At 42.9% G+C, this 576,716-nt stretch overlaps 3 protein-coding genes across 20 annotated transcripts; 2 read left to right on the top strand and 1 right to left on the bottom strand.

Moving 5' to 3' along the window:
* Positions 1-150,154: 150,154 nt before the first annotated feature.
* On the top strand, positions 150,155-236,393 carry CNKSR3 (CNKSR family member 3). 2 transcript variants are annotated; one of them, XM_040965286.1, is made up of 13 exons: positions 150,155-150,263; positions 202,497-202,660; positions 209,491-209,693; positions 210,362-210,449; positions 215,678-215,719; positions 218,099-218,218; positions 219,619-219,678; positions 226,509-226,577; positions 227,141-227,287; positions 229,210-229,334; positions 231,566-231,774; positions 232,200-232,289; positions 235,012-236,393. In XM_040965286.1, exons 1-13 carry the CDS (start codon positions 150,212-150,214, stop codon positions 235,203-235,205), a joined length of 1,563 nt encoding a protein of 520 aa, XP_040821220.1. In that variant the 5' UTR covers positions 150,155-150,211; the 3' UTR covers positions 235,206-236,393. The 2 variants fall into 2 exon arrangements, with proteins under 2 accessions (XP_040821220.1, XP_040821219.1); XM_040965285.1 differs by having other exon boundaries at positions 234,924-236,393.
* Positions 236,394-287,579: 51,186 nt separating this feature from the next.
* Positions 287,580-471,896, top strand: IPCEF1 (interaction protein for cytohesin exchange factors 1). Of its 14 annotated transcripts, none has more exons than XM_040965294.1 (13): positions 287,583-287,620; positions 289,042-289,192; positions 315,774-315,864; positions 383,171-383,223; positions 397,044-397,080; positions 397,685-397,854; positions 420,934-421,007; positions 422,372-422,443; positions 428,454-428,512; positions 429,725-429,807; positions 440,493-440,865; positions 460,238-460,434; positions 466,492-471,896. In XM_040965294.1, exons 4-13 carry the CDS (start codon positions 383,200-383,202, stop codon positions 466,690-466,692), a joined length of 1,290 nt encoding a protein of 429 aa, XP_040821228.1. In that variant the 5' UTR covers positions 287,583-287,620; positions 289,042-289,192; positions 315,774-315,864; positions 383,171-383,199; the 3' UTR covers positions 466,693-471,896. The 14 variants fall into 14 exon arrangements, with proteins under 14 accessions (XP_040821233.1, XP_040821228.1, XP_040821222.1 ...); XM_040965288.1 differs by having other exon boundaries at positions 397,041-397,080; XM_040965296.1 differs by lacking the exon at positions 315,774-315,864.
* OPRM1 (opioid receptor mu 1) lies at positions 397,714-561,187 on the bottom strand. 4 transcript variants are annotated; one of them, XM_040965305.1, is made up of 6 exons: positions 560,889-561,187; positions 519,647-519,999; positions 518,390-518,910; positions 518,292-518,297; positions 510,341-510,349; positions 495,364-495,374 (listed from the first exon to the last, which is right to left on the bottom strand). In XM_040965305.1, exons 1-4 carry the CDS (start codon positions 561,179-561,181, stop codon positions 518,292-518,294), a joined length of 1,173 nt encoding a protein of 390 aa, XP_040821239.1. In that variant the 5' UTR covers positions 561,182-561,187; the 3' UTR covers positions 495,364-495,374; positions 510,341-510,349. The 4 variants fall into 4 exon arrangements, with proteins under 4 accessions (XP_040821238.1, XP_040821239.1, XP_040821237.1 ...); XM_040965304.1 differs by lacking the exons at positions 495,364-495,374; positions 510,341-510,349; positions 518,292-518,297 and adding an exon at positions 397,714-397,752; XM_040965303.1 differs by lacking the exons at positions 495,364-495,374; positions 510,341-510,349; positions 518,292-518,297 and adding an exon at positions 506,073-506,250.
* Between the last annotated feature and the right edge of the window lie 15,529 nt (positions 561,188-576,716).

Here is a 576,716-nt window from a genome sequence, read left to right as displayed (position 1 = left end):
ACCACCTACTGAAGAAACAGAACACCCATGGCCCCTCAGAAGCCTGCTTTGGGTTCTCCACGGATCACTTCCTGCCCTGTTCCTTCCAAAGACTGTGCAGTGTCTTCCAGTGCTTACCTTTGAACTTTATGTGGAGAGAATCATATGGCACATGTTATCCCATGCCTGGCTTCTTATGTGCCACACTAGATTTGTGGCATCTAGGCTAGGTGTTGCTGTTGTGGACACCCCATGGACACAGTTGTCCCTGGACATCTGTAGGGTAGTTGATTTCAGGACTCGCATAGGTGTGGATCCTCAAATCCCTTCCATACAATAACATAGTCTGTATATAACCTGTACATCCTCCTTATCCTTTCAATCAGACCTAGGTTACTGATGTAAGCAGATGATGGACTGTATTGTTTAAGAAATCAGAAAAAGCTCATGTGTACAGTGCAAGTGCATTTCCCCCCACATGGGTCTGATCTGACTGTGGAATCAGTGAGGAGTTCTGCTGCAAAGAACTGACCTAACCTAGCAGTGACCCCATGTTCCCCAGATTTTCTGGTAGCTTTATTGCTTTATATTTCATACTTAGGCTATAATTCACCTGGCATTAATTTTAGTGAGTGAGGAAAGGTTGTCCTCGTCATGTGGCTACCCCATCGATCCAGCGTCATTGGTTCAAAGGGCTGAGGTCTCTTGACTTCACTGTGTGTGTGTGTGTGTGTGTGTGTGTGCTGAAAGGTGACTGGGTAAATGACAACATTTTCTCATAAAATAGTTTGCGAGTGGCTCCTGATAGCAACCATTTATGTTGACAGACTACTAGTGTCATAGAAATATTTTCTCATAAGATCATTTGTGAATTGATTGTTATGAGTGACCATAAGCACGTGCAAACACACTTCGCTTACATTTGTTGAACTACAATCGAATCATGAAAATCAGAGAAAGAAGTGACAAGGGTAAGAAAATTAGGAATGGGAGGAGAAAGCTGAAGTTTATACTTATATACAAATGGATTCTGGGGGGAAGGAAAATGGGTGAAAACCCCTAAATGTACCCTAGAGAAACGAGGAGACTACACAAGTGGTGTCTGTGTTAAATCCTTGGTCATGGCCACAAAGAAGGCTTGTTGAGTCTGAGCACAGTTTTGAACACACCAAGACCCCCAGAGAGTCATGGGGTCTGGTAGTGACGTCAGTATGATTGGAACCTGAGCTTAGGAGAAGGCCCACGTGTGCACACACTGCTGGGGGCCATGGTGTGGGGGCTTCCTTGAGTCGTGAGTTACCAAGTCAAGTCAGGGCCACCACACCTGTTGGGCTTGCTTTAGGTCTGAGAAAATGGACTCCTTATGTGTGAATGCACTGTGGGCCTCTACTGACTCTGCAGTTCCCCTCTGGGACAACTAAAGGGACGCCAAACCCCCTCGGGGTGACAGAGGCCATAGCTCTCCCTGACCCCAAGGGAGAAAGACATCTAAAACCAAAAGTATCAGTAGTTTCACTTCATAGTTTTCACTTTCAATCACTTTCAATTAAGGACGTGTCCACTTCCCTCTTCGGCTACGGATTTTGGAAAGTAGCTCAGGAAGTCTACAACGAGACACATAGAGGAATGGGATGGGGAGCTGGCGGAAGGCTTAGCAGCGAGCAGAAGACCTTGGTTTCATTGCAGACACTTGCAAATATCATGTGTCAGTACCACCCCACTTTTTTTTTTTTAGGAGTAAATCTTTATAAACATCTAACTTACTCACTAAGAGCACCTGGCAGGTCTAGGAGGGCACTTCAAAAACTTCACAGAAGATAGAATCAGGAGATGGCGTGCTTTGGGGCTGGCACTGTGACACACAGTTAAACCGTTAAATGTGACGTCTGCCTCCCATATTGCAGCTCTCGTTGGAGTCCTGGCTTTTTCAATTCTGACCCAGCTCCCTGCTAATGCACCTGGGAAGGCAGCAGGAGGTGGCCCATGTGCCTGGACCCCTGCTGCACACGTGACAGACCAGGATGGAGCTCTGAGCTCTTGGATCTGACTGGACCAAACCCTGGCTGTTGCAGTAGCCTCTTGGGCAGTGAATCAGGAATGGAAGGTTTCTCTCCCTCTTTTTCTTTTAAGTACGTACATAGAATAAATACATTTTTGTAAAATCTATTTAAAAGGTCAGGGAATCATAGAAACACACTTAGAGATGGATAGTGGGCAGAGAGGGGAAAGGCGGGGGAGGGATGCTTCTACTTACCTTTCATGTCCATGGTGAGAGAGGGCACCCCTCCCTGTTGTTTGGTTGTTGTGAGCCTTGGGAGGGGAGGGTAACACTCCACACTCCAGTCCTAGGTTGGGGGCGGGGTACAATCTGGAGACAGGATCAGACTGCATTACACAAGCTGGCGAGGTGTGGATTCCCTTTCCTGAGCCTAAGCTTGCTGAAGGATGTGGTTTTGGCTCTTCTATAGCTACAACCTGCTGATTAGGGGTGTAGGCCTGACATGCCCAGAGTTTGAAATCTCTCCCTACCTCATCCAACGGATCCACCTCTTGAGCCACAGAAAATGTAGCTGGTTCCAACAGCCACGTCCTCCGTATTGTCGTCACCTTTTTCTGTCTTTTGAAGCGGCATTTGAGAACCTCAGCTGGTTCACAGGAGCAGGCAGACCCTTCCTTTGTGTGCACTTGGAACGATCCTCTCTCCTGCACTGCAGTTGGCACTTCAGGCGACACAGCACACGTCTCGATGCCAGGACATGCAGCCCAGTCTCTGGTTCCTGGGACCTAAGAACCTGCTGCTTCTGAATCAGAGATGTGAAAGCCGGGTTCTCAGCAGTACCAAAGGCCACCAGCAGGGGTCACCCCCGGTACCTAGGCCTCAGGCCACCGACCCAGCACCTGCTGGGTACCTAAACCGTCAGTGCCCACTCCTCCCTCCACACCCTGGGCCTGATCACAAGCTACTGGCCAACCTCTGTGGTATGCTATGGGTGCGGCCTGCCTAGGTCCTCAGTGTCTGCCCACGCTCAGACCAGCACTTCCGTGTGCCATGGACGCCCTCTCCCTGTGACCCTGAGGCCACTAGTCCGCCCCCTCCCAGATCGCGGTGTTGGCTTGCAGAGGGAACAACCTGCCCAGGTCCCTGGCCGGCCTCTCCCTGGCTGGTGAATATTTATTCTAGCGCCTATTGCTTGTCCATAACTATTTCAGACAGAGTGTATATAGATCTGGGAACTTGCTATAGGAGCTGGCTTGAAATGCAGGTCAAACGGCTTAAAGCCATAGATTTTTTTTTTTTTAAAGAGTAATATCACGTGATATGCTAAAATCCAATAGCATTCCCGAGAGAATGAAGAGGTTGTCAAAACACGTCTACCTTAAGTTGCTGAAGCCTTATTAGGAAGAGGGCAAAGGCTGTGCTTTTCTTTCTGCCATTTGAAGATCTGTTTGAGGTCTTTGATTCCTGGAGTCTCTCTTATCTCTTGTACCTGCCTAGCTCCACAGGCTGCACCGCAGCCGGGCTCTCTCCCTGAAGCCAGGCAGCCTTCTTGGCTCCCATCTGGCCTCAGGCGCCTTTGGGGAACTCCAGCTGGTCCACGTGGCTCCAGCATTGGGCTCTTCAGAGATCCCAGCCAGTGGTGTGGCTGTAGCCCCAGGCCCCCTTGTCTGCTCTCCAGGCTAGGCAATCATACTGGCCTCTCGGCTCCAGCCTTGGACCCTGCTGGGACCCACCCTGCAGAGCAAGCGTCAGGCCCTAGGCCATCTCCCAGGGGAAGAAAAGGAAAGGAAAGAAAAAGAAAGGCAAGGCAAGGAAGGAAGGAAGAATACATTTTTTAAAAAGGGAAATCTGTATCTCCCAGGAGTTTTTTGAGGTTCTCTCCAGTACATATTAACAAATTCTATTAATAAAAGTTTGAGACAATCTTGCAGTCAGTGTTTCTTTTTTTAAGGTTTATTTATTTTTATTGGAAAGTTAGATATACAGAGAGGAGGAGAGACAAAGAGGAAGATGATCTTTTTTTCCGTTGATTCAGTCCCCAAGTGGCTGCAATGGCTGGAGCTGAGCTGATCCGAAGCCAGGAGCCAGGAACCTCTTCTGGGTCTCCTATGTGGGTGCAGGATCCCAAGGCTTTGGGCCATCCTCCACTGCTTTCCCAGGCCACGAGAAAGAAAACAGGGCTGCTGGATGCGAACTGGTATGGTATAGAATCCTGGCATATACAAAACGAGGACTTTAGCCACTAGGCTACCACGCTGGGCCCTGTAGTTAGTGCTGTTAGATAATGTCCACCGACCGACCGCCCGCTTGGTGAAATAATATCGGCAAGTTGTTCAGAGTTGAGATGGAAGCTTTATTGGAAAATCCATTCCTGGGCCACCTTCGCGCAGAAGGGAAGGAAGAGGGAAGCGAAAAGGGCGTCTGAGATACGTGTCTGGGAGTTTTATACCCATCTACACACGTGGGAGGGCAAAGGGGCTGTTCGTGTCCCAACTATGCAAGGAATGTCCATTCAGGTGTGCCATTGGTCAACTGGAATCCCGCCAGGTAGGTGACGTAACCGGCTCCTGTGGCCCCTCCTCCTGTGGGGGCGGGGCAGACCCGCCCCTAGCCTCCAGTGCCCTGGGGAGCCATCATTCCGGACTCTTGGTAATAGGAAAGGGGGCGACGAAGTCGTTCTGGCTACTTCCTGCTGAAGGGGGGGGCGTAGTCCCTAATTGTGGTCCGGAGAGGGCTCCGTGGGCACTGGGACGTAGGGGTGGAGCAGCAGTTGGTTGAGAGTGACCTGTGAGGCTTCTTGGATTTTTTCTTTGGCAAACCTTAGAAAACAAGGAGCAATGGTTAATAAAAGGCCTATAAGTATTAATGGGGTTAGTATAGGCCTGAGCCAAGTTAGTAGGGGGGATTCCCAGATGTTAAAACCCGAATCCTTGCCCAGATTTGGCCAACTATTGAGTCGATCCCTTATTGACTGGAGATTTTTTATCCCAGTTTCTACTATACCAGATTCGTTAATATAATAACAATGTTCCTGTAGCAAGACACAGGTTCCCCCTTTGCTTGCAGTCAGCAGGTCCAGGGCTCGTCGATTCTGGAGTGCCACTTCAGCCAGCAAGGTGGTTTGTCACTGTAAGGATGCCAGGGACCAGGCTGAGTCTTCTATAGCCTGATTGAGGTCCGCTTGGAGCTTGTTGACCTCGATGATGGAGTGACCTAGGGCTCCTGCACTGAGGACTACCGCCAACAGGGAGGTAGCAATAGACATTCCTACCAAAGTTGGAATGAAGACCGCCAGTTTGGTTTTTTCAAGATCCTGGGAATTTGAAATTTCCTGTTTAGCTTCTGATCAAGAAAGCAGTGTTAGTTGGTGCACCTGCTAGAAAATAAATCACAGTTGACTGAAATAGAAGAAAATGAATTGAAAGAATTGGTGCTGGAAGCAAGACAATTACATTGAGCCATGTTTAGACATGGGGCAGGGGCTGGCCAGCAGAATGGAGATCCCAGACACCTTGCAATATATGAGGTTTCCCAGTGCGACACAGCTGTTTGGAATAATAACATTTGTTAAGCAGGAACGGAGTTTCCAAAAAGCTTCCACATTACGAACTTAAGACCATTTACCCTCGCGATGACAGAAATTACCCAATTCCGTGAGGATCTGAAAATCAAACGTGCCTTCCGCTGGCCATTTGGAGCCTTTTCCAACACGTACTGTGGCCAGGCCACGGTTGAAAAATGGACAAGGCATTTTCTGCGTAAGTCCAGGCCCAGACCCATGGTTTTGAAATTGGCCAATAAACAGCTTAAGGGGGTATGGGGGCCATGGGCTCGGGACATTTTGTTGCCCATCCTGTCCCAATAAAGTATCTCACGGCTAATCTAAACACAAAGAAGGCGTCCCCGCTTTGAAATTTAGACTAGAGGGGAACCTGGTTCCCCGTTAAGGAGGGCCAGTCAGTAGGGGGGACGTCTCCCACCCCACTGAGGGCCCTGGATAGGTGGGAGCCGGTCAACGACCAGGGCGTCCCCCGTCTCGCTGAGGGCTCAGGACAGGCAGACCACGTGTACACGGTTTGGGGGGTCTGCAGGAGGTTGGGGGAGTACTTTTTGGGACAGGAGGAGCAGGGCGGAGGGGCTTACCTCACGTCTGTCGTTCCGCAGCCGGCAAAGGCCTTGGGGCTGGCGGCTTAGAGGTGGAGAGAGGAAGGGGGAAGCTCAACCAGTTTAGGGAGTCCACGCATCCCTTCCCGGGTTTCGGGCACCAAATGTTAGATAATGTCCACCGACCGACCGCCCGCTTGGTGAAATAATATCGGCAAGTTGTTCAGAGTTGAGATGGAAGCTTTATTGGAAAATCCATTCCTGGGCCACCTTCGCGCAGAAGGGAAGGAAGAGGGAAGCGAAAAGGGCGTCTGAGATACGTGTCTGGGAGTTTTATACCCATCTACACACGTGGGAGGGCAAAGGGGCTGTTCGTGTCCCAACTATGCAAGGAATGTCCATTCAGGTGTGCCATTGGTCAACTGGAATCCCGCCAGGTAGGTGACGTAACCGGCTCCTGTGGCCCCTCCTCCTGTGGGGGCGGGGCAGACCCGCCCCTAGCCTCCAGTGCCCTGGGGAGCCATCAAGTGCTTCTATTCAAAATATACTTCCAAGCTTATAGCCAATCATGTAACACAATCATTTTATAACACAAAGCCACTAAGGACTTGTATCATGTATGAAATCTAAGCAAATGGAGCACTTGGCTTATATTGGTATTTAATCAATGCTTTTGCATGATTGCTGGTAAAATGCTTGGTAAAAATTGTATCATATTCGCTCAAGCTAAGCCATATTGAACTGCAAGGTCAGGCTCCAAATGTCATCCTCTCTGTGGTGGCGATGGTCGTTACAGAATCCGAGAAGGCCAGGTGAGCGTGTCGTGGTTTCAACGTTTATCCCTTCACAGCGCACACGTCACAGCACTGTGCCTCCCGTGATCCAGGATGCGTTTAGGATCCTCCCAGTTCTTGAGAGAACATTCCTGATCGTTTTCCTGAGTCCTTTGCTTTTCACTGGTCTCTGACGGCTCAATGATTTTTCTGTCCAGGTGCTTGGGTTTCCAGCACCTGCCGTATATCTTGGTATAGCACATCTGTGTCTTCAGGGGAGGAACATGCTTGCACCAGAAGTCAACATCTGGGGTTCAGAGTTGTGGTGGAGCAGATTAAGCCATTGCATGTGACACCAGCATCCCATAAGGGTGCCAGTGAGTTTCCTGTTGGGTCCATCTCCAATCCAGTCAATGGGACACGGCTCTTTCTCTCACTGTCTTGGAAGAACCAACTTAATAAATCTTTTCAAAATCAGCAAATGACTAGTGAATGGCTTTTGAGTTTGGACAGTTCTCTAACAAGTCTTGAAGGTGTGTGTGTGTGTTTTTTTTTTCAATTCATTTAAATAAGTTTAGCAAAACCATGTAATTGTTAGCATAGAATCAATCTGAATTCCAGTTGACCAACTTTCTTTCTCTGTTCCTCAGGCCCCACAGGTCCTTGTCCATTCGGGAAAGACCAGGAAAAGGTCTGGGTGGCAGTTGGGCATCAAGAGTGATTTTGCAAAGTTCCCTGGCTGACTGCAGCTTGCACACACAGAGTGGTTTAGCTCACAGCAAATGGACAAAGTGCTCGCTGGTCCTGGGCTTTGCTCTGCCAGGGAGTGTCGTTTTCTGTCCTTCAGCTAGCCGTGCCTCCATTTCCTGGCTCAAGTAGAGGCCGGGCAGCCTTTACTGGCACACCTACAGCCGCAGAGCAAGTGTGTGGCAGGATGAAGAATCCAGGCCTGTGGCCCTACCCGGTGCAGAGAGCCGCCTGGGGGAGGAGTTAGCTGGATAAATTCTTGAAGGATGGCAGTTTGTGTGACACAATGAGAGAACAGGGGCCCAGCGGCTGGTGCTCACCGTGCTGAGACCATTGGAGGATACAGCAGAGTGACTTTGTGAACTTCACTGTAAAGGGCGCGCAGACCGAGGCACAGCTCAAAGACAGGCTCTCCGTTCAGACGCTCAGAAGGTCTAGAGGGAACGGTGTGCAAACGTGACTCCTCCTCTGTCTGTGTATGAGCTGGTCCTGTGTCCCAAAGAAAAGGACGCTTGTCCCAAGTGCTTTCAACTTCTATTTTATATCAAAAGGTACTACTTGACACACTTTCACAACTCAGGGCAAATCAGCGTACTGTGGGTTGACTGGTGTGGGCCTTCAAGTGTGTGGCTGTTCTTCTAAGGACGGGGCAGTTGTCAGCTCTCTGCAGTGTCTGAAGGGCAGTAGGTTTATGCCCTGGAAATGCAGTTTTCACAATTGGCACTGCAAGGGACTGGTGTGGTAGCCTAGTAGCTGAATCTTTTCCTTGCATGCACCGGGATACCAGATGGGCACTGATTCATATCCAGGCGGCTCCACTTCCCATCAAGCTCCCTGCTTGTGGCCTGGGAAAGCAGCAGAGGACAGCTCAGAGCCTCGGGACCCTGCACCTGCATGGGAGACTCAGAGGAGGCTCCTGGCTTTGGATCACTCATTTCTGGCTGTTGTGTGCACTTGGGGAATGAACCAGAGGATGGAAAATCTTTCTCTCTGTCTTTCCTCCTTTTTGCATATCTGACTTTCCAACAAAAACATATAAATCTTTTAAAAATTGGCATTACAGGTTTTCATCATTTCAGCCCACTTAACAGTGATGGCCATGTTGATCCCCATGTTCAAGTTTACTGGGTAGATTCCTGCTCCTGGAGTGTCCTACTTTATTAAAGGAGCATGGATTAGCACCAGATACAACAGGCTCCTGCGGGGGTGTGGCTTCCAGTGAAGAGATGAATGATGGCAGGTCCTGCAGAGATGAGGGCAGGCTTGGAGCTGGCATGGCAGGGCACTGGTGCTGTGTGCTGGGTACTAGTGTGCAGGATAGCGAACTAGTGAGTGTATGATGGGAAGTAGTGAGTGTGCTGGGAACTAGTGAATGTGTGCTGGGAACTAGTGAGTGTGCTGGGAACTAGTGAGTGTGTGCTGGGAACTAGTGAGTGGACAGGAACTAGTGAGTCTGTGATGGGAATTAGTGAGTGTGCTGGGAACTAGTGAGTGTGCTGGGAAGTAGTGAGTGTGTGATGGGAACCAGTGAGTGTGTGATGGGAACTAGTGAGTGTGTGCTGGGAACTAGTGAGTGTGTCCTGGGAACTAGTGAGTGTGTGATGGGAACCAGTGAGTGTGTGCTGGGAACTAGTGAGTGTGCTGGGAACTAGTGAGTGTGTGCTGGGAAGTAGTGAGTGTGCTGGGAACTAGTGAGTGGACGGGAACTAGTGAGTGTGCTGGGAAGTAGTGAGTGTGATGGGAACTAGTGAGTGTGTGCTGGGAACTAGTGAGTGGACGGGAACTAGTGAGTGTGCTGGGAACTAGTGAGTGTGTGATGGGAACCAGTGAGTGTGTGCTGGGAACTAGTGAGTGTGCTGGGAACTAGTGAGTGTGTGATGGGAACTAGTGAGTGTGCTGGGAACTAGTGAGTGTGTGATGGGAACTAGTGAGTGGACGGGAACTAGTGAGTGTGCTGGGAAGTAGTGAGTGTGATGGGAACTAGTGAGTGTGTGATGGGAACTAGTGAGTGTGTGATGGGAACTAGTGAGTGTGTGATGGGAACTAGTGAGTGTGTGATGGGAACCAGTGAGTGTGTGCTGGGAACTAGTGAGTGTGCTGGGAACTAGTGAGTGTGTGCTGGGAACTAGTGAATGTGTGCTGGGAACTAGTGAGTGTGCTGGGAACTAGTGAGTGTGTGCTGGGAACTAGTGAGTGTGTGCTGGGAATAGTGAGTGTGCTGGGAACTAGTGAGTGGACGGGAACTAGTGAGTATGCTGGGAACTAGTGAGTGTGATGGGAACTAGTGAGTGTGTGTGATGGGAACTAGTGAGTGTGTGCTGGGAACTAGTGAGTGTGTGATGGGAACTAGTGAGTATGCTGGGAACTAGTGAGTGTGTGTGATGGGAACTAGTGAGTGTGTGTGATGGGAACTAGTGAGTGTGTGCTGGGAACTAGTGAGTGTGTGCTGGGAACTAGTGAGTGTGTGCTGGGAAGTAGTGAGTATGCTGGGAACTAGTGAGTGTGTGCTGGGAACTAGTGAGTATGTGATGGGAAGTAGTAAGTGGACGGGAACTAGTGAGTGTGTGCTGGGAAGTAGTGAGTGTGTGATGGGAACCAGTGAGTGTGTGATCGGAACTAGTGAGTGTGTGCTGGGAAGTAGTGAGTGTGCTGGGAACTAGTGAGTGTGTGCTGGGAACTAGTGAGTGTGTGATGGGAACTAGTGAGTGTGTGCTGGGAACTAGTGAGTGTGCTGGGAACTAGTGAGTGGACGGGAACTAGTGAGTGTGTGCTGGGAACTAGTGAGTGGACGGGAACTAGTGAGTGTGTGATGGGAACCAGTGAGTGTGTGATGGGAACTAGTGAGTGTGTGATGGGAACTAGTGAGTGTGCTGGGAACTAGTGAGTGTGTGCTGGGAAGTAGTGAGTGTGTGATGGGAACCAGTGAGTGTGTGATCGGAACTAGTGAGTGTGTGCTGGGAACTAGTGAGTGTGTGATCGGAACTAGTGAGTGTGTGCTGGGAACTAGTGAGTGTGTGCTGGGAACTAGTGAGTGTGCTGGGAACTAGTGAGTGGACGGGAACTAGTGAGTGTGCTGGGAACTAGTGAGTGTGTGATGGGAAGTAGTAAGTGGACGGGAACTAGTGAGTGTGTGATGGGAACTAGTGAGTGTGTGATGGGAACTAGCGAGTGTGCTGGGAACTAGTGAGTGTGCTAGGAACTAGTGAGTGTGATGGGAACTAGTGAGTGTGTGATGGGAAGTAGTGAGTGTGATGGGAAGTAGTGAGTGTGCTGGGAACTAGTGAGTGTGTGCTGGGAACTAGTGAGTGTGATGGGAACTAGTGAGTGTGTGCTGGGAACTAGTGAGTGTGTGCTGGGAACTAGTGAGTGTGTGATGGGAACTAGTGAGTGTGCTGGGAACTAGTGAGTGTGTGATGGGAACCAGTGAGTGTGTGCTGGGAACTAGTGAGTGGACGGGAACTAGTGAGTGTGTGCTGGGAAGTAGTGAGTGTGTGATGGGAACTAGTGAGTGTGTGCTGGGAACTAGTGAGTGTGCTGGGAACTAGTGAGTGGACGGGAACTAGTGAGTGTGCTGGGAACTAGTGAGTGGACGGGAACTAGTGAGTGTGTGATGGGAACTAGTGAGTGTGTGATCGGAACTAGAGAGTGTGTGCTGGGAACTAGTGAGTGTGCTGGGAAGTAGTGAGTGTGCTGGGAACTAGTGAGTGGACGGGAACTAGTGAGTGTGCTGGGAACTAGTGAGTGTGATGGGAACTAGTGAGTATGTGATGGGAAGTAGTAAGTGGACGGGAACTAGTGAGTGTGATGGGAACTAGTGAGTGTGATGGGAACTAGTGAGTGTGTGATGGGAACTAGTGAGTGTGTGCTGGGAACTAGTGAGTGTGTGATGGGAACTAGTGAGTGTGTGATGGGAACTAGTGAGTGTGCTGGGAACTAGTGAGTATGTGATGGGAAGTAGTAAGTGGACGGGAACTAGTGAGTGTGTGATGGGAACTAGTGAGTGTGTGATGGGAACTAGTGAGTGTGCTGGGAACTAGTGAGTGTGCTGGGAACTAGTGAGTGTGATGTGAACTAGTGAGTGTGTGATGGGAACTAGTGAGTGTGATGGGAAGTAGTGAGTGTGCTGGGAACTAGTGAGTGTGTGCTGGGAACTAGTGAGTGTGATGGGAACTAGTGAGTGTGTGCTGGGAACTAGTGAGTGTGTGATGGGAACTAGTGAGTGTGTGATGGGAACTAGTGAGTGTGCTGGGAACTAGTGAGTGTGTGATGGGAACCAGTGAGTGTGTGATGGGAACTAGTGAGTGGACGGGAACTAGTGAGTGTGTGCTGGGAAGTAGTGAGTGTGTGATGGGAACTAGTGAGTGTGTGTGATGGGAACTAGTGAGTGTGCTGGGAACTAGTGAGTGTGTGTGATGGGAACTAGTGAGTGGACAGGAAGTAGTGAGTGTGTGCTGGGAACTAGTGAGTGTGCTGGGAACTAGTGAGTGTGATGGGAACTAGTGAGTGTGTGCTGGGAACTAGTGAGTGTGTGATGGGAACTAGTGAGTGGACGGGAACTAGTGAGTGTGTGCTGGGAACTAGTGAGTGTGCTGGGAACTAGTGAGTGTGTGCTGGGAACTAGTGAGTGTGATGGGAACTAGTGAGTGTGCTGGGAACTAGTGAGTGTGTGCTGGGAACTAGTGAGTGTGTGCTGGGAACTAGTGAGTGTGATGGGAACTAGTGAGTGTGTGCTGGGAACTAGTGAGTGTGTGATGGGAACTAGTGAGTGTGATGGGAACCAGTGAGTGTGTGATGGGAACTAGTGAGTGGACGGGAACTAGTGAGTGTGTGCTGGGAACTAGTGAGTGTGTGCTGGGAACTAGTGAGTGTGTGATGGGAACTAGTGAGTGGACGGGAACTAGTGAGTGTGTGCTGGGAACTAGTGAGTGTGATGGGAACTAGTGAGTGTGTGTGATGGGAACTAGTGAGTGTGTGATGGGAACTAGTGAGTGTGTGCTGGGAACTAGTGAGTGTGTGATGGGAACTAGTGAGTGTGATGGGAAGTAGTGAGTGTGCTGGGAACTAGTGAGTGTGTGCTGGGAACTAGTGAGTGTGTGCTGGGAACTAGTGAGTGTGTGATGGGAACTAGTGAGTGTGCTGGGAACTAGTGAGTGTGTGCTGGGAACTAGTGAGTGTGTGATGGGAACCAGTGAGTGTGTGATGGGAACTAGTGAGTGTGTGCTGGGAACTAGTGAGTGTGTGATGGGAACTAGTGAGTGTGTGATGGGAACCAGTGAGTGTGTGATGGGAACTAGTGAGTGTGTGCTGGGAACTAGTGAGTGTGTGATGGGAATAGTGAGTGTGCTGGGAACTAGTGAGTGTGTGCTGGGAACTAGTGAGTGTGTGATGGGAAGTAGTGAGTGGACAGGAACTAGTGAGTGTGTGATGGGAATTAGTGAGTGTGCTGGGAACTAGTGAGTGGACGGGAACTAGTGAGTGTGCTGGGAACTAGTGAGTGTGATGGGAACTAGTGAGTGTGTGATGGGAACTAGTGAGTGTGATGGGAACTAGTGAGTGTGTGATGGGAACTAGTGAGTGTGATGGGAAGTAGTGAGTGTGTGCTGGGAACTAGTGAGTGTGTGCTGGGAACTAGTGAGTGTGTGATGGGAACTAGTGAGTGTGTGATGGGAACTAGTGAGTGTGCTGGGAACTAGTGAGTGTGTGATGGGAACTAGTGAGTAACTAGTGAGTGTGTGATGGGAACTAGTGAGTGTGTGATGGGAACTAGTGAGTGTGATGGGAAGTAGTGAGTGTGTGCTGGGAACTAGTGAGTGTGCTGGGAACTAGTGAGTGTGTGATGGGAACTAGTGAGTGTGCTGGGAACTAGTGAGTGTGTGATGGGAACTAGTGAGTGTGTGATGGGAACTAGTGAGTGTGTGATGGGAACTAGTGAGTGTGATGGGAACTAGCGTGCTGGGAACTAGTGAGTGTAATGGGAACTAGTTCTGTTTGATGAGTACAGCCATACACTTGGCACAGTAGAATTGGCCCTGGGTATGAAGGACCTTAAACCTGAGTTCTATGTGGTTCTCACAAAGCCAAGACTTACATCACCGGGGTTGTACTGAGCAGCAAAGTCCTGGAATACTTTGTTGGGGGACAATGGAACGCCCAGGAAACTGTGTGTGCATCGCTGATCTGAGGGGTACCTGCGGTTTTCGGTGAAAGCTGTTATAGTAAACACCCTGTAACTCTTGTCTCAGTTGTTGTTCCTGTCAACAGATTCGCTTCATTTTTAAAAACAGATTTTTATTTGAAAGGCAGAGCACAGAGAAAGGAGAGACAAAGATCTTCCATCCACTGGTTGACTCCCCAAGTGAACGTAGTAGCAGGAACTGAGCTGATCCAAAGTCAACAGCCAGCAGCTGCTGGCGGGTCTCCCACACAGGCATGCACCAACGCCTTGGGCCGTCCTCGACTGCTTTCCCAGGCCACAAGCAGGGAGCTGGATGGGAAGCGAAGCAGTCAGGACCTGAACCAACACCCATATGGGATCCTGCTGCTGGCAGGCTGTTGAGGCACTCTGCCAGTCCCAACTAATTCTCTTTAAGCAAGATATTGTTTTGCTCTGTTTTCTCTGAATGTAAGTGTGTTTTGTATGTGTTTGGGTAGACTGTCTTGACAACCTAATAGTGTTACCGTTAAACATTTATTGCTTTAATAAACGCTTGTCAACCTCAGGATCCGCGGGAGTCTACTGCCACCTGCTGGCCATGCCGCAGATTGCCACCATCTCTGGCCTCAGTAGCAAAAGGCGAAGGAGACGCCACTGCCTGCAGAGCGCCCTCTAGGGACCAAGCTCTGAAAGCTCTTTAGACAGTCTAGGGGAGGGCGTGAGATTTGGCGGTGAAGTTCAACTCTTGCTGGAATAGATATCCTGGCAGTGGATTTTGGACATTACAGGCTGTTGTATGCATTTATCCCTGTATAGACATGTGTTCCTCTCTGTTGAATTACTGCAGATTTTAGCGGTCAGAGTGATGTCCTGGGGCCAGAGCTGGGTGAAGACACGGGCTTTTCTCTTGACTGACTTACTGACTTGAGCAGGTCATTTCCTGGGCTCTGGTGTCCCTTCCTAAGGTTGTTTCTGTGGAGCTTGGCGAGGTGGCCTAGCTGCTTAAGTCCTCTCCTTGCACCCACATAGGTGCCGGTTCTAATCCCTGCAGCCCCGATTCCCATCCAGCTCCCTGCCTGTGGCCTGGGAAAGCAGTCGAGGACAGCCCAAAATCTTGGGACCCTGCACCCGTGTGGAAGACCCAGAAGAGGCTCCTGGCTCCTGGCTTCGGCTTAGCTCAGCTACAGCTATTGCAACCACTTGGGAAGTGAATCAGCGGACAGAAGATCTTCCTCTCTGTGTCTCCTTCTCTCTCTGTATATCTGACTTTCCAATGAAAACAAATGAATCTTTTCTTAAAAAAAAAAAAACAACACCAACCACCGCTTTTTAGTAAAGCAAGACAAAATAAATAAAAACGCCATCGTTGGAAGAAAGCTGAGGACAAATAATGGCGGTAGAAAGAATGGGAGCTGGCTTTTGCAAGGGAGGGGATGACCTAGTGCCCCGGTCTTTGTAGAATCTGGTTGAAGCACCCTACAGGTGCGAAGGAGCCCGAGTCCTGAGCCTGCGCTGGCTGGGGCTGCCCACAGTGGCCTTAGTGAGTGTGTGCACAGTGAGAACAGTGTCAGGAGCAGGAAAGGGGCCGTGGGAGGAGGTAGAAAGTGCAGAGAAAATGATCTTTAGTTACTGACGGCCGTTGATGAGGACTGGAGTTGGCCTTCAGGTCCTCGTTGTACTTGCAAATCCCTGGAGCTTGTCACTGTGCCGAGTGGCCAGCAAGAGGGACGTGTGTGTGTGTTTGTGAAGGGAGGGGAGTACGCGCAAAGAACACAACTGCAGCAAGTTGGTGAGGGAGGGGAGCAGGCGGCAGCCGGCCCGGAGTGCATGTTGTCTCTGAGCTGTTAACGTGTTTGCCAAGCAGGAGTTGTTGCTGCAGGACTAGCATGGAGCAGGGGCACACTCCGGCTAGGGATGTTCAACCAGAGGTGGGTGGCTGGACAAGCAGTTTTGATTCTCTTTTCATTTTCTCTTAAGAAATTAATTTTATTTTGGATGATGTTTGCATAGTGGAGAAAGAGGTGTGTCCATGTAGACACTGATTAGGGTGGGAAAGGTTGAGGAATGGGGGAAGAGGATGAGGCAATTGCTTCTAATTTGTTTAATCTTCCTGTATCTGGGATAAGGGAGAAGAGGGGAGAGGGCCCAACTGCATAAATACCCAAGGATGGGGACAACCATGTGATGTCATCCTAGGGTCCCCAGTGTGGAGCAGGTCCCCAGGATACTGCCTGCCTGGTTTAGATCATTCTGAGATGCTGTTGATTCTGTTGTTCTAAGGTTGAGGAAATCCCTCCCAGGCCCATTTGCTGACATATTCCACCCTAGAGTCTCTACCTACCCAAATACTTGCTATCAAAGTTTGGCTGGGAGAGTTATCCAATTTGTTCTGCCCCCCATCCTCTGCCATGGCACCAGACATCCGCTGTGACCTCAATGAGCTGTCATGTGCCCCGAGAGAATCAGAACCATGATCTCAGTTCTGTGTCTCGTGGTCCAGCTGGGGAGGTCCTCAAAGAAACCTCACCAGCGGTGACCCCAACTTGACTCCTGTGTGTGCCAGCCAATGTGGGGTCTGGCTCAGTCCATCACCCATATCAACCTACACACTGGTGTTTGCATCTGGTCAGCTCTGTCCCCAGTCCCATCTCATATGCCAACCAATGGGTGCTGTAGCCTAGCCCAACCCTGCTCACCACACACTCGGTCCTCACACACACCAATGGGAACTGCCCCCCTCCATCTCCCTTTCCTCTCAATTATCCCTTCTGTTCTTTGGTGAGAATATTATTCCAAACTCTGTACTTTGGGAGAGCATGAACTGTTGAATCTGTGAACTATCAGATCTTGTAGGAATAGCTGGTGTTTCAAGCTGTGTGGAGTGTCCCCTGCCCCCGTAGGTGGAGGCGGCTGGGAGCCATGAATACGTTGTTTTAGAAATTCAGCGGCCGGATAGCTTATTTTTGCATTTTTTACAGCTGCAGTAGAAATCACACTGTTTCTTTAAGTCTTAGGTCTTCTCGTAGCATAATAAAATGACCACATTAATATTCCTGTGAAGAATGCATTCACTTTAACAAGTCTTGAATATTGTCCTACATTTCCAAAATTGTGTTTCTTTCTTCTTTTTTTTTTGACAAGCTTATTATGAGGTTCTCTCTCTCTCTCTCTCTCTCTCTCTCTCTCTCTCTCCTTTCTATTGACTTTGCCAAATCGCCAGTCCTCCGTTTAGCTCATCTAAAGGTTCATCCCACTGAATGAACTAAACTATGGATCTGCCAAGGAGAAAGATGAACTGTTAGAAAAATTGTTCTAACAATGTAAACTCCATTTTTTAAAAAATCCAAATATATCAAATATGTGTGGACCCGTGTGCGTGCGTAGACGCTTCCCCCCCCCCCATAGTCATCCACACCGTTCTTGGTCAGACCATTCAATGACACAAACTAAATTATCTTTCCTATTTGAAGTCTCGTCTCTTTCCTTTAAGGAAAACCCTGGGATCTTTTTCTTTTCCTAATATTGCCACCACGGCCTCTCAGGAGCGTTTGCACTGTTGCTCCCAGGGCCACCTCAAGCTGTTATCCAGGTTGTGCACTGAACAATGCTCGGAGACACCTTTTATGCTGGGGTATGGCTGAGGCTCAGCCTAACCTGTTACATCAGATATAGACTCTAAGTGAGGCTGTGGTCCCCGGTCCTGGAAATCACAGCTCCAACCTACCTTTTATGGGGACAGAGAGCCACTCAGAGCAATAACTTTGATACCCCGATTCCAAATGAAGGCCAAATAAAGAGGAAAAAAATTCTCTCTACATTGCAGAGCAGCCAGCGTTTGTTCTCGCAAGCATCTTCACGTGCTTGCTCCTACACTTTGAAGTCCACCCTTAAACCGAACTCGCAAAGACAAGCTGTTGGTTAACTTCTCTTACTCTTAGAAACCTCTGTTCTCCCTTACATGTGAATGGACAGAGCCTGCTGGTGTCTGAGCGTCATCTTGCAGTTTTCACACACTTCCTTTGAAAGCAGTCAGGTGTACACAATGACACAGAAGGGGGAAATAAGGCCTTTTGAGAATGCAGAGGAAAATAGTATTGTTTCCTCTAAATGCAAAATAATTTAGGACTAAACATATCAAATGCTCAAATGCACATATACAAGAATTTTGATAAAGCAATGATATGCTTATTTAACATTGTAAAATTTTCAAGTCTTAAGGAAATAAAAGCATTTGACTTGTTAATGTTTCAGGACAAGTCTTGGTAAAATCGTTCCAACTTGCATGACTTAGAAATGCCAGTTTGGGTTCTAGTGCGATGACTCAGTGGCTAAATCCTCATCTTGCAAGCACCAGGATCCCACAAGGGCGCTGGTTCGTATCCCCGCTGCTCCATTTCTACTTGTGGCCTGGAAGAATAGTAGAGAATGTCCCAAAGCTTTGAGCCCCTGCACCCACGTGAGAGACCCGGATGAAGCTCCTGGCTCCTGGCTTTGCATTGACTCAGCTCTAGCCATGGAGTGAAATATGGATGAAACCAATTTTTTTTTTTCTTTAGAAGTCTCTCCTTCTCTGCAAATCCCATCTGGCTTTCCAATAAAAATAAATAATTTTTTTTTAAAAAGAAATGCCAGTTTGGGGAATTAGATTTAGTAATTGCTTAACCAAGCCTGATTTTCCTTCCTTTGCTGGTGTTCTCCATGTAACGAGGTGGCGAGGGCACGCTTCCTTAGGTGTGTCTGACTGTTTGGAGTGCCGTGTGTGAGCATGCATTAATTCGCATTCATAGAAAAGCATTTGAATTTACGGTAAAGGCTGTTGGTCACTGCGTTTGACGTTCCTGTACCTGCAGGAGTGTGCAGGCACACACGGCCGTGGCAGGCATGCGTGTCCCTGGCACGGCTCCTCACTGTGGATAAAACCGCCCTGCTGAGCCATTCTGGCTGGGGAGGGGCGATGGGGGTGCTGATGGGGTGACAGAACCTCTGGTAAATTTCATATGCCGTGTAGAGGTTCAGTGTCACTTAATTTCGAGCACATCGTGTGACAAGTGCAGACTGAATTTTGCATGGTTGCTTTGTTGAGTCTAAAACATAAACTGTCATTGATAGAAAAGTTTCCGAAAAAGATTTTTCTACCAAGATTCAAATGAATTCACTCTTGTTATTCTGCCTCCCCCTGCTTACCAAATTCAACTGTCTCCTTCATAAGAGAATGGTTATTTACTCAGAACTTTTCTTTTTTTACATAGAAGTTTAATGAAGAGATGACATGTAACACTAAAAATATTGCTTCCCACTTGTCAGCAGAATTACTTTTATCCTCACTTCACACCGACTCTGTGGAGATGGCCATGCTTGGCCATCTTGTGGATGAGTGCCACGTGTGAGATTTTGAACTTCACCTGGCCAAGGTCACTCACCCGTCAAGTACTGTGAGGCAGGACTGCACAGAGTCGAACAAAGTGACCGATTTGTGGGACCCTTTGGGCAATGAAGCCTTCTGTGTCACTCATGAACTCTGGCACTCAGAGACTGGGTGAGTGGAGACCCTTTAGTTCACACAAACGAATGGTCTCAAGATATTTCCCATACTTCCTTTCTCAATGCAGCCTGCAATTTCCAGGATGGAAAGGAGGCCACAGCACGGGGTGAGCGGGGAAGCTGATACTCCTGTGTCATTATGTAAAAGCACAGCTGGCGTCTTGGGAAGGCAGGTGTGGTTTGCTCCAGAGAAGTTCTACTCCTTGAAGTACCTTAAAAAACAACCTGCCTGTGACCTGGGAAAGCAGTGGAGGACGGCCCAAAGCCTTGGGACCCTGCACCCATGGGGGATACCCGGAAGAAGTTCCTGGCTCCTGGCTTCGGATAGACATAGCATCGGCCCGTTGCGCTCACTTGGGGAGTGAATCATCGGACGGAAGATCTTCCTCTCTCTCTCTTTCTCTCTATCACACTGCCTTACACATAAATAAATAAATCTTAAAAAGAAAGAAAGAATTTACTTTTCCCTGCTCAACGCTGCTAGGGCGTTTTATTTATTTATTTAAAGATTTATTTATTTATGTGTAAGGCAGTGTGATAGAGAGGAAGAGAGAGGGAGAGAAATTTCCCGTAGTGGTTCATTCCCCAAAGGGTCGCAAAGGCTAGCACTGCGCCAGGCAGCAGCCAGGAACTGGGGACTCCGTCTGGGTCTCCCACACTTGGGCCGTCTCCTGCTGCTTTCCCAGCGTGTTAGCACGAATGCTGTATCTAAAGTGAAGCCGTTCAGGTAGCCGTTGTTGGTGTAGCAGTCTGCGGCTTAACACGCTGTGCCACAGTGAGGGTTGAGGTATCTGTAGACTCACAGAATGTGGGAAATTGCACATGGAATTCCCATGTAAGTGTTAACTGCATTTGCTCTTTTATTTTGAGCAAAATGATGAATGACTTTAAAAGAACATTAATTTAAAGGCTATGGAGGTTGATTTAATCTACTAAATGGAGAACATATATATATATATATATATAGTTTTTTCATTGTTGAATATTTCTACACATTTTAAATAAGCCATAAAAATATTATTTAATCAAAGAGGTATTAAAATATTAGTTACAAACATCTGGAATAGAAAAATGAGTTTTCCTTTATTTTTACAGTTAATATTGTTTAACCTGTTGATTTTATTTCATTTCCAGGTGTCTCGTAACAAAATAAATTTACTGATTACATTAATATGCAAAAATTAAAAAAAGATTTATTTTTATTTTTATTGGAAAGTCAGATATACAGAGTGGAGGAGAGACAGAGAGGAAGATCTTCCGTCTGATGATTCACTCCCCAAGCGGCTGCAATGGTCGGAGCTATTCTGAGCTGAAGCTAAGAACCAGGAGCCTCTTCTGGGTCTCCCATGTGGGTGCAGGGTCCCACGGCTTTGGGCTGTCCTTCACTGCTATTCCAGGCCACGGTCAGGGAGCTGGATGGAAGCAGGGCCACTGGGATTAGAATTAGTTTCCATATGGGATCCTAGCATGTGTAAGGAGAGGACTTTAGTTGCTAGGCTATCACGCTGGGCCCCAAGAACTAAATTTTAGCATAGTTTCCTGGGAGAAGAATTGACTAGTACCTTATTAGCACCTGTCCTTGAAGCTTACGAACCCTAAGTTTATATTTGGTTTTGAAAGCAAGATTCCTAGGAAGGTAAAAGTACCAGAACTGCAAAAAGGGGTTCATTAAGAAGCACGTCATATGAAATCCTCACACCCACTCCCACCCCCAAATGCTGCACGCAGTATCCACATCCAGCGTGCAGACTTTCCGATCAGAAACACAGCAGTGTAGTCTGTTTTTTGTGTTTTTAAGTAAAAGATGCTGTTTTATGTTAGATCTTAGTGTTGGCATCCACTAAAAGTACTTTGATTTCTCACCTCTATTGGTAGCACACATTTATTTTGACCTCCATTTATATTTCTATCTATGTATGCATTTAATTATAAAGGATTATGTGGTGATTAGAAAACGCTTGCTGAGACGCCTGGCACAATGGCTCAATGGCTAAATCCTTGCCTGGCAGGTGTCGGGATCCCATCTGGATGCTGGTTTGTGTCTTGGCTGTGCCAGTTCCCATCCAGCGCCCTGCCTGTGGCCTGGGAAAGCAGTGGAGGACGGCACACAGCCTTGGGACCTGCACCCGCGTGGAGAGGTGGAAGAGGCTCCTGGCCCTGGCTTTAGATCAGCTGAGCTCTGGCCGTTGTGGCCATTTGGTGAGTGAATCAGTGAATGAAAGATCTTTCTGTCTCTCCTTCTCTTATAAATCTCAGCTGCCTTTCCAATAAAAATAAATAAATCAAAAAAAAAAAAAAGAAAACATTCCAATAGATTAAAACTAGACACTGATGTTGTCTTTCTGGCTGGGAAAAAGTTGTCTTATCTCCCCACTTCGCAGGTGAGTCTGTGTGAGCATATATTGAACTAAATTTTAAAAAATTAATTTTTATAATACGGTTTCATAAGCTCAGGGATTTCTCTCTCTCTCTTCTTAGTTCTCCTGCCCCACTGACTTCTCTTATATTATTACGTGTAGTTCTCAAAAAACCAATATAAGCCCATCATTCCACTTTTTAAGTGCATCCTGACATTGTAGGTATAGACGATGGTAAAAAGTCCAACACCCTGTGTCAGGACATACTTAACAGTTTCATTGGGAATCCATCTTTTATTCGGGAGTAGAGATGCATACTACAATGTACCTACGTCTTGTTATCATCGTCTCCAGCACACAATTCCTCTAGATGAACTGGATTTGAGACCAGATCGGAGTCAGTTCTTGCTGAATAGAATGACTCACAAAGGAAAGGTGAAGGACATATGGTCCAGATGTGTGCCAACTCTGGTTTTTGCTTCTTTCCTATTGTCATAGAACATCCCCTCTCAGAGCTTCCTTCTTCAATGATGGAGAGTCATACGCCCTGGTGACGTTGCCCTGGGGTCTTCCCAGTGGGTGCTTCCTGAGCTGGACTGAGCGGCTGATGGGTCAGGGAGGTCAGCAAGGCCTCTGAAAATTCACAGATGCAAACACAGAGGCAAAGTGTGGGCAAGCTGGATCAGAGTGCAGGTGGCATTAGGGAGCACCTCACACAGAGCATTCCTGAGCACTGGGTATGCCGGCATTGTTTGTAGCGTATCTGCTTTGACTATAACAGAACATCTTCTTTCAAAACTTAAAGCAAATGTAGGGCTCCAGTCTGAAGGACAAGTCTTACCAGCCTTAAAAAGACTGTACATTAGATGGATTTTAAAAATATCAGTGTTGTGTAATAATTGGTATCTTCTAGAAAGAGACTGCAGAATTTCCTGGTTCCTGGTTGGAATTGTCACTTAAAAAAAAAAAACACTATTTTTGGCACAGGAGATGGTTTTTAGGAACGCAGAGATTTGAGGTACTCAAAAGACTAAGCAAAGGAATTTGATATCAAAGATCAACCCCTGGATCATTGTGAACAGTGGTTATGCCTTTCTCGCCTCGGGAGCCTGTTGAGTTCCCAAGGTCCCAGAATCGAGTATTCAGATGCTTCTACCCTTGGGGTTGATATTACCATGGGAAAGTCCCTCTGTGCTTCCAATTAAGCTGGTTTTTAAAGGTAACTTTAATAACCTGAATAGAATTGAGTGACAGTCCCACCCATCTGGCAGCCTAGAAACTTCTGGGAAGTCGGGAGGACAGATCCTGTGAGCTCTGAGTAGCTGGTTCAGGAAGGGGGGGTGGGGACATCTGGACCCTGGTGGGGTACGTGTGTCTGTGTGTGAGTTTAGCAGTCCAGCCTGTACGAGCCGACTGTTTCCACAGGCCGTGTGATGCACAAACAGTGTGATGCTCCCCAGTGCACTTGTGCTTCCTATCAGTCCCTTCAGAAACATTTAAAATCTTCCCCCAAGTACAGCATCCTAATTACTGGTGTTTCTTGTAACAGAAGACACTATGTTGCTGCCACCCACCTCATGGCAAAACCTCCTGCGAAGGCCTTTTCTCCAGGAGGGACACGCCTGGTCCACGAGCTGACTGAGCATCTTGTATCCTAAATCAAGTCTTTTTTTTTTTTTTGAAACATCCTACACCCTGTATTTACTTTCCCAATAATTTTCCTTCATTAGAGCCTTCTGTTTATTAAAAGCCAGACATGTGAGAGATGCGTAACTTGCTTCTGGCTTCTTAATGTACAGTGCTTGGCTTGGCTTTCAGCAGATTAAAGGGAGGCATTCATTAGTACAGTCACATTGTGTTGACCTAAAAGACCAAGGGGATTTTAAATAACTCACTCATGTTTGGCTCTAAATATTTTTCTTAAAAGGAAAAGGCAGCTTTACAGTGGGAGGACTTTCGGTAGTAGAGGCCATCTGGTGACCCCTTCATTCCGCTTGTAGCTTTCGCTTTGTTGTCATCACGATGTTTGAGGTGAGTGAGGCATTGACAGTTTTTGCAACAACATATAAAGGGACTTCAAAAAGTTCATGGAAAATGCATATCTTTAATTTTTTTCGTTAATATTTTAAATAGCTAAGAGGTAGCTTATTTACATTTCCTGGGCCACCTTTCTTTTGAGTGCTGCCATGTTTAATGGAATGGCTTAAAAATTAGATGTGGCTGTAATGATTGTATTGAATCATATTGAACATTTAACAGAGTGTGTCTTTATAGAGCAGTTTTAATTTCATTTTTACTGTCTTTTAGCTTTTAGTATAAAAATTTCAAATGCATAAAACTAGAAGGAGCGGTAGTATGAACTTTATTACTCACCAGCTGGCTTTCGTGATTCTCAATCTACCGTTAACGTGTTTTATCGATAACCTTCCCACCTCTGGTTCAAACACTGGTTGGTTTTCATAGCTGTGAAAATGATGCAATTTTACATTCCATAAAGTTTCTCGTTGTAAGTATATAATTATTTGTTAACTTATGGATTTATGTACTGACCCTCCCCACTATGTACTTTTACAATATTTCTATCAGCCCAATATGTTTCCCCAAACCTTTGTGCAGCCCCTACTCCCATTCCTAGAATGAATGATCATTAATCTGCAAGTCTACTAATTTTCCCTTTTTGGACATTTCATGTAAATGTAGTCACATGCTAATTAGTCTTTTACATCTGACAATTATGCAATGGTATGTGACAGTAGTTCATTGCTTTTCAATGCTAAATTGTATTTCAGTATGTGGACATATTGCATTTCCGTGATTTGTCCATCAGTTGACTGAAGCTAGGACTGTTTCCAGTTTAGGGGTGCTGTGTTAGGTACAACAATACTGTGACTGCTCATACACACTGCTGATCCTGCCCAAGGGAACTTCGAAAGTGAAAAATGCAATTCATGGGAATGACATTGTTAATAAAGAGTATTTTGAAATCCATAGTTATTTTCATATTGTATATTTTCATGTTTTGAAAATGCCCCATATTGTATGGATTTCAAAATTTGGTGGTAGAATGGACAAAATAAGCTCACTCTTATTTACTTTAAAAAAATGACATTAGTTGGAGAATCAAGATGGTGGAATAGGGTAAGGACAAGTTTAAATGGATGGAGAAACATCTAATCAGGATGAAGGAGAGAGGACACATTCCAGGAAACAGAAAAGGACAGAACAACAGCAGAGGGACACCTGGAGACTGACAGACACAGGAAAGCAGTGGACACAATGATATGGTGTTGCAGTGACTAATAATCCAGTGGCATTCAGCTAACAGCGATCTGAACTCTACCAGCAACTGAAACTCCACCAACAGGTGGAAAGGGACTTTCACTGGGAGCTTGGGAGGTGAACCCAGACAAAGAACTGTCCGTCCTGCTGATCTGTTTGAGTTGACCAGGAGCAGAGTCAGAGCAGCAGATCCCAGGTGGGTAGTGAGAGAACAGGGTGGATTTTAGAGCCCAGCCAGCTCCCGAGAGCCAAATTGGGCACCATTTTGCATAAGGAGGCAAAGGCAAGGGAAAGAACTGAGCATAAGCAGAGCTAGGAGTGAACTCATTTCTGACTCAGTGAACTGCATCAACGTGGCATTCTGCAGGTTCCACCCAAGACAGGTCTGGGTAGTCCTCAGACCTGATGGCCAGCAGATCAAGAACTCTAGCATGTTAGGTACCATTTTGTACAGTGTGGCAAAAGTTTAGGACTTCAGGAGACAACAGTGAACTGCACATGTGTGGAGCTCATGAGAACTCACTGAGTTCCGTGGATTGCACTGGTCTCACAGGAAAATAATACTGACTGTGGCATCATACAGGTCAAAATAAGTCCGTGTGGCACCCAGACGTAACAGCCAACAGGTTCTGGCAAGATCAGTGCCACCAAGAACCTAATTATATAGGACACCTGGTGTCTCCCTAATCCTGGGACCTGCTCCAACCAGAAGTAGGAGAAAGGTTGCAGAGACAACAGTGCAGCCTCAGCATGGTATCATAGGAGGTGGAGAGTGGTGAGCCAGGAGCTGGGGCTTCGGAGACCATGGTGGAAATCTAACATAAGAACCCAGACCTGAAACTCGCTGGAGGTTGTGGCACAATTGGGTGCAATAAAGAGTTGTGTACCAACTGCAATAAGTAAAATCGCACTGTAGACCTGTGGGTGACACAGCTTAGAAACCTGCCCCAAGGAGAAGAATCTGATAACCAGAAGTATGATGATCAAGAGCCAAAGACGACACAAAGACACAATAAATATTACCGAAAACTCCCCTGCAAAGGAGCAAAACGTTATGCCAACCTCAGAGTTAACTGAGGAAGACATCAAGAAAATGGGGGACACAGAATTCAGAAAACTCACTTTAAAGCTTCTAATCAACAATGAGAAGCACATACAAGAGTTCAAAGAATTTAAGGAATATGTTACACAAGCAATAGCAGCAACAAAGCAAATCAAGCCTGATATATCAGAAATTAAGAACACAGTAGAGCAAATTACAAGTACAGTAGAGAGTCTCCAACATAGAATGAAGAAGCAGAAGAAAAAAGAATCTCAGAATTGGAAGAGATTTCCTGTCATCAAGGGGAAGCAAACAAAAAGCTGGAAGCAGAGCTGTGTCAGGCCAAAAACAAATAATCAAGAATTGAAAGACAATATTAAGAGGCTTAATATAAGAGTCATGGGAGTCCCAGAGAGTGCAGAAAGAGAGACTGGTTTTACAGATATATTTAATGAAACAATAAGGGAAAACTTCCCTAATCTAGAGAAAAATTGGGAAACAAGATCCAGGAGGGGCACAGAACTCCCAACAGGCTTGACCAAAAGTGATCTTCACCAAGACACATGATCATCAAGCTCTCTTCAATTGAACATAAGGAAAAGATCCTTAAATGTGCACATGAAAAAATCAATTGACATATAAAGGAATGCCAATTAAACTCACAGGAGACCTCTCACAGGAAACTCTACAGACAAGAAGAGAATGGAGTGACATATGCCAAAAAATTGTCGACCTAGGATAACATATCCAGAAAAGCTTTCTTTTGTCTTTGAAAATGAAATACAATTCTTCCACAGTAGAGAAAAGTTAAAAGAATTTGCCTCTTCCAAACCTGCCCTACAAATGATACTTCAAGATGTTCTCTTGACAGAGAAGAGGAATAGCACCAAAAAAAACCACAGGAAAAGTGAAGAACATCCCAGTGAAATGACAACAGAAGACTAAACCAATGAACAACCCATTCCTAAAATGACAGGACTGAAGTATCATCCATATATATTAACCCTGATTGTAAATGACTTAAGCTCAATCAAATGTCATAGATTAGTAGACTGGATTAAAAAACAAAACCAATCTATTTATTGTCTAGAAGAGACACATTTCACCAACAAAAATCAGTGGAAGCTATATTTCATGGATTTTGATTTTTTAGTTCTTGTAGTTTAATCTCTTCAAAACAGTTTCTTGTGATTAAATTCTTTAATGACACATAGATCATACAGTGGCATCATATTCTCAAGAAGGTTCTTGATTTTCTTTTTGATTTCTTCAGCGACACATTAATCATTCAGTAGCATGTTATTTAACTTCATGGTGTTGTTAATTTCTTTTTTCTTCCAATTGTTGATTTTGTCTTGTGTCTTCTCATTTAAGGGGATGTATACTAGCTGTATAATGGAGACTGAAATATCTAGTAACGTGTTACTTAACTTCATGGCGTTGTAAACTTCTGTTTTTCTTCCTGTTGTTGATTTTGTATTATGACTTTTCATTTGAGGGGATGTATAGTAACTGTAATGGAGACTATCATATCCAGATGTGAAGATACAATACAGTATGCATCTCTACTTCCAGATCAAAGATGGACTGCAAAGATGGACTCCCAATGAAACAGTTTACTATATCTTGACAATAGGATGCTGAACTCTCTGTCATTGTCCATGCCCACAATGATGGACATATGACTGAGTATGAAGAACTATACTTTAGTAATGATATAGAGGAACTGGGGGGGAGGATTGGTGTTGGGATAAGGGAAATGCCAGGAGCCTATGGAACTGTATCATAAACTAATAATAATACTAATAAATAAAAATAAATTAAAAATTATTTACATTTCAAATAAAGAAATTACTATAATGCATAAATGATAAAATCTCAAGGGAGTTGAATAGCTCATCACACTACATGGTTATTTTAAAAATTGTACTGTGCCTATGATGTTTTTCTGTAACTGTGTCTTGAGGCTTCTACTGAAGTGTCTATTTTAAAAATCTTGTATTTGCATATTATTTAAAACAATGACTTGGAATTCATAATAAAATGGTGAATCTCACAGTGAAAAAATGACATTAGTAGTTTACATTATACTTCTCATTCTTGAGTGACTGAGCTTTCCTGGTTTTACTCTCATGTGAATACAGTCTTCTTCTTGCTATGGTTTCAGTTTGAAAAGCAGAGTGACAGAGAGGAGAAACGGAGAGATCTGCCCTTCACTGGTTCATTTTACCAAATGTCTGCAGTGGCTGCAGCTGCTCTAGGGTGAAGCATGGAGCCGTGGCAGTGGTCCTAGCACCCGGGCCACCTGCTGCTGCTTTTCCAGGCACACGAACAGGGAGCTGCATTGGAAGTAGAGCTGCTGGGACTTGAACCAGCACTCCTATGGGATGCTTTAATGGGATGCTGGCATTTCAAACTATGGCTGAAATCACTATGCTATAATACTAGCCCTTAAGCCTGCCTTTTAATAACAATTTTCTCATGAGCTTTTACTCAGGTGTCTAGTAAATGAATATTTAAGTTTTTCAGAAATTGCCAAGCTGTGTGCTTGCCAGTGTTTATATTATTTATGATGGGTGATAGAATTCTTTTAAGAATCACACACACACACACACACACACACACACACACACACAAAGACAATGGGGGAAGAGAGAGAGAGTGTGAAGAGAGAGGGAAGAGAGAAAGAGAGAGATATTCTATGTTCTATCTCATCCATGCAACAGCTGTGAATGGACTGGGCTGAAGTCAGGAGCCAGCAGCACGAATGGCAGGGACCCAACGGCTGTCCAGCAGGATGTGCATTAGCGGAAGTGGAATCAGGAGTGGAGTTGCAACTCAATGCCAGGCACATTGATTGGAGCAGATACAGGCTTTCCAGATGATGCCTCAGCCACTGCACCAAATGCCCACCCCTGTGATGGCTGCTCCAATGGGTATGTAGTGTTCTTGTGGTTGCTAATTATCTTTAAGAGATCTATTAAGTTTAGCAAATGAGGTTAGTTCTTCTACTGCCCCAGATGACTGTTCTGATTGCCTTTTGGTATTGCAGTTGGTCTTGATTTAATATTTAATGTGCTCATCCCTGTGTATTAGTCCAAACCCTTCCACTGCTGAGCACCAAGGCTGGGGGAGGCCTGAACCTGGCTGAAGCAGCAGGCTGGTTGTCCTCACCCTCTGCTATGGTTTGTGGTAGATGTGGCTCCTGAGCTCATGCAGATGTTTAAGCCCCAAAGTCGTAGAGCTGATGTACTGAGGGTGGGAACTTATTCCAGTTGTGAGCCCAGGGACGTGAGCCCAGGGAAGGTCCTCTGATCCCTGGGGTTATGCCTGGAGCAAGGGTTGTTAGCAGAGCCAGGGTGGGGGCCAGCCATTCTCTGCACTTCCTGGCTCCCTGATGGTTCTTGCTTGCACACGCTGTAAGGACTTATTCCAATATCCCACCCTGGACCTGCGCCATTTCTTCTTCCTCACAGCTCACGAAATTCGTGCCAGTCCGGCCATCCACTAATCAGATGTAACCTGACATTCCACCTGAGAATCCCACCCCCAACCTCCCAACCCCGCCCACTCACCAATCATCCCCAGGCACTAATCCCTGGGGCCTGCCCTCAAACCCTCCCAATCCCCGCCCCCACACCTGGCAGACAAAAAAGGCCCCCAGGTGAGGCTCTCCCTTCCCTTCCTTGCTCTTCCCCTCTCTCCTTCTTTTGGCCCCCTTCCCCACTTCCTCTTCCCCTGTTCCTGACCCGCTGGAATAAACTTCCCAAGATATGTTGTTGCGTCTGGTATTTTCAGCTCACGGTAAAGAACCAGGTTGCAGGAATTAGCTGCGCGTAAAATATCGTAATATCGTATGAACTAGAACTAGAACTCTACCACCTTTTTAAATAACTAACACACTCTGCTACTGTGAGCCAACAGAACTGCCCACGCCGGGACTGCAGCCTCCGGAGAACATGGCCTGAGATCAGTGCGCTGCTTCGTGAGCAGTTATACCTACACATTGCCTTACAAGAATAAAAAGCTGACTAATAGGCCACTTAAACATTTCCACCTTAATTTGTTTTCATGGAGCAGGTATGAGTGCCGGAGTTCAGCTCCAGCTGAGTGTGGAACTCGAGAAGGGTGTGTGGATGAGGCGTAAAGAGGAAAGAAAGACGGACCACTAGGATTACATGATCATAATGGACAATGCGGGAAAAGCTGTCTGCTTTATTTACACAAAATCAGTCAAACTCTGGCTCAGACCTTTTATGTCATGGTCAAGTTGGGAATTTCTAATAATTCTGCCATGGTTTTACCTAGAAACAATAGAAGTTCCTGCTACAATTCTTATCCTACAACTCAATCTTGTATCACAAAGAAAAGGGGAATCTAAAGAATGAGGAAAGAATGAAAGGCTAAATCCAGACCCCTTGATTAGCATAGGCTCAATGGGGACAGCCAAGACAGTAGGAATAACAGAAGACCCCTTTGCAAGACGCTATCACCGACTTTAACCTCCAAGCTCACACTGAGCAAAAGGCCAGCCTCACAGTAGCAAACAAATGCCTGGATGGATTAGAGTTCTTCCGCCGGGTGGTCCGGTGTCCATGCAAAAGGTGAGTTGCATTCAGGTGGTTGTAGAGAGGTCTGCCAGGCAGGTCCTGCCAAACAGCGGGAAATTCCTTGCAGCCCTGCCTGCAATGGAACAACACTCTTCACCCCTTCATGTCCCCCACATCTACTGCACGGACCCCAACATATGAGGAAGGCAAGAGGGAAGAGAAAACACCTGTGTTAACTGGAACTTTCACAAGATGGCACCACAGTTCTTAGGCCTGGCACATTTTGTGGCTGCCTTTAACTTATTCCCACTAATGGCCCCTCAACCCCGCTGTGTAGGGAATGCAGTTTTAGCTTAGCTGGCTTGAACTCTGATGATCACTTTTGTTTTTCTTTTCTGAGGACTTTTTTCTAAATTAATTGTTTTTTAAATTAAAAGATTTATTCCTGGGACCAGTGCAGTGGCATAGTAGGCTAATCTTCTACCTATAGGGCTGATATCCCATGTGGATTGTGGTTCATGTCCCAGCTGTCCCACTTCTGATGCAGCTTCCTGTATGCAGCCTGAGGAAATGGCAGAGGATGCTTCAAGACTTCGGGCCCTGTTCCCTTGAGGAAGACCTGGTAAAAGCTACTGGTTCCCAGCTTCAGATCAGCCCAGCTCTGGCCATGATGGCCATTTGAGGGGTGAACGCGCAAAGGACAATCTGTCTCTCTATGTAATTCTGACTTTCAAGTGAAAATAAATAAACTTAAAAAAAAATGATTTGTTCTTTCATTTGACAGGCAAATAGAGGTGTGATGTGGCTGGTCTAGGCGTCTTCCATCAGCAGCTCCACTCCCCGCTTGCTCAGAACAGCTGGAGTGTGCCATGCTCAAGCCAGGAACGCCACCTGGTCTTTAAACTTGGGTACTGGGCTGTCATCTGCTGCCTCCCAAGCGAGTTAGCTGGAAGCTGAATCGGAAGCATAATGTAGCTGGGGCTCAGGTACTCCGATATGGGAAGCAGATGACATGACCGGTGGCTTCATCTGCTGTGCCACAGCAGCTGCTGCTATTGCGAGGGGCATTTTGCACCTGTAGCTTGCCCTTTTGGGTAGAACTAAAAGTGCCTCTTTGGAAGAGGCTCATCATTTGTGTTTTGTTTGATACGTTACTCTGGAACATTCTACATATCTTAAGATAAGTCTGGTTAATGAGCCTCTGTAGTGTGAGTGTGGAGGAGGTGGGTAACATGTATATCGACCTTATATCCATCAATCGAATTAATCCACTTATTAATTCCAGTCGTTTAATCCTGGAGCCTTTTAACAATTAAGGCCATTAAACAATTACAGTTTTTTCTCTATCAATGCCATGGGCTGAATTCTGTCTGCTTCCCCTTCATGTGTTGAAGCGTTGATGCCCTCAGCACGTGCCTGGCATCAAGCCAGGAGGGCAGCCCCTGGAGGGCGGGGGTGACCATGAGAGGGAGGGGTCAACAGGAGGGGCTGACAGTATTAGGAATGTTTTCCGCCTTGCTGTGGGGCTGGTCACACAGCTGTGCTCATTCTCAGAAAATCACTTAGCTGTTCGCTTACGAGCTCCCTTTTTCTACATATGGGTTGTATTTCAGGAAAAAAAGCAGTTTGCTTGAAAAATATAAAGTAAGCTAATAAATATGCATCAAGACACTGGAAAAATTCGGAAAGGAAGCGAGTCATCATCAAGTAAACGTCACCTTTTCCCACCTCTCCCTTAAGTTTTATGTTTGAAGAAAAAGTTTGTTTCCATTTTAGGTTGCTGCTGTCCACCCTGTGGAAGACTGAGTTTAATTCTGAGTTTGCAGAATAGCTGGGAAGTTGAGAATTTCCTTTCAGGAAATGGGTCCTGAATTATTTGGATGCTCTTCGCAGGTCACAAAAAAAACCCAGGCTTGATGGGAATTTCACTTTTGGCATTTAATCTACTGCCAAGCCCTCTTGACTCGGAAACCTCAGGGATTCATACTCTGAGGTCATGACGCGAGATTAAGAGGAGTCTGGAAGTCCATGCACTAAAGGATCAGTTTCCAGTCAGCGGCCGGGTTCTCCTTGCTGTGGCTTTTCAATAATGCAGATACTCCCAGTGGGTCTGTGCACCAGGCCTGGCGGGGGACAGTCTCTGATGGCAAGCTTCCTTCACTCTCCCTGCGCTTACTTGCTTGTTTGTTGATCTAGTTATAGATATGCTCCAAGAAACGTCATGATAAACCTAGAAGAGCAGAGGAAGGCCAAGTCCCTCCCTTTGACATCACAGAAAGCCAACTTGTACAGACCTTTGCTTGACCAGGTGCCCCGAGTGTTGAGGCAGGGAAAGGAGCGTATTTCTGAATCCTCACATTGGCGTGAAGATAAGCTCCGATTCCGTTGTCTGAAGAGGATCCTGGACACCTCAGGAGGAGAACATCTGCTCTTCTCTCAGCCCCTTGGTGACTTCTCTGCCTGAGTTCTCAGGGTGCCCTTTCTCGGGGAGCAGTGGTCCTGAAGCTGCGGGCACTGTCTCCACAATGAAGGGGCCTCTTGGGTATGCGACTGAACATGCAGAGGTGCTAGAAGGGTGAGCGGGGAAACAGACCTCAGGTGCGTTTGTCAGATATAAACCTTGTGTTTTGGTCTCTGACTTTGTGTGCATCTTTTTCTCTTTTAAACTTGATTTATTTGAAGAGTTACAGAGAGACGCACAGATTAGAAAGCTCTCCTGTCTGCTGGTTCACTTCCAAAATGGCCCAACAACTCGGGATGGGAGCTGGGTCCTGGTTGTTCCACTTCCCGTCCAAGTCCCTGCTTGTGGCCTGGGAGGAAAGGAGAGGATGTCTCAAAGCCTTGAGACCTACTTGGGAGACCCGGAGGAGCCTCCTGGCTCCTGGCTTCGGATGAGCTCTGCTACAACTGCTGCAGCTGCTCCAGAGGGGGACGGTGAGCCAGTGGATGGAGCATCTTTTTCTGTCTCTCCTTCTCTCCGTAGATCTGACTTACCTTTCCGGTAAAAATGAACATATTTTTTAGAAAGAGAGAGAGAAGCTGTGAGTGATACCAGTGTTCCCAAGGGAGGCCAGCACCACGGGTGGTGGTACTGGCTTTGTGATTCTTTCTGGATCAGGCCATCCCACTCTGGTTTCAGGTCACTGTGCCCAGTCCTCAAAGGCTCAGGAAACAGGGACCTGTGGCCTTGCACAGTTGAATGTATCACACTGTTAGAAAGAGAAAAGAATATTTTGCTAAGTATTAAGGGCAAGTTGGGGAAGAGAGGCAAGGAAGAAATACACACAAAAAATAAGAGTAACAGAAGAGTCTGTCTTGGTTCCAGCTGCTGAAACACAGCAATTAGGATGGGTAGCTTGCTTTCTCCTTGCTCTAGGCTGGACGTCTGAGATCAGATGTCAGTATTGTTGGTTCTGGGAAGTCTCTGGGTTACAGACTGACGTCTTACTATGTCATCTTTCACACCACAATAATATATATATATAAATAAATATATACATATTTATATACACACATATACATAGATGCATACACATGCAGTTTTTACAGAGCTAGAATTAATGCTGTTTTGCTAGCTATTTCCACAAAGAACTACGTTATAGGACTTTTCCTTAGTAATACATTTACTTACCCATTTTTGTCTTGGGAATATTTGGAGGTGAGGTTTTTATTCATGTGACCCCTCAAGCTCATGTTGGGTTGTTAAGTTCCCAGTATCTGGTGGTGGTCCCAAGAGGGACCAGTCTGTGGGAGTTGACTGGTCCAGGGACAGAGCTCCTGGAACGGGATCAGTGCTCTTCAAAAGGAAGCTGAAGGGATGTTGCTTGCTAGTTCTGCCATGTGACTTCTCAGACACCAATCAAGAGAAACTGGGGCCTCACCAGACACCAATGACATGACTGCCGTCACCTTGGCCTCTTTGGCCTCAACAATGGCAAGAAATACATCCCTGTTGCTTTTGTTCAGTGTATGGCATTTTGTTACAGCAGCCTGGAAAAACTGAGGTGAGCTGGTTAGGAATATGGGCTTTAGGCACAATATTCTTACAGCATCTCAGCCTAATTATCGTTCCCTTTTGAACTCTTTAATTATTTTTAAGGTTTATTTATTTATTTGAAAGTCGAAGTTACAGAGAGAAAAGAATACACATGCACACACACACACACATACACACACACACACCTCCCTTCCACCAGTTCACTCTCCAGACAGCTGTCACACTTAGGGCTGGACCAAGAGCTTCTTCAGGGTCTCTCACATGGCTGTCAGGGTACCAAGCAGTTGCGGGTATCCTCTGCTGTCTACCCAGGCATGTTAGCAGGGAGCTGGATCGGAAGTGGAGCAGCCAGGAAATGAACCAGCACCCAAATGGGATGGTGGCATTGCAAGTGACAGCTTTACTAGCTGTGCCACAGTGCTAGCCCCTTTTCTTCAAAATTCTTAAACAAAAACTTCTGAGCTGTCTCTAATTTAGCTGACTTGCTACTAACATGGGCGACTTAGAATCTCATAGTGATCCAGACGGCAGCTTCGTAGTTCCCATCAGATTGTTTTCTAAGTGAAAGGGCCATTTAATGAGGTCCACAGAGTCCACTGAGTGCCTATCTGCTCTATACAATATGGCTGCTCGCATGCTCAGAAAACCCAATCAAGAAAGTATAGATGGGAGCAGATAGCCGCAGTCTTGTCAACAAGTCAAACTGTTGGATTAATAACGTGGGCAAACGGCAGCAATAGACTGTCCTAGAAACCTGTCCACGAATATTTCTTGATGGAGAATCTAGCACGTATTGGCTTCCGGGGATTTAATCATGGATGTGACAGCTATCCTGGGTCCAGGTGAACAGAGTCCAGCAGAGTGGGATCTCAAAATGTCCCTTTTGGAAACAATTTTCCAAGACGATTTCCTCTTTGGCCAAGAGTGAGGGCTGCTCGGTGGAACTCTCACGGAGAGCAGCGCTGAATGCCCCAAATGAGGGAAATGTACAGATTTAGAGCTCAGCGCAGCAGAGGTTTTATAAACCAGGAGAGACAGAGGAGCCAGGGCAGGAGAAGGCAGCTGAGAGCCAAGCTTTGCAACCAGTAACTCGAGTCGTGGGCAAGACACAGATGAGCATCTGAGTGTAAAGTGGCAGGGAGTTAGAGTGGTGAAGGGGAGGCGAGAAGGACAAAGAGCTGTGGAGAAAGCAGTGGCCCCTAATGACCTCTGCGATTTGATGTGGGGTGTCGGTGTCAGGCTAAATGAGGATGAGAGAAGAGACTGGACAACCAAGATAAAAAAAAAAAGAAGTGTGTGTAGCAAGATGTGATGGCATCATTGGAACCCACAGGAACCATTGTGGTCTCAGTTCATCACATCAGCCCCAGAGACTGTGCTAGGCTCTAAAGTACCAGAGCTGCTAAAGACAGAATGTAAGGTCCAGTGAGTGGGTACCAAGCACATTAAGGAAGCTACTCATCCCATCAAAGAAATACTGCATCTTCTGACACTTTCCTAGGTCGCTGGCCGTGGCCCCTTTGGTTACATGTAAAGAAGAAACAGCTTGAAGCTTGATTTGTTCATGAACAGAGTATGAGTGCTATTGAAGATGAATTAAAAACACAGCATAAAATATATCCTAATATTACTCAAAGACTTAGGATCAGTTGGTGGGTGGTCTGGTTTGTTACTGTCAAGCTGGAAAAATGTGAAAACCAAACAAAAATTGTGGTCCAAGCATAGAATGCTTAATACTGATCATGAAGAATCAGAAAGGCATATGAAGAAGTGAAACATAAGTTAATTATCCTTTGGTGAACGCTCATGTTTAATACAACAGTTAATACATCCTCCTTTCCTAACCCCAACCTGACAGCTTAGCCAAATACTCAGCATGAAAGAAATGCTAAACAGCTCTGTTGAATTCCATCCCAGTGGAAATTTCGTTTCTATTGTTTCTCAGAATAAGTGAATTTATCTTGGCTTCCATTGTTTAAGGAAGTGCTTTGATCCCTGCTGTCCTTTCCAGCCACAGGCTTCGGGATGACTTCCAGGCTAGGAAGAAGCTGTGTGTCTGCTGCAGAGTTGGACCTTTATTAGGAATTTCCAACGCACAACTGCATAGGCAGATGGAAGAAATCTTAGGATGAACACAGCAAGTAGAACCCGGAAGTGGATTACTCCAGCACTCTGGGTCAAAGCCAGCGATACCAAAGTTTTCATTCTGCTGCTTTTCAGTGTTGCATATGAACTGCACATGTTTTAATTAAATTTCTCATTCACAATAGCTTATCAGGGAGAAACAGGGAAGGGAAGAGAGAGAAGGACTTCCATTGTACTTCTCTTGCTGTGGAAGTAATTTTGATATTATTAAGTATGATATTAAATACGATATTATTAAAATGCTATTTACTTTCTAATAATTTGTTCTTACCATAATCAGCAGGTGGTCATACCGAGTACTTCAGGTACATAGAAGAACACCACGCTCAGTGACTAAATAGCCGACACACACACACACACACACACACACACACACAGAGCAAAAGGAAGACCTCTTTCTTTACCCTGTCATATGCTGGCACAGTCACTTGGACTGCAGTGTCCTTGCTTGCCATTAACGCGCTTGAGGCACCTGTGGTCATGAAATCAAAGTGGCAAGGAATACAGTTGTGAAGAAGAAAAAGAAGGGAGGGAGGAAGAGGAAGTGGAAGGGGAAGTGGAAGGGGAAAGAAAAGAGGGAAGAGAACAGAGAGGGAGGACAAGAGGATGACAGGCAGAAAAAAGCAGCGTGAAGCTTCCTATAAATGAAACTTCTGGAACGGTTGGTCTGACCCCCACTCACCTTTAAGTTGTTTGAAGACAGCTCAGCTGCTGCCTTCTTTGCAAACGCCTCTATTCTGTCTGTAACTTCTCCGGGTAGTTGCTGCGTGCGGTTAGGGCAAAGCAAATTAGTCCATATCAGTTTTATACTATATATGTTAGCTTTCTCTTTTTCTTTGACTGTGCTTCCTAAAGCCAAGAAATTCTTCCTGTTTCTCACAGAGCCTGGCAGCCACAGGGGAGCCACAGGAACCTGACGGATCACCGTGGTTGAACGTGGTGTCCCCTCTGATGCTCAGGTTGCACTTGAGTCCTTGTTGTGACGATGCTGGGAGGTGGTGGGAGCTGCCAGAGGTGATTGCTGGCAAGGGTTCCTTGCTCTTGCAGACCATGACCGTGGGCTGTTCCAGTGGGTCCAGGCCCCTGGGTTTGCCTCTTCCACGTGAACACTTGCCCTTCCCTGGGAGGATGTAGCACATGTTTCTCAGGTGAAGTTGGAGCCAGGCACTTGAACTTGCTAGCCTCAAGTCCACCTCTTTGCTTTAGAGCTCACCCTGTCTCAGGTTTCTTGGGAAAGCAACAGAGAATGGACGGAAACACTGACTGATGACTTTGGAAAAGTGACACTTCGTTTGTGTTGTCCCCCGGGCACTCCGTGTTGCTCCACAAAGACGCGTGCTCTCGGTTTCCTACATGCCATTCCAGAAAGGTGCTCTGTCTGCTCAAGTCACGGCACAGCAGCAAGTTATGTCTCACCTCTCCAGTGTCACTCAGATAGCATTTTGCCCCTAATTCTAACATTTATAATGAAAATTTGATGAGAGTAGATTTAAAAACAGCATACATATTTAAGGTAAGCATAATAACACTGCATTTAGAATATAGGATATTGTAAATATTATAATTATGTAAAGCTAATATTATTCCTGACTCTAAAGCAGATCTGAATATGTCATTCTTTTGAAATTAAAAATGTGGTAAGAATGTTCAAGAAATAACAAATATAGGGTCTGGTGTGATAACCTAGTAGCTAAAGTCTTTGTCTTCCATGCACCAGGATCCCATATAGGTGTCAGTAAGTGTCCCGGTGGCTCAGCTCCACTTCCCATCCAGCTCCCTGACCGTGGCTTGGGAAAGCAGTAGAGGACAGCCCCAAACCCTGGGACGCTGCACCCACATGGGAGACCCAAAAGGGGCTCCTGGTTCCTAGCTTCGGATTGGCACAGCTCCGGCCATGCAGCCACTTGGGGAGTGAATCATCGGACGGAAGATCTTCCTCTCTGTCTCTCCTCCACTCTGTATATCTGACTTTCCAATAAAAATAAAAAACCTTTTAAAAAGAACAATTATATGTGATATGTGTGTAAGCACAAGCGAGACTGCTGAGTACGGGGAGCTGCAATGAGGACAAACCAAGTTATTGTCACCTAGTCCCAATTATAAAACATGCAGCTACAGTTCACTTGCTTTGTTCACTCCCTGGAAAACAAATTGGTTATTTTGCTCATGTGCAAAGACTACCATTTGACTGACAGGAATCCCTTCCAGAGAGACGCATGAGTAACTCGCCATTTGTCTTTTCTCTCGCTTTTCTCCTCAAATGATTTCTCCCCCTTAAGGCAGGTTTCAGCCCGTTACAGAGAAAGCATTTGCTTAGACATGGGAAACGTGTCCCGATCTTAGCTTTCATCAGCTTAGTTGAAGGCTCCCAGGGATCCAACCTTTCAGAAATGTCCATTTAGCTAGTTAGCAAAGAACATCCACTCTTGGAAGAAAAATATCTCTCATATATTTTTGTAACTTATCATTTTGTCATAGATTAAAAAAAGAGCAGACAAAAATTCTAGGGATCATTGTGACCTAGAAGTTCAAAAGCGGACAGGTGCTTTTGATGACAAAACCCCTTTTTCTTGTGGAGCAAGTGAGCATGAGGATGTAAGATAAAGTTTGGTTCCTAATATTACCCCAGAACAAAGGGCACAGTTCCGAGGGTTTGTTTTTCTGGGAGAAACTGGAGCACAGCTAAGGAGTCTTCCCTCTCCTGACCCGTTTGCATGCCTCATCTCGTGGATCTGGTGGGCCTAACCTGAGAATTGCGTTCTTTGTACCATTCCTATCTCCGGCTGCGAGAATTGCTCCTGATTCACCAGGATTGCTGGTAGTTATCAAGGTACTTCAGTCACTATGTTAGGCACAAAACTGTCACTCGAACACCACCCTTTTGAGTTGGAATTCAGAGTTATCAGCCAACAGTCCTAACCTGAGTCTAAGAACCTAGGCTTCAGTGGCTACAATCATAGGCTAACACCACGGGGTTGGAAGAACCAGTGGATGGAGGAAGATCTTTCTCTCTGTACTTCTTTATGTCTGCCTTCCCAACAAAAATAAATAAATATTTTAAAAAATGAATAACGGTGTTTCATGAGGTTTCCTGTCACTGGACCCAGCATTTTTCCCAATCCAGTGAATCCGAATTCTGTCCTAGAAGCCATTGACCTAGAGAACAATGCAAGACTGGAGGCAGGTGGCTCGGCCTCTAGTCCCTGACCCGTGCTGTCTCCCAGCCAGCCCATGGACCAACAGAGCAATTCTTGAAAGATTCCATCACAGAGACACCAAAAGTAAGGATTACCACCATGTGAGATTACAGATATGTGAATTTACTTGACTGTAGTCAAGTTTTTACAGTGTGTAAGAATATGAAAAATGATGTTTATACCTTCAATGTAAACAGCAGAAAATTTAAAAGTCAAAGGACTCATTCTCCACTATGAGTCTTTTAAAAATAGGGTCACATTTGAGATCCTCTCTTTCTCTCTCCTACGCCCCACACACGCACACACACACACACACACACACACACACACACACACACACACACCACACACACACACACACACAGAGTTTGGATAACTATTTTGCCACTGTGCCCAGTGAACTTAGTGGTTACAGACATCAAGTGATGTACATAGAACCAACAGTGAGTCTTGGGATAAGCAGGAAATGGAGTCTATTAACATAAAAAGTTGCTGTGCCCAAGAAGGTCACAAAACATTTATAGAACTCCCGAGCCAACTGTTAACTGTGTAAATGTTGCTTTACATAACACAACATCTCTATAACATCATCAGAAGGAATCTTAATGCCACCACTTAAAACATTTATTTTGCATAATTTGAAGCTGAATCTAATTGTACCTCCTCAGAGTAAACACTTTTGCAAAAGACCCAGTGTTTAACGTCTTGGCTCAAGTGATTCTTATTGAAGTATTTTGGGATGCTTTTCTGTGTAAAAGGTCATCTTATGAATTCAGACCACACAGAAGCTCTTTGTAACTCTTAACCCCACCAACATCGGAACCTCGAAAGGGTTCCACGGGGTAAGACAGAAAACTCAACATGTGGATTTCCAAATCAAAGGCAGAAGAAAAATCACTAATTTTCTCTGTCACTTTGGTAACTTTTCTGCAAACTAAGGAACTTGAAGTCAACAAATAATTCAATTGAACACAAAACATTTTTGGATTTTTGTCTACTGCAAAATGATTCTGATATTTGTTACGTTCTTTACTAAAGCAGTACTTCCATTGCACATAGGGCAGCCAGGTGCAAGTTTCCTTTCCTTTCCTTTCCTTTCCTTTCCTTTTCTTTCCTTTTCTTTCCTTTCCTTTCCTTTCCTTTCCTTTTCTTTTCTTTTCTTTTCTTTTCTTTTCTTTTCTTTTCTTTTCTTTTCTTTTCTTTTCTTTTCTTTTCTTTTCTTTTCTTTTCTTTCCTTTCCTTTCCTTTCCTTTCCTTTCCTTTCCTTTCCTTTCCTTTCCTTTCCTTTCCTTTCTCTCCTCCCCTCTCCTCCTCTTCCCTTCCCTTCCCTTCTGCTTCTCTCTCTCTTTTTCAGATAGACTCCCAAAGAAACTGTTACACCATTACATCTACCTTCCTACCAGGATGCTGGACTGACCATCGTCATGACGGCAGGTTGAAGGACTTGTGACTGTTGCTGGAGGACTGCACTGTTGTAATATTATGAGGGAAAATGGAGTGGGAGGAAGAGGGTTGGGGAGGGTGGAATGGGAAATCCCTGAGCTTTTGGAATTGCATCATGAAAAATGAAAAATTTAAAAAAGAGAGATTTATTTAGTTTTATTTGAGAGGCAGATCTTATAGGGAGCAAAAGAGAAGGGAAGGAGATGTTCCATCCACAGATTCACTCCCCAAATGACCACAATGACCAGAACTGATGTGATCTGCAGCTGAGAGCCAGGATGCTGGGTCCTGAGGTCTCGGGCCATCCTCTGCTGCTTTCCAGGACACAGACAGACGGATGGGAAGTGTAGTATCTGGTGTCCATATGTGATGCGGGCACCACAGGACATAGGATCAGCATGCTGTGCCACCATTCCAGGCCTCAAGTGGAAGTTTTCTTACAGAGGATTTTCACTGGAAGTTCAAACTACAGAAAGTTATCTTACAGCTAAGATTGACCCAACCTCCTTGTCTTGTTGATTAAGAAAAAAAAAAAAAATCAAGGATCATAACAGCAGGTAACATGCCTGCTGCCTTTTAATACCAGCAAATATCTTTGAAATGCAATTCTTAAGGATTTACAGAAATGCACTAAAAACAACAAGGAGAGAAAAAAGGCTAGTTAATCAATTGCTGTTGCTATGGGAGAGTGACGTGTGTTACCTTTGTCAAGTCCTCACTGCTAAACGACAGGAGATTAAATTTATGGGGGGAAGTCATAATTGTAAGAAAAACTCGAGGTTTTCTGAGTGTCTTTTTGACATTCTGAGTCTGACCACATGGAAATCAACCATGACTTTCCCAAACACTCCTGTCAACGTGGCATAACAGGCAGACTCAACTCAGCAGGAGATTTTCCTGATGAAAAGTCATTTTCAGTGGAAATGGCATTCTGGGCCTCTCCATAACCAAGAACTTGCCTGCAAAAGTTTGTCCCTAGAAGGGAAAACAGGAATGAGGAATACTTGCAGGTGAATTCGATTATTTTGCCTTAACTGCCCACATTGTTAGAAAATCATTAGAGTCAGTGGCCTGTTTTTTGCCGGATGGAATGCCGCTGATAACTGAAGGAAAGTGATATTTGTGCAATCAGGTTTGAGAGCCAGTGTCCTCCAAGTAAGAGCTAAAACTGGTGAAAGTATTTAAAGTACTTAAAGGTAAAAAGATTTCCTGTTTAGAATTTTTCATAAAATCCTGTTACTTTTCTCTTTAAAAAAAAAATTAATGGCAGGAAACTTCTCAGAGAATCATCCCCAACCTTAAATCCACACAGACCTCGGAGTTAACTGTGAGGTCAAGGGAAAAAGAGGAAGCTTATTGAATTATTTCTTTTCATAACTTAAAGTTTTCTTCATCACTCATTTGTTGAAGGGAGAGTGATGACATTTCAGGAAATTGAGGCAAGGTTGTGTGCAAAACATAAAACAGGAATTGTGAAAGCAGAATTCTCCCAAGATGCATTTGTAGTTTTCCCCTCTTATTCCCAACTGAACGGAGCTGGATCCTGTGGCATATTTCCCTCTAAATGTGAATTCTGAATTTTCTCAAACCAGACAATCTTCTGTGACAATGTGTGTTTCAGACTTTATATACCTCTTTATTTATGCTTATCCAGGAGGATATGAAAAATTCCTTCAAAATTTTATCCTCATGGCTTGAAGTCCGGAGGAAATGGGGATGAGCTTCCATTATTAAGGAGTTTAAAATTGCCTTTCCTGCTCATTTAGCATTCTCGTCCCTGCCCTCACTATACGTCAGTATCGCGTATAAGGTGTTGGGTACTGAATATTAGATACAAAAAAAAAATCCAAAAAAATAATTTGGGAATAATGCAATTTTGGTTTCTCTGTATTTTAGACCACAGTAAGAAATTCTGGTCATCGCTCCTCGTGGTTGGTCGGTGTGAGCTTCTGGGGCTCGCAGAATCAGCCAGGGCTGAGCAGACCGAAAGGTCTACAGATTCAGAGCCACGTGCTGGGGAGAGGTGCAGGCAGGGTAAACTCTCACTGCATCTCTTAGGACAAAGCGAACTTCAACCTGGCTGCTTCAATCTTTGTCTACAAGAGGATCATTCTTTCCTTCTTTGCCATGGTGGAAGACACAGAGCAGTTTAAATAGGAGGCTGCGTTGTATTTTTGTGAGTGTGTTTAAGAAAACCCTGCCTGAATTAGTTTTTGAGTGTTTTATTTCTCAAAGATTTTTAGTTCTTTGAAAAGAAGGATAAAGATATTTTTATATTCACTGACTCGAAGATGAAACTTGAAAACCAGACAGCTACTTCTAAATTGTGTTGATACGGTTTATATTTGAAAAGATTTACTTCTTCTATTTAAAAATCAGGCTGACAGAGAGAAAGAGGGGGAGTTGAAGAAAGAGATACACAGAGAGAGAAAATCTTCGCACACTGGTTTACTCTCCAGAGGGCAACAGCGACTGGGCCAGGACTAAGGCAAAGCCAGCAGCCAGGTGCTTCTTCCACATTTCTGACTTGAGGGGCAGGGACTCAAACACTAGGCCACTGTCCAGTACTTTATCCAGGGCATCGGCAGGGAGCAGAACCCGAAGTGGAGCAGCTTGGACTTGAACCAGCATCCATATGAGATGCTAGCATTGGAAGCAATAACTTGATCCACTCTCCCATGGTGGCTGGTCCTTGTTTCGGTACTGTTTAAAGATTGTAAAGAAGAATGCAATACTCTATGTTAATTTGTCTTTCAGTAAATTTGAAGGAAATTGAGGCTAAACAGGCTAAAACAACTATTGATAACACAGCTGTAACAGGAAATTGAAGCATACCCTGAAAATAAGTAGGCTGTTTTCTCAAGTCAAGCTCTTAAAAAAATTTGTTACTATAATATTAACATTTAATATAAAGAGAGCAGAATCATGCATTTCATAGATACAATTCTAAGATTAACTGGGCGGGGGAGGAGACTCGGGGAGGGAGATGGCAAATTTCAGAGCCTATGGGACTGTATCATAAAATATTAATGATAATAACAGAAAAAAGATTAACTCAACATTCCTCTTTTGACCTCAATCCTCTCTTTTTTTTCTTTCTTTTTTCCCTTTAATTTTGCACTAACATACTCTTAATTTAGTTTATAATGACAGGCTTAATATGCCACTAACCATAATGTTCAACAAATACAAAGTAGAAAGACCATTTTTTTCCAAAGGAATATAGGTGAGGACTATAGACAAAAAACAAATTATAAGATGTTAGTTTCATTCTTATACTTAAAAAAAAAATCTGTGTTAACTACCACATATCAGAGGAAGCACATTTATCTTTTGGGGACCGGCTTATTTTTTTACTAAGTGTAATGGTCTCCATTTGCACTCATTTCATTGCAACAGACTGAATTTATTTTTTTTTTTTAGATGGCTAAGTTGTATTCCATAGTGTGTGTCACATTTTTTTTATCCAATCTTCTGTTGATGAGCAAGGGGTATAATTTATTCTTTCATATGTTGATTTCATTTTCTTTGGGTCAATGTTCAGAAGTGGGATGGCTGGCTCCTAGGATAGATTTTTTTTTTTAAGATTTTTGAGGAATCCCTGTGCTGTTTTCCATAATGTTGTATAGTTTTCCACTATTTCCAGCATTCATTGTTTTCTGATTTGTGTATGACAGCCACTCTAGCTGGGCACTCCCTTGCTGGCTGCTAATCTGGAGTGTTTTTTCTGATGTATCTGTTGACCGTTAGTAATGCCTGTTCACATCCTTTGCCCTTCACTGGATTGTTGGATTGTTTCAAGTTGTGTTCTTCCACGGATTTCAGCCCTTGCTTGGTTCTCTGTATTGCCTTTGCAGTGTTATTTGTAAACTTTCGCTTGCCAGCGTTTGAACTCTTTTCTCACGTTGGAGAGCCAGACACACGTGAGATCTGAAATCCAAAATAGTCGTGAGGGTGTTTTCCTGGCTTGTGAAGGTCATGGCGCAGGCTACTGGCTTAGAAATTCAGAGGTTTCAACCTAGACTTTGAGAGGCAGTGGTTGGGGTGGAGCCCAGCCAGCTTGGTGTGTGACCAGCTTCCTCTCTCCAGCTTCAAGGCATTAGGCAAAGCACTGGGTCTTGTGGACCTCCACAGCCGTAAGCTGTGAAAGGGGCCGATGACTTTCTTCAGAGGATTGAAGTAAGAAAACTTTCGGACGCACCTGGCCCTGACAGTGCTTTGTACCTGATGTTTGTCTATAGCTCTGCCAAACGCAAATGTAGTCCTTTACCTATCCAATTGGCTTTTTGAACTCCCTAGTAACTTTCCAGAAAGTTCCTTTTCTGCTTTCTGTTTGCCAGAGTTCCTACCACGGGATACAGCCAGCCATAGCCAAACAAAGACCTTGCTATTGTGACACAATATTTCAATTTGGTTTCAATTATATGAGCCTTTTCCTGATAACCAGAGTTGGCATCTTAACAACAAAGTCCTTTCTTCCTGTAGTTTGTATCAACCACATCCACTTTCGTTGCATTAACATCTCCTCCCATCTTCTAACACTTGGAGGCCCAAAGGAGTATTTAAAGTCATAGTGAACAAAGAATAAATAAACGAAATGGTCAATACATGTTGATATTGAGCTGTGGTAACAATGCAATGATGGTCCATCTTTTAGCTAGTTTAGTGAGGTTTAAATTTCTGAATTATTGACTGTTTAACTCACTGTCCTTGTAGCCAAAACCAGACAGATGTTTAACACTGCACTGAAACATTCTTTTCCCTAGATTCTGACCTTTTTCTTGTTAGGCATCCACTGCCAAAGAAATAGCGTTTGCCTTTTTTGGAGAAGTGCTAAATGTTTTACAAAGTTCTGTTGGAAACAAATATTAATTATAAAGATTATGTATGATTCATGAAAACCAGCACTGTTTTTGCTTTAATTCAGGAGACTCTTCTGAGTGATAGTTGAACGTGAGGAGTGACGGAGTAAGACTATGCAATATTAAGACAAAGGCAAATGCTTTTGTTCAGGATGGAACTTTTTAATAGATTTGTGTGTCGAATTTCCCATTGGCCAGCTATCACATTAATTGTGTGTCAGTAAAATAATTTGGATGATACACATTCAGAAAGCAGAAGCAGGAACCAGAGTTATGTCAAAGTGGGTAGACAGCTGCTGACCTGAGGCATCCGGATTTGATTGCTGGATTGGAGTGCCACTCCACTTCCAATCCTGCCCCTTACTAAGGCGCCAGCGAGAGCAGCAGTGACTCCAGTACTTGGAGCCCTCTACCCTCATGGGAGACCAGGATGAATCCCTGACTTCCGCCTTTCAGCTGGCTGGGTGCTGTGGGCTCTTGAAGAGTGAACCAGCAAGTGGAAGATCTTTCTCTTCCATCACACCACCTTTTAAAGAAATAAAATAAATCCTAAAAGGAAAAAATAAAAAATGAGACAAATTTTTATATTCAGTTCTGAATTGCTCCCATGACCTGTTTTCACATAAGAAGCATTTTATTAAAAACAAAAACAAAACAACAAACAAATAGCCGTAGTGAATGTGGAACAAGAGATCTGTGTACAACAAATCCTTGGCAAGAGTTCAACAGAGGCTTTGATCTCTGACCACCAGCCTAACACGCTGGCCGCAAGCCAGAGTGTCTCTCCCTGTAGTCTCTTTTTGAGGGGTCTTAAATTGCAGTAATAGTCGAGGCAACAGGAGAAAAAAAAAAGCCAGATTTTAATAACATCCAGTCTCAGATGCCACCAATGGGATGACATTTCCTGGAAAGAATGATGTTATTACAGCATTATTATTGTTTATGATGATTTGCTTGATATGATCAACAAAGAAAAAGTAAATTATCCAAATGGGATTTCTGGCAGGGGAACTACATTCTCATTAGAAGAATCTTTAGTGCGCCAAACACGTTTGAGTAAACACCGAAGACGAACTTGAAGTTGGAAAGGAGGGGCTGCTCATGGAGACCGCAAGAATGTTTCCGGCCGAGGAATTATGGCTTTACCTACTTAGAAGAAAATCAGCTTTTGCCAATTTTTTTTTTTGGCAACCTTCACTGAGATTTATATCGAAGGAACATTTGAAGGCCAAGATAACATATTTTACGTGACATCATGTCATGGGCTTTGTCATTGCCGTCTATTAGCTACTTAGACCTAATGGCATCAAGTGATCTGGCATTTTAGAAAAATGCTAGGAGGGTGGTGGAGGGCAGAAGAGTTCAAATTCATTGCCAGGAAATCATCGAGCTTCAGCAAAAATGAGCTGACAGGCTGTGACTAAATGCTGACTCTGTTTGCTAAGGAAAAGGATAGGACACAAAAATTTTGATTGTGACATTGATGCCTTGATTATAAAAGAGACCATAAAGAATGGAACAATTGTCTTTTGATAATAGATAATATTGTGGCCAGATGTTTAGGTTAGTGGTTAAGACACCCACATCCCTGGGTTGCGTTACGGCCTTGAGCCCCTGATTCTGGCTTTTGGACTAAGCTGACCCTGGGAACAGCAGTGATGGCTCGAGTAACTGGGTTTCTCAGGGGGAAGCTACACTGAGTCCCTGCTTCCTGGTGTCAGTGCCCCGGCAGTGCAGGAATCTGTGGAATGGCCTGTGTGTGGAAGCAATCTTTGCTTAGTTCTCTCTTTTTCTTTATCTATCTACTTCTCTATATATTTCTATATATATACATATTCATGTATATGTTTAAAAAATGGGGAAATTTAAGTTAGGTTAGTGATGTAATTTGTTTCCTATTGATTTCAGCTAATTCCGGTTGTAGTAAAAAACAATACTAAAAACTCTTTGTATAAATATGGAATCTTTTTATTTCAAATATTTATTTTTATGTTATGTAAAAGGTAAGACACACACACACACACACACACACACAACCTATATCCTCTGATTTGCTCCTCAAATACCTATAATAGCTAGTGCTGAGCCAGACCAAAGCCAGGAGCACAGGACTCCACATTGTGGCAAGCCACCCAAGGACCATCATCTGCTACCTCTTGGGACATAGTAGCAGGAAGCTGGGGCAGAGGCTGAGTAGTCCAGATTTGAACCTTTGACGCAGGATCTCTAGATAGCACTGAACTCACTGCACTACAGGGCCCGCCTAGACAGGAGATTTGTGTGTCTCAGATGTCCAGTGACATCATTTAAATCCTATTGGATTCAAATCACAAATGGAAAACATTAAACAATTTACAATGATTTGTAATATGGTCTAAGCAACATTATTAAATAACTATGAATGCATTGAAAGACTAATTTTTCTAGCATGTTATTTTTTAATCAAGAAAAACAAGATACCTGTCATACCATAAGTTAAGTCAATGTATAGGAAGAGTTATGCTGTTGCTTGTCAGATTGTATATGGTCTCAGAGCTATCCTCTTTGCTGCAAAATAGCAGCAGACTCACTCACGGGCTTGCCAAAACAATTCATGCAAAAATGTCATCAAAACGAGCCAAGGAGATGGATCCCTGAGTCATGTCTTTTACATGGACAATGTTTTATGAGTTTAACAATTAGCATGGTCAGCTGGTGGTGGAAGTGGGGTGCGCAAGCACAAAAGGAAGTTGGATTTTGTTTTGATTTCTTTCATGGTAAATTTCAAGGAGGGTCGAGAATGCTGAGTTCTCTACATCGCCGTGCAACGTTCTTGGGGTAGACGAGGACGCTGCATCCGCTGGTCTTGGCTGCGGTACTGGAAGACTAGTTGGCCCAGGTTAGAACAGCTGCGGTCGTAGTCCGAAGCTGGAGCTATCAGAAACCCAACCCATAACGTGGAAAGAGAAGGGCTGAGGGTTTTTCCAGCTTTGGGTTGGAGCAATGTTCTCACCCCACAGATGGGAAAACAGTTTTGAATTTTAGAACTTGCAAGGGTAGTATTTTTTTACGCTTTTTAAAACTTGCATACTCAGTTAAAATTTTCCACTACTACTCTTTTCTTCACTTCTTATATGTAACACAGTCTTCCCTCAGGGCTTTTTCTTCCTTAGTGGAGCTGAGCTGTTTACCATCTTCTAAATGGATCTTGGGGGTGGGGGGGAAGTTTCCCTTTTCAGAGCTGAGGTTCTGTCTAGGAAACATAAGGATGTTCTGGAGTTGGTTGGCCACGTGCGCCCTTTAGGAATGTCTTTGGCCATGCTTTGTTGATTCTGAAATGCCCATTCTTTGCCATGAGTATTTCTGAAGCCAGGAGGCCTGTTGCAATTGACACAATCTTAGGTCCAATGCAACACAGTGTAACAACCAATACTTTCTGAAATGGCAAGTTCTTTGAATTTCCACACTGCTATTGGAATGTTTTTCCATTACTGTGGGTGAGATCCTCTGTGATATTAGGATGGCCTATCATTTGAATCAATAAAGGTTTTTTTTTTCTTGTTGTTGTTATTTGTTTTTGAAGGTCAGCTTGCTGTTCTTGGCCTGTTGCAGTTACCACACAAACTAGTGGTAGTTCCGACTGAGTTGTGTTTTGTGTTGGTTGTAGCACAAGTCAACCTCAAGACAACATCACAAAGAGAGATTGACTGTTGTGTTTTCTCATGTTGTATGATCTACCAGAAAAGCTTAAAAAAAAAAGTTCAGCTGGGAAAAAAAAACCCAAAACTCATGAAGATATTTAGAGACAGGCGACTAGGCCAAGACATGAAAGGTCAGGGCCTAGTGATCAATTTTTCTCTCTTTTTTAGCTTCCTTGTGCTTGAGTGTTGTAAACTACCATACATGTGCAATTGTCTTAGCTATCTAAACTTATTATTCACTTTTGTCTCAAAGTTGAGGTTTGTCTCAAAATAGGTGTTGGCTTTTTTGAAAATCAAATCCAACCTCAAATGACAATGATTTCTCACCACCAAAATATTGTACAGGGATATGCTGTGGTCTGTGAGTATTCTACGAGAAGCTCTCCTCAACTGTTGGGATACTGGAGAGCTCACTGGACAAAGTCCACGTTCTCCTGGACTAACTCCTTTAGTGCCTTTCCGAGGGTGAGGTCACAGATTTGGCGTTTCAATATGGTTTATTTTCTGGCTACAGCTCCTGGGTCACTTAGGATTAGATTAAACTCTGTACACATCACGGCAATGACCATTCCTGACCTCCGCTTGCATTCTTCATGGAAAGTTGTCACACATTCTCCCTTGGTTCTTAGCACCATGACTCTGAATCGACAGCTACTAGGGATATTATTTGCTTTTCTGTCTCTAAGTTGTATTTGTAGACATTTATTTTAAACCAAGAGCATGCTATTAAACAGATTTTCCGGAAAAGGAAAATCCCAACTATGTATAAAAAATAGTTTCATCTTTGATCACTATGCTGTCACAGCCTCTTTATTTCTTGTTTCACTTGGCTAGCTTATCAGAAGCAACTAGGTTTTAAGAGTGTTAGTAGGCTTTTGTGGGTTTTTTTGGTGGGGATCATTAGTTTTTAGAGCTGTTATCAACGGCCTCTGGGTGCATTCAAAGACTCCTTGTATTCTTTTGGTACCTGGAGGTGGGGCTCCATCTTTCCTCTGGATACAAGACAGGAGAGTGGTGATCCGGACACACTGCAATTTCTTTCTTTCTTTCTTTCTTTTTTAAAGAATTATTTATTTTTATTGGAAAGGCTGATATACAGAGAGGAGGAGAGACTGAGAGGAAGATCTTTCATTTGATGGTTCGCTTCCCAAGTGACCGCAACCACCGGTGCTGCACAAATCCCAAGCTAGGAGCCAGGAACCTCCTCCAGGTCTCCCACGTGGGTGCAGGATCCAAAGGCTTTGGGCCATCATTGACTGCTTTCCCAGGCCACACTCAGAGAGCTGGATGGGAAACAGTGCCACCGGGATTAGAACGGTGCCCATATGGGATCCTGGCATGCTCAAGGCGAGGACTTTAGCCACTGGGTCACCACACTAGGCCCCACACTGGAATTTCCAATGGCCACCTGAAGACTGTCTAAGATCCCTTGTTTCTATTCCCTCAAACTGTATAGTTATACCTAAATATTTAGTGACTCTTTTGGGAACCCAAAAAATTACATAAAAATCTCAAAAAACAGCTTAAACATTTCATTTTCACCTCCTTTCTTGACATTATTTCCAATCAAGTGAATTTTTGGCAAAACATTACTGTAGTGGCTAAATACAGCCATGTGTTGTATAATGGCATTTGGCCAATGATGGGCAGAAAGTGTGCTTTGGTGATTCCAGAAGGTCTCGTGGTGACATGTAGTCATATAATTTATGTGCACTTTGCAATATCTGTACAATGCTGGAATCACTGGGTGATGGAGCTCTCTAAGTGCCACATGACTATATTAAACACCTCCCATTACCTTACTGGTATAAGAATTGCACTGTGTCTTGATTTATTGCCTTGGAGCATTGGATAATGCAGTTAATCTAAAAAACATTTCAGATTTCCTCATATTGAATTAGGAAGGGGAGTAAACATGTTATGTCTTGGCATTCGTTTGAAACTGTTGTTGTTCTAAAATTTAGGTTCAATCTTCTCTAAGTTATATGAAAATGTCTCTTGTAAGGGTAAACAAAGGCACTGTTTTAGGCCTGAAAAGATGGATTTGCTTATCTTCTGCAAGTGAGTTACTGGAAAAGAAACCCAAAAGGAAGTGAGCAAGTGGCAAGGAGCTAAGCAAGCCTTGCAGTGAAGTCCACTGACAGCTTGGTGGTGGTCTGGGACCCCAGAGCTATCTCACTGTGCTTTTTGGATCCTCATAGTTGCATGCAGGTGGTTGATGGTTCTTCAGAGAAAGGAGCAACTGTGTACCTCCATCAGTCTGCACTGCAGCAAAGGGTGGGTCCACCAGGGTCCATAATGGGCCCTGAGGAGGAAGGACGCTGGGAGTGAGAGTGAGAGCAAATGCGATCAACTGTAGTTTCAAGGAATGAGAAGCTTTCCAGCTTGATGCCTGCTGGGTTTTGGAACTACTCGATTCACTTACTCATCATTTGCTTCTCCGTCAGGGAAGATGATTGTACACATATTCCTATGCCTACCGATCAAAAGGAAAGAGTAAGCTGAGTAAACTTACTATCAGACCTTTTTTTTTTTTTTTTTTTACAAATTTGTTTTACTTGAAAATCAGAGTCAGAGAGAGTAGAAGGTAGAAGAGACAGAGAGGGAAATCTGATCTGAAGCTGGGAGCCAAGAGATTTTTTTTTTATGTCTCCCTTGGGGGTACAAGGGCATGGACCACCCTCTGCTACTTTTCCAGGCCATTTACAGGGAGCTGTTGGAACATGAACCAGCACCCAAGGGGATGTCAGTGCCACAGGTGGAGGATTAACTTGAAACTCCACCAAACTGATCCCACTATCAGATTTTGGAGTTGGTAAAGTTTGTTGCTAATTTTATAATTCTGAAGAGCAAACTGTCTCTTCTTCTACCCTGCTTTTGGTGATTTTAGGGAGAAGTGGAGGATAGTTGACAATAAAAATAACACCCAGCACCTGTTTTATTAGAAACAGAAAGGAATACTTTTTTTTTTTAAGAAAAAATGATTTGAATTATAAAATTCCAAACCAAATACACGCTCATTGAAAGAGTCATTTCATTTTCAGCCACCTTTTTAAGGATGCCACTGTCAGGCATGCAACATTCATGGGTTTCCTCTCCTATTTTCTAATAAAAGGGAGTCCACGTTCTAAAACACAAATATCTGATGCATTTTGGCTTAGGCTTTGTGATTATTCCACTTCCCAAACATATAAAGTCTCATTCCTCTCACAGGGACATGGCGGAAAGGATTACAGGATGTCCTATCTGAGTGAGAAGGAAACATGGCCTGTGATTGGGGTTAGAGGACCAAAACAGATGCATTGTGAAGTTGATGCCCTGCACATAAGGTCAGGCCTCAGGGTTTTGAACTACCCAAATCCCTCAGTTCTTTGAAGTCACTTTGGCAGAAGTTTATGTTTTGGATTGTGTCTTTGGAAGGCTCTCTGATATTTTCCTTCTGATTCTATGCAGTGGCAGCATAAACACTTTCCTTCTTAAAAACAAGCTGCTGGTTAGTGGACTTGACTCTGAATCCCAGAACCGAGACTATGTTTAGGATTGAAAGGAACCCATGTGGCTTTGGCCATCGCCCCTGGAGGCCTGAGCAGATAAGGGATGTGCCGTCCTCCGTAGGACAACCTGCAGCAGCTGTGGATGTTCTGGTGGCTTTTCCAGCCTTGTGGCATCTCCCCTAGTTTCACTCAGATTTGTCCTACTTTATCAATGAGGAGGTGGTTTCTCAGAGACTTACCCAGCTTGTCCAAGGTCACCCAGTTAGGGTAGGGGAAAACCTGGCCTGGGACCAGGTTAATTTTGCTTAATTTCAAATGGTTGCATAGTATCTGTGGCCACACAGGTGCTGGGATTTTACCAGCTAGTGGCAATGACAGGCCTATCTCGTATGAAACAACCCTATTCAGATGTTAGAGTGAGAGAACAAGATGAGTCAAGATTAAAGGGGTATGGTAAAAAGTCAATAAGGGTAGGTTCCAAGTCGAGACATTAGGATTCCTAGCCGGAGGTATGATCTAGGGCAAGGTGCTTGCCCTGTTTGTCCTTGACTCCTTATATAAGAATTAAGAATGTGTAAGTAGAAATTTCAGTGCATTTTTAATTTTGTTCAAGGAAGATTGAAGAAAAAAAAAAGTCACATGGACCTGGCTTTGAAAGGACAAGTGAAAGAATGGTTAAGGGATACTCCAGATTGGGGAGTACCATAAGTCGGGGCTCGCAGATGAGGCAAGCTGTAATTCCAGGGCAATGATCAACTTTTCCTTAACGTCGTTCACAAGGCAGGATGCTGTGCTTGGACAAAGGGCAAGAGATTTGCCAATGTAAGGGGGACTTGGAGATGCCTACTTGGCACATTCATCACTCTGGGTTGCACCACATGCTTTTCCACTCAATGAAAAGTATCCTTGTTGTCCACTCTGAAAAGGTGAATTGGAAACAGGCAAATTGTCAAGATGCTTCAGCAGATTTGATGTGTGGGCTAAGCGAGAAAACGCTTCCTTATTGAGGAGGAAAGCAATCAAGGCAGATGAACGATTTGGGACACTTGTTGAGGGGTCAGTTCTGCTCAGGGGCTGATGATACACAGAACATCATAGCTGGAAGCAGCCCACAGCCTGATGAGCCATGAGGTGGAGACCACAAAGCTGCTAGAGATGAGTGATTGGGAAGGCCAGAGGAGCTTGAGAAAGCTTCCCGTGGTAGAGACCCATGAACTGCAACACGAAGGAAAAGAAGAAAGAGAGGAGCAAACAGTCCAGATGAAGGGAGCAGTGTAGAGGTACAATGTGCTCGGGCTGGATCTGTCTGACACAGGAGGGCCTGAGGCACAGAGGGAAGGGATGTAGCTGAACACCAACTGTGACCTTATCACGCTCTGCATGTCCTGAGCAAGGTGTCTCTTGGCAGCATGTGAGTTACTGTGCCATCTCCTGAGAATGAGGGCGGGACTCTGGGACCGTAGCTGGACTCATCAGAGCGTTGCAGTTACGGAGCAGAGAAGTGGAATGAACTGGCTGATGGAAATCAAACGGCAAACTGAGCAGGTTTACTGAAGTCAGTGTGTTGAAAGGCAGAATTTAAAACACCCTAGGGAATCAAAACATGAGTTTCATCAACACTTTGGAATAAAATCATGCCAGGACACTGGCATCTCATGTGGGAATGCCTGGGCTTGAGTCCTGCTTCTTCTCCCAGTTCAACTTCCTAGCAGTGCGTACCCTGGGATGCAGCAAGTGAAGGAGGATTGGCCAAATACTTGGGTCCCTATTCCCCCTAAGGCTGATTGAATTTTGTTTTCCTAGCACTGCCCCAGGGGTTACAGCTGTTTGGGGAGTGAACCAGCAGATGGGACATCTCCATCTCTTTGTGCCACTCTGCTTTTTCAAATCAATAAACAAACATAATAAATAAATCTTAAAAGATAAAATTATGTTACAAAAATAAGTTCAAGTTGAGTCAGAATCATCAGAGATGATTCAGTAGCTCAGGAAATCCAACATCAACGTTTATCATATGGTTCTATGTTGAAACCATGTTAATTGGTCTTTAAAGAACAATTAAATGAACACACCCTACTTAAAGGCACAGTTAATGACAGGTGTGTCTTAAAAGTAAATTGAGTACTGTATTATTCTTGAACTTGTGGTTAGAGCACACTCTCATGAAAAATACTATAAATAGTTAAAAAGATGACTTGCTGATTAAGAGTGGAAGACCACACTTTAATATTTTTTAATCTGAAGGCTCAGAAAATTACTTATCAGACTCAGCAAGATTAGTTAGTGCTCATTCATTCAATGTTTGTACCAAGTCTGCACTATCCTTGGTACTTGGTCAGCAGAGGTCATGTCGAGGGATTGTTTAAGAATCTCAATAGGAAGATAGAACAAACACAAACCAAAAACCCAAAGAAACTGAACAACCATTTAAAGTTATTAGGTAAAAATTGATTTTGACCATGAACAGAAATATTGGAAGGATTAGGGAAAAAAAATCACACCATTTACCAAAACAAAAATCTTTCCTTTTCCTTTATCTGCTCCTAAACCATTGCACCCAGATCCACCTCGAGTTCTGCGTGTGTTCAAGTTCTGCTGAAAGCACCTCTCAAGGGCAGGAGGTACTAGAAGTCTACGGCTGAGATCAGCAGTTCTCCAGTTTGTACCCAAGATGGCTGAGACACTCAGGTCCTTTCAGGCGGTCCATGAAGATACTTTCACAGGAATAGTAAAATACAAGTTTCATTTTACTCATAGTCTATTTTTTGGAGAGGCTGATGAAATGGCCTTTATTTTCTCAAAGCTAGTAAATGTATTGTAGGAAACTGAAGAGTGCAAGCAAAGAACAAAATCATCCACAATTGCAGGCAGCTGAGTTCCACAGGTCCTTCCGGGCACCGTGTGTGCACACATGGCATTCATTTCATGCAACTGGGACTCTGTGGAATGCACGGATTTTACCTTCTCACACTTCATGAATATTCACCAATTCAAAATCCCTAAGATGTGTGAGTATTTTGATAACCAAGAATTTACTCCACAATTTAATCGGTTAGGCAAGTACGTAATTCGGGTTCTCTTGGGGATGAAAATTTTGTCAAAGGAAGAAATAGCAACAGGCCTCTAAATACAAGTTGGTTTCAGCCAAGCTGCATTTTAGATTAGGTTTCCTTAGTGCCCGATTTAAAGGAACACACAGCAGTGGTGCATACTAAGTATACTGACGAAGTATTAACAAAAGGGTGTATGTTTCTCTTCACTTCCTTAATGTACTTCCATAGCATCCACCAACGGCTAGCATCAGAAGGCGATCAGAACACATCTGCACCCATCTCTTCCTTTACGGTTCTTTTGGCCCCTGATGCCAACCCACTGAGGAAGCTCTGATACCCACTGCCGAGAGATGACTGAGCAACTCCATGCTCAGGATGCATCTTTTCTATTACTGAAACAAAAAGATGCATGCAAACTGGTTAGTTCACTATCTGTTCTTTTATCATACATTGTCACCCCAGGGTACCTGTAAAGTTTAGATATGGTAAAAAATGAACTTTGTTCACAATGAACACAGGTACCTTATAAAAAAGATACAGACATATACCTGTGGGTATCATCTAAAAGCATCTTTCAGATATGAAGATACTAGTAATGAGCCCTTCTCGATATGCTGCTCTTCCAGCATCCTAGTGACTAAACCCAGGACTGTGGTGTCTCCCTCCAATGGGAGAGTTGCCAAGGGCCACTCCCAGAAAGGTGGTCCTGCCTAATAACTACCCAAACTAGCATATATAGGCATTATTTTACTACCTCTAGTTATAACTTATTTATCTTTAATACACAGTAATATTAACTAAAATGTGCATCTAGAACAAGGGTTAAACAATCCAAACACTTGAACAGGGAGGCAACCTTTTTATGCATATTTCCTCTTCCCCACCCCATCACTTCGTGATAACCATATCCACCCCAAAACATCAAGTTTAATGCCATTCACAAAATATGATCATTCCTACGAAACAGCAGAAATTATTTGAACAGGTGTTACTTTTAAACATCTAGAGACCAGATGTTTCCGGTAAAGACTTCTGCTTTCTTTTTAAAATTTTTCTTATTTTTAATTTTTATTGGAAAGTTGGATATACAGAGAAGAAGATCTTTTGTCCATTGATTCACTCCCCAAGCTGAGCCGATCCTAAAGCCAGGAGCCAGGAGTTTCTGTTGGGTCTTCCATGCAGGTGCCAGGTCTCAATTGCTTTCCCAGTTTGTAAGTATGGAGCTGGACGGGAAGTGAAACAGCCAGGACACAAACTGCCACCCAAAAGGGATGCCAGCATTTGCAGCTGGAGGATTAGCCTTTTGAGCAACTACACTGGCCCCACAAAACTTTTAAATATCATATCCATATTAAGCCCCAAAGTTCTATTGATATAATTCAGAACACCTTCAAGAAAAATTTTACTTGTATTTCTTGGGAATGTATTTCAGATATCTAGAGAATGGAGAATGTGCAGGTTACAGTTATTTTTGTAATTTCAGCCTTTCACAAATGGTATGTATTCAATCTTACTGCTGATGAAGTAGAGAGTTTCAATACTGTATAATTTGTTGTTGTCATGTAAAGGGACAGAAAAATTATCCTTGTGTCATAGTTCTTGCATGAATGATTTATTACAAAGAACCAGTAGAATTTATTTCTTCTGTGATTGACATCTGAGTGTTGTCAGTGTGCTCATCTCAAATGCTGAGAGGCTTCTGTCTGCTCTGCTCACCTGGGAGGGCACAGGCCGCTGAGTGTTCTTTCAATTCAGTGGATGAGGTTGCTCCATCAGTGTAGTCAACAGGTCTTGGAGCGAAGGGAAAGACAGTATTCACATCCACCTCAAAGATCCATCATATAACTTATTATTTTTTATTTTTAAAAAATTCTTTTATTTTGGTAATCTTCACATAGTTGATTAGGGCACAAGGGGTCAAGGGCTACAGGAAAGTGGGTAAGACCATTGTTTCCACACTAATATCATCATTTTTCCCTCTGTATCTGTGGTAAGGGAGAAACAAAGGGAGAAGCCCTACCCAGCCTCCCACCCATCCCAGGTACCCCATGTGGGGCATGCTCTGAGGCTCTTGCTCATGCAGTTTTGATAATTCAACAGTTCTGAATTGCTGTCAGTCTTGCCATTCCAAGCACAATGAAATCTATTCAGAATCCACTGGCTGACATAGTCTCTTCATGGTTGGGGTTCTGAGATCAACAGTTCAGCTGGAAGGATCTCCAAAGCAACTTTGTCTGAGGTAATCCCAAACCTGATTCTTGTGTGTGCTTGCCAGTACAGGGCCTGGCACAGTTCATCACTCCAATCAGCTCATGTACATGTTGGTGGTTGCACTTGCTGGGTCAGTTCTGTTTCCCGCCCTGTCTTCCACTTCAACTGATGGATGTTGTAGTCCAGCCCGATCCTGCCCGCTTCATACCCAGCCCTCATGCAAACCAGGAGCAGCTGCAGCCTAGTTGGGGCGACTCCCCATAACCTCACCAGGCCTGCCCCTACATTGGTTCCCATGCTTGCCAGTTTGTACTGCAGACTTGTTCAATCTGTCCCACATCCCATTTAGCTCTCGAACATGTCAATGGGCATTGAAGCCTAGTGCAACACAACCTGCCCTATTATCCAGCCCACACACATACTGGAGGGTGCTGTTCTGTGTAGCTACCCCTGCCCCAATCCTGGTTTTCATGCTCTCCAGTGGGAGTGGTAACCCAAGATGGAGGAGCCCGCTATTTCCCTTCTAGGCCACTCCCACTCCCAGATTATGCACTCTCCAGGTGGTTCTGGAATGTAATTTGACAGATTTAACCCCCAGTGCCAGGCTCTGCTAGCTGATGCTGTGGCAAAGCCCAACAAACCCTCACCCGCTCTAGTTTTTGCTTGCACCAGTCAGAACAATCAGCCCAGCCTGGCTTTTTCCTGGTCTAGTTCACATGAGGCCCACAGGTGTTGTAGCCCTGCCTGATCTGGTCTGCCCCCATCCCAGCTCATACTTTCCAGTGGGAGTGGTTGTCCAGCAGCGGAGCCCTCCACACGCTTCCTACTGGCTTTGCCCCCATCCTCCCTGGTTCTCATGTGTGCTGATTGGGCGCTACGGCCCAGTCTGGTATGGCCCACCTCACCTTGATATTTGCCAGTGGGTGTTGTAGCCTTGCTCGACCCGGCCCACTCCCAATTCCAGTTGATGCTGGTGAGGGTTGTAGCCTGGCCCAGATAGCAGGCATCCAATCCCAGCTGTAATGTGTGCTGGTATGTGTTGCGACCATACCTGATCCAACCCATATTCTGTTCTGGTGCTCGGATTTGCCAGTGTGGGTGCATAGGTCCAAGGCTTAGGTGTAGATCATGAGGAGCTCCTGTTACTTATTCAAATTTTTTCTATGAATGTTAAAAATATTCTACGTGAAGAATTCTAAAGCTGTTTGGGGTAATAGCATTAGGATTTAGTTGTTTACTTGCCATGGGTACAACTTTGTAGAATCCTCATTGACTTGAATATACAAGAATTGGTGCATCTATTCTGAAAAACCAGGCAACAGTCTCTTCTTATCCATAGTTTCAGTTTTCCATGGTCAACCCAGGTAAGAAAATGCTGAATGTAAAATTTTGGAAATAAACTTATAGGTTTTGAAGTTTTGCCACTCTAGGAGTGTGAAACGATCTTACATGTTGCAGTTCCGTCCACCTGGGATGTGACTTGTCCCCGTGCTCTGTGCATCCTCGCTACTTGCCCATTGAAGACTCAGTAACCATCTCAGTGCTCAGACCTCCCACTGTAGCAATGAGGTGTGTGTCCCTTATTTTGCTTAATACTAACCTTGGAACCCAGAAGTAGGGATGCCATAAATTTGCACCTACGTGAAGTCATACACGTAAATACTATGGGACACTACTCAGAAGTAAATACCAAAAAATATAACGTATCAGAGTGAAATTGAGATTTTGAGATCTGAATTTGTTTATTGTTCTTGTTTATACTCTTGAGGATCCATGATCTTTCTACACATTAAAATCTTTATTTAGTGGAGGGTTAAGCTTGACAGTCTAAAATAAACTGAAAGTATGTTATTGAAAAAGTTAAAAGAAAAATAAGAAAAGGAAGGGGAGAGAAGGGTGGGAACATGGCTGGAGCGGGAAGCATCATTATGCTCTTAAAATATGTGTCTCAAATATATGAAATTTGTTCACCTTAAATAAGTAAAACTTTATAGTAAAGGAAATAGTTCTATACATGGCTTCAAGTTGTCACCTGGCATCCAGTTGACATCCATGATTTCCTTATGTCATAGATGCTGAGGGAGATTAATGTTGTTACCATATGCTGATTATGGAAACCAAAACCAAAGGGAAGCCACCAAGGGCTTCCTTGCAGTGAAAAATTCTTGACTTAATAAGGAAAGCGAAACAATCCTTAGATGAGATTTTCAAAGTTTGTATTGTGAAATTGTGAAGGAAAAAATAAATCCATGCTAGCTTTCCTGTTCCATCTTAAACTGCAGCAGCAGCTTCACCCCAGTGGATGGTAAGTGCTTAGCTAAAGCATCCAGGATTATGTTTGTGCGTGGAAGATGTGAACAGAGAACAAGTTCCTATTGACAGACAACACTGAGACTGGAGAGAAACTTAAGCAAAGGATCCACTGAGATGAGTGATGCAAGACCATTTACTGCAAGCAGGGGTGGTCCCATGGACTCAGGGAGAGATTTGAATTGAAAATGTAAGAATGGTAGGAGAGGCTGCATCTGGAATGCAAGAGGCTGCTGCTCTATTCCCGGGAGGGATGGAGAAGTAAGAAAAAGGTCTTTATCCAAAGGAAGTCTTCAGTTGTGATGACACTGGACCCTTTTGTAAGATGTCTAGTAACACCTGCATTCGTGAAAGTGAAAGGGAGGCACCAGTACACAAAACCTGGACAGACGGGGAAGGGAAGGTGTGCTAGCACCCTACATCTCATGTCTGGGAATGGATGCCTGGTAGATAAGGTGTCTATTGCACAAAATTCTAGATCTTATTTCACATAACAGATATTTATTAAAGGCTAATGCTAACCCCAAGTCTTTATTTATTTATTTATTTATCTATCTATTTATCGATCGTTTCACCAAGGGGGTCCGCTGTTCCTGGAGGTATTGTAATGCTAGGTCGATGCATGGAGTGGACGGAGCAAGCTTCTATTTCAACTCCTAATCCCCAAAAAGCATTTAATGTATTGTCCTCAGATAGGGGACGTGCCATTGATAACTTACAATGTGCCAAGTACTCTCCTTTTAAAATTTTTAGAATTATTTATGCAAGATGAAAAATTAAATGCATTTCACGATAAAGAATTGGGAACGCAATGATTTCTCCCACTCTCCTTCTGCCTACTTTCCCACCTACCCGACTATACTTTCACTTCACAGTCACAGGCTTAACGCTAGGTAAGGAATTCAACAAATAACAAAAAGAAAAATACACTGTCCCAGAAGAGTACAGGCAAATGTTGTAAATAATAAATTTCAAGACGTCAACTTTATTCACACACATTTTTGTTCTTAGACTTTGTGTATTAATTACCCTCGTGGGTCAGGGAAAACATACCTTTGTCTTTTGGGTACTGGCTTATTTTACTAAGCATGATGGTTTGCACTAGTGCTCATTTTGTTGTGAAAGACAGGATTTGATCATTTTATGCTGAGTAGTGTAGTTATACCGTATTTTCTTTATTTGTCAGTTAGTAGGCATTTGGGATGATTCCTATCTTAGCCATTGTGAATTCAGCTGCTATAAAAAAGAGATACAGATAATTGTTTTATAGGCTATTTCATTTTCTTAGCATAAAGGAAATGGGAGTGGGATAGCTGTGAGGGATATATTAATATATTATATATTATTATATGTCACATGATATATAGCACTCCATATATTATTATACAATATTAATATTCTATATTATTGTAACATCTCTATTTCCAGCTCTGAATTTCTTAATTTTGGTCTTGCCCCACTTCTTTTTTGTCAGTTGGCTCAATGGTGTATCGATTTTGTTTATTTTTGTAAAAAACAGTTCTTCATTTTGCTGTTTTATCTTTTTTTTTTTTGTCTTAATTTTGTTTAGAATTCTTGGTTTGGATAGCTGTTGTTTTCTAGAACCTTGTGATACACTGTTAGAGCATTTATGCGATGCCTTTCCAGTTTCTTGACGTAGGCGTTAATTGCTGCAAACTTCCTTCTTAATGCTGCTTTTGCTGTAGCCCTCAGGTTTCGATGTTGTGGTGTCATCTTTGCAGGAATATTTTGTTTTCCCTTCTAATTTCTTCTATGACCCAGTGTTCATCCAGGAGTGTGTTGCTTGTTCTCCACATTTTGACATATTTTCTTAAGTTATTAATTTCCAGCTTCATTCCATTGTGATCAGAACTATATGTGTTATGGTGTCGATTTTTAAAAAACTCATTGAGACTTGCTTTAATGCCTAGCACACGGTCTGTCCTAGGGAAAGTCCCATGCACTGATGAAAAGAAAAAAAGTGTAACACTTTGTTTCTGCGGGAAGAAATGTTCTGTAGGTCCATAGTATTGATTAGCTGTATTGTTTGTTGATTTTTTTGTCTAATTGATGGAAAAAATGGGGTGTTGAAGTTCCTCGTTATTATTATAGTGGAGTTTATGTTTCCCTTTACAGCCACTAGCACTTGTTTGAAGTCAGCAGGCACGCTGGTGTTGGGTGCATATCCATGAACAACTGTCATGTCTTCCCGTGGAACTGACTTTTTAATCATTGCACAATGCCCTTCTTTGTCTCTTGAAAGGTGTTGTGTTAAAGTCTATTTCATCTGACGTTCAGATAGCTGCTCCTGTTCTTTTTCGCTTTCTATTTGCATGCTCTATCTTATTCCATGGCGTCACGTTCAGTCTATGTGTACCTTTGTTGGTGAGGTGTGCTTCTTGCAAACTGGAAATAAATGGGTCCTGTTTCTTCAAATCCATTCTACCGATCTGTGTATTTTTCTTTTTCTACAAATTATTTTATTTTCAATAGCTAAAAACCTTCATGCATTTCACAATACAGATATAAGAACATAGTTATACCCCCCAACCCATATTCCAATACGTGGCTTCTGATTGGAGAATTTGGGCCATTTACGGTCAAGGTTATCATTCACAAATGACTTGATCCTGCCATTTTCCTGTATTTCTTTCTATTGTTTGTTTTTGGGTTTCTTTTGTTCTTATACTAGAAGATTTTCTGCCTTCATAATGCTGTCACGTTTCTGTGTCTACCACATCCTTAACCATTCTCTGGGGGAGCTGGACAAGTGCTGGCACATTCTTTGAATTTCTGTTTGTTTTGGAAGTCTTTATTTCAAGTTCATGTGTAAATGAATGCTTTGCAGGATACAGTGTTCTGATTAGACAGTTTTTTCCTTCTAGGTTCTGAGCTATGTCTCCTCATTCTCTCGTAGCCTGTAGGGTTTCTAACGGCGATCCTCTGAAGGTAACCTGGCATCTTTCTCAGGCATATTTTAGAATATTTTCTTTATGTTTTTCTGTGGAAAGTTTGACCATACCGTGTTGTGGTAAAGATATTTTCTGGTCGTATCTATTAGAAGTTCTATGTTCTTTTTGTAGTTGGATCAACTTTTCTTTCTTTCTCCAAATTAGGGAAGCTTTCGTTTATTATTTCACTGAACAGAACTTATAATCCATTTTGTATTTTTTCACTTCTGGCACTCCCAAAACATGTGTATTAGGCTGTTTTATACTATCCCATAAATCTTAGATGCTATTTTTTTTCTCTTTTCTTCTTTCTTTTTATTTATTTATTTTGTCTGACAGAGCTATTTCCAAAGATTTGTCAAAGCTATTTGTTTCTTCAGTTTCACCAAGCCTGTTATTAAGACATTTCACTACATTTTTATTTGGTATATTGAATTCTTCATTCTATAATAATAAAATAAAATTATTCATTTTATAATAATATTTCAGTTTGATGTCAGTATCTCAATCTCACAAGAATTTTTTCATCCATGTGGCAGATGAAGTTTTTCAATCCATGCATTTGCTTCTTGCTGATTTTGAATGGTCTCATAATCAACGTTTAAAATTCATTTTCAGGCATCTTATTGATCTCGTTATCTCCACATTCTAATATGGAAATGTTATGTTCCTTTGAGGGGACATGTTTTCTTCCTTGTTTGTGTTTTTTGCATTCCTATGTTTATTTTTAGGCATTTGTGGAACACTTGTTGGCTTTCTCCTCTAATTGCTTTTATGTTTGCAATATCCTCTGTGGCTTAGTGGAGTGTCTGCTCCTTCCCTGACTGTTCGGGGTGTGTGCTAGGCCGGGCCAGATTGCTCTGTTCAGGCAGGTGTGGTGGAGGAGTCCAGGAGGACAGCCACACTGGGCATGGTGGATCCTCTTGTTTTGTCAGCAAGTGGGAGGGCATGAGCTCATCTGTTGGTGTGGTCACCACCTTACATCTCCTCTACCAAGATGATCGATGCCCAGGGAGAGCTGCAGTGGGGACCCACCTGACTCATGCATTCACAAGAACCACACCAAGGATCTGTGGGTTCCTCGGTGTGAGCACAGAGCCCTCTGCAACAACCCACTCCAGGATCTCTGTGAGCTCAGAGCCTCTGGGACTAGACACAGACACAGTGGCTGCCCAGAGATCCAGCTCTACTCCCGGCCTTCGGTGCAGTCATAGAATCCCACTGTCCACTCTCGGCCCTGTGAACCGCTCTGCCCCTGGAGACAACAAGGGCCTTCCCAGAGCCAGCTTGCCTGTTGGTGTTGTACCTAAGCAGTATGCACTTAGGTTCCTTTGCTATCGAGCAGTGGAGGGGAGGTGTCTTACAGGCTTAAGGGAGTGCCCTACTCCCTACCAAGGCTTCAGGGTTGACACTCTGAGTCACTGGGAACTACAGATTTGCCCCTCAGATGAAATCCCCTAGGCACAGTTGGGAGAGCCATGGCATACCATACTTGCTTACCTTGTTATTTGCCAGGGCCTTTCTGTGGATCAGATGAGCAGCCAGCACTGTGCTCTTGGTTGGTGTACTTAGATTGATGCAGTACCATCTTCTCACTCCTGCCACCTGCTCTGTGTGTACTACAAGGTCCTTGCTTAGGCAATATCACTGATGACAGGAGCTGCTGCAGTCTCCACTTGATTCTGGTTCTGACACTGGTATGAGCAGATGAGATGAGCACTGCCCGTCTTTCCACTGCCCAGGATGGCTGCCCAGGGAAGGAATCAAGGCAGCTTGCTTGCTCCAGGTTTGGCAGTTGCTCTGACATGTCAACTCCTGGGTTGAAGTCAGTGGATGGCTGTGGGATTCTTTGTTAGAACTGTGCGTGGCGGGGCATAGGGCCGTTCCTATGCTGTCCCAATGTGATGGAATCTTGCTACCCGCAGTGGCTGCCTGTAGTAGTATTTGTCTTCATGTCTCTTGATCTGTGGAATCTTCCTGCTTTTTTTTTTTTTTTTTTGTTTCCCATCAGCTAGGTCCTGGAAAGGTAGTCCTTCTTTTGTTCTTTTCCTATCCTGGAGTAGCTGAAGTTAGTAGGGCCACACTCTCTTCAGCTACCTTGACTACCTCCAGACTAGTCATTTGTAAAGAAATTTCTTTCTCATGATTTTGAGGCATCCGACAATGTGACACTGGCTTGTACTGGTCACCCCACAGATATGGTCAAGGTGCAAGAAGATGGCCGTAAGAGAAAGCTCAGTTTGATAAGCAAAATCACTCCCATGATAATTCACCTGGTCCCACAGTAACAGGTAGAACAGATCCAAAATTGTCACAGTGGTCACTGAGTCTCAATGTGAGTTTTAGGGGGAACATTAGAACTGTAGCCAGCACCCCGAGGGTAGAATGTCTCTAAGATGACCTGAAACTCTTATGTGTCACCAGTGATTTTTAAAAATAATGATCATGAATCATATTCAGTAAACAGGTATTGATTGAGGGATTACTATATGCAAGGCACTAATAGTCAATTGCTTCAGAACAATATTTTTTTCCAGAAATAACTTGCTTTAATAGGAGGAAATCCTGTTTCCCAAAGCTATCCTGGTATGAGGTTTTAAGGCAACAGTTTTCATAACCAACCCACAGTTGCCTCAGTTTCCTGTTTTGGAATCTTAAATAGTGAAAGGGGATTAATTCTAATAATTTTTCCAGGTTCTTAATAGAAATAGGCTTCAAATTGCCTACCAAAGGGAATTATTAATATCTGGAGTGGGCTAGCCCAATTCAGTGAAATATGTTTAAAATCTTCCTGGTCATTTGCCTCAGGAAATGCATTTTTTTTGGTCTGATACATCATTTCCTCCTGACTCAGAGCTAAAATATGTATACTCAAGGCAAATATCAAGGAGATGAGGTCAACCTTGTTAATAGCATAGATATTATGACCTAGAATAAAAGACCATTTGCAAAAGACTATTTCATGGCTTATGTAGGAACCACCACCTGTGGGAAAGTAACAGAGTTAGAGCAGAGCAAAGGAACTGGGGATCTGTTCTAACACTAGACAGATGGTCCAGGCACGGGCAGACATGTGTGAGTCTTCATCATTATTCTAGTGAGAAAAGAAAAAGCAAGACAAAAAGCAAAGAAAGCAGATGAAATCTGGGGCTAGAAAGCATTGTTTCTGTGTGAGGGGAAAAAATACAGACATTCATTGCTTGCAATATTTCTCTTTGGTTTAAAGGCAGGGGACCTCCAACAGGTATCAGTGTGGGGTACCAACTGACTCTTGGTTTCATATTAGGGAAAAGAAGGCAAAGTGATTTTTTTTTCCTTTATTCTATCTTTTGCAAACTCAATAACACTTTTTCTGGGCAGCTCTTTTTTTTTTTTTGATGGATGTGTTCAAATATATTTCTTGCAAATGACACTTAGTAGCTGTTCTTTCTAGTGTTTTCTGGGAAATTGATGCCTGTAAACTTAAGGGCTGTTGAGACAAACTGCAGCTTACTATAATTCACCCAACAGAGACCACCAGGCCAGTCCCTCCTGTCTCCATGGCCCCTCTCTGTGGCAGCTGCATCACCCTGGGAATGGCGGGTCACCTTCCCCAGGCCATAGCCGCCTCTAACACTTCAGCTGTCTTTCCCAAAAAGAATGATGCACTTGACCTCTTGAGGTTTCTTCCAAGCCTGTATCTCCTGGAGCAGCAGATTCAAGGCAGCCACAGCCAGGATCCCAAGGTTTGTCATCTCCATTTTCCTACATGGCAGCATCCGAACTGAGCACCAAGCTGCAGGAGTAAGGCAGAAGGTCAGGAAAATCTCTGGCAGGTCGGGCTTTGTTGAGAGCACCAGCTGCTCTCAAGCAGATCCTGCAAATGCTGACATTGTGAAATCTGTGGCCAAGTGAAGAAAAGACATCGATGCAAGGCAGGTGTGTGTGAATGACTTTGAGTCAACCTGAGGCAGGTGCATGTTTTTGCCCAGGGGGAGGAGGCAAGGGTAAGGGAGGGCCCAGTCACTAAGCTTGCAGCTCAGGGTTGTGTTACTTACAGGAATTAATCTCTTTAATCCTCCTGAAGTTGGTGTGAACACTGTCATTGTACTTTTGATGAAACATGAGGTTCTGAGGCCTTACATAATTTATTTTCATTCCCAGGGTTAAAGCATAAACAGGATTTTTAAAAAATGTCTTTTGTTTTTTTAAATAATAAACTCATCTTATTCTTAATGATGTTTACATAGTTGAGAGAGTACATGCCCATGGGGACCACCAATCAGGGTGGGGAGAATTGAGGAATGAGGGAAAGTAGATGAGTACCTCCAATCTTCTTTTTTTGTTCTGGTATCTGGGTGAAGTGGAGAGAGAAGGGGAGTGGGCCACTCGCAGCAACCCAACTGCATCAGTGCCCAGGAGAGGAGGAATGCTACCCGATGCCATCCCAGAGTCCCCAGTGTGAGGCATGTTCTGAGGGTACTGCTTAAGAGGTTTTGATAGTTCTGAGATGCTCTCGTTTTTGTTGCTCCAAGGTTGAGAAAATCCTTCCAAGATCCATTGGCCAATATAGTCCACTTTAGAGTCTCAATTTGCCCAAATACTTGTCTAGGAGAGCTGTCCAATTTGTTCTGCCGTTCCTGGTACTAGATGTCCTCTAAAGCTTTCAAACTAGTTGTCATGTCCCCCATGAGAATCTTAGCATGCCACCTACTACACAGGACTCAGCAACCGTGGAGACCCAGTTCTGACACATGCACTCCATGGTCAGACCACATAGTCTGTGGTGTTCACTGTGGTGGAGTTCTGAGACCAGTGATTCAGTTGGGAGGGTCCCCACAGTAACCTCACCAGAGGTGATCCCAACCTGACTCCTGTGTGTGCCAGCCAGTACAGGGTCTGGCTTAGTCCATCACTCACATCAACCCACACACACTGGTGCTTATAATCAATCACCTGATCAGTTCTGCTCCCAGTCCCAGTCCCATCTAACGCAAGCCAATGGATGCTGCGGCCCAGCCTAACTCTGCCCACCACACATTTGGCCCTCATGTACACTAATGGGATCTGCAGCCTAGTCAGAGTGAGCCCCCAAAATCCCCCTGTAGCCCTGGCTCCTAGGTGTGCTGGTGTACGCAGCAGACTGGTCCGGTCTGTCCCATGTGTCCCATCAGCTCTCATATACTTCAATGGACATTGGAGTCTAGCTCATCCCGACTGACCCAGTATCTAGCCTGCACTCATGTTTCTAGCCAGGCTCACTCACAATCTTGGTTCTCGCAATCCCTAGATCCAGTTTATGCTGGTGAGTGTTGCAGCCTAGCCCGGCCCAGCCAGCCCCTAGACCTGGCCATAATGTAAACTGACTGGTGTTGTGCCCAGCCCACCATACACCCTGTCCTGGTTCTCAAATCTGCCAGTGCGTAGTATGAACTGTCCCAGCTTGGCCTGCCCCCAGACCTGACCCACACGTATGCTGGTTGGTACTGTAACCTGGCTTGGTCTGGGCTGCTCCCAGCCTTGGTCCTTGCACTCATCTGTAGGGGCTGTGACCTGACAGAGGAGTTCCCCAAGCTCCCCTGTCAGTTGCCTGCCAGTGGCAGATCTCGTGCACACGTGTGGGTTCTTGGCCTAACCTATCCTGGCAGGAACAGCAGTCTTGTCCAACTGGCCCACACCCATTCTGACTCTTTCTGGTGGGTGTGACAGCACAGTCACATAGGGAGGATTTCAGGTAAGATCTGTTAAAATCCAGGCCCAAGCCTTTTCTATCGTTCTCTATTGCCTTCTCTGGTGCTCTACTCTATATTATTTGAAGCAGGCTTAAAATTTCTTCTTTCATGGAAAAACAACAGGGGTAGGGGGGTTTCTTTCGTCTAGCTAGCTGATGTGCAGTCAGAAACCCCATGGTTTGACATCTATGTTTTTAAGGGTAAAATGATCGCTTGTCAGGCAGCCCCTGTGTAAGACGTTCAGGCTCTGTGTGCCCTTCCACTTCCAGGTGACCTCAAGTCGTACTCGTAACCCGTGCTTTTGCTTTTCTGCAATCTCTCACACTCTTTTCTTTTCCTCCTGGGCTCTGCACAGTAGTTCTTATGTCAAGGAGAATGTGAGCAGAGAATTCAACCATCTGTCTCCACAAGCACATTCATAGGATGGGCCTCAAATAGCTGCCCCTTGAGCTCTCCAAAGAGCTCTGGACAAGTTCTCGGAAGAAAAGGGAATCCCACTAGAATTCTAAACTCAGCAAAGCTGTCTGGGTCAGAGTCTCCTTCCAAAACTAGACAGTTAATGTGAATGAGATCTAATGCATGACTGCCAAAGTCTATAAAGCATGAGCAGCAACCCAAACCCCAAAATACCCTAAGGGAGCTTTAGCAAATGGTTACTCACTTTATTGAGTATCAATCATTTTTTTTTTACCTGTGGTCCCAATGGTTATAAAGAATTGTGATGGCTTTGAGGGTTTTTCTTTGCTATAATGAATTAGTTTGCCTGTTGTGATGTTTTGGCTGATGGCTGAAGAACTGACAGTAGGGTCAGACACAGTGACTGTATGCCATGACTCATGGCATAATCAAGAACAAAAGTATCAACATGCTTGTGTCTGTTCTGTATTCTTGCCAGGTCCACAAGGGCAACATGGAATATCTTTGTGGCTACAGTGAATATGTGTGAAACTGAATAATTCTGGGCTTGAGTGACCCTTAGTACATGGTCTCTCCCAGTGAATAGGTCCCTGGTGTTATGCTACCTTGAGATAGCAAAAATTTCACATAAGAATACTATTCCATTTGCCACTCTCGCTAATCTGATAGACACTGGGGCCGATTCTGATTTCAAGCAGGATCCTGGCGTTTACTGTGTTGGTTTGACCATACTCCCCAGGACACTGTATTCAGCCAGCTAAGTGAGTGTACGTGGACTAAGGGGAATCAGTGGTTGCTTTTTCCGATGGCCAGGATATAATCTAAGGCATTTGGCAATCCATTACAATTTGTACAGCTGACGAGTTTAGCCTGACCCACTGTTCTTCAGTGTCACTGACAATAATTATTAATGGCAGCAGAAGGTCCAAAGAGTAACCCTTATTTTCAATGGACAGGTATCCTGTAGCGTGTTCTCTTTCTCTTGGACATACATGTAACATGCAGGTGTATAGGTAACTCATGTTGTGTATTTGTTGTCTAACTTGGTTTGGGCCACTATTATGTATGTTTGGGGAAGTATATGGACAGTGTTTATGGGTGGTTGTAGCCTTACTTTGCAGATAGGGGCCATTCAGACATCAGACAAAGCATATTATGCATCTACATTGGACACGCTCATCTATGTGTTTGTACATCGATGAAGTTGGTTCATATCGAGAGCTGCCACCTGCAACTTCAGGCCCAGGAAAATAGTGCAGGACCAACTATGTCTGCATGTGTTCTTCTGTCTTTATAGCTCTAGATGGAAATGACAAATGCAGTAATGGCTCAGAATGCCTGCTGCCTCTCCTGACTAATGAGGGTTGATCATGTGACTGGCCAGGCCCCCGTGCTGGATGTATCAGACTGAGACAGCATTCATTATTTTTCTCTCCTCCCTGTTTTTAGTTCTGTTGTGACTAAGGTTCCTCCACAGGTGTCACGGTTGATGTTTCCCCTCTTTGGCCGTGAAATCAGTGTGTTCTTTCCCAGTAGTTAACATGGTGACTTGTTTTTCTAGTCATCTCTTAATTGAGTTAAAAAATTATTTTGTCTGAAAAACTCAAGGGCAAGTTGAGGCGAGTGTTTTGTTTAGTTGTGTCCTCCATCTGGCCTGTGTGAGAACTCAGAGAATTGTGTGCCCAAATAATCACTGTGATTGTGATCAAAACCATGTCCATCCACGTGAGAACCAGAATTAAATTTGAATGTGTCAGGCCCCCCTTTGGATGCTACAAAATATGTGTGTCAGTGGCTGGCCTGGGGTTCCTACTGAGAGAGAACAGTACACCATGCCTAGGAAGTTGGTGTGTGGAAAACCAAATTTTCAGGATAGCTACATGTAGCCCTTTGTCACTGTCACCTTGGTCACTCTCCAGGATGTGTTCTTTGTGATAGCTACATTCAGTGGTCAAACTTCCTGGCTAGGTTAAGTGGACCAAGAAGCAGCCATCTTTTTGAAATAACTTCTAAGGGGGTTATTCCAGTGTTTAACAATCCTGGATCCTTATGAGTGGGTCAGAGTAGGGAATGCCCATTAAATATATATTTTTGAAAGATTTATTTATTCACTGAATTTAGAAGGGTGACAAGGGAGAGTAATTGTGAGTGTGGGAAAGAGAGAGAGAGAGAGACAAAGAGAGAGAGATATTAACAGGGAAGATGCAGAAAGAGTGTGTGAGAGAGTGCAGTGCTGGTTTGCTTACTAAATATTCTCAACAGCCAGGGCTTGGCCATGCTGGAGCCAAGAGCCAGGAACTCCTCTAGATCTCCCTGTGGGCAGCGGGGGGCCTCTCGCTTGGGCAGCTTTCTCCTGCCTTTCCAGGTGCATTAGCAGGAAGTTCGATGAAAAGCAAAGCAGCTGGGATCACACCAGCCTTCTAATATACGATGTCAAAATCAGAAGCAGTGACTTAATCTGCATCACAATGCCAGTCCCTCATCAAGTATGTTGATTACTAATCTGTTGCTAGTTTCTCTTAGCAGTAAAATGTGCACCATTTTCCTATGATAAGAGTGACAGTGGCATGACTGAAGTTGACTAATCAGAATGGAAGGCAGTGTTGTAACCTGAAAAAGTGTCTGTCAGTGTCATCAGCGGTCTCCTTGGGAGGTCAGTTGGATATACTACAGCTTCCAGGAGCAGAAGGGCCATTGACTCTCACAGCAACACAAGCAGATCAAGTTACAGTGAGAGCTTTTGTCTAGAAAGCACAACGTCATTTATCACGTATCCAATCTATGATGGTAGATATATTGTCAAACTCAGTGTCATGATGGCTCCAAGTCATGGTAAGGGCAGTCTGAACGGGACACTCTTTGTATCAGCTTTCTAGTCAATCCCATAGGAAGATGATCACTCCTGTGGAAATCTACATGTGACAGGCATGACTTGTGTCCACAGTTCATACACCCACAAAGAAAGGTGCCATTAATTGATAGTCTTGCAAGCAGCAGATCAGACAGTGAGTCCCTTGGTCATAGTCACTAGTAAGATAAAGTTACACTCTCCATGAAGGTGCAGGGTGAAGGGACATCAGTTTGCATGGCCTGGGATTCTTCCTTCAAGGTAAATACCCGAGTGTTGGTGCTGCTTCCTTTCCCAGTTACCTTCTGGCATTTGATGGGTGGTTGAACTTGCAGGCCCTTTTGTGGCAAGGGTGCCTGTGTGCGTTCCAAGGTCGTTGGTACTTTGGCCATGGCATCCAGAACAACCCCAAGGTTACTCCTGGCCTACTTGCTCGAAGGCAGGGTCCAGGCATGTGAAGATGGCTAGCTTTAGGTTCTTTGGCAAGACTGCATGTACACTTTTGGTTTCGATCAGCTGTTTGCTTGTAGCTCAGAAAAAATAAACTTCTAATATTTTTAATTCACCCAGAGCTTTTTAATGAATAGCAAGGTCTGTACCCCGCTAACTGCTAATGCTTCTGATCAACTTTGACTTTTTGATCCAGCAGTCAGAATCTGAGCCTGTCATCCTGATTGACACCTAGATGTTCCCGAGTCGGTGTATCTACGCAGAATATTGCTGGGACCACAAGGGAAAAAATGTCATTCAGGAAGGCCAGCTACTTTGATGATGATAAAACTGCTACACAAAGACAAGAAATCCCTGATCCTATGGAGCTGTATCATGAAAGGTAAAAAACTTTTTAAAAACTTTCTCAAAGCAAGAGTAGTCAGGTATGGTAATTTGTTTAAGCACAATTCCCTTCATGAGGCTGCCTTATGGGCCTTATGTGTTTTGGGGCTCTCTCAATGTGTTAGTCATAGAAAAACATAGCAAATTTTGGAGAAACACATAAAATTGTACCCCTAACTGGGGATAGTACATTTAATCATTGATGAAAATATGTCAGGATTTTGCTATATGCCAGGAATTTTGGCAGGTGCTGGGGAGGGAGGGTGCTTCAGAAGGAATGGAGACAGCGAGCTGAACAAAGATACAAGGATGAATTAGGATGGTAGTGGTCTCACCAGGCACCAACCATACTCCTGGAGAATGACTGGGCTGGGATGGGGAGATGAAGTTGGAATGACCCACTCTCCTAATAACACTTTATTTTGCTCAAGGCTCATTACACAGTGTTCACTCAAAAGCAGAGTTCGTTAGAATGCAATCTGTTTTTTTCCATTTATTATTATTATTATCATTTTATGATACAGTTCCATAGGCCCTGGGATTTCTCCTGCCTCTTTCCTAAATTCTCTCCTTCCTCACCTGAGTTCTCCTATATCATTACAACAGTATGGTTTCTCATAAACAATCATAAATCCATCATTGCAGGCATGGACAGTGGCAGAAGTCAAGCATCCTATTGCTAGACACATTCAACAGTTTCACTGGGATTCCATCCTCTCTCTAGAAGTAGAGATGCATACTGCATCATATCCTCACACCTACATAGTCACTATAAATCCTTCCCCGAAAAGTGAAAAGCCCCAAGAAAATCAACAACAGAAAAAAACTCAGAAATTTACAATGTCATGAGGTTAAACAACATGCCACTGGATATGACAGTCTCCATTACACAGTTAACTATGCATTCCCTTAAATGAAAAGCCATAAAGCAAAATCAACAGCAAGAAGAAAAAAAATTTTACATGCCATGAAGTTAAATAACATGCTAACGAATGAGTTTTTTACATTTTATTATTATTATTATTATCATTTTATGATACAGTTCCATATTCCCTTTTCCCCTCCCAATTCCCCCCCCCCAGTTCCTCTATATCATTACTAAAGTATAGTTCTTCATACTCAGTCATATGTCCATCATTGCAGGCATGGACAATGGCAAAGAGTCCAGCATCCTATTGTCAAGATATAGTAAACAGGGTCATTGTAAGTCCATCTTTGTCTGGAAGCAGAAATGCATACTATACTGCATCCTCACATTTGGATATGTTAGTCTCCATTTCACAGCTACTATACATCCCCTTAAATGAAAAGTCATGATACAAAATCAACAATAGAAAGAAAAATAGAAATTTACAATGCCATGAAGTTAAAGGACATGTTACTAGATATGATAGTCTCCATTATACAGCTACTATACATCCCCTTAAATGAAGAGCCACAAAACAAAATCAGCAATTGGAAGAAAAAAGAAATTAGCAACACCAAAAAGTTAAATAACATGCTATTAAATGACTAACGTGTAGATGAAGAAGTGAAAATCAAGAACCTTCTTGAAGAAAATGATGCCATTGTATGATCTACGAGTCATTGAATGATTTAATCAGAAGAAAGTGTTTTGAAGAAATGAAACCAACAGAAAACAACAGAGCCCATGTGATGTAGTTTCTGCTGATCTTTGATGAAGCATGTCTCCTCCAAACAATAAATAGATTGGTTTTGGTTTTTAATCCAGTCTACTAATCTATGATGTTCAATTGAGCTTAAGCCGTTTACATTCAGAGTTTAATATATATGGGTGGGAGTTCGGTCCTTGGGCTTGGGGGCAACTGACGCTCCCTGCAGTGTGGCAACTGTGGGGGGTGCCCCTGCCGGGTCGGACCCAATGCGGGGGACTCACGCCAAAGACACTGCCACAAGGCAGTGAACGAGTCCTCGGCCTCCCCCAGGGCGGCCAGTGCACCAAGTGGTGCCAGGCTTTGCCTGCTGGCCGCCCGGAAGGGCAAACTCTGGGGTTTTCAAGATAGGTAATTGCTGCCTGGGTGACTCATGACTAAGACTAGGTTGAGTGTAGGTGCAAAGTGAATTTTCGTGTATTCTCAGTGACAGTGTCATGAAAGATACAAGCAGGCAAGGGGACCAAGACCTAGTGGTTTGGGGGAAGTGTCCAGAAGATAATTTTAGTAAGACAGATGCAACAGCTCAATTATGAATACAGAGATGGGATATTAGTATAGAACATCACTGATCACCATATACTAGCCCACACCGAAGCTATGGATGGGGCCTCTTTGGCAGTGTTGGGTACCATTGCCCGACTGAGTGTTGGAGTTGTGGAGTGGTCACATTTGGCAAATCAAGACACTCTCCAGCACACAAGAGAACTTGGGCTGGGGGTAGGCTCTGTGGGGTTGTGTGGGCCCAACCCTTTGGAATACAAATCCCCCGGGTTAGTTCCCAAGCTGGGGTTGCAATGGTCTAAGCTAGGTGTGACCACGACATCTGCCATCACTCATGGGTAAAGGAATCCACAACAGTCAGGGTAGGTCAAGGCAGCAGCACCCAAATGTGCATCTTTAAACAGGATGTGGGGTGGGCCGGGCTGCCACTGGAAGGGGACAGAAGGGGCAAGGCTGAACAAACCTTAACTCACAAGTAACAACAGAAATCAGGTTGGAGCACAGCTCATGCCAGGTAAGTCCTTGCACATACTGATCTGTGTGAGGCAGAGGCACTAAGCCACAGCATCCAAGGGGCCACGACAAGTGAGGGGCTCTGCCAAACAGAGACAGAACAACCACCGGCCTACACCTGCTCTATGGCAGGGCAGAGGCCCGGTTGGGGAAATAACAGGACACCCTAGCTGGGTTGAGTTTCCCACCAAGGAGCGCATGGGCTGGAACTGAGGCTACATTCTGATCAGGATACGATCGTAATCTCACTTGGCACAATTGTGGACTGGGATGGGAAGCACCAAGCCAGGCCAAATTCCAACACCATCTGGTGCTCTGGAGGACCGGGGAGGGTTGTGTGACAGACTAGGTTAGGTCTCAGCCCTTACTGAACCATGTGTGAGCTTGGTAGGGGTATGGAAGAGCCATGGCTGGGTTGAAATATCCAACAACAAGAACCAGCTTGGGTCGGAGGCCAGGCAGGAAAAGCCACTGTTCCTCCTAGGATAGCAGGCGAACTGAGTAGTGCTGGCTCATGGACCCACTGGTATGCGCGAAAACTGGCATTGGGACAGGTTCTGGTGGAGGAGCCCGGGCAACTCCTCTGGCAGGACACAGTCCCATGCAGGTAAGCGCAACAAGCACAATAGGGAACAACCCAAAACAGGCAATGAAAATTATCCCACTGGCATACACATGGCATGGGTTGGGGGCAGACCAGCCTGAATCTGTTCACATTACCTTCTGGTGAATCCGAGCACCAGAACAGAGTGTGGGTCGAGCCAGGTTCGGTTGCAACACATACCAGTACACAACAAGTAATGCCAAGGTGAGATGAGCCGTACCAGATGTGGCTGCAGCACACAACCAGCACATGTGACAATCAGGGAGGAGGCAAAGCCAACAGGGGAACGTGGGCACCCCTGCTGGATAACTACTTCCATTGGAAAGTGTGAATACGGATGGGGGCAGTTCAGACTAGGCAGGGCTATAGCACCCGTGGGCCTCACGGTGAGCTGACTGTTCTGACTGGTGCAAGTTAAAATTAGAGTGGGTTGAGGGGTGTTTGGGCTTAGCCACAGCATTAGCTGGCAGAGGCTGGTACTAGGAGCCAATTCTGACAAGTCAAATGCCAAAACTACCTGGAGACTGCATACTCTAGGAGTGGGTGTGGCCTAGTAGGGAAATAGTGGGCACCTCCCTCAGGGTTACCACCCTCACTGGACAGCAGGAAACCCAGGCTAAGAGCAGGGGTGGCTTGACAGAAAGGCACCTGCCAGTGGGTGTATGGGCTGGATAATAGGTTGGTTGGGTTGAACCAGGCTTCAATGTCCATTGACGTGTGCGAGAGCTACTTGGGATGTGGGACAGACTGGACAAGCCTGCAGTGCATACTGGCAAGCATGGGAACCAGGTTAGGGGGCAGAACTGGTAGGGGTTTTGGGGAGTCGCCTCAACTAGGCTGCAGCTCCAACTGGTTTGCATGAAGACCGAGTATGAAGTGGGTAGAATCGAGCTGGACTACAACACCCATTGGTTCACAAGGAAGACAGAGCTGGAAGCCGAACGGACCCAGTAATCGCAACGACCAGCATATGCATAAGCTGATTGGTGTGACGAACAGTGTTGGAGTCTGTACTAGCAAACTCACTCAAGAATCAGATCTGGGATCAACTCAGATGAAGTTTCTTTGGATATTTCTCCAACTGAACTGCTGATCTTGGAACCCCAACCATCAAGAGACTGTCAGCCAGTGGACTCTGAATAGGTTTCATTACGGTTGGGACGGAGAGATTGGCAGCAATCCAGAACTGATGAACTATCAAAACTGTATGAGCAGGACCCTTGGAGTGCGCCTCATGTTGGGGATGGGGGATGGGTGGGAGGTAGGGTGGGGCTTTCCCCTTTGTTACTCCCCTAACCCTACATACAGGGCAAAATGATTATATTAGTGTGGAAACAATGATATTACCCACTTTCACCCTGTACCCCGTGACCCTTTGTACCCTAATAAACTAAGATTATTAAAAAAAAAAAATATGGGTGGTACTTTGGTCCTGTCCTTTTAGGAATGGGTTGTTCATTGGTTTGGTCTTCTGTTGTCATTTCACTGGGATGTTCTTCCCATTTGCCTTTGGTTTTGTTTGGTGCTATTCCTCTTCTCTGTCAAGAGAACATCTTGAAGTATCATATGTAGGGCAGGTTTGGAAGAGGTAAATTCTTTTAACTTTTCTTTACTGTGGAAGAATTGTATTTCATTTTCAAAGGCAAAAGAAAGCTTTTCTGGATATGTTATCCTAGGTCGACAATTTTTTTCTTTTAGAATCTGCAATATATCATTCCATTCTCTTCTTGCCTATAGAGTTTCTTGTGAGCTTAATTCGCATTCCTTTATATGTCAATTGATTTTTTTCACGTGCACATTTAAGGATCTTTTCCTTATGTTCAATTGAAGAGAGCTTGATGATCATGTGTCGTGGTGAAGATCACTTTTGATCAAGCCTGTTGGGAGTTCTGTGCCCCTCCTGGATCTTGTTTCCCAATTTTTTCTCCAGATTAGGGAAATTTTCCTTTATTATTTCATTAAATATATCTGTAAAACCAGTCTCTCTTTCTGCACTCTCTGGGACTCCCATGACTCTTATATTAGGCCTCTTAATAGTGTCTTTCAATTCTTGATTATTTGTTTTTGGCCTGACACAGCTCTGCTTCCAGCTTTTTGTTTGCTTCCCCTTGATGACAGGAAATCTCTTCCAATTCTGAGATTCTTTTTTCTTCTGCTTGCTTCATTCTATGTTGGAGACTCTCTACTGTACTTGTAATTTGCTCTACTGTGTTCTTAATTTCTAATACATCAGGCTTGATTTGCTTTATTGCTTCCTTTCTTTGAACTCTTGCATGAGCTTCTCATTGTTGATCAGAATCTTTAAAATCACTCTTATGGAGTGATTTTCTCGATGTCTTCCTCAGTTAACTCTGAGGTTGGCAAAGACTTTTGTTCCTTTGCAGGGGAGTTCTTGGTAATATTCATTGTGCCTGTGTCTCTTGCTTTGCTGTTGCTCATTGTACTTCTGATTATCAGATTCTTCTCCTTGGTGCAGGTTTCTAAGCTGTGTCACCCACAGGTCTACAGTGTGATTTTATTTATTGCAGTTGGTACACAACTCTTTATTGCACCCAATTGTGCCACAACCTCCAGCGAGTTTCAGGTCTGGGTTCTTATGTCAGATTTCCACCATGGTCTCCGAAGCCCCAGCTCCTGGCTCACCACTCTCCACCTCCTATGATACCATGCTGAGGTTGCACTGTTGTCTCTGCAACCTTTCTCCTACATCTGGTTGGAGCAGGTCCCAGGATTAGAGAGACACCAGATGTCCTATATAATTAGGTTGTTGGTGGCACTGATCTTGCCAGAACCTGTTGGCTGTTACGTCTGGGTGCCACACGGACTTATTTTGACCTGTATGATGCCACAGTTAGTATTATTTCCTGCGGGACCAGTGCAATCCATGGACCTCAGCGAGTTCTTGCAAGCTCAGCACATGGGCAGTTCACTGTTGTCCCCTGCAGCCCTAAAGCTGTTGCCACAGTGGGCAAAATGGCACCTGACGTACCACCTACTAGAATTCTTGATCTGCTGGCTGTCAGATCTAGGGCTACCCAGACCTGTCTTGGATGGAACCTGTAGAATGCCACGTTGTTGCAGTTCACTGAGTCAGAAATGAGCTCACTCCCAGCTCAGCGTATGCTCAGTCCTTTTCCTTGCCCTTGCCTCCTTATGCTAAATGGTGCCCAATTCAGCTCTAGGGGACTGACTGGGCTATGAAATCCACCTTGTTCTTGCACTGCCCATCTGCGATCTGTTGCTCTGTCTCTGCTCCTGGTCAACTCAAACAGATCAGCAGGACGGACAGTTCTTTGTCTAAGTTCACCTCCCAAGCTCCCAGTGAAACTCCCTATCCACCTGGTTATTGGTGGAGTTCAGATCGCCGTGCTGGAGTATCAGTTGCTGCAACACCACAGCGACAGAGTCCCGATGGCTACCGGAAGATGCAGGTTTGCAAAAGCAGGTTGGTCATGGATGAGAGATGGCATCTACGGGAAGAAAAAGAACTCAAGAGACAGAACAAAGTAGTCATGGTTCCTTATTCATTTGGTCACTCATGAACTGCCTGAGGCAGACACTTAGTGTGGTTCAGGAGGTGCAAGGTCCAGAAACCCTATCCAGTTATGGTCTTCTTGCTGGTGGGGTTCTCGGAAGGCACAGAGCATCCCAGGCTGAGTGTCAGGGATGGCAGTGTCTATGCCTGTCCCTCCTTTCACTTACAAATCCACCAGTACTTGATCTTGGGGGCTCCACTCCAATGTCTTCATCTAATCTTACTCCCTCCAGCACCAGAGCGGCTTAAATATTTTCTGCCTCAATATCTGCCAGTGGAGATGAAATATTTGAGATGTGAAGACTTTGGGGGACACTTAACCTGCATCCAAGCAGACATTATCCAGGTGCAACACAATCTTTTTCTCTTGGCATTGTCCATGCTTGGCTACACTGGCCCACTTGCCATTGCTTACGTACACCTCCTCCAAAGAGCCAGCAGATCTATAAGTGCTATTGCCCAGACTGTTCTTTCACATTCCAAGCCCCATTCCACCTGACACTTCCAAGACTTCAATGTCATCTTGGTGAAGCCATGCCTCAGCAGAGTGGACATGTGAGGAATATGCAATTATTAGAATCCTGATGTAACCTGAGCAAACACTTAAACATTTAATATTTTTTATTTGGAAGGTGTCTTTTAGAATATCTGTTTCCTGGAGCTGTCACAATGAGTGAGATTCCTGCTGACAACACCTTGTACAGAGCAAGCACAGGATCTACGCAAGTTCCTGCCACTAGTGTTTCCTTGACACCTGCCTTTAGCAAAGATCTAATTCCACAGCGAATCCTGATGGTCTCTGCATTAAGACACTGTGGTCCCTCAAAGATAAGGGATGTGTCTCTTTTATTTAATATTTTTTTTTATTGGAAAGGCAGATACACAGAGAGGAAATTCTTCTGTCTGTCGATTCCCTCCCTAAGTGGCCGCAATGGCTGGAGCTGAGCTAATCCAAAGTCAGGAGCCAGGAGCCAGGAGCTTCTTCCAGGTCTCCCATGCAGGTGCAGGGTCCCAAGGCTTTGGGCCATCATTGATTGCTTTCCCAGGCCACACTCTGGGAGCTGGATGGGAAATGGGGCTACCAGGATTAGAACCAAGGCCCATATGGGATCCCGGTGCGTTCAACATGAGGACTTCAGCCACTAGGGTATCATGCCAGGCCCGTGTCTTGTTTTAATACTTGATTCTTTCATCTAAAAAAATTACTTGGTACTTGGGTAGATTCAGATAAAACCACTGCTTTCGATACCAGTATTTCATATTGGAACACTGGTTCAAACACCAGCTACTTTGCCAGTGATTCAGCTTCCTGCTAATGCACCTGGGAAGACAGCAGACCTTGGCCCAGCTGCGTGCCTCCCCGCCTACCCCCCCACCCCCCCACCTCACGGAGACCAGGATGAACTTCCTAGCTCCTGGGTTCAGCCCTGATCCAGCCCTAGCCACTGTGGTCATTTTGGGAATGAAACAGTACATGGAAGAGCTGTGCCTGTCTCACAGTCTGCTTGCTTTGACACTGTGTGTTTCCAAAAGCAAGCAAACAAACAAACAAAAAAACCAAAAAAACCTTATCTTAAAAAAAATGTTTTATAAGTTAATCAAAGCATGAGAAATCCACTTATGTCCCCTAGCCTAGTAATTGTTAAGATGTTTTTCCAGATGTTAGATACCTATTTCAGGGACTCATGCTCGTATGTGTGTGAACATATACAGATGTATGTGAGCTGAGCATCAAACATTTGAAAGATGAGACAGAAGGCTGTTTATGTCAAGCTATGCAAGGCTTGTCCTGTGGTATGGGACACTTGAGGGCTGTGTTTGCCAGTTCTTAGAGCACACCCTTGCTATTGAGAGGTGTTTTATTCTGACAAACGTTAAGGGGTGAGACTGGTGATGGACTCAAGCTGTCTGTGGTTTAGATTTCATTGTCCCGTGTATGACGTGAACATGCCTTAGACTGTGCATGTCTGCAGAATCTTCAACTGTTTGTAGCACTGCATCTTTATCCTGTGGGACACCGGGTCATCGATGGTTCAGTGGCTCTTTCACACTCTCACCTCTTTAATCCTCTACCCCATCCTTTCCTATACTCACTGCCTGTGGGCTGGGCAGAGAATAAGACATCCGTCAATACTTGAATAACAGAGGGAAAGTCCATGTTCTTCAATACGTAGAGAACACCTGGCATATTGACAAGCACCCATTCATCGATTCACTGGTTCTGCAAATGTCACACACTGCCTTAGGTGCTGAGCATGTATTGGGCAGAGGATGGATAATGTTACAGATGTCCCTACTGAGTGCCCATCACAATAGTATGCAGTATTCTTAAATAAGCCAAGAGGAAACTAGAGAATTCTTGCTCTCAGGAAATTTACCATATACTAAGAGGAGACAAAAACACAAAGAGAAAAAAATTTTTAAATAATGCAGTAACTAAAGACGTACATAGGAGAATAAGCTCACTTATTTGTGAACAAACCAGCAGATGGGGGAGCATGGGTGTTTGTAACTGACAGTGTTCTGGTTCCTTGTGCATTCATTGGAAGAATCGCTGCCTAGCTTTGTGCTAACAGCCTGCACTTACTATTCCTAGGTCATGCCACAGGTGCCAAATACGTTTCTGCAGAAATATACATTTATTCATAATTTTAATTTTGAACTGCTCGACTTTGATTTGTTTTATATATTGCATTCTTTCCTTCTTTTGGTTCTCCATTTCTAGCTTAACCTTGAATTTTTTGTCAAAATATCCCTATTTACTGTTTAATTTTATCTGAAGTCAGAGAGAGAAAGAAAGAAGGAAATAAACAGTGAAAGAAATCTCACAACAACCAGGGCTGGGCAAGGCTGAAGCCAGGAGCCAGGAAACCCTGTCCAGGTCTCCCACTTGGTGGCGGAGACCCAAACTCACAAGCCATCATCTGTTGCCTCCCAGGCTACACCTGAACAGGAACTGAGTCTCAGCTAGAACTCAAACTCGGGACTCCGGCATAGGAGGTGCTAGTTCCAAGGAGTGAGTTAGGCCGCTCTGCCAAGCACTGCCCTTAGCCCTCAACGTGGAGCTTGTCGCTGTGGTCCAGAGTTCTTTCAGATCTTGCTGGGTGTTTCCCCTGCAAACTTGGAGTGCTTTGGTTTAATTTCTGCTCAGTTCAGCTAGGCCTGGGGTTGGGATTGTATTGATCCTGGACCAGCAGCACCAGCATCCCATATGGGTGCAGAATTCTAGTCCCACCTGCTCCACTTTCTGATCCATGGCTGTGTAGATGGTCTGGAAAAGCTATCAAGGATGACCCAGTGACTTGGGCCCTTCCATCTGTATGGAAAACCTGGAAGAAGTCCCTGCTTCCTGGCTCCGACCAGCACAGGTGTGGCTGTTGAGATCATCTGAAGAGTGAAACAGCAGGTGGAGGATCTCTCTGTTCATCCTTCTCTCTCTCTCTCTGTAACTCTTTCACGTTATATAAATATATACACGTTTTAAAACGAGTGCTTCCTTTTCTAGACTTATGCATATGGGAATATGGTACAGTGAATTGAATCTTTCTTAATAACTGAAGCTCCTGTGTTGCCTTGAGGTCTACCATTTTTAACACTTCCTCTTACACATTACAACAAACCTACAAACTGTCATGTTTAGAAAGCAGTCTATGCTTTAATCAAGTACTAATTAATGAATTGAATAAATCAAATGAGTGTATTAAACACTCTAGTCACCGAATGAAGAGGGGAGATGCTAAGCGACACCTGGGTTTCAAGAAGACTAAATGGAACACTAATGTCCTAAGAAAATCAGCAACATGACACAATGCAGGAGCGATAGCAGATTGATGACATGAGCAATGAGCACTATCAGAATTTGGGACTGTGAGAAAGATCGCCAGCAAATGGGGTGGAATTTGAGCTGGGCTTGAAGAAGAGTTGGGATTTCAATAGGAAGAGAGAGGGGCGAGAGCACCAGGCAGGGCTGCTGGCCTGAACAAAGCCACAGGGGCTGGGAGGTAACCTCGGCTGGGAAACTTCAAAGAGCTGCACCTTTATTGATTTGGCAAAAGCCTCCATCGCTTTCGGGCAGTCATTGTGTGCCTGGAAAGTTTGAGTTTCCAGATAAGAATGATTGGCAGCTTTCTGAAGAACTAAGTTGAACAGCAAAAAGAGGAATAATGGGGTGAGGAGGCAAGTTGTTTAACTATATAAAACCTTAACTACTGTTCTACTCAGGAAAGAGAAGTCCTTTGTTAGCAACTGACTTTTTCTATTTAACTTCTCTGCCAGGAAAAAAAAAATCTCCTTGATGGCTCAGCTCAGGTCATCAGAGGCCTTCTCTGGAGAATTTCCCTTTGTGAGTGATTTTACTCACTGCCTGGTTGGATTAAGACCTTCAGCAATGGATAATGCCATTTCCCCTGGCTTGCTGCGTCTGTGAACGCCACTGTGACAGCTGATGCTCCAAAGGTGAATTTATGTCAATGATGTGTCTGATGGGATTTTCAAGCTGGCTGTGATATGAGTTTGGTACAGCTCTAACTCAGAGGGTTTTGATTCTCTCCCAACTTTGCAGCCAGATTATTTCTAGTTCTATGCAGAAGAAGCTATGATGGGCTAAGTAACAGAAACTGTCTTTGAGGTTGGTAATGGCCTCCAAGTTTTGACTTTTGGTGGTGTAGTGGATGCAAGGTCTGGGATCTGAGTGCTACCACCCCCCACACTCATGCCCTCCTTGTCTTACCCTCTTCTTCACATGCAGGTGTACACCCTTCAATCTATTGGTTCCAGTTATATACATTGTCTCTTCCAGTCACCCATTGGCCACCACCTAGTCCTGAACATCATCTTCCTTGCGGAATGCCTGCAGAGGCCCTAGACATGAGTTCAGCTTCATTTGGTTTGGCAGTTCTGGCTCCTGGGTGCAACAAAAGGGTTGAGTGATGTAGATTCGGAATGAGGACATCTCCTTGGTCTTCTGGTCTCATCTTGGGAGGAGAGATTTGGCTATAACAGTGCCAAACAATTCTTCATGGCAGATGCTATACTGTCCAGCCCTGTTGTCAACATACAGAATTACAAGAATTGGCTCCCGGACATGAATTACTGTTTTGAGGAGCTGCATGATTGGTCTTATCGTCACGGTGTCTCAGGCACAGATGGAGTTCTTACTGTCACATGGTACAAGTAATTTGGGGGGTTAGCACCATGGCGTAGTAGGTTAAGCCTCCAACATAGTGCCAACATCCTAAATGAGAACTGATTCCTGTCCTGGCTGCTCCACTTTCCATGCTACACCTTGCTAATGGCCAGTGAAAGCAGCAGAGGAGGGCTCAAGTCCTTGTCCCTGCATGTGGGCGACCTGAAGAATCTCCTGGCTCCTGGCTTCAGATCAGCTCATCTCTGGCCACTGAAACCATTTGGGGAATGAATCAGTGGATGGATGGTCTCTCTGTCTCTCATCCTCTCACTCCTCTGCCTTTCAAATGAGAGTAAAAAAATCTTTCTTAAAAAAAAGTGATTTTGGCAAGATCTGTTATGATAACTATATGTACAGGGCTGAGAGCTCTCGGGGCTGAGAACTATTTTTTTTTTTTATCCAGCAGCCTGCATCTGTTTGGAGAGTTCCCCAAGTTATGAGAATCTGTTCCCTCAGTATAAAAGAGCTAAAAATGGATAATTCTCTGCCAGCCTGTCTTGCATGTTATTTAGCCTCAACCAAATATCACAGTTCTTTTGCTTAGCACATCTCTACCCGCGTGCTGCAGCAAAGTGACCAGGCTCTGGACAATCATTGAAATGTTGAGATACGGAATTCTGCTGGCCTGGAAGGCTCTGATGGGGCAGGACTATCCAGAAGTGTCATCTGGGATCATGAGAGTCTATCTTGTCAAAAAGAAGATTTTCTGCAGTGCCAGGGCACCAACAAGGCTGGGGAGCACTGAGCACAGAGCTGGTGCCACCTAGTCCTGAAGATTGGAGAAGATCCCCTGGCACAAAGTGGGTGGCTGGCAGTGATGCGGCACAGGCTGGCCAGGGTTAAATTGTAACATCTGAAACGAGGGATGTTTTCTCTTAAGAATAGTTCTCTGGCTAGTTTCTTCTGACAACGTCTTAAAATTTAATAGGTCGGTCTTCTGTTTAAGATGGAGTTGCATAATAGGTTAAGCTTCACCGTCATGACTGCAGAGATGAGCTCTGGGCAGTAGAGCTGGCTAACGGGCTGACGCTGCTCTTCTTTTCACTGTGGAACAAATCAGAAGTAGCTGAGCTCCTTGTTGGCCACACTACAAAGCTTAGAGCTTGAGAAGACTTTGAGGTTTCTTCTAGTTCCGTCTTCTCACTATTCCAGGAAGAAGCCAAAGGGAAATGATTAGTGTGACCTGCTGTAGTCAGTCAGTCTAGACTCTCTAGACATATGTGAGAGTGAGAGAGAGAGAGAGAGAGAGAGAGAGAGAGAGAGAGAGAGAGAGTTAGTTAGTTAGTTAGTTAGTTTTCCCCACAGCAAATGAAATCCAAAACCCGAGAATAAATGTTGATCATTGTTTTCCAGGTTAGTTTCCAGCTGGTTGGTTCCTGTGCTGATGAAGCAAGGGCTGAAGTCTCTCTGTAAGTGACCCCTGCAGGGGAAGGGGAGGCATCCCACGCAGGTGAGGCAGGATTTGTTCCTGTTTTCAGAGTGGGCGTTTCCTTCAGCAATGCCATCTCTCATCCTCTAATAAGAAACTGAACCTCTTCACTGTCTGACATAGGACAGAGCGCGTTTCATGGCTGTAAGCTAAAGCAAATACTTCTTCTTTACACTTGTGCAAGCAGCCAAATATACTCTCTGTCCTGGAATTTTCTTGTATGCTCTTTATTCATCTTTTTTTTAAATGTGAAAAGTGTGCCAGACAGCTAAGCAGCCGGCTGTTTGTGTTTCGCATGGATTAGCTAGACACCTTAGAGCTTTGGGTGGTTTAAATTAGGTGATTAAGAAGGTATCTGAAGGGTTTGTGCGCAGTTGCTTTGTCTAGTTTTGAGCCAAGGGAAGATGGCTGGGTGGGTCATGGGGAGCAGGAAGGATGGAAAAAACTTAGCAGGTGGTAGAAGGAAGCTTCTGGAAAATGGCTGTAGTCATTTTCTTGATGGCCATGATGGTGTCCCAGAAGCAAACATGCCTCAAAAATAGGCTAAACTGTGTACTTTCAGTATGTACAGATTTTTCTCTTCATCACACCTCACTGTTTTTTTTTTATTTTTTTATTTTTAGACATAAAATCAGTGACAGAGCAGTTTGGAGGCCTCTGTAAAGAACTCCACGAAGGAGAGAGGGTGCCTGGTCTGGAGACAACCGAGTGTGTCTTTCTGAATGGCCAGGGAGGAGCGGGGAAGCCAGCAGACCATACCACTCAGCAGTCCAACAGAGCAGGTGACCTCAACCAGTAGCCGAGCCCCACTGCCTTAGGACAGGTGCATGTGATGGCTTCCTGCCAGTTCTGCTCTCATTAACCTCTTTCTCCCAAGGTTCCTGTGTCCCTTGACCATCTTTGATTCAGGTGGGAAATGGGCCTTCCTGGTGCTTTAAAAAAATCACCTGTTTCATTTTCAGCAGGTGCAACAAGGATTTCACATTTGTTAAATATCAGTCTATAGTGTGTTTGAAGGTTTCTGGAATATTTCACCTCTAGGTCAGAGTCTGAAGTATAATCTCTCAAGTGTTGCTGAGACTCTGACATTTCCCTGGCATTTGGTCATGTTGGCTGCTGTGTGGGACAAGTCGGGGAGTGGCTTGTAGAGGCAGAGCCCCCGTACAAACTAGTCAGAAGTTGGTATTTCCATGGATAGCATAGACATCCAGAACTGGAGTCTACTATCTCAGGATATCTGGTCAACCTATTTACAGGTGTGTTTGAGCTTCATGAAAACACAAAGGAAGGTACCCAGCTCAGCACGTTGTGGTGTGTTCCAATCTGTGAGTGCTGCATTCGCAGACCAAGGGAATCCCAGCGAGATTTGTCCACTCAGGTCCACTTGTACAGAGTTCGAGAGAGCTGGGAGAGTGGGGCCCTTTCCTTAGGTAACAGGGAGTTGGACCCACAAAGCATCTGGCATCACATAAAGAAATCTCTCCATGATGGTTACAGAGCTGGTCTCCTGAGTCTGAAGAAAACATTGGCTGGCACAAACAGGGGTTTTTTCCCCCCTTATTTTAGTTTCCTAACCTCCATAATCTTTGCAGCACAAAAAGCAAAATTCAGCAGGCATGTTTAAGCATTTTAAAAATTGTTTTTGCATCTTTTTCTGCATGGTTGTAGAATTTTCCGTTAGGCTTAAGTAGCTGGAATTTGAAAATGGAGGGTTAGTGGCTGTATCACAGAGATGAGTTAGGGAGAAGTTTTCAATAGGAAGCTATCTTTAATATCCTGCCTGGATATGAAAGGGACAGGACGTTTCTTGGAGTAGGTCTGCCGACTCTACCATAATTAGGTTTTATTACACGGTATTGAGCAGTGGTTCCTAGGTCGGCATCCTTACCTAACATGGTGGTGTACGGAGCTCTCTAAGATTTTATTCCTGCTTATCGCTGCCGCCTCATCTCTCAACCCTCGCTTGACTCACAGTTCATGTCCTAGCAATATTAAAACTTTGGTCATACTCCAATGCCAGCATCCTCCAAGATGTGAAAATGTTAAGAGTCCTTCATCTCAAAGTCCTTTTTATAGCTAGGTTCTCTGTCAAGAATGTTCTTTGAGCTCACTCCTATTCTTCTTTTAAACTTGGTGGTCCCTACCTCCAGGAAGCCTTTCTTAAATCCTTTCCTGAACTTCTTCTTTTTTTTCATATACTGTTAATACTTTGTGTGTAAAGTAAGCAGATACATTAATATTTTCCATGATTGGATTAATAAACTTCTGAGTTTTGAAATTTTTTTTTTAATTTTTGAAAGGGAGAGACAAAGAGAGGGAGTGATCTTCTACCTGCTGGTTTGCTCCCAGAGGGTCACGGCAGCTAGGGTTGGGCCATGCCAAAGCCAAGGGCTCGAAACTCCATCTGGGTCTCACACGGGCAGTACGTCCTCGGCTGCTTTTCCAGAAGCATTAGCAGACAGCTGGATCCGAAGTGGGAATAGCTGGGGCTCAATGGATGTCAGTCACAGGCGGTAGCTTAACATGCAGTGCCACAATGGCAGCCCCAATTACATTTCTTAGCACATAAATGTCATCCAAACTTTGTGTATACTTTACGCTAGAAAACAATGGCTTACCTTCAAGACATTTCAACAGTAGAAGTGATGTCTGAAGACAGATGACTGTGGGATAAAATCACCCCTTCCCTCCTCGTCCAGTTTCTCCAGTTCATAACTGCTGCACTCCTTGGTGCCCTTGCTCTGCTCTCCGTGGTTTAGAAGGCAAAGTAGAAAGTGCTCCCTGCTGTCTGCCTGGACACGGGCGCAGGTCTGAATGCGGCAGTCACAGAACAGGCGTTGGGAATAAACGAAGCTTTAGCCTAGATTTTCTCTATTCGCTTTTCTCTGATTCCATCTGTCCTTTCTTTCCTTCAATCAAACCTCAAATCTCTGAGCACGAGGAAGAGACTCTCAGCGAGGGCTCCAGCCATGGTGGTGAAAACCAGCCTTCAGGAGACCCCTGGTGCCTTCGGGGACACCCCAGGCTCGGTTTCACACCAGCCCTCCCCCTCCCGCCCGGGGAATCGCTCACTCTGAAACCAGCCGCACTGCAACAGCTGGCAGGGTTGGTATGGACTAGGTGTCTCCAGGACTCAGCAATATTGTACATGAACCTAAGAAAACAAGCGGTTGAAGCATTTCCAAGAAAGACAGGTGTGCAAACGACGCCTGTTGTGTGTAGGTGCCAGGCTGTTTACATGACTGCTCTGGAGCCGAGCTGCACTTTTTCCATTTCCTCAGAGTAAATACGGGCGTGCATTACACACACGCAGAAGCCTGGGAGCCAAGCGGCCACCAGGACTCCATCAATCGGAATATTGCAGGCTTTGTTGATCTCACGTTTTCGGATCCATTATTAGCTCTTAGTTTGTTTCATGTCAGCTTTACTTTTCTGAAAACTGAGAAATTCCTCACAGTAAACTCCTCCTGCTTCAGGAAAATGGGGATGATATAACGAGTGGTAAGTGTCAGTTCCACGATGCAGGTCACGGGCATACAAGGTCAATTTTTCTGATGTCGTTTGTAACGGAGTGAGCAGTGAAGGGGGCTTTATTCTGGAAGAAGCATGCCATTCTAACTAGCAGGGTTTTGGTTATACTAAGCAAGAAAATTATTAGAAAAAAATTAAATATATTTTATTTTTCAATCCTCTGAAATATTGGTAAGAATTAAATGTCCAAGTGATAAATTTTATTTTTGTTAAGATGTATTTATGTATTTGTAAGGCAGAGATGGAGAAAGAGAAGAAAAAGGAGGAGAGGGAGGAGAGAGAGAGTGAAGGAGAGGGGAAACAGAGAAAGAGAGAGATTGAGAGGTGTGGCAGCCAGCTTCATCTCTGAGCCAGGTGCAGCCAGGAGCCAGGAGTCCCCCTGGGTCTCTGACATGAGTGACAGGGGCACAAGTTGTGCTACCACCTGCTGCCTTCCTGGAGCCTTGCCAGGAAGCTGGATTGGAAGTGGAGCAGCTGGGACTCAAACCTGCGCTCAGATCACAGGTGCTGATCTAACCTGATGGGCCACAATTGCTACCCTGAAAGTGAAGCTTCAAAATATATAAATTCCAAAAACTCTGTACTTGAAGTTTGGAGACTCTGTTCTCAGACCTCCCATGTCTAAAGAGCTAGCAAAAAAACCAGGGGTAGCCTGCCTTCTGTATTTCTGAATGTAGGACAGAATATTAAACCTAACAAATAAGTATTAAGTTAACTACTTGCACATGAGTATAGCTATCTTGGCTACAGAGGTAAATCAATGGTATGTGAGGTGATTGGAATATTCAGAATACAATTGCAGATCAATTCTTCCAAATACAACTGGGTAACTGAACAAAGGAGGGTGACTCTGCATATGTCACTTGAAATATAGTGGGATTGAGTTTTGTCTGAGTTTTACTGTGCTGAAGATCAAAAGCTTATGGACTACAGTTTAATGTGCCATAAGCAAGGGTTTCCGTAACAGCCTGTCTAAGCTAACTCCGGGTACAGATGTGCAGGGCAGGACCATTACAGGGTCCTATGTCTCCAAGCGTCAGTTTTTATCAGAGTGTAAATCATTTTTTCGAAAAGTATGTTTATTTGAGGGGCAAGAACGTATGCAGAAGGATAGGGACGGGGGGAGACCATCTGTTGGTTTCCTCCTTAAATACCTGCCAGGCCAGGTCAGAGCTGGGAGCAGGGAACTCCATCCAGGCTGCCCAAGCTTCCTGCTTAATGAAGCAGTGTCTAACACTGGCTATGCCGGAACAGCTTCTGATGGGACCAAGGCAGATCCCCCAAACCCAAGCCTAAATGTGAAGGATGTTGCCTAGTGCAGTAATTTGCTATAATAACCGGCTATAATGGAAAGACTTCAATTTTACTCACATACAGCAAATTTGAAATAATTATAGAGCATTTAAACTAGCTGTATCTATATATATTAACTACCATGAATAAGGGAAAATGTGATGTCTTTCTTTTTGGCCCTGTAGAGCCTTTAAGTTGGATGTAGATTAAATTATTATATTTTAAAGAAAGAAAGGAAGAAGAAAGTGCCACTACATTCTGAGAATTTTGTCTAAGAGCTGTGTTGAATCCACCTTGTGCTAATTTCACACTAACGTGAGAATCGTGTTGTAGTAGTTATCATGCATTTGCTCTCATCCTGCAAATCCATTGCATTAATCAATCCATTGACAATAATTCTCATTGCTTTTAAGCTTGTATTAGTGCTCCTTCATTCTATGCCCCCGTTTTTCTTAATGTGACCAAAGACATTTCTGACCCTGAGAGTCCATTGTCTAATAACCATACCCAGTGTTTAGAAGAGATCTCCAAAAATGGCTCAGTCACTGAAGACAGACCAGTTGTTAACCAGAAGAAATGGAGGGAAAAGACACAAGTTGCAAGTGCAAACTCTCTAAAGGCTCCAGGCAAATGCTGTAGAAATCTTCCTAGCCTAGTCTCATGGGGGCGCCATGAGAAAATGCTAATAGTAAGAGCTATAGACATTATTGGGGCCTGGTGTGGTAGCCTAGTGGCTAAAGTCTTTGCCTTGCATGCACTGGGATTCCATATGGGTGCCGATTCACAATCTAGCTGCTCTGCTTTCCACCCAGCTCCCTGTTTGAGAGCTGGGAAAGCAGTCAAGGACAGCCCGAAGCCTTGGGATCCTGCAGCCATGTGGGAGATCAGGAAGAAGTTCTTGGCTCCTAACTTTGGATCAGCTCAGCTCCAGCCATTGCGACCACTTGGGAAGTGAACCAGTGGATGGAAGATCTTTCTGTCTCTCCTTTTCTCTGTAAATCTGACTTTGCAATATAAATAAATACACTTAAAAAAAAAGAGAAATGATCAAAGATGATGTTCCTAACATAATGACATAGAAGTTGTAGTAATTACTTGGTCTTATTACGTTGTTACGAAGTCAGTATTCAGCCAGCTGCTGTAGTCCCTTCCCCTTGAACGTCACATCATGACATTTGGGTTCATGCAGTGGTGTACGAACGTCTCAGTAACAAGCTCTTGGTGTTCACATTAAACATACAGAAGGAAAGCACTGTAAAAAGAGATCAAAAGGATCATGCAAAATTAATTGTATACCGATTTATAAATTATCTAGTAAAGCCCTGTCCTTCAAGTACGCTACCAGAGTCAATTAGACATAACTGCATTTCTGGCTCATACGCTTGCATAATTTAAATTTTACTCATGCTTTACCGCACGCAACAAGTTTCAACACATGGAAATAATTTTAAAGTAAATTCCCCCCAAAACAGAAAATGTAATATTGTGCTTGCATTTTGATGCCATTTCATCTACTTCCAAGTAGAAAACATGACGAACCATGTTTACAACCCACAAACCTGGTGAAGTTTTTCCTAAAAACAGTCAGCACTGGGAGCTTTAATCGCCAAGAAGTCGCGCATCAGGACAGAGCACTAGCTTGGGGTTTCTCACTTGGTTCTTTGATTAACATGTCATTGTCTCCTCTCGCACCTATGAACACGACAGTGCAGAGAGGCACAAGCAGCAAGACAGGACAGATGGCCTCAGGAGCTCCTGTTTGCAATTTGAAAAAAAAAAAAATTCTTACCTTCTCATAGGTTCTTTTTGGCCAGATTTGGATTCAAATCATTTCAGACTTTAGACCTGTTAAGTTCTGTGAGCCTGTGACTTCCATCACTACAGAGTCTAGTTGGCAGGTTCACCACTCATGCCCTTTGTGGCTTTCCAAATAGTGCATTGGATAGCCCTGGGGTGACTTGGGGACCCCTGGATAAGGTACAGCCAGTGGGCACAGCTCGGGATTTAGAGAACCAACATAAATAGGAGTGGTGCTAACCCGTAATGTTAGACATATGGGAATTCTATATAACCTTCCATTTGATGAAAGACATGAAGGGCCCTCCTCGCAGCCCTGACACTCCTTTCCAGAGGCAGGAATTTAGGATAAGGTACTTACTTGGGATCCTCACATCCCACTGCAGTGTGCCAAAGTGTGAGTCCTGGTTCAGATCTGGATGCAGGTGCTTGCTAATGCTCACCGTGTGAGGCAACAGCTGGTTACTCGAGCATGTGGTTCCCACCCAGCCACATGGGAAACCACGACTGAATTCTTGGCTCTTGACTTTCAGCCGGCCCAGGCCTGGCTGTTGCAGGCATCTGGAGAGATCCAGGGGACGGGGTTCTCTCTGGGCCCATCTCACCCCATCTCATCCCGTCTCACCCCGTCTCACCCCGTCTCACCCCTTCTCACCCCATCTCACCCCATCTCACCCCATTTCTGTCTCTCAGTCTTTCACATAGGTAAAACTCCTAAAATAAAATGATGATTCTTGTTCCATTTTAGAATTAAATTACTCCATTCTGGAGAGAATTATAGTGCTATAAGTACTTTCAGGGAGTCTGGCATGAAAAAGCTCTCAAAACTACCTGTTGAGGGGCAGGCTTTTAAGCAGTTGAGATGTCCCTTGGGATGGCTGCTTAGAGTCCCAGGTCTGCTTCCTGCTAATGTGTACCCTGGGAGGCAGCAGGAGATGGCTCAGATGAATCAGTCCCGGTTACTATGTGCGAGATGCAGATAGAGCTTCTGGATTCTAGCTCAGGCTGGCCCAGTCCCAACTACTGAAGGCATTTGGGGAGTGAAGCAGCCGATGGAAGGTCTCTATGTCGTTATCACTCTACCTCACACGTAAAATGAAAACAAACACATTCCTAAAGGATTTGTTTTATTTTTATTGGAAAAGCAGATATATGGAGAGAAGGAGATACACAGAGAGACATTCTGTAAGTAGCCACAACAGCTGGAGCTGAGCCAACCCAAAACCAGGAGCCAGGAGATTCCTCCAGGTCTCCCACATGGGTATAGGACCCCAAGGCTTTGAGCCACCCTCTTCTGCTTTCGCAGGCCATAAACAGGAAGCTGGATGGGAAGCAGGACCGCTGGGACACAAACTGGCACCCACATAGGGTCCTGGAGTTGCAAGCCTAGGATTTTAGTTTCTAAGCTACTGTGCTGGCCCAATTGAATGAATGAAGCTCCTGTTCCAAAGGGATTTATAATTAAGTTGAAAATTATCCTTATATTAGAAAATACTGTATGAAAATAAGACTTTTTGGGTCCAGTATGATAGCCTAGTAGCTGAAGTCCTTGCCTAGTATGCACCAGGATCCCATATAGGTGCTGGTTCACAAACTGGCTACTCCACTTCCCTTCCAGCTCCCTGCTTGACTATCCCTGCAGTCAAGAATAGCCCAAAGCCTTGGGACCCTGCACCTACGTGGAGACCAGGAAGAAGCTCCTGGTTCCTGGCTTTGAATCGGTTAGCTCCGGCTGTTGTAGTCACTTGTGGAATGAACCAGTGGATCTTTCCTTCTCTTTGTAAATCTGACTTTCCAATAAAAATAATCTTTTTAAAGAATAAGACTTTAAAAAATCTTCTTGCCATGTCTTTAATTTCTTCTTAATGCTTTAATTCTGTAAATAGCAAAAGATATGCCCCCGATAAAATAATTTCGTTCAGATAGATATGATATGAATCAGTTGCCGTCTCCAGACTGTTGGTCGTTTTGTTATTAATTTCTGCAGCACCCAGAACAGAGGTAGTTGGGAAATGTCTGACCTGCTGCTAAGTGTGTGTGTTTGGACAGACTAAAGAAAGCTCCCTCAGAGGAAGAAAGCTTTCACATTGTTGTGTGCAAAGGTGTGCTCTATTTTCTCAGACTTCAGAAGATCTCCCAGTGAATTCGTATCAAAACACATTTTCTTCTATTAGGTTCATAGTTTCAGGCCTTACATTTAAGTCTTTGATTCATTTTGAACTGATTTTTGTGAAACGGGACGGGGCTTACTTTTCTCCCTCTGTATATGTACATGATGTACATTTTCCCTCTTTTGCTCTTCCTCTCTCTTCTCCTTCCCATTTATTTATTCATTTATTTATTTATTTATATGGCCAAGTCACACAGGGAGAGGGAAAGAGACAGGGCGAGAGCCTTGCATCTGCTGGCCCGTTTTCCAAATGGTTGCAGCTGTGGGCGGACCAGGCACAGGTGAGGGGCCTGAGATCCCGCCCTGACCTCCCACAGGTGCACGGCCCAAAGACTTGAACCGTTTTTTGTTCCTTTCCCAGGTAAATCAGCAAGGAGTTAGATGGGAAGTGGAGCCGCCAGGATTTCAGTTGGCACTCACAGGGGGTGTCGGCTTTGTAGATGGTGCCCTAAACAGCTGTGTCACAAGTTTCTGGTAAAAATATGCCCTTATTATTTTTTTTTTAAATCTTTGTTCTCTTACATGTAATGTATTCTTACTTTCCCTCACACACAGCTTTTATGATTTTCTACCAATCAATACTTTTATAACTTCCTTAGTCTGCATATCTTTGTTTATTGTTCTTATAACCTCTCAAACTTTCTGCGTCTGAAGTTTATGGCTTTAATTAAATGTTTACAGTTTGAGCCATTATTTGTTTAAATGTTTTATTCTGTCCCTGCCATTCTGCCCTGTATTCTAGTATACCTGTTTCAGACCACTTGAAACTTGACAGTGTCCCATGTGTCTTAGTCCGTGTTGCTTTTTTTTCTTCCTGATCTTCCCTCCCTCCTTTTGGATTTTATTTTAGAATGATAGCATTGCTATGTATTCATGTATACTTACCTTTTGTTGCTATGTTTGGGGCATACTTCTCTTTTCTTCTGTAGCATTTAGCCTGTTACTAGCCTGCTTTTTCCTGTAGAATAGTGCATTCATCATGGGTATTTAGTCAAGGATTTGGGACAACTCATTGGCAGATATGGAGATCCTTCTCTCTCTCTCTCAGTCTCTCTGATTTCTGGCTATCTGCTTTCCATTGCTCCACTCTCCAAGCCTATCCCCCTGTCTTCTGTGGCTCTGTCCTCTGTCTCCTTCACGGTCAGGTGCTAGCTCTGTGCTGTGGCTTGGAAGCCTCCTCCAGGCAGGCAGGAAGCTGGGGACATCGGCGCTGTCAGTTGACCGACCCCATCTTTCCACAGTTCACAGTTGAGCACTGACAGTTGTCCAGTGTCCCAGACCTGTTCTTTCTTGTATCTCATCTACTTTTTAACTAGTGTGTGAAAAGAGGACAGCTGCTGTAGCCATGGATATTTCCTTGAATGGAACTGGACGCCTAAATAAGTAAATGGGAAAGCTAATAAGGCGTTGCTCTCCACGCAGTCGCTACAAACCAGAGCGGCTTAGTGCCGTCTCCATGTCTCTGCTACCAGCAGCCCTTGCTGACTTTCTTCAACTATTATTTTTGGTAAAGTTCCAAACACAACAAATTTCAGTCCTTCCTTAATTTACATGATGTTTGCATTCCTGAACATTCAGTGTATTAAAATGGAGTGAAAATATATGTTGAATAGAGTGTGGTTCTGGACTCAGATAATATAAACAGAATTTTCTTTTACAGAAACGTCCAGTGAGACCACAGTCACTCCTGGAGGACGTTGGTGTGACTTTTGGCCCTAACTGAAAATCACCGGCTAGAAAATTAATACCTTTTAATCTCATATATTGTATCTGCTGTAGGCATAACTCATGTAGGAATTTTGAAGCTTGCATTCTATTGGACAAGCAATATATTATCTTAGCTGCAACTAATAGCATCGGGGTAAAGGGGAGATGCTTGATTTCACTTTATCAAGAGAACAATCTTTTTAAAGATTTATTTGTTTTTATTGGAAAGTCAGATATACAGAGAAGAAGACTGTCCGTCTGTTGATTCATTCCCCAAGTGGCCACAATGGCCAGAGCTGAGTCAATCTGAAGCCAGGAGTCCTAGCCCCTTTGGGGTCTCCCACGTGGAGGCAGGGTCCCAAGGTTTTGGGCTGTTCTTGACTGCTTTCTCAGGCTACAAGCAGGGAGCTAGATGGGAAGCAGGGCTACCAGGATTAGAACCAGTGCCCATACGGAATCCTGGCATGTGCAAGGCGAGGACTTTAGCCACTAGGCTGTTGTGCTGGGCCCTAGAATAATTGTTAAGATTGATTTTTAAAGTTTTATTTGAAAAGCAGCATTAGAGAGAGGAGAAACAGAGGCAGAAAGGAATCCTCCATGCACTGGGTCACTCCCCAGGTGGCTATCACTGAGCCGATCCAAAGCCAGGAACCAAAAACTTCTTCCAGATCTCCCTTGTGGGTGCAAGGATGTGAGCTATTACCTGCTGCTTTCCCAGGTCGTAGGCATGGAGCTGGATTGGAAATGGAGCAGCCAGGACACAAGCTCATATAAGATGACGACACGGCAGGCAGAGGGTTAGCTTGTGATGCCACCACGCCAGCCTCTGTCGTTATATTTTATAACAAGAGAAACTATGTTTAGTTAATCCTCCAAGGAAGCAACTTTTTCTACAAAGACAGTGTAAAATGCCTTATCATGATCATAGGTCATCTAGTTAAGAAATATTTTTTAAGCTTCCATTATCCACTAGGAATTATGGCTACACGGGGGATTTAACAGATAATTACCTGCATGACCAGTGAGTTTTTATGGTCATTAAGATTTTTGGTGGAGAAACTGTGATCAATTAAGGAAATCCCTTCCATCCCTCAAATTGGAGAGTGGTCACACCACAGGTTTCTGTTCCACAGTAAAATACATCATCACAAACTTAGAGTAAACAAATTGGAAGCAAAAACCTTCATTTATATCAATTGGCCAGGAATCTATACTTTAAGACTTGCCTTTGGGGCTGCTGTGTGGCATAGCAGCTAAAGCTCCTGCTAGCAGCATCAATGCATCCCATAGGATTGCCAGTTTGAGTCTGAGCTGGTCAACTTCTGATCCAACTGCCGGACAATACGCCTGGGAAAGCAGCAGAAAGCATCCAGAGGGTTTGGGCCCCTGTACTCACATGGGAGATCAGGATGGATTTCTAGGTTCCTGGCTTCAGTCTGGCCCAGTCCTGGCTACCGTGGCCATTTGCAAAGTGAGCCAGTGAGTGAAAGGCCTCTCTCTCTTTTCTTACTCTCCAACTTCTTCCTTTAAAAAAAATAGATCTTTAAAAAAAACTTGACTTTGAGGAAGTAGATAAACAAAGATTGAAGATGAAATTTTCAGTAAAAGCTTGGATGATTTGCCTCGATCCTATAATAGGTTCAAGAGATTTTGAAATAGTGCCCTACCCACACTTCATGCATTACTAAAAGACAGGAAGAAAGCCTCTTGCTTACTCTTGTTCAGTCAGAGGGCGCCATGGTGCAGGATGCTCTTGACTTTTGAGAAATTGTGGATCTGGCTGAGATCTTGCATTCCTTACACTTGGCAACATGAGTTCTGGACTGATGGCCATGCCACCCGCTCGTTCTCTGCTTTCTAATATGCTGCTGTGGGCCTCAGCCCAAAACCACAGGTAAAATTCAGTTTGCACACTTCCACCTGCAAGCTGCGACACCAAGCCTAGCCCAGGAATTTGGAGTTCTGGAAATTCTGTGAAATATGTAGACATAAATACAAATCTTAACATCAGGCGTTCAGGGTTCAAATGCCTCCTCACAAATTTATTTCATGTGAAATATTCATCTATTAAAACCAAGAGGTGAGTCATGGTTCCCGACATTCCTGTAAGGATTAGGAATTGAGTGCATCCCAGTACACATTGAAGTTTTGGTCAAGGGCAAGGTGGAGAGGAGGTTGTTGAAAAGATTCAAAGTCTGCAAGGTCTGGCACCCACTGGCTCGGCCTTCTTCCTGAATGCCACGCATGCTCTGCTGCTCCTCCTGCTTACAGACAATCAGCTCTTTGCTCGCATTGCCTCTGGTTTTCATTTCCCTTTGGGGTTTGTAGCATCGTTGCTTCCTGTCCAGTCTCTGTGAGGTTCGGTTTGGTGCACAGGACACAGTGAGATGGGGACATGCATGTTCAGCTGCTCCACATTAGCTTAGGGCTGCTACCTGGGTGGGGATCCTGGGCTGGGGAGCTCCTTGGTAGTCATCTCTGACTGGCTGACTGGCTGGGCAGAGACGCACCTGCACCTGTAAGCTTCTCCTGCTGCATCCTGCTCCTCTGAGGGCACGCCGGCTCCTGAGAGCTCTGAGGTCTCCTAGAAGGTGATTATGGCCCTGCCGGCTGCGTGGGAGTCTGTGATGCCATATGTCCTTGCTTGACAGGTGGCAGGCATGCCTTCCCAGGCTCTTTGCTGGATCCCCCAAATAGGTTTCCCATTTGGGGGTGGAAGTTCTTCCTACATCTGAGGCTTCAGCATCAGCATTGCCTTGCTGATTTGCCCTCTCTCCCGACCATCTGGAAAGAAACATTTTCTAGGAGAACTGTTGACTTTCAGTTTTAATGGCATCCTTTTTTTTTAGGGGGGTGGGAGCTTTAAAAAATCTTTTTTATTATTATTTTATTATACAGCTCCATAGTCTCTGGGACTTCCCCCAACTTATTCTCCCTATGTTGTTACAATAGCATAGAATCCTTCATAAGCACTCATAAGTCCATCATTCTGCTATTGAAGCATATCCTGACACTGTAGGTATAGGCATGGCAGAGAGCCCAGCATCCTATTGTCAGGATATAGTTATAGTTATCTGTTTCAGTGGGAGTCCATCTTTGTCTGGAAGTAGAGATGCATACTGCATTGTATCCTCACATCTGGATATGACAGTCTCCATTACACAGTTACTGTACATCCCCTTAAATGAAAATCTGTAAAACAGATAAAAAAATTAGAAAGAAAAATAGAAAAGTTACAACAACACGAAGTTACAAATAACATGAAAAAGAAAACCCAAAGACTTCTGGAAGAAAATATGCTACTGCATGACCTATGTGTCACTGAGGAAATTAATAAGAAAAATTATTTTTTCGAAGAAATAAAAATATCAAGCCCATGAGATATAACAAAAGTAGTATTGAAAGTGACGTTTATAACATTGGTGCTTACAAAAAATAGGAGTCATGATCAGCAACGAGAGGTCACCTTGCTATTTTCTTGTGACGTTTTCTTTTTCATCTCTACTTTTAATTGTTTTTCCCTCTTGTTTTTCTTTGCTAGTCTGGCAAGAAGTTTGTTTTGCTCACTTTAAGAAATGGCTCTTCCTGGTTGCAATTTGTGGTTTTTTAGTTTCAATGCCATTTATTTTTGCTAGTTTTTTTTTAATCAGTTCTTGCTTCCTGTTTGTTTTTTCTTTTTTAGTAAGTTCTTGGAATGCATATTAGATCATTTATTTGAGATATTTCTCTCTCTCTCGGCAGGCATCCCTTTCTCACCAGCCCAGCAGTCTCTACATACATGTCGTCTGTTGACTGGCCATGACTGGCTTGTCAGATCCATTTACAAGCTCTTTTCAGTTTCTTTACATTTCACATAGGCCATTCTAACAAGCTGTGTTGTAACACACACACACACACACACACACACACACACACACACACACACACACACACACACACTTTACCTGTGATGCGATCAGCCTGGCAGGAATCTGTTTCTTTTTTTAAAATGTTTAAACTTTGTTTTTATTTGAAAAGCAGAGGCAGAGAGGGTACTCCCCTACCCTGCCACACACACACACACAGATTCTATCTGCAGCTGGTTCATTCTCCAAAGTGCACCAATGGCCAGAGCTGAGCTGATTCTAACCCAGGAGCCTGGAACTTCTTCTGGGCCTCCCATGTGGGTGAAGGTGCCCAAGGACCTGGGCCATTTTCTGCTGCTTTCCTAGGCCACAGGCAGGGAGCTGGATCAGAAGTGGAACAACTGGGACTTGAACCAGTGGCAATATGGAGTGCCAGCACCACAGGCAGCTTAGCCTACCATGCCATGGCACCAGTCCCAGAATAATCCACTTCCAACCTCTGTTATGAATCTGATGCTTGGCATGCGAGTCGTGATTTAGTCTTTGTGATGCCCCAGAGCAGTTTCATTACCCATCTTTTATGGGTGAGGCTCAGTGGAAGTCAAAACATGGTGTTTGAAGCCACCTTGCTCATTATCACAAATGAGCTTCAGTAGATTTAAGTGAAATTCTAGGTTATTTTTTTTTTCGAGATGTACTTACTTATTTGAAGGTTCAACAGGGTTGTGGGGAGAAATGGAACAAGTCACTGAAAGAGCTTTTATTCATTGAATGACTCCCTGATCCATGCGGAAACCAAGAATCAGGACCTCAATCTGAATGTCCCACATGGGTGACAGGGGCCATGATCTGCTGCTTTCCCAGGCACATTTGCAGGGAGCTGCATTGGAAACAGAACAGCCAGGACTTGAATCGGCACTCAGGTATGGGGTGCCAGCACAGCTTAACCTGCCGCATCCCAACACTGGCCCTTCCGACTTGCATCCTTCCCACTGCTACACACAGGTGCTTGAATCCTCAGTAATCCTTGGCCTGGCCTTGGTCACCAATATTGCACACATGTTTATGTCAAGTTTCCTTCTGTTTTGTTGTGCCGAGATGCAGAGTAATGATTGAATGATTCCAATTTTGCAAACCAGTATATTTTTAGAAAGCATGTGGCCCTTGTGGTATTGTGAGTTAAGCCCATGTGAGGCGTGAATCAGCAGATGGAAGCACTCTTTCTCTCTCCTGCCCCCATCTCCCTCTGTCACTTTGCCTTACAAGCATATAAATTTGAAATTAAAAAAGAAATGCCCCAGGAAGTATATTGTCCAGAAGTGCATCAGGTGTCCAATGTCTTGTCCGGATCGCTGACGGTGAGGAGTTTAAAGCATAGTCGGGAGCCAGGTCAGCCCCTTTCATCATTTTCCTCACAGTAAGCTGAGTAATCATTCTGGTTTTCTTTTTTAAAAGATTTATTTTTTTATTTATTTGAAAGGTAGACCTAGAAGAAGAGACAGAAGTCTTCTATCTGCCGGTTCACTCTCCATGTGGATGCAACAGGCAGAGCTGGGCTAGGTCGAAGTCAGGAGCTAGAAGCTTCTTCTGGGTGTCCCCTGTGAGTGCAGGGACCCAAGTGCAAGGACCATCTTCTACTGCTTTTCCCACTGCATCAACAGGGAACTCAATAGAAAGCGGAGCAGTTGGGACTTGAATCAGTGTTCGTATGGGAGGCTGACACTTCTGATTAACTCGTGCTGCCCACCACACCAGCCCCAGAGTAATGATTTTAAAATGCAAAATCAATCATTCTTTATCAACTTCAGCTCATGTACTTTCATTGGTGTGATTACTGGCGGTCCCCATCTGCAGAGTCTGAGCTCTGTAAGGTCAAGGATGTACTTCCGTATGTGGATCTCTGTGCTTAACTTCGTGTCCAGTTCTAACACAGCAGTGCTGTTCCTGACTTTCCCTTCAACCCAGACACCTGTGTGTCAGCCGATGACCCCATACGCGATGCTGCAATAATAACTCCTTGCCCTTAGCCTGGATTCATTACCTCTTTTTTTTTTAAGATTTATTTTTATTATTTTTTTATTGGAAAAGCGGATGTACAGAGAGGAGAGACAGAGAGGAAGATCTTCCGTCCGATGATTCACTCCCCAAGTGAGCGCAACGGCTGATGCTATGCCGAAGCCAGGAGCCTCTTCCGGGTCTCCCACGTGGGTGCAGGGTCCCAAAGCTTTGGGCTGTCCTCAACTGCTTTCCCAGGCCACAGGCAGGGAGCTGGAAGGGAAGCGGGGCTGCTGGGATAGAACCGGCGCCCATATGGGATCCCGGGCGTGCAAGGCGAGGACCTTAACCACTGCGCCACTGCACCGGGCCCAATTCATTACCTCTTAATCTTCACTCTTTTCTATTCATTTTTTTTTCCCTCACACGAATCACAGACAGGTGTTAAATGAACACTTATCTAAAAATATGTTGAGTCTGGCATTATGGTGCCACCTGTGATATCAGCATCCCATATGGGTGCCAGCTTGAGTCCTGGCTGCTCTACTTTCCATCCAGCTGCCTGCTAATGTGTCCGGAAAAAGCAGCGGAGGGTGGCCCAATTGCTTGGGCACTTGCACCCATGTGGGAGACCTGGAAGGAACATTTTGGCTCCTGGCTTTGGACTGCAACTCCACCCCTCACTATACCCCCTACCAAGCTCCAGCTGTTGCAACCATTTGGGGAGTGGACCAACAGATGGAAAATCAATTTTTCTCCCTCGTTCTCTCCCTCTCTCTCTGTAACCCTGCCTTTCAAACAAATAAATAAGCAGTTTTGTTTTGTTTTGTTTAACCATCTGTCTTCCTTCACTAGAATAAGAGCTCATTGAGAGCAAGGATATTAGTGCTGTATCCTCAACACTTACAACAGTGCCCAGAAGCAAATCATCCATATTGATTAGCTATGCTTTGATCTAATGCATTAATAAGCAGGCTTAGTAAATTGATCAGTGGTTCTCCAAACTTATTCCTCCCCTCTATTGATAGCAATGCTCTTGGGCCTGGAGCCACTCGATTGCCTCTGTTTCACTTGTGTGGTTGTGGTGGAGGTGGACTCTTTCTGTGTGATGATGTTGGGTCCTCCACACACAGGCAGGGCAGCCCCCTGCTCTTGAGGAGCTTTCTCAAGGGTTACCTGTTTCAGAGACACCTGTGCACCTGCTACAGCGTGGTTGGAGAACTCTCCAGCAGGACTGTGTCCCTGCAGTAAGGAGCCACACTAAGCACCCTTTACCATCTCTCCCGCCTGTCCCCTGCTTCACTTCGCCTGCTTTGTCCTGGATTTATGACGTCATCTCTCAATACACTCTCTGACTCCAAGTTTTTGTCTTGAGCAAACCCAAATTAAGACACAAATCAAAATGTCATGCTGTTTTATCAGGGACTCTTATGCGAATATTGATAGTATATGCATCAAATTTGCAGGAAAATACTAGCAATGGTCAATGTTTATATTGGGATTTGGAGTTTACCAAGTGTTTTTATTCTGGCTGATCACTATATGATGTAACAGAATCATACTCTAAGTAACATGTTGAAAATACTACAAAAGAATTAGTGTTTGTTGTACTGGGTTAGGCCACTGCTTTATGCTACTGATACCCATATTGAATGCCCAGTTCAATTCCTGACTGCTTCACTTCTGAGTTCGTGATGGCCCAAGCATTGGATCCTTGCCACCCGTGTAGGAGACTCAGTGGAGGTCTTGCCTCTTTGGGAGTAAAATTGCAGATGGAAAATCTATCTCTCCCTGTCCTTTCCTCCCTGTCATTCTGCCTTTCATAGCAAAAAATACAAATGTATTTATTTGAAAGGCAAAATACAGAGGAAGAATGAGAGGGAGAGAGAGAGAAATCTTCCATCCACTGGTTCTCTTCCCTAATGGCTGCAATGGCCAGGAGCCAGGAGGTTCTTTTAGGTCTCCCATGTGGATGGCAGGCATCCAAGGACCTGGGTCACCCTCTGCTGTATTCCCAGGCACATTAGCAGGGAGCTTGATTGGAAGTAGAGCAGCTGGGACTGAAACCAAAACTCATGATGGATGCTCATGTCATAGGTGATAGTTTAATCTGCTATGCCACAACTCCAGTAAACATTTAAAAAATTTTTTTTAAAGTCCTGGGCCCAGCATGATAGCATAGTGGCTTAAGTCTTCACCTTGAACATGCCAGGATCCCATATGGACACCAGTTCTAATTCTAACGGTCCTGCTTCCCATCCAGCTCCCTATTTGTGGCCTGGGAAAGCTGTCAAGGATGGCCCAAAGCCTTGGCATCCTGCACCTGGTTGGGAGACCCAGAAGAAAACTCCTGGCTCCTGCTTGGGATTGGCTCAGCTCCAGCCATTGTGGCCACTTGGGGAGTGAATTATCAGACAGAAGATCTTTTCTCTGTCTCTCCTCCTCTCTGTACATCTGCCTTTTCAATAAAAATAAATAAATCTTATTTTAAAAAGTCCTAAGCAAGGGTAAAGGAGTAAATAAAATATAGATAATTATTTAACAACAACAAAAAACACTATTTGGAAAAATGAGTTAGGAAAATTGCGAAAGCCAAGCTATCAGTTAAGCAAAGCAAAACAAAGCCATGCTGTAGCATGGAGAGAAGTGAGCATCACTTAGTGGGCAGTTTTGCTTCATTAGGCAGCCTTGGTATTTCTTCCCATTCTAAGAACTGGTAAATCCTATGTCCTAAGTGTTCCTTTCCCATTTAATCTGTTTTTAAAAAGGGTTTGTTTATTTACTTATCTATCTGAAAGGCAGAGAAACAGAAAGAGAGGAGAAAGAAGGAGGAAGGGGGCGGGTGAGGGATCATCATCTATTTGCTGGTTTATTCCCCAAGTGGCCGGAACAGCCAGTACTTGTCCAGGACAAAGCCAGAAGCTAACTCCATCTGGATCTTACACCTGCTGCCTCACAGGAGGATCAGCAGAAAGCTAGGCTGGAAGCATAGATTAGCCAGGACTCTAACCACTGCTCTACTATGAGGTATGTGTGTCCCAAGTGACAGCTTAAGCTGCTGTGCCCAAGCACGCAACTGGTCTCTCAGTCTTTATGGATCACTTTGTTGTAGCAAGAAAGCAAATATCCAACCTGGTTCTAAGCTGACCAGCAGGCTTCACTACGGCCAATGTGCTTCACATAACATTAATTTTATAAGGTCTAGGACTAGGGAATGTGCCTGTAGATGCTCACGACTTAGCTCAGTGGGGAAAAGCAAGCCGCAATTGGTTGCAGTTCCCTACTGCTGTGATGTCATCAGTTCTTTCATGGCTGGCTGACTTCAAGCTATCTGTGCTGCTAGTGGAGCAGATAGATACCCCCGGCTGACTCTCAGTGACCAGTAAGGGCAGTCCAGCACTTCTACACTAGGAACTTAACTTTAACATAGCCAGGGTCACTTTATTTTCTCACCAAATGCTTCTGTGCGGGCTAGTACCATGGCTCTACAGGCTCATCCTTCACCTACAAGCGCTGGCATCCCACGTGGGCACCACTTTGTGTCCCAGCTGCTTTACTTCCCAAATACATCCTAGGACAGAGACTTCCACAGCAAACGTAAACAGATCGTCAATAGCAGGCAGTTTATGGGAGGTTTCTCTAGAGTCATTGTGCTTCGTTTTAAAAAATGAGAGCATGAAAGGATAATTCCTGGAGCAGGTGCCTTATATGAGAAACTTTCCCCATTTATTCCAGATTAGGAGAGTGAAAGATGTCTACTTACAAAAGCCAGTAATTGTATACCACCCAGAGATTTCATCAGTGACTAAAAGGAACCTTGGAAAAGAAGCCTGGGGTGCTTTGTTTATTTATTTATTTAGATTTATTTTTATTGGAAAGTCAGATATACAGAAGGAAGGAGATAGAGAAAGATCTTCCACCTCCTAGTTCACTCCCCAAGCGGCCACAACAGCTGGAGCTGAGTCAATCCGAAGCCAGAAGTCCAGAGCCTCTTCCGGGTCTTCCACACAGGTGCAGGGTCCCAAAGCTTTGGGCCGTCCTCGACTGCTTTTCCAGGCCACAAACAGGGAGCTGGATGGGAAGCAGAGCCCTCGGGACTAAAACTGGCACCCATGTGGGATCCTGGCATGTGCAAGGTGAGGATTTTAGCCACTTGACTCCTGCGCCGGGCCCTAGAGACATTTCTCTGCAATTCAAGACAAATATTTATGTTCGAAAGCGTGAACTCAGAAACAATGAATCAAACCAGATAAGGCAATTTCACACTCACACAACCCATCTACTAAAAATATATAATGTTTGAGGGACTTAACCAAGTTTATTTTTACTGCTGATGTCTGAAACAGCTGTCAAAATAGCATTTTATGGAGGGCAACTTTTTTCAAATTAAACTTTCTTGAATGGTATTTCCAGATCTTTCTGTGCATGCCAGTTCTTAGGTTTAAGGCAAAAGCTTATAATTTCAGGAAATGTCAAAACCAAGAGGCATGTTCAATTCGTATTTCTACACCAATGAAATTACTGCCAAGAAGCAGACAAGCATCCAGGAAATATCCATCAGGGATCAGAAATCTGCAGGGATGAGTTTTGGTTCAGTAACCACTCTGTGGACACAATGAGGGGAAATGACCCACTGGAAGGCTACCATCTGCGGGTAGCCAAGAGTAAGTGTACAGACACGGGCAGTGTAATGTCATGCGACCGATGACACACACCAATGGAAGAGCCAAGTGCAGTTGGAAACTGTGATTCTGGGATGGCATGGGACCTTTACGCTCCTAACTTCCTGGAAATAATATTTGTTTTTCGGTTTGTGTGTGTGTGTCTGTGTTTTCTGAGTGGTTAATGCCATGCTTTAACTTATGTGCCAAAACTTCAACCCCAAAGAAATAAAGCAAAAACATCCACGCCCAGCAATGAACAGGTCAGCTGGCCCCACGTCCGGTGGAAAAGCCAGCTGAGGTCGTCTCACATGGCCTGGCTACCACATGGCCATACATGGGCCACCTGTGGGAACCCGATCCACCCACAAGGCCTCTGACCTCCAGTTTCCTCCATTATTAAAGAGGTCTAGAAATTCCAGTCTGCCCTGAGCCACAGGGCAAAGTGCAGGAAGATGCATATGTGAATGTCACTGATGGATGACAAATGAGCATTCCCAAGCCAAAGGACACCTCGCAGTGCAGGGTGCAGGCAGGGCAAGGAGACCTAAGAAGGGAGAGGTGCCTAAGGAAAGAAATTGCCACCTCCCATTCTAACAGTTTTCTACATTGACACATAAAATGATACATATTTATGGGGTACCATGTGATGTTTCAATGCTTGTGTGCATAGTGTAGCATTCAAATCAGGACACGCACATCTAGTTCCTCAAATACACTCCCTTCTTTGTTGTGGAAGCATTGATGTCTTTTCTTGTAGTTTTCCTGAAACACACAGTCCTCCCATGCTATCTCCAGTCACTGTGTCACTCAGTAGAACGCCAGATAATTCTAACAGCTTTGAGACAAAGGGAATGTTGTAGTTACAGTTATCTACTGAGAAGATTCTTCTGGTGCCTGTTTCTGTATTAAATGTCGACCAACACACACTCTCCCACGCTGTTTCACAGACACACACACACACACACACACACACACACACACACACACACACTCACACACTCACACACACCCAAATGGTTTCCCTAGTGGTAATTGCATCACAGTCCACAAGAAAACATTTGCAACTGTCCAGTCCCACCCGTAGCAAAAGTGACCTCACTGCAGAGACAGCTTCCCTGCTGAGAAAGTTTCCTTTACTCTGTTCTCAACTCCCTGGCAGACCCTTGCTGAGACTTCCGAAGCGTCTGAAGTCACTCCGTTCTCTGGGGCTCCGGACAGTTCCAGCAATGGGAGAAAAGACTGCCGTGGTGAGGAGCTGGCAGAAGGGGCGGGTATCACGTGAGCAGTCGCTGTGGCCTGGGAAACAGGGAGACCCAGTCTGGCACGAGGCGCTGGCCTTCTTCGGAGGTGGGAGAGCAGAGTCAGTGTGCACCAGCATAACACTGCACACGCTGCTGAGAACCAACAGAGGTTTCATCTTCGTTGCTTCCCAAAGCTCTACTACAACAGCAGCAAAGGAATTTTGAAAATAAATAAATAAAAGCCCATCAAAGCCAGATGCTGTGATCTGCTCCCGAGCCTCCATCACTGGCTCTGAGTACCATGTTTAACCTGCACCAAGAAGACGAGCAGCACTGCCCAGGGAGATGGAGCATGTGCGATGAAAGATCCACTCACAAGGGATGATGTTTGGAGATGCTACAGAGAAAAGGCTCTGTCCTCTTAGCCACTGAATGAGTAAGGGGACCTCCAGGGAAGAAAGATGACAGATCAGCTGATTGGCTTAACGCGCTTGCTCATGGAGTGGTTGAGGCTAAGATGGACTGTCAGCCAGCTGGAGACCGGGCAGCGCTGAAGGTGCAAGGTCTAAACTCCAGCCAGTGGTCTGAGACTCAGGAAGCATTTGCTATCTGTCCAGCCTGAAGCCTGACAGAGAAGAGCTAATGTTTCAGTTTGAGTTCAAAGGGAGAAACATTCCAGTGCTAATGCAACGGTTCAAAGGCGGTCAGGCCGGAGGGATTCCCTCTTGTTGAGAAGGGTTTGTGCTTCTGTTCAATGCAGGCATTGACTGCTGGATGTGAGACTTACCTACACTGTACAGTGTAGCTACTTAGTCTTTCCATCTAAGTGGGACATTCACCCCAGAAATCTTCATAGGAACAATTGGGGATAATTTTTTTTTCTTAGGCAATTATTATGTGCACCCTGTACCCTAGTCAAATTGAGAACATTAACCATCACAAGTTTGTTCCTTGTTAACTTGGGCAGTCATTTGTTCTTATTAAACCACTCCCAAGGAGGACAATAACAAAGTCACAACCTTACCCAGCAGGAAACACTGTCCTACCTATAGCTGAAAACTCACAAATTCTTGTCCAGAACTCAGGGTAAGGTCCTTTAAAACATGTTTATTCTTCTCTTTGATATCCTGTAACTAAAATGCTATAATATAGAATTAACAATGTAGATAGTCCATGACTTACAGTGGGGTTACATCCTGACCAGCCTTCTGTAATTTGAATAAATCCTAAGATGAAAATGCGCTGAGTATACTTGTCTCTAGAATATCCCAGCTTAGCCCAACGTTTGTTCACTGGGCTCAGAGCACTTATGCCAGCCTACAGCTGGGCAAGCTCATGCAACAAATAGTCCTTATATTAACAAGCATTGATTGTCTCATGTGATCTTTTGAATACTGGTAGTGGAAAACAGACTGATGTTTGTGGACATGATGCTCTTATGAGGTCAAAATTATAAATCAAACCATCGTATGCCAAGGATCATTCTGTCCATAAATTCAATGGTACCAAGTGAGTATATCTGATGTTTCACAACAAGGGGGTGATAGAAGAAAACAGGTATTTGCTTTACACACACACACACACACACACACACACACACACGCACACACACACACACACACACACACACACACACACACACACACACACACAGAATTCCTCAGCAATTTTAGTTCTCAGGTAACCAGTCATATGCTTGTAGCTGGCATTCATGACTATCTTTTCTCATTACTTCATTTGCATTCTCTTTACCCTAAGCAAGCACCTCAGCTGATCTTACCTCTTCACCTGGTGGAGTGATTCAGGTCCTTTTTCTGGAAGAGTCTGTGCCATGATTAGAGCTTCCTGGAGTGGGTGCTTGTCATTTGCTGTTGATCTTAATCATAGGGCATGGGAATACTGAGAGATGTCCTGAGGGGACACCTACGTTTCAGACTCCTCACTGAGCCTGTAGAACAGCAGTCTGCCCTCCCTTGGGAAGTCGGGATCAATCGTCCAGCCAGGGAGTCCTGTCTTTGGTTCAGAGGCATGAGAACTCAAAATGGCCACACGGCAAGGTTAACTTCTAATTCAATGGGATCATTGTTTCTTGCTAGAGACACTCTTTTCTTTGAAACAAAACTTCTAGACCAGCAGAAAACAATACTTTTGTTCTTGGATCACTAGGGCTAAGCATGAGTAGGGCCACTCCTCTTTCTACTCACCCTTGATTTTTGGCCCTCGTATGAATCCTGGCTCTGGGGGAAGCAGCTTCATTTATTAGATGCCGATTCAGAGCATATACAGACCCTAACTGGCACTGTAACCAAGCTTAAAAGGTCAGCTGCCACAGGACAGCACAGAACAACAAAGACCATGAATCCCATGGGCAGTGGTCCATTGTTGCGCTCCTTTGGCTGTGCAGTGAATTCCTTGACCAAAAATAATGCTGTGTGGAATACCGTGATGGTGAAGTCCTTATGTAAGTTCATGGTTGGTAGACTTGGCAGAAGCGTTGCAGGATAGCATATCTCTATCCTAAGTGTCTATTCTAATAAGTACAAAGCACTGCCCCGACATGATGGAAGTGGTCCAAGGTAATCAACCTGCCAGTAAGGAGCTGGCTGGTTGCCCTGGGGAATGGCATCATGTCAGGAGTTCAGTATTGGTCTCTGTGGCTGGCAGATTGGTACTCAGCAGTGGCATATACAGCTTGGCGCTGATGAGAGGAAGTGCGTGCTGTTGGGTCCATCTCTGTTCATGAGTTCACTGGGTGATGACAGGTGGCTGGACAAAGAGGCTATAGCTACAGAATGGTCATCCTAACCGCCTTCCTCTGCTGAAATCACTCCTGTGTGAGCATTCACATGGAACATAGTTACCACTGCATTATTTGCTCCTAAAGATTCACCCATATACCTGTTCTCCATATTTACTGCTGATTTTTTTTAAACATTTATTCATTTTTATTGGAAAAGCAGATCTACAGAGAGAAGGAGAGACAGAAAAATCTCATCTATTGGTTTACTGTCCAAATTGCCACAATGGCTGGAGCTGAGTCGATCTGAAGCCAGGAGCCAGGAACTTCTTCTTGGATGTAGGGACCTAAGGTCTTGGGCCATTTTCTGCTGTTTTCTCAGGCCACAAGCAGGGAGCTGGATGGGAAGTGGAGCAGCTGGGATATGAATCAGCGCCCAAATGGGACAGTGGTACTTGCAGTGGAGGGTTATGCTGGCCTGTGGTCAGTTTTCTAATGATATACTCTCCAATTCTATGAACATTCAGTCAAACCATTGGGTACAGTTCAAAATCAACACATAATCAAATAGTTGACTATTTTTCTTCCCAAGAAAAATGCACCATCAGTCGCTGCTTGGACGTCTGCCCAAGGAGAGTCTAGCTTTCAGCACTGTCCCTCAGGGATGCCTCAGAAAGGTGCTGCAGGGCTGCTGCTCTCCACTTTCAGGTGGTGCCTGCACATCACACAGAAACACCCACCAACCATGCCGGGGCTTTCTCTTGCCGGCTCAGTAATTGTTAGGAATTTCCCATGTGGCCACAGCTCAGGTGATAGTAGGGATTAGGCAGTGTAGCAGCAGAGGGCTCCCCTGGCATGTGGGCCACTTTACCTGTGACTTGCTTGTGCCCTTGGAGCCTGCTTAGACCCAATCACATGTTCAATCTTAGAATAACAAGGATATATTCTGAGAAACACTTTTCCAGGCTGTATCATCGCTGTGTGCGCATCACTGGGTGCATTGACTTACCCCTACATGGTATAGATCATTTACTCAATAGGGCCTCTTGATTCACATAAGGAAACACAAGATGTGTTAGGCCACTACTGGTAAAAGCTGGCATCCCGTTCCACCATAAATTTTCCTTTCGATGAGTGGAGAGAGTACATGCTAAAATAACAGTAGAAAGTACCTTGTAGTAAATATACAAACCAGTAACATGGCCATGTATTATCATTATTAAGTATTATGTTCTGTGCATAATTGTATGTGCTATAGCTTTATTTGACCGGCGGGGCTGTGACAGACACATGAGTAATGCATTGCACTATATCCTTATGAAGGCTTTGATGTCAATAGGCAAGGGAAGTTGTTCAGCTCCAGCGCAGTTTTATGGAACCATCATTGTGCAGGCAACTTCTCACCGGCCACTAGTTTGTGATGTGGCACATGCGTCTGCTCCACTTCCCTTCTCTGAAAGGTGCTCCCATGTACGGTGAACTTTCTGGAAGGGTGTGTCAATAACACCTGTGCCACAATATGCTTTCCAGATGACATGATAACCTGCTGGTCTGCAGTTAAGTGATCAGTGCCTAGGAAGCCCCACCAGCAGGCCAGGAGGTTTTGCTCTACAGGAGAGTAGTTACCTGCAGGACATGGCGTGTTTTGCCCCCACAGTCAAAAAGATCTGTACTGTTATTCGTATGCGGGGGCTTGACAAAGGTTCCAAGTGGCAATCCTATCTGCCCCTGCCCCCACACGCTCCACGGGCCCTGCGAGATCTTACAGCCCAGGTGGCAGAGCAGCTTGCACAGCAGTCTGCACCTGCTCTGGAGCCTTCTCATGTTCTGGGCTCCACTCAGAGCTGGCAGCTTCTCAGGTCATCTGGTAAATGGGCTGGAACATGTTTCCTCAGAAATCCAAAGAGCCTGCGAGGCCCTGTGCCTCTCTCCATCTCCCGCTTTCTTTTCTTTTCTCCTCCCTCTCTTCCTTCCTTCTTTCCTTTCTTCCTTCCTTATGGAATTGATTTGGCATGCAACAACTTACCTTTCACCTTAGAAAGGATATATTACATGTCCCACACCGTGGGATCCTAGAAGTTTCACTTAGGTAGACAGCCCCTGATTTTTGTCCTATTTGTGCCCTACCCCCTGTTAGGCTCATATCTTAACAGTAATTCTTGACATAATTCTATGTCCCAAGGTGGAAGGACATAAATATATTGGAAGCCAAATCCCTAATGTAATGGTATTTGTAGATGGGACTTTGGGAGTTAATTCATATTAGATGAGTTTGTGAGGGTAATGATCCCTGATAGGATTAGTGGCTTTATAAGAGGAAAATTCCATCCCCCCTCTCTCCTTATGCATATATCAGAAATTAATTAAAGACCATATGAAAGCAGTGTAAGACTGCCTACAAACCAGAAAAACAGATCTGAGCAGGAATCAAATGAACTGGTGCCATGGTCTGAGCCCCCTTCCTCTCCACAGCCCTAGGAAATGTTGCTACCATTTAAACCACTTGATGTATGGTGTGTTTTTACGACAATCTGAGCTGATTAGGTCAAGTGTGCCGTCTTGTGGAAGGCAAAGACAATCCAAAGTCTTGGGGCCTGTATCATAATGTAAAACTCGGCGGTTCTTACACACCCTGAGGTAGGACAATGAGGGCACATTGTCTGTCTTGCTAGCTGAAAGCAAATTGCTTTAAATGGTCCTTATTGACAGATACAGAGAAAAAAGCATTTGCCAGATCTATATTTGTGTTCCAGATCCTAGGATATGTGCTAATTTGTAGAAACAACGAGTCCACACTGAGTTAACCCATGACAACCCACAGATACTCTCTAAGATCCATCTGTCTTTTTCTTAAATGAAATAAGTTGAATGAAGATGTGGTGGGCATCACCACTGCTACAATTTTGAAGTTCTTGTTTGTGTTACTAATTGCTGAACTCCTGAATACAGCACAGCTTTTGTTTTATGTTTCCAAGCAGAATCAGTTCTAGTAACTTCCACTTGGCCTTTCTCATTCCCTTAGTCCTAACTGCCCAGGCAAATGGAAGTAATGTGGAAATTCTGCCAGTAGCTGAGGCTATATATTCCAGTGACACATTCTGGAGCATGGGCTCAGGGTGCTGCTAGGACCACTGTTAGACTGAATCTGAAACTCCACGGATCAGCTGGTCTCAAAAATCCCCTACTTGACTGTCAGGTCACAGTGATGTTTTAAGTATGCTAGGATTACTGTAAATGTCTCATTATTTCTCCCAAATGCCCTTACCCTAGTAATAGGCTGCAGATACCTTTGGGGGAATACTGGAAAAGGTTAATGGCTTACATTTCTTCCCTAGTGAACTAGAGTCCGTATTTAAGGGGACTTTCCCATTCAAGAATCTGAGTCGAAAAAATGGACATGACTCTTTGTTGTTATGACTCAGATTGGACTTCCGTTCATTTTAACTACAATTTCTATTTGTACTGATCAAATATGAAATGAGTAGGCCTACTATCTCATTCCCAGAAACGTCAACTAGCGAACACCATTGTCTGACTATTCTGATGGCTGCCTTGATTCTATCCACTGTGGTAGCCATGCCCACCTGGCCACTCACAGTTAAGTGCCTTCTCTTGGCTTCTGCTACTCCAAGATCTAATTCTTCCCATCACATTTGGGTTTCCCACTTGAGTGATGATGGTTTGACCTCCAGAGAACAATGATCTGTCCAAGAATGCTGGACATTCTCCTTACCAAGTTACTTCTCACGGAAGTGGTAAAAGATATGTCCTTGAACCCTCCCAGTTGTGTGTAAGGAGATCTTAGCTCACACATCAATGCTAGCATTCCTTTCTCCCCAAGTCTTTGAAGTCCTTCCTCCACATTCAACTAAGCCAGGCCTGACATTTCCCGATTGCTCTGTGGGCCACCTGTCGGCCCATATTTTAGCCTGCAGACCAAACAAACTCTTGGAGTCCTTTCAGACTTCCTAAGCTGCAACAGTAAATATATAATTTCTGCCTCGTAAACCTAAACAGTGAATTTGGTTTCATCCAACATTTATTTTTTTTTGACTATCATTCCAACAGCCTTAATCTTTACTTCCAGCCATGTTCCCAGATTTCTCTTTGTGTAAATTTAAAACCTCAAGGAGTTAATACTTTGAATTTCATCTTTAGAGGCCTGCTGGGACTTGTCCAGTTATTGGTATTAAATCAAGGAGACATGATGGTGCTGCATACTTAAAAGAACCAAAATTGCCTTACATGGCAACTACCTTAGGAAGGCCGTTACACTTTCCTCAAGGCCATGAAGGGTTAATGCCCTTAGATGGAATTTGGAAATGATGTCTACTGGGCATGGAGAGACTGATTCCACTGGCAAAGAGGACTCATCTGGATTTAGGGGCTCACTGACCACAAGGGTTTCCCCTTTCCGCATCCTAACCGCAGAAACCATTTCTTTCCTAGTTAACACCCCTGTTTTCACCATAGGCTCCCTGCGGGTTGGAAGTTGACCCTCTGCTGTAATTCAGTTGCAGGGTGAGATTCTGGGTTGGATTTTCAGCAGTCTCAGCTCTGTAGCTGCAGAAGATAAAGGTTTTTTTTTTTTTTTTTTTTTCCCCATAGCACACATACAGTAGTCCAGATCTTAACATTTGAACTTTGAGCTGGAAGTTTGAACCCCTAAGCTCATCGCTTTTCCTCTGCTTTGTTCAGAAATCTTAGGAGCAATTGGTCAGCCTCATGATATTTATTATTTTGACAAAGTGACTTTGAAATAGTATATACACAGACATACAATTCTTGGTTACTACAAGTGATTAATTATTCACTGATAATATTCTGTGTATCTCACAGCATCATATTGTGTGGATTATCAGTGCACTTTTTTTTTTTTACTACTGGATATAGTCATTAAAATCTTTAAATCTAGTTAGATTGAAGAGTCAATTTCCTAAACCCCAGAACCAATTTAGAAATCTCCACCTTAAAACATCGGTCTTCTAAAACTAGGCATAGTAACAAAATCTGTGTTAATTTCAATTCTCTGGAGAAATAAGATCAGCAGGACATCTATCTATCTATCTACCTACCATGCAACTATGGAAGCTAGAAATTCCTAAGACCTGTATGCTGGAGGCTAGTATTGTCCTGTAGAGCTGCCACCTGCAGAGGAGGCATCCCCTTTGAGCACTCCTTTGTGTTCTAGCTGCTCCACTTCCAATCCAGCATCTTGTTAATGAGCCTGAGAAAGCAGTGAAGGACACCCAAGTTTTTGGACACCCACACTCCTCTGGAAGACCCAGAAGAAGCTCCTGGTTCCTGGCTTCAGCCTGGTCTGGTGATGGCCATCGTGGCCATCTGGGGAATAAACAAGTGGATAGAAGATCTCTCTCTCTCTGTTTCCTTTCTTTGTTACTCTGCCTTTCAAACAAATAAATGATCTACAGTCTATAAACTGGAGGAGCAGGTGAGACACAGAACATCTCTGGTCCAAATCTGAAAGCTTGAGAATCAAGAGTGCCAACAATGGCCTGTCAGTCCTTTGCCCAGCTACCTCAAGACCCACAAAGACTCACTATTTCACTCTGAGCCTGAAGATAAGAGAATACCAATGTTTAGTTTTGAAGGTAATTGGGCGAGAGATTTTTTTTTTTAACTCAGGGGAAAGTTATCCTATGGTCCTAATCAGGTCTTTATTACTTGAACAAAGTCCACCCACCTTAGGGGGGGCAATGTCCGGTACCTGATGGGCATTCTTAAAGATGAGAGCAGGGCCCAATAACAATGACTTGAACGAAACAGGAACTTTTTTAAAAAACAAGCAAACCAGGCTAGTGTGCTGGCTCAACTGGCTAATCCTCCACCTGAAGCGCCAGCATCCCAATTGGGCACTGGTTTGATTCCAGCTACTCCACTTCCCTTCCAGCTCCCTGCTTGTGGCCTGGAAATGCGGTGGAGAATGGCCCAAGGCCTTGGGACTCTACACCTATGTGGGAGGACAGGAAGAAGCTCCTGGCTCCTGGCTTTGGATCAGCTCAGCTCGGTCATTGCAGCCAGTTTGGTTCACATTGGGGAGTGAACCAGTGGATGAAAGATGAAAGACCCCTCTGTCTCTCTCTCTGTATATCTGATTTTCCAATAAAAATATAAATAAATCTTTTTTCAAAATATGTAGATGCTTATCACTGTCAGTGTGAAGAATATGCCCTGCCAACCCATCGTGATGAACTCCTCCCCCACGAACTGCCTGTTTTCAAGAAGCACTTCACTTACCCACTAAGGAAAGCAAAAGATTTCCATGCTGTAGGTGCCGGGCTGCCGACCGTGGGTGTAGCGAACACACCGATTCCTATAAAGGGGCTTTTGTCAGAAAGCCGATCCGTGAAGGCAGAAAAGCAGGCCATTTCAAAACAGTTTGGTGTGCGCAAAGCTAGTGGCAAAAGGTGAGTTGGAAGGTGGCAGGAACTTGGCCATGAAGGAAAGGAATAATAATCGTAAATATCATTGCAGTAAAGCTGGTAAATGAGATTGCAGACAAAAATCACTTCTCTTAAATGCTTTCCTCGTACTTGGTAGGAGTTGGAGAGTGGGAATATTGAGTTGAACGTGACTTTTGGCTTTACACGAGTCCTGTTTGTTTTTCAGTGCTCTTTCTCCATGTCTGACAATTCAAGGGCCTGGACCACACGCATAGTGGCTGCCTTCCTGACATGAGCAGGACTCTGCGAGCCGGAGAGTAGAGAGAGCCTGGGTGAACTGAAGGAGGCCCTAGGTCTCTGTGGGTTTCCAATGGATAAAGCCGCATGTGGAGCTTCAGCATGACCTGGTTGGCTATGCCAGCTGCCGTCAGGGTGCTGTCCCGAGAAGAGAGCAAGAGGGATGGGGCAAGCGGACGAAGGATGGTGGCACCAGGAACACCGGCACTGCTTGGTCTCCTGTACACTTACGCACTGGATCATCTCTGCTCAGGCCCAGACCTGCTTTCTCCTTTCTTTTTTCTTTGCATCACACTTTTTATTATATTGCATAGTATGTGTACAGCATAGTGGTTTGATCTATACGTACATATATGCACAGTAATGCGATGTGACATCTAAGAGCATATCTGGCCCCTCACCCCTCTCTTGTGAGAATACCAAACATCCACTGTTAGCAAGCTTGCGCTGAACAGTGCTGTGACGAAGGACAGTCCTGGGGACCGCCAGCTCTCTGCACTCTTCCACCGCGACCTCCCCCTCCCCGCTCCTCTCACTCCTCCAGCCCTGATAACTTCTCTTCCACCTTGTTTCTCTGTATTTTGCTTTTGTTATTTTAAAATTCTGCTTATTAGTGAGCCCATGAAGGATTTCTCTTTCTGTCTGGCTTATTTTACTTGGCATAATGTCCTCTAGGATTAGCCATATTGTGGCAAATGGCATAATATCCTCTTCTAAAAAGTTATACTCCATTTGTGTGCATGTATGACACATGTATTTGTTTTGATATTACTGTATGTCTTCTATTTTTAGTTTCTTTAGGAACCACCACTATGTAGCATTCTATACTGGCTATACCATTCCCATCAATAGAGTATTAGGGTTGTTTGGATACGAGCACTTTCCCAGCACTTGATAACTCTTGTCCTCTGCTACCCTAACAGATGCAGGATGGTATCTCATTGTGACTTCTAATGAGTTTCTCTGATGACTGGTGATGTTTAGCATCTTTTCATTTACATGTTGGTTATTTTTATTGTGGACATAAAGGGCAAGGTCTGAACCAGGCTGAAGTCAGGAGCCAGGAATTCCACCTTGCCTGCCACATGGGTGTCAGGGGACCAGGCCTTTGGGCTATCATATGCGACCTTCCCAGACACATTAGGAAGAAGCTGGGTTGGAAGTAGTTTGGCCAGGACTAGAACCAGTACTCCAGTATGGGGAGTGGTACTTGACTCACTGACCCCATTTTTAGGTCTTCTTGAGGGGGAGTGTTTTTTCAGGCATTTTCCCATGTTTATAAGTTGTGGGTTATTTTTCTGTTGCTGTAAGTTTTCTGAATTGTGTGAGTTCCTTACATACTTTGGATATTAATCCCTTCTCTGATATATGGTTCACAAATATTTTCTCCCACTCTCTTGGCTGCCCTTTCCTTTTCTTGCTTTATTTAGATTTGTTGTATCCTCATGTGTTGTTTTTTTATTCTGTTGCCTCAGTTTTGGGGATCATATTCATTAAAGTGCTGATGACGCAAATATAAAAAAGGAATTTTCCCTTTTGTTTTCTTCTATGATTTTTTTTTTTTTTTCAGAATTCAGGTCTTATATTTAGGTCTTTAATCCACGCAACAAGCTCCAGGACTCTACATGCTTTTGTGATGTCTTTCATTCAGTGCCTTGATTTTATTTTCCTTCTAAGTTGAACTGCTGAACCCAAAATAAATAGCTCAGCTCCAGTGTTGCCAGGCTGGACACAGGGCATGGTTTTTGTTTCAGGATTTTACTGCTGGTCCCCATGAGAAGACAGGCAAGCTAACTCACAAAGCAATCCTGGGGGCCCACCTCTGCTGACTTCCTCCCACTAGCACACTCTTACAGTCTGTCTTTTAACTCTCAGGACCCCAGGCCTCACCTCTAATACAGTCCCAAGTTGTAGCCAGGCAATGGGAAGAAACAGCGAAGGCCAGATGGTGGCGAGTGCGTTTGTTCTTCCTGCGCCTGCAAACCTTGGGTGTTGTGATTCTTTCCCTCGGCCCCGGACCGGGCTCTAGCGCCTGAAGTCTGGAAGCGCCGCCACTTTCCAGGCAGTGAACTTCAACAAGGGCTGGAAATGCATAGTTTACCTCAGTGATCTCAGACCTGACAGGATGTTAGAAACACTGGGGAACTCTTTATGTCTTGAGCTTTTTAAAATGCCAGTGCCCAAAGCTGCTAGCAATTTATTCATATTTTTATAAACAATATTAGTCATTAAAGGGACTTTGAGTGAGTAGAGAAATAATAAGCCCACTTGAACCACAAGTCTAGCTCACCATGCTGCTGACGTTTAGATGCATGGTTCAGTTTCTGATGGAGCACAAAGATGGAAATTCTGTTGCTTTGCTTGGCTCTTGTCCTGGTGTACCAACTGTAGAAGTGGTCAGAATATTTATTGAGTGGTTTTTGCCCATAGAAAAAAAAGATAAATAGAACATTTCTGTTTCTTCCTTAGAAAATAAATAATGATAGTTGTAGGAACATTTGATTGTTTGAATCTTAGGAAAAATTTCATAAGGATGTGGTCTGTTTTGTGAGTATTCAGGAAAATATTCAGGGTGTGGGTTTCTTCGGGTGGTAGCTGAAGCATTCAAGAGCGTGAGTTCCTCAGTTTCCAAAACACTAGCTCATGCCCTGTGCCTGCTCTGATAGGTAAATGCCCACGCTCCGGCATTCCCCGGCCTGCCCGTCTCCTCCTCCTCTTAGCAATAAAGCAGAGTTCATGCTTGCCAGGAGAGCTATTGCTTTTCTGGATTACACATTAATCCATGCTGGGTAATTACCTTGCTACAACTCAGTTCTTGAAATTGTGCTGAGGCATCTAAGGAATTTGTCAATGCTGTGGGTAAGCTTGGCATTTGTTTATACCAACAACACACACCATTAAGAAGCTTAAGCTAGACAAAGCCTGATGCATTAGCGATGTCATGGGTCAACATGAAGTCATATCACCAGGTATATCTAAATGAAGGTAAAAAGGTATGATTTTTTTTTTATCACAAAGGAAGGAGTCATTTCCCTCAGGCAAGGGCATGGCGAAGTTGATCGCAGAAATGACATCATCCTGGCTTTGCTTGGGTATTTGACTCAATGTGTAATGTACATCACTTTAATAACAAGGAGAATTATCTTGTGTCTTCCACCATGAGAAAGAAAATATATCAGGATTAAGATGAGTTAAGTGCAAATCATTTTCAAAATCTTAAAACTACCTCATCGAGTGTGTCTGAACTGGTACAGGCTTTTCCCTAATCCTTCAGCTACAAATGATACTGCAGAGGTCACCAAATGCGGGGCTTGAGCGACTGAGTGGGGCTGAAACCCACATCCCCAAAGCAGCTGGCGAGTGTTCAGTATCATAATTACCGTGGAAGCCAGGAGGGTTGTACCGGTGCACACGCTACTGCAGGGTGAAAACACTCCATGGGCCATAGCACCGCAGCTTCATTCACTCGCAGGTGCGTTTGCCCAGGAGGGGAAGGGCATGAGGCACAGAAAGGGACAGAAAGATGAACCAGCATTGTGGCTTTCACTCTGACTCACCGTTCACTGGCTCTACGATGTTGGGCATGGAGTAGAAATGTTCGGAAGTTGAAAAATACGCACAGGTTTTCAACTTGGAGAAATGAATTGTCAAGGATTGTCTTTAAGGAGGCCAAATACAATGGGAAAACAAGAGGTTGTGGGAACAGAGAGCATCTGAATCTTGCCTCTGTGATGAAATTTCTGAATTGCCCAGGCAAGTTACTTACCTCGTGGAGATTCCATTTCCTCACTCCTAAACAATGACAGCCAACTCCTAGGCTTACCGTGAATTAATGAAATAACTCCTGCAGTGCAACTATGCGTGAACTACAGAGCCAGGCTGTGCAGACTGAGTGACTCAGGTGGTAGATGCTTGCTTCTCACCGTTCTTTGAGTGGTCCTCTGTGGGCCGACACCCTGGCATAATAGGTTAAGCCTTTATTTTGCTGGCAATCCACGTGGGTGTTGGTTCAAGTCCTGGCTGCTCCACTTCCAGTCCAGCTCCCTGCTTATTCACCTGCAGGTCAGCAGAGGCTAGCTCAAGTCATCCAGCCCCTGCACTATTGTGGCCGACCTTGAGGAGGCTCCAGGTTCCTGGCTTCAGACTGGCCCAGCTTTAGCTGTTGTGGACATTTGAAGGGTGAAACAGTAGAGCAAGGACCTTTCTTTCTGTCAAAACCTTCTCTCTCTGTGTAAATATGTCTTTCAAGAAAAAAAAAAGAATAAATTTAAGAAATTTATATTAATATGGGGAAAATCAGTTGGGGGTTGGGACTTGGGGGGAGTGGATCCCAGAATCTATGGAATTGTACCATAAAATTCAAAATTACGAATAAAAATTGCTTCCATTTTTGTGAAGTGGCGTCAGTCTTTATCCAACTATTCTGTCAACACAGCATCCTTCTTCTGGCAGGTAAGCCTCTAGTCCCATCATTTCTCACTGTGGGGAACTACTATTTTGGAGATTATCTTCCCTGGCACAAATTATTGCCATTGTCTTGTAACTAACTTCCTACCTTGCAGATGTGTGCTTCTGACATTGTGGGTAATCATGAAGGGATTCCAGGTGTATTCATCCCCTCCGTCCTCATGGCACCTGGGCAGGCTGCAGGGGCACCTGTTGGTGCTTCTGCATCATGCCGTATAACATCTCCAGTTCTAGGTGTCTTCTGAGTGCAGACACTGGGGAGCAGCAGTGTTTAACACATTCTACATTGCAACCAAGTGGCATTCAAAAGTAAAAGTGGAATCACATGTGCATCAGTCAATGGCTCCTTGGGTGGCCTTTAGGATCCGTCAGAATCAATCTGATAAACAAAACTCACTTTTTCAGCTTTCCTTTAAGTATGACTCACTAGCCTATCTTGAGACAATACTTTCCAGATTCCTTAAATTCCTTTTTTAAAAGGTAGACTTCTTCTTCTTCTTTTTAAAAAAGATTTATTTATTTTTATCACAAAGTCAGATATATATGGAGGAGACAGAAAGAGATATCCTCTGTCCAATGATTCACTCCCCAAGTGACCACAACAGCTGGTGCAGTGTCATCTGAAGCCAGGAGCCAGGAGCTCTTCTGGGTCTCCCATGCAGTTGCAGGCTCCCAAAGCCCTGAGCCATCCTTGACTGCTTTTCCAGGCCACAAGCAGGGAGCTGGATGGGAAGTAGAGCTGTTGGGATTAGAACCGGCGCCTATATGGGTCCCTGGCGCATTCAAGGTGAGGACTTTAGCTGCTAGGCCACAGCACTGGGCCCCCTTAAACTCCTTTTTAGCAAATGAACACTTTATCTTGGAGTAGCGATCTTGGAGAATTTTGCTAAATATGCAGGAAATATACCTACCTCCGGTTACAGAGTAAGTACTCCATAACAGACTAAGAAAGGAAGTGGATGGGCTGTATGGGAAAGACAAGCCCACCAGGTTTCTGGCACAGGGAACTGGGCAGTGGGAAAGGGAGGAAAAGACGAACACTGAGTAGAGGGCAAGGGAAAGGAAGAGAGTCAGAAGTCATTTTTAAGTTCTGGAGTCTGGGGCAGGAGAGGGCAGGACCCCAAGCTGAGGGAAACAAGTAGCAAATGGCAACAGCTGGGCCGGACCAGGCCAAAGCCAAAGGTTAGCAAACCCATCTGTTCTCCCACGTGGGTGTTGGAAACTCAACGACTTGGGCCATCACAGCCCAGGGCCTCCCAGAGGGTGAATTGGGAAGCTGGACCTGAAGTCGAGCAGCAGGTTCTCAAACCAGGTACTCTCCTATGGGATGCGACCATCCCAGTTGGCAGTTTAGCCTGATTTGCCACAAAGCCCTTCTCAGGTTTTGCTTCCATCCACAACTGAAGACTTTAAATGGGATTGATGTTTATCCTCAAGGCTTCTATCCTCAAGGCTTCACGGAGACAAGAAGAGAATTGGGAAGCTGGAGGAGGGCAGGAGGCGGGAGAATGGGCAGAGCAAGAGCTGTGGACCACCTGACTAGATCCAGCATTTTGACGGTGAGAATGCGGGCATGTTTTGGGGAACATAATTTCATTAGGACATAAGGGCGGGTTTGGGTGTAGAGTTAAAGGAAAGATGAATCAGACCAAAGGGAACCAGCAGGAGGATGCAGTGACTGATAAAGAAATCCTGGGAAGAATGGGAGGTGGGGCCGCCTGAGACAGGTGTGCAGGAGGAGAAGGAGGTGGTGTGGGCGCTTCTGTTTAGATGTAGACAAGAAGAGTGGATTCGAAGTAACAGAAGACTTCTGTCACTTGGACAGATTCCTGAGCTTTTCTTAGCCTCACCTGTGAAGTGGGGTTGTCATCGGGCTTACCTGAGCTCATGTCGACTAAGGGTCAGACCCCTGGTCCTGTAGCAGGCAGGGAGCTGGGTGATTGTCATATGGGGAGATGGGGACAGGGAAGCTGAAGAGACACTTCCCTGTGGACACTGATTTCTTGATGAACCAGAATGGAGCAAAGATGTGAGAGCAGGGCCCGGGGGGAGGGGAGTGATACCACTGAGAGTTACTGCCAAATGGGAGGCTGAGAGAATGGGAGCTGGAGTCATGGCATAACAAGCTCATCTTTCACCTGTTAGTGCACGCATCCTATATGGGGGTTCCAGGTGGTATCCCAGTGCTCCACTTCTGATCCAGCTCTCTACTTATAGCCTGGGAAAACACTAGAGGATGGCTCAAGTTCTTGGGCCTCTGCATCCACGGAGCAGACCTGGAGGACATGGAGTTTAACTCTGGGCATTGCAGCCATTTGGGGAACGAACCAGCAGATGAAAGACCTTTCTCTTTGTCTTTCCTTCTCTCTGTAAAAATCCATCTTTCAAAGAAAGAAGGTGAAAGAAAAAGAAAGGCATGTCGAGGAGCCAGTGATTTGTTCTCTTGCAGAGGTATCTTCTGAAGCCAACAGTTTCACCCAAAACTGATGTCTCTCTGTGCTGAGCCCAGGAACGGCAGCCCCACCAATAAACAAACCCAAGTCACATTCTAGTTACAGGGCTTTGCAACAGCACTCCAGGAGAAGGACTTGCTTGGGAAGAGGCATTCTCAGTGAAGGGGCACTTCATTTGTCTAAAGACTGCCCGGAGCCTGGTCCAGGCTGAGGACTTTGCCCTGGCTGCACCGTGGTGGGAGACATGGAGGTGGGTCCCTGTGCCAACTGATTTCCAAACTCAACCCACATATGGGATTCCTTTACTGACTGTCCCAGCATTAATGACCTTCAATAAGAGGGAATGAGGAGGAGGCATGTGATGCAGTTTCCATGCACACCTTACATGACCCAGGTGTAAGATAGATTTTGATAATTTAGTTCATTCCCTTTAAAAAATCCACTCCAAAGGCATAGATGGATATCATATAAGATACATATAATATCCTTACCCTAAAACTATTTCAAATGCCGTCTTTCTCCTAGCTGATTTTGTTTCATTCATATACATATTGGCCCCATTGAAATATCATGCTTTTATTTTTTTTCACCATTTGTTATCTTTGGATGATGTCATTAGTGAGTTAAACTAGTTGTGTACCTCTGAATTAATACAAGAAAACAAAAGTATATTGCTTTCATGCTGTTAGTAACAAGCTATTCTGTAACTGGCAAACTGAATCTTTGGTGACACTGATTTCTCAGGTTTTCTTTTTTATAAATTGCTGCAGCTTACTTTAATGAAACAACTTGGAAGATTTCCTGAAGCCCTGTTATTTCTCTCTTCCCTTCCCTTTTTTCACATACTTTCAGATTTAATTTGGAAACCTGAGATATTCTTAACTTACTTCTGCATCTATTAGGCTTTCTAGCCTTAAAAAAACAAAAAGTTCTCTTTATGAAGAATTTAAAAATCCAGAATGAATTTGGGACTTCTGCTTAAGTTGGGAGGAATGTCAGTTGCTGTTGAGTCAAAACAATAACAACAACAAAAAAACAATGAAACTCTTTGGTCTTTCTTGGAAAGTGACCTTTTTCTGTTAATAACAGTTATTTGCTGATTCATTAGGTTAGATGGAAAGATAAGCCAGTGGGAATTTATTCATGGAAGATGCCAGAAATAGAGCAATAGTCTGGATGCCAAGGGCCCATCCGTGCCCTTGGTTTGTAAATGGGATCGGGAGCAGTGCAGTGGAGTCTCTGGATGACCGAGCCCGCTCTGATGGTTGCTGTGACTGTGCAGGTGATCCCTCATTGTAGGCTATTCTACTCCTGAAAGTTGCAAATTATTTATGTGCTACACAATGGCCCCTACATACTGTATATGGATACCACGACAGGAAAGCAGCTAACTGTTCCTACGGCAATGCCGTACCTATACTGTAGTAGTGCTGGCTTTAAGTAATTAGAAAACTGTTCTTGCTGTTCTCTGGATGGCCGTCAAATTCACCAACTATGGGAATATTAGTTCAGATGGAATATCCAAGTATGTTAAGTTTCCATTCCTGGAAAAGAGAAAATGTCCATTTTTGGGTCAATATTTTTCTCATGTTTAGTTTCGTGATTCATATTATAAATTTTGTTTTCATGATCACAGCTATTTGAGCGACAGCACCTTAGCCAAAGAGAATGGGACAGAAGGAAAGTGTGACATGAAAGCATTAGAATCCAGGTTTTCTAGACATCAGGAAATGAATTTATTGTACCTGGCATGGTGACAAGGAGAAAATTACAGAGCAGTCTGGAACAGACCACCGTGGAATATCCAGCCATAGGGAATCTTCTACTAGAATGCAATCCAATACAACCCTCTCAGGTAAGCAGAAGAGAAATAAAGTGATATGATTGAACCGAACCATGTGGCGCCTGAACTCAATACCGTGTTTACTGTTGTAAAGTATTGGGACAGGACATCACCCTGCTGCTTCCAGTCTCCTTTGGAATGTGGAACTTTGACCTAGGCACAGCTCAGCAAGTGGGGCTGAGAGGAAAAAGGAGCTGCAGTTCTCCCTGGTATGTTTCACATCAGCAAAGTCCAAACTGGAAGTACTTGAAGTTGAGAGATTTAGAATGTAGTGCCAATGGAGACGTTAGCAATTTTAGGTAAAACACCAACTTGTCTGTGGCTTGGGTTCTTCCGCGGTGAAACAGGCAGTTTGGTCTAAATCAATGATTCTCAAACTTAGCATGTATCAGATTAAAATCACCTGGAGAGCTGGAAAAAAAAATAAGTAGTCTGGCCTGACCCCCAAGTTTCAGATTCTATGGGAGCAAATGGAACCCAAGAATTTGCATTTTAACTGCATTTGTGTGCTAACCAAAGATCACAGTTTAAAACTAATGACTTAGTGTTCCTATTGGTGAGCCTCTTGATCTTACCGGAACTGTTCTAAGGGGGTTGGAAGGAGTGGGGCAATGAGAGGTTGTCTTAACGTGCGGGAATTTTGTAAGATCTACAGATGGAAAACACAAGTTGCTTGGAGTACGATTTTAATTCTGAATTATGTTGAAAGTAGCCAGATGGTTGTAAGAGGATGTGAGACAGTCTACAGATCTGTCAAAAAGAAGATGTGAGGAAGCCATTGTACCCTGATTGCCTGATGGCCTTTGCAGTTGTGTCTTCCCGTGGAAGCTGATCTCCAAACAAGCCTCACTTGACTTGAACGGGGGTCAGTGGGAGTTCCCACAAGGGAAACACAAGCTGTGTGATCAAAGCACTGAGGGGAAAACATGAAACAAGAGTTGCATGGATCCCTATGGGAAGGATTCCTCAGGTAGACATTTCTCAGTCACATCCTACTGACAGGCATGAAACTGGGTTTTAATTCTGCTTTACTCCTTGCCTGATCTTAAATGCATGCATGCTTGGTTGTTCTGAGTTTAAAGTAGCACTTTTATCAGAGCAAAGAAAAGTGGGGAATTCCGAGGGCTTGGTTAGACCCTATTGGAGATAGCAGCTTTGCTCCAGCACTTTTTTTTCCAGGTAGGTGGCTATACTAGAAGTTTTAGATATTGCAATTACTCTATCTGCCGTATGTGTTCTAATTGCTACTTGGAAATAGCGCTTAGCTTTTACATACTATTGATTTGTTTTGGCCAGCTTTTTAAAACAAATATTTATAAGAGTTGAATCATATGTATTTTTAATGGCACTTAAAGTGTGATGATTTGTTCTTATTACATAATCTTACTACTTAATGTTTCTTTAAAAGTAACTTAAATCTGATTTAAGCCATTTACAAAGAAGGGGCTTTGCTTTTCTGGTAAGCATCAAATGCATTGGCGAACCACTTTTGTCTTCATGAGATACAACCCTCGTAAAATGTAAATTTATTAGAAAAGAAAGAAAATGAACTCGGGCTTTTTTTGGCTGGCTCTGTTAGCTGCCTGAGTGTAGTGTAGTGCCTCACTCTGTTTTTCACCGGCACAGCAGGGAGGAAGAAAGAGAGGAGGAGTGTCTTGCTATGAAAAGGAGCTTGACTGACCATCTGGGAAACTCCTCTCTGAATAGCTCGTGGGTGTCCAGGACCCGGAGTGCTGGGCAGGGTGCACCGTTTGCTCACCAGCCCTGCAGCTGGTGTCCTGCATCAGTAGGGCTTCCAAACATGAGACTTTCCATTTTCCTCGGGTTTGTTGATTTGGGGACATTATCTGATGGTTTTGTTTTGGAAGAAATTATATCAGAAGCTTAAAGAGAGCCATTCTGCCTATCATTAAAAAAGTCAGATAATCTGAGTTGTTGAGGAGGCAAGGAATTTGGAAGCCACGTGCTTTGTTGGTGCAATGTAACATGATACAACCACTTAGGAAGACAGTTAACCCTGGCATGGGGTAGCCAGACCAGTTGGGTAATTCCACTCTTTCTCCTCCCCACCCCGTGTGGTGCTGTTAGACTCTCTACCCTGACATGCAAGCAGCTCCGTGAGAGTCCGTCAAGCTCTGGTCTGTCTGGTGGCTGCTCTGTCTCCAGCATCTGGAACAGAGTCTGCTGGTATACTGCAGCTGCCCAGTGTCTTTTTAAATGAGAGAAATCAGCAAGGCTTCAGTATGCTGGGAAGTCATCAGGACCCTGGGCTCTGGAGCTAGCCTGCGTGGTGGGAAGCTCAGCTCCGCTCTCAGCTGGGACCTTGTGGTAGTTACTCAGCCTCTTTCAGCCTTAATTTACCCGTCTGTGACAAGAGACAAGAGTGGTACTTCTGAAACAGCTGGAGAACAAACCCTCAACAAAAGCAGATTAAAAGCAAAGAAAATTGATTTGGCAGAATTTTTAAAGAACCGACTACACATTATTTTGTACTGTGTGATAGTGGGCCATCACTGCTACAGACAATTACAAAGATGCAAAGCATCTTGGAAACTCAGACATAATTCCTCCATAATACACATTGTCATGAACTTTTCAAAGGCCCTTCATAGGCATTTTCAAAGACTTTCTTGAAAAGATGTGTGTGTGTGTGTGCTTGCGTGTGTGTGTGTGTATGTGTTTCTACAATCTTAATGCTGAGCAAAGAAGCCATGTATAGTCTGGAGGTATTGTCACTACAATTCTATTGAAACTGGCTCCTGAGAGATCAAAACCAGGTTTTCTGTAAAAAAAAATATGACTGGTTCTATGCCAAACAAACACTCAACTAAGTACCAGCCTTTGCATGATAAAAATCAAGTTTCATGTTTACAAAATCCCTTATGCGTATCTTCATACTAAATAGTGTTCCCTGTTACTACACATGATGCAGACATACCAAGCAACAAACTATTTTTGTCCAGTACCCTCCATAGCTACATGTTCTTTCTCCTCTTTAAGATCTTACATACATCCATTATTAAAACAACAGAGCGTAATCATTCTAATCTAAGAGCCTCTTTCCACTTGTGCGGTTTCTCTGATTTCTTGACTCGGAGCCCACAATGCCAGTGTCCAGGGTTCTAGCTTAGTCCCAGCAGGTGTAGACCAAGTACCTGAGGTTGGAAAAGCTCAGACAGAGCAAGCCTGGACGCCAGGTCATGCAGCTTTAGATCTGCTGATGTTGACCTCGTGACATGTCCATCTCGAGCCTGGCTCAGCTCCCACCCCTTACATGGAGAAGATTGTCCCACAACCTGAGTCCATCCACGGTCTGTACAACGCTGTAGGGCAACCAGGCACTACTGCTTTTCCCATTTTCTCACTCAGAACACTCGCCGTTCTGACTACTTTCTCAAGATGTTTGTTTGTTTTGGAGATTTATTTATTTTTATTGAAAAGACAGATTAGATTTATGGAGAAAAGGTGAGACAGAAATCTTCCATCCGTTGGTTCACTCCCCAAATAGCTGCAAATGCTGGAGCTGAGCTGATCTGAAGCTAGGAGCCAGGAACTTCTTCTGGGTCTTCCAGGTGGTGCAGGGTCCCAAGACCTTGGGCCATCCTTTGCTGCTTTCCCAGGCCACAAGCAGGGAGCTGGATGGGAAGTGGGTTTGGCACACAAGCTGGTAATCATGTGATCCTAGTGCTTCTAAGGTGACGACTTAGTCAGTGAGCTGCTGTGCCAGACTCTCCTCAACATGTTTTATAATTCCTGTCTCCCTGTCCCTTTTTACACTGTGAATCAAAGTAAATCCACTGCATCAGAATTTGGTGCAAGAGAATTTATGAGTAGGGAGGAATCTTACATTTAAAGATTCATTCGTTTCTATTGGAAGGGCAGATTTACAGTGAGAGGAGAGACAGAGACAAAGATCTCCCATTTCTTGGTTCATGTGGGCACTTGTTTGAGTTCCAGCTGCTCCACTTCCGATCCAGCTTCCTGAAAATGGCCCAAGTTAGGTCCCTGCCAGCCCCATGGGAAGCCTTAATGATTTTCCTGATGCCTGACTTTGGCTTGGCTTAGCGTGGCTGTGCGATCATCTAAGGAACAAATCAGCAGATGGAAGATGTCTCTCTGCCTCTCCTTCTCTCTGTGTCACTCCAACTTTCAAATCAATATATAAATCTTGGAAACAAGTGCAGTGGCATGGTGAGTCAAACCATTCTCTGTGGTGCTGCCATCCCATGTGGGCCACTTATAATCCACCCCCTGCTGATGCACCTGGGAAAGCCGCAGATGATAGTCCAAGTGCTTGGAGCCCTGTAGCCACGTGGCAGACCCAAAAGAAGCTCCTGGCTTTGGACCAGCAAAACTGTAGCCTTTGTTTGGAGAGTGAACTAACAGATAGAAGATCTCTCTCTCTCTCTCTGTAACTCTTTCAAATAAATAAATATAAAAAAGAAAAAAAAAAGCTTAGACAAGATAAACACATAGCAAAAATATTTTTTATTTTACTGACCAGCTTCTCTTAACATATCTTTATTACCTTAAAGCTTATTATTAGAACTGTGCAGTGCACTGGCAGGCTAGTCATCCTCATATAAGTTGTGTCTGTTCCGCTTCCCATCCAGTTCCCTGCCTGTGGCCTGGGAAAGCAGTCAAGGATGGCCCAAAGCTCTGGGTCGTGCACCTGTGTGGGAGACTTGGAAGAAGCTCCTGGCTTCAGATCAGTCCAGTTCTGGCTGTCGGGCTGGTCAGGAGTATGAACCAGTGAGTGCAAAGATCTCTGTCTTTGTCTCTCTCTCTCTCTAATTCTGACTTTCAAATAAAATAAATAAGCTTTTAAAGATTGTCTACCACTGCTAAATCTGTTCAGCAGATTTAGATCTATGTTTGTCTAAGAGAGAGCGAGCCATCTCCGGATCTGTTCCTATATGCCTGTAATTGCTGCAGCTGGGCCAGGCTGAGCTCAGGAGAAGGAAACTCAGTCCAGATCAGTGCAAGGTCTCAGCTCCTGGAGCTGCTGCCGGCTGCCTTCTGGAAGCTGGTGTCAGAAGCTCAGCCGGCACTTAAACAGGCTCTCTGGTCGGAGCTGTGGGCTCCTGAGGGCCCGGTGCCCAGCCACCACGCAGCTTCTAAACGTTGTTCTCTTCTTCTTTTAAAAAATGAGAACTTCATTGAAAACAACAAAACTTTGTTCTCTACAATTTCCTAGTGCAGTCTTTCTTTTTCTTTATTTTTGATAATCTTTTCATAGTTAATTAGCGCAAAAAGGTTCAAGGGCTACAGGAAAATGGGTAAGACTATTATTTCCACATTGTTGTTTTTTTTTTTTTTTTTGTATCTGGGTTCTAGTGTATTCTTAAAGGAAGATGAATCCTATCAGCTCCTTGCCTCTTAGCTACAAATGCTCAGGGTTGCCTGGCTCCTGTACTGTAATGAGATGCCATTGAAATCAGGGCTGGGGCTTATTTATTTCTATATTTCCCTTGGGCTTTTAACTTGTCACATAAATTACTAAGGGAAAAATCTCTCTCATCACTGCTTTCCCCCAGGAATCCCCGGAAGATGACTTTCAAAAAGTGCTAAGGTCGCTGCGCGTTCCCTCTCTGAAACAGATCTTCAGTCTACGCTGCTGGCTTGTTCAACAACTGGAAGACTTGGAGGGAGGGGCGGGGGCATGTAAAAATCAAGACAGTCTTAGATTCCTTTATAGCTTTAAAACACACACACACACACACACACACACACACACACACACACACACACACACACACAAAGGGCCCTATTGTTTGAATGTTTTCAGTTTGCTGCTGCCGTTACAGAACACTTAATTCATGGTTCCAGAATCAGTTACTGTGGGTAAGTACACAAGAGCCTCCAGCCTTCGCTTTTCTTTAAACTGGTGTAGCTCAGTGAAAGGGAGAGGTGCACTGCTCAGTCAAGGGTGTGCACACACACACACACACACACACACACACACACACACACACACGGGATGCAATGCCTCCCTGGCTGTGTCCTAGCCTGTGCTGACCTGGTTAGGGACACGGCGGTGATGACCACACATGCCTGGGTCACGTGGACACTCAGACACTTTCGTTTGCTGTTGTTATCAAAGTAAACAACAGTGGAAGTCATGGCTAACTAATGAGCAACGTAGCTGTCATGGAGATGCACGGTGATTGAGCATAAATGTTCAGCATCCTGCATGAATTGCTGTCATTACAATGGTGTCATTGGAAACACAGATTTTTTTTTTTTAATTTCTTTCGCACATCGTGACCAGTTCAGGATGTTCTCTGGGAAGCCTACCATTCCTTTCTGTCAGCGTCATCATCACCTGTCCCACTTCCTCTCAGTGCTCCAAATGCATTATTCACATGGGCTCTGGGATTCCCCTGCCTCTGGTGGGTCCCCTCGCTTGCCCAGGTCCAGGTCCTGCCTGTGCACTGCGACTCAGGGCCTGTCTTCTCTAGCTTCCTGGCCCAGGGGCCCCTGATGTGATGGTTCCTGGCTGTGCCAGTTCTAAGCATTGAGTTCTGAAGCCTAGCAGTGGGTAGATAAAAATACAACAATCCAGTGTTGCAAAAGGGAAAAGAAGCTCAAGTTCAGAGACAGCAATACGAGAACAAGAGGCTCCACTAAGACCAAACTCTGCCTCTTTTAAATCCCCGAGCTGTGAGGGCAAGGCTGAAGGGGAGGAACGAAGAAAGGAGAGGGCCTGTTGCTAGCATGCAATCACTCCTAGCCCAGCATTTCTAGCTCACGACCTAAAGCTTCTGGATTTCTCAGCTGGTTCATCTGCTGGACACACAGGTTGTCAGGAGCATCTTTGAAACTCTTGTATAGTTTGGGCTCTGTCTTGTAGTAATAGTCCAATTTGGTTCATTTATAGGAATTAAGAATATGTCCTCCCCACCAAGTTATGTAACTTAATCCTAATAATTCAATATGATAGACATATTATCACCCCGTGTTTATGAATGAGTATACTGGAGCTCAAAGAAAGCCAGTGCATGGCATAGCAAGTTAAGCCACTGCCTGTGATGCCCTCATCTCATATGGCTGTTGATCTGGGTTCCAGCTACTTCTCTTTCAAGCCAGCTCCCTGCTAACGCACCTGATTATGTATGTATGTATGTAGGTAGGTATTTATTTATTTTTCATATAGAGAAGGAGAGACAGAGAGTAAAAGGCCTTTCATGCACTGGTTCACTCCTGAAATGGCTGCAATGGCCGGAGCTGGGCCAGTCTGCAGCCAGGAACCAGGAGCTTCTCTCGCATGTGCAGGGGCCAACGGATCTGGGTTACTTTCTGCCGCTTTCCCAGGTGCAATAGCAAGGAGCTGCATTGCAGGTGGAGCAACCAGGACTTGAACTGGTGCCCATATGGGATACCGGTGTAACAGGTAGAGACTTGACTTAACTGTGCTTGTTACCGATCCCTTGGCAGTTCTTCAGCTGTTCTTTCCATTGCTGTAACACCAGGCAGCACAGAGCCTGGCACCCAAGAATGTGAGTGATGCTCTGCAGGCATGGTGCCTGCAGCCAACTAATGGAGGAGGGGGATGAGTTCAGATGCTTATGGTGCTTGAGATGATTACATTTAGTGTCAGTAAATTTATGGTGTCACGATGTAGTGCATTAAACCATCCTCCGTGTCACTGGTATTCTGTATGGGCACCCATTCAAATCCTGCCTGTAGCACTTCCAATCCAGTTCCTTGTGAAGGCAGCCAAAGATGGCCCAAGTACTTGGGCCTCTGAACCCATGTGGTACATCCAGATGAGGTGCTGTTGGCTTCAGCCTGGCACAACCCAGGCCTTTGTGGCCATTTGAGTAGTGAGCTGGTGGTGAAAAGATTTTCATCTCCTCTTTCTTTCTGTAACTCTGCCTTCCAAATAAATAAATTTTTTTTTTAATTGTCACATCAAACAGAAACCTGGGAAAGTGCTGTTTTGGGTGTGTTGTGTTGATCTGTGTTTCTGGCTAAAGTCAGCATACAAGTCTGAGTGGCTCAGGTTAGGAGACCCTGCCATCTATGGGCTGGGGGTCTGCGACAGGCCCCAGAGGAAGGCGATTCAGTCTCTCTCAGCTGGGACGTGTCCTGTGGTCTCTGTGCTTCCACTTGTAGCCCCTTGCTGACACTTGGGCATTTGACCTTGAATGGAGACACAGATTCTTAGTGTCCCAGGCACTGAGGCTCCTGGATTTGGGCTAGGACATGTTATGGGCATCCCAGGTCCTCAGGCTGTCAACTGCTTTCTTTGTCATCACAATCGCATGAACCAGTCTCCCTTCATGAGCCTCCCTTCCTATGCTTGTAGGAATATCCTATCAACTCTGTATTGCTAGAGAACGCTGAATGGTGCAATGCTGGATGCTTGCTTAGAATTCATAGTAGAGCAACCACGATTGGCTCTCTGCTCACTATTGTGACAATTTGAGACCTGGTTCATGAGGTTGCGCTAAATTGAACTTTCAAAATAATCCACCCAGGAGGCAAAATGTGCCTGTCACCCAAGCAGGTGCTTTCTAGTCACTGCACACCTGCCCCCCTCACAGCTGTGTCCTCTTACATACCCAAGTGTGCCAACAACGCTGGTTCTTTAGTGCCCTGGGCACCAGTGATTTTCATAACCTTCAGTCATCCTTTTCCTATTAAAGGTAGAATTCTGTTGCTAACATTCGGCCCTTCTGTCCCTGATGGCTTATGCCCTGTATAATTTTGTTGTTATTCATCTGTTTCTTTATTTTCCAGGATTGCCTACTTCGGGACATGTCAGCCTATCTGTTTAGGTTATACAAGACCTGGCATTAACTTTTCTTCTTCCAGCTTGCTTACCTGTTTCTGATTTCATATAATTTCATTTATTTCTGTCTCTGACACACTGTTCAGCCAGAAAGCTGAACTACTGCATAATTCCCCTATGTGCTTAATGTAAGGTGAGTGGGACAGCTTGTCGACTAAGATAAAAACAGGTTATTGGGCCTAGCACTGTAGCCTAGTGGCTAAATCCTCACCTTTCATATATTAGGATTCCAGATGGGTGCTGGTTTATATCCCAGTTGCTCCACTTCCCTTTCACTTCCCTGCCTGTGGCCTGGGAAAGCCTTGGTATCCTGCACCCAGGTGGGAGACCCGAAAGAAGCTCCTGACTCCTGATTTGGCTTGAGCTTAGCTCAGGCCATTGCCGCCACGGGGAGTGGGGGTGAACCAGTGGATAGGGGAGCTTTCTCTATCTCCTCTCTGTATGTCTGCCTTTCCAATACAAATAAAATCTTTAAAAAGGGTTACATTTTCTTTGAGAAAGGGTGATCTGATTTTTAAAAACAGCATTTCATTTATACGACTTTAACAGTAGGAGCTGGCAGACACACTGAACTCCTGGTTGAATTGATAATGAGATAGCCCCAGGCTTTTCGGAGCTGTTTTTTAGACCTGAATGATAAAACACAGTATAGCCATTTATCAAGTGTTTCTTTAATGTCCAAGGAAAGCAAAAAGACACAGTGACTCCCATGGAAGAACACAGAGGAAATTGTGTTACTTGAAGAAAGAATCAATTTAGCAGAGAAGGTTTCAGTTAGACATGGTAGAAAATAATTAAATTGATCGGGTCAGTCCTCAGATGCAAATCGGAAGCTACTGAAACAACGCAGCCCACTGGGCGGTGTGCTCTGTCCACACCCGGGCAGCGCGGCCCACTGGGCGGTGTGCTCTGTCCACACCCGGGCAGCATGGCCCACTGGGCAGTCTGCTCTGTCCACTCCCCAGCAGCGCGGCCCACTGGGCGGTGTGCTCTGTCCACACCCGGGCAGCGCGGCCCACTGGGCGGTGTGCTCTGTCCACACCCGGGCAGCATGGCCCACTGGGCAGTCTGCTCTGTCCACTCCCCAGCAGCGCGGCCCACTGGGCGGTGTGCTCTGTCCACACCGGCAGCGGCCCACTGGGCAGTGCTCTGTCCACCCGGGCAGCGCGGCCCACTGGGCGGTGTGCTCTGTCCACACCCGGGCAGCGCGGCCCACTGGGCAGTCTGCTCTGTCCACACCCGGGCAGCGCGGCCCACTGGGCGGTGTGCTCTGTCCACACCCGGGCAGCGCGGCCCACTGGGCGGTGTGCTCTGTCCACACCCGGGCCAACACCAGCACTGTCTGAACTGGGGATGAGCTCACGCAGCCGTCCTGGGCTCCTGCTGCCCGTCAGCCTCTTCAGGTAGCACTGGGGTAATCACCCACGGAGAGCCTTCCAGTCCCTTCTTCACACCAGAGTCTGTGTGGGTGTGCACGTGTTCCTCATTATTGTTTTGATTTTTGTTTGTTTTTCTAAAACACTTCCTTGTCTTACGTTTGTGTTTTGGTTAACGCTGTGCAGAGGGACGAAATGTTACCTCGATTGAGTCTTTTTCTTCTGTCAACTGATTGCATGGACACTGTCTGTACAAAGTAAGAGATCTGCACGCCAGGATGGAAGTTCCACTTTCACCACAGATATCATTATCAGGGAGCAACTTACCATTGATGAAACACTGATCAGAGAAGTCTGGCAGCGATGGGCTTTGGTAAAGATGTTTGCTCAAAGCTGATGTCCCACAGCAGAGGGCTTGCTCTTGATCCCACCCAGAGCCTGGTTGCCAAGCATGATGGGGTGTGTCTGCCTTTCCTGTGGGAGACCTGGACTGGATGCCTCTTTCCCAGCCCTTGATGGGGATTTGGGGCAACGAACCAATAGATGGAAGAGCTCTCTCATTCTCTCTCTCATGTCTCTCATATAAATAGTTTGGTTAAGATGGTTCTGAAACTCCACATCTTTACCTGATAGAGATTATGACAAGCTCATCGAATGATTCACGTTCCGAAAATGCTTCCTGAGGGCCTACTCTGTTCCACATGCTGATTTTCTCCGTCAGTGTACAGATCTAAGCAAGACAAAGACTCTGCTTTTGTGGACTTCCGTCTGATGGGATGTGGACTTCCGTTCTGATGGGATGTGGACTTCCGTTCTGATGGGACCAATCAATGACGGATAGCATACAATGTTGGAGGGCGTGCTACATGCTGTCAGTTTATGTCAGAGAAATCTTGGCGGAGAAATGGGTGAGCTCTTTGCATTACTGTTGCCACATCACACAGTTTCTGTGAGCCAGGAGTGAGTGGCTTAGCTCGCTAGTTTGGCTCAATGCCTTTCCTAGGTTGCAGTCAAGTCGTAGACAAGGCTGTGTTACCTAAACTCTTCCCCAAGAACGAAGGAGGCTTCCGGTGTGGCTGACTGCTAGGACTGGGAGCCGGTGCTGGCGGCTGTGGGACTCCCCGCCGGGCTCCTCAATGCCCTCACGGCACAGAGGCTGCTATGTTGTGGGCCAGAAGGATAGCTAGGCACCATGTTCTGGGTGATACATCTCAGAATCACACATCTCCATGTTGTCCATAGTCTGTTAGCAACAAGTCACACACACACACAGCCAAGAGGAATTAGGTTCCACCTTTTGAAGGAAGGTGGACCTCAATCCACTTGTGGGCCTCGTTTAAAACCCATTTAGTTACTCTGATGTACTTTAAAACAAATAAAACAGAGTACTCTAGCAGCCTTTAAATTATCTATGCTTTCATTTGGTAGTGTTCAAAGCCAAATACCTGCCATGTATACAGATAGTGAAATGTCAGGCTGTACCCCACAAATATGTACAATTGCTACCTGTCAATTAAAAGTAAGCAAAAGTAAATTTAAAAAGTGATAGCTACACTTCATGCTATTCCTACCATGTGTTGGTATGTAATACCTTATTATGCCTTTGTTATGTCTGTTTATTTGCATCTAGTGTTTACAATATCTTTATTGTTTCATTAATATTGGTGGTCAAAGAATGGTTGAAAGTTTAGGCTGCTTGAGTTTTGCTTTTCCTTTAACTTTGGTTGCTAACTAAGGCATCACCCTGGTTAGAGTTCCCTTCATGAAAACACTTGATATTTTCCTTTTCCATTTCTGAGATTAGTTAGTCAATTTATGATTAGTTATTACTCCACATGACATTGAACATGATTTGCACAAATAGTGATATTGGAATTCCATGGTACAGGGGTAAGCAAGACAAAAATCCTCTCTTAACTTGGTTGAACCAGGCCACAATATATGCTGTGCGTACATGAGAACAGCGTATTATCAGGTATAAAGATGTACGTATCTTAATCTGTCAGTTAAAATAAAATCTCTCTTGGGGGTGGGTCTTTGACTTAGCATTAAGACACTATTCAGGAAACTGCATCCCGCATCCACATGTGCTGGTTTGTGTCCTGGCCGTGCTCCAGCATCCTGCTAGTGTGGCCTCCTGGAGACAGCAAGTGACGGCCCAAGTGCTCAAACCCCCATCACCCACACAGCGGACCCGGATGGGGTTCCTCACTCAGTTCAGCCCTGCAAGCGAGATATGATTATCTGTCTCTCCTTGTCTCTCTCTCTCTGCCTCTCAAATACAAAAAAAAAAAAAAAAAAAAAGAACGCCCCTCCCCTGCAATTCTCAAATAGGCTAACTGTAGCAGGGCACCTACAGGTATCTATGATCCATAAAAATGCAACTTCCATGTGGATCCCGCCCAGGAGTGCTGGTACAGAAATGCCGTGGAAGCAACAGAAACTTTAAAATGTGGGTCAGCTGCACTGTAGCCTGGAAGCCTGGGAGGAGATTCTGTGTGGGTGTTCTGTTCAGAGGCTATAAAAATCACACAAAGAAATACAGGCCAGGGGGTCACCCTTTAGTTACTTGCCCATAATACCTGCAACCATGTCTGGCCCAGATGAGAGACTGCTGCTCTGTGAAGATGCTCCCAGGGCTTATCTCTTAATGAAATGGCAAGTTGGAACTCATCAAGCTTGACTTGTCTCCGGACGGGGCTTCCCCATGGGCCTTTGTCCACAGACAGGCTCCGGGGAGTCTTCTGAAGTCTGGCAGCTCATCTAGCAATTGATGAAGGCCTCGCCTTTGGATCTTTCGAAACAAAGGCTTCTTGTCCACAGCACAGGGCTCTCTTTTCCCCAGAGGGAAGGCTTTTAAGTTGCTTAGTGGATTGATTAGTAATTGAAGTTAATACTCGTCAACAAATTATTTCCACTTTCACAACAAATCACCCATGCTCTCAGCGGAAGGAAAGAGGAAAACCCGTACAGAAGAGAATCATGCTCCCGTTAGGCCTTGTCGTGGTGTGCAAATCTCATCTTGCTTGAAGAGAAGAAGCTGATTATAGAGTTTGTTCTCTGATGCTGTAGGGAGGAGTGGGGGAGTCACTTTTTGTTTTCTAAGTGATAGGAGTCCAGCACCCTGCACGTTTGGGATGCTACTAGCTGCGCGGTGACACAGTCAGATTGCTGGGAATTCTTTGTCTCCGAGGCACTTTGTTACTATCTACTTAATAAGCAGAGCGACAGAGGTCCTTCTTCTGCTGGCTCACTTCCCATGTGCCTGCAATAGCCAGAGCTGAGCTAGGCTCGAAGCAGGAGCCTGGAAGCAGGAGCTATGATCTCCATCTGGGCCTTCCACATGGGCAGCAGAGGGCCCCGGCACTTGGGCCAGCATCTGCTTTCTTTCTGGTACAAGAGCAGGAACCAGACTGATGGGGGAGGCAGGACTCAAGTCCAAGCTTGTCAATATAGAACACAGTGACTGCAAGTGGCAGCTCAGCACAGCGTGCCACAGCTCTCACCCTGCTGGCCTTGGCTTCTGAAGCGTTGGGAGGGGGATTGCAATTGTTAACTTTATGAGGATGTAAAGTTAATAAAGACTTCATCGAGGTGCTGACTTGAATTGAGAGAGATGAAAAGTTTTGTTGAATCATTAGTTGGTGAAGGGATTATCCATTTTTGTCAAATAATAACTAAAGGAGAAGTTATTTTTTAGATTTGTTTTCAAGGAAGGGAAAAGAAGCAATGAGAGCCGCAGAGCTTAGCAGAATACAAATGGTGGGGAAAAAAATTTAGAAATCCAGTGAAATAAAAACAACATTTGCCTATGAGGCCCCTTGAATTGAGATCAGAGTGAAGGGACTTGATTGTGAGAGAGCAGTGTGGGTCCTCATGAAACTGGGGCACCTCGCTTCATGTTAGGGGCTTAGGCAGGGTTCTCTGGAGAAATAGATCCCAAAGATACGTACAGTAGCATGGAGGTGAGTGTAATTTGCTAAGGGAACCTGTGTGTATATATGTCCTATGTATGTCCTAGCACCTGCTCTCTGCTCAATGGGGACTCAGGAAAGCTGGTGGTGAGCTTTAGACTTAGTCCAAAGATCTGAGCTCCGGGGATGTGGAGGGATTGATGCTATAAATCTCTGCTTTGCGTACAGCTTGTTCTCATGATGGAGCCAGTTGCTAATGTGTGGTTCTGTAGGTGGGCCATGAGGGCTCTGTTCTTGCAGCTAAGTTTAGTGCCTTAACAAAAGGGCTTTGGGAAGTGAGTGCTCTCTCTCTCTCTCTTTCCTTCTCTCTCTCTCTCTCTCTCTCTCACACACACACACACACACACACACACACACACTGATCTCACTTGCCCATTTTCCCCTGCCTTTAGAAATCAGAACTCTCAAGTCTTTCAACCCCAGGACCTATACCAGCAGGAGCTCCTTGGTTCCCAGCCTTTGGCCTCTGGCTGAGAGTCTCCTGGTCCCTGTGTGCTGTGGGAAGAGAATGCCACAGAAGGTGTGCTCTAGAAACAGCAGTGTGGAGGCAGGGCCCTCCCTCCAAGGGCAAAGCACTGGCCTGGTCTCTCTGGTGCCAAGATGGCACCTCCATCTCTGGTATTCTCCTGAGAGGAAGAATCTTGTGTTGTTACATTGGCAGAAGGGGAGAGAGAAAGAGAGGGAGAGAGATCTGCCCTTCCCACGCTATTCCATGTGGAACCTCAACAGACTGCTGATGGCAGCCCGCTGGGTGAGGACACATCTTGCCTGTTTGCTCATTCAGATGTGCTCCTCTGCCAGACTCAATCTTCCAGACGCACTGAGAAGCAGTGTCACCTATGGTCAGTGGTCAGGTGATGTTTCTTTCTTGGGGAGTCAGGCCCTCAGAAAAGAGCCAGGGTTGGCAACCTGTCATCTTAACGTGTGTTCTCTCTTCCTGTAGGATTTTTGCTGATTTGATTTTAACCTGGAGAGAAGTGAAATGCTCAATTTGATACCCTGTTTGTAGAGACCCCTGCAGAGAAAAGCAAAACAACAACAACAACAACAACACAAAAAAAAAAAACAGGAAAGAAAAAATGTTCAGGAGTCCCGAGGGAGAGGGGGCAGGGAGAAAAATATACAACGTCATTTCAGATGTTACTGCATTTGCAAAAGAAACCTGACTTAGCCCTCCGAGCACTGAAGTGCAAAATAAGCTTTTCCAATGTCAGTCTCCTGATTGATTCACATATAATATCTTACTAATACACATTTCAACCAATCAGGAAGAGCTTCCTGCATTTTTTTAAATAAAGATTTATTTATTTTTGTTCGAAAGGTAGATTTACAGAAAGAAGGAGAGACAGAGAGAAAGATCTTCTGTTCACTGATTCATTCATTCCCCAATGGTCTCAGTGGCTGTAGCTGAACCAACCTGTCTCCCACCCAGTGCAGGATCCCAAGCCTTTGGGCCATCCTCTACTGTTTTTCTAGGTCATAAGCAGGGAGCTGGATGGGAAGGGGAGCAGACAGGATGCGAACTGGTCCCCATATGGGGTCTTGGTGCATGCAAATAAGCGGATTTAGCCATTGAGCCATTGAGCTGGGCCCAAGAATGTCCTGCACTTAAAAGTCGGAGCCCGACAGTTTTAAGAAGTATTTGTGGCAGGCAGCCTGCAGTGGGCCAGGCCTCCCTTCCTTCCTCATCTGAATACCTCCTTCTTTATGGTTGCAGGACAAAGAATCATGCAGAGAAGAGAAGTATCCGCCCAGGACACAGCAGCACTCACCAATGGATGGGGCAGGAGAGAAGCTGTGGGTTGTCATGTAGCATAGCCGACAAAGGCACATTCCCCGACAGCAGCATCTCGTGTGGTGGCTGGTTTGTGTCTCAGCTGTTTGACTTGAGATCCAGTGCCTTACCAATGGTAGTGGAAGATGACCCAAGAGTTTGCACCTCTTCACCACCCAAGTAGAAGACCCGGATGATGCTCCTGACTCCTGTCTTTAGCCTGGTCCAGCTCGGGCTCAGCCATCCAGAGGATAAATCAGTTAATCAACAGATGGAAGAGCTCTCTCTCTCTGTGTCTTTCTCTCCGTAATTTTTCAAATAGATAAATAAATAAATAAATAAATCTGAGAGAGAGAAAAACAGAGAGAAAGAGAAGCTGTAACCCAGAAGAGTTTAGTGTTCTACAAAGCAGCAGAGATGAGAGCCTGTGATATGCATAGCCTTGAGTGCCACGGAGCGCTGTGATGCGGTGGGCCTCTGGCTGCAGCCCTGAGCAGTCGCAGCACAAACAGTTCCTGCAGCAGTGTGACTGACTGTCACCACCCCACTGATGGTGTCTGATAAAATTGTATATTGCCAGTCTGTGGTACAATCTACAAAACTTTGTTTCTCTCCTCTTATCACTCACCATGCTGTTTTCAAAGCCAATGTTCCCCGCACCAAATCTACAAATTGCACTTTGAAGCCATGGTAAGGCATGCGAACTTAGAGTAGACCAGAAGGAATTAGTTAAGCACTTCCTTCTAATCTCCTCTGGGCCGCAGCTGACTCAGCTACTGCCACCCCACTGTTAGAAATCCCAAAAGATCCCAGTGTTCCTTTGAGCCCCAGTCCTTGATCTGTAGGTTGAAAGATAGACTCTCTCTGGGTCACGTGGCCCGTTCTAGACTACATAAGACTGGAATAATAAAATTAGATGTCAAAAACTTCCCCTTTAAAACATTGCTTTTAGAAACAAGGGACATCTAAACTAACATGTTAGTGAAAAAAAAGTAATAAGAGGGCATAGGCATGAGATGGGGCGGGATGGTGGGGTGGAGGGTGGTGGGGGTGTGTGTGGCTCTGCCAGAGGAGGTGACACGGTGGTGAAGCTCTGCCTGGGTCCCACTTGTATTTCTTGGCCTTACACCCGTTGGCTGGCTGGCTGGCTGACCTGTGTATGGCAACTACAGGGGCCCTAATTTGGAGGAGGACAAAGAGAGAGGCTGGGGGCTCCTCCTCCCTAGGGCTATTCATGTGTTCCTCTGCTTTTTCCTCCATAAAGTAGTAGCAATTTTCTGGGAATAAGATATGGTAGATTTAACCACTAAAGGACTTTGTCTTGGCTCCCACTTAGGGAAAGGGCTTCCTCCAGATCCTGGCATTCCCCCCCCCCACCCTCGCTGCCCCTACTCCAGCTGTTTCTTGGGGACTAAGCCCAGGAGAGGGGGAAAACCTTGAGAAGGTGTAGGTATGACCGCAAATGGAAAAGGAAATTTGATCTGAGAGCTCTTCCAGAGGGAACGCACACACATCAAAACCATTCCTGTGAAACAATTAGCTCTGCTGTCATTTGTGAGCTGGTTGTGGGCTTCAAGCACGATGCTGCTGCCTTGCAGCAGCAAGAGGAAGTTCTCCCACTGATCAGGCCTTCAGGAACGCTCTTAGAATCCTACGGGATCCTCTGAGGCCCAACAGGAAAATTCTGATGGGGCGCCTTTTTCTCTTTCCCTTTTGATGCCTGAGGGAACTGGGACACTCCCCTCCTTCCTCACGTGGCTTTTTCTTTCTTTCTTTCTACCTTTCCCCATCCCAAATGATTACAGTATTTACAAAAGTGAGGGGCTAGTTTGGAAAATTAAGAAACATGGTCCTGTTGCAGTCATCTAAAGACTCCCGACTTGGAAACATAACCATGCTTGGGGTGAAAATGGGGTGTATGGATAAGTAGTCGCTGCAGAACGTGGATCCCTCGGGTGGTTTAAACCAGAAGTGACCCTCCTCTGTGGGCAATAGTTGCTGAGCACGTGAAGAACAAATGACTTTCTCAGTGAACTCAAGTTCATGAACGCTGCCTAATCACATTCTGGAGCATTTGGAGACACATCCCCATGGACAGTGATTTTCATTTTAATAATATTTAATTTCCATGCACTTTAAAAAATTTATTTTTTTTCTTATTGGAAAGACAGATATACAAAAAGAAGGAGAGACAGAAAGATCATCTGTTCTCTGGTTTACTTGCCAAGTGTCTGCAATGGCCAGAGCTGAAGCCATCTGGAGCCAGGAGCCAGGAGCTTCTTCTAGGTCTTCCACGTGGGTGCAGGGTCCCAAGGCTTTGGGCCGTCCTCGACTGCTTTCCCAGGCCACAAGTAGGAAGGTGGAAGGGAAGTGGAGCAGCTGGGACATGAATCAGTGCCCATATGGGATCCTGGAGGATGCAAGACATGAATTTAACCACTAGGCTATTGTACCGGGATCTCCATACACTTTTTGAAGATTCTTCATATGCCTGGTTACCAAAAATTTTTTTGTACCAAAATAAACTTCTTCTAGCTTCATTTTTTGTGAACTTCTGAAAATTCCCCCCATACTTAGATTTGATTTCAAGTGACATTCAAAGATAAGTTATGCTAAATTCAAGTTTGAGAAATATAAATTAATGTGATTGTTTTATGTTCTTATTAATACTATAGAGAATTTAAAATCGAGCTTATTGTATTTATAGACTCAGAACTGTGTTACATTTCTGATTATTGCTTCATTTTTATGTTTAGAATAATTTTCATTAGTCCTTTTTACACCTAGAGTCTTTCTGATGATGAACACAGATTGAAATGAAAATCACTGACTTTGAAACTCTTTGTATTGCATTTACCTGTTCAGACAATGAGTCTTTGACAGTAAACTCAAACTTCAGGGGCAGATGGTGGGCAGGGTACTGTCATGTGGGCATCAGGTGCAGAATGGGTCCTCCCTGCCTTGCCTGCCACGCGTTCTCCATCACTAGCCAAGTCAGGACCTGAGCGGAAGGGGGCCTGACTCTTCATGGCACTGTTTCACAGAACATCTCTGAAAACAGACCTGAGCGTTCTTGAAAGTTGGACTTAGTGGTGTCAACTTTTTCCATCAGCAAGGTTTAATCAACTTGTTTCCTTATATGATTTAAAACAGACAAGGTTTTTTTGAATACTTCTTCCTTTGACACCAATTTTTGGATGACAGATAGGGCTCAGAAAGCCAAGTGTTGGCTTTCCTCCTGTAGGATGAATCCCTTAGGATGCTGGGTGACCCAAAGAATCCCAATGGAGTGGCGCGGCACTTGGTTGATTGAAGAAAAAGTCTGAGAACTCTCCTAGCCAGATTATCAGATGGGAACCCGGTGTATGCAGAGAGACAACCACATTACTGGGATGTGAAGAATCCAGACGAGAATGCAATAGAATGGAAGATGAGACAAGGCCGTCCGGAGCCTGGGTGAGGTGGCAGTGAGGACTTGGCAGTGAGGTCATGTGCAAGATAAGAAGGGCCAGTGTTGGCTGCAGGGTGTTTCCCAGAGTAATTTGCAGAGTTGTTTGATGTCTCCCAAATGAAAAGATAACATAAGAGACAACCATGGGTGAAAAAGGAAATAGTTTTGGATATTCTGGAAATAGTGAGGGGAGGGGGGAAGTAGCAACATGATAGGAAGAAACTGATCAGTAGGAGTAAGCCCCGAGATTGTGACAAAAACTGACGTCTTTGGAGTCGCTTGCATTCTTGTTTGCATCCTTCACTCTGCAGACTGGTTTGAACCAGAGACTGTGTTCACAGAAGGAATCGCTTGTTTAAAAGTTCCCTTTTTGCCTCTTCTTGTATTTATCTAGCGTATGGTAGCTCAACCGGTAATCCAAAATGCTCCAAGCCTTCTTCTCAAATAAAAGAGATTTGAACTGGCTCAAAAACGTTGGCATCACGGTGGCCCTCCAAGCTCCCTTGCCAGGGTTTCCCAGGACACTCTGCTGCTGTTGAAGTCTCCCGACACACAGCACACAAGATCTTCAATCCACGAAGCCACCAAGCCTTCATTTCTGAGTCTTCCTCCCCCCTCGGTTAGTGCCTTACGTGTCCGAGTGTATGTGTTTCATTGATTCAATGAATAACCTAAATACACAAGACAGCACAAAGATAAACTAGGAGCCCGGAGTTCTGTGTTCCAGTATCAATTCTTCTACTCATTCAATTCAATTAAGTTCTGTGTTCCAGTATCAATTCTTCTACTCATTCAATTCAATTCAAAACGATGTAATGGGTTCCCTGTTGCATACAAAGAATCCGGATAGATAACAAGAGGGAAGGAACTCCTGCTGAAAGCAGTGTGGAATTCTGCAGACACGGTTAGCGGAGAGAAAAGAGTGGGCACGTTTGTAAACAATCCTTTCGCACACGTGTTGATTTGCCTGGGATTCTGCTTGGTTTTTGTGTATTCCATCACTAGTGACTGTACATTCCCAAGACAGAAAGTGAGGCCTCGCTAAAAGTTTCACACACTAACAGCCATAATTAAAGTGGGAGGCCTGATTTAAGCAGTAATTACCATGCGGGAGCTTAAAGAGGAAGCAGAATGCTAATTCATTTAGAGCTAATCGACCTGCCTTCTCAGCTGTGCTGTGTTAAGTCCTGGGTACAGAAGAGCATGTGGACTCAGTGGAGTAGAACTTTCCTGATTCTGGCTTCACCCCGAAGTTTCAGGTTCTAACTCTGCAGTAAAGTCAATCAAAATAAATTTTGCAAGTATTGTGAAAATGTCAGGTAAGCCTCTGTGGCAAAATCATTAGCCCCGGATTGTTCTTGATCCTTACGGAGCCTACGGCCGGCCTGGTTTATCTAAGTTAATCCCACACAAGTATCGATAGTGCCCCATTCTGTGCTCAAAAGTATTTCAGTTTGGTGATAAATCGTGAGGTCACCTTAGTCACAATCAAAAGATGACACAGCATACAACAAAGATTGTGGTAACTAGGGGCGTGGCTAAGCTACATTTTCCCTAGACGAAATGTCAAGGTCGTTGGTTCTCCTTCCTGCTGGCTTCCATAAAGATGATCAACAAAGGATGTTACTGGGCTTAAGAGGGTTTTTTTTTTTTTTTTTTTTTTTAATATTTTTAGATAGGACAACTAGTCCACTGGGAATTTTATCATCATTTTGCCAAGCTTCTTGTTCTGCCAATCTTTTTGGCTCAACGAAGAAACACCCGCCTGTCTGAGCTGGGGTTCCCTGTAGCTGGGGTTCCCAGATCCACAAACAGGCCGTGGGGGAGGAGCCTCTGAGGAGGCTTCACGCCCTGAGCACGCTTCCTTGGGCTTCTCACACAGAACAGGTGCTTCCTTGGGCTTCTCACACAGAACAGGTGCGGCGGCCTGCTGGGGGCCAGATGGCACCCACCATCTAGCTACACCTTGCCCAGTGAATGTGCTGGTTGGCACACGGGAGACCTCCACAGTCAACAAGATACCCTTGGCTGAGTGCTAGATGCTGCTTGATAGAGGCATGGGGGTGGGAGAGGACCCTAATATCATAGAGGGTCTGCCCTCAAGGGGTTAATAGTCTGCAGGGAAGCAATCAAACACAGCAGAGTCAGGATTCCTGCGCACCCCACCTTGGGGCTGCGGGGCGGAGGTGGGGTGGCCTGCAGGACAGGCTCGCTGCACAGATCCAGTCCCCGAATGTGCAGCACCCCCATTGGTCTCTGAAACTACACACACAGTGTTTTTTTTTTTTTTTTTTTTTTTTTTTTGCTGGCAGGCTAGCAACTTTCCCTCAAGGTTAATGAGTAATCCAAATGAGCATTAGCTCATTTTGCAAATATGAATATTATAATGTGGCAGAACACCACGCTAAAAGCTCTGTCCTAGTGTATGGGTCAAGGTGCATGATCATTGCAGTCGCATTCGCCATTTCCTCCAAAATAGAAATAAAATCATCCCACTTTCAGAAACTTAAAACGAGGACGGCCCAGGGGGCCGGCTAGCACTGTGACGGAAAGCATTCTTTAGAGTGAACCGCGGATTGCAGCGCCGCTAGCCGGACCTGGGCCTTGGGAGAGGCAAGCACCTTGTCCAGCCCTCCCCATCGGCGCGGAAAGCCAGCCCGAGCGACAGCGGGGTCCGCGGAGCCCGGGGACCAGCTCGGTCAGGGCAAGGCACCGGACTCCTCCCCTCCCACGGGCTTCCCCGCCCCGCCTTTTCTTCGGTTAGCCACGACCCGAGCCGAAACTTTGTAACCCGAGCGCTGGCGCGCTGCGCTCCTCCCCGCCAGGGCGGCCCCGAGGGCGGCGCAGGAGGTGGGCCCCGCGGGCGGGAAGGCTCGGAGGCCGGCGCACGCGGAGGAGGATCCGGCAGAGCTCGCTGCTCCCCGGGCTGCACTGCAAAGGTTGTAGGGCTTGGTCCCCGCCGGGAGGCACCCCCGCGGCGAGGCTGGGGGTCGCTCGTGCTGGCAGCTGCAGACTCCCAGGAGCACAGCAGCTGGGCCCGCGGAAAGGAGGAGGAGCAGGCGCCGCTGGACCGTGGCAGCTGGAGGAGGAGCGCACAGCTGTCCCGTGCGCCGGCGAGAGGGCCGCGCTCCTCGGGCTAAGTGGCGCGGGCTGACCCGCTGAGCTCCGCCATGCAGCCTTGACCCGGCGCCGCGACGCGCAGCGAAACGGCCGCGGGGCGCAGGCAGCAGCACTTCCCCGCCGACTCCGCAGCTGGCAGCCAGGCCCCTGTACCATGGAACCCGTGACGAAGTGGAGCCCCAAACAAGTGGTGGACTGGACCAGAGGTGAGCGAACCTGGGGGAGCCCCGGAGTCGTCCGGCGCAAGGAGGAGGCGGCGGGGGGCCCGAGTTGGGGGTGGGGAGGGGATGGAGAGTGACTGGATCCCTTCTCCGGCGAGACGCGAGGAGCGCAGCGTGGCGACCGTGCAAAACTTCTGCCGAGTGGCGTCCCTGTCCCCGCGCCCGTGCGGGCCGACGGGTCCTTTCCAGGGTGCCGGTTTTGCGGCGAGCCGAGGGGAACCCCCTGGGGGGAAGCCAAGGGCAGGGCTGGGCTTTCCTGTGCAGGGTGAGCACTGGGGGTGTCGGACTCGGAGCTGGCTTGGGCCGGGGTGGGAGACGCTCTGCCTGCTCCGTCCCGGGTGCGGTGCCCGGCGACCTGGCTTTGCGGCGCCCGGGGCGCAGCGGCACAAGGCGTCTTTGTGTGGGCGACTCCCGCTGGCCCTCGTAAAGGCCGCCGGCCTGGAGCAGCCCGGCGGCGCGGCGGGGCGGTTGGACAGGTACAGGGGAGACTCGGCGGCCAGGCGGCCCCGTCTGTTTTTGTTGGAGAAGGCGCAGCGCAGCACAGGCGCCAGTCCCGTGGCCCGTGCGCCGGCGAGCAGTCCAGCGCCTGCGTCCCCCCCGGAGTCAGAGGCTTTTCAGGCCGCATTGACTCAAGTGGGAAAGAGCAGCTTGAAGTGTTCCGAGCCATTGTCTGGAGTCTCATAAGAACCCGGGAGTGGATGGGAATGGGCCACCGGGTCCGGGCACGAGTTTGAATCCTGGGCCCACCCACAGCATTTGCAGGCGCTGCCCGGGGGCTCCCGGGAAAGGTGCTGGGGCCTTGCCCTGTCCACCCAGGAGGACAACAGGGCGCATCCCCCGGCCGCCTCTCGGTTTCAAGTTACTATTCCCCCCCCCTTCTATCTGCTCTTTCAGGTGAGGAATGGTGTCCTCCCCCATCATAATAACTAGACTTGGGTAGCGCTTCCCAGTTTGCCAGGAGCTCTATGTTATTGCCCTTGGGCACCCCGCTAGGCTGTGAGGTAGGTAACGACCAGGTAACGACCAGGTCATCTTCCACCTGTCTCACCCATGGCCGCAGCATGATGGAAACCCATCATTCGCACGCCTCATTTCTCATGCCTGCCACTTTCACGTCCACCACTGGGGTGCGGGGCGTGGCAGTGGGAATGTCTGACCCGTGCCTGCGTTCTCCGGGAAGGGGTGTGTGAGGTGAATTCCTGCACTGGGATCTCAACCACCATCACTCTGGGACTTGGGTGACTTTTCTGGGTAAAAAGAGCCAAGGGCTTTGCCCGTGCTTGGCAGCAGACATAGACTTCAAACTTGGAAAAGGTCCCTACTCCTTTTTTTTTTTTTTTTTTTTTTTAAAAAAAGGTAGATTTCTCGTGTCTTATTAACGACCGGATCTGCCCCGGGAGCTTGCCCGGATGATCCCATCTGCTTTACCGGCTTGGCCATCCTGGCTGCGACTTAAGACAGTTTGGGCAGCAGTAACCTCTGGAGCTGTTCCGTCCAGGACAGCAGCCAGTGGCGGCAGGTGGCTTTTGGACTCTTTCCATGTGGCCAACCGGAATTAGGATGGACTTTAAGAGGAAAGTACAGGTAGCATTTGAAGACTTGGTATGAAAAAGAATGTAACATCTCATTCATGGTTTCTGCGTTTGTCAGGTATTAGCATCATGGTTGGGACATATTGGGTTGAATTATATGTGTTACCAAATTCGGCTTCACTTGTGTGTTCGTAGCTTCTGGAGTATGGCTCTTAGAGAACTTGGGGAGGGGCGGGCACCTGCTCACATTTGAGGCATGGATTTTGATTCTGTTGAGCCGCACTGCTCTGGGGGAAGGAAAGGGTTACAGCTCACTCCCCTGGCCCTCTGGAGACTCTGCCAGCCTACTTGATAATGCGCTACCAGAAAACTGGTAGCAGGCACCGGGTGGGAAGATCGTGAAGTGAGATCTTCACACTCTAAATTTGTGTCTTTTTGTTTTCTGCCCTCCGTTCCTCTCCTGACGCCCCACTGGGATTGGGAGAAGGAGCATAAATTCACTTCAGTCTTGTTTGTTTAGTGTTTGAAAAGGACAGCTGCTTCCAGTGTGTCTTGGGTGTCCTCCTGTCCGGGCTTGATTCATCCAGGAGATGCATCTTGCTGCGTCCAGGATCTGTGACACTTCCTTGAATGCATCCAGTACTTCCCAGCTTCATACAAAATGCTTGGACCACCGAGTACTGGCCCACAGAATGGCCTGGGTGCTTTTGATATCAGAATCGAAGAGGAGGAGGCAGGGGGCGAGTTCTCCAATGGCAGGAGGACACCCCCTCAGTGCGCCACAGCTCCTGAGCAGTGATGCGCAGAGATTGAAGTATGGATAGAAACTAGTGGCTGATGCACACTTGTTTGCTTACAGGACTATTTTTAGCCGTCTGTGCTAATCTCTCTCCCCAGCTCCCTTGTATAAACACATCCCACTGATAAGCAGCTCTTCATGCGGGCTTTGCTGCTCTGGTATCGCATGGACGGGTGTGTGGTAAGGATGAGCTCTTGCTTTACAGCTGTCCAACCTGGCCGCCCACGATAGCCTGTGGTCATGTTCAGGCAGTAAGGAGACTCACAGGAAAGAAGTCGGAGTCTGCGGAACAAATGGGTTCATCCGGCTGTGTTACTTGGTTTCCGTGATGCTGACACCGGTTTTACCATGATCCTAGCGGACCCCAGGTGCAGACTAGCAGTGTGCAGACACAGGCCTAAGCATTGCAGATGTTGACTTGCTTATGTGCACAAACTTCTTTTTTTTCTTTTGTGGTGGGAACTGCTGGTTCCCTTTAGTAGCCCGGAAGCTGCGTCGCAGAAAGGTGACGTCCATCCGGGGAGGTGGCAGAGAGATGTCCAATAGCATGTGTTCGGCTCTTCTCCGCTTCCTCTCAATAGTTCCGCCCCCCCCCCAGGCCACACCCAGACCACACCAGGAATCTGTGCCCCTTGTAGGAACACTTCCTCAAGATCTTCACGATGCGAGTTATTAGGGTCAGCTGTGAGCCTCGGAGACTCATCTGGACTGTTGGTGCCTAATGCTACCTGCTGTGTGTATGCCAGGGGCTATTTGTAAATCCAGTTAGTCCATAGTTTATGGCGGCTTGCCAGTCAACCAGCTCACTAAAGTTCTTCTATAATGTGTAGTGTCAGCTGCATGAACCAGGGTCGGGGGCTAAACCAGATGGGAGCTGGAGTTTTCTCTTGCCAAGAAGCCTGATACAGGGCTGCGAGGGAGCTGGGGAACCCAGGTTCCCATCCCGCCCAGCCAGGCCTGATCTGCTGCTTGTTTTATCCACCATGCTTCAAGGCAGGGTGGCTGCTGGATGATCCTGGGGCAGACTGGGGTGGGGACACCCCCGGCAGAGACCAGCCTTGCTGGCAGCACTCTCTACTGCCTTCAAGGAGTTCCCTGAGCGCCTCCAGTCGGTGGCCGGGCTCACACCTCAGAGGCCAGAGGTGTCGTGTGGCCCCGGCCTGCGGCAAGGGACGCTGGTCACTCCTACTCTACGAGCTCTTGAAGTGGGGAAACTTGTGGCCCTGAAAAATAATTGGATTTGGCAGAAAGAGAGAGTGGAGGTTTGTGGGCAGCCAGGACTGCCTGCCTGACAGGAATCAACAGGTACCCACGCTCACAGTCCATTCTCAGAACGCGGGACATGGTCTCCGGCTCACGTGCAGCCCGCTGATCAGGTGTGCCTCTGCAATGCTGTTGCATTTTAATGAGGTCATAATCTTAATATGAAGTCTCTGTGACAGATTGCACATGTTTTGTTGTCATATGAGTTGTGTTTCTGCTCTCAAGCTGCTGAGGAGTGTGCCACTGGCTGGTGCCTGAAGTCCTGGTTTGCACTTGGCATGGGACAGGCAGTGCCAGTGTGCTGTTGCATGAACACATACGCGAACCCTGCCTGGCTTTTGTCTGCAGAACAGGTGTAGCTGGCAGAGGTTACGTTTCACAGCAGCGTCCAGGATGCAGGGAGCAGCTTTGGGTCCAAGCCTGAGCCTGTGGGACCCAGGGCATTTCCCCATCCTCCATCCCCTGTGCTGTGTCCTTGCACTGTCCGTCAGCGTGTTAGATCACCACACTTACGCCATCTGGTTATGCGGGCTCTATGGAGAGCCTGTGAGTGGTGGGTCAACTACTGTCCGTTTGGAGGCTGGTGCCTTGTGCAGCCCTGGTTCTGGCTCAGGCTGTTTCTTTTTTCTTGGCCTTCAGGGTTGCTAGAACACGAAATTCCACTTCCTCTCTGGTATCGTTCTCTTTTGTACTTAATAATAAAGTTATTTTTTTAATCATAAACCTAGAAAAGCATTTATTTTGTAGCAGATGTTGCCCTAAATGCTTTCTTCCTTCTTCTTCTTCTTTTTTTTTCAGTTATTTTAATTTGAAAGGCAAATTCACAAAGAGAAGGAGGGACAGAGATATTTTCTCATCTGCTGGTCATTCCCCAAATGACAGCAATAGATGGAGCGGAGTGGAGCTGTTCTGAAGCTGGGAGCTTGGGTGCAGGGTTCCAAGGACTTGGGCTATTCTCTGCTGCTTTTCCAGGCATATTAGCAGGGCCCTGGATCAGAGGTGGAGTAGCCAGGACTTGATCCGGTGCCCATATGGAATGTTAGCACTGTAAGTGGTAGCTTAACCAACTAGGCTACAGTGCCAGCCTGCTTAGGTTTCTTCATTTAGCTCTCAGAACACTCAGTGAGGCAAATGGACTTTTAGTAGCTCATGGTAAATAAATGGACACTGACAGGGGGACTTACACCGGGTCACTGTTCCCAGTGCGGGGACACTGGAGGCCACCCACTGTGTGCTTCTCTCCCTTGGCTTAGGGTAGGCAGGGCGCCTTGTGGTTGGGAGTGGGAGCCCAGGAGCAGACTGCAGCCTCGGCCTGCCTCTGTGTGGTCTTGTGTGACATCTCCATAAATGGCTGTCCCTTCTTTCTACTGCCTCCTCCTTCCTTTCTTCCTGTGACTCCAGGACACAAACTCTCCCTCTGAGTGGTCAGGCCTGTCCCTAGGTGTCTTCTGACCATCCCAGGACACCTGTCGGTGCCACAGAGGGTTCTCTGCCGTTTGCGAACCAGTCAGGATCCGGGACTGAAGTTGACAGCTGATCTGGAATGTCCTTGATTGGTTGAGTGAAAAATATCTCTCTTCCTTTGAGAAATGGATTCAAATTGTATTTCTTCGGCTTCTCTGTGGTAGGAATTGGGCTTCTAGTGCGCATGGCGTTGGGATAACTTTTGCTGTCTGTTGCTGACCCTTTTGTGGCACCTGCTTCATGCTGAGCAACATCCGACTCACCTGGGCTTGGAATGCTCAGGGCTGCTAAGACAGAATCTGCCTTGTTTCAAATATTTGTTTATTTATTCCAAAGGCAAAGGCCAGAAACCCAGAGCCTCTTCTGGCTCTCCCATGTGCTGCTTTCCCAGACACACTGGCAGGGAGCTGCATTGGAAGTGGAGCAGGGTGCTCTGCAGTGCCTGTGTGAGATGCTGTTGTAGGGGATGGCTTTACTTGCTACACCACAGTGCTCGCGCTCCAAATCTGTATTTGAACAGGGTCTTGTGATTTGGGCATTCTGTAGTTCAAGAGGCACTGTGGAGCACGGAGCTTCAGATGGATTTTTCAGCTTCACTGCTGTGACACGGCCCAGTTTGTATTCATTTGAAGAGGCTTGGCCTGACCACCAGTTACAGCAGAGGCGCAGTCCTGGAGTTCGAGGTGTGTTTGTCAGCAACTACCTAGCAACCTTGGATAATTCTTTGCAAATTGAAGGAGACATTTCCCCTGAGCTTTGTTACTTCTTTCTGGGGACTTGGAGAGTTCCAACAACCTGCAGCACACACACACGTCTATCTTAAAGCTTTATTCTTTAAGACACGGAGAAAGGAGGGAATTGAGGGGTGGTCAGTGGACACTGTGGTTGAAGTTTGTTCTTGGGATCTTCACCTGAACTTGAAAAGGACATGTGTTTTGGCCAGTCACACTGTCCTGTAGATTTTGGAAGATTTCATTATTAATAGAAAGTGATTCTGAATGTCATGCAGACACACATAACTAGGACAGTTCTCAGAATTTGAAAGTGTGTGCTGTGTTGAGGCCAGTGGCTGTGTCCTGTAGCCATGGAGATTGGGACGTGACCTCTTCCTGCCCAGCCTCCTGTGTCACACGTCCTTTCTGGGTCCACCTGTTTGTACAGAACTATGAGCGCCCCTCTGTGTGTCTCCAGGCCTGTGTCCCTGCCTGTCCCTGCAGCCCTCCCCACAGCCCTGGGGGGTGGCACGTCCTTGTCCTGTGCTGTTGGTTATGCTCTGCGTGGAGTTGCGTCCCTGCCTTAGGCATCGCCGAGGCTTTAACGGAATAAGGTTGTATTCACATGTGCTACTGAACACTTGCCTGTTCTCGTTTGTCTCTCCCTGAGCCTCGAGGTGGGCCCGGAAGGTCCGACTGCACTTCCGGTGAGCAGAATGGGGGGCAGGGAAGTTCAGCGTGTTGGACTAAGACCCGTAGGTGAACAGCTGGGACCAGACTTCACCAGCGTCTGCTGTCCTGCCCAGTGTTGGAGATGGTGCTGTGTCCCAGTCTCAGCCGCAGGTGTGGGAAGGGGCGAGCCCCGGCCGCAGGACACTTTCCTCTTTCAGCACTTAGTTCAGGGTCCTGGCTACTTGGAACTTGACCTTCCAGCAGTTGGGACACTTTGCTACCAGCTATTTATTTTATCATAGTTTGTTGCTTCAGAATGCAGCTCTGCATTGAACAATTTGACTTTCTGAAACTAAAGTTTATTTTTTAAACGTTGACTTTCAAGTTACAAATTTTTTGTCTGTGTGACACCATTAACATTTCAGTTTGGTAGGGTCACACACAGGCGTGCACACACAAACACATATACAACTTTTCTTGAACAACACAGTTTTAGGGCCCCACTTCCTCTCCCATGCCTTTGACTCTTCCTGGCTTATTCATGTTGACTGCTTTGTGAGACCAGGCCAGGCAACAGTGACAAGTGAGACAGAAGCGGCTTTAGGTTCTGTGTCTGACATGAGCCGCTTGGAAAGCTTGGCTAAGTAACTTAACCTTCTGCAGCCCATCTTTATAGTTTTCTGATCTGTAAAATGCACGTGACCATAACCTGCTCACAGGGTTTTAGTTAGAATTGGATTGGCCAGGAAAGGAGTGGGCATTTAGCTCAGTGCTTAAGGTGCCTACCTCTCACATTTGGGCTTTATCTTTGCTTCTTTCTCTGACTCCAGCGTACTGCCACTGCAGGCCTAGTGATGGCTGAGTGATCGGGTCCCTGCCCTGCAGCTGGGAAACCTGTGTGTTCCTGGCTCCTGGCTCTGGTCCTAGACCAGTCATGGCTTGATGAACATTTAGGGGAGAAAACAAGTAAGTGGGAGCTCTCCTTCCCTCTTTCTCTCTCACTTGCTGTTGCTGTCAAATAAATAAATAATAATAATAAAATGAGGCTGTATGCAAAAAGCACTTTGCCCAAAGTGTGACATGTGTGTTCACCACATATTAAAGATTAATTCATAATGACTCCAGGTGATCTGATGGCGTAATGGGATGCTTGTTATTTGGATATTTAATATTGTGGTTGATAGTAAGCATCTCTCATATAATTGCTAATAATTTGCGGCAATTCTACCCTCCCTTGTTTTTGTGTATAGGAGTAGGAGATAAGTTAAACCAACTCCATTTTTTCTTCACTTCTTTTCCTTGGGTACTTTCTCTTAACTTTTTTTTTTTTTTTTAAGATTTATTTATTTGAAAGTCAGAGTTAGAAAGAGAGAGAGACTGATAAAGGGTTTGAGAAGATCTCCCTGGTGGTCTGTTTTCGTGAATGGCCTCAGTGGCTAGGGCTGAGCCAAGAGCCGGAGACTGTCTGGACCTGCCCGGTGGGTGCAGAGGTCCAGGCCCTTGGCTGTGTCCTGCTCTCCCAGGTGCGCCGCGGGGAGCTTATTCAGAGGCAGAGCAGCTGGAACATGAACCAGCCCGGATGGGGATGCTGGTGTCACAGCTGCAGCTGCCCTGCTGGCCACCCCCTTTACTTCTTTAGAGAACTTGATAGGTCGAGCAGCAAGATGGTGTTGTGGAAAGGTTTAGCTCTTTCGTAAAGGACCGTGGGAACGTTGTCTTTGATGACAAATACCACCCTGTAGTGGCGGAACCAGCAAATGTGGTTGTCCTTGGGCATTTACGAGGCATTGGTTCAAGACACCCAGGACATCAACATTTGTAAATGTGTTGCTTGTATAACGTGGTACAGTATTTGCACATAACCTGTGTGTGTTGCTTGTAACACCAACTACAACGCAAATGCTGTGCAAATGGTGATAGCAATTATGGAATAATAACAAATAAATCTGCATGTTCAGTAGTACAGATGTGTTTAACAGTATTTTCCCTCTGCTATTAGTTGAGCCTACAGGTGCAGAGGCCAGGTTATTGATGAAGAAATCAACTGTAACTCCTGAGGCCCTTCTGGTGCTAGGCATTGTCCTAGAGGGATCCAGCCCAGTGCCTGCTTCAGCGTGGTTGACGGTGGTAGGGGGAGGTGTCATGAATGACAACAGCAAAGCACATGGTTGAGAAAGAGAAAGGGATACATGTCAAGGAGCAAATAATGCCCAGATGTGAAGGAGGGTGACTGGGTAGACCTGCTTTGCACAGAGACAACAGGGAGTTTGCCTGAGGGGCGACATTTAGGCATGAGTGGCAGCAAGGAATCAACCACTGGGAAACTACAGCTGGAGCATCATGGGAGAGGGGCCGACTTGTGTTAAGGTCCTGCAGTGTGAATGGGCTTGGAGTGTTTGAGGAGTGGAAACGTGGGCAAGTCAGGGGGAAGGAGCTTGTGGGTGGAGGGATGTGGGAGAGGCACAGTGACCGTGTAGGATCTTACAGTTCATGGCTCTGAGTTTGTAGTTTAACTCAGATGAGCAGTAAGAGAGATGACTTTATCTGTGTTCAGAAAGACCACTGTGGCTTTGTGGGGGCAGGAGCGAGCTCAGTGAGTCCAGCCCAGAGGCCCTTCAGAATGCTGGTCACTTGTATGAAGGTGTTGGTAATTCTGGCCTTTGTGAAGTTCTATGCACAGTTTGGTTATTTCTCCTTCAGACCCCAGCAATGAAAACTATTCGAACGGTGCTGAGTGTTTGGTCTAGTAGTTAAGCCACTGATGAAGGTGCCTGATGCCTGTGTCCCGTGTCAGGACAGCTGGGTCTTCACTCCTGCTTCCTGTGAGCCCCGAGAGGCAGTGAGGATGACTCTGATATTGTGGGTGACCTGGATTGAGCGCCTTTAGCATTGGCCCAGGCCTAGCCGTTGTGGGCTTGTAGGGAGTGATCCAGCAGATGGGAGGTGTATCTGTCCGAGTGTGTGTGTGTGTGACTCACCAAAGGAGTGACGACTCATTTGGAATTGGATTGTGTTTTCATTTCTCACCCCTGTCAGCGTTAGGGGAGTGCCCTGTCTGCCCCTGCTGTCCCCCTGAGGCTGTGTGAGTTTGGAATGGAAAGCACTCTGGCCGCATGCATTTACCGAGTTGTTCATGGCATTGTTCTGTCCTGGCACATTTTGCTGCAGCTACAGTTCTGAGGCTGCATATTCATCTATGAAGGAGGTTTTTGTGAGAGTGGACTTAGCCCAGTTTGTTTGACATCGAATGTCTAATTGATGTTTTTAACCTGGAAGTCCATAGGCAAAGGCCACTGTTTTTATTGGAATAAAGTCATTTCTTAGGTTGTAGATCAAAATAATAAAATGGGAAAACTTGCTATAGGAAAGCCTTAATGGTATTTGAGTACAAGAACTAGTAGATTAACTTAAAATAGTTCCACAGATACGCAGATTTCATTTTCACTTTAGAAAACACAGCCACTGCACTATTGGTTGAACAGACAATATTTTGGGAAAATTTCCAGCATTGGTTGCTTCTCAGTAGGGAAGAGCTAGGAGAGAGGACCTGCAAACGGGGTAGACTTTCGCTGGGATAATCTGGAAGCTTTCTCTCACCCCCCACATCCAGCTTCCGGGCCGCTTTTAAGGAAAGCATGCGTCAGCTCCCCTGGAGGAAACCCCTACGTGTTATCTCTCAGAAAAGGCCCTGATTAAGATCCTCTGAATCATGCTTTCCTGAGGAAAGCCATGTAGCAGCTAGGAAATGTCCTATTTCCTATTTTCAGAGATTTGCAGAGAGGGGGAAATTCAGTCCTTTGGCCTGGGGAGTGAGTGTGTGTGTACTTTGATGTTTCCAAGTTCAGTATGTGTTCACTGAACACTTCTGTATCCTTTCAGAGGAACTGTTGACCAGTCTTACAGTGTCTTTCAAGGAGAGCCCAACCCCACCTCTAGCCTGAATGTGATTCTGAAAGAGAAAAAGTAGCTTAGCATGAAGGGTGGACCAGCCTTGGGGTAACACCTGTTAAAGTTGTCAGCACCGTCTTAGCATGGATTCAGACAACGTCTTACACTAGCTAGGAACAGATGGTCTGGCTCTGAGTTGCTTTTATGAAAATAGCTCTGCCTACTCTAAGTCTTAAAATTGTTGGTAGTAAGTATTAAAAAAAAAAGCCACATAAATACCCCTTTGGTAGTAAGGCACTGAGAGAGACTCAAGGTAAGAACATGATGGGATTATAAGCAGCTTCAGTCGAGTGGAGGAGTGTTGAACAAAGGTGAGGCCATTCCTGGAGGCAGAGAATCTTCATTCTTGCTTGGACTGAAGCAGAGATGGCCTGGAATAGAGCTCTGTGATCACTTGCGAGTGTGCGACTGTGGTACCTTACCTCTGAATGTTTCCAGTTGTGCCTTTTCAAGAGACCTTTATCTTGCAGTAAATCGGTGGCTCCCAGCATCCTGTCATTCTTGTCCATGAACCCAGTTTGTGAGCTCTCGGCATCACCTGGGAACAGAGCCTCACCCTAGACTGGACCTGGGATCCAGGGAGCTGTGTGGTCTTGGTTCAGGTGACCAGGGGAGACTGCGTGGTCTAGACTGGCATGTGGGAGAGAGTGATGGATGTCAGCCTGCCCCAGGACTCCCTGCCTTCAGATGGAGTTTAGCTGGCACCTGATGACTGGTTAGGAAGGAGAACTTCTTCAGTGGGGACACGTGTGATGTGTTAAGTGGGTGGGTTGGGGTACCTGGGTTTTGTAAGCATTCTTTCCCCAGGGCAGGCAGGGAAGAGTTAAGGCTGGTGTCCCCATGGGCTCCTGGCCAGCAGCTCAGTCCCTGCCCAGGGCGTCCTTTTGTTGTGTTGCCTGTGAGTGCTTGGCCCTGGGGAAACAGGAGGAGGGGACTGTGCCATGAGGCTGAAGGGACCTGTTTAGGTTTTGTGTGGAATTTCCAGGCCTTGGTCGAAAAGAAGAGCAAATGTGACACCCTTCTCTGACTGCTCTTTTAAACTTTGAACAAAGGCTCAAGATGCAAAGAAAAGTGAGGGATGGGAACCCAGAGTGGAACTAGGTTACACTGCAGGTGGGAAGCACGGTGGCCTTAGTACACGGGCTGTGAACTGGTGCGTGTGAAGCTTGAGATCCCTACACGTGACAGAAGCCACGAGTCTATAGAGGAGCAAGAAAGACGCTGCGGAAGTCGGTGTTGAAGACCCGGGGGGTACCAGGACTTGCATCACAATCTGCAAAGTCAGAGACCTGGAAAAACCAGGCACGGAGTCAGGGATTGAAGTGTGAGGATGTGTGAGACAGTAAGGAATAATGGCGACTGTGGCAAACTCGAGGAAATGTGTGTTGTTGCGTTCTTCTAGACTGTGGACCGTAAGTTTCTAGAGAGTTGAGCTTCTGTGTGATGTTTTGCAGTTTTTAGGAGCTCTCCAGCTTTTTTGGTATAAACCAAATGATATAGTTTGGATTGGTTATGGATTCCCTCTCTGGGATAATATCATGGCGCGTTCATGGTCCCAGTGTGAAGCAAACTCATGTGGATTAAACTGGCTCTACAGTGACTTTGAAGTATTTCGATCTTTTGTAGCCTGTGATTTCACTTTGCCATTTTACCTAATTCCATTATTTCTAAAACAGCAACATATAGTTGCGCTCGAGAGTTGAGCCAGAAATACCCAAGATCAGTGGGTAGTTACTCTTCATTATAGAAACAAGGACTTGGCCTTCGCTCCCTCTTTTTAAAACATGGACATTTAGTTTCCTGTAATTAAGAGAACAGAGCGACAGATCTTGCATCTGCTGCGTGACTCCGCAAATGCCCGCAACAGCTGGACCTGGGCCAGGCAGAAGTCAGGAGCCTGAACTCGATCTGGGTCTCCCACATGGATGGCAGGGACCCGTTGAGCCATCTCCTGCTTCTCCTGGGACTGTATTGGCAATGGAGTATCCAGGACTGGAATCAGCATTCCAATGTGGGATTGGGAATCCCAGGTGGTAACTGTGGTGGGCTAGTGCTTGACTCTTGGCTCTTGTTAGAGATGATTTATTTGAAAGAGAGAGAGAGAGAATCTTCCATCCACTATTTCATTTTCCAAATGGCAACAATGACCAGGGCTGAGCCAGAGTGAACCCAAGACCACTCCATCCAGGTCTCCCCGATGGGTGCAGGGCCCATCCTTCCACTTCCTTCCCAGATATGTTAGCAGGGAGTTGGATCAGAAGTGGAAGCGGCCAGGAAGCAGCTGGTGCCCAAATGGAATGCTAGTGCCGTAGGTGGCAGATTCGAGTGCTGAACCACAGGGACAGCGTACGAGCATGCTCACTCATATTGTTAAGCCTTCAACAGGATTTTTTTTTGAGGTTTTCATTTCTATTTAAAGGATTTGTTCATGTATGTATTTGAAAGAGTTTTACACATACACGGAGAGGGAGAGGGAGAGAGAGCTAGGGAGAGAGAGAGAGAGCAAAAAAGAGAGTTTTTCTGCCTGCTGGTTCCTTTTCCCTTGGCCAGAGCTGGGCCAGTCTGGAGCTAGGAGCCAGGAGCCAGGAGCTTCTTCTGGGTCTCCCACGTGTGCGCAGGGGCCCGAGCACTTGTGCTAGCTTCTGCTACTTTCTGGGTGCATTTGTGGGCAGCTGGATTGGAAGTAGAGCAGCTGGGACTTGAACCAGCATCCAAAGGGATACCAGCGTAGTAGGCAGCTGCATTACCCACTAGATGATAACACCAGTGCCCAAGTTGTAGTTCCAATCATGAATTCCTTATTAAAAACATGGGATAAAAAGTTTGTGTGGATGCTCTTTTCTGAGCCTAGTCAGTCACTCTGCTTCATGCCAGGGAGTGAAAGGTGAGTCCAGTCGCCAGGAGTCTGGCAGCTCAGTGGGGGCTTCAGTGAACTGCTGACATTGATGTTTTTCTACTTTGTTTTTTCATTTAAAAAAAGTTTCTGTTTGGGGCCTGGCGCATTAGCCTAGTGGCTAAATCCTCAGCTTGCATGTGCTGGGATCCCATATGGGTGCCGGTTCATATTCTGGCTGCTCCACTTCCCATCTGGCTCCCTGCTTGTGGCCTGGGAAGGCAATAGAACACAGCCCAAGGCCTTGGGACCCTGCACCCCCATGGGAGACTGGGAGGAGCTCCTGGCTCCTGATTTTGGATCAGCTCAGCTCTGGCCCTTGTAGCCACCTAGGAAATGAACCAGTGAATGGAAGATCTTTATCTCTGTATCTCTTCTCTCTGTATATCTCTGTCTTTCCAGTATTTGTAAAAATTTTTTTACAAATCATCTCAGCTATATGTTGGCAGCGAAATACGGAGCAAACAGAGACTACGATAGATTATGTCAATCAGTGGATTCTTCAAAGACCGTATAGTGCTTGGAGTGGCAAGACTGGCAGCGATTCATAACTATTGAAATATCAAAACCACCTGAGCAAGAACCTCAGAGCATACCCTACATCTGGGACCTGGGGAGGGTGGGAAATTGGGTGGGCCTTCTCCCTTAATACCCTCCTTTAAACATGAAGGAAACAATATGGAAATAATAATAATAATAATGATAATAATAATAATAATAAAGTCTATTGCATCAAAAAAAAATAAGTTTCTGTTTGAAAGGCAGTGTGAGAGAGTGCCAAGGATGACATTAGACAGAAGAGATCTTCTATCTAGTGGTTCACTCCTCAGCTGCTAGCACCAGCCGGGACTAGGCCAGGTTAGCAAGGAGCCGAAAATGCAATCTGAGGTTGAGCTGAGATGCTCACACGGCTGGCTGGTACCCAACATCTGCCATCATTCGGGTTGCACATCAGCCGGAAGGTGGAGTTGGAGCAGAGGTAGGTTCTCCCATTTTGGACTTGGGTGTCCTAAAAAGTGTCTTAACTACTAGGTCAAATGTCCACCACTTTATTATTTTAAATTAAAAAAATGTTTACTTTTAAAAGCATTCAGATTTTTTCGATGAGTCACGATTGTACATATCATGGATACCTTGTGACTTTTGCGCCTGTATATAGGGCACCGAGTACATCAGGATGGTTACCGTCTCCCCCTTATTGTCATGGCTTGCCTGAATGATGTCACTCTGCTTGCAGCGCTTGCTGGCTGTCAGTGCTTTGATCGTCTCCATGTTATTGCCGAGGTCCAGAGTTAGCAAAGGAGGTTTGGATGGAGAAGCGTCTAGCCCCAGGGCCTGACCTGCCCTTGGGTAGAGACCAGTGGGAGGTTGGCTCGGAGAACAAGGAAGATCGCTGCCAGGGTTCACAGCGCCGTTGCCTTGCTCTGCTTCACAATAACCTGGTTTTACCTTTCAGTAAAAAACAAAACAAAACAAAATCTAAGGAATATTTATTTTCTGTTTTTAAAATCCCATTGAGTTATTATACATGGGACAAGGTGGATTACATAGGAATTATGTAGCCTTTGGATCAACACTTGATGTTTTTAGGTCCTAGCTATCTCATAGGTGAAAGTTCTGGGACAGCATGGTTTTCTATTTTTAAAGACTAGCAGAAAGTCCATCAAAATGCTGCTGTGTTTGTGGGTGGTAGAAGGCCAAGTGGCGTTTTTTATTCCTTTTGGTCCGTGCGCAGGCCTTGTGGTCCGGGGTCTCCTGTCCCGGAGCCTGGCTGCTCTCTGCTTGGTCTCTGCTCCAGCTTGCTGTGGACTGGAACAACGTTGGAGATGCGCTTTCCTGGTGTCCTGTCCAGGATTGTGACTGTCATCCTGCGAGAGGCTGGCCCATCTGTTTTTCTTTCTTTCTTTGGATCTGTTCTGGATCGACTTCATTCATATCAAGCCATCCCTAGGCAGAGGTGTTTGGGCATCTTGCTGCAGTACAAGATGCAGGGGGCTGGAGCTCCGATTTTTGTGGGGCAAAATAGCCCTGAGCCAGGACCAGTGTGTCTGGCCCTGTCTCATGGAGACAGTGGTAGCATCAGTGTTAGTGGGGCCTGGAGGGGACCACATGCATACCTGGTGGCCAGGGAGATGTTCTGAGGGGTGCGTGAATTGGGAGGTATTACCCACCAACTTTCCGGACATTTTCTCCCAGTTCATGCAGAGGCTTTGGAGGAGGATCTGGGAGATGGCCCCTGGGTCTCTGCCTGCCTAGGCCATGTGGGAGCCCATGGGCACATGGCACACTGTGTCCCCGGGGGAACCCCTGCAGGAATCTTGGCTAACCGTGATCCCAACATGGCCTGTTCATGGGCATGCAGCAAGAGCAACCAGCTGTACCCCAGTCTCTCTTCTCTGCCTCTTTAACGAACTGTGCTAGGACTTCCTTGGTAAACAACTCTAGGAAGTCAAATGTTACATTCACCCTGCTCTTTAGCAGGTATGAGTTTGCCCTGAGACACACAGCTTCCTGTGCTTCATGACTTTTAGCTTCATTGGAGGGTCCAGAGAGATAGACGCAGTTACTAGCCTGTTACAGTGTCGTTGCTGGGTGGAAGTGTTGTTGGGACCACCTTCTGCCTGCCCCCTTTTCCTACCCTGTATAACCTTGTGGCTGTTCTCAAATACATGGACATTCCTCAGGTGGAGAGGACAGCAGGGATTGCTGGGAGTTGAAGCGTTAGAGCTTGGTGCAGAGCCTCTGAAAAGAAGGGGGGAAGAGAAGCAGAGAGTGGCCAGTCAGGGTTGCCCTGTGAGTCCTGGTTGGATTGGAACATGGACATGGTCTGTGTGTTGTGTCTCAGCAGCTTGGTGTTCTTACCTTACAAATGTGTGATCTACTGGGAAGCCGTGATGCAGATTTAGGAGTGAACACAGGACTGTTAGAGAGGTTATGCCACCGCCAGCAGTGCCAGCATCCCTCACTGACGTACTTCCTGGTGCTCTGTCCCTAGCCTAGCTTCCTGCCGATGAGCCTGAGAAGTAGTGGAAGAAGTGCTTGGGCCCTTGCACCCATGCGGGAGACCCAGATGGAGTTTCTGGCTCCTGGTTTCAGTCTGACCCATTTATCCCTGGGAGTGAACAGGCAGAAAGAAGCTCCCCTGTCTCTGTTACTCTACCTTTCAAATAAGGAAATACATGCATAGATTTCTCAAGGTGAGTGTACATTACAGGATCTGACTTGAGAAGTGGTTCTCTTTGGTAGTTGATGCATCCCTCCAGATCCCATCAGCTTTTGTGTTTCTAGCGCTTAAGAAAAATACTGTGGCCGCAGCACTCTAATTGTCTCATGTTTTAATGAAGTGAACACGTCATGCAACCTGGCTCATGAAATGTGTTAAAGTAGGCTAGTGTGAGTTGAAATTCAGGTCTGGAGCCTTGGGTGTGAAATGATGCAATAGCCATGGAGGTGACGCCCGGATGATTTCTGTGGAGTGCATGCAGAGTCACGGACAACAGAATACAATGCAGCCGTCCACGAAGCTACAGAAGCAGTGCTGACGCATGCAGAATGCCTCTGGAGCCACCCTGAGAGCTTGTCCGGCTCTGGAGGCTCCTGGCCCTGCTGGCTCACACAGCTGGCTGCGGTTGCTGTGTGGGTGGGTGGAGGAGCCAGTTTTCTGAGCTGAGTGTCTCCTTGGGGTTGTCACCCCACTGAGTGAATACAGGACCCATGCAGGGAGGACCACGGGTGTGGAGAACCCCTCGGGGCTCAGCACTAATGGTAGGGGCTTCACGTGGCCCATTTTGCTAGTCACTGTTGTCCCAGCCTCAGCAGCAGATGTGGCTCCGATGACTTCTTTCCACCCCTGTACCCATTAGCAAGACTGGCTGCGTAAGGATTTCTTGTTTTTCCTGGGGCATCTTTCCCAGTCCTTTCCCTGGAGGACATTCCAAGCTTTGTTAATTTCTCTCCTCTGATTTTGAAGGTAGCAACAACTCCATTCATCTGCTAACCCTGAAATGGTGCTATTTGTCACGTGAATTCTGGTTCTGGAAATGTCCCACCGTGGTCCAGGGTCACGGAGACACGTTAGAAAGCTGTGTGACGTTCTCTCCATGTACTTCCACTGGCCCTCAGGATGCCTTCTGTTTACAGTGTACTCATTTGGCAAGCGTACTCAGGGTTGACTCTGTGTCCATGCAGTTCCAAGAGCTGAGACACCCCACTGAGTCAGCAGTGGTTCCTGACTTGCCCCAGCTGACACCCTGGTGGGGGCAGCCAGACAGACAGGGAAGGTTATGGCACACAGTGTGATGCATGCTAAGGGGAAGGACATGATGAGTGTGGACAGGATGCAGGGGTGTGGTTTCCATGAACTAAGGTGACCTGGGAGAGCCTTCAGTGAGCAGGGGCAGTGTGAAAAGCAAGTGCTAATGTCCTGAGGTAGATGGCACCTGGCGTGTTGCTGGAGCAAGGGGCTGGTTGGGCTGGGAGTGAGGGAGCTGCAGCAGGAAATGAGATTGTGACGGATTCTTTGGCTTTAATTCGTCGTCCTGGGGAGCGGGTGGGGAGTGTTTGAATCCATGCGTGTTAACAGAGTTACATTAAAGATGACAGTGGAACCTGTGCAAGGGGTGGAATAAGTTTTTTACTTCAGAAGCTGTGGTAGTGGTCATGCAGAAGGTGATGCTTGGCCCAGGGGGTGGCTGTGGCCATTGTGAGAGCGCTCAGAGTTTGGGCACCTGCAAAATCCAGGAGGATTTCCTCAGGGCCAACATGTGATGTGCAAAGGTAGCGGAAAGTCTTCGGGCTGATGAGTTGGGGGGCAGTGCTGCTGTCTCCTGGGAGGTGGTAGAATGAGGTTGGAGCAGGCTAAGAGAAGATGCAGCTATTGAACTGGCGATGCTCCTTTGACCACCAGGAGAGCAGCCTTTGGCTGTTTGCTCACGGATTCAGCGGGGAGGTTGATAGTAGAAGGTCTGGAGGACAGGTATTGTGCAGTATGTAGCAAGTTAAGCCACTATATGCTGCACAGGCATCCCATATGGGCAATCCCATATGCTTCACTTACGATCCAGCTCCCTGCTAGTGGCCTGAGGAAGCAGCAGATGATGGCCCAAGGCCCCGGGCCCCTGCACGCACAAGGGGAGGGTGTGGTTATTGTGGGCGTCTGGGGGAGTGCCCAGCAGCACATGGGTGATCTCTCTCTCCTGGCTTTCCAATAAAAAGATATATGCTTTTTTCTTTTGAAGGGAGTAGGTGGTCATTGGTGGAGTACTGATGGTGTTACATCTTTAGTACTGGATGAGTATGTGTAGGAAGGCCAAAGGGAAGTGACTTCTTTGGGGAAGGCAGTGAGCTGCGTGTGAAGTTGTTGTCAGTAGGTGAGAGGAGAACTCAGAGGCGGCTGAGGAGGGAGGAGAGAGGGGGCATTTAGGCAGATCCGAAGTGGACCAAGAACTGATCATTGCTTTAGCTGTGGGGACCTTGACATCGTTTTGATGGGTTGATGGGGCAAACACGAAGTCAGTTCGTGGACACATCGGAGGTGAGAAATTGATGTGTTGAAGCACCACCCAATCAGAAGTGCCTCCACGAATGTTCTCAGGATGATTGAAGCACTGTGTGCCTTTGAGTTTTAGTTCTTTTTAAACTGTATTATCAGTTGTTGGAAGGGATAACTGGTAGGTAGATAAACTGGGACATGACACAACCTCCCTGAACTTGGTAACTGTACGCTTAGATTATGCAATCCTGTATTCTGACACCAACAAAGCCGTTCATTGAGTGAATGGCTGTGGATTAGTAGATTGGTAGTTTCTACAGACATGTGTTGTCCAAAATTTATTTTTCTGCATTATGTTTTGGAAATGAGAGTAAGTAAGTGTCAGCCTGACTTCTATGTCACCCCACAGCTTACCTAGTTAGGTAAAAAAAAAAAAAATAGCTTAATCCAACACTCTGGATGAAATCCCTGTTGCTACTGATTTACCTTAATATCTTTGAGGATTTATCTGAAACATGTGGGATACCACAAAATGATATCATGTAGGTAATCCTGTTATATCCTGTAAGCAGAAGCCATTATTTGCAAAACTATTGGCACAGCTAGAGAGACAGGTCAATTTTATGTATGATTTATTGACTGTTTCTTGAGCAGCTATCATTTCTAATGTTCTTTTCTGGTTGTCTGACCAAGACAGGGCCCCTGTTGTCTTGACACCTGCAGTTGAGTGGAGAAGTACGGGAGGTAATGGACAGTGAGGCAGCAGGAAAGGCAGAGGAGGGCTCCCAACCCAGATTTCAACGGGTGCCACTAGTGAAGGCTTCATGCAGGAGACATGCGGGTGGAGCCCTGCCGGATGAGCACGCTGGAGCAGGACTGGAGTAGAGGAAAGAATGTTCTCATTCTGGGAAGCCGGAAACCGCATGGTGTGGACTAGCTGCTGTGCGACACCTGCTGTGAGGTGGGGAGGGGCAAGAGAGGAGGCTGGGGAGCTGAGCGGGTAGGTGCTAGATCACCAGGACTCAGATCACCAGAGTCCTCTTTGTATCTCTGAGAGCTGGAAACCTGTGAAGGATATTATGTATGGTGACCTTCCTCTTGTGGAGGTGACAGGTGTGTATGTTGTGTGTGTATGTGTCTGTTAAGGCTGCTCCATGTTATTATCTAACAGGATTCCATCAGGCCGTCATTGGTCTCTCCTGTCTAGGCTTGGGCTGCCTGGGATTCAGGCTCGCTGTGTTGTAGGGGTGTCCCTAAGGCTCAGGGAAGTGTCTCTCAAAGATTCTGGGCAAAAAAAACCCAACTTGGCTCCGTTGGGCATTTATTTCCTTTGATCTGTGAAATAGAAAACCGAGCTGATTTTAAGCATAAGGAGACATAGAAGGTCTTTGTTACAAGAAGAAGAATCCACTAAAACACTGACTTGAGCCGAGGCAAGGCAGAAGGTGAGCTTGGCAAGGGGTGGGAGAGCAGAAAGAGGCCGGTCAAGCATGGAGGAGAAAGATGGGCAGGGTGCAGGGAGTGGAGGAGCCCATGCCAAGGGGCTTTTGAGGGGTGTGTCTCAAAGGTCGCACCCGCGGAATGTGAGTGTTTACGGATTATCACTTGGGATCTGCTGCCCGCTGCTGATTAATGATTAATAATGGATTCCAACTTCATATATAATGCAGTCTTTGTTCAGAGTCCTGGCTGTATGGGGTCAGCCAGAGCATAGCTTTTGCTGGTCTTTATTCCCCAAAGTGACTAGAACTACCTAAGGGGACAGGCGAGCTCCCTCCCATGGGGTACTGGGACATGCAAGGCAAGCATCGCTCTGCAGGTCTTCCAAGCTTGCTGACCCTCTGCGGCCCACTCCGTGCATGGCATGGGGAGTCTTTAACCCTGCATACTTGTGTGCACCCAGCTCTGCACCCACATCCTACACACATTTCAGCTCCAGGCCCGGATGAATCATGGACTCGCACTACCAGCTCCAGAAGCCGCCACGCTGGCACCCATCCCCAAGGTTCCTGAACTCTGGTTGAGAACGCAAGGGTTACTACTGACACAAGAGTGCCTGTGGCAGGAGGAGGAGCCGGCAAAACCGCAGTCACCTCTGAAGGGCGTGGCTGGCCTCCCTCTTGCTTTGCCTGTCTTTCAGATTCTTCTGGGGCTTGACGCTCTCACCTCTTTCCCAGGGCGAGATGTATACTCAGAACTGGGAAAGCTTCCATTGTCAACAGTCCAAAGTTGTAATTCAGTGTGCAGTGGCTTTAAAATAATTTGCCAAAGTTGATTTTGAGTTTTTAAGAGCAGATATCGAAAGAAACCAACCTTAGGTTTCTGCCTTTGTCCCCTTGTTCAGGATTTCTGAGTACATGGTCCCTTGCAGAACAAGGGTAACTGTTATTTTAAATTTTAGCTGAACTGCTTTGTCCGTCTGTTTTAGCAACTGAAGTTTGTTTTTGTCACTTGGTTTTGTGTTCAGGGGCCCAAGGACTTGGGCCATCCTCCACTGCTTTTCTAGTCACATCAGCAGGGAGCTGGATCAGAAGTAAAGCAGCTGGGACTTGAGCTGGCACCACAGGGTGAGGCTTAGCCTGATGTGTCACAGAGCCGGTCCTACAATTTCAGCCTTAAAATGAACTGTAGCTTGAGGTCACGCTCAGTATTGCGGTCCTGCTGTAGATATTACATCTTCTAAAATCATGACTTCATGAATCAAGGAAATTAAATTTTTGAAGAAAAGTAGTCACTAGTAAGAAAAGATCTAAATGCTTATGAACACCCCCAGCGATGTAGGGAGCAATCTAAAAAAAGTTTGCCTTGGTAGTTGTGGTCAATTTCCTGAAAGTGATAAATGAGGTGTAATCAACCTTTGATATGACTTCAGTATCTTTAAAATATCTCAGAACAGTTTTATGCAATAAGATCGGCAGTTATTAAGCCCAGAGCAGTGGCTCAATTGGCTAATCCTCTCCCTTCAGGTGCCAGGATCCCATATGGGCACTGGTTTAATTCTGGTTGCTTCACTTCTCATCTAGCTTCCTGCTTAAATGGGAAAGCAATCGAAGATGGTCCAAGTCCTTTGGACACTGTGCCGTTATCAGAGATGGGGAAGAAGTCCCTGGTTCTTGGATTCAGCTTGGCTTGGCTCCGGCTGCTGTGGCTCCTTGGAGCGTGAACCAGTGGATGGAAGATTTTTCTTTGTGTTTCTTTCTCTCTGTAAACTGCCTTTTCAATAAAAATAAATAAATCTCTTTTTTAAAAGGTAGGCAATTATCATCCTTAATGGGTAACTGTACTTGTGAAATCATGTATTATAAAAAATAAGATCATCTTATTTTTCTTATAAAAGCAGATTGAATTGTACAGATCTTGTTGGTTTTAAGTATCCTTTGCTGGCTCAAATTACAGTGGCATGACATTGTTGTAGTGAGATGTAAGGAATAGAGGTACATGATTGTTTTTCTGTAGTTAACATCCCTTTACTCTCTTTAAACAAAATATTAATATTAGTTATTTGAAAGGCAGGAGAAGGGAGATCACTGGCTCACTCTCCAGTGGCCGCAGTGCCTGGTGCTGAGCCGGGCCTGGTGCTGAGCCGGGCCTGGTGCTGAGCCGGGCCTAGGGCTGAGCCGGGCCTAGGGCTGAGCCGGGCCTGGTGCTGAGCCGGGCCTGGTGCTGAGCTGGGCCTAGGGCTGGCTGGAGCTTCGGACTCCATCCGAGTGTCCCGTGCGGATGGTGGAGGCCCAAGCACGGGCATTGCCTACTGCTGCTTTCCCAGGTGCAGCCCAGGGAGCTGGACCGGAAGTGGCACAGCTGGGATTCAAACTGGCACTCATTTGTAGCCATACGCCTTCCCGAGGCAGCAGCTTAACCTGTAGTGTCACAACATGATCTCCTCTTTTTCTCTTAAAAATGATCATTTCCATCACAAAATGAAACGGTAGTATTTACATCTGTTCCTGAGATTGCCTTGGATGGCATCAGTTGATCTATTCAAATCAGGGCCTGCAATAAAGGCCTTTGGTAAACACTTAATAGGGAAGAGGGTAAGACAAGGTAGTCTTTCATGAAGTTAGGATGAACCTTTGAAAATCCCTCGAAGATGCGTGTGGGGTGCAGGTAGGAAAAAGCACCTTCCGGACACTAGTTGCCTGTAGGAGAATAACAACTCTTTAAAGAATTTTTCCCAAAGAGAAAATGAAGTTATGTTTTCGTTTAGAATCTCCTTCTCTCTACGTTATGTGTGTTTACATGTGTGTGTGTTGGAGAATGGGCCATACCTCATTCTACAATATTTGCATCAGTGTTAGCCGATGGTGGAGAGCGAGCGAGGGCTGGGGAGCACCTGTTCCAGTTTGTTTCCTGTGTTATCACTTGCTCTGGGTGTAATGTTGGCAAGTTATAGTCCTGGCTTAGTCAGCGACCTCATCTGTATTTCGAAGCCTCGAGCATACATGGTGAAGGTTCAAAGAGGTAATGCAAGTGATGAGTGTATCTGTGTACCTGCCGTATTCTCAGTGCTGCAGAAAATGCTAGGGGCTGGTTTTGTTGCCTAGATTGTAGGTGCATCCTGAACAACGATTCACACCTCTAACAGGTAGTTTTGAGTTTAGATTAAACAAGGATTCTCCTTCCCTTTTACAAGCAGTGCATTAGCCATCAGTGAGAGGAATGATAATGGGTCCAATATCTTTTGTGGAGTGTGTTGCTGGAAAACACCGTTGAAAGGAGAAGCCAGTGATACTTGTTGTGGCAAATGTTTTTTTTTTAGTGTCTTTATCTCATTTATTCCACACCGTAGTGTTCTGAGACTTGGCACCTGCCAACAGCAATGGATATGGTGTAGTCATTAGGTGACAGAAGGAAGGCTGGCATTTGGTCAGTGGTGGGTGTGACAGTAATCTATGGGTGTGTCCACGGGGTAGTGTGTACAGCACTGAGTCACTGGCCCGGCAGAACGGCTGCACATGGAAGGCCCCGTGTCCCACCAAGCCTGTTAGGGAAACCAGCATACTTTCTTCCTGGGAGCGACTGGGTGGTTGTGTAAGACCTGTGGGAATGGCTGTCACCTGAGTCACCTATGTTCTTAGGCACCGGAGTGGCTTTCTCTGATTCTCAAATCACAGGAAGTGATGGGCTTCCCGAGGCTTTAATTTACAAAGGACTTAGAGCAAGAGTAATTTCCGCAGGTGTCCAAGTGGCGGTTTGACAGGTGGGAACCTAGTAAGATTGGAACAAGCTGTCCGTGTCAAGGGTGACCCGGGCTCATGATATGTGAGCTTCGGGCTTCGTGTTTGCTTTGGGAGGAATGCAGTGTTAAAAAGCTCAGGAGTTGAGCTGAGTTGCTTGTCTGTTTATGAAGTAGATGTCTTTGTTTAGTATGTGTCTGCTTCCAGAGCAGGGCTGCTACACTGAGGAAAGTTGTCTTCAAACTAGAAAATTCTGAATGAGCTGAACTGGCATGGAGCCTCTTGTGCATCGGTTTCCATCTACTTGTGCGTGTGTGTGTATGTGTAATTGCACTTTTAAAAGTGTTTGTGTGACATTCCCGATAGCATCCATCCTTCCCTTAGCACCGTGACTTGAGAATTGTGGCTAGGGAGATGACAGCCTTAATGAATGGATTTATAGCTACTTATTTTAGGTGATATGAGTTTTCAAACTCATGCATTGAGTGTGAAAGTGGAAGACTTAGCAGTGATACCACTGGTGAGGACACCCCCATCTTACACTGGAGTGCCTCAGTTTGATTGAGTCCTGCCTGTGCTTTGGATTCTAAATTTCTGGGGAAGCAGCAGGCGCTGAGCCAAGGGGTGAATCCTTGCCATTCACCTGGCAGGCCTGGGTGGAATCATCGGTGGCCCCTGTTTTCATCCTATCCCAATTCCATGCAGTTCTGGGTGTTTTGAAGGGCAAACCAGTGCTTAAGAGCTGTCCTGCTGCCTCCCAAGTCAGTTAAATAGGTTTTAAAAGTACATAATGGAAGTTGAAAATTTTCACAAAAAAACATCACATGCAGTTAACAATCCAAGCTGATTGGTAGCTCAGCCTTCAGAGCAATTGTCATCTGAATCTGCCATCTGAGAAAGCAGTGGTGGGGAACTGGACCAGGACCCTCCCCTCCAAAGGCCTGACGGAGACCACGAGCTGCCTCCTGCCCCTTGTGGCAGATTTCTGTTTACAGTGACAGAATTGTGGTTGGCGGTGAGTAGTCCTGTGTTGGTTATGTTTACACAGGGGACTTGCGTTAATTAAGATGGTCAGAGTTGTTTATTTATTCATTTTTTTTAAAAAAAGACTTAATTATTTTTATTGGAAAGGCAGATGTACAGAGAGGAGGAGAGACAGAGGAAGATCTTCTGTCCGATGGTTCATTCCCAAAGTGGCTGCAATGGCTGGAGCTGAGCCAATCTGAAGTAGGAGCCAGGAGCTTCTTCCAGTCTCCCATGTGGGTGCAGGCCCCAAAGCTTTGGGCTGTCCTCGACTGCTTTCCCGGGCCACAGGCAGGGAGCTGGATGGGAAGTGGGGCCCCTGGGATTAGAACCAGCACCCATATGGGATCCAGGTGCATTCAAGGTGAGGACTTTAGCCACTATGCTATTGTCCTAGGCCCTATTTATTCATTTTTTCAAAGATTTATTTATTTTTACCTGAAAGAGCTACAGGAATGGAGAGAGGCAGAGAGAGAGCTCATCCATCTGCAGAATCACTCCTCAAATGGTCATGTTGGCCATAGCAGGCGAGTCCAAAGCTGGGAGCTGGGTCTCCCATGAGGATGCTCAAGCCCAATGTTTTGGACCATCCTCCGCTGCTCTCCCAGGTCATAAGCTGGATGGGAAGTGGAGCAGCCAGGACTTGAACCAGCATCCTGTTCACGTGGGATGCTGGAGCCATAGGCAGGCGGAGGATTTGTGTGCGACACCACCTTGCCAGCCCCAGAGTTGGTTTTCATTTTCAAATGTTTTCCACTTTATTTGGGGATAAAGTCATTTAGGTTTGGGATGAGGAGGCAAAGAGGGCTCTCCCAGTGATGTGATGTTAGGAATGAAGAAACAGGGTCTAGAGATGGATCGTTGAGGTTTCTGAGCCTGCGGGCCATCTGTGGGTGAGGCAGACTGGAACACTGCTTGACTTCTGGGAATATAATAAGAGAGGCTGCTTAGCCTGGGACTGTGGTTCCAGCTCTATGATTTCTATCTTTTCCCATCACTGCCTGTAATTTTGAGGGTTGGTGATGACCTCAGATGATCCAGTCCATGTTCTTTTGGATGAATAAAGACTTGCATTTTGTAGTGCAAGACACGGGGCCCCAGAGAGTTCATGCGGCCGTGGTGCGGTCGACAAAGACTAAGTTAGAACCGAATTCTCCAGATGCCCAGTTCAGAATGGTTCTGATGATGTCATTTCCCTAAGCTTGTACTGAGTTGACCCGCTCCCCCACATCCCTGAAAACCTACAGCTTTGTGGGCCTCACCCTTCCAGAGCAGAGCCTTTGTCCTTTGAGTGTAGCACAAATCAGATCAGTAACCACCTTCCTGGATGTGGGGATCCAGTGCTACGAAATCTACTGGGCAGCAGGGAGCATGGCCCAGCATGGGGCATTCCATTCTGTGGTCTCATGGTTTAGTAGTGCGTTAGGAGTCTTCAGAAGAGCACTGTGTGCGTGTGTGTGTGTCTGTGCGCGTGTGTGTCTGTGCGCGTGTGTGTAGGGCACATGAGCATGATGTTAAATGAGGAGTTTGCCAGCCAGATGAGGGATAGGGACCTTGCAGCTTTAAGGTTGCTGGGACCCTGAGGAGGTCAGAACTTGGGGTGAGAAGGCTGAATCTTACAGGTTGTGCTCCAGGCTCTCACCGTCTGCAGCTTGTGTTTGCATTGAGGGGTGGGGTTGGTTTGTTTTGGGGGGGCTAAAGGAGGTCACTGTGTTTGAACTTGCTGGCCAGGGTGGCCACACAGGGGTCTGGGCAGGTGTGTTCTCACTGGGGATGTGGTGGTTTGGCCCAGCAGGGAGGAAGGCTCAGCAATGCGCCCTGCTTCCCACTGCTTGCTTCTGAGCCTTCCTGCCCCTTCCGAGAGTCAGCCGTTAGGGCGAAAGTGTGGGTGCCGCTTTGCGTGTTCAGCTTCTGGAACCCAACCCAGTGCCTTTCGGTTTCCGTGGCTTTGGAGGAAGCAGATAATGAGCGATAGGAAACAGCTGTTGGGAGCGTGGCGGGCAGTGAGGCAGCCTCACGGAGCGGAGGGGCTGGCGCGGGGATAGGAATGGAAAATCCTTGCTGGCTGAACACTTGGGGGCTGTGGAATGTCATGTGTCCTCATGTATACACCCCTCCCCCGCTGGCTTCCTGTTGCCCGCAGATTTTATTTTTGTCAAATAATGCAGAAATATTTGCTGGTTAAAAAAAAAAAAAAAACGTACACAGCGTCATTCCAGATAGCCTGGAAAAGCCTGGCAGTGCCTTTCCTCCTGAGTAAACCCTTTCCCTTTTCCAGAATTTCTAGAACTTTGCCTGGACATGGCAAATCCATTTACACATCCTACTATACATTATTCAATGTATAATAATATACATTATTTCCTATACATTATTTCCACTGTTGACTTAAGTGGACTGAATTATTGAATCTGAATCCACAGTTTCTTTTTTTAATGCTATCTCAAAGATCTTTCTGCATTACTGTATTGAGTTAAGCCTTTGTTTTTTAGAAGTAAATTATCTTTTTAAAAAAGATTTATTATTTTTATTAGGAAAGCAGACTTACAGAGAGAGAGGGAGAGACAGAGAGAAATGATCTTCCATCTGCTGGTTCATTCCCCAGATGGCCACAATGGCCAGAGCTGAGCCAATCCAGAGCCCAGAGCCGTTTCTGGGTCTCCCCCTTGGCTGCAGGGGCCCAAGGCTTTGGATCATCCTCTGCTGCTTTCCTAGTCTCTCAGCAAGGAACTGGATCAGAACGGCAGCAGCTGGGACATGACCCGGTACCCAGATGGGATGCTGGTGCTGGCAGGCAGATGATTAGCTAATGGAGCCATTGCGCCTGAGCCTTGAAGTGATGTCTTTAGAATCAAGCTTGGTTAACTGTGCTGATGTTTAGAAATGGTTTTTAGGAATGAGCATGCTGCACATGCTGCAGGCTTGGCTCCTGTCATGGCAGGTGGGCTGGCACCTGGCGGAGCATCTTGATGGAGTCACTGTGACAGGGAGCAGTGATCTGCACTCTGAGAGTTTATTGCTGTGTCACCAGTTCTTCCAAGAAACCTGAGTCTTTTTTTTTTTTAAATTTCAGAATCATATTAAAGCGAGAGATAATCTTGCAGATCTCTGATAAAACATACAAACACTCTCCAAATCTTGGCTCACAATTTTACAAGATCTGTTTATGAGGGGTTGGCTAATTTTTGATGCAAAGGTGAAGCCTCTTTGAATTCGGTGCTGAGGAGTTAGACCAACACCCAAGGTGCTAAGAAGGGAGATGCTTTGGGAAGGAAATTGGGCGGATGTGTTGTTAACTTTCATGAGCTGGTGACACATCGTAGGAGGTGTTTGATGACAAACTGCTCAAATCTTTTTGGACATTTGAGCTTGCCAAGCAACCAGCCCTTCCTCTCTGACCTGGACATGTTTTTTTTTTTTTTTTTTTTTCTCGCTATTCTTGAAGTACAGCAGTAAGTGTCGCAGGAACAGTGAACATGGTCGGAATGACGTCACTCTGCATTTTCCAGCAGCAGAAGTTCTTCTTGCTTTGATAATTGGCCATACACCTGCTGTCACTCTTTTTCTTGTGTGCTCTGAAGGTGACCAGAACTTTGTTGTCAGGTCTCCTTTAAAAATAAACAGACAAGACACATATGTAGCCATCGAGTTTGAGGATGATACAGGCAGGAAGAAGTGCCCTGGGTGCCTGATTCCTCATCTCTGTCTTCCAGAGCATCACATGTCAGGGTTCGCATCACCACCTGCTACCTTAGGAAGGAAATTCTTGAGAGCAGATGGTCCTTGGTGACCGTGACGTAGCTATCCTCCTCTTACAGGGGCCTTGCAGGTGCTGCAAGCTGTGTGCCTGCCTGCGCGCGTCACGGCTTCCTGTGTATCCACAGTCAGCTCTGCCTGGCTGTCAGGGACTCTGGGGGTTGCGGGATACAAGGAAGCTGAGGCCAGCGTGGACCTGGAAGATGAAATTGGCTGTCTGCAATTTGGTGGTGATGACGGAACACTCTGCACTTCACACTGACAGCTTGGAGGAGCCAGGGAGACAGTGCTATCCCCCAGGATCTGTCCTGTTCCCAGACCCAGCCACGCCAGAGGAGACTGCACTGACCTGAGGACATCGTCCTCCCTGCTGGGCAAGGATAGAGCTTGCCTGGGGGGCAAGGAGAGAACCAGCACCTGGTGGTATGACCTTGAGTGGTATGACCCTTCGACCTTGCTTGTACCTCTTAGTGTGAATGACAGGATGTCACTCCGGTGTCATCCAATGAGAGGGGCTGAGCAGCCTGGCACCCTGACTGCTGCTTGCTTTCTTCTTGACCCAGCGCCCCACAGATGACTGCGTTGCCAAGAGAGGGGATGTTTGCTCCCCCGACAATTGCTCTGCTGGACTTAGAGCCATTTGTTCTGTGATTTATTTCCTTTGGTTCTCCCTGCCCCCCTGACACACACACAGCACAGTGAACCCAGAATCTGTCCAGGACAGAATGAGTCGTACCCACCGGGACAGGAGTCTGGGTTGGTGGAGCCATCAGGATAGAGTTACAGTAAGCTGTGAGTGTCAACTCTTGAATTACTTTGGCACGGAGTTTCAGATTTGGCAACCTTTTCCAGGTGCTTCCTCTCCAACAGAAAACGTTAAAATCCCACATTACTGGGCACATTAATTTTGAAAAAGCGAGTTTGAAGGATGTGAGCACATGTACTTCCCAATGGAGACATCCATTGCTGGGTTCTGTGGAGACATGTTCCTGCTTGGAGTTGCACAGGGGCTCTGCGCTGTGTTGGCTGCCAGCCCTGAGCAACTCATGCATCCCTTGCTGTCAGGGTGAGGTGTGTGTCAGTGTGAAATAGGGGAGCTGTCTCCCTGCCCCTCCTCCATTTGTGCAGCAGCTGAATTCCTTTCCTTTGTTATTTTTAGGGGGTCTTCCGGTTCAGAGCTAGGCTTGAGGGGGGACAGCTGGTGGCCTGGGCTCGGGTCACGTTTCTGCAATGAGAACCTGACTCCTCATCCAGCCACCCTCTCCGGAAGTGGGAGACTCACACCGGTTCAGCTTTCATTCGTCTGGTGTTGGAAACCAAGTGCAGATAAATCATGATGGCAGAGCCTTGTACATTTGTCTTCTGTGTGTCTTGGGTCATGGTCTCTGCCTTGTCCCTCCTGCCACTGACCTTGTGGCATGCAGACCACGTTGGTTAAGGACTCAGAGCTTAGCTATAGACAAAGAGAAGGTAAAAGAAGAACATTGCCTCCCCACCTGTTTAAGTAACATGTTCTCCTAAAAAAGTGAGTTCTAGCTGGGTTCGGGGAGAGGTGGTTCATGAGTGTGCCCACCGGCGGTGAAGTGCCAGCCGCTTGCGTGTGTCCAGTGCCACATTCCCCTTCTATCTTTAGCATGCCTTGCAGCGCCTTGGCAGATAGAGTTTCTTCCTTCATGGCCTCCTGTTTTTCCAACTGCAGAGGGAGAGTTGCCGCACGGGCCGCTGTGACACATGGCAAGTGTCAAGATCACTTTAGAGGAGGAAGAACCCGAGAGGATTTTTATAGCAAGCAGCTTTCAGGGGAAAAAAAGAGAGAGAGAGAGTGATTTTTATAAAGGCGGAATTAAAGGGCGTTCATGGCTCTGTGCTTTCTGCCTGGGTGGCTCTTTTGAAAGATGATGTTAAAAAACAATAGCGAAACGAGCACATGCATTTCATTCATTCGTTCGTGGAGTCCGCCCAGGTGCTCCAGGAGCAACTGTCACCAAGTCCTGGTGCTGTGGGTGTGTGATGAGAGCCCAGAGGCGATCGCATTTCACCATGGAGTCAGACACTTGTGGGAGCAGTGCCTGGGCAGGGGGTGGCAGAGGGAGATGTCATGGGCCCTGCTGGGGCGGGAGCTGGACTGTGGGTGGTGCCTGTAGAAGACCCACACCCCCACCCCGTCATGGAGCATAAGCTCCCGGGGAGCCTTGCGGGGTCAGGAGAGGTGTCCCAGGTCAGAAGGGAATGTAGGCAGCATGGCAGGCAAAGGGCCCACTGAGCATGGAGTGTGGGGTGCATGATGTCATGAGAAGGATCTTGGCTGTGGGAGGCTGCCCCACGGGAGGCAGCAGGAAGGAGGCACTAGAGCTCAACCAGGAACCCACGCCAGCCTTCGGGGCTATGCAAAGGGCTGGTGTGGGGCAGGGTTTTTTTTTGGTAAGATTTTAGAATTTTTTATTTGAAGGGCAGATTTACACAAAGGAGGGAGAGAGAGAAAATTTTCCATTTGCTGCCTCACTCCCCAAGAGGCTCCAGTGACTGGAGTGGATCTGAAGCCAGGAGCTTCCGCGCAGTCTCCCAACTGCTTCTGGGGGCCCAAGGACTTGAGCCATCTTCCACTGCTTTCCCAGTGCATATGCAGGGAGCCACATCACAAGAGAGCTCCCCTGCCCCGTGACCTAAGGACCCTTCAGTAGGCTTTACCCGTTAGAGGTGCAGATCTCAACACCAGTCACTGAGGACCAGGCCTGCAATGGGTGCATCTCGGATGACAAACTACTCGCACATTGCAGCCTGCAGTCTCGTCTTTTGCTACAGGACTTTGTTCCCCTGCCTGAGAGGGCCCTTTCTTTCTGACACAGAACACCTGACCTGTGGCGGGTCTCTGTGTTTGTGGCCTGTCTTCACCATTAGGCAGGGGGTCCTGTGAGAGCTGGGACATCCTTTTGTGGTTTGGTTGCTGTCTGATGTTGCGTGGTGTTAGGGCTTGGACTCCTCTGTGGAGCAAATTGTTGAGGCGCCCATGAAGGCTTACTTTGGGGTGTCACACCTGGGTGGTAGGAGGAGCAGCGTGAGTGACAGGGCGTAGCTGACGGCAGGATTTAGGAAGAGAGCACCTACCTGTATATCGCTTTTCAGGCTACCTGGGATGGGCCCCCAGCTTGGGTGACCTGCTCAGGCATCAGTAGCTACTGTCAGTGTTGTGCCATTAAAAGTATTTTCAAACTCTACTGAAACTTAATGAGATCTATGGGACTCCTTTAAAGCGTGTTCTTGAAAAGTTGAATGCTACATGCCTCTTAAAGCGGTCTGAAGGCAGCTGACTCCATGCCTCTTGCATTGGGGTTGTTTGCAGAGTTTAGGAAGATAAGTGAGTAGGCAGTCGGCAGTTCTGAGCAGGGTGATGTGAGGGGCCATCCTGTTTACTGGCCTGAGGAAGCAGTGACCTCTGCGTGTTCCATAGGCAGGGGTATGGTGATTACTGAATTTTATCACACGGAGACTCGGGTATTTTTATTTTTATTTTTATTTTTTTAACTGTCTTCCTTTGATTTTGGATGGAATCCTTTATGCTCACAGAGTTGTTACCTGAGTTAATGTCTTCATTCTTTTATTAAAAATTATCTATTTTTATTTGAAATGCAAATTATAGAGAGAAGGAGAGACAGAGAGAAAGATCCTCTACCCACTGGTTCACTTCGCAAGTGGCTGCAGTGGCCGGTGCTGAGCCCATCCAAAGCCGGGAGCCAGGAGTCTCTTCTGGGTCTCCCATGCAGGTGCAGGGGAAGGACAAAGCTTTGGACCACCCTCTGCTGCTTTCCCAGGCCACAAGCAGCGAGCTGGATGGGAAGTGGAGGCATGAACTGGCGTCCATATGGGGTGCTGGCGCCACAGAATGGAGGATTTGCCTGATGACTGCTGATATATGGCCCAAGGGACGATTTTGCCAAGTGACCCCAGCAAGCCACGATTTCGTGACTCTGCTTGACTCAGGTGGCCAGTTTTTAGGTCTGACAGTGTACCCATCTGATTTTCTCTAAGGCTCAATCAGTGTGTCTGTCTCTCTTGAAGGCTGGGGAACAAAATTACATTAACTTTCTGAAATGAGAAGAAGCTGGTTGGGATGAGGATCTTTCTGGGGTCAGTGTTGTGGCAAAGCAAGTTAAGGCACTACCTGCAGTGTCATCATCCCATAAAGATGCAGGTTCAAGTCCTGGCTGCTGATGTACCTGGGGAAGCAGTAAAGGGTGACTCAAGTTCTTGAGTCCGTACCACCCACCTGGCAGACCTGGATGAGTACCCTGGTTCCTGGCTTCGACCTGGCCCAGCTTTAGCCATGTGGCCATGTGAGAACTAAACCAGTGCATGGACAATCTCTCTCCTACTCTGTTTCTCTAACTCTTTGCTGTTTACAAAGAGTCTTTGTGTTGAGCGACCTGAATGTATTATGTGTAAGTTTTGTCATGTCATTTCAGAGGAGGACTCATTTTAAACTCTTCAACTCTTTCTAACAATAAATCATGCATATTTGGAAAAGGAAAATGAGTACAGCCCTGCTGGTTTTGCAGTTTGAGAACAAATGTTCAAGCCTGTCAGCCATTTGCCTGACTAGATGGTTCCAGGTGACGTGAAGTTGCTAGGGGTGTTACTGGACTAAAGGCTTCTTTGACAGTGGTCATTGATTGGTCATCTCCTTGGTGTAAGGTGCTGCTTCTTTCTGGAAATTCCAATTCTGGTTTGGAAGAGGAAGCAGTGGAAGAGAACATGGGACTCGTGGGAGGATGCTGTGGAGTGTATCAAGTCCAGATGTGCATGTCTGGATCAGAGGCTGCCTTTGTCTGGAAGATGTGCTGAGATGGAGGGCGCAGCCAGACAGGTGACATTGATGGCGCTGGGAGGAAGGAAGGGGCCCCAAGGCAGACATCGCAGTAGGATCAGCGCTGTCTGTGGGGTGGCGTGTGGTGGCTGACGGCCACACCTGAGTGAAACCTCTGTGCACAACGGTTGGGTGAGGTAGACAACAGAAGTTCTAGGAGCCAGAGGGGAGGTGCCCATTTCCCTTATGAGGGGCTTCAGCATGTGCCTGGGGAAGGATGGTTGCTGGGTCTGAGGTATAAGTACAGTCGCTCAGTTAGGGAAGGTGAGAATGGCTGGATGGGTGACCCCAGATCTCAATTTTCCCACTTCTTTAGCAGTCTTCTTAGTCTGTCTCTATCAATTTCCTCATGAATGAAAAGGAGAGAACACCTACTTTGTGGGCCCTTCAGAAGAATGAAGGAGACTTCCATTTAACTATTGCCACGCAAACATATGTAAATACTGTGTCAACGTGGTGGCTTCCTTGGGCTCTGACCTGAGGCCTCCTGAGCCCCCAGGTCTCTGCCCACTTTCTCACTCACTCAGAGCCTGCCCTTTCATGACCTCATCTTCTTCCTGCATTTTCTCTCATGCTGCCATTTTCTGTTGGGTGTAGATTTTGAAATGAGTCCAAGTGCTTACATCATCTTGGTGAATTTCTGCCTTTTTGTCCCATTTTCTAGTCCGCGATCTAAGTCTGTCCATGTCCTCTCCTGGTGATTCATAGTTCACATTTGTGCTGGGCTCCTGTCCCTTCCCACGCTCTGTGGATTGCTCAGCCATGCGTCTGAACGCTATGGTTGGTCCCCTCTATCTGGTGCATTCTTTAGATAACCTTGAACTCGCTCCCTCCCTGGTTGTTGGCTTTTGCACGTTTCTCTGTCATGTTTTTCATGAGTTCTGAGTGTGAGTATAGTTACTATTTATTTGTGCTTTTTGTGTTCTAAGAAATCTTCATTGGACTCTTGGCTTCAAGATGGTTCTGAAGGTAGGTGGTGTCATTACTGCCCATCGGCAGTGAGAAAACTGAGGCGTAAGGTCGATGAGTGGCTGTCACATGTGGCAAGGCTGCACAGTGTTTGAGTCCAAGCCACCTGGAGCCCAGACGCCCTGCTCTCAAGACTTGCTAACCATCCCTACTGTTCATCCATGCATATAAACTCCTAGGGGGCAGAGGCTGTGTTTGTCATCTGTGTTCCACTGTACTCTGTGCCATCCTGACATGCAGTCAACACTCCGGAGTGCACTCGCTGCCTGGCCTCCTCACTCCCCTGCTCATGCCGTTCTCGCCACCGTCATGGCCACAGGCGGAGGAAGGGACACACGCTCTACGTGGGAGGAATTTGATGGTCAGCTTTCTGAGAGTGTGATTACTTTCTCTGTCCAGGTCTTCTCTCTGAAGCCACAGTTTTACCTTATGTTGAGTTGAGTGTCCACTTCATAGCATTTATAAGAAGAGTAAATGAAACCATAGGAGCCAAATACTTTGGTGCTTTCCTGGGATATGGGCAGTAAGGTTTGCCAACATTTGCTTTTCCTAGCAGCTTCATTATGTTGTCCTCTGGCTTGTTTTCTTTGAGGCCGTTTTTAACTTGTCTGTGTGCTCTGACACGTGTCCAGTTCCTTGGAAGCTTGTTCCTGTTGGATCATTTATTAGATGCATGACTTGGAGCAAGTTACAAAATTCGGTGTCAGTTATGTCATGACAATAACAAAGAGCTTTTTGCCGGTTAGATAAGGAATATGTACACCCTGGTGAGCACTCAGTATGTCTCAGTTTTCATGTCTTTGTCCTTCCCTGAGCACCTGCTTCCCCACCTCTAACCGGTAGACCCACCAAAAAAACTTATTGGTCAAGAGCCTGAGTTGTTTGGAAGTTACAGTGGTGAAAAGGGAGGTTTCTGTATGGAATGCATTGGATGCTGTCTGCAAGCAGGAACATATGAGAAGCTGTGGAAGGCCTTCACTGAGCCCTTACTGTGTGGTTACTGGTGCCTCTAAGCATGACCAAGTTTTATAGAGGCTGTCATGGTTGGTTTTCTATTGCTGTAATGGAATACCAGACATTGGGGAATTCAGAAAGTAGAGGTGTCCATTTAGTCCATGTTGCTGGAGGCTGAAAGGCCAAGGTAAGGTGGTTGCATGTGTCCAAGGGCCTTGTCCTGTGTCACACTGTGGCGGTGAAAAGCAGAAGGGCAAGTGCACATGTGTGGAAGAGATCAAGCCCCTGGGCTCTTGTCCTGTTTAGTAAGTGATCCAGTGCCATGCAAACTGCATACATCTCTCTTTATTCCCTAACTGCTTCTGAAAAGTCCCGCCTCCCAACAGTGCCTGTCCAAGAGTCATGGATGGCTCAGAAGGGACGAAGTATATTGCAGCGGTAACACTGGCCAAACCTTCCCCAGGTCTAGGAGAATTTTGACCTTTGACTCCATCGGTTCAGCGGGTAATTTGCTCAAGTACCTGCGCCATCTCTCCCTAGGCCTCTCTACTGGGCAAGTGATGGTGAGTGAGGCAGTCTGGTCTTGTGTTGACCGAGCTTTGTTGGATTGGAGAGGCAGACACTAGCTATGGAAATATTCAGTTACAGAGCAAGTTGTGCTGTGAAGGGAAGGCCAAGGAGCCATGGGGTGCCTAATCAGGGAGCCAGGGGAGCCAAAGCCTGAGGGTGAGTGGGAGTGCCGACTGACACAGGCAATGGAATACCTTCTAATTTAATAGGCACTCCTTTTCTTTGCATGTAATATGCTATTTAGTGTTTTATTAAGCTTGGATGATGACAAATGATCATTAGCTTTAAGATCTGGAGGCACTCAGATATGCTGTCACTGGCTGTTTTTATCTTACTTGTATATAAATAGTAGCTCAGCTGGGCCGGATGAGGGAGTCTGTTGTGCACAGCCAGCGCGCCAGTGTTTTTTTTTTTTTTTATTACACCTGGGGCCAGTTCTGACAGTGAAGCCCATCAGGTACTTTGTTACCTCGTGGATAGTGTTGTTTGGGCTTGCCTGCCCAGGCAGGTGCTCCTTACTTTAATTTGTATTACGTATATTTGCTCTGAAAGTAGTTTTTGTTGGAACTTGAAAAGCCAGGTGCTGGCAGCTAGAATCCGAGCAGATTTACTGCTGAATTTGCTGAACAAAGTGTGTTACCAGGATGAAGGGACCCTGCTCAGTCCCATGTCATAGGCTGAAAACTGTCAGAGAACTGTGTCTTCACAACTCTGAAGCCATCATCATGATGATGCTTGCTGCCTGTTGTCTCGTTCAGGAGCTGCGTTCCCTGAATGTTCTGGAAGGATCTCCCTGAGGGAGACGTCAAGGACTGTGTGAAAGGTGAGGTGTAGAGGGATCGTGGGCATGGCGGTGAAGGATTGGGTCACACGGGGTGGTCACCTTGCTGTCCGGTCCGTCTGATTAGGCCAGGGAGACTGTTGGCAGCCAGCATTTCGTCACTCCATGGCAGGTGCCCACAGTGATGTGGGGGTGGGGAACCTAGTCCAGGCTTTTCGCATGGGTGGCAGGATGCCAACCACTTCAGCCATCCCCTGCTATCTCTGGGTCGCTGCTAACAGGAAGCGGGTCACGAGTGGAGCTGGAACTTGAACCCAGGTACTCTGAAGTGGCTGTGGGTGCTCCAGGTGGCATCCTCACCACCCGGCTGAACGGCCACCCAACACCTGTCCCTCTTCACCTGAAGCAGGCCCTGGAAGGACATTTACGTCTGGCCAGCTTTGTTGTCAGGGTATTTATGTTGATGGTACTTTTGATTTATGGCAGATGATATGGTAATTTATTGATGTGATTCCAGAATTCCTTAGGTAAGACTCCCATCGAAAGTTTTAGCTCTAAAATACAATGTACGAAGGGATTATGCTACTATGATAATATGGGCAAAAATGGCAGAAGGGGGTGTCAGGAGGAGGGAGGAAGGGAAGGAGAGGGATGAATCCCTATACCAACAAAGTACATTGTGGGAAACAATTTAAAAAATTAAACCAGAAAACAAAAACTCAAACTTCTTTAGGGCCTGGCTTTGCATACATCAGGTCAACCCACTGCGCAGGATGGAGGTGAGGGCCGATGTTGGTTCTGTCGGGGCAGTTGATGACTGAGCATCCAGGGGACCCCCCGAAGGCACATTGGGCTCCGCACTGAGCTGTGTTCTGTAGCAGCAAGTGGTGATGGCATCGGGGCCGGCCAATTCAAGTCCACTCGGTGGAGTCAGTTCTTTGGGGGAACGTGTCAGTCTTTCAGGTCCCCTTGCAGCTTCTGTTGGGGGTGGCATGCCTCTGAGACTAGAAAGGGCAGGTGAAAGGCAGTGGTGATTTCAACGCCATGCCTGTGAGTTTGGGAGAGGAGGAGGAGGGTGCGCTGGGTGATCCGAGGGGGAAGAGGACGATTGCTTCCCTTTCGGAGTGGTCCCAGGACTGACTGTCAAAGTTGCCTGGGAGGGCAGTCGATGGTGACCCGAATGGCAAGGCCCCTGCCAGCAGCAACGTGAGAGACCCAGATAGAGTTTCTGGCTCCTGACTTCTTACTGACCCAGAACTGCCCATTGCAGCCATTCGAGACTGATCCGGTGGATGGATGCAGGGTCTCTGTTTCTGTTGCTCAGCTTTCCAAATAAGTAACTACATCTTTGAGAAACACAGCATGAGACAAAAAAAAAAAAAAAACAAAAAACAAAACCAAACAACATTGGAACTGTGGTCTTCCTCTCCCACAGTCTTCTGTGTCTCATAAAGTGCTGAGGCAGATCACACACAAGGCCTAATGGCGAAAGATGGAGATTTTGTGATAACGGTCTCTGTCTTGTAGATACGAGAGAGGGAACTTTTGGAAACTCCCAAGTCCTGCAATAGTAGCAAGATATGCAGTGAGCCTCAGGGCTTGTTGTGCTCCCCTCTGTGCCCCGCTGGGACAGTGACAGTAAGCTGAGGTTGAGGGAGGAGGAGCTGTGGGGAAAGACCTCCGGGGAGAGAGGAGTTCCTGTGCTTGGCCGGCCCGTGCAGTGATGAGATGGGAAAGGCAGCTGCAGCCAGGCAGGTCCCTCTGGGCTTCGCCGGCTGTGGGTTTTGTCCCAAGGGCAGTGGTAAGCCAGTAGGGCCAGGGCAGGGGAATAACTTTGCAGGCGTGTTACTCAGGCCTTCCCGCACCTTGGAAACCTTCTGCTGGAAGTGAAATGATGCAGTCACGGAGAGTGCATGTGAGAAGCCTGTGAGTCTGTTGATGAGAAGCGTGCAGAATGCGTGCTGTGGGCTAACCAGATGAGGCTAAAGAAATGGAAGGTGGACAGCTGACCTCCCAGGGTTGGGGGCACGGGTGGGAAGGGGGACTGCTAGTGGTCGTTTGGTTTTGCTCAGGGGAAAGCATTAAGATGCTTTACAACTGACTGATTGTGGTTATTGGTACATGTGTCTTATATACTATATTCACTGAATTCTGTACTTTAAATAGTGTGATGTATGTGGTATATCTCAATAAAATTGCCACTAAAAATATTTAGCAGGGGTTTAGTGCTGCCTGACACACCTGCTCGTTTGTCCAGGCCAGCTGTCCCCAGCCTTGCAGCTGTTCCAGCTGGCTCCTTCCCCCTTGTGTCAAAGCATCCCTTCTTCCCTCTGCTCCTGCTACCCCCAGTGTGCACGGCAGCAGCAGGTGGGCATGCTGTCACAGCCGTGCCATCCACCCTGCCAGTCTCCCCAGCCCACACAGGCTTCTGCACTCGCCGCAGTTTCCTTTCAGTGGTTGAGTGACATTAGGCCAGTTGCTTAATACCTCCTCAGGTCCATCTATCTTTTTTTGTATTTTCACACCCACATAGCAATGTTTATCAATGCTTTAAGACTCTTAACTCGTTGGGGCTGGAGTTAAGGCACAGTGGGTCAAGCTGCCACCTGGGGTGGCTGCATCTTCTATTGGAATGCCTGGGATGAAAGCCTTCCTGCACTTGTAATTCAGCTTTCTGCTACTGCATCGGGAGAGTGTACATATGGGAGTCCCTCCCGCTCATCTGGATGACCCAAATGGAGTTCCAGGGTTCTGGCTTTGGCCTGGCTCAGCCGTGACTGTTGAGGATATCTGGGGAACGAACTAGCAGATGGAAGATACCTTTGTCTGTTTCCTTCTATTTCTCCCTCTACTTTTCAAACAAGCAAGTAAGAATATTACCCGGTTGACAAATTTTAGCGTATTTTATCAGCCACCTACTTCAAATGGTAGGTCCTGCTTTCTCCTTTCATTTTGTAGGAGGAACATGAAGCACAAAGAGGATAAGTCCTTGTGCACGGTCATACCATCAGGTGGGAGAAGTGGCTGCAGACCTGGCGGCTCCAGACGCCTGCTGCCTCTTTTGGGCATAAAATGGGTGTATCAGCTAGGCTCTTCCCTCTGTTCCTCAGTTACTCGAACAACAATTCTGTCTTGTATACCTTTTCTGCAGTGCCTGGCATGGTGTATCAAGCATAGTGAGTGCTCAGTGCTGGGTGGCCTGTACATTAATGCACTTAGCTGAGTCATTTCTTCCCTTCATTCATTTCTTCATTGACCGCTGCAGGTCTCACAAGGGTCTCAGCATCCAGTTGGGATATGGCTTCTGTCTTAGCTTTGCTCTTTTATGGCTGACTCTTTGAATCTAGATTTGCTTAGCAGTAATTTCGAGGTAATAACCTGGGCAGCATCATCCCTGGGTGTTTGCAAGGACCAGTGGCACACAGAGTGTACAAGAGCTCAATAAACTGGGCTGCTCCCTGTCAATGCAGGGTTGGGGATAGGGGTTTATTTAATATGCAGCCTGGCTATTTGGACCACGTGCTTTGTCCTGGTGGTGACAGTGAGGGTGGTGGGCTATCCAGTGGTGGTTCTTCCGTGGAAGTGCTGATGGCTCAGGTGGATTGGAAGTGATTGATGTGGATGCTACTCCACATGCCAGAACTTTCCACCAGGCAGTATGACAGTTAAGCAGCAAGTGGAGCTGAGACCAGGATCTGGGCTTGTTGCTGTGGCCAAGGCTTAGACCATGCCGAGTTGGTTTTGCCTAATGTTATAAAGTTGAACTTGCTGAGTGTGCAGAGAACTTGTTAATTCTTCCCTTGATTCAGAGCACGAATGCCAGTGACAAAAGTTGTTACCAATGTTCGTGTTTTTTTCTTTCCTTTTTTTTTTTTTAGACCAAATCTAATTTATAGTTTTGGCAAAATAAGCTGTGCTAGAGGGGGGAAAGTGCACCTTATTGGGAAAAAGTACATTCTTTTCTTGTTTCGCATGTCATTCCTTCTCTACTTGTCCCCTTTGGTCCAAGGATTGCCAAATCTGGTCCAGTGGTTTGCTGAATTTCCCACCGTGCAGTCTTGGAAAGTGCAAATTTTCTTTCACCACCATCTTGTGGTGTGCTTTGTGTCTCCCTCTACAATCCTGCTTTTTGTGTTTAGAATCTCTCATTTTGCACTGCCACGATACACACTGACAAACACAGAAAGAGAGAGAGAGAGAGAGAATATTCCATTCAGTAGTTCATGGTCCCTGGCCCTCCCTGTCACAGCTGAAGCAGAACTGCTTCAGGCCAAAGCCAGGACCCTGGAGCTCCATCCAGGTCTCCCATGTGGGTGCAAGGGGCCCCGTGTGTGAGTCAGGCTCCTTAGCAGGGAGCTGCACTGGAAGTAGAGCAGCCAGGACTCAAGCTGGTACCCCCTATGGGAAGCTAGCATCGTAAGGAGGAGCTTAGTCCACTGCACCTCTAGGCCGACCCCCTGTTTCTAGACCCTAATCCTCTCTTTAGACCTCTGGCACAGGTTGACTGTGACTTATCAGTTTTAATAAATCAGATCAGCAAAGAATCCCCGTCCGCTATGGTTTCAAATGATGGCAATCTCTGTGCTGTGCTTTCCCTTGGGGTACCAGGCCTAGCTCTGCATTCTGGGGGTTCAGGATGAGTCCTTTCTGAAGTGACGTCTGACGTTGTACAGAGTCGTTTTGGGCTGCGGCCTGGTGGGCTTGAGGGGCCCACAGCCTGGCAGCCAGTTTCTTGGGTGATGTTTGCAGCTGGAACACGTTTCTTCCCGGTGCAGAAGCCTCAGACTGTGGGAATGCATCTGCCTGTTGTTTTCTGTGTAACTCGAGTCCCAGAGTTTAGGTATTCCATCTGCTTTTCCTGCCTTTGATGACCCTGGCCTGGGTCTGCTCGCCGATTCCCAGGGTTGTTTAAGTAATCATCTTTTTCAGGCAGAGAAACCTGAGGGTGGTTGTTTCTGGCTTGTGTCCGCTGATGTCTTCCGCATGGTCTCAGCCTTGGGAGACGTTGAGTATAAGCAGGAAAGCCGAGTTTGCTTTGGGAACATTCAGGATCTTTAGAACTGAGCGCCCCACTTTCCCATTGCTTCTCGTAAGACCCGTAAGCTGTGAATTTTCTGCTGCATGCTTGCTGGGTCTGGAGCAGTGTGGGGACTGGCTTTCCCTGGCTGGTGAGAAACCCAGACCTTTATTTTGTCTGCAGCATTATTATCCTTCCAGCCTGGGACCCTACAAAATGCCAGTGCTGTGTCCACCTCTGTGAAAGCAGTGGCTGCTTTGCGCAGGAAGGAGCTGGCCTGGCTCTTGATGGGGCTTCTCTGGATTCTTCTTACTTTCTAAAAGCCGTTGATGTCTCTGAAAGGCAGTGTGATGGAGAGGGAGGGACGTAGTTAGGGAGACCTTTCCCCGGTGGCTGCACCAGCCCTGTCCGGGCCAGGCTGAAGACAGGGGTCAGAGAAGTCCATCTGGTCTCCCACGTGGGTGGCAGGGCTCCCGCTCCTGAATGCTTCGGACTACATCGTTGTTGTGGGTTTGGGTTTCCGTGGTCCCTCCCTCGAAGGGCGCAGCAGCCGCTGCAGTGGATCTCCTGGGCTCCAATCAAGGCGCCTAAACCTGACCGAGGTGGGGACATAGATGAGAGGTAATTCCTTTTTGGTTTTTCATGCCGAGCTCATTCTCTTGTTGGCTATTTTAAACTCTGAGAACATTTGGAATTTAAATTTCTTGGCAGGTTTTTTTTTTTACATTTTTTTTTTTGCATTTTCACATTCTGCTGTGGTAAGTAGTTATAACTTAAAAACTCAGCTAATGTAGAGAACAGCCGGAAGGGGAAGGCAGGTTTATTTCAATGGAAACCAGATTAGTGTCTGCTGGGGTCAGGGGCAGTGGGGAAGGACCAGACAGGAAAGGGCCACCGGGGGGCCCTTGGGGGTTTTATATCATGCCATTGGGGTGATTTATGTAACTATCGCTCTTCACTGAAAACTGGTGAGCTTTAATGTTTGTAAGTTATAATCCCCGAAACTGACCAAATGAAAAGTGGATAACAAGCCTTAGGCTCTCCTAAACCTTCAGGTCTTAAACTGCAGGAGAGGAAAATAAAATTTTCTCTGTTTTTAAATTCCATGTAATTATGTTAACTTTTTATTTTTTTTCCTCAAAAAAAAAAAAAAAGAAAGAAACGAAACAAAGAAGGGTGATGGGTCTGTGGCACGGTGGGTTCAACTTCTGCCTGCAGCACCAGCATTCCATGCGGTTGTGGGTTTGATTCCCAGCTGCTCTACTTCCAGTCCAGCTCCCTGCTGATGCTGCTCTGAAAGCAGCAGAGAATGGCCCAAGGCCTTGGGGCCCTTCACCTTCACGGGAGACACAGAGGAAGCTCCTGGTTCCTGGCTTTCGACCGGGTCAGCTCCTGCCTCCGTAGCCATTTGGAGGAGGAAACCAGTGCACAGAAGAACTTTCACCGTCTCTCCTCTTCTGTCTGTAATTTTACTTTTCAAATCAATAAAGAAATCTCAAAAAGGAAAAAAACAATGAAGGAAGGAAAAAGGATCAAAAAAAGTCCAGAAAAAGAGAGTAGAGAATAGGAAACGTCAGGGTTGCTTAATTCCTAGATTGGCTCCGTTTGTTTGCTGTCACTTGCACCAGGTGCCGGAGAGTAAACACAGCAGACTTCAATTGTGGAAAAATGAAATTAAAAAGCTCACTTGGTGCAAAAATACTTGAAATCCATGTAGTTTTTTTTTTTTTTCATAATACCTGTTCTATATGACCACTTGGAAGGCCCTCGTGTGTTGAACTTCATGGAGCTAGGTGTGTCTCACAGCTGCTCGTGGCCTTGTAGCAGCCGCAGCTGGAGGCAATGCCTGTGCGAGGTGTTGGTGCCCTGTTCCAACCCAGATCAGGCAGGGGTGGGCCTGGCCTGCAGACTCTGTGGCAGCTTGTCGGTGACACCTTTCCTGCGTCGGGAGAGAGCGTGTTCTCCGTCCTCACCCAGAGGAGGCGTGTTCTTGGGAGTGGGTCTATGGAGACCTGCTGAGGAGGACACAGCCGGGAGGCCTGGGCGGTCATGGCGGGCTAAGGGACTTGGATCTTGGGATGGATTTATTCAGAGGACATTGAAGGAGAGGGCTGAGCATGGCAGCCGGCTTCTAGGTGGTGTGAGAAATCTGGGAACATAGTCCCAGTCCAGCCATGACAGCGCAGCTGGGAGGGGGGGACACGCTGTAGGGCTCCCCTGGTGCAGGTGGAGGAACTCGGGCACGGACAGTGTGCAGGAGGCGAGGAAGCTCCAAGCGCAGGAGTCATTGGCCAAGACATAAGGAAAGAGGAAGGAGTGAGGTTGATGATTAAGAGGAGGACTTCAAGTTCATGTCTTTGCAGAGTTGGACAGGAGAACACTTCATCCACCTTCACTGTGTAGCGTTTCAGTCACAGATTTCCCAGCGTGCATTCCTGAGAATAAATACTTTATGGGCACACATCCGTACTAAGTGAACATTTTTATCTATAGCTGAGATACCCATTCCGCTGAGCTAGTGTACACATTATCTTTGTCAGAAGATAAGATTAAGGTTTGAAAATATGTTAAAAATCCCAGGGCAAGTGTATGCTTAGGGCACGATTATTCACCATTGCTAGCAAATGTGGTTCTTGACTGATCTGGACATCATCAAATGGAGATGTCAGTTCTACTTTTTTTTTTTTTTAAGATTTAATTTATTTTATTGGAAAGTCAGATTTACAGATAGACAACAGATGAAGAGAAAGAACTTCACCTGCTGGTTCACTCCCCAGATAGCTGCAAATGCTGGAGCTGAGCTGATCCAAAGCTAGGAGTCAGGAACTTCTTCTGGGTCTTCCAGGTGGTGCAGGGTCCCAAGACTTTGGGCTGTCCTTTGCTGCTTTCCCAGGCCACAAGCAGGGAGCTGGATGGGAAGTGGGGCAGCCGGGGCATGAACAGGCACCCATATGGGATCCTGGTGCGTGGAAGGCAAGAACTTCAGCCACTAGGCTACTGTGTCGCGTCCAATTATGTCTTTGATAGCCTGTGCTTGTATGATCTTCATCGTGTATTTTGTATGGCAAGGATCTCTTTAGGATTTTGTATTGTAAGAACTAGTTAAAAGTAGGAATGAGCTGCATTACCGCTTAGCAGGCTGACAGTGAGTTCTGGGTTTTGGCCTCCCTTCCTTAGCCCAGGGTAGCATGGGCCTTTGGTTTCCAACAGGACATCTGACTGTGGCCTTAGCAAGAGGATCAGGATGTGTAGATATCAGTAAAGCTGAAATTCTTATGCTTTTAGATAAGGTAACATGTGTAAAATTCTTGAATTTTCTTCCCACCTCCAGCAGAAATTCTTGTGCTTCCCTGTAGTACACTTTGGCGTAGTCCTTGCTAGTTGATAAGATAGCTTTTTAAATTTTTAAGTTGTTTCCAGTGAATGTGGATGGTCCGCCTAATCAACGCTTTCGTAGGAGAGTTATGAAGGGACTAGGGAAGGAATGGAGAAGATCCTGTCGTAGGTGGGATAAGCAGCCCAGGAGGGGGAATGTGGAGGCAGATGAGGGGACAAAGTTCCTAGAAGGAAGAAGTGGACAACAGCATTCAAACACTGCCAAGAACAGAGGCCGGAGGACTGCAGACTGCCTGCGTTGCTGACAGTTGGTGGTCCCTGTCAACTGGCACAGAGTGACGGAGGTGGTGGGGAGAACGTGGGCAGTGCAGCCAGTGGCAGTTGGGGGGTGTCATCTAGAGAGCGGGTTCTCACTGCCTGTCCTGAGATGGCTTGGGGTGCAGAGTCAGTGTGGTCCTAAGGGGAGCCATCCTCCTCATGTTCTGGGGGAGATGAGTTAATGAAGACACATTCTCGGTACAAGGCCTACGTGCATTGGGGTTGTGTTTGTGCCATTTCCTGTTACACAGAATGACCTCCTTTAACTTTGGAACATTGAAACTTGCAGAAATGTCACTGATAGCATAATCAAGGGTTTCTTTATCTTTGTTTATTTTAGTTACTTGCTTCCATGGGAAAATAAAAGTGAGTAACTTTTGTGGGACATTTCTGTTTTTCTTTTTTTTTAAAATTTTTTAAATTATATTTTTGACAATCTTTACATAGTTAATTAGGGTGAAAAGGTTCAAGGGCTATAGGAAAGTGGGTAAGACTATTATTTCCATATTGTTTCCTTCATGTTTAAAGGGGGGTATTAAGGGAGAAAGCCCACCCAGTTTCCCACCCTCCCCAGTTCCCGGATGTAGGATATTGCTCTGAGGTTCTTGCTCAAGTGGTTTTGATAGTTCAACAGTTATGAATCACTGCCAGTCTTGCCACTCCAAGCACTATGAGGTCTTTGAAGAATCCACTGATTGATATAGTCCATCATAGAGTCTCCGTTTGCCCTGTATTTCCATTGCCAACATATAGCTGAGATGGTTGATTGACCTGTTCTGTCTTCTCTCTTTTCTTGGTTAGGGTTCTGAGTCTAGCATTTCGATTGGGGAAATCTCCAAAGAAACTTTGTCTGAGGTGTTCTCAGACCAGATTCTTGTATGTACTAGCAGGTACAGGGTCCGGCTCAGTCCATGGCCTTGATCAGCTGGTGGTTGCAGATCGCTGGGTTGGTTCTGTTTCCATCCATGTCTTCCTCTGGAACCAATGGGTGTTGCAGTCCAGCCTGGTTCTGCCCCGCGCATTCTCGGCCCTTGCATAAACAAGTGGGAGCTGCGGCCTAGTTGGAGCGACCCACAATAACCCCCACCGTTTTTCTTGATACATTCGTTTGTTGGTGACTTACTGTGCAGCCATGATGTTCTGACTGCCAGTCAAGAAGCCATGAACCAGGCAAATTCTCTACTTGCACAATGCTTATTTTCTGCAACGTAGGCATTGCATGTTTTTAGGTGAAATCAGTAATTATTGTAGGCTGCTAAATTAGGAAGCACTCCTTGGAGAAGAAGGTCATGGAGCATGCTGTTGAGCTGCGTTTTATTTCTAATTAGCTCTCTTCCTCCAAGCAACTTTTATTCTGAGTTTCTTGGAAAATTTAGGACCTACGTCTTTCCCTGCCACTCCCCCCACTCCTTTTTTTAACTCAATGAAAATTCTAGTATTTTTGCTTTGTTCTTAGGAGTGTTCTGAGCTCGTAAGAGATCCCAGCATTGAATTTTCATAATTCTAGGCACCATGGGTGTTTCTATTTCACAGGGCCGGGGGCAAGTGGGAAACATGGCCCCGGGCCAGTAAGATGAGGGTTAGAACTCGGCTGTTAACCACTGTATCTGGGCTGACCAATTTGCTTTTCCTTTTTTGAGATTTCTTTGGAAGTGTGGAGTTATTTACAGCTTGGGGGAAATCTGATCCTTTTCATATGTCACTCCCATTCTGTTTCCTCCCACATATAATGTGTGTTTCATTTAATCTGTGCAAATGCAATGTGTTTAATTTTATTTAGACTGTACATTCTTTGAAGTAAGAAACTGGGCAGTAGGTACATTTGACGTTTAAGAAACTGCAAATTATAAAGCTTCCATTGAGTTTAGTTGAAACTGAGGCTGTCTCCCCTGCTCTGTGGGACTGTGTAATAGCTTAATTTAGTGCTTATAAATGTTAAATTGTCTTTTAAACAATAGCATAACCACACAATGGGCCATAATGTATTGGAATGGGGGATGGGGCAATGCTATTTAAAACCTCGTGTATTCAGTGTACATGTGCCTGCAGGGGAGAGGCTGGAGCCACAATGGACCATGGAGTTCCTTGGGCAGCAATGTGATGTTTCTACTGGATGATCTACATCCCAGGAACCCTTGGATTTCTTTAGGTTACCTTGCTCACAGCCCCATGAATCCTCCTGGAGACTCTGGTCTCTCTCTCTCTCTTTTTTTCTCTTTGCATTTCTTTCTTTTCCTTCCTTCCTTCCTTCCTTCCTTCCTTCCTTCCTTCCTTCCTTCCTTCCTTCCTTCCTTCCTTCCTTCCTTCCTCCCTTCCTTCCTTCCTCCCTTCCTTCCTTCCTTCCTTCCTTCCTTCCTTCCTTCCTTCCTTCCTTCCTTCCTTCCTTCCTTCCTTCCTTCCTTCCTTCCTCAGGCTGAGTTTGAAAGTTTGGGGGTGGGGGGAGAGAGAGAGAGAGAAATCTTCCATCTGCTGGTTCCCTCTACTCACCAAATGTTGTAATGGCTGCAGCCAATCCTGTTCAAAACCCGGTCGGGTGCAGAGTCCCAAGGACTTGGACCATTCTCTACTTCTTTCCAGATCATAAGCAGGAAACTGGATTGGGAGTGGAGCAGCAGGGATGCGTACCATTGCCCATAAGGCTTGGTGCCCCGTAGACGGAGGCCTAGCCAACGATTCCCCTATGCTGGCCCCATCTGGTTTGCTTTGCTTTAATGGCCTTGGTGTTTAGTTCTCAGTCTCAGTTGCAGCCTGTGTTCCAACCCCCAGCCATCCCTGTATTTCCCATCCTGGCCTTTTCTTCATGCCCTAAATACTTCCTTCATGCTCTGAAGCTGTTTCTGAAATTTCATTTTTTTCATTTTTTAGTTAACTAAAAAAGAAGTCTTGGGGAAAGGCTTTTTGCACAATAGTTAAGCTGCTAGTTGGGATGGCTGAACCCCACATGAGAGTAGCCTGAGCCCCTGCCACTCACATGGGAGACCCAGACGTGGCTCCTGGCTCCTGGCTTCAGCCTGGCATAGCCCTAGTCATTGTGGCTATTTGAAGAGTGAACCAGCAGATGAAAGATCTCTGTCTCTCTGTGTGTAACTCTGCCTTTCAATTAAATAAAATAAATCTTTTTTTTTTTTTTAAGGAATGTCATCCATGCAGATTGAGCCCATCCTAATGATGTAATTTCAATTTAATTGCCTCTTTGTTATCCTCAGATGTTTTCTAAGGTACCAGATGTTGTCCTGTGAATTTGGGAAGATGGAATTCAGCTCTTTCAAGGTTTAAATGTCTGACATGAGTTGTTGAAAATTTCATTAACAAATTATCTCAAAAAGTCTTTCAAATGGCAAAAAGTTGGTTAGGAAAGGCAAAATCCTGAAATAGGAATATGGGGTCTGGTGATCTGAGTTGGAACTTGGCTAATTGATTTAGGTAATAGTCATGATAAGTCACTTTTTGGCCAAACATCCCCAGTTTTGGGCTCAGATCTGAAACACCTTCTAGCTAACTCAAGGGTCAGTGATTCTATTTTCACACTGACCTTACTTCTGGCTTAGATTCGATGGGAGAATGTTGTGATTCCTTGTTACGATCCTGCGTTAGCCAGGCAACATATAGACGAGCCAGGCTTACATCCAAGAGATCGTGATTTTAATTTGAGCTTTCTTTTCTTTTCCTCTCCGTGCAGCTGAGGAAAAAAAAAAAAGAATATAAAAAATCCTTCTCTTGGCATCTTAGGGCAGGATATGAGTCCGCCACAGTCCCTCACTTCCTCGTCTGTACACCCAGGAAGGACACCGTCCTCCCAAGTGGCGTTGTCACTGCTGCCTGCAGGAAGCGTGTGCTCCCCGTGCTGACATGCTCCTCTGCAGCCCAGATGTGGCCACCATCTCCACACCTGCAGATGCCTGCCCGATTCACGTGGAGGATGCCGTGGCTGGAGGCCATCAGAGTGCACTGAGTTCTGTATCCTTGTTCCACAGGCTGTGACGGAGTCCGTCTGTTTCATGTCAGTTCAGGAGTGTGTGTTGTTCTCAGAGGGCTATTATCAAAGGACAGTTTTTGCTTACCACCTGTGTCTGATAGCTTCAAGCGACTGTCAGAAAAATGTGCTCTTCTTTCTGTCTTAATGGGACAAATAGTGAAAGTTAGAGATTTAAGTTGGTCCCAGCATTGTACTTTAAGAGTCATATACATTTTAATTATTATTTTATTTATTTATTTTGGAAAGGTACATATATTGAGAGAAGGAGACAGAGAGAAAAATTTTGTATACTGGTTCACTCCCCAAGTAACCACAAAGGCCAGAGCTGAGTTGATCTGAAGCCTGGAGCCAGGAGCTTTGTCCTGGTCTCCCATGGAGAAGCAGGATCCCAAGGCCTTGGGCCATCCTCCGTTGCCTTCTTAGGCCACAAGCAAGGAGCTGGATGGGAAGTAGAGCAGCCAGGACATGAACCAGTGCCCATCAGAGATCCTGGCGCTGGTGAGGAGAGGATCAGCAATTGAGCCAACACATTGGGTCCAAGATCCATAGATTCTGTGACTTGGGTCTTATGTTTATTTTTTCTAGTCTAGAGAAATACCCACATGATGCAGGTTCTGCGAGGGTCGAGTAAGATAAATACGTGTGCACATGGTGCGTTTGTGTGTGTGTGTTGGACAGTAGGACAGCAGCTCTCCTTCCACATATTTTGTTCTAGTTAAGTAGAGCACTCATGTTTTATGTATGCATTTGTAGCCTAAGATGACTTACCATAAATATAGGGTTACAGATCCCCTTCTCACATGCAGATTTCACTTCTTTTGGGTATATTCCTAGGAGTGGGATAGCTGGGTCATAAGGCAGGTTTATTTGCGATTTTCCAAGCACTCTCCATACTGATTTACACACACACACACACACACACACACACACACACACACACACACACACACACACACACACAAATTAGAATAGATAGACAGAGAACAACAAGGAAAGCTTAGAACCAGACAGGAAATGGTCAGCATGGACTCACGTATACTTTACTAGGTAGGACACAAAGATTAGTTACTCCTCACTAAGGTATTGAAGATTTCTCTGCACACCCCTCCTAAAACTGTCCTACACCTCAGTTGTTGACATATGTCTTGTTAGAGTTATAACCCAGTTTAGACTATCCAAAATCTGCCAAGTTCAGCAAAGTTATGCTTCAACAATATAAACTGCTAAATACTAAAATGAAAATAGACATGAGACAGCTGAATAGTACCCTATGCCATTTTAAGGTGTATAGAAGCCAGTTGCATATAAACTAAAATTGAAATGTCAATGAAGTAGTCACAGGATGTGGTTAAGAACTTGCATTTTTTTTTAACATAATGGTTACTCAATACCATGTCAATTAATTCCATAATGTTGTAAATTTTCGTTGATGTTATGTTGTGGATTTAAATTGATCAGGATGATATTCTGCCAGCTCTGCTTCAGACCAGAGATGTTCTCCCCAAGAAACTGTTGAATTTATCTGGACATTAAGATGCTGGACTCTATGCTTGGTATATGCTTGCAATGAAAGAATTTTGACTGAATTTGAAATGTAATACAGCAACAAGGTGGAGAAATTCGCCATGGGGGGAGGGGTTGGGGGAATCCCAGAGCCTATGAAACTGTGTCACATAATGCAATGCAATTAATAAAAAATATATATATATTTGAAAAAAAGATGACTTACCATAAGGCTTGCATGGCTCAGTTGATTCAAGGTAAAATATTATCCAGCAAAACCATTAAAACAAGCTGACCAGAGAATTTCGTGGCAGAGATGGAGTCCCAAATTCTATCTGGCTTACCCACTGTAGTCATTCTATAAGGGCATTTTTGGCAGTAGTACTTGACCTGGACCCGTTCCCATAAGCAGACCCATTTAATATCACCATGCTGCTGCTAGTCACTTCTTTTGAAGCTGTGTCCATTCAGATGTTTTTAGTCACAAGGAATGGAAACTCAGCATCCACACTGTTCAGCTAAAGAGGGAATGTATTTCAATGTAAGTGAAAAATTTGAGGGCTAGTCATGTCTGTAAGCAAAGTTAAAACCTGGGGGTATGCTAGATACTAGTGGAACATTCCGTCTTGCTCTGAGGGATCTATTCTTGGAAAAATGACGGTCAGCATTGCCAAAGTTGTTTCCTGTGCCTCCCGCATGGACAAGAAGAGCTTTTGTCTTTTTGTCCTCATGCATTACATGCGAAGGGAGATTTTGGTGTAACTTGATTGGCATGGCCATGACTGGCTGGCATGTGGAGTACTGTGGTCAGTCTAACCACATACCAGGCACTGGGACAAAGTATTCTGATCGGCAAGCCTGACATGATGCTGTGCATGACAGACGGGTGGTATCCAAAAGGAAGAATTGCTTAGCACATACATAACATACATCCGGTACGGACACCTTGCATTTCATGTCATTGGTGGTTAGGTGTCTGTTCCTTTAGCTTACAGAGCATGAGAAAGTGGGGTAACACTGTGCTATATTCCGTTGGGAATTCTGTGCTGGCCTGATGGATGTCATCTGTCAGGTGGCATGGACATTCTCTAGATAATGAAGTAGCGACAGCATGGTCAGTGATGGCCAAGATTGATTTCCTTGTGACAACTTTTGGGTTAAAGTCTTAAATGATGATAATGACCATTTTGTCTTTCTGGCAGGGTTGGATGACTGCCTGCAGCCATACGTCCACAAGTTTGAACGGGAGAAGATAGATGGAGAACAGCTGCTGCGGATCTCCCACCAGGATCTCGAGGAGCTGGGGGTCACGCGGATTGGACACCAGGAGCTGGTGCTGGAGGCCGTCGACCTACTGTGTGCACTGGTGAGTTCAGGAGAAGGTGCTGAGGTCTGGAGTGGGTGCTTGAGAGCCTTAGTCTACGACTTCATGGTTGGGGATGTGGTTGAGGAGGGGTCATGATTCAGTTATTTGGAAGGTAGAACTATGCAGGGAGATGGAGGGAGATGGTGGGAGAGACAGAGAGGAGGAGAGAAAGGGAGAGAAAGAGACTGATTGCTTTTCCATCTGTTGGTTCACTCCCCAAATGGTCTTGATGGTCATGGCTGGGCTCAACAGTGCCAGGAATCTAAAACTTCTTATAGGTGTCCCACATGGATGACAGGGCCCAAGCACTGGGACCATCTTTTGCTGCTTTCCCAGGGAACTGGATCAGTAGTGGACTAGCTGGGGCTTCAAGCTATGCTCATATGGGATACTGTTGTCTCAAGCTGTGACTATACCCTCTGTGTCATAGCGCTGGCTTGATAGAGTTTCAGTGAGCCATTGATATGAAGTGTAAATTGAAGATCATATGAAAAGTGAAGAAAATAAATGACTTCCTAGCTTAAGGGTTGGCAGATTGCAGCCTGTGTGTTAAATTGGGCTCCCTGTTAATTTTTTGCAAATGAAGTTTTATCAGAACACAATCATGCCCATTTTGTGCTGGCTTGTGGTTTCTTCTGAGCTACAGTGGCAGAGTGGTGGTAGTGGGGACCCATGGACCTGAACTCGCTCCAGTTTTGCTACCAGAAAGTGCCTGTAGTATTCCTATTTTTAAAATCTTTTGTAAAGAATAGAAAGATGGAGATAATCTGAATGAAAACATCATCTAATTGAAACAAGTTTGCTGTTTTTGTTCCTATAAAACACATTTTAAGGCTCACAGGTGTTTGCCTCACAAATGTTGCAGCTTGAGATGGTCACCCTATGAAAAGGTGGCTTCGAGGGCAAGATGGCAGGACTTGGTCTTTAACCTGAGTGAGGGAGATCCTTCCAGGTCCTGCTACTTGCATCACACCTGTGGTTGCCTGGGTAGTTCTTTGAGGAGTGGGCACTTTGCTTACCCACTGCTTGGCATGGATGGGATCGAAGGGGCCCGTGAGGGTGCCCTGCTATGGTGCAGTTTACTGAAGTTTCCGGGCTTGGACAAAGTCAGCAGCATTCAAGCTGGGTTAGTAATGCTGTGAACCCGAGCCAGGGGGCTATACAATGACATCACTAGGAATGGTGGGAAAGAATGTGCCCCTGTTACATTGCCATGGCTGCGCTGCATTCCGTTGATTATATAACACTTGCTGCACTGAGCGAGTTCTTCTTAAAATGGACAGAGCCCTGTCTTGGGCGCTGAGATGTTCTGTTCTTGTTTAGGAAAGTACTAGGGGAATTATTGGTGGTTGATAAATGAGCTGCCACGGGGGAGCCACTGTGGCCGAGTGGTTTGAGCGCCAGGCCAGGAGGCGGGGCTCTCGCATGCCATCCCGTCTCTAACAGCCTGACCTCTGGGGACGTGATGGTGTCTGCCTTCCCCATTTGTCCGGTAATGCTCACTCCAGTGTGGCCGGCTACGTACTGTCAATGTTTTGTCTCCCTGGAAGATGTCTAGGCATCCTGTTTGTTATTAAAACCGTCTGTTTTTCAGACAAACATGTGGAATTTACTGTCGGGATAATGTTTAGGAACATGGCTTTCTGTTTTTTCCTGCTTCACGTTCAGCCAATCCGAGCTGTCCTCTTTAACTTTGTGGTAATACTTGGAGGACAGATAAATTGCTCTGTAGTCTGAAGCTTGAGGGGCGAGGAGGCCCGTATTGTCCACTCTGGGACAGGAGCCAGTGGAGCTGCCTCGGGGCTTTCTCTGCCTGGTTTTCTTCCCTGTCCCTGAAAATACTAGGTGAAAGTGAAGCTGGACAGTGGCCAGAGCCCCAGGCTGTGTTTTATCCCCCATAACTCCCTTGCACTTGCCTCTGTAGACCACACTTTGACTTCAGACCCATTCTGGATTAACCCTGTGCCTTGCAGTGCCCCAAAGGGCTTGGAAATGAATGTGCCCTGTCTGGCTGGAGAAAACTTGTAGTGGGGTTCTGTGAAAATATACCTTCGTGTTGCTATAATCTCCTTTTAATCCTCATTGTAATGTATGTACAGTTCACCTCCAGCGTAGTTGTTTTTTTTTTTTTTTTTTTTTTTTTTGATATCTAAATGTTGGAAACTTTTCTGTTTTGAGCAATTCATCTCTCTGGAAGTTAATGTGTAATGACAGTCGACCTTAGTGTTATAATAGAGGTTTTTACGTAAAGTCAGTTTAATGGGTGCTGACTTAATGATAGGAAATGAACAGAACTAGAAAACAAGAAGGAGGTAGAAAAAAAAAGCCACTGGAACATTTAAGAGCAAAGAGAAGGGCAAATAGGCTGGACAGAGACCTAAAATAGATGGTTTCTCAGCCTTTTGGCTAAGACAATGTAGGGACCTAAACTAGAAGCCCACGCTGACACGCAGTGGTAGTCAGCGGTTGTGGTTAGGAGGGAAGCCACCACGTGTGACCAGTGATTGGTCTTGGCCAGCAGGAATGGCTTAGTAGAGTGACCTGTATTGTCAGAGGAGGCCAGGGCCAGGAGCCAAGATTGAATTCAGAATCTGAACGCAAATTTTCTTTCTTCTTGCTTTTCCACGTCTCCTTCCCTCTCCTTCGCTCTTGTTCTCATGTCCTGGGCAGGGTCACTGCGCTGCAGGGTCCTGCCACGCTTTGCAGTGGGATAACTGTTAGCCACGGGTGAGTATAAATGAAAACGAACTAGAATGAGATGAAATTCAGTTCTTCCAGTTGTGTTGGCTGCATTTCAAGAGCTCAGTAGCTGCACGTGGTTAGTGGCCACCATATTGGCCAGCGTAGACAAAACCCATTTTCATCTCTGCACAAAGTTCTGCAAGGCAGCTCTGACTGAGAGGGTGGGTGGAGGAGCAGCCAGCTGCGTTCTTTGCCAGGTCAGCGGGGCCCTGGTTTCCTGCCGACCCAGACGGGGACAGCTATGTTTTCATGCTTGAAGTAGGCTGAGAAGTGAACAAAATTGGAATGAGTGTGTGAAGCGATGATGCCTAATTGCCCTGCAGTGCACACTTGTCCCAAATGCTTGTGTACAATGGTATTCCCCTGAAATGATAAATGACTCTTGACTCATGACCAGTGGGATTGTGCCCTGAGTTGATCATGCTTAGTAACTTACCAAATGCCTGTAAGAACGCTCTGAAGCATTATTCTTGTTATCCATTGTTAACCCAAGTCAGTAGGACGGCTTTGATTTGTGTTTGTGGCATCCCTTCATTGCACACGAGGTCGCCACAGAGCTGGCAGGGACAGAGACGAAGGGACAGCTTGTCCACAGCTCTGTCGCGTACAGCAGTGAAAGCCCCCGAAAGGAACATGGCTGGCCTCGTTCCCTTCCTCCTTGCTGGCGTGGGATTTCTCTAAGCAGCCATGAGATGATCGATGGCCCCTGGGTGACTCGCATCACTTGTCGCATTGCCAGCGTCTTCTTGAAATGTTACTTAGAACACTTACTGAAGGAGACAAGATTTAGGAGAAAGACTGGTCCAAGTTCTCACGTCTGGGCTGAGAAATTCCTTGTTTTCTGGGTTTCGCTGCGGGACGCTGAAGTCAATAATTCTTTCCTGATTGCATTTCCACACTTGTGAGTCTTTGGGGCTTTGTTTTCTCCTTGCTGTGGACTGGGGGCAGGGAGGAGGCGTTTCCCTGTTCTTTTTCTGAAAGATCGTACTCTCTTTCTCCCGACCGTATCTGTTTTGGGAAAATAAAAATGAGTGAGCGCCAAGTGAATGGAGCGTGAGGAGAGCCGGTTATCAGAAACTGCCCACCCTCTTCGGTTTTGTATCGAAGTGGTGGATGTGCAGAGGAGGGAGGTTTTAAGTTTCTCCCAGCAATAAAGTCACGTGTAGTGCGTGTTGACTTAGATGTGGACGTGTGTGTGCAACAAACAAGTTCTGAGTAACTCACGGTGACCGGGCAGGTTGCCGTTCCTGCTCCTGGGGAAACGCTCTCAGAGGTTCAGGTCTCTGCAGGAAGGAACACTTCAGTTGAGTCACAGCCCTGAGTCCTTCCGAGCAAGCTGTGTCGTGCAGGCTGTCACCCAGTCCATCGTGGGTCTCTGGGTTGAACAAGCCTGTGATGACAGCTCCTCTTTCATCCTTGCATTTGCTGTTGAAGGACAATGTCGCATTTTAGTCGGCAGGAATGACAGCAAGGAAACAAAAGGAATGGAGATCTCAAGGTTTAGATGCACCACGAGTCATGTTTTACAATATGCAGTTTTAAAAAAGTTATACAAGACAAAATTCAGTTAATTTGTGCTTAACTCATATGGGATTTTCTAGCTATGTTTTCTTCCAGAAATACTTATTTATTTGAAAGAGAAGTGATAGAGAAAGAGAGAGCTATTCCATCTGCTGGTTCCCTCCACAGATAGTCGCAGTTGCCAGGGCTGGGCCAACACCAGGAGCCTGGAGTTCTGTCTGTATTTCCCGTGTGCGTGTCAGGGGGCCACACGTTGACACGTTGGGTCATCTTCCAACGCCTTTTTAGGCACACTAAGCAGGGAGCTGAAGGTGGAGGAGCACACCCAGGAGTTGAACCAGCGCTCTGATATGGGAAGCCAGCATTGCAGGCGACAGCTTAGCTCACCATGCCCCAACACTGGTTCCTGGCCTGCCTAAATTTTCTAAGGTTATTTTTCGTTTTATTAGGAAGTGGCATGAATATAAAATTTGAGTAAAGTCTATTTAAAGTTAGAATGGTTTTCATCAAAGTCAAAGCCTTTCATTGTTACTGATTTACTAGAGTTCATTTTCCAAAAAGCAAGTTCTTGCAAAACCTCCAGGTGTCTTTATGCTTTAGAGATCTTGGTTTTGGAACGTGGCTTGTCCCTCTTTGGTGCTGGGACCGCAGATGACTGGAGCCAACTAGAAGGAGCCAGCTGTTGAAAGAGAATGTGGCAGGTCAGGAGAGCGGTTGTGGGGTTTAGCAGCTTGTCCGTTTGTGCTAGCTCAAGGATCACCAGCTGCTTTTCTGATTCTTGCCTGATCACCATCACTGTCTTATTCTTTGAGCTTTTCCTGGGCAAGGTGTGTGTGTGGCGAGAACACGGCCTCTGGAGCCAAAGCTCCAGTGCTTTTATCGACATCCCATCCCTATTGCTGCCTGGCTGTGTGACCCTGGAGAATTTATTCACTGGTTCTGTGCCTCAGGGTCCTCATGTGTAACAGCGAGGTAGTAACCTTGCCATTTAAGGTCTGGTAGGAGATCGTGCATGTCAAATGTTTGGCCTACTTCCTGGCATACAGTAAGTAGCAATTACATTTCCCCCCCAGTTTTTAGGTGAGACTATGTTCTTGCTTTAGAATGCTATTGAGACAGTGTACTGTACCCCTAGAAGTAGCTTTATTTTATTTTATTTCTCTTGCTAAAATGATGAAGCATCAACTTAGGCTATGTACAGTTGAATATAAATATTCAAACCATACTTGCAGGGCCCAGCACGATAGTGTAGTGGTTAAGGTCCTCGCCTAGAACAAGCTGGGATTCCATATGGGCGCTGGTTCTAATCCTGGCGGCCCCGCTTTCTATCCAGCTTCCTGCCTGTGGCCGGGGAAAGCAGTCAAGGACAGCCCAGGATTTTGGGACCCTGCACCCGCGTGGGAGACCCGGTGGAGGCTCCTGGCTTCAGATTGGCTCAGCTCCGGCCGTTGTGGCCACTTGGGGAGTGAACCATCAGACGGAGGATCTTCCTCTCTGTATATCTGCCTTTCCAATAAAAAATAAATCTTTAAAAAAATATATCTACAAAGTCATCTCAGAGTTAAGTGTTGTTTCCTGAGAATTGATCTTTATTTATTTGGCAAAATAACAAAGAGAATGGGAGAGAGAGATTTTTTTCTGTATGTTGCTTCATTCCTTAAATACCCACAAAAGACTGGCTGGGCAAAATCTGGGATCTGGAACTCCATCAAGTTTCCCCAAGTATTTGGGCTTTGGTCTGCTGCCTGCTAAGATGCACATGAGCAGCAAGGTGGAGGAAGTGTTGACGGGACTGCATGCCAGGCACCGTGATACAGACTTGAGCACATGGCACTGCAGCACCCACCTCAGGACTGGTGGTTCTGTGTTTGGAAAGTATCCAAGTGTGTTGAATGCCATCTAGACGGCACACGTGTTAGGAGCCCACTCAGGAGAGGGCAGTCACTTTCCAGGTGTGCCAACATCGCATCAGCACTGCTGTTTCTTGTGCGTCTTACCTGGATGCTGGTCAGCCATGGACGGTGGTGTCACCTGTTGCTCTGCAGATGGCCCTTGCACCCTGGGGAGCAAGGAGGCAGTAAACATGGGGATCCACAGGGGGCAGCAGTGAGTGCCATGCTGAGGGGACAGACACACTTCTGCCCCTGCGAGGACTGGTGGCAATAGCGGAGACATTTTTGGTTGTCACAGCTGGGGAGCGGAAAGCCAGTGACGTCTAAGAGGCCAGGAGTGCTGCTCACATCCTGCGTAGCACAGGAGTCCCTTCTCACTGTGGAGAATCATCAGTTAGGGGTCTGCCTGAGGAAGCCTGGTCCGGACAGTCAGGCCGTGGAGCTTTGCAGTGGAGGGAGCGTTCGGGCCACGACCTGAGTGATAAGAATGAGCTGCTTTGTTGGGATTTGTGGAGAGAAGAGGCTGCCGCAGGAGCAGGAATGCTGAAGGAAGAGGCAGCAGGGGGTGTCTGAGCGGGGCGGGGATAGACTGTAGGGATCCTGGACGTTATTTCGTGGGTTTGGCTGTTGACGATTCTCTAATTTTCCACCTGACTTCTGTTCCCTTTTCTGCAGAATTATGGCCTTGAAACCGATAACATGAAGAACTTGGTTCTGAAGCTGCGAGCGTGTTCCCACAACCTGCAGAACTGCGTCAGTAGCCGGAGGAAAAGCCCAGCCTACGACGGGAACACATCCCGCAAACCTCCCAATGAGTTCCTGACCTCGGTGGTGGAGCTCATCGGGGCTGCGAAGGCCCTGCTGGCTTGGCTGGACCGGTGAGTGGCAGGGCCGGAGGGCCGTGGCGCATGGAAGCCTGCTCTTGTGTCTCGGGGAAGCACCCCGTCCTGCCTGGTGTGTTCCTTTCGCGGGAACTCAGTAGAGTCGGTGGGAGGTTTCAGGATTCCTTGAGCGACTTGAAGGGGATGGCAGGAGTGGAGTCCTCGCAGAGTGGAGCTTCCGCTGCGAATCGAATCGTGTTCTGCTGGGGTTAGTATCAGCGATCTTCTAGGGGGAGTGGAGGCTGTTGGCTTTAGATGCGATGTTAATTGTCACGGCTCGGGCTCGTGGCTTTGTATTTTATGTTTTGATGAACACATAGTATCTGTATACATCCAGGAGGCTCAGAGTGGTGATGTGGGTATCTGCCGCGGGATGATCAACTTTGTCTCTAGCATATACCTCACCTTTATGTCCTTATGGCAAGTGAATTCAAGAACCTTCTATTTTGAGTGTAGAATGCATTCTTGTTCATTATATACTGTGGCTTCCCCTCCCACCCTTTTTAAAATTTGTTTTTTGGAGCTTTTTCCTGCCTTTATGCACACTCGTGTTTCACGGGTGATGTCACTGCTTGGGTACATGTGCTGGCTAACCACAGAAGAGGATTCTGGGGTATTCCCGCCATGCAGGTCTTTCTTTAAAGGCACTTTTCCTTCTTCCCTAGGGCTCCGTTTACAGGCATCACCGACTTCTCAGTCACAAAGAACAGAATCATCCAGCTTTGCCTGGACCTGACCACTACAGTCCAGAAGGTCAGTGGACCCCATCCCTGGGCTGGCCCTTCTGTTTCTTTGTTTCCGTTTCCTGTCTCCCCTTCAGAGGGCTTCCGTGTAGGTAGCCTGCCTTGTGTCTGTCGCAGCTGGGGAGAGGTGAAGGAACCCTTTCAGTTGGATGCCTCCCGTAACTGGTTTCCCTGAAAACCGACCTGTGACCTTTGAACCAAAGATGGCTGTCTTGTTTGACAATGCTCACACTCATGGGCTTGTACGTCCTCTAACATGTTCGAGCACTCAGCTTTTTGAAATAGCAATTCTGGAGTAGCTTTTTTTCTCAGCACTTTTCTGTATCTGCTGCTTCATTTTTTTCATGTCTCACTTGGTTCTAAGATCCGGGGATTCTGTGTTTGTTTCCGCCGCTGAGATGACATGAGAAGGCAGAGCATGCATTCCTGCAGCCTGAACTGTGCAGTAGCAGACACGCAGCACTGGAAGGCTTGGTGCTGTTCGTCTCTGCACCACGGAGAGTGCAGGTGCTGTGGTACTGGAGGGCCAGTCGCTGGCAGGACTCAAGGTGCATGTTCAAGGTCACGACCTTAGGGAGGAGCGCCTGTGAGTGATGTGTAAGATAATGTTGTCAAGGAGCTTGGTACCCACTGTGGTATGTCAGGCTGTGGAGGGAGGAGGCTTGGCACTTGGGGTGGAAGACAACATCCTGACACCTGCCAAGAATATTTGTTATCTTCCCTCCACCTGTAATAGCCTATTTTGATTTTTAACCAAGTTTACTTGGAGTCAATTCAGTGAAAGTATGAGTTAAGCACATTGTACAGAGCAAATAGTAGACTTTTGAAAAGATTTATTTGTTTGAAAGAGATAGAGATGGCGTTCATCTAGGGAGATGGCGAGCACACACACACACACACACACACACACACACACACACACACGAGTGTGTAAATTATAGAAGTCCTGAGGGGGGAGGGACGTGGAATGACTGGGAACGGCATCCCTGCCTGGAGAAGGAGCTGGCTGAGGCGCAGTTGAGCCTGTGAGCGTGGTGTCAGTGAGACCGTGGCACCTGAACAAGTCCCCCATTGTCACTGTCTGCTTGTTGCACGGCGTCTGGGGGTGCCTCTCCCATGGTCCTCGTTGTGTTGATTATTAGGAGCTGATGGGACACACAGCCTGCCAGGGGCCTGACAGTGCCTGGCCCAGGGCGAATGATGATTTTAAAATGTGCACTGAAATGACTGAGAACCTGCTTGTGATGAACAAGTTGATGAGAACTTCTCATTATGGGGAGAAGTTTAGCCCACACTCAGGAGACACAAGAAACGGAAATGGTGTGTATGAATTTTGTTTGTTTGTGGTGCACATGGGAGGAGTTTAGGGGGCAAGAGTGTGTTCTCTCAAAGAGACAGCCATAGGTTCCAGTCCCACCTGTACTGGGAACTGGCATTGGGATGGGTCCCATAGATTTATGGCTGCAAATGGCTTATCTGTAAATGGAAGACACCAATACAGAGTTTCCAGAATGGCTTCTAAACTTGCTGTTCTGTAAGAAGGAAGATGCGGATCAAGACAAGCTCACCAAAAGCAATTAAAATAGATCTATGTATGAGTCTGTATTTGTAATGTATCTATGCCTACACATTGCTATAGAAAACAAAAATTGGGAAGAAAATTAATATTACCATAGTACAGTAAAAGGTAGGAGGACTGTAGGAACTGAACCCTTCATCCTGGAAAAAGGAGAATAAATGTTCTTTACTTAGAGAGATCTCACATATAGCCATATTTATGCATGCAAATAGGATATAGATGGGTAATGTATGCTAAAATAATTCCTTCCTCAGAAGATTGTTGTGAGCTAGGCAGGGTTGGGTCTGGTTAGTGCTGCTTGGGAAGTAAGACATAGATTGTATTAATGTCTATTTAAAGAAGTATTAGACTAGGGTAGGAAATTTAAAAATCTTGTCCAGTTTTCTGAAACCAAAATTAATATATTGGAGAGGAGAACCAAATATGTTACTCTTACTTTTTGGATGTCCAAGGTAGAGTTTGTTTTTTAAAGGCTTATTTATTTGATAGGCAGAGAGGCAAAGAGATAGAAAGATAGATTGATTGATGGGTATTTCGACAGACAGATCCCTTCAGTCTCCTGGTTGATCCTAACGTGGCCTTGACAGCCAGGACGGGGCTAAGCTGATGCCAGAAGTCTCTCTTTTTTATTTTCTTTGTTTATTTGGAGAAAGAGAGATAGAGAGATTGATATTTCCATCTGCTGGTTGACTCCCCAAGTGGCCACAGTGGCCAAAGGCCTGGACCAGGGTAAAGCTAAGAGCTTCATCCAGGTCTGCAAGATGTGTGTGGGGGTTCAGATACATGGGCCATCTTCACTGACTTCCCAGGCTAAAACCAGGGCTCTTGAACTCCATCGGGGCCCTTTGCCTTCCCAGGAGCATTACCAGGGAGCCAGATTGAAAGTCGAGCAGCTGGAACTTGAACTGGCAGAGATGAAATAGTGGTATTTCAGTGACAGTTTAGCTCATTGCACTAGAATGCTGCCCCCAGTGGTAGCGGTTTAAGGAGTAAGGTTGACAATATATGTGTGTACATGGGAATGTCATGGCCTGTACTTCAGGTGAAGAGCTCAGGGTGCCTGGGCCTTTCCCCCTGCCTTCCGGCCTCTTGGGAAGGTTCGTTGTCTCTTGGGGAAGAGACCTCTCTTTTGTCCCTCGTTCCTTATAATGGGGACCTGTGGGAAGTGGTGAGTGAAGGCTGTTGATGATTTTCTTCCCAGTGCAGAAGCCTGGCGTCTTTCTCCAGCCTTTAGTCTTTGTGTCTCTGCCTGTGAGGAGGCTTTGCTCATTTCCTTTGCTCCTCTCTCCTGCATGTTGCCACATTTCCTCCGTTCTTGCCAAATTCTCTGCATCTCTGCGTTCCTGCTTTCTGTTGTAATGTATAAATCAGAAGGAGAAAGAGGGCTGCTTCCCCAGCCCCCAGCACACATTTGGAAACTGCACTCCTGCGAGAATGCATGAGCCGGGCAGTCCTACACCAAGCATAGGGAGCCACCTTCCCGTCTGGTTTTCAGGCTCATTTCTGATGAAGGAAATCAAGGAGGGAAGGGAACGTGAATGATGTATTTAATCTGTTCTGTTGTGAAAAATTGGAGTAGCCATGCAGAGATGGCAGCAGCAGGCACTGAGTTGCAGTGTGGGAAGAAATAGGGGGATCCGTCGTGTTTGAGCCCCCCAGAGAGCTGAATGGAGAGATGGAAACATGAGGAAATGACTGTTCCCGAGTACCCATCATTCTCGGAGGCGCAGGAAGGAGATTGAGATGCAGGGGTCAGGTGCAAGGTCCCAGGCTAGGTCTCTGCCCATGAGGCCAGGCTGTTCCTGCTGGTCCAGGTGACTGAGGACTCGAACAGCAGAGCCTTCTGTCCTGTCTGACTCATGAGGGCTCACGTGGTTCCAGCACCTCTTTCTGTTCTCTTCATGCCAAGCAGTGTGAAGTCACGCCCGCAGCTGCTTCCTCTTAGTGGAAATGGGTGTGGGAACTTTCCCCACATTCGCGGTTGGTGGGGAAGGTAAGAAACAAGCCCTTTCACACTTGGACTTGAACGGTGAGGGAGGCGGGAGAGCTGAATCCCGTAGCAGAAAACCGTCTTCATGGTGGCTTCTTGTACCCATCAAAGAAGAGCAGATTTTAGGACCCCTGTGGCCACACCTGGAACGTGACTCACTCTTGGGCCCTGGTGCTCTGAGGGGCACTTCTGCCACTGCCTCCTCAAGGAAAAGCGCTGAAGTTGTTTCGGGCTTTGTGAGGAAGTATCACAGAGATGTTCAGTGATGTTTCTAGCACAAGGCTGCATCAATGGGTGTCTCTAAAGCCACTAATTATTAGTAACTAGTGGATAGTATTAGCAAGGGACGAGCCATCGTAGCAGTCGATAGTTCATTGTCATGTACAAGTGGAAGGCAGAAAAGCATCTTAGAGATGTAATTATTCATACTTTGCAGAAGTTGCTCCTATAACTTGGATTTCTGTTGCATTCACACATGTAAAATTACATTTCTGAATTTCTTTTTTTATAGTGTCTTCTTTTCCTGGAAGTCAGTATCGTTTTGGGAAGCAGTAGAGCAGCTATTACAGTTGGGCATATTTTTACTGGATTGAGAAAATTAAAACTATTTCAAAGAAGACAGTGAAAGTGTGATTATTAAATCACATGTGGTAGAAATCAGTCGCCATCCCCATGCCAATAATAGCTGTACGATGACAGTTTGATTTAAAAGAAAATCTTTGCCTGGCACTTCGAACTAAATTGATTAATGTTTTTCACGTGCATGAAGTATCAGCATTTTCCTGAAGCTTGGCCCAGTTTGGGGTTGTGTTTAGGGTTGTCCCAACTAGGGATTATCCTGAATGGCGCTAGGTAAGCAGCAGAGAATCCAGTTCGTCTAGCTGTTGTTCATCATATACCCTGTTAGGTCTGTTGAAATCTTTTGCTATAGATAGTTCTGGAAGGTTAACTGTGAAAGTTTCGCATTGGCATTTTCACCTTGGTGGCTTTTCCCTGGACAATGGTGAGTCCTGTAATCAACTAGCCCTGCTCATACAGTGTTCCAAGTCTTTTGTTCTTAAGCTGAGTAAATAATGCCTCGCATTCCAGCTCTTTTTTTAAATGTCATCAATAGCATACCTCAAGACCACTTTCTGGCAGTGTGTTAATGAATGTTTTGTTAAGCCTTTTCATCTATCCGGGACTAAAATATCTGATTTAATCTCAGCGGTGTTTAAAATAAACTTCTGTGGCTGAGTTTACTCAAACCCTTATTTGAAAGCTGTTCTCATAGGCAGGCCCAGAGCTGACCATTGCTGGCTGAGCCTAAGGTCACTTTGGGGACCATGGTCAGGGTTTTCAGATTCAGAGTTGAACCAGTTATGCTCGAGACCTTGTGCAGCGTGGGCGGACTTTATTCTTGGTTTATAGGCTTTCAAATGAAGTAATTGGTCAAATGGATTCATTGGTTGGTGAGCTCGTTGCATCAGGGGAGTGAGCAGGGTCTTAGGACAAGACAGGCATCACCCATCCTCGCCTTGCTCTCTCCCTGCTGCCTAGATTCAGGGATTGGGGTGGGGTACGAGTTACGGGCCTTGTGAGTCCCAAGAAGCATCTAGACGTCAAGCCATCATTGTCATAGCTTTTAGCTTTTACACTTAGTTGTGCTTTTCTTCTTCCCCTTCTTTAGGATTGCCTTGTAGCAGAAATGGAGGATAAAGTTTTAAATGTGGTAAGCATTTCTTCTGGAAGTTATTGTCAAGTTCGTCTTGAAGCTTAACGAGAATCACATTAACTAAAGTAAATGTAGAGTGGCTGTTTCCTTTGGAATAGACCTTGAAATGTTGCCTTCAGGGGATGTCAGGCTATTGAGTTTAGGTAGAAAAGGAAGAGGGAGAGTTATGGACCAATATGAAAACTCTTGCTTCAATGAATGGTGTTGGGGACTGGGTTTGCTTTTTTTCTCCCCCTGCTAAACATTTTGTCAAGGTACAATTGTGCCTAAGTTGCTTGCCAGCCAGATAATGTAGGTAAAAGGGGTGTACGCATTTTGCTTTAGGTCCAGTTGGCTAAGAAAGAAAACATCTTGGCAAAAGCTGTAAGTGGAGGTGTATGTCCCCTGGCTGCCGAAAGGGCCCTTGGCTGCCATTCGTGACCATTTCCTGCTTCCGACACAAGCCAGTCTGTGCTCCTTTGATAAGGCCTTCCGCCTCCTGATGTTGAGGAGTTTAGCAATGAAATTGCTATAAATATATTGTCCATAAATAGGAGCACTAAACAGATTTGGGGACTGTAACAAGTGTCACTTCGTAGATTCTCTCCGTTTGAGAGAAAAATCACTCCTGAGAATCTGCTGATTCCTTTGGCTGTTTAATTTGGGAAGGTTACACGCCCCTGATTGAAGGAGTCGGACACCATTTAATAGGAATCCCCATGTTGTCTGCGGGAGTTTTACCCTGTCAGTGTGGCATTTGGTGGGAGTGAGCAGTCACTAGGAAGATAATAAACTTGCAGTGTAAAACTCAAACGACAAAGCTTGTAGGAAGTAACAGGGAGAAAATCCAGGTGACGTTGGTTTTAATGTTGAGGCTTTGATTGAAAACCTTAAGCCGTGATTTGTGATTATGCAAACTTCATCAAAATTAAAAACTCTACTGGATGAACTGTGCTGTTAGTAGAATGTAAAGGCAAGCCACAGACCAGGAGAAAATATTTTCAAAACGCCTGTCAGGTAAAGGATTTGTGTTCAAAATATACAAACTCAGTAGTTAAGAATACAAACAACCCAATTAACAAGTGAACAAAAGGTCTGAACCAACACTACCCCTCAGCAGATGTGCAGCTGCCAAGTAAGTGCAGGAAAAGATGCTCAGCAGCATTTGCAATTAGGAAGTTGCAAATTAAGACAACAAAGGAGATAGTACAACTACACACTTAGTAGAGTGGCTGGAATCCAAGGTACTGGCAACACCAAATGCTCACGGAAGTACAGACCATTGAAACTTGGATCTCTTATAAAGGAAATGCAAGATTGTACAGGCTTTCTCACTATTCCATCTGGTAGTGGCACTCTGAGGTATTTGTCCAAAAAGGTTGAGAAATTAGGTCCTCAAAAAATCCGCACAGAAATTTGTGGCTTTATAGTTACCGTAAACTGGAAGCAACCCTCTGTCTCTCCATAGATGAGCGGAGAAACCAACTGTGGCACATTCATACCATAGTACAAAAGAGTAAGTTATCAGGCTGTGAAAAGATGTGGACAACACTTAAACGCATGCTGTTAGTCACACCGGAAAGGTGATATGCTGTGTAATTCCAAACGTTTGACAGTGTGGGGAAACCATGGAGCCCGGGAGAGTATCAATGCCTGCTGAGGGCCGTGGTCCAAGACGGAGGTGGTAACTAGGTCAGATCAGAGGTTACGTAGAGTTCAATTCTGTAGGATACTGTTACGATGCACGTGTGGCATTGGGCTGTTGTCAGAACTATAGTGCCCACCACGAAGGGCAAAGCTTAATATTAATGGTAAACTTCACTTAATAATAATTCTAGCAATAGAATTAATAATAGTTGATCAGTTGTAACAAATGTATCCTACTAATGCATGATGTTAATTGCAGGGGAACTGGGTAGTCAATGAACTTTTTGTTCCTTTTTTTTTTTTTTTTTGCCTTAAAACTAAAACTGTTCTACAAAACAAAATCTATTAAAAAATGGTGGAGGGCAAAAGTCTTTTATTTTTTTTTTTTTTGTCTTGTTATTTGGTGCTCAGACAACATGAGTCATCGCCAGTCAGTCACACGAGGGTCTGGTGGTGGATACTTCTCCCGTATGGGTTGGGCGTGAAGTGGATTTCTTTCCGGCCCATTCTCTTCCTGGTCATCGAGGGGTTAGTATAAAGGCTACCCTTTTTAAACAAAGCTGACATAGCGGCACGTTCCCATGATTGCAAACAGAGTTCAAATACCATGTGTTCATGGGGCAGAATTCTCAAGAATCATTGCCAATCAGAGCAGAAGCTTAGAGGTGAAGTGCATTTCTTTAAAAAGCTGCTTGAGATAAAACTTGTTAATGATTGAACTTGTCTTACTATTTGCCTCTCCATTTCTAGGTCAAGGTTTTAAATGGCATCTGTGACAAAACAATCCGTTATACCAGGGATCCTCTTATGAGCCAGTGTGCGTGCCTGGAGGAAGTTCACTTACCAAACATTAAGCCTGGGGAGGGCCTGGTAAGAAGTCTAATAATACTGGTTTTATTTTTAAATAAGTGGGCACCATCATTTACTAAAGAAAATTCTTTCTTACTGTCATTGTAATTCTGAGATGACAAGGTTAAAGTGAGATTTTCCATTATGGACTTTAAAATTTGCTGCCTTGAACTGTACTATTCTCAAAGCATGAAACTTAATACAGTTTAAAAGCCGTGTGCTCATGTCTTGAAGACCTTGATTTAACAGCTCTATTTGGGACTCAGTTATGCGAGGAAATAAACATTTACACAAAGGAGCGATGGTCTCTGGGTTTGCAACATCTACTGTGGAAGTCTGGTTAGTTTGGGGGAACCTCTGAACAAATTGGAAAGAAAATGCTGGCTGTAGTGTTGGGTGGCTGTGAGGAGGCGCGCAGGCAGCCTCTGCTCTTACGTTGGTAAGCAAGAATCAGCTCTGTGTTCATTCGCCCATGTTTTGTGTGACTACAAGTGTGCACACTGGTGCTTGACTTGACAGTCAGTGGTGGACTGTAGCAGTGTACCCAGAGAGACTTCCTGGAAGTGAGCCTACAGTCCAGTGTGGAAATAGGTCTAGGCCCCGAGTGGACAGAAATCTACTTGCTGTTTCAGATAGTACACAAGCCATGGGCTGGGGAGCAGGGGGCCCCGGAAGCTGATAGTGGGTCAGGTGGAAAGCCTTGAGGGCCAGTGTAGCTAGTTGATAAGATCCTCAATAGAGAGTGGTGTAGGCGGCTGGGCAGGGCAGGTTCAGGGCCAGTGGGCTTTCTGAGGAGGATTCTCATTGCTAAGATAGCAACATCAGCTTTGTGTACTTTGCACTCTGTCTTGTAACAGTTTAGTAAAGGGGGTTTGTTTGTGGTCTGTTTGCTTGCACAAGTGTTTCCTCAAGGATACCACATTCTCTGGGCTTGCCTGCCAGGCCTGCTGTTCACCTCCCTGGATCGGTTGGTGTCTGTTACTCCTCCGCAATGGGATGGAGTCACGTGAGCAGCGTGGCTTATTAATGACTTCAGTACATCATCCTCCAATGGCTACTGATGCCAAATTTAACTGGATGGATTATGTCCCTGGACAAAGAGATGGCCGAGAAAGAACAGCCTTTGTTTGAAATGCCTGGCTCATTTCGCCAGAATTGTGGCAGAATTCTGTATGCCATCTACATAGATGTTAGAATCAAGGAGATATCCTGTTGGATTCCTGTCACTGGCATCTCTGTTTAGTTGTCCTTCACTGCCCTTTGCATCTTATTGCACCATGTTTCAGGAGCTTTGGAATGCCTGGTGATTTGCAGGGATGTCTTTACTATTTTACAAGTTCCAGTCTCCCCAGCAGTTCTCTCTCAAGCTGTTGAAATACCTGTTGAAATACAAGTTGACTTATTTGTGGCTCACTCTATAGGGCATGTACATAAAGTCGACCTACGATGGACTGCACGTGATTACTGGAACCACAGAAAATGTAAGTATGTATCTGTTAAAGGCAAAAGCTGTTGTGTGTTTCAGCCACCAGGGTGCGGGATCTCTGTGCTTTAAACGGAGCTTGCTGCTACCTGCACTCAGAGTGCTGGGGGAGCCTGTCTTCGTTGATTTAGCACTGCTTATCACCGGCTGTTGTCAGTTTATTAATTAAGTTGTCCCTTATTGCTCTTTTTCACACACCTAGCCCTGCGTATACCTTCCATAATGAACTAATTTTTCCTTCTGATCACAGAAGGGTTAAGTCATAAACACAAAATCAAGGCTGTCTTTGTTGTTGAGAATCACTCTTCCAAGAACTGGGATTGGTGGCCAGATGTGTAAAGTATAACTTTTTTGGTTTGTTTAATGGGATTTTCATGTGTCTCCAAAGCAGCTATTTTAGCATTTTTGGATGGCAGATTCTTTTTACAGAATTGTATTTCATGATATTTGGCATGATTTTAAATTTAGTTTTGCTTCTTCTCTTCTAATCCTTTGAATAGAAAAACGAGGTCTGTTTCTACTGTAAAAACTTCTGCATGCTATTTGCTTTCTTCAGATAATTCTGCTACATGCAGGATTACTCTTTGCCCCTCAAACATTTTTGTAAAAATTAAGGTAGACGGGGCCTGGCACGAAAACCTAGTGGCTAAAAACCTCACCTTAAGCGCTCTAGGATCCCATCGGGGGCACCACTTCACGTCCCAGCTGCTCCACTTTCCGTCCAGCTCCCTGCTTGTGGCCTGGGAAAGCAGTAGAGGACGGCCCAGGGCCTTGGGACCCTGTTCTCATGTGGGAGACCTGGAAGAAGCTCCTGGCTCCTGGTTTTGGATCAGCTCCTGGTTTTGGATCAGCTCAGCTCTGGCCATTGCGGCTGCTTGGCAAGTGAACCAACAGAAGGAAGACTTTCTCTTTGTCTCTCTTTTTCTCTGTAAATCTGGCTTTCTAATAAAAATAATAAATCTTAAAAAAAATAGAGAAGTGGTTAGAAAAGCTGTGGTACATATACTCCATGGAACTTTACTCAGCTATTACAAAGAATGAAATTAGACCATTTGCAACCAAATTTTGGTCCCAATTAGAGACCATTATGTTCACTGAAATAAGTCAATCCCCAAATGACAAATGTGTGTTTTCTCTGATATGAGGCAACCTCAATGCAAACTATAAGATCAATAACCCTTTCAATACTGGTTTTGCTGCAACCCATGTATTTTTGTTTTTATTTTCATTTCTTCAAAATAGTTTCTTTTCTCTTATTAAGTTTTTCATTGGCTCATAGATCACACAGTAGCATCATTTTCTGCCACATTGGTTATTCATTAGCATTACTTAGCATTAGCATTACTTACTAGGTTACTTAGCTCCAAGGTGCTGTAATTTTTTTTAACTTTATTCCTGTTGTTGATTTTGTTTTGTGGCTTCTCATGTAGAGTCACTGTGTTGTAGAGATTGTCCTATCCAGATGTGAAGTACGGTGCAGTATGTATTGCTGCTTCCAAATCAAAGATGGACTCCTGATGAGACTGTTGGATCTATCTTGACAATAGGATGCTGGACATTGTACCAGCAGTGTCAGGACACACTTAAATAGCAGAATGATGGACTTACGACTGCTTATGAAGGACTATGCTATTGTAATACTATGGGGAAATCAGTTTGGGGGAGGGAATTTGAGGAAGGGGAAATCCCAGCGCCTATGGAATTGCACCATAAAATTAAAAATAAAATAGAGGGGAAAATAAATAAAATATAATAAAAAAATATTAAGCTAGACAAATTTGTAAAATGTAGATCTGATGGAATGCTTTTTTAATAGCCTACATTTGAATGCCATTGAATATGAAGCTGAAAATGTTTGCGTGGTTTCTCTGGGTCTGTGTTTTGATTAGCCACTATTTAATAAGCTAAGGGAGGAGGGAATAAAATTCTTCAAAGCAGAGATATCTGGCTAGCTACTTTTCTAAACTGTTGCAAACACATGTTTAAATTTGAGCCTCAGCTGCTCAGATCAAAGGAAATGGCATGATCTTTGATGAGTGTCATAAGCACATTTTTTTACAGTAAGAAAATGACATTGCTTCGGGCAGCCAAGGAATTATAAATAAATTGTGTGTTTCTGACAAATTAATGAGTAGAAGATGTAGTGTCTTTAAACATTCCCTTTTGTGCTGTAGTGAGAAACGTGGAGAACCACTGGGAATTTTTATATGGTGTTGCGTGGTACGCAGTAACAATAGCATAGGAAGCTATGCTTTCTTTAAAGATTTATTTATTTTTATTGGAAAGCCTGATTTACAGAGAGAAGGAGAGGCAGAGAGGAAGATCTTCCATCTGTTGGTTCACTCCCTAAGTGGGTGCAGTAGCCAGAACTAAGCTGATCTGAAGCCAGGAGCCAGGAGTTTCTTCCAGGTCTCCCACGTGGGTGCAGGGTCCCAATGCCTTTGGGCTGTCCTTGACTGCTTTCCCAGGCCACAAGCAGGAAGGTGGAAGGGAAGTGGAGCAGCTGGGACGTGAAATGGTGCCTATGTGAAATCCCAATGAGTGCGAGGTGAGGTTTTTAGCCACTAGGCTCCCACACCAGGCTGGGAAGCTGTGTGTTTATGCTGGGGATGGAGCTAAGGAAAGGCAAGTCATGTAGCAGCATATGTGGCTTGCCTTTGATCGTTGTGGAAACTTGCTAAGCTGCTGCTCAGCCGTGGTGAGAACATGTTTGCCGACCACCAGTCTGTATGTTGGCTGGATTCAGATGGATGGTAGATGTCTTTTCATTTTTGAAGGGTTAGCGTGAGAGACTAAACAATTCAAATGTCAGATGTCTTTAATGATATATCCTTCTGTATCCCTTCCAATTCTGCGAGCATCATCACCCTGTTCTAGAGCCCCTCCAGAGGACTGTGTGCAGGATAGCTTACCAGAGGTAGTTCCCACTTTATAAAGAAGCAGTGGTGGTGACTCGAAGGGCTGGCTTCCTGTTACCCACATGGGAGAGCTGGATTGAGTGCTGTGCTCTGTTCCCAGTTTTGGCTTTGTTCTAACTGGGAGCCACTGGGGACTTTAGGGAGCAAGCTATCAGATGGAAACTCATCTGTTAACCTGTTTGTCTTTCTGTCTCTCAAATAACCAAATAAAACTAATGTCCTGAAGGTAGAAAAGAAAACATACTGTATTCCGTCGGACGATCTAGGGCTGCATGCCACTCACTGCTTGGGTCATCAGACTGCATTTGCTGAGTATCTGGGATGTGTTAGACACTGTGCATCTGGTAGGTGAGGCTGGGAAACGGGGAAGAGCCCACTTTGCAAGGGCCTCATCTGGGAGAAAATGCCAGCTCTGGGTCAGCTTTCTGGCCATCCGTTCAAGAAACTAACTCAGGGTTAGAATATTCTCATGGAAATCTGGGATGGTGCCTGGCAGTGGCAGGGTGGAAGCTGCAGATGGCATTCCCAAGTGAGTCAGCAGGCTGTGTCCAGGCCCCCAGTCCATTTCTGTGATGGATACCTGCGAGGTCAGGTTTGTCCCCGGGTCAGAGTCTCTGTGTCTCGTGATCCTGTGATTCTCTCGGGGTGGTGTTCCAGATCTTGACTAGAGTCTGTCGCAGCGGCATCGGTACTTCTGTCCTCCACCCCGCAGATCAGGTGGGAATTAGATAACCTCTGAAGAGTGAGCACGTTGTTCTCCAGGTCATGACCCTTCTGCATCATGTTAGCAGTTGCCCAGCTCGTGGTGAAGATGGGCAGGAGCTGCTGTGCCCAGGAGAATGTTGCTACCTGGCTCTCTCTTTACCAGTGTTCTGCCAAGCACAACTCTTAATCACTGGACAGGACATCTGAGAAGTGAATGCATCAGGATTCTTGGGAAGGGAAGTCAGTTCAGGACATTGCTGTTTATTTACTGAGATCGCACATCAGTGCTGTCACTGTGAGCTAGTGGATCAAGCCACTATCTGCCTTGCCAGCCTTCCATGTGGGTGCCTATCCCAGTGAGTCTCTTTTCGGTTCAGCTCCTTGGTAACGCACCTAAGAAACAGCAGAGGATGACTCAAGTGCTTGGGCCCCTTCACCTGCATGGGAAATCAGGAAGAAGCTCCTGGCCCCAGCACAGCTCTTGCAGTCATTTGTGGAGTGAGCCAGTAGATGAATGACTGACCTCCCTCTGTCACTCTATTACTCTGCCTTTCAAATAAATACGGTCTTAAAGAAGAGTTTATGTCTATAAACAGGGACTTTGTGGCTTCAGGGCGATCTTTTGGAAGCAGAGCTTTCCTTAAGTGAGCCTTTTGCTCAGGAGTTGTAACCCTTCTTTATTGATGAGGAATAGACTTGGCAAACTAAGTCTCCAAGTTAAGCATCAGATACCCGGGGCAAAAAGGAACATTGATAAATGTATTCCTATTTAAAGTGATTCAGGAGAGGGGCAGTCAAGACAGGCCATCTGCCTGTGATAGCTTGCTGGTGTTGCCAATTGTAGTAGTTGATTAAATGCCACCTGCAGAGTGCATAATCTGGGAGTGGGAGTGGCCCGGGAGGGAAATAGTGGGCTCCTCCCTCTTGGGTTGCCACCCCCCACGGGAGGGCACAAAAACTAGGACAGGGGCCGGGGTGGCTAGACAGACACCCAACAACATCTGTGAAGGCTGGATAGTTGAGCTGGTTAGATGGAACAAGGTTTGAATACCCATTGACATGGATGAGAACAGAAAGGAAAGTGGAACAGACTGGACTAGTCTGGCACACATACTGGCAAACCAGGGTTGGGGGCGGGCCTGGTGGGGGTTACTGTGGGTCGCTCAGGCTAGGCTGCAGCTCCTACTAGTTTATGTGAAGGCTGAGTAGGCGCGGGGCAGAACCAGGCTGGACTGCAACACCCATTGGTTCCAGAGGAAGACATGGATGGAAACAGAACCAACCCAGCAGCTGCAACCACCAGCTGATTGGGGTAATGGACAGTGCCGGGCCCTGTATTTGCTAGCACATACAAGAATCTGGTCTGAGAACACCTCAGACAAAGTTTCTTTGGGGATCCCCCCCAATCGAGCTTTCAGACTCAGAACGCTAACCATCAAATGACAGGACAGAACAGGTCAATCAACCATCTCAGCTATATGTTGGCAGCGAAATACTGGGCAAATGGAGACGCTATGATGGACTATGTCGATCAGCGGAATCTCCAAACCACATCGTGCTTGGGGTGGTGAGAGTGGCAGCAATTCAGAACTGTTGAATTATCAAAACCACTTGAGCAAGACCCTCAGAGCATGCCCCTCATCTGGGACCTGGGGCGGGTGGGAGACTGGGTGGGACTTCTCCCTTAAAATCTCCTTTTACATCAGACATATTAAGGAGACAATGTGGAACTAACAGTCTTACCCATCTTCCTGTAGTGCTTGAACCTTTTTACCCTAATTATGTCAAGATTGTCAAAAATAATAAATTAAAAAAAATAATAACCCTCGCGGTTCCCTGTGGCCTGTGCTGGGTCTAGGAGTGTCAGGGCCTGCTGTCCAGCTCAGAGCAGCTGGCTGATTCCTCGTCAGGCCTCGTAGAGCAGGGGATTGAGAGTCTCAGTAAGTGTGGCTTGAGCTGCCTGGTTGCCCCTGCTCCCATGTTTAAAGGTGTGATTAATTGCAAATTGTTTGGCGACTCAGCCAGTTACATAAGTTGCAAAATTAAATAACCTGGCCTAGATAAGGTTTGGCTCGAATTTGAAATGAAAGGTTTATCCTTTCCTCTTCTCTTGGTCATAGGAGATACTTAAATAACATTTAAAAAAATTCATTAAATTATGCCACACACACTCACCTAGCACACTTGTCCTCTGGCTGGGACCAAAACTCTGAGTTGGAAATTCAGTACCACATGGCAGAAACCCAGTTCCGTGAGCCTCCATTGCTGCCTCGCCGGTCTGCGGGGAGCAGGGGTCAGGACGGAAGCGAGTGCTGAGCCTGGATCCTCTGACCTTGGGATCATGTTTGTGTTGCTGTCTCCACCAGCACCTTACTTGCTGAGTCCAACACCGAAGCTGATAGGAGGTTTCTTAAGCAAGAGGAATTCCAGGTTGTTTATATGGACAGAAATACCATGGCCCAACTATTCAATGTACACATGATACCTCTTTACATTTTTGTCCTTGTTACAAATTATTATTAATAATAATTATTAATATTTATAATATTAGCATTATTAACACACCAGCATTAATAATATAATAATATTGTTATTGATTATTCTTACTAATCATTAATACTATTATTAGTATTATTTTTTGTAGGAAGGTAGTTTTTTTTTGTTTCAATCTTGAAAGAGCACCCGTTTTGAACTGAATCCAAGCATGAAAAAAATTTAAATTTTCTTAAAGCAATAAAATTTCTACTGGCATCAGCTTTCTATTTCCAATTACATTGTGATCACATAAAAAGCAAGATTGGATATTACTAAGATTTAGTTTTCATAAGAAAATAGAACGACAGATTTATAAAAACGGTGTTTGCATGTTGAATTCTTGGTCGTCCTTTAATGAGTTGTGACCAGGATCTGTGTAAGGGTTTTTTTCAGGGAAGCAGTGGCTTTTATCAGTTTACCTGTAAGAGACTACGCTTGGTAGGTCAGGTGAAGCTGACCCCTCTGACTGACAGATTGTGGGTTATAACAGGAACTGAGGAGGTGGATAACAGCCTTTGGATGTCAGGTTCCATGTGCAGTGGAGGGACCAGAATACATGGTTTCATTTTTGCAGAGAAAATTCTGTTTCCATTGCTAGTTGTTTACAGAAGAGTAAATGAAGAAATAGAAAGTTAAAAAAAAATTGAGTTGGATATGTTTGTTCCTGCAGTCTCCCGCCGACAGGTCTCAGAAGATTCACGCTGGTGACGAAGTCATTCAAGTTAACCGGCAGACTGTGGTGAGTTGATCTGCTGCATTGAAATGTTTGCTTGTTACTTTTCGTTGTGTTGGAAGTGCAGAGGGACACAGAAAGAGAAGCAAACATCGAGATCTTTCATTTATGGATTCACTTCCTAAGTGCTTATGTTAGTCCAGAATGGGCCAGGCTGAAGCCATGAGCTTGGAGCTCAGTCTGGGTGTCCCACAAAGATGGTGGGGACCTCGGTACTTGAGCCATCGCCTGCTGCCTCCAGGATACATATTAACAGAAGATGGAATTGGAAGTGCAAACCGGACACTCTGACGTGGGTATCCCAAGTGGCCACTTGAACTCCTGTGCCAAAAACACAGTCTGGCTTACTGGGACTCCTTTACAACTTTTTTTTTTTTACAAAGATTTATGTATTTTTATTGGAGAGGCAGACCAGATTTACGGAGAGACATAGAGTAGCACTCTGAGTAGTGTTTGTATCTGCCTGTTTTTGTGTACCACTTGGTTCACAATTGTGATGTCTAAGAAATTCGTCTTGAGATTTGCATGTTTATGAACTGGTCTTCATTCCTCATTTTTGTGCTTTGAAGGTGGGGTGGCAGCTTAAAAATCTGGTCAGAAAGTTGAGAGAAAATCCCACTGGTGTGGTGTTACTGCTTAAGAAACGGCCTTCGGGTTCTTTCAACTTCACCCCTGCTCCTCTGAAGAACCTGAGGTGGAAGCCGCCCCTGGTGCAGGTACCGCTTGTCGCCCGGGGCCTTTCCCTTGCTGCAGTAGTGGTCAGCCATGCTGGGTGGGTCTGTCTCTAAAACACAGGATGAAAATTTGAAGGTGATTGGTTTCAGGAGTTTGTGTATGACTGTCCTGTGGTCTTATAAGATATACTCCTTCATTTTCATATGTTTATGAGAATATAAAGTACCAAATCAGTAGTGATGTATGGTAGCTCTTAGCCATGCACAGCTCTTTAAATAAATTCACAGTTCAGTTCTTCAGTTTCACTAGTTGTCTTCCAGGTGCTTCCAGCTGTAGTTGCTAACTAGTTCTCATAACCTGGAAATACCTGTAAAAGAAAGAATTTCTTTAGGTCACGATTTCAGAAGTTCAAGTCTAAAATTGGGCAGCCCTACTGCTTTGGCATCTAATGAAGGTGACCATGGAGGAGCAGGATCATGTGATGAGTGCACAGCAGCCAGGGCTGGGGTCAGCTCATCCTTCTTGACCAGTGCTTTCTGGGAACCTCCTCTTGAGGGCACACCCCCTGACCACAGTGCTTCCCCCTGGTCCCACCTTCCAAACACCATCACTGGGTTAAGTTTCCACTCTAGCTTATGGCCTTGAGGTTTAAATATCTGCATGAATTCAAGACCAAATTTTGTTCAAGCTGTGGCATTGGCGTTGCAGAAAAGTCCATACTCGTCTTCCTGTCTCCTTTCCAATACTCCCTTAGCTCCTGTATGTGGTTTGCTGAGCAGCCACATGGGGTTGAGTCCTCAGCAGCATGTTACCAAGGCAGAGTTAGTGTGATGGCAACAATCCATCCAGTGGAGAATGAGGTCATATCACAGGTTAGGCATTAGCTACAAGTGCCAGTCTGTGTTGATAATACAAGACAAATTGGTTGCTACTGTTTGAATTATCTTCAAATAACGTGCTCCTTATTGTCCCCTTATTGCTGGTTCACTCGCAAAAAATAGCTGCAATGACTGGGACTAGGTTAGACTGTTGCCAGGAGCTTGGAACCCCAAACAGGATATCCCACATGGACATCCAGTGCCCAGGTACTTGGGCCATGTTTCATTGCATTCCTGGGCACCTTAAGAGGGAGCTGGGTCAGAAGAGGAGAAGCCAGGACTCAGTGGAGTGCTGGCCTTGCAGCACAAGTCTATCCAGACATAGTGCAATCATTCATCACACTGGAATGTGTAGCCAGTGCCTGGGAGTACCTGTTGAGTTCTGAAGGAGACGTGGGTATGGGCGTTGTAGAGGACAGTCTGTCCTCCAGATGAGATGGGAAGAGTGGGTTGGAGCCTGGAGGAGCAGGCTAGGTTTGCATTGGCCCTTGGTTGTGCATGTTGAGAGGGAGGTATTCGTGCAGACCACATGGATTTAGTGTGATCAGAGACGGCAGAGTGTTGGGAAAGGTCTCGTAGAAGCACCGCCTGGGATGTACTCTCTTGTTGGCCATTTTGGAGGCTGTGTGCTTCAGGCCAAGCTTGTAAGGGAGAGAGGAGAGCAGAATAAAGGAGGGGAGGCAGCCAGAATGCCCACTCACTTCAGGGCTGGCCCTCACACCCATGGAGCGGTGATGTTGCTGGTGAGTTTTTGCTGAATAAATCATTTACTGCTCACCGAGACTTGATGTGAGAGTCATGAACTTTGAAAGAGGAAGCAGTTGAGGGTTGGATGTTTCAGGCCTTTGCTCAGAGCTGGGATGCTTGCCTGTCGGCCTCTGCCCTTCACAGCTCTGTCTTTTATAGTCACGCTCTGGCACTGCCCTCTCCAGCAATGGCTGAGTGTCTTCCAGAGCAAGGCAGCTGAGTCACAATCGTATTCTGGGCACGGCCTACACAGAGGCCGGTGCTGGGAGGGCACGAGTGCACCAGTGAACCTCTCCAGGGTGGACCTCTTCTCATTTTGGATCTGGCACCTGTTTCAGACGTCACCCCCACCCACGACAACACAGTCTCCCGAGAGCACGATGGATACCTCGCTGAAGAAGGAGAAGCCAGCCATCCTGGACCTGTATATCCCCCCACCGCCGGCCATGCCCTACTCGCCCCGGTAGGTGTGCATCCACCTGCCCTCTTTGGGCGTGCATACCTCCTGTGTGTGGTTATTCACGAGTCGGAGTGAAGACCACCGGGTCTTGAGAGAGGAAGCAGCAGACCCTTGAAACAAGTGCGAGAAGGCACGGTAGTTCCGTCTTAGTGCTGGGCCAGTGTGGGAATGGATCAGGGCTTCACTGGACTTGAGACTTGCAGCTTGGGGCACGGGGGAGGAGGCCCTTGAGGGGAAGAACATGGAAGAGTCTCACTTGTGAACAGTTTAAGAAAGCGTCTTCTTCTCCTGGGACCTTGGAAGGGACGTGCTTGTTGGGAGTTACTGGAGCTAACGTTCTGTTAACCTCAGCATAAATCCGACATTGAGGTGGAAGACAGAATGTTACAGCTTTATGTTGCTCACAGATGGGTGCTGCTTGGGGCTTTAGAAAAAAGCAAAGCAAAACAAAAAACAAAAAACCCTTTGGGTGTGGGGTTGGACTTGACATATGTGTGAGTTGCTTGCTTCTGTTGACGATAGCCTCCACGGGAAGCAGGGTCCCAAAGGAACACGTGACACATGGCCTCCCTCTGACCCAGCATCTCACCCATGTAAAGCAAAGCTGTGGAGTTGCTTTCTTCTCTTTTGTTTAATTGGGTATCTTCAGTGTTACGTGGTGTAATGAGGGTAGTCACACTGGAAGGGTTACTGAGAGCAACTTCTGCAGTCATGTACCACTGCTAAGCCAGAGAATGGGACTCATTTACTCAGTGTATGTTTATACTGAGCACAAGGCCTGCGTAAGCACCTGACACAGAACGGAGTCAGTCCCAACCCACAGAGAACTGCCAGTGAACTTCAGCTGTTCATTGGAAAATACAGCTTTAAGCTCCGCTGTTTCCTAAGTCAAAGTCTGAGCTGAATTGGTGATGGTAACACATTACTTTATATGGGATTTGTCTTCTGTTTTTGTTAGAAGCCATCCCCAAAAGATTTGCTATTGTTTTCTTCTTTCCCAGGTCTTGGTTTACCCATGGCTAATTACAGCATGCAGAAAAGTTACTTCAAGTGATCAGAGACATCCTGGTTGGTGGCCAGACCTCTTGGCTGTTTCCACAGGCCAGTCTTGTGGCCTCGGGCTCCTAAGGATGTGCAAAACTTAGGTCATTGTTACTTTGGAATATAGGGAGCAGAGTTCTCTAACAACCAACACGGGGACTGCTGAGTTAACAGTTGTACAGGGATTGCTGCTCTGACCCCTGATGGCCTGGACTTGGCCTCACAGTAGGTCACAGCGTAATGGAAAGAAAGAGAAAAGTCTACCATGAGGGCAAAAAGGAAGCTGGGGCTCTTCAGCTACTTGGAGAAGACAGGCACGGAATCACGGAGTCACACATGCACAGACTCCGATCCTGAATGCTGTTTGGTGAGGATTGAAAAAATGCAAATGGGCTACGGAGAACTAAGTAGCTTTGTCACTGGGGGAATTATATACCAAGTTCAAAGGTGAGAGAGGATAGGCAGGAGGGATACCTGGGCAGCTGGCTCACCTGGGAACCCATGCCCAGGCAAGGTTGATCATTGCATTACCGTTGGGCGTATCTGACTATGTTTTGCTTAGTGGGTTTGGTACTAGTCATCCAATAGAATTTGCTAAATGGGAAAGAATTAAATTAGCTAATAACTTGCACACCACTAAAAGCAAAGTTTTATTGTAAATTGACATTTAGGTAGTATTAGGGCGCGATTGGTGATCCAGCTATTGTTGGCTTCTGTGCTTAGTTTAGAAACAATTCATTGTTCCTTGGTTACTGTAAAGGCCCCTTTATACTTTTTGTACATGATTCTCACGCCTAAGCACTTCATCGTACTTCCGGGGTCTCCCTTGCTGGCTCTTCCTGAGGGTACTACTCGTTGGCATGAAGAGAATGGTTTGTGGCTTACACTGTAACTCATAATGCCTGTAGACAATGGAAGATTCATCTACAGGACAGAAGCTTGGGGAAATCAAAGCTTTTCCGAAGTGTGTTTGTACCAGCTTGGCATATGTGGAATGGCATTGCATTACTCTAATTTCATAGAGTCATGGCATTTGCTCTTATTTCATATAAGGATCTGTATGTATTTGGTGAACCACTAGACTTGGAAAGAGTCATTCCTTTCCCTCCAGTGTGTGTCAGAGACAGCGTGACTCAGTATTCGGTAGGAGAGAATATTCGTAAGCAAACAAACGATTGCACATTATCTTCCAGGGAGGAGAGTGGGGGCTTTGTTTACGGAGGATTCAACAGGAGTAAACAGCCACTGCCTGCCCCCAAAGGCTCGGAGTCCCCCAATTCCTTCTTGGATCAGGAGAGCCGGAGACGAAGGTTTACCATTGCAGACTCTGACCAGTTGCCCGGGTATTCTGTGGAAAGCAATCTTCTACCCACAAAAATGAGAGAGAAAACACCATCCTATGGTGAGTTTCCCTCCAAGTGCTTGTTCGGTTCTGCCATTTGCTCTTGCTCCTCTCTCCCACCCCCTTCCTTGTTTGGAATTGTTGGATGAATTTGGCAGACCTTGAGGGTAACCCGAGGAAAATATAAACCTCAATGAAATTCTAAGCACCAGACCTCGAGAAAGCAAAGCCCGTTGAGTCACTGCTCTGCTTGCCATCCGCGTCCAGCTGTGTGAGATCATTTGACAATTTTAACTTTCCGTGCCGGGTTTCCCTTCACAGTTGCTTTGCTCCGTAGACTTGCAGACCTGAGGATAGCATGCAATGGAATTACAGTGTTTCAGAATATTTTCCTTGTGGTGTGGTATTGCGGAGTTTAAGCTTAAGGAATGAAATGTTTAAAGTTCCCAGATCAAGCAATGTCACTTTCTTCTCGTCCCTTGAAGGCAAGCCCCGACCCTTGTCCATGCCTGCAGACGCCAACTGGATGGGGATTGTGGATCCTTTTGCCAGACCTCGAGGTCACGGGAGGAAAGGTACGTTTTTTCAACTGAAAAGCACCATTGGGGAGGAGAAGATGTAGGCCTGTGGCAACTTCATTTGTCAATGTGTTACACACTAGAGAGAGCACCCTTCGTTCCAGAAGTCAAGCTTGCTGGCAAGCTCTGAGACCCTGCTGATTTCTTGAATGGTTGAACTGCATAATCCTGTTCATTGAGTGCAAATCGCTGTTAGCACTGTGCGCTCTGTAAAGGTTGTAGGTGAGCAGGACGCATGCATGCAAGTACATCCAGGAGACACGGAGAAAGCAGTGGTGGGATGAGATGAGCGTTCTCCTGAGGTCTGCTCCCAGCAGTACCATCAACTCTTCACAGTCCCCAGGACCCACCTGGCTAGACAAGACCAGCAGGCTGACATATCTGACCCAGCAGGATGATGTCATTTATAGAACTCGTGTGAGCTGTGGCGGTCAGAGCTCCCTGTTCCTTGGGGTGCCACCCACAGCAGGCCTGCCCGTGGGGTTCACCAGCTGCGGTCCGTGCAGAGCCTTCACTGTCTTGCTGAAGCATGAGCTGGGCACCGCTCTGGTGCTCAGAGTCCTGAATGCTTACTGGGTTGGGGAAGATTCCACATATCAAGTCTTGAATTCTGTCCTCATGGACCCATTCCCTAAAGCTAACAGAAGACATCCAGGTCTCCCACGTGAGTGCAGGGTCCCAAGGCTTTGGGCCGTCCTCGACTGCTTTCCCAGGCCACAAGGAGGGAGCCGGAAGGGAAGTGGAGCAGCTGAGACATGAACTGGTGCCATATGAGATCCCGGTGGTTGCAAGATGAGGATTTAACCACAAGGTTACTGTGCCAGGACTACCAGCCTACTTTTTAAACAAATAGAAATAAATTCCTTGTTAAGTAAATTCATCCCAGATCTTATAATTATCGTAGGAAGTCAGAATCTGACTTCTGATGAACATAGATTTTTTTCTCTCCTCAGTCCTTCTTATGCTAGAGAATTATTAGTCTTTGAAAAGAAACTTGGGTTTACTTCTCCCTGTAATCATGTAAATGTAATATATTTTTGCTAGATTGCATTTGATTGTTAGCATCGGCAGGACACAGGATAAGGGAGAGGTTAAGATACAGTAGGCAGTGAAAGGCGAGTGCAGAGTTCTAGAAGACGGACTTTGCAAAGTGTCTGGTCCCTGACATTTACTAGGGACTTGGTAAAGTTCGTCTCATGGGACCTGTACCTGTTGGACTGTGGTAATATGGCTAAGGGACGAGATCGATGGCCAGAATTCAGGATCACCTTATAGAGCATGTGAAAATCTGGAGCAGTCAGCAGGTGGCAGGGCTGTCCTTTGTTTGAAGAGACTCGGGGATGCTTACATGTTCACATTCTCAGGAGCCTGAATTTAGCCTTTGATTTCTTTTTATGTTGAGACTTGGAGAAGGGAGGTTGGAGAGTATGTGATGCAGAAATTTAAGAATATTTGTTCTGTTTGCTTTTGTTGTTGTTGTTGTTGCATGATTGCCTTAGAATGAGATATCTGTCTATGCATGGCTAGGTCATCAAACAAAACCTCCACCTTACTGGGCCGTAACTTACCCAGTATAAAGTCGATCTTGTGAAGTATGCGTGTCAGTGAATGCTGCTGCGTGCACAGAGCTGTCCGTGCTGCTTCTCGCCCACCAAGATCCTGCACCGTTTATCAGTCTCTGTCTTTCAAGCCTGTTTTTGCCTAAACTGTGCCCAATTTGGACATTTCATATCAGTATTCACACTCATATGCAGGAGGCTTTGAAGACACTTTTTAAAGGAAATGATGCTGATTACAAAAGCAGAACAAGTGCGTTGAAGAGCAACCAAAAATTCTGAGAAAATAGCATGTAGATTCTGCTTCAGCAACCTAGAAACGGTGACTGTCTGGTTTGTGACCCTCCTAGTAATTCACAAATCCACGGAGGGCCTGTGCAGTGCTATCTAGAACACGCCGTTTTGAATTAGTCGCATCCCTGTTCCCTCTTGTGGCCGCGCCACCTGCTGACTTGATCTGAGTGCTGACACAGAGGCAACTTTGGGTTTTTGTTTTCCTCTTGGTTATAAATGCTTCAGTCAGCTTCCTGGGACACAGATCTGTGTACTTTTTGGGATATGGAATTCCTGAAGAATGCCACATGCCTGTGTGCCTTGCATTTTGAATTTCTACTTAGTTTCTTCATCCTGGGCGCCATTTGGCCTTTAAGGCAGGATCATACCTCTGGGTCAGGAGTGCCCATCATGGCAGGCATTAAAATTTCTAAGCCTGTTTCACTGTGGGTGAATCATGGCTGTCCTTCCTACAAGCTGACAACCGGGGCATTGCCCACCTTGCCTTCCTAAGTGCCCCATCGGAAGGTCCCAGGGGAAGACACCTGCATCAGGATGGCAGGGGACAGGTGACAGCCTGGGCTCTCTGCTTGCTCCTTACTCTGTGTTACCTCCCAGCTATGACGGTAGCCCGGGTTCAGTGGGCTTTGTCTGTTTTCTGAATCTCTAGAGCATGTGTGTGTGAGTCCATGCAGGGAGAGCGCAGGGCACGCAGCTCCCCTGGGAGTGAGCAGCCTCAGAAGTTGGGGCAGGTGCCCTGGATTGTTGTCTTAATGCACTTGTGGGCTCTGTCTGCAAACAGGGGAAGAAGCTCTTTGCCGGTATTTCAGTAACGAGCGGATTCCTCCCGTCATTGAAGAAAGCGCCTCTCCCCCGTACCGCTTCTCCAGGCCTGGGACAGAGCGACATCTGGTGCGTGGCGCAGACTACATCCGAGGGAGCAGGTGCTACATCAACTCTGATCTCCACAGCAGCGCCACCATCCCATTCCAGGAGGAGGGGACCAAAAAGAAAGCCGGTGCCGCAGCAGCCAAGTCCTCCTCCACGGAGCGGTCTCTGCTGGTCAGCTGGCTTACGCGCCTGAGACTGCTGACCCACTGAGCGTGTGCCCTGCATGCCTTGCTGTCTCCTGCTACAAGTGCCTTCTTTGGTATAGCCTTGCGGATCTCATGCACAGTGTTACATCGTGACCTTGCACGATGCCTGCCTTCCTTGCTTCCTGAGGTTTCATGACTACCCCTCTCAGAAATGTGAAGGACTTGGACGATGTAGCCAATCCAGAGGCTCCCAGGTGTGAGCTTGTGGAAGCGAAGGGAGGATGTGACTAGTCTGTGCTGTTTCGGCTTCCCTGAAGTTGGAACGGTTAGACACTCTGTAGACATGGCATCTTGGCCAAAAGGATGGCCGATGGGAGGAATGGGGTCAGCGTTCTTGGGTTTTGTGGGGTTACAGGGAGTGGGTCCTCAGCTTGGGAGCAGTTGTCACATAGATGTGTTCGATTGTGGACCAACTACTTTACCTGAAGAGCCAGTGAAGGAAGCATTGTTCGATGTTGCAAAGCTATATTCCATTTCTGTAAGTGTGGCAGCTTTGAGGTTGCTCTAAGCACGTGGGGAGTGACTGATGACTTCAGAGCAGAAGTGTAATAAGCTCTGCCTGGGGAGTCCAGTCTTTGTATAGGTCAGTTAATACGGAAACACATGGATACACATTTTGATACACATAGATACACATCTTGTAACCATACACAAAGAAACGTGTGGTCATTTGTATTGTTGTTATTGCCTGTTGTTTAAGGGAAAAGAAACTGTAAGATTTGTGACTGCCAAAGTATCATTCAGAAAAGTGAAGCAAGAAGATTGATGAGAAACACATCAGTTTGCATTTTGACCTGTTCCATGGCCATCTTCCAGAAAAGAACCTCTGCAGGTCTCTAAGGTGGTGCACATATTCCTAGCTAGAAATATCTTGGAGAATCTCAATGGTCACTCATTTTCAACTAGCATCAGGTATTTTGAACACAGTGTGTCTGGATATTAACTCATGTTTAAACTGAATGTATGATATTTTGTTAGAATGAAAAAGTGTACTATCTTGTTAATTTAAGTTTTTAAATATAGTTGTATATTTTTCTTACTCTTAGTCACATGTAGCTGAAGTATTGTTTCGCGTCATTTATGAAGCCGTTGAGAAAGAGTGATCACGTTATTGGCAGATGTGCGTGCGGGTGGTATTCATGGCTGCATGCACGTGGTGAAAAAAAAATAAACCCTTCCAAGCAATCTGGGATTTTATGGACTAGACATGGAGGAGCTGAAGAAGTGTGTTTAAAGTGAAATTGCCCTTGGTGAATTTTTCAAGTATGTTCCTAAGCAAATCTGGTAGCGAGGAGCCCCCAAGCACCCTGTCTTGCTGCTGCCATTACACACGTAGCTGGACCACCTGAGACTGAGTCCAGGGGAGACTGACCAGTGGGTCAACCTCCGCTTTGCCACATCTTCCTGGGAGCTTCAGGAGCCCGTAGCCACTCAGATGAATGTGGCTGAGGTGACTGAAGTGGAAATTTGGGCAGCACAACAAGCAGGATTCTCGGGTGTTAGGCAGACAGGGATGGAGGTGCTTAGAGTGTGGGCCTCACTGGGAAGGACTTGACTGGCCAGGTGACTCATTCGCAGCAGAACAAGAACAACAACAAAAACAAACAAACAAACACCACTTGTGAATGGAATGACTGCTGTTGAAGTGAATTTTCACGACCCTGAAGATGGGCCATTGAAGCTTCCTGGGCACCATTTCATTTGGCCCCTGCAGCCCCATTCGCATTGTGTTTTAATATGGGAGTTTTCTCCTGAATTGCATTAAATAATGTATTGCTGCTGAAAAAATGTGTAAACTTCTATTGAAGCACATCAGTAGGTTAATGCAGGTTTTCTTAGCAGTGAATGGAAGCTTCTTGCCCTGATGCTGTCAGGGTTCCCAGGCGGGCTGATGCTCCGGCAACATGACCAAGGTTCAGCTGAGCTGGTTAACTGTTCCCACACTGCTGAAGAACTGCAGGTTAGGGACTCACACCTGTGAGGCCACCCTCAAGAAGGTCCCCAGACTACCCTCTCTCCTAGGTGCTGCCGGCCATTGTGCATCCATGCTCCGAGGAAGATGGTCCACAGTTGGCTGCGGGAGTCACACTTGGGTCTGGCTTGCTGCAAACCAGTCTCCCTCGCCAACCTTTATGTTCATCTCGGAAATCATGACACGAGTTGGAGGAGAAAATTCAGAAATTAGCTTCGCAGTGATTAAAGAAGGAAGAAGGCATATTCTCATTATGTTTTCTGTCCTTGCCCAGAGCATTGTAAACAACTGCTTGTGAAAGAATGATTAAAAGGAAAGAACGTATCAGGAGAAAAAGGATTAAAAGGAGAGAAATTGTTTTTCTACTGTCTAGACTTGTGGAAAAGGACTTATAATTTTATTGTTAGGGGAATGAAGATTAGATTTTATTTTAATATATTCTTTCACCCTTTGGGCTTAATTTTGTTTAAATCCTTTCATTATTTTATGTAATCATGAAAGTGCTTTAAAATTATGTAATCTAAAGTAACATTGTCTCTGAAGTGTGAGGTTGTGCTAGTCCTTTAGTACCATGTCCTGTTTTCGTACTCATATTCTGTTACATGCTGAATGTCCAAGAGAACGGAGGAGGTTTGGGGCGTTAGTATCCATCAGTAATCTTTGACTTGGTGGAAATCGGCACCAAGCTGAGAGAAGCAGTTGGGAGCTCAGGTTTTGTAGTTGGATAATCCAGTTCTACTTTGCTACACGGAAGCTCTGTGATGCAAAGCTGAACTCCCTGTCTTTTTCCTCCTGCGCAGTCTGTGGAATGGGGTAATAATAGAATCACCTTCACAGGTTCACGATGATTGTACGGGATAATGAGTTGCCCATTGAGTATACAGTGCTTAATGATGTTGAGCTTGATGCTAATGGGGTTTGTTCCCATCTTAGCCTCTAGTGAAAAAGGCCTCCAGAGTGGTCAATAGGAATTTTCTCTTTTATTTGGTCCCAAACCATCAAAATGATGCCACTGTTCTTTTGCCAAAAGGTTTCTGTGGAGTCTGATTAGGAAATGTGTTTGTTTGTTTTGGCTGAGCTGGAACTTACGTCTGCTTATGGTTGGAAATAATAGAATTCTTGATTTGTCATCAGGATGCCCTCCCTCTTCAATTCCCCCACAACATCATCCAGCAAGAAATCGTATGAAAACAAGGGAACTTTAAACATTTCTCCCATCTTCTGGTTCTCTTAGAGACTTTAGCCTCCCATCCTCATCTTGAAGTGCTATAGTTCTTTGTTTCCTGTAGTTTTTAAGACGGGAATAATGGGAGGGGCTGGAATCATGGTATAGCATGTTAGGCTGCCGCCAGGTATGCTATCATCCCATATGGGTGTTGATGTATGCTTGTTCCCGTTTCAATCTTGCTCAGGGCTGAAATGCCTGGGGAAGCAGTAGAGGATGTTCTGAGTGCTGGGGCCTCTGCACCCATGTGGGAGACCTGGATGAAAATTCTGGATCCTAGCTTCTACCTAGCTGGTCTCTGCCATTGTGGCCATTTAGGGGAGTGGAGCAGTGGACAGAAGATCTCTCTCTCTGTCTCTCCTTTTCTCACTGTAACCCTTTCAAGCAAATAAGCCTCCTTTGAAAACATGCATAATGTAGAATAGCACCTATTTTAAAAATTCCAGTTATGAGAAGGGACATTTCCCTAAATGTGAAGCCAAAACTGTGTTGCTTTTATCGCAGCCAAAGCTGAAGGATCAGTCATTGGATGCGTTCATGACCAATGCTTTGGTAGACAAACGGTACTTAAACCCACCTGATTTGGAATGCTACATTTTACTTTGAAATGCTACTGCTTTTTCTCTGATTTCTCCTTAATGACAAGAGGCCACTAGCACCTCCCTTACAGGGTGATCAATGGTCTCCATTTAGTCTTCAGAAAACGTGATTTCGAATGCCACTGTTAACAAGTTGGCATCATGTGTTACTTTAACCACTAGTGAATTTCAGTTCATGCATTTCTACTAAGTGCTAGGTTCCAAGCTCAGCAGCCAAGGTCATCTTCAACTCGGAATGGAATTCGTTGGTGTCTGGCTTCATCCTGTTAAATGTGTGGTTCTCCAGCTCATATTTTGAAACTTAGTTTTTTTAAAGATGTGTTTTCATTTGAGAGGCAGATTTACAGAGTGAAGGAGAGACACAGAGGGAAAATCTTCCATCCACTAACTGGATGCTGAGCTGATCCAGAAGCCTAGAGCTTCCTGCAGATTTCCCATGTGGGTAGAGGGGCACAAGAACTTAAGCCTTATTCCATTTCAGTCCACAAGCCAGTAACTGGTTCAGAAGTGGAACATCTGGGACTAGACGTTCTGGGACCCATATGCAAACGAGAATTAGCTTGTTAAGCCACCATACCAGCCCTTTAGTTTGAAACTTTCTAGGCCAAAACTATACACCTCATTTAATACATAGAACAAGTATTATTGAAGTAATAAGGTGGTGAAAAATGAGAGTGAAGTAGTGAAAAATAAGAAAATACAGCTTTTCTATGAAAAGGATTTTTATTGTAAATTATTACACCCAGGATTCTTTTCTGTTGGAATGGATTTCATGTTGGAGAAAATATATCAGATGTCAAAATGCCATCATATCTGTAGAAAGAATGAAACTTGGCTGCCAACAGCAGCTTGTTGGGTTACAGAAATTGCTGAGCATGTAATCAGAAGTCTACAAAGAACACATTTAAGTCTCATAAGTCAGTTTCAAATGAGTTAGAGACAAATTCCTGGTGAAAGTCAACACAAATGATTATGCCGCCAAATTTACGTGAAACAGGGGCAGTTCCAATTGCCTGAGACGTGGTTGAATGAGAATAGTTTCTACCCAAGAAAACCAAGGCACACATGCTAAGGGAGTGGACTAAACAGGAATTTCCCTTCAATCCAAGGGGACGGATGATAGAACCACAGGGACAACTGCTTTTGCTCTTTATGCTGTTGAACTTGTCTGAGACGTGAAAGTTTAAATGCAATGCTGTACTTTAGTCATTGCCTCACTGGGATAATCTGAGCCTATGGTATTCTGCTTTAGTGAAGCAAGGAGAGATTCTGCCCCCATGCACTCCTACACTCCAAAAATGATGCCCTGAAAAGATGATAAGCAGCAGGAAACATTTATCTGTGATGCTGCTCAACAGAGAAAAAACAACTAAAAGGCAGAGCTCCAATGACTAAACAAACACTTTTGCAAACAGCAGATAATGGGGACGACTATTACTGGGGCTCTAGATGGTTGTTTTCCCTTGGTTAATACTTCAGGGTGTATTATCAACAGCACTCTTGTAGAATTAACAAAATGCAGACAACTCTCATGTGGGAAATGAGACTGATTCTATTCTTGGCAATGGAAAATCCTTTGGTGCCTGCAGATGGGAACACTGCTCATGGGCTGGGTGTTTGCATTTGTGCTTAAGATACCACTTGGGACACCTACATCTCCTGCCAGAGTCCCTGGGTTCAAGACTTGGCACAGCTCCCAATGCTAGCTGTTTGCAATGATGGTTTAATGACTTGGGTCCCTGCCACCAACATGGAAGATCTAGATCCAGTTACCAGATCTTGACTTCAGCCTGGTCCAGCCCCAGCTGTGGGAGGAAGGAAGGAAGAAAGGAAGGGAGGAAGGAAAGAAGGAAGGAAGGAAGGGAGGGAGGGAGGGAGGGAGGGAGGAAGGAAGGAAGGAAGGAAGGAAGGAAGGAAGGAAGAAAGGAAAGAAGGAAGGAAGAGAGGGAGGAAGGAAAGAAGGAAGGAAGAGAGGGAGGCAGGGAGGAAGGGAAGGAAGTGAAGGAAGGAAAAGACATCCTGCATGGAGATCACTTGTCCTCCACTCACTTGGAGGAACTTTCCCCTGTTTTGGCACCTTTAATCTGCTTTCCCTTTTCTACCTGTTCCCTCTGATTCTGGGCCACTTAGTCTGGGTGTTGCCTTTGTCTTTCTTTTGCGCGACGCTACCCAGTTTCCTCTCTTGTTGACTTGCTTGCCTTACTCATATCATTTTCTGCCGTTTTCTTGGGTTTCCAACAGTGGGGGAAAACTTTTGTAACAACTGGAGGAATAAGGAACAAATAATGCAGCCCACAGTTTCCTCTGGACATATACATTTGCCAAGAACATAACTTGGTGGTTATCTAATCGGTTTCCAAAGGCTTGGGGAGAATAATTCTTCCTTTGGCCTTTCTGTTTTTTTTGTTTTTGTTTTGTTTTGTTTGTGTGTTTTTTTTTTTTTTTTGCTTTCCCTTTCACTAGTTTCTGCTTTTTAATTTTTTTCTTCGAGTTTATTTTTTTTTCCTAAAGAAAAGACTCTATATTAGGCTTATACTGTAACAACTCCCCAATCTCAAAGATTCCACACACTGAAAGTTGATGTTTTCCTTACACAGAATCTACTTTGGGTATTACTTTGGGCATCACCCCTTGGCAGCCTTCCTCTGCCTCGTGACACAGGGCTCAGACTGTACCTTTATCACGATTTCTCCATTCTGGGCAGCAAAGTTACTCTGGAGTGATCCCCGTGATAGACTCAGACATGAGCATGGGAAAGTGAATATTTCAGCAAAACTGGTTGAGACACGTCCATCACTTAGAGTGTCCCCAGGAAATGACTGCCAGGGGCCCTGTTGTATGTGCCCTTGGCCATGTGCCTTTATTTGCACAATACAACTCGGTGTCTGCTAGAAAGGTTGATGTGTTGTGATAAATTTATACCAGGGAATATTCTTCAGCAAGTAAAAATCAATGAATCATCATATCAGAGAGATGAATTTTACTAACATGTTGAGAAGAAAATGTGTTGGAAGATGGAATATGGTTTCACAGAATTATGTGAATTAACCCAATAGATGAATGAAAAGGCCAACTTTATGCTGTTGGTTACTTGTGGTTGAGGGAGCAAGGATACAAGAATGGAAGGGAACGGCATGAATGTAAGAGAGAGCTGTATTAGCCCAAGTCTCTAAAACCAGAGCTAGTGTCAAAGACAAAAATAAATAAATAAAACTATACTTTCTTTGGAAAATACAAATCCAGGGCAATTAGAGTGAGAGAAAAGGAGAAATGAGACAAAAGAAGACATGAAACAATAAGAAATGTTGTGGTTGGAATAGTTGGCAACCCCAATGTTTTTCCTCGAGGGTCAAACTCCAGTACTTCAGAATGTGGCTGTCCTGAGAGATTAGGTTTTAGAGGTAAATGAGGTCATTAGGATGCATTCAAAACAATATGACTAGTGAACTTTGAGAAGATATTTGCTCCAGAGGAAAGATGGTGTTAGAGGGAGAAAATTAAGAGAGAGGCCTCGGAAGAAACCAACCATGCCAACATTCATCTCATAAACTTCTAGTTTCCAGAACTATGGGATAATAAATTTAATGTTTGCTAGGATCTAACAGACAACAATTCACAGCTTGGTACATCAAAATGAGCCAGGTGGAGACCAAGAGCACTAAGAAGTTGCATCCTACTCAGGAGACATCTCTGGCAAGCTGTGAAGAGTGGTCTGTAAGGGGGGAGGAGAGGGAAGGGTTTTCCTGACTTAGGAGTCAGTAGTTCTGGCTACTTGGATTCATGAAGAATGAGGAACATGGGAAAGAAGGGTCAACAGAGAAGCAACGTTTATTGAAGCAAAAGAAAGTTTCCTCAGTGGGAGGGTCCCTGTGTAGGGATACTGTTCAGGGGAAGTTATCCAAGGGTTTTTGTGCTTTGGGCTATGAGGAAGTTTGTACAGGGTTTTATAAGCATGTCATTTAGTCACTAATAACTTCTCATTGCTGGGTAGTGTGGAGTCAGCTGTAACCACATCCCGTTTTGTTTTCCGTTTCCCTGTCTGGTTTTTGCGTAGTGGGAGCATTTTGCTCCATAGACTGCTGCAGGTCAGACTTGAATCTCTCGGGCCTTCTGCATCCCTGCCTGCCTGGGGTTACATCCTGGCTTTTCCGTATCTTTATCGATCCTCCCTCTTAAGAGGTTACTCTGATGGGGAACAGGGGCGACAGCCACTGTGGGTGCTTCATGCTGGCAAGGAGGCCCCTCAGAGGAGTCTAGCTCTGGGCCACCACAGCAGGTACTGTTCCTCCATGTCACTTGTGGCTTGATCGCCATTTTCATTTTTTCTTTAGCCAGCCACAGCTGTAAGGACATGTGCAAAGCTGTGGGGGTTGGGCCTGCTCTGGAATCATGGCCTGTAGACTCCAGAACACAACACGTAGGTTGGTGATGTGCCGCACAGAGCATCAGGCAATACTGTTTGCCAGCCTTCTTAGATACAGGAGCTAACTTCAACATAATTTCCTTCTCTCATCTATTCTCTTCCATAGAATCCTTTCTTTCTTTCTTTCTTTTCTTTCTCTTTCTTTCTTTCTTTCTTTCTTTCTTTCTTTCTTTCTTTCTTTCTTTCTTTCTTTCTTTCTTTCTTTCTTTCTTTCTTTCTTTCTCCTTTTCTTCCTTCTGACATAATCAACTAAATATCTATGCTTTCAGAAATATACAATACAATATTACTAATTGTAGCAGTATATTACTCTGTGTAGCAGTTACATCTCTGCACTGTTTGGTTCATCCTGTTCATCTGCTACTTTGTGTCCTTAGACCCAAATCTGCTCTCCTTGCCATTATCTCTCTTTTTATAAAAGGATATGATTTTTTAAAAAAAATATGTATTTATTTTTAACTGAAAGGCATACTTACAGGAAAAGGAGAGAGAGGGAGAGAGAGAGAGAGAGAAAGTGAAGCCCCTAAGCTGTTTAAGGTTTTTAGGAAGTAGAAGATGACTATAGAAAACAAAAACCAAGTTATAGCTTAGGGGTGAAATATCTAATTAGGGCTTTCCTGAAATGCCTCTTAGATCCATTCTAACGAAAGAGGAGAAGCTTGAATTTAAGAGAATAGAAAATACAGCTCCCATTTCTAGGAGAACACCATTAGGTAGCACCATTTGGGCTCCTGAGTGTGTATGGCCTGGGTATTAGGAGCCGGTGGCAGAAGCCGCAGACCCCTTCAGTCCTATTGGCCATCTGAAGATAGGAGCCCAAGCCCACAGGCCATAGACTCTGGGGACAATCAGCTCTCCAATGGCCCACGTCGCAAATTGGATGTGGCAGTGCCTACAGAGTAGGCACGTAATAGCTTATGGGAGTAGTTTAGATGCCCCAGAAAAAGCAGATGGAATGTGGATCAAGAGAACTTGAGGGAGGAAGAGCAGGGAGTTTGCAAGTCAAGAGTGCAGCAAGAAGCCAGGAGAAGAGAAAGGCACGAAGGCAGACGGAGCAGTGAGGTGGGCAGTAGGAATGAGCAGAGAATGAAATGCAGATTTCTTTCTGGCACCCTGAAGGGAAATCGGAGTCTGGGTCTGGTCTGCCATAGCCCACTACCTTCAGCTGCTATCAGACTTGATCTCAATGCCACACGTGCAAGAAGACAGAGTGCTCATTGGAGGCCATGCAGGTGAACAGGCAGAGGTGAGGGCAGTCATCCTTCAGGGTCCCCAGGACCTGTGCAGGTGTAGCAGGTGAAGGTCAGTGAGGATCACACCAGCATCCTGTGTAAGAGTTTCAGTCCTGGCTGTTCTACCAGGAGCTGTTCATCCAGCTCCTTGCTATTTGGCCTGAGAATGGAGCAGAATGTGGCCCAAGTGCTTGAACCTCTGCTACTTGTGTGGAAGACCAAGGTGAAGCTCCTGGCTCCTGGCTCCTGGTCATGGCTCGGCCCACATCAGGGCCATTGCAGTCATTTGGGAGTAAATCAGTGTATGGAGAGAGCTAGGGCTCTCTTGCATATTCTTTGTCTCTCCCCTTATCTCAAACTTTTCATTTAAATAAGTAAGATATATATTTTTTAAATTACTTATTTTTTGTTGGAAAGTCAGATTTACAGAGCGAACAAGACACAGAGAAAAAGATCTTCTCACCACTGATTCATTCCCCAAGTGTCCACAATGGTTAGAGTTGAGCTGACCCGAAGCCAGGAGCCAGATGCTCTGTCTGGGTCTCCCACATGGGTGCAGGGTCCCAAGGCTTTGTGCCTTGCTCTACTGCTTTCCCAGGCCACAAGCAGGGAGCTGGATGGGTGGTAGAGCAGCCAGGATACGAATAAGCGCCCAAATGGGATCCCAGTATGTACAAAAGTGAGGACTTTAGCCACTAGGCTACTGTGCCAGCTCCAGAAAGATGAATCTTTTAAAAAGGAGGAAAATGGAAGCAGAAGAGCAACACCAGCAGTTCCAGAAGGTGGAGGGAAGTTAACAAAGCCTGCCCCAGAAAACCTAACTCGAGTTTCTATGTTCAGCTGATGGAGACTCGGAGTCTTAATGACGGAGAGTTGTGCTGGAGACCAGGGACCCCTGGGGGGAGAATGAGAAGCAGTCTCTCCTTACTCACATTTCCAGAAACCCTGGCGGAGCACCCAAAGTGTCACGCAGGAGTTGGTGATTTGGGTATTTGCCACTTGTGGATATTTACTTAAAAGAATAAAAATCAGGATGCAAAATAAGACACTAGCATCTCTATTTCCATCTCAGCGTTATTCACAATGGCCAGGAAGTAGTAAACAGACATCAATTGGTGAATGGAAAACAAAAGGCGTATGTTCATGCAATGGACTGCGAGCTTGAGAATGAAGGAAAGTCTGTTATGTGCAGCACATGGGAGAATCTTGATGACTTTATGCTAAGCCGGATAAAACAGCCATAATCACTATCATGTCTGGTTTTGAGTCCTAATTGCTTCTGATTCCAGATTTGTCTCCTGATGAAATGCTTTCCTCCTAATGTGGACCCTGGGAGCAGCAATGATGACTCAACTAGGTTCATACCACCAAGGTAGGGCTCCTGGGTTTTTTTTGAGCTCCTGCTTCTGCCCCAACCCCGGCCCTGGTCCAACACCAGCTACTGTGGCCATTTGGGTAGTAAACCAGTGGTTAGGAAGGTTTGCTCGCTCACTCTCTCTCTCCCTTTCTGTGTCTCTGCCAAATGATTTTTAGAAATAGTAAAATTTTTTAAAAATCAGAGTAAAATGGTAGTTGCTAGGGGATGAGAGGAGGGGAATTCTGGAATTACAGTTAAGTAAGGTAAGTTCCAGAGCGAATAAGGTTGTATACCCAAACATTTGTTGAGAGATTAAATCCCACATTGTCATTACCAAATAAAATTTAAAAGATAGGAATTTGTTTTTACAATCGTTAGAATTCCTTAATATTCTTTACATTCAGAAATCTGGCTGATTATTTTGTAAAGTTGATTAAACACTCTTGGAGGCAAAGAGAACAAATATTCTGTAAACATTCAGATGATAAGTTGCTGATCAGTTTTATTCAGGAAGAATTATTCCAGATGTTAAAAAAATACACAGCGCATTTGATTACAGAAAACTTTTTATTTTTGCTAAAGTTTCTGTCCTTGGAAAAAGAATCTTAAAAATCACTATGAATTTTATTTATTTTTATTTTACTTGAAAGGCAGAGAGCAAAGAGAGAAAGGGGTGAGGAGGAAAAAATTGAGAGGGGGAGGGATAGAGAGGAAGGGAGAGAGAGAGAGAGAGAGAGAGAGAGAGAGAGGGAGAGAGAGAGAGAAAGATTCCATTTGCTGGTTGATTCGTTATCAAATAGCTATGAGAGCTGTGGCTGGGCCAGACCCAAGCAGGAGGCTAGAACTCCATCCAGGTCTCATCAGGGGCAGGGATCCAAGTCTGAGCCATCACCTGGTGTCTTCCCTGGTGCTCGCCAGCAAGAATCTGTAATTAGAAACAACTGGAACTCAGACTCAGGCATTCTGGTGTGGAATACAGGCACCCCAAAAGGCATCTAAATTACAGTGCCAAAAGTTCACTTCAGACTTTCTCTTAATTAAATAAAGGCCTAATTAGAAGCAATTAAACATGTACATTTCTAGTTTGCAAAGCTTGCCAGTTTCATAGGTTTCATTAAAAGTAGAAGGATGTGTGAATTATTCATATGGCTAAAACACACAGCAATCTGCGGTTATCATGGATCATAAACTCCACAAACATCCCTGCTTTTCTTCACATTGCTTTCCTATTGCATCAATTAAATAACACGTGCAAAAAAACATGCCTTAATTGTATCTGCAGCAAAATGCCTAAATTGTTTTATGGTTTATGTAGAGCTGTTCATGTTGTAGTTAACCATTGTGTGTGTGTGGTTTACTCTTTATTGAAGTAACATGCTGGAGGCATTGATGTAGTTTAAACAAATTCATCATGTGCGGCAATGGTCTTGGTCCATGAAGGACACAGATGGCTCCCTCAAGGGAGGGATCACCCATGTGTCTTGTAAATAGTTTATTTCAAAAGTGGAAGATTTAAGCTTCTACAGAGATGGAGAGGCATCCCAGCATGAGCAAGAAGGGTTGAGGGGGCTGGGAAGGAAGAGGTTCAATATCCCAGGAATATGTCACAGTGAGACAGGGGAGGGAATCTCCACCAACAAGCATGATCCCTGTGGCCTGGGAGGACAGTGATGCATGGCCCAAAGCCTTGGGACCCTGTGTTCATGGGGGAGATCTGGAAGAGACTCCTGGCTTTGGATCAGCTCAACTCCACCCATTGCAATTACTTGGGGAGTGAATGAGTAGATGGAATATCTTTCCATCTACTCTTTCTCTCAATAAATCTGACTTTGTAATAAAAATAATAATAAAAAAACCCTCTCTCTTTCCTTTTTTAAAGAGTCAGGCTTTCAAAGAGAAAATCCTCAGTGCCAATTCAGCCATGGAGGGAGGAAGGCAGAGCCTCTTGCCCTCATCCTCTCTTGCCAGGACTCTCCATTAGTAGTGAGAAATGAGAGGGCTAGGCAGCCCCACTGTGGTCCATGGAGTCAAGGGACACTTGTGGCCTGATTCAGAGGTCAAGAGTGAGGAGGAAGGAAGGGTGAATGTGGAGGGACCAGCAGAAACCATCTGGCACACACAAGGCAAACTGCTGGAGCAGTGACCTTGCCTCCAGAACAAAGTACCTTACCCTCCAGGCTTGGGTAAGTGTGGTGTTTACTCTTGGGCATTTTCCACTTTGTTCACAATGATAACTTTTCATAGTTTAGTTCCATTACAAAGGGGGAAGTGCTCCCCAGAAGAAATGTGCCTTTGCATTTCTGGGGAAGCCCATTGTGGTTCTGGTTCTAGGAAGGACAGGAGAGGAGTTGAGTACTCCATGCTAGGGAAGGGGACAAAGGAGGTGGTAGCTTCGTCATTTCTCCAGGAGTCTTGCATGAACGTGATCCGTACTTGATTTTAAATTGCTTTTTCCATGGTGGGTATTAGGGTTAAGTTCTAGTACAGAACGATGTCTTTGAGGACAATGAAACATTTCTTTTGAGAAAGAACATACGAATGCTCTAATTTATAAATCTAGCATGTGCATTGTGGCTTATTCCTTTCAAAAAATTTTGGGTGATTTGAGGGCTCCATTGGAGAAGAAAGGGAATTGATGATTCTAAATGGAAACAGCATGACTGAGTGAGCCTTTAGTTTGATGGGGTAGGAGTGTGTTTTCTTACGCAGAAGCAGAATAAAGATCCTGGGGTGGATGTGGAAGAACCCCTTCGGAGCAGCCCATTGCTTCTGCTGCTCTGCTCTCCCATGGGTGATCATTCTCCTCTCACCTGGGCACACCGCTTGTAAATGAGTCACGAGGGATTGAGATCTGCTTCACGTTACTCTTGTGGCATACGACTGAAAAAACAACAGGTGGATCTTGTAAAAGCCTGGAGTAATGCTCAGTTCATGCTGATTGGACTTTGGGAAACCTTAGACACAATGGAGCCTGAGAAGGAGTTCTGCTGCCAGATGCTGGCCCCTCCCAGCGTGCCATTTCCAGGAACACCGCGGAAGAGGGGGATTTCAGGGAAATATTAAGGAAGAAGCCTCCTGGTTCAAGCCCAGTGTCACCGGATTTTAGAGCCGATGATAAGTTTCTAAGGAGGAGCCAGACGTGTAACAGCCATGGAACATTGCCTGATCACACTGCTGCACTGGCTCTCCAGGGATTTGGCAACAAAACAAAACTATGCAAATATTCTAAACACACTGCCAGGTTTTACATTGCCAGGTTTTTCATTTGCTAGTCCAGCAGCAATTAGACTAACATTGTTTTATGATTAAACGTCGACCTCCTTAGAAGCTCTGAAGGAAATTCCAGAAATTCTGGGAGTGCTATCATTGCAGGCATTCCACAGGCAAAGCAAAACACAACACAACCTGGCATTATTGTAGGATGACAATGAATGTCAGGGTGGAAGGCCAAGGCAACTTGTCATTGAATGGAGCTGATCGTCCTATGGCAGATAATGAAACCAAAGGCCTCTCGGGATAAACACTTGGCTTTGGAAAGTACAAAGTCTTCTCTCAACTCATCTATGCTCCTCACTCTTTGGTCATGGAATGGAATTTCATGTCTGGAATTTCAAAAGATGTAAGATGATAAGCCCTCCAAGTAATGAGATTTCTTGAAGGACTATGAAGCCTTTCATTCTCTACATTAGAAATGTAAATTTTACCTCCAGTGCAGTTTAGTGGCTTCTGTGGGACCAAGCCTCAGGTTTGGGGCTGTTTGGCTTTCTACCTTTCCAGGTGAAAAATGCTTGCCAGGTGTGGTATTGGTCCTCAGGAGGACTCAAGAATCCCCATTACCTGGTGCTCCTTCCCACAGGTAGGTTCCTTCCAGAATGACTCGACATGATTTATGGTACCAATACAGGTGAAGGAAGCCAGTGTGTGACTGTCACAGTGGCTCCCAAAGCGTGCTGAGGTGTCCCTCTTTGGTCTTTCTGGGATCCTTCACCCCAGCGGGTAGCCAGCTACCAAGCTGTAAAGAACGTAGTGCCAAGGAACCGAGATTTCCTGTTACACTTGGCCCTTGACTTGTCAGCCGTGGAGGTGAGCCAGTCTGGAAGTGGATCCTCGGTCTCATCAAGTGTGTGCATCCCCAGTTGACATGCTGACAGTAACTGGGTGTGAAACGCCTGCTTAGTTGATTGAGCCCAGGTGAGAAACACAAATCGTAATTTGGCTTTTCAAAAAGTCGTCGTTTAGAGAATTTGGTATTTAACAAAGGTAATTAATTACCAAGTGATGATTATTAACTAGAAATCAGACGTAGCTATTAAGAGTTATCAGAATAAGAGCTGACATGGAGCACAAACTCAGATAATACAGTGTATTTTCATTGATTTTTATAAATTTTTTTTTTTTTACTCAGATTTAGGAAATCAGAAGTGACCCAAGGAGCCAGCACCGCTGGGTTAAACTCCCATAAAAGCCCTATTTGGTGTTTCAGCTGCTCTCCCTGTTCATGTTTATTCCCTGGGAAATGAGTGGAAGATGGCCCAAGTTACTTAGGCGACCCGATGGAGTTCCATTCCTTGGCTTAGGCCTAGCTATTGTAGACACTTGAGATAAGCTGAAGATGGTAGCTCTCTCTGTTTCTATTTCCCTTTCTTCTCCTCTCACTCTCTAAATCTCTTTTTCAGATAAATATGTGAGAATTAAAGCAGTGTTTAAAGAAATAATTTCTGACAATACAATAAAAAGAACCCAAAATGTATTTCAAGAAGACTGAATTTTGGGGCACTGATGTGTAAGCAGTGCATGAGATACAGCAGGTCATGAATAAATGAGGAAAATGGATATGACATGGGACAGGGAGATATGTTTGTTCACTAAATTCTAACAGCCTGCTTTCAGAATAACCAGAGCTGAGAAATCAGATCTAAATATCTAATGAGTATCTTTTTAGAAAAAGATGAAGATACCTTCCATCTTCTGGTTCACTCCATGAGATGGCCACAAGTGCCAGCACTAGGTCTGGGGGCTGGACTTCAACCAGGTCTGTCATGAGGGTAACAGATGTCCATCCAAGCACTAGGCCATTTCCTTGCTCCTTCCTTCCTTTCTTCCTTTCTTCCTTCCTCCCTTCTTCCTCCCTCCCTCCCTCCCTTTCTTCCTTCCTCCTTTCTTCCTTCCTTTCTTCCTTCCTCCCTTCTTCCTCCCTCCCTTCCTCCCTCCCTCCCTTCCTCCCTCCTTCCCTCCCTTCCTTCCTTCCTTCCTTCCTTCCTTTCTTCCTTCCATTCTTTCATTCTTCCTTCCTTCTTTCTTTCTTCTTTACCTGCCACCCATAGTTGAGTTATTATTTACTCCATTTTAAGGTCTGAATTATATGGAAGCTGGAATCAAGAATGGAAGTGGTACTCAAATTCTTTGCTGTGAAATCTGAGGGCCCTGACTTATGACTTAACCACCAGATGAAATGCCTACTCTTGGAGTAAATCCCTGAAGAGTGAAACACCATGTGATTCTTACTGGAAAGAATTTAAGTTGTACTTCTGGATGCCAAGGCGTTGACAGTCCCTCTCCACCTGTACACTCGTGGTGGAAATGGCCTTTGGGTCAGAACACACCACCTTAAGGAAAACAATCTCAACTTCTCCAAGGTGGAATCTTAGGTAACTTATTTGGGGGAACTAGGCAGGGAGTCAGGAAGGAGTAAATAAAGGTGAAAGAATTTGTCTTCATGCTTTACTGTGTAGCATTACACTGTAATTCCACCCCCTTATCTGTCAATCCAGTGAACAGGACACTAGCCCCTAGCTGACAACATGGGAGCATGCCTTCTTTTGCTCTTGTCTTCTTGACCATGTGTATGGGTCCTTTGCTGGCCTCCTCCTGTTGTCTTCACAGCAACCCTCTGGCCCATTCATGACAGGCATCTCTCCTTGCGGGAGGCCCACACTCACGTGTGAATGTGTATTCCCTCTCTTTCTTTCCAATAAATCCTGTTGTCACTTGTGCTGTGTCTATACCTCTGCTTTGAATTCTTACCTCCATAGGGAAAAAGAACTTGGAGTAAAAATTGAGATGCTTATGTAACCACGACTAATTATTTGAAACTGTCACAGATGTAGGGAGTAGAAGCATCTGGGATAGGATGCATTGTCATCCTTCAGAAAGTAGCAAAGAGGGGAAATAACATGGCAGAACCACAGACAAGAGTGAAGAAGTCACAGACTTCCACCAACAGAAGGTGGGGCTCCTAGGTCCTGTGGAGAAGCTCAATGAGCAGTGGGACATCATTGTAAAACTATTTTATAAGGAGCTGCTTCGTGCGTCAAGAATGTGCAGGGCGCCTAAGAAGGAGCTGAGAGTGACAACCAGGCAAGCTGGTGTTTCTGCGAGCACATTCTTACATGAGATACGGGATGTCTCTAACCCCTGTGCCCTAACTCCAGCCTTTTGCCTGCCAGCTGAGTGCACTTGCTTTCCCATGATGCCCTTGAGTCTCCCTCACCAGGAAGAGGTGCCCTGATGAACTTGTGTAAACCTTGTTGCATGGAAATCTCAGAGGACACACATGCCGAAGCCTGTTCAAGCCCCGCCTTCTTTTTACATACAACGGCAGCTCTGCCCCTACCTAATACCACAGATTCTCTCTCCTCTCTCAAGCGCCCTCTCCTCACAGACAGATTCTCCGCATGGCAGCCATCTCTCCTCTTGGGGCTGCCTGCACCATGTCTAAATTGATATTTAGCTCCCATTCTTACACTTTACTTAGGTGACAACTTTCAGAAGTAGGAATCTGCCTTTTTTTTCTTCCTTGTGTGGTTGACATGGCTACTGTAAACTGTTAGAGCAAAAGGAGGAGTGACTTTATGCTAATGAATTGTGATGAATGTATAGTGAATATTTGTGTCTTCTTGAATGTCAATTAAGTTGTTGAATCCAACTGGTTTGAACAAATTTTTTTTTTTCTCTTAAATCTTGTTTCACAGTTTACTTCCTGGTGGGTATAGCTGGATTTGCCACAAACTGGATCCCTGCTTTTACATGGGAGACTTTGATTCAATCTGAGTTCCTGGCTTCAGCCTGGCCAGCTGTAGGCGTCTGGGGATAGAAACAGAAGATGGATGCTGTCTCTGTCTCCCTGCCTTCTGCTCTTCAAATAAGTCTATACAATTTTTATATTTTGAAAACAAGTCTGTAAAGTTTTTAAAAATTCACTCATGCTCATTCTTTCTCTCTCTTTTTAAAAAGATTTATTTTTATCTGAAGGGAAGATTTTTACAGAGAGAAAGAAGAACAGACAGAAAGTGAAGTGTTCCATCTGCTGGTTCACTCCCCAAATGGCCCAAATGCTCCGAATGGTCAGAGCTGAGCTGATCTGAAGCTGAGAGCCAGGAGCTTCTCCCAGGTCTCTCACATGGGTGCAGGAGACCAAGAACTTGGACTATCCTCTCCTGCCTTCCCAGACCGTTAGCAGGGAGCTGGATGGGAAGTGGAGCAGCTGGGACATGAACCGGCGTCCATATGGGATGTTGGTGGCACAGGGCTGAAGATTAGCTTCCTGTGGTGCTGCAATGGCACCATGCCCATTCCTTTTCATTTTTTTTTTCATGAACATTTTGAAGCTCTCTTCTATTTCTTGCTTATGTATACTTAACTAAAACTTAGCACAATAAATAAAACAACACAGTCTCCTTCCCTTGCTAGGAACCCTCAGCAAAGGAACAAGCCTCTAATGCATCGTGAAGGGCTTCAGGCAGATAAAATCAGGCGCAGGAGCTGAGTCATCCAGTTGCAGCCACTAAGCCTTAAAGCGACTGACTATCGGTCCTGCTATTTCCCTCTGAGGGACAAATTGGACTCCTGGGTCTGGGAGGAGAGAAAGATGTGCAACAGGAATTTCTAGTTAAGGATAAAGATTTTGAAATCTCCTGGGGCTGACAGGCTTGTCGGTGTGAGATATACTTGGGTGACAAATGGAGCTGGGGCACAAAAGGACCTTGTAGTAGTTGGTAATGATGGGTGATGCTGTGTTCATTTCCTCCCACCATTCCTTGCTCAACAAGCTTTCACTTCCTCACAGCTGTCAGCAGAGGTTCTCCGTTTCTTTTGTTCTGTTTTATGACAGGAGTTGGTGAAAAGCCTCATTTGTCTCAGCTCACTTAGCTACCCATTGAAGTAAATGTCCTAGATTCAGTCTTTACTTCTCTGACTCCCCCAGCACCTTATACTTTTGTTTCTTTCTTTTTTTTTTTTAAAGATAGTTTATTTGTTTGAAAGTCAGAATTACAGAGAGAGAGTCTTTCACAAGAGTGGTGGGGACTCAGACATATGGATCATGTGCTGCTATTTTGCCCAAGCCATTAGCAAGGAGCTGAGCCAGAAGAGGAGCAGCCAGGGCATGAATGGTGGATGTAGGATGCTGCTGGCTTAGCAGTGACCCTATGTCACACGCGTTACCTCTGTCCTTTCAGGGCTGTGAAACTGCCCCGTCTGTGTGTCTAGCATGCAGACTGTCCCACGGTTCTCACCCTCCCTTCCTTAGCTTCAAGTTTCTCTTGGCTTACTTTTACTAAAATGAGCTCACGGAATTGAAGGAGTGGTGTATCTTGCTCTACAAGGTCCTTAATCACCAGATTTATAATCATTTATTTCCCTTGTAGATGACATCTTTAGGTTTGGTATTGTCTTGTGAGGTTTGTAATCTAAGAACCTTTTGGCTTGAGCAAAAGGAAACCCTGACTGCATATACACCTAAAGCTACATGTTTCTCTAAAGAATACCATGTTGCTGACCAGAGCAAGGCCATGGGCACTGCTGATCAGCTAGGTACATGAGTTGAACATGTATCTCACAGCCCCAACTTTATTTGATAAGAACATTTCCCCCAACCCTTTGGGAACTAGAGAATTAAGTGATAATTGCCCATTTGCTTGCTCCGCAGTTGGTAGTAAACATGGATTTCTTCTACCACTGCAGGGTCAGTAATTGGCTGTTGGTGAGTTCTAGAACAGACACTACTGGAGTACCAGTATTTTTGCCTCCTATTTTCTTTCCTAGTGTTCCCATGAATTGTCTTGCAGTCTGTGACATTGTTGGTGTGAATAGAAAATAAGACAGCTCCTGGGCAGCTCATTTATCAGCAGTTAGTTAAATGCTGAGTGAGAGAGAGCGAGGGAACGAGAAAGAACGAATCTCTCTTCTTCCAGTTCACTCCCCAACTTCCCACAATCACCCAGGCCAGACCAAATCAAAGCCAGGAACTGAGAACCCTATTTCAACCTCCCATGTGGGTGTCTGGGGCTCACGGATTTTAGTCATTCTCTACTACCTACCAGGTTTGCATGAGGAGGAAGCTGGAATCTGGGAGTGCATATGGGACTTGACCAAAAGCACTGGGATATGGGATGCTGGCCTCCCAAGCAGCAGCTTAACCCTCTGCACTGTAAAACGTGCTTCTGCATTCCTATCCCCTTGGACTCAACAACTTCACTTGGAGTTTATCCCAATAAAAACACAAGATGCAAGAAACATTCACAAGATCATTTTTTACAATATTATTTGTGATAATGTATAGTGGAATTAGAAATATCATGAACATTCAACAAGAGGACACGGGCTCAGTAAAGTTTGGCACAGCCCCGATGAAGTGCACAGGACCTTAAGAACAGGTGAGGAGCATCTCTGAACACGGCCGCAGCCTCGTCTCCTGCTGCATTGTCTCAGCGTACGAAGCATAGCGTTATGAAGTCCGTCAGCAATCTTCCTGCTTCACTTTCCTTTGTTGGGAGCATTGCTATTCATCCTTGAGATTTCATACAGAAGGGAGAGCAAGATGAGTCATGTCCTCCACCCATCGTCTCCCCATAGAGACGCCACTCTGGAACATCTATTTGTGCACTAATCTACCTTTACATAACAACCTGTGTGCCTTGTTTCAGCATAACAATAAGAAGTTATTGAAGAAGGCTGCAAGGAGGGAGTGTCTGTCACTTCTGTCCCAACTCCAAGCAGCACAGCGTGGAGACAGAGAGACTCCTCCCTCTTGAAGGAGTGGGAGGGAATTAAGTCCAGGTCTTGGGCCCAGGTCCAGTTCCAAGCCTGCCTGGGAGACACTCAGAATTGGGCAGAGCCCCACATCCCATATCCCCAAGCCAGTACCCACAGATTAAATTTAGAATAATGAATAGCCAGGTGGCCTGGGGAAGGCCTCCAGTACTTTTTCCTAAACCCCAGGCTGCACCTGCTGGCAAGTGGGGCAGCAAAGCCAGTGACTCCCTGTTGCTTGAGATCAACTTTGAACCATGAAGACTTTGCTGGGCAGGGAAAGAGTGGGCAGGAGGCTCTTGGCAGTCACTGGAGGCATCTACTGCTGGAGATCTCAAGCCTTGAGTCCAGGCTGAAGAGCTTGCATGTGGCCGTACTCCTGCAAGGTCCCCTAGAAGGCCCCAGGCCAAGATGTGCCCTCCTTACCCAGGATCCTGCTGTATGGAGTTATCCTAAGATCCCAACTACCCTGGGTTCTGTTGAGCAGCTGCTCCCAGCAGCACTGTGGATTCAGCCCTGTGAGTCAATCAGAAGACCCTGCCTGCCCTCCCATGACCTGGGAAGAATTCGTATGGCACAAAACTTGGAGTGGTTATGCCTACAGACAACCCAGAGAAGAGTTAGATGTCCTCACCCACCCACTTGCTGCTCTAGATGTTGCAGCATGGCTCCACCCATGTATCCTCACCTAAGAGGTAAATAACCCTGAGTGACTCTCCCACAGACACCCAGGAAAGCAGCTGAATGGCCCTGCCCTCCCATGACCCTAGGAAATGACCGAGCAGTCTTTCCTAAGAGTCTCAGCCTGCCAAGCCTGCTGGGATGCTCCTGGGAAACCTTGCCTATCCTCCTGTGACCCCAGGAAGCTATTGAACAACCTATTTGCAGCAGCTCTAACCTGCTCTCAGCCCTGAAATATCTGGGCAGACCCCCAGGAGCAGGTGGATTCCCAGAGGCTCTGTAAAGTTACCTGTGCAGCCCTTGCACGCTGACAATCAGTTTCTCTTTGTCGCATTTGCCCAGGCCCACAGGGATGGCCCCACACTCACAGTTTGCAGTAACTATAAGAGCCCCAGTGCTCCAACCAGGCACCTGGCTCAAAGAGCTGCCAGGGAACCATCCCGGTGTAAGAGAGCTGTGTTCCAACAAGCAGCACAATTGCACAACTCCAGTGGGCTAGGCCACTGACACACCTGCAGACATCATCAGTATTGGATAGAGCTAAGAAGCACCCATCTGGAACCAAAGGCAACACCAGCCTGCACCGTCGGTTCCTTAGGACACTTCACCAGCAGGAAGTACTTTCCTGTGACTATCACTCTGTAACACTGGCAGTTGTGGATGGCTTAAGAGATGCACAGAAGCCAGACACAAAAGACAAAAGCTACGTGACCTCACTCAATGTAGGGGACTTAAGAGATGAGGAGGTGGATTGGTACATATGGTGCTGTGGTGAGGGGAACATGCTCTGGTGCTCCAGTGCCCAGCAGGTGACTATAGTGGGCAATCACATATTGTACATGGCAGAATTGCCAGAAAATGGTTTTTGGTATTTTCACCACAAAAAATAATAAATGAGGCAAGGATATGCTAATTACTATACTTTGATCCTTATCAATATTTACTTATTTTGCATACAGAATATCACATATACCTTGCAATTACAGATGCATGGTTATGTTTTTTTTTTTAACATTACTCTTTTTTTTTTTTTAAGTGAGCGCAACGGGCCGATGCTATGCCGGTCCAAAGCCAGGAGCCTCTTCCGGGTCTCCCACGCGGGTGCAGGGTCCCAAAGCTTTGGGCCGTCCTCAACTGCTTTCCCAGGCCACAGAGAGGGAGCTGGAAGGGAAACGGGGCTGCTGGGATTAGAACCGGCGCCCATATGGGATCCCGGGCGTGCAAGGCGAGGACCTTAACCACTTGCGCCACCGCGCCGGGCCAGCATGGTTATGTTTTAAAAAGTTTAAAAGAAAAGGAAAAGGCCAAATCCAGTCAATGGTCTTGTCATCAAAAGCTCTTTCCTCCCTTTTTCTTTAAGATTTATTTTTATTGGAAAGTTAGATATACAGAGAGAAGGAGAGACAAAGAGAAAGATCTATCCAATGAGTCACTCCCCAAGCACCAGCAACAGCTGGAACGGCCGGAGCTGAGCCGATCTGAAGCCAAGAGACCAGAGCTTCTTTTGAATCTCCCACACAGGTGCAGGGTCCCAAGGCCTTGTGCCGTCCTCAACTGCTTTCCCAGGCCACAAGCAGGGAGCTGGGCAGGAAGCAGGGCTGCAGGGACCAGAACCGGTGTCCATATGGGATCCTGGCGCTTGCAAGTGAGGACTTTATTCATTAGGCTACTGTGCTGGGCCCAAAAGCTCTTAGGGCTCCTTTTCTTGCTAGCAAAGGACACAGTGCCTGTCTCTGTCACAGGCTCCCTGTGCTGGGACATAGTTATCTCTGCATCTGTCAGAGGCTCTTTCTGGCACCTGCTGTTTGGGACTTGTTCATAATGGGTGCGACTTTTGAAAAATCCTCAGTGAACCAAGGGGAGGTAAACAAAGAACATCCCCTAAAGAGTTTGAACTTTATCTGAGTTATTGAGGACTCAGAGGAGGTTTCTTTTCAAAGGCTGGGGGCGACTGATGATCTTAGTTTTGAAAGAGAGCAAAATGTTGATCACAATGTGATGGAAACACAAGCTTTACAGGACAGTGCTTGGTCCATTGGTGGAAGCAGACTCCTCCCCAGAGCAAAGGAGAGCTGAAGTTTCATGCACTCATTTGTTTAAAACAATAAAGTTATTTACTTAAAGATATATTTATGAGAGATAAAGAGAGAGGGAGGGAGGGAGAGAGCGCACTCTCCTCCGGTCTACTGCAGATGGCTTTAACCCAGAGTTCAAACCAGAAGCTAGGAACTCAGCTCAGGTCCCTCACACAGATGACAGGAGCGCAGGCAGGTACTTGAGCCTGTCAGGGTTGCCACTGGCACTATTTAATGGGCACATATGAGGAAGCTTCAGAAAGTTCATGAGAACTTTAGAAGGGTTTTTTTGTTTTTCATAATAGGCATTTCCATGAACTTTAATAAAAAAACACTTGTATGCATGGATGTCAGGGTTTTTTTGCACCAAAAATATAGTGACCCTTTGATTCGATTTCCCACAAAATGTCTGAAGTGCCTTGTGCCAATTGATGGGCCCTGTGGCAGGCTAATGGAATAACGGTTAGCCCGAAAGCCAAGTCTCTGTATTCGACAGTGGGAACAAGCAAGGCATTCCAGAAAGTGGAAGTGACTGGAAGAACATACAGAACCGTGCGACAGCAGGTTCAGGAGTGGGATGCTGCTCAGCAGACAGATGGTACAGCCAAGGCTAGTCAGCAAGACCGGGCAGCAGGTGGCTAATGCCCGTGCTTCTCTTATTTCAAGGTTGAAAACTGGCAGGAATTGGATGGTAGCAGCACTATGAGTGTATTCAGCTTGCTCCAGAGGAGAGGTGTTTATGAAGGGGGCGCCCGACGGTGCGGGAATCTATCTGTGAATGGCAGAGTGGTCACTCAAGTCATTCTCTTGACAGATGAAGCAGTGATGAGGTCTCTGAAAAGCAGGCATTCCTTTTAGTGTGCACATCCTCCCCGGAAGCAGATGGTAATGGTACTACGGGCATTTTCTCGTCTCCTTTTCTTCCTTCTTGTTCTTTTTCTTTTAGAGAGACATAATGTAACGATGGAAGAGGTAATGGCTCCTTGGAGAAAATGGTCAACCTCTGAAATTTATGTTTCTATTAAAATAGAGTACAGGCATTCCTCATTTTGTAGCTAAATGTAGGACCATTAAAAAAAAATAACCCTGCAAGCTGAAGTAACACAAAGTCATCTTAACAATCAACAGGAAAAATTACAACTGTTCTGTGACCTTTAAAAAATCTTTGTCGGCCCGGCGCGGTGGCGCAAGTGGTTAAGTCCTCGCCTTGCACGCCCGGGATCCCATATGGGCGCCGGTTCTAATCCCGGCAGCCCCGTTTCCCTTCCAGCTCCCTGCCTGTGGCCCGGGAAAGCAGTCGAGGACGGCCCAAAGCTTTGGGACCCTGCACCCGTGTGGGAGACCTGGAAGAGGCTCCTGGCTTCGGATCGGCATAGTATCGGCCCGTTGCGGCTCACTTGGGGAGTGAATCATCGGACGGAAGATCTTCCTCTCTGTATCTCCTCTCTGTATATCCGCCTTTCCAATAAAAAATAATAAAAATAAATCTTTAAAAAAAAAAAAAAAAAAAAATCTTTGTCAAGGGCCCGGCGCGGTGGCGCAAGTGGTTAAGGTCCTCGCCTTGCACGCCCGGGATCCCATATGGGCGCCGGTTCTAATCCCAGCAGCCCCGTTTCCCTTCCAGCTCCCTGCCTGTGGCCTGGGAAAGCAGTCGAGGACGGCCCAAAGCTTTGGGACCCTGCACCCGCGTGGGAGACCCGGAAGAGGCTCCTGGCTTCGGATCGGCATAGCATCGGCCCGTTGCGCTCACTTGGGGAGTGAATCATCGGACGGAAGATCTTCCTCTCTGTCTCTCCTCTCTGTATATCCGCCTTTCCAATGAAAAAATAATAAAAATAAATCTTTAAAAAAAAAAAAAAATCTTTGTCAAAATGTCAAAAATCTTTTGTATTATCTGTTATAAATGTTTCAGGGAATGAAAAAAAGGTAAAACTGATATTCATTTAGTACTGTGTAGTTACAAATGCCAGAAACATTGGTAATAAAAGCATTTTTCTTTTTTCAAAAAGTTACTTATTTCAAAAGCATAGCTACATAGAGAGAGATAGATATATCTGAACAATTGCAAAAACAATTGCAACTGCATATCTGGAGAGAGAGAGAGAGAGAGAGAGAGATCGATCTTTATCGATTGGTTTCCTCCAGATGGTCACAACGGCCAGGGCTGAGCCACACTGCAGCCTGGAGCCCCATCTAGGCCTTCTACATGGGTACAGGGACCCAAGGATTTGGACTGCCTTCCACTGCTTTCCCAGGCACATTTACATGGAGTTGAATTGAATGTGGAGTAGCCAGGACTCAAACCACTGCCCATATGGTATGCTGGTGTTGTGGATGGCAGCTTAATCCTGTGTGCCACAGTGTTGACTCCAAAGTGTTTTATCTGTTTTGCCAAAATCCTATGAGGGAATAATTTTTGTGTTGATTATCTTCTCCTAGCCACACAGCTGATGGCAAGGAGCAAGCATCTTTTTTTCCACTGCGGACAATGGTTGAACTCCATGCTGAATATAAACCAGGTTCTGACTTCTGACGCTGTATCCTCTGTACGTCAAAGCAAGATATCTCTGGAAGCTTCTTTATTGGAGCTTTCCCCATGCCACTTCCTCTGGGAACCTTGATGTTTTATATCACATTCACTTCCTTCACTCTGTTCCCAAGTTCACTTCTAGTGGCTTCCTCTGGCTGCACATCTGGTCTCTTGGACAGCAGTGATGTCCACCTACTCATGGTCAGCTATTTCTTCTATAACTGCAATCATGTTCTATTATCAAGTTGCCTCTAGCCTTATTGCTTTGATTTTCTTTACTGAACTTCTGTTTTTTACCAGCCAATTCCCTCTCTCTATTGCTGGTCTGTTTTGGTCTTTCACTCCTCGTGCTCTGTGTGTGAATATCGGGGGTCCTCCCGTCCCGCGGAAGAAATCACCCGACACTTGACAGAGTCTCCAAGGCGCTTTATTCTCATCTTCCGTTGTGTCCGTTAACTCCGTTGTAACCGTTATGACCGTTACGCTCCAGCCCCTCCCCTGCCAAGCCCCCCGCTTAACTGTCAAACTTGACCAATCAACTTAAAGATAACCAAGGCACACCAATCAGGGCAAAGGGCCAATCACAGGGCAGGAAATGGTCAGTGCCCCCAACAGCTCCCCCTTCTTGTTTTATTAAGCAAGGGACCGTGCCTGTCTTAGGTGTTCTGAGTTTGGGCTCCCTTTACCTGTCATGGGCTAACCACGTGGCTAGGAATGTGGCGCCTGTCTTAGGTTGGTGAAGCCGTATCGGATACTTACCTGTCTCTGGCTACCGGTCCAGCATGCCTAGCCAGACTTTTGGGGATTCTCTGTTGTGAAGGGCAAGCACAGCTTGCATTAGCAGCTGCTGTTACTGCTGCTGACGCTGTGCTCAAGGATGAAGCATCCACAGACCCCAAAGAATGATATAAGGCCCAGGGCTACTATACCAGCCCATTGGTGTGCAAAGGAAAGATCCTTTAGTATGCAATTTGTCCATTGCTTTACTGTGGCAATCTCTACTTTTATGCTATTTATGGCTATAATTTGGGATCTTAGTTCCTATGTCAAATTATCGAATCGTATGGACCAGCTTCCACTAGGGGATAGCATAGTGGATAATTCTCTGGACAAATTCAGTGCTCGGGAACCATTGGTGACAATAGAGGGAGTGACACACATTCCAGGTAGACTAAGCACACAGGAGGTCCCCATATGATGGAAATAAGTTGTGGAATGCGTACCAGCACCACAGTGCCAGAGCCATTCCAACACTGGTTAAGGGCTCACTTAACTACAGAGCAATTCAAAAGGGTAACATTAGCACTCATGGAAACAATAAACATAAATGGAGCTTGTACACATACATAAATAGCATTATAGATAACATCACAACTACAATTAACTTTAACATTTTCTTCCCATATTCTAGAACTATTACTACTATAATTACAATTTCTTATCACTACCTTATCAATAAATGCAAAAGCTGATATATCTGAATACCTACCCCTACTAGTGCAAAGTACCCAGGCATTGCAAGACTGAGCAGAAACAGATTGAACAGGGTTACCACATGTATAGTTATACCCCACAAAGGCAGAATTTGAACAGGTAGGAAATAAATTGGTCACAGCAAGATCAGGTGCTACTCTTTTAGGAGTCACAGTACTTTGACAGCAGACCATTCTGGGGGCCATTTCCAAGGCCCTAGACAGCGAGTCAATATTTGCTGCACCCCTTTTATGGTGCAGTTTTAGCTGGAGATTCTGGCTGTCTCCTCTTGGTATCTGAATGAACATCAGGCTGGTCAGCATCCACCACGTCCACAGGTTCATCTTGCTCCGGCTTTCTTATCACTCGTGTCAAACATTCTGGCACCCACACCGGTCCATCAGAATCCTGCGGAAAAACACAAACTGCTCCTCGCGTCCGTCGTAAGACAGGATGCGGGCCCATCCATTGTTTTGTTAAAACATCCTTCCACATCACCCAATCTTTGCAGGGGCCTGCGCCAACAGCGTGGCGTTCGGCAGCAGAATGGCCATCCAAATCCAGAATCAAAAAGTTAAAAATATAAGTAACTAAAGCCAATTGATGTTTAGGACTTTTGGGATATAGGGTGGCTCCTACTCCCCCCTTTTTGTTTTATTAATAATGCTTTGAGAGTTGCATGGGCACGCTCTACCACAGCCTGGCCTGTGGGATTATATGGGATGCCAGTGGAGTGTTTAATCGCAAATTCAGAACAAAATTTATCAAATGCTTTGGCTGTATAGGCAGGTCCATTATCAGTCTTATAACACTGGGGGACTCCCCAGGCTGCAAAAGCCTGAAGGCAGTGAGATATAACATCTTGAACCTTTTCCCCTGTATGAGCTGAGGCATAAAGGACCCCAGAGCAGGTACTGATAGAGACATGAACAAAAGAAAGGCGACCAAAACTGGGAACATGGGCAACATCCATCTGCCATATATGATTAGGCATAAGACCACGGGATTAACCCCAAAGCAAGGCTGGGATAAAAATGAGACACAATTTTGGCATTGTCTAATAATACAAAAATATGGTCAGATCCAATTATTATACCCCAATACCTGCATACCTGCTGGAAATAATTAAGGGTCTTTAAACCATCCATTCTGATTTTTTTTTTTTTTGCATTTCCATAAGACTTCTCACCTTCCTGTATACGTCCTCTGAATTTATCAGTGCCATCTGTCAGGCAAGACTTAATCAATGTCCAGATCCTGACCGTTCCTGGAGGAAGGGGCTCCTGCTGTTCTGCCCTAGCTAAGTCTCTGCCTAAGTGCTCCCATTGTGGCAGGATCAAAAGATCCTCCTCCAGAAACCATAGGGCGATCCTCTGCATAGTTTGCAAAAACAACAGTACCATCAGCAGTTTCTGCAATAAAGGCTGCATGTGGGCCGAAAAAGTTAAATTGGCCATATTTCTAACACCACTGATCGTCGCTAACCTGCAAACTTGACCGATTGTCAAATGGCGAAATTGATCATTAACTGCGAACTTGAATGGGCGCTAGATCGCAAACCTGAATGGCAGTAAACTGTGACCCTGAATGGCGGTAAACTCCGACACTGAATGGCGGTAAACCGCGACTCTGAATGGCGGCAAACCGCGACCCTGAATGGCGGTGAACCACGACCCTGAATGGCGGCAAACCGCAACCCTGAATGGCGGCAAACCGCGATTGATCGTGAATGGGCCGTAAACGCAATTGTAAATGGGTGGTAAATACAATCGTGAGTGGGCGGTAAACACGATCATGAGTGAACCTGAATGAATCTGAATAGTCGCTAGACCTGAGCTTTAATGGTCACTACCCCGTGAACTTGACTAACTTGACTCGTCGCTACCCTGAGAACTTGACTAACTTGACTCGTCGCTACCCGCGAACTTGACTCGTCGCTAACCCGCAAACTTGACGTGCACGTCCCCGTTGCTATCAGCGGCTCCCTGAGGTAACCTGAAACCTCAGCTTAAATGGCCCCCCCCCCCCCCGCTGCTGCGGCTTCCTGAGCAAAAAGCTCAGTTGTAAACTAATTCCCCGCTCTAAGCGGCTCCCTGAGCGATCTGCTCAGCTTACCTTCCTGGCATTCACCAGCTGACTTCTATCGATTCACAGCGCCAGTTATCTTCTATCCGAGTCACAGCACCAGATATCGGGGATCCTCCCGTCCCGCGGAAGAAATCACCCGACACTTGACAGAGTCTCCAAGGCGCTTTATTCTCATCTTCCGTTGTGTCCGTTAACTCCGTTGTGACCGTTATGACCGTTACGCTCCAGCCCCTCCCCCGCCAAGCCCCCCGCTTAACTGTCAAACTTGACCAATCAACTTAAAGATAACCAAGGCACACCAATCAGGGCAAAGGGCCAGTCACAGGGCAGGAAATGGTCAGTGCCCCCAACATGTGAACTGATCACAGAGGCACAGAGCCCAGTCTTCAGTAGGCTATAGAAGAAGTGATGTGACTGGTTCCTGACCAATCACCAGTAGACTATAGAAGAGGTGTTGTGATTGGATCCTGACCAGGACGTGCTTCTGTTATTCATACAATGATATGTGGACTGAAGAGCTACCAGCAAACTGTATACTTTTTGCAATTGTTCAGTGAACAGACTGTGGTAACTGCAGTTTGTGTCACGATATTGGGAAGATAGATAAATGAAATACATACCTATTGAAACTACACAGAGTGTTGAATGCTTAACTTTATCGTACACTAATGGCATCTCAGTATAAATTTTAACCTTATTTATAAAAACATCATTACCGATTATATATGTATATATAAATCACTTATATGATTTGTTATCAAATTTTCACAGGATCAAAAATTATCGCCAGAATATTTCTGCTCTTGTACTCTCAGTTTCAAAAATGGTAGTAAAACCTACAAGATGAGGGGATTGCAGACTCGTGAATGCCACTGTTAGGGAGGTAGAGGAAGAGAAAGGTGTCTGTGGGTTGGGGGAGAGAGTATGTGATTCCTTGTACGCAGACTGCCTTAGTGACAGGGGATGGAGGTAGGTTTTTGTTGCTGCCTTTGGGGCCTTGGTTGGTAGAAGAATGTCCTGGGGGTGATACTTGAGAGGTAGGAGGAGAAGGCTGATATAGAGCCCTGGGAGCTGTGAGCTCTGGCCTTTGGCCCTAAGCTTGCTGTACAGTTGGCCTGATTCTGACCTGCGTTTGGTGAATCTTTATTGCTGGCAAGTTTTCCCCTCAGTGGCTATGGGTGTGTCCCCAGCATCATTTTGGTTGCTTTAAGACATCGTTGGCTTCATCAGGTGGAGATGGCATATTCCATCTGTCTTCGCAGGGGCTCTTTATTGTTCTTTCTGTGTAAGTTCTAAGGACTGTTGGTTGTTCGTGTCTATCTCAAGAATGTCCACAGGCCTAGGTACTTCCTGCAGAACTTGGCCTGAAGTGCTATGCCATTTGCTTTTCTTTCCACGCTTTGGAGAGATACTTGAGGTCTTCTGTAGGATTAAGGGGCCATGTGCTTTCTAGCTCACACACTGGACAGTGACCTGTTCTATGAAAGTCCTTACTAACTATACACCTCAAATAGCCCACAGTGGCCTTCCTCTGGCCTCTACCTATTTTGGTGTGCAGCTGTGTGGGTCTCAGCCACCTCACGTAGTCCTTACCCAATGGTGTATGCAGCTGTGGTTCACTCAGACTTTCTAATGACCACTTCTTCCCGTATTTCTGCGGGTGTCTTTGTAACCTCCTGCCAGGATCAGGATGTCCTATGGATTCCACAGTGAGATACTTTGAATGCCCTGTTGAAGGGCCACCTGCTCTTGACTCCATAGACCTAGGATGCTCATTAGCCTTTGATGGGAACAGAATTTGGCCTTGTGCTTGGGGGTGTTTCTTTGATAAGTGTTTTGTAGGCCCAAAGTGTTCAAGGAGGAAATCAGTGAGCTTTCAAAGTGCAGGATTTCAAGCCAGGATTTCAGACCAGTAGGAAAACAGAGTTGAGTTGTTCCGCAGCAATGATGTTAATGACAAAGAAGCAGAAGTCTTTGTAAATGAAATCTCACCATGGAAATTGCTCATAGCTAACTTGAGAGTTGAGTGTCTATAAATCATAAATGTTTTTTATGCTGCTTGAATGGGGGGTGCAGTCCTTCCAGCTTTCTAATATGTTGGGGGTATTAGACCTGAGTCCCAAAATAGTGCCTTGAATGCAGATACTAATTTCCCAGATATTAATTTTCCCAGACTCCTTACTTCCCTCCCTGAGCTCTGCTCGCTGAATTGAAGGAGTGGTATGGCTGACCTATGCAGTTCTAATCACTGGACTCCTGAGGTCATCTGCTTCTATTGAGAACACACTGGTGGCTAGTGTTGTCTCTCAGGGGGCCTTGTTTAGGTAAATTCCATGTCTGGACAGGGGACCTTAAGGTCCAGGGAAGAAAATAACAACTACTTGCATGAAGCACCCAGAGTGACCTAAGTGCATGTGGCCATCACGGCAACCAGTGATGCCTCACAGATTCATGCAGAGCCTCTTGCTGATGTTTCAGGGATGGACTGCTGGCTTCCTACTTACTCATACCCTGTGGTCACACTGCCACATTCCTTGACTCAACCTGGTCAGGCCAGGTCCAACCTCATCACCTGTGGACTTCGACACTTAATTGAGATGGAATATACAGGCCTTAATGAATGACACCAGACTTGTGACTCCTTTTCCAATTTGCTGGACCACCTCCCCTTTCGTTGAAACCTCTTTAAAGACCCCCAAAATGCCTTACTAGGAAAGCATGAGTTTTTGAGATCCAGAGGTCTGCTGTCCCCTAATCTGTGTCAGATTAAACTTTCTCATTCCTTCATCCTTGAGCCTGGTCCATGTTACTTTGATTTGGCATTGGGAATAGAGACAAAACTTCCAGTCAGTATGTTCTACCATGCTGCTCTGTTTTCTGGCTTTTGTTGCCTGGGCCCCAAATGTAACTGGTTTCATTATAAATCTCAATTTTTTATTTCAGTTATTGTGACTGTATGAAAATGTTCCCCTTTGCTCAAGTTTGCAACAACTGAAATCAGAAACGGCACATTAAAGATGTGGCAGTGGCATTTTACCTTACTTTACCTTGATGTCCTGACTTTTTCAGAAATCCATCTAGGACATAACAACACAATCCTCAAAAGGTTTTAGATGAACACTGTGGGCCTTAGGAGCTTCTGGAATGAATAGTTATGTCTCAAAGAGAATTGGACGCTCACCTTTAACTAAATACACCACAGTATTATTAGATACATCTGACGATTCTAAAAAGAGACTCAACAAAGAGAGTGACAAAGGGATAACAGATAAGGGGCAATGACAGGGCCATGAACTGTGTTCCCCAGGATAGGAGGCTCATCAGTATAATCCATTTTCCATTGGGTGAATTTCAGTGATTACTTACATCTGGTACCCTCAGGTGGCTTGAAGGGGCTAGTCAGTTTATAACTGTTTCTTGAAAAATGACAGTTCCATCCTGTCTTTAAGTATTGGAAGAAGTGTCTGATATAAATTAGGTATTAGCAGATGCTTTATTAAATAAGAAGTCTGACTTAAGAAGATTTCCTTAAACAAATTGGTACATTGGTTTATGGATAGGAACTGAATATGACTAATTAATTTATACGTGGTATAATTAGAGGTAATGTAACTAAAAAAAGCTACCATTGTCTGATATAGTGGATATGCTCAAAGGAAAGCAAAAGGTCAAATTCACTTAGCAAATCAAGATTTTACCTTTTATTTCCTCCTTATTGCCTTGCTAATTAACTGCCAGAAGTCCCAACGCACATATTTGGAACACAAGAACGGATAGTAAGTGCCGTGGCTATTACTTCTGCCCCTCCAATAATTCTGTGAATTAAACCAACACGCTTATTCGCTGTTTGCATTTCCCAGTGTGTTGATAGTACTTCATCTTTGCAATTTCTTAGCTGTGCTTGTTTGGTTTCATTAGTTATAGTGATGCTAATAGTAACCAAATTACAAGCATTTCCATCGCAAGAATTTCTGTTAGTCTAACCTACCAGTTGACAAGTCTTTAATTACAGCTGGATCCAGGTGTTGTTAACAAGATCTGTGGCACTCTTGTTTGTTTCTAGTTCTCACGTATTTCCTATTGTGTTGATTCCACTATCAGATCAACATAGTAAACTTACTATAAGTGCTGTAATTTCATGCCTCAACAAGTTTAAATTCCTCAGGGAAGGATTTTTCTTGCTGAAGGAGCTCCTGGACACACGGAACTCATGAAATCTCAGGGAGTTGCTAAGTGAACCTGGCTGTCCACACCAATCCTTAAACCAGGAACATCAGAGGAACTCAAAAGGAGAAGAAAGCATAAACCAAGAAGACAGGAAAGCAGACACAGAATTAACTAAGCGGAAACTATCTCATGGATTCTGATTTTTTTGTTAGTTTTATCTCTTCAAAACACGTCCTTCTCATTAAATTCTTCAGTGACTCATAGGTGATACAGTAGCATCATTTTCTACAAAAAGGTTCTTGATTTTCTTTTTCCTTTCTTCAGAAACACATTAATCACTCAGTGAAATGCTATTTAACTTCTTGGTGTTGTTAATTTCTGTTTTTTCTTTCTGTTGTTGATTACGTTTTGTGGCTTTTCATTTAAGTGGATGTATAGTAACTGTGTAATGGAGACTGTCATATCCAGATGTGAGGATACAATGCAGTATGCGTCTCTACTTCTAGACAAAGATGGACTGCCAATGAAACTGTTAAGTATATCTTGACAATAGGATGTTGGACTCCCTGCCATTGTCCATGCCCACGATGATGGACATATGACTGTGTATGGAAAACTATACTATAATAATGATATAGGGAAACTCAGTGAAGAGGGAGGGAACCGGGGAGGGGATAAGAGAAATCCCAGGGATTACGGACCTATATCATGAAATGATAGAAAAGAAGTAAAAATAAAAAAATAGTTATTTATTTTTATTTGAAAGGCAAATTAAAGAGAAAGGAGAGGCAGAGCGAGAGATCTTCCACTTACTGATTCACTCTCCAGATGGCCACAATGGCCAGAGCTAGACGGGACCCAGCCAAGAGCCAGAAGCTTCTTCTAGGTCTCTCACATGGGTACCAGGGCTCACACATTTGGGCCATCTCCAGCAGCACAATAATAGAATGCTGGATTGGAAGAGGAGTTGCTGGGACCATCTCTCATATAGGGTTCCAGCATCACAGGCTGTGGCTTAATCCACAATGCCATAATCCTGGTTTCCCAATATATACATTGAGAACATATAAAACAGATATTATGTGAAATATAAGAAGGAATTGATAGATACTCAAATATCATTGAATTTAACATTTTTAGTCTTCAGACAAGTCAAGTAGGCAAAATACAAAAGGCCTTCATTAAAGAAATGATTTAATTTGAATGATTATACACATACACACACACACATATATATATATACATATATATATATGACTTGGAACACAAAAGATTGCAACTTTTTAGAAAGTGCTCATTGAATAAAATAATGAGTTCTTGGGCACTAAGAACATGCAGATCTATGCTGCAAAGCATACACTGCACAATTTACATTCTTTTAAAATTTTATAATAAGACTAGAAATTAATAGCAAAGAATTGAGCAGTGACCAAAAATCTTCAAATGCTGTAAAACAAAAGTGGAAGAATGCCAAATCAAATCACTGTCCCTAATGCCTCTTAGGTTTAAAAGTATTTTTAGTTCACTGCAGTTTCCTAAGAAAAGGAATCACATTGCTGAGCTGCAGGAAATGAGAGAGGAGCAGAAATGCGGTCAGAACAAGTTGAGCAAGGTAGCCCTTTGACTCTCTTAGAAACGTCCTTCTCTCCCTCTGCTGTGATTCATGTTGCACTAATGCTAACATGGGATGTTCTGAGCTCCTTATCTCACATGCATGCATTTGTTTTCTGTGACTTCTTTAGGGTGAGCCAGCATCCCTGTGTTAAAGGAACCCCAGGACAGAGGACAAAACAGAGCATCTGCCTGCAAGGGTGGGCATTTGTACTGTCACACAGCATGAACCAATCCTCCTGCAGTGGCAGCCAAGTAAACACATCACTTCACTCTGATTCATACCACGGGGGCGTCTCTGCCTGCATTACATAGGTTACATTTCAAGAGTAAGTTATAGTTCTGAAAGGCACAAATCTTGAGCTGCCTTTAAAATTATCTCCCAGGTTTCTATTTCCTTTTTAAATGATATACAGTTTTCATTATAGAGGTCTTTCACATATTTAGTTAGTTTAATTCCTAGGTATTTAAGATCCCTCTCCTCTATTTTAAAGGGGACTATACTTACAATTTCTTTCTCATCCATGGAATTATTTGTGTACACTAGTGCCATTGATCTGTGTTCATTAATTTTGTATCCTGCTACTCCGCCAAAGTCTCTTATGAGTTCCAATAGTCTCTTGACTGAGTCTTTTGGCTCTCCTGTGTAGACAATCATGTAATCTTCAAATAGCAGTAATTTCAGTTCCTCATTTCAAATTTGTATTCCTTTCATTGCTTTTTCTTGCCTAATAGCTCTGGCAAGGACTTCCAAAGCTATATTGAAGACTAGTGGTGAGAGTGGACATCCCTGTCTAGCTCCAGATTTTAGTGGGAAGGCTTTCAATCTTTCTCCCATTTAATATGCTGGCATTGGGATTTTTGTAAATTTCTTTGATTGTGTTGTAAAATGTTCCTTCTATGCCTACCTTGCTTCTGTTTTCAGCATGAAGTGGTGTTGGATTTTAACAAATGCTTTCTCTGCATCGATTGAGAGGATCATATGGTTTTTATTTTTCAATTTGTTGATGTGATGTATCACATTCATTGTTTTGCGGATGTTGAACCATCCATGCATGCCTGGGATGAATCCCACCTGGTCCGGGTGAATGATCTGCCTGATGTGTTGTTGGATCCTGTTGGCTAGTATTTTATTGAGGATCTTTGCATTTATGTTCATCAAGGATATTGGTCTGTAGTTCTCTTTTTCTGTTGTTTCTCTATCTGATTTTGGTATTAAGGTGATATTAGCTTCATAGAAAGAGTTTGGAAGGATTGCCTCTCATTCTATTGTTTGAAAAAGCAGAGACCATTGTGCTCAGTGAAATGAGTCAATCACAAAAGAACAAATACCATATGTTCTCTCTAATATAAGGAAACCAATATGAAAAGTGTAACTTCAGTAATCCAATCCATACCGTTTTTTGTTTGTTTGCTTTTTTGGCTGTATCCCATGTGTTTTTATGTTTTTTTTTTTTTTTTAAATCTGTTTGTTTTTTTCCAAATAATTTCTTTTCTCTTGTCAAATTCATCATGGGCTCATGGATTGATTATACGATGGCATAATTTTTCCCAAGAGACTTATGTGTTTCTTTTTTGTCACCCATTTCTTGGTTACTCAGTGGCATGTTTTTTTCATGGTGCTGTAATTTGTTGTTGATGTTGTTGTTGTTGTGGCTGTTCTGACTCATACCAGTTGTTGACCTTGTTTCATGACTTCCCACTTACGGAAATGTATAGTGGTGGAGGACTGGGGTCTATCAATAACAGACATGGGGGTATAATGGAAAATGCATCCTGGCTTCCAGATGGAAGATAGATTCCCAACGAAACTGTTGGACATGTGCAGACAATGGGATGCTAGACTGTCTGACATTGTCTGTACCAACAATGTTGGGGTACACTTAAATAAGAGACTGATAGAATTATATGATTCCTTATGAAGGACTAGACCATTGTAACAAAATGGGAAAAATCTGATGGGGATGGGAGTTTCGGGGGGAATCCCAGCCTATACAAAATTGTACCACATAATTCAAAATTCAAAATAAAAATATATTATTAAAAAATAAATGTAATAAAATTACCTCCCAGGTTTTCCTACCCCCTTTCATATCACATAAACAAGATGTTATTGTGTTTTACAAAGTTGGAAGTTAGAAGAGAATAATCATTTCTGTAATGAAGTTCGTGAGTATTTGTGCTTACTTTTTCTGGTTTAATTTAAAAATCTTGCTAATTGCTTCTCTAGATTTAAGCTTCAGCTGGACAAATTCGTGTCAGGGAGTCAGTTCACAGCCTGCCTTTCACACTGGAGCCTGTAACACACTGGAAAGGAAGAAGCTGAGAACATCCACCAGCTTGCTTGTTTCTGTGACCTTTGCTTGTTAGCGGCGGTGATGGGGCGAGCCCAGGCTGAGGAGGCAGCCCTGAGGTTTACCTTCTGAATCTTAGAGATGATCGCAAACATCATGTGTGTATCGTAAGCAAATCAGTTGACCACAGGAGTGGGTTTGCTTAGAAAACTGATCTAAGAAGTTGAAATGCTAAGGTGAAATCCAATCATCACAGCCCTCACTATAGAAGCTTATAGGGTGTTCTCCCCCATCCCCATGAATTCTCATCTATGATCAGCAAAGCAAGTATTCCTGAGGTACAGTTATCAGTTGTCATGGAGGGAAAGGTTTCCATGTCAGGACGGTTGTACAGAATCACGGGATGTGGTGTGGGGAAAGCCACTTGGAAGTGGGCAGAGTGGCTGGAGAGGTGAGTCTAAATAGAAGATGGAATGAGGGTTGGAAAGAGAAACCTTTGAGAAGTATGAGAAGACTAAGATGATAAAGTTTGGTGTTTTATTTGGGAGAGTTGGAGTAATCTGGAAAAATCTAGAGCTCTGCCTAGGCTCTGTTGGCATCATTGACTGAACTGGGCATTTGGAGGACATTGTCTTCTTCTGGAACGTGAGATCCAGCCACTTATGGAAAGTACCAACAAGTGTATGTTATAAAGAACAGCTTTGGAAAATGTGCAGAGTCTATCCTGGTAGGTAGTAGGCAGGCTTGCTAATGGTTCTTTTAATCTCCAGAACCTATGACCATAAGGCAGAGGTGATTAAGACAAGGATCTTGAGATAAGGAAATTTATCCTGAATTATCCGGAAAGCTCTGATACAGTCACAAGGGTCCTTATTGGAGAGTGACAGCAAGATTATAGTCACACAATGTGATAAGTTAATGGAACAGAGGGAGAGACTATGAATAGGGAAGCAGAATTCAGAATGAAGCAGGTCAGAAAGGAATGCGGACAATCTTTAGAATCTTGGAAAAGCAGGGAAATGATTTGTCTCCCGTTACCTCTGGAGCAGCACATCCTGCTAACTGATTTTTAGACACTAAATCCTCAGGATTCTGGGGACATCTGTAACGTCCCCAAGTTTATGGCAATTTTTAAAAAACTCATAGATAACGAACACATCCCTCCTGACATCATTTATTTATTCACTACTTCTGTCTTTGCTTTTGCACAGTAATTATGGAATATCTATGTGCGAGCATTGAGAGATATTTCAGTGCTCATTATACTGGCTCCTATCAGTTTACAGTAGAGCCAGAATTATAACCATAGAAGCACCTCACTTGACAGCATGGTGAATTATGAAATCTGTAGAAGAACAAGGAGCGCTGGATAACTCCTTTCAGTTGAGACTTTGATCTATAATATTTCTAACGTTATGCTAAAATAACCCCAAATGCTAGTGACTTCTTGACTATTTAACACATAATCAGCAATGGAAACTTCATTGCGGATGAATGTTCTAAAGTATCTCTAGTACCTACTCCATTTTCTGTGTTTTCAATTCTTTGATCATCCGCTTTTGTGAGTCTCTTGCCTCCACTAAAACTCGTCTTTACCTGCTACAGCTCACAGTGTAGATGGATGGTACAAGGGAACTGAGCGTCCTCCTGGGCCAGGTTCAGGCCCAGGTACACTGGGTAATTACCTGGACAGCCAGCTTGAAACAACACGATCAGAACAGGAAACACAGGAGCTGCAAGAGACTGCTCCAAAAACGTCTGCTCTATGTGGCTGGAAGGGTACTTCGGGTTTGTCTGTAAGATGGTTACTTGCCACGGGCCTGCTTCACTGGCAAGCACTGCCTGACTTGGTGTTCATCTGTCTGGGTTGGTGCTTGTCTGCTGAGTCTTGGCTCAGCCTTGTCCTCAGGACCAAACGAAGATTAAAGAAGGTGAAACAGACTTGGCATCCTAGTGAGAATGTGGTCTTGCCATCACTGCCGAGTAAGGCTTGACTCGCAGAGGACAAAAAAAGATTAAAAACAATGGTACTGTAGGATGCCTGGGGTTTGTTAGCCTGTTAAGAAATAATATGAGCTAATACGCTTACCTGCTGAAACAGAGAAAGACTGTTTTTAAATTGGAATTATTAAGCTGATAAATTCACATTTTAAGTGATACTAATTGGAGATCCTTGCTTAAAAGGAAGAACTCAAAAGCTTCAGAATGGAATTGTTGAGTTTTCCCAACCAAATGAGTGCCCGAGAGGCAGAGCACGGAGGGGAGGAGAAGAAGAAGCTGTATATGTACATTTTTAATTTTTATTTGTGGCAAACATAATTAACTCAACTGGTATTACTTGGACTTAATGTGTCATGCATCGTACCAGACATTTAGTGTTAAGAAAAAGAAGTCTGTGTTTGAGAATCTGGCTTCCTTTAGTAATTCTTCCACGTGGAGAAATGCTGGGATATTGAGAATGAGCGTGGTATCTTAAACAGTCTTTCTTCAAGGAGGCTGATACCCTCCCGGCCAGCTCACCTCCACACTCAGCTTGACAGACAGATGGGCTCAGACGACACTCTGCTGTCCTTTATGCAGCGCTTGTTCCTTCACGCCTTTCGCCTTCCATTCGCAGCTACGCCAGCAAGACTCCTAGCAGACTCAGCGACTCCCCTTGCATGAGAAAATGTGTGTTAGGATGCTCTCTGTGCTGTCTTGAAGGGAGATTCATAAGCAACACAAGCTGCACATGTGCACATCCACACAGACAACTACATGGCTTGACAGTCTTCTGGCTGAATACATGAAACGTAAAGGATAAATAAGTATAGCTTAAAATAAAATTATAGGGATTTTTGATGTAAATGCCTCGGCATAATCACACTGGAAAATGAATAAAATGGAATTCCATTTATAATGAGTGAATTTTGATGTTAGACAAGTAAGATAATATTCAACTAAATATTATTGATAATTCTAAAATTATTTGGCATTTGGAGTGACATCTAGCTAACCTTATGAATAGCTAGTCATCTCCTTACTCATAGAGCAAATCACAGAATTTAAGAACTCCTGAAGAACATTGTTGTAAGACAAGAGTAGGGTTGTAATGCTAAGTGACTTCCAGGAACAGTGATTAGATGTTTGTAAGTTTATAAACAAAGCAAATTATAAGACATCTTTAGTGTAATAACATTATGAGGGCAACATATCATAAAACCATGTAAAAGTATTGTTTCCAGCTCAGGAAATGTAGGGTAAGTCTTCGTTCCAAAAGATTTCTTTTATTTATGTTATTTTAAAACCTGAGAGAAAGAGAGAGAGAGAGCAAGAACAAACTGCCACATGCTACTCCACTTCTTATATGCTTTCCTATAGGCCTAGCCGGGAGCCGGGAACTCTGAGCAGTGTCTCACACGCGTGGCTCAGAGGCAGTACTTAGGCCATCAGCTGCTGGTGCACCTTAGCAGCAAGCTGGAACCAAGGCCCTGTGATATGGGGGTGTAGATACGGCACACACTGCTATATCAAAGCCCCTTTCTAGGGACTTTTATATCTATTAGTGTAAAAGGTGAAAAAACTCTCAGACCTAAATTAGACAGGATGCTAGACATGTTGGCAATAATGTAATTTTTTCAGAAAAGCTTAAATATTGATGTATTTTCATATCTAAGTACTACAAGTTTCACTTCACTGGCTGAGGCTCAGAAAGCTGTTGGGGACATTCAGACACTTGTCTTTCCAACGTGGTCCCTGCATGTGAGGAATTCAAAGTGTGAACTTCAAATGATTTGCTTGCTCTTGGGACGGGTTTGGTTGTGTCAGGCCTATGGGATCTGACAAATTCATGTTTGCTAAGGTTCAAGGGAAGCTTAGAGGCCACGTCTCCCAGAGGCATTGGCAGTGCAAGAGAAGGAAATGCCATGGAAAGAAAGGAATGAAACTGTAATTACGGCATGTCAGGCACCACAGAGAGAGTTTGAGATGTTTTATGGGTGCTGTTAAAGAGGCTCTTGCAAGTCACAGCGTTTTGGAGACATGGCTCATGTTCTCAGATCTTAAAGTATAAAATGACAGCCCTCACAAGTGAAATATGTCTAAATAGCAGTTAGGCAAATGGCCATTTCCCAAGAGCCCTAGACTAACTCAGGAGGACATAATTTCACAAACTCTGTGTCCCTACTCTTAAAGCACCTGCAGTCCAGTTGAGTGGCCAACTTATAAATTGGATAGCTATACAGTTTGCTGGGTCCAAGTAGAAATGAAAATATGGGCTCCATGTTCATACACAGAGGCAGGCACAGAGTTCTCATGAGCACAAGGACCTGAAGAATGAGTGTCACCTTCTCTTCTTCCAGAGTTAGAGAGGAAAGTGAGAAAGAAAGTAACGTGGTTGTGTTCACTTTAGGATATGCGTACAGCTCCAGGACAAAGAGAACGTATAAGGACTGTGTCCCTGAGGACACCCACCTGAATCTTGATGGATGGACCAACAGTTGCCAAAAGAAACAACTGGGAGTCCAGGGGAGCTCTGGCGTGGGAATGAGGGGAAAACACTTTTCCTCTAGCTGCAACCTTCTCCACTCAGCCTGTCCCCAAGGTATTGTGGATCTTCCATCCTGTGCTCATGCCCTTTGGTTTGGTTTTAATTGTCGACACTGCAGACATTGGAACTCCATCTTCTCAGTGTTGTAGTTAACTCTTCCTGATTAGGACTTCGGGAAGTTACAGAGCGACTTTGTAAGAAATACACTTCGTTTCTGTCTCCTGATTGCGCAGCATTTATGGCCTCCCTGTGTTGTAAGTTGGTACATCGGACTCCCGCTTCCAAGCCCTGCGCCCAGTGCTGTCAGATGGCATTTCCACATTCACGAAAATGTCCCTTGACTGTGACATCTGCAGCCGCTGGATATCAGCAGTTGTTGAACACCTGAAATGTGGCTGGTGCCACTGAAGAACGTGAATTTTAGAATTTCATTTAAATTTAGCTAATTAGAATTTTTAACTTAACATTTTGTTATTCTTGAGATAACTTATTCTTGGTTTACCTTATGGCCAAGGAGGTAATACTCCAGTCAGTAGAGAGTTTTAAAAAAGGTAAAAAAAAAAAGACAATAATTCAGCTGGGAAAATAGACAAGGGCGATAATCAAATGAAAAATGGTTAACTTTACGTGTACAAACTAAGCTTTAAAATAGTCACAGTAGCATTCAAACTACAGTATTGTATGATTCCTATTGATTGTTTCAGACAAAAATTTAAGTTTCAAGAGATGATGGCCATCATCGTGTTTTAGATTTATATTATCTTGGTGTGTTTACAGATTGGAAACACTTTTCTAGTCTCAGGCATATTCTACATGCGTGTTTTCAGAATGTGGAAAACCAGTTGAGAGTATTGCATTGTTCTGACAGTAATAATTAGGAGTTCAGCCACACAGTAGAGAGAGGTTGCATTTCTGTTCTTTTAGAACTTGATGCTTAGTTTTTACTTGTCAAGTTCTTTCTCATTGTTTTGCTTTGACTTCATTGCCTCCTTGAGTTACTGTATAATTTCATGGATAGTATTAGACAGTGTAACCTATTTCCTCTGGGACACCTGGCTTCCAGAACCTTTATCTTTTCTCCTCTGCTCCAGGGTGAAGGTTTTCCATCTGGGTCAGCTGCCTTACCTTCATCTGGGGACTGCACAGCACACTGGAGCCAGATCTTCTCTCTCCTGGATACCCCCACTTCAAGTTTTTAGCTTACTCCCTTGTTTTTCTGGACTCCCCCATGAAATATTTCCCCAAGAAAGGATGAGTCAGAGATTTTTTCAAAGCTTTGCTTATATATTTATTTCAGAGGCAGAATTAGAGAGGAAGTGAGAAACACAAAAAACCATCCGCTGGCTCACTCCCTAAATGGCCACAATGGCTGGGATTGGTCTAGGCTAGAGCCAGTTAGTGGCACTCTGTCTGGAGCTCCCGTTTGGGTGTCAGGGATCATCTTGCATTGCCTTCATCAGTGCGTTAGGAAGGAAGATCATCTTTCTTAGGAGCTCTCACATGTCTAAAAAAAGCCAAATTCGATCATTGCTCTTAACTGAATTATCGTTCTTAACATATTTTAGAGATCAGCAAACTACTGCCTGCAGGCCTCCTCATCTGGCACACTGCCTGCTTGGCACAGTCTACAAATTTTGGAATCTTAAACATTTTAAAACATTTTAAACTGGTCAAAAAATAAGGGTGTTTCATGACACATGAAAATGATAGGTAATTGCAATTTTAGAGGCCAGAAATAACATTTTACTGGGACCCTGTCTTGTTCATTCAATTACATGGTCTCTCTGATGCTTAGACTCGGCAGGGCTGAATAACTGAAGGTAGATTAGCTGTCACTGAATAATAACATAATATATGCTAATATATAAAATAAAGAATATAATAATAATAATAGTAGTAGTAGTGGGGCTGAATAACTGAACATAGACTAACCATCATTTTACAGGGACTGTTTGACAGGTGAAAGTGAAACCTTTACATTCTCGTTGTTCCCTGAGACACGACTGTGATCTAAATTGCCTGGCTCCTTTATCCCATGGGGTTTCCATTTTTCAGCACTGTCTCCGCAGTAGCTAGAATTGTGCTCAAACGTCCTTTTCTGTATAACTGAATTCTAGAGTAAAATTTAGGTCCCTCAGAATCTGGAAAGTTTTTCTTGCTTACTTAATGCTAAGTGTCATTTAGGAGAATTCAGGGACCCTAGTTACATGTTGTGTAACTAGGTAGCTAGTTTGTGCCTTCATTAGCTGCAGGTTATTGCAAGACCTAAAGGTAATTTTGCTCTCCTTTGTTAACCAAAATGGCCCCCTTCCTCAGGACGCACCTGCCTCATCTGTGCCCTAAGTGGCGGTGAGGGGAATGTCATGAGGATTTGAAAATTAAACTCTACATTGGACCTGTGGCAGTCTCACAGATTTTTCTTGCCCCATACCATGGTTGGAGGTACTGAACAGGTGTTCTTTTGTCTCTCCCTCCTCCTCCATCTCTCCTCCCTTTGGACAATGTTCTGGCCTACTTACATCATTTCTTCAGTTTTTCACCTTTTGGGTAAAGTTTGTGTATCTTACACATGTGTCCACCTAGAATACTTATCTTTGTGTGGAACAAGTACCTGGAAAGAAAATGAATTCTCCACGTGCCCAATCAATATCGGGTAGCCAACCAGGAGTTTGAGAATGCTGGACTGTGACCTCCATAAGTGGCAGAATCTCTCTCAACTACTTACAGTAGCTGTTTCTAAAATATCTTAAAATCTCTCTCCCTCTCTCAGTGTCTATTCAGAGTTCTCAGGCAGACCTTTAAAAATGCAAAATCTGGATGTTTTTCAAAAAGACGTATTATATTATTTGAAAGACAGCACTATAGAGAGGGAGAGAGGCACAGATTTTGCATCTTTGTTTCACTCCCTAAATGGCCACATCAGCCGGGGCTTAGCCAGGCAAAAACCATTAGCCTGCAACTCCAATCTGGCTTTCCCATCTGGGTTGCAGGGATGCAAACAACGTGTGCCTCCTCTACTGCTTTTCCAGGCTCACCAGGAGGGAATTGGATCAAAAGTGGAGCAACTAGAGCGTAAGCAGATGAAATCAGAAGTGCAACAGTCAGAACTCCGGGAACTCTAGTTGGGAGGTGGAAGCTTACCGTGTGGTGCCACAAGGGACACTGGATGCATTTGTTTTTAATGCTAATAGTTGCAGGATGACTGCAATAGGATACCAATATCACTGATGGCAATGCAAGGAGAGAGCGTTCTGGCTCTGGCTGATAATGTGAGTTCTCAAAGTCTGGCACAGTGTGCTTCTGGAGTTAACGTCCACTGTGGCACAGCTCAGCTCTTAGCACTGAGCCACAGCAGACAACTCCTATCTGACCCAGGTTTGCTGATAGCTTCTGGCTCAGATTTTTATTTTTTTCTGATTGATGGATGATTTGCTAACTCCATTCTTTCGCCTGGTGGGAGTGAGGGAAGATTCTCTTGCTTAGTTGCCACTCCTGGCCTCAGAAGGCAGGACCTCTAACTATAGCAGAGGTTTCACATCTGGCAGTGGAAGGCAGAACTTCCTGTTTTAGTGGTAGATGCTCAGCAACTCTCCCTTGCCCCCATGGTGTAGGGTGGTCCTGTACCAGCTGCCATACTGGAAAATATCACAGTTTTTTCTTTTTTTTTTTTTTCTCTAAGCTCAATCCTGATAGTATCTCGGAGCTAAGACTCAGGCGTGAGTTTTCATATTTACTAAAGGTTGAAGGCTGTAGGTGCAGCAGTACAGGTTCTCTAAATCATTTGGAGTGATAGGAAAAACCCTGAGATTAGTATTTAAGTGCAGGCCAATTGCAACGGCTGGTTTACTGGAACTTTAGGTATTTGGGTGCCCCCTAGGGGCTAAAATCCCTGTGTGTGAGATAGGCTGTTGAAGGTTGAGATAATAACACATTTTACAGGTACTGTTTTTCATATTGACATCATTTCATCTTAAGTTAAGGCAAACATGTGTGGTATCTAACCTTTTGGGATTGGCTCATTTCCCTTAGCATTATGGTTTCCAGTTGGGCCCATTTGGCCACAGAGAACTGCATTTTTTTTTTTTAAATAGCTGAGTAGTATTCCATGAAGTAAATAAACCATAGCTTTCTTATCCAGTCTTCTGTTGAAGAGCATTTCGGCTGCTTCCAAGTTTTTGCGATTATTGATTGTGCTGCTATGAACATAGGGGTGCATGTAGGTTTCTCGTGTAGCAGGTGTTTTGGATATATTCCTAGGAGTGCTGTTGGGATTCACTTATACCTTACTAGGCAGGACACAAAGATTAGTTACTCCTCACTAGGGTACTGAAGATTTCTCTGCACACCCCTTCTAAAACTGTTCTGCACCTAAGCTGTTGACATATGTCTTGTTAGAGTTATAAGCCAGTCTAGACTACATGAAAAACAGCCAGGTTCAGCAAAATTATGCTTCAATGCTGTAAAATGCTAAATACTTTAATGAAAATAGACACGAGACAACTGAATAATAATTTGTAACCTTTTTAAGGTGTATAGAACCCGGTTGTATATAAACTAAAATTGAAATGTCAATGAAGAAGTCACAGGATGTCTCTGCCCAGCAGCGACGCTCAAAAGACGAGGCACACTCTTGAGGGTCTGGGAAAAGCCAGAACTGCAGCTGGACCCCTCACTGCCCAAAGCGGCCACGTTTAAACCCTTTCCTCCGCTGCCCCTTTCCCCATTGGCCTTGGCTTTCCTCCCTGCTTCTCCAGCCCTCTCTCCGCCACCCTTCTTCATTCTTGTCCCCGTTTTCTGCTGCATCTCTCCGTTCTTGTCCTTGAACTTAGGTCTTACTACTTCTCTACCACTTTTCCAGCCCTCTCTCTGCCACCCTTCTTCCCGCCCGTCCTTCTTCTCCCCGACCCGTCTTTCTCTGTCGTTGTCTGTCTGTCTGTCCATCCCCTGTCCATCTGTCGTCTGTCCTAGTCCGTCCTTCATCCATCCGTCCTTTCCTGTCCATCCTGTCGTTACGCCTAGCTTTTACCAGCTACTTTGATATCGCTCTCCTTCAATCAGTTCTCCCCATGGGTCCACTTGGCGCTACGTGATAGGCCAGTAATCACAGCAGGGGCATAATACTGTATAAAATATACAGATGTTTACTCTGTTGAAGTTCTTCCAATCCAACAATCCAACAAGTGAAACATAAGAAGTGTCTAAATGTCTGATAAATGAAGCAATCCCTCTCTGAGCAGGTCAAAGTGACAATGACCCTTCTTGGTGTCTAACATAACTCAGGAGCTAGCCAATGTTCTAGGGATTGCTTGTCATCTCTATGTCTCTTGGAGACTTCAGTCATGAGGTACAGTTGAAAAAGTCACCTTATAACCTCAGGAAACTCCTGGTTAAACTGTCAAGAAGCCTTGTAATCATGACTTAAGGGATTGCCTTAAGAATGCCTTAAGTTCCTTCCTCAGGAAGAGAATGGAACCTAAGGCCGCTTTAAAACTTAGTATGTTTCAAATGCTGTATGGAAGATACTCCCTAGCATCAGATATCTTTGATTTGGAATTCAAAATCATACAAAACACATATTCAACCTAGATCAGTTAGAAAAGGCTCTGATGGGACATGGTAACAAAATTCTCAGTGCCAGATCCCAAAGTTAGTAAAAGTCTATGTCTCCAGAAGATGCAGTTTTGCTATCCTTGGGAAAATGAGTCTCTCTCTGACCAGTTACAGTGTGAAGAATCTCATATACCACACTCAGCAATTAAATAAATAATGGGGCATCAATCCGGGACTCAACTTTTCAAATATTCGCAGATGCATGCAAAGGGTAAGGCTGCCTATTCTTATGAGCCAACTGAAAGCCACAGCTGCTTCTTCAACAGCAAAATGGTCGGGAAAGTCTTCGTTTTTGTCATATGGAGGCTGCTGAGTTTTATAACAGGCATCTATCATCTACCTCTTCTGATCCTCTAAGGCTGCTGCTAGGAACATGAGGAACTCGTCTGCCTCACACATTCACTTTTCACAGCCTGTCTTTGGCCTAGGGTGGCTTCACCTAGCTCTTACAGCAATACTCCTGTTTGTGGATGCTCCAGCTAAGGTAGTCGTGCACAGCTGACCAGGCCTAGAACACATACTGATTGCGCAAGGTGGAGCATGCATAATGATCAATAAAACCCGCATGTTCACTCACAGAGGAAAACTGTACAACTTTATACCCAGGCCAAAATGGGCCAGAAAATGTCATCAATTCCTACTCTTTGGAAACAATAGGATATATTCTTCCTTTCCTAAAAGGGATCCCAGCTACAATTATGCTCATCCTTACTGACACATTTGTCTCTCTCAGAATATTCATAGCTTCTTAAAGTAACGATGAAAAGCAGAGGCCACGACTGTTGCCAGTTACTGATAAAAATCTTCTGGCTTTATGAAATGGACTATTCAATGAGATGGAGATTTCCATATGCAGGATAGGAAAGGAGAGCACGCAGCAGGTATGGAAGCTGGGTTAGCATCCCTAAGCATACCTTAACAATAAGAGACAGAATCTCTAAGTGGGGAATGATGTTGTATAACTCCATAGCTGGAAGATGTGGTAAGACCCAAGTATAATTCTATTCTAAATGGTCATTTAAAATGCCTCCATTCCCAGGATGCATCTGTTTCATTCAGGATCTAAGGAGGCACATCATGAAAATACAGAAATAAAGTTCTGTGAGGAGCTTGAGGAAGTATCACACAAGGAGGCACCGGCCTGTATCCCCTTGCACATAAAAGGGACCAAGGTCAGGGCAAGATTCTCTCTCAGTTACACACCATGTCTAGACGTGCTATCAACTCTCTCCTTCCACTCAGTTCCTCTGCATTCTGGCCAGTCCTCTGGCTAACTCGGAGTACTTTCACTTTCTCAGGTTTTGAATGAATTTCAGCACCACTTTGTGCACCTTGTAATCACTGCACTTAGAAGGTATTTGTGTGGAACAAGAACCTGGAATAAAATCAATACTGCATTTGGCCCCGTTAGGGTTAGGGCCTCCTTTCTGCAGAAGTGACTTATATTCTTTATCCTTAGTATTTGGCAATTCTGTAAAAATTTAGAATTATCATTATCCAGGGCACTCAGGGAGACTTTTAAACTCAAATATTCTTGGACTTTCTGTCATTGAAATCCTTTCTAGAAGTCTTTGATAATGTTGTTGAATAAGAGTTCTTGAGGCTTTCACTTGGATTTACGACCCAAGCTGTCCATTCAGATCTTTAGATGTCTGTCATATTTATAATATCCAAGCGTTCTATTTTGTTCTCAGATTGTCTTTTTTAGTTCTCTGTTCTTTTTGTGAAAGATTTATTTCATGTATTTGAAAGGCAATGTTAAAGAGACAGGGAAAGACAAAAAAGGTATGGAGACGAGATCTTCCATCGTGTTGGGTTAGTCTGTAAATGGCCGGGATGGTCGGGGCTGATCAGGTCGAAGTCAGCAGCCAGGAACTTCTTTCAGGCCTGGCACACAGGTGGCAGGAGTTAACCACCAGGGCGATCTCCAAGGCCCAATACTCCACAATGCAGGCTCAGCCCTGCTCTTTTTCATGCCTACAATGTCTCTGTGAAACTCTTCATGAGGATAACAAGGCTTTCCTGTTATATTCCCTTTCCTGTTATATGTCTTAGGGACTCCTGTGGTTTGAGTATGTTCTGCCCTCAATGACACTTGTGTTGAGGCTTTGTTTCCAATGCCATGATGGTGAGAGTTGGTGGAACTGTAATGGGTAAGTACATCATGGGAGCACCACCTTTCTGGAGGAGTTAATGCCATTGCTGAGAAAATACGAGACTTCTTGCAAGAGCAGGTTTTTAGGGAATAAGCCTGGCACTTCTGCTCTGTCCCTTCTCCACATGTGCCACTTCTGCAGCCACTCACCTTCTGTCTGGAGGCCCAAGGTGAAGCCAAAGAGGTTCCAGGTCTATGCCTTTGGCTTTCCACAACTGTGAGCCAAATAAACCTCTTTTCTTTATAAATTGCACCACTTCAGGTATTTTGTCATAGTGGCATGGAATGATAAGAAGCAGATAGGAACTAGACAGGAAGATGGAGTTGCGTTTAATGCCGGAATTTGAAGTTTTCTCTCCAGAGTTCCTCAGTGCTTGATTTTCATGTCTTCAGAGATGCATTCTCCTTGTATTGCCTATGGTTAGGTGACCTTGCTTCCTGGCAGGGTTGATAGAGACATTTGAGCGCGGGCTTCGTTTTTGTTTTTGTTTTGCAGACTTTCAGGTGGTCTTCCTGATTTCATTGCTCTTTTAGATTCTTCTTTAGCTGCTTTGGAGACCTGATCCTCGATTCATGGATTCTGATCCCAGATGGGAAGCTTCCTGTACCACAGCATCTCCTTCCTGCATGGAATACTGGGGTGCCCAGTATTTGTCGTCACACTTTCACCAGATTTCAGGCCACAAAGATCCATTGAAATCTCACAAGCTTTGATGTTCTTGTTATGACGGTACATTTGTCTCATGATCCTTGTCTTATGAGCTTGTAGGTTTTTTTCTGCAATGCAGGAAGCAGAAAGTGTGCATCAGCCCAATGTCCTGAAGTCCAGCTACCTTGAGGATTTTCTATTTCTACAAAAGCTGTGCTCCCAGAGTTGTAAATAACATGCCCTTTCAAGGACGTCTTTGATGATGGCACTTAAAAAACCCAGTGAGAAACCAGCCCCTGCTCTTGAGGTCATCCAGTCCTGGTTTGTTTGATGCTAACATGAAGCAGGAAGCAGGGGACACGTCAGAGCAAAGAGATGAAGAGGCAGCACTCATGTGAAACTAAAGTTTCTGCAAACAACTCACCAAGAAAACTTTCACTTTGTTCCTGGGGAAATGTACTTTTTTTTTTTTTTACCTTTTCATTCCTCTGCAGATTTAATTTACCTTTTTGTCCTTGTCTTACTTCATTTGGGATGCTATAAAAAAAAATACCACAGACTGAGAGGCTTCTAGAAGATACACAGTTGCTTCCTACAGTGGTGGAGATTGGCAAATCCAGGTTGTCAAGGCACTGGTGGCTTTGGTGTCAGATGAGAGAGGATCTGTTTTATGGCTCATAGACGGTTGTCTTCCTGATGTGGTGGTAGGGTTGAGGGAACTGACCAGGATCTTTACTGTAAGGACACTAGTCCCACTCACAAGGGATCTGTCTTCAATGACCTGATCACCTACTGAAGCCCCACCTACCACCAGACTTCACCACTTTGGGGATCAGGTATTGACATGTGATTCTAGGGCTCATGTGTAATTTCAGCCTGTAAAATGTCTTTGGAAATAAATGCAAAGAAGACTAGGAGACTGAAATAAACTTCTGAGCTGGTATCTACTCCCCAAAGGCAGCAGGTGTAACCACATAGAACTTTGCTGTATATGCTTCCTTTCTCTGTTCCTCCAACAGAGGAACAGAGATATGGTTGCGTCTTACTGTTCTTTGGATGGTGAGGAACTGAATTTATTAGAATAAAGCCACATGTAAGTGGAACTTTAAAAACTTAAAAAAAAAACACATAAACATGCTACAGAGATTTCTATTTTGCTTTTGAATCCAAGTGGCAGCAGCTTTTTTTTCTTCTTTTTTTTTTTCTGGAATATCAGCTGTTATCAGCACATCTTGAAATCAGAAATTCACTGGAAACTTAGTAGAATTATTTACTTCTTTAGCCAGGATGACATTTGTTCCCCCTCTCCTCTCTACTGGCTGCTTGTAGCTATCCCATGGAAAGAAGGAGCTAGAAGGCGTTTATTGGCTGAAAACTTTCAGTTTTTCAATAAGTGATGGAGGATACATGTGATGCTTTGAATTTGGCTCGCGTGTGTCCTCCCAAGATTTCTGTGCCAAAGGGACAATGCGCAGGTATTGGAGGGGGTAGAGCTTTAACAAGTAGGGCTTCGATAACAACATTTCAGCCTTGCCAGGGGATAAACACAAGCCCGTGTGACTGAATGTGTTTTCCTGAGAGTGGGTTATCACCAAGTGAGGTTGGTGTCACAGTTCTTGTGTTGTGGTCTTTTCTACATCTACGGTCTGCCATGAGACTCTCAGCAGGGTCGAGCAGGTGCAGGGATGGGGTAACCGGAGAACAGTGAGTAGATATGCCTCTTTTCTTTATAGTGCCTGCCCTAGGTATTTTGTTGTAGCAATGGAACATGAACTAAAACAAAACTAATACACACTGGGAAGATTTTTAATGATTCTTTTTCTTTGCTATGAGAGTAGGATATAGTGAGAATATAGTGTTTTTCTCAAGAAATTATACAAACACTACTAATGTTGAAAAGGACAGGCGAGAGAGAGTAAACCTTTGTTGGTGATGACTTGAAATATGTCTCTCTTTTAGCCTGCAATGTCCCTGTAGTAGTATGTGAAAACGAGTTTTTAAAAAAGATCTATTTATTTGTTTGTTTGAGAGAGTAACAGAGAGGCAGAGAGAGAAGAAGATATGGAGAGGCTTAGAAGGGGGCGCTGGGAAAGAGAGAGAGAGAGAGAGAGAGAGAGAGAGAATTTTCCATCTGTGGGTTGATTCTCCAGATGGCACGATGGCCAGGGCTTAGGCCGTGCTGGAGCCAGGAGCCAGGAATCAGGAGCTTCATCTGGGTCTCCCCTGTGGGCACAGTGGCCCGGGTTCCTGGGCCATCCTCCAGGGAGCTGGATTGGCAGTGGAGCATCCTGGATGTGAATCATTGCCCATATGGAATGCTGGCGTTGAGTGTGGTGGCCTTACCTGCTACATCATAATTCTAAACTTGCAGAATGTATTATATGTACCGTAAAAATAATGTTTGGGTTTCTATTTATTTTGAAAGTAGAATGACATAGAGAGACAAAGAGAGATCTCCCACTTTTGGTTTACTTGCCAAGTGGCCAGCCATAACGGGGCTGGGTCAGGCTGAAGCCAGTAGCCGGGAACTCCATCTGAGTCTCCCTCACGGGTGATAGAATCTCAAGATTTACATAACTACCTGCTGATTTCCAGGAGCACTACATGGGAGTTGACTCTGATAAGTTGAGCTATCAATGCAAACTGCCTGTGATAGGCAGTCTGGGCATTGCAATCAGTGGTTTAATCCACTGCACCACCATACCTGACCTAAGACTTATTTTTGTTGCTAACTACATTTTGCAGACTTATTAGTATCTTCCATTTAGCAGAGCATTACAAACGATAAAGGGAGGCAAAAGGAGGGAAGTTTGAAAGAAGATTGAACCTGAAAGTGGTTGGTGATGAAAATGTGGCATCAGATTCAGACATCCTGAACTCTACAGATGACCTTACTTCTCATGCCAGTAAATACGCATCTCTGTGTCCAAAACAGGGAGATGCAGTGAAGTGTCTTTTACATGTGCGAGTTGGGCATGAACCCAGGGGGGATGGTTAGTGATAAACAGGTCTGTCCTGCATACATCGTGTCCTGATGTTGGAATCACTAAGGGGTTTGGCAATAATAAGAAGGAAGAACAACAAGATTGAGGAAGTAGAGATGACACTTCCTTTTCTTTCGAAAGAGCCTGATTTGCTGGTCAGCTTCTAAGGGGAGTCCTGGGTAGACGGAGCTTTCAGCACTGTGGCTGCTTGCAGTGGACTCCTCAATCCTGCCCCAGACGACTGTTTTCTGAACTCAGGGATGAAGAGTCAGCTCTTGGTTTCCTATTGCATGTAAGTAAGAGAAAAAAATCGCTCCTATGGATGTTGCTTGGCATATCAGGTTGGCACTGAGATCAACACTCCATCACTACCTTTAGGAGAGTATGCTCCTTGGGAGTTTGGTATTTGCTTTGCTCTTCACACAGCCGCTGCCAGCGTGTTCAGAGCAACAGACTCTGATTCAGCTTGGCAGGATGGAGTGGCAGACGCTCTTTTCTTGTCTATTTTTCTTAAATAAGTGATGTGTGGGGAGCCACTTGGTCGGCGGGGCATGATTTGAGGTTAAGTGCTTACTTTGGCATCTGTTGGGCGTTGCTTTGTGGCTGGCCTCTTTGCGAGAAGGTGTTTTCTGTGTGGAGAATCCCCTTTTGCTGGCTAATAACTAGAGGGGATTGCACACTTAGGGAAACGTCACGTGTTACACCTGAAATCTCTGCTATGAAAATGAGAGCCAGCTGTTGGCTTAGAGGCTGCTCTGGTAGCATCTATGAAAAAAAAAAAATTTAAACTCTAGGAGTCAGCGGTGGCCCTCCGAGTGCTGAGATGTATGCATGTTCAGGGCAGGTGTCCTTGAACTCTGCTGGAAACTTTATAGTAGCACCTGAAGTCAATGATTCCTACACAGTTACCTGTTTTACACAGAAGCTAGAAAGAGAACTTTCTGTATGTGTCATGCAAGTGAGGTGGAAAAGGAGATATTTGTGTCTTTGCGGATATACTTATTCATTAACTCACCTTTGAATTTTCTTCTTTTCTTCTCTCTATATACACGCATATATATATAAGGTGTCTTTTCTAGAGAGGAAAACTTGGTGCACGAATATATTAGGCAAACGACGTGAAGCAAGCATGCATCATCAGTTCACGGAAATAGGAAGTCCTTTCCTCTGGTAGTAAGCTGAGGCAACAAGAGATAAGAAATTACTTCATGTCCATTGCCTGAAACTTTTCTTTTGACTAGTGCATCCTTCTTGAACGGCTCACTTCTGCTTTCCGTCCAGCTTGAAGCCTGGCACAGGTTGACAGTTTGCACAGAGGCTTAGCATGGTCATGTGTAGAAAATCCTAAAAAAAAAAAATCTTTCTGATGTTGAAGAAAATCCCACAAATGGTGGAATCACCGATTGTAGCACTCAGCCCAGTGCCTGCCGCGGCGCATGCTCTCAGTAAGTACTTGGTGGGAAGTAGAAAGTACAGAACATAATTGGAGGTCAGGAATACCTGTTAAAAATCCATGTCTACCACTTCCTAGTCTTATGATCCCTGAATCTATAAGGCAGTATAATAAAATACTGAAGTTTTCAGGTTGTTGTGAGGACAAAACAATGGTTGCACAGTGACTGCTATGTCACAGATCTTCTTTAACTGGTAGCTATCAATAAATCTGCTGTTTCAAAATATTATTTCTCTTTTTTTATTGTAAGTGTTCATGATCTTAAATGCTAGCCTGTGACATGCAACTATAGGTATATATCTATAGTTTTAACAAGTTTTGTTTTTTAATTTGAAAAGCAGAGTGACAGAGAGATGTCCCAGCCCTTGGCAGACTCTCCCAGTACCTGCAGCAGCCGGGGCTGGGACAGGCAGAAGCTAGGGGCTCCAGGTGAATTTCCCATGTGGGTGGCAGTGACCAAAACATTTGAATCTGCACTGTCTCTCCGGCGAACTCTCGGGGTTCGCCTCAGAAGCGTAGACAGATTCAATTGCAAGCCCTAAGATGGGGTGTGGGTAGCCCAGCAGTGGCTTAGCTCATACCTGTGACAATCTACAAATCACCGGGACCACCCACAGGGAAATAATGAGCCACACGCTTGTCTTTTTTCCTTTAGGCTTCTTAACATTTTCTGCGTTTTGCAAAATTGGATCTTTGCCATAGTTGGAATGTCTCCCTGGAAAATTCCGTTGAAATCGAATCTCCTCTGTGGTGATATTAAGGGACTGGCAGTGTGTGTGTGTGTGTGTGTGTGTGTGTGTGTGTAATGACACAGTGAGATGGCTGAGTATGCTTGTACTAAGTGTGAGGGATTAGCACCCTTGTAAAAGACGCTGGGGGAGGGAGTACCCTGAGTGCTTCTGCCGTGTAAGGACGTAGAAAAGGGACCATGACCACTTTTGCTGGTGTCTTGGCCTTGAATTTCCTAGCCTCTTACCACTTGGAGAAATAAACTTTCATTATTCCTAAGTTGCCTGATGTATTTTGTCACTTACACAGGAATAAACTGAGAATCATCTAGTAGAAATAAAGGCTGTAAGCCTTACAATTGGAATGCTAATGCTGCATGGGGGTGTATTTATATAAAGAAATGTCAATAGATATGTTTTTATACAAATATTCTCATGACGCAGTATTTTGGAAAAGCAGGAGGATAGCTTTTTTAACCATGCAAAAATCCTTAGGAAAAGCGTAGTTGAGGTAAAATACGTTAAAATATAGGAAAAGAGTTTAGTGATCATTGTTCTCATTCTGATTTTGTTACAAAGATAAATGAACAAAAGCTTAATTATTGTCTAATCCTAGAACAAAAAAAGAAAATAAAGACATATATATTTTATCTACAGTGTGCTAAAGCTTTTCGTTAGTTGCAGTCTAAGGAATGGCACCCACACTGTGGGTTACGCAGAGCTCATGCTGTGGTGAGCCAGGTTAAGCCACGGCTGTGATGTTGGCATCCCACAAGAGTGCAGTTTTGAGTTCTGGCTACTCCTCTTCCGATCCAGCTCCCTGCACTGAGGGAAATAACAGAAGTTGGTCCAAGCGCTTGGGTCCACGTGGGAGACCCGGATAGATTTGCCTGTTTCTTGGTCTCCTGCTCCAGTCCTGGCTGCTGCAGTCACTGAGAAGTGAATCAGGTGATAGAAGAAAACTGTTGTCTTCCGCTCTGCAACTTTGCCTTTCAAATCAGTCAATCAATCTTCAAAACAAGAAAAAGTAGGCTATTTAGTTTTTCTAAGTGTATCTTCTTTGAGATAATGACTGACATAGAACCAGGTATGGGGCCCAGTGCGCTGGCTCAGTGTTAAAATCCTTGCCTTACAGAATCCCATTTGAGCACGGGGGATTCATATTCTGGCTGCTCCTCTTCCCTCCCAGCTCCCTACCTGTGGCCCGGGTCTTGGGGTTCAGGCCAGCCTGCAGGCCCCGAGGTCACCGAGGGTGAGGTGACAGTGTTTTTTAGCCACAGAAGCACTGGAGACAAGCTGATGAGGAATGTCCGCTTTATTTTTGCAGAGGTTACAGCTTTTAAAGAGTAAGAAAGGGGAGGCCCATCAAAGACACTATAATGGGCTATATGATGCGTCTCTCTCCCTTGACCATCTGGTCATGTCCCCTTGACCTTTTAGCCACGTGGGAGGTCACACTCCACGTGAAGGCCTGGGAGTTGGACCTCAGGCAATGAGGAAGTAAGCTTTGGCTATGCCCACCAGGTATCAGGGCATTTCCCGCACTGGGAAAGCACTAGAGGATGACCACAAAGCCTTGGGACCCTGCACCCATGTGGCAGCCTACAACGAGCTCCTGGCTCCCAGCTTCGAATTAGCTCAGCTCTGGACATTGTAGCCACTTGGAGAGTTAATCAGTGGACAGAAGGTCTTTCTGTCAGCATCTCCTTCTCTCTGTACAATCTGCTTTTTCAAGAAAAATAAATAGATCTTTTTGTTGTTGTTTTGAAAAAAGGTCCAGTATGAACTCCCTAAGTGAACAAGCTAGTTAGATTCCATTGGAAGATAGCTGTTCTGAACAATTCCTGGAATATCGTGAGCGTGAGTCATTCTCTCTGGAGGGTTCTGATTGACTCACAAGCTGAATCAGATGGCTTTCTAGCAACTCCAATTGTCGACTCAACAGTTAGTAGTTCCACATTGGGTTTATACACACCATGGTAAGAATAATTAATTTTTAAGGGAGTGTTGACATGTTTTGATCTACATTCAAAGAGGTCATAAAAGTTTTTCATAGAATTAGGAAATAATTCCTGTTGCTAAAATCTTGACCCTGCCATCTCAAGGTGCCGGTGGGTCACTGTGGAGTCCCTTATCAGAGACACAATTCAAAATAAAAGAAATTGATTTGTAGGCACTGGAAGGAATCTACCGGCTATCTCAGGAACAGTGTGATAGAAGACAAATGTGAGTGAAGACAAGCTTCCCAGTGGACACAGGTGTTGAAATGCAAGTAGTGAAAAGTTAAGTGGCTTACTGCTTTGTGTATTGGTCAGTTAAAAGTGTCTGGGTAAAAGTTACCATCTCTTTGGTGAACACTAGCTAAGTTTAGAAACAAAATAATTGATAAAACAAGCGATAGACTCTCTCAGCATGGGATGTGAATTAAAATAGAAATAGAAAACACAACAGTCCACAGAATTTTCTAATGATTTCACGTGTGGTACAGTGAACCAATGATAACATTGGCTTGCTATGTTCTAGGTGCCGGGAATAGCTCTTTTGTTCTTCTGTACGAAGCTATGTTTACATGTAGTTACAGTTACATGTGTGAGTTTAAGCACTTACCCCTCCTAGGAGCCAGTGTGCTGCTAACTCTGGAACCGAAGCCTGGAGTAGCTAAGCATCTTCTCTTGAACCACACTGCCAGCCGGGGGCAGAAGGGCCGAGAAGCCCAGGTCTGTGTGTGTTTTTGAGCAACAGTTCTGCTTGTCGTTGTATACAATATGTTGTTTTCATTTATGGTAGACGATGTCTCATCGAAGAGAGCAATTTGAGCCCAAGACTTGGGAGACAAAGATTGAGTTGGAGCAGTTCTATCTCCTACTGTGCAGTTTCTTTAATGGGATTTCCTTTTCACTTTCCCGTGGAGTAAGTAGCAGAAAGAAACTGTTCTTTCGTCCTGGGGACAGTGTGTGCCCTGACATGGTGGCACGTATGTGGTTGTCAGTGTAGCTAATTGCCTTGACAGTCTGGTGGGATTATGTGTAATTTTTTAATTTTTTTCATTTTTAAGTTTATATTTATTAGAAAGGTAGAGTTACAGTGAAAAAAGGACACACACACACACACACACACACACACACACACACGCATCTTTCATCTGTGGTTCACTCCCCAAATGGACACAAAAGCTGAAGTGGAATGGGTTTGAAGCTTTTCTGGGTCTCCTGTGTAATTATAGGGGCATAAAAACTCAGGGTATCCTCTTCTCAGGTCTAAATAGAGGGCTAGACTGGACGTGAAACAGCTGGAACATGAACTGGTGCCTATAAGGGATGCTGGTGTGGTGGTATAAGTGAAGTCCTCTCCTCTCCTCTCCTCTCCTCCCCTCCCCTCCCCTCCCCTCCCCTCCCTCCCCTCCCCTCCCCTCCCCTCCCCTCCCCTCCCCTCTCCTCTCCTCTCCTCTCCTCTTTCCTTCCTTAATTTTTAAATATTTATCTCTTTTTATTGGAAAGGCAGATATACAGAGATGAGGAGAGACAGAGAGTAAAATCTTCTGTCTGATTCACTGGTTCACTCCCCAGGTGGTTGCAGTAGGTGGAGCTGAGCCAATCCTAAACCAGGAGCCCAGGGCTTCTTCCAGGTCTCCATACAGGTGCAGGATCCCAACGCTTTGGGCCATCCTCAACTGCTTTCCCAGACTAAAATAGGGAGCTGGATGGGAAATGGGGAGGCTGGGATTAGAAATGGTGCCCATATGGGATCCTGGTGCATTCAAGGCAAGGATTTTAGCTGCTAGGCTATTGTACTGGGCCCCTTTCCTTCTTTCTTTCTTTTCTTTCTCTCTCAACTCTCTTCAGTCTTGCCATCTTTTTTTTTTTTTTAACCACAAAGAAACTCAATTGACTTGCAAGAGATTTACTAGTAGAAAAGGATTAGATTAGAGATAGTAAGGGAATGTTAAGGATTGAATTGTACCCCTCCTCAAAGATTTGGAGATCCTCACCACCAGTTTTTTTCAAATGCAACTGGTTTGGAAATAGGGTAGTTGTGAGTGAAATGAAGTCGGCCCGTGATGGTGTGCTTCCAAGAAGACAGCTCATCATCATGCAGACAGGTCCGAGTGCTGCAGACCAAGTGAGGAAAGGCTGAGCACTGCCAGCCTCCAGCAGCCAGGAAGAGGCAAAGAAGGATCCACCCAACAGAGTTCAGTGGGAGCATGGCTCCCTGTCAGCATCTTCCTTTGGGATTCCTGGCTTCTATAACTGCAAGAGAAAAAGGGCACTGAGTAAAAGACAGATGCTGCTAAGTGCTGTTAATAAACATGTCCATGGTGCTAGCAAGCCCTTCTGGGGACCAAACCCAACATGACTCATTCTTTTGACGTTAGCCAGTGGAATTGAGTCCCAAACAGTAGAGTTGCTTCATCATTGAGTAGCAACTAATAGAGAAATGAAACAATGAAATACATTTACCACATGAAAATTAGACTATTGTGAAAGCTATAAAGCACATCCTTTCATAAAGTAAGTCCAGTTGGAGGTCCTGGATTATTATGCTAATGTGGTCAGTTGCTGTACATAGAACATGAGTGTAAACTTGAGAGATTTAGCTCCTCAAGTCACATGGTGAAAGAAAAGCATGCATTGGAAAATGATCTAAAAATTACTTATTTTTATTGGAAAGGCAGATTTTTAGAGTGAAGGGGAAACACAGAGAGAAGGATTTTCTACTCATTGGTTCATTCCCCAAATGGCTACAATGGCCTATCAGAAACTAGGAGCCAGGAGCTTCCTTCAGATCTCCCAAGTGCAGGGTCCTAAGGCTTTGGGCCATCCTCCACTGTCCTCACAGGCCATAAGCAGGGAGCTGGATGGAAACTGGAGCAGCCAGGACAGAAACCAGCACACATGGGATTCCAGTGCTTGGAGTTAGAGAATTAGCCTGTAGAGCCATTACTCCTGTGTATTCTTGGGTTTTCTGCAACACAGGAGTCTTTTAAATTTCCTGTTCTGTAGAATTTAAATTACCTTAATTCCTATTGCCACAATTAGCCCTAGTGGAACAACATTCTTTTGATAGAAAAACATCATGGTAGGAGGCTAATTCATGTAATCTGTATGGAACTAAAACTCTTTTTGTTCCTCTTTTTAATTAACCCATTTAGGTTTCTTTAGACTTGTTATTAATTTCGTGTAATGTCTTTCAATATATGTCCAATAGAGATTTGTGGCTTGACAGATTTTTGAGAATAGTTCTTTTTTCCCTTACTCTTACGAAGGAAAATGTCTCCTGAAGAGTCTTGTTTAGTGATCTCTCATGCTTACACCTCATCACCCAGAAACCCGTGCATGCGTAAATGCGCTGCCTTGGTCTCGGATGTTAACAGGCTTCTAGGAAGGAAAAGAAATACTACCAACTCAAAACACCACTCGGGAGCCTCAACTCAACATTCTCGCCTATGGAATAGAACTCTGTGTAAGGTGTCATGGTTCACCCAAAAGACGCTTCTCTGTACACTAATGTGAAGCTTTGTTTTAAGGAGGAAATCTTTAATTCTTTGAAAAAACTAAATAAGTGACTATAAACAGGAAAACTATGCCTATGAAGCTACTTGATTATGATAATTCAGTTCGGATAGCTTAGACTACACCACAATATTGAGGAAGTTTGCAATCATTTTATCAATTTGTAAGAAAACAGGTAGCATTATCAACTTCTTGAACATGTTTGAAGATTCTGCTACTTTAAAAAATTAATGGTCGCGGCAGGAACATGATATCCATCACCTACAATGAAAGTCATTTGTAATAACTTTGTTCTTTCTACCCATAAAACCTGAAGCAATTGTGTCCAAGGTCTTCATTTCTGGTTCCTTTTTAGATCGTAACCCACTACTTCTGTTTCCATTATGACAGGACAGAGAGCTGCTCTCATCAGTGAGCCTGAATGTTAATGATATCACAGAATGAGGGCCGACTTATGAATGTTTAACATTTGTCCGATGTTTCTTGAGTTCTCGTATTTTCTTTTCAGTCATGTATTAGGTGGGTAGGATCACCATTTGTAATCATATTCGGAGAGAGTCACTCTGTCAAACAGAAGAGTCTGAGGTCGGACTCTCTTGCTTAATATGGACAAGGTTTCCAGCTAGAGCTGGATTTTCCTGAGACACAGCTAACCAGATTTTATGCACTCAGGTTTTCAACTTGACTGATCAACTAGAGCAGCCTCTGCGTGGGTGGGCAGACTTTAAAACGGGGTTGTCAAGCACGGCGTGTGAGAGGTGCCGGAGTACTACTGAGTTGATCTTGTGCAACCTCGCACACATTTCAAAGTTCTGTATGGATCAGTTGCTCCGAGAGGACCATCGGACCCCAGACGTTCTGAGCTGAGACGCTAGCACGGGGAGAGACACAAAGAAGCCACCGCAAGCGAGTAAGTGAACTGGGCCAGGAAGACTGAGTGATTCGTATTGCTCGGGACATGACTTTGCTTTCAAGTTTGTGTTTTTAGTGGTGGCACCATTCTCGACAGAGTATGTTCATTTCTGCTTCGCATTAAATCATTCTTGCGTGTATACAGAGTAAATTAACCAAAGCCCCCTCCTCACCCTAGACTGAGTTCGGGCATGATGCTCCACCAGAAACTCCTGGTTCTTGCTGGTGTGGAGGCAAGACTTTTGCCAATGAATAGATGCCACTGCCCAGTGAGGCTTCTCAGGCAATGCCTGAAACCTTCTGTGTAGCAGTGAAAGTAGAATTCAGAATGTCTGTTTGGTACTGTAACTTCTCCAATGGGATACGTCAGCTTCCTCATCTCCAGTGGCACAAGCAGTTAACATAATGGTCATTATTATTGACACTTGCATGTTCTGCCCTCTTGCTCTCCACCAGAGAATGCATTAAAGGCTTTGGCAGGCATGATATGATTTCCCATCAGGGAAGTCCAGGAGGCACTGTTGTTACCAGCCAGCTTTCTCCCTGACAAGGGAGCAGGTTTAGAGAGTTTAAGAACCTGATTCAATGTCACAAAGAAATTCCAACCATGAGAGTTTGGCCCAGAATCCCAATTAGGCTCCAGGCCCAAGACTCCAGTAATAGATAGCTGTCCAGGAGGACATAAAATATAAAAGTATGAGGAAAAGGATGCTACATGATTTCCTATTTTTCAAATAGACTTGTGTTTATCTACCTTTCTCTTCAGTCCTGAGCCAAGATTGTGTGTGATCTAATTTCATTTTAGCCAGAGGATGCTCTCCGGGTAGCTAATGGCTATAGCAACGGTTGACCTGGGATTTGCCTGTATATTGAAGAAAATCTCATTCCTAAGGACATTTTCAGAACCAAGTTGAGGAAGGATAATGGGGCATTTGTTTCCAAGAATTCACACTAAAAAGGAAGAGAAAAGGGAGATGAAAAGAAGGAAAATCGATTCTAGAGAGAATGGGCTTGAATCGTTTCTATTTATTTAATTACTAGAACAGTCTTTGGAAAAAATGAAAGATAGGTTTATATTCAATCATGGAAATGGGAGGAAGGATTTTCTTTTTTGAGGCAAATACTTTGAATTAAACCTCCTAGAGAATTTATGTTATTAACGATCTTGCTGCATGCATGTTACATTTAAAAATAATTTATTCTACTTCAGATAGCGTATTTCATTACCATAAAACAAAAAGTAAGGATAAGATAAATATTTCTTGTGATAAAATAATGTCAAAACAATCTTTATAAAAATCTTTACAGATTTTTTCTTTTTAAAAATGCTTATTTTAAAAAAGTTTATCTACCAAAAAATGGGAAATAGAACATAATTTGATATATATTAAAATCATATTCCAAGCACATTATGAGTATTTTTTAGAAATAATCATTTACCGTTAAACAAGTCTAGTAGCCACACTTTGTGAATGGAAGATGAATGTTACTGGCAAACTTTGGTGGGTTCTTCCTCAGTTTAGTATAGAAATAAAAAGCTGGGAATCATAAAATAAGTTTTATTTGTGGAATGAACAAGTGAACAGGAGAAGGACTGGGCTAGCACCTTCCAGAAGAGCTTGGGGAGACGGGGTGTTTCCCGAAAGGGCGCGAGAGTCACTGAGGTTTTTGGAAGTTCTTAGGGGTTTCCTGCCCCCTCTTTGTCTGGGCAGGATCCTGCAGCAGACCTTTCCCGTGCGTGTTTTCTAACCAATCAGGAAGCGGCAGGGCAATGTCTGAGTTTCCACCTAACGGTATTATTTGGCAACTGACAAATGGTACGTTTCCCAACAAGCGGTGTATGTGCCAGCACCGGGCAGTGAGTTGGCGGCCAGGGAGCATGGCCTTACCAGGTTTGCCCCTGGACCTGATACTAGAGTTAAGTGGGCGTGGATGGTCTCAGTGAAAAGGTACATGAGGAGGTGTTTTTCTTTATAAAAATGTAGCATAAAAAGCTCAGGGATTCACAGCTAGTCATTGCTTCCAAGAACTGACAAGTTTAACACATTGAAACCTTCCCTGCAACTAAACACAAAGATGGAAGCAAAAACCCTGCAAATTATCAGCAACCTGGAAAACCAAAAAGGCAGAAGTGACTGAAAGAACAAAAAGTGATGAAGGGAAGGCCTCCATGTGAATGTGAATCCCTGGGTTTTGGGAAGTGTCAGAGAGAGAGGCAAGAGTTATCGTTTGGAAACTGGATTGTTCTCGATTGATTTATAGTTTTTGCAGCTTTGTTTTTGTTGCCTGGAGACAACCTGACCCTAATCTGTCATAGAAAACAACAGGGCTGGTTGGATGATGACTATGGAATCAGCAAAAGCATTGCTCACTGGTGGCTCAGGAGCCGAGGCCTGACACTTGCACAGTGGAAGCAGCAGGCATTTAGATGTGAAGCACAGAGCAAGGAGTCGGGCGGCCAATGTTCCATTCCCAGAAGAGTACATGCTCTGGTTGGTCCTGCATGGTGCATTCCCTTGATTGGCCAGTGACAGGTGCTTGCACGTTTGTTTTGGGATGGTGAGGGTGGCCTCCAGCCTGGTTGGGTCTAAGGATAGACTGACAGTTACTTTTTTCAAATAGGACCTGAGTTTCCCAAAGGCCCTGGAATAGAGAGAGGCCAGCATGGAATACTAACTGTGTTCAGGGGAAATTCAAATCCTTATAATATCAGGGTCTTGACTCTGGCTGTACTCTGTCCATTTTAACTTAAGAAATGGATCTTTGAAGATAAACAGCAAGCTGAGGAAGATGCTGGGGTTCGACAGCGTCTACAGATGCTCGGGCATCAATCACTCTAGCTGCTTCCTGCTGAAATGGGGGCAGAGAGGCCTACCAGCAATTGCCAAGCTGTAGTACAGGAAGCTGTAGGCATTTGTTCTTTCAGGAGTCCCAGGTTTGACAAAAGAGACTCTGCTTTCTGAGGGCATTGGGGCCAGGTAGTTTCTGCATAATTTATCTTACAGATGTATCATCACTTCATAGCAATTACAAAATTCATTATGTATTAATATTTGTATACCTAAAATGCAAAGCAGACAATTAACACTGTGTCTCCAAAGGACTTTGAGTAACAAACTAGGGGGCCATTGTTCATTAAGACTCGCTGTGGGGTCATTCTTAGCATTAATCTTGGTGCATACATCCTGGAGAGCTGGGGGAACGCTCCCAGAGCTACTAGCAATGCAGAAACAACATCTTGCTTAGATTCCCCCTTGGATTTTCGTGAGGATATTTCAAGCCATTTGTTTCTGGAGGATTGCCTTCCTCCGTGCAAAATCTTTGGTATTTAATAAGGCCAATTATTTTTTGCTTTTAAATAGCCGCAGAGGCATGTCACACAGACAGGCATGCTTAGAGTCAGTATAAATATTCACTCTCACATCTACTCCAAAACACAGGGATAGCTGAGAGCTATGAATGTGAGTCTGCAGGGTTGAGATACCTGGGGGCAATACTTCCGCTCCCAGAGTTTCCTAGATATTTGTATATTCAGCCTTTGATTTTTCCAACCCCATGAAGCAATTTCCATCTGGAGTCTCTAAAGGGACTCCAGTCAGATCTTGTGTGCTGGAATATACTTGTCTAATCATCCATAAGTTCCCCCAGAGATGTCTGGAAGCAAGGAAGATGGTCAGATTTAAAGATTTAAAGATGAGATAATTTTATTTTGTCTTAATATTTATTTTATTTATTTAAAAGTTACAGAGAGAGGGACAGACAGAGACAGAGTTCTTCATTTGATTTGTGCCTCAATGGGCTGCATGGCAGGAAGTGGGCCGGGTAGGAGCCAAGAACCTGAACTCCTTTCAAGTCTTCTATGTGAATGGCAGAAGGCTTGCCTGCCTCGCCAGGGGGATTAGCAGGGATCAGGATGAGAAGTGGAACATCTGGGACTCGATCAGCACTCCCAAGGAATGCTGACATCTCAGCACAATGCAAGGCTCCGTGATGCTGTAACTTCTAGAGTAACATTTAGATTGTCAAATAGCATGGCTTGCCATTTCTCCCAGTGGCTATTCTCAAGCCAGTGCTCAGCAGCGCACAGTAGGAGGGCTGACTGTGAGCCATTAAGCCTTGTAGGATGTCGTGGCAGCTGCTACTGAATCAGTTGAGTTGGCCAAGCTTTGGTGCCCATGTCAGGTTGTTGGAGAAGCATGCCATCCAATGCTTTATTCTTCATGGATTTTTTGAGTCAGTACTTTTAATGCTAATTGTTTCCTCTTACGTAAAAAGAGGTTGAAGGAATTCAGCTAGTGTGGATGCAGTGCATGTGTTCTAGCATCAAATGGGAGAATACAAAGCATCATAATTTAGTTAGCATGGCTTTTTTGAAGCAGTGCCCTCTGTGAAATTCGAGCAGAGTCTTTTGTGGTAGTTACTATGTGGTTATTATGCATAAGAACCCATTCTACATAAACTTTTAGCTTTATCTACTGTAGTTTAGGATTAACATCAGTGGCTTCATTTTAGCTTTTATGTTTTTCCCTTTATCTTTTCCTCAAGATTGAACTGATCAACCATCCTGTAGCTGTGCTCTGTTCCTCATTTGCTAGGATGAACCTATTCTGCCTGCTGGCCCAGTTAGGTCCTGTGTTCTAGGGGAACAGATTGACAATCAGGAGTCAGTGTCAAACACTTCCTGTCCACTGTTCCCCCAAAAGATTTACTTCTTCATTTGAAAGGCAGAGTTGCAGAGGGAGAAAAGAGAAGAGAGAATTAGAGAGGAAGAAAGAGAAAGAGAGGGAGATCTTTCCTTTGCCGGCTCACATTTCAAATGACCACAATGCCTGGAACTGGGCCATTTCAGATGAGATCGGGCACGTTCAGGGTGGTATGGCCATGGACAGGAACTGGACCATTTCAAAGCCAGGAGCCAGGAGTTTCTCACAAGTCTTGCACATGTGTGCAGAGGCTCAAGGACTTGCATGGTCTCCTGCTGCTTTCCCAGGCTGACAGCAGGGAACTAGGTTAAAGTGGAGCAGTTTTATCTACCAGCTAAGGCGCTGACTCCCCAAAACTCTTTCATCCTCATCTTTGAGCAGCAAACATATTTTAGAAGGGGTTGATTGTAGGCTAACTTTACCTGGGGTCTCTTGCTGAATTTGAAGTGATCAGCCCTCAACGCATGATTTCTAAGTGCAGGCTGGCACTATCTTGCTGGGAATTATACTTGTGTTATCTCAGGCAACAGGCAGAAAGTTCAAAAGGGAAAAACCCAAAACAAAACCAATGAAAGCAGAACAACTCAAGAATATATCAAAAAAGCAATGAACAGTTTTAGTTTGATAGTATGTATATTATAGTTGACTGTGTAGGTACAGTGAGAAAAGCTGACTTACCATACAGGACAGGTTAGAAAACATGATTAGGAAGAGTAACAAAGGTGGACTTAAGGTTTCTTTTCTTTTAAATATATATATATATATATATTTTTTCCTTAAAGATTTATTAATTTTTATTGGAAAGACAGATTTACAAGAAAAGGAGAGGCAGAGAAGATCTTCCATCCACTGGTTCACTCCCCAAGTGGATATAATGCCTAGAGCTGAGCCGATCCGAAGGCAGGAGCAAGGAGCCTCTTCCAGGTCTCCCATGCAGGTGCAGGGTCCGAAGGTTTTGGGCTGTCCTACACTGCTTTCCCAGGCTATAAGCAGGGAGCCGGATGGGAGGAGGAGCAGCTAGGATATGAACCGGCGTTCATAATCACTAGGATATCAAGCGAGGCTCACACCTAATATTGTGAAGTTTAAAGTTCTACTAGGGGAGAATCAAGATGGCGGAATAGGGTAAGGACATGTTTAAATGGACAGAGAAACATTTAATTATGATGAAGCAGAGGGGACACATTCTGGAAAATAGGAGAGGACAGAACAACAGCAGAGGGGCACCTGAAGTCTGACAGACACAGGAAAGCAGCAGACACAATGGTGTGGTGTTGCAGTGACTGATACTCCAGCGGCATTCAGCTAACAGTTATCTGAACTCCACCAGCAGCCGGAACTCTACCAGCAACCAGGTGGGAAGGGACTTTCACTGGGAGCTTGGGAGGTGAACCCAGACAAAGAACTGTCCATCCTGCTGGTCTGTTTAATTTGACCAAGAGCAGAGACAGAGCAGCAGATCCAAGATTGGCAGTATGAGAACAAGGTGGAATTCACAGCCCAGTCAGCTACCTAGAGCTGAATTTGGTGCCATTCTGCATAAGGGGCAAAGGCAAGGGAAAGGACTGAGCATGTGCTGAGCTGGGAGTGAACTCATGTCTGACTCAGTGAACTGCATCAACGTGGCATTCTACAGGTTCCACCCAAGACAGGTCTAGGTAGTCTCAGACCTGATGGCCAGCAGATCAAGAATTCTACTGGTGGTATGTCAGGTGCCATTTTGTACAATGTGGCAAAAGCTTTAGGACTACAGTGGACAACAGTGAACTGTGCATGTGCTGAGCTTGCAAAAGCTCACTGAGTTCCGTGGATTGCTCTGGTCCCACAAGAAAATAATACCGAATGTGACATCATATGGGTCAAAATAGGTCTACGTGACACCGAGACCTAACAGCCAACAGGTTTCAACAAGATCAGCACCACCACCAACCTAATTATATAGGACACCTGGTGTCTACCTTATCCTAGGACCTGCTCCAACCAAAAAATGGAAGAAAGGTTGCAGAGACAACAGTGCAGCCAAGCACGGTATCACAGGAGGAGGAGAGTGGTGAACCAGGAGTTGGGGCTACAGAATTCTTGGTGGAAATCTAACATAAAAACCCAGAGCTGAAACTTGCTGAAGGGAGTGGGAGTGGCACAATTGGGTGCAATAAAGAGTTGTGTACCAACTGCAATAAATAAAATTGAACTGTAGACCTGTGGGTGACACAGCTTAAAAACTTGCCCTAAGGAGAAGACTCTGCTATCCAGAAGTACAATGACCAAGAGCAAACAAGAGACAAAGGCACAAGGAATATTACTGAAAAAATCCCTGCAATGGAGCAAAACCCGTTGCCAACCTGAGAGTTAACTGAGGAAGATATCGAGAAAATGGGGGACTCAGAATTCAGAGAACTCATTTTAAAGCTTCTAATCAACAATGAGAAGCACGTACAAGAATTCAAAGAATTTAAGGAATATTTTATACAAGCAATGGCAGCAATAAAGCAAATCAAGGCTGGTATATCAGAAATTAAGAACAGAGTAGAACAAATGAAAAGTACAATGGAGAGTCTCCAAAATAGAATGAAGGAGGCAGAAGAAAGAATCTCAAAATTAAATGATATTTCCTCTCACCAGGGGGAAACAAAAATCTGGAAGCAGAGCTGGATCAGGCTGAAAAAAGTATTCAAGAATTGAAAGACACTAAGAGGCCAAATATAAGAGTTATGGAAGTCCCATAAGATGCAGAAAGAGAAGCTGAGTTGCAAATGTATGTAATGAAATAATCAAGGAAAATTTCCCTAATCTGGAGAAAAATTGGGAAACAAGATCCAGGAGGGGCCCAGAACTCCCAACAGGCTTGATCAAAAGCGATCTTCACCATGACACATCAAACTCTTCAATCGAACACAAGGAAAAGATCCTTAAATGTGCACGTGAAAAAAAATCAATTGATCTATAGAGCAGTGGCAATTAAACTCACAGGAGAACTCTCATGGGAAACTCTACAGGGAAGAAGAGAATGGAGTGACATATTCCAGATTCTAAAAGAAAAACAAATTGTCGACCTAGGATAACATATCCAACAAAGCTTTTTTTTATCTTTGAAAATGAAATAAAATTCTTCCACAGTAAAGAAAAGTTAAAGGAATTTGCCTCTTCCAAACCTGCCCTACAAATGATACTGAAAGATGTTCTCTTGACAGAGAAGAGGAATAGCACCCAACAAAACCAAAGGCAAAAGTGAAGAATATCCCAGTAAAATGACAACAGAAGACTAAATCAATGAACATCCCATTGCGAAAATGACAGGACCAAAGTACCACCTATATATATTAACCCTGAATGTAAATGCCTTAAGCTCAATCAAACATCATAGATTAGTAGACTGGATTAAAAAGCAAAACCCATCTATTTGTTTTGTAGAAGAGATACACGTCACCAAAACAAAAACTAGCGGACACTATATCACATGGATTTTGATTTTTTTATTTGTTTCCTCTCTTTAAAACACTTTCTTCTGATTAAATTCTTCAGTGACTCATGGATCATACAGTAGCATCATTTTCTTTCTTTTTTTTTTTAAAGATTTATTTTTTATTATTTTTTTATTGGAAAGGCGGATATACAGAGAGGAGAGACAGAGAGGAAGATCTTCCATCCCATGATTCACTCCCCAAGTGCGCGCAACGGCCAATGCTATGCTGATCCGAAGCCAGGAGACTCCTCCGGGTCTCCCACGCGGGCTCAGGGTCCCAAAGCTTGGGGCCGTCCTCGACTGCCTTCCCAGGCCACAGGCAGGGAGCTGGAAAGGAAGCGGGGCTTCTGGGACCAGAACCGGCGCACATATGGGATCCCGGGGCATGCAAGGCGAGGACCTTAACCACTGCGCCACCTCGCTGGGCCCAGTAGCATCATTTTCTTCAAAAAGGTTCTTGATTTTCATTTCTTCAGCGACACATTAATCAGTCAGTAGCATGTTATTTAACTTCATGGTGTTGTTAATTTCTTTTTTTTTCCTATTGTTGATATTGTGTTGTGGCTTTTCATTGAAGGGATGTATAGTAGCTGTGTAATGGAGACTGTCATATCTAGTAATATGTCATTTAACTTCATGGCATTGTAAACTTCTACTTACCCTTATAGTTTTGATTTTGTATTATGACTTTTCATTTAAGAGGATGTACAGAAGCTGTAAAATGGAGACTAACATACCCAGATGTGAGGCTACAATGCAGTATGCATTTGTACTTCCAGACAAAGATGGACTTACAATGAAACTGTTTACTGTATCTTGACAATAGGATGCTGGACTCTCTGCCATTGTCCATGCCCGCAATGATGGACATATGACTATGTGAAGAACTATACTTTAGTAATTATATAGAGGAACTAGGTAGTGGGGGTATTGGGGCTGGGATAAGGGAAATCCCAGGAGCCTATGGAACTGTATCATAAAATGATAATAATAATACAAAAAAAAAGTTCTACTAGGAAGACACAATTTTATTTATTCATGGAAAGCCTAGGAGCCCTTGTAGTCAGGCATTTTGTGCATATTTTAAATATGCTGATGTTTCAAGTTGTATTCTGTTATGTGGAAAACTGGTTCTTAATTAATGTATGCAAATCATTGCATTTCCATGAAAGACAAGAATATCAGTTTTGGGGGAATTCAGCTGGAAAACAAAGTTCAATGTTTTTATCTTGGTTTATAAAAATGTACTCTACCAAATGATGCAAATCGTCATAGCCTCAAGAGAAACTTTCTTTAACCCTAGAAGACAAAACATTTAAGTAGAGAACCAACAATGCTTTAAGAACTAGATATGCACCAATGACACCAGTTACCAGTTAAACAGAAAGTGTGGACTGAGTCTTTGTAGTCACTTCTTGTTTCATTTGGTCTCTGTCAGCAAGTTCACAAATCTCTCAGTCTCTTCAGCATTATGGGAAATTTTAGTTACTTTGATCTTTGGCAGAAGCCGAATTTTCAAATAATTGTCAGGGTGTTTTTCTCTGATAGAAGAATCAGGATTGTGATGACAAGCCTTACAAGCAGCAGTGTTGAAAATATGGATTACAGCTCAGCAGTCACAGGCAGACTTAGTAACTCATTGATGGAACAGTTTAGAAAGCACAAGAGCTTTTTTGGCTCATGCAGCAGCCAATCTTTCAGACTTCCAGTCCTGTGATGCAAGCTGCAACCCAAGAGTTTAGAAAGGCTGGTAGGTTTCCTTTTCCATTAATATGACAGTGATGACTGGTCAAGTCCCACCAGGAACACCAGACTTCAAAAGATGTCATAGAAACTTTACAATGCTTACAACAACCTATATAAGTACAACTTAAGGTTTAGAATCCTTTCATAATCCATCAAGTCATTTCATGTGATCCAAATAAGCCTGCTTAGCTATTGTCTCTACAAGCTGAGAAGCACGTGCTTTGGGGAATCTTCTCAAGGCCATCAGGATATCTCAAGTTGAAAGACTTAATTTAAAACATTGAGGGTCTAGTGTTGTGGCACTTCAGGTATGGCCACGTTCTGACAGGCTGGCACCTGTTGGAGTCAAGGCAGTTCCATGTCTGATCCAGCTCCCTCCAAATGCTCCTGGGAAAGCAGCGGATGACGGCTGAAGCACTTGGACTTCAGCCACCCTTGTGAAAGATTTGCATGGAGCTCCAGGTTCCTGGATTTGGTCCTGGCCTGGTCCTGGCTATTTAGGGAGTAAACCAGCACATGAGATTTCTCTGTGTCTCCCTCTCTGCAAATGTGCCTTTCAGATACTACACTTGATCATTGCCAAAAGGCCAAGAAGTGATGTGTGACTCAGATAAAAGAAATCTTGCAAGACAGAAATTGGAACCTGAGAAGCTAATCAAAGATATCAGAAGATAATTTGACCAAAGGAGAATTCCAGACTGTTGTGAAATAATAGTTCTCCTGTGAATTATGTAATTTTTAAAAATCAATTATGGGATAGGTTTAGTCAGAGTTATAAAGTAACCATTCAGATATTTCAAGATAAACACATATCTCAAAACAACCTTAACTTTTAAGTGTCAGCGTTTTCCAAGTAATCAGAACCTTAAAAAGATATCAGGAAACATAAGAGGGCATCCTGACAAAGCACAGACAGTCTTTGTCTTCTTGTTCAGTTACTAAAAGGCAAAGAATATCTTGAATAGAAGAATTAGTACATGAACTCATCTGTTACTTGGAACAAGTACATCAAAGAAAGCCAAAAGTGAAGGATCACGTCATCCTGCCATCCCAGGATTCTAAGATAATCATTTTCAGTGTCAGGTTGTAACAGTCAGCGCCAGGGAGGAACAACAACAAAAAAAATTAGAGAGGCTGACTCTAAAGCAGAGGGAGAGATGCCAATTAAATAGGAACTGCAAAATGGGGGAAGTCTTTGGAAGTAGAATAAAAAAAATCAGTTTAAAGATGAAATACCAAAACTTTTTTGCAGATATGTACTAATGGATCAATATTTTTTAAAAAGCCTTGCTGATTTAATAGAAGGGACCTATTTTATGTTGGTGAAACTTGAATATTAGCGCTCAGTGTTTAAAAATCCATGCCAGTCATTCTCTTCTAAACTCAGCCGACCTGCTCTCATGCAAGATTATCTTCCAGTTAATTGCGCTTCACTTTTTCTCTCTTCTTCTTGTGGAATGCTGGTCATTTCCTTTTGAACAAAACATATATTTCATATCCCACAGCTTCATTTTTCCAAATTACGTATTACTTTTCTAACGTAAAAGTTGCTTTGTAACTAGTAGGCCCAGTGCCTTTTGTTAAGAAGGTAAAGGTTCATGAGTTTGTGTTCAGAAACATTTATCATTTTACATTCACGTATTTTATTAAAAATTATTTTATTATTTATTTGAAGGACAGTGAGAGAGAGAGAGAGAGAGAGAGAGAGAGAAAGGTGATTTTTATGTCTATTCTTTTACTGTCCAAATGACTGCAATGACAGGGCCTCAGTCAGACTATAGTCAAGAGCTAAGAATTCCAAGCAGGTGTCACAAGTGGGTGTAGCCCAACAACTTGAATAACGTTCCACTGCTTTCCTTAGGTGCATTAGCAGGAAGCTGGCTTACAAGTGGGTCCCCAAATGGGATGCAGGTGTTATAGGCATTGGCTTAACGGGCTGTGCCACATATCAGCCCCTGCATTATTTATTTTTAATAGTCATGCATAGGTTACTTAAGACACTAAAGTGTTAGGTAAGGATGGCCATTATTTTAAGTCTTTTTCTTATCAAAGGAATAATTCTAAAGGCTAGATTGGTTTCCTTCATATTTAAGAAACAATTGTGGCATAGTTCAGCTCTGTAATTTTCGGCATAAAACCATACTTCCATAATTTTAAATGTTGCACAAAAATATGATTGACTTTTGTTTGGTCAGCAAACTGAGGTGCGAAATTTGTTAATGATTAGGAAAAGATCTTGACCTTGTTTTTCTGACAAATTTAAAACAAGCTATCACTAGAGATTTATTTGTTACATGACCCGAATGCACTTAGACTCATTTAATTTATGTGAGCACTTGTTTATTTACATGTCAATAAAGATAGATTTATTTGGCGGATTGTAGGATAGAGACACAAGAATAGCTTACAGAAATGCATAGCACACACTGCAAAAATTATGGACACAATACAAAGCACATAAATCACGAGACCTTAGGTGGATAACAAATATCAGACTGCACTAAATTAGGACTGCAGAATTCCACAGTAGTCAGTTAGCAGCACCCCTTCCCTTAAGATTGATCCTGCCTGTAGCTGAGGGACGTACTGCCATCACCTACCTCACAACAACTTGGTCAGTCTTGCTCCAAGCCCAAAGGGCCAATTTGTCAAAATCCACAAAGGATTAGTTCGGAAACTGCCAAGGGGCTGAGATATATTAAAAGACTGACAGAGAGGCAAGGAGAATGATAAAATTGCTCACCCAGAAATTTAACCAGGTTACAAAATGAGTGCATCAAGTTGCAAACCAGTCTGTTAAAACAAGGGTCTTTTTCTGGATAGAAAAAGATAGTATCCGTACAAGAGATATTACCTTGCATCTTCATGCATGGTCTGCTGCCAAAAGCCAAAAACTTATCTCCAAATCCAAAGTTAAATACAAACCTAGGATTTTCTTTTTTTTTGGTACTCCAAAAATATCAGGCCAATGATGCCTCGTTAGTGGGCAGCCACTAGGAGGATGCCCCCAGGCCTGAAAAGTGCTCAGCTGGGCACAGGGCAGCTCCTCAGGCAGCTAGCGGACCAAAGTGAGACATGCCCTAGGGACTCTGTTCCTTTGCGGTCATTATCTATTAAGGCATACCCCAAAGCTGGTTGGAGGGATTCCTATAGAACCACTAAATCTGGGTACATTTGCAAGCAAATAGGAAGAAGCTCCTGGTTCCTGACTCTGGATCAGTTCACCTCCAACCATTTGGAGAGTGACCCAGTGGGTAGAAGATCTTGCTCTCTGTCTCTGTAACTTAAGAAAAGAGATGGAAAGAAAAGGAAAGAAAAAAGAAAAGAAAAGCAAGCAGAACTCTGGCTTTAAGAAGAAAAAAGAGGACAAAGTGTCATCTATGTGCATAGGAGCACATGAGAATGCTTAAATCGGGAGGAAAATGGGTGAGAGCTCTCCACTTGGGGCCCGGACGAAAAGGTGCTCATTAAAAGACTGACAGAGAGGCTAGACCAATGTGTGACAGCAGAAACTCTGGACCATAAGCAGGGAGATCTTTGTTATCTAGGTAGGTAGGTAAACCTGAGGTTGTTATTTGTTGAGGTCTCAGTCTGTAAATCTGTGAGCTTGGGTGGTAGCTTGATTTTACATGCTCTGTGTTATTGAGCTCACTAGCAGTTAAAGTTCTGAATATGCTTTGGAAATTGGAAAACAGGATGTACATATATATGTGCTTATAATTTGTTGGCTATAGACAGAAAGTGAGCACACGACCAGGAAAAGAAAGACCAACACATCTGAATCAATGTAACGTTAGAGACAATGTGAGTTGGGTTGTAGGTGCTAAGAGACAGTGATGGAATGGTGGACTGAGGGCCTGGGTATCCTCTGTCTGATCCATAAGGAGAAGCAACAAGCACAGAGAAGAGAAGGGAGAAGACTCGGTAAAACAGTACTGTGAGGAAAGTTGCATGGTAGGAATAGCTTGTCATACATTTTGTACTTAGTCCAATAAAATGGCATTATTCTGACTTTCATGGACAAAATATCATTAAAAAGCCTATAAAATGTTCTTCTCTTTAATTTGATAGGAATAAAGAGAAACCACATCCTTTTGCCCTGACTTCTCTGGGGTTCCTTTGGTATCCCCAGAAGCACATGAGTACAAGGACAAGATAGTTGTAAAGATTACTGAAGCAGTTTGACAGTAGCCAGGGACTGGGCAGCCGTTATCAACTGACATTGCCTTTCCTTTTTAGAATAAAGCACAGCCTTATTAATGCATGGTAAGAGTTAATATAATCAACGCATAATGAGTGATGATACCGAAGTTAGATAAGGCAAGAATGAATCAAAGCACAGCAACACAATTTTAAAAGGGACATATAACTTTGGAATTTGTGTCATTCCTTCTTTAATTGTCTTATGGATTCACCAATTCATTTTATCATTCCTTCTGCATTGGACCTCTGGTTGACATAAATAAGAAGCCAGAAGGGCATGCAGCAGACAGAAGGAGCATAGGAGAAAGCCTGCTGGAGTCCCAGACTCTGGTACAGGCTCCTCAGAGGTCAACAGACGCAGCCTGCTAACTTCCGTGTCTGTTTTTGTCCGTAATTCTCTATTTAGAGTGCTTTTGCGTGTTCATCTAGATCACACCTAGCATCTTTCTCGGTGCTCACCCTTCTGCACTCAGCATTCTTTTCAGTCCCGACCACATCTTCTGTCTCCAGATCATTTCTGTGTACAGAGTGAGACTCGGGGCTCTTTGCCTCTTCTGCCTTAACACCTGGTCCTCCATCTCACTCAGCTGTCCCTAGCAGTCTTTTAAACTGTTGCATTCTATCGGATATAACTCTCGGTTCTCTGATTCCCTAAGTTTAGTTATCATCCAGTTTTCCTCCACAATGATTTCAGCACCATCTTCCTGGGCTTGATCCAACTTGCGATGTTTCCGCAGTGTCCTTTTGCCTGTAGGTTTTGTCTTCACGTCTTATTGAAGCTTAAACATGTTTGCCATGAAATTATTCCATATTCTCTGGTCATTCTCACACCCTTTGGAGATTTTAAGGAGAATTGATCAAAGCAATAGACTTGTTTAAATTTAATGTATAAGATCCATTAGGTTCTTGTGTCCAGAACCATAGCATAATAGGCTAAACTTGACTGTGGCATTGATGCTGATTTGGGTCCTGGCTGCTCCACTTCCTATCTAGCTCCCTACTTGTGGCCTGGGAAAGCAGCCTAAAAAAAATTTTTTTTTTTTTTTTTTAGGCAGACTGTTTGTTGAAAGGTTTTAATTTTAAAACTCTTGCTCATATTCTGTTAAAAGAAAGGTTGGTTCCCATGCTTTTTGTGTGTATTTGTGGTAGGGGGGAGGAAGTGGCTTGGATTGCATCTCCTTTTGTCCCTTACTTTTCTCTTCAAGTGGAATTTGCACCCATTGTTGTTGGTTCGTGGTGTGCTGTACTGAGGAAGATTATCCTGATGAGGAAGTAGTCTGGTGGGTCATATTGGATTTCAGTTGTTATAAGCCCACACACAGTCTTTCACTTCCTCCTTGCCAGGAGACAGAGACTGTGCTCCTTGGGACAGAGGTATGTTATGTTACATTTTGCAGATGGAAACTTTCGGCTAGTTGTGTGTTAGTAAGACAGCATGATAGCGGAGAAACCCAGAGTTGAGCCAGGAGGTGCTTTGGAGTTTCTAGAGAGAAAACAAAAATTCAAGCCTGAAATGGTCCTAATTTGTGCTCAAGGTGACAATTTGCTTTAATGTCAGGGGATCTTTGTTTGTTTATCATTTGCTTCCTTTCCTTTGAAGCCATTTGAATTTTTTTAACACAAAGTTTGTGCAGAACTGGTTAGCAATCAGATGAGTAAACTCATGAAGAATAAGTAAAGACCACTTCATGACTGATCTAGGAAGTGATGGAATATTTATTGAACTGTTGCCTAAAAAATATTTGCTTTATCAGTATTTTTAGAAAGTAGTTTAGAAATTTGTTCTATTTGTGTCCAAGAAAAAAACAGAACTTGGGCTAGCATTTCTTTTGTGCACTATGTTGTCTGGAGTTTTCCTTTTTGGTATCTTTTGGGATTTATGCTTGGTTGCTTTGAAGAAGGATTTTAATTGAAAAGTAAAAATTCATAATATGCAAGTAGGTATTTTTTTATGATTTATTTCTTTTTCTTAGAAAGGCAAATTTACAGAGAGAAAGAGAGACAGAGAGAAAGATATTATTTCCATTGGTTCACTTCCCACGTGGCTGTAGCGGCTGGAACTGAGCCTATCTGAAGCCAGGGCCTTCCTCTGAGTCTCCTATGCAGGTGTAGGGGCCCAAGGCTTTGGGTCATCCTCTGCTGCTTTCCCAGGCCATATGCAAGGAGCTGGATGGGAAGTGGAGCCGGAACATGAACCGGCACCGATATGGGGTCCTGGAACATGCAAGGACAGGAGTTTTGCCCCTAGGCTATCTTGCTGGGCTCACTAACAGGTATTTTTAACATTACTATGCATTGCATCAATCAATTGTAGTACATACATTGATTTTCATTTGTAGCTGATGGTTGAATTATGTTTTAAAGCAATAACATCGAATGCTTCCATTACTTAACTTTTCCAACTATCTAGAATGAAAAAGTAAAATGGGAATCATCAACATCATGTGGTCTCACATCTTGTATTGTCAATATTATGTTGCATTAATTATAAATCTCCAAAGTGGAGAAATTTCTAATTCTGGAGAAATCTGGTAAGCAGATTTGGTCAATTGATTGGCCAATGAATGCTTTTGTTGCAGAGCTCTGGACAAGCTTAGTATTCACCAGCCATACTTTAGGAATATTTAGTCTGTCATCTTTTAACCAATATATGATTCTTTAGGTGAAACAAAACCTGAATAGTTGTAATTTCGCATCTTGTAAGTAAGTAGCTCTAAAGCATAAAGGTGTAATGGAAATGTGTACTTAGAACACCTTTAGGGATCCTATGGACCTGGCTGGCCTCTTGATGGCATTTGTTCTGAAGCGTCAGGATATGGCTTGGACTTAAAGCCTCTTAGAGAATTTGATAGAAAGAGATTGAGTTTTGTCTTAAACTTCGATTGGTATTGCATGAAATGAAAGCTGAGAGGTTAGGAATGTATAGTTGCAAGGAGAATAAAGTCGTTAGCAGATGTTGATCCATATGGAGTCACGAATGATAAACCTCTTCTCATTTCTTGTGCACAGTGCCCTGCACAAGCTATTTTGTTCATTATTGTGTCAGTTCCAAAGAGCATGTTTCTGGAGTTATGACTGTATGTGAAACTGACTATACTAAATTTTATTTTAAGAAGGCACAACCAATGAGAAACATGTGTTATGTTGTCAAAATTCTGTTACCGTGTGGAGTTGTGGCACAGCACGTGAAGTCACTGTTTAACATCTTACATGTTCTTTGAAGTCTCAGCACCTCTGCTTCCAATCCAGTTTCTTGCTAATTACCTGTGAGGTGCCAGATGATGATTTAAGTGCTTGGGTCTCTGTCACTCACGGGAGAGGAGACCTAAACTGAATCTCTGGCCCCTGGCTTGAGGCTGGTCCAGCCCTGGCAGTTGGAGGCTTTTAGGAAATGAACCAATTGATGGAAGATTTTTCCTTGTGTCTTTCCTTCTCTTCTGTCACTCTGATATTATTCAAGGTTTCAAAGATAAGATTCCTAAATACAGACATATATAAAGTAGACAAAGTGATAAACATTTTTTTTTTTTTAAGTGAGAAAGTGTGGCTGCCACCATGGTGAAGTAGGCCAAGTCTCTTCTATGGCACCAACATATTCCATTTGGGCTCCCATTCTAGTTCCAGCGTCTCCACTTCCAATTCAGGTCTCTGCTAATATCCTGGGAAAACAGTGAAGGACAGGTGAAGGATTTGGGTTCCTCAAGGCACATGAGACTTGTAAGAAGCTCCTGGCTCCTCACTTCAGACCTCCCCAACAATCAATGTGGTTACCTGGGAATAGAACCAGCAAATGGAAGATCCCTGTACGACTCTCCTCCTCTCTCTGTAACTCTGCCTTTCAAACAGAATGAAATAAATCTTTTTTAAAAGGTAAGAAAAAGAGCATACTTAGGCATATGCATATGGGTTGCCCCATGTGGTGAAATACCTGATTGGGCTAGGAGGGAGCAGTGGTGGGGGAGAGACAGTGGCTGCGTAGTGTCTGCAGCCATGGTCTATCGCCAGAGCTGAGAAGATCCTTCCCTAATTTAGGCTCCTTCTGTGAGGAAGTGGGTAGTGACCCCACAGGCATGAAGCCACCTGAGAATTCGGTGACACCTCCGGAAGTCCTCTGTGGAGCTTAATTTATGAATTTTCATGGTGTTTCCCCACTAGGTCCCGGATGAGGCAGATGCATTCTGGTCTTCAACTGGCTCATAAGAGTAGGCTGACTTATCTTCTGTAGGCAACTGTGAAGCTTCTAGAGGTGAGTTTAATTCTTGAACAAATGTTCAGATACCCTGTTTAACTACACTAGGAATGCTGGAACCTGCTGGAGTCCCTTCCGTCTGCGCTGCAATTTGTCAGAGGGAGAGCCTTCTTTCAACGTTTTTAGAAGAATTAGGTTTCCTAGGGAAGAGCTGCTATTTGTGGATTTGGGGATCTTTTGTACTTGGCCTAGACTGATAATATGTGCTGTTTGATTTTGAGTTTCTGAATCAAAAACAATGTCAGAAGTGTGTGTATGTGTGTGTGGGGGGGTGTTCCTCCATACAATATCTCAAATGAACTAAAATTTAGAATGGTCCTAGTTGCCATTCTCATTCTGAGAGGGCGATAGCTATTGCCGTGATGAGGTCTCTAGGCAAGGCTTGGCCAGGAGTTTGAAAGGCCACAATCCGCTCGTTCAGCTTTACTCCATGACAAGGCCAGGAGGTGACGGGATGGTACGGATCAGACAATAGTGGCCATCTGCCGAGTCACTTCAGACACCAGACTCTGTTGTCACCCTGAAGTGACTTTGGGAGGGCAAAGCAAAGGGTTATTTCCTTTAGCAGGTCTTTAAACACATCTTGTATGCTTTTTCTTTGACTTGGGAAGGCTTCTGTGCATCCAATGAAAGTATCTATTTCTGAGGGCATATTAGTATAGTCTAATAGTTGGTCTTCAACTGGGTGTGTTCATTTGTACAGCAGTGGTAAGGGGTTGGGGTGCCAGGGGAGTGACCTGTTGTAACCACTGGGATGATTTTGTAAACAGAGTTAGCAGGACCAAGCTACTTCCCATAAAATAGTACACATTTCTTTCCTTCTAAATAGTCAAGAAACGATTTGCATTAAGGTTTCTTTTCCCAGAGAAGTAGACTCATCTGTTTCCTTAATAATCTTCTACTCAGAAATTCTTCAAGGCATGATCATAAGATTTTAAAACCTACCACGTCTTGGCATCTTTAGTGTCAGTTTGTTGGTAAGCCCATCCTATCTGAAGCACAGCACAGCAGGGGATTTTTCTTGTCTCCGTAGCCTGAGGGTTAGATCTATTTCTAAAATGCTTTGTGATGCAGCCCCCTTTTTGCTACCTTTTCTCTCACATGTTTCTTTTGCTGACATGACTGTCTTCCTTCTGGTTTCTTCTGAAGCATATGACAGACAGCCACTTCCAAAGTTTCAGTCCTGCTTGAAGGAGAACCAATGTCTTTTTCTTAGGTTTGATTGGAGAGTTCTTCACAGCCAGCAGGGTTCTTTCTCTCCAAATCGCTGCATGGGCATGTAACATGAACAAAGCATATTTGTAGCCTGTGCAAATATTAATTCTTGGGCCTTTTCCCAACTGTAAGGCTCTAGTTAAAGTCGTAAGCCCAGCAATGGGAACTGAAGCTCCAGATGACAATGTCTGAGCTTCTGTTACCTGAGGAAGACACACTATGGCATGTCTTATGTTTCTAATTCCTTCCTTTATGAAGTGAGTGCCGTCAGTAAGCCACTTGACGTCTGTACGTTCCAGAAGTTTGTCTTGTGGGCCTCCTATAATATACCTGCTATATGGTCTGTGCACAAGAATGATTTAATTTCAATACATTCTATTGGCTAGTGAGTAGCTGGATTAAAGACTTGAATTACCCTGAGACTTGTCTCAAGTGAGTCTGACAAAACAGCTTAGTAGTTTATTAGGCTTTCTCTTGGCCATTGATATATTGATCTGGGCTGTTCTCTCAGGCCTGAGGTACCATTGTCTAGATCTCCAGATATCTTGCAGGAGTCTTTTACCACCATGCTAAGGGTTTTTAACCTGAAGGGGACACTGTCTTGCCTAAGTTTCCAGTAAACCATCTCTTCAGGCTTTAGCAGGTGCCTGAAATACTTTCAGGAGCTGGCACCACTGAGTTAGGACTTAAAAGTTTCGCCACATTGAATTTCATACCTGTAATCCATGCCACAGACTAATGCCAGGATTAAACTGAAGAATTCCAGCTCTTCTGACTTGGCAAGCACTGCAGACTTGGCTTGTGCCATGATCCAGGGGTGGAATCTTTGACACCAAAAGTAGTTAATTCTCTGTTCTGGATGTGGAACTCCCGCCATAGATGTGGGTCCTGCCTGCTGATGTTAGATATGGCAACTAAGCCGTAGGACTTTTTCTCTTTTGCCTCCCACCTCCCATCAGGCCAAGGAGCGAGTTAATAGATACATGTAAAGGTAAACTCCTGAGACAGAACCTGAACTGGGACCTAGACTGTCCATGCAAAAGCCATCCTTGGTGGCTCAGAGGAAGAGATTGCCATAGGCACTAACTTCAGAAACCCGTGGTAGCCGCACTGCAGGCCCCTGGATATTATCAGTAGGTGGTCAAGAGGCAACATGGTTTTTTTCTGCATGACCGTAAGCATTCTCTCAATACTGCCACTGCTCTTATTAGCACTAAAAACAGAAGCACCCAGGTTTGTGTTTTAAAAGACTTGCCTAAAAGACACATTTAAAGTGGTAGCAACCCTTCCTTCAGTCTGAGTGACTGAAAGTAGGTGTGTATTTTCACTCAACTGAAACATTCATTTTTGGAATTATGGCCCCATCCTGATGATTTTAAAAGCCTGATTGCCTCACCAATATGATGCAGCCAAGGTTATATGAATCTTACTTGAAACTTGTTTCACAGAAAGATTACCATACCAACATGTGTGAGGTGCACAAACTAGTAAGAGGTGAGAAAGCGAGTACAAGAAGCTTTCTGAATGGAGGAGTGATGGGGTGGGACAGGGGAGGTTGGGACGGGGAGTGGGAGGAGAGAGAGAGAGAAGAGAGATCTTCCATTTGCTGGTGTACTCCATAAATGTCTGCAACACCTGGAGCTGGGTCAGTCCAAAGCCAGGAGCCTCTTGCTTCTTCTGATTCTTTGGTGTGGTTGCAGGGCCCAAGGATTTGGCCATATTTCTCTATCTTCCCAGACACATTAGCAGGTAGTGGAATCAAAGTGGAGTAGCCGGGGCTTGAACTAGCTCCCACATGAGATGCCAACATCACAGGTGGAGGCTTAACCTACCTCTTTCAGCCTACTTGTTTCAACCTACCTTAAACCTACAGTCCTCCTACTTTCTTCCAAGAAGCAACCGCTGTACCCAGCTTGTGTGACATCCTTCCCAAATGCCACATGCAGCATAAGCATATACATGTATGGGCATATATATATTCCTTCCAGCATATTTAAGTATACACACATAAGTACCTTTATTTATGGGTATATGTAGATGCACAAACACATGTATATATATGTGTGTATATATATATATACATATATATGTAGCATATATTCCTATATCAATTTGACATAGGTAGAGACATACTATAAACTGTTCTTCAATTTAATTTTTTTACCTAAAATCTATCTTGTGAATATACTTGAGAATGTTCTATTAAATAGAAAGCCTTCTCATTGGTTACTTAATTTTTCACTTCTTTATGACTGAACATTCTTTAGCCATTTCTATTCATTTCCTATGAACTGGCTCTTAAAGGTTTTTTTTTTTTTTTTTGCGGGGGAAGAGAGTCAGTTTTTCTAACGACTTAATGATCTTTTATTCCTGGTTTGTGAGAGGTCTTCATACATTAAGGAAATGAACTCATTGTCATAAGTGGTGAAATAATTTTTCCAGTCAATCAATTGCTGTTTGATTTGGTATGTTATTTTTCAAGAAAGAAAAAAAAAAGCACAAAACCTTTTTTATGTAGCAGTCACCTTTGCTAATCTTTTTGGAATCTGGGGTTTTGTGTATTATTTAGAAAAGTCTGCTTATTTCCCAAGAGTAACCGATTCTTCTATATTTTCTTTACATCGTTTCATGGTATTATTTTATAAGTAAATATCTGATTCACCTGCAATGTATTTGAATAGAGGTAGATTTCCTAGATGATGTTCAGATTGATAATAAGTTAAATAAGTCGTGCTCCCTTCCTGATCTGAAAAGCCACTTGTTTCATGTTCTAAATTTCAATACATTTAGACATTCATTGATAAAGATGTAACTTGTTACTACCGAAATCTTCAAACTTGCAAGAAAAGATAGAATAACAAAATGAAGCCCCGGTGGACGCATTAAACTTCAAAAGTTTGAACATAATCAGTTTTAGCTCTTCTACACATTTTTTCGAAGGATTCAAACTATTTCAGTTTCTGAATTTCTGAATGTAACTCCTTTAGCTTGGGCTCTCTTCGAAGCAACTGGAAACAAATATTTAAATGCCAAGTCATTTATTGGCAAACAGCCATTAGGAAATGGAAGAATGAGGGAGAAACGGAAAGGAAGTAGATACACCACACACAAAAAATATGCTTCCGCCACATCAGTTAAGTCCTAACAGGGAGTTTCCTGCAGGCAATGGAAAACACACTTCGTGATATATTGCTCCACCCCAAGCCCTGGTAGGCGTTTGTTAGAGGCTGCTGGGCAGGAATGGTGGGGTAGCTGTGTGAATTCTTAGCACTTCTGGTTTGCCACTTGTGTGGGATTCTGTGGATCAAAGGGAGCTGCAGACAAAAGGACAAGAAAATGATATGAAGTGAGGGCACGTGGGTGCAGGATTGACACAAACCCACAAGGGTCTCTTCAGAAAGCCTCAGCCACAATGCAGTATTTCACAGCTAAAAAACATAGTCAAGTTCTCCAATAATATCAAATAGTCAATGGTTCAATTTCCCAATTGTTTGATTGTTTCATAGATGTGGTGTTTGCTTTTTGTCTATTGGAATTAGAATTCAAGTGCAATCTATATGCTATGATTTCTACTATGATTATTTAAATTTATAGTTGCTTATCTCTTTTCAAAGGGTAATTCTGAAGTATTTGTTACTATTGTTGTTTTGTTTTTTTCAAGAAAAGAACATAATAGAAAAAACAAAAGCATAAGAATTCTAGGGAGCCAAGTAACATTTTTTCCCCAGGTTTTTCAAATCTGCTTTCACAGAACACCTATTTATATCTTTGACCTTTTTTTTTGTAGCATGTTAATTTTACTATTATTAAGTATTGAGATAGCTTTATACACCATGGTGTCACCTAATTATGCGATTTGTGAATTTATGTGATTTTCTCCCAGAAAGCCATTGTTTTTAAATTTAAGATTGATTTTATCTTTCTATTTGAAAGGCTGAGTTACAAAGAAAGGAGGAGAAACAGAGAGAAACAGAATCTTCCCTCTTCTGGTTCAATACGCAAATGACTGCAAAAGCCAGAACTAAGCCAGGCCAATGTCAGGAGCTGGGAGCTTCCTTGAGGTCTCCTCTATGGCACAGGGGCCAAATGCTTGGGTCACCTTCCACTGCTTTCCCAGATGCTCTGGCAGGGTGCTGGATCAGAAGTGGGACAGCCTGGGCTTGAATTGACACACACATGGGTTGCTAGAATTGGAGATGGAGGCTTAGCTTACTATGCCAAAACCTCGTCCCCCAGAGTATCACTTTTCATTTCATTCTTTCCCTGTGTCTTTCAGGGAGACATTCTTAATGTAGATAACATCTTCTATATTTTCATTTAGAAATTTTATAGATTCAAATGTACGACCCATTTTCAATTGATTTTGTACACACCGAAGCACAGCTCAAATTTGAACACTTTTTGGGGGGCACATACATATCCAATTGTTTCAACACTATTTGTTGAAAAGATTAATCCTTTCCCTTTAAGTTTCTTTAGATTTTTTTGTCCGAAACCAATCAGCCATATGTACTCGTGGATTTAGTCTGGTTTCTGTTTTGTTGACCTATTTGTCTAGCTTGATGTCAAGCCACTACTCTGTTGATCACTGTAGCAGTGTGCTGAGCCTTGAATCAGAGATGTAAGTTCATGATTATAATTGCTTTGCGGTATTTTTTTGTTCATGCTAGCTCTTTGCATTTTAAAATATAAAAATAGTAAATTATAACAGCTTTAAGATGTTTCTATAAATTATGAGTCTTTCCATGTCGACAAAATGAAATGAGAGATCAGTCTGCAAAGAACTGACATCCTGGTTCTTGTAATTTGTGCAGAATGTCTTCCCACTTGTGTAGATCTCATCTGACATTCCCAGGAGCTTTTCTGCGGTATTAATGTCCACATATTTCATCTTTTTCTCAGACTTATCCCCATCTTATATTTCTGACGCTGTTACAAGTGACATCACCTGATCATTTGTTTCAGCTGTTTGCCGTTAAAACACAGAAATAAAATTGTTATCTTCTATTTTGTATCCTACAACTTTATTCTTATCAGTTCCAAAAGTTCACTTTTTTGCTTGTTTCCACAGGATTTCCATGCCACATGCTAATAAAGAGAGACCTTTTATTTAGAATCCCGTAGGATGTTTATTTAGCATCAGGTCTGATTAGATCTGTGAACACCGTGATGAATACAAGGGCAAGGAATAGATGCCAGCGCTGAGCTCCCAGTCTTAGGGGGACACATTCAGTCTTTCAGATTATGCATGCTGGCAGCTGAGTGTTCCGTGTAGCTTTTCTTCGCAGGCTGAGAAGCTTTCATTCTATTTTTAGTTTGCTGAGATTAATTTTGTTTTTCATTTTGAATTTTGCAAAGTAGCTTTTCCGTCTCTATTGATATGGTCATATGAATTTTCCAGCTTACTGTGTTAACATTGTGAATTGCAAATGCTAAGCCAAACTCACAGTCCTGGAAAATTCCCACTTAGAGTAGCAGTTCTCTGTACTGTCGGACTGGTACACCTGTGCTTAGGAGCTGTTTTTACCTGTGGAATGTCGTTGGTTTGCTCGGTTTTGGTGTTAGCGTAACGCCTGGTTTATACCATGTGGATGAATGAAGCGAGGAGTTTGTATAGGCTTGTATTTTTGCCTTAAAAATGTAGAAAAAGTCTTGATGAAAATCCCATGTATACTTGAAAAAATGTGCATTTTGCTGTGGCAGGGTGGTGTGTTTTTTAAAGACCACTTATTTCAAAATTACTTTTAATGCTTTCCTGCTACATTTAACCATTATTATAAATCATCCTCTTTTATTTCTGCAGTGTGCTTGTTTTCCAAATATGGATCCCCTGAAATTAATACACCTTTCTTTGGGTTCCTGTTATCATGGTCTCCTTCTCGTACTTTCTCTTTTAATGTATTTGTCAGGATTTTTTGGTGAATTTCTTTGTAGTTATGTGCTGTCTGATTTTTTTTGATTTATTTTATTTTTATTAGAAAGTCAGATATACAGAAAGGAAGAAAGATAGAGGAAGAGTTTGTATCTGATGATTCACTCCCCAAGTGACCACAATGGCCACAGCTGCACTGATCTGAAGCCAGGAGCCAGGAGCCTTTTCCAGGTCTCCCACGCAGCTGCAGGGTCCCAAGTCTTTTGGCTATCTTTGACCACTTTCCCAGACCATAAGCAGGGAGCTGGGTGGGAATTGGGCTGCCAGGATTAGAACTGGTTCCCCTATGGAATCTGGGCACATACAAGGTGAGAACTTTAGCTTCTAGGCTACTGTGCCGGGTCTTGCATGATTTTTTTAAATGTCCAATTTGACAACCTTTTTTTTTAAATTGGTGTATGAAACCATTTCATTTTAATTGTGGTAATCAATATGGTTGGTTTTCAATATACCATATTGCTGTTTGTTTTCTATTTGTCCTGTTTGAGTGTTTTCCCCTAAATCCCTCTTACTCTGCCTGCTTGTGGCTAGCTGAACATTTCCTTTTGACTGCTTCTGATCTCCTTTGTGGGTTCATTATCTCTCACTTGCCTTGTCTTCCAAAGGGAGATCCTTAGCAGAGCTCCGCAATCCCTTTTTGAGCGGCTGCCTCTTCTCTGTTGCTTCACCTGAGGATGCTGATTTGTTTGTCCATCCTGGCAAGGTCCTCTCTGTTCAGATGGACTTCTGCACTCTCCCTGGGCTTCCCCTCTCTTCTTTGTTCTCCAAACTCCTGTCCATGTCAGTGGATAGGAAAGCTGGTAAGCTGGTCAGTGGTTGAGCCCACTTCACTAGCTTTCATCTCTCATGGATCAAATCCAATCTTTCCAGACTTCTAAGGTCATGACAGCATTCCGTGTAATTTGACATTTGCATGGTTATTATTTCAGATGGGGTGGTCCCTCTGCCTGTGTAGCTCTTCATATTGAACTTCACATGACAGAATCTCTTAGGTCCTGCTGCAAAAGTTACCCCCTATGGTAAGTTTTAGTTGATCCTCAGTCCAAATGAACCACCCAGTTAGCATCATGTCCTTTTGGTTCTTTGTCCTTGGATTACTTTCTGAATTTTTCTGGATAATTTAGCTATTAATGTGTTTTTGTATCCTTTGTGTTTGTAGACTACATACTTTAAGACACCATGGACCCTTTAGGTCCCGTTGTCTATGACTGAGATCTCTACCACCGCTTTACACGTTGTAAGCATTTGATAGACATTGACTAAAATGCGTATGTCCCTATTTTGTCAAACTATAAAATCTACCATTATTACCCAAATCATGGCCCAGCATCAAGGCTGGCTCGCAGGCTTACTGGGCCATGCTGAAGTGAATGCAGAAACTGGTAGGAAATTTTTAGAAGCCATAGTCAATAGAATAATTTGATGTCTATTGAACTATGTAATAAAAAATTGGGTGCTTATAGTTTGTATGTCACTCATAATTTTATTTTCTCTGAATTTATGTGTGATTTATAGAAGTATCAATCTGTGATGGATTAGAATTAAAGGCAAAACTAGCAGTCACACTGCAGATGGCTGGCAGATTCGAGTCCATATGCTATGTAGAAATGAACCCTGAATGTCTCAAATGACTCAAATACCAGGAATGCCAATTATTTGCCATCTAATTGTGAGTTAGATCAGAGTTTGTGCTTCTTCCTTGCACAGTGATGGCTATGTGCTAGGCAGGGTTGGCTACTTTCTCTTGTTTGTGCTTTGTGCTCTGACTGTAATTTAAGATTCGCCTCCGAGAGGGGAAATATCTCCATATCTTGTTTAGGATTCTTATGTTAGAAGTTTCTTTTCCTATTCTTTCTCATTTATTTATTATTCAGTCTTTCATTTCTATCAGTATGGTCCCTTGAATTATCAGTATGGTCTCTTGAATTATAATCGCATATTGTTTTAAAATTATTTTTGGTTCATAGTTTTGCAGCTTTGGTACTTGGGTACATTCTGGTTGGTGTCTTTGTTCCTTTGATATGTTATTATCCTGACAGCCTTTTATTTGAACACTATCTTATACATTTATAATTCTTACAGATTTTATGAGTGCACATATCTATATTAATGTGTTCATACTGCTGCCATGAAAATGCTAGAGAATGGATGATTGAAAAAAGAAGCATTTTCTTGTCACAGTTTTGGAGTGGGAAGTCCAGGATCAAAACCATGAAAAATTTGTCGTCTGATGAGGGCTGCTTTACAGTTCAGAGATGCCACCTTGCCACTGTGGGCTCATGAGGAGGTGTTTAGGAATTAAGGATTTATCCCCATTCATGGGGCACAACTCTCAAGACTTCATCACTTACCAAAAGACGATCATCTAATATCGTCATGCTGGGTATTATACTTTTTTTGCAGTGTCAGAGCAGTAATCCAAAGGTAACACTTCTTCACTTGAGTTTATTTCTGTTTGAGAAATACAGGAACTTAGCAAGTGTCTCTTTGAGGGTATCATGTGACAGTGAATTTTCAGCAAGTCAAGAGGTAAAGAGAATGTGTTTTTAATCCTTGAATTCTGATATTTGAGTTTGTTGAAGTAAACTGACACTAAACAGAGTAGCATATGCAAACAGGCTAAGGAGCCACACATAATATGATACTAAAGTAAGATCCAGAAGATTAGAGCTTAAGTACCCTCTTCTTAGAGGAAACGGAAGTGGAGGATTTATGCAGTTTTAGAGGAAGAGTCAATGATTTGATTTTTCAAGAGAGATGGGTACAAATCACAGTGGCCTGAGAGCCTGTCCTTCTGGTCCTTTGGATGTGGGGACAGTGACAGGGCGGAGCTGCGCTGTGAACAGGCTGGGTGGCTGGGGGTCAGGGCTCCCAGGTAAAGCCTGAGGAGGGAAGTTGAGGACCCTCTGTGAGCAGGCACGCTGCTGGCCTTTGGCGTCTCCTCTTGGCTTTAGTCCTCTCTGGGTAATGAACTTTCAGGGAAGGAAGCCAAGAGAGCAGCCTCTCTCCCAGCAGAGCTCTGTCTGTCAGGAGATGGAATAGAGATGGACTCCACGGCAGCTTACCAGCCTTCTTGGTTTCTTTGAATACAAAATGCTCAGGATGCCACACTGACGTATCTTGGAGTATCATTTTTTGCTGAGCCCCAGCCAAAACTGGTAATATTTAATAAATTTGAATTAATATGTCTGAAGGCTTGGTGCCATTCTTTTTTTTAAACCAGGGTGATGGGGATTAAAAATGTAAAGACTCCTTTAAAGATGCTGTGAAATTTGTGTCAGAGCTGAATTCTCTAGACTTTTAAACTTTTCCTCTGGGTTGGTGAGCTCTATTGTAATCATTTGAGTCTCATCTCCTTTTGTTTTCTCCAGTGACTTCTCTAGAGCGTAATGAGCTGTGAAGTGGCTAAGAGGTAAACAGGGGAGGGAAAAGAAAACAGATCTTGAATTGGACACAGATTGGGAGAAACAAGTCTCAAATAGTAGAAATTAAACCTTCCTTTTTGTGTCTTCGATGGAACTGAATATCGGCAGTCTAGGATTCAGAATTCACTCAAGATTTTGTTTTTGTTTTCATTCCTTTTCACTTCATTTTGTTATTGTTTATTCAACAGCCCATGAATAAATATGAGAAAACAGAGTTGGAGACTGAAACTCAGAAGCATGAAAGTCAGATGAGATCAATTTATTCTCAGCTAGTGTTCTGAAGGGAATATTCTCGTGGTTTAGCGATGCTTCGTATTTCTGAAAAAAAACAACTTAGTCTAAAAAATGGTCTCTTAACTAGACAACTATCAAATAGACATGAATTTTTGACTTGACATTTTGGGTACGTAGAGATGACTACAGGACGTCTTGAAAGACAAGATTGTATTTGTTTCCTTATTGATTTTTCTATTTGCACACCTCATGTTTGAGCTGTGACATGTGAGCATGAGAGAACTTGAGGTATGTTTAAGTCAGCAGGCAGAGCGTTGAGCTACAGACTCACCTGTCATTGCCTTTGGAAGCTTTTTGTTCCCTTAATGTAAATAGAAAAAAATTCCCCACCTTATCTCAATGGAGTTTTGTGCTTCTCGCATGGACAGGAAGGAGAGTAGAGGCAGGCTTTGTTCCGTGTGAAAGTAATGGTTACCAGGAAGAGAAAAACCCTGAAGCCCGGAGAGGAGTGCTGAGAAGGGAAATGCGTTAGGCAAGGCCCCTTTCTGTTTTCTTTAGCTTGACAATATCTCAGAGTAAGGGCAGAAACAATGTTGTATGCGAGTATATTAAGAAAATGTTTACTAAGCACGCTTTTTTATCCCTGCCGACATGCAAGACAGATGTGGCTGCTGTTAAGTCACATCAAATAGGGACTGCCTGTGCACCCCTTGCCTGTGTGTAAATATTTAACTAGAAAAACAGAAATATGCGAGTGGTCTGCAAGCAGGAAGCCACAAATTGTGAGTTTGAAATTTACCATGTGCGACTCATGAGCTCAGATAAGTAAAACCAAACGAACAGACTTGGCAGGTTTCGTAAATAATTCATGTTGTTTTGGCAGGGTGGGGAGAAAGAGAAAGGATTCGGCAGTTTTCTTGTGCTCCAAGCACGGTGAGTACGTGTACTTACAATCAGAGCACCAAGAATCGGATGGTGGGACTCTAGTTGCACGTTTTCATCTGAGGTATGAGTTATCACCTTACACAGGCACAATTACTGTGTCTCGTTATTTAGGCTACCAAGTCAGCACAGACAGCCAAAAAAAAAAAAAAAAAGAAAAAAAAAACACATATGAGAATACAGCTGAGAGTTCCTGGAAAATGGAAGGAAGAGAGGGAGGTTTGGGTGGGAAATATGCTTATATTCTTAAAACTATACATGAAAAAAAGCCATATATGAAATACATGAATTTTTTTGCTTTATGTAAGTAATTTTTTTAACAAAAGAATAATTCATTTTGGTGCAAGAAATTTTGAAATCCGCATGTAGTTTTCTTCATAATACGTTTTTTGTAACTTCTCGAAGACTACTTCCAAATGCGGATTTACCTTTGAAAGTCTCTAGACAGTGTCTTCTTCACGAGAAGAATATCTAGTTTGGTAATGCGCCCGAAATAATCCTCATACCTTTGGTAGGTTTTGGCTCATGAGCTTGGCTGTTGTTTATGACCCAATAGAGAACAATGCAATTACTAACATTCTGTTCATATTGTTTGGAAAATATGCTTGAGTACTTTATTATGTTACTGGAAAATGGGTGTGTGTTTGGTCTAGTGGTGAAGTCTCCATTTAAGATCCTGGCATCCCCCTGGATGGAGAACCTGAGTTTGTGTCAGTTCTTCTGTAGATGGTAGCTTTCTGCTTGTGCCCATCCTGGAAGGCAGCAGTAGCCGGGTCCCCTCCATCTCTCTGGAACACCTGATTGAAAGCTCCTGGCTCAACTTGAGTCCTGGACCTGCTATCATGAGTGTTTGGGGTATAATCCAACAGATGGATCCTCAGTTCACCTTTGAGAAGTGTCCCCAGAAGGCAATTCACAAACACACCCCTGAATGCCTGAACCCTGGATCTGCACACCTCAAAATCTTTTCCCTGTTGAGCCTCCACAACCAACTGCAAATCCAAGGCCAAACATACCATCAGACACTACACACAACCCCACTCTGTTCAGAGCGGTTGTAACAGCTGACCCATGGCAGAATAAAGTAGCTGAATATGAAAAAAGAACATATTCATGTGTTCTGTTTCTTTTCTCTCCAACACCTTTTTAAACTTTTGCCTTTTAGGAAGGATGCATAATCATATATTATTGTTGTTTTATTGATTTTTCTGAATGATTCATTACGTCAAGGACTCTTTAAAGTGATTGTTATCCATAGATAGATCTTTTGTCTAGTGTTCAGGTCTTTTGCCCAGTTTTAATTTTTTTCCACCATTTTATTATGAAATTAGAGGAATTCTTTATAGTCTGAATAAAGTTTGTTAAATATGTCTTAAATTTTAGATTTAAAACAGTTGCAGTCACAGAGAAAGAGGGAAGAGAGAGAGAGAGAGAGAGAGAGGCAAAATGGCTACAATGGCTAGAACTGGGTGAGTCTGAAGCCATGAGCTTCTTCCAGCTGGGAGGAGAAACCCAATAACTTGCATTCCCCTACTGCTTTCCCAGGTCATTAACAGGGAATTGGGCTGGAAGTAGAGCAGCCAGGACTTGCATTGGAACCCACATGGGATGCTGGCACCACACTGAGAGACTTAACCTGCTGTCTCACAGCATTGGTCCTGCATGTTTTATGAAAATTTTCTCTCAGTCTGTGGTTTGCTTATGTTCAAATTTCACTTTTGAACAGATGTACAATAGTGTTGTTAATAATATTTCTTCATAGGTTGTCTCTGGTTTTTTTGCTCACTTGCTTCTACTCAACTGTCAATTTGTGTATCCTTATGCCAATTTCACACTGTTTGGATTGCCATAATTTCATTATAATTTCTGTTAGTCTTGCTTATCCATCATTTGCAGTTTGTAGATTAGAGGATTTAGATATCTTTTACAAGATTTATACATAAATATTTTGTTCATTTTGAGCTATTGTAAAGAATTAGAATAATTTATTTATCTGTCAGGGAAACAGAGAGAGAGAGAGAGAGAGGGAGAGACCTTTCATGCACTAGTCCTCTCCTGAAATGGCTATAATAGCCAGGGCTGGACCAAATCAATTGTAGGAGCCTGGAACTGCATCTGGGTCTTCTGCATGGGCAGCAGGGTCCCAACCACGTGGGCTACTTTCCACTGCTGTTCCAGGTACATCAACAGAAGCAAAAATGCTGGGACTTGAGATGGGTCTCCTGTTTGGGAAGCTGGTGTCTCCAGTGGCACTCCACTCATTGTACCACCATAACAGTGGTGCCGGGGTTGTGTTTGAGATTTTATTTTCCATTTGTTTATAACTAGTAAGTAAGACTATTACTTCCTCTGTACCCAGGCTCTGTATTAGTCAGCTTTCATTGCTATAACTGACACCTGAAAGGGGCATCTTGGGAGGGATATGGTTGTTTAGAGGGTCACTGTTTGAGACTGGGCAGCCCCCTTAGGCTGTTGTCTGATGAAGGCTGAGAATGATGGGGTTAATGCAGAGAGACACTCCCACCGAGAGCAGCAAGCATAGACTCAGCATGTATATTCAGCCTATATAACCAGCTCTCTGTGAAGGGCATTCCCCAAGGTCATTCCCCCAATGGTCAGAAGACCTTCGATCAATTCTACACACTGGAGGCCATGATAAGATTAAGTATTCACCCTTAATCGTCAGTCATTAACAAAAGAACTTGGAGTCTAAATGAGTACATGAACTTGGGAGAGCCAAGTTCAATCCATGAAAGTCTCTTTCTAAGCTCTTTAGAGGAGACTGTATCCTTGGAGCCTGTCTGGGAATACAGGCAAACTTACTTTCTTTTTCCATTTTAATTCTGGTGTTGACTTATTCCTCTTGGGTCATTGGACTGGGCGAACCTGCCAGAACAATTCTGACCAGAAAAGCTAAGTGTGCACGTTGCATGGTTACAGCTGCCATTAGTTGATGTGGTGTCCATCTTTCACCATCAAGGTTGACGCATCAGCGCCTTTCAGACTGAAGCAATTTCCTCTTTGCTCATTTTCTATGTTGTCATGAATGAGAGTCAAGTTTGTGAAATCTTTTCTAATTCCACTGAAGTGATCACATGATTTTTTACTGTTTTGTACATGTATAAACTTCTTGTGATTGGGTCTAAACATTTAAATTTACTTTCCTGAAATGTATTTCCCTTTCTGTATATTACTTGGCTTCATTTGCCAATATTTTAGTAAGACTTTCATGTCAGTGTTTATGAGGGTTATTTATGTCTATTATTCTTTTCTGATAATTTCCTTCTCAAGGTTTGAGATTTGCTAGTCTCCTAAGAATAGTTTGAAAGTATATATTATATATTTTACTGCAACATAGAATTAATAATTATCTTCCTCAGAAGGTTATTTTGAGAATTAATCCTTTACATGCATGGATGATAGACTTATCTATATGTACAAATGTTACTGTTAGGTTAGAATACAATATTAGTATTTTGTTAAATAAAATTTTGTATTCTGACGTATCTAAGCTATGGCACCAGTATCCATTATTTTATTTGATGTGCTTAATTGGAATACAGTCTATTTGGCTCCATGTAAAACAAAAAATAAATTGATATGGTCTACTTTCAGTCGAGATTCATTATAATTATAAGAAGACACAGTGTGGAGTCCAAGGTTTACTTTCAAATGTTAAAAAAATATCTCCAATATAGCTTTGCATTAATGTTTAAGTGCATTTTAATTCTTCAAACTGATGGCCCCTAAAGAGGAGGATTGGTGATAATTATCCACTAATGCATTGTCATACTCAGTCATATTTCTCCCCACCCTTGGTCTTGGAAACTAAATTCTAACTCTATCAACAAAATGCCTATAATTGTGTATATATATATATGCACATTTATATATACATATATATGTATGTATTGTAGAATTATCAGGGATCATGCTTATTCTTTCAAAAAGCTGGTGCTTAAAATATATCTTTATTTGAAAGTGAATGTGTCTATCAGATTTTGTCCACAACTCGTTTTAGTAGAAGCCTTTTATGCTATCGTAGGTAAGTCTTCACGTGTAGGAGGTGCAAGGTGAGCAGAAGGAGGCCTGTCCATGGTTACGCATAACAAATGCTATAGCTTCTTGCCAGAGACTGGAAGAGCCAGAGAAAAAGAAGGAAGCTGCTGGGGAGCAAAGTGGTGCCTTCTTGGGAGAAAAGGAGAGGGAGAAAAGGTGAGCTATGTTTTCCTGAGTGCCAGCTCAAGGAAGTCTTAAAAATGTGCACATTTGGATTTTGCGTCTGTGTTTCTGGATTTTTCCATTAATTCTTCAATAAATATTCACTTAATCTTCTGGACTGGCGTTGTGGTGCAGCAATCTAAGCTGCCACCTGAGACACAGGAGCTCATATTATTGAAGTACCGGTTCAAGTCCTGGCTGCTCCACTTTTGATTCGGCTCCCTGCTAACATGCCTGGGAAGCAACAGACAGCAGTACAAGTAATTGTACTCCTGCACAATGGGGGAGAACTGTATGCAATATGAGATTCCTGACTTTGGCCTGGCCTAGCCCTGACCAACACAGGCATTTAGGGAATAAACTAAAGGGCAGAAGATCACTTTCTGTCTCTGCCTTACAAATAAATACAATGATTTAAAAAAAAAATCTCAAATTTGATTACATCTTCTCTATTTGAAGACAGAAAAATGAGCATCCCATGGCCAAAACAGGCCTGCACTATGAGCATGCGAGGTTAGTGAGTGTAGAACCACAGGACCGTGACAGATGCTGTGTAAGATTTAGGAACCGTGTTCCTCTTTGTGGGCCTGTCCCTTCCCCAGCTGTGACCCTTGTCACAGAGGACGTTGAGTTAGAGTCTCACACCTTAGTTCTCCATTTTGATTTATGTTTTTAGTCATGCTCAGAATGAAGTTTTTGATAAAAAAATACATATTTATTTTGAAATTCAGAGTAATATATTATATTATATATATATGTATATGGAGAGAGATACCATTCACTGGTTGATTTCCTAAATACTGCAATAGCTCCCAGCTCTGGGTTAGGCTGAAACCTGGGTGAGCCCTGGTTTCCCATGTTGGTTGCAGAAAGCCCAACACTTGATGTATCGTCCACTATTTTCCCAGAGAAGTTACAGAAAACTGTATCAGATGTGGAGTAGCTGAGACCTTAACCTGCTGCCATATGGGGATTCAGCCTGGCAAGCTGTGGCTTTCCTTGCTGGCCCCCTGAAATAAAGATCTTATAACTGAACACTGTGCTGTGTATCTGGACTACTTGTAAGTTACTGTATTCAAGCTAATAAAGCAGCTGTGGTTAGAGAAGTCCCTAGACTTTAGTATTTAGAAGATCTCCACATGCTACCCCCACCACTGTGCCTCTGGTTTTCAAGGACTCTCTTGTTCGCTGCAGAAATATCAGTCATAGAAATGCTCAGTGCCACATTGCATAGAAAGATCCAAAAATATTTGCCAAGTGCCAAGATGATTAATTGGTTAGGGCACAGGGTGAGCAAATACATTCACTGTCCCTGTTTCCTCAAGCCTTTCCATGTAACTGAGATGACAGATGCTAATGAAGGCCTAATTGCAAAGTGGATGGGACCCTGAAGGCTGCGTGCTTTACTCTCTGCCTCTCAAAAACAAGCCTGTTTCCGTAAGGGCATTTCCTCGAGGTATTTATGGAGTACAAAACACTTTCAAGAATTTTTTTCCTTTGGTGGTGTTGATGTGATCTTTTTTTTGATTTTTGTAAAATGAAGAGCTGTTCAGATTCCTGTAGTTTTCATGCAAAGACTTCAGATCGACTGGTAAAATGATCGAGAGATGTGAGAACTCAGTTGGAAACAGTAATTAACACGTCTCTGAACTTTAATGTTAGAAGAGGCAAATAAATGTTTAGTGTACCAACACAAGAGAGAGGAGATATTTCAAAAAGTAAAAAGATAGCAGGTGTTTTGGTATGGTAGTTAAGATGTTTCTAAGGATGGTTGTATCCAACAGTGGAGTGACTAGGCTTGAACTCTAGCTCAACTCTGTTTCCAGCTTCCTGATACTGTATAGACTACAGGAATCAGCAGGTGATAACTCAAGTGGTGGTGTTTGTGCCACCCATTTGGGATACCTAGATTGAGTTCCTAGCTCCCATTTTGCCTATCCCAACTTCTGACATCGGGGGCATTTGCAGCAGGGAGTGAATCTCATTCTTCTGGATACCTGTGCCTACCTTTCTTTTTCAGTAACAACAATTTAAAAATTCAGCATGAAGAAAACAAAGAAAATACTTTCCAGGTAGACTGGTCTTATTTTTGATTAGTCTGCCCTTACTGTCCTTGTAGGCAACATATTAAGTATGTATGTTTACATATTCCTTTGTACTTCTGTTGTTTGGCTCAAACATCTGTACCCATAAATACCAAATACCTCTGAGATCTTTAAAAAATTTTTTTGTTTTATTAATTACATTGCATTGTATGACATAGTTTTATAGGCTCTGGGATTCCCCCAACCCCTCCCCGTTCCCTCCTCCCATGGTGGATTCCTCCATCTTGCAGTATTACAGTTCAAATTAAGTCAAGAGTCTTTCATTGCAAGCATATACCAAGCACAGAGTCCAGCATCTTATTGTCTAGATAAATTCAATGGTTTCTTGGGGAGACCATCTCTGGTCTGAAGACATTGCTGGCAGAATATCATCCTGATCAATTAAAAACCACGACATAACATCAACAACAATTTACAACATTATGGAATTAATTGACATGGCATTGAGTAACAAATATGTTAAAAAAAATGCAAGTTCTTAACCACGTCCTGTGACTACTTCACTGACATTTTAATTTTGCTTTATATACAACCTGGTTCTATACACCTTAAAATGGATATAGGGTACTATTCAGTTGTCTCGTGTCTATTTTCATTTTAGTATTTAGCAGTTTATAGTGTTGAAGCATAATTTTGCTGAACTTGGCAGATTTTAGGATAGTCAAAACTGGCTTATAATTCTAACAAGGCATATGTCAACAGTTGAAGTGCAAAACAGTTTTAGAAGGGGTTTTTGAAAGGCAGATTTACAGAGAGAAGGAGAGATATGGAAAGATCTTCCATCACTGGTTCACTGCCCAGATGGCTGTAATGGCCAGAGTTGGGCTGATCTGAAACCAGAAGCCAGGAGCTTCATCCAGGTTTTTCAAGTGGGTGCTTGGTGCCAACATTTTGGGCCAGCCTCTACTACTTTCCAAGACCATGTGCAGGGAGTTGGGGGGTAAGTGATGTGGGTGAGACACAAAATGTGCCCATGTGGGATGCCTGTGCTTGAAGGGGAAGGATTAGACAGTTGAGCGACTGTGCTGGTCTGTCTACCACTTTTGGAAGAACTATTAGGAACACAATCATAGTGTCCAGTTTGATTCTTTCCTTGTTATTTACGTCAAACATTTTCTCCTGACCCCATTTTACTTTATTATCACTAGGTGAATAGGTAATATTTCAAAGACTTGTGTTATTACAATCAAAATCAAAATCAGAGGAGTGATCTTTTGACCAAAGTGAATGAATGTGAATGGTTATGACTGACCACCAAAAGCAAGAAAGGCTTGCTTTCTTATACCTGGAGGAAGTACCATGTTGAAGTGATCCCTCCTCCGTCTTGTGGGAAGTGGCAGGAGCAACAGGGCCAGAGACAATGTTTGGTTCCTTGGGGCTTTTATTTCTTATACATATATGTGCGTGCATAAACTTACACTTGATTTTGGAGTTTACTTTCTCACATGAAACATGGTAAAACCACACTGACTGGAACAATGATAAATTTAAACAGAGTTTGAGGTTAACCAAAAACACTTTTATTTAGCAGATATGGAAACATGGCAAAAAGCAAAGGAAAATTTGTCAAATATTCATTAAGTAAACTTTTTTAACCTTTTAAAATGTTCTGAAGGCACAAATTACATACTGCTAAAACTAAATACAATAAATCTATCCCCTTAGATATTTAAATACCATTGAGAGTCCTCTTGGATTCTTTAGATTTGTTTGACATAGATTCATCATATGATAAATGAAAAGTATCTTCAAAAGTATCCCAAATACAATTTTCATTTTTAATTGAACAGTAAGTTGTTTTCATATTTAAAATGAATATGTGAGCTACTTTATTGATAATGTAGAAAATAGAGCAAAGGAGCTGTTCCATGAGGAGACAACATAGACAAGTGCTTACAGGTAGAAGGTTAGCTAGTTGAGCCGTTACATCAGCCATATCTTCATCAAGATACGAAAAACAAAATTCTAAAAAATATTATTTGGTTAACACATTTAAAATTGTATCCATTCACATTGTACATGACATTTTGAAATATGTATGCCTTGTAAAAAGGCTCAATTAAGCTAAAGCATTATATTACCTACTTACCATTTATGTTATGAGAACACTATCATTTTCTCCTTCAGTAGTTGTTGTAAACTATGACCAGGTTATACAATAAATTGTACTTATTATTCTTATCCTACTGGAATTTCATATTCTTTAGCCATAACTTCATAACTTCTCTCTTCCCACCAGCCCCTAGTAACAACCATTCTATTCTCCTCTTCTCTAACTTTTTAGAATTCACTTAATGTGCTTCTTGTTGTTAAAATACTGGCTTCTCAATTATGGAAGTGTATAGTGATGGAGTACTGGGGTCTATCATATACAGATGTGGGGGTATAATGGAACATGCATCCCTGCTTCCAGATGAAAAATGGATTCCCAATGAAACTGTTGAACATGTGTAGACAATGGGATTCTGGACTGCCTGGCATAGTACCAGCAATGTCGGGTACACTTAAATAAGAGACTGATAGAATTAGGATTCCTTATGAAGGACTTCACCATTGTAGTAAAATGGGGAAAAATCTGTTGTGGGGGTGAGAGTTTGGGGGGGAAGCCCAGCCTATACGAAATTGTACCATGTATTTCAAAACTCAAAATAAAAATATATTTTAAAAACTTCATGATGAATTTTCGGAATTCTATATCTCTCATTTTCTCGATGTCCCCCTCAGTTAACTCTGAAGGTGGCTGAAACTTTTGTTCCTTTGCAGGAGAGTCTTTATAATATTCATTGTGCCTTTGTATCTTCTTTTGCCCTTGGTCATTGCAATTCTGGTTTGCAGATCCTTCTCCTTAGGGCAGACTTCAAAGCTGTGTCACCCACAGGGTTATGGTTCGACTTTATTGATTGGGTTTGGTAGCCGGTTCGTTGTTTATTGTCCCTTGTGTCACTCCCTGTCACAATTTTCAGGCCTGGGCTCTGGTGCTAGGGTTTTTGTCATGGAGCTCCTGTCTCACCAGGCTTCACCTTCTGTGATCCCACGCTGTGGCCACACCATTGTCTATACAGCCTTACTCCCACTTTCAGTTCAAATTGCCCAGGATTAGGGAGACACCAGCTGACCTAAATAACTGTTGTTGGGGATTCTGACCTTGTGGAAACCTCCTGGCCATTAGTTAAGGGTCACCTGGACCTATCTTTGTCTTTATTCACCATAAAATGGTGCTTGACATGGCACTGGTGGAGTTCTGGGTCTGCTGGCCGTTAGGTCTGGGGGTTACCCAGACCCACCTTGAGTGGAACCCGCAGCATGCGAAGTTGGCAATGTTTTCCCTGTAGGATCGGTGCAACGTGCTGAGCCAGAAGCAAGGCCGCTCTTGGCTGTGCTTCAAGTTCCACAGCCTATGTACCTGATGCAGCACTGGTGGGGGTCTGGGCTGTGAGATCCACCCGATTCCTGCACTGCACCTTGCAGTCTGCTGCTCTGTCTCTGCTCGTGGAGCAGCAGATGGGCAGTGGCTGTGTTCACCTGCTGAGCTATCAGTGGACTCACTTTCCCGTCTGGCTGCCACTGGAGCTCTGGCTGCTGGTGGAGCTCAGCTTGCTGCTTGCTGATTGCTGCTGGGTTGTCTGGTCACTACAACACCACTCACTGTCACTGCTATGTCTCTGTGTCCAAGGGTCCCCAGGTACCCTTTGCCATTGGCCTGTCCTCTATCTTTTTCTGAAATTTGCCCTCTGTGCTTCACCCTGGCTAATGATTTTCTGCCAGTTTTAACCTCTGTGTACCCTGTACTACCATCTTGTCTTCCTCGCAATTTTTTTCATGTATCTTAAGGAGTTAACTGCGTCCCTTTACAAAGCTTTTGTCATATAAGATGACGACATATTTGTAAGGGAGTTCCTTTTTTGAACAAATACATGCACAAGTTTGTGTTTTTCCAAAGAAAATCACAAAAGCCAAAATGTCCACCCTATTAAAAATTTACTTGGAAGGCAGAGAGGAAGAACAAAAGGGAGGAGCTGAGCCTAAGGGAGTAGGCTAACAGAAGGATTCATCTCTGGATGTCATTATGGGACGAATCATGCCACTCTTATTACATCTGGCTAAACTCTAAACCCAGTATTTCAGAATGTGACTGTAATTGGAGATGGGTCTGTAGAGTGGTGATTATGTTAAGTGAGATAGTGTGGGCCCTTAGCTGGACCTGCTGACACTATGCTCCCCTTCCCTGGCCTCCACATTTGTGGGAACAAAATCTGTACGACTTAAGCTCCTCAGTCCCAGCAAACCAAGACAACACCTTGTGGGAAACAGCCCACAGAGAGACAGAGATGCAAAGGTGGATTTGAAATGGTATCCGTAGGTGGTGGTTGGGGGGAATGGTGAGGTCCAGAAACAAAGTGAGATTTGAAGCGTGCCCAACAAGAGGTCCGAGTTGAGTGCATGTGGAGTGGGAGGACTCTGTGCGTGTAAGGGTTTTCCCTGTTCCAGTTTCAGTTCGGAAGAGATCACCACGAGGCACCTGTGGGAGAGCACCTGGTTGATCTCCATGAGGTACACCTTCTTGTCCTCGTTTGCAGATTTCCTGAGGCAGGACTGAATGCATTGCCTCTGCAACCTTGTGCAGAGGATGACATGAGCTTTAGGTTTCCCACTGTGAGGAAATGAGAGGACTCTGTTGTACTGTTGCACTCTTTCCCAAGGCCACTTTGTCTTTAAAATTTCATATTTTTCAGTCATTAAAGGGAACCTGTTTGCACGAGAGGATGAGGAACAAGATTCTGCATAAAAAAGCACAGTATACTATCAGCATATTGTGAGAAAAGCCAGGGTGGGGAAAGCTATTTTGGCTGATATGAAAGGCTGCATCAAGGGAGGTGGTAGACTGAGTGGGCATGGGGAAGGAAGTTAGGGGATGTTTTCATAAGTTGAAACAGAACAACAGAAATGGGGAATTATTATTGATTTTATTTTTAATCAGTGAGATGTGATATTTGTGTAAAATTAATTATGTGAGTAACTATGAATAGGACAGACAGTTTCAGAGAGAGTCAGCAGGCGAAAGCAAAAGTAGAAAAAATAGATAGGAGGCCTGAGTGGTCGCTGTGAAAGGGGAAAAACGCATGGCTGAAGAATCTGCAGCTGAAATGACTGACTGTGTGGGTATAGTCGGTGAAGCAGAGCAAGGCCAGACAGCTAAATACCAGCTGCCGTGAGCCAGCATGTTTAGCTACCTGAAGAAAGACCCCCAACCGTGTAGCAGTGAGAGCAGTGGGGGCTGAGTGGCTGGTCAGGAAGTAGCCACCTTCATGTTTACATTCTTATGATTTAAGAGCAAACCAATTCTGTCTAGGAACACAGATAAGAATTTTTCATAGGAATTAAAGATTCACTTGGGAAATTTCCCGGGTTAGTGTTATAAGCCAAATGAGATGCCTAAAGGTCAGCTGAAAGTGAACAATAGGCAATTAACTGTCTATACTTTTGACTGTCTTGGCCTCCTGTGTATAAGTATCTCTGCTTCTGATAAAAATTTCTATATCTGATTAGGAATGTTCTCACAAAAACTTATCTTCACTGGGGATGTTTGAATGGTGGTGCGTTTCAATTCATTCATTAAATGCTTGCTAGTGTCGGTAATGGGCTAGGAGTTGTGAGTGCAGAGGATGGAATGCCAATCTTTCTCTTGATCATTCTTGCCAAGTTTATGTGCGTGTTGAATGGCATCACACATGAAATTCTCAGATTCTCCATAGTGGTGGAGTCTGAGAAGACACGTCCAGGACAGCACTCTTTGGGGTCATCATCCTGTATTGGCTCTATTCCAGTCAAGCCAATCCTCATGCATTCTTAAGATTTCAGTTTTGAGCAGGGCAATATTTTAGCGGGAGAATGTGTTGAAAATCATGCTGTTTTGTTTTTAGTTGTTTTTGTAGCAAATTAGGGAATAGAAGTGGTTGAATGAAATATTTTTGTTTTCCATGTCATTATGATGCCATTAAAATTAGGCTTAGGAAAATAAAACAGAAACATTAGGGGCTGGCAGGCATGTGTGGCAGTGTTCATACAAAATTAGATGGGCCATCAAAAAATGGCATCCAAATTCTAAAGATTTGTTGAAACTGTTGGGCTGCTGATCAGCAATTCCTCCCTGACAATGTATTTCTTTTCAGCATATATCATCTTTGAGTGTTATTGAGTCAATAAGCAGGAAAATGGTGGAAAATGGGAGACAGTAAGAAATCATTCCTAAATGTTCACTCAGTGTGATTCATAGCAATTGTGTCCCTGGCTCCCTCACGCAGCCTGCCTGCTCAGCTCTGCTCCGTGCCCTCTGCAGATGGAAAGGCTGGCTTTGGAGAGCACGCCAGGCCCCCAGGGTCCCTGAGCTAGCAGGTGGCAGACACTGCCACTCTAATGTGTGATTACTGCTAAATGAGCCACATAAAGTGCAGGCAAAAGAGGAAGTGGGGAAAGTAGATTTTGCTTCCTTCATGCAAACGAGCGTGTGACTCAGAGATCTCCGACAGCAGGGTCTGGTGGTTGTGGAGTCAGGGTTTATAAACATTTCAGCCACTGGATTCAGACAATCTTAGTAACAGAAGCTTGTTAGCTAAAAGCCGGAAGCAGCATTTCCTTGAGATTTCATTTCAATATAGATACACAGATGAGAGCAAAAAGGTTTCTGTGGGTCGTTTCCACAGAAAACCAAATGTGGTCAAGTTTTGTTTCTTGTACATCATCTAGGCTAAAAATGCACACATCTAGCCACATCGAAGAAACAGCAAACCAACTGAAGTCCATGAAGATCAAATCATACACCTTATGCACCACACTTTTTTCCACTCCCCATGCCCTCAATCTTTCATTAACAAGTGATCTATTAATGCTTATTAGATTACTGAATCTACTGGAGGGCGAAAGAAACTCATTGACAGGATTACCAATAAGTGTGTGAAGTGATGTCACACAGAAAAAGCAGCTGGAAGAACTCAAATATCCTGACATCAATTTGTATTAAGGTGAAGATCCTCAGTAAACACACAGGATTACCCCTACAATAAGGCAGAATTTTCATGGAAGCTTAATGAAACTAATGTAAGGCCATTTTCTAAGTAGTTGGGCGTTATGTAGCATTGTCTTTTTAAAATTTTTATTTTTTGACAATTTTTACATGGGTGATTAGGGTGATAAGGGTCAAGGGCTACAGGAAGATGGGTGAGATCACCATCTCCACATTCGCTTTTTCATGCCTGTATCTGGGGAGGAGGGAAGATAAGCAGAGCCACACTCAGCCTCCCAAATGCCTCTGGGCCCTGGGGCCAGCCACACACCACCATCCCAGGGTCCCCGATGTGGGGCATGCTCTGAGGGTCTTGCTCAAGAGGTTTCAGTAGTTCAATAGTTCTTCAATACTGCAAATCTCACCACTACAAGCACGATAAAATCTCTCTAGTATCCACTGGTTGATATAATCCACCTTAGAGTCTCCATTTGTCCAGATATTTACTTGATTGGGGTAGTCGATCAATTTATTCTTCTGTCTTCTCTTGTGGGACCAGATAGATGTTCTCTGCAGACTTCAATGTACTGCCATGTCCTCCATGTGCATCTGGATACACTGGTATCCATGCTCTGTCTAAGGCACTGAGGAGGCCCAGCTCTGACTCATGCACTCCGTGATCAGACCATGGAACCTGCAATTCTCTTCATGGTTGGGGTTCTGAGTCCAGTGACTCAGTTGGGGGATCCCCTCAAAAACATCTGAGGTGGTACCAGACCTGATTCTTGCATGCCAGTACAGGGTCCAGCACAGTCTGTCACCCCAGTCAGCTTATGCACATGTTGGTAGTTGCAGTTGCTGGGTCATTTCTGCCTCCAGCACTGTCTTCTACACAAACCAATGAGTGTTGCAGTCCAGCCAGATCCTGCCCACCGCAGAGGTGGCCTTCATATACACCAGTGGAGCTATAGCCTAGTCGGAGAAACCCAAAATAACCTTCATCAATCCTGTGCCCTGCCCGGATTCCCATGCTTGCCAGTATGTACAGCAGACTGGTCCAGTCTCTCCCACATCCCATTCAGCTTTCATACATGTGAATGGGCACTGACGCCTAATTTAATATGGCCAACCCCACTATCCAGCCCACACATGTGCTGGAAGTTGCCACTTGCTGTCTAGCCATGCCTGTCCCAGTCCTGGTTCTCATGCTGTCCACTGGGAGTGGCCTCCCAAGAGGCAGGTGACCACTGTTTCTGTATTGAGCATGCTCCCACTCCTAGATTTTGCACTCTCCAGGTGGTTCTGCAGTTTATTATTATTTTAGAATTTTACCTTTTCATTATTATCATTTATGATACAGTTCCCTAGATCATGGGATTCCAATTATCCTCTCCCCCATCCCCTCGGCCCTCACTGAGTTCCCCTATATCATTACTATAGTATAGTTCTTCATACACAGTCATATGTCCATCATTGCGGGCATGGACAATGGCAGAGAGTCCAGCATCCTATTGTCAAGATACAGTAAACGGTTTCATTGGGAGTCCATCTTTGTCTGAAAGTAGAAATGCATACTGCATTGTAGCCTCACATATGGATATGTTAATCTCCATTACACAGTTACTATATATCACCTTAAGTGAAAAGCCACTATACAAATCAACAACAGGAAGAAAAATACAAATTTAAAATGCCATGAAGTTATATTAGATTGCTGCTAAATATGATAGTCTCCATTACACAGTTATTATACATCCCCTTAAATGAAAGGCCACAAAACAAAATCAACAACAAGAAAAAAAATAAATTAGCACTATCATGAAGCTAAACAACATGCTACTAAATGACTAATGTGTCGCTGAAGAAATAAAAATCAAGATCCTTCATGAAGAAAATGATGCTACTGTATGATCTATGAGTCATTGAAGAATTTAATCAGAAGAAAGTGTTTTGAAGAGAGGAAAGTAACAAAATAATCAAAATCCATGCGATATAGTGTCTGCTAGTTTTTGTTTTGGTGAAGTGTGTCTCTTCTAGACAACAAATAGATGGGTTTTGTTTTTTTAATCCAGTCTACGAATCTATGACATTTAATTGATGAGTTTAAGCTGTTTACATTCAGGTTTAATACAAATAGGTGGTAATTTGTTTCATTTTCGCAATGGGTTGTTCATTGATTTAGTCTTCTGTTATTTTCCTGGGATGTTCTTTGCATTTGCCTTTGGTTTTGGTGGGCACTATTCCTTTTCTCTGTCAAGAGAATGTCTTTAAGTATCATTTGTAGGGCATCTTTGGAAGAGGCATAGTCTTTTAACTTTTCTTTACTGTGGAAGAATTTGATTTCATTTTCAAAGGAAAGTTTTGCTGAGTAAATTTTCCTGGTCCAACAATTTTTTGCTTTTATAATCTGGAATTTGTCACTCTATCTCTTCTGGCCTATAGAGTTTCCTATGAGAGTTCTCCTGTGAGTTTAATTGCCACTGCTCTATAGATCAATTGATTTTTATCAGATGCACATTTAAGGATCTTTTCCTTGTGTTCTATTGAGGATGATCATGTGTTGTGGTTTTTGGTCAACTCTGTTGGGAGTTCTGTGTCCCTCCTGGATGTTGTTTCCCAACTCTTTCTCCAGATTAGGGAAAATCTTCCTTATTATTTCATTAAATACATTTGTAAACCCAGCTTCTCTTTCTGCACCTTCTGGAACTCCCATAACTCATATTTGGCCTTTTAATAGTGTCTTTCATTCTTGAATACTTTTTTTTTTTGGCCTGATCCAGCTCTGCTTCCAGCTTTTTGTTTGTTCCCCACCTGATGACAGGAACTATCTTCCAATTCTGAGATTCTTTCTTCTGCCTCCTTCATTCTATTTTGGAGACTCTCCACTGTACTTTTAATTTGCTGCACTGTATTCTTCATTTCTAATGTATCAGCTTTCACTTGATTCATTTCCAGTGTGACCTATTCCTTGAATTCTTTGAATGCCTTTACGTGCTTCTTGTTGTTGATAAGAAGTTTTATAACAAGTGTTTTGGATTCTATATCCCCCATTTTCTTGATGTGTTTGTCAGAGGGTTTTGCTCCCTTGCAAGGGAGTTTTCAGTAATATTCATTGTGCCTTTGTCTCTTCTTTTGCTCTTGATCATTGTACTTCTGGTTAGCAGATTCTTTTCCTTGGGGCAGGTTTCTAAGCTCTTTTACCCACAGGTCTACAGTTTGATTTTACTTATTACAGTCGGTGCATGGCTCTTTGTTTGCAGTCACTTGTGTCACTCCCTCCAGCGAGTTCCAGGTCTAGTTTCTTATGTTAGATTTCCACCACCATCTCTGTAGTCCCAGCTCCTGGCTCACCAGTCTCCACTCCCTTTGATACCGTGCTTAGGCTGCACTGTTGTCTGTACAAACTTTCTTCCATTTCTGGTTAGAGTAGATTCCAGGATTAGGGAGACACTAGGTGTCCTATATAATTAGGTTGTTGGTGGTACTGATCTTGCCAGAACCTGTTGCCTGTTATGTGTGAGGTTCACCCGGACCCCTGCAGTCTTAAAGGCTTTGCCACACTGAACGAAATGGTGCCTGGTGTGCCATTGCTAGAGATCTTGATCTGTTGGCCATCAGGTCTGAGGGCTACCTGGACCTGTCTTGGGTCGAACCTGTAGTATGCCACATTGTTGCAGTTCACTGAGTCAGAAATGATTTTACTCCCAGCTCCATGTGTGTGCAGTCCTGCCTCCTTAAACAAAATGTTGCCCAACACGGCTCTAGTGAACAGACTGATTTATGAAGTCCACTGTTTCCACACCACTGGTCTAGGGCCTGGCACTCTTTCTGTTCCTGGTCAAATCAAACAGACCAGCTGGACAAGCAGTTCTTTGTCTGGATTCACCTCTGAGATTCCATCCCACCTTGTTGCTGGTGTAGTTCTGGTTGCTGGTGGAGTTCAGATAGCTGTTTGCTGAATGCCACTATGGTATCAGTCACTGTAACACCACACCATTTTTTTTTCAGTGCTTTTCTGTGTCTCTCAGTCTCCAGGTACCCCTCTACTGTTGTTCAGTCTTCTTCTATCTCCTGGAATGTGCTCTATATGCCTCATACTGGCTAATATTTCTCTGTCTGTTTAAACGTGTCCTTACCCTATTCCACCATTTTGATTCTCTGGTTCTGCAGTTTATCTTAACAGAATTTGTCCCCTGTGCCAGCATCTGCCAGCTGATGCCACAGCAAAGCCCAGCCAACCCATACCCACTCTGACTTATTCATGCACCAGAAGGAACAGTGAACCCAGCCTGCCATTTCCCTAATCCAGCTCACATGAGGCAACAGATGTTTTCACCAATAGGAGTTTTAGCCCTGCCCACGTTGGTCTTCCCTCATTCCAACTCTCACGTTCACCAGTGGGAGTGGTGGTCCAGCACGGGAGCCCCTTGCAGTGCCCCCTACTGGCTTTGTCCCATTCCAGTTTGGTCTTATGTGTTTGGTTCTGTGACCCAGTCTATAATGGCCTGCCTCACCTTGACATTTGCCAGTGGGTACTATAGCCTGGCTCTGCCCAGCCCACTCCCAGCTCCAGTTCACACTGGTGGGTGCCTACAGACTAACCTAGCCCAGCCCCCAGTCCTGGCCCTAATGTGAACTGGCTCGCGTGGTGACCCAATCTGGCCCAACCCCCACTCCATTCTGGCACTTGGATTCATCAGTGGGTGATATGAGTTGGCCCAGTCTGGTTTGTTCCCTGCCTGAACCAAATGTATGCTGGTGTGCACCATTCTCTGGCCTGGTCTGGGCTGCTGCCTACTGTGGCTCTTGCACTCACCTATAGTGAATGTGCCCTCACAGAAGAGGTTCCCAAGCTTCTCCATCAGAACCTCTCCCAGTGCCAGATCTCACACCCATCAGCTCACACATGGCTCAACTGGGCAAGGGCCTATCACCCACTAGCAGGCATGAGATCTGGGTCTGGGCGTGGGCCAAATGGTTCCTCCATCTTGGCCTTGCATGAGCTGGTGAGTGTTGCAGCCTGGTCTGCCCAACACCCTGTTTTAGGATGTAGGCTGTTCCTGGTCCTCATACCTATGAATGTTGGCAGGTTCCATGTTCACAGCTAGCTCAGCCTATCATCACCCCAACTCTTGAGCTAATCAGTGGGACTTGTATTTCCACAGGGTTTGGCTCACATATTCCCCCACAGAATCTACCCCCAGACCTGGCTCTCTCATGTGCTGGTTAGTGTCATGGCCCTGCCTAATGTGACCCGTCCCCTGTTCTGACATTCAGTTTGATACTGGGGTCTAGCCGTGCTAGATAGGTTCCCACCCCTAGCTTTCACGTGGACTGGCATGTGTTTGTCAGCAATGTTCCATGCTAACAAACCATATTCTGGACTTCCATGTGAGCTGGTGCATCAATCTGACCCATACAGATCTTCTGGTCTCTCCCCTCCAAACCACTACGACTCAATTCCCATTACTTACCTGCAGGTACAGTGGCTTTGTTGTTGGAAGTCCCACAGGATTCATTCCCGATGTACACATACAGTGGCTTTATTCATGGATGTTCCTAGGCAGTAATTGTACCCCTCAAGAGCCCAGAGTTGGTTGCCAGGCAGCTATCGGGTGAAGCCTGGTACCAGATGGTTCTGTGGCTTCCATGCAAGCTCTGAATTCATCCAACACTTGGCTACAGTGGCTTGGGCTAGGGCCCCCAGCATTGAGTCTGACCCGGCTCAGATGAAAAGGGGTGAATTTTGCAAGCAGTGAGAAAGTGGAAGCAGGAAGCTGTGCTGGTTTCAAAATGGGATGTTCGAATCACCCCTCACATTCCTTTTCTTCTTCGAACTGAGCTTGGGCTCAGAGCTCTCTCAGTGGTGGTCTCAATCTAGTGAGGAGAAGAATGGGAGGCTCCTAGTCCTGCAAAAGAGACTGGATACTGGTTTGGTTAGAAAAAAAGTTACAGTTGAGTGGACAATACAGGAATGGATGGAGAGGTTAATTATCAAAAGTTAATTTTGAAAAGGTGGCTTGAGTTTTTCCTGAGGCTCGCTGGAATACATAGTCTCTATGTTGTGTGTGTGTGTGTGTGTGTATGTGTGTAAGTTTCTCAGGGTTGGCTTTGTGGTGGCAGATGCATCATCATGGCAAATATTGACCCTCTATGCAGACTCAGCATTCCAGCCATTTGTGGATTGAGTGTCCATTTGGGTTTGGCAGGGTATTGTGTCACTTCTGTTCAGTCCCAATATCCCAGTGTTTTGTTGTATTAGTGGGGAGGTTTAGGATAGAACATGCATGGAAAATTGGTTAAGACTGTCTAGTGAGGCCTTGACAAATAGACAGGATATAAAAAGAAGCAACAAAATAACATGTATGGCTATGGGAGATAGAAACACTTGCTTCTGGTCTATAGTGTCTATTTTCTTGTGGAGATAGACTGGCCTGCTTCTAGTCCTGTGCTAGCTCTTTTCCTCCCCCTGCTTATGGAGCCTCTAGCTGTTATCAGGAGGTAATATGACTATTCTGGCCTTTCTTTTTAAAAAAATTATTTTATTTTGATTATATCCACATAGTTGATTAGGGCACAAAGGATCAAGGGCTACAGGAAAGTGGGTAATACCATTGTTTCCACATTAATACTATTGTTATTATTTTTTCTGTATCTGGGGTAAGGAGAGAAATAAAGGGAAACACCCCACCCAACCTCCCACCCATTCCAGTTCCCTGACATGGGGCATGCTCCAAGGGTCCTGCTCATGCGGTTTTGATAGTTCATCAGTTCTGAATTGCTGCCAATCTTGCCATTCCAAGCACAATGAAGTCTATTCAGAATCCACTGGCTGACATGGCCTCTTCATGGTTGGGGTTCTGAGATCAGCAGTTCATTTGGAGGGATCCCCAAGAAACTTCATCTGAGGTGATCCCAGACCTGATTCTTGTGTGTGCTTGCCAGTACAGGGTCTGGCACCGTCCGTCGCCCCAATCAGCTTATGCACATGCTGGTCGTTGCAATTGCTGGGTCAGTTCTGTTTTCAGCCCTGTCATCCACGTGAATCAGTGGTTATTGCAGTCCAGCCTGATCCTGCCCACTTCATTCTCAGCCCTCACGCAAACCAGTGGGAGCTGCAGCCTTTTCAGGTTGACTTCTAATAACCCCCACCAAGCCTGCCCCCTGCCCAGGTTCCCATGCTTGTCAGTATGTACCACAGACTTTTCCAGTCTCTCCTACATCCCATTTAGCTCTCATACATGTCAATGGGCATTGAAGCCTAGTTCAACCCAGCCAGGCCTACTTTCCAGCCCCCCCCCCACACTGATGGGTGCCTTTCTGTCTAGCCACTCCTACCCTAGTCCTGGTTTTCATGTGCTCCAGTGTGAGTCATAACCCAAGAGAGAGGTGCCCACTAATTTCCCTCCTAGGCCACTCCCATATCATGCTCTCTGCAGGTAGTTCTACAGTTTAACTTGACAGAATTAGGCCCCAGTGCCAGCCCCTGCCAGCTGATGCTGAGGCAAAGCCCAACCAACCCTCACCTACTCTAATTTATGCTTGTACCAGTAGAAACAGTCAGCCCAGCCTGGCTTTCCCCTGGTTTAGCTCACGTGAGGCCCACAGGTGTTGTAGCCCTACCTGGTCTGGTCTGCCCCCATCCCAACTCCTGCTCTCCAGTGAGAGTGGCGGTCCAGCAGGGGAGCCCTCCTCATTTCCCCTACCAGCTTCCTGCCCCCACCGCTGGTTCTCATGTGTGCTGGTTGGGTGCTGCAGCCCAGTATGGCTTGGCCCCGCTCACCTGGCATTTGCTAGTGGGTGCTATAACTTGGTCCAACCCACCCCCAATTCCAGCTCCTGCTGGTGGGCTGCTCCCTATCATGGTTGTGCTCACCTGCAGGGACTGTGTCCTGCCAGAGGCTCCTCCATCAGAACCTCTCTCTATGCCAGAGCTTAGCTTAGCTTATGAGCCAGCCCTACTTAGTCTACCTCCTGCCCTGGCAGGAATAGTGGTCTTTCCTGACTGACCTTCAACCCATTCTGGTTCTTACTGTAGGATGTTTAATCCCAGCCAAGGCTCGTCCATACCCAGACACTGCTCACAAGTGGCTCAGTAGGGGCAGAAAGCTAGCCTAGTCTGTTCTGCATCTACCCTGATTCTCCAGAGCACCAGATGGTGCTGGCATATAGCCCAGTTCAGTGCATCCAGCCCCAGTCCACTCTTGTGCCAAGGAATATTGCAGCCATATCCAGACCAGAACACAGCCCCCACTCAGGCCCCTGCACTCACCAGAGGGAACCCCAACCCAACCAGGGTGTTCTCTTAGCTCCCCAGCTATAGATCACACACATGCCAATGATCTCTCTGATCCAGCTTGGCATAGTTCCTCACCTGTCTTGGCCTTTGATGCTGTGTCTTGGCCTTTCTGGCTCATGCAAATGAGTAGATGTAAGAGCCTAGCTCAGCATGACCTGTGTTCCATCCTGATTTCTGTTCTTGCTTGTGAGCTAAGGCTTGCTCGGTTCTGCACAGTCTGCTCCCTTCCATAACCAGGTCAGGCCCCAGTGCATGGAACTCAGGCCATGGTCACTGCTGCCATGCAGTGATCAATTCTTAATCTTTGGGGGGCCAGTGCACCTATTGGGTGCCAAGCTCTGCCTGCTGTCTGCCCAATGGGTGAGCTGTAAGGTTTTCAGGGTGTGTAATTGCTGCCCAGGGACATCCATGGATAAGGCCAATGTGAGTGTAGGTAAGGTACGAATTCTGTGTGACTCCCAGCAATGGGGTCATGAAACTTTCTGACAAGTGTGGGGACAAGTGGAGGGGAGAGTCCATAAGATAGATTTTTGGCCAGACTGATTCACCAGCTCATGTGGGAGTCCTCGGGTAGGCTGTTAGCATAGAGAATCCTGACTGCCACATACCAGTCCACACAAAGGCTATGGCTGGGGCCTGTCTGGCAGTGCTAGGTACCAGTACCTGGCAGAGTGTTGGAACAGAGGAAGGGTCACATTAGGCAGGGCTATGACACTAATCAGCATATGAAAGAACCAGGTCCATGGGTAGATTCTGTGGTGGAAGCGTGGGTCCAACCCTGTAGAAATACAAGTCCCACTGGTTAGCTCAAGAGTTGGGGTGATGTTGGGCTGAGCTAGGTGAGACCATGGAACCTGCCATCACTCACAGGTAAAGGAACCGACAACAGTCTGGGCAGATCAAGGCAGCAGCACCCAAATGTGCATCGTAAAACAGGATGTGGGTGGGCCATGCTGCAACATTCACCAGCTCATGCAAGGCCAAATGAAAGGGCAGACTATGCTTGGCACTGGCCTAACACCCACTGGCACGTATGAGATCTGGGTCTGGAAGTGGGTCAACTAGGGGAACTTGGGAAACTCCACTAGTGGGATACAACTCTCACTGATGATCATATGGTCCAGGGGGTCAGGCAAGCTGGGTATAGTATTCTGGTCTTTCTGAGCTGCTAGTTACAAAGTAAGGGCCTATGGTAAATCTGGGGTTTCAGTTGACACTGGTCTTCATGGCTGTGATACCAGCTAAGAAAAACTCTGAGGTCTCACATATGGGCATTGGAATTCTTGAGGCACCCAGGAAAATTTTGCTATTATTCAAATTCAGAAGTTGACAGGAGCAGTTTGATAATTATGTGGCTGTAAAGGGCTGACCAGGTATTATTTGAGGCTCCCAGGAACATTTATTTTTTCATGTATGGTACTGGAAGAAACATTATAAAAGAAGTGTGAAACTCTGTGGAGAGACATCCCATTGACTCCCATTACCTGGCTGGACAGAGGGGAGAGCTGGCCTGAACAAGAGGCTAGTAGAGGCATGGTGCCTCCGGATGGAATACACAGCTTTACCTGTGATGTTGCTGACCCTAGGTTATCCTCCATAGTGATGGGTGCTTTGCAAGCTGGGTGGAGTCAAGGGCTTTCCAGCTTTTGGCCCACCATGGTTCTGGCCCAGGAATTCTTTGACCCGGGGACAGTTCCATTTCTAGTGTTTTGACTCTGGGCAGAGCTGACAGGATTCTCTGAAAACCACTTCTATCACTGGTAGGTGTTTGCCCAATCTTCTGGCTTCCCACATTGTAAGCAGGTGCGATTTGAGGGTGGACTGGGCTTACTGGGTCTCCTGGAAAACAGGTTACTGTATAAAGCCACATTAACGGGCCTCCCTCTTCCCCTGGGCCCCAGTTAAAGTAGGCCACAGAGGCAACTGCGGCATGTCAGCCAAAAGGATGCGCAATTTTATACCTAAATTCTTAGTGGACTGGCCTAGAAATTTGTATTCATAGGCATATATCGACAGTTTTAAGGTGATGCCCATAAGATAACTAGGCTTCTTGGTCTAACAAGTTAGCCATCCCTTTACGGTCTGCAGATCGAAGTGTGCAGCCTGAGTCCTCACAGTCAGAGAGAGAGAAGAGGAAAGAAGGAAAGAGTTGGAAACAGATTAATTATATAACATTGTCAAGTGAAAACTACAAAAAAAAAAACTTTAAAAAACATTTACTCAAGGTCTGAAGTCTGCTACAAATTTGAAACAAGAGCACAGGTTTACATTTAACTTAAATTGTACATTAGAAAAACCAATAACATCAATGACAAATATTTAGAAAACACTATAGGCAATTTTTAAGGCCAATGACCAAGTACATTGGAAATAAAATCATACAGGATATATTCTCCCAACCTCTTATGACTTCCCACCGCTTATTCAACATGCTTTGACCTGGAAATATTCTATAAAACTAGTGGTAAGAGCACATAGATTTATCTTATGCTTTGTAATAATTTAACAGCACATTAGAACAACTCTATACCAGATTATTTTCATATATGACTGTTAAATCAAGATACAGGAAAAAGCTTGGCAAGTAACAATTTTTTTTTTGTTTTTGTTTTAAATAGATGATAATCAGCTTATCCCTTACCCTGTACCTCTCAGTTAAGGGGTGGGGGTGGACAAAAGAAAGAATAAGAGTTAAATCTGTAGTTGCTGCAGCAGGGAGTGAGCTGTTGGAGTTTGGGGGGTGGGAGGGACAGCTAGAGTGGCTGTCCCACTCTGAAGTGGCTGGGTGGGGTTAAGCCAAAAGAAACAGGGAGAGCAGGATAGGCAGAGGGTTAGAATGGAGAAAAGAAAGCTTAAATGGGAAATGTATGTGTGCCATTGCAGTGGTGGGAGTTATCCAGCATGGAGAATGTGGAGGCTGAAGTGAATCTCAGATTCCTGGTGGGGAGAGCAAACAGAGACCATCAGACAGAGGGGGCTGGAAGGGAGAGAAAAAGGCAAGATGGTGGACAGAGGGGTAGGGTGGGTAGGGGCTGAGACTTCAGGTGGGGGAGGATAAGATGGGGATTTGTTAGCAGAGTGGAAATAGAAAAAAGAGGCCAGAGAGATGGGGGAAGCATGTGATGCCAGAGCCCTGGAAAAGGGCCCTGGGGTTTCCTACTTCACGGTTAGGGAAGGGAAGGGAAGGGAAGCGGGCACACATGGAGGCTGAGAAGGGTGGAAGAGAAGACTTATGTAGTATCTTTAGAATCTATTCAGTAACTCAAAACAACAAACATGAAAATGTGTGATTGTTTCAAGGAGGAAGGAACTCAGCCATCTGGAAAACTTGATAGTTAAGCGAAGTGGTGTGCACTTGAAGGATGTTCCACAAGCTGGTGTGCTAGTCTCCAATATCCAAGTGCAGTTTTCAACCATGCCTCTCATTAGCTGTGGGTCTTTGTTTATTCCAAGTCTCACGTTCCTCATCTGAAACCTGAACAGAACACAATTCAGAGGTCTGGGTATTTGGAAGGATGAAGTGAGGTAATTTCTCTGAATTTACTCAGTTCATTTGTTCAGCCTCCACTCCCACTGATACTGTACTGTGTTAGTGAGCGGCATCTTCCCAACTGTTACTCATTCTCTTGATAATAGATGAATGAATTTTGGGACTATAGGACAAAGGTCACTGCCCATGCCTTCTTGTAGTACACACACGTCTACCACCCCCTACATAAAACACCCACTTCTTTGTACCGTGTCCGAATTGCTAATGTCATAACTGTGACCACAAATGGCATCTAAGTATGTTAGGTGATCATGCTGATAGTCCTTTGTTTTACTTTCTCATTCCTATCCTATTCCAACTGCGCTAAAAATGATCCTAATCTAACTGTACTAAAAGTGTCATGGCGTCTGGGAAAATGCAAAAGAAGCCTGCCACACAAGGGAGAAAATGTAAAAGGGGCTTAAATAATTTGCAAAGTAGAAAACGAGTCTTTGAATGATTGAGTGAATGCACTGTTTCACAGGAGACATTATCAACACGAGGTTAGTCTGTTTTTCTCTCTTGGAAGCAGAATTGTTGACTCAGTGTTTCACAAAGCTATTTGCCAGGTGCACCTGCCAGACTCAAAATTGGAAGTACTGTTGCTTACCTGTTGGTTATGATGACCTTTTATTGCCAAATAGTCCCTTTAGTTTAAAAGAAGACAACATTCCTTGCTAGGAAGGAGAACTCATGACTCCCTGGTTGTAGAACTCAGCGAGGTCTTTGCAAACATTCTGTAAAGAAGCTGTGTAAACAGAGCTTGTCTTTCTCATAATTTTCACTTCTGCTGTGACCCTGAACCTGTGTCATAAAGCATTTGTTGAAGGATCGTATTCTCTTACTAGACTCTGATGACAAATTTGATTGTTTTATGATATTCAATGTGAAAACAAGAAATAATTAGTTATTGACTGATGACTGCATCTCCTATACAATAAATAAGGAAATGTCCAACTTTTCACTGTGGAAATTAGATAGAGGTTTCTTACATAGTTTTGTCTCTACATCAGTGTGCCAGCTTCTATACCAAAAGATCATTGGTTGGGTGCTAAGTAACACATGTTATTTCTCATAGTTCTTAAAGCTGGTCTGTGTAAGATAAGGTTGCTAGGTTTCTCTCTTGATTTCCTGGACCTGAAAATTTCTTGCTAAGTCATCTGTGAATGGTAGTGTGGATGGTGGGGAAGAGATGAAAGAGAGGGGAAGAGATGGAAGAGAGGGACACAGGTGGAGAGAGGGAAGGAAAGGGAGAGAGAGAGAGAGAAAGAAGGGGGAGGGGAGAGAGAACTAAAACCACGTCCTCCTGCATCTCTGCTTATAAAGGCAGTGATATCATCGTCAAATCTCCATCCTCATGACGTAATTACCTCCCCTGAGCCTATGTGTAAATACTGTTGGTTAAAAGAGAAAGTTCCAACACATGAGTTTAGGGAATGCAAATCAGACCATCATAATGACATGCTGTATAATTAACAGTACTTTAAAATGCTTTTATTGTTTCATTGTTTCATAATTTCTTAGTATAAATTAATGAAATACATTGCTACAGGACCAGAACAACACAGTGGGTTCTAAAACATCTTTTTGGAGTATAATGTGTATGTGTGTGTAGGTACTTACTCTTAGGGCATAGATTAGTAATTTTGATTTTTATATGTTGCATAGTAATTGGAGACAGATGAATACTAAAAGTCTATTAAATCCTGTACACAATTTCATGGATCATAGAGCTTCCTAAGTCACAGGACTCATAAGTAACTGGAATGTAGAGGAATAAAAATGTCTTTAAACGTGTTATGTAAGTGTTGTTGATTTTAACTGAGTATTTGAGATCCAGCCAGTTGAACTTAGTGCTTCTGGAAACTGCAGGAATTCAGCCATTCTATGCCTTAAACACGTGCTTTAATGGCTGGAAGAACAGGAAACGCACAGGTCCTTTTCACAAAACACTGTGCTAGTATTTCAAGGTCAGAAAGGTGTATGGATCATATGATGTCAACCCCGTGACCAGAGCTCTTATGGTCCATTAGAGAGCAACACGCATATTCCACTCCCACCACTGTACTCTAAGATGATAACCCAAATGTGGACATTATCCTGAGTCCAAACTATACTGTGAAGGGTCAGCAGTAACCAGAACAGATGTTGAGTTTGGGGAACCTGAACGTTTACAGTTTGGTGCTGAGGTAGGGATTTCTTCTTTAGGAAAAATAATACAGAAGGTTAAGTAGTGAACAGAAATGAGAGGAACGACAAAAGCTTTCAAAACATAAAAAATGACAAACATATCATGAATAGCACATTATCCAAAATATACTGTCATTTAAGCACTAACTCACATATTTTTCTCTTTATTTTTTTCTGTGTGTTTTCTGAGCATCCTTCATGAGATCATGAGTGTGTGGCATATTCCCTGTGGAACACAGACTTGCTTGCCTTGCCTTTAGAGTAGTTGATCACAATTGTTTTTCTATTTTCAGTTGGAAAAACTTCTTTTGACTACCCACTGTTTTTGGACCATTTAAATTGCAAAGATATCTTTCCTATGTTTTATTTACTACTGAAATGTAAAATTTGGAAGGGTTTTCCATAATTTTGCTTCTGTGTTTATTTATTTTTAGTCTTATTATTCCTTCATTAACTGTATAGTTCCAGTTTGGGAGATGTAAGATCAATTCTTTCTACAGTCTGAACTCTGGTCTCGGGCACTCCATCACCACCCAGGTGGGCTGACCCAGGGGAAAGTAGAATATTACAAAACGTTCAACTAGCAATGTTGATACAAGCTAGGTGGTACAAGCAGCATAAATATATCCCATTAATCATAAAACAAGTGTATCCCCATCTCATGTTTTTTTAATCTGTTCTCTCTCCCATCCCATCTCAGGACTTTCTTTATGTGGTTGACACCACATTTACAACATTTCCATGGGACAATCCAGCAAGATGCTCACATTATAGGTTCAGTAGACCAAGATCAATTGAAGGAAGAGGAAAAATATTCTTGCTATGTCTGAGTCCAGATTTTCTTAAGTTTATTGAAAATGAAATTATGTAATCTTTTCTGCAAAGAACTCATTTCCAGTTGCAGGAGTGTAGCACTGCCATAATGCCTTAATATGATGACCATCTCAGCAGATACCTGGCTGAAATGCATCTGAGCAAGCATCTCTTGGGACAGATGGGGATTTATTTTCACTCACAGATGAAAGGCCCTGTGTAAACTTGGACCACAAGGATTTGAGCCTGGAAAATTTAAGTAGAACTGTAATGTCAATTCAGCAATAAGATTTTCAATAAAGTGTACTCAGAATATTGTGGCGATAATTAACGTAAATTTCTAGAAGTGCACTAAGATTACTGATTATAAGACACATGCTTCAGTAAGCGGCTGAGTTACCCTGTGTCATGGCTTTATTGACTGTGAGCCACTTCAGTGTGGGACTTAGTCCGATAGAGATGACCTGTTTGGATTCAGACAATTTGGTCTATGGCTTTTCTACTCAATGGTCAGACATGAAGGCCTCTTTTCCAGTAGAGCCACTCCTGGCTCGTGATAATCAAAGCTACTGTCTTCAGATATAAGAAGTCTTATTAAGTGAAAAGTGGAGTGTTTGTAAGTTGCCATGGAGCATGAAATACCTGCCTCTTCAAAGATCATGGGAAATGTGATCACCATGCGCTTGGCCGTATATAATAATTATTTACGGGGAAGAAGGGGAGTGAAAGGGAGAGAGAGAGAGAGAGAGCAAGAGCAAGACAACGCCTATTCACTGCTTAACTCCTCAGATAAACTCAGGGACTGGGCCAGCCAAAGCTGAAGGCCCAGAACTTAATTTGAGTCTTTCACATGAGTGGCAGGGACTCAAGAATTAGAATCTCCAGTGGGGTTCCCAGGGTAAATATTAGCAGAAATCTGGAATTGAAAGCAGGGGCAGGACTTGAAATGCCGGCACTTGTACATGGGATGGGGCGGCTAGTGTAGCATCCTAACTACTAGGTCAAATGCCCATTCCCTGTTTTACATTTTGCACTTTTACTTTCCTGCTTTGTTAAGGAAAAGGCCCCATTTCTCAATACTTTCATTTAAATAAATTGAAACTAAATGTTTTCAAAGTCTCTGTAGAGGAATCAAATTAAGAATGCTGTCTTCTGTTTGGCATGACCCTTTCACGGTTTTGGACTTGACAAATCAAAAAGCTCCACCTATGTTTTATGTGTAATGAACCCAGAGCCCAGTTGTTCTTTCCTTGTGGGAGAGGAAAGAATGCAGCGTAGAAAGTTATGGGAGGAAAGCCCTCCACCATGGATTCAGGATTGAAAAGTGGATGGTGAGTCACACATCTGCAATAGCTTTTATTGAGATTGACTCTATAAATGGGCCTTCTTTTAAGCTCTAAGCCAACTAAAAAATGTATAAATTCTGGGAAAAATATTCTAGAAAAGTATAGTCTCACAAATTTCAAGATTTAAAAAAGATAAACCTTAGTACTTTCTGTTAGAATGAAACTTCCTTGCAGTTCAACATGAAAGTAACAAGTGTGGAGCCACCCACCCCACCTGGGCTCTCAGTAGCTCTCACCTGGTCTCTTCTCCCACCTGCTACTTCCTCTAATAATTGGTGGCTAAAGAGCCGCGTGCCCAGCCTAGTACAGCATTTGAGGAAGGATGGATGAACAAACGTGTGGGAGGCAGGACTCTGACAATAGCCTTTTGAGGCATGGATGATTCACTACCTTTCTGGGAAAGAAATAACAATGGCCCCTCTGAGTGCTGTGGAGTGATGTTCTCATCCTGTGACATATAGAAAAACTGGCGTCCTTTCTCCCTCTGAGGACCCATGTGCATGTGAGGCTGATGCCGGAGATCAGCACAAGAATCACTTGTTCTGTGTTGAAAAGAGAAGACACCCTTAACAGCACCCCATTTTCTCTCCTTTATGTGGGTCTGAGTCATTTTTCAGTTGAATGAGTTGGGCACAGTCTGTCTCTCCCATGAACAAATAAAAATGTCCTCTTGATTTGAGATTCTGTAACTGATCATAGCTCATGAACTGATTGGAAAGTTAAAGTTTAGTTGCTGGCTTTACTTTTTTTATTCAGAAATTCTCTACAAGCCAATTCTAAGAAGACATTTTGGGAGACAACTTGGGAAATGGTTAAATAAAACCAGAGAAAAGTGAAAGCTTATTCAAATATACTTTGTAGTAATTCCTCCTGAAATTTCTTGTGAGAACAATTTTTTATAATTCTCTAAAACTGAGCTGGAGGATCCGGAAGTCTATATTTTCCTAACCAACAGTGAATCTTCAGTTGAAGTTTTGCATTCAGCTATTTATGTAGCTTTTTTCCTAAAAGAATGTAACAATGAAATATTTGCCTTACTTCCATTGGCAGTGCCTCAGCAGTGGTACTAGTCTTATTAGCAAAATCTCTTCCAGCTTTCTGTGCTAATTTCAAACACGAGGCCTACACCTGTGAAGTCCCACTTCGTTCTGTACCCTGAAATCTAATGCTCACTAACTGAGATAAGAAAAAAAAAATGATCCAAAGATCAGTATGGCTTACTGGGGTCCTGTCCAAACTCTCAAACATGCCTGATAAAGTTAGCGGAATGTCGGGCCTCTGCAAGGACGGGAGTGCGACTTGCTGAGTAGCTCCACTGCTAGCGTTAATCCCCTTCTGTGCACAGTTCTGATAGTGGGCCTTACAGATACAAAGCTATACACAAAATCTGCCTCGTGCTAGGGCGCCACATTTCAGAAGGAATAGAAGAAAATGGAGCAGGAAATGCCAAATGATTTAAGAGTGAGTACCTTTTCATATGTCAGTTTCCTTCCCTTGCCCCCAGCCCTGCCTGCTGGCTGCCTCTGAATGGTCCAGTTCCTATGATAACAGCGTGTAGAATATATGCACCCTCATAGGGCTTCTTTGCTTTATTTCCTTTGATTCCACTCTCTGTTTCTCTGCTGCATCCTCATTAAATACATACATACAGTTCACAAAGTCAGATAAAAATTTGAAAATTGTGAATTTTGGATCCTTAGCACTATTGACAATTTGGAACCTGGTATTCTGAACAGTGTCAGGGAGGAGTTTGCAATGTGACCTAATAAGTTAGTTAGCACCCAGCCTACAAGGTTACGCATATGTGTTTCATCCAGTTGGCTTCCTGGATGTCTGGGGCATTTGGTGAGCAGCCAGAGCAGTGGAGGAGACTCAGGGCTCAGAGGCAAGATCAGGTGCATTGCACGAGGTCTGACCTTGCCGAAAAGCGAGATGAGGTTTAGACATGCACAGATAGGATAGACTGCAAGTGCCACAGGGGCTAGAATGGAATCATGAACATGGCTCTTGACCCATGCATGGGCACAACTGGGAGGAGGAAGTGGTTCTTGGTGCAGAGCTGACTACACAGGCCCTCTTTGACTGTTTCTCAAGCTGTGCTCAAAGGAAAGCGTAAGTCACTGTGGTAAGTCTAGGAGAAAGAAGTGATCAGAAAGTGGTGTGTGTGGGTGTGTGTATGTGGGGAGAGTGGAGACGAGGCAGGGATAGATGTTCCAAAGAGGTTGGGGACAGGAACGGCAGTCATGGAAACAGCAGAATGGCCACTGAACACACATCAGATTATGCCATGGGGGGCAGATACCATGACAGGAGTCTGCATCTGATAGATGAGAATGCAGGCGGCACCAGTCTCACAGGATTGCTGTGCATACTGCATGGGGAAGGCATCCCCAACCTTTAGAATAAGCTGAACGAGTGAAACGGTGAACAAGTTTGCTATATATCAGCTATTATTATTTATCTGGGTTTATTTTGTAAGAGCCCATTATTCATTTTCTTACATTTATTGCTTAATAGTTTTTAAATGGTTACATAGTTTAATTTTTCATAATGCAACAAAATAGGTTTGACCTTGTTTTATTTTTGTAAGCAGAGAAATTGCTTTTTATTATGCATTAAGAAAGATTAGATTAAATCTAGACTAAGATGAACTTGAGTAAAGTTTTAAAAATGATTGTGTCTCAAAGTAGTACCTTTACTGAATAAAAAATTGGGCACTAATGTTCTCGGCTTGAAAATGATTGCGAGAATAACTAACAACACTTGAGAAGGTTAATACACTATTGAAAGTAGCAATTTTTACAGTGTTGAACTCATGTTCAAAGATACAATTGAAGAATTTTCAATAGGCATCAGTCTTTATTTTTGAGGAAATTGTAGAGATTAAATGAACTGCAGACAGCCTGTCTTATTATTTGAAGGTAATAGGAGTCTGCTGAGGATTAGCGTGGAAAAATGAATGATACATGTTCTTCATAGTTGGAAAAAATATTTTTTGCCTGTTGTTCTTGCCATAACTTATTTATTTAAGACATAATAATCGATGCGGTTTCCTTTGCTGTAGTTGGCCAAAAAACTAATCCAAGTGGAAAATGAGAATGAGATATTTCCTAGGATTGGTGCCTGGGTTCTCTCTTAATGGAGTGTATAATTATGCCAATTCAGGAAAGAATATTGTAGTTAAAACTCCATGGACATCGAAAAGAGTTCAGTTCCTTTTCTAATTTTTTTATAGGATTTTGTCCCTGAGTCCCTACGAAATTGAACACCAGGCAAGGACAATAATACCACAGGCACTATGCAAGCATTTCAAATCACTCTTCTACTTTGGAACAAGATATTCAAATCCCTGAGTGTTAGGGGAAATTGTGCATGGACGAAAAAGCAAATGGATCTTGATTTGTCATCTCAGTCTGAGGCTTTCTGGAGGTGGTAAAGTGTTTTTTATCAGTGGAAACCAGCATCCAGTTTTCTTTAAGATTTTCCCAAACTCAGGATGATTTAGATAGTCTATCTGAGTCTAATCCCACCCAGATAAGCATCTGCCAGTCATCCAGGCCTGGACTTGGGTGATACTGCTTTGTAAATCTCAGTGTGACGGTAAACATTTTCTGACTTCACTCCGTTCAGCTGCTTTGGCCTGTAGGATGAAAAAACCTGTCTGGATTCTCTCTGGCTAGAGTGTCCAGCTGGAAATTCATGTTGTTTTGTTTTGACTTAAGTTGCACATGCTGGTTCCCAAATTTTGCTGGGTTTGATCCTAAGTTAAATGACACTAGGATTGTGGGGCTCAAAGGCAAAAAAAAAAAACAAGAAAAGAAAGAAAATAAGAATGTCTTAATTTTATATGCTTAGAAATTCTAGTTAAAAATCCTGATTAGGAAGGGACATAAAATCTTGCTGTGCGGAGAAAGGAAGTGGTGATAAATTATTAGTTGCACCAAATGCAAAGACAAAATAGGAAAACCTAATTATTTGGCACTAAATGTGGCTAATATCTGTACAGCAAATTAAACACTCTAAGTCGTAGAGTTTGGACAATGGGCAATATGGGGTATAAGAAGAGTATCGGGTCCGGAGCGGTGGCGCAAGTGGTTAAAGGTCCTCGCCTTGCACGCCCGGGATCCCATATGGGCGCCGGTTCTAATCCCGGTAGCCCCGCTTCCCTTCCAGCTCCCTGCCTGTGGCCCGGGAAAGCAGTAGAGGACAGCCCAAAGCTTTGGGATCCTGCACCCGCATGGGAGACCCTGAAGAGGCTCCTGGCTTCGGACCGGCATAGTATCGGCCCGTTGCGCTCACTTGGGGAGTGAATCATCGGACGGAAGATCTTCCTCTCTGTCTCTCCTCTCTGTATATCCGCCTTTCCAATGAAAAAATAATAAAAAATAAATCTTTAAAAAGAAGAGTATCAAAATTCATGTGACATGAAAATAGTGTTTTTGATGCTGGGGTGAGAGGAACATTCTTTTTGTGTTTGTATTTTAGCTACAGAAATAATCCCATGATTATATAAATTTGGATGCATTTTCATTCAAACAAGATAATTTAAAAAAATATACCTACCGAATGGGGTGATGGTGCAAACTGAAAAAATAATCCATGTCTAATGGATTTTCTAAAATATAAAAGGGGCAATCACTAAAGGCTAATCATGTTTGAAAAAAAATATTAACCCAACTTGTTACAAGCTTTGTCTGACATATAAAAATGAAGGGAAGGACCCCAACCTGCAAGTTCCTCTGCCAGAAGTGTTTAACCTCAGCCTGATTTGGAAACCCACAGTACAGGATGTTATGCAAAGCAATTGGCCTGCACTCTGTAAACATCTCCGCCATGAACGACAAAGGGAGGCAACAGACACACCGGCATGAGCATCCTTGCTCGGTGGGTGCTGAGTAGAAGGAAAAACACAGCAATGAGTCCTGCAAACTATAAGGGACTTTGCTGCAACTGTTGAGTCAATTGTAACCGGATAGCAACTGTGTCAGATCACTGTAGCAATTTAGAATTTCCTGCCTGTGATCAGCACTCGCAACGGGTAGACCAGTTGTTCGTAGGAAGCACATACTGAAGTATTTAAGGATGAAAAGTTTTTATGTCTGCAACTAACTGTCCAATGATTTTGCAATATTTATATAGAGACAAAAACAAATCTGGCAAAATGTTAATAACTTGGGAACAGACACAGGACTACTCAGGTATCACGGAGGTAGAAATAATCAGTATCCTATAACTTTTTTTTTATTTTACATTTGGTCATTTTCAAAATAAAGAAATGGAGAAAAAAAACATAAACAAGTAGAAAAACCCAGCAAATACACAAACTGTGAGTTCGCAAAATACAAACCTTGTAGTGTGAGCATGTCTTTTCTGATCATTTTTTTTTCTGCCATTTTATTTTTTCAAGATACATTTATTTGAAAGCCAGAGTCCAACACACACACACACGCACGCACATTTTCTGTCTGCTTGTTCATGTTTCAATGGCTGTACCATCGGGGTAGGACCAGGTTATAATCAGGAGCCAGGAAGTGCACCCGTGTCTCCCATGTGGGTGTCAGGGATCCGAGTGTTGGAGCCTTCTCTGCTGCCTTCGCAGGCTGCAGCTGGGGCTGGAGCGTGGCTGGGCAGACTTGAGCCAGGCACTCTGGTATGATATGCAGGTATGCCAAATGCCGAGTTACCCTGTTGTGCCATGGTGCTTGCCCATCTCTTGCGATTTTACTGTAAAACACAAATACACACATTTTAAAAAGGAGAATCCATATTCTTGAAAATGGTGATTTAGGTAGAACAGAGCATCGTTATTATTTACTTAAAATGTTTTTCCAGTAGAACCTTCCGAGAACATAGAAGTTTTAAATTTGTAACCACATGTTTGAAGATATTTAAGGTCAAGTGAAACTAGGAGGGGGCTTCAAACATTCCTGGAAAATACATATTATCTTTTTTATATTTTACATGAAGGTTTCCTGATATCAGAAAGAATATATGATATTCGTCCATTTGGCATTGGCTTATTTCACCACAAATAATGGTTTCTAACTAGGACCGTTTGGCTGCAAATTGTAGAATTTCATTCTTTTTAATGGCCGAGTAGTATTTCATTGAGTACATGTAACACAGTTTCTTTATCCACTCCTTTTTTGATGGGCAACTGGGTTGTTTCCATGTCTTTGGTGTTGTAGACTGTGTTGCTGTACATGTATAATTGCAGAACAATTTCTCATATGCAGATTTTATTTCCTTTGTATTTATATGTATATTCATATATATATATGAATGTATGTACATATATTTATTTAGAGGACCTGTATAATGGTAAATATACCATGAAGTGGAGATACATTGCGGTATGCACTTCTACTTCTGAATAAAAGAAAAACTCCCAATGAAATTGTTAAATATATCTTGACATTGGAATGTTGGATTTTATACCATTCTTTATACCTACACCGTCATGATACACTTAAATAGAAGACTCATCGACTTGTGACTCTTGTTGAGGGAATAAATTATTGCTACGATATAGGGGAATATAGTTGGGAAGGGAGAGGGAGTAGGGGAAGGTAGAAGGGGCAATCCCTGAGCTGAAGAGCTGTATCATAAGAAATAATTTAAAAATAAGAAATACATTTATTTTCTTTATGACAAAGTGCTTATTGTCTTTCAATTCAATTTTCCATGAATGTTTTGGATCCTCTTCTGGTATCTCGGGGGGCATACAAAGATTTAGGACACACTTTACATTTTATTTTAAATTTGAAAACAAGAAAGGGAGGGAGAGAGAGAGAGAGAGAGAGAGAAAGGAAGAGAAGGCAAGAGAGAGAGAAGAGAGCAAGTACAAGCATTCTGATCAGCTGAATCTATAAATATTGACTAACAGGACTGGGAATGCAAGTCTCCCTTGTGGATGGAAGGAACTCAATTACTTGAGCTCTAAGTGTTTCTTCCTAGGGTCTACATCAGCAGAAAGCTGAATTCAGGAACTGGAGCCAGTCAAGGAACCATATACTCACTCCAATGTGAAATGTGGGAGTCTTAACCAACACCTTCCTTACTAAGCCAAATGCCTGCCTTTGTTTTCATGTTACCTTATAGAAAACAAGCAATTCCAGGGAGCTTAGTTCAGCATGAGAACTTTCTGTCTCATTGCTTTGGACCCAGATTGCATAGTTATGATTCTAGCTTACTACCTTGGCATTGCCAGAAGCCAGGATCCAGGAGCTTCTTCTGGGTCTCCCACTTGAGAGCAGGGTCCCAAGACTTTGAGCCATCCTCTACTGCTGGAGCTGGATGAGAAGTGGGGCAGCTGGGATATGAACCAGCACCCATATGGGATCTCAGCACATGCAAGGTGAGGATTTAATCTCTAGACTATAATGATGGTCCCTTTCTAGTCTTTTCTGAATTTAATTTGCTTGAAAGTCGGAGTTACAGAAAGAAGGGAGACAGAGAGCCCTTTCTCCATTGGTTCACTCTCTAAATGGCTTCAATGATCAAGGCTGGGCTGAAACCGAGGAAAAGGAGTTTCACCCACATCACCTGTGTAAGTGACAGGAGTCCAAGCACATGGGCCATCTTTCTTCTACCCACAACAGGGAGCTGCATTGGAAATGGAGCAGCCAGGACATGAACTGATACTCATATTGTATGCTGGCATCACAGATGATAGCTTTATTCACTGTGTCATAATGCTGTACTTTGAGAAAATTTTTAAGTGATGTGTTCCACATTCATACTTTTCATTAGTGATTTTCAAAAACTAGCTACTCTATGGGATTGGCAAAAATGGATGATGATAGCATCATCAGAAACTGTCAAGTACTTCTAAAAAATTCTTTATTAGTGTGAAGATAACGGATTCTATGCATTAAATAGGTGCACCATTATGGAAAACAGTACATAGATCCCTTGGAGATGTTAAAATAGAGCTATCATATGACCTAATTATCCTATTAATGAGTTTTTTGCACCCCCATATTTATTACAGCTCAAATCACCTTAACTAAGATATGAAATGAGCCAAGAAATTCACAACTGATGATTGGACGAAGAAAATTTGTTACATATACATTATGGTATGAGAAAGAATGAAATTCTATTTTTTTTGCAACAGAATGGACACAATTTGAAACCATTCTGTTTAGTGAAATAATCCACTCTCAAACAGAGAGGGAAGGGCTGGGGGAGGGCAGGGAGTGATGGCAGGATGATTGTGTTCTTGGAACAGTGCCTGTGGAATACATATAATCTATCCTCTGTAGATTAAAATAGCTTCTTAAGCCTGATGTAAGAATTGAATGAACAATAAGAATTTAGCTTTCATGATGATATGTGGTAGCTAATAAGGCCTTTAATAAATGTCAGTTATGATGGTGATGAATGATGCTGTCCTTAGCGGAAGCATCTGTGGCTTTCGCAGACTTTCATGTATCTGGTGCTAAGCCCCCAAATTTCTGGCCTTTAAAGGGTAGTGCATCTTTCATTCTTTTTCTCATAATTCTCAATATTGTATTTCTTCATGTGTCCTGGCACACTGTTACATCTGCTGCCCCATGAAGTCAAACGTTTGACTCTTCAATGCTTGTCCCTTGGTGTAGGTTCCTGGTCCTGCTTTTCATTGTTCCATGCAGGACTACCTGTATGCAGGCTGCACACTTCATCCCAGGTTGTATGAAAAACTGGCCTCTTGCGGTGTTTTTCTAGCAAAGTCAGGCATGTATCTAGGAGACAATCTCGAGTGAGGAGCTGGGAAGATAAAATACCTTGCAGCTGGTTGTGGGAGCATGTTGGTCATGGTTGCAGTGTTCATCATTATGGTGAGGGCTCTTAGTTCCAGTGTGTGGAGGGAACAAGGGATTTATGCCTAGTTCTAACCCATAAAGCCTCAGTTCCTGGCTCCAGGATTCTGCTGAGTTCTTCACAGAGATCTTAGTGCTGATTGCTACCATAATTTTTTTGATATTTACTGCTGGGAAGTAAGTATTGTGAAATTTTATATAAATAGGTGTTAAATACAGGATTGCACTTTTCCTATTGTTTTGTTTGTTGTGCCAATGGAAATTATGTTCTGAGATCTATTCAGTTTTACTGTTACCAACTAACAAGGTGTGTGTATGGCCATGTATTTTTTTCCTCCTCAGAATAGAAATTTATGGGATCAATTTCCATTCCTTTAGTATAGAGAAATTTAAGGATTTTTGCTTATTTTAAAATAAACTTTGCATTAAAACTTTGTGTACTGAAAGTGCAGGCATAGATGATTTCCCATCTTTTCTTCTTGAAGATGTATAGTTTTATTTTTACACAAAATATAGCAATGACAAAAGGAATGGAGACAACTGGGTTATGATGAGAAAATTGGTTAGCTGAATGAAGTATTTACATAGATTATTCTTTGGAAACAGAATCTGAAAGCTTTTAACATTACCTGGAAGTAAGAATAACACCTCAACCATTATTTTTGCAGTTAATATCCATAGTTTCTTACATTTGGGTAAAAATATGGAGATGGCTTTCTAAGGGATAGAATGTAAATTCAAGACCGATGAAACATTGACTAAAACAACCTCAAGGTTATTTCTAATAGGTATGCTGCAGAAGATGTTCTGCATTTATTGCTTGAAGACAGTAAAAGGGAGAGGGGAGGAACTAACTCTTCAGGGAAGGGAAGGTTTGCTGCTGCCAGACCTCCCTTAGTTTGGCACCCTCAGTAGAGATACTAATGTCTTTTTTAATGCACTAGCTTTCCAGCTAAGCTCTTAACAAAGGAGACCTCTTCGGGCTTATGTTGGTTTACTTTCCAAGGGAAAAATGTGACTAAGGAGGCACAAGGAGCTCTTTGTAGGGAATGCTAGGCTGGGCTGAAATTCACTCTGCTATCTAAGTGGTGTTGTGTGTTCCAGGCTGGTTGAGTCTGCATTAGTCCCTCAGGGATGTTCATGGATGCGCACTCCCCGTTTTGTGCAACCCCACATCAGTAAGTGGCTTCAGCGTCTCTCTGGAGTTTCATGTTGGTGGTTGATGGATGGAGGATGGAGACATGACCTAATTAGAGCATCTGTGAGGTGAACCCTGTGGGAGGCCCTTAGGTAGTTCTTGTGGGAGATGATAGATTATCTACTATGTAAGGTTTTCAGTCTTTTCTGCCTCCCAGCTCCAACTGTAGCCATTGTTTATTTTCACCAAATGCATAAGCTGATGTGATCTAATTTTGGACTAGTGATCTCCCAATTGTAAAATGAAATAAACATCCTTGCACAAGAGATGCCTCTCCCAGATTACAGTTACAGTAATGAAAAGCTGGTTAATATGGTCTGTTGGTGTATTTCATCCAACAGTACTTTTGAAAACAGATTTATTTACTTTTATTTGAAAGGCAGATTTTACAGAATGAGAGAAGGAGACACAGAGAGAGAGATGTCTTCCACCTGCTGGTTCACTCTCCAAGTGGCCTCATCAGCTGGAGCCGAGCTGATTTGACACTAGCACCCAAGAGCTTCTTCTGGGTCTTCCACGAAGGTGCAGCGTCCAGAACTTTGTGCAATCTGATGCTGCTTTCCCAGGCCGCAGCAAGGAGCTGAATGGAAAGTGGAGCAACCAGGACATGAACTGGAGTTCCATTTGGGGTGCTGGCATCACAAGCAGAGGTTTATCTTGCTATGCCTCTCTGCCAGGAGGAAAGAAAGGCATGCATACATTGCTTTTGTTTTACCTTCATAGTTGACTATGTGTTTGACTGGATATAGAATCCTATGTGCATATTTGTTTGAATTCAAAGCTTCAAAGGCATCACTGCGATGTCCCTCAACCTTCCAATTTATGTGTGAGAAATACAATGCTATTCTTATTTGTGCTTCTTTCTAGATAACATAATTGTATCCTGTATGTTGACTTTTAGAATTCTCTGTGCATCTTTGAAATGCTGAAATTTCATAAGACACCTTCAAACATCTATCTTAAAGAATATCTCTGGCTGAGCATTTAGTGTCATAAGAAAATTTCTTTTTCCCTCTCATTTTCTGAGCTCTGGTTCTTGCTGGCTTGATTTCATTCTCTGTATATTCCCTCCTCCGTTAATTAGCTCCAGATGTGCCTTGCAATCACAGCTAAAATACAGAAAAATGGACAAGTCTCTTTCTTATTATTTCAGGGAAATTTCCTATTTAGCTTGATTTGGTTCATCTGTTCTTTTTTTGAAGTGATCATTGGGACAAAAGAAATAAGTCCTTTGCTCTATCTGCTTCTTTTCACCTCTATTGCTCTGGTCCAAGACATTATCAGGACTTCTTGGGGCCCCATTATACAAATCTCTTAGCTGGTTTGATGTCTTTGCTGCTGCCTGTTACTGATGTTGAAGCCAGAGCTTCAGATTTATTTACTAGATCAAAACTCTGCAGGGCTTGCCTGTTTCACTTCAAAGAAAACAAGTATCTTCAAGCACTCAGCTTAAGGAAGGGACCACCCATGAACTTGAAGCAATACCCACCCCCTGTCTTTTGCCACTCTCTCCCCATCACTCACTCAGTCTCCTTTATGCTGGCCCTTTCTGCTTTACTGTGCTGCACACATGCCAGGCCTGTTCTAATCCCAGCCTGGGATGTTTGCTTGTGTGTTCCCTGGATCTGGATTGCTCCATACCTAGCCACCACTGGCTGTTTCCTCACCTCTTTCAAGTCTTGACTCAAATGTCAGCTGTTTAACGAGATCAGGCCTGCCTATCTTTGTAAAATGCAAACCCTCTAAAATTTACTTCTCTTTTACTCTTCTCTATGTATATCCATCTAACATACCATTTATTTTAAGTATTACCTTGTTAATTATTTTCTTATTCTTGTGAAGTGCTAACCTCCACGAGGGCAGGAAATACTGTCATCAAACATTGAAACTGTTCCAAGTGGATCCTCAGTCAGCACATTCTTGATGAATTAAAGAATGAGTGAATCAGTGGTCATCCTCAGCACCTATACTTGTGGCTGATAGTACCACAAGGAAAGGAAGAGGAACCTGTCCGACAGATTAAATAGCTCTTCTGATGTGCATTCACAAGCAGGGATGCTCTAACTGGACGGTATGGGATTAAGAAGTGGAAGAAACCAACAGGCTCTGAAACCTGATGGTGATTTACTATTGGTTTGATCTTGAAGTTATAAATTGTCCTTTTACACTATAATAGTGTTTCAGTGTTAGGTAATATGCCTGGGCAAATTATGGGCCAAATGTTTATGACTTCCAGGATATCATAATATAATTTTATGCTAATTTTACTTAAGGGTTTTATTGCCGCTGGTCACTATATGAAAAAGTAACTTGGACTTGGGCAAAGAATATTATATTATTTTTCAGGAGAGTGAGGTTGAAAGATAGGCTATCAGATAATCTATCTTGTTTGGTTTCTTCTTCATTATTGACTTCCACCCAAGTCAACTTTTTGAAGTGAAAAATTGGCTGGTTGTGGCTGCAGCTTGGAAAGCTTTTGCTTGTACTGCATTTTCCTCCTTTCATAAATCTTTGTAGATGTCTATTTTGTTAATTTCTCCCCGAGAACTAGCTTTGATTGCTCTCCTCTGTACTTTGCTTAACTGCTTTATGCTCTTAGCTTTCTTATTGCCTCGTTGGCTTTGTTGTTCTGGTTTTTTTTCCCCTGAGTTTGTGTGTTGAATCTTTTACTTGTTTTTATTCATTCTTTTTTGATTAGTGCATTTGAAGTATGAATTTCCTTCTAAGTACATTCTCATCAATGGTGATACATTCCAAATATGTTATATTGGATTTACATTTTTTATCCACTGATTTTTCTTATTAGGGTGAGATTTGGTTTCCAGGAATATAAGACTTTTTGAGGTTATATTTTCACTATTAAATTATTTAATTTTAAGGCATTATTTCCAAGAATATAATCTGTGTTAAACAGAATCTGGATTTATTATTCAGATTTCCTTAGGAACATGTACTTTGTCATTGTTTTAAAATACAGAACATACGGTAGAAATCAATGTGGATTCTCTATTTCTCATGTGTACAATTAAAGGTATGCAATAGTCTGAATTTACTAATTTGTATCATTTAGATGGACTGCATATCTGTTTATTTATTATCCTCTGTAGTCACTGGTCTTTGAGAGAGGTGTAATTACTGAGTTCTGTGACTCATGACTGCCTGATTTTATTTTTGATATTTGTTTGAATGGCAGTTACAGAGTGGGTGGGAGAGTGTGTGAGAGAGAGAAAATTCTTTTACCTGCAGGTTCATTCCCCAAATAGCTAAAACAACCAGGGCTATGCCAGGTTGAAGCAGGGAGCCAGGGGCTTCTTGTGGTCTCCCAGGTGGATGCAGAAGCCCAAGAATCAGGGCCATTCTCTCCTGTTTTCCCAGGTGCATTAGCAGGGCGCTGAAGAGCAGTTGAGCTAATAAGAACTGCTATCAATGCAGTATGCTGGCACAGTAGGCGGTAGCGTAACCCATTATGACACAGTGCTGGACCCATGATAGATAGATTTTAATACATGTATTTAGAGACAATGTATTCATCTGCTTATGAAGGCTATATTTTCATTTTTGAAAAGCAATCAGCACCATCATTCTCCATTATGTGTATATAAAAGATATTTAATACAAATTTTAAGTATCTTCCTTTGATAACAAAAATTCAAATACATTAAAATGAGCACCTAAAAGATATATAAGATGATGTCCCTCTGTTAATTTTGACATTAAAATGTAGGCTTCCTTCACATATAAGACCATCATCTGAAAACGTTGATAGTCCTAATTTATATTTTACTCCTTGTAACTTTTTCTAGTTTCTGTAATTATTGATAAAATGCTATCAAGTGATAATAGACATATTTGGTTTATCCCCAAGGTTACAGAAAAAGTCTCTACATTTCACTCATACATACGTGATGGAGAAATTAAAGGACTCTGTACTTGGAGGTCATGGCCCCGTAAGAACTCGTGCTTTGCCCGTGACAGGCTTGTTTTTGGCAGAGTATCTAGGACAAGTGTTTCTTCAGCTGCGGTGGCAGGACTGGAGGATCTGCAGCTCAAACTTTTGCATTTACACTTCTGAAGGCTCGGTGTCTCATGACGTCTCTGCCTGCAGGTGGAGCTTCAGTCTCCTGGGCCTTCCCACAAGGTCTGGCTCTGGACAGCACGATGATCTTGATGAAGTAGTTGGACTTTGTAAAAGTCAGTCCACTAAAGCACAGGTTCCTTTATTCAGATCTACATTCTGTGACTTGGAGCCCTTGAGGTCCTGTGGTTTTCAGCTAAACACAACTACTTAAATACAAAACAATGTTTCCCTTAGACTTGGAACATAAACACTGTTTAGAAGCATGGGTAAGAAAAAAAATTGAATGCTTCCTTTGTGTTGTGTGATGACAGGCTTTTAAGATCAGATGAAGTTAGCTAGCAGGTGGGTCTAGTGCAGTGTGTAGGTGAGGTATGAATGGAATGTGGAGAGTGGGTGGACCACAGGAAACTGAGTGGACTGCAGGGGCTAGATGGAAAAAACAAAACAAAGCCATTGATTTAAGACTGAACCGACCTGAAGACAAATGGAAAATCTCACACACAGTCTATAGGATGGAAATAAAAAGAACATGTGTTCAGAAAAAAGGTTACCTGAAGTGGCTGCCCAAGTATAATCTGCTGTACAAATTTGTAGTTTTCTCAGCATTTTATACAATAACATAGTCTGAATTACAAAACAAAGAGCAAACACTTTCTTGAGAAATGCATGTAAAGTTTTCTTTTATAAAACTTAGGTAGCTTGGTTTATGATTCCAACAGTTTAAAAACACGTCCTAAGGAAATAAAACCAATGTTAAACTGGGTAATGAGAGATGTTTTTATTCTGTCTGCTGCTAGATTCTGTGCTTACCTACTCTGCCACTAGGTGTCCCTTTGCATACATGTTATGATTCTAGGGAAAGCAAATCCATTCCCGAAAGCCTTGGCTTAAGTGGATCGTGTGAACAAATATCGCAGTTGTATAAATAGTTAAGAATAGAAATAATTTTGCAGTTTTTCCTAAAGAATCTGAAGGCATGTCTTGGATACTTTTCTCATTCTTACTTTAGAAATTTAGGAGACGGCCCCTGCGCAACGGCTGAATAGCTAAATCCTTATCTTGCAAACACTGGGATCCCATATGGGCACCTGTTTGTGTACTAACTGCTCCTCTTCTCATTGGCTTCCTTTTTGTGTCAGTAGAGAATGGTCCAAAGTCTTGGAACCCTGCATGGGAGACCTGGAAGAAGCTCCTGGCTATGGATTGGCTCAGTTCTGGCTGTTAAGCCATTGGGGGAGTGAAACAGTGGATGGAAGATCTTTCTCTCTGTCTCTTCTTCTCTCTGTAAATCTGATCTGTTTTTCAATAAAAACAAACTTTCTTTTAAAAAAAGAAAGAAATTTGGGAGACATTGACCTGGAAGTGTCAGCAGATGCAATATTGAGACTTCTAAGCCCATGTTGTCGGCCAGAGAAGGGGGCTGAGGGCTTCAACCAGAAAGCAGCACATGCTGTTTCTGAATCACCTTTCAGAAAGACACACAGTGCTCCAACCAGCTACAGGGGGCTTCAGGGCCTCCGCAGGGGGAGAGGTGAGTGCTGCTGCCCATGAACTTCAGACCTATTAATGACAGCAAGTTCTCAATTGCACTTGGGGTTGTCAGGGCAGCCTGTTGTGAGTGATGGGGGGCGGGTGTTCCTGTGAATTGCCTCATTTTGTGCATAGTCCACCCATAACAGTTTGTGCAAAAGTACAGGCAGGGTCAGTCAAAGCCAAGAGATATTTATGAAGTACCTACTGTATGTCTGACTTGGAATAGCTATGAAAATTACGAGGCTCCTTCATCTTATAAGTATGAAATAGGATTTACTATTTGCAGGAAAATTCAATGTTCTGTTCAGTTGAAAAGGCAGAGATTATTGTAACAGACAGCACTGTGGATCATCAGAGGGTTTTGAACTTGGAGTTTGAAGATCTGAATTCAAATTCTGGCTTTGCAATTGGTCAGCTGTGCAGACTAGGTACCTGATATGTATGTCGGTTTCTCCATCCATAAAATACAATTGATACACTTTTCAGCATTGCTATGCAGACTGAAAACAATTTGTAAATAATTCTGCCAAGTATCATTATGATAGTATCCAAGCAAAGGTGCCTGTTTTCGATAAAGATGCCTTTCTTGTAATTGGGCACAGCTGTTTGGCTCCGTATGGCCTTGACCTGTCCTGTTTACAAAGCTTTGGCCAGTACCTTTGCAGGTTATGAGGTTCATTAAAATGATATTTCCTGATGAGAGAGCTGGTAAGACAAAGGAGAAATTTTTGCTCACATTCCAGTGCAAACCTCTGGAAGTTTCTGAATTTGCTTTTCTTCTGACTTCTTTCAGTGATAGCCCCACAGTTGCAGCCCCTGTTAAATGGAGCATATCCATCTACTTACATCGGTGCAAAGGGTGTGGAGTCAAATGTTGTCTGGCATGGCAGAAGCCAAGTGATTAACTCCCTGGAGCAGTGTACATATTGTCTGCATGTCATCAAGCAGGAAAAAGGTATCATCTTCCGTAGAGAAAAAATGGGATTTTTATTCATGTGGACAAATTAAAGGATGCAAATTACAGATCACTTTCGATGCTTGTCTGGTGCCATCTGCTGCCACCTCACTGTGCTGGAGTTGAGGGGGCTTAGCAGTTAAGTTCTTGGGGGCTGCCCTCGTAGCACACTAGAAGGGAGGCTGCAGTGACTTGAATATTTGATTCCTCTCCTCTGGGAAGCTAGTGCTTCTTATGGCTTCGTCCTGGGCCTGATTTCCCTTTCCAGATGTGACGTAGTGCTTGGGACCAACACAAATCAGCACAAAGCTTTGAAGATGCTCTTTGACTTCAAAATTAGACCAATGAACTAGTTAGTTTGGATTGTAGAATAGCTGGCTCTTAGAACTTCTTTGCATGTGGAGCTGGGAAAGAAAATGGCAGTTGAGCTTAAAAGTGTTGTTTGCATTGGTGGCTAAGGACTACCACTACATTGCTCTCTCTCCTCCTCCCCCTCTCTGTTCTCTTCCTCCGTGGTGTGTGTGTGTGTGTGTGTGTGTGTGTGTGTGTGCACATGTGTTTGGGTGGGAATGCAACTTGGGTGCTTTGCAGGGTCTGTGCTTGCCATACAACTTGGACCACAGAAAATCGGAATACCAGTGGCTAGCACTGTTCTGTAGGGTAGGCAGGAATCAGAGTTCACTGGACAAGTGTTGTGGAACTTAGAGCAACCATGCGAAGAAGTCCACTCCATAGAAACAGGTTCTTGTGTTTTGCTTTTCAGAACATGTGGTATATGCGCAGAGTTCCTTGACTGAGAGTCAACCTGCTAGTGGACTAGGTCTGGGGTGCAGCCAGTGGTGGGTTCCTGTTTGCTGGAGCCTTGAGCTTTGCTGTCGGTGGAGATGGTTAGTCCAGGAGTTGAAGGTTCCAGCAGCAGGCAGGACAAGCAATCTTGCCAAGGGATCTTTTCTAGAGATACCAGCAAAACTAAAAGCTCCTCCAAGTTTCCCTCGCTCAGGGGAGGGGCATGGCCAGAAGCCATTTGCCGTGGTAGGCTCTTCATGGGGGGTGGGGTGTGAAAATAGGGGAAAACATTTTTTTTAAGTAATTTTATTGCATTATGTGACACAATGTTAAAGGCATTGGGATTCCCCCCGCCTCTCCCCGAACCCTATCCCAATGGTGGACTTCTCCACCTTGCTGCATTATCACAGTTCAAATTCAGTTGAGGTTCTTTCATTGGAAGTATTTACCAAGCATAAAGTCCAGCATCTTATTATCCTAGTGGGTTCAGCAATTTCTTGGTGAGACCATCTCTGGTCTGAAGGTAAAGCCGGCAAAGTATTGTCTCAATCAATTAAAAGCCCCAACATAACATCAACAACACTTTACAGCATTATGGCATTAATTGACATGATATTGATTAACCAATATGTTAATAGGAAAATGCAGGTTCTTCATCGACATTTCAATTTTGGTTTATATTCAACCGGGTTCTATACACCTCAAAATGGCTGTAGATTACTCTTCAGCTCTCTCGTATCTATCTTCATTTTAGTGTTTAGCTGTTTATATTGTTGAAGCATGATTTTGCTGATAGGCTGTCAGAGATTGCAATAATATTACAGTATACAGGTACTATTTTCCAGATTGACATCTTTTCATCTCAAATTAAGGCAAACATGTGGTACTTAACCTTTTGGGATTGACTCATTTTTCTTAGCATAATGGATTCCAGTTGGGCCCATTTGGCCACAAATAATGCATTTCTTTTTTTTTTTTTTAATGGCTGAGTAGTATTCCATAGAGTATATGAACCATAACTTTCTTATCCAGTCTTCTGCTGATGGGCATTTCGGTTGCTTCCAAGTCTTTGCAATCATTGATTGTGCTGCTGTAAACATAGGGTGCATGTTGGTTTCTCGTGAAACAGGTGTTTTGGATATATTCCTAGAAGTGCTATTGCTGGGTCATATGGTATGCTGATTTTCAGTTTTTTGAGTATCCTCCAAACTGATTTCCATAGAGGCTGTACAAGTTTGCAGTCCCACCAGCAGTGGAGTAGGGTTCCCTTTTCTCCACATCTCGCCAACAAGTGTTGTTGGTGGTTTTTTCTATGTGTGCCATCCTTGCTGGTGTTAAGTGGTACCTCATTGTTGTCTTCATTTGGATTTCCCTTATTGCCAGACCTCTGGACATACTCTAGGACAGTGGTTATCAAAACAGCCTGGTACTGGCACAAAGATAGAGAAGAGGATCAATGGAGCAGAATAGAAACAACAGAAGGAAACCCACATAGATACAGCCAATTAATCTTTGACGAAAAGACAGATGACAACCCAAGCAAATGGGAAGGTCTCTTCAACAAATGCTGTTGGGACAACTGGATGATAGCCTGCAGAAACAAGAAGGTAGACTCATACCTCTCACCATACACTAAAATCAAATCTAAATGGATAAAAGACTTAAGCCTACGTCCAGAAAACTTCAAACTTTTGGAAGAAAATGTAGGAAACACACTACAAGATCTAGGTGTACACCCTGACTTCCTAAAAAGGACTCCAAAAGCAATAGCCATCAAGACCAAAATAAACAAATGGGACTTCATCAAACTAAGAAGTTTCTGTACAGCAAGGGAAACAATCAACAAAGTGAAAAAGCAACCCACGGAATGGGAGAAGATCTTTGCACACTACATAGGTGATAGGGGGCTAATCTCCAGGATATACAATGATCTCCAGAACAACCAAAACACCAAAACAAACAAACCGCTCAAGAAATGGGCACAGGAAATGGGCAGACGTTTCACAAAAGAACAAACCCAAATGGCAAGCAAACATAGGAAAACATATATATATATTTTTTTTAAGATTTATTTTTATTATTTTTTCTTTGGAAAGGCGGATATACAGAGAGGAGAGACAGAGAGGAAGATCTTCCGTCCAATGATTCACTCCCCAAGTGAGCACAACAGGCCGATACTATGCCGATCCGAAGCCAGGAGCCTCTTCAGGGTCTCCCATGTGGGTGCAGGGTCCCAAAGCTTTGGGCCGTCCTCGACTGCTTTCCCAGGCCACAGGCAGGGAGCTGGAAGGGAAGTGGGGCTGCCGGGATTAGAACCGGCGCCCATATGGGATCCCGGGTGTGCAAGGCGAGGACCTTTAACCACTTGCACCACCGCTCCGGGCCCGGAAAACATATTTTTTGACATCACTTGCAGTTTGCCACCTGGTTGTTACTACGCTAAAATGATCTCCTGGGAGTGCAGATTGACATTGTCTAAGAGAAGGCTTTTTTTTCTCCTGCAGATTTGTGAATTCTGTCTGAGCCCTAGTTGTCAGGAATGACAGCTTCTGTGGGATGCATGAAGGGAAAGAGGGAGAGGAGCCTCCCCTCGTCCTCAGATGCTGTTATAGAATTTTCACGGTGTTGAGAATAAAGTCATTTTAAGCATCATTATTTCTCTGCTTTCATAAAGCTGAAGTTCTTGAAACCCTCTGTCAATTCTTCATCTCTGTAGAGACAGCAGCAAACAAAGGCTGTAGACGGGTGGCCTAGACAGCACTCACCAAGCAAGGGCAAACGAAAGAGAAAGAAAGAATGCATCCTTTGAAAGCAAGTAGAACATGTACTGCGATGCTAATGACAGAGCTTAAACGTAAACAGAGGCAGTGGCATTTCCCTCCGCATCAATTCCCCATGGAAAGTAATAGTCTCACATGACCTTCTCTAGGCACTCTGTGTACACACCACTGGCGACATCATCTGGCCTTTTGCCTGCTCCTCTCCTGTCCAACCTTGAGGACAGAAATCGCTGTTAATCTGCAGCATTCCTGGGTATTTAATTTCCCTTGCTTTTCCATAGGAACAAAACTGTGTTTTCCCTTCTGCTGTCCATGGCATTGCTCTAATGGATAGCTCTTGGGAGAGATGCTTGCTTATCAAGGATGCTGTGGTAGATTACAGGTGCACATTTTGATACCACACGGATTACTTGATGGAGACTTTTGCTTGAAAAGTGGCACAAAAATTCTTGCCTTTTGACTTCTTTAGTTTTGGTTTCTTGATTCGGAATCATGCATTTTGTTTACCTGTATTGGTGTACTGACTGTAAATAATACTAACCTGATACTAACCCATCAGCTGTTTTTTTTTTTTTTTTTTGTAAAAATTAAATAGCTAGAGACGGGCACGTTGGCCGAAAAGGCTACACCTCCACCTCTAAGTGCAGGTATCCCATATGGGTGCTGGTTCGTGTCCTGGCTGCTCCTCTTTCCATCCAGCTCCCTGCTTGTGGCCAGGAAAAGCAGTAGAGGAGGACTCAAGTCATTAGGACCATGCACCTGCCTGGGAGACCTGGAAGTAGCTCCTGGTCCCTGGAATTCGATTGTCTCAGCTCTGGCCATTTCGGCCACTTGGGGAGTAAACCAGTGGATCAAAGATCTTCCTATCTCTCCTTCCTTCTACAAGTCTGTCTTTCAAAAACAGTTAGCTAAATCTTTAAAAAATGAAACAGCATAAGGCAAATTCTTAGGACACTAAGAATGCTCAGTACACTGTAGCAATGACCTAGACTATGAACGATCACCTAGAATCACCTTAGTGATGCAAAATTGCTCTTTCTGAAGGGATTTGTATACAACTGAAGAATGTGAGCAAGTGTATTATCAGGTTTCACCAAAGGAAAGAATTTTCACAGTTCGAGACACTGACTCCCTAACTGGGTCTCCTAGTGACATTTTGGGCACTTATTTCAGAGGTTAGCAGAATTGTTTTCTGTCATACTTAAAGCAATTTTCTTTTTTAAAGAACGATTCCTTAACACCTCACAACATGAGAGATAGCCATAAACTTTTCAGATTTTGTGCAATTAAATACATTACTAATAAGCTCTGTAACTGAAGTGTGGACAACAAATTGTATTATCACAAGGAAGATAGAGTTAATTTCAACAAAGAGATCTCCTTTAATATATACTAACTATACCACTTCTGGGACTATATCCCAAAGCAAATGAAATCTTATATTTATAGTAGTACAATGTGCAATAGTGAAGACAACCCAAATTCCCATCAAAAGATGAATGGATAAAGAAGTTGTGGCATATCTGCTCCATGGAATACTACTCAGCCATTAAGAAGAATGAGAGTCTACCATTTGCAACCAAATGGCCCCAACTAGAGACCCTTATGCTCAATGAAATAAACCAATACCCAAAAGACAAATATAATATGTCCTTTCTGTTAAAAGGCAACCACCATGCAAAATAGAAGATGAATAGATACATGGGTAAACATCCCTGTACGTATATAGTCATCCAGAGGAACTGTATAATATAGAGTATCATATAGAGATGTGAAGATACAGTGCAGTAGGCAACTCTACCTCCAAATCAAAGATGGACTCCCTCCCAATGAAACTGTTAAATATGTTTTGGCGATAGGATGCTGGACTGTCTGCCATTTTCCACATTTGCAGTGTCAGGATACACTCAAATAGCAGAATGATGGACTTATGACTGTATTTGAAGGACTATATGATTGTAACAATATATAGGGGAAACCAGTGGGGGAAGGGAATTTTGAAAGGAGGGAACAGAAATCATAAAGCCTATGGAACTGTATCATAAAATAAATAGTGTAAAAAAAAAAAAGAAAAAAAAAGAATAATTGTAGGGGTTGGCACCATTGCAGAGTAGGATAAACTTCTGCCTGTGCTGCCAGCACTCCTATGTCAGAGTGCCAATTATTATCTCAGATGATCAACATCCGATTCAGCTCCCTGATGATGAGTCTGGAAAAGTGACAGGTAACAGACCGAGTACCCATGTGGAAGACCTAGACAGAATTCTGACCTGGTCCAACCCTGGCCATTGCATGTATATGTGGGGTTGAGCCAGTGGATTGAAGTCCTCTTCCTTTGTCTCCCTCACCCCTTCTGACTCCGTCTCTCCGTGTCTTACACTTGTCTCATCCCCTTACATTAAAATAAATGAATGAACTTCTAAAGATATTAAAGAATCAATTGAAGAGTGAGTCATGCACTACAGTGATGGAATTATCTATGAATGAAAGAAAAGGCACTGTGGAAATATTTAAAATAAGATTGATCTCTCACAAGGACCAGAGAATATTTTTCTTGAAAAGTGACTTTGGTCAGAGAGTTGAAACATTAGGTAGCTTGGTTAGCTAAGTCATCTTGGGTAGGGGACGGTTGGAGCAAGGCATACATGAAACTTTCTGAGATTGAGAGAAACATATTCAAGGAATTAAAATCCAATCCAATCAGTAAGGAGATGGAGAGAGACATAGAAGCCAATCATAAAAGAGGGTGACGAAGAAGCAGAGATGATGGAAAGCCTTCATTTATGGGAAATCTTATGCCATTCTTTATTTAATCTCAAGACTAATGGCCATAGTAAAGATTTAAGAAGGAGATGAGTTGTAATATATGCATGGAAAAAAAGCACCATCAGTGTGAAAACTGAGCTATGCAGTTAGGATGTTCTTGCAGTTGCTATGTGAAAGGCGTTTTCTCCTTGGATTACGGTGGTGTCAGTGGACATGAATAGAGTAGACACCCTTAAGAGACAATTAGGATAAAGCAGGTGAGATGAGCTGTCAGAGAAAGATTTTCTGGAAACCAGGGAAAGTTCAGTGTCAGTGATCTGAACTTTTTTCTTTGAATAAAACCCAAAGCTTAGAAGGGTAGTTAGAAGTGAAAATTTCCCTTTGTTTTCCATCATCTGCTGATTCTTCTGTTCTTGATGTACATCTAGAAATTTGATGGGATTTAGCTTTCAGCTGAAGTCATATGATACTATGATCTGTGTTTGAAATACTTTTATCCAATTTGCCTAACCTGTGTCCTTTACTTAGCTGGGTCCTGGGGCACAAGGAAGATTGGGTCTTGGTCTCTGCCTCCAGTGTTCCTGTTATCCAACTGGGGAGACAGAAATGTCCACAGAATCATGCTATGCTTCCATTGGCCCTTGGAGTAGACCGTGGACCCTCTTGTGGGAGACGTTAGGGTACAGGGAAGCACTGTGGCGGGTAACAGAGCAGGCTCTGTAGCTTGCTGGGAAATTGAACATGCTTGTTTGCTAAATTTCTTTTCTAAATTTTCTCCTTTAGGAAATGGGGCTAATAATCATAAGGCTGATCTGACAATTATATAGCACGATATGTGAAAATTATCAAGGCATTAGGCTCAGAGCAGCTATTTAATAAAAGCAATAAATTTAACTATTTATAATGCTATGGGATAGGGCCAATTTATCTTCTGGGTAGAGTCAGGGAAGTTTCCACAACACACTTGATATATTATTTAAAATGTGTACATAGCTGACCTTTAATAAATGCATATTTAAGAAACAAATGTTTTATAGTGACAGGATGATTCATTGGTGATTTATTAAATGTTAGAATTTGCTGTGAGCATTGTAAAGATATTTCCTGGTTTAAATCTCAGTCAAACTAAAAAAGAAATGTTAATTATTATGCTCATTTCAGATTGGAGTCCAGAGGCCCCTAAATCATGTAGTTGGCAGATTGCTGAATTGGAATTTAAATCCAGTTATAGTCCAACCCAAACCTTTGTCTTCAAATTTTTGTATTTCCTTCTTTGCATAGAAGCACTACTGTACTTAGTGTTGTTTTTGCTTATTATGTAGATTTTCATCCAATTGGTAATAAAAATATATTGCTATAAGGAGCTAGTCAAAGGTTTACAGCACTTTATCTGAATATCTTACAAATAGTTATTGTAGATCACAAATGTGTAGGGTGATAAAAAAATGAACTAGTTGTTATCCCAGCTTCCACAAATTGCTGCACCCATTCTGCTACACTGATGTCTGAGTGTGACTGTGTGTTAACCTATATTTCTGTGACACAGAATGAATGGAACTCTGTTTGCATAACACCTGCCTTTTTATAAATGATGGCTGTGACATGGTTTTGTGCTTGGTATCATAGTGCTTAATATAGTTCGTGGTGTGCAATAAGGACTCAGCCAGTGTTGGATGTCCTTGTTATTGCCCAGCAAGGGTGACATCCTCAAATACGTAAGACTATCTTTTTTAAAATGTATTTGTTTGAGTGAGCATGAGAGAGAGGGCTCTTATCAGCTGGGTCACTCCCAAGTGGTTACAATACCTAAACCGGGAGTCAGGAACCCAACAAAAACAGCACATAAGTGCAGGAACTCAGTTACTTGAGCTGTAACCTCAAGCACCTCCCAAGAGTCTGCAATGGCAGAAGCCAGAGTTGAGAGCTAGGACTTGGTATGGAGTCAGATGTCCTGATATAAGACACGGGCATCTGACCTGCTCATCAACACGGTTCTCTTTTGAAGTAATTATTTCCATTCTACCATTCTCACAATGAACTTACTTAATTTCCTCCATCTTCAATACTGGAGATAAAAGATGCATTGCTTCTTTTTGTATTTATTTTATTATTATTAGTCATATATATTTTTAAAATTTTCATCTATTTGTTCTTCTATGGTTGATTTATTTTTTTTTCTATCTTATATGAGCTCTCTCCTGATATTCAGAATACATTGCAGATGTTTTAAGCAGATTGTAATTTCATTTTTATCTAGGCTTTTGTGGGTTTTTTTTAGTGAATACTTTAAAATTAGTATTTGTTGCTTCATGGTAGTCCTTTTTACAAGTAATGTTTTACACATACCTAGCTAAAATAAATATGGTATTGTTGACAAAAGGAGAGGATACTAATTCTTTAAAACTTGGGGATCCTGATACAAGGGGAAAAACATGGATTTGTGCTTTTCTATTTATATTATTTTCCAAAATGTGGTTTTGCAGGTGCAGGGATTCTCCTCTCCGCCTTCTCTTCCTCCATGGATTTGCACTTGTGTTGCTAGAAAGAACAGAAAAACGCTCCACTCTGGAGAGCCTTGCAGAGGTGTGGGGATCTGTGACAAAGCATTTTGCTTTTCCAAGCACGAAATCCAGAAGGATTCTCTTTTGTTTCCTTTTGTTCCAGCATGTTTTGTTTTTTAGGTAATCCACTACAAAGTCCCACACATCAAAAGGGGCTTGTCTTGGCATTGAAGTTGGAACTTCTGAGACTGGGGAGTTGTGTTGCATTTTTGAATTTCAGTAACAGTAACAGATCAAATGCTTCCATGTCTTCCATTGCCTTGTTTGTTATGACAAGGAAAATACTTTCATTTCTCCAGAAAACCTGTGTATAATGCCATGCTAACTGCCTAAGTCATGTGCTATAGTATTTATGACCATCAAAGAATAGTGACAAAGGAGCAAATGAAATTCTGGTTTATGGATTTAAGCCAGTTCACTTACTAAGCTCTGCAACAAAATCATTTTAGGTGCTATTATTATTATTGTGAAAGTCATCACATACTCTAGAAGTACTTCAGTTCTCTGCCTAAACAGAAATATGCTTTTATGAAAACGTTAATCCTACCTGTAATTGGGAATCTTTATTTATTTATTTATTTTATCTTCCAGCTTTGATTTCTACTGATCTGATAACATACATGGCTTCTGACAGCAATGCTCTTGTAAGTACCGATTGGGACACCTGGAGTTTTAGATGTCATCAGTTGAACATAATAGAAGAATAATGGGCAAGTTTATTTTAATCTTTGCTAATGCTTATCCTCCATTTCATCAGCTGTCGTTCAGTCAAGTGAACCTGGTTTGGGTTTCAAGGGCGTTGTATCTGCAGTCATTTAGGAAATCTGTTTTTTTTTAATTTTAATGGTAAAACAGCCCCATTTTAATGTATTGTGCATAACTTTGTCATTAGGACCAAAGAAGATGCTGACTATGTGCTAGCGTCATCTCTGTAGGAAAAATTCTGTTAGTAATCATGTTGAAATTTTGGGCTGCATTGAAAGGAATTTTATGGCCTCAAATAAATGGAGCATCTTTATTAGACAAAGAAACTTCTCAGCACTTGCTTTTCCTGGGAACAAAACTTCATATCTCTTCCTTCTATTTCATAAAGCAGTGAAAAAAGCATTTCATGCTGAAGTAACCAACCTTTTTCCTAGAACTTTTTAGCATATAAAAGTGATTAGGTTGCTTTTTTTTCCCCCACAATACCAGTGTCATTCAGTTTTGGGTCAGGTCAAGTGCAGTCTGAGAGTCAACAAGTGCAACTGAGTCACAGGCAACATTATTGTGACCTTTCGAATGGAAGGGGATGTACAGCCATGTGGGGCTCTATGGTGTGCATCTTTTGGCAAATCTAAGACATCGTGATGGATGCATAAGACAAAATTTTTGGACCAGAGCTAAAAGCAGAATCAGAAGTAATGGGAGCCAAGAATACAGTACTCTTTCTGCCAAACTGAAGGTGGGCAATGATTTTCTGAAACAAATTAGAAAATGCATATCAAGGAAGGTGTGGAGGAACTAATGGGGAACTTACTTGACAGCCAGACAGTTCATCAATTCTCTGCCTGCTTGCTGCCAGTTTATATGCCAGGAACAGGGAAGGAAATGAAAGCATTTTGAATCTGATGTTAATACTAATGGAAATGAGTCATACAATGGGAAAAAGACAAGATGGAAGCCTGGGAGATGGTGCTTCAGAACGCTCAAGAGGAAAGTGAAAAGTATAGTCCGTTAACTACTGTGGAGGCATTCACGGTCTAAAACTTGGAGAAAAGGATGGTGTGATCCTTTGCACATCCATGGCTGGGGAGTTTTAGATGACAGAGTCATAGCAGTTGCAATAATGATAAATAAAAGGAACAAGTAAGAGACTAAAGGTGCCACAGTAGGGATTTTTATTAAGAGTAGATGTAGGAACATACGTGGAGGATGTTAATGGGAACCATGGCCAGGTGTAAAAGCAGATGGAAATCACAGATCTATAAAAATAAAATGACTAAAGTTCACAGTAATCAAAGTTCATGAAACTTTATGAAAAGAAACACACATGTGCCTGTGATTGTGTGTGCGTGTGTGTGTGTGTGTGTGTGTGTGTATGTGTGTGGAGACAGATCAGCACAGAGGAACAAAGAATGCAATGAGAGGGTTAGGCTTGTTGAATCCTTGGGAAGGAAATACAATGCTGAATTCTTTCAGTGATTCACATTTTCCACAGAAAGGAGCTCACCTAACTGGAGTAAGGGCAGTTTACATGATTAAGAGAGAATGAAATCCACAGTTCACTTCAATACTTTCAATGAACAGCTTCATTCACTCATTGAAACAGTATTTGTCCATTACTTACGCTGTGTCTGTTGTGTATCCAGTGATAAACAGGCTGCACTACACAGGAGACACTGTATGGGATAGGAACTGGAGATCAAACTGATTTTAAAATCTCCACTTGCGAAAATCCCAGGCATGGGAAGAAGGAACACAGATGTGATCATGTATCGACTGAAATAGCATCTGTGCTATGTGCCAATCCAGAGCTGTTACCCCTGTCCCAGTTAGCTCAGTTCCCTGTAATCTCCTCATCTCTGGAGCTGCAGGAAGCCCTGTTCTCACAGTGGCGACTCTGGCTGGTTCTGGATGCTTGAGGTTTCAGCAGCTCCTATACCCAGCCAGCTGCTTGCCTTGTGTACTCTCAGTAGAGTTTGGGCAGTATGGCTTCACATCTCTTAAGCATTTCTTTCAGTTGCTTTTCAGTGGTTACCTTACTTTTATCTTTCCATTCAGAAAATCATTTTAATTTTCTGCTGTCACTTGTTCTCTAATGAAATGTAGCACAGGAGATCTAATCTTATGCCTTGTAGTAAGTTTCCATGGGTTTGGCACACCTGACCCAGGCAAATCCCGAATTACACCTTGTTTCCACTAAACTAGCATTGATTTGGCTGTCTCTGCTGCACGCTGTGCTTTGGCCTGGAATAAGAGAAGTTCACTATGTCATGGGAAAGAAGATATCTTCAAAGCATTTTCCTTGGATTTAGCCCAATAGTTGTGATTGTAGTTGATATAGGAATGGTGCTAATGAAACAGCTCAACATTTTAAAAAATAAGCACATGCAATTTATTTTGTTTATATTAGAACAGTGTTGTTTTCTGTTGAGTCGTTTATTGTTTGGTAGTATTTTATCTCTTAAAAATGAAAGAGTAGAGTTTTCAAAGCTAAAATTACATATGTAGAATCCAAATATAAGCCCAGGGAGCTGGGTTTTAGCTCTGATACATTTCCCCATCTCACAGCCACAATGCTTGCTTCTTCCCACGTCTCCTGGGGATTTTTCCCCTGCATCTGCCCCATTCTAGTCTACATGTCATACAACACCAGGGTAGACTTTCTTAAACAGAAGTCTGTTTCATCCAGCATCTTCCATCAGGCCATGGCTTCCCATTGGTCTTCAGAACAAATGCACAATCACTGGACTGTGGAAGATGTGAATTTGCTACTCTTTTAGAGGTCGTCTGCTTCCTTCTGAGGCTGATGCTCACTGTATCAGATGCTCTAAGACTCAGAGCTTTGCCTTCTCAAGGTTTGATTTCATCCATCCGTGGACTGCCCCCTGTGACTGCAGAGTTCTGTCTAACTTTAATAGCTCCTTTGAGTTTCTGCTAGGCGCTTGTGCAGATCCTGTCATTCCTCTTTGATTTGTTCACTTTCTAGGTTTGATTGGCAGCTGTGTGAGAGTGTATTTACCATCAAATCTCTTTTATGTGGCGCTGAGTAATTGTGCAACAAACAAATTCCATAGTTCATAGATTGTGACCTGAAAGAAAGAATTAATGTAACCCCTTTCAAGATTTGGTCATAGCTTGTTGGGAAATCTTCAACACAGGTATTAGATTTGGAACAACACTTAATCCCCAAGGATCCATTTTCTTACGACAAAGTATGATGTTCTAAATCACTTTGCTTAGTTTGTCTTTATGGTTAGTTTTACATTAAAATGAATAAGTGAATAGATAAACAATAATGGCAAATATAGATCTTTCAGGCCCAACGATAAATTTTTTGGATGTTAGAGGCATTTTAGTAATTATGTGTTTTGATAGAGAAAGGAAAATGACCTTCATGAGGATGATAAGACTCAAAAGAATTACATTATAAATAATTGTTTTACCCAAAGCTCCTAAGTTCCTTGGCTTTTAGGAATGGTTATAGAAGCAAAAAAAAATGTCAGAATTCTTCGCGATCAAAGCATTATCACAAGGCTTGAGGAGGAATTCCTTGAACTATAATTCCTTCATTAAATCCAGCCAGAAGAGAAAATGTCAAGTGAGCAGTTCGTTCATGCACTTTGGTCTTGGCACCTGTGCTAGCTTCCTTGCTGGAGAGGAGAGGGTGAGTGAGTGGGAATGACCAGTGACTTCAGGCCCTGGTTCATTGCTGATGTGTGGGCACCGACCAGTGAGATGATGTAACAGCAAATGGGGACTTCCTGTGCTGGCCTCATAAGGAAGGTCAGCATTCATTACTCACAGAAGAGCTGTGGCCTGGTCTTTCTGTGACTGGGGGCAGTGGACAGCCTAGAACCCACATCTACCCACTGCAAACCCATTCTACCCCAACCTCCATCTCTATGTTCTCAGCGTGAGCCTTAGTCATGTGACGTTTAAGGACAAAGCCAGGAATTCATTTGTCACATTTCCGATCAACTGAAAGAAGCTGGTATGTTGGCAGTTTGTTTTTCGGCTTTGTGAACATCACACTATGCTGAAATAACTGTGCTAAAACCTCTGTGTGCAAGTGGGACACCCAGGCGAGGGTCAGCACACATGATTAACACATCTGCCGTCATGAGAACGCCCATGGGGAAGGAATGAGAGCCCTCGGGGGGAGCAGGCTCTGCAGAGGGCTGGGAGGACTCATTCGCCACCACAACAGATTCCTGTCCTTCTGGCATCCTGTCCCATGCCTTCTCTATTTCTTGGATGTAGATCTCAATATTGAGAGGGTGATGCTGAAAGATGATGCTGCAGAAAGGTACTGTGGGCTTTAAGAAAACTGTTTTTTAGCTAAGACTGGAGATTTGTTTAGCAAAAGTTCATTGTACCTTCCAGGAAATATGAAGAGTCAGTTCTCCATGGAATTCATATTTAGGGTCAGTCCTTCCCAGGGGGTTTTCTCTACACCATTCAGAATCACAAAGATATTTGTACAATTTTAGGTTGCTTGCCTTTGCTGATACTATTTACTAGAGAGAGACAGTTTGTAGTGATGAATAATCAGTCAGCAGTTTTCTAGATGTTTCTCTAAATCTACATGTTGGAACACGTACCTAGGAAGGCATCATAGAGAATAGAAGATATGGTCTTTCAATTAATTTTTTTGAGTGCTCATTGTATGTCCATTATGGGGCTTGGCACTAAGGTTTAAGTGTGCAGCAGATTCACGAACAGCAGTTCTGTTTTCAGGCTTTGGTCAGTCACGTACATTTTCAAAGGTGAAGTACAATTGCCTAGCAATGTGCTGGGTTTGGGTTGTAGATGGGGATATCCGGAAATGATCACTTGTGTAGGAGAGCCAATGAAAATCTAAGGATGCAATCACAGGGCTGACCAGGAAGGAGAGATTTGAAGAACACTGGGAAGCAACCTGGTGACTGAATAAATGTGTGGGTTGAACCGAGATTAGTCATAGGTTCTGGGTTGAACCAGTGGGTGGGGAGTGTTGCTACAATGTAGGTATCATAGAGAAAAATACTCAGTTAAATTGTAACATGCATTGCGAAAGCATCAGCAAAGCACTGTCGGAATATGGGAGGCACAAGAACCCAAGTGACACATAGCTGAACAAAAGACTTGGCAGTCTGCTTGCCTGGGTCCTGGCCTCAGCTTTGCTATAATTGTGCATGGTCTGTGGGTCAACCACACCAAGCACAAGTTCCTCATCTGTAAAAAGGAGAGTAAAAATAGTACCCACCATGAAGACCTTTGGGAAGCACCATCAATCAATTATTACAGTGACTATAAGTCAGTGGCATGGGGTGAATTGGAGAATATTGCAAGAGCTAAGTGTCAGAGAAGACTTCATGGTGGAGGTGTCATTTGGCCTGGATGAGGAGTCATTAACCAGAAGAATGGGGAAAGCTGAGCCAACAATGAACTTAGAAGTATGCAGGTGTTAAACTTGCTGACACTCTCAGGTGCTAAGAGGAGACAAAGTTTTTTGGCAGTATATTGGCAGCAGTATGGAGAGGGACTAGCTTGTTACTTGGATTGTGATTTTAAGGTAAACTATTAAAGTGAGATAGCATATTTCCATTCAAGGATAGCTACATGAGTTCACAGCTGGACACTGCTCATCTTCTTCAAACTTATTGCAATGATATTCATAGAGAACTACTGGAAATCAAAAACCTTAAAACACTGGTAACTCTGTAGATTAGAAATGCTAAGGCAGCAAACATGACGAAGCCATGGGCCAGACAGCACCTGCTTTATAAGCAGGAAGTAGTTTTTTTTTTTTCCTGCTGCAGGTTAAATTTAGAGGTAGAAAAATGCTCCGCTGAACATTGGAAGAGCTAAGTTCACTCCTGGATGAGCATGGCAAATGGGGGCTCCCCCGTGTGTGAAAGAGGCCAAAGCTAAAAACCGAAAATGGTTGTTAAGCCACTGTCTGAGGTTACACACCTAGACAACTGAAAGCCTGGAGAGGAAGGAGATACAGGCTCACAATCGGTACTCAACTTCTGCAAACCCTCTCCCACAATTTATACACTACCCCTATGCACAGTGGCATTGTCCTAGAGAGTGGAGGCTTTGGGATGTAATTAGATCATGATTGCGATAAATACTTAGTGAATGGGATTTGTACTCTTCCAAGAAGAGACAGAGAGATGATTTTCTTCTTGGTCTCGTGAGGACACAATGAGAATGGCCATCTAGCAACAGGAGAGAGCCTCCCCCCAGGTATCAGATCTGACAGCACTGCAGCACAAATGAAAAAGTGCAAGTGGGTTTTGAAAATAGAAATAATACTTAAGAAATGCATTTCTTGAAATAGAACGACCGAGAAAGCATAAATAGTGGATACTTAAAAAAAGAATGTTAGAATTAGCTTCACACGTTTATGTAAGATATAAATTGCGTAGAGATAAAAAAGATTTAAAAATGAAGGTGAAGGAGCTGAAACACATCTTCAATGGCAAAAGAATAAAATGAGGAAAATGAAAATAAAAAGTCCTAATATTTGAAGATCTCTGTTGTTGCTTTTTCAGACCTCAAAAAGAGATTCAGGGGCCATAGAAGACCTGTGGCACCAGCATCCCATGTGGGCACTGATTTGAGTCTCAGTTGTTCTACTTCTGATCCAGCTGTCTGCTTATGACCTGGGAAAGCAGCAGAGGAAGGCCAAAGCCCTGGGACCCTGCGCCCATGTGGGAGACGTGGAAGAAGCTCCGGACACCTGGCTTTGAATCAGCTCAGCTCCAGACATTGTAGCCATTTAGGGAGTGAGTTAGCAGATGGAAGACTTCTTTGTCTCTCCTTCTCTCTGCCTTTCAAATAAAAATAAATATTAAAAAACATAATAATGCCAACAACAAAAATTAAATAAAGATATACATAAAAAGATTTGGAAGCCAAAATTAGGACCATTGATAAAGATTTTTGTGGAATGTTTATGAAATTTTGAGTGTTTGGTAAGTCATCAATAAATGTTTAAAAATTTAAGAAATTAATGTCATAAAAATCATATTTTTGAGACAAAATTGATTTAGAAAGTAAGAAAAGAAAGCTATAAATACTTGAACATTTAATTAGAAATCAAAAATTGAGAAGGAAAAAAGCAGGGTGATACGAGGGGAGTTCAGGGTGAACTTTACAGCTTTTTGATGTATTAGTAAAAACAGGGACTTGAAATCAACGAGGCACACATTATTCCTAAGAATTAGAAAAGGAGTAACAGTTTAAAGAAGTAAGAATAAATCAAGAGCAGAAATTAACAAAAGAAAAAATAAAAATGTGAAAGGAAGCATTGGGAAATTCTGAAATTTTTGAGGCAAGACATTAAAATAAATTCCCAATTGCAGGCAAGTGAATATTGCGTGTATTTCAAGAGGGACTATAAATAGGACACTCTGGGAGCAATTTTAGAATATCAAATATTTGCAGACATACATATCCTATTACCATGTAGCTTCACTCTCAGAAATACTGAGCCCCAGAGGAAGACTTGATCATATGCAGAATGAAAGTTATCCAGTGGATTGCAAAAGGCAATGTGGTAGTCCTAGTATAAAATGGTAGGGGATTTCAAATGCATACCAATATGAATGGACACATAATTTGCATTTTTATTCACCATATTACCATAAAGTGTTGAAATGATTTGGACTTACATGTATCAGTATAAAAAAATCCTTAAAAATGATGTAGGGAATAATTGTGTCTTTGATGTTATTGCATGTAGCAATGCTAAAATATTCATTATGGCCACTGAAAGAACATAGGGATGGTGACCATTCCCCTCAGGCGGGGTCTACCTGGGAAGGTCCGAGAAAAGGTGAGAAAGAGGTGTGCACAGAGACTCAGTCACATTCGTGTCTTATTCCTTTAAAAACAATTGCAAAAAGAAAACAAGAAAGAGGAAATAGATGTATACGCAATGAGTCAGGTTATGGTTACAGCTGAGGCTTTTGATGCTGTATTGCTGGACTGCTTCTCAAGTGTGTTTTGATATCTTGCTGAAATAGAGACGTGAAGCCCAGAGCTTGGGGTTAGGGACAGCATGTGGCAAGCTTCATCCTTCAGTGTGCTGTCCTCCCACTGCTCTCCCACCTCTTCCCTCTCTCACTCTCCCGAGTCTCCGGCTGTGTCTACTTCATGGATTCCTATTTGTCTCCAAACCCTCAGCAGTTTGTCTCCCAGTCCTACCTAACAATGTATGACTGTGTCGAACTGGCTCAGCATGGCTCAACCATTGACCTGACCCACACATATGCCAGTGGGTACTGTAACTTGGCCTGATCTGGGCTGCTCCCAGTATTGATCCTTGTGTATCTTGACAGAAGAGTTCCCCAAGTTCCTCTATCAGGTCAGCTCCCAGTGGCAAATCTTGTGCACACTGGTCCTTGGCCCAACTGGCCTTGCCTAACTGGCCAACATCCATTCTGGCTCTTATTGTTGGGTGCCTCATCCCAGTCATACCTGGTTAATGCCCAGACACAGCTCTTTCATACATCAGTAGGTGCTTGTACCTAACCCAGGCCATCCTGTACTCATCTCAGAAACACCAGTGGACGCTAGAGTCTAGCCCAACCTGGCATACCCCAGACCCAATCCACACCCATGCTGATCTACACTGCAGTCATGTATAGTTCAGTCCAGCACCCCTCTTTTGGCTCTCATGCTCACCAGTGGGAATCACAACCCAGCTGGAGGATCACCTTAGCTCCCTGATCAGGCCTGCTCCAACACAGATCTTGCATGTATTAGTGCTTGCTCTGACCCAGCCCGACATAGCCCATCTCCTGTCTTGGTCTTGCCATTGAATACTGCAGCCTGTCCTCTCTTGCCCCATCCGCAGACCCAACTCTCACTGATTGGTGCTGTAGCCTAGGCGTACACTCCACCTGGCTCCTGTATATGCTCAGGTCTGGCCCAGCCCTGCCCGGTCTGCCCCCACCTCCAAAAGTCATCCCTCACCTGTAACATACCACCTCAGCAATCCTCTCTCTCACACATCCCCATACCACCTTCCATGTGCAATTCACAGTCCCTAGAAGCACATGGGTTCCCCAGCTCAGTCTTCCCAAGCCCTGTCTTCCAGTGGGGTGGCGTGCTGGCCTGGAGCTCTGCCCGCCCACCACCAACTCAAGCTCCTGTCATGTGTGCTTGAGACTCAACACCTTTTGTCCACTCTCAATCCAAGCAATTCACAGTTCCCCAAGTCTGGTCCACCAACACAACATGCCAGCATGCTAACCTATGCAAGCCCCCACCCTTAGGCCCCCATGAGCCCACCGGCACAGCGGAAGCCTGGCGATTTCCACTGGCAGAACTTGTGCTTCTTTTCAAACTGTGTGCTCTGCTCATGTTGCCAAGTCAGTTATTCAGTTGTTGGATTATCCTTGGCACTTTGTATTCCTTAACTTCCTCCATTCTGTTTTCAACTTCCTGCTGCTCACCTCCCCCACTTCTCCCTTCCCTTGCACTGCTCCTTCAGCTTCTTATCTTCATCCTCTTCTTCCTCCACTTCCCCATGCCATCTTCCTTTGTTCCTTCTAATTCATCTTTAGATACAAAGGACCATGGCATCTAGTTTCCCTCTAAAACTAGCTTTTATATCACCACCCCACTTCTTTGAAATGCCTACTGCATTGTACCTTTTAATTTTGTGATGTCGAGAAAAATACCCAACTTCTTCTGCTTTAACTTTTCCCTCTGTGAAATGGAGGTGCTGCTTTCCCAGGCATGTAAGCAGGAAACGGGATCAGAAACGAAGGAGCCAGGCTCAAACCAGCACTCACATGGGTTGCTAACATAATAGGCAAAGGCTTAACCCACCAAACCACAATGCTGGCCGCTATACAGATAAGCTTTACACGTTTTGAAAGATTTATTTATTATTTTTATTGGAAAGGCAAATTTTACAGAGAGAAGTAGAGACAGAGGAAGATGTCCTGCCCATTGATTTACTCCCCAAATGACTGCAATGGCTGGAACTGAGCTGTTGTGTAGCCAGGAGCCAGGAGCCTCTTCTGGGTCTTTCACATCAGTGCAAGGTCCTGAGGCTTTGAACCATCCTCTACTGCTTTCCCAGGCCGCAAGCAGAGAGCTGGATGGCAAGTGGAGCAGCTGGGACATGAACTGGTTCCTATATGGGATCCTGGCTATTGCAAGGCGAGGATTTAGTCACTGTGCCATCACGCAGGACCCTACCTACACGTGTTTCTTAGCTGTCTTTGTTTTTATTACTGTATATTTTATTGCTATTATTCCTATTATCTGCCTACATTATTTTTTTAAAGATTTATTTTTATTATTTTTTTTATTGGAAAGGCAGATGTACAGAGAGGAGAGACAGAGAGGAAGATCTTCCGTCCGATGATTCACTCCCCAAGTGAGCGCAACGGCCGATGCTATGCCGATCCGAAGCCAGGAGCCTCTTCAGGGTCTCCCATGTGGGTGCAGGGTCCCAAAGCTTTTGGGCCGTCCTCGACTGCTTTCCCAGGCCACAGGCAGGGAGCTGAATGGGAAGCGGGGCTGCCGGGATTAGAACCGGCGCCCATATCTGCCTACATTCTTTACTACTAGAGATATTCATGTCATATTAATTTATTAAATAATATTTAAGGTAATTAATATGAAGAAATTATGTAAGCTTTTCACCTATCTTTCATAGGTAAAATTTCCCTAAGTACAGACTTGACACTTCCCTTTACAAAGCTGTTTTTCAGGAAGGGGAAGGATGTTTGTGGAAGGGTCAGGTACTCGTGAAGAAGCTTCCGGAAGGCACTTAATGCTGCAGTGGGTTGGCTGGGCTCCAAAGTAGTCAACCATTGCTAGGGATTTGTTGTTCCAGTATTGGTAGCTTGAAAATGTTGATGATGGGAGAATTTGCACTCTAGAAATCTGCAAATGCGGCAAATCTGGGCTCCTGCAAGAGCAGAGCACCCTTGGCTAGTGGACAGGATGACTAAGAAGTTCAATGTAGCAACCACCTGCCTTGCTGTAAATTTCAACATGAAGTGACTTTAAATATTTCATGGAAAATGGAATTGAACTGTAAATTTAGTGGAAATATTTACAATCTATGCAGAGTTTTATTCAAAACAAGTATTTTTCTCAAATTTTTTTGATTCACCATTGGACAACATCTGCAGGATTTAACAGCTAGTCTGTGGTATTAAACATTAATATAATCTGCAGGATCAAAGATGTCCCTTCGTGTATTTCTATGTGTTTTTTAGTGGTTAGTGGCCAAGTGAAGTTTTTGAGCCCAACTTAAGGAACTAAGAGTATCTCTCTTCAATAAAAAAAAATATGTATTTTCAGCTTTCTCCCAAAGTTTAGAAACAATTTAGAGCAATCTTAGGTTTTTAGAATAATTCCAGTTTTAATGAAAACATTCAAACTTGAAGAAAATACTGTAAGAAAACATGAGCTCTGAATATTTTAATCATAGTAATTTATAATTCTTTGAAAAATAGTCTGCAAAATGCCAAGCTGGTGGCTCTTCTTTTTTTTTTTTCACTTACCTAGTGAGAAAAAACCACATTCAGATCTTTTGAAACTGAGTTCACCAGTTCCACTTCCTGTTGTGAAGGGTAGAATGTGTCTCCTACTCTGAAGTTTTCAAAGATTGTTTTCATTCTCTTGTATAAACCAGTGTGGGTTTCACATTCACATCTATCGAATGAAACCAAAACTCCTTGTAATTTTATATTTCTATCATATCTAGTGGATTCCTGGCCAAAAAGCCACTTTGGAAGCCAATACTTTTCCTTTAGCAGGACAGAGCTTAGTTGACTCAACTACTAAGTTCTTCCTTTACGCAGCTGGTTATGGCTCTGGCTTGGGGTTGCACTCCCTGTGTTTGAGGTAGTACCAAAATCATGCTTTGGATTGCTCCTCCTTTGGATTGGCTGCTTAAGAATCCAGCCGAGATCATGCAACCATCTTGGGCAACACTAAGACAGCACCCACATCGATTGGGGCTACACAAGGGCAGGTGGAGGAGCTGGGATCTCCCCAGATGGTGGAGGAGACTCATGGGTATCCATCCCTCTAGGAGCCATGGAATGAGCATTCTCTCCTCACCCTGTGGGTCTTCAGCTGTACTCTGGCATTCCTCTTCCTTGTCTGAACTCCTGTCATTTCACATTGCTCATCTGACATGGAGAGCTCTCACAGTGACTGCCTAACTTCTGTTTTTCTTCTCAGTCCCCTGGGTTCTTAACATGTCTGTGGGTTTTCTGATGACTCAAGCTCCCCGGAGTTTGTAGTCTGATATCCCTCCGAATTCACACATCCTCCGCTTTGCCTGCAGGCCTGGCTCACAGCTAAGCTTTCTCTGTCCAAATGAAATATGCATTTGGGCAAAATGGTTTTTTTAATAAGTACTAATTAGGTTTGCTGCTCTAATTGGCATATCACAAAGGATTCTAGCCAGTCATTTGGGGGAATGGTAGGAAGGTTAGTCAAAGAAGGGCACTGTGGCTGCGTTCCTTCCCTGATAACATGCTTTCATTCGAGCAGCATGTTGTGATTGTCACACATCCACCTTTGAGTAAGTCTTGGACAGATCTTACCTTTGCTGTGTCCTGTTTTATTCACAGGTGGTTAGTTTTCCTAGGGATAATGCTTTTATATGTATAATAATTTTATATGTATAATAGTTATGTGAACATGTTTTGATTTTACAGGCAATAAGTTGGGTTCAGAAAGTGACTTTTCTTTGGGTAACGCAGCTGGTCATCATCACAGCTGTGAATTAATTCTAGGCCTCTGGATTTTAAAACCTTATTCTGCATTTACTATGCACATGTCACATACTATCCTAAAACACACAATAGGACACGCAATAACTGTTACAGGAACAGTTTGAAATGTGGAATATCACCCAGATGCAGTCAACTAACATTTAAAATGTCATATGTCATGCAGACAGAGACACAAGAGAACCCTTTGAGAGCATCTTTTTTTTTTTTTTTTGGTTTTCCAGTCTGATTTTACATGAGTTTGATGAAGTATAATGAAAAAAAAAATGTGCATTTTATGCATGTTGTCACTTGCCTGATTGGAACATTTGCAGTACTCATGCAGAATAGTTGTTGGTCATGAATTTATCTTCCATTCAACAGTCAAGAAATACAGACTGAATAAGACCTTTGAGTCTGGCTGTAAATGAGACTTTCTTGCTAAGGAGGTTTTAGTGGGGACTGAGATCCGAGCAAGAGAAATCAGAAACTTTTCGGAGGGGGCTGGTGTTCAGTGCATGTGGTTTTAAAGCAGCAGGACCTTGAGCTTAATAGTCGAGAAGTCAACCTAATATAGTTTGAGATTGTGGCAATTATCTTCCAGCTGCATTTAAATCATCATTGTTACTTAGAAATTGCACGAAAAGAAGCAGGGTATTTTTTCTTTTCACAGAGATGTAAAAGGGGATATAGTTTATGACTTCTAAAAACTTGAGTGAATGCTGTACCATCATAACTGAACTACTGGTGTGAGCGCTGTGGGTGGAAACAGGAAACATTAGTGATGAATGTTGCTACCTTGTTTTAGGGTTCAGCTCCATGCATGCTGATTCTAATTAGCACATTTTGTGCCTCCCCTAGCAGCACTCCTTTGGCTCTGCTTGGAGAGTTTTTTTTTTTTAAGATTCCAGCCTGCTCTTAAACACTGCCGCCTCCTCCCTCCTTCTCTCTTTACAAATGTTACAACACAATCAGAAATTTCCTCTTTTCTTTCCTTTCTGCATTTGCAGCAGGTTCCCTTGCGTCAGAAGCCGAGGAAGAAAACTCAAGGTAATTAGAGCTCTTTTGTTTCATTATCCCGTTTCTGTGTGCCGGAGTGTAGCTGCTTTCTGGGGGATCGCATTTTTGTCTCTGAACACTAATATCAGGAGGCGGACGACAGATTTAATTTTCAGTTATTTTTGGACTGATTTTAAGAAACGGCGGCATGCTGCTCATTTGCCTTCGTCCTTAGTGGTGTGTCAGTAGAACCTGGGAACGCTGGCATTGAGTGGGGAAGTAGCTGTGTGTTTAGGTGGGCATTAACCCCTCAATGTCTATTGCATAACTACTGCTAGTATCTTGCAAAGGCGATCTGTGGCTGCAATAAGCTGCCTGTGAGCCTCATAATTTAATTTTTTTTTCGACTTACTCTTGGGGAATAATCTCAGATGAACACTTAAAATAGCCGTCTCAGTGTTTCTTTGGTGGTAACGTACACCTTCTAGGCGGCAGATGAAAGCTATGTGACTTTTTTTTTTTTGCATTTACTTTGCATAGATCTTGGTGAAAACTTTCACCCCCAGGAGCAGCTAAATAATAAAAAGTTATCTTTGTGTCACAGGGACCAGAGTCACACTCTTTTTTTCTCTCCCTCTTCATGGATTTGCTGCAGGGTTTTTCACGATGAGTCGGAGGAGGATATCATGCAGAGATCTGGGCCATGCTGACTGCCAGGGGTGGCTCTACAAGAAAAAGGAAAAGGGAACTTTCTTAAGCAATAAATGGAAAAAGTTCTGGGTGGTGCTGAAGGGGACATCGCTGTACTGGTACAGCAACCAAATGGTGAGTCCGCGTCCTCACTCCTGCTGTCAGCCTCATTGGCAAAGGTTCCTGAAAGACCAGCCATCACGTGATCCCTACAGGAAAGTGAATTTTGCTCTCTGGAATTTGAAACAGAGAAAATGCTGAACTAGAGGAACCGTCTGATTCGGTAGATATGCAGGGGCTGACTGTTGTCTCCTGTTCCATGGTGATATGAGACTACAGATTGTACAAAGGAGAAAATTGTCCCACTGGGAGAAGTGTGCATGAGTGTGAGGGTAAGGTTGTATGTGTGTGAGATTGTGTGAGTGTGTGTGAACATGCGTGTGTGTGTATGAGAGCGAATGTGTGAGTATGTGAGAGTGTGTGTGAGTGTGTGTGTGTTCAAATGTCTACCCCGAAAGCTAAAGGAAGCTTTCAGGTCATACAAATATGAATATTTCAAGAGGGGTTCTAGTTGCTTCAGGCTTTTCCTGGAGACCACTTCGCGTGAACTGTCAGTCTGTTAAAGTGGGACCCAGCTTCAGGAATTACTAAGGGTTGAGACTAACTGGAGTCAGAGAAGCTCTTCCCGTTTCTCGTCCTTCGCTGTCTCCTTCTCGGTCATTGTGAGCGTTGATACAGAGTCACCTCCCCCCGGCTCCTGTTTGGTGTTGCTGACCGCTGTCTCCTGTTATGTGGTGGCATTGGAGAGCGTGGTGAAGACGTTGCCTGACTATCCTGTAACAGGCAGTATACTATTGTGGTTTGCTATGTAGGTTAGTTTGCCTCTGAAAAAGGCAGGAAATAAGGTTGGAAATGAGAAGATTTGCTGATCTTGAGTGGTGGAAAACATTCTGAAAGTGATGCTGTCATTGAATATTGAAAAAATGTATGCTTTCCAAGTAGGAGTTCTCTGCATTGTTCCAGTGGGCTGCATTGCTAAACCCAAGGCAGCCTGAACCTCTTTGTGGCGTAGGAAAGATGAATAATGAATATCCTTTATTTAATTAGTGAAAAACATCTGGGAATTTTTCATACTAGAAAAATTATTTCATTCTTTGTGACACTGTTTTTCTTACGATGTGTGCCTGCCCTCCACTTAGGCAACAGAACTGTAGAACTTTGTAAGTATGAAGTAAATGCCTCGTATTATTTGTGACAAAAGGTTTCAGTTGATAAACTTAGGTTCCTTGGTTACTGATCAAAAATAATATGATGTATACTTGCCTCTAGATAACTTTGAAGATTTGGTTCAACTGAATCCAAATCCATGTCAAGTGTGCTAGAATAAGTACCCTTTCTTGCTTCTCTGTTTACAGTTCATAAATTTATTGGCTCAGTTTTCACCCCCCAGGCAAATCCAGTTAAATTGTTGCGTTGGCTGAAATACATTTCTTCAAGCGTTTGATGAGTTTGACAACTTCCTTGGTCGTGTAACCTTGCAGGGTGTGGAGCTGTTCATCACCGTGTTTCTCTTGTCTTTCTTCTCTTCATCTTGTGTAGCACAGAATAGTTGGATCAAAATTAAGGCAGTTGGGCACAGGGAATCCTATGGGCCTGACTTCTATTGTAAAAGAATTCCCCTCCTCCCTATGCATAGTTGCTTTCTAAAGGAAGAATTAAGTTTAATATCAGTGTCTCCCTGTTTTCAATTATTGTAGGCCCCTGGAGCTGGGGAGTTGCAACACATGATAATCATTTATAGCTTTTAGAAAATGAGAGGGCTTACAGATTTACCTGTTAGCAGCCCTTGGGGGGTTCCCAGAGGCTGTTGGATAGATTGGGTGCCGATGGAGCATTGAGCCTCTGTGGGGAATAAGAAGGCACAGCTACCAGTGGGCCTTCATTTTCTCAATCAAGTCATTCCACAAATAGGTTCCGCATGTTGTCCCCAGTCTTCCCGGAACCCACATCCCTCTGAAGGCTATATGCTTGCAGATTTGGCTCATTGGTTTTCGTCAGCTCATTTGGTGTTTACGTCGCATAGAGGAGATGGGAGTTACCTGTAAGTGTTAGGCGTTTCACTATTTTTTTGTGTTATGGACTGTGTGCTTCTCCAGAGAGCAGCATCGTTGACAAGCACAGAAATCAGTTTTCAGATTGCAGACATGTTTTTGCATAGAGCTGGATTGTTAGCAATGAATGGAGAAGAAGCTTGCTGCTATCTGCCCTGGGAGATACAGAATTAAATTAACGGTCTAACAGAAAGACCTTCTCAGAGAGTTCTCTCTGCCACATGGATATGCACATGTACAAATGCGTGTGGACAATTACCTTGACATCTTTCCTTTGTGGGGAAAGTCTTCAATGAATAATTATCAGTCATATTCCTGCTATCCCTGTAACCAACACCTGGAAAATAAGGACCAAACCACACTGTAAGTTCACAACATTTATTTACTTTTGGTTCCTTAAATTCGTATCCAGAAAAGCTGATCCTAAGGCAGAGTCTTAATGGGTAGACTTTTGTTCTGCCTTCCATATTCTTTGCTTGTGGAAATAGCAAGCTTCCTCATCGGTGCCTTTGAAAGGAGCGTGGTGCTGGGAAGTCACAGAGTCAGCAGCACTGCACCCCAAGTCACCGCCCAGCACACATTAGCCAGGTGCCATGGCATGCTGGAGACTCCCCTCCTCTGTGCTCCTTTCACTCCCTGGCAGAATTCTAAGAGCATGAAAGTTGGGCATATTGAGACTCAGAGACTTTGCGCAAATTGCCTCAACATGCACAAGTTGTAAGTGGAAGAAAACATTCTCACATTCAGAATCCCTTTGACTGCAAACCTATGGTTACTGCAGCCTGCCGACTGATTCCATCTGGGGACCAGGCTAAATGACACAGTGAAGACCGTCCTATTTTCTACCTTCAATAGGGCTCTGAAAAAGCAACTGTGGAGATGATTGCCAGGCTAATCCTCCAGGGAAATTATAACGCAGCTCCAGTGGATCCATTTGCTGATCGCTGGCACTGCCTCAGGAGCCCCAGCATCCTTTCCTTTCTCCTGAGTTAGATTTTGTTATCTCTGCTTGGGATGCCTCCTTCTTGCACCACATACTGCTGCTCCAAGCTGTGTTCCCCAGACTCCCCGGAGGAAGGGCAGGACCAGAGACTTATGTGCTATTTTTCACTCCACATTTTCTGTGCTTAGAATGCAACTGAGCACAGAAGATTGCACGCCAAGTTTTACAAAGCCATGTGTAATTTTAACAGACCTCCAAATCCAGGCTGTTTTAAAATCTGGTTTTAAAATCTCCCACCGCTCTCTCTCTCTTTCTCTCTCTTTATTTCTATTTGCCCTTGAGATAAAGTTCAGTTTCATTTCCTGGTCATGGGTGTCTCCTTAGCCATTACCTGTTTAACTTACCACACATTTGCCACCCCAATCTGAGTGTCACTGTTGTAGATTGTTTTAAATCATTACCACATGGGCTGGCTTTCCCTCTGTCTTGTGTAAGCTCTTAATCTGCTCAGAAACTGTCTTTGGCCCCATGTCATGAAGTCGTTTCCCACCCACTTCCATCAGACCCATTGCTCCTGAGTCAATTTTTGTTTAAATAGCTTTTCTTCTGGGCAGAATGGACCTGAATTTGGCCAACTCTGTTTGCTCCCTGAGCAGGCTCTCGCTTTCCTGTTATCGCACTTGACCTCTTTTCTGACCCTGTGGTCAGACGTGGTGTTTTCCATAGCTGGTAATGGTTTCTGCAGGGCAAAACCACCGATGAATGGCCAGCACCTTGGAGTCTGACATTCAGCAGGCACTCCAGTAAAACAGTTGATTTCATATGTAAAATGAGATTGGGAATCACCAACAATTACCTTATCCATGAGAATTTTGAGAAGTAGGTTTGATAAAGGATTGATTTTTATAGGAAATAATGTTTCAGTAAAGGAATTCCTACTCTATTTGCAAAACAGATACAAGAAAAGGTGGCACTTGAAGTTTGCTAAAATGGCCCCATGGTCCCATGTATTCCTGTAGTGCGATTGCTACTTTTCCATTGATTGATAAGCAGCCGTGAGACATGGAGGATTGGGGGTGGGCATTCCAATCGGGAACTAATGTGACAGGGAACCAAAATGTCCATGAGCTGTGTGCCATGGACACCCACTGTGTTAGGCACTGAGAGTTTCCAGAAGCATAGCGGATTTAAATAACTTGTTCCAAGTTTTCTGAGGAAGAATTGGCAGCACTGGGGTTATGAGTAAGGTCCTTTAATCCTATAGCTAGATTGTCTTCTGCAGACACCTGGACCTAGTGTAGTAAGAATGTGGGTTTGCAACAACAAACAGTAGAGAGCTGCTGAATGTGCTTGAGCTGGAATGTGATCCAACAGGATTGGCATGTGGATAGTATCAGCCCAGCAGCAACAAAGGCGATGCACTACGGGATGACAGAAGGTTGAGCTAGTGATGAAATACAGGATCAGACATTAGCAGTGGCAATTTGAGCTTGGGAGATTGGGAAGATGATGTGATTGTGGAGAGAAGGAGAATTTCTAACAAAACTTAGACAATTTCATCTTGAGTTGTTGTCATTTGGTTTGCATACTTATATATGGCAATGTATACTGCTTCTTAATATGAAATGAATAGAAATTGTCTTAAAAAATAATGTAACATTTTGTGTCACTACAGTTCAAGAGAGTCCCCTTGATCAACTACCTAGCTCTTTATTTCATAAAAACTTTAGATAAGCTGATGATGTTTGTAGATTAATATCTGCTTTAACACATGTTACACAGACTTTCCCATGTTTTGAAAATCCAGGCTGTGCAAATGGGGTTGTTTTTCCCTTGCTCATATGAATGGTTTCACATGACTGTGGATGAACTGTGTCTGTATCACATGTTTTCTATATTCCTCTGCATTTACACTTCATATGGATTCTGTCGTATTTTAGATTTGGAAGGCTTTTTATTGGACTAGGTCTTGTGAGAATTTCTATAGTAAAGATGTAATCAATTTTAGATGAAGAAAAAATTTATCCTTCTTAGCATGTGCTATTCAAAAGTCAAAATTTGTCTGCTCATGGAATGGCCATATTGAAAATTTTATGAAATGTAGAGAACTTTCAGGCTTAAGAAAAGAGAAGAATATATGCATTTTCTGTACATTTTTATTAGTGGTCACCAGTTGGCATAAATATTGGAAAAATATAAGAGTGAATTTACCAAAGTTTGGAAAACATCTATTTTAAATTTTCCTTTATTCATCACAGTGTATGCAGGTAAAGGACATACTCACAGCTTGTCCTAATTCAAATTGTGTCGCTGGATCCCAGTTACTGAGGAGACACCAGTAGCATTGACATCATTTAGTTATACAAGTAAGGCAATAAAAGCCTTACAGAGAACGGACATATTCCCTGACCAGGTTCTATTAACATGAGAATTGTGGGCATCTGATTTATTTGAACTCAATTATTTATGGACCCAGCCAATGGCCTAAACACTTAGTTTTCTTTGTAGATCCTGTAACGCATCTTTAAGACCCTGGTTCTCCTGCTATTGCTTTTCACTCAAGTCATCTGTACACAGAGTAGCTTGTTTGTTTTAGGTTTATTTATTTATTTTAAAAGGCAGAGTTATAGAGAGGAGGGGAGGGAAAGAGAGGGGGAGAGAGAGAGAGACAGAGAGAAACTTTTTTTATCTATTGGTTTACTCCCCAAATAGCTGCAAAGTCCAGAGCTGGGCTGGGACACATGGATGGTAGAGGCCCAAATACTGTTTTCTGTCTTCTATTACTTTCCCAAGTGCATTATCAAAGATCTAGGACATGGATGAAAGAGCTGGGACTCAAGTCAGAGTCCATATGGGATGCCAGCATTGTGGGTGGTGCTTAACCGACTGTGCCACCTTACTTGCCCAAAGGGTGACTTTTGCTTGCTAACTCCCATACAATGTGGAAATAGTTACTCAGGTTGTCTATGTTGCCTTCCTTTCGATTCTCTGGGATCTTTTTGGAATTAATCGTGAAACCCCAGGGGTGAGGAAGCACCTGTTTCGCTTATTTTGCCGTCAAGATGTTGAGGTGTACTTGGTCATTGCTGATTTGGAAAAGCACATCAATATTAGTTACCCAGGATGGGTTGTACGAGGAGGAAGTTCTGTGACCCGAGCACAGAAGAATGCACAACCAGGATGGCAGCCTGGCCCCCCTTTTCTCTCCTACGCACTAAAAAATACTTTTGTTGAGTTTTCCACAGCTTCTGTTTATCTCTAAACCATGCACAAATATCTTGCATTCACTTATTTCTTCCCCCAAAATAACATCCAGGGTTAGGCCAGACTGAAACCAAGAGCCTAAAAACTTCATCCTGTTCTTCCAGATGAGTGGTAATGACCCACTTACTTGATATTGCTGTTTCCCAGGCTCTTTTTGAAGAGAGCTGGATCAGAAATGATCAGAAATGATCCAGCTGGGACTGCAGCTGGCATTCCAATTTGGAATTTGGGTGTCTCAAGCAGAGGTGTAAGCTACTGTGTTGCAATATGCATCCCTAAAAGGCTTTTAAAAGTCTTTACTTTCATTTATTGTGAGAGGCAGACACACAGAGAAAAACAGAAAGAGGAAGGTCTTTCATGTTCTGGTTTCCTTCCTCAAATGACTACAAGAGCCAGGACTCCATCAAGCGCTGGCACGGCTTGGCTGGGACACAGCTACAGGAGCCGTCACCTGCTCCTCCAAGATTGCCTGGCAGTGGGAAGCTAGTCGCAAGTGGAGCTTTGATATGAACCCAGGCATCCAGCACTGGGTGTGCTCACTTCAAGTAGCCTCCTACTAAAATGCCAAATGTTGGCTCTATCTTTATCTTTTATTATTATTTTGTTTCCATTGTTTTTGAATAAACTTGCTTTTTAAAATAAAGAGAACATATTATGTATTTTACGAAAACAATATTCTCTATCCCCTATTATATTTTTGCCTCTTGAAAATTTGAATTATCTCAAATAACCTTTAAAAGATTAAATAGCAATACGCACTCACTATAGAAAATGTTATATAATACAAGTTGCAATATTTTCAAAGGATAGCTAGGAGGCAAACAGAAAGAAATAAGCTGAAGTTGCACTTAATTGTACCATTATGGGTGTGACCATGGTAAGTATTTTCAGGTACAGGCTTCTAACCAGTTTTCTTTCTGTTAGTTAGAAATAAAATGAGACTATTTTAAAAACACGTGTTTTTAAACAAGAAGGCAGGGAAGTAGATTTTGCACATATGGTGTAAAGGGACAAATGGTATCTAGAGTCCACTCCTGTGCTTTCTTATGGAGTGTCCATTTCTGGGTCCTTTATCTAACCTTTTGCCTATGCATCTTTATGCATAAACATGAGCTAAAAGCAGTCTAGAGTTACTTTGACAAGACCATTTGTAGCTGAAAGTGAAATAAAAGAGCAAAGAATGCATACAAAGAAAAATAATTATATGGATGCTTTAGAAGCACTCTGCTTGAATAGCCATTGTGATTTTAAAAGCAGAAGGATTGTGCAAAGGAGCTTCAGACACCAGGAAGGGTTTCTTTGGCCAGCTATAGCCTACACTAGCTGGATAGGTTGAGAGTACACCTTCTGACTCTGTAAAGAGTGATTATCATTCATAATACACAAGCAGAACTACGAGACAGCGGTTGTCTTTCAATCCTAGGCTGCAGGAAGAGCTAATGTGTGAGTTAGTGGAGAGGCTGGGCAGATATTTCCCAAGCAATAGGATGAGAAGTTGTTTACAGGATGAGCTGCATTTTTCATTTTTTAATGACATTTGAAGATTTTTTTACACTTTTTAAAATCTCCTGTCTATTATCTCTCCTGAGTAAGTTTTTGAGAGGCCAGTATCACCTGCTTCTACAGGCAGGCTAGCTGATAGATGGATCTGCATCCTTCTGCTATGTCTGATCTTTCACAGGGTATGTCTCAAGAACACTGCAGGCAGAAGCCGTGGCTTACTATTTTTTTAAGGAGTGAAAATTGAGGAGAAAAGTGTTTGAAGCAATGTCTTCTAAAATGACACAGGAAATGGCATGTTGTAGTGCTTGTATTCCTCAGTTCAGACTCTAGCAGATTCTATCCTGATGCTGCAGTCACTTGACCCTCCGTGGCATCTGTTGCCTTTTCTGTGTTGAACAGTATAGATGGATGGCTCTTGCCTGGCGCTCATTCACTGTGCATCACTGTCTGCTGTTTCTTGCTTGGGCTCTTAGAGAACTTGCTATGGCAAATACATTTTCATTCTGTACTGATGAATAATAATTTCAGATTAGTAGCTTAAAACTTTCAAAATTTGTGATGCAACACACGCTCTATAAAGTCTACCATGTTGATTACTCATGGGTTGCGGCTGAGTGGCATGGAGGGAATTTGCACACCCGTGCCACTGTCTGTACTACATGAGGTTAATTTCAGCTTGCAAAGCAGAGACTCTGGACCTGTAAATATTAACTGCCCTGACTTTTCCCCTACTGCCTGGCAACAACTCTTCTATTTTCTGTCTCCATGAATTTACTTCAGTTTCCTTATATTAATGGAACATGAAGGATTTGTTCTTTTGCACCTTGTGTATTTCAGTTAATATAACGTCTTCAAAGCCTTGTAACAGGAGCTAAAGTTTCCTTGCTGTATAAGGTTAAATAATATTCCACTGTCTCTGTATATACAACATTTGGTTATCTATATCAGTCAAGATGCTTTGGTTGTTCCACTGTGATTGAGAATAAAATTATTATGAACATAGCCATACACATGTCTCTCTGAGACCTTGCTTTCAATTCTCTTGAGTATATACCCAGAGTTAGAATTCTGAATCATGCAGTAATTCTCTTTCTAATGTTTACAGGAACGACCACAATGGCTTCCATAGCTTTGGGCACTGGGATTACAGCTTGTCCGTGTTCTATCAGCGTGTGTTTTCTGCTTTCTTTTCTTGACAGTGGCTATGCTGGGTGTGAGGTGGTGCATCCTGGTGTTTTGGTTTGCGTTTTCCCAATGACAAGTGGCCTTGAGTGTCTTTCACGTGTGCTTTTTGGTCATTTGTATATCTTTGGAGAAATGTCTCTTTCTTCAATTATGAATCATATTTTCTTTTTGTTTTTTATCGAGTGGTATCTAGAGAGCATTCACAAAATCCAGGGAAATTTCTGATGTACTTGAAGCTTTAATATACATCGTGTGACGGGTAGATTAGCTGTTACACTGACTGATGGTGATTTGTTAAAGATAGTCTTACTTTCTGTTAGTCCTGCACCTGCAGTATTGAAAAGAATGCATAATATTTTGAATGTTTTTCGGTGATGTTTGTTTGTTCTTCCTTTGTTGTTTTAACTAGGGAGTTGATTCATTCTATTGAACATATCAGCAATAGTGAAGTTTAGCCAAATTTCTTCCAATTACCTTAAAGTTTTTCCTTCCTATTGACTGCTCTCTCTCTCTCTATATATATATCCTTATATATGTATATGGATATTATATACACTTGAAAGGCATAGAGACAAAAACACATACATACAAGCAGACACACACACACATTTTCCGTTTGCTGCTTCACAGGCTGAAGTCAGGGGCTTGGAATTCAACCTGAGTCTCCCACTTGGATGAAAATGCTTGTGCCATCAGCTGTGGCATCACCTGGTGCCCATTAACAGGAATCTGGAATTGGAGCAGAGCTGAAACATGAATCAGGAAGTTCCAATGAATCATATGGACTTCCTAAGTGAAGTTTTAACCACTATTCTGAATGTCTGACCCTTCTTTATTTTTGACTATGTGGTTAAAGATGCCGGTATCTGTGTGTAAAATGATGGTATCTCAAGGTTTTAAGGTTTCTAAAAACAGATGAGAGATGAAGTTGAACAGGTGCATATCATGATAAGTGTCCAAAGATATGTGAGCTGTGCCAAAGATTTTAAATTTTGAGAACTCTACACACAAGTCTTTTAACTCGCAAGTTTCCATCTTACTTGTTTTTGAAAGTGGTGTGTCTGAAGGTAATAACAGCCTGTGTATGTGAAACTGAATATATAATGGTGACTTCATTTCACTTGAAATAAGATGGCAGGGAAACAGTGGAAAAAGGTCAGGATGGCTAGTCAGGAGAGCTGACCGGCGAGTCACAGAATCAGAGTCCTGTTCTTATCAGCACTCGACCCTCATGTCCTGCTGACATCATCATGTCCTTGGGTGACTCTTGTGAGCAATAAGCATTATGGAGTTGAGCAGTTAGGGTGTCCTTGGTTCCTAAGGGTAGAAGCACTTCCTGTGAGAGCAGTGACAATGGCTTCTTGGTTTACGTTTGCTTGGAGAGCCTGAGAAGAGGATTTGGGTGCAAATGTTGACATGATTCCAAGACTTTTTAGCCCATTATATAAAATAGTTGTAATAGTGATATATAATCTTCATATGTCCTCATGGATACTTCTAAGCATTTTTTAGATGACTTAATACAATGTAAAAACAATGAAAACAGTTGCTGGATATACTGTGTAGGGAATAAGGATAAGAAAAAAATCCAAGCTGGGTAATGACAATTTTCAGTCCATGATTTGTTGAATCCATGGATGTGAAATTCATCAATATGGAGGACTGACTGTATGATAATTGGAAAGGGAAAGTTATTGTGGGTGGAATGTAAGCTGATAAAGCTCATTGTAGCAAGCAAATGATCACTGTGCACAACAGTAGCTTAATTGTGTTGAGGAAATCTGAGAGCTTGTAAAAAATCCTACCAAGGGACAAAGGGCTGTGGGATTTCTACACTAGGTCCTGGCAGTCATGAGTTGAAAGCGTGTCCTGGGGGCAGTGGTTCCTGCAAGCTTCTGCACAGATGGGGGAGTGGGGTAGGGAAGCTGGAGAAGCCTTCCCACACAGGGTTGCAGGTGCCCGCTGTGGGAATGCGGCCAGGTGCCATGGTGGGAGGTCAGGACCAGGGGATCTGGCTGGGTCACCAGCAGCATATGCAGCAAGGAGCTGCTGTGCCCCATCTTGTGGGAGTCTCCCGCGTCGTCAGCATCATCATACTGGTGGCAGCAGCACAGTCAGTGCATTTCTGGAACTCGTGCCAAGAATCTCTGGGCTGTGCAGGAAATTAAGCGTTGGTGCTTATTAGCCAAATAGATTCGCCAAATGTTTTCTGAGGAGAGTATCTATTTCTAGGCATTGGTGAGAAGAACATCTCTGCAGATCAAAACTTAATTATATTTGTAGGGTAATATTAGATAAATCCAAATGCAACATCATCTTAATGAAAAGATAACCTAAATAAAATATGAAGAGTTTAGTAAGCTCACTTGCATTATCATCCTCCAAGGAGTTTAAGACATGTTGTTTCAGTTTTCAAACATGGATGTGAGGCAAAGATGGCGAGGGAGACCCAAGACACAGACAATGCTGTGCAGAAGGCTCAGCTGACAATGGGCTGAGTCCAACAGCTTGCTCTACATTGCTGTTTGCTTTCTGGGTCAGTCTTTGACCTTGGGTTCTTCTCATGCATTTTCCACATTCCCTAGAGTTAAGAGCAGTGCCATCTCCAATGTATACAGTTTTATCAATTTGCAGTATTTGATGCATCCTGTTGATTCTGTGTATCCTTGAGAAGATTGCTGTATCTGATTTTCCAGGGAGATGAAGTCCTCTGTTATATTCACACAGATCCTTGCTTCTAAATCCAGTATTCTTCCATCTGTGTCATGTGTTGATTTCAGATTCTGTTCTCTTCTGTATTCAGCCAATTTCAGCTGTGAAGAAGTTCTTCAGTTTCGTGTTAGTATTATGAAACTGATCTTTAGTCTTAGCCTAAGTTCTGTTACTTTTAGTAATGTCAGATAATTTTTCTGTTTTATTACACCAGTCTAATATAGTGTTCTATGTTCAAAATGTCCCAATTTCATGGGTTGCAGAACTTGTAGTGGGATTAAATTCCTCAAAAGACAGTGTAAAAAGCTCATCATTGATACATGCTTAGCACTCAATAACTGTAAAGTCTTCTTATACCTGGAAGAAAATTACCAAAACCCAATGAAAACATTTATTTCTTACAGGCTGTGCCATGTGAGTTACAGCTGAGGCCAGTAGAGGCTAGTAGGTGTGGCTATTGACTCTCAGGCCCACTGGCACGATGGACATGGCCCGGGTGCTATCTGGGAGGGAGATGGAGATGAGCTGCTTATTTGAACAGAGTGGTGCTGTGGGCTCTGATGAGTGGGGAGGAGAGAAGGTATTGATTCTCTACAGTTTTGCAGGGAGAAGAAAAAACAAACAAAAAATCCTACCAAAACTGCCTATAATGATTGTATCGGTGTCGCTATTAGAAGTGCTTAGATATATTCCTCTTATCATGAACAGTTGAAGTTCTGCACTGTGAGATGTCCAGGGGTGTTGTTTGTGTGGAGGTTATGTCGCCATGTCTACCATGACATAATTCATTTGTTTCTATTCATTTTCAATTGGGTAAACTTCTGCTTGATTTGTTTGTTTGTTTGTTAAGCATCCATCACTTGGCCCATTACAAATTCAGAACTGTAGCATGTTACAACTGACATGTCTTGCTTTTATCCCAGTCCTCTACCCTCAACCATCCCTTCTTTGATATTTTCAATTAATGTTTCTGTTGTTTTATTTTTGAAAATTGGTTGCATTTTATTGTACTTGAAAGGTACAAGCAGAGTCACAGAGAGAGCTTCCATCTGTGGGCTCATTTCCCAAATGCTTGCAGTTGCAAGGTTGAACTGGGTCAAAGTCAGGAGGAGGAGCTTGATCTAGGTGTCTTGCTTAAATGGCAGAACTTGGGTGTGTGAGCCACCATCCACAGCATCTTGGGGTGTGCATCAGCTGAAAGCCGAGCCGGGGCTGAGACCCAGGCCCTCCATCAGCTGTCTGCCTTGGTGTCCTGACCATCCACCGAATGTCTGCCTCCACATGGCTTCCTTCTAGTGTTGCAGGCAAGAATTCTGTGAGTCACATCCCACTTAACGGAGTTGGAGTAGTTTATATTTATTATACTTTACCTTACTATTACTGTGTTCTGCAGAGTATTTGCATGTTCATCAATTTTCTTAATTCATTAGGTGGGGATCCTATTATTTATTCACCTGCGTTCGTCACAGTCTTATGTAAATACAAATATGCTACAGTACATACATTCTGTAAGATAGACTTGGCATATCCAGACTTTGAGATTTCTGGGCTACACGGCAGATGCGTTTTTGCTAGTTACCACTTAGTTTCCATTCATTGGGTTCTTTTTTTTTTTGCATAATGACCAGCAATGCATGAGAATGATCGCTTTTCTGTAGAATTAACGATAGTTCTTTCCTTTAATCTTCGTTTAACTTCCAGCCTGTATTTTAGAGAACACATTACAGATTTCTCCCGTGGTTGGGAGCCTGTGTGTACTGTGGGCGTTCAGTGCCAACTCTTCAAGGTAGCATGAGAAGGAGCTCCTCTGCCTAGGTTTTAGACTTGGTCTCCCAAGTGCTGGTGTTCTGAACTGGGAAAACTCAGCCCTGCATGGTGGCTCAATTGCCTAACCAGTCCCTTGCAAGTTTCAAGATCACCTACGGGTGCCAGTTCTTGCCCAGGCTGCTCCATTTTGCATCCACCTCCTTGCTTATGGCGTGGAAAAGCAGCAGAGGATGGCCCACAGCCTTGGGACTCTGCAGTCTCATGGGAGACCCGGAAGAAGTTCCTGGCTTTGAATCAGCTCAGCTTTGGCTGTTGTGGCCACTTGGGAACTAAACAGCGGATGGGAGATCTTTCTGTCTCTCCGTTTGTCTATAAATCTGCCTTTCCAATAAAACTAAATAAATATTTTTTAAAAAACTGAGAAAACCACAGAATTGTTTGAAGACTTGGAGAGTTTTTGAGCTACTCCTGATTATGAAATTCATTGTATCGCTTCACTTAAATTCATTGAAGGTAATTTCAGAAATTTTAAATGTATATGAATTTGTAAACACAACAGAATTTTACCAAAAAAAAAGTTTTTTGTTTTTTAAAACTACTTTTTCTGGCCCTGTGCCATGGCTCAATGTCTCACCTTGCAAGTGCTAGGGTCCCATATGTGCCGTGGTTCGTGTTCTGGCTGCTCCACTTCCCTTCCAGGTCCCTGTTTGGGGCCTGGGAAAGCAGTGGAGGGTGGCCCAAAAAGGGCTCTGCACCCACATGGCAGAACCAGAGGAAGCTCTTAGCTCCTGGCTTCGAATCAGCTGAGCTCTATCAGTGGGGCCATATGGGCAGTGAACCAGCAAATGAAAAAATTCTCTGAATCTCCTCGCTCCATAAATCTGGTCTGGTTTTCCAATAAAAATTTATAAAACCTAAAAAAAATTATTTTCAGCACATGAAGGATACTATGTATTTTAAGGCCCATAATATATAACTTACCAAGTTTGAGGAAGAAAATACTGCAATGAAAATATGACAATGCAAAAATTCTAAGGTACTTTTGATCTCAGAATTATCAGAGGTTAATAAAATCACATTTCTTAGGATTAATGAAGTACAGCTACACCAAAAAAGAGCTAACTGTACACTTTTATTTTTAACCATGACATATATATCAATTCCATTATTACTCTTATTTTTTTCTAATTTGCCTTCTTTGGCCTAATTTAAGCAGTATACATGATGTCTTAGCTTTCGCCCATCCTTCTGATCTCTCCAGCTGCTTCGTTTTGTTTATTTTGCACAGTATGTGTGATGTCGAAAAGTTAAACTTGATCATTATTTGTTTTTGCATGTACATATTAATACCTGATACCTTATTTCCAATACTTTAAAAAGGCTTTGTTGTATAGAACAACCTTGAGTTCTTAGCAGCACTGATTGGAAGGTGTAGAGATTTCCTTTTTATTCCCGACCCGACACTTACACACCCTCTCTCGTTGTCAGCATCTCCACGAGGGACACACATTTACTGCCACTGAGTGGTGACCCTTTGTGACGCTGTCAACAGAGTTTACCGAGGGTTCACTGACTGATCTACAATCTAAAGCTGTGGTCAGATGCGTAAGGACCTGTACCATCAATGTGAAAATGGAGCATTTTCTTTGCTTTAAAAGCCTCCTTTGCTTTTCTGTTTAAATATTAAAATCTGTCCTAGTTAGTTAAATTAAAAAAAAATGCAGTCTGGCAAAGTTTTTATTAAATATTTATCTCTGTAAAATCTCTGTAACCCAGGCTTGAAGTCAGAATTAAACTTGAGCCACTGAAGATTAGCAATAAAATTACAACCGCATGTCTAAACTTTGATAAATTGTGTAATAATAAAGAGGCCTCATATTTCACCTTTTTCTAGATATTCCTGATTGTGTAAGAAGAGTTTTCATTCACAATTTCTGATCTTCAAATTTTATCTGCATTTTGTGTTTTGGAAATTGGTTTCACTGGGGTTTGACCTTGTGGCATGGTGGATAAAGCTGCTTTCTGCAATGCCTACATCCCACTTGGGTTCTGGTTTGGTTCCAGCTGCCTTACTTCCACTTCCAATCCAGCTCCCTGCTGGTGACCTAGGAGGAACCTGGGGATGGCCTAGTGTTGGGCCTCACACCCATGAGGGAGACATTGATTTCAGCCTTGTTCAGCACTGGACATTACAGGTTTCCGGGGAATGAATCAGTGGAGAGAGCAGCTCTCTTGGTGTCTCCCTCTCTATGTAGCTCTTTCAAATAAATAATATTTAAAAAGATGACTGAATTGAGGCATATCCATGGATCATGAAATTTACTTTATTCAGGGCCCAGTGTGTCAGCCTAGTTGCTAAAGCCCTCATCTTGCATGTACCAGGATTCCACTTGGGTGCCAGTGTGTGTCCCTGCCACTCCACTTCCCATTCAGCTCCCAGCTTGTGGCCTGGAAAAGCGGTTGAAGATGGCCCAAAGCCTTAGCATCCTGTACCTGCATGGGAGACCCAGAAGAAGCGCCTGGATCCTGGCTTTGGATTGGTTCAGCTCTGGCCATTGCGGCTACTTGGGGTTTGAATCAGCGGATGGAGGATCTTCCTCTCTGTTTCTCCTCCTCTCTATGTATCTGAGTTTTCAATAAACATAAGTAAAATCTTTAAAAAAATGTACTGTATTCAAATGCAAATTTTCAGTGGTTTTTAATACATTTCCTGAGTGTTTTAGGTCATTTTATCTTACTGAATGCCTATTTACAGTTATTCCCCATTTCCAACACCAGGAAAGTACTTTTCTGCTTTTCCAGTAATTCGTAGCATCTGGTTTTCACTGGTGCAACGTTTTCACGTGCTTTTAGCATATGTGGGTACTTTAATCCTTTTTAATATTAAATAAAATTCAGTGGTATGAATACGTCACACTCTTAATCATCTGATGGACAGTTAAGTTGTTTCCTCTTTGGGGCTATTTTGGAAATTGCTCATACAAATATTTGCTTACAAATTTTTGCATAGGCATGTGCTTTCATTTTCCTTGGGCAGATATGGGGAGTGGAATTGCTGAGTTCAAAGATAATGTTGATATTTTCAAAACTTTTTTCCAAATTGGTTTCTGAATCTCACTGTAGTGCTTTCCTTATTGTCAGAGGAAAAACATAGTGTCCACTCTGTTTTTACCTAGAACTGTTCATTCCATATTTATTGAAATCACACCTTATACATCAATGGTGTATGTAAGTAACACAATTGCTTTCAAGTTATATTTTTTGGAGACACAGTCAGATATCTGAATAACTAAATACAATAAGATAAGTTGAGTTCTGGAAGCAAACAGGAGGCTCACTACCACAGGCTCAGGGAGCAGGGAAGAATTTTGGAGATTGTTGCACTTAAGTTGAATCCTGGAAACTTTTATAGGGGAAAGAATTTGAAGAGGCATTACAGGTCCCCTAGGCAAACTATCACACGTTTTTCTCAGAACCCCTTTACTCTGACCAATGCTATTTTTTGATTTCAGTGGTGGCCTGCCACACTCTATATGTAATTTTTGTGCTTACATAGGGAGCATGTCTCATTTCTCTGGGGAGCAGAGTTCTCTTCTTTGTTCTTGAATCTGTCCCATGTGTCTAGCTCAGTGCCTGACTCACTGAAAGTTATCTCATCAATACCTTTGGAATCCATGAATGTGTAAAACCCTGTAGGAAAAGGAGGAAACTGTTCCAAGGAATTGTCAATGAAGTAATTCATGACATGAGAGATAAGATCAACAACCTCACTTCTCCTCCCTGGAATGTTGTAACTCGGACTGCTTGGATAAGAATGTCTCTGACTGCGAGGGACACTGCCCTGCGAGGGGGACAGGCAGAGCTAATGAGAGGAGAGAGGGAGGTGCTGAGTTGTGAGAAGGAAACCCTTTGGGATCAAGGATTTTCATACAGCAAAGTCAAGGGTGCTATGTTGCTTCAGGATTTAAGACTAGATTTGGGGGCAATGGCAAAAAGATGGTTTGATACACTTGCAAGAGAACTTTTTTTTTTTTTTTGGTTTGTTTTGGTATCACTTAAAGATTCAGAGTTGGGTTTATAAGTAATAATGCAAAACTTGACAGTGACTTTTTTAGGAAGCTAAGAATTATGGAAGAGTATGGATTCTATTAAAAAAGTGACTTCAGTTAGTATAATAAGCAACAAATGAAGTGTAGGAAGAAACGGGAGGATGACGAAAGCTACTCTTCTCTCAAAACGTGCACACTGTGACCATCACTGTTGAGTCACTTGTGCAAGTCAAACATGTAAGGGTCATTTTTGACAGTTATTTCTGAATACAGCTCAAGTATATCCAAAGCAATGAAACAGGGAAGATTCACCCCTTACTGGGTGGAGGGGACATTAAGCTATCCTGATTCAAATTTATTTGGTGTATTCTATGAAGGAATGTCAGGCATTTCAGTTTTACAGAAAAAGAATATGCTCAAATTACAACTTGCCTATTTTTATGTGTTTAAATAAATAAAAATATTAGTAAAAGGTGTGCATGTATATGTATGTACATGTTTAATTTCTATTAATTGATGCTTATAATGTTATCACTTGAGATTAGATACATTTGCTGGGAATAAATTATCTAGAGACTTATGGCATACATTGTGTTGTCCATTCTAATTTAGCTTCATGGAAGTATTATTTTCTTTCTCTTTAAGTTTTTCTGTTTGTTTTTGGTTGAGCAGGGGATTGGGAGATTTGAGAAGATAAAACTGAATTAATCGAGTTTGGTTACAAAGGGCTTTTATATATTTCTAAATCCTTTAGACTTTAAGCAAAACAATTGGGAGCCCTGCAGAGCTTTAATTGGAGAAGTGACATGAGAAATGTTCATGATGTAAACTGTGCGGTGACTGTAGTGTGGACATTACCTTGAATGAAAGCAGGGAACTATGGAGAAAGTGAACATTTGGGATTTTTTTTTTGCAGTTTTTCAAGAAGTTAATGATGACCAGAAGGAAGTGGTAGGCTACAAATGGATTGGAATCTTGTATACATTAAGTGATACTGCCTTTAGTTGACTTGAATGGGTGTTGATAAAAGAATGGAAGGATAAGAGATGTCTCAAGACTGCCATTTTTGGCAACTAGTTAGGAAATGGTGCAGTTCATTATTGTAGAGAACACAGGAGAAAGAGGAGCAGCTGTGTTACTGGATAAGATAAGAACTTTGGTTTTGGATGTAGCATTCTTGGGAATCCATGAAGTGCTGATGGGAATAGGTATGTTGGATAGTGGGAGGCCTGGGAGAGAAGCTCCAGGGTTGGATCTCAGTTTGAAGTATAGATTTGGATATCTGTGGATAATGATGACAGGTGAAGCCACGCAGTGGGTATACTTCCTGTAGAGAGCATTGTAATGAAAGGAGAGGGGGTCTTCAGACAGAACATTCAGACAGGGCATTTCCATTTTAGGAATAGTGGGAATGTAAACAAATACAGCCACTGTGTAAGTCTATGCAGAGTGCTCAGACAACTGCAAACTGACCTGTCATATGACACAGCTGACCCACTCCTGAGAATATATCTAAATGAAGTGAAATCTGTGTCAGAAAGGAACCTGCATCCCTTTATTACAGCAGCACACTCCACAACACAAAGTCATGCAAACAGCCCAAAGATCTGTCGAAAGAGGAGTGGATAAACAAAAAACTGTGGTATATCTACTCCATGGAATACGACACTAACTATTAAATAAACCTTGACAATCCCATACTAGAATTTCTACTATTGCCTGTACCTATAATACCATGGTACACTTAAATAACAGAATGTTACACTTGTGACTTTTACTGTAGGCAGAGTAGTAGCAGTATTGCAATAATATGAGGCAAAATAGTGTGTGTGGAAAATGTGGAGAGAAGAAAAGGAGGTGGGAGGGAATTCCCTATACCACAAAACTGAATCATGGAAAATAACAATAATACAAAAATATTTAAAAGAGGAACAGAAATGAGAAGACTGATATGAGAAAAACAGAAATGAGAAGCAACGGATAGTTAGAGGCAAATATGGTGGCAGTCATCGCTATTGTGAGTGAAGGCAAGGTGGGAGAGGAATGGAGTGGGCTGTTGTATGAGTTTCAGAGTTCTGGAGAATCAAGATGGCAGAATAGGGTAAGGACACGTTTAAACGGATAGAAAAACAATTAATCAAGAAGAAGCAGAGAGGACATATTTCAGGAAATAGGAAAGGACAGAACAACAGCAGAGGGGTACCTGGAGACTGACAGACACAGGTAGCAGTGGGCACAGCAGTGTGGTGTTGCAGTGATTGATACTCCAGCGGCATTCAGCTAACAGTGATCTGAACACCACCAGCAGCTGAAACTCCACCAGCAACCAGGTGGGAAGAGACTTTCACTGGGAGCTTGGGAGGTGAACCCAGACAAAGAACTGTCCATCCTGCTGGTCTGTTTAATTTCACCAGGAGCAGAGACAGAGCAGCAGATCCCAGACGGACAGTGCGAGAACAGGGTGGATTTTAGAGCCCAGTCAGCCCCCTAGAGCTGAATTGGGCGCCATTTTGCATAAGGAGGCAAGGGCAAGGGAAAGGACTGAGCATACGCTGAGCTGGGAGTGAGCTCATGTCTGACTCAGTGAACTGAAACGACGTGGCATTCTACAGGTTCCACCCAGACAGGTCTGAGTAGCCCGTAGATCTGATGGCCAGCAGATCAAGAACTGTATTGGTGGCATGTCAGGCACCATTTTGTGCACTGTGGCAATAGCTTTGGGACTGCAGCGGACAACAGTGAACTGAGCATGTGCTGAGCTTGAGAGAACTCGCTGAGGTCCATGGATTGCACTGGTCCCGTAGGAAAATAATACCAAATGTGGCATCGTACCAGTCAAAATAGGTCCGTGTGGCACTGAGACCTAACGTCCAACAGGTTCTAGCAAGATCAGTACCACCAACAACCTAATTATATAGGACACCTGGTGTCTCTCTAATCCTGGGACCTGCTTCAAGTGGAAGTGGGAGAAAGGTTGCAGAGACAACAGTGCAGCCTCAACACGGTATCACAGGAGGTGGAGCGTAGTGAGCCAGGAGCTGGTGCTGTGGAGATCACAATGGAAATCTAACATAAAAACCCAGACCTGGAACTCGCTGGAGGTTGTGGCACAATTGGCTGCAAGCAAAATGTTGTGTACCAACTGCAAAAAGTAAATCACATTGTAGACCTGTGGGTGACACAGCTTAGAAACCTGCCCCAAGGAGAAGACTCTGATAACCAGAAGTACAATGATCAAGAGCAAAAGAAGAGACAAAGGCACAATGAATATTACTGAAAACTCCCCTGCAAAGGAGCAAAACCCTATGCCAACCTCAGAGTTCACTGAAGAAGACATCGAGAAAATGGGGGACTCAGAATTCAGAGAACTCATTTTAAAGCTTCTAGTCAACAATAAGAAGCACATACAAGAATTCAAAGAATTTAAGGAATATTTTATACAAGCAATGGCAGCAATAAAGCAAATCGAGGCTGGTATATCAGAAATTAAGAACACAGTAGAGCAAATAAAAAGTACAATGGAGAGTCTCTAAAGTAGAATGAAGGAGGCAGAAGAAAGAATCTCAGAATTGGAAGATAGTTCCTGTCACCAGGGGGAAACAAAAAGCTGGAAGCAGAGCTGGATCAGGCTGAAAAAAGTATTCAAGAACTGAAAGACACTACTAAGAGGCCAAATATAAGAGTTATGGGGGTGCCAAAAGATACAGAAAGAGAAGCTGAGTGTGCAAATGTAAGTAATGAAATAATCAAGGAAAATTTCCCTAATCTAGAGAAAGAATTGGGAAACAAGATCCAGGAGGGGCACAGAACTCCCAACAGGCTTGATCAAAAGCGATCTTCACCATGACACATGATAATCAAGCTCTCTTCAATTGAACACAAGGAAAAGATCCTTAAATGTGTACGTGAAAAAATCAAATGACATATAAAGGAATGCGAATTAAACTCACAGGAGATCTCTCACAGGAAACTCTACAGGCCAGAAGAGAATGGAGTGACATATTCCAGATTCTAAAAGCAAAAAATTGTCGACCTGGGATAACATATCCAGCAAAGCTTTCTTTTGTCTTTGAAAATGAAATAGAATCCTTCCACAGTAAGGAAAAGTTAAAAAGAATTTGCCTCTTCCAAACCTGCCCTACAAATGATACTTCAAGATGTTCTCTTGACAGAGAAGAGGAATAGCACCTACCAAAGAAGAACATCCCAGTAAAATGACAACAGAAGACTAGATCAATGAACATCCCATTGCGAAAATGACAGGACCAAAGTACCACCTATATATATTAACCCTGAATGTAAATGGCTTAAGCTCAATCAAACATCATAGATTAGTAGACTGGATTAAAAAACAATACCCATCTGCTTATTGTCTGGAGGAGACACACTCCAACGAAGATCAGCAGAAACTATATCACATGGGTTTTGTTGTTTTCTGTTGGTTTCATTTCTTCAAAACACTTTCTTCTGATTAAATCATTCAATGACTCATAGATCATGCAGTGGCATCATTTTCCTCAAGAAGGTTCTTGATTTTCATTTCTTCAGCTACACGTTAGTCATTTAATAGCATGTTATTTAACTTGTTGGTATTGTTAATTTCTTTTTTCTCCCTGATGTTGATTTTGCTTTGTGGCTCTTCATTTATGCGGATGTATAGTAGCTGTGTAATGGAGACTGTCATATCTAGTAACATGTCATTTAAGTTCATGGCATTGTAAATTTCTATTTTTCTTTCTATTGTTGATTTTGTATCATGACTTTTCATTTAAGGGAATGTACAGTAGCTGCGAAATGGAGACTAACGTATCCAAATGTGAGGATGCAGTGTGGTATGCATTTCTGCTTCCAGACAAAGATGGACTTACAGTGAAACTGTTTACTCTATCTTGACAATAGGATTCTGGACTCTCTGCCATTGTCCATGCCCGCCATGATGGACATATGACTGAGTATGAAGAACTATATGTTAGTAATGATATAGAGGAACTAGGTCGGAGGGGGGGAATTGGGGAGGGGAAAAGGGAATATGGAACTGTATATTAAAATGATAATAATAATGAAATGTAAAAAAAAACCTTCAAAAAAAAGCTTCAGAGTTCCACACTAATCATAACAATAATTTAACAGCTATCTAGCTTTTTAAAATTTACAGTACATCTTCAAAAACCTTTTGTACTCATCTCCCAATGACACCTGCATTATTTATCGTGTAGATAACAGGAGATTGTAGTGTTGTTTGTGAGAAACTGTCTAGCTACTTTATGGCTGAAGTAAGATTTGTCTATAAAATATAGATTAAGAAATTCTTAACGGGTCAGTGGTGTAGTGCAGTGGGTAAACCTGTCGCCTTGATGACAGCATTCCATGTGACTTCTGATTTATGTTCTGGCTGCTCCATTTTCATTTCAGTTCCTTACTGCTGTGCCTGGGAGAAGTTCCTATGTCTGTTGTGTGTTAACCATCCTTAATGTGTGTCTTGTTACTGCTCATGAAGGTTTGAGATGAATTATGAAGACATTATTAGTTTCTCTGATAAATTATCTGGGTTAGGTCATGGGAGATAGCTTTTGATTCTCTATGGTTTTGTATGTACCACCTCTAATTCTTGTTTATGACCATGTAAAGTAATTCCTCGTATTGATGCATTTCTTCCTGTTGTGGAATATGTTTGTTTCAGGCAGAGAAAGCAGATGGATTTGTAAATCTGCCTGATTTCACCATGGAAAGAGCATCTGAATGCAAGAAAAAGCAGTAAGTTGCCTCTCAACCCTCTCAGAGATCTGGGCCTGGGCATTGTCCTTTTCCAATGCTGACCTGGCAGGGGGCACAGGAGCATCTGAATGCTGAGAATTCAAAGCAGAATGGACCAAAGCACTCACAGGAACACTTAGCCTCTCATTTTCTAATATTTTGTTTCGTGAAATAGATGGGCTTTGAAATCCCACGAAACACAGGCATGGAATGGTGTGAGAGGGAAAGTCTTGCGTTCTTCCAAGACTAGCAGCGAGGTCAGATGTCCAGGGTTTGACTGTGTATAGAGGGCAGGTAAATAGGACTCACCAGAGTTTCTGAATTGACTTCAAGGACCATTTCTCTTTCTTAGTTCATGGGATTGCTAATAACTCCATTGTATTTACTTTTTCAAACTCTGAAGCACTGGGGGTTATATCCAGGAATAATTTCAGTATAATAGTTTGAAAACTAGCAGGATCCAAGTTCATGGTTTTTGTACTGCTGACAAGGAAAGAGCCCAGAGTGTGAGCTGCCCATATTCCCTAGGGAGCTAGTTCTGGACCCAGGTACCCAGTCTCCCAGCAGGAGAGCATCCAACTGGGCTTTGCGTAGGGATCTTCTTTCACAGTTTTCTTATTCTTTCTACTTTTGACACTTTTTCCAATCTTAATAGGAAGGACTATTTCCCTTCTGATTTTGGTTACTAGTGGCAGCAACTGATTATTCTCCTCAAGAAAACTAACAAATTGGAACCAGCTTTTAGTCTATGTCCCTCTGAGGTGGTTGAATGTGCCGAGATGTACGGGTGTATTAATTCTTGTGGTTTAGAATCAGATGTTTACAAAATTTGGCTTCTACTTTAGGGCTTTTGTTCTAAATGGTAGAGTATAAGAACGAGTCATTTGTTAACTTTAATGCTTTATAGTTTTTCTTTAAGCTATAATCTGTCTCGTATGGGTGCCTTGGTTAAAGTTTTTGATCTGTTGTCAAAGTGTAGAAGTTTCCTTTTTAAATACACTGATACAAACAAAATTCCTATAGTGAGTGGAGCTTGAATACTTGTGTGAAGGAGCTGAGTTCAGTTTTCTGTAGTGACACTTCAACCATTCTGAATTTTAAATTAATGCAGTTGATAAGTGAAAATAAAGTGATATTTCTCTGTTTTCAATGAAATGTATTGACTGGATTTAGCTCAGTCCTGCTTTGGATGTTCTGACAGGATAAACTGACCCTGAGCTCCACATAGGAAATCACAATAGTGACTAAATTCATTGTTTTATAGATTTATAAAGAGAGGAAATGAATTTGAAGAGTTGATATTTGACTCACCTTTTTCAGATTCAATACTGATGTCTCTCGTGCTGGTGTTTTTTCCTTTTAAGTGCTTTTAGAGTCAGCCATCCCCAGATCAAGACCTTCTACTTTGCAGCTGAGAATTTGCAGGAAATGAATATGTAAGTAGATGAAATCGGTACATTTAATTCTTTGGGGGAATAGCTTTACTTTAGCCCGGTGTCGATATTATGAACATTTGTTCTTATCAATTGTTGTTTCTTTTATTTGAATGAGTAAAATATTTAGCAGCTGAAGTCTTCTTATTTCCTTGACCAGTAGTTGACACCGCTTTAGAGGGTGATGTGACTCAAGGTAGTTGCTGCAGGAAGATGTTACACGGTTCCTTTAAGTTGAGCAGAGTAGAGAGAAGTCATGAGACAGTGGTAGAAGCAGTATCGCAATGAAAAACGCTGTTTTGCACCTGATCATGTAGCTTTCAGAACCGTCCATGCAGAAGTTCTCTGTGGTACTTCACACGTGCTGTGTGCTTATCATCTCTTTGCATCTCATCCTGAATATTTCGTGAAATTGTCCTTGTTGAGAGACCATTTAATATTTACATCCCGTTAATTATTTGTTTGCTGTGTTTGAATCAGCGAACCTTATCGAGGTTTGCGTGTCGTATTCCATCCTCTCCAGGTTGTTTGGATAAGGCCGAAGCTGGGTGCTCCCCAAAGCATCAGAAGGCCATCTTTTTAACATAAGCCCACTTCCACGAGCTTCTATTATTATCACCACGTCACAGTTAAAATGCTTGCGGAGTACCCACTCTTGTTCCATTAAAGCAGATGTTGCGCAATATTCATAGTGAAGGCAAAACTCATGCAGCCATAAACTTATGGGTTAATCTATTTTATTTATACATGACGATTTTCCTATCTGTCTGCCCTAGATAATTTTTCTTTGGTGTCTTGCTCTGGCAGTTTAAAAAGAAACCCATTGTCTTTTGCCAAACACACACACACACACACACACACACACACACACACTTCCTATAGTATATCCTTTGACTAGAGGTGTTCTCATCTGTTCCCTAAACTCACCTGCTCAGCACACACCTGGTCTGGCCAGGACAGAGTGGACTTTTACTACAGAAGGTATGTAAGCACTATGTTAGACACAACAAAGCAGGGAGTTGATAACTTAGTCTTCTACAAAAGGCTCCTTGACAAAGAGTGTCTGTATGCCTTTGTTGATGTTACCATGTTCCCTTAGTTTTCTGCAGCATTTGGGAACAGTTGGAGCAAATGCAGCAAAGGAGAGGACTGGAAATGTTCACACAGTTGTAGTTTGATTGTGCTGGTCATCGGATGCTGGTAGTGACCAAGCCCTTGTCACGCAGATGACATGCAGGAAGTGGAAGGCTGCGGACGGTCCCTGGAGTCCTGTGATGATGAGTGTCAGGGAAGCCCAAATGGTCCCTTCTGCTTTGCCATGGTGATGAAACAGTGCTGTCTGTCTCCCGACGCTCCTGTGTCTCCTCCCTGCCTGCACTTCATACCCGATCCAGAGCTGCGTTCCAGCCCCACCGCCTCCTCCCTGTCTATCCAGCGACATGGTTTCCAAGTAGTTCTCCTCTCTTCAGAAGGAAAGAGTGCCAGTGTCATTCCTGACAGTAAATGGCTTCCAAGCGTTTTGATACCTAGTGCATGCCCCAGCCACATAGTAAAGAACATTTTTAAACAAGTGAAAGTGTGAGAGCCCCCGAATCTTTAAAATCTCAGCTGGATTTGATCTCCCCTCACAGCCGGAGTTACAGATCCCCCTGTTGCCCCTGCCCCCACCTCCCCAAGCTTTGTTTGCAGATTTTGTTATGTTCTCCCTTGAGAACATAAAACGTTTTCTAATGTCACAGAGAGAGACCTGGGTATTTGCTGTGGGTATGACACACCCACTTCATCCTGTGACATAAAAGGTCTCTTGACCTCCATCTTTTAAAATATTTTAATGATCTTTATACTTGGAAGTTTCCTACAGTGTCCCTTACATAAAAATAGCTCAATGTCTATGTGCCTGAATATACCATAACTTCATACAATTATATTATCTTTTTTGAAATTTATTATTGTGAAGATATTTTTTCTAATAGCCAGTGTGGCAGGATCTCTGTGGGCTGTCAAGTTGACTTTTCTCTTGTTCTGCCCATTATGCAGATGAAAGTTAGACATATATTTTGCAGTAACATCTGAAGTTCTTCCTTTCTTACTGCTGTAGCTTGCCAAAGCAGTCAATGACACATCTGTGAATTCCTTGAATTGCCCTGTGTCAGGGAGGCAGGGAGTGATGGGTTTGACACTTGCCTCTGGCTGCTGGCTTCAGCTTCCTTTTCGTGTGAAGCCTTAGAAACAGCAGAAGTGGCATAGGACTGGTCCCTGCCACCCCCACGGGAGTCCTGGATGAAACTTCTGCTTTGCATCTTTGATTTCAGTCTGACCCCTGGTACATGCCTGGGGCATTGCAGGGATAAATAATTAATGGTAATGAAAGTTTTGAAACAAAGTCTGGTGGTACTAGCTGCTTCTCTCAGACTTTTTGTAGGAAGAATACTCTTATTTTGTACACTTATGTGTTAACATGTGTACCTCTACAACACACAGGCATTCAGATCAGGTTAATAATACAACAAATGCCCAGAAAACATCTGTTATCATCTTTTCTAAAAACGTAAGTCCTATTGTGCATCCATGTACTTAGCCACAAATAAAAGTTTTCCTGCTGTCACAATGCTTAAAAAAACAAGGATTAGCAAAAGAGTAAGTCCTAGAAGGAAAATATTTAAGCAGGAGTTTGAGCAGACACTGTTTTCACAGCAGCCAAGTAATGCTGGCCAAAATAATAGTAATAATAATAATAATAAGCGGTGAGAGGAACCTCTATTATTGTCAGAATTCTTTCATTTTTCCAGTTCTTTCTATGTGGAAAATATATGTGTAAGAATTGCTCTTGTTTCAGACATCTTAATTCCATTTTTTGATACACATCTTGTTTTGGGGGATTTTGCCCATTTCACTCTGAGATACATTTTACAGAGGTTTTTGGCTTATTAATGATGAAAGTAGGTGAAAGCTAAAAACTGGTATTTTTAAATGAAATATTTTAAGTGTATAGTTTTAACATCAATTTCTAAATGTTCCTTTAAATGCTTAGATAATACAGGAAATATATTCTTGTAAGAAAATTGAAAAAAGAGAGTAGCAAGCAATATTTTTAAAATTATTTTTTCATTTTTATGTGAGAGGCAGATGCACAGTAAAGGAGAAAGTGTGTTCATGTGTGTGTGTGTGAGGGGGAGAGAGAGAGAGAGAGAGAGAGAGAGAGAGAGAGAGAGAGAGAGAAGAAAGAGAAATATCTCCCATCCTCTGGTTCACACTAAGCCAATCTGGAACCTGGAGCTTCTTCCATGTCTCCCACTTGAGTGCAGGAGTCCAAGGACCTGGGCCAGCATCGTCTGTTTTTCTAGGCCATAGGCAGGGAGATGGATTTGAAGGGGAGTAACCAGGTCTTGAACTGGCATCCATATAGAATGCTGGTGTTGCAGGTGGAGGATTAGTATGCCCTCGAGCCAAGAAAGCTGTCCATACTTTAGTCCTGCATTTTCCAGTCAACATCTTGTAGGACTGACTGCTTTTAACAGTATAGTGCATATCCTTCATGAGACTTTCCAATGAAACCAATTCATGCACATACACAACTATGTAGTTCTTAAAGTCCATTGGGTAAAGTGTTATATATTTAACATTTTCAGTGAACAAGTATTTTGCTAAAATTTTTCTATATCTTTACAAACTGTCCCCCATCTGAGCCTTTTCAATAGCTTCAGTAGAACCAATAATGTCAAACCTTACTAATTCATTTACTTAAACATTTTTTTTTTGTTTTTTATTCTCTCATTTCCAAGCTATTGGCTGTTGACATGGTACACATGTATTTGTGCACATGAAGATACATTTTAAAGGACAGTTATTTTTAATTTTAGTTGCTGGTTGACAGGGACAGACATCTAGGTTTTTATAACAGCATGAAACTAGCTAGCAAAAATGGTTATACTTATTTTCATGTTTAATGCAACAAGTGTTTTTTCTATTTCCTGTCGGGACCAGGAATTAATATTTTGAAGATATATTTATTTATTTGAAAGCCAAAGTTATTGAGTGAGAGGGAGGGATGGGAGAGACAAAAAGATGTTTCATCTGCAGGTGACCCCTCAACTGACCACAATGGCCCAGACTGGGTCAGGCTGAGGCCATGAACCAGGAACTCCCTCAGGGTCTCACATTTGAGTGGCAGGGGCCTGAGCACCGAGTCACCTTTCACTGTTTTCCCATGCAGATCTGCAGAAAGCTGGGTAGGAAATGGACTAGCTGGGACTCAACCAATGTCTTTTTGAGACACCTGAAAGGCAGGCTGCAGCGTAACCTGTTGTACTACAACAAATGCTAGCCCCAGTAACATTTTTAATTTTTCAGTCTAGTGTTTAAATGTGGATTTCTAAAAATATTATTGAGGCTAAGAATATGTGTTTATTGGCCATTTTGTAATTATGTGTGTGTATGCAATTTTCTGTTCCTTTTTTTGTCTTTTATTCTATCAGGATATGATAAAGACTATTGAGTTCCTAGACCATGATCTGGGTTCTGGTACCTGTTCTTAAGCTGTCATTAGAGAACTTTTCTGTTAAAAAATGATGGATAGCGGCAAACCATGGCAGGCTGATGGGTGGATAAGGATTGCTAAATCGTTGACAATTGTTGACTTGGAAATGTACAATTGTCTACTGTATGTGTCTTGGTAAGAGTGTAAATTGCTGAATAGTTCATTAGGCATGGCAGAACTGGAAGAGATGAAAATAAAAAATGGATTGGTAAAAATGTATAACATAATTATGATTATTTTGTCATCTTTGATTTAGCTACTGTTGAATATTCCAAAAAGAATAAACTATACAGAGTATTTAAAAACATACAGGAAAATGAGTGGGAAACAAATTATCCTGATTTTCAACACTTTAAAACAATAGTTCACATTCAAATACAAAATAATATAGCTAAGAATTGAGAAACACCTTATGTCTTATCTTTTAAAACTGTTTTAAAAATATGTGTTTCTTACACAGGAAAGAATTGCATTGCTATGAAGTTTTAAATTGCTTAAGACTAGCTTTATTTTCTTATCGATGTTTAATTAAAATTTATTTTAAATAAAATGGAAAATCAATAAATGATAAGACAGTGCCACTTTTACATAAAATTCTTCAAAGAATTAAATTCTTGTACTTAAGGAATACCTGTCAAGTTCTACTCATGTTTTTTCCTTCATATTGGAGTGAAAATATTTTTAATTAGCAGATCGTTATTTTTCTGAAATTCAGATTATTAAAAATTACAGAGGGTCCGGTGTGTGACAGAGCAGATACGATGCTGTGTGGAGCGCCCACATCCTGAGTTTGCATTAGATTCTGGTTTCCTACTAATGCTCACCCTCAGATAGAGGGCGTGGCCCAGGTCCGCAGGTCCTTGGCCCCCACTTGGGAAATCCACATTGAGTTCAGGCTCTTGACTGGCCCATCCCTGGCTGCTGTGGACTGGCCTGATCACCCCTGATCCCCATAGCCAACTGGACTGGATTGGCTGACCCCAGGCCCCTGAGGCCTGGACTGGCCCAACGCTGGTCAATGTGGACATTTGGGAACTGAACTAGTGGATGAAGCTAACCTCTTATCTGTGTTTCAAAGCACTCAAAACGGACAGGCTATTTGAGAATTGTAGCAATGTAAATCCAGTTGTGAAGTTACCAGATTTCATGATAAAGATTTTACAGTTGCTAAATTTTCAAAAGAATAGTTCTAGAAGATCAATTTGTTCAGATGTTCCAGAGTGCAACTTAAGCACTTCCACTCATGGAATAGTGCCATCTCACTCATGAAGGTTGTGCTAAGGAGGGTCTTACAAAACTAGACACCCTATATTTTGTTGCCAGAAAAATTTTTCTGGATATGTTCAAACGGACATATTTATGACCTAGTTTCATTGCTAGTTCTTGCGTAAGACCTTCCTTCAGGTTTTACAGGGAAGTTGAGTGGGTAGGGGCCAATATTGTTTGTCCCGAACTTATTTTCTGTTTGAATTGTAGGTGGTTAAGCAAACTTGGATTAGCTGTAATCCATCGAGAGTCTACCACAAAGGATGAAGGTATGTTTAATTTAAATTTCTGAGATTTTAGCATGAATATTAAAACTGGATGAAAAAAAGAAGTTGTCAAATCCTATATGTAGTCTGATCCCAATGAAACATATTTTGACATTTAAAACGATCTGAAAATATGTAGAGACAGACATTCACACAACCCCAACATGGAAAAGAGCCTTCCATGCCAGCTCCGGCTGATTTTCCGATTTCACACTTCCCCCACGCTGGAGCAGCTGTAGGCTTCACTGATAATCTCCAACAATCACCAGTGCAAATGCTTTATCACCCCGCTGACTGAGGCCTTACTCACAGACACAAATGTGTCACGATCTAATTAGACAACTTTCATTCTACTGTTTCCTCTGTCAGAGGTCGCCATTTCCAGCAGGTGTTTGTTGAGACTGATTACCCCAAAACTGTATTAAGAAACTGAAGGTCAGATTGGGGCACACGACGTATTTTTTTAGCTCAGTTTGGCTTTCAGGATTCCAAAGCAATAGGAGTGTAGTTAATCAAGCATTTGCTCTTTAAAAAGAGAGAGGCTTAAGTTTTCAGGACCTCTGAGCTGAAATTGTTTCCAAAACACTTTCAGAAACTGGAAGTGAGGCGTTAACTTGATAACACACCCGTGAGATCATAAGTTTAGAAAAGTGGAACTTGGTAGAACAAGAAAGGCCCTCTCTTTCATGAAATGTTACCGTTGTCTATTTATAGATGATAGGGGTGGGAAACTAGACATCAACTTCTCTTGGTGTTTAAGGTCCGTGATAAGATCTCAATGACCTCTTCTGCTTGGGTTTCTAACTTATCTTGCACAGTTCTCTGTACATTTGGCTCAGCATGCTCCTGGGGCACGGTACTCCCTTCCTTCTTGTGCGTGTTGGTGGTTCAATTATCCACCAGTGTTGGCTGATATTGCTTCCAAGAATTAAAATTAATCAGTACTGATTTGATGCTCTTTTTGTGTATGACTCACGCCGCCTTGGAGAGATTGCTGTGTTTTCCCCGAGTAATGGTTGGTCCTTCTCCCAGCACATTAGATGCTCGGAGTTGACCCTTTGCAATTCATTTGCTTGTACCAGATTGTTCACTACATACATACTTTCTGAACGAAATTAAAATCGGAATAGCCAGATGGAGGAAAACCTTTCCTCATGCATTATGTAAGAAGTGATAACAGCATTAAAGCATTAGGCATTTCCATTTTTGTTGTAGAATGTTACAGTGAAAGCGAACAGGAAGATCCTGAACCCGCTGTGGAGACTCCACCCCCTCCTTACTCTTCTGAGGCTCCTCTGGTAGGTATCCGTGTCACAGCTGTTGGTCCTTGATCAGGTATGCGGCAGTCATTTCTCCTAGGAAGGCACAAACAATCCTTATTGACACCTTTTTAGAACAGGCTAAATCAAGACACCTTCTAAAGAACAAGTGCAATTCTCAGGGTGTTGAGTTTTGAACTTTCTAAATAACAGCTCACTGGGATGATGAATTTGGTGTTTGTGTGTGACCCAGAGATGCACCAGGCTCAGAGAATTCAGGGAAATGCAAAGAGTTTCTAGGTGGTAGACGAAGGCTTTCAGAGGCTTGTCTCATAAAGTTTATACCCTACTTGTTTTCAGAAAAAGCCTAAAATGCTTGGTCGACGTCATGTATGATAGCTGCAAAATGAATGTAAAGGGGATAAAAAATGGAGTAAAAAGAAAGAAAGGAAGTCAGGAGTGTGGTTAGTGCATCAAAATTGAATATGGACAGCTGGCTTTGTGGTGCTGTGCGTTAAGCCTCTGCTCGTAAAACTAGCATCCTATATGGGTGAGAGTTGTGGTCTTAGCTGCTCCAATGGCAATCCAACACCAGCTAATGTTCCTAGGAGACAGCATACTGTGGCCTCAGTACTTGGACCCCTGCCACCCATGTGGGAGATTCAGATGGATTTCCTGGCTCCTGGTCTCAGCCTGCCCTCTGACCACCCATCATTGCAGCCATTGGGAACCAGCAGCTGGAGACTCTATCTGTCTCTCCCTCTCTTTTTAAAGTTTTGCCTTTCAAATAAATACGTATATATTTTACAATTGCTTATGGAATGGTTTTTACATGGTCATTGGAGAGTAGCCTAAATTTTATGTAAGTGGATTCGTTAAACAGTGTAAACTCAGGTCATTCATATGTATTTAGATGTTGGAGAATTGCTTCACATTTGGGTACTTTTGCCTTACAGTGCAGGCACCCAGAGAGGGTCTCGCATTCATTGGTGTGATAGAGTCATGGCTTTCACACTGGCTGTGTGTTAGGACTTAAGGAGGCACTTGAAATATCTGCTTAGTTAATTCTCAAACAATCTTGAGAAGTAGTGTTATTTAGTTGGCATTTTACTGATTACTAATGAGGACAAACATCTTTGCATATTTAGTGCCATTTGGGTTTCTGTTTTAGGAAGCATCTGCTGGGTTTTTGTACAGTTTTACCTACTGCCTCTGCCTCTGTCTCCTCTTCTTCTTCCATGTTTTCCAGCACTTTCATAGTAATTAAGGCACTTTCCCCTAGTTTTCTTTGTAACTAAATGCTTCCTGTCCCCAGGAAGGGCTACCTTCATATGGTTGAGAAGACAGGCTGAGAGATGTTTGATGGCATGGCCCAATGCCCAGCAAACATGATGCCTCAGATGGGAATCCCAGCCTCCATAGCTTGGCAGAATATGTTCTTTCCTCTGTAATAGGGACACTTTGCCATCTGAAGACCAGTTTAACATCTGATTCACAGCTGACTCCAGTAGGTTTGTGGCGGCTTGTTCACTTACCAGATTCTTCTGACTGAATTCCTGTTCTTTCTGTTAAAAATTTTTCTTGACTTGTGTTTTACAAGTTTGAATTTAAAGTGTTAGTTTGATTGTAAAAATAATGGCTTTGACAATTTTTAGCACACTGTTAGTATAGGATTGTAGCCATTATTCTGTTTTGTTAGACTTACAGCCAAGACAAGAAACATGTATTTGTTGGGTGAATGTGTTACTAAAATATGCATTTATAATGATTAATCAAAATTTAAATTATAATACATATAAAAATTCTAAGGTTTAAAATGCAAAATTTATAGCAACTTAACCACTTTTTGCTAAAATAAAGACAACAGATTTCATGTATTTCAAAGATATAATTCTAAGAATATAAGGATAGTTCCCTCTGTCCATTTCTTTTTTTTCCTGTAATTTTGTAACAACACACTTTTGTTACTTTATAATTATAGGCCTAATATTCTGCTAGATATAGTGTTCAGTATGTAAAAAGTGGAAAAACCACTGTTCCTGAGGAATATAGCAAGAATTATAAATGATGATCAAATTATAGAAGGTCAATTTCATTCTTACACATTCAGGGTTTTTATTTATTTTTTAGTACTCTGCGTATGTTAGCTATTTAAAATAAGAGAAAACATATGATATTATGCAAGATGTACTTTTGTATGCTCTTCTTTCTATAGCTTTTTCCCCTCATTGTAATCTCTTTAAAAGTTAGCTTTGTGAATTTAGAGGTAGCTTTGATCTTTTCCAATCACTCAGGCTTAACCATGTTTGGAGATATTGAAGTGACCCTCCTCCGTTTGGGACAGCTTCTGGTTGGATTCGTTTGCTGCTGCTGAGATGCCAATGACTTTGTGACAATCTTCAAAAGATGTTCCTTGGTGCAAATTTAATAGGGACTTTCTGCCTCCTTGTCTCTCTGTTTCCTTGTCTCTTCCCCTGCATGCGTGTTTACCTCTGTCTTTCCCACTTAAACCTGTAACACAGAAGGAATTGGTTCGTCATCTCTCCATCTGTTTCAGAAATTTCTCTTCCTTTTATTATGACTGTCAACATAATGCTCTTGTTTTAAACCAGTTAAATTGACTTTATTTTTAACTTAAAAATACTTAGTTTACTTTTTTTTTTAAGTAAGAGAAGGAAAGACAGAGAGATATATCCTCCAATCACTGGCTCACTTATTAAAATGGTGCAACAGCAAGCCTGGGTGAGACTAAAGCCAGAGCTGGGCGATTCTTCTGAGTCTAACTACATGGGCCAAAGACTTGGGTCAGCTTCCACTGCTTTCCCAGGGTAACAGCAGGGAACTGGATAAGGAGTAGAGCAACCAGGACTCGCACGTGTTATTATGGGACTTTATTATAGCAGACAGTGGCCTTACCTTTTATACCTCAGAACTGATTCCGCGAAATACTTTTTTTGTGATTTATTTTAACTCTAAAATATGTGAGTTTCGCTTTTATGATGGCAAGCTAGTACCAGAGGTTGCTGAAAGGATTGTCAGGCAACTACAACTCTACCTGATAAAAAATAAATGCCAACAGGTTGTCTAATAAGAGGAAGAATCCTGACTGGATTATATTGTACAGTAACAATAGCTTGATATTATGGTAAAAGTTCAAGGATGGCGCTTTTAAAGCACAAAAATCATTGGATTCTTAGGAATCCAGTGATTTATGTCACAACTCAGAAGAGTTCTTCAGAATTCCCTTAGTCATCAGTCAGATGTTATTTTTGGAATTTCAAGTTGATCATTTCTTTTCAGGTCACCAAGGCGAATGTTGGAAAATAGTTAGATAAATTTTGAAAGGTTAGTTTTTTTTTTAGGAACAGAATATGTTCCTTCTGCTCACATATTTCTCAGGCAGATTTTGTTTTTGTTTTCTCTTGTTTTTGAAAAACAGACATGGAAAGCATTTGGGGAGAATAACACTTCAACTTTTCATTCAAACAGATAAGATTAAAAAGACAGTAACTTTTAGCCGGTGTAAGAATCAACTTATTTAACTCAATATGGTATAGACTAGCTATGAATTAGATATGAGAAATATATACTTTTCTCCCAAGGTTCTTGCTTTGAAACATCATTATGGGTAATTTAATTTTGTTATGATAATCTCTATGGCATGAAATAACAGTATTGTAGAAAATTATCTCAAAAATGTAAAATCTTAAGAGAAAACTTTATTCAGTATCCATTTTTTTTTGGATCTGCTAATGAGTAAAGAGAAGTAGTATGCCACCAGCCCAGTTTGGACTTTGACTCTAAGGGCTGAACCAGATTCCTCAGAGAGGAAAGAAGTTCAGAAACTTCCCTGGCCAAAGATGCTGTTGTTTGTATCCTTTTTTTTTTTTTTAGATTTATTTATTTTTATTTCAAAGTCAGAGAGGAGGAGAGACAGAGAAAAGATCTGGCGTCCAATGGTTCACTCCCCAAGTGACTGCAACGCCTGGAACTGAGCCGATCTGAAGTGAGAAACCGGAAACTTCTTTCAGGTCTTCCATGTGGGGGCAGAAGCCCAAGGCATTGGGTCATTTTCAACTTTCCCAGGCCATAAGCAGGGAACTAGATGGGAAGCTGGGACACCAGGATTAGAACCAACACCCATATGGGACCCTGGGCGAGGACTTTTAGCCTCTAGCGTGCCGTGCTGGCCCAGCTGTTTGTACTCTTTCTTCCTGAGAACTGTTTATGAGAAAGTAATCCATTCGCTTTTAAGTAAATAAGAAATGTGGAGCTTATGACAAGTCAATTTCAATGGTTTAAAATAGATGGGAGTCTGAACATTTCACTTTGGAAGATAATTTACAGAAATAACTGTCCATGATTCTTTGAAGTTCACAAAAGAACAGGAAAAAACCATCTTCAATCACATTTCAAATCTAGTAGTTTCCTGTTATTAACTGATTTAAGAGCCATCAGGGTAACATTTGTGTTCCATATACTTTCCTTGTAAGTTCAATTTTAGAAACATTTTGTGATAGCCTGTTCTATGCCTCTATGCTTATTCACTTGCTTTAAAAGCATTGAGAGTCACTCTAGTCCGTGTCTGGGACACATTAGTGAACAATGAGTCACCTTGTTCAGGAGGTAAGCTTGTGATTGAGACTGATCAGAGGCAATCAGCCTGCATCTGCTGCATCAGCAGTGATAGCGCAGGGTGAGAGAGGTCAGGAATGCTAGGGAGAGGGAAGTGAACAATGAACGGGCATGCAGGATACATTCATTGAGAGCTAAGGCAAGTGAGAATCAGCCAGGCAAATATCTGGCAAGGATTTCTCGAGTCCAGGGAGTAGAATTGAGGTCTCTGTGGTGCCTTGTGATGCAAAGAGACTGGTGTAACTGCAGCCTGATGAACCAAGGGAAGGCTACCTTGATAGGAAATGAAGTCAGAGACAGTGGTAGTTGTACCCTATGGATCACCGGGACCAGTTTGTGACTTTGACAATTTAAGGAGACTGGGGCAGGTTTGTGCAGTGGAATAATGGGACCAATTACTACTGCAGCAGGGCTGCACTGGCTGTTGTGTGGACAAGCATCTGAGAGGAAGGGAGTAAGCACGGAAGCAGAGCAGACTCAAGGAAAGTATGCTGAACTCCATGGTGAGAGTAGTTGCTGGTTATCCTTTCAGGGTGCAGTAGGAGTGGAGTAGTTGAGAAATGGAAGGACTGTGTTTGGGTTATATTTGGAAAGCTGATATCAAGAGTGAGAGATGGATCAAGAGTGAGAGAAAATGATAAATGAGTGTTTTTAAACACAATTTCATGCAGCTCATGGCAGATAATTTTAACATAATATTCTCACATTTTCATGCTATTCAGTATAATTGTTTTGTATCCCAATAATGAAAAGAAACTAGCCAAAGCAACCCAAATAAGTGATAAATAAAAATAGATCCTGCAAATTCTGGCCTGTAGTCTTGTGGACAGAAGAGGAATTTGAGGATTAAATGCAGAAGGTGAAAGTTAAATTTAGAATTTAAGTTTAATCTTAACAGGGTAATTATTGAAGAGTTGTCTTCCTGAGGTCGCTTAATATTTCAAGACATTATGATGTTAGACAAAACAAATGATCACAAGTAGGTTTTTGTAGGTGACCATTGCTTATGAAAGTTATATTTAAAAAGTCATCATTTTTCCTTTAAACGAGAAAAATGATCCTAAGAGCTATAGTTGGATGCTGAATGGAGACTTTTCTAGAATTCCCCTTTGTAGTCTTACCTCTTACTTTTTTTATCTTTGCTGTCTGCTCTTCTGCGAGTCACTAGCAATGTTAATTTCTATCCCATTCTCCTTCCTTCCATTCCTGTTGCCCTCATTGAAGGGCTCATTAGCCTTACCTTAGTTATTTAAGCAGTAGGCTATTTTTCTTTCTTGGTCTCTAGTCTCTATCCACTTAAAATCCACCTCTAGGTTAGCTTATGTGAAGTGCAGTTCAGATAATAGTGACTCGCCTGCATGAAGTCTTTCTGTGAATCCTCATTGCTTATCAAATTGTTTCTAGACTCTTCGCTTTAGTATTTGAAGACCTGGAGCTTTCTTTGGACTTGCATGATAGCCGATTGCGTATGCTTACTTCGCATGGTACTGCTTGTGTTTCCTGAAAACTTTGTTGACGTTCTTGGTCCAGAAACCACACTGGAGCTGTCTTGGCACTCAGGACCCAACTGGCTCAACCTCCTTCCAAAACTAAACTGTTTCCTTCATCAAAGCTTCTTTGGTCCTTGATGGTGGATTGATTCCTCCCCCTTCTGAACTCTGCATTCCTGTAGCACTTTTCCTTCATTCTTTATGACTTATTTCTGTATTAAATTAAAGAAAGCGTCCAATATCTTCTTATCTACCTATCACACTTAGATCTGTGCCTAGTGTATAATTCAAATTAAATAATATTTAATAAACATATAAATAGCAAATGGATGATTATTTTGTCCTTCATCTACACTCTCCGTAAACTTTTGTTCCACATTTACCCAGGTGAATTAGAAAGATACTGCTTTACATGGGCCAAATTCTTTCGGATACCTCTGAGAAAAAACATTTTATTGAAATCTCATAAAAATCCTATTTCAAAATACAGAGGCCAAGTTCCAGCAAAATAAACTACAAACTACAACAAAGACTATAGCAAAAACCATACTCTTTTATGTTAAAGTATTTGTTCCTCTTTACAAATCTGAGTCAATCAGGTAGCTGATAAATATTTTTGTGTGTCTCTATCAGGTGCCCAGCTCTATGGTCGATAAGTGAGAGACTTTCAAATATTTATTTAAAAGTCAGAGTATTTATTTAAGAGTCAGAGAGTGACATGTGTCTACATGTGTTTACAACCTATGTTGCTACAATGGCCAGGGTTGGGCCCGGCAGAAGCCAGGAGCTTTGTTTGGCTCTCCCATGTGGATGGCAGTGGCCCACATACTTAGGTTACCCTCTGACTCTTTTTCCGGGTCATTAACAGGGATGTGTATGAGAAGCAGAGCAGCTGGGACATAAGCTGTTGTCCATATGAGGTGCTGGCTTTTGCTTTCATTTATCTGGCTAAGTCAAAACTAATAACAAAACATTGGCCCCTTGGTGGTTATTTAAAAATCATTCATCAGGTCACATTGTATTTTGAAAAAGGTTTCAAAAAATGAATTTTGAAGTTAGCTAACATTTGATTAAGCTTTTTAAAATTAAAAAACGAGGGCTTTCTTTTTTTTTAAGCAAACAGCAGCCTTACAAACAATAATACTTCTTTATACAAATATTAAAGTAACAATGTGTTAACTTCGAGTGATTTTATGTTAGAGTTGGAAATGAACATGGAGTAACTGCTTGTTTGCACATTACCATTCCCACCCCACCCACCTCCTCCAGCTTATTAAGAAATCAGACAAGTCTATTATTTGGATATTAATTTCTCAATATTTAAACTATGTGAATTCCTTTGACTAATTCTTTTCCAAATACTGGAAACATATAAAATACCATCTCTGCAAAAATGACCTCCAATCAAAGCCTGTAAAAAACATTTCAATGTATAACATGCGTTATTTTTCCATGTTTAGTCAAAAGAAATATATTACACATCATTTACAAACATTGAAACCAAAATTAAGCTAATATGAACATTTGTGTTTGAGAAGTAACCACATTAAAAATATTTGTATTCTTTTGTAATTTAATTTCTAAATAGACCACATGAACTTATAATTTAATGTCTTAATTGTAATGTTCTAATAATAAAAGTAGTGAAATTAGTATGAGTTGTAAAATGAAGGGATTTTTCATCTTGTTCTTTTGCTTTATGAAGGATAGTTGTTGTATCACATTTGGGGGTTAACAACAGCTTTTTTTTTGCACTATGTAAATACCAGTGGGGATTGTTCTGTACTAATAAAATGATTATTGGAAAAAAAAGATTTAAAATTGGAATATCACCATTAATTTCTTTATTTTAGCATGTTGTAATCTTCTGATTGAAATATTATCCCACTTGGTAAAATAGAGGTAAGCCTGGAAGGAGACACCCAGCTAAGCTGCCTTGCTGGTCCTGAGTCTAACACAGAAGGCTTGGTGGAGGAGCTGAAATTGGATCTGACACTTGGAAGATGGTCGGGTGGCGGGGGTCCCATTCCTTTCTACTTCCGTTTGGTTTGCTGTGGGGGGTGCAGTGAACAGATAGCATGGATGGTTCACCGGAGCATCTAACGAGTATTTGTGCTTGGCCCTGGGTACTGGTGGCTGTGGAATATCAGGTATGGGGAACTCGATGCTCACACTGCACCATCAGGAAAGTGTGCTTCTGCAGTGCATTCTCCTAACTTCAGCTTTGCTTTGGTTTATGCATTTTCAGCTTGTCTTTGAAAGTGCCTTTTTGTGTATATGTAGTTTCATGTTTTTCCCCTCCTTTAAATTTCATATTCTTCTTTTTAAAATATTTTTTTCTTTTCAGCTCAGTTTTCACTTCTTTATTTAATAATTAACTCTAATTGTCCCATGGTACTAGACTGGTATTCCCCAGCAGGAATGCACTTCACAGATTCTGTGGATACTCATCTAACTAGTCCGCTTTAGTCTTTTAAGCAGAATTCTGAGGTTCAAACACCTTGCAAAAAGTGCTGCAACCAGTGTGTACATAGTTTTGCTCAAATTGTTTTGTTACCAAATTCCAGTTGTGGCAGCAGGAGCAACAGACAAAAATCTAAGTGCTTGGTCTCTTTTCACAAAGGAAGTTGATCCCGAGAGGCTGAGCTCTTACTGAAACAGCTCCTCACAACAAGTGACTGTGTCACGAGTGGGCTTGCAAGGGTATTTTATTAATATTTATTTGTAGATCCTGCTAATGAACAAACCCGTTCTTACATTTATTTTGAGAGTCTGGAGGCTGTGTGTGCTCCCTCCCCCAGACAAATACATCTTTATTTAGTGAGTTATAGATGTTGCATCTTAGTTGGCAGATGAGCTGACTAAAGGTCGCAAGTTCTCAAGCTACTTCACACATTCCTGAATGAGGCATTTCACTTTTGTACCAGCGTAATATTATTCAGAAACGTGTACATTCAGTGAATTGCTTAGATATTTCAAAGGAGCATTCCTTAAAAGTTCATTGGGTATTTGTCAGAGGGGCAAAGATGCCAGTTAAAATGTTCAGGTCTACAGGGAGTGCCAGCTCCATTTGCACCTCTAACTTCTGCTTCTTGTTAATACAGGACCTTGAGAAGCCTAGATGATGCTTAACTAACTGGGTTCCTGCTACCCACTGTGAGGCCTGGGTTGAGTTGCTGGCTCCCACTTTTGAACTTTACCCAGCCATGATTTCTATAGTTATCTAGGGAGTTAACTTCGGGGTAGAAGTTTTCTCTTGTGCACACACTCTTAGGAAAGTAAATAAAAATTTTAAAAACACAATCTCTAGCTTATGTATCCACATCTAATATTCACCTTACTGGGCAACGCTTGGGAAATATTATCTTTTTCCATCAAAACTCAGAGTCTAGAACCAGCAGTGGTCTTGGACCTGTATTGATTTGGAGCAAATTAAGCCATTCTTTGTTAGTTGCAATGAGTTCAAAGATTCCAGTTCTATCTTTGGCATCTCCTGTCTAACTATATGTTTCCTGACATTTGTTTGGAATTTTAAATGCTTGAAATTATCAGGAGGGTTTGATAGGAAGATGTAAAGGGATTAAATCAGAAGATACCTCTTCTGTTTTATCCGTCATTGGCAGTGGTGTGGGAGTTGGGTGAGCACTGGAGTTGAGATGTTTACATTTTCTTGACCAATATGATTAACAGTGGAAAAACAACCAGAGTTGCTGAATCCTCATTTTGTCCTGAGGAATATTTCAAAAACCTAAAACACACAAGCTCTCCTATGTATCACTGCATTTTAAAAGAAGGTGTATATTTCAATATCAAAGAGTAATAAGGATAGAATTTAGACTAAATGAAAGCATTTTCAATGGAAGCATCCTTGTTGGGGATACTGTAGTGGGTTTTTTTTTTTTTTTTTTTTGTGAATGTGTGAAAATGCTCCTAAAACTCTTCATTTGTCCTTGGAGTGTTTGTGGGAAAATCTGACACCATCAGTCCCATTCTCTTTGCCAGTGATGGAACTTTTGGTTTCTGATTATGAATGAGAAACCTGCGAATGTATTTTGTCTTCTTTGGAAACATGATGTTTGACCTGTGTAGTTATAAATGGATATTGGCCGTATGTACCAGGGATATACGCGTGGTATTCGCCCTTCCGTGAACATGACACTGTTTCCTGCCTGAATCTAGCTTTGTTTTCCCCTCTCAATTATCTTTTCTCAAGAGAGTTTGCTCTCTTTGTGCAAATTTCAAGATAGATTAAAAATTCTTTTTAATTTTCAAGTTATGCTTCAATATTCTGAAAGCTTTCCCAAATAGGTCTTTTAAGTTTCTGGGGAAGGAATGAAGAGGAGGACAAGTCATTTACTGCATCAATGATATGCAGTAACATCGTGAATCCAAAGTTAAACCAGTCTGTTTCAACAAAGGATATCCTAAGTGACTACCACGTGGAAATAAATTTGTCTTTAACCTTTGTTTCTTTTATTGCTGGTCACTTTTTGAAACTGTATTGAGGTGCCTTGATTGAAATCGAACAGTAGAGCGTAATAGTTTTGAATTATAATTTCTTTTATTCTTTTCTTTTTGCTTTTTTTTTTTTCAATACAGGCTACACAGCAGGTGTCTTCGTACTCACCCAAGCTGGCTGGAACGGCATGCTCTGTCTCTTCCTCAGATGACACAGCGAAGATGCCCAGCAGTTTTTCTTCCTCTGTCTCTAAAGGAAGGCAACCCTGGCTTGATACTGTTAATAGTTCATCAGCTGATGAAAATGTGGGACACTCCAAAGCGTTGGCTGCGCAGGTTCACTGCCCTGCCCCCTCGGAAGCAAACAGTTACAAAGCCTCAGAAAGCAACTTGGCCACATCAGAAAGTGGGTTTTTGAACTCTTTGTCTAGTGATGACACGTCTTCACTGAGCAACAATCAAGACCATCTTTCTGTTCCAGACAAGCCTACTGGATCCAGGGTGATGGACAGAGGTAAGCCAAGAAATTGTATGTTCGTCTTCGGAAGACAGCTATCAGGGTGAGTGTGTGCAACAACACAATTATGAATTTGTAATGGGGATGTTTGTGTTTAACTTCACAAAAGGCGGTTCACTGACTAGTCAGTCAAGTAGTTCTCAACTAAAAGGCAACTTTCGTAAAGGAGTTTGCATCAGGGGAACCAGAACTCACTAACCAAACACTTTGAAATTTTGATGTAGCTGATATCACAGATAATGGAACTTTTCCATAAATGTCCTTTTTAAAATTCCATATCCTGTCTTCTGGCGTTTGAGTTGGCTAAATCAGGGTTTTGTGGCCTGGTGTTGCTAACAACGTTGTGCTGGCAGGTGGGCATAGAGCATTGGCATGCCCACAGATGATAATGTGCGGTTCTTAGCCATTAGCCTCCTGAATTCACTGGTGCAGTTCATAGGAAGACAGACAAAAGTACATCAGAGGACAGCACTTATAATGAAACATAAAGAAGAATATAGCGCATGCCTTTGAAAACACTTTAAATCCTAAACAAGGTGAGGGCTTCAAAAACTTTATGGAAAAATTCAAATTGTGAAAACTATGTGTATACATTTCAAAAATTTCTTTCACCAGCCATGGCGTTTAGCCTAGTAGTTGAAGCATGGGTTAAAAACTCACATTTCTTACCAGAGTACCAGATGTGACTGCCAGCCGCTGCTCCTGGCTCCAGCCAGTTCCACAGAGCCAGGAAGGCAGGGGCGATGGAGATGGCGCACGTATTTCTGTCACCCACGTGAGAGCCTGCATCGGGTTCCAAGCGTTTGGGCAGTTCCCGAGTGAATCAGCACACGGATGCTTTCTCCTTGTGCTTCTTTCCGCTTTCTCTGCCTCACTAATAAACAAAAACTTAAAGAAATATTATTTTATCAAGATAAACTTACATTTTATCTCCATTTTTCTTAACATTTTGAAGCACACTCATGAGTTTTTTGTTTTTTTTTTTTTTTTGAGAAGATCTTTTAAAAGAAGTCCTGGGCCTGGCACAGTAACCTGGGTGGTTGAAGTCCTTGCCTTACATGTGCCAGGATCCCATATGGGAACTGCTTTGTGTCCTGGCAGCCCCGCTTCCCGTCCAGCTCCCTGCTTGTGGCCTGGGAAAGCAGTGGAGGATAGCCCAAAGCCTCAGGACCTGTATCCACATGGGAAACTCAGAAGAAGCTCCTGGCTCCTGGTGTAGATAGGCTCAGCTCCAGCCGTTGTGGCCACTTGGGAAGTGAACTGGTGGACGGAGGATCTTCCTCTCTGTCTCTCCTCCGCTGTGTATCTAACTTTCCAATAAAACAAATAAACTCTCCCCAAAAGAATGAATTGTTTTTTATTACTGTTCAAGCATTATGTGTCTTTTTCAATTGGTTGTGCTTTATCTATCTTCGTGTAAAACAAATGCCCTGATGTGAAATTCTGAGCAACGAGAGTGTTCCGACTTAGCTTTGTATTTGTTCGGGGAGCTAGTGAGAGCACCTTGACTTTCTGAATTCCTGTAAGGCTTAGCTAAGGATGCTTAGCAGCACAGCTGATTGATCCCCTTTAGCCTAGTTGGGAAATGTTTGTTTGAGAGTTAATTATTTCAGCTATGCTATGTTAATTTAAATTTTGGCAGAAGAATAACTCAGGTCAAAGATCACCAGTGGCCATCAAATCATGAACAGTGTTGTGTGTGTGTGTGTGTGTGTGTGCACAATATTTCCAAAATGTGAATTTGCTTAATCTGATTTGTAACAAGTTCTGTAAGACACTGCAGGAATCACCATTCCCTGAGGTTTTACTTGAAGAGGCCTGACACACTCAAATTTTTTGTTTGGGCTCTGATGGTATTTTTGTTCCATGGCTCCGGTTTTGGCCAAATGTCTATTTTATGTTAGAAAACCAGTTGAAGTCTTTGGCCAACCTACTCCTAGAACTGAGAAGGATAGAGAGGATAAAGGAAACAACACCACTAAGGAATGTAGGGCATGGGGTTCCGACTGCCAGGAATGTAAGTAGGAGACACCAGCTGACTTCACATGTGCAAAGTGCTGTCCTGCAGACAAAATATTGGCATTATTTGTAGCACCGTGAAAGTTCAAACCTGAGGTCAGTAGTGAGTGCAAAAAGAGGTGGAGTTAAGTTTCAGATGAGAAATTTTTCTTTTTGACATTGTGAATTATTCATAATAGAATGGGCTGTTTGATAGGCTATGAAGTCGTATCACTGGAGGTGTTTGCTATTCCTGCAGCAATGATCTTTTCCTTGAATATTGACTGTGTTTTGATCACAATTTGTTTTGTTACAAAGGTATAGTGAAAAGAGAATTTAGGTATTTTGAACTTAAGTGTCCTACGATGGAACTGGAAAGATTCTTCTAGTTATAGGATTGTTGGAACTAAGGAAAGCAGCAAAACGTTCTAACGGTTGCCTGTCACTTTGCTGTTAAAATCTCTTAATTTAATCATCAAATCTTGGCTAGAAGTGAGAGTTTCATATATAACGCCACCCCTCCCCCCTACACACGTGGGTCAACCTAACATTAAGTACAGAATAGAATATTAAATTTTACGGACATCTTTCCCAAGATATAATCATATGATTAGGTGTTTCCTTTGGGGATAATAAACTGAGAGTCATAGGAAGAAATCTGTGCTTCCCTTGTCTGTGTCTAAATGACATTCTGGAATGCCCCTGCTGCAGAACCTGGCTGGGTGCCAACAGCCTGTTTAATACAAAAACAAGGAAACCTGCTGTTACTTAGTTTTGAGTTATGCGACGAGTGACCAAGACAAATCTGTGTGCTGCTTTAAGAAGCTCAATGTGAAGGTATTCCTCTCAGTAGAAAGGAAGTGAAAATAAAAGTAGTTCTGCTTCACTGATGTGTTGGCAGGTGTCATATGCTACAGAGTTTTGCTGATGATTTCCTCTAGCTTCTGGGGATTTGGTTAAATTTCCATAAGAGCTGAACCACATAAAGTAATCTCTATGGTAACGACAATCCAATCTTAGCCTGCATTTGTGATGACTGGCTGTTGAGTCATCGAATTGTATCCTGTGCATTCTTTCTACATGTGTGTGTTTGTGTGTTGAAGACAGCTTTTTCACTTCTGTAACATCTAAATAATGTTGAAATTGTCAATTTAAAAAGCTCTGAAGTTGCTGAAACACTCTGTTCAGGGTGTTTCTGTGTCAGAGATTGAAGTTTCAAAAAGACCCAAGAAAGAAGTTGAAATTTTGCAAGATTAAGTCCCTGTCCAAGATGCATTTGCTGGAAGAAGAGGCTTTTATCTTTAGAAAAGATTTCTAAAGGTTAATAACTGAGGCCTGAAACAAGCAGACAGTGTTTATTATAGCCTTGCTTTTATTTAGACAATGAAAGAAATATTTTTGCAGTTGGTAGGCACTTGAAATTGTGGTTGCTAGAATTTTATAGTGAATTTAAGTGGCATTTTCCATGTCTCTTCCTGTAGTGTAAGCTGCATCTTCTTGCCTCTTCACCCTCTGGGATGGGAGTTACAGAGCATCCATGAGTCTTCTAACAAAGCATTGGGTGCATGGAGGTGCCCCAGTTAATGGAATTCAGTCTTAGCTCAATTTTACCCTATGATCTTCCTTTCTTCCATGAAAGGCTTCGTAGCCCAAGACCTACACCACTGGGATGATAAGTCTCCTAGTACTTCTCTACATCCTTTCGAGGGCACACCGTTACAACAACAAAAAATAGACAATTTTGGCTAAAAAAGAAGAAACAATAAAATTTAAAAATTTTGTTATGAAAATATTATGCATGGATTTATTTTTATATCAAAATAACATATTTTCTACTTCTGTTTCTATTTGCATAAGCTTTTTGAGGTATACTTGTTTGTACAAACACACTGATAACAGTCAGCGTGGCTGCTATGTCACATCTACTTAGTGGATGGAATAACTATCCAGGAAAGCTGCATGACAGCTGATAAGATTAATATCCAATTTATGTAAACAAGTTGTCAAGTCCAAGTACAGGCAGAATCGATGTGGGGCTCACCTTCATGGACACACATCTTCTAGAGTGTGCTTGTCATACAAGGAAAGTGACTTTAGTGAGTCAGATTTTAGAATGTATCTTCCGTTAAAAAGACTTATTTATTTTTATGTGCAAGACACTTACAGAGAGAAGGAAAGATAGAGATAAAATCTTCCATCCACTGATTCACTCTCCAAATGGCAGCAATCAACAGAGCTCTGGGAATCGCTTCCCAGTCTCCAGTCGGGGTGCAGGATCCCAAGGACCTTGCACACAGTGCTATTAACTACTGAGTATTGTTATAAGATTTATTTCACATACTTATTCAGATAGTAGGTGGATAATATATAATAAGTTCAGGAAGAATACTCCATCATTCTGCTATTTATGTATGTTCAAACATTGCTGGTACAGACACTGGCAGGCAGTCCTGCATCCTGTTGTGAGGGTATAGTCGACGGTCTCATTGGGAGTCATTCTTTGATTTGGAAGTAGAGACACATGCTACACTGTATCTTCACATCTGGATATCAAAGTCTCTATTATGCAGTTACTGTACTTTCCCTTAGCAAAAAGCCATAAAAGAAAATCAACAACAGGAATAAAATTTTAAAAATTTACAACACCATGGAGTTAAATAATATGCTAGCAGATAACCAATGTGTCGATGAAGAAATAATAAAAGATAACAAAAAGCCTTCTTGGAGAAAACGGTGCTACTGTATGATCTATGAGTTAGCGAAAAATTTAATAAAAGAGAAGCCATTTTGAAGAAACGAAAATAAAGACAAAAATATCAAAACCCATGAGTTGCAACAAAAATCGTAATGAAAGTGTTATTGATCTTACAATTTGCATGAAGATTGAAAACATATGGTATTTGTCCTTTTGTGATTTATCTCACTGAGCACAATAGTGTCTAGTTGGGACCATTTGTTGCAAATGGTAGGATTTCATTTTTTTGTTAATGACTGAGTAGTATTCCAGAGAGTAGATGTATCATAGTTTCTTTAACTTCTCCTTTTTGGACAGGCATCTGAGTTGTTTCCATGTCTTTGCTATTGTAGATTTTACTGCTATAAATATAGGATTACAGATCCCCTTTTCATATGCAGTTTTCATTTCCTTTGGATATGTTCCTAAGAGTGGCATAGCTTCGTCATGGGATAGGTTTATTTGCAGTTCTCTAAGCACTCTCCATACTGATTTCCATAGTGGTTGCACTAGCCTACACCCCCATCAGCCGTGAAGGAGGGTACCTTTCCCCCGCCTGCATAGCAGCAGGTGTTGTTAGTAGGGTTCTGAATGTAGGCCAGTCTCACTGGAGTTAGGTGGAATCTCAATGTTGTTTTCGTTTGTATCTCCCTAACTGCTAGGGAGCCTGAGCATCTTTTCCTACGTTAACTAGGCATTTGAAATTGTTCATTTCCTTTGTCCATTTCTTCAGGTTTTTTTTTTTTTTTCTGTTTCTGGGTTTCTGAAGCTCTTTGTAAATCCTGGACATTAGTCCCCTATTACTTATGCAGTGTGCAAAGATTTTCTCCCATTTTGTTGGTTGCTTCTTTGCTTTGTTAATTGTTTCCTTTGCTGTGCAGAAGCTTTTTAGCTTGATGCAGTCCCGTTTGTTTATTTTTGGCTTTGACTGCCTGTGCTTTTGTTGTCTTTCCCCATTCTTATATGTCAAAGAGTGGTCCCAACATTTTTCTCTCTAACAGTTTGATGGTTTCTGGGTCATATTTAGTTCTTTGATCCACTTAGAGCTGATTTTTGTGTAAGGTGACAGGTGGGGGTCTTGCTTCTTACCTCTGCAGGCTGCTATCCAGTTATCCCAACAGCACTGTTGAATAGGCCAGGCTTTTCTTCTGGATTGTTTGAGGTATAATTTATAATTTGAAAAAATCTTAACCTCTAACAGGTGAATAGGAGAAATAAGATACATTTACATTTAACAATAAGAAATCAGAGTAAGGTAGTTGTTACGAGAAAGATATAAAAAGACTGCAGAGTTTTAAAATAAGATGAATTCAAAATCAGGAAGCTCATAAATAACAGGGAGGAACTATGTAAAATGTAAAACTGTGGGGGAAGGGGAAGGAAAGGAAATTAGCAGTATGTTGAGTGTTGGGCTGGGTATTAATTTCTAAAGTTAGTGGATGGCCATTTCAAATCATATAGTGGAGTTCTCTTTAGAAAGATACTTTAGCTTTAGAATTTGGGTTGGGATAGAATAACGGGATACAGGAAATAAGAGTCAGGGATTGTCTGTGGTGGAAGAAGAGGGTGGAAATAGGAAGCCAAGGAGGAAGGAAGGATTCTGCAGCACATCTTTTATGGTGAGGATGTTAATCTTGGTTTCTGTATCCTTGGTATTTAACTTAACCTAGTATTTTATACCTGTATTTTAAAAACCATAATTTGAGAATTGATCTGAAATTGAACCTATACATTTATAATGGGAATATAAAATATAATGGGAATATAAAATATGCTATTGTTTGCAGTGATGGTAGGTGTGCATCACTCATTCCTGTGCTCCGATGTTAAGATCCTAAAAGTTGTCATGAAACAAGCGGATCAGGTCACCTGTATATTTCTATAATAGAACTAGGCTCCTGACTCCTGGCCTCAGATTGGCTCAGCTTTGACGGTTGTGGCCTTTTGGGAAGTGAACCAGCAGACAAAAGGTTTTTCTCTCCGTGTCTCCTTCCTGTAAATCTGCTTTTTCAGTGAAAATAAACAACTCTTAAACAAAAACACTAGGCTGTAGAACTGAGACTTTTATCTCATCTTTTTTCCCAATTTCCTATGGCTAGAAGTCAGGGCTGGAAGTCACTGGTAGTCCCAGCAGGGAGCCACTGCATCAAGGATTTTGAAGACAGTGAGACTTTAGGCCTCTGTAGGCTTAGAGTGGCAGTGGCAGTTTGGAAGACCTATTGGAGCTCATAGCTGAAAGTGAAAGCTATACAGCTTCAGAGGACAGAGAACACAGATAAGGTAAAAGAATCCGTATACTCAGAAGATTGTGGATTGTAGGAGTTTTCAGACTTAGGGTGGTGGTATGAAAGTTGAAATGCTCTGGGTGTCAAATTATGCCGGGTGTATCATTGGTTAAAAAACCACAGCATTCACGCATAGAACACCAACCGATTCCAGAAGGATCTGCATCTGTCATGACCAAAATAACCTTTTGAAGTGTAACAATGTTAGGCAGCCTTTTAATGATTTGCTAGCAGAATTATGTTTTTTAATTTTTGAGCAATTTTATATGGAATATGGAAATCATCACTGGAACAAAAATAGAAACAGTTTCATATTTGATGAGAAAGTCACTTCTAAATCTGCATGACTTTGAGCTGGAGGACCTGCCACAGGTTTATTTCCTGTTTTGGATGTTGCTGGTGTCCCTGTCATGTGGCCTGTGATCAGGAAGATAGTCAGAATGATTTTCAGTTTTCCCTATCTTCCTTATGACTCCTTATTTTTGAGTAATTGCTTGAATTTTAGTTTTTTTGTTCACGTTTATATGGGTCAACATTTCCTTAGTTTCATGGGTTCTGTGTATTTTAGTAAAAAAATACCATATACATATGAGAATATTTTCTATGCATGGACTCTACTAAACACTTCCACTCTTGGACATGTAATACCTGCGAGGCCGCTGCTTGGAGCAAGACATAAGAATCAGGCAGCGTGACAGACAACCTGCACACAAATCCCACTGGGTAGTTGTAGCTAGCTCCTTTCTTCAGTTTTATTGACTGTATTATTTTGTTGTACCACAACAACTGGATCAAGTATTCACAACTACTTTCCTCTCAGTTTTGGACTTGGTAAATGCTGCTATAGAATTTGCTCTTGTTAACGTCATGCTGACGACAGGTAGCATTTGGGTCGAAGTCCACAGCTGGCATTAAGCTCAGTCTTTGTGTTGTCCTGGGAGTGACGTGTCTGTGCCAAGTGCGCATCGTCTCGCGCATGCCCCAGTGCAGTCTCCTGGCTGCATCTGCCTTGCTTCTGTACTGCGCATGCCCCAGTGCAGTCTCCTGGCTGCATCTGCCTTGCTTCTGTACTGCGCATGCCCCAGTGCAGTCTCCTGGCTGCATCTGCCTTGCTTCTGTACTGCGCATGCCCCAGTGCAGTCTCCTGACTGCATCTGCCTTGCTTCTGTACTGCGCATGCCCCAGTGCAATCTCCTGGCTGCATCTGCCTTGCTTCTGTACTGCCCCCAAGCAGATGGCGACCACTGATCCTTTTCCTATCTTTTCAGGTTTGTTTTTCAAGTATTTCAGGCAATTGAATTCATACAGTTTATCGAGTCCTCTCAATGTTTTTTTTTTTTCCACTTAGTAATCTGAATTCGTGTATTTTTGTGGCTCTGTGGGTCGTGTCATTGCTGTGACTGTAGCATTCTGGACCAGAACACCATTTTCTTCCAGATGGAAGTCAGGACCAGGTCTCATAAAGTCAGTTTTTAAGGCTTCCTAAATAATCCCATGTTGTGGGTTTCCCACAGTTTGTTACCCATTTACTTACTGAAAACACATCCTAGCTTCTTTAAGCCTTATGAAACTATAAAAATCTGTACAAATTTTTAAATTTGTTTTTTGGAGTTAAATGTTTTCAACTCTTTTGAATACATAGCAAGCAGTAGCGTGGCCAGATTGTGCAAGAGTATGTTCAACTTGGTACGAAATACTAATCTCTCTTCCAGAAATGAATGTTCCACATTCTAGTCCCAGAAGCAATAAATGGTGTGCGTGTTTCTTCATCTTCATGCCAGTATTTGATGTTGTCAGTGAGAAACTGAATCTTGTTGTTTACATTTGGAATTATTTGATGGCATATGATATAAAGACACAGGGACATCTTTCATATATTTATTTGGCATCTGTATATTTTCTTCAGTGAGATGTCTGTCAAGCTATTTTATCCACTTTCTAATTCGGTTTTGTTTGCTTCTTGTTGAGTCTTTTCATATTTTGAATTTAAACTCATTATCAAGTCATTAAAAAATTGCCTTCTAGTCTGTGACTTGCCTCTCAATTTCTTTAATTGAAATGCTATTGTGAGTCTGGCCTCTGCTTGTCTGTATTTCTCTATTAGTGGAATAGAGTGGAATTGCTTTTCACGAAGCATGTGTGTTTGGCTTCTCCAGATGATGACATATTGCTTTCTAAATTGATTCCAAAAGACTATGTCTTGCCAGAATGGGTGAGAACTCTCACATCCTTATCAGTAGTGCCAACTTTACAAAATTTTGCGAAGTTGGCAGGAGGTAATCTATCCCTTAGCACGTTTTCATTCCTTTACCCAGAATTTTACTGGGCTGTTTTTCTTTTTCCAAAGGAATGGTATTTCAAGAAGCTATACATTATGGATCCTATTTCAGAATTATCAGTTAAATGCATTGCACATATATTCTTTACTTTTTCATTTTAATTATTATTTTAATGGTATATACCAATAAACAACATTTGATTTAAAAATATTTATTTTGAAAGAGTTACACAGATAGAAGGAGAGGGAGAAGGAGAGAGCGGTAGGGGGAGAGAGAGAGAGAGAGAGGAGAGAGGTCTTCCATTTACTGATTGACTCCTGGCATGGCTGTAGCCAAAAGGCCGAGAAGCTATCTCTTTTTCTTTGTTTGTTTCTTTTCTTTCTTTTCTTTCTTTCTTTCTTTCTCTTTCTCTCTTCCTCCCTCCCTCTCTCCCTTCCTCTCTCCCTCCTTCTCTTCCTCCATCCCTTCCTCTCTCTCTCCCTTTGTCTTTCTTATTCCTCACATCCATGGTTAGGTATTTGAGGCTTTTCTTTTTTTATCTTTCTGCTTTTTCATAAAATTGTGAAGTTTCCTCTGTAGAAGTCTTCAACACATTTTGTTGGGTTTATTTCCACATATTTTATGTTTCAAATGCTATTTTAATATTGTACTTTTAAATCATGCCAACTTACTAACTTTTAATTCTCATGCTTTATCTTTCAACATACATAATCATATCCCCACAAATGATGACAAATTTATTTTTTCATTTCCAAACATTATAACATATTCTGTTTGTTTTGCTTAAATGAGAAATGGTAACTGAAGGCATTTTGTGAAGTATGCTTGATCACAAAGGAAAAGATCCCAACTGCAAAAAACGTTAGAATGGAGATCTCACTATCACCTCCACTGTGGGGATGAAGAAACTGGGATTTACAGTAGTTAACTAAATTGCTTAAAATGGCGCTGCAAAAGTAGAGGTTACATTTTAAAGTGCAGGTCTGTTTGGCTCCAGAGCCTACAGTTTTGACCCCCTGAGTATCTAATAATAGTTCCAAATAAGTGATAAGCAAAACATAGTGTGGAGTTAGACATGATGTGAGTAAAATCCCATACAACCGGAATAACCTCCCCTTAGACAATCATTACAAAATCAATGAGTTAGTTGGTCCCATAATGAGAGAGAACATGTGCTGCTAATTCTAGGCCAGTACTTACACCTCTGGGTATGAAAACCTTGTATGTTCAGCAGTACTTACCGAGTGCCATTTATATACACGGACTGTGCCATCCAACTAGGACAAGACAACAAAACACTAAATAAATACCATTACAGAGCTTGGGAGAGGAGCTTTAGGAAAATGATTGGAGAGAGCACATGAATGAATGAATGAATAAATAAATAAATCAATAAAGATCCAGTAAATATCCAATATTCTATGTTTGTGTATGTTTGTTTTACAGAGGTGAAGTGAGGAGGTTAATAGGAGACTAGATTTAACCGGGACTTGGAGGATGAATATATTGTTTGACATCAGTGGTCTTGGAACGTCTTAGAAGTTTATGTTTGAGCAAAAAGCTATGCCGGGGGAAAGGATGAACAAATTGGAAGAGATTTTAGTTTTTTATTTTGCACAATTTACTTGAAATGCAGTAGCCCTTTTTTCTCAGAGTCTTAAAATGAGAAAAGAGCAAGAGCAGGAAAGTGGCCTATGTGGAGTAGAGGCCATAAGCATGAGAGGTGAGGTAAGATAGGACGTCAGGAATCCCATTAACTAGAGCGAGGATAGCACTTTGGGTTCTGCTCTGAGTGGAAACTGCTGACCGGATTTGATAGGATGGATGATATGATTGGCTCTTGCTTTAAAAGCTCCTTGGTAGGAGACAGACACTGGGGAGCTTGACAAAAGCAAGATAGCCAGCTAGACGGTTGTGCATGGCACTGGGTAACTGATCAAAGCTTAAACCAGAAAGCTAGGGGTGGAGGTGGAAGACGGGCAGTAACTGCACGCATGCAATTGGTCACGTGCCTTATGGATTTGATAAATATGGCTCAAGTGTATTACTTAGTTATAAAATTTATTTATGGTATCATCATATAAAATCTTTAATGTAGTAAACTTTCTATTTTCCTTTTATCTTTTCAGACTTGTGTTTTCTTTTGAAGAGATTTTCTTAACTTTATGATATTGCTCATCCATTTATTCCATGAATATATTTGCTGCATTGTAAGATACCTTTTTCATTTATGATTCTAATTATATAACATTTCTAAGTGAATGTTCAGTTCCCCTTTTTCATTGGCTAGTTCTTTTCCCACTGGTTAGTGTTGTCTTCAATATCAAAACTCACATATATATGGATTATTCTTACAGCATTTGTGTTCTTTCACAGTTATATTATATTCTATTAAACTGATATTTGCTTACTTTATCAGTCCATCTTTGTAGCATGCTTTTGTGTTCTACAGACCACTAGTCTCCTTCACACTATTTTCCATGGAATCTAAATTTGTTAGTTTAAAATATTTATTTGTTTATTTTTTGGCCCAGTGTGATAACGTAGCAGTTAAAGTCCTCACCTTGAACGCCTGGGATCACATATGGGTGCCTGTTCTAATACCGGCAGCTCCGCTTCCCATCCAGCTCCCTGCTTGTGGCCCGGGAAAGCAGTTGAGGACGGCCTAAAGCTTTGGGACCCTGCGTCCACGTGGAAGACCTGGAAGAGGTTCCTGGTTCCTGGCTTCGGATTGGTGTAGCACTGGCCGTTGTGGTCACTTGGGGAGTGAATTATTGGAAGGAAGTTCTTCCTCTCTGTCTTTTCTCCTCTCTGTATATTTGACTTTGTAATAAAAATAAATAAATCTTTTAAAAATTTACTTTTTTACTCTAAAGGCAGATTTTGGGGAGAAGGAAGGAGAAATATACATAGAGAGGTCTTCCATCCCCAAGAGGCCACGATGGCTGGATCTGAGCTGATTTAAAGCTGGGACCCGGAAGCTTTCCCCTCATCGTCTGTGAGAGTGCAGGGTCCCAAGGCTTTGAGCCTTCCTCCACTGCTTCCCTCTTTGCCATGAGCAAGGAGCTGGATGAGAGTGGAGTGGCTGGGACAAGAACTGCTGCCCATATGAAATGCCAGCACAATCAGGTAGAAAATTAGCCTGCTATAGCAGCTTACCAGCCCCTCTCAATTTGGTTTTAAAATTTTATTTAAAATGCTACGTTTTGATTTTGACTAAAGTTTCCTTAAATGTTTAGACTAATTTCTTGAAAGGTTCTTTAAAACATCGAATTACTCCATCAATGAACATTCTGGTAATGGAAATCTGTCCATTCTGGTAATTTTATGCAAGTGATTATAAGTCACAGTAGTTTATAATAATAGAGATAAGAAAAAGACCTGCATGTTAAAAGTGAAGAGGAATTAATCTGCTTTAAATTTTTACTTTTTGTCCAGTAAAACAGATAAAGAAACTTCCTTCATCTTGCCTCGTGACCTGGGCCTCGAGTAATTCCCACTCTCATCTCTTCCTTCCTTCAGATTTTTTTACTTTTGTCTTATATAATAACCTGTACATGTCAAGAATCCGTAAGGCTGATGGATCCAGCATGGGCCACAGTTGACAAGTGCAAAGCATTGAATTTAGATTGCAATCTCTCTCCCCATTGATTTCCCATTCTGCCTTGGCCTCACAAACATATTTAAAAAGGAAATCTAGGCTCATGCAAATCTCTTCTGTATGTGTGTATATCAGTGGTTTTGTTTCGTAGAATGTGAGCAGATATAGCAATTTCATGTACATCTTAAACATTTTGGAATAATATGTTTCATAAAAAAAGTAACTAATTTCTCTCAAAATGTAAAGTGACTTAGGTGGTTAAACAATGAGTTCAACCTAAGATTATTTCAGTATATCACTGCAAAGTGATGCAAAAGTAACAAAACAGAAGAACAACATTAAAAGTTTATCCTATAGAACAAGTATTAAGTCTTCTCAAAAAAGCAATAATGCCATAGGAAAATATTGAGTTGTGCTGATTAATAGCAACATCAAGTTGTTGAAACCATGGTCCATGTCAAATGCCAAATCAAAATAATGACGGCAAGGTTTTCAGGGTAAAGAGTAGGTTTAATTTGTCCACAGATTTGAAAGTAGCAGACCTCTGCCTAAAGAACTACACCCTCTTGGATGTGGGTGCTTTGAGGTTTTAAGAAGGTTACCAAAGAAGAAGGAGCTGGTCTGGTGAATTGTGAAGGAGCCATGAGCCTCTAGTTCCCACCTGCCATGGTTCATCTGTTCTTTCCCTCTTTAACCATGATGATCCTTGGGGTCCTCAGATGGTGACATTAGAGTTGCTTGAACAGTTGTATTTTTCAATTGTCTATAAAGGAAATTGAGACAATAAAAAATTGTACAGGGCAATGTGTGTACATTAAGACATGGGCAAGCCAGAAGACAGCAAGACAGTAGTGTAGCCTCCAGCCATCCACATAAACCACCTGCACAACCTCGCTTTCTGGGTGTGATGGACACTTTGACTCAGTCAGCATGCAGGTTTGGGTTACTTCCTGCCCCAGACCTGGAATTCCCCTGGTTAGGCCTGGAATTCAACTACCAGAAAATCTTGAAGACAGCATTTTCCACCATGTATAATCTAGCAAAGAATTAGGTACTCTATGTGTCTGGTGATTAAAATCTTGTAGGGCTGGCTGTACCATTGCTTCAGTTAGGTGACTTGAGCTCAGGGAGAGTGGCCAGGACCAGGGGGCCTGGTTACATCTGGTGTGTGCATTCAGGGTACTGACTTGGGGTTTGGTTTCAGTTAAACTCTCCAGAGAAGAGAGGTGTATGACTCTTGCCAAAAAAATAAAATACATATATGAGGGAAATCCAAGTAAAATTACTCCTCTTGAAAATTCATAAGGACACAAGCTAAAATAAAAAGGAATTTCAAGTTCACAAAAAAGTAAAATTAAATGTCTATTTTGGTATAAATTTCTTTTAAATTTATGCAAATTTATCATAATACACATGCATGATTTTTTTTAAAAAAGATTTATTTATTTGAGAGGCACAATTACAGAGAGGTAATGGAATGGGAGAGAGAGACAGAGTGCTCTTCCATCCATCTACTGGTTCATTCCTCAAATGGCTGCAAAGCCAGGGCTAAGCCATACTGGAGCAAGGAGCCTGGAATTCCATCTAGGTCTCCCATATGCGTGACAAGGTCCAAGAACTTGAACCATGTTCTGTTACTTTAACAAGAGCATTAGCATGCAGCTAGTTTGGAAGTGGAGCAACTAGGATATAACCCGATACTCATGTCGCATGGGTGGTAGCTAAACTCACAGCTGTACTGCAGTACTAGGTCCTCCCATCGACTTTTGAAGGCCTTTCGTGTTAGCTTTCTGCTTGGCTATTCTCTCTGATTTCCTCTCAATTGGTTTGATGATTTCTCTCTTATAGGAGTTTCATTTTCAGACTTGTAAACAGATTTACGTGATGCTCTCTCAAATTTGCATTCTTCTTTTTAAGCACCCACACTTGTGTTGTACACTTGACTGCTGTCCAGAGCACATGCATCCATGTAAATCTGACTCTTGCTTTCTCTCTCTGATTTGACTTGGCTCATCATCTCTTGGAGTCCTGTTCAAGTTCCTACAAAAGAGTGAATGTTTGGCACCATGTTAGAGGTGACTCACTGAGTTAGTATTTTAGCCCAGTGCCATCCTAGTTGTTGAGGGTCCTTGGGACCAAACCAGTGGGTTGGAGTCTGTCTCTTTGTCTCTCTAACTTTCAAATAGGAACTATAATAAGCAGATCGCAAGTTGCTGGTCAACTTACGAATATCCTGTGTTGTGGGCTTTTGGCAACACTTTGGCTTAAGAAACAAAAAGCAATCAGCTAAGTGCCTGGGCTGCAGATGATTTGACTGAAATCTTTTGCTTTTGAAGGCATGTGAGTAGGGATTTGAGCCTTGTCCTGTCCAGCCAACGACCATGTTGCTTAATACAGATTCCTAGATTTGAAATACAGAGTCTCGGTAGAACCAATTAAAGATGTTTAGAGTGCAAAATAGCATTTGGCAAAAGGAGCTTTGGGTTGATAAGCTAGATTTTTATCTCTTTTTTTGTTCCTCTGGCTAAGATTTTAATCACTCTATGGCTTGATAGCCTCTCCTTTTTGTTAGAGGTAATGATATGTTCCTTCTGCGGTTGCTAAAAGATAGTGAGACAATCAGACATTGTTAGTGAACCAATTGGCACGAGACCTGTGTGAGATGGTACAAACTCAGTGTGGGGTAGCTGTCTCAAGCACAACAGAAACTGGGGTCATTCTTCCCAAAATGACAGCATCCTAAGATTGGTTAACAATGTAACTAATGTAAACATGAGCTATCTAGACGTTTTTCTTAATCCACTAGTTTTAACCTGTAATTGCAGATGTCAGGTTTTCTCCTATGCTGTGGAGTTGTCAAAATCGCTAAGTAGAGAAACCCTGCAGTCGCGAGCATCAGGTGTTACACTAACTGACATGACTTTTCCAGTCATGAAGTGTAAGCAGACTGCCAAACGGCTACCAGGCGATTTCTTCTGTTTGTAACAAATGCCTGCCACTGCTTTCTCATTCTCAGACACTTGGGAACATGCACAAGAAACAGGGATGTCATTTTCTACCTACTTTCCCAGTGTTTCATCGTTGGTCACTGCAAGTTACTTCTTTGGGACATCATCCAGACTTCTCTCAGAAACTTCTTTCAAATTCTGGTGTGGAATCTGGCATGCGAATTCCCCTCCTGCCTTCTGAAGTCAGCTTTTATGTTTTAAGTAGAAAATAAGCAAGCACATTCTAGAAAGCACAAGGGAAGACCAAAAATAGGACAGTGGGGGGAAGGAAAAGGAAAAAATACAGGATTTCAAGAGATCGGTACGTAGTGTTCTCAGCAAGTTCTGCTCTTCCCGGAGCGGGCCTGGCCTGTCAGAGACAGACAATAGGCTGAGCGTGTAGGAGGGAGAGAAGGGAGCCACACATTAATTTGGCATAATTTTGGAAAAGAGCGAACTTCTAACCATTATTTAAAAATGTTGTTTTCTCATTTGCTAATGTCACTAAGACAGTCTTGTTTAAAAATATGCACAGGCACACATGCACACACAGGAAAGATCTTCAAAATCTGCAGAAAATGGGTACTATGAAAAACAGTAGGTAGATTTGAAAATCTATTTCATCAAAATAAAGTCATTGTCAATGGAATTTTTTCCCATAATTTACACACACACACACAATTCCTTTCTTGAATCTGTTAGATAACTGACCCACATTTTAAAATATTTATTAGTGTGACCTCATAAGACATTTGGAGTTAGTCTAACACCTTTATGGTGCTGCCAAAGTTTATCTCAAATTCCTACCAGCTCAGTACATGAGTTAGTAATCCTTTTTTGCAGGGTCACTTCTTGGAGCAAAGCCAGATTTCCTTTTACTTATAAATTAGGATATGACACAGAAAGAATAAATTCTGCTTTGTGGATATGCCCCAACTGGCTAGTTGTAAGGCAATCTTTTCCAAGTAGGAGCTGGTGTGGAGTCAAAAACAGTAACAGATTGTCTAGTCTTGCTAGTGCATGTATGGTTCAAGGACTAGCAGTTCTGGCATCACCCAGGAGCTTGTTAAAAATTTAGAATCTTTTGCACTCCCAGATGGTGTAAAGCAGAAGCTGCATGTTAACAAGATCCCTAGGTGACTGTAAGAGTTTGAGAACTGCTCCAGAAGCACATGGCCTGCACAGGATGGAATTGAGCTTAGCTTTTCTCCAGAACCAATTTGAATTTTGAAAGAAATCACATCATGGTTTTCAAGAATTTAGGGTTTTTTTTTAAATCTGTAAAACAAAAATAGGTTTTAAGCTTCCTTGACAAAGAACTTGTGAGGTTGAGATGAGCCAAATCATAAAGTACCATACGTGGAAGTGAGAGTCTGAGTCCTGCTACTTTATGTAAGAAGATGAAGGTAGGCGTTTGAAAGGAAGGATAAAAATTGCATTGGAAACGCTTGATGATCAGACAAAATCCATTTATTTAGCTTGAGAAGATGAGGGAGGCAGAAATAATGAACTTGACTTTCATTTCCAGGGGGAAAGAGATGAGTGATCTTTCCTGCCAATCTTATTTTTTTTTTTTTTTTGCTTTTTATAGTTTGATAAGAAAAATAATCTGATGCTCTCCAATACGGAACTATGATTAATAAAAATCTTTGCCTACAAGCTAAAGGGATATGTGAAAATACTGTTTTCCCGAGAGACCTTTCAAAGGGGTGGTGGCAGCCAGAAAGTGTTAACGTGCCAAGGCTGATCTTGCACAGCCGCTGTGTACTCTCACCTCTGCCTTGGTGTCAGGGACACGCTGTGCTTTATTGTACGCATGTAGCCTTTGGGCCCAGTTTGGTCCTATGATCCTGTTTATTACCTGTTTCTGTTGTTACTGCAGGTTCACTTTATGGTACTGGGAAGTCCTAAGTGGCAGCTCCTAGCAACGGGAAAAGCAATATAAAGTTCCTGACTCTCACTTGGTTGGCTCACTCATATGTCCCTTGAGGAGTGAGAAGTGTGTTGCACATACGCTGACACCAAAGGCAATAAAAGTATTTGTGTGACTCCTAAATCACCGCTTATCATTTTATTGTCTGTAGGTTTCTGTGTGATTCTGGAATCAGGTTAGGAGAGGTCACACTTGCAGTCTTTGTTGTAGCTTTCCCTTGAGCGAAGGCGGGTGCTGGAAGTCAAGAACTGGTGCCCACTGGCCTTTATTCCTTTATCCTCCAAGTGTTTGAATCCTATCTGGACATGTGTGCTCGCTGCCATGATCTCATTGCCAGATGAATTAAGATAGAAAGTGATGATCTTTTGAACACTAAATATGACTTTTAGGTAAATTTTGTGTGAACTTTCTGTAATCCCAACAGATTCATTTTGCACGTGTATTAATTTTAAGTCAAATAATTTCTTGGAGCATCGAAATATAAACACACACACTCACTCACAAAATTATATACCCCAAAGTTTAAGTTAGTGAACACAATGAGAGAGGTGCAGGAGGATAGCCTCTAATACTTTTAACACAGAATCATGTATTTTCAGATAAATATAGCAAATAATAAAGAAATTACTTAGAAGGGATTCTATTTATTTTTTATTTGAACAACCTGCTCTACTCTGTTAGACCTGTATTCTAAACTTATTTTTATCTTTTCTGCTTTAGTATCCATGGAAACAGTTAGGCATCCTTCATATAATAATTTTGATTCTGACAGAGCTACAAACTAATTGTCTGGCCAAAATTATTGTGTTTTTTTTTTTTCTGCTACACTCCTTGGCAGAAGAATTGAGTTGTTTGTCAAATGCAGAGAAACTGTTTTGCTTATTTTCACTATGCAATTAGTCAATCTGCTTAAGTTCATCAAAAACATATTTACTTAAAAATACAATAATACTTAAAGTGATGTATTCAAGCTTTATTTGAAGTAGTATCCTATCTGGATAGCTGGTGGAAAAAAGGACATATAAATTACTATGTTCTTATATATCTGAAAATCTGTGTCCTTATTTCTAATGTGAGATGCTTTTCCATGGGTAGAATGTACTTTGTGAATGGGAGAATGTGGATTTGGGGAACAGGAGTTAGAATGGTAAGGGTTGCATTGTGTCCCCACATGATTCAGATGTTGAAATCCTAAAATCCAGACTCCTAGGATGTGCTTTATTGCTAAATGAGGTTGTTGCAAGTGTAATTAGTTAAGATGAGTTCAATGGAGTGAGGTCCTCTCCAATATGACTGGTGTTCTTACAAGAAGAAATTCACCGTAGAGACACACACAAAGGAAGAATGTGAACATGAAGTGTTTTGCTGCCACAGAGCAAGGAACCACCAGAAGCTAGGAGAGTCCTGGAACAAGTGTTCACTAGAGTCCACAAAGTAGCCAGAATAACACAAGGGTATTATTTCCAGTCCTGAGACTGGAGCCCAATATTAAGGTCACTTAGGATAGCTCTAATATTCTGTTTTTGTTGTCCCCCCCCCTTTTTTTTTCCAGTGGAAGAAACAAAAGCACCTGAAGATGATGAAATGGAGAAGCTCTACAAGTCACTAGAACAAGCCAGTCTGTCACCTCTTGGGGACCGACGACCCTCAACCAAGAAAGAATTGAGAAAGTCATTTGTTAAGCGGTGCAAGAACCCATCCATAAACGAGAAACTCCACAAAATCCGAACACTGAATAGCACATTAAAGGTAAAGCCGTTTCAGATTGTAATGACCTCTGCAGGTGGGGCAAAGAATGGCTGGTTCTGCTCTGAGAGCCACGGTAACTGCAGTGTGTTATGGAGGTGGATAGAAGGATAAGAAAAGTTAGTGGACTCTTCCCAGGATGAGATGACACTGAACATTCTCAAAGCAGGAGCACCGGAGAGCATTTTCCACAGTGTGCCTTTTTAGTACACTCCACCTTACAAATCCGGATCATCAGTACCTAGACAATGAGAACCATGTGTCATTTGTTTTTGTAATCCTCATACCTACCACAGTAGCTGGCTTCATACATGTTGATGAGACACAGGGTGATCAAGCAGTAAAGTGGATTCGATCTTCAGCTTCACCTGGTTCATTCAAGAGTGCCACTCTACTGGAGTACACTCGAGGAAACTGTCAAAATTTCAGGTACAGCAGACTTGGAGACTCCCAGCTGTAGGCGCTGCGGACAGGGAACACTAGGGGAGCTGGCAGTGGAAGCAGACACTTTGTGGTGAGAGGCCAGCACACGTTGTAACTGTTGGATGGCGTGCAGGACGTACTGAAGCTATTTTCAGGGCTTCTTGTAACTAAAATGGTTCCTGCTATAACAAAAGCATCCAGCTTTCACATACAGCGTATGGAATAGACTGGAGGAGATAAGGATTCTCTGTAAAACAGTCCTGAATGAGAGCAAGAGTTATAAGATTCTTTAGACCTTGTGGATCCTGTAATTTCATTCTGCTTTGCACATAACCTTTTACATGAGGAATTTGAGTTCCTTTCCAGGAAAATTATGTCAGCCATGAAAAGGGCAGAACTGCATGAGTGGCTCTTAGCCAGACATACTAGTGAGTCAGAGGAAGAACTAAGCACCCTAAAAGGTTGCAAAATCAGGCTGGGAAAGAACAGGGAGAGTGTTTCAATGCAGTGAATTTTGACATCACCAAGCACTCATTCCACAGGATGTGCACAATTGATAAAGCTGCCGATGTTGGGTCATCACCAGGGAACGTAGGTATTTTATTCTTGTGTTTGTCTTTGAAGGCTGATGGGAATGGATACGTTTGGCTGGACAGGTATTTTCTGAATCTGTCTAAAGACTAGGAACTCTTCTATGGGCACTGAGATTGAGCATGGACCTCATAGCACAGGGTGGCATGTTAGTTACCTCTTGCTAGGTGACACATTGCATCCAGAACCTAACAGTTTTGAGATTCCAGAGTTTATATGGGTCAGGAAGCAAGGCATGCCTTTGTCTAGGTCTCTCACAAAGCTGTGATAAACTGTCCTCTGGGGCTTCATTCATTCCTCCCTTGGAGACATCTGCTTCCAAGCTTTCGCTTTGGTTTGTGGGCAGGATTCAGTTCCTTTGTGCTTGTTGGGTTGATGGTCCTTCATGCACTGTTGGTTGGAGTCCATCTTCAGATTCCTTGCTGTGTGGGCCTTTTTAACGGACAGCTCATCATTTGGGAGCTGGCTTCCTTCAAAGCATGTCAGGCAGCGGAGAGCAGTGAGCTAGCTGGGTTATAACCCAGTTGTGCAATTTCAGTCTTCAATTCAGTGAAACCAAGTTACTACACTCCGAAAGGGCATGACACAAGGACGCTGGAAATACCGGGGGTCATTTCTGGGGCAGCCATCCGAAATCCAGCTGCGGAACTACTCCCTTAATGTTTGAGGAAAGCAGTCCCATTAACCTCAGCAGGTGGTGCACATGGTGACATGAGAACTGGCCTTACTGGAAGACATACAGAGCCCCATCATCTTCAGTAGCAGAAGATGATCTGGCTCTTGTGTGTTGAAAGTTTGACATTGTCTGATGTTTGTCTTAGAATGAGTAGTGAATAGAATGGTTTGTCGGTCTGAATGAGAGTCTCCCAGAGTCAGTCTGGTCTTCATTAAAAGGAAGGGACTCTCTCTTTCCTGTATCAGGTTTTGGATGCTTAGGTCTTGGGTCAAGCCATATGATGAATATTTGTAGTAGGACTTACAGCATTATGACTCTCACAATAATGTGGGAGACCCTATAGGCCTTGCATGTTTGTTGTCAAAATACTTCAAAAGCCATTCAGGAGCAGGAGGGCCATTGTATGTGCAGCCCTGGCTTCCGGGGTGCTTCGTCTAAAAAGGGGCTCAGGATGTGTTGGGGTTTCCCAAATCTCCTTCCTCTGTGCTGTTACCTTCAGATGTTTTACCTGTAACATAATTATCAGAGCTTTAGGATGTGTGGTAAGACATTTGAATTGTTTGGTGCTAGTAATAATAGGAGTGGACTTCGTACTCAGGGTTGAAGAGTCTCCTTTATAATGTTTCATCAGATTTAAAATGGCAATTACTGCATTTTTACATTGTAGAAAGCAATTGTAAAAGTTTTGTTAATCTTCAAAAATTTTGTTGAGTGTTTTCATGAAAATATTTGAATCTCCCTCTGATACAGGTATCTAAATTTCATGAGAAAAAAACAATGAGGTTCCTGAATTACTTCCTATTCGTATCACTCGTGTGATATTAGAGGATAAGGGCTTATTATTTGCTTTCTGAATTTTTTTCTGAAATGTAGAGATCGGGGGCTCAGAAAGAAAAAAAATAAATAAAACTTTCTTGTCCCTTTCTGACTTGTTTGAGTTAGTCAAAACTCCGCTTCTCCATGTTTGGGTCCTGGTCTACCTGCCTGCTGCGTCAGTTTGATTACTGTCCAGCTGAAATACGCGTGAATCCTTTCAAGATGAAATGCTGCTTCTGTCTCTCTCTCTTACTTTGTTTTCCTCTCTCTTCTTCTCAACTCTTTGCCTATCTATCATCTGTATCTTTCCACAGATTTGTTTCTAACGGAGGAAGTTTTCTCAGGCTCTAAATAAGTTCTAGAATTCAAAAGAGATTAGAAAGCAAATGCATGAGTGATTCATCCACTAATTAGTTGTTTAATATATTCATTTTTCAGCAAGTATTTAATGAATGCTCATGACATGTCAGTAATGTTCTTGAACAGTGAGGAATATAGCCTTAGACAAACATGTGTGTCCTCATGAAACTAACATTTCATTATGGGAATAGACATGGTTATTACGTTTTATAATATGATAAGCAATGATAGAATCAAAAAGCGGGATGGGGGATGCTGAAGAACTGATTTTTAATTAGCAAAGGCAAGAAAGGCCTCTTTGAAGAATGGGAGTTTTAAAGCCCAAAGAAGTTAAAGAGTGAGTGTTGAGTTGATCTGAGGCATAGTGTTCCAGGAAAAAGAAATAAATATGAAAAAAAAAGTTGAGGCTGGGAATACGCCTACTGTGTTTAATTAATGAATAGCAACTCATTGAGCTTGTGGTGTGACAAGGGTGGAGCACAGGAGAAAGCAATGGGGCTTCAAAAGGTTAGATACCACATGTTTGCCTTGATTTAACCTGTAATTTTTGTTTCGTTGTTTGTTACTTTTTGAACCTGTCATTGATACTGTCTCAACCCAGGTGTTTTGAAGAATTGAACTTGCATTATTTTTAACATATTGTTTACTCAATACTATGTCAATTAATTCCATAACATTGTATATTGATGCTGATGTTTTGTTGGGGCTTTTAACTGACCGGAACTTTACTCTGTTAGCTCTACCTTCAGACCAGAGAAGGTCTCCCCAAGAAGCCACTGAATTTATCTGGACAATAAGATGCTGGACTTTATGCTAGGTGTATGCTTGCAATGAAGGAATCTCAACTGAACTTGAACTGTGGTTATGCAGAAAGGTGGAGGAATCCACTATGGGGGAAGGGTTGTGGGAGGGGTAGGGGGAATCCCCAGTGCCTATAAAACTGTATCACATAATACAATGTTAATAACAATTAAAACAAATAAATAAAACTTAAAAAAAAAAGCAATGGGGCTGGGAAGCAATGAAGAGTCACATGTGTAGGGCCTTGTAACCTGTACAAAAACCTTCACTTCTGTCTCAGTGAGATAGGAAACCTGTGGAAGTTTCTCATTTTGGGGGTGTGATGTTTGACATATTTGGAAGGTAGGATGACCAAGATGTGTTGGTGGATTGAATGTGAGAGAAATCAAAGAAAACTAGAATTTTCCTTGAACCCCTGAAAGGATGGACTGGTCCTTTGTGCTTTTCAAGAGTAGGAGCAAGAAGCAGGGTGGGGGAAATATGAGGAACTTCGTTTGGGACATGTTGTAGTTGAGATTCCCCATAGAGGTCAGAGTGGAGCTGCTAAAGGGAAAGTGAAGGGAGCATATACGGAATCCAGGAGAGAAGTTAAGGGGAGGTGCTTGGCATTGCGCACAAGGGGGAGTGGGGGAGGCTGCGTTAACTGAGATTCTGAATATGAGTAGAACAGAGCTGAGAGTAAGTAGACGAGCTGACCTAGTTAGCAGTTGGAGTTCTGTGCGAACAAGATGGAAGGCATCATGTATTTCTGCAAATGCAAATGTAGATAGTGGGAAATAGGAACTTTGATATACTCCATTGCTTGTTTCCATTTCTTCAAAGAATAGAGAGCAAGGCAATTAGCTGCATGTGTGCGTGGCAGCTAAGGTTTGAGATGAGAGGTGTTGAAGCAGTCAGTGGAGAGAGAAGAGGGAGGTTAAGGTGTAAGTGCTGGGTGATACCGTGAGTCCACTGGCAGTTGTCTTGAATTTTCAGGGTGACCAATGAATGAATGAGTCTGTGTGTTTGTGAAGTGTGCTTCCTGTCCTGGTTGAAAGGAAAGCATGGAAACTAGATGGATTCTAAGTCCGATTTGGGGCTCCATGAAAATTTTCTGGAGAATGTGATTCCTGAACTGAGTATATATTTCCATGTTAAAGAAAATTCAGGTAATTCTTGAAAAATGCTCTTTGTGAAACAACCTCTAGATACTAGAGTCCATCAGCTGAAGAAGGTGAGGAAGTTCCTTTACGTGGTAGAATGCGATGCAACTTCATCAAGATCATCGAAAAATGGAATTAAAAGATAAGCTTATCTTAGTGCAAGCAAAAATTGAATGCATATTTTCATGAACCTTTTGAAGATTTGTATACATAGATTGCAAAACTTTTCACACCTTTTTAAAGAATCTTTTAATTCCATTTTCCATGAGATTTTGTGAAGTACACTTGTGCCATGGAGGTAGACTTCTGGAAATTATAAAAATGCTCCCTGTGCTATTAGACTGGAGAGCCAGAGGGCAGTGGAGCTGAAAGGATGGGAGAAGTTTTGAATCCTAAGAGCAATGGCAAGAGGATTAAGCATTGAGCTGGTGGATGGGTTTAAGTGCTAGTGGACTCCGGTGAGCTCACCGTACCGCCTCAGCAGCACATTTGTGGGAGGTGTTGGCCTGGATGTCCAAACAGTAGGGCTGCAGATATAGGGGTGGAGAAAACAGCAATAAGCTTGAGAAACAGTTGTTTGCGTAGAGGGCTATGTGTGTGTGTGTGTCTTAATTTTACTCCATTCCTTTCCTATAGAAAACTCAGCTGAGCCAGCCACTTCAGAAATGTTTGTCATTGCATCGAGGGGAGGCAGGGTTAAATGACAATTATTTATTGGCAAACATGCTATTTTGACAGGTGGTTAGTAGGTTCCTTGTAAAAGGCAGAGATAACCAATATATTTATTGTAGGCATGTTAATTAAATTTGATGTATTAAAATTAAGATAATCCATAAAAATATATTTTGTGCTGTTTCACATCATAGGTAAAGCATTTATGTCATAGTTTTACTTAGTGATGTTTGTCTCATCACTGAAATGCTTATTCATAAAATAAAAAGTTCCAGGAAGAATATTCATTCCAAGACGGAAGTTTTACTGTACTTTCAGATAAAGGGTTTATCAGGAAGTGCAGCAACAGTAGCCTTGGCTGTGTGGTTCTTCTGCTACCATCTTTACAGTTGGAATATGTGATGTATGTCCTGATATGTCTCTTTAGGCTGAATGTAGGGCTTAGAATATTAATGTATGACTGCTTTGATAATTATTTCATGAGCATAAATGTGCACTCCTGAAAGTGTTGGTAAAGATGTTTTGTTGAAACTGAAATGCTCACAGCATACTCTCTCTCACTTGTTTTTACGTGGACAGTGTAAAGAACATGACCTGGCCATGATTAACCAGTTGCTGGATGATCCGAAGCTGACAGCGAGGAAATACAGAGAGTGGAAGCTCATGAACACTTTGCTGATCCAGGACATGTACCAGCAGCAGCGGGCTGCACCTGCCCTCGAAGGCGAGCTCCAGGATCTGCGGAGGCTACCTTCAGGCTGCGTTGAAAATTCTATTTGATAGCATGCCAGGATTCTCTCCTATTAATGCTTTATCGAGGCAATTCTTCAAGAGGTTACAAGGACTCAGTTCCTGAAACATTAGCTTCTCCTCTGAGGATGCAATTTAGGTGAAAAATAACATCAGCAAATATAGCAGTCTTCTCATTGCAGTTGGACACATCCAATGAGGACACAATGACTGTGTTCATTTGCTTGAACAGAAGTTTTTGTGTGTTGCTATTGGGAGTTTACACGGACGGGAGAGGCCCTGGGTTAGGTATGAGGGATTTGTCTTCTTTTTCTTACTTCCTAGGGAATTGCGGCATGCTATGGTCCAAAGGCCAGATTTTAATAAGGATAATTATTCATAGAAATGTTCTGTTTTCCAGAAGAATGTGGACTTTCCATCCATTTAGGTTGCTGAGTTTTCTGAATCATGCTGTAAGTGGAGGAAAGTTTTCTCCAGTAGCGACTGGGCTGGGACAGATGTGGTGCTGTGGACAGAATCTCCTTGTCTTCGGTGTAGCAGGGTGGTACCTCTTCCACTTTTGGGAAGTACTTCATAGAGCATGGGAGAGCCCAGTGAGAAGGAGTGTTTTATATCCCACGGACTCAGCGGACACGTTAGTGTGTTCACATCCAGGTTAGAGGATCTGATTATTTCTTTGCCTTGCAACGCAGAGAGAAGAGAGACGACTGGCGATTCGTGTGTCTTCTTCCCTGCCATAAAGCAGGGGAGTTCTAAGCTCAGAAAGGATTGTTTGCTGCTTTGTCTTTGGTATGAACTTACATCCAATTTGCCATGGGTTAATATTGACAAGATGGTTATGGTGTCTGAAGTTTTTGATATCATCACTCAGAAAACAAGCCAATCCAAAACTGGAATTAAAAAAAAAAAACAATAAGACTGAAAGTCACAATTGTTTTATTTTTGTATGATTATGCATCACTTCGTGTGCCATGTGAATAGCTATAATATGTTCATTATTTAAATATATTTATAGAAATTAAAATTACTAGTGTTTTGAAAGATGATATACTATTCTATGTTTTACTCATATATTCTTAGTGTATACACTTTTTGCTTGGGAAAAATAAGAATATTATTGATTCCTTGGAGCTACTACGTTGCACTATAATGTAAGAAGAATGCTCAGGAAATCTTGTAGGAAAAATATGGCAGCATGCAATAAATTTTCAATTCTCTCCTCACCCCCAGAACTCTTAGATTTTTCTGTCTGTGTCTCAGTCTTGACCAGAAACAGACTTCCATCCTATCTTGTTATTCCTGTTAAATAAACTTTAAGTTTTGTGCCAGTTATGCTCACAGACCTCTACCAAATAAAACACAAATAATGTAATCTTCCGATGAAAGATTAAGCAGAAAACTTGGGGGTCACTTTTGTAGTGATCCCATACAGGAAAAATGTGAAAGTTTTTGCTTACCAATCAGCATGAATATAGGAGTTCTCTAAAGGGTTACAAAAAATAATACTATGACAGAACTTTGCATTTCAAAATTTATTCTCACCAAAGCAGATTTAATTCCATTTTTAATGGCTTTTTAGAAGATTTCTTGAACTTATGGTGAAAATAAGCAAAACTTACCGAGAAGCCAGTTGGACCCACCCTGTCGCTAGGAAATTGTTGACATAGCATACTTCATTTTGTAGTCTAAGTGTGGTTTGGTAGTTGAATGGAAATAACCACCTGAATTGTGTCTGCAAACTCAATGGAAACAGTTGTTGGATATTTCCACGAGCCTTAGTTAAAAGTTTTCCTGCCTTGTAAACAAAATCAAGAAGGATAAAAAAACAAAGTGTAGTATCAGAAGCTTCTCTAAGATAAGGGGTAAGGTGATCAATTCATTCCAGCGAGTGTGTGAGCTGGCACTTCTCCACTAAGAAGGCATGAAGAAGGGGGTGAGAGTCTGACCCCTGGTGAATCTGTGGCCAGTACCTAGGGGAGGTAAGCCATTCAGATCCTCTAGCTGATGTTTCTAGTTTGAAAAATGCCATGGATTCTCCTTGTGATTGGAAGGTTGATGATCCGGGACTCACCATATCAGCAGGGTACTGAGGAAGGAGAATAGTAACCCTGAATATTCCAGCACAGGGCCAAGTGTTTTCTCACCGTTTGGCTTTGCTTTGCACTACTGACCCACACGCTTTCAGAAAGGTTTCCTAAATGGAAGTGTTCCAAAAACTTTTGATCAGGGCTTGAAAACATGTTGATGTTGAAACGCTTTGACTTCCACCCCCACTTTTTTTTTTCTTTTGCAGAAGAAGGGCTTTCCAAAAGCTCGAGGGAAATACAATTTTTTAAAATTCCTCTGTCCATGGACTTTTTACAGACCTCTTGTATTTAAGTGGGCTTTTACTGCAAACTCCTTTAGTATCATTCTGTCTTAAAAAGCAAACTGGCACAATCTTGAAAAGATTGCCCAACCGTGACTTAAAACCAGTGAATGATGTCAAGGTCGCTTCTGGGAGGTTAGCCTAAAAGTTTCTGTTGTCTTGGTTAGAGCTTATTTTGTGGAACCTCTTATAATGAAAGTTGGAAGGAATGATCTGATTTTGCACCTCGCCCTTTTAGACCTAAGTCACTGCTTGCATTAGTGCCTTTCCTGATGTAAACGCTTTTGTTCTGTGTTTGGAAGCCAGGGGCTGCTTCTTGAATGCCCTAGCATCCTCTGTAGCCACTAAATGAGAATGGGATACAGAATAAAATAAGAGAAACAGAAAGTGATACTTTCCCTGTGCTTGATGCAGGAGCAGCCCTAGCAATTTCTTTGTAGATCTCAAATCATTTTTTCTGGTCCAAATGTTACCGGGAAAACTGGAATACTTCCTATTTATTGCTTGAAATGAGACATCTCTGAGATGAATTTTAGATGTTTTGATGGGGCCTAAGGTGAAACTCCTGTGGTCATTGCATTGGCCGGCTGCTAAGGAAGGAAGTGGTCAATCCCCATGCCAGTCCCAACCCATGCAACCAGTTAAGGATGAGGATCTTGAGAAAGCTCCATTCTGCGTGTGTGCGTAGCACTCTCCCCTATTGTCGGCTCACAGACTGAAGTGGGGCTTGGCACAACAGACTCATCTTCATTGGCCGGCACGTTGCAAACACACCCTGAATGTGACTGCCAGTCTTGCAACTGAAGGGCATCTGTGACCTTTAGGAACTCGTAACTCTGCCTCACAGCTCTCATAGGCTAGCGCAAAAGAACTAGAGAGCATCCTAGGACATATGACCCCCAGGACTTGTAGCAGTCCAAGACAAACTGTTAGGAGTCAGAATGCAGTATAAAGTCCATGCCTTACATTTACACAGCACTTTATGATTGGAACGTTGGTTCGTTCCGGTCACAACCGTCTTCCCTCTGTGACTCTCTTCTTTTGCCACAACTCCTACTTCATCTATCCACTCAGTATCCCCGGCACAAGGGCTGTGGATGACTGGGCAGTGAAGTGCCTGGCCCAGAGACCCAGGTGATGAAGCCAGAAGTCAAGCAGGAGCTCCAGGACTCTGATAACCCCTCATCTGTGACTTTGGTAAGCACCAGTTGTAGCAGAGCCCCTCAGGGAACATGCCTTCAATTTTCAGTATGGACTCCATCTCACCAGACTGGTGGTGGTGACATTTTGCTGAGTGTTCCATTTGAATCTGGAGGGACCTGTAATTCCCCGAGCTCCCTGAAGGTCCTGCTGTGAGCTGCTGTGGCACTGTCCGCCTGTACTTCCTTTGCAGCTTACACAGGAAGTGATTCGTACTGCGTGATCCTTGGTGGGAAGAGGCATGTGGACAGACATGAAGAGTGCTGGTTTTGCTGCTCATGTAAGGTTAGTCTAGCTAGATGTCACACTCAATTTGTGACTGGGGGATATAGTCCTTTAACCATCCTTTCTCAGCATCTTGTGCAAGTATGACTTTCTCAAGTAACTTTCACATCACTGCACCATTAAGACAAACAGGTTGAAGGGAAGAAAAACATGTGCATCTTTTGAAAAGAGGTACTGTGCATATTAAAGCCACATTTAAATTCATAGGCACATTCCTCGTTGTAGGAAAGATAATATTTCAGCAAAATACGATTTAGTAAGTCATTTAGGTGAAGAGGGTATCACTTTACGCTGAAAAGCCACCCTATCGACACAAGGCTTTAGAAAGCATCTTTTCTTCAGTCGAACACAGTCTGGTATTTGGTCAGGGATTTCCGATTTTCCCTTCCAATATTTTGTGTACTTATGTCATGGACGAAATTGAGCCCCAGGCTTGGGACGTGGTGGCCATGCTGCAGTTTTCCAACACATTCTTACACATCATAGGTCTGAAAAGCGACATTTCTCACCTTACCTGAAATGGGATCAGGAAGGGTCGTACCCTACCCCTTACAGAAGGGAAAAGTCTCCAGTGTCAGCAATGAGGTATTAACCCACTGCGAGTTTCTTTGTGCTGAAACAGAAAGCTATTTCGTATTTTGATTTCTGACTCTTACATTTCTTGGCTCTTTCCCACAGTACCCTAGAAAACATTGCAAATGCAGTCTGCATTAAAAATTTTGCTTCAGTCTCTCTCCTGCTATAAACAGAGGTAATGCTTTATGTAGATCTCTATGCTGAGGGGGAAGCATGACCCAAGGGGATGTTCAACATCTCAAAATAAAACTGAGATTTCTGGTCACCATGAATTTCGATGTTTTGCATGTTGGGGATGTGACATACAGCACTGTATGGTATTTGGAGCAAAATATTAATGTGGAAATCAGATGCAAAATTTCACTGTATTTTTCTTCCTTTGTCACTTTGTCTTTTTGACTAAACTTTGAAAAGAGGCATGACTCGTTTCTCCTACTTTGTGTTTTTGAGGTTGTCCTGTAAGATGAAAACAAGAGAAAATATATCTATTAAAATGACATAGGAAAAGTTGGAATGTGCCTCTGGTGTTCATTTTCTGTGCTCTTCTTCAAAGGAAAAATTTCTCTTTAGGTAGTGAGTGGTTGTTCTTTGATCTTCTCTAAAGGTTACAGTGCCCTCTGGTGGAACTCGAATGATAACAAAGTCCTGAGGATATTAAAATAAAAAAGGTCTAATTATGTTGAACAATCTATTTCAACTATGGTTGGGGTGGTTTTCTCCAATGGCTGTCAGTTCATAGGTTTATTGGTAAGATAATATTTACATTCAAATATCACTATTGGTCCACAAAGTGAATTTGACATTACCATTCCTGGACATTGACTTTGGGAAAGTTAGATTCCAACTTTGGAAAGTTGGTTATCATTCCCGTATCAGGGAAAAGATACATTGTAGAATAGGTTTCCTTAAAATACATAACATATTTATGTGAAAATCAAAGAAAATATTAAGTTTTCTTCCTTTTGGATCTACAGATCAAAAGAAAGTGGTTTGCTTTTGGATCGCCTCTTTCTGTTGCTGCTTACACCAAATTTTCATATTTTTCCTTCTTCTCCAATTATGACCTGACATACTGAGAGTCCAGCCTCTTTCCTCTACATCCTCCACCACCAAATATTCCCAGGTTTTCACATTTAAGCAGTAAAATTTATTTTAGATCAAAGGGATTAGTTAAGGCATAGGTACTATCTTGTATTAGTCTGCTATTGCTGCTGGGACAAATGATCTGAACCTGCCAATTTAAGTGAATGTACCCTGCCATTCTGCAGCTCAGATCCCTTCGGATACAGTGGAGGTCACAGCAGGATGATGCTCCCTGCGGGCGAATCCATTCCCTCGCCTTCTCTGAGCTCTAGAAAGTGGCCACGTGGCTTTCTTCGGGATCTCTTTGTTCGTCTTTGGAATCTGCCAAATTGACTTTCCTCTGTAGCTACATCTTCCTAAGACGGATCTTTTAGGACTCTTGAGATTACACTGTGTGCACCTGCATAATCCAAAATAGTCTATATAAGGCCAGTTGGTCTGCAAGCTTAGCCTTTCATTCTGTGTTGTTGCACAGCTTCCAGAAAGGAGGACATGGGCTTTGCCCTGTTAACCACACACACACCTGCATCGCAGACAGAGTACCTGCTTAGTTTCCAGTAGCTATCAGCACCTCCCTAAAACTCCTGGATTCCCATGCTTTAACTGCACAAAGTTATTTTTCATAGCATGTGACCTGAATTTGCTCTCATCAAGATATACTTCCTTTAGGAAAGACAATTTCATCTTTATGAAGAGAAGCTCCTTGGCAATGATTACCTGTAGTCAGGGTAGAAAAAAGTTGAAAACCAGGTGCAAAACTCAATTGTAAGGAGTATGGCAACACAGGCTAAGTTTCTCTTCCTTTCTTTGTATCATCTATCTATCTATCTATCTATCTATCTATCTATCTATCTATCTATCTATCTATATCATCTATCTTTCTTCTTTCTTTCTTCTTTCTTTCTTTCTTTCTTTCTTTCTTTCTTTCTTTCTTTCTTTCTTTCTTTCTTTCTTTCTTTCTTTCTTTCTTTTCCTTCTTATTCTTTCCCTCCCTCCCTCTTTCCCTCCTTCTCTCTCTCTCTTTCTTATTCCTCACATCCATGGTTAGGTATTTGAGGCTTTTCTTTTTTTATCTTTCTGCTTTTTCATAAAATTGTGAAATTTCCTCTGTAGAAGTCTTAAACACATTTTGTTGGGTTTATTTCTACATATTTTATGCTTTAAATGTTATTTTAAAATTGTACTTTTTTATTTTTTTTATTTATTTTTTTTATTATTATTATTGTTGCTTACATTGTATTATGTAGTACAGCTCCATAGGCGCTGGGGATTCCCCCCACCCCTCCCACACCCCTCCCCCCATGGTGGATTCCTCCACCTTGTTGCATAACCATAGATCAAGTTCAGTTGAGATTCATTGCTTGCAAACACATGCCTAGCATAAAGTTCCGTGTCCTATTGTCCAGATAAGTTCAGTGGCCTCTTGGGGAGACCTTCTATGGTCTGAAGATAGGTCTAACAGAGTAAAGATCCGGTCAGTTAAAAGCCCCAACAAGGCCTCAGTATCATTATACAACATTATGGAATTAATTGACATAGTATTGGGTAAACAATATGTTAAAAATAATGCAAGTTCCATTCTTCGAGACATCTGGGTTGAGACAGTATCAATGACAGGTTCAAAAAATAACAAACAACCAAACAAAAATTACACGTTAAATCAAGGCAAACATGTGGTATCTAATCTTTTGGGATTCACTCATTTCCCTTAGCATTATAGTTTCCAGTTGTGCCCATTTAGCCACAAAGAACTGCATTTTGTTTTTTTTAATAGCTGAGTAGTATTCCATGGAGTAGATGAACCAAAGCTTTCTTATCCAATCTTCTGCTGATGGGCATTTTGGTTGCTTCCATGTTTTTGCAATTACTGATTGTGCTGCAATGAACATAGGGATGCATGTTGGTTTGTCGTAAAACAGGTGTTTTGGATATATTCCTAGGAGTGCTATTGCTGGGTCATATGGTATGCAGATTTTGAGTTGTTTGAGTGTTCTCCAGACTGATTTCCATAGAGGCTGTACCAATTTGCAGCTCCACCAGCAGTGGAGTAGGGTTCCCTTTTCCCCGCATCCTCGCCAGCAGGCGTCGTTGGTGTTCTTGTTTATGTGGGCCAATCTTGCTGGTGTTAGGTGGTACCTCATCGATGTTTTAATTTGGATTTCCCTTATTGCTAGGGAGCTGGAACATTTTTTCATATGTTTGTTTGCCATTTGGATTTGTTCCTTTGTGAAATGTTTGCCCATTTCCCGTGCCCATTTCTTGAGTGGCTTGTTCGTTTTGGTTTTTTGGTTGTTTTGAAGTTCTTTGTATATCCTGGAAATTAGCCCCCTATCGCCTATATCGTGTGCAAAGATCTTCTCCCACTCTGTGGGTTGCTTTTTTACTTTGTTGATTGTTTCCCTTGCTGTACAGAAGCTTCTTAGTTTGATGAGGTCCCATTTGTTTATTCTGTTCTCAACTGCTATTGCTTTTGGTGTCCTTCTTAGAAAGTTGGGACCTACTCCTAGGTCTTGCAGGGTATTTCCTACATTTTCTTGCAAGAGTTTGAAGGTTTCTGGATGTAGGTTTAGGTCTTTTATCCATGTAGATTGGATCTTGGTGTATGGTGATAGATGTGGGTCTATCTTTTTGTTTCTACAGGCTATCAGCCAGTTGTCCCAACAACATTTACTAAAGAGGCCTTCCCACTTGCTTGAGTTGTCATTGGTCTTTTTGTCAAAGATTAATTGGTTGTATTTGTGTGGGTTCCCTTTTGGAGCTTCTATTCTATTCCATTGATCTTCCTTTCTGTCTTTGTGCCAGTACCAGGCTGTTTTGATAACCACTGCTCTATAGTATGTCCAGAGGTCCGGGATTGTGATTCCCCCTGCTAACTTCTTATTTTTCAGGATGGTTCTAGCTATTCGTGGTTTTTTGTGTTTCCAGATGAACTTTTGAATCATTGTATCCAGTTCCGTGAAGAATGTTTTGGGCAATTTGATTGGAATTGCATTGAAAATGTATATTGCTTGTGGCAGTATAGACATTTTAATGATATTGATTTTGCCTATCCAGGAGCACGGGATGTTGTTCCATCTTTTGAGGTTTTGTTCAATTTCCTTTTTAAATAGTTTGTAGTTTTCTTCGAATAGGTCTCCTACGCTTTTGGTTAGATTTATTCCCAAATACTTCATACTTCTCTCAGCTATTTTGAATGGTATCCTGTTGGTTAGATTTTCTTCCATCTTGGTGTTATTTGCGTACACTATGGCTGTTGATTTTCGTTCGTTAATTTTGTACCCCGCCACTCTGCCAAACTCTCGTATAAGTTCTAGCAGTTTCTGTATTGAGTCTCCTGGTTTTTCTATGTATAGGATTATGTCATCTGCATATAGTGAAAGCTTGACTTCTTCGTTTCCTATACGTATGCCTTTGATTTCTTTTTCTTGTCTTATGGCCTCTGCAAGTACCTCTAGGACTATGTTGAATAGCAGTGGTGATAGCGGGCACCCTTGTCTTGTTCCAGATCGCAGTGGGAAGGGTTCTAGCTTTTCTCCATTCAGTATGATACTGGCGTTGGGTTTTTCATAAATTGCTTTGATTATGTTGTGGATTTTCCCGTCTATGCCTACTTTGGCTAGAGTTTTTAGCATGAAGAGGTGTTGGATTTTGTCGAAGGCTTTTTCTGCATCTATTGAAACTATTATGTGGTTCTTGTTTTGCAGTTTTTGGATATGGTTTATAACATTTATGGATTTCCGAATATTGAACCATCCCTGCATTCCAGGGATGAATCCTACTTGATCCGGATGAATGATCTGTCTGATGATTTTTTGAATTCTATTGGCTAGGATTTTGTTGAGAATTTTAGCATCAATGTTCATCAGAGAAATAGGTCTGTAGTTTTCCTTCTCTGATGGTTCTCTGTCCGGTTTTGGGATTAAGGTGATGTTGGCTTCATAGAATGAGTTTGGGAGGGTTGCTTCCTCCTCTATTGTTTTGAAGAGCTTGTAGAGGATTGGGGTTAGTTCTGTTCGGAATGTTTTGTAGAATTCTGTAGTGAAGCCGTCTGGGCCTGGGCTTTTTTTCGTTGGGAGATCCTTGATGACTGTTTCAATCTCTACCTCGGTTATGGGTTTATTTAATTCTGCAGTTGCCTCCGGACTGAGTTTTGGTAGGTGGTGGGAGTCCAAGAACTTTTCTATTTCTTGGTGGTCCTCAAATTTGTGGGAGTACAGTTCTTTGTAGTAATTTCTAATTATTTTCTTAATGATTGCAGTGTCTGTTGTTATGTTGCCTTTTTCATCTTTAATGCTATTGATTCTCACTTTCTCTTGTTTTTTTTTGGTCAATCGGGCCAGTGGAGTGTCTATTTTGTTTATTTTCTCAAAAAACCAACTTTTTGATTTGTTGATTTTATGTATAGTTTTTTTGATTTCTATTTGGTTTATCTCCTCCCTTGTTTTGATGATTTCTTGTTTCCTATTGTGCGTGGGACTCTTCTGCTGCTGTTTTTCCAGATCCTGGAGGTGTGAGGTTAGTTCCTGTATTTGGCGTCTTTCTTGGGCCTTGACATGCGCTCCGATTGCGATGAATCTACCTCGTAGCACTGCTTTGGCAGTGTCCCACAAGTTTTGGAATGTTGTATCAGAGTTTTCATTGGTTTCCATAAATTTTTTGATCTCATCTTTAATTTCTTCTCTGACCCATTGTTCGTTTAATAGCATATTGTTCAATTTCCAAGAGTGCCTATACTTCCTGGGGAGTTTTGAGTTGTTGATTTCCAGTTTCATCCCATGGTGGTCTGAGAGGGTACATGGTATGATACTAATGTTTTGGAAGTTGTTTAGATTCGCTTTATGTCCTATCATGTGGTCGATTCTGGAGAAGGTGCCATGCACCGCTGAGAAGAAGGTATAGTCTGTGGCCTTAGGATAAAAAGTTCTATATATGTCTACTAAGTCCAGTTGTTCTATTGTTTGTGTGAGCTCTGTTGTTTCTTTGTTGAGTTTTTGTTTCGTAGACCGGTCCATTGTTGTTAGAGGTGTGTTGAGATCGCCTACAAGAATTGTGCGGGTGTCTATGTCTTCCCTTAAGTCTGTAAGTAATTGCTTTACGTAAGTAGGTGCATTAAGATTCGGTGCATAAACATTAATGATGGTGATTGCTTCTTGATGGATCTTTCCTTTCACCAGTATAAAATGGCCTTCCCTGTCTCTTTTGATGTTAGTTAGAATGAAATCTATCTCGTCTGAAATTAGGATAGCTACCCCAGCTTTTTTTTCTCGTCTATTGGCGTGAAATATCTTTTTCCATCCCTTCACTTTCAGTTTCTTTGCATCCTTTCTGGTTAGATGCGTTTCTTGTAGGCAACAGATGGTTGGGTCTTGTTTGATGATCCATTCTATTAATCTCTGTCTTTTGATTGGTGAATTTAGACCATTTGTGTTGAGAGTTAAAATTGAGAGGTTGCAATTTTGTCCTGCCATGTGATTGTGTTGTGTGTGTGTTGTTGCCTATGTAATTGTCTTGTTCGTGTGGCCTTTAGTTTGGAGACCTTCTTATTTGCCAACTTTGTTTGTGATTTGCCTCCTTTTTGTCCGGGACTAGCGCATTTCTAAGGAGACTTTGCAGAGCTGGTTTTGTGTAGACATATTCTTCTAGTTTTTCTTTGCTATTGAAGTATCTGATTTCGTTCTCATATACAAATGAGATCTTTGCTGGGTAGATTATTTTTGGTTGACAGTTGTTTTGTTTCAGGACTTGGAAGATCTTTGTCCATTCTCTCCTTGCTTGTAGGGTCTCTTCGGAGAAGTCAGCAGTGATTCTGATGGGTTTTCCCCTGTATGTGATCTTTTCTCTACTTCGTACTTGTCTCAGGATTCCTTCTTTGTCTTCATTGGAGTAGAACTTGAGCACCGTGTGTCTGGGTGAAGATCTCTTTGGATCATATCTGTTGGGAGTTCTCTGTCCATCCTGTATGCGGGGTGGATTCGTGTTCCAAGTGTTTTGGAAGTTTTCCTGTATAATTTCATCAAGCACTGCTTGCATCCCAGATTCTCTTTCTACTCCCTCGGGGAGGCCGATGATCCGAATATTCAATTTTCTAAGGTAATCTTTCATCTCTTGCATCATTTTATTAGTTTTGCTGAGGTTTGTCTCCAGCTGTTTAATTCGCTGGGCACCTTCATTTTGTGTGTCTTCTGTGTCAGAGATCCTTTCCTCTGCCGCATTTATTCTGTTGATGAGGCTTTCAATCTTATTATCTTGGGCATCCAGTTTGGTTTTGATTTGTTGTATTTCGGTGATTATGCGGTTCTGGAAGTCTTCCAGCTTTGTGTCCACGTCTCTGAGAAATTTTAGCATTATTTTCATCAATTCCTTTGCTGGTAACACGTCCATGTCTTCATCTCGTATCGTCGATATTGATAATGGCTTTTGGCCCTTGTTTGGTGGGGTGCTGGCTCTTTCATCTGGAGCACAACTCTTTCTGGTGGTTTTTCCCATTGCGTTGGTGTATTCTGGTGGGGCAAATGGACCCGTGTGTTGAGGGGCCGTCAGGTGCTTTCCTGTAGAGATTGGAGCCTGCAGGCGTGGTGTTGCCAGGCGTGGTAGTTTTCAAGGCACCGTTGGTGCGTTCTCAGGGCCCGGGGCTGTAGAGCACCACCTTGGGGGCCCAGTGGATTCCAGGCACACTCTGGGCACCTCTTCTACAGGTGTGACACCCCAGGGCGTGGAGGGATGGAGGCGCTCTCTGGGTGTGCCCCCTGCACGGGAATCCACAGGGCTTAGAAGGTTTTATGTGCTTTCTCCCTGCGTTCTCCGTGTCAGGGACTGCAGGGTCTTTCAGAGCCCACCTGGTGCGTCTCCCACACACGGGACTGTGGGTGAGGCACTTTCCAGGCGTGGCTCTTGTGCAGTGAATCCACCACTCGTGGTGTGTGGGTGTTCAGAGCCCCTGCTCCCGTGTGGCTCCCCCACACAGGCCCTTAGCGGAGGAGTGGCCCAGGCGCCCTGTTATAATGACTTCACGGCAGGTTCGCACCGTGTGAGTATGGTGCTGGAGTTTTCAGAGCTCTCCTGGTGGGTCGCCCACACTCAGAACTGCGGGATGGTAGGCGAGGAGTGAGCAGTTCACTCTATGGGAGTGGTACCTGCGTGTCAGGGACACACAGCGCTACACTTCCCAAATCTCAGAGGTCTCCTGACACCTGACACCTGCGCTGCGGAGGCGGCTGCTGCAGGCGGGGCCGCCCAGTCCGCTCGGTGCAGCGTTCAGAGTCCTCCCGGTCCTCCACCAGGCGGGGTGTGGGGGACTCCAGACCCTTGCCAGCTGTCTCTGCGCACCGAGCCGCACTGGCCCCCTCAGCGCAAGAACAACCGAGGCGCCTTCCCAGGGCCCCTTCAGCCACCAACACCACTGAGCGTAGTTCCCAAGGCCAAGACCCGACAGTTTCAGGCTGCCTGCCCCGCGATCTCAGAGGCTGTAACCTCAGCAGGGGTCGAGGAATGCGAAGGCTGCCACGTCAACCCCCCCCCCCCCCCCCCCCGCTCACCAAACGTCCGGCCGCTGCAGTCTGCCTCCGCCGCTGTTGAGGGCCTCCCGCCGGGGACGATCCCCCTGATCTCCCCGCCTCCGAGCTGGCCGCGTCTCCCGTCAGGCCGTTTTCAAAAGTGACTCAGCAGGTCTGGCGTGGGATGTCGGTTTCTCTGCCTTTGCCCTGCTCCGTTCTCGTTGTTCTTCCGAGTTGTGTGGATCTTTTTGGCTCCACACTGTCCCAGGGAGCTTCACGGACCTCTCCCTGCGGTTCCCTGCTGTTCCTCTTTGCTGCTTCTGTAGCGTTCTATCCCTCTCTCACTAGGCGCTCACTCACAGCCTTCCTCCTACGTCGGCCATCTTCCTCCCCCTTAAAATTGTACTTTTAAATCATGCCAACTTATTAACTAACTTACTTCTTTCCTTCTTTCTTTCTTTCTTTCTTCCTTCCTTCCTTCCTTCCTTCTTTAGATTTGGAAAACAGCAATGTGAGAGACCCAGAAGAAGCTCCTGGCTACTGCTTTCAGTTTGCCTTACCTCTGCCCATTTTAACCATTTGTGCAGTGAACCAGGGGATGGGCTGACTCTCTTTCTCTCTCTCTGTCTCTCTTTCTCTCTCTCTGTCTAACTCTGCCTTTCAGATAAAATAAATCTTTCAAAATAATTTCAAGATTCTTTGTGAAAGAACCTGTTAGAAAGCTTAAGTCATGGTTCAGAGGGTTATGCCTCAGCCTGCAATGCTGATACCACATTTGAGAACCACATCCCATTTTTTCAAAGCCAAAGCTAGGAACTTCTTTTGGGTCTCTCACACAGGTGCAAGATCCCAAGAGTTTTGGTCATCCTTTACTGCTTTCTCAGGACACAAGCAGAGAGCTGGAAAGGAAGTGGAACAGCTGGGACATGAAACAGCACCCATATGGGATCCCAGTGCTCGCACGGGGAGGATTAATGAATTGAGCCATCAAGCATTACTTGTTTTTAAGATTAAATTCTAATCCTTGGCAAGTCTTTCATGCTCAATTCAGGATGGAAGAACAAAAATAACAAGGCCTTATGGTTTGGATTGGGGACATACTGGGAGATAAACTTGAGGAACCTGAACTCCAGGTTAGGTGGAACTTGTGAGCCTGCCAAAGAGGCACAGCCCTCCTTGCTGATAGAGCCATGGCACCAAACCATGGCATCTGAAAATAATTCAGGGACTCCAAGTGAGGCAGGTGCTTCAGAAGAAAATGCTGGGCTTGTTCGACTTTCACCCCACTCTTGTTCTGGCTCACTCGGCCCGCCACTAGAGCCACCCTCAGCACAAGCCAACTGCAGACGGAATTCACTTCAGAACCTGGCTGACCATCTGCCAGCAACCAGAGAGCAATGCAGGAAAGTATATCCTGATGACACTGGGTCCAGGAAAACAAGGAGAGGATATCAAGCTAGATAACGAAACCTTCATTCATCCAATTTCACTATGCAGTCCTTCTCCGGAAGCTGTGAGGATTGATGCCCTGGTGAGAGTCCCAGGAGACAGGTCCAACATGCCACTGAGATGGCCCTCCTTGAAAGCCTAGAAGAACTGACAGCCCACAGTGAAGGAAGAGCAGATGTCACAGCCGTGAGGGTGGACTGTAGAGGAAGGGATCTAAAGTTCCAGAGATGTCATAGAAAGGGTCAAATAGATGAATGATGGGAGATGGTCCTGTGCCTAGTGCACAGGAAAAGATGTTGTTTACTAAGTGCACAGGAAAAGATGTTGTTTACTAAGACAGAAAATATGCTGGTGAGGGAGCTTGTAGCATCCCTGGGAACCTGATGGGCTGTTCTGTGCTCTTTTCCTGTGATGGAATAGAGCATTCTGGCAGCAATGTGGGTGGCAGAATCGAGAGGCCAGACAATAGCACTTAGTTGTAAGCAGGGTGGTCAGAAGTACGGAAGTGGCTAACATGATTGGAATGAAGAACTGACTATATGGATGTTGGGAGGTTGCTAACAAAGTATGTCATTCCTAGATACAAGAGGGAAAGTTGTGTGTGTGTGTGTGTGTGTGTGTGTGTGTGTGTGTGTGTGTGTGTTATGTTTAAAAAGGATCAGGAGTAGACATGTAGATCTTTAAAAGGAAGTCACAATCCCTTGTTCCGTTTATGGACCCAAGTCTTAAGCGAAGGCTGTCTCCCATGAAGAAGATTCGGTGACAGCATGAGCTGAAGATACAAGCGATCCTGCTAGTCCTTCTTAGGGAAACCTGTAGTCATTTCCCTGGGAAACCCTACAATGAAGAAATAGAATGCATACGTATACGAAATTAGGTACGGGATCAAAATTACTTCCAAATTGCTCATTATTTCTGGAAACAACTGGAAAATATCACCACCTTGGTGTTAAATTAGGGGCATGCAGAGGTCAAGTACTGGTCTGTATCCTCGCTGGTTTCTAATTATGCAATTGGAATAATCATACCACTGGTACTGTGTGTTCTGGAGACTGCAGAATGAGAGCTCATCCTATAAAGATTCAGGAAATTTCCAAATATGTGACATATTTCATGGTCCAGAACATCACATGGAAGGAAAAATGACAAGTTACTAACCAGTAAAGAAAAACCACTATGCTCAGAGGACTTGTTCCAGATTTCCAGGTAACATATTCTGGAGTAGGGAAGACTATTTCGGCTTGACTCAGTGAGTGAAATGGGAAGACATTATTTTGAGTGGGAACTGGACCAAGACATTTTTGTGTAGCAGGATCAGACTATGGTAGAAGTAGTTCTGTTGCTTCAAACGTATAACTTAGAGGATCTCATAGTATTAAATCTACTTGCAAATATGGTTAAAAAAAACAATACAGGGTCTATGGCAGTCTCCAATAGGGGTCATAGAAAATTCTTGAGATTCCTAAACAAAGAAATCCCTACCCATGAGAGAAGGGATCACTCAAGAATGATTGCTGATATGTTACTTACCCTGGAAGGCATTAGGCATGGTAGAATGTCTCATGAGGAAGTATCAGCTGCTTTGCAGCCAGATTTACCCCCACAGAAATGAACCGGTAGAATGGCTCTGATTCATGCTCTTCTTTTGTTTTATTGTCGTATGACATCTTTTTAACAGGCACTGTGGTCTCCCTGTCCCCTCCCCAAGTCCCCTCCTCTCCCCTGGCTCTCCCCACCAGTTTTACAATGGGTGTCTTTCGGTGACTTTTCCCAAGTCCATCATGCTGCCACCGAGGCGTCTCCCAACAATGTAAGAGAGTATTAACTGTATTGCTGTGAGTCCTGTACTGCATGCATGGGAACAAACTTCTCTCTGTTTCCACTGATGGACATGTTAACTTCCACTACACTTCTGTTATGCATTCTTTGAGTACGGTCTACCACAGGGAGAAAAAGGAACAAAAAGATAAAAAAATAAGTAAATGCTAAAAGGGACATTGACACTCTCAATCAGTCTCTTAGGGATGCTTGATTACATCACAAGGTCTTATTACAAAAGGTACAAATAATTAGGAAGTGCAATAAGCTAGAATTCACAGGTAAAATCCTTAGATTTACATTGTATTATTTTATGTTAGGGCAAACATATGCTAATATGCTATCTGACCTTTTGGGATTGGCTTATTTCCCTTAGCATAATGGTCTCCAGTTCAGCCCATTTGGCTACAAACAATTGTATTTCCTGTTTTAAATAGCTGAGTATTGTTCCATAGAGTAGATAAATCACAGCTTCTTTACCCAGGCCTCTGACTTGTGCTCTTGAATGGAGAAGTGGTGCTGGCAGAGACGAATCCTGACCATGGCCTCAACAACCATGAATGTGCACAGTGGCTGAAAGCCACTTTCTGGGGCTGCCATTGTGGTACAGCGGCCTGAGTCACTCCCTGTGATGCGTCCAATACGGATGTCATCAGTTTGTACACTGGATGCTTTGCCTCTGATATAGATCCCTGCAGATGAGCTTGGGAAAGTAGTAGGAGATGGTCCAAGCACCTGGGAACCTGTTCCCAAGTGGGAAACTCATATGACTTCAGGCTCTTGCAGCCTGAAATGGTTTTAATTAATTAATTAATTAATTAATTATACAACCCCATAGGCTTCAGGAATTCCTTTTCCCTCTCCCCAAATCCCTGCCCCCACCACTGATTTCCCCCATATCGCTACACTGGTATAGTCGTTTATAATAGCCATAACTCCATCATTCTGCTATTTAAGTGTATCCTGATATTGTGGCATGGACAATGGCAGAGAATCCAGCATCCTATTGTCAAGATAGCTTCAACAGTTTCACTGGGAGTCCATCTTTGATTTACAAGTAAAGATGCCTATTGCATTGTATCTTCACATCTGGATATGACAGTCTCTATTACACAGTTACTATACATCCCTCAAATTGAAAAGCCATAAAACAAGATCAGTAAAAGATAGAAAAATAGAAAATTTACAACAACATTAAATCATGCTACTGAATGATTGTGTTGCTGAAGAAATGAAAAAACAAACCCAAGAGTTTCCTGAAGCAAATGCTATTGTGTAACCTGAGTCAGCGATGAAAACAATAAGAAAAAAAAAAACTTTTGAATGAATGAAAATAAAAGCACAAATAGCAAACTCTCTGAGATGTAGCAAAAACAGTATTGAAAGGGTTATTAATATTGTGTTTTGCATGAAGGTTGCCTTATATCAGAGAGAACATACGGTGTTTGTCCTTTTAGGATTGACTTGTTTCACTGAGCGCAATAGTCTCTAGTTGGGATTATTTGATTGAAATAGTTTTGATCATTGTGGATTAGAGGATAAATCAGTGGATAAAAACTCTTTTCCTCTCCAACTCCCACACCTTCCCCTCTTTCTCTTTAATTCTGCCTTCTAAATAAATACGAATAAATAATATGGAGTTGCTGTTCCTTCGTTCAGTACTTCAGTCAACACTGCTATTCCTAGGTCCACAGATCAAGGGTGGATCTGAGATCACCCATGTGACTACACACACTATCACTCTATGACCCAGGAAGAGGGCAGTGAGCACATGTCTACAGAATCCGGTGGTCTGAACCCAGCGAGGTAGTCTAATGACTAAAATTCTCACCTTGCAGCTGCCAGGATCCCATATGGGTGCTTGTTCATATCTCTGCTGCTCTGCTTCCCATCCAGCTCCCTGCTGGTGGCCTGGGAAGGAAGCAGAGGATGGACCAAAGCCTTGGGGCCCTGTACCTGCATGGGAGACCTAGAAGAAGCTCCTGGCTTTGGATTGGCTCAGTTCTGGCTACTGTGGTCATATGGGGAGTAAACTAGCAGATAGAGGATCATTATCACTGTTAATCTGCCTTTCCAATAAACATAAGAATAAATCTTAAAAAAAAAAAAAGAATCCAGTGGTGCTTTGCACTTCTGTGCCACAGACAACATGTTGATCTGAAAGAGCTCTGGAGAGCTCCCCAAAAGTGCAGCTGGGGCACCTGCTACTGGAAGACACCTTGTAGAGGTGGAGTATGATACTCCAACATGATACAGTAAAAAGAAACAAAAAAGAAAAACAAAACAGAGGCCACTGGCTCGTATGTGGTATACTGTCCCTTAGCAGAGACCCATACATGGAAATGTTACTGGCCCAGCTTACAACATTCCAAGTGATCTGTTCGGGGAATTTGAGTTTTCTTTCGCTGCAACCTCAGACTCCCTGGATCAAAATGTTCTGTGACTTCAGCTGCTTCCAGCTAGGAGGTAGGCAGGTGCTAAAAGGCATGGAAACCATCAGGATTATTGAGCATGATGATCTAAGGGAGGTAGGGTTGCTGATGCTTGACAGAAGAAGAAAGAATGTGTTTGGGTCCCAGATTATTTCCTGGGACATCATATGGCACTCCCAGCTCTAGTAGAAGGGCCAGGGTAGCAACTGGCTTTGTAAGTCCATGGTAACCAGGCAGTAATATGGCTCAAGAGTGACACCTGGAATGTTTTATATGATAGTTGTGAGTCCAGGGGAATCTGGAATGCGTGCTAGAAAAGGACGAGGTGTTGGCTATGGCCTTAAGTTACAGAACACGGCTACGTAGTTCATCACCCTAACTTGCTGCTTAGAAGTTTTTCCAGAAATTATGACCATGCCTATATAGTAACTTAGAATGGGAAACGAGGGGCTGCTTAGCAGAAGAGGTAGGCCTCATGAGTGTTGATATACACTGTCAGGTCCCTCTTTCCAGTCAGAATCCAAGGCTTGGTGGCCCCTGAGTTCTTCACAGCTCCCTCGTTCAGGTTAGGGATTGTAACTGGGTGGCAGCTGCTGCTCTGGAAAAATCATCATTCTGTCCCTCTTCCCCAGTCCTTTGGCCCAGCAGCCAAGCAATGGTTGGTTTACACAGGATGTGGAAATCCGTTTTAAGATACGTCTAGAATGTTGGAGCAGCGTGTGATCCAGTGTTGTTCTTAGACTGCACAGAAGCTAATTTGCACCCAGAACACTTTGTTACTTAGCTCTCCCCAATTTACCAACTCTGCATCCCCCAAACCCCTGTTCTGACAATTGTCCTCAATATATCACTTCAGTAAAAATTCACATCCTTGGTTTCTTTCTGTGGAATCTGTGATGGTTGCCTACCTTGCAAGAACTCTTTCAAGCTCTTTTTATTCCATGTTGCTTAGGGTCTTCTGGGAAACAGTATCCTGAGGATGGCATTATTCAAAGATCTTTTAAGCTTCATGGTAAATATGCATTGTGCAAATTTATGAATTGATTTCAAAATTTTTGCACTTCAATAAACTTATCCTAGAAATCCAGTTCCGTAAACTTTTTGAAGTGCATGCATCTTTCGTCTCATTCAATAGTTTGCCAGCTCTGAGAATAAAACTGAAGTCTAAACGCTGTTTTTGTAACTCACTCACTTAGTGGGCGTTCCGATCTACGTATGAATCACAGAATCAGTCATTAGAAATTACATAATAAGCACACAAGTACTGCTTTAATACATCATGCACAAAGCTCCTCTTCAAGCTTCAAAAATGTGGCTTGGAATTGACATGTTACGAGTGCCAATTTTGATCCCAGTGGATTGTATAGGATTTCCTCTTTTGCTTCATGTAAATATTCAAGTCAACTAAAGCTCTCTTTCAAGAAGCACTACTTTGCAGAGATTTCCATCCTAATACTTATTGCCATTACCTCATTTTTTTCAGGACAGTGAGCATTTCTTTGTGTGAAGTGTGAAGATAAAGAACCTTATGAATTAAGTTTCCATTTTGCTTAGGTATGTCCAGTTGTGATAAGTTCCATTTGTTGAAAGTATTGTCTCTTTGCTCCACTGAGTTGCTTTTTCACCATTGTTAAAAATAAGCATGGCATGTTTTTCTAGGTCTATTTCTGGGATCTCTACTCTGTTCATTGGCTCTAAGTTTCTACCTCCTTGTCAGTACATACAGACATTGATTCCTCCAGCGAAGGAAGTATTGAAATAGGGCAGATTGCTTCCTCCCACCTTATCCTTCTATTTCAAAGTGTCATAGCTATTTTAGTTCCTTGCCCTTTATCTAAATTTTAGAATAATATTATCTATACCTACGAAAGGGTCTTGCTGAGAGCATTACAGGAATTGCATAAAATGTGTGCCTCAATTTGGCAAGAAATAATGTTTTTACTTTGTTGAACCTTCTGTTAAGAAGGCATAACTCTGTGGATCTCTTTGATTTCTGTGATCAGGAGTTTGAAAGTTTTAGCGCATGAGTTCTGTACAATTTAGGTGCATAATATACATAGTATATTCCCTCTTTTGCATGAGATAGGCTCATGAGAGATCTTCTAAACATTTGCAGGTGTGAAGATTTTAATGCCAAAATTTTCTTACTTTTAAGCTCTACTTGTGAGCCTCATATCCTTTTTTTGGTAAGTAAGAGAACTAGACTAAGTCTCAAAGTAGTTAAATGTTTTGCCCAAGTCAGGCAGCCAGTAGCAGCTGGAGGTGAATCTGACTGGAATCAGAGTTCAGAATCCTAGCTGGTAGACCACCAGCAAGTGCCCATTCAAGATTGTCTCTGACTTCACTCCTTATACACTGACTGGGTCTGTCCAGGGATATTCATTTAGTCTCACTTTTATAACGTATCTAAGCTACCTAACATTGACATGTGACAAGGAGTTTTTCAATCGATTTGAGCATATTAAAGGAGCATCTGTGCAGTTAGGGGATGCTTGCAGAAAGGGTGTCTCACCTGGGGGAGTGTACACTTGATGTCCTCTGTGGGTTGATTGGTCTGTGAATTCTCTTTCAGTCTCTGTTGGCACTTCCTGAGGATGCCTGTGAACCTTGGAAGGCCTGTTTGCAAGCAGCTCCGTAAAAATAGAAGGTTAAACTTTGTATTATTTATAGGGTTGATGATGAAATAAATCATAGGTCTGGTAAGTATGTGAGTTTGAAAGTTGAAGAGTTCTTAAAGTCTTGCTTCCTCTGGGGAGGATAAAAACTGTGGTTCTTTTGTTGTAATAATGACAGACTGTCAGTGGGTGCCAGTGCTCCTGATTCCCATTCAAGGCATAAATGGCGGTAATTGCTAATTGCTTTACGTGGCAAACTGACTCACAGCCACAGAGCGACTTGAATTTCAATGCTGGAAGCCCTCTGTACTGGTTTTATCATCTTAAGGATACACTTGCTTCCTTGATGTTTTTTGATTAGACTGGTTCAAGTTAAGATTTTTGTCAGGAGACAACATCCCTTGGAAATTTGAACTGTGGTTAATGGGATCAACGCTCTTTCTGATAGTTTTGCTCTGAAGAGCCTTATCTTTCTCAAATCCATTGCAGAAGATGAAAATCATTTGAGCCAATTTTTTTTTTTTTTTCTGCAGACCAGATGCAAGTTAGGGGGTAATGTCAGTTCTATCCACATTTTCCAGAACCTTTAATGTCTTTTCCTATGATTGCCTCTCTGAAAAAAGTTAGATAATGAAAATCTTCTGGTTCTGGTTACGTGGGCATTAGAGAGGCCCTTTTTCTCCCTAAGAATAACTGGAGTCAGCATTGGGGTGCAGTAGGTTAAGATGCCACTAGTGCAGCCAATTGTGGCTTCTTATATTGCAACTGGGAAGGCAGTGGATTAATTCTAACTCTTTGCTTCTGTCTGGTCCAGCCCTGCCCATTTGGATCATTTGGGGAGTGAACTACCAGATGGAAGATTTCTCTTTGTAATTCTCATTGTGTCACTCTGTTTTCCAAGTAAATAAACTAAATATTTTAAAAGGGAATAAATTAAACTAAAAAGGGCATCCTCAGGGCCCAAAACTTTTTGGGTTTCGTCTTGATAGGGTAGTGACTTAAGTGAAGACGTGAACATGGACGTGAGACCACTCAACCGGCCATGGCTATTGGCCACTCTACCTCGTGGCACTGTAGACATTCAACTTTTCTTCTTCTTTTCTGATTGTTACTGTGTTCCTCTTAGAAGCAACACCAAAGTAAAGGCATTCTGAGGAGGAGCCCTCTACAGCTTTGAGATGTACCATGAATGGGAACATTATCCTGTGTTCTTGATTTCTCCAATATTAGGCATGCATATGAACTGCTTTTTTGCTGGATTCTTTTCTAGCCAAGACTTGAGATGCATCAACTATAGGTGGCCTAGCATGACTGTATCCATTCTTCTCTTTAAAAACATAGATAAAACTACTTAAGTCTTCAATATGCTTAACCCAGAAATCACCTGTGTGGGACTCACCTGACCAGATTCAGATGTCTCTTAGAATGGTTACATTCCGTATTGAATCTCCCGTGTTAACATCTTGGCTCTGTTTGCAATTACAGCTTGATGCGAATGCATGGCAAGGGGGCCAACAGGTGATGGGTTCAAGCACTTGGTACCCAGCCACACACTTACGTGGCAAACCTAGTTTGAATTTCTGGATCCTGGCATTACTCTGGCCCAGGCCTGGATGCGTGGACATTTGAGGAGTGAACCAGCAAAGGACAGATGTCTCCTTGCATTCTATCTCTATCTCTGTCTGCTCTTTCAAGTTAAAAGAAATTGCTGATAACCAGGAACTGCCTCCAGATGCTTACCTGATATAATTTATCTGAGCAGGGTGTAGGTTCTAAGATTTGTCAGTGTAAAGCAATCAGTAGAGTCTAATGAGTGACTATGAGGGGGATAATTGTTATAGGTAGGTATTCTAAATGTTTTTCATACAGAAATATTTCCATATGTTATCTACTTTAATATGTGTATCAATTACTAGAGTGACAGAAACAAGTTCAGAGATGTTAATAACGTGCTGTTAAGGACAAGACGTGAGGAGCTTGACGCCTAATTGCTGTGATGCTAACACTGAGATTTTACTTAGTCTTGTAGATGTCTGCTTAATTTTCCTGGGCTCAAAATTCCTTGGAGAAGAAGCTTTTGACATTTACCATTCTAGTGCTCAACCTTATGCCTGGTGCTTGTTGGACACCAATGAATGCTGAATGTCATTCATGAATGTAAAGTCTTTCTAAAGGGAATTAGCCCTGATGTCAGCACCTTTGGCGCTAGCCATCCTCTGGCACCTGCCTCATTGGAATCCATCCTTCCCTAGTTCCCTCCACTTTCCTCTTCCCTGTGCTTGATATCCTCTGTGAAGCTTTCCAGATTAACCGAGGTTAAACTGTGATTGCTTTTTCCCAGGTCTATAACACAGGAAACATGGACTCATTCTGTTCGATTTAAACTCTACTGTTCTCCTTCTATATCTAAAGACTGCACACTTCCATTTTGATCAGTAAGATAACTGAGTGATAAAATATCAGAGTGCTTTATTTTGAATTTTCAACATCTCTGACTATGGCCTTGGGTATAGTGTACTTGCTAATGAATTGCTCCTTACTTTATTCTGCTTAAATGTATATATTTATAACTTAGGAACTAAAATAATCAGCATAGAGAATTGGGCATGTAAATGTTTATATAAAATAAATTTGAGTAAAATGATTTTAAATAATTCATGCAAAATAATTTGTTAATCTTGCTGAGACATACCCAAGAAACCAAGTATGCCTGGGAGCAACAGATGCCCTTTAAAATAGTAAATGTTCTCCTTCCTCTGCATTTCTCTTCATCTTTGTACATAGCTGTAAATGCCTCTTGGCCTACAGGCCAGCCTCCTTTTTTTTAAATCATGGATTTTGTTTGCATTTCAGTGGCATTGGAATAATCTTTGGAAGAAGTGTGATGCAGATGACATGAGCACCTTTTAACAATGCATTGGCTAGATTATCATGGACAATGTGGTTTCTTGGTCCCAAGGTCTCATCCATGAAACAGGTATGTTACAAAACGTCCTGAAAAGGTTATTGTAAAAACCATATGATGTCATAATTAGTGGGGGACACATTAGTAGCTTGGTCTTGGTGAACAATTACAACATGATGAACATTCTTATTATCATTACTCACTCTATGTGCCCACATTGTACTGGGTATTTCTTAAGAGAAAAGTGTGGGCAGCTGTGTAATCCTGCCTGGCTCACTTTTCGTTCTTCTCTTGTCAACAAGAGGTTGCAGTCCCTTCAACCCACAGTGTCACCCACATCCCTTGGTTTTATTGTGAAAAGAAATTTCAAATTTTCATTGTTCTCCCAATGAACGTGATCTAAGGAGTTGAACATGTTGGTTTTTTGTTTGTTTTCTGGTACTTGGAATTCAGAATGTGTCTTAGCTCTTATTTGTAGGGATGCCAGCCAGTGGAAGAAGTGGGCTCAGAAGTGGGACTGACAGCTTCGGCTGTGAGGTGTCCTATTTGTTTAAAAGAGCCTGTATTAAATGGGTTTAAGAGATTTTTGATGAGTTCAGCTGCAGACTCATTGGCTATATCTGATATCTCTTTCTAGATTATTCAGCTGAAGTTGATACCATTGTTATCCTAGGAGAGTCAGGGGTAGTCTAATAGCATAAATTCCCATAGGAGTTTCTCTTACTTCTCCTTCTATCCTACTTTGAGCATAACGTTAAAAAAATCGTTACTTAAAAAAAATCTGTTTACTTATTTGAAGGACAGAAAGAGAATGAGGGAGAGACAGAGAAAAGAGAAGGGGTGAGGGGGGAAAAAAAGCAGAAAATAACGGAAGAGAGAAATTTTTCATCTACTGGTTTATTCCCCAAATGCCTGCAGCCAAACACACTAGCAAAGCTGAAGCAAGCAGCCAATATCACCCACATTCTTCCATGTAGGTGGCAGAAATTTAAGTGCTTGGGCCATCATCTGCTATTTCCCAGGCACATTAGATAGATAACAGCTTGGGGTAAGCGGGACTCAAACACAGGCACAGGTATGCGTTGCAAGCATCCAAATGGATGGTTTACCTTGCTACGCCACTATGTATGACACCATATTGTGTGTTCAGCCTTAAAACGGAGTGAGGTTGCAGGCAGCATGGGGGTTCGAAGGATGGCGATAGAGAGCTAGAGAGGTGGTTGCCTGGGCACGTGGCACCAGTGACAGGTTGGGACGCACGATTCCTTCGACGTGGCTTCTCATGCCTTTCGGAGAGCTGGAGCCCAACACAGGCATCCATCCATTCCTGTGGGACCAACCTGGCATCCGGGCATTTTGCTGTGTTTCTAAGGTTATTTGGGCAGAGCCGAACTACAACTATATAGGTGCTAAGTGCTCAAAAAGAGACAATGATTTTCCTACTGTGCCATGCAGTTCGAAGTGGTGAAAAGAATCGGCAGCATAAAGGTTAAATCCAGCAAGTGTTTAAATTGTCCTATGATGCTTCTCCAGGGAATGTTGAATATCAAATTCTCCACTTTGATACTCAGCATATTTGCTTTGATTTTAGGCTCATGGTGTGCATATCTAGCTTTTAATTTTTATTGGAAAAATCAGATATATAAAGAGGAGGGGAGACAGAGAGAGGAAGATCTTCCATCTGTTGATTCACTCCCCAAGTGGCCCAAATGGCTGGAGCTGTGCCGGTCTGAAGCCATGGGCCCAGAGCCTCTTCTGGGTCTCCTACGTGGATGCAGGACCCCAAGGCTTTTGGCCATTTCCCAGGCCACAAGCAGGAAGCTGGATGAGAAGTGGGGGCAGCTGGGATTAGAACCAGTGCCCATATGGGATCTCAGTATGTGCAAGCCAAGGATCCCAGCCACTAGGCTACTGCACTGGGCCACGTATCTAGTTTTATGGGAAATCAGCAGCCTAGGAATGACTGTAAATTCCAGGCTTAACCAGAAGTAGTTTGAATTGGCTCCACAGCACCTACCCTCATTCCTTGGGACCCTCTTGTCTTCCTGCCAAGCTGAGAAGGTTTATAAGCTTGTACGTGAGACCCAAGTGGCTTGGGGAAGTTGAGTCATAGTTGTTTCAAACCTTGTATTTGCTTGCTCTAGGGTCTGTCAGCATGGAGAAGGTAGTATCAAAAAATTGTAAAAGAACTGAATTTGCCCCTGAATCTGGGCAGAGATCAAGCCCATTAGTTGTCACAATGGGTTCATATTCTGAAGAATGGAAGATAACCTTTCTTACATGCTTCTAGTTGCTATGATCTATTTTTTTCAAATACATCTCCAAATCCTATAATTCATATGGTAAAAAAAGAAAAAAGCAACTGGCAAGAGGTGAACTGTATATTTGATGGAAGAAATGGATCAAGGGTCAGTTAACCAGAAGACTTCCCTTGGGAGTGCCAGGAGTCCATATAGAACAAGGGTGAGAAATAAAACACTGACATTTTCTTTTTCCAGTACGAACCAGAATTGAAACAGTTTCTCTATTTTTTGTCAACAGAGTTGGGTTCTATTCTCATTTTTCACTTCTTAAATGATGGTTTCATTTGGCCTTTGTCCTAATGGCACAAGTGCAGTTTTTCAATGAACTCCTCAACTAGTCAATTTCTGGCAAATAATTATCTGCAATTTTGCAGGAAGGTTTGTGGTGTTATCTGGGTCAGAAATTCAAGGAGAAGAAGTTGGTGTGATGGTTGAATTTCTTTTAACAAATGGCTAATGACTGATGTGTGTATGTATTTTGTTGTGAGGTGAGGTGTGACCTCTGGAAGTGTTAGGTCTCTAGGATTTCTTTTTTTTTTACGCTGAGACAAGCATTTTGATTTTGACTTTGTTCTGTGTCTGCCTGGGCGGTACGGGGAAGAGGAGGAGGTGGAGTGGGATAATGGTTATTTGGGCACAGTTCTAGAACTGGAGCCAGCATGTCTGTCGCCAGTGTCTTGCGCAACCTGTAGAATTTGACCTGTCTTTTCAGGAAGCACAAACTAACTGAGAGAGGGTAATTCTCTTTCAGTTATCAGAGGAAAGGGTGGATTGGATGTCACTGTATATGAGAGGAATATGTTCTGGCTGTCTTTATCAAATGGTGACGTTTTGCCTCTTAATGCTTAGCCTGAGACCTAGCCTCTGGCTTGCAGCATCAGAAGAAATGACCGATTTCCACTCCTGGCGATGCACAGAACTCCACACGTGATCATCTAGGTGGCTGGAGTTGTCATGTATGCTGCTTCTCAGAGATCTAATCAGCTGAAAGCCCTGCTCAGATGGGATGAGGACTGCCTGTTCTTCCCTGAATCAAGGATCACATTCAGGGTTCTATAACATGTGTCTTCAGCCAGACTTCAAGCACTGCTTGTGCTCCGCTCTCAAGGCCTGTGCTCCAGTCGATCAGATGAAAGGGCGTTGGCAGCAGACAACTTTCAGCCTAATCAAAATCCCTCTGGTCTTTTCTGGAGAAATTAACAATTTATTCTCAAAATAATGTATATGTAAATGTACAGTGACCTAGAGCATCAAAGTCTCTTGGGGGCATAAAGAACTCAGAGTACTTATCTTTTTAGATACCCAAGAGTTATTATGAAGCCTCGGTTTCTAAAATCATGTCAGTAGACCAATGGAAAAAAGTAGGCTGCTGCAAACAGAATTGCACACACGGGGTTAGCTGAATGGCAGCCTACCTGATGGACGATGCAGGGAGGAAACTGAATCTTTGCAATAAAGGTTGCTGCGTCAATTGACTGTCCATATGGAAACAGTGATACACAGAAACAGTTCCTGGACAGGATATAGATTGTGAAAGGCAAAAGCTTCTGGAAGAAAACAGGGTAATTTTCTTTTTTTTACTTGTACTAGGCACAGTTGGAACACACGTTAGAAAAATGCTGTTACTCGGGCATCACGCTGCTGTGTACATCCCAGCATTGCTTTTGAATGAGAACAAAAACAACCAAGGACTCCGTGATTGTCAGAAGGAAAGCCACAACGGTGGTGGATTCACAGAAAGCATCCTGCGCTTGGCTGTTACGGGGCATGATTGGACTTCAAGTGTTCGGTGGTGGAACACCATTCAGAGGTATGGTACTGCAGCAGTAGAATAGCAAAACTGGGAGTTAAGTCTGGTAATACTTTGCAAAGGTGAAATTCACATTTTAGGTAATAGATTCTCCAACCTGGTGCTTGAGAAATCTACAACCCACATTTGAATCCACAGGTTTAGTTCCTAGCTCTGGCTTCTGACCCCAGCATCCTACCCAATGCAGACACTAGGGGGCGGTGATGCAGATGGAAGTAATTGGGATTCTTGCCCCTCTGTGGAAGAACTGGACTACATTTTAACTCCTATCCTTGGCCCTGGCCATTGTGGAGATCCGAACTCTCTCTTTTATTTTTTTCTTTGTCTCACCTAAAATCCACCTTCCCTCTTTACATAACACTTTTTTTGGGGTTCCTAACACTTAAAGCATGCTCTAATTTTCATCTTTCAAACTCCATGTTTAAGCCACCAGTAACTCATTTTTTTTTTTTAAGAAAACTAGGGGTGAATTTATCTGCCCATATTTTCAGCTATGCATTTGCAGAAGAGGAAAACTTTTTTCTGTGTATATGCTTGGATTGGCAGTTCTAGCTTAATGAGTATGGTTGTCGAAGTTTAAGAACACTACAGTTTAAAAAATAGATTGAAGTGTTTTTCTAGTATTAAAGTTGCCTGTCTAATACTTGGGCTTTTTTCCCCTACATTGCAATATTTACCTGGAGATGATTTCTTTCAAAGAAGTCAAATATTGCATGGGAATAAGAAAACAACAACAGGGATTGAGATTTGTATCACCATTAAATGTTTTTATTAGTCATATATAATTACACTTTACATGCAAGGAAACCAGAATACTGTCAAAACACCATGTATTCCACCACACCAACAGTAATACAATGCAAAAGTTTATAATTTTAGGTAGAACAATCTTAAACGGTTTAGCAGGAATGACATAAAAGCGGTTTAGAGATGTGCTTACTGTCTGATGCACTGGTTAACATTTTGATCTGTACAAAAGACATTGTCCGTTGGCAGGTAAATCCTCCGAAAGCTACATCTGAGCATCCAGTCCAACGTAGACACGTAAATTATGACATGACACTTAGTCTACATTGCAAGAGAAGACATGTGTTTTTCCACAATAAAAATAATTTATGAAAGATCTAAAACACTAATGAAAACAAAACAAGGGAGTCCAAAGATCATCAAAATGAAAAAAAAATGCAAACATTCATCTTTATATACTGCTCCAGCAGCAGTATGTGCGTTTGTGTCTATCGTCCCAGTAGTGGTACATCAGTGAGACACATACTCCTAGGAGAACAGATTTAAAAGGCAGATGAGTGGGAGAATGCGAAAAACATAAAGAAGAAACAATGCTGTGTTGATTGTTCCATCTTTGGATTTTATACTGCGTGCTAAACGATGTAGTTATGCTCTCATTTGCTTAAACACAAATTTTGTGAAATATGACCCACTCTAGACTTCTTTTTTTTTTCTTGCTACCAGTGAGCATTTCTGTGTGATTGTAGACGTTCGGACTTCCACTGTAAACTAGAACGTTGTCCTGCCATGGAAGCTGGACCCACGTACCGGTCATCAGGACACGAGTCAATGATTTCCTGAAAGCGAGCCTCTGGATAGACGGATGGGGTATTGGCTTACATTAGGTTTGACTTAACCTGTAGAGCACAGACAGGGTGATTCATTCTATCGCCATTTCTGTTGTTCGGAAGGAACCTAATTTGTGAACAAGAAGAAATCTGTTTAAAATTTCAGAGGATTGCTCTAAATTCATGCCAAGGTCAGTTTAGGTGCTCAGTTTAATATTAGACACCCCTCAGGATACACAGCTGTCACGCGGGGTTCTCGGTAGTGATATTTGGCCCCAGCTCCAGCTCCTGCTTCCTGGTCCTGGGGACCATGCGAGGCAGCAGTGATGACTCATTGAGCTGGGCTCCTGCCGCCCTGTGCGTGAGTCCTGGCTCTGGCGGGCACTTGGAGTATGAACCAGTGTGTGAGCTCTCTCTGTTCTGTGTCACTCTGTCTCTCTCTTTGCCGCTCAACAAAACAAGACGCATTTAAGAAAACAAGAACAAATTTGCTGTGTTTAACAAAATTTAAAATTCCACTTATGTTTACATTTTAGCTTAAACGCCCATGAAAGAATCCCAGTTAGAATGATATGATACATGCTTTTTTCCCTCCCACTGAAACATTGCACTTTTAAAGCTAAGTGTTATTAGTTAGCTGGATTTTGAATGTAATTGGAAACAAGTAGTGCATTTATTTCTGAAGGAATCTGTTTCTGGATAACAGAGTATGTCATTAAGATTAGAAAAGGTTTAATGACAAATCAACAACACTTAATGTTTAGACTCACACGTTCTAAAACTTGTCTGTCTCCTAAACATAATATAGCATATTTTTAGCATCTTCTTATGAATCTTCACTTTGAAATGGGCTGTTTTGTGTTCTAGAATCAAATGAAAACAAATTCAATTGCCATTTTAGGTTAGAATTACTAATTACTTGAAAAAGGAAGGATGACAGTGAAATGGCAATGAAAACTGACAATTCTTTAATTTCTGCAAGTTTACATGGATACACAAATTCTCATTCGTTTCAGTATACACATAAATAAACACACAACCATATTTCCCTTATAGATTCCAACTGTATTGGTAATTAGGTTCCTATATAATGATATATATGAGGAATTTTCTGCAAGTTTATGAAAAGTGCCCATTATTTTAAATTCCATCTTAAGTGAATCTTTTGAAGTATCCTTTTATAATGATATATTATATATATAATTAGTATATATGTGCATATATATTACACATGTCTATTTCTCTCTATTATGTACACATACATACACATAATTTCATATATATTTGGTATATAATGAAACTGCATATATTAATATATTTCTTATTTAATTTCCATGAAAATTAATGGAACCATATATGTGAATATTCACATACCTTTAATTTCCATTAAAGTAATGGAGATATATATATTACCATTCATATAGCTTTGCTTAACACAGAAATTTTTCTATTAGTATTAAAATACAGATTTGGATTTTATGGGTTTTATAGTAATTCAAACTTTTCTGTAGAAATTATGTTTCCTATAAAGCTGATGAATAATTTGAGCATGAATGTGGATTCAAATTGAGAAGTTATAGGTGTGACTCTGTTCTAATTTTCATTTTCAGCTTATGGCCAGGGTGCAAATATAAATGAACCTAATGACTATGAACTTTTCAAATAAGCAGAGAACTCTTGTTGATTGCTTCCTAGTGTGCATGTAATCACACTTAATTCCAAGGCTTTCTTTCACTAGCTGCTACGTGTGTGCATGCAGGCACCTGCGCAGTGTGTCGGGACGTGTTATCAGTGAACTTGAAACCCAAAGGGCCCTCACTGAGCTGTATATTCAGCCACATCAGACACTCTGGTTCCTGGGCGACTGCAGAGCTGTCCCCCCGTGGTCCGGCCTGTCAGCTGCTTCTCAGGCTTCGAGGTGACTCAGTATGTCTCAGTAATATGGCCCAAACTGTTTTCCTGGTGATTTCAGAGCGCCCGATAAACAACATGCTCACGTAACACAATCATTTGCATTGTTACTTTGCTTTCTGGATTTTTCTTGAACTGGGAGCATGAAAATTGCATTGCATTGGTATGTGCCACCTCCAGCTTCACACCCTGTTACACTTCAAAGCATAACAAATACAGCCTTTAGGTCAAAACATCAATGGTTTTTAACATCATGTGGTCAGATTGGCTTAGGTTTTTAGATCCAGTCTAATGCCAGTTCCTTTTTTCCCCCACACAAAGACATCTGTGTATTAGGAAAAACAAGAGCAGCAACGACTGTCAACAATAGGGAGCTTATAACTGGTCTGTCAAAATATCACAGCTGTGACCAGGCAGTCCCCGGGTCCCCTTTCTTGCCAGTCAGCTCCATGGAAAGCATGAGGAATCATTTTGTCTCGTGGTATTTATAATGACTCCGTTTTCAGCTGTCTCTCAGGCAGAAATCAGCTATTTGGAAGGCGGGCAGCGTGATTGCTTCAAGTGTCTTCAGAATCAATAAGACAAATTGATCTTCCCATTTCCTACAGAAGCTTTGGGCTTGTTATGAGAAACACTGTGTTTTACTAAACAGATGTTTCACTTCCATGGCAATATACCAAACTACACCCAGGTAAAAGTAACCTCAATGCACTGCCCCAGGCCTTCAAGTTCACCAAATTCTTGCTGTGTGGACTTTGCTTAAATAAATCACTGTTCATTTTTAAGAATTGCAGAATCAGTGTGTTTTTGGATTAGATTATGGATGATTTAGTTGGAAGGAGTTTATTACAAAAAGGAAAACAGGCTTGTAATCAGGATTGACTCAATTTTCCTTTTGCTCCTCCAATTGATACACCAGCACAGAACACTGAGCGCTCTTCAGGCGAATCCAGGTTTTTCCCTTTGTTTTATCCCAATTTGTGCAGACATTATATGATTGATTCATGAGTAGCAGTGCAATCCTGAAAACATTTGCCAGATTACCACATCTAAATCTGAGTTCATAAATCCTGAAAATAAGTGGTTATTTTAACCTAATTTACATGGATGTCGGAGCTGGCATGGAAAGCACCCAGCTGGGAAGGAGGCCTACAGTTTTTTTTTTCTTTAAGAAATAAGTACCTAAGATTTCCATAAAGCAAATGAGCTTTTAGTTAATACGGCAGATCTGCAGTGGCTCCCTACTGAGTCAGAGCAAGGGTGAACTTGGGGGCAGATGGGAACAAATTGTATCACAGCAGAAGAGTAAGAGGAGGCTGGGTTATTTTGTTGGTGTAACTGCAGGAGCAGACTCCGGCATCACGTTTTACCACCTGCAGAGATGCAGAACAAGAATCAGCTGATGCTTCTCCTGTTCTGCTCAGGATAATGGAGATCCTAGTGTGACTGGTTCTGCACTCAAAAGGGCTTAGACTAGGAGACCCTGCAAAAGGCCAGGGAAATGCAGGTGGCTCCCTTAGTCAGAGCATAGGGACCTTTTGAAGGGGGACACTGAGTCAGTCAGCACAAAGGGAAACCCATTCAGGAGACATAAATGAAAGGTGCTGGCAGTTTCTATAGGAAGTTCTCCTTCTGTAACTGTGGAATGTCAAAGAGAAAAATGTTGCATCTGAGCAGAGCTCAGTAACAATCACAACCACCAGTGAACAAAACCCAGACCTCAGAAACAAACCACACATTTCCAAGACTGGGTAAGCGACTAAGCAGAAATCTCAGATTCTGCTCACAGATGACATCCCTTCTCTCAGGGGACACTTTAGACTCCTAGCAGCAACATCTATGGATTTTAAAACATTGTATTTCTGACCCAGGTTCAGTTTGACCCAGGCACTCAGGAAAATAGAAACCTCTGCTATTTTCTGGTTTTCTGGCCTCTACCATCTCTCTTCTCATTTCTGTTGGCATCTTGTACGCTTTTCTGATTACTTCCAGAATATTTTCTAACATTAGTAGCTAATATTAACTAAATTAAAAAATTTACATATTTTAGTTAAAACATTGGACATTCTCTTAATGGGTTTGAATGCAAATGGAATGTGATAACTTATTTTTAAGTTTTAAATTCTTTCAAAAATGTTTCAAGCTATTTTTTATGATGCTTTCTGAAACAGCTTTTGTTGCTAAAGATTCCTATTATAATTTCTGTGAGAATATCAAGATGGAAAGGGCCTCTCTATTCTCTCATAAACCATAAAACAAATACACACTTCCCCGCCCCAAGGCGATGCATATGTCACTAGAATATAATAGGGTTAGCTGAAATATAGGCAATTAATCTTTTTAATTACATAGATTTAGACTTAATGTGCATGACTGAAGGGTAAAAAGCGTGCTGTATTTGATTCATAAAATAGCTTTGTGTGATAACAAATCACTGAAATGTGCAGAGAGAGGCTTCATTTACCATAAAACTTATGAGCGTCCTACATGGCGTAGTAGATATTACCAAGCTTTCAAAGGCAAAAGTCAAGATGCATTATTTGAACTTGTAACTATACCCATACCAACACTGAAACTATGGATTGTTCTGATCAACACAGTTCACTTTATACACTGACAAGTAACTGGTTCAGCTTTGCAAGCTTGTGCAGAGACAACTTTTTTGAAACACTGACCTGTAAAAGGTTAAATGTAATTGCCTGCACTCAACTGTGGCCTCCTATAGATTCTGTTCCTGGACTAACAGATTCGATAGACTACTCACAACCTTGAGGAGATGTTACCTGCTCTACAGAACAACTGAGCAATTTTTACATAATTTCTTTGGATAAATCCTGGGAATGCAAAGTGCTTCTGTCACTGGATCTCTAGGTGCTGGTTTCTAGGTTGGTCCAGATGCAGAGATGAACTCTTCCTAACGTGTACAAGCAATGGAGATTCTTCTAGCTTCCTCTCCAACTTTAACCCAAAGTACAGACTTTCATGAAGTTCTTTTTTACTAAAAAAATCTAGGAATGCACGGCGAATTGAAAGATATTTTATGCATTAAATTTGTATAAATGTATGATGGGAAGAACCCTAGAAAATGAATTCTTCTTCAAACATGTGCATAAGGTCTAAAATCATCTTTTCAAATATTTGATTCAAGAAGTTCTTTCGATATATTTAAAGTTAGTGATTCCTGAATACTTGATATTTCCTTAAAATGCTGATGCAGTGTTTATTTAATGTTATTTGAGATGTTCTCTAAGAATACAACTCAATCTAGTTTTAACTTGCTTTTTTTTAAAGATTTATTTATTTTTATTGAAAAGGTGGATATGCAGACAGAGAGGAAGATCTTCTGTCTGATCATTCACTCCCCAAGTGACCGCAATGGCTGGAGCTGAAACAATGCTAAGCCAGGAGCCAGGAGCTCTTCTGGGTCTCCCATGTGGGTGCAGGATCCCAAGGCTTTGGGCCGTCCTCAACTGCTTTACCAGGCTACAAGCAGGGAGCTAGATGGGAAGTGGGACTGCCAGGATTAGAACTGGTGCCCATATGGGATCCTGGCGCATGCAAGGTGAGGACTTTAGCCACAATGCTTTCATGCCAGGCCATTAACTTGCTTTTTATAGCACTAAAGTCAGTGCTAGGCCCACTGTGATAGCCTAGTGGCTAAAGACCTCGCCTTGCGTGTGCCAGGATTCCATATGGGTACAGGTTTGTGTCTCAGCTTCTCCACTTCCTCTGCCACTCTCCACTTGTGGCCTGGAAAAGAAGTAGAAGATGGTCCAAAACCCTGGGACCTTTACTCATATTGGAGACCCAGAAGAAACTGCTGGCTCCTGGCTTTGGATCGCCTCAGTTCCAGCTCTTGTGGCCATTTGTGGAATGAACCAGCAGATGGAAGACCTTCCTCTCTGTCCACTGTGTATATCTGACTTTCCAATACAAGTAAGTAAATATTTAAAAAAATTTCAATGCCAATGCTATCATGTTTGTAATTCAAGTGTCTAAGATACAGTAACATTGGTTGAATTAAAATAAACTTAACTCATCTGTCTCTGCTTTTAAGTAATTTCAAAGTACAGCAATGAGAAGAACTTGCGAGAAGCTTTTGGTTTTGAACAGCTATTGATGTAAGTAATTCCTTGAATTATTAAAATTTGATGACACTGAAGAATAATGTGAGTGTGACTTATTTCTAATCATGTCTAACTAGTTCCAGAAGAGGTGTCTCAAAGTTGGATGTTTTGGTTGATTTTTGGTTTGGACCTCATTGCAGTGGTCTTAAATAGAGTTTGCAGGTCCTATTGTCACACAAGGATCCTGCAGTATCTCAAATTAGGAGGACAACACAGTGTTAAGGGCTGTAAAGGATTAGGCATTCATGAAGTATTCTGTTTGTTTCCCCTGAACCCCAAGCAGCAATGCCTGTCAGAGAGTAGGTATGCTTGGAATACGGGCAGGAATCTTGAGGCTTTTGCAATTTGCAGTAAGGACTCAAGACACTTGCTTTGTGTTGATGAATGTTTCCATGAAGAATATAGTACTGCTGCTAATAACCATTGCTTGATTATTCTACGTAATCTCAACAACTGTACAATCATAGGTAAGAATGGGTGGTCGACTGAGAATCCAATGAGCTTAGGCTATTGTGGCCTGTCCTTGTGTTGTTTTGGCTACAACACACACATGTTTCTAAAATTTCAAGAAATAGTATCAGCTTCTCACAGGTATCAGGGCTGATTGAACCTGGAAAACCTCTAGTGACCACTTCATCTTGAGACATGCTACAGTGGAGATAGATTTGTATAAACTGTCTCATGATAGGAAAGGCATGGCAGGCCTTTTATTGCTTCTGTCTTTTCAGTGGTACAGTGACTTTAAGCACTACCAGGAAGCTTTTACTTTAGCTTTCAAACATGTAAGTACAGATGAATTAGCATTATGAATGTTTCGTAATAAGTGTGGTCAGAGAATCTTTTCTGGGGTGTTTTTATATCAGCTGCACTTACCTATCAGGCTTTGCATCTATGTTTCTGAATTTCTGCATTTCCTGGGAGTTTGAGATTAAACACATACTCTGTGAAAAGCTGGAAACAAAATGTTGTTAATATGGATCCATCTTTTCTCCAAATGTATATATTATCCTATGGATATACATACTATATATACTATGCTAAGTGAGCCTTATTAGCATCACTTTTAAAAACATAATAATGATAGTTGGAAGAGAATGGATACCAGTTTGAGCAACACGAATCTTAATATCTGAAAAAATAGATATCTTCCCTCAATTCAAAGGTCTGTTTTAGAGTTTATCTTAACACAGCCTTTGTCCTCTGTTAGGTATTGAGGAAGGTTTCAAATGGCCCAAGTAAGAACCCTGCTTCTTCCAGATTTCACATCTCCAATTTGTATACCAGTTCAGGAAGAAATCATACCACAAAGGACAGAGGTACAACAGGAAGGACAAAGCCTTGCATTTTCTTTTCCTTCAGAGTTCATATGAACTTAGCCCACCTAAGTTCAGAGTGATTCAGAGTGATTACCTGCGTGTTTGCCGTGGAATAGCAAGGTAATTACAGCAAATTCACAATAAAAAGGGGTTTGAATGAAAACCTTTAAAAGCCCGTTTATTATTCATATGATTATGTCTTGCTTTTAAGATAACCACTTCATTAAACATTTTGAGTAATCTAAGAGATGGTGAGGAAGAGGCTTGTTGACATTTGGGGAAAAGATGGATCAGATTTTGCATAAGGACTGGTTTGTTCTCAACCACAGACCATCTCATTCATGCAAAGAGGTGGTGATGAAGAAGGAACAGTGATTGTTGGGAAAGTATGTTAGGAACGATAGAACTTTCATATCATCTCTAGAAAGAACTCATCAAAAAAAATTAAAGGGAGAATAGTTCTCCTCAAAGGCTTATCTACAAACGTTTCATTCTCCCCTATTGTTCTTCATTTCCTTGATTCTTTCTACAAGTTTCAGTAGTGTATGTGTACAAATACTTTTGTTTAAAACTCTAATTTTTAAGGCTTTGGTTTTAACTACTTTGGTCAAAAAAAAAATCAAATACAGTGTACATCTATTCTGGGACATGACTGAGAAATTATTAGAGGCAAGTATGGCACATCATCAAAAGGCAACTCAAAAACATCTTTTTTTTCTTCTATCGTGGATATTTGAGTTGATTCCATATCATGGTAGACAACTGGGTCTGGGACAGTGAATTCACTCACTTTGAACTGTGGAGCTGCCAGAAATATTACCTTTGGGTGTCCATAAACATTTGTACCTAGTTAGACTGATGAAGGGGTACAGATTTTTCCAGGTGAGTGTAAGGCAGCTTGTTGATTTGAGGGTCTCAGAAAGGAAGCAGGTATTTTGTCAACAATGAAAATGTATCTGACTCATTTAATCAATGCTGAGAGAAATTCAGAGTGAGAGCAGTTTGTCATGGGCCAGCCGACTTGCTTGTCTATGTAGATCAAATAAAGTGGGTGATTGCCAAATGTCTACTGCATTTTACAGTAAGAGCGGAAGATTGCCTTAGAGAAATTGCTTAGAGAAGATTGACACATTATTTAGGAAATTTTGATATTTAGAAGAGATCAAAAAAGGCCAAAATATAGGGATGACATTACAAGAACATAACCTGGAAAAATTTTTGGACGATTATTAATATTTCAGGTCCAAGACACTACACAGAATCCAAAAATAGATACATTTTTTTTTATAAGTTCACTTGAGTCTTACTGTCTTGGGATTAAGCTTAATTGGTCTTGATATATATATATGTTTCAATTTTCAACTTTTTTCAGTCAATAAAACATCTGTCATTTTATCATGCTGATTTAGAAAGCTTGGATGTTCTGAGCCGCATTTAAAAAAATAACATGTAAATGAACCGTGTGACTGAGATATGAAGAGTACCTTCCCGTGTGTGACTTCCTGCATGGCTGAAGTGGGTAGCCCATTGAATGACTATTGTGTTCTGTGAATACATAGTTGTGAAGAAGAAAGGGAATTTGACAGCTCGGAGTGGGAAGCCAATCACATGGGCAATACGCATGGACAACGCCCCGGTCAGGGACTTAGGCGGTGCCTTAGGATCAGTCCTGCTGCAACCAAGGGACCCGCTGCTGTGTCTTGAATTGTCCTTTGTGGCAATTTCTTCCTTTGCAATTGTGGAGCTGGGTGAGAAAGATGTGGTTTCCCTAAGCGATACCAAACCAAGAAATCTGGAGAAAATGATGTCTGAACCAGATGATACTGTCAAAAATGAACACTATCAGTCAAAAATAGAACAATGTATTCCCTTTACAAAAAAGACCAGAAAGACTTGGACATTCACACCAGGTGCTTGGGTCAGAGGTAGCGTTTACTTCATGTGTTGCCATTGTGAATCTAACAATAGATGTTTGCTCTTTGACAAGGTCATTCATATTTGCTTGAAAACAGGTTATCTCTAGATGGATCACTTTCTATGATGATCTCAATTCATAGAGCATGGAGTGTGTTGGTCCCATTGGGAATCATTTTCATGATTATATACACCAGCTGGACTATTGGTACGATGCATCATTTTCCTTTCAGAGGAAAGACTTTTGATAAACTCACAGGCAGGCTCTTTCCTTGGAGACCAGAGCTGCCTAAACACTCAGGCAGAGACCTGCTTCCAAGTACACGGTGGCTTCGGAGCAAAGAGATGGTTGGAATGCCATGAGATCCAGTTAGGGCAGCGGAGCAGTTTCTGCTTCGATATTTTCTAGCTGAAAACAGAGAAAAAGGGGAAACAGAGACTATTTTAGTCTTGGGGCTGCAGCACATGTTTGCTGAACACTATCTGGGATCCTTCACCTTCCAAGGCTTTCTCAGGGCCAAGACGTTAATCTTTTTAAGGATTCCAAGTCACCTCCTGTGCCATTAGCAACCTGCTCTTGTCTTTGTTTCCACTGCTGAAGAAGAACGCCATACTGGACAGTTCCTTTGAAAAAAACCTCATTTTTAACTCAAGCTGTTTCTCTCTCTGCCTTGACCCTTTCTCTGCCTCCATACCCTCTCATCATTTATGATCTGGCTAAAATTTCAGAAGCAAAGCAATGCCGTTATTTGCAGTACGTTTTGCGTTCTTCATTTCTAGATACAGTTATGGATTCTGAGAAAACTAAGTATTATTTCATTGTTGAACCAAAATAAGCTGATCTTTAGATTCTATTTTCTGTGAACTTCTTGCAGTTCTATGTCACGTAATAACATTATGTCTGGAAAGACACACAAATTCAAGAGGAGGTTGGCTACCCATCCTTAGATTGAGCTATTGAGCTAATGAGATGGTACAAAGCATTCAAGATCAGCAGGTCAATCTGAGTTCTTTCTTCATTGTATGTGGATTGCTGATTGTCCATAGATTTCTTTGTGGTTGAACAGTGAGTGTGGTGTGATCACCAGCTGTTCATATTGTGATCTGATTAAAACTAACAGTATGGAGACGCAATCTATGGAAACAATACATAAGTAAGCTTTTGTGGGAGTGCATTGTGTTCAGGATACCACAGTGCATGACTGATTGATTGAGCTCATGTAGAAGATGGCATTCTGTTGATGATAATCCTCATCCAGGATTACAATAGATTGGTTCTAGATCTTTTCAGGATATCCAGTATAATTGCTAATGGGTTTGTATGATCACATGAAAATCGAAGTTCCTCTGAGAGTATACGGGGCTGACAGGTGAATCACGGGGAGACCTGCTCCACAGAGCTTTTCTGAGCAGTCTTCTTGAGATGAACCCTAAGACCACATTATCTATTGCCTGATTTGCTTTCAAAGCTGGTCACATAGCCAGGCAAGGTCCTCCATTGCCTGGCTATATGAGAACAATAGCATGATTCTTTGCAATCCTTGGATTTGGGGATTGGTGTGTCTGCTTGCTACAAAAGATGCTTTATCCTTAGTGGTAGGACTGTTAGCTGAGTTGCAGCACAGCAGTTGGGGTACTGTGGGTCATGCTGTGAGACATGGGGTCAATGCGACTGGTGCTATCATGCTGATGCTCCAACTGTTTGCTGTGTTGTGAATGGTGAACTGTTTTTACTTGTTCCTGAGTCACTTTGTCTGTGTTGGGTGTCCGGCCCAACAGAATGGTGACAGACAAATCTGTTGCTGTCTTTGAACTGCCTGGCCCATTCTGAGATCACACTTTTTTCTTTGGCAATGACCACAGCAGAGCTCTTTCTGTAGATCTAACCACAATTTTAGAAACAACTCTTAGATACGTATATTAGATACAGGGACACAACCTTCCACATGCATTTCTGTTAACCTGCCTTTTGACTATCACTTTTACAGGAAGTCATCGAGAGAACCTCTGTGGGATATTTTTTTGGCTTTTACAAAACAAAAACATAAAATGTTGGAAAAGCTTTTAAATTTCAAATGAAAGCTTATTTAGGGTGATTTTAGTGTCCATCTATATTAAGATCTGTATGCATTTTCTGCAGTTTTTTTGTAACTGGAGAGAATTTAAGACATGATTTTCAATTCCATCAATCTCTGGAAGGAAGCAGAAGCCCTCAGTTGTGAAGCGACGTGACCCAGTGTGCTGGGCAAGGAGAGACAGTCCAATATTTTTATTTTCAGTTGCTCTCCTCTACTTCCATTTGCTCTTTCCTATTTTTGATGCTGCATGAATTTGCAGTAGGAATCAATAACAGACTTGGGAACTGTTATCAGCATTGCAGACAATAGTAATTTTAAAATCTCTCTCTCTCTCTCTCACACACACACACATCCTCCCTTTGGAGTTGATGACTCAACAAGCAAAGGTTGCCATGCACTTAAGTAACTGGCAGTTCATTCATGCTTCCAAGTTCCCAATAAGTGTGTTGAGATCCACAGCACCAGTCCAGGAAGGGAGAATTCGAGCAGAGGAGGAATCACCTGGAAGTTCAAAAGATCCAGTCTTGAGTTTCCATATGCTTCCTCTTGCCTTTAATATGGACACACTCTGCTCAATAATAAATACTAACTCTTTTCTGTCTTGTAAAATGTTTGATGGTTATTTCTGTAGTCTGTGAAGAAGAGCTGGACCCCAGAGCCTGAACAGGGCAGGTAGTCAAACACAGAATGCACTCTTATTTCCTGGGCAATGGAACGAGTCAAGGAAACTCCTGACTCTGAATCTACATGCCTGCAGCAAGAGCTGGACTCAAAGCTCACCTGAGTGGTGGTCGGAAGGTCAGGAGCTGGCACCTCTAGCCAGGCTCCCTATTTATTAATTTGCATTTGTTTCCCAGAAAATACTGTTATAGTCATTCTTTCATATGCTTCCCACTGCTGAGAATTTGTGCCTTTTAGAATAAATTTGTTTTCTACAAAGTACTTTACTCAAAACAACAGAATGTGTCAATTAGAAGGCATTTTCTCAGCAATGTGCTGTTTAATTCGATAAAAACACTTCCCAAAGCTACATAGACTCCTTTCCTTATAATTACAGCTAGAAAGTGGCAAGTTGCAAAACAAATGCACAGGAAAAGTGAAAAACCAAACAAAGGCACAACCTGCTCCAATTTCAGATACAGAATTTTTTTTATCTCATTTGTGTATTGAAGGATTTACATCATATTTTAAAAATATATATTTATTGTTGGCTTCACAAATACAGAGAGAGGAGCAGACACACATAGAGTACCTTTATTTACGGTTCACTCACCGAACCACAACAGCCAGGACTGGCCTGGTCAAAGCTGGGAGTCGGGAGGCGGTTGCAGATCTCCTACATGGGTGCAGGCACCCAAGCACTTAGGCCATCCTCTACTGCTCCCCAGGCCATCGGCAGGGATGTGAACTGGTGCCCATCAGGAGACACCAGCGTTACGATGGATTAGTCTGATCACTGCAACATCAGCCCCAGATCATCTATCTAAAGGAAGTGAGGTTCTGATATAAGAAAACCTTCTTGCGAAATCCAGAATCAATAGATATATTGGTAAGCATGTTTATATGCGTTTATCTGGAGGAAAGTGTAATGTGAAGTGGAGTTACACCTATACTTCTGAGTAAAAGATGAACTCCCAATCAAGTTGTTTTACATATCCCGAAAGCAGAATGCTGGACTTTCTACCATTGTCTATACCTACAATGTCAGGATACACTTAAGTAGTAGAATGATGGATTTGTGACTGTTGTTGAAAGTCTATTTTTATAATATAAGGGAAAATTGGGGAACAGGGTCGGGGAGGGTAGGAAGAGAAATCCCTGAGCCTAAGGAACCATATCCTGAAAAATAAAGAATTAAGAAAAAGTGAGACCTAGGGTGTATACACTACTTCAGGATCCTGGTTAGTATCTGGTATTGTGACATACACCAGTTATTCCTTTAAAACATTGAATCTGAATATATTCATAGCCATTTTGGGACTGCTGGTTTACAACAGATTTTTAAAAAGCTGCCTATGAAACTTGCATTCTCCAGAAGCTATAAGATGCTCCTTGAAAACCTGGACTTATAGGTCCTGGTGTGATAGCCTAGCAGCTAAGGTTCTCGCCTTGCATGTTCCAGGGTCCCAAATGGGCTCTGGTTCATGTCCCGGCAGTCCCGCTTCCCATCCAGCTCCCTGCTTGTGGCCTGGGAAGGCAGTCAAGGACAGCCCAAAGCCTTGAGACCCTGCACCTGCGTGGGATACCCAAAAAGAAGCTCCTGTCTCCTGCCTTAGCATTGGCTCAGCTCCAGACGTTGAGGCCACAGGGGGAGTGAACCGTCAGATGGAAGATCTTCCTCTGTTTCTCCTCCTCTTTGTATATCTGAATTTCCAATAAAAATAAATAGATCTTAGAAAAAGTGGGCTTATGCTCAGTTACATTTCATAGCTTTGATTCAAAAAAGTGAAGTGCGTATGAATGTAACATAGACACAAAATCAAACACACAATTCCTTCCCTAAAGCAAGAACAAAAAAGGTGGAATTTACCAGCAGTGCCTATATAACTTTTCAAAATGGATCACATTAATATTTCACTGTATCAGTAATATTCTGCAAAGCCTAGAGATCATATAAACAGTGAAATTCTTACTCAGATAACCATGCATTTGCTTCCCTGACCTACCAACATTAATATTTGCATTTCTCAATTTCTTCACTATTAGAATCTGATTGCCTCAATTTCTTCTGTGAGTAAAATGCTGACATTTTAACATTAGAAACCTCCTATGAAAAGGAGATGCCTGTACCTCAAAGCCCACACCATCCTCAACTCATTATGCTTTAAATACTTTTTGTGTCAATTGTATTTTAATAAATTAATTTTTTAAAAATCACAATTTTTAATTTTTGATATATGGAACTACCTTTCCCTTTAGTTTTCTTTTTCCCATGATTTCTGATATTCTGCTGTAATTAGTAGGATTGCATTGTAGAAGTCTAATTTCTCATTCACATTTCTTTAATATGTGATGAATCTTGTATAGCCCAAGGAAATCATGTGTAATTGTTTTCAACTCCATTCACCATTTTTGAATCATGTCTCAGTGTGATTTGCTTGCTCAACTTCTAGAATGAGCTGTCATTACAACTCCTTCACTTCTAGATATTAGATCACTGTTGGACTAATTCATAAATGCAATAGTTAAGATGGTTTGTAGTGTGCTATCCATGAAATAAACATTCCCAGAACTTTTTCTGTTTTGCTTTCTAATTCTACAACCATTCTCATGCAGTCTCTGTTGTGGACCACCATATTTCTTTCGTAAAATTGGCTTACTCCTTTTGTATTTCGGGCCTTAACCTGTCATTTGGGATACTCAATATACCCCCAATTATTGGGATTATTAAGATCTGAAACAAGTAAAAATTCACAATCTACCTCATTTTAACACTTTAGTCAGTATAATATTATATTCATATAGTATTGTATACATTAAATTCACTGCAGTATTATATAAATCAATATGTCTGTCAAGTCTCTTGTCAAAAAACTATTAGTACTTGTTTAACCTGATTCTTTTGTCAAATAATTCTCTCAGAAAATAAGATGTGTGTGGCACAGATCATCACAGAAGCATCTTGCCTCCCTCTAAATGATGTCAAGATGCGTTTTAATAGGAAGAGGTCTGTGCAGAGCAGTTGGTAGCCACAGCGTTCCCATGAACCTGCTGCTGCCTGCCTTTGCCCTGCCTTCTCCCATTCTTCCTTGCTTCTGAGATTTTGGCTTGTGTTTCATCCATACATTCTCTTAATGGTTTAATATCTCCAGGAGATGTGACCTCATTCAGAGTCCCTCAGGGCTCTCTAACAAGATTGTTTATCTCTATTGGCCTTTAATTCTTTCTTAATTATGTTTCCGCCTGGAGATAATTTTCGTTGAAAGAGAGAAGCTTGAAGTCAGGTGCTTTGCTATTTCTTCCGTCCACGCTTAGTGTCCAGTTAGGACTGAACAGGGAGGTTTTTTCTATTGGGAAATCAGGGACATGTTTCAGAAGATCGTTAGCCTACAGCGAGATACCTGGAGCCTAGTTCCGACTCTCACACACTGTTCAGATTTCCATGACCAACAGGCCATATGTTGATGACTGAGGAGCAGAACAGTTTTAGGAGGGGTGTACAGGGAAATCTTCAATACCTTAGTGAGGAGTAACTGATCTTTGTGTCCTACCTAGTAAGGTATATGGGAATCCAAGCTGACTTTTTCCTGTCTGTTCTAAGCTTTCCTTATTGGTCTCTGTCTACCTGGTCTAATTTTTGGGTCTCTAGAGCAACACTGATGGTCATTCAAAAAGAGGGTGGAGAGCTTGGATTATCCTAAAATTCACAAAGTTCAGTAAAAATCATGCTTGAATACTCTAAGCTGCTAAATATAAAAAGGAAAATAGAGATGAGACAGCTGAATAGCACCCTACAACCATTTTAAGGTTTATAGCAGCTGGTTGTATGTAAGGTAAAATTGAGATGTCAATGAAGTAGTTACAGGATGTGGGTAAGAACTTGCATTTTCTAGCATATTGGTCACTCAATACCATGTCATTTAACTTCATGATATTGTAAATTTCCATGTTTCTTCCCGTTGTTGAAATTGTGTAGTGGCTTTTCATTGGAGGGGATGATATTCTGCCAGTTCTACTTTCAGACCAAGGATGGTCTCCCAATTAAACTGTTGAATTTGTCTGGACAATAAGATGCTGGACTCTCTGTGCATGGTCCATACCCGCAATAAAAGAATCATGACTGGTTATAAACTGCACTATTGTAACAATATGGAGGAATTCAAGACATTTGAAGATATTCACTGCTATAATTTTTTTTTTTTTTTAAAGATTTATTTTTATTATTTTTTCATTGGAAAGGCGGATATACAGAGAGGAGAGACAGAGAGGAAGATCTTCCGTCCGATGATTCACTCCCCAAGTGAGCGCGACGGGCCGATACTATGCCGGTCCGAAGCCAGGAGCCTCTTCCGGGTCTCCCACGCGGTGCAGGGTCCCAAAGCTTTGGGCCGTCCTCGACTGCTTTCCCAGGCCACAGGCAGGGAGCTGGAAGGGAAGCAGGGCTGCCGGGATTAGAACCGGCGCCCATATGGGATCCCGGGCGTGCTAGGTGAGGACCTTAACCACTTGCGCCACCGCGCCGGGCCCTACTGCTATAATTTTTATCCTGGGGAAAAAAGATATAAAATTAAAAATTACATTTCTAGGTTTTAGTTTTATTTGTAGACAGGAGGGGTTTGGATAAATGATCTGTAGCATTTTTTTCCCCCAGTTCCAGTGTTCTAGGAGTCATGAATGTTTTATCTGTTTGCGAAACTGTGAGATCATTGATCTGGATGCTGATATTTAGTTACAGCAGTTTGCAAGTCTATTTGCACGGAGTTCCAAAGCAACCGGAGACATCTGCAGTTAGTGTACCAGCCACCTGCTAAGTCTCGTTTGCAACACGTGGAAACGCTAAGAATAACATGAAAGAGTAGTTCAAAGAGATCGTGTTTCAGAAGTTAATATTTTAAATCTGAACCATCTTGTATTTATTTATATTTGGGAATTTTCTGTGCTTTAGCTGAGGTCTGTCTCACAAGGGTCCCTGTGTTACAGGCTTGGTCCTCCTTGAGGTGTTGTTGAACTGCTGCGGGTCTTTAAGAGGTGGAGCTTAGGCAGAGGCTTACAGGTCCTGGGAAACAGGCCCTGGAAAGTGATGAATTCTCCTGGACCCTGACTGGATCTTGTTAGGTGATTTCACAGAAGCCTGGTTCTGGACCAATCCATTCTGTCTCGTGCTTTCCTTGTTTATGTGTGATTAACTGCCCTGTACATGTGAGCTGCTTCCTTCTTCCCTGCTCAAAGGAACTGAGATGGAGGTATAATGTCATTGAACCCCTAAAGCCATGAGATAAATAATCATCTTTTCTCCAGATCCAATGAATAGGCACACCCCTTTCGTGCACTAACACACGTGCAAGAGGACAAATTTTCTTTTTAGACCGTAGGATTGAAGTGAATCACCATTTTGCTTTCATTTACAAATATGCATTAATGTTGTCAGGAGTCTTAATTTTGTGAGCTAGTCTCATTCAGGGCTTTTGTTATGGAGTTGAAATCATCTCCTTTCTAAATTAACTCTCCACAGATGTCTTATAAAAATTGGAGTTACAGCTTTGTTGCTTCCCGGTTAGTTTTATGGTTTGCTCAGCATCTCCTCATTTCTTGATCTATTACTCTCATTGAAATGTCAACAGGGCAAATTCAAAACAAGGGTCACAGTGTTTAGGAAGGGGCTAAGGAAAGTGGAGTAGAGAACATACAATAAATTGAACATACAATAAAGTTTCACTGAGCTATCACTTTATCTTATAAAGTACACTGATTGGATGTAAAGTTGAGACTTTTTTCAAGGAGAACTACTTCATTTTGTAAGGCACATGGTTTTCTTAGATGAAAATTTTGCATCAATCAGCTTGACTGAAATGGTTATTCATATTAGACAAAAGAGTACAATTGGCAGAGAAGAAGTTACAGTTGAAATCAGTCTGTAGTTTAGTGTTTTATTCAAAATAGAATCTTAAATCCCGTCTTCCCACAAAGAACTATAATTTCCTGGAGAAATTCCCAAGAAATTGTGTTTTCTGTAGTTCATGGTAAAGTTTGACTTTTTCATTGAGATTCTACAGTAACAACTGAGTGCCTAGTGGTCTTATGTGCAAAGTTGAAAGAAGCTTGGGATTCATGTTGGCAACATGGGCTGCTCATCTGGATTCTGTCTTTTCCTGGTTGTTTGATATTGTGCAATCACTTAACTTCTCTGAGCATTAATTTTCTAAGATTTAGCCATCAGGAAGCAGCTGTGATAATACATGTGAAAACACTTTTAAATCTGTATCCTACCATACCAGTGTGAGTTATTGTTCTTATTTTGCATTTAATTAAGCATAAAATATTTCAACAATGATACAGATGATCTTCATAGAGACATATCTTTTCCAAATCAACATGAAACATTTTCAGAATCACCTAGGTAGCAAAATAAAAATGCTTTACTTAATACCATTGGGGTAGAAACCAAACAAAAGTCAGCTTGTGAAATATGAGTTGGACCTGAATTTGTTTAAGTGTATAGGGGAGAAATTCTGAAGCAAGGTAGAGTTCAATAAGACAACAGAAGGGCAGAGAAATTAAATTGCCTTGAGAACAGATGGAGAATGAATGCCTAGCCCAAATCTACCTAATGAAGACCTAGAAGCCAAAGACAACAAGCTGAACATAAATCGGGCATGGACGCTACAGTGGCACAGTCTGTTGAACCCTGAATTGAACAGAGGTTGTAAAGTAGCACATTAAAAATGAATACTTAACCTAGGGAAGACCTCGTTAGGGCACTGAATCCATTTGTGGCCCTCTCTTTAAAAACAAATTATAGAGACGGCATATATGTAACTATTTTTTCAGAAGTCTGACTTTTGGTCACAGTGCCAAATATGGGGAAGGATAAAATGTTGGTACCCTACTGTAAGTACTTTCCTGTTATTGAAGCATGAGCATGGAATGACATCAGAGGACAAGGCTGTCATTTAGGTGTTGTTTGGTTGCCCAAAAGGGGTCATTCCCAGTACCTTCTGTATTTCCTAAAACAATATACATTCTTTTATCATTCATTCATTCAACACGTACTTTCAAGTGTTCTCAGTTGTGCTCAGTAAGTACCCTGTGCTCAGTAAGTACTAGAGGTTGAAGAAGGAGCAGCACAGTTGTGCTTCCATCTCAAAGTAATGGTTCACTGATCCATATAGCATGCTTCTCTTATTGACTGTTAACAAAGTAGCCACAGCTCTTCCAGTCCCTGATGCCTCATCCCTTTGCAACTTACCTGCAGCTCCTATCGACAAGGCATGGTTACTTTTTCCCACTCCTTGAATGCAGGCTGACACAGCGATTTTACTTGACCCGGAGAAAACATGTAAGTATCATGCATTTGTTATACTCTACTGTATTAGCATATTTACTTAAAAAGGAAAATGATTAAAAATTAACTGAAAGCATGTAATGTCTTTGCATTAGTTCCAACTTTTGACATCAGGAAGACTTCTCTGTTCTTTCTCAGAGTTGGTGGCACCTACGAGGACCATGCCAGCATGCTGGAGCATGAGTGCCAATGTGGCGCCAGCTAGACCTGCTGAGATCATCCTAGGTGAACCAGCATGGCAGCTGTCTGTATAGTGAGACCAGCTAAGACTGGTGGGAAGATGCAGTCCACCAGCCCAGAAGTGTAACCCAAGCAAGCGGTTAGTGCAAGCCACTGAAGTTCGGGATAAGTCATTGTGCAACAGAAGCTGGCTGAGCAGCCCCTAACTTTGGAAGCTTATTTTGGGCATGGATTTTCTCATATGGCTTATCAAATTACCTTTGCAACTGCCAAATCGCCACTTCACTTTGCGCTGCACAGACATGGGCTCAGGGAACAGTGGTCTCAGAGTACAGACACCCTGGGAAGGTTCGATATTGAATCTCTGATCTGCAGAATAGGAAGTTGACTAATGTGCTTAAAACGTGTAATGTACTTGTGCAGTAAATTGTATTTCTTGGAGAAAACAAAAACACACAGACATAGCATAAACATCTACAAACAATATAAACTTATAACAAACACTTAAAATTTTATGCAAATCCAGTTATCTTTGTTTTCTTAATTGATGCCCTATGACGTAAACAAAAACCAGATAATAAACAGAAAGTGACCAAACACCTATTTGTCAGATTCTGAATTTATACATCTGATCAAATAAATCCTAAAGATACAGCCAAGGCATCTCTACAAAGGATTATTATTTGGGTATGTAATTGAAATTCTGACGAGAGACTTACATATTGTTCTGATTTTTTTCATGTAACTGCTAAAATTATAAAGATGACACATCAATAGAGAATAGTGGAAGAGATCTTCGATTTATTCCAATTTTCTTTCTGTTTTCCTGGAGCCTTCTCTCCCTGTCCAGCTCTCCAAGCTGGGTATTTCAGCAGAGCTGCCAATTCCAGGATTAATGTGTTTGTGGTATCATCTGACACTGACACTGCTTCCTGGAGGCCATGGTGGAGATAAGCCCTAATTGGAGGTATTTTTTTTAAAGCAAACCTATTAGTTACTTAGAGCTTCTGCAATTAGCTTTCTTCTGGATCTGGCTGGGCAAGAAACCCACACTCAGGTGGGGATGCTGAATTGGGAGGGATTGAAGGGCTGGATATTATCCACTGAAGGACAAGGATGCCTACTCTGGAGAGAGCTCCAGCAGACAGGTTGGGAGTTCTCTTTTCCAAAAGTGAGACATGGGAAGAAGCCAAGAGGGACAGAGATGAGGAGGCCCCAGCAGTAGCACCTGGAAAGAGGAGGAAGCTATGGTTGCCCTAAAGGAAAGATGTGGATATTTTCACAAGGCTTTCACTTTGCATTGATGGAACCATTTAACTCCTTGGCAGAGTATGTTAACCTTAGCCTGAGTTTTAAACCGCTTTCTTCAAATTGATTCAAAAGAATTTGTTCATATGGTTGGTTTGAAAGAATTTGTTTAACCATTCCCCTCTTTTGTGTCTCCAGGTTTTGATAGCCACTGAAGAGCACAGTTGCTTTGTAAGAAGAACAAATACAGAAATCTTGACGTGGAGGGAAAAAATAGGAAATAGTAAAATCAGAAATCACTTATTTCTGCATTTTGTTTTTGAAATGGAATTAGGAGTGAAGCATAATAATTTAATGGGTCTCTGGCTGGAAGTGGACCTGCCAGAATGACTTCAAGTCCTCTAGGGCATGTGGGTACCTGTGTTTTTTGTAACAGTATTTAATATTAGTGGTATAAGGATTCAGAGCAGGTCCATCTGGGACATATTTTATTATTCCTCTGGTTAATCAAAATGGGTGCTCCTGGATTGGACTAGACTGGGTGGCAATAGTATGGCAAAGAAAGAATACAGCAGACAAGGCACTTACTCCTTCTATTTAGCCATAGAACCAGAGCAGGAGTGATTTTGGAGAAGTTCTGTGGATATTGAACTGGTGTCTCTAAAATTCAAAACATTTCTTGGAAAAATATGAGGGAATCTAGGTCAGGGTTATTTGTATAATAGACTAAAATCTTAAATTTTTCATAAAGTAGAGTTTGCAAAAATAATGATTTTTCTTAGCAGGCTTATGGATTTCTTGTTGGCATGTCTTTGCATCTAAACCAATACACGGTAATGCATAGAATACTATTTATATAGCAAAGCACCATGGTGACATTGTAATTCCAATCTGCTCCCCACACACCTCCATTCTCATACTGAACCAAAACCCTCTAGTTACTCATCTCTTTCTATGGACTCCAAATCCTGGAATCCTGTAAAACTCTGTAACCTGTACATAACCCTCAGTAGGTATATCTGATTCTAGAAACTGCATACCTGATGGTTAGTCCTGTCCACCGTATTGGCCGTGGAGGGATGGTCTCTAGTGTTCTGACGGGCTCGAGTGGAGTTTTGTTGCTCGATGGTGGAGGATGTAGGGATGCAGAACTCTCTGAAGCATCTCTTGAAGTTTTCATCCAAAAATGCATATAGGACCGGGTTCAGGCAACTGTTTGTGTAACCAAGAGCGATGCAGAAGTGCCACGAAACCGTCTGGAACGTAGTTTCTGGGATGTTGATCAATGCTTTAATGATGACATAAATGTGAATGGGAGTCCAGCAAACAATGAACACCGCCACCACCACCAGCACCATTCTGGTGATTCTCCTCAGATTCCTGTCTTTTTCCTTGGAGCCTGAGAGCATACGGACACTCTTGAGACGTAGGATCATCAGCCCATAACACACTGTAATGATGAGGACTGGCATGATGAATGCAAAGATGAACACACAGATCTTCAGCAGGTTCTCCCAGTACCAGGCAGGGTGAGAAAATGTTAGCGTGCAATCTATGGAGCCTAGAAGAGGAGGACAAAGGAGCTGCAACACTTGATTATGTCACAAAGGGTTTCACTGTGCTTGCTTTGCCCTGGTCAGCATCTACTTAAGTATATTACCACACAAAACAATAAGAAAAGACGTAAAGAAATTGTGCAAGAACCTTAGCTCTGTTGATTTTTGGGGAAAGTTTCTTTTATTTATCACAGATTGTTTTTGGTCTACTTTGGTTGACCACAGTAAGCTTTCAGAGAGAACAGTTATGGACCTCTGACCATGAGCTAGACTCTGTGGAATCTACATTGATATAAAACATATAATCATTGCCCAAGTTGTTAGAAAATTTCAGCTAATGGCTGTTTTTGTTGTACTGTTTTGATTAGTGGTTCATTAGTCTGTTATTAAGTCCAGAAATATGCACTTGTCATATAGGCAGTCATTTGAACTTTTTAATACAATCCCCAAAGAGGTAAATTTGAGTTCAATTTCTAAATACTCTTGGGCAAAGCTGTATTCTTATTTCCATACTATTTTATGACATTGATATAGAACAATCAGGAAGAAACAGACAATATGTTTGGTGAGCTTAAAAGTAAAAGTCCTTTTTCAAAAATATTCCAAGACACCTTCTAGGGATAAATATAATCACACTGGGACAGAGACATTGGTCTTCTACATCACTCTTGCTGGAATCCTGACAACACCAATGTACTGAGCTATAAACCTTGCAGCTCTTGGGCCAGTAGCATCACTCACCTTGCCTGTACTTTGTTGTTGCCATGAACATTACAGGCAGACCAATGGCCGAAGAGAGGATCCAGTTGCAGACATTGACGATTTTGGCATTTCGGGGAGTACGGAAATCCAGAGCCTTTACGGGGTGGCATACGGCAATGTAGCGATCCACGCTCATGGTGCAGAGGGTGAATATGCTGGTGAACATGTTATAGTAATCTATGGAGATCACAATCTTGCAAAGGATGGTTCCAAAAGGCCATGTGCCCATCAGGTAGTTGACACTCTGGAAGGGCAGAGTACTGGTTGCTAAGGCATCTGCCAGAGCAAGGTTGAATATGTAGATGTTGGTGGCGGTCTTCATTTTAGTGTATCTGGGAGAGAAAGGAAGAATAATCACAGAACCAGTGAAGACACCCATGGAAAATATGGACAAGCTTCTGATGATGAAACTGTGGAAACCATTTTTAAGAGGGGATATAGACTTCTTCTTTTTACATTTAAAAATATTTGATTTTATTTTATGATATAGTTCCAGAGGCTCTGGGGTTGCCCGTGCCCTGCCCCAGGTCCCTTCCCCCACCCCCACGAATTTCCCCTTTAGTTTTATAATGGATGTCCTCCACGATCAGTCCCAAGTCCATCATGCTCTTATTGAAGTGTTTCCAGACAATGTAGAGATTGTTAGAGTCCATCACCTTACTGTTAGAATGCATTCAATTCTTTCCCTGGGAGTCCATCTTTGGTCTGTATGCATTGAGACTTACAGTAGACTGTCTCCAAATTCTTTTGAAAAAATCTGCTGGTTTGCCTGTTTGCAATCATGATCTATGGGCTAGATAAATAATTTCTCTACATATCAGTTTTCCTTTCTATAAAATGGTTATGATTACAGCAGCCTTGGTGATCTATGGGCATTATTTTAAATATATCACTCACTGTGATAGGTATCATAAAAGTGTGGCACTCTTAACCAAGTAAAACAGATTGCAGAATAATTTTAAATGCATGAGAAATATCTAAACACATAGATATCATTAAAGTTACTGAATCCCCAAACAGTACAAAAGTATATGTATATGTATGTATGTATATATATATGTATATGTTTATGTATACACACATATGCACTTCAAACACAGAGTTGGCTAGAGGCATTGAGAAGAGGTATCCTACAGAGAATAAGGCAGAGGAAACTAGGAGTAAGGTGTGTGAGGCATTTTGTAAGTGCAGATGCTATGTTCAGTTTTCAACTATAATGACATATTAGTTAAGTAGTTTTAGGAGTACTGGGTCATTTCAGGCAGCCTGAGTGCTGAGAACCCCAGACAAAGACATTGAGTTGAAATGACGTGATGTGAGCCTCAGCCCAGGAACATGCTGGCAGTGTCATTCAGTGTGGAGTGGGGAACACTGTGCTGAAACACTCTGTCTCAGCCCCCAGAGTGTGCTGAGCTACGCTGCACATTGCGGGAGCAGGGAGGACAGGGGACATGTTAGATAGTGGCCACAGAAGACAGCTTTGACAGGCATGGGATGCTGCTGAGGATTTGCATGGACTGGGACATTACACTTGCAGGTAAGCAAGGGAGCTGAGGCAGAATGGTATGTAGACAGGAATCTGGAGGGCATGTCTGCGTCAGGTCATGGTGCCTGCACATGTGAGATGGGCTCGGCTTGGTAGCATTACCAGTTGCCCACTGGCACACACAGAAGCTAGGGATGAGAGAAATGCTTGGTAGGGTCAGGCTGTGTTCCCACCCATAGTACCTACTGGTGAGCACTGGCACAGGGGATGGGTTTCTTCAGGCTGGGCCAGACTGCAATGAATGTGGTCTGGGTCAGTTGACAGGCCAGGATGGGTTGGGTCCCTTGTATGCTGGCTCTCTCAAGATAAAGAGTGGATGTGGGATAGTTTGGGCTAGGTTGTAGCACTTGTAGGCATGCACAAAAACCAGAGTTTATTTGGGACTTGCTTGGGGGTAATGAGGGTTGCCCCAAGTAGGCCACACCATCTACTGGTGTGCGTGATGGCTGGGCCTGTGGAGTGCTGGTCAGGGCTGGCTATAGCATCTGCCTGCTGGTTCACATGGGAGATTGGGCTGGTGAGAGAACTGCCTAAGCAGTTGCATCCATGGTTATGTTCATTGGCTGGTGCAGGTGAGCAAAAGAACTCAACCCTGCACTATGTGGTGCAAACAGGAGTCAAGTCTGAGGATGCCCCAAGCAAAATTTCTTGGGAGACTCCCCAGCTAGATGACTGGACTCAAACCATGGCCTTAGGAAAAATTCTTGGGATATGTGGTCTGACTTTGGAGTTCATATATTGAGACTGGGCCTTCTCAGAATCTGACATCTGTGCAGTAACATACCCAGATATGCATGAAAGACAAGGCTGTCAGCTCATCTAGGCCAACAGAGGGTGTCAAGTACCCCATCAAAAGACGGAAAGTAGAACAGCTTATAAAAATTCTTCCGGTCAGGCTTTGTAGCCAAAGGCCCGTGGCTACATCAAACTAGATCTGTTCGGACACTACACCCTGGAAAGATTTTCTCAATCTTTGTGTGACAAAAATGACAATGTCTCAGAAGTATCAAAGCCACTCAAGCAGCACCCTCAGAACAGTTCTTTCCCATCGTGTGGTCTCTAAGGTGAAATCAAGCGATGTGTCCGCACTTTCTACTCATCCCCCATCCTCCCTGGGACAGTGATGTAGTTTGACAGGAAAGAGTGGGCTTCCTCTCCTAACCCCAGCAGACAAAGCAGGAAGAAGAAGTGCAACACACATCTCATCCCCCTTCCTTCATTTCTGGATCCTCTCCATCCTAATCAGAGGTCCACACGGGCATGTATCCCTCTCAAATATGTAGGCAATATTAAAAATAAAATGAAAAATTAAAAAAGAAATGGTATGATGCCTTAGGTGTTATTGAATTGTAAAAATTTATCAGGGAATGGCAATGTCTTGCAGGGAATATAAGGACATTCAGAAATGTAGAAAAATGGAATGAAAAGATCAGCTAATTTGATCTGAAAATGTTGAAAACACACACGTTTTCCCCACAATATGCATCTCCTGTGATTCCTCATATTGTAGTCTGTTCGTGGAGGGTGTTGTGTGCCGTGGTGAGATTTGGTCAGACCACTGATGATGGGAATCTATGGTATCTCTGGCTATCTATGGAATTTCTGCTTTTGCATTTTCAGCACATTTGTTCAAGTATAATTAGGATACAGTCAGTGACACATGAAGTGCATAATGTGATAAGTTTTGGGTGTATATACTCATGAAGCCACCATCATGTTTAAAATCAGGGGTTGACCAGCTGTAGTCTGTGCACTTCCTTGGGTCACTGTGTATTTTTGTAGATGGTTTATGAGCACATAGCCATAGCAATTTATCTAAATCTTATATGTAGGTGGTTTTGTAACCTCAGTACTTCCCTTTCTCTTTTTACATCCTAACCTTGTGACTAGCACACATTTGTAACTGTAAAAGCAGCAATAATAACAACACAACAGATATTCTTTTTATCTGCTACTTAACAATAGCTAACCGTTCATCTTGTAGCCACAGGGAGATGGCCAAGAAGAAGGATTTGTGACCAACTGCTGGTTTCTTGCCAAAATGTCATCTCAAAGGGTTTCTGAAGGACCCTGCAATCCTGCTTGGTTACTCCGAACAGCCTCCTTTCACGACTTTTTTTTTTCTTGAAAATTCTCTTCGTGGATTTGCAGTGCTTGTAGTAGGGGTGCTTATTTTGGCACCTGAGAATGCCATTTTCCCTGCTGATGTTCCAAGCCCACCACCTCCAGGCAGCAGTTCACCGCTCTGGCATGGAATCACCAGCATTCAACGTAGGGATTTATTTTGTCCTGGTCACATGTTGATGCTATAATTGCATAGCTGAATAGTTGCCTCAGAGCCTAAAATCTGAAAATTGACCCAAGCTGCAGGTTGTAGATAAGAGAAAATGATACAGAATCCCTTATCAAAGTCAGGTCTTCCTTGGACTTTTTATTTATTTTTAAATAAATTCTTTCCAGATGTTGTCGTGTTTACTGTTTCCCAAAAGGCAAAGAGTCTGATTCATTAGCCCCAGATGGCAGTGACTTTGAGAGATGATGTGATGGGTCCTTGGGACTGGAGCTTTCATTCAGTGAGCCAGGAAAGTGTGCCCTTTCAACAAAGACTAGAAAGCCAAAATTACATGAGGGGATTTCACGAACTGCCTCAGGTCAGCAGGTTGGAACTGCCGTTTCTGCTTTAAGAATTCTGATGACCCAGGAGCATCTTAAATCCATGAAGAGTCGCTTTGCTGATAAGAAGGTCCCCTGGTTTCAGATATGGTGACATTTTGGGGGGCTGACTGTAGAAGTTTCACTTCCTGAAAAAGATTTTTTCAGTGGAAAAAGTAGAGAAAGTAGAGCAAGCCACTTAGCTCGGTGAGAGAAGCTATTCAACTTCACTGGGGGACTCTGAATGTGGCCAACAAAAAGTAACTTAAATAAGATCTTCCAAAATACCAAAACAAACACAAAAATTAAAATTGATTTGAAGCTTTTAGAATAGCTGACCTTGATTTCAAGTTGTTAATTTGGATGTTATTTGTAAGGAGCTTTCTCCCAGAAACCAGGAAACTCATTTTTGCTAAACACACTTTTGATTATAGACCCTCATGACCTAGGGACATGACTGACTGCGTTAGTCACTTCCGACGCAGGAAGCCTCACATTTGCATCTTACCTTTAATAGTGTGTCTGTGCTGAACAATCAGGTTCCTCACAGTCACATTTCTGAGTTGTCATACAGCTAACCTTTCCTTCAGATTTGTCTCAGCTCCATATTCTCTTAATGTATGATTATTCCCACTAAACAAATGAACAACCCTCCTCTCCCCCATTTCCTCGCTCAAAAAGGTATGTTGGCAGAACAAAACCAGGATAGGGTCCTGCACCATGAAAGAGAAAGCATGATTTGATAAAGGCTCGATTAGGTCAGTTTAGCCACTGGATAATCCGTATCCATTTCTAGAGTCTCAGTGTATACCCACAACATATAATTTTATCTGTTCACTTAAAAATAACAAGGAAATAAAAGTGAGTATTTATCTATGGAAAGTATGGGCATTTTACAGGAATGCTGTTAAAATTCCCCAATTGATCCCCAAAAAATCCATCTAAAGACAGCCAGATTCTGGATCCTGCTACTCATGCTTTGAATCATCGCAACATATCAAAGAGGATTCAGTATTCCCTAAATACAAAAATTAGAATTATTAAAGACTCAAGGTTCGGGAATTCCAGTAGCCTCCAATAGACACCTAAAGATTTTGTCCGAACAGGTGTTCTCGTCACAAAAGGGATAATGCAGTTCAACACCACGAGCATTTCCTTGTGTTCTGTTTCGACATGGTGGTACAAAGCTAAAGGGGTAGTCACATTGAAAGCCCCACACCGAAGCCTACACAGCACATTTATCAAGGAGCCAAAGAGGTGAGCTCAAGCAATGATTATTTCTGTTGTTTAGTTTGCCTCTGCAGGGTCCTGGATATGAACTCACAATCCTGTTTGCATCCTTTGTACCTTACTGTGTGCTGCAAATGTGTTTAGTAGCCAAGTGGGCACAGTGGACTGAGTGGGACATGGACATGCCCTTAAACAGTCTCTTCTGGACTCTTTGGCTCTTCAGGGGGGATCATTTTTATGGTATCCTTGAGTTGGCAGTTGTTTAAGCTATTGTTTTTCATCTTTCAAATTAGTCCATTGAACTCTTTCTGGCAAATACATTTCTTTAAATTTGTTCTAGGGTATTGATTAGATTTTTTAAAATTAATTTGAATGTCTATGCAATTTTTTTTAAAATTGTGTTTTTCTAAGACCTTAAATGGTTTGGCCCAATACAGTGATTTTAGTAAGTTTCCAGGCATTGGAAAAGCATGATATGGTATATTTCAATGGCAGTTCATTTACTTGTCTATGTTACATGTTTATGCTTTGTTTGTAAATGTATTTTTGCAGTTATAAAATAATTTCTGTTGGTCTTTAGACCCATGTTTCACACACAGTTTCCCCAACTACTACCACTTACCAAATATTTGATTTTGAACCACTTAAACTAATTGAAGCCACACTGAACAAGTTATCACTACCAAATGAATTTTGCATTTTTTTGTGTTTTTTTTTTTTTTTGCATTGATTGTTTAAGTTTTGATGACCCTGATTAGGTCCAGAAATGAAGCATACAAACAGCCTGGAAAGTGAACAAATGCACATTTTAGAATCCAGCTTGATGATTTTGTGCTATAACAGCCCTTCACATTGTCCAACCACCTTTTCCAGAGTTCAGAATAAAGACAATCAGAATGTACCAAAGAAAGGTTCCCTTTTTACGGTTGATTTTTTTTTCTACTGTTTCATGATAATACTAAATGAAGCATAAAAGAAGTATGTTCCATTCAGTAGAAACTGTTTGGGCCCTTTTTATTTTTATTTATTTAGTGAAGATATTCACTTATTTGAAAGAGTTACAGATGGAAAGAGGGATGAAGAGAGTGAACTGGAGATCTGTATTCCCCATGTGGGCACAATGGCTAGGACTGGGAAAGGCTAACATCTTGGGCAAACCCAGTCCAGAACTCCTATCCGTGTGGTTGGGGCTCAAGGAGTTGGGCCATATTCGGATGCTTTCCTAGGGCCTTAGCAGGGAACTGGACTGGAAGTGGAGCAGCCACACCATGAAACAGCGCCAATAGGGAGTGCCAGACTCAATAGGTGGTGGCTGAACCTACTTTGCCAGGGTGAACTCTTGTTGGGTAATAGGTGTGACATTGGGACAGATAGGCATCCTACATTTGGCATGATTTTTGTTTACTTTTAAATTCATACAGAAATTCGCAACCTCTGTGAAGACAAAACTCTGGAATGCTATCTCTAACTCTTCTGATCATTTGGATAAATCCAATGGAATTGATGTATTTATTCTACATTTCATATTCTAAATAGATCAACAAAGTGATCCAATGAGTTATCTACATGGATTTCCTCTTTATTATCCATTTCATTTTGATATCCAAGGATTGTGTGTTGGGGGAGAGAGGGACAAAGAGAGAAAGGGACAGGGGAGTGGAATTTTAAAACAATTGAAATCAAAACCAGTGATTATATTCTCATTTAGTATTAAAAGACAGGGAACATTTATTGACATATCTTCGGTTATGTTCTCTGCTAGCATGGGGAAGGAGAGGACATGGTTACTTGCTTTTCCAAAATGTTCTAAAACACTTCCTTTACATTTGTTTCAAAGTAATGTCATGAGGTTGTTTCTCAACTTTCTAGTGAACTACTGTTAGTGAAGGCAGAGGGTAATGACCTCAAAATGTGAGCCCAAGTAACTTGATTGCTGGAGAAGACAAAAGAGACACCTGGGGAATTGAATAAAGAAATAATATCCTTTCAGAGGTCAAACTGGGATGGACATCCTAGTTGCTTTGGCTGAGTGTTAATCTCTTCTTGCCCACATTTTCTTTGCTTTACTTCCCTATCTTTGTTTTTCCTGTTCCATTTCCTCTTAAATGACAAGGCATAAAAAAAAAAAAGTATCTGCCAGGGAAAGCAAGGGAAAGTTCTACCTTTTTGCATTGATGGCAAGCTTCACACATAGAAATGTGAAATGGACAAGTAATCCCATTTTCACTCTTGCATGTGAAGTTACGAAAAATCAATGATATTTATACCTGAGGAATGGAGGAGCTTCTAATGTCACACATTTCTGTTGGGTCAACTCTCCTGCTGATCCAATGACCTCAATTTCTTTGTTCTTGTTTTTATGTTTTCTTCATTTCCATTGTATTGTTGCACCCATTTTTGTAAACTTTTTCAAATGATCTTTCTGGATAGGATGCTAGAAGGTAAGCACTGGCTAAATGGCAATACAGTGCTTCTCTAAGGCATGCATTGGGCGGCGGAAGGAAAGGTAGTTTCGTTACAAGACAGCTCCTAACACTTTTCAGAAGCGCTTTAACAGGCTTGAATAGTTGAACTTCAGGTATTGCTTAAGGGCAAGAGAAGTAGCAAGACAGAAAGTCCATTAAATGAAGACTGAAAATCTGCCCAAATACGGAAAAGATATGAAAATAGAAAATAAAGGACACCCATAGGAGCCAACACAGACATGAACAGAAAAGAGCCGGACTGACACGGTTTGATCAAGTTTTCGTCCAGTTGGTTAGAGATAACACACAAAGAAGAAGATAACAACTGTCAGAGAAAAGCATCAAGTCACATTGAAAGAATTTTCGTTAAGCGACTTCAGATTTCTCGGCAGGAAACCTCATAAGGGAGAAAGGAATAGTTGAAAAACATGACATATTCCACATTCTGGAAGAAAAAAAAATCTTGTTAACTATGAATATTGTATCCAGCAACATATCTCTCATAAAATAAAGAGAAATAAAACTTTGGAGTAATGTAAAAAATTGAAAGCATTTTTTACTATCAGATAAATATCATGAAAGATGCTTAATGGGATCCTGTGAGCAGAGGCAAAGGAAGATAAGTACAGTAACAGAAACACGTGAGAGTGTGAAACACACTAGACGAGTAGAAATAAGAGTAAGAGAACAGAATTAAGCTTATCAATAGAGGAAATTAACACCACAAAAATGAGCAATAATGGAAGAATAAAGACTATTAGAACAAATAGAAAGTATAAACTAAATGGCAGACCCTAATCTTGCCTTATAATCACCTGGAATATAAGCGAAGTGGATTTCTTCATTGAAAATACAGCTTTGCTGAATGGATGATAAAATGAAGGACCAATGAGAAAGTCACTTCACCAGAAATTACACAGAGATTAAAAATGGAGGATAGAAAAATCTATGCAACTGAACACAAAGAAGTGGCAGGAGCAGATAAAACAAAGAAACAGACTTGGTGAAGAGCACTGTGACAAGAGACAAATACATTTGTGATATAATAAAGGATTAACTCAACAAGAGGATATGATGGTTTTAAATGTGTTGAGTAAGTCTGCAGCCCCTCGGTATACCACGTGCACTGCCCTGCAGTTTAAATGCCCATCCTTTATCAAAGTGATTTTCAATACTGTTTTTGCTACATATTATGGGATCTGATAATTTTGTTTTTAATTTCATTTCTTCAAAATAAATATTTTTCCACTAATTTCTTCAGAGACACGTAGGTTATACAGTAGCATTGCTGTCCTCAGGAAGGATGTTTTATTTTCTTTTTCACTTCCTCAACGATTTATTGGCCATTCAGTAGCATGTTATTTAACTTTATGTTTTGTAAATTTTTTTATTACTGTTCCTGTTGTTGATTTTGGCTTATGGCTTTTCATTTAAGGGGAAGTATAGTAACTTAACTGTGTAATAGAAAGTCATTACCAGTTGTAAAGATGAAATGTAGTATACATCTCTACTTGCACATTAAAGATGAACTCCCCAAAAAATGTTACATATGTCTTGATAACAGGATACTGGATGCACTGTGATGTAAGGTTACAGTTCGATAGCAGAATGATGGTTGTGTGTCTGTTTATGGAGGGTTATTCTACTGCATTAATATGGGGGAAATCAGTGGGAGGGAGGGGAGTGGGACAGGGGAGAAGGAAAATCCTGGAGCCTATGGAACCACATCTTAAAATAATAATACTAACAATAATAAAATACAAAAATGTACTGTTTGAATTAAAAGGACATGTTTTCCTTTTATTATTATTTATAGTCCTTGTGTATATTTCTGTTGATCTATGCATTTTTGCTTTTTATTGGTTGAACGCCCCATTTCATGGAACGTTAGACTTATAATGTAAATGAAAAGTGTTATCTCAAAAGTAAAATGGAAGAAGAAAGAAAGGAGAGACATGGAAAATTAAAGCAACAAAGGACAAGTAGAGAAAGAAAGAGAAAAAAGTAAGGATGGAAGGAAGAAAGAAAGAAGACAAGGGAAGCATGACAGAAAGAAAAGGGTTGTTGTTTTGGTTCCTCCACTTTTCATCTTCCATAATGCATCTGGGATTCTAGGATGGCCCAAGTGCTTGGGCTCTGTACCAACACGGGCTTCTGACTCGGCCTGTCCTAGCCCTGGTTACTGTGGACATCTGGGGAGTGAACCAAAAAATTCTCTCCTTCTCTCCTTTTCATTCTCTCATTTTCTCCTTGTCTATCTGTAGATCTGACTCTCAAACAAATAAATCTTAAAAAATAAAAGGAAAAGAGAAGAAGGAATGGACAGAGGGAGAGATAGACAGGGTTGTAGCGATGGTAATATCAATATGTTAGAATTTTATCTAAGCACTACATTAAATCTGTTGTCTTTCTATTAACATTATATTAACATTATATTAACATGAGAATCTGGTGAAACTTGTGTTATAGTTACTATTATGCATTTGTTGTGACCCTGAGTTTCTGATATATCAATAAATTCTTTAGAAAACAAACCTAAATGAGACATGAGTCTCAAAGCCATTTGCATCAAAAGACTGATCATCTTGAACACCAGCAATAAAATCAACAAAAAGCCATCGAAGTTCATCTGTGTCCTAGAGAACATGGATCCAGCAGACCCAGAAGTCTCTCCCATCAGCAGGAGCGCACATGCATCGGCACATGGGACATCCCCTCCAGAAACCCAGAAATCTCTCCCATCAGCAGGAGCGCACATGCATCGGCACATGGGACATCCCCTCCAGAAACCTGTGTGGAGTATCCAGAAACCAGTGTCTGTGAAGAAAAAAGCAAGACTCATTTCATGCATCTTTTCTCACCACCATGGAATAAAATTAGAAACCAACAAGAGAAACCACCAACTTTACAAATGCATGGTGAGTTAATAACATTCTCCTGAAGGAAATGAGTGCTGGACTCTCCATCACTGGCTATGTCAGCAGTGTCAGGATACACTTCAATAGCAGAATAATGGACTTGTTACTGTTGCTGAGGGGCTACACTGCTATAATAATAGAGAGGAAATTGGTAGAGGGAGAGGAGATGAGGAGGAGGGAGAGGAAGATACAATTTAAAAAAAGAAAAAGAAAAACGAGTCCTTGAAGAAATCAAAAGGGAAATTAAAAATTCATTGAATGGTATGCAAATACAAACAACATATCAAAACTCACAGGGCTTGGGAAAACCAAAGGTAAGAGTGACGTATGCTGCCACAAATGCCTACGTGAAAAAAAAAAGCATATATGTGAAACAAAGGAAGGAAAGAAAGAAGGAAAACAAACAAGAAAGCCACCCACTTCTGCACAGTAAAGGAAGGAATGAAGAGAAAAGATAAAGGGAGAAAATATTGCGAACTATTATCTGACATCAGATTAGTGTGCAGAATATACAAGAGAATGAAAAATTCCAAAGCCCCAAACCCCAAGCAATTCAGGTAAGAAATGGACAAAGAATATGAATAGACATTTTTCAAAGGAAGAGAAACAGATGGCCAAAAAATATGTGAAAGAATGAAAAATATCACTTATCCATTCATGGCATTGGAAACCCAAACCAGTTTGATATCATTTTAATATAATTAGATAATTATTTTCAAAAAGACAAAAAATAGCTAATGCTCGCAGGGATGCAGAGAAAATAGAACCTCTGTTGGCAGGAAAGAGAATCAGTACAGTTCTTATGGAGGAGAGTATGATGGTTTCTGAAGAACAATAAAAATAGATCTCCCACAAAAACCAGGTAGCTGAACTCTGGAAACATATACAAAGCAGCTAAAATCAGTGTATCAAAGCAGTACCTACATTTCCATGTTCCCTACAGCTTGAGTCACAATAGCCCAGAAGACATGTCCATCCATAGAATAACGGATGAAAATATGGCATTATATAAACCATGAACATTCAACCGTGAAAATAAATGGAATCCCGATGTTTACATCAAAATGGATAGGACTGGAGGTCAATATGTTAAATGAAATAAGCTAGACACAAAGAGAAGTACAACATATCTTCCCTGATATGTGGAAGTTAAAAAGTCAGCTTGCATTCAGAATGTGAGCAATCAATACAAGCTGGAAGGCTGAATAACAGATTAGATAACTGGAACGCGTGGCCTGGATAAATAAAAGCAGTAAGTGTCAGCGCTCCACAGCACAGTAGGATGATCATAATTCACAATAATTTTACACTGTTGTATGAAAAAAAGGAAAATGAGGCCAGGTGCAGTGGCCTAATGGGTAAAAGTCCTTGTCTTGAATGCGCCAGGATCCCATATGGGCACCAGTTCTAATCCTGGTAGCTCCATTTTCCGTCTAGCTCCCTGCTTGTGGACTGCGAAAGCAGTGGAGGACGGCCCAAAGCCTTGGGACCCTGCACCTGCATGGGAGACATGGAAGAACTCCTTGCTCCTGGCTTCAGATTGACACAGCCCAATGCTGTTGCAGTAGCTTGGGGAGTGAGTCATCGGACGGAAAATCTTTTCTGTCTCTCCTCCTTTCTATAGATATGACTTTGCAATATAAATAAATAAACATATAAAAAAGAAAATAGGAAAAGAAAGTGCTTAGACTCAAAACTCAAAGAAGAAAAGGAAATTGAAACGCAAATAATTTGACTTGATTAGCTTACATTGCATATATATTCTCTAAGAATGTCTAAACACATAAAATATGTAGTGGATAAAAACACAATTAATTTTTATGAGGTATGTGTGCTTATCAGAGACTTGTTATTCTACGGTTTTAGAAATTTATGTCTGAAATGCCCATTTAATGATTAAGATATTGGTGATTCAAAATGTCCTTTTAACTTTGAGTTGTAAAAGTGATACAAACTTATTGTATCAAACAAAAGAAACAATATTGAAAAGTATAAAGAATAAAGAAAAAGTAAATTTAGATCTGACCACTATAAGAAAACATCCTTTCCAAATATTATAAATAAGAGGAAAAGAAATATTTGCCAGTACTGCTTTTGTTCATAGAATTATATTACCTGATTTATGGAGTTGATGAGATGAATGTTTATTATTATTATTCTGATTTTACAGACAAGGAAACTCAGACTCAGAAATGAGCTTTCTTTTCCCACGGTATAAAAGCCGTAAGACAGGGAGTATCATTGAATGGTTTCTTTTGCTTTATTTTGTTAATACTTTCCATGATGCAGTACTGCAGGTCAAGGGTTTCCACCACCCTCCCTCTCTCCCACTTCCTTCTTCCTCCCATTATTTCCCCCTATATTATTACAGTCAGCATTCTGGGGATGAAGATGCACTTGGTGTCTCAAACTTGTGGGTGCTGCAGTCCCACAAAGGTGAGCACACAAATCCCCCCTCAGTCATGGTTCTTTTGCATGTCAGTGGGACACAGCCTGAAGTGGCCTTCCTCCAGCCCTGACATTTGCCAGCATAGTACAATGGATAAGCCCTGCCAGACATGCCTCACAGCTCTAGCTTCTGTGTGTGCTGTTGAGCAGAAGAAAATGTTACCTAGTCCAGCCCCAGTCTCCATGTGGGCAGGTGTCTTGGGCTAACCTAGACATGCCTTCTGAATTCCCCTTTCTAAGGTACTCCATCTCAGCTTCTTTGCTTACATGTGAGTGTAGTGGCTTGATCTACGGAAGTTCCTAGAAGTCATTCAACACCTGCCAAACGTGCCGTCTATGACCACAGACCAAGCTTTAGCAGCGCCACCCCCCCACAAGCTGGCTTTGCAGACAAAACCATGTGGCATGGTATACTCAGGGCAAGGCCATATGTTCTGGCCTGGAGCAAGTACAATTAAGTCTTAATATTCCCAATGGCAAATACATAGTAAACACTCAAAATGCTTTTTTCTTTTTTGATTAAACCCATTAAATAGGTTTAATCTCTATCAACAAAGTATGTGACATAATTGTATTCCTGTGTTAAGCATTCTTGCGTTCTCTTTCCTTATTTCTAACACTCATGAGATCATGTTCAATACCTGTTAACAGGCTGTTTCCCTATAAACCTCAATGTCTAACAGTTATATGCTTGTAATATACGCTGTGAATGCAGTGTCTAAAATATCTAGCTTGACTTGACAATCAGTCATTTTTACTCTCCATGAAAATATTATGTTGATGAGAAATCTGACACTATTTTTCTACAAAATGCCATTTCTCTTATACTGTGGTGTTTGCTCTCATTTTCATTGTGTAAATTCTTGAATTCCATTCAACTGTGATGTGAATTTTTATTTAAAAAAATATTGCATTTCACACAAAGAGGTCTTTGAGCTCACAGTCTCATCACATTCTGTTGCTAGAAGATATTTGCTAATATCACTTGTTCCAATATTCACCCACTTTGTTCTCTAATTTTTAATAGATAAACATTCGCTTTTGTGTGTCCACCCTTGTGGTGTTTTGTCTCTGCATTTTGTTCACTTTCATTTCTTCTGCTATATCCTGCCAGTCCATAACAGGCCTTTTCACTCATCTCATGCTGTTCTTCAACCCCAACACAGATTTTTGATAAAAAAAAAAATTACACTTGTGGTTTTCAAGATTTCCACATTGTTTCTTTAGTAAGCACTTGTATCTTAGCTGTTGTCCTGAGAGCTCTAAAACTTCATAAAAATGTCCTCTTCACACTAGGTGGCTGATGTTAGTGGTGTAACTATCTCTGCATAGGAAAAAACTGGAGACAGAGTTTAGCTAAGTACTTGCCTTGACAGGTACTCATCTAGCTGGGAGTTGCTGAAGATAGCATTTGAAGCCACATTGTTTGGGACCTTAATTATACTTTGTTGACAATCATTTTTTACTATTTTCTCATCACATCTTTTTTTTCCCTTCTGGAACAATGTTTTCCTACACCTCTCTGAAGACATGAAATGGAACCTATTCACTTATTTAACAGAGAAAGGATGGAGAGAGAGAGAGAGAGCGTGAGAGGGAGCTATTTTGCTAGTTCACCGCACCAATGCTTATACTAGCCTGGGCTGGGCTAGAGTAAATACCATATGAATGTGAATGCCAGGAGCCAAATTATTTGTATTACCACCGCCTTCTAGAGTTGATGCGAGGTTGGAATCAAGATCTAGAACTCAGAGTTGGGCTTTGACACGGGAGGAAATCTTCTCCACTAGTGTTATTACCATTAGGCTAAATGACCTTCTGGATAAAACTTATAGAAAGGGTTTCTTACTATTTGAAGGGCAGATTCACATATTGAGATGGAGATACTTGAAATATCTCCCATCCTCAGTTTCACACTCCGAATGTTTGCAACAGTCAGAGCTGGGCAGGCCAAAGCCAGCAGCCTGCACCCCAACTGTGTCTCTCACCCGGCTAACAGGATCTGGAATATTTGGGCCATCATCATCTGCTGTTTCCTGAGAGCATCGGTAGGAAGGTAGATTGCATTTGATCCTAGGTGGACACCCAAAATGATGGCTTACCCCATTGCACTATAAAAACCTCACTTTATTTTTAAAGTCCTTGTGTGGCTGCTTTTTAATTACGTTTCTTCATGTGTAAATTCTTTGTGTTCTTTCCCCTACCTACTGTCTCTTTCATGTTGTGGTCACTCAACAACAAGACAATGATTATTGATTTTAAGATGTATATCAGACCTAACATTTTTTGGTACATTCTCTGCGTGTGCAGGCTTGGTTCTCAGCCTCATGCATGACACAACTCCCGATCAGAGTGGAAGATGAGATGGTCCTGAGAAGGACACCATGCCCCAAGGTCTAGGTATCTCATTTGAAATCCCATGCAATCCTCCAGAGATCTGGTCTGGGATCAAGTCCAGGTATGACCTCATGTTTCTAACCCCAGCCGGATCCAATTGTAGGATGGGCATTGCTGATTCCATCTAGACTCTGTTTTGGAAGATACACAAGGCAACAAATGGGCTGGTATTACTGTGGAATTATGCATCATTCCCAAATCCCAGCAGACCTCGGTGGGATCTTAATTTCCTGCTCACACTGTCTATTCTTTGTCTCTGTCTCACGTATTCTTTCAGGGTTATAGCTTATCTGGATGGGAGAGCTTCTGTTCTCCTGATGGCACACTTGTTGGGTGAAGTCATTCATGACTCTGACCCTAATTAGCCCTCTCAGTTCCATTATTTACTGCTTATGAAAAGAGGAAGAGTGACATGACCAGTTTGTATGATTAGAGTGAAGAAAGTTCTCTGTAAAGTAGAGTATGCTCAGCTTGGCTCAAGTTTAGTGTTCATTTAACTACTGGCTTTTTATCTCTCTTCACTAACTAAGGGCATGCAACGTGTGAAAAACAAGACAGACAGTAAGAATCTTATAATAACAATATGAGGATCTGCACTTTGATTTAGTCTGTTGTTTCTGACCAGGGAGTTGGAATCATAGAGGCAGATGGTTATATGCCATCACCAAGCAAGGTTACACTTTTTCTCTTACAGCTATTATAACTAGTAGGGAACTTAAAATGCATTTCTCATTCACCTTTTTTATTTTTTTTCTTTTTCACTTTCTTCTGTGGAGCCAAGCATGAAAGTACAGGATATTCAAAAGCAACTACTTATACAGGGAATATCAGAAAATCAATGCACATTGCTAAGAAAGATGTGCAGGTACAAAAAGGCTTGGAGAGGATCTCAAGTTCAAACCGCATGGAGACAAAAATCTACAAAGCAAATCAAGTCAAACCCAAGAGGTAGAGAGTTTTAGGATCATTCAAGTTACTATATCATCATCAATCTAAATTATTACATCATCTCCCATTTAAATTTATAGCTTTCTTCAACAACATAAAATCATAACACATGCAAAAAGTGGAAAAGATGACCTATTCCTTTTTTTTTTAAAGATTTATTTTATTTTTATTGGAAAGTCAGATACACAGAGAGGAGGAGGGACAGAGAGAAAGATCTTCTGTCTGATGATTCAATCTCTAAGTAACTGCAATGCCGATCCGAAGCCAGGAGCCAGGAACCTCTTCCAGGTCTCTCTGGGGTGCAGGGCCCCAAGGCTTTGGGCCATCCTTGACTGCTTTCCCAGGCCACAAGCAGGGAGCTGGATGGGAAGAAGAGCTGCCAAGACTGAAATTGGTGCCCATATGGAATCCCAGCACGATCAAGGTGAGGACTTTTACGTGCTAGGTCATGCCGCTGGACCCAAAGATGACCCATTCTAATAACAAGAGTAAGTAGAAACAGTCAAAAAGACAGATTGGATGATGGGTCAAGTAGTTCAGACTTCAAATCGTGTCTCAAAGATAAATGAAGTGGATGCTAAAAAATCAATAGAAAGCCTGAAGAGAAAAAGAAATTTTAAAACCCTAAAACAAAATAACTGAAGTTAAGATTTTGTAGAAAAGGTTGGCATGGTGGCATAATGGGTTAAGCGGTGCTTATGACATTATCAGCTCATATCAAATTGCTGATCCAAATCCCAGAAGCCCCAGTACTGATTCATGGCCCTGCTCCTGAACGTGGCACGGCAGCAGAAGATAGCTAAAGAACTCGGAATCTCGCCATTCCCAGATACACTCTGAACTGCCTGCAACCTGGCTTTGATTTGATTCACACAATTTAGTGATTGAAAGAGCAGGAGGAATGTCTCTGTCTCTGTGTCATTCTAAATTCTAAAGAAATATATAAATAAATAATTCTGTACAAATTTACCAGAGAGAATTTAAAGACAGATTTGAGTAGGTAGAAGAATCAGTGATCATGAAGATGCACAATTGAAAATATTGAATTTTAAGATACAATTTAGAAAAGAATATAAAAAGTATGGCCTAAGAGATTCATGGGACACCACCAAGTGAGCTGACATGATACATGATTGGAGTCAAAGAAGGGAAAAAAAAGAAATGTACATTATTTAAATAAATGTAATAAATAAAAAATTTCTATTTTCTGTGACTGAGGTGAATACAACTCCAAAAGCCAAATGGCTTCTATGCAGGAAAGATTAATTCTGCCACTCACACTGAGGGAAGTCATGAAGTCATCAAAGGACGAACAGGAAGACAGCATCTTGAAACCGGCAAGAACAAACAACCTATCAACTGCAAGGATTTTTCAGATTATCAACTTATTTCTTGTCGCAAACTCTGGGAGACCAACGCAGTACGTTGGCATACTCGGCCTACTGGAAGAGAACAGAATCCTGCCATCTAGACACTTTGGTATGGCATAGCTGAGCTTGAGAGTTAAGGAGATGAAGATGAGTCAGATTAACGGAAGCTGAGAGAGGCTGCTAATTCTGGGCCTTCTGTGCAAGAATTGGTAAAGGGACTTTTGTAGGTTGAAACCAGAGAACAGAAAAATTAGTGATCTCAGTCAGGGCTAATGTTTGAAAAATTATAAAAGCTACTACCATAGCAAGTATTGAACCTTATTTACCTTTTCACATTTTATCTTTCTAAATAAAAGTAAATTTATTTTTTTTACATAAAAATGAATTTATGTATTTAGGGATACTGTTTTAAGAATACAATGATGCTTGCTATCCTCTTGCCCTCTTTTTAATTTTTCTTTAAATGTTTGTGATGGCATACTTTAATGCACTTTATAACCACAGGGTTATTCTTCCAGTAAAGAAAGAATACAACAACTAAAATACCACTGTTTTTCAGGGCTACAGGCAAGGGCTATACACACTAATGGAATCCACTATATTAATTTCACTCATCTATTCTACATTCTTGCACTCCATATATTAGCTACCACAAATCAGAGAAAACATACAATATTTGTCTCTTTGTGTTTAACTTATTTCAGTAAGCCTGGGGGACTCCAGATGCATCCATTTTATGGCAAAAGACAGGATTGTATTCTTGTTATGGCTGAGTAGCATTCCATCACACGTATCTCTCATATGTATCATGTATATATCAGATTTCTTTATCTAGTCATCATTGATAGACATCTAGAATTGTTTCATCTTAGCGATTGTGAACTGAGCTGCAATATAGACTATACATGCTAATTTCATTTCTTTCTAAATTGCATGTTTGATTTTTTTTAATTTAAGAGATAAATGCATCAAAACATTATTAGTGTAATGCATATTATGGTTGTGACTTTGTTTTATAAGTCTATATTTTGTTTTCTGTTTAAGATACTGAGGCATGTAAAATGAATAATTTATACTTTGGAACATACATAAATATGTGATTTTTGTAACACCAATAACTGGTAGCAATTGGGGCACAGCTGTGAAAGAATAGAACTGTTATACATTATTGAAATCGTTAGCACAAATTCAAATTTAGATGTGAAAACTTCAGAATGCTAAATGTAGTCTCAATAATAGCAACACAGAAAACATTTAGACAATATACACAAAAGAAAATGAAGCATGGATTACAAAATGGCAAACAAAAAACTGAGAAACAAAGAAAAATAATAAAAAAAAAAAACCAAACGAGAGAACTAAATTTGTTCCTTGTAATTAGTTTAAGTGCAAATAAAACAAATCCTCATTCAATGGACAGGTTTTGGTAGAATGGATTTAAAAAAATAGAACCCCATTCTATCCAGGCTATAGTAAATTGATTTTAGACCCAAAGATGAAAATAATTTGAAAGTGAAATTAGTAACCAAACTAAAAGTGATTATATTTAAAGCAGACAAAAGAAACTTCCTCTGAGAAGAGTCTTAAAGAGACAAAGAATGACATTATATATTAACAAAGTTTCAGAGTAACAAGAAACATAATGATTGTAGAGTTACTCATCCAACACAAGATCATTTACAATATATAAAGTAAAAATAAATAGAATTATAAGACAGTTCTAAATAATACTCAGAAACTTCAATATTCCATTTTGAATAAGGACATATGCAGGATTTGCACAGCACAATAAATCAATCAAATTTAATGGCTTAAATACAGAATAATCTTCCAGCTATAGAAAATATAGTCCTCTCAAATGCACATGGAAAACGTCTTTAATTTTGCTAGACTACAAATTAAGTATCAGCAGGCTTACAAAGATAGATATTTTACAAGGTGTCTTTTCTAACTACCACAGACTTAAGTAAAAAGAATACACACACACACACACACACACACACACACACACACACACACACACACAAAACGCCAGGAAACTGAATGCGTCTATGGACGTTAACCACACTCTGAAACAACAGATGAACTGGAGAAGAAACCACAAGGAAAATCAGAGGATATCTAAAATGAGTTAAAATGAAAATTTAATATTCTGAGTTGCAGAATGCAGGAAAAACAGCACTAAAGGGAAATGATATGTATAACTGCTCATATGAAAACATTTAAGGAATACCTTAAACCAATAATTGCACTTTGTCTCTTAAGTAACTAGGAAAAGAAGAAACACTCAATTCCAAGTGTGATAGACAGAATCAAAAAATAACGATAGGAGTATAGATAAGTAAAATGCACAATGGAAAAATGATAGAGAAAAAAGATCAGGAAAATTGTGATATTTAACTGTGTTAAGAACCTAAGACCCAAATCTCAGTTTCTTAGAAATAAAAGGAAATCCAAGAGGGTATAAACATATGACAACAAACAGGATAACTGCGTGAAGAACACAAACTTTGGGATCCATGAAATCTATTGAAATGCTCTGATTTGCCTGTTCCAACAAAATACGACACAGCACAAAGTTGCTGGTTTTTGTTTGTTTGTTTGTTTTGTTCTGGAGGCCGGGGCATCCAAAACTGAGGTTTTGTTTCTCTTCCTTTATAAACTCACCAATTTTGTAGATTTAGGACCTCAATCTCCTAATACTCTTAATTTGGAGGCTAGAATTTCAATTTATGAATTTTCTAGAGGAGGTGTAGTTCAGTCCTTGGCAGCTACCAGGAACAAATCAAACAAACAAACAAACAAAAAGAGACATTTTGAATAGATCTAAAACTATGATCAGATTAAATCAGAAACAAAACATGGGTTTTAAAGGATTTATTTATTTTTATTTGAAAGACAGGTCTTGCATCTACTGGTTCATTCCCCAAATGGCTGCAGCCACAGAAGTTGGGAGCTGGGCTGTTTCAAACCCAGGAGCCAGGAGCTTCCTCCAGGTCACCCATGTGGATGCAGAGGTCCAAGGACTTCGGCCATCCTCTGCTGATTTCCTGGGTCACTAGCAGTGAGCTGGATCGGGAGTGGCACAATAATATGGCATGTTGGCACTGCAGGTGAAGGGTTAATCCATTATATAATTAAAAATATGTTTTTGATAAAGAGAAACCTTGAACTAAATGGCCTCACTGATAAACTGCAACAATCGTTTAAAAGAAACTGATAGCAAAGCTTCTTAAAAATTTCCGAAATACTACAGAGAATCAATACTTGCTAACTCCCTAACATTAAGGCAGGGTACAAACACTACATACAAAGAAGAAAAACTACACCCAAAATACCTTATGCAGTTTGATGCAAAAATTCTTTTTTTTAAAAAAAGATTTTTATTTATTTATATTGGAAAGGCAGATATACAGAGAGGAAGATCTTTCATTTGTTGATTCACTCTGAAAGCGGCTGCAACGTCTGGAGCTGAGCCAAACTGAAGCGAGGGGCCAGGAGCCTCTTCTGGGTTGTCCACGTGGGTCCCAAGGCTTTGGGCCATCCTCAACTGTTTTCCCAGGCTACAGGCAGGGAGCAGGATGGGAAATGGGACCACCAGGAGTAGACCTAGAGCCCATATGGGATCCCAGCATGTGCTAAGCATGGACTTTATCCACTAGGCTACTGTGCTGGTCCCTGGTGGAAAATTTTTTAACAAAATCAAATTGAATTTTGCAGCATATCATTATGATCAACTGGAGTATTTTCCTGTAATGTAAGCAGATGATAGTTAATGTGCTACACCCAGTTAGCAAAATGAAGGGTAAAGAAGGATTATTCCATTAAAGGTAGAAAAAAAAGATTTGAGAAAATCCAACACCCTTCTTGATCAGAAACACTCAAACACTAGCAATGGAAGAAATCTATCTCAACGTATTAAAAGCCATATGTGAAAAATCAAACCAAACGCCACACTCAATGGTGAAAAGCTGAAAGCTTTTATTCTAAAGTCAGAAATAAGGCAGGATTTCTGCTTTTTCCAATTCTTAGCAGGGTAGCAAGAACCACACAAATGATACAGGTAAAGGTCAGAAATTAAATGCATCCAAATTCATCAATGAAATATGTCTGCTCACATATGAAATTGTTTTATGTGTGGAAAAGCCTATAAATTCCGTAGAAAATACTTTTGAACTGAAAAAGACATAGCAAGTGAAGGCATGAAAAGCAGTAAGTTTCTATGTGAAAAGCAACAATCTTCCAAGGAAACTGGAATCACAATTTCATTTACGATAGTATCCCCCAAAATAAACTATTTAGGAATTACTCAGGGATATATGCGGGACATGAATGCAGTAATCAAGACAAAATATTGTCCAAGGAAACGCATGTTTCAGGATCAGAGATGTCAACATGTCCATACAAACTCAATGTAATATTTATCCAAATGCCAAATAAGGTTTGCGGAAACCTACAAAGTATATTTAAAAATTCATATATAAGCTCAAGAGACCCAGGCTATCCAAAACAATCCTGAAAAAATGTGCAAACCCAGGACATCACATTTCCTGATCTCAAAACTTGTTTCACATCTCCAGTAGTCAAAATATTGTGATAATGCCATGAAGGCAGACATAACAATCAATGGGATAGAAGAAGCCAGGAGGAAGAACTTCCCATGAAGGCTGTGATGCACTCACTTGAGAAATGACAGGTTTCAGTCATCGGTGGTTAAGACACTAGATAATTTTACACCTCACACAGTGGGGTGAACTTGAAACTTCACCTGCTGTGACATAACTTCACAGCTTGGGATGTGGTGATGAGTTCTTGAATATGATGCTAAAGGCTAAGAACACCAAAGCAAAAACACACAACTTAAAAGTCATAGAAATCCATCTTTGTTCATGCAGAGAAACTATCAACAGAGTGAAAGCAGCACTGAGAGGTTAGGAGAAAATATTGGCAAATCATATGTCTCATGAACTTTTGGTACCCAGAAAACTCTCAAAATTCTCCAACCTCAAAAAGCCTGATTATAAAAGAATAATAAAGGGCTTGACAAATGTTTCTTCAAAGAAAAGACATAAAAGCAATAAACAGATCAAAAGAGGCTCAGTATCGCTGATACAGAAGTGCAAACCAGATTCACAATTCAACACCATCTCGCCATCAATCCTTAGGATGGTTACCATAGAGAAGTCCTAAGATAGCAGTGGTGAGTAAATGCTCTGGGGAAAGAAATCCTTGGGCATATAAAACCAAATAACACTGTGAGAACCAGGATGGTAGTTCCTAAATATATTGAATACAGAATTAATGTAAGATTCCATAATTGAACTGTTGGGTATAAGCTCAGACAAATTGAAAGCAATATCTCTGAGGGATTTTTAGCCTCAAGCTCCTCGTAGGACTACTGACAACTGCTAATCATGCAAGCAAGCCTCCTCTGTTAGCGCACAGAGGCGTAAATAACATGTGGCACATCTTGCAGGGACCACTGTTCAGCCTTCACTACTTCAGTGTAATACCACAATATCTGATTTATGAAACTGAATGTATCTGTGCTATAAAAAATAGTTTTAAAGGATGTAATTGTTGCAAACTCTTTTATGTACATTTGTGCAAACTGAGGCTCACAAAAACCCTGGGATGAGGAAGACAAAAGTCATTCTTGTCTCCATTTTCAAAAGAAGAGAAATAAGGTTTAGCACAGTTGTTACAGTGCTTAACAATGTACATGTAAGATATCTAGATTTGATTATTTCGTGAGCAACATAGCCGGACAATTCTGTGTTTCCTCTCTTTGGTTATGTGTTTGTTTTGGAGATCTACCCACTTTCAGTTATTCAATATTAATGCACAGAGGAAAATTATAAACCAGGATATTATGCAGGGAGTTGGAATTCAAATAAAAATATTCTTACTGCTTCTGTTTTGCAAAAGGTAGATTCAATTAAGTTCCATGAAGACTTAATTTCAAAATGTATTTCTCAAAGATTATTGATTAGTAACCCATGTTTATACCATCTAGTGTACCTGCAGATGTCTAAATGTTTTAAAATTTAGTTAATTTTCTACCACAGTAGTTAAACAAAATGTTTTAAAGGGCCAATTGAAGGAAAGCAAAAGGATCAGGAAATTAGTACCTACAGATGCTGAGGTATTCAGAACTGGGTATTTATAACTAATTTTCACCCAAGTAATATATAATCCTGTGCAATGTAATTTTTATGCCTCCCTGAGATTTTTCTAGGAAACACAATGAGGCTTACTGAAAAATTTTTGCTAATATTTTCAAGCGAAGTGGTGTTTTGGAAGGTATTTCCCTTCCCCTGTGGAGAATTCAACAGCATTTGCTAGGAGAAAATGGAACTGATGAGCAAGCTCATAATTTGTTAAAGTATTTAAGTCTCATTAGTTTTTGAAAGAAGAAATTTCAGTCATGTGGTGCAGTAAGTATTATTAAATTTGTATAGATATTTCTTCCAATTTGGAATAAATTTCGCATGGCACTAACAATATCTTAGCTAACAAAGTGTTTCGGATAGGAAAACTCTACCCATGACCTTGATTTCTATTGCAGTGAAAAAAGGTCACACATGTGATGCTTTACTGCCTTTCAAAATCATCTACTTTTGGAAAAGTTCTCTTTGTTTTCAGACTATTTCATCTATCTTCATTTTTTATCACAGATATATTTTTTTAAAAGCCTGAAGAATACTGAACTATATAAAGCTAAAATTAAATCATCATCAGCAACATGCACAGGCAAGTACTGAAAACTGTTTTGTGCATTCAAAACTCGAATTTGGCATTCAGTTTATGTACAACTTCTACCTAAAGATGGAAGGTTTACTAGGCTTCATGTATGATATAAACTATCCAAAGATTATCCTACTGCTTGTACTTTTCACAGAGCACATTTCCATAATTTTGATTCATCACAAAATATTCCTAATTTCAAAACTGAATCAACGTATTTCAAATTTTATTTTTTTTTTACCAGGTGTATGGTAGGCACCAGTCCTTACCTGAGATGAGTCTCAGGGAAGACAGGTTGACCTTGTGTTCAGTAACCAATACCAAAGATGTTCAAATTCTCAAAACTGTCAGAGGGTATGGCATGGTGGGGCAACATTAGGAGGAGCACCGAAGTGTCAGGAATGTTGCAAATGGCAAAAAAAATTGTGTCCTTACACATACGTTGCCTATGACAATATTACATTGACTTCCTAGGGCAGTGTTTCCTGCTCATTGTGCCAAACACATTGCATCTGATGTTGACAAGAAGCCACTAGCTTAGGTTGGACCTCAAATGAGTTCATTCTTTTCAGAAACAAATATAAATCTGTTTTTTTTCAATTAGCCTGTCATTGCATCGTATGAAGCACACTTATTACTTATTTTACTGAGAGTGAGACATTAGTAAATTTTGACAGTGTGTTTCCCATTCTATGATGTAGAACTTCCTTTCTTAGTCTAAACTTACGTATAGGAGTAGAGGTTATAACTTTTCTTGGTCAATGCATTATCTTGTTACTTATTTTATCGCTCATTTCCTGGGTGAATCTCAATTTTATTTTCCTGCTACTATGGCCATTGTCATTTCATATTTCCTATCCACCCCCCACCAGTGGACTCTTTTTCCATTGATTTTTTTCGTTTGGATATAACCTCACTGCTGAGAATTCTTTTCTGAATGCTTTCTCATTTTCAATATACCTTATTTGTGTATTAAAACAAAATCCCATTTGCTGAAGATCTTTTTGGATACTCCATTTTTCCCCCGATCTGCTTCTAAGTCATGAAATGTGGAATAAAGTGGAATATAAAAGCAATTCGTCCACGCTAAGAATTTGGAGAGAAGGCAGGATTCTTACTCTTGGCATCTGTTTATTTAGCATTTTAGGAGTAACACTGGCATGCCTACTTACTCTCACCTGGCAAGATCTTCAGCTGAACTGCCCTCAGCCTACTCCTCTGATGTTTCCCTAACAGGGGATTAAGGCAAGAGCTTGGAGCGGAATCCTTTGCTTTGCAGTTAATTTGGTGGATACTTAGACAAAATCCTGAGAAAAAGTGTACTCCTCCCGAAACTTTTAATTTTTTTTTCTTCCAAACTGATGTCTTAGATTCTTCCAGATTTGGTTCTTTACCAGATTCAATTTTCTTACTTTTTCATATCTCACAGCTCTCCTCCTATTTGAATTCCTTGGAACAACAAAGTTGGAGAAGGAACAGACAAAGCCATCATGCACTCAAGTTTTCTTCTCTTGGATGTAGGAAATGATACTCAAAACAAGAAACAAATTATTTGCCTAGGAATTTCATTTTTAAAATTTTTTTAAATTTTAAAAAAATTATTCACTGCAGAAGTTAAATAATGATCTTTAATTAAAGTAGAAAAATGTAGAAATAAAAACATCAAAATCTAAAGAATTAATTTAAATGCATGATTCATATAAGATTTTGCATATCAGCAACTCAGGGTACTAACGTAGTTTAGCTACTCTGTCCCATGATCATTTATTCCTCTGTTGGGATTTGGGATATTCAACTGAAAAAGAAACTAAGGCATAATATCAAGGATCTCACATTCTCCAAATGGAAAATTTCATTTTCCAATGAATTGTTGTAAAGACATCACAGTTGTAACTGGAAAGGTGGAGATGTCACGGTGTTTGGCTTAAGTGAAGAAGCCAGAGGTACTACATAGATCCAGAACTGCAGCACTGAGCCTGACACAGTACTGTCTCCTGACCTGACTTAACAGCACCACCTTTACCACCACTCCAGAAGTGATTCTGCTGGAGGGAGAAGATAAGAAAATCTTTGATTACAATTGGGCTTTCATAATTAGATTTATACCACAAATCCGCAAAGGTCAATTCAAAATGTGACAGCCTGATGTGAAGAAAAAGCCTCTGGGTGTAGTATACGTGTAAGAAGAAAAATTTCCAACCTTCTTCATTCCCATTTTTGTGAGACAGGCATATCAATAAAAGCTGTCAATTATAGATCATTCTGGGAAGTGAGATACAGAGGCTGAGCTAATGTACCTGTCAGCCTCCTGAATGAATCGTCAATGACTGACTAAGAGTTATGTTCCTTTCAGTGGACAAGTAGCAAAGATAGAAGAAGAGGGAGAAGGAGAGGATAAATACACGAGAGAAGGAGACAGCATATTTGCTGGTTCACCCACTAAATGTCTGAAATGGCCAGGAATGGATGCAGCCAAACCCCATCTCTTGATAGGAACTCGACCCAGGTCGTTTCCATGGGGAGCCACTGTCATTGCTTCCCAGGGAATGTTCAACAGGAAACTTTGTGGCACGGACTGAAGATCCAGCAATGTGCTCTGCAAAGACTCACATGATGGGCAAGCAAGTTCTCCTTTCTTCAGAACCATGATCTTCTTTTTAAAATCAAAAAGATGGAACCGATCAAGTGAATCACATTTAAAAGCATTCTTAAAATTGTATCAGTCGTTGTTTAAGAGTGCCTTGACACTTAATTTATAACTCCTTATGAAGGACTATACCATTGTAACAATATGGGGAAAATCAGTCAGGGGTGGGAATGGGGTCGGCGCGGGGGAATCCCAAACTCTACAGAATTGTACCATAAAATTCAAAATTTAAAATAAAAAAATTAAAAAAAAACCCACATTTTTAAAAAGAAAATGTGGCATCAAGCCAGTTCTGTGGTGCAGTGAGTGCATCTGGAATGTATGATGTTGACAGTTCCTGTTGAAGAGTTGGTTCATTTCCTGGATGCCTTATTTCTGTTTGTGATCTAGCTTTCTGGGAAGACAGCCGATGTCACAAGTACTTGAGCCTTTGCCAGCAATGAAGGAAAACTGGGTTTGGTCTGGCTTGGCTCAACTATGGATGATATATTCACTTTAGAAACTAACCAGTGAATGAAATAAAATCCTCATTATGTTCTTGTGTCTATCCATATACATGAAATACGTAAAATTTAATATTATATAGATAAGAAATTTTCAAAATAGAGTCTTGTCCGCCCTCCCCCGTAACTCTGAGTTTCAAAGAAATAAAAAAATCTTTAACAAAAATATAAACACAAAAAGATGACATCAATTAATGATAATTATATACTAAATTTCACAAAACTGATAAGAATTGGAAGTTGCAGTTCTGACATCAATTTTCTTTCTCTTGTCTGTATTCATATTCATAGACAAGTCCATGTTTCGATTCAGAGACATATAATTGAATGCCCAGAGTAGTAATCCTTATCCATTCGTGATTCTACCAATATATTGCAACATCCTTATTATATAAAGTGTTTACATATAAATTCTGAGAAATATGCTCAAATTATATTCAATAATGTTCTTTCATTTTATAAAAATTAATCAAGACTCTGATGACTAGTTATTATCTGTGTTGTCTGCTAGACATAAATAATGGTTTTAGTAAAATTTTGGAAAAGAAGTAAAGACTTAAACAGCAGCTGTCCCATTGGTGGGCTTTGTGGTGGAGAAAATGGAGCTACAATAATTGATTGCAATAAACCTCGATGAGAGAAATTTTATAGGACTGTTGAGAGAATGAAGTTTGTTATTCTAGTACTATCCTTGGCATTTATTAACTGGTAAAATGTCTTGCTTTATTTTTCACTAGATGTAACTTTGCAAAGAGATAGAATTGTACCTGTTTGTTGTAGTTGTACTTCTGGAACACCTGAGCATTTTGAACTCAAAGCAAATAGGAACTCATTTCGTTTTCTTTAATAATAGTCTAGATAACAATATCTTCCCTGTATAAACTTGCAAAAATTTTGTGAAAGTCAAATTATGGGATATAATGTAAAATTTGTCACAAACTTTTTCAGGCATCATCTTTAATCTACAGCTTGTTGGTTTATTTAAATACTTTTCCTTTTGTCATGAGAAAAATGACTCTGCAGGATCTTCATTAACACTGCCTGCTTTTTAACAGAAGCACTTATTTTGGTGGCTTTAGGACATTAATATTACAGGAAGCATAATCATGTTTAATTTCCTTCAATTCATGTAGTTCCTTTCTTCATCTGGTGGGGCCTGGATAAGTATAAAATTATCATGTTAAAAATAATTTCCCTCATTCTGCTCAGCAGGAGCAATGAGCAACTGATGCTCAGGTTATGCTGTTGGAAACAGTTTTAACTAACAGATATTAGTCTTGCTCACAAACTTTCGACCTCTTGCTGGCACTGAGGCCATTGCTTCAGTGCAAACGTGCTCAGAAACCAATGCGTTCCCTTTCATTGATCTGCTCACCACAGCTTCTTTACTCAAAAAGAATCTGTCCTCGCAGGGGGAGAGGGGCATTGTAGAAGTTCAAGGTACTTGATTTAGAGATAGCATTTAATGGCTTGATTTAGAAAGTTGACAGACATCATTTTGCTGAGATTGAAAAAAAATGCATTCTGGAAGTGCCAGGATACGGACTCACACTTTCACTGAATCATCCCTAAAGCACTCTTCACCACCATCTCTATCTTCTGCCCAGTTTGACTGTGATAAGAGAAACAGACCAGCAGGATCAGGATGAAATTAAAAATGATTTTCAAAGTTAAGAGCTCACAGAATGGTTGTTGCACGTGGTTTCTTCTGATTCTATTAAACACCATTGATGGGGAGAAACTGAGCACGAAGATTCTGCTCTTGATCTTTCAATTGCAACAGATTTCAATGTGGAAGACCAAAATCACAAGATCACATTTTACCAAAAAAATGGTTGAAATTTTTTTTTACCACTGAATTTATTGATATAAAAAGACTGATCAATGGGAAATCAAGTAAATCAAATAGGTTACAGATTATCCAGTGCTGGAGTTCTCTTCCACGTCATCAGGATCACCATGGATGTGGAATGACTTAGTGTGTTGGAAAAGAACTGAAGAAAATGAGAAGCACAAGAATGGGGACAATTCATGCAATAACTTGGTTTGCTCAGAAATTGTGATTCTGAAAGGTAAACTATGATTGGGACTCTTGTATGGATAAAATACTTAATCTAGTGGTAAGCAAAAGCATAAGGGGATGATTGACATGTTGCCAGCAAGGTGGTGGTGTGAGTCCTCAGGTGGGGCAGATCTACAGGGAGCAAAGAACACAGCTCTTACATTCTGGCTCCTGGCTTCAGATCTGCTCAGCTTCAGCCATTGTGCCCATCTGGGGAGTGAATCAGCTGATATATCTTTTTGTCTCTGTCTCTCCTTCTGTCTGTAAATTTGCCTTTTCAATAAAAATAAATACATCTTTATAAAAGTAGCAAAAAGGGATTTCAGTGAGTCTTTAGGGATGAAGTGTTGAATAACACCATGAACATAAAGCCAAAGAAATTTCCCCAGTACACCCTACTTCATCCCTGGGCTCCTCTTTATCCAAATGAATAGTTTGGTCTCCCTTCTAAAATATAAGAAATTACTTTAAAACTTTGAAAGCCACAGATCATAAATTTTAAAAAAGCAAATTATATGTCAGAAAGAAAAAGAGAGAAAACCCAGGCAATGAGGTTATGTATGCAATGGCATAGAGCGGCTTGGTGCAGCAAAGCTGCCTCTCACTCTCTGATTGTAGATAATAAACTCAAGGCAGCTGACATGCAGGCCGAGGCACCTTGGAGTTTGGACTGATGTTAAAGTGCTGAGAAGTTAATATGAATATGGAGATGACATTTTCAATTTTTCTTAGAAGCTTTCAAATGGCTAAAGATGAAAATGTCATGAGAAAGTTTCAGAAACTGCCTGATTTAAGGCGAGCACAAAGCATGTTCCACAGAAGATTTCTCAGAAATGTCATATGAGCACTTACTCTTTTATTATTATTATTATTATTATTACTATTATTATTTTGTGGTGCAGTTCCATAGGCTCTAAAATCTCCCTTCCTCCTTCCCTGTGCCCTCCTCATGGCCCTCCTTAATCATTGGTTAGAGACTGATAATGAACACTGCTGATTGTCGGAGCCCAAGGCAAAGCTAGGGGTTATGTTGGGGTCCTGAAGAGACACAGAGAGGATCCTGGGGGATTGCTTGTAGATTTCAATGTCAGGATAGTTGCTGAGCAGACACTGACTGACGGAACAACCAGCCTGACGACACTGGCTGGTTTGTTAGAACTTCATTCTTGTATTGATATTTTCTGATGTCTAAAAATACTATAAGCTGACAGATTATTTTAACAAAAAGTTTTGTCTCCATTTATTAAGAAACATGTGCCAAATAAGCTCCCCAAAGTGCCATTTTTTCATTTCACAACCATTGTCAGCTTACAAATTTTAGTTAAGAGATTTAGCACCAATGTTTGACAAATGATACCTATGAAATCAATTTAATTTTGAAAATTTTTAATATATAAATAGTGTAAAGCATATGTGTTTTTGTGTATTTGGTGATAGACTGATACTAGTATAAGCATCCATTTGGTTTTCAAAGGAGTATGTCTGAGGATAAAATTTATGTCCCAAATCTCTCTGGACATGAGTATGCCACCACCGTATTTAATATGAAACATAATTTCTTAATTGCCTTCATTAGTTGTGCTTTTTTTTAAAAAAAGATTTATTTATTTTAATTGGAAACGCAGATATACAGAGAGAAGGAGAGACAGAGCAAAAGATCTCCTGTCCGATGATTCACTCCCCAAGTGACCACAACAGCCGGTGCTGCTCCGATCAGGTTGCGCTGATCCGAAGCCAGGAGCCAGGAGCTCTTCCAGGGAATGCAATTGAGGACAGCCCAAAGCCTTGGGTCCCTGCACCCACGTGGGAGACCTGGAAGCGGCTCCTGGCTTTGGATTGGTTCAGCTCCAGGCATTGCGGTCATTTGGGGAATGAATCATTGGATGGAAGATCTTCCTCTCTGTCTCTCCTCTTCTCTGTATCTCTGCCTTTCCAATAAAAATTAATAAATCTTACAAAACTATTGTAGTAATACTTCTCAGTAAATGCAAAGTGTTGCGATTTGAATCACTCAGGATACCACGTGCAACAGACTGGATCATTCCTAGGGGTTGGAATTCCCCAAATAATGGTGCTTGGATTTGATACCTTAGGGAGGTCATTAGGTCACGTGGTTTAGGAATTAAGCCACAGAGAGACTCCCAGATAACTCCTTCACCTCCCTTGCCATGTGCAAACTCACAGCTAAGATAGCTGCCTGTGAACCAGCGAGCAAGATCTCACCAGATAGAAAATCTGGGATCCTGATCAGAAACATCTCAGCCTGCAAAACTGTGAGAAATAAATTGCGATTGCTTCTAAGACATGCAGTCTGGTATTCTGTTATGGCAATCCAAAGGCACTAAGACACCTATTTATGTACCACTGGCATGCTTGTGCATAATTGAATCAGAAGAACTATTTGACAGTATTTTTTGCTGGACAGAAACTTAAGCCACAACTGAATGATTTCTCTCATTAGAATCCACAGTATTTGTGAGCACCGCCTGGAAGTTCTTAAAGATGTATTTGATTCGATTAGGATTTCTTTGTGTCAATTTTGCAATACAACATGACTGGAGGCAAATATTACCGTGGTTTCTCCAAGTAATAAGAAAATACTGACAGAGTGATGGGGAGGGAGAAGAGATAAGATGGTTTTCCCCACACCTGCTGTTACACAAATATGCATTTATAACTCCAGCCCTTTGGCTTGGAGGCCCATGGAGGGAGCTCCCGGGGGAGAGGGGAGGGACTCCCATGCACTGCTGTTAGAATCTCTTATCAGAGTTTTTGAGCACTTGATTCCGCTCTCATTCAGGATTTTCTCATTAGCTTTTCCCCTACATCTTTTCCCCAAAGTTTTGAGTCCGTAAAATATAAGGATTCTTGTGTTGGGGCTCCATGTGTGATGAAAAGATCACTTTGTGGCCTCCATTTCTTAATCTGCGTTTAAACATGTGCCTGTCATCCAGTGGTAAAGTGACTCACTTCCTGTTTCAGCTCTAGCTTTCACTGCTCTAGGTGAACAAAGTCGTGAATGTTACTTTCAGTTTGGCCCACTGTCTTGACTATGGCCCAAAGTGGCTCAGTATTCTCTCTTGCTCTTTCTTTTTTTCCACACCTCTCAGTCCATTACCCTTTTATTCTCTCCTCTCCCCAAACCCCCTGGGTCTTTCAGAACTCCTTTGGAATCCTGAGAATCCAAGGGGTTATGATAACTTGGGACCAAGATTATTTGATTTTCTGCATGCGTGCTCTTTCTCTGGATAAGCAGTTCTTGAAGGAACTATTGGCAGTACCAGGAAGGACCTTAAGATACTTTAGTTCACACATTGCACAGGTGAGAGGAGTGACACACAATATGATTTGAAATTGTGTCAGAGTTTACTACTGGAGTTCTGAGTCAAGGCCAGATTTTTCTTCCAAGCTATTCTTTTCTTCTGAAGTTGTATTATTATATACAATTCATTTCAAATATAATGTATGTCTTGGCACAAAGAACTTCAATCTAAGGAATCGGTGGGAAAAGAGATGAGATTGCTTCAAGCAAAAGAGGATGGCTAGGGTAAGAAGCTGGTATGCAAATTTACCACATGATGCTTCCTGGACAAGAGATCTTGACTATTTACAAAGACAGTCTTTAGTTTTTCATGAACTTATAAGTAAAAGTTCCCATTTCAAAGTAAAAACAAATTCCCAATCTCATGGATGTTTACAGCAATTACATCTATTTAAGCAACACACATACATGTTCAGTTAAAACATGTTAACTGAATTTCTGTGGCAAACATGCTTTTCTTTTTAATACCAAAAACGTGAGAGTTCAATCCCATTTCCAAAATTTTCACAAGACATTAAAATCATTGGTAACTTGAATTCTGTGGGTTTATGGATGGTAGTTTTGTTTTCTAGATAATTAGTCAGGTGGCAGAGTAAGTTGCACTTCTACATAACAGGGACAGTGGTGTTCCTGACATTTTGACAGTAAGAAGAAAACTAAATCCTGTACAAGAATATTTTCCTTTCTTTTCTCCATTGAGAAAAAAGTGCTATTCTGAAGAAATAAACAGAAGGACTAGCTTAGCTTATTAACTCCATAAGTCAGAGTGAGGATTTTTTTTTATAATATTTCTTAAAACTTTCCAATCATGGAGAATAGTCTATATTCCATGAGTCTGTGAGATTGCTATTAATTAAAACATAGAGGGATCAACAGGAAATATATGCCTTGTAGAAACTAAGAGAGGGAATTGTGAAGGTGAACCATTTCGGAAAGTGGTTACAGGAATGGGGAATGAGAGGGGGGAATGAGAATGGGCAATGAGAGAAAAAGTATGGGAAATGAGAGACCGCCCCCCTCAAATCATATCTTGAGATAATCACAATGTGAACAGTATCTTCTGAAGTGCCTTGAACTTGGCACCTTAAAAGCAGCACCTGAGGAGGTAGGGGAGCCTGCTGTGTTTGTCTACAGTTTTCGTTTTCTCAGTCTGGGTTGGTTCCCTAGGGCGTGGTCTTCCTCACAGGTCTGGATGTGCCTATTGGGAGTATCAGGATGATGATGCGAGCTAAGGGGAAAAGGGTTAGTGTAGCTTCAGGACTGGCGGCATGTGATGTAGATGCAGCTAAGCTATACTGTGGGTAAGTTACATCTGGGCAAACATGGCTGCTCCAATAACGGCAGAAGTCGAAGATGAAAGGAAAGACATGAGGCAGGACCCAAGGAGGATCTGGAATGAGGCAGAAGCCATTTTTCAACTGTTGCCCAAGAGATCCCTAGAAATTCAACGGAGGTGCCTTAGAGACAGCCAGGAGAAGTGGGAGTGGGGTGCAGCCCACAAGTTGAGCACTGCTCCTGGGCTCTTACAGGTGATCAAGCCTGAACTTGTCTTTGATGCATTTTTAATAACGACTTTCAAGTTGCTGAATTCTTTGTTCCTTTTTTACTCTTCTTATTTATCTTTTAAAAATAATTTTATCATTGTCCATGACGCATTTTCGTATGTTTGTGGGTTCCTTCCCTGCCCTCCCTGTCTCCCTCCCCATTTTCCCTCCCCCCATTCCCCTGCACTCCCCACCATGGAGTAGAGTCCTTTAGTAACGGTTGCAGGATCTGCATTCTGCTACTTCAATCATCATGATATTGTAAGTATAGACAAATACAGAAAATCTAGTATCATATTGTTAAGGAATATTTAACTATTTCACAGCGAGTCCTTTTAGTGGGAGTGGAGATGCTCAATGTTTCTGAAAGCGAATTTGATGAGCGTGCTCAATAATCAGTTAAATTAACTATGTTAGAATTAGTGAAAGATTAAAGGCTTGAAAATCTCATATTTTAAAATGTCTTACAATATTTGGATTTGATCTTTATCACTAGCATATTTTTATAATGCCATATCTATGTTAATTATCAGAACGAGCTTGTTTCCTGCTGATCTTAACAAGCCGCTAACAAATTCCAAAAAGAGATGTTATTTTCAACTTTTGTTACAAAGTGGTATCAACCAATCACTTTTAACATAGTCGGAAAATGATTTCTTTCACTTCAAATAAGTAGAGAAACTTTGCTGCTTTATGTTTCTTTCCTGGTAATAAAGACCTGTATATTTATTTGAGATAGATAGATAGATAGATAGATAGATAGATAGATAGATAGATAGATAGATAGAATGTCTTCCACTTGATGGTTCATTCCCCAGATGACTGCCAGGCAGAAGCTGGGAGTCTGGGACTTCTTACATGGATAAAACAGCTCGGCCATTTGAATCACCTTCTGCTGTGTTTCTAATGCCACTACAAGGGAGCTGGATCAGAAGTAGTGCAGCCATATGAATTTGAGGCAGCTACATGGGAAGTCCATGTCACAGGCAGCAAATTCATGTGCTATGCCACAATGTTAACACTGGGTTTATATTTCTTAATATAGTTGTTTATGGCACAATGGTCGAAAACATTTTTCCAAGCACTACATTTAAGCTCATTATCTTTGGAAAGACTTGGAAATACCTTTTTCATATGGTTTTTTGTATATTTTTTAAACAAACTGACTTAAAAGTACTCAGTAGAATTACTTGTCAGAATGTGTATCTATATATGAAGTCTAGTAGCTATCAACGATCTGAGACTACAAAAACACAGTGAAGCTACAGTAAGTAACTTTAATAGATCACTAGCAATCTTAAAGTGTGAATTTATTGAGAAATCCCTTGGCATCCCAAATATATATATAACTTTTAATTAATAATGCAAGTGTGAAAAGTTACACTAGGATGTAAGAAAAATATATGGATAAACAGTCACTATCTAACTTATGATAATTCCATCTGAGGATAGTAACGGGAGCAGAGAGGAAACTGTCAGTTTCACAATAAACATGTGTGTTTATATATGTATGTGTGTTTGTATATATATATGCATACACACATGCACTCATTTACATGTAAGAATTTTATTTAGGAGATTGTCATTACTTTATATCTATTTTTCATTAGCATATTTGTGGTCCTATGAAATAAATTCCATTAATAGTTTAGCATTCTAACTAATTATTACTTTTTTTAACTAAAATTGTCATATATATTCAAATAAATTTAAGTATATATGTGTGTATATACACACACACGTTCTAAAAATTTATTTTGGGGCCGGTGCAGTGGTGTAGCAGGTTAACACTACGGCTTATAGTACCGGCATCCCATATGAGTGTCTGTTCTAGTCCTGGCTGTTCCACTTCCAATGTAGCTCTCTGTTTATGGCCAGGAAAAGCAGTGAAGGATGGCCCAAGTCCCTAGGCTTGGAGGAACCTCCCAGCTCCCGGCTTCAGATTGACTCAATTCTGGTTATTGTTCCATCTCTCCTTTCCTATATGTAAAATCGGCCTTTCAAATAAAAATAAATAAATATTAAAAATTTTTATTTGAAAGGAAGATTTACAGAGATAAGGAGAGCGAGAGAGGATCTTCCATCCATTGATGCACTCCCCTAAATTGCTGCAGTGGCCAGAGCTAAGCCAATCTGAAACAAGGAGGCAGAAACTTCTTTCAGGTATTCCAAGTGGGTGCAGGAATCCAGGGTCCTTATACATCCTTTGCTAAGTCTCCAGAACTTTAAGCAGGAAGCTGGACTGGAAGTGAAACAGCTGGGACTAGAACTGGCCTCATATGGCTGCTGTAAGGTGGAGGGAACCACTGCATCGACTTTGAACTTTTTTTTTCTTTTTCTTTTTTAATATTGAAGGGAAGTTTCTTTGGAGATCCTGCTAACTGAACTGCTGATCTCAGAACCCCAACCATGAAGAGACTGTGTCAGCCAGTGGATTCTGAATAGGTTTCATTGCGATTAGAATGGAGAGATTGGCAGCAATTCAGACCTGTTGAACTATCAAAACTGTTTGAGCAGGACCCTTGGAGCGTGCCTCACATTGGGGACCTGGGATGGGTGGGAGGCTGGCTGGGGCTTTTCCCTTTGTTTCTCCCCTAACCCCAGATACAGGGAAAAAAATGATAGTGTGGAAACAATGGTATTATCCACTTTCCTGTAGCCTTTGACCCTTTGTACCCTAATCAACTAAGTAAGATTATTAAAAAATAAATACATTAATAAAAAAAAAATTGAAAGGCAGAGTTACAAATAAAGAGGGAGAAAAAGACTGACAGAGAAGTTTTCCATCTGTTAGTTCATCCCTCATATGACTTCAAAGGCCAAGTTTATCTAGGCAGGAGACAACAGCCAGGATCCAGGACCTTCTTCTTGACAGGACCCAATCTTTTCAACCATTTTTCTCTGTTTTCCAAGCAGGGAGCTGGATAAGAAATGGATGAACCTGTTATGTGAAATAAGGCCCACAATGGACGCCAGCATTACAGGCAGCTGCTTAACACGCTAGCCACAATGCTTGAGTTCCAAACACGTCCTCAATTCAGAAGAAAAGTTGTTATTTCTCATGTTCTCTGATACTCAAATTTGAATTAATGTGAAAACTTATATTTCTAGCCCAATGTGGTAAGACCTGATCATCGCATAATTTAAAATTTAATGAAATGTTTTAGTATATAGAGTAAGAATAAACTCATCAGACCTTTTTCAAACATCAAGACTATGTTGTAGATAAGAAAAATGTTAGTGAAACCTCGCACATACTTAAACATTCTTGAATAACTAGTCATACTAAAATGCACCTTATCAGATGAAGCAATAATCTTGGAAGTGAAGGAACTATCGTTTGGCCCTTTTCATTGAAAGGAAGGTTAACGGAGCCCTTGTGGATGTAGGTATTTCTCCCCTTCCACTTTGTTCAGCTACAGTCTGCCACACCCCGTCCACAGCTGTACAGATGTGTCTTTAGATACACCTGGTGTTACGCTAGAGCAGTTTCGTGGGAATGGTTGCTTCTACACTTTGATCATATACATCCATTTACAGAAACGTTCTTTTGACGTAAAATGTGCATATTATTTGGGTGCATTTTTCTTTGATTCTAGACAAATATATTGTATCATCTAACTTTAAATACTTCTACATTTTGTAATATCTTTACCATCCTATTTTTCCAGAACTTTCTGATCATTTTTATAAAATCATTGTCCTGTAAACATTGTTTCTCTTTTAAAATAAAACCACTTTCAGGTGATGGTCAGTTTGAACATTTTTGTCATTTGTCATCTGAGTTTTGATTCTACAGGTCACGTGGCAGTAGTCCTCTCTTACATTTCATTTGTAAGGAGAGCAGTTTATAAGAATCCTGTTCCCCAAACACCAGTTACACTGTTGATGAAGGTATGAGAATCTTGATGTCAAGAAACACACAACAGAAAAACCCCAATCACAGCAACTGTTTCTCCAGCTATGTTTGATGGCTGTTGCCATAGTCATCTGAACATTATGATTCACTCCATGTGCTAAGACATCCTAATCTTAGTGTGTCTGATCGGAAAACTAACAACTTGACCATTAGGGAATACTTTAAATTTTAAATAGTGGAAGGAAGTGAACGTTTCTCTTCTGCACTTCAGTGGAGGGCACGTGAAGCCATCTTGTTATTGGGGCAATGATATCCCTGAACTCAACACTTGGTAGATAGAGTGCTAGAGTGAAGGCAGTCCGATGCTATCAGCTGTGCAGACACAGCTTCTACTGTCACCAGGTGCTTGCGCCATCACATCATTTATCACTGAACTGCCTATTTTTCTGTTTCACAATCATGTTCTCAGAGGTTTATCTCACCTTGGAATTAAACACCCTACCTACTTCAGGCAAGTTTTTGGGGTAACATCTGAAAGTGCTGCATTTTGTCATTTTGTCAGAAGTTTTACTATAGCGAATATAGCGCAATATCATATTCTCAGTAATAGGTCACCTTGTTTCTTCAAGTCAACAAGAGAGAAATAATGCCTTTAAAATAAGCTCACACAACTAGCAACCTCTTAAGCAGAAATAAAGCCTCCCCCTTTATTTATTTCACAGCCTGTTGAGCAAAGAAGGGAAGAAAAACAAGGAAAGATAATACCAAGGAGAAACTGGAAAAAGCAAGAAAGAATTAGGCTTTTCCTCCAGTATTCCATAGATACATTCCTGGTAACCTGTTGTTTTCCTGTTACGACTGTTAACTAAGTCCACTCTTTCAATCATCTAGTTGGATTAATGCAGATCATAATTTGCCATCTGGACAAACACAACTTACACTGTTTGAGATGGAATAAGTGTTATCTATTCCTATGAAATATTTATATTTTCTTTGCCTCAATTTACTCACTTAACAAGGATTATCTGTAATCATTCTAGCTATATCAACTTAATGATTGTGTAATGTTTCAAAATGATGACATGAGTAACATTTCCTCTGAAGGATAAACATTCGATAATGATTTTTATGATCAGAATTTCAGAATGAAACTTATTTTTATTCTGATGTGATTCTTTATATCGGGTTACAGAAAGTAGGTTTTTCAAAAATTAAATTCTTTCATTGACTCTTGTGAATGTTTCTTTCTGTTGTTAGCCATTCTCTCAATAGATGGTGCTCTTTTCTCAGACACTTCTCACCATTTATCCAAGGATCGGGGAAATTAGCTTTAGTTTTTAACAAGCATTCATTAAAGAAACCAGCCACATACATAGAACAGATTGATTACAAATAACATGCAGCACATTGGTAAGAAAAGTGTAACCAGGGGAGTGATTGATATAGAATTCAAATACTCCATGAAAACCTGCAAAATACTTGCAGGTAAAGCAACTACTGTAACAAAACATGATAATGCCATCTTGGTTATACACACATCACCCCTACTGGGAAGACAAAACCTACATCAGGAACTATGTTGAAGAGCTAAAATATTTATCTACTTTAAAAAAAGTGAATATTCAGCTTCCACAGTCATACGATACATTTGATACACACATCAAGACTAATGTAATTAACATCAATCTCACCTATTCTTGAGATCTCATTCACTCCTGGACTAACCAAGGTGAACCATTTGGACAAACAGAATGTGAACCACAAACCTTTTTGAGATAATTTCACCAGATAAAGACACTCTTTTTTCCCCCCAGCATATCCATGACAAATGGATAAATAATAGTTTCTCATTGAGAATTACGTTGCTTTTGGTTACTCCTTATTGGTGCTAATGTTTGGAGGCATGGAAGATCAGTTTTCTGTTCTCATGGGTCACCCTATATTTCATATGCAGCTTGGGACTCTTAAGCAGAACTGCAGCTACCAACTGCAAATGGACAGAGGAAACACAAATATGATTTCTTTATTTTACCAAAGTGACATTGCCATGGAAAAATGCCAGGAAAACTTCCTCTGCCTCTCATGGCTTCATGGTAGAAGCAGGACTGGAATACAGGGAAAGATCAAGGATGGAGCTATGCACAGAGAAGTCCTTCTGGATCAGAGAGGAAAGTTGTCATCTGGGGTCCTGGGGCACAGAGAAGCTCAATTAGGAAAAAAAAAACACCAGCAACTAGAAGTCTTCTCCTGTTTTTCACAATTTGCTGTTGCCACAGCTCTTCTAAAGGAAGTGACAGTAGGACCCTATGCCAGGAGTTTTCTTGTCTCTGCACAGGGAGAGTTGTAACACAAAGCATGCCCCATTCATCTTGCCCCAGAGCGTTTTGGCTTATACCCAAACAGTTTCTCTGTTTCTGAAATTTTGGATTCTTTAATCAAGGGAGGAAAATATCTAAAAGTATTTTTCTCCCTCACACAAACAGAAATACACTTAGCCCTGGGGTTCAGGTGCCTTTTAGCCTCTGAGGTGTCGACGCATAGCTCCGGTGCCCTCCCTCCTTACCTGATGATCACGTACATAACCAGGAAGTTTCCGAAGAGACCCAGAACACACACGATGGAATAGATGGCCATGATAGTGACAGCCGTGACCATGGAGGGACTGCCGGCCGAAGAACACAGGCTGTCGCGACCGCCCAGTTCTGTGCGGTTCGGTCCGCACGGGTCGGAGAGATTGCCATCCAACTGGGACAAGTTGACCCAGGACCCCGAGCTAGGTACTGGGGAGCAACCGGAGGAGCGCACAAAGGGATCTGTGCAATTGCTTGCGTTGGCTGGGATGGTGCTGCTGTCCATGGTGCCGACGGCGTTGGTGAGCAGCAGGCGAGATCACCCGAGCCTAGGGGACTCAGGACTCCCCGGGCTTCTGCCGCTGGCTCTTGCAGGAGCTGCAGCTCCTGCGGTTTCTCACCAGGACCAGTTCCGCGGAGCCCAGAGGAGTGTCAAGCAAAAGCGGAGAGCCGAGCATCTGACAATATCTCTGCTTGTGACCCCCTCCCACCTTCGTAGTACACAGAGCCGCATCCCAATCCGGCAAGAATGGGCGGAGGCGAGGTGCTGGCGGTGCGGGCTCCGCAGCCTGGAGGGAAGGAGAAGGGTGGATTTTGCGCAAAGCGAACTGAGGAGTATCACCACTCTTGCTCTTGAAAGCAAACCCGTCGAGGGCGGAGCGCGGAAGGAAGCCTGAGAGGAGGGGTGGCCAGACAGGGAGAGAGCTAGTTTATGACAGTAATAAAGTGTGAGCAAGGGTCTGACAGCTCTCCATTTTTTACAGCCCTGATTTCTTTCTTTCTTTCTTTCTTTCTTTCTTTCTTTCTTTCTTTCTTTCTTTCTTTCTTTCTTTCTTTCTTTCTTTCTTTCTTTCTTTCTTTCTTTCTTTCTTTCTTTCTTTCTTTCTTTCTTTCTTTCTTTCTTTCTTTATAATTTAACATGCAAGGTAAGGGTCGAATGCAACTCTAGCAGCTCCAGACACCCCGTGCCATCCACCCCTATTATCCCACTGCAGCTGTTGGACTAAGTCATCGCAAGAGTTTCTCTTTTCCTGTCCTTGCCCTTCCTTGCCTCATTCAATACAAGACAATCACACCTTCCAAATCTCCAGCTCTACAGAACTTGAGAAATCGGATTTTTTAAAAAGAAATTAGGGGGAAAAAAAACTTTGTGGAGGAAACCTATTCCCATTATTCTTCACTGGTTTGGCTTCTGTTAGAATCTCTACATCCTGCTAGTGAATTCAGTAGGTTGTGGCATGCAGAATACTCAAATGAAGACGATGTCGATCCAAATCTCAGGTCCCCAAGACTCCTTTGCAATGACTCACTCATTTTGTCTGCAGACATTTGAGACAGACGTGTGATTTTGAGAAGTCTATTGAAACGCCATAAGTGTTGTTTAATTTCGCTCTGTTTTCCACACAGGCATTCTGGCAGGAAGTACCTAGATGTCTTGAGTCCAAGTTGCCGCCAAAATGTCCTAGAGTAACAGTGTTACATTAAAAAAAGAGTATGTTCCTCTCATTTTTAAGGCCATGAATGCTGCCATTAAAAAATAAACAGAGCAAGAATAAACTATTTTTAAACAGTTAACAGTAATTCTGAAATAATTTACATTCTAGTGCCTGAAAACACCCTTAACCACAAATAGAGAAATAAATATCACCAGTTGGTGATGGAAAATTAACTGTAGCCTTTTGGGACATGGGATGTGGTACCTGAAATGAGCTTTTAATTTCCATATTATTTTTAGGCCATTTGTCTTAAAAACAGACAACTTGAAGGTAGGCTCTATTCATCATGAGAGATTTTGCTAGTGGCTGGTGTTATTGTTTAGACTTTCTCATTAAAAGGTGTAATTTCTGTAATAAGTTGCAACAGATATTTCCTGAAGACTAGTAAGAAACCTAAAACAATCTATTCAGCGATCTAATGTATCAGCTCGATTACACTGAGCTGAACTCTGCTATTCATTCCATCCCTTGAGGACCCGTGTAGCCAGTCTGCAAACTCCCAGCGAAGGACGAGTAGGCACTTCCTACTGAGATCCTGCTCTGGGAGCTCAATCATGCTGTGAACTGGCTTTGCCAATTTTTAGCAACATGAAGTTGGGAATATTATGTGACTTCACTGACTGTCATTTCCTCAGAATAAGAATTTGAACTTCATGCTTCGATGCTACATTCTCAACTGAGACAGGTTATCCTTCTATTTCTTCTCCAATTTTGTTGATAATTTTCATCTCTACATCTGGGTGCAGCATTTCTGGGACAGTGTTCCATATACTCCATAAAGTGTATCAGTGCAGCTCGTATCCAATCAATATATAATTTGATTAGATGAAGAGCAAATTTATTTTGCTTTCAAGTATGTGTATTAAGGCAACCTTGAGAAACCCAGAGAAGAGTGACATTAAGTTATAATTTTTACAACAGCTCTTCTATAGCTAGCTATACAATAATAGCCTGGAAATCATTATGAAAGCTGAAGTGTCCCAAAAAGTGAGATGGACTATAAATATATTAGTAAGTTTGTTACAATCCTAATTATTGTGTGTAGCATGCTTTCTAACCATGTAGTAGTCTTTAATATCTTGAGCCTCAACATGTTCTCTGTGTAATAGGAATATCTGCCTTTTATTTATGCTTCTTAACTAACCTAAGTCTCCTATTTGAAGTAAGGATAGTTTTTTAATTTATCAATCTAGGTTTAGCATAGTTATAAATCCTATATCATAAAAATATTTTTTTCTGAAAAATGTTTGTTTCAGAGCAGTGGACTTAATCACAACATGGATGAATCCCAGGAGAATGCTAAAAGTCTCCCCACTTGAATTTCAAAATATATTGGCTTTAGTAATTCATGTAATTGTCATCATCCTACACTTATGTTAATAGCTTCATCCTGATTTTTGGGAGAGTGGCTGTTAATGGAACACATGATTAACAGCTATTAATGAAGACTGAAGTCATAAATACTGTGCATTCAACAATCACAGGGATGCGAATCTTGGAAAAAGAGGAACAGTCAGGATTTCACTGGCACAAAACTTTAAGGATTCGTTTATAGACTCTTTTCTGTGTCATCTGATATCTGAATGTGTTCAGTTGAGAATGCAAGTACACTTTGATACAACATTCTCACAGGCCACTAGGGTACTACATAAACATCTACTAAAAATGAAATAGATACTCTTCATTTACATGGTAGTAAATACCAGTAAATAATGTAGTCACTTAAGCATTCACCTAATAGAGTGAACAAAAACAGTGGACTTTGAATAAAAAAGAACCTCAACATCCAAGCTCTAATATCTACTTCTTTGTGACTTAGCTAAATCATGAGCACTGTATAATGCGATATCAGTATCAGACCATATAAAGAATGTGTAAAATTCCAACTGCATTATGGTGTTGTAGCTGCCTTAATGTCATGTTGTGATACGTTACCTGCATGTTTGGGGTGGTACAGATGTAAACAAAACTATTATGCTGACAGGCATACAATAGAATAGCATATACAACTGTGCAGTGTGCATGATACTTACAACTGTGCAACCATTTACTGGCTTCTATATTTACTATCTGTATTTTTATCATTTTAAAAGTGTGGATAAATATACGACTATGTTAATGATTAATGTATTTGCTATCCTGTATTTTTATCACTTTTTTTTAGTGTGAACGCAACCCTATGAAAAAGTTTGCTGTAAAATAATATCAACAGGCTGCCATGCTAATGCTGCCAGGAGCCCCACACATCTGGTGTTCATCTTATTAAATCAACAAGTCATAGGAAGTGATTGCCCTATATGTTTGGGTTTGTTTAAGCATTGGCTATGATGTTCACACAATGAATAAATGGCCTTGTGATGAATTTCTTGACTACGCTGCTTACCATGCATAACTGCATAATAAAAATAGAATCAAATTTAAAGGAGTTTTGTGATGTTACATATATATTTATATAATTATTTTTGCATTTTAGCTAAAGACAGCAAATCTTTTAAGGTAAAATAATCTTGCTGTGTGTGACCTGGAAATGGGTAAGAATTTTTGGAAAAATTACACTGTATAGAATAGCACCTTAAAGGGCCTGATTCTCCTAAGGGACTGAGGGTAAAGTCCCTGGGTTCAACTTAATCAATACTTTCAATAATTCACTTAAGCAACTAAATTAAGTCCTACATAGACCTAACTATCTGGCTTAAAATTTGCAGTTTCATTCCCATATGAATCCCGCTCTTCAATTTGTCATAGCCCAAACCTGCTTTTCTCAGAGTAGTGTCTTGACCACTTTATATGTAGATGAAAATTTGCCTCTCTGGACCATACATATTTAAAAATCGAGGAACACTCAAACAGCTTCTGTTTAAGTGGATTATACTTATCAAAATTTATCACATTAATAATTAAAACTGAAATAAAATTATCAATTCATTCAAAATAACAATAATACATGTTAGAGGTAAATATGAGTTCTTGTTTTTCACTAAGAATAAAATTGTCAAACAAGAAAATACTTTGTAGACAAAAAGGGCATTGTTTTACATCTGTGATTCTTTTAAGTGTCTGAGTTGGAGGCAGGCAGTTGGAGTTTTAATCCATCACAAAATGGTGTTAAGTTGAAGGTTATGGAGAAAAAATGAACCGGCCCAGACACATTGCTGGAAAAGGGAAGAACAACTTGGTACTTTTAAGTCAGTAAGTGGAGATTTTTTTCTTTGATTCTAAACTGAAGGCAAAAGTACTGGTTTCATAAATAGCAGAATGTGGCAATTGCAGCCACATAGTTTTTTTGGAGGGGGTGGGATATTGTGATACCCTCAACCCTATTGGACTGTTTCCGCTTTAAATGTATCTGCTATCCTGGCATGGCTTTGTAAAATGCCTTGATCATGCAGTTCATCGCATCATGTCACATTCCAAATGGAAATTTCTCATTCAGATACCTCAACGAATCACATTTGTCAATGTCACTTCTTACCTTACAGGAAATATAAATCAGTAATAGGATGCTGTCAATTCACCTTTGAGGAAAAAGGTTTTAAATTCCCACTTTTGTTTGAAAGTTTGGATTTTATCATGGGTGATAAATACTTTCAATTTTCTATGTGATAAGTTTATTCATTTTCAGGAAAATATGTGTTAAATGTATAATTCTGAAAAGAATGTAGCTTATATTTTAGGCAATTGTTTTGCAAAAATGGTGTTCCATGGAAAGTGATTAGCTCAGTCTACAACTTACACAGTCAGACAGATGTTTGTTGTTAGGACAAGTGTCCAATTTCAATGTGCTAGCGTGTCTTTATGCGCACTTTTCATCTATTCCATGAAATACCAAGAATCTTACGCAGAAGTTGTGATTTATTATAACTAAGAATTTGCACTGAAACATCAATGACACTTTATGAGTGAAGCGTTGTAGTTTTTCCATTTGCGGGTTAAAGTGTGAAGGATATGATGTTATTAGTGCCTCATGTAAGGACTGCCTTGACCCTGATGAGGAGGTGGGAGATGTACACACTGCTTCTCTGGCATCATTGGTTCAGACACCAATACAGTGAAAATACCATGTGACTCCCTAACATGATGTAGTCAGTTTGACACTTTTGATTCTTTGGAAGAGTACACACACCCCCAGGGTTTGCCAATCAGGTTTTCAAATGACAGAATTTGATCATGAGGAATACACGGTTGCTTCCTTGTTTTTATTTCTTCTCAATCCACTAATTGCATTTTCATGCTGTAGTTACCTCCATAAAATAACTCCTTCAGCAGATCAATCTGTGCACCGGTCTTGGATGGCACAGCAGGAAGGTAAAAGTTGCATCAACCAGAATTTTCATGCACTTCCTGCTCTGTCTCTGTTCCCTTGTTTTTCCTCCCACGCCCCATCCTGCACCAATCATGGAAGAGGAGGCTGTGCCTTCATAGGACCTCAGCAAGGTTTGCAATGCTATGCATGTGCCTGTCTGCAAAAGGTTTTTCCATGTGGATATTCTGTTTCTTCAAGTTTCATTATTCCCAATTTTATGTCTTACCCAAGTTCTACCCTCAGTTTTCTCCCCTCTTTCCCTCCCTGTTTTAAATTTTCTCCTTCATTTCTAAGGACATCAAGGACTCTCAGTGCCTACCCCATTGCCAGCTCAGTCTTTGATTTGTACATTCTCTTCTTACTGATTCTCTCCACAGTGTTATTTCCTCCTGTCCTCCCACTTTCAAGATGCCTTTCTGTTTACTTAACATTTTTCCTTCCTTTGCTTGCACCTTCCTGATGTGAATGTTTCTCAGCACCCTCTCTGCTACCATTGTTAAAATGCTTTTGAAAAGTTATTGCAAGTCAATCTTTTCTTGATTTTCATCTGTGTCTGCATGGACTCAGTCACATCTAGTGCACATGAGTTTGGTAGACATTTTGCCCTGAACCACAACCTGTGATCTGTTCTGATATGCCCTAAATTTTATATTAAATGCATTTAAGGGTCCTAGAACCCCAAGTTTTCCAGGTCAAAAAACAGGAAACCGCATTTTGCACTCGAGTGATTAGCAGGCTGATCCTGCAGACTGCATTTCTCAATAAAATCAGGTGCTTTTTAATTTTTTTTCAGAGATTGAGGGAGAGACAACTCCCATTTACTCCTCAGACGTTCATAACACCTTGAGCTGGGTCTGGGCTGCAACCAGGCATTGCAAATTTAATCTATGTCTGGGTCGTGGTATCAGTGGCCATCGCCAATGCCTTCTAGGGTCTGCAAACGCTGGAGGCTGGGTTCAGGGACTGGTGCCCAGAAATGAACTCATTCTCTGTGATGTGGGATGCAGGCATCTCAAATCCTGAGCTAAATGCCCACCCCCTAAAAATTAGGCCTTTAGTAATGCTGTCTCATGTGTTTTTATGGCTATTATATGAGTTTTGTTAATAAGAGAGTAATAATAGTACTTATTATATGTGAATATAACATACATATTTGTTAAATAAAATCATATACTGTAGTCCTTCCTTACTCATTCCTTTTTCAATCACAGTTGTTGATTCTTTTCTATTCCCTCTCACTTGTGGTCTCACAGTTCACTTCGCTCACTTAAAATTATACCGTTAGTTGTTAACTGATCTACCTTCCTCTCCACACACTCACGCCGCACCACCTTATGTGCTTTTGCCAAAATGGGATTTTGAAATGCAAATTGAACGGTGCCAATGCTGATCATGCTCTTTGGCTTCCCAAGATTACAGGGCAAAATTAGATCTGATTTCTAGGTTCCTTCCAGACAAAAACATCTTTGGCTGCCTGGTTGGTATTTTGCTCACAAGTACTAAGCAATTTGTAGCTCTCTGTACCCCCTCACTCCTTCCTTGTCTCTGTGCTTTTTGCCCATATATTCTCAAGCACATAATAAACATTTTACTAGACATTTATTGCCTGACCATAAGCCACTGTTCGTGTTGAAAATATACACTGGAAGTGACAGTCACTGAGGGTGAATGATTCGATACACGCTAGAAATATGGGAAAAGTATTTCAGAACTTAAAAGCACTTGTGTCAAATAGTTAACTGATAATTTTTCCTTTAGCACCTTTGGTAAAATAATCATTTAAAATAATGTGAGTACCTATGTTTTCATATTAACACTCTGAGATTGCATTTTTGACATAAGATTTAAACAAACAGGAAATCCTACTTACAGAATTTTGATTAAACTATCATAAACATTTGAAAGATTTTATTATCACTTTTGATAAAAAAAATTTAGCTTCTATGAAACCGTAGAATTAATTAGCGCTTCTACATGCGTGTGTGTGTGTGTGTGTGTGTGTGTGTGTGTGGCTGCATGCATTTGCAGGTAGGAGAGCTGCATCATTAAAACTTTGCCTTAATTTTTGTCTGTTTTGTAGCATGTTTTTGTTGAAACAAAGAGAAATGTTTATGTTGCTTTTTCATTTTAGATACTTTTCATTTTAATAGAAATCTTTCTCTTTTCAGTGAAGAGATTGTCTAAATTTAGTAAAGGATGAGACATATCACCCAAAGTCCTTCTTACATCTCTACATTGCAAATCCTATGAGGAAAATATCAGATCTTAGTTTTTCACTGAAATGGATCTCCTAATGGGAGAATGGAGTGCATTTTGTGTTAATTGATATTATTTATTTTTCTTTTTGTATGGCTTAATTTTATGTGATTTCTCCTCATTTCCTAGGCATTTGATAAGGCTTTTTTTTTTAAAGGTTTACTTATTTTTATTGGACAGGTAGAGCAGCTTTACATAAGCAGGAGAGATAGAGAGGAGGATCTTTCACACACTGTTTTAACCCACAAATTCCAGCATTGGCCAGAGCTGAGCCAATCCAAAGTTAGAACCAGGCACTTCCTCTGGGTCTCCCACACAGATGCAGGGTCCCAAAGATTTGGGCCATCCTCAACTGCTTTCCCAGGCCATAAGTGAGGAGCTGGGTGGGAAGTGGAGCAGCTGGTACATGGACCTCCCCCCTTATTGGATCCTGGCACTTGAAGGTAAGGATTTACCCATTGAGCCATCATGCCAGGGCCAAGACGATTTTTTAAAATTAACCAGTTTTTTGTTTTTAAGATGAGACAGAGAAAGATAAGGACAGAGAGACCTCACATCTGCTGGTTCGCTCCTTCTATACATGCAGCAGCTGAACCTGGACCGGGCAGAGCTAGTAACTGGAAATCCAATCTGAGTTTCCAGCGCAGGTTTCCAAGCACTGGAGCCACTGCCACTGCTCACCACGCACACGTGAGTGGGAATCAGCATTGGAAGGTGGATATAGGACTCAAACCATCATACTCTGATGGAATAAACACACATTTCCGGAGGAGTCTTTTTTTTTTTTTAAGATTCTTTAAAAAAAAAAACTTTATTGGAAAGTCACATATACAGAGAGGAGGAGAGATAGAGAAGATGATCTTCAGTCTGCTGACTCACTCCCAAAGCTGCTACAACGGCCGGAGTTGTACCAACCAAAAGCCAGGAGCCAGGAGCCAGGAGCTCTTCTGGGTCTCCCATGTGAGTATAGGGTCCCAAGGCTTTGGGTCGTCCTCAACTGCTTTCCCAAGCCACAAGCAGGGAGCTGGAGGGGAAGCAGGGTGCTAGGATATGAACAAGCATCCATATGGGATCCTTGCATATGCTGGGCAAGGAATTTATCCTCTAGGCTGCTATGCCAGGTCCCTTGGTGAGTCTGAACTACTGCACCGAACACCGTCTTCCATATTTTCAAAAAACACAACTAGAATAGGTAGGTAAGGCAGTTACTGGGACACAACAGAAAAAAGAGAAAAGAGTCTAAAATCAGGGATATGTCCTTTACAGGAGAAAATTCTTTATGTTTAACTGGGATGCCAATGAAATGAAATAAAATAAGATAAAATAAAATAAATTTAATGCCTTTTGTGTGTAATTTCCCTAAGCAGTACATGAAGCACTTCCCGTGCCTCTAAGCCTGTGTGTGATTGTGATCTGAACTGTCTGAGTGGGTCAATAATTGAATTGATTGAAAAAACAGATTGTGTAGGTAGAAGACAAAGAACCCAGCACAGCTTTGCAGTCATATGGAACTTCACGTAGCTAATGGTTTATGTCAATTAGCACTACTTTATTCCCATTTTGCTGTTCAGAAACAGGTGTCCAAATTATTTCAACAATTTAATATTGGTGACCATATAAGAATGGGCCCTGTGGGGGCTGGGAACTGGGGATCTTCACTATTCATTCAGATGTCTTCCTTAAACTCTTTCCAACAAATTATGAATACAACACATTTTTTTCAGAGCCATCTGTTCCAGGCCACATAATGTGCACTTTACCTGGAAAAGCCCTAAAAGATAGATACTGTCCTAAATCTGTGGGGTAACTTGATCCTGGGAGAAGATGGATTGAGTGATTTCAAACCCTCCTCTTTAACCATTTCTGTAGGCCATAATTGCATATCTTCCTGTCCAATGATGCCACTGCAAAGTCTAGAACCAACGCTGTCCATACTGAACACCTGTGTTTGCATGCTGTTGATCATATCTGGTCTTTATTAGATTTTTGGTTACAGCAAATAAACATCTTCACAAATTCATTTACCTAAATATGTATTTGGTATCATCCACGTGCCGACCACTGATAAAAGGTACTTAGTGAAAAGATTAACAAAGCTCCTACTCCACTGGAGCAGGGGACAGTGGTAAGGTAGGTGTAAGAAGGATACAGGATGAGCAATCCTTATCTACACACTGCGCAGTACTACCCAGCCCTAAAGAAGATTGAAATCATGTCTCTTGCAACAAAATGGATGTAGCTGGAAATTAGTATGCCTAGTGAAATAAGCCAGTTCCCAAAAGACAAACAGCATATGCTTGCCCTGATCTGTGGTGCCTAAAATGCAGTCAAACATAATGTATTTTCTATGAGAGAAAATGACATTTTGAGATTTTATTGTTTTTCAAAGTCTTAACTAAACTCTTAAGGAGCAATGCTTTTCTACTTGTATTTGTTGAATTATTTGCCTGGCAGAGTGTTTAGTGGTAATTATGAAGTGAACTGAAAATGCTTCACTGCAAAAAAAAAACCAACAAAACAAACAAAACAAAGCAAAAAACAAAGGAGCCTAAGGAAGGAAGGAACCCAGACTGGGTGCAGGGAGGTTGGAAGTCTCATTATGCTTCCAAAGCTGTATTCATTAACTTCACTCACTTTATAAAAATAAAATAAAAAATGTGAAAAGGGGAGCCATACAGAGGAGTAACAGGCTAAGCCTCCACCTGCACTGCTGGCATCCTGTTTGGGTGCTGGTTGTAGTCCCTACAGCAGTACTTCTGCATGTGCTCATTGCTGTTGGGTCTGGCAGGGCAGTGGAGGAGTGTCTGAGTTTGTGGGTCCCTGCACCCAAGAGGGAGACCTAAAAGAATCTCCTGGCTTCAGGCTTCGTATCAGCCCAGTGCTTGTCATTGTAGACATTTGCGGAGTAAGCCAGAGAATGAAAGATCTCTCTCTCCCCCTTGTTTCTCCTTCCCTTTATTCAATTATGCCTTTCAAAGAAATTAATAAATAATTCTTTAAAAAACACAAAAATAAGTAAGAAGGAGGAAGCAGGAAAGTAGTGAGAGAGAGAAAGAGAAAGAGAGAGAGAGAGAGAGAGAGAATTTAAAATAAAAACTTAGGCGGCAATAGGTGCAGGGGAGAAAAACAATGAATTATGTGTGAAAATCAGATTGACACTGCAACAGGAAACTCAAATAAGTGCTATTGTGAAATATTTGTATTTGATTATGCACATGAGATCATAGCATTAAATCAATCAATTATAGTCATATGGTTATAATTCATACCACTTTAGATATAAATTAACTAACAGGTTTTAGAAAATATTTTTCATGATGTAATTCCATAGGTTCAGGGATTTTCCCTTCTATCCTCCTCATTTTTCCTCCCACCATGTTTTCCCCTATATAATTAAGGTATTATTGTCCAACAGTCACAAGACTATCCTTATGCTATTTAAGTATATCATGATATTACAGTTATAGACAATGGCAGAAATTCTAGCATCATATTGTCAAGATACATTTAACAGTTTCATTGGGAGTCTTTTACTTGAGAGCAGATATGCATATTCTAACATATTTTCATGTTGCAGTATGCTAGCCTCCATTATAAGTTCCTCTAGATGAATTTATGTGTATACAGGATTACCTATATATCTATTGATCTTGTATTTTCTCTGAAGGTTGTCTATATCAAAGAGAACATACGATATTTGTCTTTTGGGACTGACTTACTGTACCATTTTGTCACAATTTTTGACTTTCATTCTTTTTGATGACTGAGTAGCAATCCATGTTGTAGGTGTGCTGTGGTTTATTTATGCATTCTTTTTTTTTTTTTTTTGATGGGCATCTGGGTTGCTTCCATGCCTTTCCTATTGTGGATTGTACTGCTATAAATATCAAACTACAGGTCACTTTCTCATTTCATTTCCTTTGGATATACTCCCAGAAATGGAATAGCTGGGTCATACAGCAGATCAATTTTCAGCTGTTTTAGTACTCTTGACACTGACTGTTATAGTAGTTGAACTAGCCTATACTCCCACCAGCAGTGAAGTAGGGCACCTACCCCATATCCATACCAACAGGTGTTGTTAGTAGATTTCTGATTGTAGGCCAATCTCACTGGAGTTAGGTGGGATCTCAGTGTGGCTTTTATTCGATTTCCCTGATAGCTAGGGAGACTGATCATTTTTCATACGTCTATTAGTCACTAAATTTGTTCTTTTGAAACATGCCTGATCACTTCCTTCACCTACTTCTCAACAGCACTGCACACACATGTGTAGCCAACTAATATTTAACAAGAGAACTGAACATAAGTCAGGGAAAAACTTAGTCTTTTCAACAAATGCTGATCAGACAATTGAATAGCAGCCTGCAGAAGACACAACGCCCCCATTTCTCACCTTATACGAAACTCAGGTTTAAATGGATCAAAGACTTAAATCTTTACCTAGACACCATCAAACTATCAGAAGAAAACACATGAAACAACCTACAGGAAGACCTCGGCTTTGGTGAAGACAGAAAAGTCACCAAAAGCACAGACAGGCAAGGCCAAAACACGCAAGTGCGACTCCATCAAACTAAGACACTTCTGTACAGCAAAGACAATAATCAAAAAAAGTGAAAAAGCAACGAACAGAATGGGAGGAAATCTTTACATACCACCCAACAAAAAGTTACTCATATCCAGTATTTACAAAGAGCTTCAGAACCTAAATGACAGCGGAACAAAGTATCAGATAATTTTAATATGTAAAGAATTCCTCCCTCCTGCCCTGCCCCCATTTGACTGCTAATTTGATTTTCAATAAGAAACTCACCACCAGAGTCATTCTCTTACTTCGTTCCACAGTAGAATTGCCATTTCAGTGAAATATACGGAGCATTCTTGTGGTATTTTCTTGTGCACCAAAAAGTCTGTTTTATTAATTTGCATTAGAAAATAATGTTATATCTTAAAAATTAAATTATGATTCTTAGACTTTAAAATGAGCCTCAGCATGGATTCCTTTTTTTTTTTAATTGGAAAGGCAGATCTACAGAGAGGAGGAAAGGCAGAGAAGAAAGTCTTCCGTCCAAAGCTTCACTCCCCAAGTGGCCGCAACGGCCAGTGCTGCGCCGATCTGAAGCCAGGAGCCAGGAGCTTCTTCCAGGTCTCCCACACAGATGCAGGGTCCCAAGGCTTTGGGCCGTCCTTGACTGCTTTCCCAGTCCACAGGCAGGGAGCTGGATGGGAAGCAGGGCCACCGGGATTAGAACCGGTGCCTATATGGGATCCTGGCAGGTGCAAAGCAAGGACTTTAATCACTACACTATCACGCCAGGACCAGTAAGAATTCTTTAAATTGATTTCTAACAATTATAGCAATGAAAACCATTTTATTGGCATTTAAAATTTTTATAGTCTGACATACAATGTAAGATACAATCTAAAGAATTATAGTTTCTCGTTACCTGTTTTCCTGTCTTCTATAATTTTATACTTTTTAAACAAGTTCTTATCCTAAACAGATATGTATGTGTTACTGGAATGTTCTCCTCCATGTTTTGATAATTCTTGACTATACAATATTTTTCTCCTTATTGCACTCTCTGCCTTTTTAATAGCAATTTACAACCTGCTGCTTTAAGGCATGTTCCTGTGGTGACACACAGGAAGCATAGCTACACCGCTGGTTTCTTTGTACAGTTATAAGCAATTGCCTTGGTGGATGCTTTAGATTTCTTTTCCCAGTGAACTTTTATTTATTTTGCGCTGATTTGTGGCTGCTACAAGCAGTAATGGCATAATATCTTTGTGTCTTTTGTCATTTTACTTTGAGTCCCTGAGGCAGATTCTCGGTGTCGTTACTACCGGGTTAAAGGTTCCCTGCCATTGCAATTTTCTTAGACATCATCCAATTCCTTTCTTTAGGGATTGTGCATTTTACAACTCAATAAGAAATTTACATGATTCCCTGCTCATTTAACAATATAATATGATTTCAATTTGGGTTTTGAGCATGAGGGATGTCTTATCTCAATGTAGCTTTGATTACATTTTTCTTATCTGTAAGTGTGGTCATCCTTGCTAAGAGACATTGGCTTGACTTTTCCATCAATTCTTCGTATAGTTTTCTATCACACTTAAATATAAATATATACTTTCCACCATCTTTATCCTTTATTTCAAGAGCGTTCTATCTTTGTGTTTTGTCATTTTGGTTTTGTTGTGTTCTATTTACTAGTTTTTCATTGTAATTAGCTTTCAACAGGTTTCATTATTACGTAGTGACACTCTCTTCCTCTCTCCTTCCCCTTCTCTTTCTGTTACTCTAAATCTCCCTTTTATACTTCTTTCTTTTTTAGTTTTTGAGATAACATATTTTAAGTTTACATTCCAATTAAACATTTATGTTTCACCAAATAAGAAAGTTGACAACTAATACATAAAGACCCTGAATTCATGAGAATGCAGACATGTGGTATAAACAATAACCGAATCAAAAAACTACCATCAAATAGAGGTAGTCAATTAAAAATCATTAAAATTGTCATAGCATGATATTCTGAATCACTTGTTTTGCAAAGCTATGAAAGAAGTTTTGATGAGACCCTATTTGTAACAATGCTAAGACACACAGGTCGTTCTTTGTTTTTGGTTTTTTTTTTCCCATTTTAAAATTTCTTTTTCTAGAAAAAACGGGTAGCATTCCTCTTTCTGTGTCCAGCTCATTTAACTCAACATGGTCTCTGGTTGCATCCATTTTGATACAAATGATAAAATTTATTTCTTATAGCTGAATAATATTTCATTGTGCTTGCATAGCTCACTCAATGACTGTTTCCTTTCCTATGCAGAGACTTCTGAGTTTGATGTCATCTTATTTGTTCAGCTTTGCTTTTGTTATCTGTTCCCAAGGATACTGTCGGAGGACTCACTCTTACACCAGCAACTTCACAGTCTCAGGACCTACATTTTGGTCTTGGATTGAATTTAACTTGAATTTTGTTTATAGTGAGATATAAGTACATCTGCTTTGTCAGCACCATTTGTTGAAGAGATTATCCTAACTCCACTATACAATCTGACTACTTTTTTCAAAAACCTGAATGGCATATGACACGGATTAATTTCTGGGCTCTGTGTTTTGTTTCACTGCTCTATGCAGTGGTTTTCACGCAGGTACCTTGCTCTTTTATGTTCTGTAGATTTGAAGTCAGGTAATTACTATGCTTCCCTGTTAATTTTTCTTTTTTTTGGGGGGGGTTTGTTTTGTCTGTCCTGAATGTTTTGTAAAATGTTGTGGATCTCAGGACTTTTTCTTCTAATTCTATGAAGACTGTCATCAGTATTTTAATAGGGATTGCCCTGATCTGTAGACTGCTTTATCTCTAATATGCATTTTCATAATATTGATTTCTACAATTCATGCATGATTAATATTTTTCCTTTTTGCATCCTTAGTGATTTCCTTCATCTACGCTTTATAAGATTCAGTGCGGAGAACTCTCACTCTGGTTAATTTATTGCTCCATATTTGGTTTTATGGTGGCTACTGGGAAAGGGATTCCTTTCTTGATTTCTCTTTCAGTGAGTTCATTATTAGCATATAAATGGCTTCTGTTTTTCTGTATGTTTATTTTGCAATCTGCAACTTCACTGAACTGTTTGATTAATTCTAACTGCTGCTGTTGTTGCGTTGTGTATGTTCTTCCATGTAAAACACCATGTTGTTTAGAAGCTTGCATAATTTGACTTTTCTGATTTCAGCAGTGCGTTTATTTCTT

Source organism: Ochotona curzoniae, unplaced genomic scaffold (genome assembly GCF_017591425.1).
Source record: "Ochotona curzoniae isolate NIBS_2020 unplaced genomic scaffold, NIBS_Ocur_1.0 scaffold_3890, whole genome shotgun sequence".
Lineage (NCBI taxonomy): Eukaryota > Metazoa > Chordata > Mammalia > Lagomorpha > Ochotonidae > Ochotona > Ochotona curzoniae.
This window is presented reverse-complemented; position numbering and strand designations above follow the sequence as displayed.

Bases quoted from the DNA above. Each gene is read 5' to 3' on its own strand.
- IPCEF1 (XM_040965290.1), top strand. From the start codon at position 383,200: ATGGCTTCTGACAGCAATGCTCTT. The intron at 422,444-428,453 runs GTAAGTAGATGA...TTTGAATTGTAG, and splicing joins AATTTGCAGGAAATGAATAT to GTGGTTAAGCAAACTTGGAT. The intron at 428,513-429,724 runs GTATGTTTAATT...TTTTTGTTGTAG, and splicing joins GTCTACCACAAAGGATGAAG to AATGTTACAGTGAAAGCGAA.
- CNKSR3 (XM_040965285.1), top strand. From the start codon at position 150,212: ATGGAACCCGTGACGAAGTGGAGCCCCAAACAAGTGGTGGACTGGACC. The intron at 209,694-210,361 runs GTGAGTGGCAGG...CTTCTTCCCTAG, and splicing joins CTGCTGGCTTGGCTGGACCG to GGCTCCGTTTACAGGCATCA. The intron at 232,290-234,923 runs GTACGTTTTTTC...GTCTGCAAACAG, and splicing joins TCGAGGTCACGGGAGGAAAG to GGGAAGAAGCTCTTTGCCGG.
- OPRM1 (XM_040965302.1), bottom strand. From the start codon at position 561,181: ATGGACAGCAGCACCATCCCAGCCAACGCAAGCAATTGCACAGATCCC. The intron at 518,911-519,646 runs GTGAGTGATGCT...CTCCTCTTCTAG, and splicing joins AACAACAAAGTACAGGCAAG to GCTCCATAGATTGCACGCTA. The intron at 516,471-518,389 runs GTATGCAGTTTC...CCTATTCTGCAG, and splicing joins TGGACAGGACTAACCATCAG to ATCAGAGATTCAATATCGAA.